Source organism: Scophthalmus maximus, chromosome 11, assembly GCF_022379125.1.
Source record: "Scophthalmus maximus strain ysfricsl-2021 chromosome 11, ASM2237912v1, whole genome shotgun sequence".
Classification (NCBI taxonomy): Eukaryota; Metazoa; Chordata; class Actinopteri; order Pleuronectiformes; family Scophthalmidae; genus Scophthalmus; species Scophthalmus maximus.
The window spans coordinates 1,500,001-2,002,500 of record NC_061525.1 but is presented as its reverse complement, the minus strand read 5'-3'; the positions used below and the strand labels follow the sequence as shown (position 1 = coordinate 2,002,500).

Here is a 502,500-nt window from a genome sequence, read left to right as displayed (position 1 = left end):
TATCATCAGTGCCAACGCCTCCGTCACATCTCCTTAGCGAGTGTAGGAGGAGTTGTGTGTTGCTAAAGTTCTCTAGTTCTAACCCATTTTGAGCTGCCAGCATCACTTCCTCCCAGTAGGTATGTAGGTTGTAAGTTGCGGTTGACAAATCCAAAAAATATTGTTCTGCTTTCCCTAAACATAAAATGATAACTTGAATGAGACATCAGTCAGTTTTTACTGTCGTAATTAAAGCAAGTCACAAAGAAGATGAGGAGAGGCTTAATTTCCATACATTTTGCACGATTTTCAAAGCTGTGCTGTTGATACTACACGACATTCTGTCTTCTATCCGGCAGACGTCGGTGTCACCTCGGTGAGTCACTTTGATCGCGTCGTTGGTAGTTCACACATAGTGATCGCGTGCGTCCGGGTGTTTTCGACGGTATGACAGTAGGCAGGATTTGAACTGTCTTTGTCAACTCCTTCCATCAGTTCTTCTGTGTCCAGCATCCAGTGGTTTTGAGGACACGCTCTACGGAAGTCCATATTGTGCGGTTCAGTGCGTGGAGACTACAGAGATGCAGAGCTCTCAGAAAGAGGTCAATGAGGCAATGTGGTTCTTTCTGGAATCGTTTTTACTATATTTGCTCTAATGTGCATCTGTGTGGAATCCACACACCGAAAACAGTCCCTTGCTTTCCTTTAATTATTTATTCAGATAGACTGATTGACTGTATTGTGTTTTTTATCTAAGGGACTGGGTGCATGATCCATCTCTTTCTGCTCTGCTCTTCGCTGCCCTCTTTATTTATGCTTTCTGTTTTCAGAAAGAGCACAGTTCCACATCTCTTTAAAAAAAACAACCTCTGTAGACGGGGAACTGCCAACAGTTCCAGAGACACTTAGAAATAACTGTGGGAAATGGTCATCCACAGACTGTCAATGACGACACAATGTGGCCCATCACGTTCATTATGGGTGGCCAACTCATGAACAGAGGTATGACCATGAAGACACCATAACTGATGCCAGCTGCAGACTCTGACTATGGCATCCATTGTGGAACAGCGGTTGGAACCCACTGTTACTTGGATTCATACAAAAATTAGTTCACATTCATCGTGTTTTAAACCTGTTGCCAGGCAGAACATTGACATTTGACATCGGACAAATTTGCAAAAGACCAGAAAACACTGTGATACAATACCATCCATCCATCCATCCATCCATCCATCCATTAGCTTTACCATTTTATCCTTGAGGGCTGTAGCCCAGTTGATGTTGTCTGAGGGGCAGGGTCCACCTTTGACAGGTCCCCAGTCAACCACTGGGCTGACGTAGAGACAGACAACCATCCACATTCATATTCACACTGCAATAATTTTTTTAAGAATAAGAAAAGAAATATGGAAGCTAAAACACATACAGTTTAATTCCTTTGAAGATGTTTCCATGGAAACTCATGAAATAGACATATCTCTAGGGAAGTAGTTAAGGCCTTTGACACTATGACATTATTAGCCTATTTAATGTACCTGAGCAACTGCTGGAACACCTGGAGCAAATCTTATATATTACACACACACACACACACACACACACACACACACACACATAAAACCTGACAAATGGCAGAATTGAATGAATGAAACCAATTGTATCCTCCTTGTTTTCATCAGATCTGCCTGTGCAAATGTGCATGCTAAGTGTGCTGTCAGGTATCTTTCTCTCTTTGTCTGAAAACAGAGGGGGGGAAACAGGAAAGAGAACCATAACTATAACCCGCAAGTGTTGCATTGTGTTAACTCATAGTAATTGTTGTTATGCATTTGAATTAATGTGTTCATTCTATCTCTGTTGCTGTGTAGGACACAGTGTTGTACATACATCCGGATGTAGAATCCAGAAGGATCAAAGTATGGCTTTTATTTTACAATATGAAATTGTTGGTTTGTAAAAGTGGAAAACTAATTTATCTGGACACCTATTGCTTCATTGCAAACAGTGGTTTGAACAATTGTGGCATTCAGCTAATTTGCAGTAGAATATTTCCCCTGAGGGATTTTTTGCACATTTGACTGACTCACTGACAGTCATTTTTTCCACCCCTGCTATTTTATTTTATTTTACATCTGTTTAATAAATTACTGGTGTTTTATTTTCTGCCTCAGCAGCAGTAGTGATTTATTTCCTCTAACCTGATTCAGACTGTTTGTTCACAGTTTTATGCAGCGATGTTAGAATACCAGTATTAAAGTGATGCTCATGAATACATATAAAAGCAAGTAAAAGGGAGAATATTGGCATGGGAAGTGATAAGAATTAAGCCCTTGTGGATTAAATGTAGCTTGCCTGTCACAAGCTGGGTTTGGGGACAGAGGATCAATTGAACGCCTTACCTGTTTAAAAACTGCTGTTTTTTGTTGTTGTTGTGTGTTTATTTTATTTTTTTGTAATGGGATAGAGCTTATACATTAGAACCTAGACTATGAAAGTCTGAACATATTACAAGAAACTTTTTTTTTTAGTTGGCACAAAATATTATTTATTTTTCCAAGATTTCTCTTATTTACATGTTAACTGTGGAAGCCCACCGAGACATCCAGTCTGGACGGGGCCGGCCACAGACTAGGTGAAAGGGATGAAAGAGTGTGCCTTTCTGGTTAAACCACAGCAGGCCGGCCATGGGTGCGACAGAACACGGAAGGCGCAACTCTTGTGCCTCGGGTCTCCCGCTTGCGCGCACAATCCGAGCACCACCCCTTCTGCAGAGGAGGTGGTGGAGATCTACACTAATCTCATGCGTGACCCCTCTGGGATCTAATTGACGGAAATCCGTTGGAGCAACGGAGAACTTTAATCCCTTGGATGCGACGGCAGCGAGACACACCGGCACTGTGTTGTTTTCATACACTGTTTTGTCTGTGTCCCATGAGGTATTGTGGATGTAGAAGTTGTTTTCGTTATCATTGAACATTTGTTCAGACAGTTGTTTGATTTATTTTTTATTTAATTCTCCCCAAGTCTTGACATATGCACATATGGTTCTGGAAATATTTTGAAACTATTTCTGGTCCACCTGTGAAATCTCAAATTGGATTAATTGTGTTGTCATGTTTTCACAACCACTCCAACTTTTGCAAGCTTCAATACAGGAGATAAAGTTGGACTATGCCAGCCAAGAAAATAGTAGATGGGTGTCCAGTATATTTTTAAAGTCATCCTCAGCATTTTAACTGATCTAATATTTTGATCTCCCTATCAAATTCAACATTCTACAGTATATAAAGTTAAAAATAGTGACATTTCTGACTCAGAGTTTCATGCTACATTATTGATAAGATGTGCTTGGACTGGGAGCTGAGAGATTCTAGACCCTGAAACTAACTAAATGTGATGCAGTGAGATTATTATAGCAGAGACAAGTTCAGTTAAGGTGAGACAACTAGTCGACACTGCTGGTGCTATTGAACTACAGTGCTTGGCCACAGTTACAATGAAAGGACTTTTAGAAAAAACCTACAAATGGTTTTCAAATATTTTGTACTATCCCACTTTGAAAAACTGACCCTAGAATTATATGGATATAGTTGCACAGTAAACCGATGCCAGAAAGGTTTCTCAATAGTCTGATGTTAAAAAAGTTCAATTCCCTATTGTATTTTCCATCAGGTCCAGGAGTTTCCAAGTGCCATATTTCCTATCAGTTGCATCAATTTTCTACACCTCTGTGTGTGAGTGTGTGTTTGTCTGCGCGCTTGTCTGTGTGCGTGTGTGTGTGTGTGTGTGTGTTAGCGGGCCTATCAGTAAAAGATGTTTGACACCTAGACAAAGCAAAGCAAAGACACTTCCCCGAATGTGATATCTGGCTACAAATGTAAAGACGATAAAAGTACAGGGAACAACACGTTGACTTTCACCACTACCATTTACAAAATCTAATTATCCATCCATCTATTATTTATATCACTTCATCCATTAAGGGTTGAGGGGGGCTGGATCCAATCCCAGCTGACATTGGGTGTGAATAATACAATTATTAATGTTTAAAATGTAATAATTTATCATCAATTATACATTTACATGTATGAATGAAGGAAGATTACACTTAACAGCACATGAATTGCCAAATATTTAGCATGAAAATAAAGCACATAAATGGCATTAACTGTTAGTCTGACACTTCATAGAGCACATCCAAAATAGTTCTCTATTTAGGCAAATTAATATTAAACATTACAGTTAGTGAGAGCAGGATCTCTCTCTGCCATGCCCTGACTTATATTACTATAATCCATTACTTTCCCTGATGTTATAGGCTTTTGTCCTTGTATCGTTTATCAATGTATTGAGGCAGGTATTGTATCAAAGTCATGCTACTGACACACAAGTCGTGACACCTTGAGTCAGATCCAACACAGAATAATTTATTGGAATTCAACCTAGACATTCCTGTCTGTTATTATTTTGCATCTAAATAAATTATTGTTCTTTCTTTTGTTTTAGCTGTACAACCATCTTTGGACCAAATTTTTAATGACAACCTGACAAATGTTGCCATTTTTAAAGTGTTTAAAAATTAGCTAAACTAAATTAGGTTTAGGTTGTGGTCAGAGTTAGGCAAGGAATAGTTAGGGGCAAGGTTAGAGTAAGTCTCCATGGAACACTGTGTGTGTGTGTGTGTGTGTGTGTGTTGGGTGGGTGGGTGGGTGGGTGGGTGTGGTTGTGTGTGGGGGGGGTCATGTTCTGTGGCGTTCCTCTGCAGAAACAAAGGGGATGTGTATGCACGTGTTTCTGTATCTGTGTCTCATATTGTCTTAAACAGTTCACCTCTGAAGACCTGTCAGACATGCCGTACTAAACACACACTCTCTCTCACACATACACACAGACACACACACACACACACGCACCGACACACTCTGTGAGCCTTAGAGCCATTGTTTCTCACACAGCAGGGCACAGGGTCGATTGCAAGTTGTGGAGCATTATCAGCCTCCCTGTGTTAGCCTGTGAGTGTGTTTTCGTGCAGACATGCTCTCAGCTGAGGGAGCTGGTTCACGGGCCGGTCAGAGCCGCCTTATTTCCTTTTAATTGACTTAAGATGGGCAAACAAGACCTCAGCGAGCACACGGTACCCATTACACTCACACACAAGAAACGCACAACGCCAAGATGCACACTAATGAAGCACACATACTGACACACACACAGCCACAATTGCTCCTGCGTGTGCAAGTTACTTTACAGTGTCATCAGACTAAATGAGAGAGTTGTGTTTTCCCAGTCGGTGATGCTGCCTTCTAGCCACCAGCATTTCTGCCAGAACTCATTCACTGTTGGTGATCTTTTTGCGAACCTTGCTGCACCATGTCCACATGGTTTATTCACCTGTGCTTCACTCCAACGTCGTGATCACAGGGGAGAATATCTTTGTGCTTGGCAACACAGAGTTTAACGTGACTGCTTGTGAGCTTTCTGAAACTCTCGTCACGCATGGAAGATGAAATGTTGCTGGCTCTAAATCTCAGTGTAAGACAGCGTTTTTTGTTTTTTTTCTCCTTTCGCACAATACTCACAGTTATATATTGACTATTTTCACAGGATTAAACAGTGAAGTGTACAGATAAAGAACAGGGAACTTTGTTTGCACTGTGCATGTAGAATCGTAGTCTCTCATTTTATATCTGTTTTAGTTGTTACTTTTGTTTTCCCCTGCACTGGGAGGAAAAATGTACTAAATCCTAAATTGCCTCTGACCGCTCTTCCGGCAGTGTATGAATGTGCATGAATGTGACAGAATGGGGAAACAATAGCGCTGTATGAATGTGTGCGAATGGGTGAATATGAGTTGTACAGTAAAGCGCTTTGAGTAGTCAATAAGACTAGACAAGTGCAATATGAATACAGTCCATTTACCAGCAAAGATGAACAATTGTACCTTCCCAAGCAGAAAGAGCGTAAACAGTTGAATTATATTGTCCTTAAGCGCTGCTCAAGTATAACTTCCCTGGCCTGATGACTGACAAGCAATGCTTTCAAAGATCTCGTCCTGGTTTGTACCGCCTAGCTTGACTACCTGGAAAAGGGTTATTTAATTATCACTATGAAGTTCCACACCAGGTTCTGCTAGTAAGTAAGGATGTTCATAAACTGCCAGCTGCAGGAGGCGGAACATGTATCTATTTGTTCCTGAAATCCTGACTTCAACTCGCCTGTGTGGGTCAAGCTCCAAAACACTGGATCCTATATTTCCCATAATGCATTTGACACCTTTGGGAAGACTTTAGGTAGTTGGACTCTCCTGTCTGGTAAATGTTCATGGCTTTGAAGCTCGTTCCTTCCCAGACAGTAATACAGGCTTTAAATTCTAAAAAAACTTTATTGCCCAGTTAGTTCCTGATCCGAGCTGTACCTGATCCAGCTTCCTGCTGCTGCTGCTGCTCTTTACAAACCGCTGACTGTCAGCATCCACATCCACAGCCTCACTGTGCTCTGCTCTTCTGCATGTATCACTCGCTTGTATGCCCTCTCCAAACCTGGGAATGCATGCTGACAAATAGGAAGTAGAACATTTTAAGGAAAGGACACGTATATTCTTAATGCCACCAACAGAGATGTAATACCCAACATTTTTTTTATTTTTTTATTTCCTGTTTGTCTCTTGCAGGTTACTCCTAAAAAACAGCAGCTCCTCGCCCTGCAAATTACCATTTCAATTTAATTTATGTATTAATTTATATTATTTAAGTTGCTTCTTTTCCTTGCAAGCACACTGACCATTTTTCATTGATCCTTCATCCATCCATCCACCCTTCCCTTTTCTCCCTCACTACCCAGTCATTGTTTTATCATTTGGTGTGAGAGAGAGAAGAGGACAGGCGAGAGGAGGAGGAGGAGAAGGAGGAAGACAGGAAGATGGCCAGCTTTCTACTTGTCTGTCTTTCTGTTTGTTTGTTTGTCTGTTTGTCTGTCTGTCTGTTAATTTCTGTCAATATCTGACTTCAGAAGTAGAAGTGATGCAGAGCCGAAGTCATTTTGTAATAGATTAAAAATGACGGAATAGCTCAACCTCTAGAAAAGGTGTTAATGAACAACTAAACTGCAACAGCATAAATGAAAATAGCCAGTGGCTGAAACATGTTCAGAGGCAATGTATTTTTTTAGCTCAATGAAGCGATACATTTATTAACAGCAACAGAGTTGCCAGGAGGCGGTTAAGAGGGGATGGCAGCCGTAAGAAGCATATGACTGTCACACCAGAGACGCAGGTTTGCATTCAGTGTTTTAGATTACAAAAGCCCCTTGGTTCAGGTTAGAGGACGATGACGTTTTGTTTATAAAATAAAAAAGAATAATCTGACCACAATCTTTCCCTAGCCTCATATAATGCTGCCGTCACTACAAGTGGACAAATGACCGACTCGCCACATACGTAAAACCGCATCCCTTTGTTACGCTGTTAGAAAACTTAATCAGGTTCCAATTACGTTTCCTACAAACATATTTGTCATTGCAGTTTATTGCTTCTAACCAAATTTTTTTCCCGGGAACAGGATTAAATATAATAAATATTGTGACGATCATTAAATAAAACATCAAAGAGGTTTATATCAAACCCTTAACCCTTCTGTTGCATGCCTTTTACCAAGACCATATCACAATTTTCTTCTACCTCAATTGCTGTCCACAAAAGGCTGGCACCACCGATGTTGTCACATTAATTGTTAAGGGAAGGTAGTATCATTAAACGGTTTAGTTCTATGAATGTGGAATTAATCTGAACTGGATCTAAACGCTTTATGGGGCACAATGGTGAGTTGTGTGGCAGGGCAGAGAGTGGGGAAAAAAATTGGTGTTGTTGCATCTCAGAAAATCAATTAAAACTTAGCCTTGCAGCTAGTACATGCTTTTTACAGGTAGTGTGTACAGAGTGCCACAAACATGAAAAAGAAGGCATGTGGACCAGCCTGAACCCTAATGAAAGACTCGCTTCCCACAATGTCCCCGCTCACTCAAGCTGATTGGTGCGTGGATCATTGGGGTGTGTCAACAACCATACACTGTGAAGTTTATTAGGTTAAGGTTAAGGGCAGGTTGTCCGCTGACTCTTGGATTGGTGGATTAAACCTACCGGGTCCTCGAACCCAGCCACAGTGAAGCCACAAGCCAGTGCATTCTTACTGCTGGTCTCAAACCCAGATATGGGTTGCGTCAGGAAGGGCGTCATGTGAAAAAAAAAAATTAAAAATCAAATGTGCAGACTGATCCATTGTGGTGACCCCTAATGGGAGCAGTCAAACGAATAAGGAGAAGAAGAAGATGTAAACATAAAATGAAATACTCCAAGATTGAACATGATTCACGTTCGTCACATTTTGCTAACATTAGAAAGCTTCAGAAGAGAAGAGGAGATTTAGGCCTTTCAATAATCTACCCATGGTCATTCTTTTAAACATGTCAACACTAAATTATAATTCTTCAAATAAGTTTAGCCTCAGTGAATGTCTCCTTGATCTTTTTGCAGTTCTCTGCATTCGTATGAAGTCAAACGCTTCTTAAGTCCCTGAAGTTCAGTTTTGAGATAGTTTGTCAAAACTAATAGTTATATTGTCTGTGGAGATTATCATTCATCCAGGTCATAGTTATCCACAAGGTTGTTGAATTAGGAGCAACTGGACACTAAGTTGTAATGAAATTATAAATATATATTTATACATTTGTGCTTGATTCAGCCAATTATTAGCCTCACACCTGCACCAACAGTAAACTCACAATGCGTTTATGAATTTGTTTATTTAATTTAAAATCATTGTCCTGTGTTATGTGGCGATATAAGGTCAATCTATTCATCATATAACTCACCACTATCCTAAACTTAAGAGAGAGTAGTGCACAAACATACGGCTGTTGGAATGTTTACGTGTAACTGAACCTGTACTGACATATACACCTGATTCACTGCCATGCTTCCTGTAGGTGTTAATGTAGCTGCCACTGAGTCTTTATGTCATATCAGTGTTTTTGTAAGTCCTAAAGAAACTTTATGATTGGTAGGTCATTGTCAAATTAAAGACGACCAAGATGTCTCAAGCATTTGAGCTAAATCACCAAATTTCTTTCATGAGCTCAATATTATGTGTAAGGTTTACCAAAAAGAAACAATAAGGAGCATGAGAAAGACATGTCACATTGTAATCATTCAAACAAAATTGTTAAATAGGGATTATTTGGCAGTAAAATGTAATATTAATACAAGAAGCAGTTGCATCATAAGAAGCAGTTACGCAGTCCACCCGTCCTTCTGCTTGCTCTCAGAGCACTAAGTGGCTCAGCTGTCCCATGTATCGCAGTGCACTTTTGCTCTGGTGCGACTCACACAAACACACTTTGGGCACACACTAAGCAGCATTTGCCCTCTGGGCAGTGAACCCAGCACGTATTATACATCCAGCTCAGGATGAGATGGAAACGAGGGTCACACTATGAGGGAAGAAGTGCACAAAGCATGCTTGTGTACCAGGCCAGGCAGTGTGCATTGTGTATTAACTCCTCTAGTGTTTCCCTCTTGTTCTCTACAAAGAGTTAAAGGTGACATATTCTGCCAAAATCGCTTTTTCAGTGTTTGAGCACATAAATGTGTGTATCGGTGGTACTTGCCGGCCCACAAACTGTGGAAAAAGACCACCCTGTGTTTTTTTTGTGAACTGGCTAAACCTTACAGCCTGGCTCTGAACAACTGGTTCTGATTTCTCTCCCACTCTGATGTCACAGTTGGACTCTTTTGGGGTAATATTACCTACACAATTTTGAAATTGGTTAACCAATCACAACGGACTGGGCCAGCTGGTATTTATCTCAAATCCAGGCATTTTAGACAGAGGGTGAAAACTCAATATTATATCAATATTTTATATTGTCAGTGTGTCAAACGTGAGAGGTATCAGTTATGGTAACCCCCCCAACTCTGCACTTTGTCTCAGCTCCACAGAGCTTTTTAGTATTTTTCACCTCATTAATTTTACTGCCTGTAACTTTACATTTGCTTTCACTCATGATGTCATTATCTGACTATGGAGAAGTAAAAAAATTAACTTTTGTTCAAAACTTTCATCAGGAAAAACTATTGTTTGGATTCATTCGACAATAATCACTAACAATTATTACTATGATTGTTGGACACCAAATCTGCTGAAGTTTGTCCTTGCAAGTTCACTGTTTGTCCTTTTTTCTTTAAAAGTGCAATATTCCGCATTTCCATTTCCATTTTTTGGAAGAGGTGTGAGTGTTCAAGTCACCCTGACCATGACATGACAAGCATAAAGCCATGAGGACTCACCCTAAAGGACATGTTGGTTTTCTTTTTTATGTTATTATCTCAGGAAAAATTATGTGATGTAATGAGAATTTGTATCTTTCCTTTTTGTATTTCTCCGTTGCTTTTTTTTTTAGCAATGCATTGTCTCGTGGGCCAGTTAGGCTTAATGTTTAGCATGGAGCGCAATAGTCTTTGTTTCCATCACAATGTGGGAGAGCTGACCAGTTGTCTCTTTTATCCCCTGTTGTTGTACATACTGTGCCGTGTGACACGTGTCAAATATAACAACTGTTAGGCCCCTCGGTGTTGTGCTTTGGGGTTGACTTTGATGGTGTCCAATAATCAAGGTTTTTACCTTCTCTTTAATAACTAGTTTAAGTCCTTACAGTATACATTTTGTTTGCATGTACAAAACCTCACTTGTAAATATGCCATGTGTATTGTTTTCAGTGGAAGTTCCCATCACGCATTAAACAGAATACTCCTAAAGTATGTGCCTTAACTTTGCATACAGCCACCCATACTACACCATCTTTTCTCAATTTCAGCCCATTTGAGCATTTCACTCGAGCACACAAAACTTGTGTGTTCTGTGCAAGGACAAAGGACAAGCTTGCATCATGGCACAGTGTGTTTGTGTGTGTGAGAGCCAAGAATGGTGTTTGTGTGCTTGTGTGTTTTGTATTATTTATGCATTTGGATGAAGGAGTGTTTGAAGGGGGTCTTTGGGGTCTTTGTTTAAACTAAATAAATAACTTCTTGTGGGATGCACACACACACACACACACACACACACACACACACACACACACACAATGGAATTTAATGTTCCACTTATTCAATACAGTATACTTTGAATTTTTCATGATATATTCACCTAGAACAAATTTGCTCTGTATCGTCATTGTTCCACTACTTTCAGAAGCCGACACTTTTCCTGACCTGGTTATGTTGTATCATGACTCACATTGTTCCTCACTAATGTATTTGTTTTTTAAATATAGACTTCAGCTAGATTTTGTTTAGCAGCGCCATTTGATTAATTTTCTTTTTTACCCAACATGCCGCTACATCTCATATCACTGATACGTTGCACGACATGTGTATAAAAGTTTTACATCGGTAAGAGGAGGAGACTTTGTTCGTTGAGAGGTTGCAGGGTAGCATAACCCTTGTGTGTGGTTTGATGGAAGTGAACACTGTCTTCAGTGATATAAACAACAAACAACGTTTAGCGTCCTGTAAATAATGACCCCTTTCTCTCTGATGCAAAGGAAAAAGGGCCCTGAATATGTTAAAGTACATAAACACACATGAGGGAGTTTGTGATGGATTGTCTGGGGTAAGTAGGAGTGGTGCAACTTCAGCAGAAGAAATTGAATCATGAGGTCTCAAAACCTGAGTTCACATTTCGCAGTGTGCAAGTTGGCATTGCACTCCTCTCCCAATTTCAACCATTACTCTGCACTTTGTAATCAGCTCCAACAATTATAACCCTGCAGCGCGCCTCTGATTACTGTCCGGGTGTATTTTGGACTGTTCTGGGAAAAGAAACAACTGATACTGGTCCCAGCAGAACTCTAGGTTATGCACATTTACAGTAACCCCGGCCGTGTGTGTTTGTGTGGGTTTCTGTTCGTTTGAAGTTCGCATTCCCCCCAAATTACAGTGCTGCCATAATGAAGTATTACCAAGCAATTCCCAGGCAGACCAGTACAAATAGTGTGGATGTGTGCGAGGGCGTGTGAGCGCTGGACGCCTGAGGCGAAAGTTCAAACGTGATGCCCAATCATGAAAGCATCGGCCCAGCCGAAGTGAGTACTTTTTCTGCCCGTGTGTGTTTTATGTGTTTCATTAAGTCTAAAAAAATTTGATTTTGTATGCAGTGCAGCCCCACTGTGCCAAGGCGAGTGTTTGTGTGTGTAACAGTGCGTATGACTCTGACTTGCAGTTGCGTGAGTGTCCTCCCAGTTGTGTTTCTGGATCCACCAGCCAGCTGTGACAGAGCTCAGTTTGAGCTCACACACACACACTTGGAGGTGCAGCCATCTTTGGCTGCAGGCTGTGCTGGCCTCACCTACGGCCTCCCTGGCCTACTGAATGTTGCATGAGGCCCAGCCTCCTCATGCATAGTGCATTCGCACAAACATGCCATCAGATGATATACATACTGCATTGGTACCTGTACCCGCCTTGACTAACAAGAATCCAATCCATTTTTCACCAACACATGCAGTGGGACGGCTTTTTAGGACAGGAAAGTGGACAGGGAAATGTGTGTGTGTGTGTGTGTGTATGCTTTTGTTGTTTGTCCATTGTTGGATTTGGATCTTGTGCTTTATTTTCTCCCATTAGGCGCTCTACACTTTGGGCTTGCAGGATTTTTTTTTGTTTTGTTAGTTGGCTGTGGAGAACTTCCCTACATTGGGTGAAAGGAAAGCTGCGCCCTGGACAGGTTGCCGGTCCATCACAGGGCTGAAATACAGAGTCAAACCCCTATTCAGTCGCACATTTGTACATTGTGTGTTCAGCAGCAAGCAGCTACCTTGGCGTAGCTAGACTAATACTCAAATGGGTATTAGTCTGGGACCTCTCGGTTCATTTTCGATTTCCAAGAGGCGCTACTAACGGACCCAGACCAAAATGACTCTTTTGGAAAGACAACCAGTGAGAGCAACGAATCTTACGACGTCTGTTAAGCGACACGAAAATGTCAACAGTGTAGTGCAGAGAGGAGATGCCTGTGATGATGATTCCACAATGTCTGTGAACCAGTGTTGTGGTTTTTGTAGGAGAAATTTTTAAATATCGGGTACTACTTTTAGTAAAAGGCTCGTTCATAAGCGGCAGCCATCTTGGCTGTTTACAAAAGTCACTTCTCTCTGCGTCATGGCATAAAACCCCTCCCAGAATAATTAACAAATAATCGGTTGTGATTTGGCCGGCAAGTTTTTATGCCGGTGGGAAATCACTTCCCAACAGAGGGGATCCAGATGTATTCTGGCAGAGCAAATTAAATGAGCCCCCAGCATTTGTCTGGGTCCCAGGTTAGCAGGCAGCTGTTTCCAGAAGAAAACTGAAAAGGGCTCAGATAAAACGACTTAACACTACCTGGCCAATGCCAAGTTGTGGACATGCAAAGTCACCATCGGCTACTAAAAACATGAAGAAGGAAGAGTTTTTTAGTCATCCATGTCAACATACACTTCATCTGTAATCAGGCCACACAGTGTCACAAAGTGTCTAGTTCATATTTCACTCATTCTTCACACACGTTACCATCACTTTTATGCTTTAGCTATTTTTACTACAGTGATTTGTGTGCACTGCCAAAACACACTCACTGGTTGTGACAGATACAGACACAGAATCCACCTGACACAAAAATAAATTATAATGTTGCTCAATATCTGCTGGATATGTAAATAGTCACCTAACAATGTGAATACTTTTACATGGTGGTTATATTGAATTGTATTAAAATCGTGTTCAGCTTGTTCTGTTGCCCCCAAGTGGCCAAGAAGTCAGTTAATACTACATTTATATTAAACAATAGTTTTAGCTTGAAGAATAGCCCAAGCGTCTGAGAGACAGCTGCTGAAGCTACTTGAGCCTTTCCTGCCTCCAGCTCCATCCTCACAGCACACAAGGTGCTGATAGTAGCCATGCTGTCACTGTGGCTGCTATCAGCTAACATCTCTTGCTCCCAGACACTGACCTATCTAGCTTCTGCATTAAAGCTATCATGCTAATAGCAGTGGGGCCAAGCGCCCTTCAGCAAGTCTCCCCTGCAAAGCGGAGTCTCTTAAATGAAAACCATTCCCCTCTGCCTGCTTCCCTGCTCAGGGACAGGAGCCGTGGGGTCAGCAGCTGGTGTAGGATATGGCAATTGTTTATGAAAAAATGCTCTCTCAAGCCCACCAAAAACACACATTCGGAAGGGGGGTGGGGGGGGGACCCTCTGCCCCTGAACAGCCAACAGCTGGGAAGGGTTGGGAGTAGCCTGGAGGCTGGCAAGTCGTCCCCTCCCCAGTCCAGATGGGGGAGGTTAGGCTGAGGCTATAGCTGCAGCCCACCCTGCCCCTCCCCACTCTCCCCTCCACTTCCCAAACTTCCCATTCCCATTAAGGGGAGGCTGAAGATTGCGGAGGAAGGGAAAGGAGGAAGAAAAGCAAAAGAGCATGACTGCTCTGTTTTTCACCCCCAAACCTCCCTCCGTCTTCAGCCTAATCAAATAAAGCAGGAAGCTTCCTAGACGGAAGAGGAGTGTTTATTGATATTTGCGTGAGCTCCTTCACCCCCTGTCCTGTCCCTTGTGTTTATGTTCTATCCACCTCTTTTGAAAATCCTGATATTGTCAATGATTTGGGCTCATATACATCCTTTACCGAATGTTTGAAAAATACCGAGGCGAAAAGGTTATGTTTCTTTCAGCTTCTTATAATATATCATTATCTTAAATTTAGCCTCTGGGAAATTACACACCAGCTTGACATCTGTTGCAAAATGGCTATGACCAGTCCATTTATTGTAATAAGAGGGTGTCATATGGAATAAAATGGCCTTAAATAAGAATTGATGACCCTCTCCATCTATATCATTGGTTCAGCACAGAGGCTTGCACGCTGCTCACGCTGGAGCCAAGAACAGCCTGTTGAGAGTATAGTGTTACTGCTGCTTCCTCCCAGTGCTTCAAAATTTGAAATTGCATCTTTAAGTAGCTCGCAGACTCAACTCAGAAGGATGTAGAGCTTAATGCAGATCTTATGGGAAAACTGTTCCAAAAGAAGACCTCCACCACCCTGCATCATATGCTAACACAGTCTTCTGTATTTAATAGCAATTGAAATTGAAAATGATTAGTCCTATACTTAGCTGTTTTTCTCATATGTTGTAATTGTTTGACCAATGTTGAAATAATAAACATTGTGGTAGTGCATTGAACCCGAGCCAAACCCCCAACACTTCCTATGCATGTGCGTGGGCACAGACTCCGGCAAGTTTCTAACTTTTTCAACTTTTACAAGGCCATGTAAAACTCAAGAATAACCACCGTGTAGTTTTACTGATGTAAAAATCATCTGGACAGCCGTTTGAAAGGAAAACCATATTAATTTTAAAGCATCATATTTGTTCACACTCTTTATTATTGTGATACGTGATGTAGAAACAGATTGTAGGCTCCAATGCCAAAGTCGGATGTCACTTTTTCCAATACCGGCATCCAGAAGTCATCTTTTCAACCCTTGTCAAACCAGTTTGGCGGTGCTAAGGGGATCTGGAGATCGAATGGCATGGTGGTGAGAAGTTGCCTTGAGTAACAAAGGGAAACTTTTTCTTGAACTGCCACTGTGAGAGCCTGTCTTGTTATTTTCAATGGTCCTTTTGTTAGAGGTCATTGAGAGGCGACGGCTTCATTTCCCCTCAAGCCATCCATGTGTGTGTGATTGTGTGTGCACGTGCTGCTGCTCTCTGACATATCACTCGTCATTCCATTGTGTGTGTGTGTGTGTGTGTGTGTGTGTGTGTGTGTGTGTGTGTGTGTGTGTGTGTGTGTGTGGAAAGAAGGCAGTAATTCAAGCCTATACCTGCAACCCTGTGGGCCTGCTGACTTCTCCCTAAAGGTCAAAACTCATGACCTCTGGGGTCCAGAGCACATCAGTGTCTGGGGGTGCTGTCTTCTCTCCCCTGCAACCACCCCAAAGTACACATTAGACCACTTCCCATCCACACACACGCACACACGTACCAATTGAGGAGATATGTGGTATGCAAATTTGAGAAGAAAAAACAAAAATGTGTGTGTGTTTGCGTGTGCGTTTGTGTGTTTGCATGAATGTATAACACAAAATTAAACTAACCCTAACCCTTTCTAAAATTGCATAGTGGCTCAACACTAAAGGAGTGTAAAGAGTGTGATCAGCCAGTACACACGTTATTTATTGTGGAATTTGAATGTACTGGACGTGAAGTAAAGCACTAAAGCTAAAGCAAGTGATTGTTTAGCCAAAAAAAAGGTAAAAAAAACTGAAACTGTAAATTTGATTGTTGCTTTTGAGCCATAAGCAAGTGTCAAACTGTAATAGAGACACCTACACACACACACACACACACACACTTACACACACTTCCTTGGGAAAAACATGGGTAGGATGTAATTGTGAGATAATGGTTGGTCTGAGAGGGAGACAGGTGAAAGGTCAGGAGTGTGTGTTGTAGGGGCTTCAGCAAGCATTCAACCACAGTCATGCCGTGTGTGTGTGCGCGCGTGTGAAAAAACATGAGAATAGCAAAGTCATTCAGGCCTTTGTTAAAAACACAAGGGTCACTGCTTTGCTTCAGAAATAAACAGAGACATTTCCAGCTGTCCAACACTAAGAACACACACACACACACACACAAAAACACAAACACACACACACATACATACACACCTCCTGCGTTCTACAAAAACAGAGAGAGAAAAAGACTCAGTTTCGCAATTTGGACATCACTTCACATTAACTTGAACTAGCCTCTCTGAAACCCCAGCTGTGTGTCACTTTACAACACGCACACGTGTGCGCGCGCACACACACACACACACACAACGCAGGTGTAATTCTACCCCTCCAGGTCTCCCCTTAAGCCTGCACTGCTCCGATCCAGTCACCTATTAACATATGTAAGAGTGACAAGGTCTCACCTTTAATGAGAAAAGCCAGGCCGCCCTGTGAGTTCATTAGCCTTCAGCCATGTTGAATTAGACACAGCACAGCCCTGCACTTTATTCCACCGCCATCCAAATCTCATCGCTCTGTTCACTTCCACTCTGGAGATGGCTGCTGCCTTCTTGGTAAACACAGTTGCCAGATATGATGTAGATTTACTCCCTTCTGTTTGTCACTCCTCAGTCAATTTCGAAAAATACAGAAATATTTTTGAAGATTCATTAGAAATTAATCTATATGAGTAAGTAGTGCTTGTCAGATCCATTTCGAAGATGTATCAATTTCCATCTAGCCCACACATCGTCTGTGTCAGCAGTGTATTATGATCCATGGTCAAGTTTTAATCTGGAAGCTTTAGAAATGATTCCAGGTCTGATGATGTTGTATGAATACATGTTAGGAGGAGGTTGGAGTGAATGGTACGGGACTTTGACAGAGGAGATTGCCGTTTGTTTCCTGTTTGAGATGAATACCTTCCGTTGTTTTCTGTTTCTATGACCGTTCCACAGTGTTACATTTCTGATACAATGACAACAATGTCCTTTCACCTGAAAAGGAAGTTCTTATCTCAATCCAAACCACAGTCATTTCCTTAACCTAACCAAGTAGTCTCTGTGCTAAACCCTAACCAAACTATGACTGTTACATAAGCTTAAGCTCGTGTTTGGCATCGTAACCATGACGAAGAAGGTCAGGAGACATTTTGTAAGTCTGTAACAGACTCCAGCTCGATTACGCTGTTAGTGATTATTGTGCTATCATGTCATATACTATTCAATGAATGAGGACATTTTAATCACATGAAAGATTTTAGCCGTCACACGTACAATGAAGCAATTTCGTGGCACTACCAAACTATATAGCTCTAATAGAACAGTCTGCTGAGTGGGAGGCAAGTCTGTCTGTATTGTGGACATACTTTTTTTTTTCAGTCTGAGGCTGGTACAGACTCAGGCTACTTTTTTACAGGACATAAATCACAGTTTAGACCCAAAAGTCTGATTGAAATCATGAGGTTTGCCGTTGGCAAGGAGAGGCCTCTGAACAAGACAAATTCTTAATTAATGCTCGTTATCACTCGGGATCACATTCATGTCTTCTCGGAAAAAGTTTCAACAAAAACAAAAAAGGAAAGGATCATTATTTCTTGCTCTGTCTCTCAGCGAGTATCTCAGTCATAGTTGATTATCTGCCCTAACGTTGTTAAAGAGCAGTTTCATCATGGTTTGAGTATTATGCCACTTGTTTCCTATACTAAATGTAAAAAATGAAAACATGACAACTCGTTATGTATGTTCAGCTGCGTATTTTTGGCTACTGAATTCCATACTTAATTTCATCAGCCATATAACCTTGGAAAGACATAATTCTATTATGAACAGTGTTAGATTATGAAGACATTCACTCAGCAATTCAACACTCATCTGTTTCTGTTGAGCTTCACATATTCCCCGTGCACTGACCACCGATCAGCTGACAGCTATAAGATAATGATTAACATGTGATAGTTGTCTGTACTGTACATGGAGTAGGTCGCTTTCCATTTTTACTAATACAAGAGAGAATTAGAACAACTCTTTACGACTACAGGGTTCCCAGGCGTCCTGGAAAAAATGTGACTAAATGTGACTAAAATTAGAGAAAAATGAAAATGTCCTGGATAATGTTGTCTTGTCTTAAAAAATTATTTAAACATTTTCCTATTTTCCTTTAGCTGACAATTAACTACTAGAAAACACATTTTTTAATTGGCTGCTCTCAAAGTTGTGAACGCACCCCGTCACATGATAGCACAGGTAGGATGACATTACAATTCAACTGGCTGAAATTCTATGTAAGTTGTTATCCTGTGAAGGTAAAATATTAGTCACTGCCGGCTGTTAACTGAGGTAGTTTTTATTACGTTTATAGATTAACGACTATTTCTTCCCAACTTGTTCTAAACACTTGAATAGCTTGTTTTGCCCAGTTTTGTCTCCAAAATGTTAAGGTTTGTTTCCTCAACTCTGGCTCAAATGTGTTGGGTAATGTTATTGTGAGAGATGGATAACAATGACTCTTTTTTTGTCTCATTTACTAACATTGTCATGTTGTAATGATAAAAACAGAACATGACATGAAATGTTTTAAACTTTTTTAGAGGTAGCTCACACTGGGTGTGCTTAGTAGTAATAAATACTAACATGGTGTGACAGCCCATTTATAGACTGCAGCTTGGTTGAATTCTCTGTGACAATCTTTAGAAGGAAAATAATTTATTTGCACACCGATAATCTAGTCCCTGTTTTTCCACACTTGCATATCAATTGTACAGTCAATTGTTCTGTGTCGTTATAATGCAATATAATGCAAAGAATGGTGTTATGAAAAGAAGCTACTTTTTACACTTCTTGTAACACTATGTGGGTGGGGAAGGCCCCGGACCTGACGTCCACCCACCATTATCTCTCAAAATTAAATGGGAAACACTGAAACTTTCATAGGCTTCTACAAAAGGTGACTTGCAGGAGTAACATGAGATCTTGCAATGGTTTGTGTGTGTATTAGATTATATGGCTTTTGTTAAAGATAACTGTTATGCTGCATTTTGGGCTAAAGACTAGCCTAGGCTACTATTTGTATTAGCCTATTGGAGTAAAGGCAGCACTGGTTGAATAAATAATTCATAATAAGGGATTTGGGTTAATATTTGGGCCAGAGCACCAGTGCCCCTGGTGTCTACTGGAGGGCTCCTGCACCGGAGGTGCTAGGGTCTATAGTTTTTGAAAGGATTATTATTACCATACTCAACAGGAAGTGAGTTGGCAATCAGGACAGAGAATAAAATAGGACCTTACATTACTGTCAAAATCAAATGCCTATCGCAAAAGTATTACAACAACAACTGTCAAGAGATTACACTAAACTCCATGAGGAACAGTATATGTTGTGATCCCTGTCTGTCATACCAGCTAGATCATCACTAGAAAATGATCTCTAGAAAAGAGTGTGAACCCTGGATTAGTTTACTATACTTAAGTGAAGGTAAGAGCATTACTATGTAGATGGTCTTAATTACAAGTAAAACTGCAGTGAAATAACTGCCATTAAATATTTTCTTAAAATAGCTGAAGGAATAAACAACGGAAATCTACTTATTGCACCAATAACATTTCTATTTATTTAAATGTTATATGCACAGAATGTTGCATTACTGAAAATTGAACCGATAGATTTCAACTTGTGACATTTTATACAAAACCAGTGTGTGATAGGGGGTTTTCTTCTTTCCTGGCCAATTAATGATCTCATGGTCCAGAGTTTTGTCTTGTGACCCTTTGAGGGAACCAGTGGTCTAGTCTCTCTGTCTGTCGTGGTGATGATGAACCGAACCAACTACTGATCTCAAACCACTATCTCTCCACACCAATGAGAAAATTTGGACCAGACGAAAAAACATACATTCAATGACAGTGGTCAAATGTCTCTTACATTCAGGGCCTGACCGGTCTCATGATTATGTGCCACAAGTCTACCAGTATGCGGAACGTTTCTCTACTGCAGCTTGGACATCTTCACCTTGCTGCATTCATTTCTGGCTGAACAGGTATTAGGATTATTGAAGAAAAATATCTTTGGTAACCAATCTTCAGAATATTTACCATTAACTGACAGTAGCCATGTTTCCATCAACCTATTTTCATGCCCAACTTGAAGTATTGCATTAGAAAAAGTTGATGGAAACAACAAAATTAGAAAAAACAACTTAATCTAATTTGCATATATATGCCCGCTTGAGGTGCTTTTTGCCTTTTTGTGAAAAAAAGTTAATGCGTAAATGTGAGATGGAAACAACTTTGTGTAATTTATTCTGACGTCGGGAAATTCAACTCAAATTACTTATCAGCTGTTTCTGCTATGGTTGCGTAAGACTCACTGTCTTAACGCCCTTGCTGCTGCTGCTGTTTCTCTGTCTTCTTCTCCAGACAGTGTTACACATTGTCAATACTAACTGAATTGAAACTATTATGATAACTTGCTCAGTTGAAAGTAACTCCTGCATACTTCTCTCCGTGTTTCCTCTCTCCATTGCCGAGCATAGACAGAATGCTGTCCTGAGGTGTGAGGAGAGATATCACTTCCACCTCAGTAGCGTTCTTATTGATGTCTATTTTTAGCTTTAACTGCTCGAGCATTGCTTGTCCTGACTGCACAACACTTTTACAAAACAGTTGCACCACCTTCACCAGCTATAATAATTACAGGCTGCAGTTACAACCTTATGATAGTACATCAGTAACAGGGAGAGTATTTGACATCATTGTACTGGTTATTTTACTGAAGTAAAGGACCTTTGTACTTCCTCAACCTCTGGTGCTGACTTGTGCTTCTGGATAGCAGCCTAAAGAAGTTGCTCATAATGTCCCCTTATTTAGAGTAATTGGACAAACCATGCAGCAAGCAAATGTGCTTGGGGGTCAAGCAGGTAAATGCTGAAACCACTTTAATTATAGTGATCAGTTCATGTGGGTCATTCTTTCAGGTGATACAATTAGTACTATGTTAATTTAATATATTTAAGTATTGTCGTTAAATGCCTAATGTTGCAAGTGGAACTGAAATCACTTAAAACCTCATATGTATGCCCAGAACGGCTTCCCTTCTGTAAAAAAAAAAAAGGAACGAAAAAAAGCTCTTAGTTCGAAACTGCCTTTTTTAAGCAGCCGTGTTTTTGCTCTGTACAACTGTTTCCAGGTCAGTATATAAAACATTCCTGACGCGGCATAAAACTGGTACAATTTTATCACTGAATTTATGGTTGCAGTTTGTTAAATAATGTTAAAAGAAAAGTAACTGTAAGTCTGCTGTTTAATGAGCCCGTCCATGTACTGTACTGGATGTTAGTTCTGCTCAAATTGCTTTAGTTAAGGCTCATTGGGTCTGACGCGACAAGTTACATTGTGCCAGTGTTTTTTATTTATCATTTTCTGACATAAAACGCTCACTTTTTTTGTTTAACATAGACGTAGATGGTCGCGAAAAAACGTGATTCAGATGATGGATCATCATAAGATCTTTTGGCCAGATCGCCCAGCCCTATTTGTACATCTCTATATAAGCTAACTGGCCTTGTGGAAGCGTGCTTGTGGACTGGGCTCACTGTTCACTTACAACCATAATAGTTATTGTAAAATGAACCTTGAAGACTAATGCAAATGTCTGTGCGGCAGCAATGAGTATATGAGTATGTGTAATCATTCACGGCCACCACCTCCTTTCCATCGGAAGATTTGTATTTTTTATCAAATCAAATCCCTGACAGTGATGCACGTCATGCAAGCGTGTGTGTGTGTGTGTGTGTGTGTGTGTGTGTGTGTGTGTGTGTGTGTGTGTGTGTGTGTGTGTGTGTGTTAGTGTGTGTGTGTGTGTGTGTGTGTGTGTGTGTGTGTGTGTGTGTGTGTGTGTGTGTGTGTGTGTGTGTGTGTGTTTGTGTGTGTTTGTCTGACTGTGAATCAGCCTGTAAACAGACACCTATGAGCAGCTGGGCACTTGGCTCCAGCACAACTCCCTCACAGCGAGGAGAGGAACTGTTGACCTCCACACACACACACACACACACACACACACACACCCAGACCAAGTATGCGTGCACCAACAAGCGGTACATCGCCACACACAGACACACAAACATCCATAAACACACAGATCCACTTGACAGCACACTCTCACACAAACACATTTCCATCAGCTCCCACAGGAGACGGACGCTGCCATGTTTACTGCCTCGCCGGAAACTTTCACAGGAAGGAGCAAAAGACCAGCACCTATAATTCCCTCTCTCTCTCTCTCTCTCTCTCTCTCTCTCTCTCTCTCTCTCTCTCTCTCTCTCTCTCTCTCTTTCTCTATCCACTCCCTTCCAAACTTTTTTTATTTTTTTCGGACATCTCTACATCAACACTTTGGTCAGTTTATTTGTCCAAGGCAACAGCTCAGCAAGTTTTATTGCTCTCCAAATCTAAATCAGGAGGGGGCGAAGGGGACAAATTTCCGGATGAACACGCCAGTGGACACACTCAGGAGAATGTAAACCGGGCTTGGAGCATAAGTGATAACAAATAAGAGATGTGCTCTAGCTGTGAGCCGTACACTCCAAATGTTTTTGTTTTTACTCTGAAGGACACAGAGGAGTCTGGCTGGAGCTTCAGCCAGGAAAACACTCCAGAAGCTTCCAAACACTGTCGTCCACTCTGTCTCTCCCTCAAGAGGCAGCTTGTCCCGGCCTTCACACACTCAGAGGAGGCTTTTTTTTTTCCTTTACTCTCAGAGCTGGGGTAATTCTGTGCTTCTGATGATTTACTTTGAAGAGCACATGAAGAATAGGATGGTGCCCTGGGGTCAGGGGAACTAATCATCTCCATTTGACAAATGATAACAAGTGTTGCTTTATATATTACCAACCCTCAATAGGAAATTAAAACAAGAACACCAAAAACTGTTAGCCCAAGTGGAAAATACACAATTATTAATCTCAATTTTGTTTAATGTTTCTTTTGAAAGGTATGATATAAAGATTATCTGGCCAATGTGTGAGGCATTCACTCTGTGCACAGTACAGCATAAGCATTTCAAGTTGAAAGCTTTTCATTGCCTGGAAGGACGAAACAATACAGGATTAAATAAAATATTGTAATATTTTAAACTGAGCAATAAGCGCTCCCATCATTTTTGTTTTCATATTTTTCCTAAATGTTTGTTGAGAGCTACAACTAAATAACATTGCGATCATAACTTAAAAAATTAAAGATTAACTGTTGCAAGATGTCAAAAATGATAATGAGTTTAAATAGCCTAAAGTGTGTTTTTGTAATTGTAAAATATTATACATACATTTAAAAATATTAAATCAGATGCCAAGAACTGTTGTTTTTTAATGGAGAAATGTTTTAAACACTTCCAGGTTATGGTTTATGACATGTTTCAGTCATTTACCCCTTTTCCCATATTGAAAAATGCAACTTTCTTTAATAAAAAAATCAAACAACAAACAGCCATTATACATGGTACCTGGACATTTAACCATCTACATCACTGGACCAATGATTCACTTTGAAACGAATTGTAATGTCAAAAATCCTGCCGGTATATACAGTAGTCAAAATGTAAGATTTTTATTTTTAGATGTTTTTTTTTTATTTTGGTCATTAGATAAAAGGATGAAGTAAACTCATGAATCAAATTAATCAATAACGATGATACCTTTATACCATTATTAATGTAAGGTCTGAGAGACCATAGTAGTCTGAAACTTGAAACAATGGAAAGCTGCACATTTTCATATTGTAGAGATAGTTTGACTTGATTTTGATTTGTAATATGTTCATTAACAGATCGCATAGACCCAACTGTTTCAAAGTATTTTTGTTGTAAAATAGATACGGTCACACAAAAAAGTGTTTTCTCTAACAACATTTAATGTCCCTTAGATAAAAGATGATTAAGTTCAGGTGGAGAACCCGTTAATGTGAATTTTCCTGACATGTAACGTATTTTAATATAAGCATGCTGCAGCACATGGACATAATAGCAGACACTCTTCTGCAGTCTTCACAAAGTATTTATATCTGTAGAATGTTATATTTTGTTGATCTACCTTCGGCTTTGAATACTATTGGATTAAAGTCATGGTACACACTTTGCCAGGTCATCATTTTCAGGACATGTATATACATGACATACATGTCCATATATATGGACATGTATAAAATGTATATACATGTCCTGCTCTTGTGCCCTCTCAGTCTGTTCCTCACCGTGAGGAGCCATGTTGTATTAGACACAACACTGACCACAGTGATCATTCACATGTTTAATATTTAGCCTAAACTGGAAATGACAGGTCTAAGTGAAGTTGTTGCAGCGATCACAGGTAAACTGACTTTTGTTACAATGAGGTTTAAATTTCAGTGTCTAACCTTGTGTGTCAGTAATTAAAAACATTAACACATCAAACACAGTTGTTGTCAAATTGAGTTAAATCATTTTGCATTCTAGTGACACACTTTTGTTAGTTTTACTCAATATCAATAAATCAATTAATGGAAGAATACAATAGATAAAACACTGTCACTATGTCACTATTTCTGATGTGATGTACTGCAGTATGTTGATGCAACATTACACTATCAGTGCAGTTGCAAAGTGATTGTGCCAGCACTGGAACGCACTGTCCCTGAGCCCAGCCTCTCGGGCTGTGCACAGTTTCTACAGCCTTTACTGGAACTGGCAGAGTGATGACGCCATCCCCGGCGCAAAGAGCTGCCTCAGGGCACACTGTTGCTGCTGCACGTCACGTCCGCTGTGTCTTTACACATTTCTTCTTCTTCTACTCTTTCTTCTTCTTCGGCTCACCTGAGGCTCTGTAAATTGAAAACAAAAATGGTGCGGACCGCACCATACAACACTCTGTGTGCAGTTTAAATACATCACTCTCCGACATCTTAAGAGACATGCTAGCGAGTGACGCAACAAATCAGGGGTTTTGGCCTCGTGGTTAGCGTGTCGGTCTCCCATACCCAAGTTCGCTGGTTCGCAAGCCCGGCCAGTGCAGTCAAATCACAACAATAACAAACAGTAGTACAAGGTTTCTCTAAAATCACTTACTGCCCCTTTGACAAATCATAGACAATAATTTGCTGCCACACCTTCTCTTTATTATGATTTTATGAATGGTTTTTTCTAGTGTTTGTTTTATTTATATAAAGGGGTTTTCCAACAACACTCAGATTGGGGACTCTCAATAGAAAGATAAAATAGTAATAGTGGAATCAGCAGCGACAGAGATATCCTTACTTGTAGTCACAAGTGATACTCGGGCTCCAAAAACATTGGCACCTACATTCCCCATAATGCAACCGAATCAGATATTTTATTGCTTATACTTCATAATGCCTCCACACATCCAGTTTGAAATGCAGTCAAAGATTTTAGGTCTTCAGCACATTCAGATAAAACCCTGAAGTTGTCCTCAGAGTCGTATAATGTCTTTATCAGTTTATTAATAAACTGAACATTGTGTATAAAATTTGATGAAATGCCCCTTTAAATAAACTGCAACTCTTTAAACACGGTGCAATTTGGTGGTGAGAAACACATTCACAGCAGAGATAAAGATCTCATTGACAGTAAATTATTTTCAGTTTAGTATCGAGTTTCAACTCCACAATGTTTTTTTTTATACATTTAACACCACGTCTCATTTGCAGTTATCATTCATTCTAAATATTAATTTCTCATGCCTCCTAATGCTTGTAATCCATCACATTACACAATGCGAGTAATCTAAGCCAAGTATTAACAGACAGACAACAGCCTTCCTCAGTACTCGCCGGACAGTAAATATTTAGATACTTGGACACTGGGGGCCCAATGCACAGTGAGGAGGACCTTGAACTTTTAGCTCTCCCACACTGGACTTCAGAGCTGTCTTTAACATTGCAGGTTTTTTTTTTGACATTTTCACGAATTTCCCAAGGATCTTGATTAAAAAAAAAGATTAAAGGGGACTGATATATATATATGTGTGTGTGTGTGTGTGTGTGTGTGTGTGTGTGTGTGTGTGTGTGTGTGTGTGTGTGTGTGTGTGTGTGTGTGTGTGAAATTAGGTGAGGATCCAAATAATAAATATATAAAATAAATGAATAAAAATGTCCACCGTACCCACAAACTCCACACTCCCCCTTTAATTGTTCACTGCAAGACTGCCGACTAATCAGTTGCTGTATCCCCAAAGTACTGCCACAGTTCTGAGAGGAATACCGACAGCAACAGCTATAGCCTACCAGATAGTGATGGCTACAGCAGGAGTGTAGGAATACACCCTTACACCATAATGCGGAACTAGTGCAAATTTGTGCAAATGTCTGCAAATGACATGAAACATGAAAGATATTCAACATGCATACATATATGAATTGTTTTCTTCACATTTTGTTATTCACTTTATCACTTTTGAAGGACGCCAACATCTCCTGTGCTTGAGTGCAACATTAATGAACGCAGAAGTGCAGTGGTCTCTGAATCACTAAATCAACTTTCATAGTTGAAATTGTTGAACACTTTAAAGTGTTACCTCTGTCCTTCACCTTCACCAGGCTGCGAGCTTGATTTAAACAAGTTGCTGAATTTGGCATTTTGTAAATATTTTCTTTTCAGCTCCGCCACTCTTTTTAGTGTTTATCTTGTCATTTTAATCAGTCTCCCATTCGCATCACACCTGTGGTGTGATCTAAATTATGTGTGACGTGGTTCCACATTATCACGCTTCAGAGTTCAGGGGTCCCTTACATTTACTTTTAATGCTGTGTGATATGTATGACATGAACGACAAGATCTCACATAATGCATTGACATCTCTGTGACCCTTAATGCATAATACACTTACTGCCTCTCCTTTTGTGTGAACCAGTGCTCTGGCAGCGTTGGGGAGGAGGGGGGTTGGGGGGTGGGGGTGTTGCTCGAGGCCCAGGGTGAACTTCCTGTTAAGGTGTAAGGGATAAACAAAGAGAGGGATGCTGGGAAAGGGCGCGGCCGTGTGAGGAGATGAGAGTCTGAGCCCAGCTTAGACATCCTCCTTTCCGAGGCTCCTGACATCCCTACCGGCTATCATATTCTCCATAGCCTTAACACAAAACACTCTCTCTCACACACTTTTTTTCCCTCACTCCTCTGCGTGTCCCCTGTTCCAACCCTGAGCGCTGCTTTTATGGAGAGCGGTTATCCGACCACTTGTAAAAGCCTCTATCCCTTTCATTCTCTCTGGCTTCAGCGTGCATCAAAAGCAGAGGCTGTTTAACAGCACTGCAGGCCACTGCGGGTCAGTGCAAAGGCTGGGCTGGCCGAGTGAGGAAGTTCATACTGCCCTGTATTTTAATAAACAGTTTGGATTATGATATAGGGAGAGAGAGGGATATTATGAGATCTCCACAACAGGAGTCAATTTTCCAGTGATACTGTCACTGTTTGAAGGTTGGTCATTCAAACTCGTATAGCACCCTGGCTGGGTGCCTTCTTGCAGTCTCCAGAGTAATCACTGCTCTCTCTATGTAGGAAAGGCGGAAGTGGTGTAACATCATATAATGAACTGTGTGACAGTGACATGCAAGACTGCTGTTCGTACCTTGTCTGATACTGACTTTCTTTGTTGGGCGTTCTTACCGGGTCCATGACCACAAGATTCAAAGAATGCCATATCAACAAAGTTGATTATATTTGTCTTGCGTGAGCGCACTCAAATATAGACAAGAAAAATACACAGTCAAAATACATGCTAGAGTATGAAACACATAATTAAATAGAATCTAAGGCCTTCAAAAATCACGGAATATTATATTTCTTGAAACCAATTGTAGAATGTGTAAAACATAAACAAAAAAAAATGTATAGATAAGACACTGGCACCTGTTGGGTGAAAATCAGCTGAATTGAAGAACAGCCATGACCTAACCTGAACCAAGCAGATTTGTTGTCAAAACCCAAACTGACATATGGGTTGTTTCTTGTGTCCATGCGTTTGTTTATTTATTCATTCATTCTGGGGTTTTGTACTTGTTTCCTCCACCTGCCATGTGTATACATCATGATTTCCATGTTCTGCTGTATTGATGTATCGCTCTGACTCTCTTTCTTTCACCGCTGATATTTTTCATGATTCAATTTGTTTGTTGACACCTGCGAATTGTTGAGTGGTAACACGTGTACTGTTATGTTTGAATCTTCCTAATCAGCAGCATTAGTCATATTATCAGCTGAGGAAGGCGATGAGTGAGGGAAGAAGTATTCAGTATTCATTCTCACAATGCCCAAAATAGTCTTAGTCTGTTTTACATTTGTATATGTCATTCTATTTGATTATTAGTATTATCTACTAAGTAACATATATAAATTATATGATAGTGTGACTGTGATAGATTTTATTAAAATTTTCAGGCAGCTCAATTTACTTAATAATACTGACCTTAGCATTGATAGTATTAATTAGTTACTACAAGCCATTTAATACAACATTATATGTGTACTTCACAACATTTCAGTGGGAAATATTGTACTTTATCTAATGGCAGTTTGACTGGGTTTATAAACATTACAGCTTCAACTCGCCAACGTTCATCATGAAGATCAAATGTGTTTGAGAAGATGATCTGATGACTTATTTTACTTGTGTATATTGATATTAAAGCCATAATATTTCACAATTGTGTAAAGACTGATTCTTCTGAATACATTCAGGGATACAGTATTGGGCATTCATCAGGCCCTTTGCATACATGTCAGATTGAAAAGCACGTTGGTCCACATTTTTCTCTTGCCATTTTATTACTGCAAGAGAGGGAAAAAAACAGTTTTTCATTTTTTTTCTGCTTTCAAATTAAAAGTTGACTCCTGAAATAATTGTGTTATAACTTTTCTTCTCTTTTCCATGTGGTGTTGTCTTCATGCCCCGGTCTCATGGTGATACAGGTGAGCGCTGCACTTCCAGCTTTGTAACAATAAACCACACAGTGCTCTCTCTCTCTCTCTCTCTCTCTCTCTCTCTCACACACACACTCTTGGCCCCTCCTCAGTTTCTGTGTCAGGGCCCCAACACTCCCTCCAAGGGACCCTCCAATCTGTCCCGACACCCTGTCATTATTTTAATCAAATGCAATTACCACCACTCTTAGGACAATTGAGTTTTGTTGACTGCCCTTTTTCTGTAACCCCTTGTCCCTTCCCCGGCCCGCCCCCAAGCCCACCACAACACACATTTACAACAACTGTCCCGGACAAGAATTAAAAGTCATGCAGGCATGTGGGCTAGAGAGGTAGGGGAGGGTCAGTGATTGAAAACACACATTGTACTGAGGGAGGGGGTTTGTATCGTTGCAGGGGTGGAGAATTTGATTGAAGTGTTAAGAGAGACTTGTGTTTGTCTGGCTGGCCAGGGCCCAGCGCAAGTGTATCGTCCAGGCGTTCTTTTGGTTGGGAAGTGGCCAGGGCTGGGTGAGGAGGGTTTAAAGACCATGTGAGGCCCGTGTGGGATGAGGTGTTGAACTGACCACCATTTGTGCAGAGATTATCGCGCAAAACACAGGCCTGTCTTTGTCCTCGCCCCTTTCATTATATTTGTGTGGCTGCAAGATATGATTTCAAGTCATTCCAGAGTAAAAGGGAAGATCAGTAAGGTGCGGAGGGCAGTTGTGTCTGTGTTTGTGTGAAGGGAAGGGTTGGAGGGGGTTCATCCCTGTTCTTCCCCAAGCAATCCGCAGGATTCCTTCTTGTAACTTTGAGTGACCTCCACCCAAGACCAGACACACAATAACCTAGCAGATCCCCTCAGCAGCCCCCTCCTTGTGTGAGAGGACTTAGCTGGTGTCTCAGAAATTTATGAGTCGCCTTCAGGTAGACTGCAAGTATGTGTAACAGAGAAAGAGGTCAGGTTAGAAGCTTAGGAGGAGTGAGATGATGCTCGTGCCCCCCCCCCCACAATGTACTCCAAAAGAAGGCAATATACACAAGACACACCAACGGGGTGGGGGAATTCCTCATGCATGGCTACTAACCAAACATGAAATGTTTATGTTGTCTGTGTGTGGGAGGGTGTGTGGATTTGCACACTCCAACAAAACAAAGGACAGGGTTGACTCCGATCCCACCATTTCATGTATTCTTGCATCACAGAGTGGCAGCGAGAGCGGCTGCCATCCCCAGACCAAAGATACAGCTATTGAACAGGACATGACATTAACATTTCACTAGCACCTTTCCTCTCCCTCTTCTTTTTCTCACCCTCTCTCTCTCCTTTCTTTTGACATGGTGCTGGCATTCCCCAGAGCTATAGCACACTCACATTATGCTGGAGGAAGTGCCACAAGCCAGAGGCAGAGTCACATAGTGATGGGAGACATAGAGCAAAGTGAGCTGAAGGGAGGTATCTCAGCAGCAGGCGTCATGTGGTAGAAGAGCCATAGGGCAGCCTGCTTTAACCCCGGGCACTTGCCTCTCTGACAGTCGTCTAACATGCTCCTCTCCTCCCCTCAGACACCCTTTCACACGTTCCTTTTAAAGATCTGTACAGAAGGGTTCTCCTGAAATGACTTTTTAATGTCTGTGTTTCTTACGTACTGTACTTTGCGCAAATGTTGTGTTTGTCACATCTGTTTCGGAGGCGATGGCGGGGAAACGAGTTGAAGTGGAATTTTAATGAAAGTCATTAGATTCAAATTACCGCCTGTTGGGAGGTTTTTACTTGTCCTTTAATAGCCTATAGTGCAAAGTGTTGGGGATGGAAGTGTTGATAATGTTCAAAGAAAGAATATTCAGACTGAGCTGCAGTAAGCTAACTGGGGCCTTATAAATAACAGGGTCATGGCAGCCTTTTTTGACCTTTCTTCATTTCATTTGGTTTCTTAATAAAAGACTAGCAGCAATTCAGGCCAGAAATAGGGCGTGCTCTACCCAGCCCTGACCAATGGCAATGTTTACTTTAAGAATGACATTAACACCCAGTGTACATATGCTAAGAGCCCTCAGAAAGTGCAGTGTGCGGTCAAAGCAAGGGATTTGTTCAAATTAGGCCCTTAAAGATCATGTAACATAAGTGGAAACAAATGTGGATGCCTCTGCCATGTTATTCTTCGGATGCTCCGCCAAAGCCCTGGGTTTCAAGACAGCTCATGTCTCAACTACTGAGTAAAAGGGAGGCAGGAAAAGATGTAGCATCAAGCTTTTTTTTTCTTGTCCAGAGCTCTGTGCTACACTCCAAGCTCACTTTATGAGACACCTTGGAGTGTTTAGGGAAGGCTGGCTCTAAAGGCCTCCATAATGCAGCCTCTGAGAGTGTGTAGGAGGCCAAAGTTATGCTTAATGCGCAATGCCCATTGAGTCGTCTGGTATACATGGTAATGAATGGTGGTCAGAGAAACAGTGTCCTGTATCAAAGAGCTGAGCCAACACGCCTTTCTCACGGAGCATGAGAAGTGGCCCTTTGTCACTACGGACGCCTGCTATCGACTCCCAGCATCTCGAAAAATATGCCCCATTGTTGGTGAAGGCCAACTCCGTTTACAACTCTGAACTGACAGCATTCCTGAAGTCAGCAACACCAGCCCCTCTTCCTATGACTTCTGAGACTGCTGGCAATGGAATCATTTTGTATCTTTTTTGTGTAGTTGTACTTTTTATCAAATTATATGTTGTTGTTTTGTTTTTTTGTTGTTTTTTTTTTTTGGGGGGGGGGGGTGGTAGATTTATGTTTTGTCTTTACTAGAATATTCTTTGACTTAAGTATTTTACTTTGTGTGACCTATATCTCATTGTATCATTAACATCCAAGTGCAGTTCGTACTGGCACCCAAAAGTGCCATCAAGGACACACACAAGTGGACATTTAATTTTAGGCGATTTGGGACATTGTGAGAGAAAGTCATTAATTGTTATCAGATTCAAATCATATCCCCTGATCAATCCATGACCTTGGCCTGTTTAGATTTACAATTCTGAGTTGGATTTTAAATTATTTTCTTCATCGGTAATTATTACCACTTTGGTAATAATTAAAAAGTTGGACAGTTTATTATCTGGATTGTGTATTATCCAGGTGAATACCAAATGTTTTTGGGTTTTTTGGATTATGTTAGTACTGTGGTGATGTCCTGAAGATCTAGAGAAGATTTCTCTTTGGCAGTACCATCCAGGACAAAAACCTAGAGGGGGGAGGAGAGTTGAACTTCGTTCCTTCTCCCCGTCTGGAACATGCAGTGATCAGGAAAAGACTTACCTCCTCTCTGTCTGCAAATAAGCAGAGCGAACCATGGAGACTGCTGAGGGTTTCTTTCTCCATGAAATTGGTGCTAGGGGAAAACAGGTGATTGACATCATTTTAAAAGCACCACCACCGGCGCCCCATTCAGTCCCCTCTAGTGTTGGTAATGTTGGAATGTTTTTCATCAGAAGGGGGCTATTTACTCGGCTCCAGCATCTGCATGAGTGTGTCTGTGAGTGAGAGAGAGAAGCAAAGCTCAGGAAAGCATTTATTTATAGGTATCTGAAAGCTGCTGGGTGCTGAAACTCTGGCATGTATTATGACGTGCCTTTGGAAAGGCAAAAACAACAAGATTCAGCTATTTCTGTCACGTAGGTTAGCTCCCCATTGTGCTCCATAAAAGCTGTTTTCACTCATCCCTTCATCCACATTACTTTCTCAGTCCAAACTGTGTTTTTAGTGTTGCTCTAAACCCATGTAGATGTTCAATGATAGTGAACTGTGTATGCCAGGAATCTCTGTCCTGCATGATAACTGTTGAGGCAATACTAAGTTTTGGTGTGAACACATACTCTGTTCAGTGCTGCTTACAATCATCAGAAATGTACAGCACTTGTTAGTGAGAATGCTTTAGTGCAGAAGCTGGTAGTTCCTAGTTCCTTGTCTGTAGTAGAATATTGCCTACATCGGATCACTACCCATGGCGCTAACAACTCCAATGATGAAGTCAGCACCTCTCAACATTTCACTCCTTAATGGAGTCTTCCCTGCCTTTGTCCTTAACCATCCATTTCCATTAATTATTCAGCGGGAGAAAGGAAAACCGTTTGAGTGGGTAACACTGATCCAGTGTACTCAACCAATCTATGCAGTGTAAGTAATAAAATACCACACACTCAGACGACACAATAAAAGAGATGGAGACAGAGGAGATGCTTGTTAAAAATGTAAGTAGACGGAAGCTACCCGAAGACAACAAAGGGAGGAGGACGCAGTGGCTCAGGAGTCAAAAGACACAGCAACGACATCTTAGTGTCTGGGTTAATCAGCAAAACAGGCCGATAGCAGCTGGTGTTTCACTGTATCCGCCCAGTCCACGGAGGGCGCCTGTCTCAGCAGAGGCTGATACAACGTGATGCTCCCTCAGTGCAGCTGAGTGATGCTAATTGGGATTAGCGCCCATTGCGCTAAAGTGACACAAGACATTCCGAGGCCAGCCTTTCCAGACTTCCACTTGCCACACTGTCAAACACTGCCGTATGTTTTTTTTTTTTTTTTTTACTCGCCCCCAGGGCTCAAGAAAGATTCAGGGCATAGAAGATAAAAGCCAAAGAAAAGTGGGACCATGAAAGAAAAAATTGAGTTTCTTTTTATTTCCTGAAACAAAAAGTTGAGAACAAAAAGACCCTGCTACTGTGTTATTGTACCAGTGCCTAGGCTGGAAAAGGTCACAATGCACTTTTGAACTTTCCCTCCTCCGAATGATGGAAGGGAGGGGTGGGGTGGAAATCCATTAGACAACCTGCAAAGATGAATCCGCTTGAGCTCCGCCATCAGATTCAGATCTTCATGAGGCTTTTGCACCCTGAGTTTGATAAACCCACCCAGCTAGCCGGTGTGAAGGGGTTGGAGAGATGATGATTCTTTTCTTCAGATTTTGGAGGGGTGGGTGGGGCTTTTCCGAGGTATTAGATCCATGAACTGGGAGTGCTGTATTGAATATTTTATCGACTGTCTGCTTGCCCGGTGCTGACCTGCCTGACATGCTAAGTTCCTGGCTCGCTGGAGACGCCACGTCGCTTCGCATCAGCCCAGCCACCCGTGAGGCTCCCCTGCATTTCCTGTGAATAAACTCGCACACAGTGGGGGAGGAAGAGAGGCCAGGGCACAGGGGCACTGGGGCTGAGATGAGGAGAAAACACACACACACATACACACATTCTTTCTGTGAAGAACAACACACACAACCTTGGCTACAGTATGAACTCCCTTGGTCAGAGCCTGATGAATTCTCTGAAAGCACTCAGTGAATTGAAACGACCTGAAACCTCTTTTTTAATTACGACCTCACTGTCTATAAAGTTTGCTGCATCAAGACAGGCCAGAAACTGCTGTGGTTGTCTAATTAGAACATGATGAATAATCCAACAGGTCCTCAAACCCTAAACAATAAAATAGATTCAGTATTTTTCAAAGGCTTCAAAATTAACCCATTTCAAGCATTTTCTGATCAGGGGCACTTGCTGGCAGAGCTACATACCAAATCAGTATCAGTTATAATGGTGATTCATATTATAGTCATGATATAAATAAACTAAAGGATGGGATGAAAACTATAACCTTAAATGTCAAGGTCTATACACCAAACCATCCACTCCCTCTAAAAGGCTTTTGCAGCAGTATCCTGTAATCACAGTGCTTTGCTGAACTATGACATTAAAATACTTTAGATGTAAATGACCAAGGAATATTAACGCTTATTTTTTTTAAACTATGGTAATGTCAAACAAACCTCTCATGACTGTTTATGACAAACTGTAAATATTCAAAGGAATCACAAACTCCTTTGCCACCCACATTTGAGGGCACAGCAGAAAGAATGATATGATAATATGAATAGTACATGATGTTGAATGTTATTTTTGCTTACCTAGAGATCATATTGTAATTGAGATTTATCTTTTTGTTTGGGCATCTAGTTATGCATCTTACCAGATTACTTTAATTAAAACTGTTACTAATCAGGAGTGCCATCTTTTTCACATGAGGTGTGAGTAACATTTGCACAACATAAACAGGTTGAGAGTGACACAGTCTAGTGTGCTCAGGGAGTTATGCTCCGAGGATGTGACTACACTCTCTCTCACCCTTCAACACCCCCCCATCCCCATCCCTCTGTCTCTGGCTCATTACTGGCAGTGGGGCTTCCTAATGTGTTAAAATTCAGTGGGGTGGAAACGTCAGCCAACGGACTTTGGTTCCCCAACGGTCTTTACTTATTCATGCAAGCACTGGCCTCTCCCCAGGACAGTGTACCGCTGACCCAGGAGGACAGCAGGGCTGAGGAAAAAAAAGTGACCCTGCATCAGGGTCACTCAGCATTTTAGGCCAATGAGTTGACAAACGGCGGCGTCAGTGGAGCACTGTGCTCCCTTCTGTTGATGATGAAAATGTGTCACTCTCCAACCCCTCCCCAACCTCCGTTTTGTTTTTACACTTCAGCATATCCTGATTGCCACACCACTTGATGGTGAATAAAGTTATCACAGATATTACTGAGCTTGCAATAAAAATGAGAGAATACCAGGAGCATCCACCCATTATGTGACTGGAGGGCAAAGCCTGAAAGCAGAAGTGACTAATTTCTAATCCTTTAGATTGGGAGTTATTTATTTATTAATTTTTGTATTGCTTCATTGGGGAACACAATGTGTATAGTTGTATTATTATGTTACCATTGCAGTTAAGTAGAGGAGTTTGGGGTCATAAAGAAAGTGGGTGCAAGACTTTAGTTCAGCCTGGAGGTGTATGACTGAGGCCAGGTTGGGTGTTGCGGTTCATGTGAGCAGTGAATGAGGTTTACATTGTCATGTAGGGAAAAGGCAGATGTGTTTTAGATTTTAGAATCAGTAATTTCAAGTTTGTGGGCGTGATGGGTACAAAATGAGACTCGTGACTGAGTCATGCTGAGAACTAATATTCCATAGAAAGTGTTGTCCAACCACATATAGAGGCAAAGTTATGCATAGCTGTGGCCGGATTCCAGCATGGGTCGGAAAGCCAAATGGGAATAATAGGGCACACTTTTGGACATTCCACTCCATACACTCCATCCATCCAAGCCACCCCTATCCTCTGTAAACACTCCTAGTCTTACCTCCCATGTTTCCCTCCCTGTATTCCTTGGTCCTCCCTCTCTCCTCTCTGCTCTCCCACCCTGCCCATCACTCAGCTGTCAGGGAACATTTGGAGAAACCCTCCAAAAGTGTTTGTTTTGCTTCTCATTAGCCACAGAGCCCCTATAAGATGTTTTACAGTTGGACCTTCAAAGGAAGGCAACTTTTAGAGATTTGAGATGGAGTTGGCTATCAGCTTTTCCCCTGCACATTTTCCTCCACAGAGAATGTGATTCATCAACCAGGGTGTGTTCTTCCACAAAGCAATGTGACATTTTTGACAATGTTGTGGTGGCTTAACTGTCCAAGCTTGGTTGTGGAGAAGTGGGAAGACCCGGAATGTCATAAATCAGTTAAGCATGACTCAACGTTACATATACCATGCAATAGTTTTAGAGCAATGTAATAGTTAGAGACCTACTGGATATCTGGAAATTTCTGGATTGACATGATAACTGACTTTTTCTCAGAAATATATAATATGTATTTTTACAGTACAGGACACTAAAGCTCCAAATCCAGATGAATGAAGATTTGAGTTTTTTTCAGTATCACCAGTAATTCCTAATTTTCACTTTCTTGCATTTATGAAACATTTTAATCCACAATTTTCAGACATATGGAAAATATCAAAACTATAATAAAAAAAAGTGAATGCTATGTTCAAGAATCATCATATAAATAGTGGATGAGACTGACTGACACTCACTCAGTGCATACCCTGCTCCAGACCAGCAACAATGGAATCTGGCTTGGAGATGTTTTTTATACAGGCATAAATAATTGAATTCACCACTTAACCTCGGCTCCTTTTCTTTGTATTATCACTATTTGGCATGTACTTATAGTATGTGTGGGGTGTGATTAATGTACCTCATTGGTTATTTAAGTTATTGTATTTTTTATGCAGTTCCACCTTTTTTTTTGGAGCAGAGAGCGGCGGCAATGTAACATTTTTTGGGCCAAAAAAGAAGCCATAAAATTTTGGGGTGGATCTTGAAAAGGGGGCAGATCCAGGAAGTGTCTTTTTTCCCTTAACATTGGGATTTTATTGACATTTTAGTGCAACTAAATTGTTGCACTACCAATTAAATCAGTTCATAAAAAAAATATATTGGAAAAAAATGTCCAGCCTAAATTGTATTGATCATTTTTGGCCAACAGAACAGTTCTTTTTTCAGCCATATTAGCCACATAGCTCAAGTTAATTAGCATCAAACAAAGTGATTACACAGCCTAGTGCGGTTCTTAAATGGCAGAAAATAATATTTTGTTAAAAAAATGTCCACTACACCATTTCTTGGTTCAGTCCACCTTTTTTTTGGAGCAGAGAGCAGTGGGAATGTAACATTGGCTGAAAAAAAAAGAAATGCTGTGCCTCTATTACTGTTGAGCAATTACACCTTGTGATCATTATTTGATTATATTATATTAACAGAAAGATTTGGCTAATGTTGATTCCACACAGTCTCTCTAGATATGTAAAATTAAGCATCACAATCATTCTTTTTTTTTTTTTTATCCAGGGAATGTTAAATTATTTCCAGTTTTCATGAATTCTCCCTGGGAGCCTCACAAAAGAAGGCAAGCCAAGGCACGTTTATTTATATAGCACAAATTCATACACAGTGGCAATTCAAAGTGTTTTAAAAATGAGCAGATAAAAGAACATCAAGAAATAAGAAGAGAGGGCATGAGAGGAAGTAAAAAAACAAAAGGAACTGAACTATATGAAATAGAAAAGGAACATGAAAAAGTGTATATTGCCTTGTTAATATAGCCTCATGACCAACAGCACTCCTTCTCTACCTTTTTTAGTGGAAGACAGTCACTGTAGTAAAATTAGACTCCACCTTAGACTCAAAGAAGGTTTTTATGCTTTGCCACACATAATGCTGGTACATCAGTGTGGCTGAAGGGCGCCCCAGAGGGTGCTAATTGAAAAGGTTCACTTTCCAATCCTAGAACATTGCTGTCAGTCGAGGATCTGACAGCCGGCATGATGCGGACACGCCTGCCTCTTCAAACCTGAGACTTTGACATTCAGTTGATTTAGTGGCTATTTGTCGTCTCCTCTGTCAGAACTAGATCATAACATGTGTTTTCCGACCTCATTGGAAAACAAAACTGCATTGTTTCTCCAAACTACCACACTGAAAGCTGGCCCTCACTGAGAGGGGGCAGCGTCTTTAGAATACAGGGATTTTTAGTCAGTTTATCTGTGGCTATATTGTCTTCTTTACCTCACTCGGTATTGTCTTCCATATCCCTGCAGCAAGTCTCAGTAGGTCAGTAAAGTGCCGGTGGTACTCTATTGCCTCATCATCTACACCCTGCCATGCTACATAATCAACCCTCTCACCATTACGCGCCTCCACACCATTGCTGCCGCCCTCAGTCCCTCCACGGCCCAGAGTCCACAGACCAGTCACTGGCAGCAGCACCAGCAGGGCTCGAGCTGTCAGGAGAAACGACTGTATGAGCAGTGGACTGACAATGCTGCTCTGCTGTTTGTGTCAGTGAGGGATGCCATCTCTGTTTACTGTCTTTATATCGGACATCTTCTCCACGGTCTCAGTGCATCCAGCATTAAATATAAACATTTACATTATTATCTTATTTGAAAGTTGGACTTCTTTAGCAGGATTATGCAAAAACTACAGAACAAATTTCAAAGAGGAGGATGGGACATGGGCCAAAAAAGAAGCCATCAAATTTTGGAGTGGATCTGGAAAAAGGGGCAGATCCAGAAAGTGTATTTTTTCCCTTAACATTGGGATTTTATTGATATTTTAGTGCAACTAAATTGTTGCACTACCAATTAAATCAGTTCATAAAAAATATATTGGAAAAAAATGTCCAACCTAAATTGTATTGATCATTTTTGGCCAACAGAACAGTTGTTTTTTCACCCATGTTAGCCACATAGCTCAAGCTTATTAGCATCAAACAAAGTGATTACATAGCCTAGTGTAAGGCATAAATGGCAGAAAAAAATATTTTGGTAAAAAAATGTGTGCTTCTGATACCAAATCTGACTTTGGCAAAACCAGTGTGATGCAAGTAGAGCTGTTAGCTTCTGTCTCTAATGGTAACATTAAATCCCTGTCCTGCTATTTGCTCTGACATCCACCACACCATTTCTTGGTTCAGTCTATGATTTTTACCTCTGTGTCCTTCACATGACCACAACACATTTCTATACAGTCTTTGGGACAACAAGCATGGACAACACCATTTGCCACTCAAGAGGTGTCCCATCCAAGCTGCCACAGAACCACTACCATCCCAGCGTGTCAGAAAGCCATTAAAAGCTGGCCTCCTAAAATGGATTCTCAGCTCACCCATGTTGCTTCTTCTCTCAGGCCATATTTAATAAATAAAGCCGCTGGCACTCTCTCCGTCTGGGCGAGAGAGCTTCTGCAAAGTGTGGGGGGCACTGAGAGAGAGAGAAAGCAAGAGGGTCACTATTATATGTTGCTAAAACACTCCAAATGTAATTCAGCCGCAGGTCAGAACTTTAAAAGTGCAACCCAGTGTGTGTCCCAGGGTGTGTGTAGTGACACTGTATGTGTGCGAGGGTGTGTAAAAGGGCTTGGTTTTTAAAGGGTTTTTAAAAGGTTTAGAGGAGTGAAGGTAGGTGATGGAGAAAGCGTTAACATCAAACCTCTCTCGCCACATCTCTCTATCCTGCTCTTCCCCTCCGCTGGCCATGAAAGTTTGATGTTAGAATTAGGTTGTTGACTCATCTCGCACCTCTCTGCTCATAGTATTGACAGGCTGCCAGTGGACTGCTGGGCGGGCTGAGATAGCCACTGAGTGTGTGCTCCCTCCCTCACTGTCTCACTTTCTCTCCTTTTGCTTCAGCATCAGCCAACAGCGTCAGAAGTGTTTTAACAGCGCTTTAATGGCCTTGGCCCCAAGCCTCACTTCCAGCACACGCTCGCTCAAACACACACATACACATCAGCACACTGTGGGTTGGAAATAGCTTGCTGGTGGTAAAAAAGTGTTGAACAGGGAAAAAAAAAGAAAGAGAGGGAGCTTGTTGTGCTGATGGAGGATGACATGCCCTCCTTTTCTCACCCCTAGTTCCCATCCTCCTTCCTTCTACCCACTGGCTTCTGTGACCAGCCTACCTGGATTTCATCGGCTTTTTTTTCTTCTTTTCCAATCACTTTATTTCCTTCAGTAGAGTAACATCTTTCTGTCCACTGAAAGTATCATATCAGGTGTTTTTCTTTTTTTTCTTCCTCAGTATCGTTCGCTGACTTTTACCTTTATAGACCATAAAGATAGGAAAAGGATGTGGTAGAGTTTGGTTAATCAGTTGTTCATGAAATGTGTAGTAGCAATGTTATCAAATGAGAGTTTTTTTGGATTTTCCACTCTGACATGAGCAGCATTGTTGCGGAAAATCCAGACGTGCTTTTGTTTTTACTGGAGCTGCAATTTGTCATCTACTGATGAGGTTGCATCCTGACTCATTCTTTCCTTTTCTCTCTGTTTTTCTCTCTTCTTCACCATCACACCCCCCACCCTTTGGTTCAGGGTGCGTGCGTGTGTGTGTGTGTGTGTGTGTGTGTGTGTGTGTGTGTGTGTGTGTGTGTGTGTGTGTGTGTGTGTGTGTGTGTGTGTGTGTGTGTGTGTGTGTGTGTGTGTGTGTGTGTGTGTGTGTGTGTGTGTGTGTGTGTGTGTGTGTGTGTGTGTGTGTGTGTGTGCGTGTGTGTGTGTGTGCGCGCGCGCGCGCGTGTGTGCGTGTGTGTGTGTGTGTGTGTGTTTGTGTGTGTGTGCGTGCGCATTGAAGGGTTTAGCTGTGAGGAGCACTGTGCTAGCAAGGCCCAGCCAGAGGCAACGCTCATTAACAGAGTTTAGCCACACAGGCGCTGAATGGGACGGCTTGTTGACACACACAATGGGATCAGCTCCCTCAAACTCAAACAACACACACACACACGACTGAGTCATGGCTCCAGCTTGACGCGTCATGCCCCCCCTCTTACCCTTTTCAGACTGTGTGTGTGTGTGTGTGTGTGTGTGTGTGTGTGTGTGTGTGTGTGTGTGTGTGTGTTAGGTCATCTGATGCCCTCTTTCCTTCACCTTAAACTGTCACACTCAAGAACACAAACAGTCACATGGCACCCAAGCTCTTGTATACATACATAGATTTTCAGACAAATTCTACATGCATAATCTTATTTACCGATCGTATGTACACACATCTCTGGGAACCTTACATGGATAAACACACGCACACACATGCACACACACACACACACAGTAGAGGAGAGAGAAGCACAATAAATCTATTGTCTCTAAGTGGCAACAACCACAACTGTCCCTCACAGATTTCAGTGTCTACAGTGAAGTTGTCTCCTCAAGGGTTATATCATCCTCAAGGCCCCCTCCCTTAATCCAACCGCATACACACAAGGAAAAAATATACACGTGCTTGGTAATGGAATAAGCAACCCTAATACACAGTAAACTGACCAGACAGTGCTAATAGGTTCTTTCACTTTGGCCTGGTTTGGCTGTCACATGGCAGTAGGACAAGGCTCTGTCTTATGGCCCCATCCACCCTGCCGGATGGGACATATCAGCTCCAATTTGGCCCATCGCCGCCTTTAAGAAAATTCATCAGGCCCTCGTTAGGAATGAAAGCAGTCTGTGTACCAGGATCCGGGGCAGATGGGAGATAAGTTCAGGCTCCCACGGACATGGAATATTGAAGGAGCAGTGCTGTGTTGGTGTTTTGAGTAAATCAGAGAACATGCAAGAACATAAGGACACTTTAAGCGTTTGGGATTTTGTAATTTGAAGAACCACACTTGCAAGGATAAAGTTTACCATGAAAAAATGAAAACAAGGCATTGAGGGTAAATTTAAAAAAAGTACCTCATTCACCTGAAGATTTAGACAACATTGCTATACTCAGTTATGTTCTTCCACAAATGCTTTGGCCTCCACAGTGCACAGGCTCACTGGTTTAAATAGTCCACTACTCTACCCAGCTGACTCACTGTATGTATGACTGCTTGCTGCTGCTGCTGCTGCTGCTGCTGCTGCTCTGAATTATCACATGACTTGATGTATTGCTTTGTGGCAAACATCTGCAAAGGGGTTGCAGTGGTTATTTCCATTAACAGTAAATCTGCAGATTATGTTCCTGATTAATTGTTTGATCTGTAAGGCCAGCACAAATTCCCATCTTTTGTTATGTTATGCAAAGTCTTACAGCTGAGAAGCTTTAAATAGGTAATATTTTTTAGCTTTGTTGCTGAAAGAAAAAAAAGACTTTAAGAATGAATTGCACGTAATAAATCATTAATTTTGGGATTTTTCTGAGGTCAACCTCAGAATCCAGTGACAAAGGTCATAATTTTATCCCAGAATCTTTATGGGCAACTTGTATCAAAGGCGTCTGACAGCAGTTTTTGCGACAAAGCACCCACATTGTTGTTTTCTATTAATGCCCGCACCGCCGCCATCCTGACCAGCAAGGACCTACTGTATCTAGATTGTCCTATTTCTTATTAACAAAGTACACAAGCAAAAAAAGGGAGCGTTTGTCTCGTTGCCTTGTCAGTTGTCTGCAGGGACTCACAAGATGAATGTGCCATCATTTCTATACCGAAAGTAAATTAAAAGATTTTTTTAAATGAAATAAAGTTAGTTGTTACGAGCCAGAGTACTGTCACACTTGTAACTTCATTCTAAGACGTCTGAGTTTGCTCTCCAAATTTTGACTTTAATCTTGGAAAAGAAATCATGTGTTCCCAATCCTCATCTTTTTGAAATACAAAACCCAGAAAATCTGCCTGTTAAAAGCTCGGTGCACTAGAGACCAGTATGTAATCAGGGCCTCTGGAATCCCACAGTCGTCTTTCCCCTGCAACCACAGATGTCATTTTTGCTTTCTGAGATTTGATCACAATTGTTTCTGATCTGATCTCACAAGGTTAATTTACCTCTGTAACCCATGTGCAGCCACTGGTGTGGAGTGTCAGTAATGAAATGAAGACCAAATCGTCCAAGAAAACTCCATTGCACAGAAGTTTTCCTTCTTTACATGTACAGTCGTGTTGTCGCTTTAGCTTTGAGTAAAGATGAGATAATGGATGTAGTCAAAAAGCATTTTTTTGAAGGGCATCTACTTTAACTTCACACTAGTATTAGGTAGTGAAGGTGCCCCCAGGCAGATAGCATCAGCTCTCAGCTGCCTCTAGTCCTACCAGCCTGCATGCAATGACTGCAACTGTCCACCATCCACCTGGTATAATTTCATCATACAGCTAAACAGAGCAGGTTGTATTACAAAACCCACTCACCGAACACTTAATAACTGATTCTTCATGCCGTGTGGATTCCACATAGCCTGGGACCCAGACAAATTCTGGGAGCTCATTTAATTTGCTATACCAGAATATGGTCTGGATCCCCTCCATTTCGAATTGATTTCCCACCTGCAGAAATCTTGCCGGTCCATTCACAACCGATTATCTGATAATGGACGGGGTTCATACCATGACACAGATGGAAGCGACCTTTGTAAACAACCAAGATGGCTGCCGCTGATGAGCAAGCATTTGACTCAAAGTACCTGATATTTTCAATTTCTCCCACAAAAACGCCAACACTCGTTCACAGACATTGTCGAATCATCATCACAGACTTCTCCCCTCTGCTCTAGTCTGTTGACATTTTTGAGTCGCTCACAAGATTCGTTGCTCTCACTGGTTGCAGGTCTGTCCAATTGCATGTGGTCTGCGTCTGTTGGTAATGCCTCTTGAAAATTGAAAATGAACCGAGAGGTCCCAGACTATTACGCATTTGAGTATAAGTCTGGCTACGCTAGATTCAACAAGATGTTGGAAACTTTCATCTGAGATTTGGCTCCATGTTGACATGACTGCATCACATCTTTCCAACTGCACATTCATGCTGCCACCCCATCGCAAAGGTTTTCCACAGGGATTCACATCTGATGGCTGTATATAAGGATGGATGATGCGTATCCTCTTCCCTAACTGTAATAAAGTGAAGCCAAACTATCCCTGACACAGGTGCTGCCGTCCTCGTAGTTGGTGACGTCATTTGGAGACAGAATCAGTGCAGTAGTGAACGATGAGTTGAGGTATGGAATCGAGGTCCAGCTCACACACCGACTCAACCAATCTCATTCTCCACCCGTTTTTATAGCATTGAATGTTTATTTAAAATCAAACTCATCAGAAATATGATACACTTGAACATCGTTGAGAAATTTCTAAAGTAGCAGAATTCATATTTATTTGATGAGTTCTTGATGTGTGGAGGGGGCGGGGTTGAAGACCAATGCTGCAGCCAGCCACCAGGGGGTGATATTTTGGCTTCATCTTTGGAAGCTGTCATGTTGATTGACTGATTAAGTTCTTGCATTGAAGGGAGGTCACTGAAGTTCACTAAACTAACTGTTACGTTCGTGAAACCAGTTTGAGGTTGACCTTTACTTTGTAACATGGAGCATTTTCCTGCTGGAAGTAGTCACTAGAAGATGGTCAACTGTGTCCATTAAGAGAGCAGCATGCCCAGCAACAATAAGCTACCATGATTGATTGGTATTAAGGGATCAGTGTGTCAAGAAAACATTCCCCACATCATGCCTGTGTGAGTCTGTGATCTTAGATTGACACCACAACTCATCCAAGTAACAATGTACTGTATATAGTTATACAACAATATACTGTATATTGTAATTAATTAATTAATTTAATTCGTAATGAATTGATTTGGGGGATTCGTGGGAGACAGCACATCAGTTAGGTAAACAACAGCTTCAACAAGGCATTTCATGAAATATAAAAAAAAATGTTGTGATTGCTCACTTGGCTTGAGGATCCTGTTTGGAGTTCTAGAGAATGTATGTCTATAAACTGGAAATGATGTGTCCCAGTCTGCCTTACACAGCAGTCTGATTACTGAAGTGAAACACCCCCCTCTCTCCCTCCTTCCTCCCCTTATCTCCTCTCTATCTATCACATTCCTCCCTTTGATCAATGCCAGGGGCATGTGTGGTCAGAGTCAGTGTCTGACTGTGCGACTGAGATTATGAACCTGTTATCATGTGTACTGTGTGTGTTAGTGTGGCGAGTGTGTTTGTGTACATACCAGATTGGCCATGCTTTGATCTCCCATGCAGTGTTGTCTTTGAACTGGAGAACGAAGAATGACAGAGGCTGGTGTTAAAGCAGCAAAGGACTTCAGCTGATAAAGCAGGAGTTACCACAGCTCTACAGTGACAGTGATAGGCCTCCAAGAGAACGAGGCAGTTGTCTTGTATCCAGACCAAACACAATCTGATGGAAATAGAGGGGCAAAATTTATGGGACAATTAGAACATTATATACTCAGATGTATTTCCTTTTTTTTATTTGAAGCAATTGTTCACATGCTTTTTCAGCTGATAAAGCAGGAGTTACCACAGCTCTACAGTGACACTGATAGGCCTCCAAGAGAACGAGGCCATTGTCTTATATCCAGACCAAACACAATCTGATGGAAATAGAGGGGCAAATGTTATGTGACCATTAGAACATTATACATTCAGATGTATTTTTTTTTTTTGAAGCAATTATTCACTATTATTTTTCAGGTGATGAAAATAACTCTATGGTAGTTAATACAAATTATTGAAAACTGTCAAATGATGTGTTGTTCCTAAGATATAGTTTAGAGCTAAAGGGGCAGTAAGCAATTTTAATCCAATACACTTTTTTGTAAAATTCAGCGAGTATTTCCTCACAGTCCGCTAGCTTTCTGTTCTATGTGTCGAATTTTTCAGCCCTAAAATTAAAAAATTGTGTGTGCAGTTTGTAAAAAACACTCAACACCTTAACAGGCATGCTAGCAACAGATGCTACGACTCAGGTGTTTTGCCCTTGTGGTTAGCGCATCAGTCTCCCATACCCAAGGTTCGACCTCCGACAATTGCAGTCAAAAAATCAACAACAAACAATCTTTTTTCCAAAATCGCTTACTGTACCTTTAAAAACTACAGCCAGCTCTGGAGGTTGGTACAAACACTTTTGTGTGTATGTATTAGAATATTTAAAAACTTATTAAAAGTTTGCATCAAATGTCTCACATTGAATTTTATTTATTTTCTTACATTTGCAACACCTCTGAATGTGTTGTGATCTGACCTCCAATGTGTCTGGAGCGTGTTCACAGCTGTCCACCTGCGATCAGTTCACCTGAGACAGATAATCTTCCTTCTACCAGCTCTGAACTGGGCCAACAAACATCAGATACAAGACCAGAGTTGTTGCTACTCTCTGTCGTGTTGTTTCATGGGTCATTCCCAAAAGACATGACTGCAATGTCACCCTTACCCTGTTGGGAAGTGTTGCCCCCCCAAACCCACATGCTTCTCATTTAGGGCATCAGGCATCTCGGCTGCAGTCATGACCTCCCTCCTCAGAGTTTTATGAGGCAGCCATTAACTCCCTGCTGGCCCTACGTGGCCTGCTGGCCAGATTTACAGCATCTTGGAGTCAGTAGTGCATTTGTGTTAGGAAAAGCTGAGACTGTAGATTATCACGAGGGCCGCCATAACTCGCCCAGTGGGCGTTATGGGATAAGGTGTGTATGTTGCCTGCCCCAAGCTTACCGTGTGACTGTGATCCTCCGTTAATCTGCAGCATTCGTGCTACTGAGCTAATGGATCCAGCCACAGCATTAGCTGTGGGGGTGAAAGATTGTCGACTGGAAGGATTGTGGTGGCTATTGAGCAAGATTTACAAACAAGAAGCCCTTTTCCTTTTAGCAGTTCTCTGGTGTGTGAAAGCCATTATTACTGAAAACAGATGTATGTTGAAAACTAGAGTGTGAAACCTGGCTAATGTGTTCTGAATCTCAAAATCCAGCTATAATCCAAGAAATTTTCATCATACAAGATGCAGCCCTTTTCCTCACATGGTCTGTTTACATACTCAAAGACTGAAGGAAAGACATGGCATTGTGTTTTTACGGAAGATATGCTGGTGCTGGTGAAAGACACCCAGTGACACTACCGGTTCTGCTTGGTGAAGTTTGTGACCTTGATTCACTCGGGAAAGCAATTGTCAGCACTGGCTTGAATGCTGATACATGCTTTCAGTGCCATACAATCATGCCAGCAAATTAATTAGGTGCTACTCTCTGTGCAGGTTAAGTTTAGACCTTTAGTATGTTGACAGTTACATTTTTTTTTTCTTGCCATTTAAGACATTGTGCCCAAAATAAATTGGACATCTCACACCTCTAAATGTGTCTTGTTTAAACATTAGGGTCATGCACTAAAAAGGCTCACACATGGTTCAGAGTGGACTGAGAGTTGAGAGTAACTATTTAGACAGAGGTGGAGTTGCCTGTCAGTTTGAGGAGTAAGATGAGGGAAGTGAAGAAGATTATAATGCGGCTAAAGGGGGGAAAGTGAAGGTAGACAAACAACCTGGATGACCAAGGTGCATAAATCTTGCTTCATGATTGGAAAATCATGAAGAAAACCCCCTAACTCATAACCTCAGGATTTAGGGGGTGAAAAGCTTTAAAAATACAAAGGGTGGGTCGCAGTTCACAAAAAGAAACCAGTGGAGGTTGGAAAGAATTCTGTCAGTTCAGTTCTACAAGTCACTCGTGGGTGTCTGAAGAGATGAGTCCTACTCTGGACATTTGGTTCTACCACTCACCATCATTTGGCAACAAAAATCCCTGTGTGGTCAAGGGTGAGGGAACTGATATAACTGACATGAAACTATCTATTTGCTCCCAGCCTCAGTGAGGACGATGATCCTCAAACCAGTACCAAGGTAGATGAAAAATAACGTTTGAAGACATGTCAACACTGAATTCTTCTTTGAAAGCAGTGCTGTGGACAGTGATGGCTGACCTTTTCCCTTCAAATATGGGGTGGCATTCTGAGACTGAGGTGTTCATTTTGTGTCAGAAGCATTTGGGAGTTCGAGTCCCAGACTCCCAGAGTGCCACTTTATGTCTTAAGGCAAAGAGCTAACACCTAGGCACTTAGCTCCATAGCATCTCTCCTCCTCCTTTCTCACCCTTTTCCCCAGTGGCATCCCACTGGAAGAAGAGGTGGGATCACAGTCTCAGAGGTGTTGCTGGACCTGTCCACAGCCTCAGTGTGTGTGTGCGTGTGTGTGTGTTTTCCATTGTTCATGTGTTGCGTGTTGTCCATACTAGCTTCTTTTTTTTTCATGTACTGGCCAAGATCTGGTATCTTTAAGTTTATCGAAGGCTATGCCAAATGCAGTATTTGCTTAGAAAATCTATTATCTTGTATTTTCCAACGAATAGTTTTCTGTTGGAACAGCCACTAAAATGGCTTTCAAAATAACCTTTATTAGAATTTGTAGTCCTCATTGCTAGGAACATTAGATGGCAACGTTACGAAGCTGCTACATATCACTTGACATAATACGTGCAGACATACACTATCTTGTGTAGTAATTGTGCCTTTGAGCCACCTTTATTTTTTTTCTTAAAAATATGTGTGTATAAACGTATGTCTGACTTTTTGTTTTTCTTGTTCACTGCACGAGGCCATGATGCCCTACTCTCTTAAATCAGAGGTTTTCCAAAATGGACTGCCCCAAATTTGGCCTGATCCTGACATGCACAATTTCTTTTCAAAAGTGAGCCTGATTTGAATGAGACCTGATTTTAGTCAGATCGATCCTGAATAGACCAGATAATCATTAGGTTTAGTTCAATGTTGCTCAAACAGAAAGACCACAACACTGGCAAAAACTTGATGCATGACCAACCGGGTAGTAAGTCTGCTATAGGGATGGATTTGGATATTACATGTTTTGATACAGATCTCGGACCTGTTGTAATACAGTAGTACCCTACCATACCTAATTAGACCAAATGTCATTTGTGCACAGCGAAACTCAGTTATCCTCTTCCTGCCTGTTTTTTTTTTGCGAGGTCTCTGTTTCCTTAAAGTGGAGAAAGAGTTCAGAAGTTGAAGGCCAGATGTTGGTCACATCCAAAAGGCTCCCATTCCCAGTCTTATGGCATACACAGTCATACAGCTGAGCTGGTTCACTGGTTTGTAGGGGCTGTCAAAGCACTCTCATGTACACTCAACTGCTAATAATAATAATAGGTATAATAACATGAATGTACTAATGGCAAAAGCCACTGAACAATATGGCATGACAGGCATATACAAAGCATTATAGGAAAATATGTTGTTGATGTACTTCTGATGATGCAAAAGCATGTGATTACTTTATACCTTAGCCCATCAGAAAATCCCCCTTCACATGATAGTTTCTAGAAATATTTGCTGTAATATCTAATTATAATTTTTTTTTTATTGTGAAGGTCTCACTCAAAATTCCTCACTTATTTTTCATGTTTTTAACCTAAAATACAAAACACATTTCAGATTTACATCTACACTTACCATCACTATCACATGTGCCTCTGTTGACCCAGTGGAAAAATCAGCTTCAGCTTCTCTGTCTCTTCTGCCAAATTATGGAAATGTCACGTTTTTCATCTGACTGGCCCAAGGGACCTTCAGTACATCTACAGCATTGTGACAACGAGATAATTTGTTTGGCAGCTCATTTCATAGTAGTAGCACAGCAGCTTTGGATTCACAGAACTGGGACAAAGACACTAATCTTCAGTGTTTCCCCTGAGCAGCAAGCTTGCGGCCAAGCCTTTAGTGCCTCTTAGCGGAGCCAAGTTCAAGCAGGGCTGAACACAGCCGAAGAAGGGCTGTGTGATGTGGAAACACTCCTGGACCACCAGCTCTAATCAGACCGATGACGGCTAAAGACAGAGAACCTTCTTTGAAAGCAGTGTGTGTGTGTGTGTGTGTGTGTGTGTGTGTGTGTGTGTGTGTGTGTGTGTGTGTGTGTGTGTGTGTGTGTGTGTGTGTGTGTGTGCGCGTCTGTGTGTGTGCGTCTGTGTGTGCGTGTGTGTGTGCATGTGTCTGTGTGTAAGGGGCCTAGACAGCTTTGATCCCAAGGCCTTGTCATTTTTATGGGGGTGTTGAGAAGGGTAAGCCAGGCCAAGGGAACAGGTCACAGACTATCAAGGCAATGTGTGTGTAAGGTTAATAATGTATGTGTGTGTGTGTGTGTGTGTGTGTCTGTGTGTGTGTGTGTGTGTGTGTGTGTGTTGCCATACATCCTTGGTTGTCTTTATTGCCTCTTGTACATGCTTGTACTTGTACTCAGAATATTTTTAGTCCACAAGTTAAAAACAAACCATTTTAAATTCACGCAAACATTCAAAATTTACTTTATGGCATCGGTTTGAAAGATTGGAAGGAAGGAATAGGGTTGCATAATGAACCTCTTTGCTTTTTGTGTATTGGCCAAACGTGTGTTGGCCAACAGAACTTACGAAGAACTGAAAGATGGTTTAAAGTTTTTGGTCATAGTCTGAAGGTTTGTTCAGCACCAGTTTTGTAGTTGAGTTACTAAACATCGAGTTTAAGTCAAGTCCAAGTCGGACTCCCCAAAGAAGATTCCATTACCTGAGTCCGAGTCTTAGTCATCAAGGTTGAATTTGATGTAAAATCTGTTTCTGACACTACGCACATGGATCCACATGTCGGCTGGTGAACACACTTGCCTGCCTCTGCACGAAATTCAGTAATGTTACTGTATTAATGAAGCCATCAATATCTTATGCCAAATTATTATTGCCTGTGACAAATAACAAACTAACAAAATATTGTGATTTCTCGTCTCCAACTTCTAAATGAATGAAGTCGGTGCTCAAATCCAATCACAGTCACACAAGTCGAGTCAAGGTTAAGTCTGAGTCCTGTACTATTCTGCCCTCGAAGTGAAAGAGGTGAATGTTTGAACTTTCATGGAAAAGTCCTTCTGATTTCAAATCATGAACATACGAAACAGGAAAACACAATCACAGCTTAGACACACTGCACACACGGTGGACAGCAGCAACTCTCCAGCTTTGAAGTTTGTGCATCCTTTTAGTGTAATAAAAAAAATCACCTCCATAGGAAACCTGACTGCTGTACAGAGCTGTATGAAATTATTTTCTTTGTTATATTTCTGGTAATTCCCAGAGGAATAAATGACGTTCAAAGGAGTTTATTTCCCATCCCTATTTTCAAGGATGGTTTTAATATGTATTTAGTCTATTTCTTTTTCATGAAAAACGAATTACAGTTAATGGGATTTGATGTTCTCCACCAGAATCACATAAAGAAACAACATTAACACTGTATAGGCAGATAACATTTTCTTGACATAAAATGAAAGAGTTAATTGAACAAATAAAATGGTGGTAAGTTCTTATATTTATGATAATAATAATAATAAAAATAATAACAATAACTCAATTTGATATAGTGCCTTTCAAAGAACCCAAGTTATTATGATGTGTGGGGTTATGCTCGCAAAAAAATTGACTCACACCCTCAATATTTATTGACCTTGGATAAGGCTCTGTATGTTGGGGAAATTCATAATTTCTGACATTAAAGTGGTACATTTATGAGAAAAAATGTTGCAAATCTAAGAGATAAATCTCTAAGAGAAAAAAGTCTACGAGAAAAAGGTCGAAAATGTACAAGAAAAATAGTCAAAAAAATAGTGTTTTGTTTATCAAGGAACTGCATCGCTTCACAATCTCCACAGACACTGCTGAATACCGTGTACTATGTCTGCAGTGGATCACCTAATCAAATTATACTTTGTTTAAAAGCAGTATTTCAATCTGCTCTGTCTACATGTGAAATCTTACGAACAAGTTAAAACAAAAGGTGTTTATGTAGTTTAACTGCTTTTCTTAGTTTAAAGAAAGTCTTGTAAATGTTGCTACTGGCGGAGACAAACCAGCCCCTGTCTTTACCAAAGGTAAATCCAAATGGCTAATTATTATGCAATGACGTCATCAGACCTTATGCCCGTATGCCTCCTTCATTCTTTCTAAATTTCACTCAGTATTTCAAGGACAGGAATGTGATTTATTTTATTAACAGTAACTCAGGGAAATGCCCAGGCACTGAGGGATCCTGAAGCTTCAGTACTTTTTCCGACTTTTTTCGATGTTTTTCTCGTTAATTAATGACTTTAATGTCATTAAATATTTTTCCCAAATATAATACCAGTTTTAGTGTAGAAAGCTGTACTGTATGTGGTGTTGGCTGAAGCCCAAAGGAGGTAATAGGCTTACACGTCAGGCCCACCAGTCAGCCCCTTCTCGTCAACCAAAGAGTGATTATCTCACTTTTTAACTGGAATGATGGAATGCACTGTGCTGTACACAACTATTAAGCAGAAAAAGGGTCAGGATAAGTTGTTGTTATGTGATTGTGGAATTTGTGTAAGAAGGTGTGTACATTTGCTATGTTTCTGATGTCCCTTCAAGTATATTGCGCCCGTGTGTGTGTGTATGTGTGTGTCTGTTCAGTCAAGAGTGAGCAGCCACGCATGGCGCCAGAGACTCCTTATTCTTGAATTCCTGGTGAAGATGCTTGTTTGAGCCCCTCTTCACATTGTGTGTGTGTGTGTGTGTGTGTGTGTGTGTGTGTGTGTGTGTGTGTGTGTGTGTGTGTGTGTGTGTGTGTGTGTGTGTGCATGTGTGTGTGTTCATTCATTCTGAGAGAACTGACTAAAGCTGCCCTTTAGCCTCTGGCAGTCTCCTCGTCTTCTCACTCTTGAGTGGCCACACACTAAGAGGCCACATCCACTTATAACAGCACAGGGAAAGACGAGGACACGAGTGAACAACGGCCCTCTTCTTTAACGTTGCATGTAGCATTTCTAACAGTTTGGACTTTGTAACTGAAATTGTTGGAAGGGATTTTTTTTTCATCCTTATTCCATTGTCAGAAATCTTTGTTTTTATTAGCTGGAATGAGTAATGACTCAAAATTCCACTTTAGATACCATCTCAATTATCAAACCAGTATTTTTTATTTTGTTTCTTTGTTGCAAATTGCAACTTATTTCTGCTGACCATTTTCAAATACAGCAAATGAGATGTAAATGCTTCTGAGACTTCTGAAACTTGATTAGGTTCTGCAATGAATATGCTATACATGAGTGCTGACATATGTGATGAAATGCATCAACTTATGCAACTTTATATAGTTTGCCTTCGGGTGTTCATTATAAGAAAATTAATGGAGACCAGTTGACACCTTGGTTTGCCTTGTGATTTTACATAAATAGCCTGTTTGTTTGTGTCGCTCACTTAAGCCAATTATAGGATTCAGTCCGGCTAATGTCCTGCTTAAAAATTATTATCTTCACAATCATACGAATTTCACATTTTGTAGGTTCTGTGCAGGCTGTGTATTGCATGCTTCAAAGAAGAAAAAAAATACACCATACATTTTATATACTGTTAAGAAAGATACATTTACAACACAACAGGAATATAATATTATTTAAATTGCTACAAGAGAAAATTTTATGGAACGACCAGGTCAGAAATGCAGATTAGAAAAAAATAAATAAAACAATCTCTTATTCTTGGTCTTGATAAGTGTTATGATGAATTTAAAAGCAGTAAAAGATAAAACATGTACTAATTTGGCATGTGTGTGTTACAATACCTAAAATAAGACATTCACTCCTGAATGCTTGAATATGATGATTTAACAGGACTGTGCGTGTGTGTGTGTGCGTGCGTGCGGTCTAGTGTGTCTGAAGGCAGTGTTCAGATTTGCTGTCATGTGATGACTTCATGTCATCAGGCCAGAGGGTCTAATGTCCAGCCTTTCTCCATCTGTTGCACATGCTCACATACACACATGCACCAACACAGACATACACACATGCCCTTCCAATGTGCCATTGTCAGTTGACTTTCTGCAAAGTCTGAATGCATTGTGACATTTTGAGCTATAACCTCTCAGTCACTGTAGTACAGCACAGTTTGTCAACATGTCTGTGTGGAGGGATTTTACACAAGTGTTGAAACATTGCGCCAACACAGTGTGTGCTTATGGATGGTATTGGTCGTGTCGCATGGTGCTATGGCAAAGTGGTAAGAAAAGGAAGAAGAGCCTCCCTCTGTCTCTATGTTTCTCTCCTATTGGCTGAAGAGTCTGGAAATGAAATGTGATCCTCAGAGTGAAACATCAAACAGCTAGCAGCTGCTGGGCTGTCAGGTCACCCAACGGTCAGAGGATGGACCACGGCCTCCTGTGTGTGTGTGTGTGTGTGTGTGTGTGTGTGTGTGTGTGTGTGTGTGTGTGTGTGTGTAGGTCTCTTATTCTGTTTCACATGACTTGTAGTTATATGAACGTAGCTGTGGTGTTTCATGGCCGTTCTACCATGTAGCTTTTGTGTGTTTGCACACGCTTACATGTCCACAATCCGTAAACCCCACCTACGTGCGGCACATGGACATATATCTCCGCTGTCATCACTTAACATATGTCTCCCAACGCAGACTGAGGCTAGCCGCTAGCTTAGCACAGGAAGGGGGGGGGGGGAAGATGGAGGCAGTCAGGGCGTCTGGTCTGGACGAAAGGGAGAGGCGCTGAAATGGGAGGGGGGGGGGGGGGTTGGAGTTGGGGTGTCAGGGGCATCTGTCTTATTTTTTGGCATGTGGAACGGGTCAGTATCCGTGCAGGCAGGCGGGCTGAGCGGCTGGGCAAAGCCCAGCCAAAGCAGATGGTAGGATGGGGGTCACAGCGGGGCCATTCCTGCGTTATCTATGCCACATATACATGACATTCTGATGGCAAAGGCAAATCTGTAGGTGTTCATCTCCCACAGGCAATAGACAGCAAAAACAAGTCCATCACCTTTTCTTCCTCCTCTTGTATTTTGACTTTTTATGTCTCCATCTTTGGTGCTGAGCACTAAGGTGTTTGTGCATGCAAGTGTCAATCAAACACAGCGTCAATAATGGATGATTCCTTAAAACAGCCAATGTTTTGTTTTAGAACTCACTTCCCGAGTAATATCTGTACATATCCTCATATATTGTTTTTACAATAGCACCTCCAATAGTTGTATACAGAGGTTGTTTGTTTTCCTCATCTCAGTTGCAGTTCAAATGTTTCATCGTATGTTGTACTTATTTTAAAGCCATTTGAGACAAATTTGTGATTTTAAGCTACTTAAATGAAACTGACTTGACTTGCTTTGATAAATATAATTAACATGTTTGCATATAGCCATGTGCACAAGCATCTGTGCAGACACCTTTGCCATCCAAAATCTTTACCCATAGACTGTTAATAAAGATGGAATGCCATGACAGCTCCCAAAAGGTTTTTTATTGTACAAAAAAATCTTTATTAAATCTAGCTATAAGTCATAATATGACTTTATTAAGTCATAAGTCTCTGGTTTTACTCTACAAACCATACACATGAACTGATACCATGTCCATATGTAGAGATCGAGTACAGTTTAAAAGAAGCCATGAGTGGGTCTTTGTCTATTTTTGAATATGTTAGGGCTGTTTCTTTACTCGTGATTAGATGCAGGAAATAAAACATGCTGCAAAACTGACCAATACTTAATTCTTAGGAAGACTGAACATGCAGTTATCACAGTGGGAGTAAAATAGAAAAATAAGACAGCAGTGACCTGACCTGCACATAGCCATTCACTGTCAGTTACCAATATACTTCTATTGTTCATTGGATAAAAGGGAAATTGTGTCAAAGTGGTCCAAATCAAAAGCAGCCAATGACTTCTAGTCTACCTGTTAGTTGAATTGTGAATATGATGTCAATAAGTTCATGTGTAATAAGGAAGATGCGGCATCTCAAATACTGCATTGTGCTTTAGAACCTTTGCAGCTTGTATTAGTAAAAGGTGCATGCAGGGATCAAACTGCAGGCTTGTGGCAATAGGCTGTCCCTGTGCTGCCAATAAGCTCTCATGTGGCCTCCTGTTAGCACCTCCTGCTAGCCTTTAGGGTTAAGGGAAGCTGATAGACTCTCAGGCTTGGCTCTGAGACCAAGTGTCCAGGCTACATTGTCATCAGAGGCCTTGAGTGTCAAGAGTTTTTTTACTTTCATTTCCTTAGCAAATGATGACTGAGGTATGCTTGTAGGGTTGAATATTTGCATGTATTTATGCCAACCTCTCCCATACTAATCAGGATTAAAATCATGGCAGGCCCTCATTTATGTTGTCTTTTTTTTGTCTTTTGCTGTAGTTAATCTGTTGCCTCTGGTAATAATCTGCCCGACAGTCACAGATAAAAACAAATCACACAGTGGGGAGAGAAACGGGGCCGAACCTGAATATGAAAACAGCTGGACAAGCAGCCGTATGGCGACCTTGGAAAGTGGGTCTGTATAAAGCATTACTAAAGCCCTGGGAGACACTCAGCCAATACATAAAGGATACTGTCTGCTCATCTTCTCTCCTCCTCTTCCTCCTTCCTTCCTCTTTATCCCTTTCTCCAGACTACTCTCTTTTTATATTCCTCCTGAGGTTATTCTCTTCCTCTTCTACACATCTGCTGTCTGTTTCTTCATTCACTCCTTTCTTCCTTTTTTTTCCACCATTCCTTTTCAAGTGATCCAACCTAGCTTTTCACTCAAACAAAATTACTTTGATATCAGGAAACATATTATTCACTGCTCTGTCACAGTGAATAATTAATCAGTACTTATTTTTTGGTTCCAACTTTATTCTGTCTCACATCACCAACAGTGTCAGAGTCTTGAGTATCTTGGATTTTCAGAAGATAAGTTTGTTTTTGGCAGTATATTAGATCCTGATAAATTGTATTCTTGCATGATTCTAACATTTTCTCGGTTCCTGCTTGTATGTTTCTTTGCCCTTACAGATTATTTTATGCTGTCATAGAGTATATTTTTTGACATTCAAAGAAAGTGTGTCAATGTGCTAAGAACCTTTAAACTTAATCTGGACATCCCCTCCAACCCCAGCCTGAAGAGAATACTAAAGTTGTACAGTTATCAGCCAACAGCAGCACTTTCAAGGCAAAATATAAATAAAAAAAGATAATTATTTTTTAACATCTGGCCAAAATCTGTACGCCCAGATTGGCCCCGATCTCGTGTCTTGTTAAGTGACTCGGGACATCCATCACTTTCATCTCAGGTTGTAGAGCAACCGCATCGTCCTCCTGCTCTTTTTTTTGCCCCTTCAAAACACAGTGGCAGCCATGTTGTTGCTTGATTAGTACAAAGTAGGGATACAACAGTCATTTTAGAAGTGTCATATAATAATGAAAAATACGTATTTTGATTTCTCACAGCCTACAGTATTCAAATGTTTGGCTTTGTTCAATGAACAGTGCAGAACCCAAGCATTTTCAGTTAACTGTCTTGTACCTAAAAAGTTAAAGTTAGAATAGAAGAATATGACCTAAAACTGACCAGTCCAACCGAAACACACACTTCCATCTGTGCCTGCTTATCATGTAGACGAGCAGAAAATTCTTCATTAATTGTTCGGATATCTGCTCCAATGTTATGCCTGCGACGGTTTCTAGAAACAACTGTGCGTCACTCAGCCAACTTTGAAGTCAATGGCATTCCTGTGTCAGGCTATTCTTTAGACACTGGCAACCTCCTCAAGAGACACTCTCACCCCCTTAGACAAACTTTAATTAACTTGTGTGTGCATGTCTGAATCTCCCAGCTTAACCTTTGACACACTGCCTTACCTGAGCACCGCCTCTACAAGTGCCCCCCACTGACAGAGAAAGGCTGCATAAAGACAAGATTAGCTGCTTGCCATTGTCTTCTCCGCTCGTCTTATTAGAAAGGTCTTCGGGGCTCCGAGCCCAAAAGGCCCTTCACCAGGCCAGAATCAAGCACTTGAGCTTTAAGACTGGAGGCGAAGGGCCAGCTGGTAGTCGGCTTGTAGTTAGCAGCGGCTCAGAGATTTTGGACCTAACCTTGTAAAACCTCTCATGGTGAATAGAGGTGGAATTATGTTGGGCAAATCCCTGAGTTGAGAGAGTGTGTGTGTGTGTGTGTGTGTGTGTGTGTGTGTGTGTGTGTGTCTGTGTGTGTGTGTGTGTGTGTGTGTGAGCTCTGTCTGGCTCCGCTGTGGCTGCCTGAAAGAGGTTTGGACACTTGGATAATTGCTTGGACCTGACGCCGACCATACACCCTTCTCCCCCTCACAAAACCATATCCGCTATATCAGCTTTATGTGATTTTTTTTGTGCTTCTGCCTAAGTGTAAATGTGTGTGTGTGTGTGTGTGTGTGTGTGTGTGTGCGTGTGTGCGTGTGTGCGTGCGTGCGTGCGTGCGTGCGTGCGAGCGAGCGAGCGAGCGAGCGTGCGCGCGCGCGCATGCGCGTCTGTGGTCAGGCAAACTGTAGAGAAGACTCATAAACCCTAGAAAGAAAGTCTCTTTGTGAGCTGTATTCATGTTTCCAAACTCCTCCTGACCTCACTAAGGATCTACTCAGCTGACCAGAGCTGTGTGTGTGTGTGTGTGTGTGTGTGTGTGTGTGTGTGTGTGTGTGTGTGTGTGTGTGTGTGTGTGTCTGTGTGTCTGTGTGTGTGTGTCAGCAGGGGGAAGTGGCTTTCGGGGAGGCAGCTTTACAACTGACACTGACAAGTCGTTTGGCACTCCGAGCCTCCCAGTCTCGCCACTGTCCTTGAAATTGGATCAACACGACAGGATGTCTGCCTCTGATTTTTTTCATGTCTCCTGGATCGCCTCCACTTTTTAAACCAGTGTTTTACTCCGCAGTCATATTTTCTGCCATTGTCTTACTCCACAAATACACGAAAACTTGAGTTATCCATCTGAGGTCAGTTGAGCGTTTTCCCGGTGAATTCGCAATAGCATATGTTGAGACTCTGTGTGTGCGTGTGTGTGCGTGTGTGCGTGTGTGCGTGCGTGCGTGCGCGTGTGTGACACCCATAAAACCAGGCCGGTCTTTTTTTTCAAGCACTTTCAGATAATCCCCACAATTAGCCACAAAGGCTGCGGAGCACTTTGATCAGCACAGGGCAATGTGGAACTCTTCAAAGATATGCTCCTTTTCCATCGCTATCTATCTCTCCTCCCAGTCGCACTTTAGCAAACTGATACTGCATGCCGCATCTGTTAAGAGGAGGAGGCTCAAACATTGTTGCTCTCTTTCTTCATTTCCTCCTCTCCCCCTCTTTCTACCCTCTCTCTGTCTGTCTGTCTCTCTCTCTCTCTCTCTCTCTCTCTCTCTGTCTCTGACTCTTTTTTCCTAGGGATGAAACGTGGCCCTTTTAATGTCAGGCAGTTTGGGGTTTGTGATTACAGCATGTACGGCAGTTTGTTTATGGGTTGAGTTACTGTTGAGAGGCAAAGCCAGGCCACACAGATACTTGGGCTGGCGGAGAGGAGGAGAAGGCGAAGAGATGAAAGGAGGAGAGGCTAAGGAGGAGAGAGAACGAGGACAGGGATGTGATGGGGTGATAGCGAGCACAGCATTTTAAGGGAGGCAGTAAAAGACGGATGTTTTGAACAGTAAAGACAGTTGGTTAAAGCCAACCTTGTCTCTTGAAGATAACGTCATTCGCATTCACATGTATATTTTGTAGGAAACTGAGGCTTCCTGGATTATATCGCTATAAAAACGAATAGATGTTTTTACGCTCAGTATTTCTGCAAACTGTTTGCTGCACGTTGACACAGTATTCATACTGAACTAGGGCTCTAAATTATCTCTATATGCTTTTAGAATTTCAGAGAAAATGTCCATTTTTTGGGGGGGGAAATATAATTAATCTCCATAAATGTTTGATTTTAAGCAGAGAACCTCAGATAATTCCCTTGTGTTTATTCCTTTGTGATATAAGTTTTAATAAATAAGTTTGACCTTTGGTGGTAAGCAGAGACACGATTTCCAGATGTTTCTGGTTTCATATACATTGTATTATCTCGTAATACTTTAACTATTCCTCTTTAAAGTAAACTATCTGCAAGATGAAAAATACAAACTGCAGCTTAACCATTTGACGCCCTGGTTTTCAGAATATACTTGTTATAGGAGCAAACACCATTTTCAGCCACCTCCGATTTTTTCTTTACATGTTTTTGTACTTTTGTCTGGTTTAGTTATATCTTTTGCAAGGTTCTCCATCTCCACTTTCTGATTTGGGATGAGGTCACGATTAAACACAATGTTCACGCCACGTCATTCTTAATCTGAAATATAAATTCTTTTTCACTCATCTTAAACTATAAGGCATTTTTATTAATTAAACATAAATGGAAACTATTCTGGGTTTGAAAAGCTGATGCAGTAATAAGGATCTCATGCATCTGCTTAAAAAAATACTCCTTGGCAACTTAAGTGGTAAGATCATGCAGTACTGAAAGCGACGTATCTGAAGCATGAGATGGGGCATGTAGACGAATATTTTAAGACCATATGTCAATATTTTAAACCAGGATTTTCAAGTGTATCAGTAGAGCTAAACATAACCAGAGGTGGAAAGCAGGGCATAAAGCCAAGTCCCCAGTGTCAAAGTTTTGTGCTCTGTCCTTCCACAGGTCATCTAGCCTTGGACAAAGAAGAATTCTGGGAGCTCATCTCATTTGCTCTGCCAGACTAAGTCTGGAACCCCTCCATTGGAAAGTGATTTCCCTCCAACAGAAATCTTGCCGGTCCAATCACAACTGATTATCTGATAATGGGCGGGGTTTATACTGTGAAAGGGAGAATAGCGACTTTTGTAAAACAACCAACCAACGCTGATGAACAAGCATTTGACTAAAAGTACCCGATATTTTCAAATTTCTCCCACAAAAATGCCAACACAGACATTGTGGATCATCCTCACAGACATCTCCTCTCTTCACGCTCTAGTCTGTTGACATCTTCGCGTCATTCAACAGACGTCACATGATTCGTTGCTCTCACTGGTTGTAGGTCTAATTGCATCAGGAGGCATTTTGGTCTGTGTCCATTGGCAACGTCTCTTGGAAATCGAAAATGAGGCGAGAGGTCCCAGACATATACGCATTTAGCTATTAATACTGCTACGCCAGGCTACATGTCCCAATGACTTCTCTGCACTATCACAACTATAACAGTATCATGATTAGAAAAACAAAACTAGAGAGAATAATTCAGACAGAAAGGGAGCAGTACATCATTATTTTTTTAAGGAGAAAGGGTTGATAAAGCTCAGTCATAGAGAGCAGATGACAGGGTTAGAGAGACACTAAAGATTGGATGTGAAAGAGAGATTATGTTTTCAGTGTAGTTATAAATGTTACACAGTCTGGCTGGAAATGAGACATACACCGGATGTTCCATTAACACATCCAAAAAAACACACTCATGCCCACACACATAAATACACTTATGGACACTGGAATGCAAACTTCACCACCCACACAGACATACAGTTTGCACACAGTATTAGGAAAGCATCTGGACACACACACACACAAACATACATACAAGCGTACCATTACAGCTAGCCCTAACAGGGAATATGATGACTCAGTGATGACCCCACAACATCTCTCCCCTCTTTCACACTCCTCTCCTCTTTTTCTCAGCCCTCCTCCCTGGCCGTTCACATAACCCTACCGGACTCCAGAGAGGAAAGAAAAGGGGGATGATAGAGGGGGGGAGGACGGAGGATGGGAGAGGAGGGATGAGAAATTACAAGGAGGGGGTATGATAGGGCAGTCCATCTGTATGTGTGAGTGTGCAGAAATAGCCCAGGGTAAACAGAAGCTAGCATGGGAACTTAACCATCTAAGCAGTGTGCCACTGTCAGAAAAGCCCCCGTCTACCATAGTAGTACAGGCTGTACTGCAGTATATGGTATAACCTGTACATCATTGTCCAGGGTACATTAATGACAACGGCCATGTACTACGGTGTTATTATGATTGAACTTCATTGACACAATTCACCTTCAATCATGGTAATCTAATTTATACTACTATTTATACTTTTTACTACTAATATTTAAAAACTAACTGAATAAATCTCAAGTTTCACTCTCAGGTTTTTTCTCTAAATGTCATCTTTAGTTTGCATAAAAAAGTTAATCTCCATCAAGTGATGAAGACTCTAAGATGCAGTTGAACGTTTGGACCTTATTATTCAGTTTTCTCTTTTTTGCACATCGTACTACATTTACTTTTACCCGAGACACAACATGACAGTGATGTCACTCAGAGAAAGACAACATTTCTGGGCTTTTTCTGAGCTTTGGAAAAGTTTGACAAAGATTGAAAATCTATGTCTTTAAAGTATACAATTCAAAGAATAATAAAGGACAATGTTTATAGCTGGGGATGTCCCGTTAACAGTTTTACTGGCTGAAATACCATGAGTAGCCACTGGGGGAAAAATTGCTACTTGTCTGAGCGACAATCCAGTTCTTATAAATCATCCATGGTTAAGACAGGTTCTGGCAGCCATATTTGATATGTAATCTTTTGGACAGCAATGGTGGGCAATGGTTTCGACCGTGTTGTTAGGGCCACAACACAATAAGAGATCACAGTGTGATTGGTTGTACAGTAAATTTGTATTTCCGTTTCCTTTGACAGTGGCAGATATTGAAATATGGCAGAAAGCGAAAGATTATACCTACCTACGTTGACGTTAAAAAGATTTGGTGCTAATTTGTTTTGCTGGTAAATCAAATAAAACCCCACAGTGCTCTGAGACGAAGAATATAAGCATCGTTTGAATTGAATCACGCTCAGATTTGCTTTGTGTTTGTATATGAGTGTCATTATTTGCTTGGTCAAACATGCACACTGTGTCTTGCTTGCAGCCATATGTGCCATTGCTAATTTCAGTGAGACAGGCCATCATTAAGCTGTTCCTTTAGATGTAGTGACTACTGTACAGAGAGGGTGACAGACAGAGACAGGGGACTTGGATAGAGTACTACAGCCCTGGGAAAGGACAGATAAGGGAAGCAAGTGGCCGAACTGTAGGTCATTTGGCAAGGAGAGTGAGTCAGGGCTAGCTGGGCATAGCCTTGGGAAAAAGTGGGAATCCCCTGGAGGAAGGCAGCATTGACCCAGCAGGGAGAGACTTATGGAGTCTGAGCAGGAGAGTAGCTAGCACTGCTGGGAACCAAGTCCCTAATGTCCTGCCAGGATGCTGCCTTCCCCCCGACCCCCTCTGGACACACAAACTGTGGCCCTCATCCTGCTTCAGGTCAGGGGCTTCTGGGTAACTTCCCACCGATGAGGTTCCCTTCTTTTCCTCCCTCCATCAGCGAGCCAACAGAGGAGAGGGGTGGGTATCGATGGATGTTAAACTCAGTGGCTGAACCCCAGCTGTCACCCTCTAGCACGTTTCTCCATCCTTCTTTCCTCTGTCCATCCTGATCTTCTTGAGAAATGCTAACATACAAGGTAGTCTCACTGATGTGTGGCACGGCTCCTTTCATGCAGCATGGAAAGACATACAGCATCTAAGAAAAGTTCCCAGCTTCAGTATTCCTCATCATAAATTTGTAATGTCTGTGAATTGTAAAAGAGGGATGGACAACTTTCTTCTTAAATATATTCCCCAATTTGATGTTTTGATGATGATGGAGAGCATGATCAGCGTTCACTGAGGTGAGATCTGGTGTCCTCGAAAGCCATAAAATATAATATCATGCTGATCAAACCATTCAGTGTACCCTTTTGTATGGAAGCATCTCCATCATTAACTGTCTTTACTCATTTATTATGTTTTATCCTTTAAACTGTTACCTGTCAATCCCTTCCCTTATCTCATACTGCTGAAGTTTTGCCTGCAAGATTCCACCATATGAATTTTTACAACCTTGTTTAGTTAGTATATATGACAGATGAATAAGGGTTAAAAAAAGTTAAAGACAGAAAACTTCATATATGCACACAGAATACCCGTTTTGGCTTCTTTATGTTAATTCTGGAGAATTTTACTGAACACATGGTGCTGAAATCATTCTACATTTATGTATGTATGTCTTTACTTTGTTTTATTTAGTATTTGATGCCACCCTTCCCACATTCCCAGGGATCAAAGCAGTTTCAGGCAATCTAATGTTATTATGTGTGTTTGCACTTGAATGGTTCAAGTCCGCATTACCTGTGTGTTTGCTGTCCTTGAGCCTGAACTGTGGATGAACCTGGTCAAATCTGTTTTTATGATGTGGCCCATTTTCATTAAAATGGCTCCCCCCACCTTCACTCCTAATTAAAAGGCAGTGGGAGACTGGTGGTACCACCTCATATACCAGACTAGACAGTGCCTGGCCTGGGGGTTACCATAATGTTTACACACCCACACAGTTGCAACACAGGTGGGTGTTCAAACTATGACTTTATTAAGTATTATATTAATATCTTTGGATTGAAACTGCGCATGGATGATGTTTGTAGGTGATAGTTAAAACATTTTTGCCATCGATCAATGTCCCATGTAGTTAATGTCAGTTTTTATTATTACAATGTAAGACATGATCGACCCAATCTCTGACCGGTGTATAATGTGAAAGAGCAGCTACTGATGATATTTGCATTTCTGGCCTCATAGTCATTCATGGTGAATAGCAGCACTGTATTAATGTGTGTGAATGGGTGGATTTGACTTTCTGTAAAAGCGCGTTGAGTGGTCTATATGACTAGAAAAGCGCTATATAAATACAGTCCATTTACTATTTGATGATGACTTTTTCTCGTTCTACTTGACTACTAACCATGTCTAAAGAATACGATATACGATTATATCTAGACTGCAGACAAATATTTTAAACAAGAAAATGTACTACTATGTCTTTCATATATGTTGTACTAGTGATCTAACGATCAACTATGCTACAGTGCCACTGTCAAAACTTGGACTGCTACATCAGCTGCCTTAGTGCATTATACAAACTTTGTAACATATTGAAAGCTTGTAAAAGTACCCAATATTCCATACACAAAGGGACTGAAACAATATAGTGTTGATGTGATCTATATTGGGTGACTGTGGCTCAGGAGGTAGAGACGGTCATCCACTAACCCGAAGGTCAGAGGTTTGATCCCTGCTTCCCCCAGTCCACATGCTGATGCGTCCTTGGGCAAGACTCTTAACCCTAAATTGCCTCTGACGCCTCTTCCAGCAGTGTATGAATGTGACAGAAAAGCGCAGTAATGGCAGCACTGTATGACTGACTTGTACTGTAGAGCCCTTTGCATGGTCAATAAGATGAGTTAGTAATAAGTTATTTGTCCGCTCAAGCCATGAAAAATGTGAAGCAGCCTGAATTGTCTCATTACTAACATCCACCCACCCTGACTAAATGCTCTCAGAAGAGAAGACAGCACATTTTCAATGTTCATGTTTGAACTTATGTGCCTATTCAAATATATTTTTCAGACAACCATGTTTTTGGACCACTAGAATGGCACTTGGTAGAGCGCTTACATCTGCCCAGGCTCAACAATCGTTCTCATGATTGTCTAGTACTTACAGTAGAAATCTGAAAGTAAAAAACAAAGTGATGTAGTAACCTGAATGATTTATTTGTCATAAAACATAGTTAAAGAAAGTGTGTGGGGGGAAGAGTCCTTGATCTGCTCCTTAATCTGCATCAGCATCAAAATTGGACAGTTTCTCCCTAGGCCCAGGCCCTATCACTCCACCAAATTTGGTGGAAAATTGGTTTTGTATTTTTTGTGTTATCCTGCTAAAGAATAAACTAATTAACACAGAGACATGGGGCAGAGGTATTACTATATACAATTCTACATTATCTTTAAAATATTTTTTTGGCCTGGATTTAATTTACACCACCCTTAATGCAAAAACCAAGATATAATTCCCCACAGTGCTCACGTGTATGGTTGTAAATGGCGTGTCCTTGTTGGACCAGTGCCACACATTTGCATTGAAGTGAAAATTGCTCATCCTGCTGAAAGACTGCACATGCCCAACTCTTCTCCCACACTTAATGAATGTATCATCTATAAATGTGAGGTTTTGGTGTCAGAACTGGTTAATTAAAGAGCGGGGGCTTTGATCGAAAGCAGTAAGATCACACCCTCCTTGTTGTTAAAAACCATTGTGTGAAGAAACTAGTGCTGACCAATATGGGACAGGTGGAGGAGACATATTAAACTCAACTGCTTTGTAGAGAGATATCTGTTGGAATTAAATGACGATCACCATTCGGTCTTATCTTAATGTGAAAGTATCTGAAGCTGGGAGATTCTTCACTGATCAAGGCGGAAATCCCAGCATGTGTCCAGAATGGGTGGCATGGTTAATGCTGAAATGCTTACCGGTATACAAACAATCAACAATCAATACACTGAATCACAAGTCTATCTTAGGCACACGTGTGTACGGTTTGATCTTACTGAGAGCATTTGTCACACAGTATCAACCCAGTTTCGGTACATCTACTGTATGTTTGTAAAAACTGATAAGGAACTAGATCACTGTGCTTCGTCACAACATCTGACTACTGTAAGCGGATGTTAGATTGACCTCGGGTCAGGTTGTCTCTCCTCTTCAAAACATTAACCCCAACAACAGTCAATATTAGTTCCAACTAAGTGAGTCAGACTTATGATGAACATCTGTATGTGTTGATGGTAGAGCAGATCAAAGAAAAGCAGTGGGAGGGGTAAATTATGCTTTTTTGGGTCTTCTCCATTTTGGTATTGGATTGCCTCAAGAGCATCCAGACTCCTGAAAGGCCCATTACGTGCTCATGCCTTGGTATTTCCTATAGTATATGGGACTTCCTGTCTCTGGGTGTTTGTGTTTAGGCAGGTCTGAGGAGATAATGGCCCTGGGAGGCAGAGACATGGTGGTGTAATGGAGACAGATAACCCAGCTTCACTGTAAACATCTGTCCATCGGGTGTGATTCATAGTATACACACATGAAAATACACACATGAAGGTGTTTTAGTCTGCTAGTCTAATGCGTGTGAATATTGTGTCTCCGATGTGTCTCACTTTAATCCTTTATTGCTTTGCTTCAATTTGTTTTCTGTCCTGTAGAAGTTTTGGCCTTTGGTTCTGACAGCTCTGTATAAACAGTTTAAATTACGCTTTTCCACCAATCAAGGCACTGCAAATACTGGAAACACTGGTGACTGACTGCCTAATTACGAAACCAAATAAATATGTGCCAGAGAACAGTGCTTAAAAGACAAGTCTTTGTTAAATGATATTTCAGGGACGTTCATGTGGTCTTTCTATTTTATACTTTGGGGTATGACATTACCACGTCAGTTCTGCTCCAGTATTCCACTTAGCATCCATCAACGTGTGAGAAGAGAACAATTCATTCATTTATTTTTTAAGATTTGGGAAGTGTGCTCTCTGGGTCCTCTGTGAATCTCATATGGTAACATATGGTTTCCCACAATACCCCTCACTGTGTTGGTGCACACAGACATCTCTTAAAACAGCCTGGGTTTTGTTTGCAGAAATATCGATCATCACCAATATCACTGTTTCGTCTGGCTAATGTGTCCTATGTGCATTAACTCTGTGGATAAAACAATTTTGTATTCTCTTTGTTGTTTATGGAACAACTGTGTGTTGACTCTTTGTGTAGATCTTCTGTTCTGTCCTGACAGCACGCAGACATTTAAATACCTTTTGTCTCTGGATCTGGTGTTCATTTGGTTGAGCAATGAGTCCATGTGGTTTGGTTACATGCACTACTGTGCAGCTGAGACGATTCTGCCTGGGTTTGTTCACATGTCTGTGAGCATAGCTGTGTGTGTGTGTGTGTGTGTGTGTGTGTGTGTGTGTCTGTGTGTGTGTGTGTGTGTGTGTGTGTGTGTGTGTGTGTGTGTGTGTGTGTGTGTGTGTGTGTGTGTGCATGCGTGCGTGCGTGCGTGCGCATGCCTGTGTGTGTGTGCGTGCGTGTGTGTGTGTGTGTGTGTGTGTGAGGACGCCAGGCTGTCTCCAGTAGAGGAGGCCCAGTGTGGAGGTGTGGAGGTGGAAGGGGAGAGCAGGGCTAGCCTCTATAAATCAGGCCAGATTACAGAGGTAGAGAGGCCTGCTACTCCCTTCCACTACCCAGCCTCCTCTGCTTTATGTCAGCCGACACACACACCGTTGGAACTGACGTAGTAGACGCTGTCCTAGCATGGGACAGGTTGTGCTAGGCGTCACTCTACATTACAGTAAGCATTTTCTACGATAATCAAAAATATATGTTAGGACAGTCCTACTTTATGTCATGATAAAACATATATTTGATAGAGGAACATCAGTGGTAACGTCAGGTTTGTCTAAATCAGGGGTTGCTAATAGGCGGACCGCGGTCCGGATCTGGACCCATACATCGTCCTTTCCGGACCCGGACCCACAACTGATAGATCATTGAGAATTAGCAAATATTGAAGGGGCGTTTCCATTTCACTGGTGGAGCGTTAGCAGTTACTACACTGCTTGGCGTCCAGTGTATTACAACTATCCGCAGCTGGCTGTAGTCGGGAAGCAGGGGATAAGTTTCCCTTTCTCCAGGGCTGAAGCGCCGTCTTGGTCCGGGACCAACCCACTTACTTTCCGTAATAGCGTGACTTCTCTTTTAAATTTTATATTAAGACAGACCTCAACCGGCACCGCACATTCACTACTACAGCCAACTTCGCTTCTCTCCCCCTGTTGCCCGTTGTTTTGATGTGCGTGTTTAACGGTGTCCACCCAGTCGAGTGCTGTGCTGTGCAGTGCGTATAGACCTCACTCGCGGACACGTTAAGAGGCTTGCTAGTGGCTAATGCTAGCCATCAGAAGTTTTAGCTCTCTGGTAGTGCCCCAGTCTTCATGGGGTTCGAAGCAACCCCATGACACATGATCGAGTGACATGCCCCCCCATCCCCCTTTTATCCACCCATGTTTTGGGTTCCGAGACTTTTAAGATGCACATTTTCGAAGCTGTATGTTTTCTTCTTATTTTACTTGAAGTGAGAAGCGAACATTATTACAGTACTTGTTATTTATAATTCCGCCAGTTCAATATGAAAACTGACAGTAAAAATTGTTGAAATGTTATCGAATTGCAGGCCTTTTTCTTTAGTCGATTTGACAGACAATTGTTGATAATCAGGCTAGATGTCGATACAAACAAGCTACTTCAATATGGCACCGAATCATAATGCAAGTTAGACATTATGGTTCTGGACCTTTGCTTTAGGAAAATTTCTCCAACTGGACCTCCTTGAATTTTAATTGAATACCCCCTGGTCTAAATCATCAATCACCTAAATCAGCAAATAGGAAATATATGCAGGCTACATATGCATGAACTCATCATAACTTAAAGAAATGCACTGGCCAAGACTTGTACCTCGGGCAGTGGACCAGATTTAGTTTGAAGGCATTGTTTTGCAGAAACTGTATTGCTCAGTCTTGTAATTAGTGTTGTGTTGATTGAAAAAGTTAGAGTTGCATATTTTTGTTTAATGTCTCAGTCATAACTAGAATTGCCACCGTTTTTGTTGAGATTATTTATTCAGATTAAGATTAGGAAATTAATACAGTAGGGTATCAGATTACAAAACCCCATGTCAATAAAACTCACTTCATACAAGTGATAGGCTTTTAATATTTAAAATTGTCATGACACTGTCGAATACAGGTTTGTTTTTATTGCAAAAACTGCCTTGGAATTATGGGTCTTTGGCCATGTTAGCATTTCGGTACTTCTGAAGAGCATTGGTTGATGAAAGCAGTGTTGTTTATTTACTATAGTGGAAAATAAATTTACGGGAATGAACTCCTTTGAGAATTTTAAATAGCTTCAAAAAGTCTTAACTCAATGTCCACGTGCAATCAACAAAAAATCACAGGTTTCTTTGTCAAATTCTAGTTTGCTCATTTGTCAGTAGACTCAGTTGTTATCATGAGACCAAACACTGTCTTTGAACAAAATTAGAGCCTAGGATATCCCCCTATATACTGCTACTTGTTATCACATGCCCAGCCTTCCATATTTACATATTTATTTGTTTTAAACGCCAGCATTTGATAGGTTTTCCCTTGGCCCATGTTGCATCCTTCCAACAAGTTTTGTGGAAATATATTCAATAGTTTTTGCGTGATTCTCCAGACAGACACAAACAAACAAATGTTCAGGGGTGAACACGTAACATTCTTGGCAGAGTAAATATTTCAGGTATAAATTAAACCTTCAAGTGATACGTGGCAGCATGTACAGTATAGATCTGTTGCAAAAATTTCGCTGCCCCACAGACCCAATGAAAGTCTTGACAGAGCTCCTTACAAGCAGCTCATGCTAACTCCTGATACATAGAACAGGCAGTTTATTCATCATAGATATTTTTAATTCTGCTCTAATCATTTGTCTTTGAAGCTTTTTGTCTTGAATGGTTCAAGACTCTCTCAAGATCTTGTCTTTTTATTCTCTGCTAGAGCTTTTAATATGCCCATTCTTCATCACTGACACTAAGAGTGATTAGTTATTGTTTTCAGTAGCCCTATCGTTTGGCCAGCTCAGATTGCCCGTCTATATAATCCCTTTACAAAACCTTCCAATGTCAAATAATGGTTTTCATGTTTTTCTTTCCTATTTTTGGGCAAGGAAGGCCGGCAATATGATGTTATGGCCATTCAGCACTTTTCCTCTGTTCTCTCTCACCATAGTTAGGAATTTAATTGTGTTTTGACAACTTTTTTCCATGGCTGGCCCAATTATAGCCTCCAGTTGGGCTGGTAATGATAGTTGTTAATGGGGTGAAAAATGGACGTGCATCTCTGACAGAAACCATAAGCAGATCCTTTGAAAGGAGAGGCTGGAGCCAAGGAAAGCACGGGCAGGAGTGACCTCGCTGTGCTCCTGTGCTCTTAAGGCCTTTATATAGCATACATGGCTCCCAGCGTCTCCTCCAGGGCCTTTGGTGTCCTACTATGTGTGTGTATGCCGGCCGCTCTGTCAGTGTTAAAACATCAGAGCAGTCGGTAGCAGCGTCAGAGCTACTGTATGAGGCCATGGGAATGGCTCCGGGCGAACTGTCACACACATAGAGAGACACAATTCTAAATGTCGTCAAATTTCTCACGCTTTTTTCCTTCCCTTCCGCTTTGCTCCTCCTCCTTTTCTTCTGCCCCCCTTTTCCCCTTGTTTCTCTTGTTGCAGGGAAAGTATTGATCGGCCTCTTCCCAAAGTTATTTTTAATCAAAGATAAACAAGGAATCCACATTTCCTTGGGAGATGTGGGGTTGCCCGTAGTGTCTTGCTCTTTCTTCCAGTTTCCCAATGCTCGAGGGAGGCGCTGAATGGGAGAGATGAAGCAAGAGAGGGGAGTATGAGGGCTGTGTTGCGTAAAGGGGGGCAGTTTGTGTCCGTCGGGTGTTTAGAGCATAACACAAGTGCCACCAGCGAGTGGGAGACGTGGGAAGTCTTGCTTTAGTCTCAGTTAGTTGTAGCACATCATATTATTATCCCTCGTACTATGCAACAAGGCTGACCAGAAGAGACCCTAAATACACATGCACACAAACACTCACACACACACACACACACACACACACACACACACACACACACACACACACAAACACACTCAGTAAGAGTTCTCCCCTCTCTCACACAGACATAGGCCAGGCCATTCCCAAGTCTTATTTCTTCTGGACTTTATGGGAACACTTAAATTTAGCACTGGCAAGGACTGCAGGCATAATAATCAAAGCTCTTGTCACCAGGCTCCCAGTGCTAGGTGGTCTGGCTGCTCTGGAAGGAAACTCTCACCCAGTGGAAGGAACCCATGTCTCCTTCTTTGCACACTGGCACAAACGGGACTCTTCAGCACAAGCAAGCAATAGCTAGTTTAATCGATACCTCAGAAACACACAAACGCACAGGAATAGGGCTTTAGTGCAGGGTTTGAGCTGGGATAGATTTGGACTGCGGTCATATTTATCTCTTCAAGTCCAGTCTGAATAATTGATACTTAAAATAATATGTAGACTAATATTAATATGAAGATCTGGCTTCATATTAATGTAATTATAAGTATCAGTCTGGTAGTGATTAAACGGCGGTTGTACAGCTGTTCTCTCTCTCCCATTTTTTGCCTCACCCCAACCGGTCGAGACAGGCGGCCACCCAAAACTAAGTCCGGTTCTGTTAGAGAGTTCTTCCTGTTAAAATGGAGTTATTTCTCCTCCACAGTCGCCTAGTGCTTGCTCATTGTGGGAACTGTTGGGTTTTCTCTGCAATATTATGAGGTCTGGACCTCACTATGTAAAGTGTTTTGAGATGCTATACAAATAAAATTGAATTGAATTGAATGGACTACATGCACTAGGCTTCGTGACGTACTTCCGTTTCAAAATAATGCTGCTCGTCTGTTTCCGGTCTGTTCACAGTTACTGTGTTTACTCACTACTTCATTTAGATTTTGTCAAGAGTGTAAGCAGAGCACTGCTGTGTCCCACTTTGTACGGCGTCATCGAAATTTAATAGCATACTATGTTTTCATGGGTTTCCGACTCATCCCGAAACAAGGAGACGAGGGCTGGTAAACATACGTCGGGATAATTTTTCCGTCACCTCTCACACGAAGGTCTGCAGCAGACACTTTGTTACCGATCAGCTAACTACACAGCGCCATTGTTGAACTGGACCGGAAACAGTTGAGCAGTACTAAGTAGACCCGGAAATGGTTGTTCAAGTAGCCCATTGGCTGGCTTTAGAGTTTGAATGTTTCCAAATTATTAACTTTGCTGACACACATAAAGCTAAAAGCTACAGGACATGCTCTCTGTTGTTTTCCACAAACACACCCAGCTCGTAGTTGATGATTGGATCGCTGGTCTGTGGTCTAAACCCAACACTATCACTTTCTGCATCCTTCCCAAACACCATGATAACCAGATAACTAACACTTATACCTGCAGAGAAGACGGAACACAGTTTGCTATATAGAGCACACTGGAGTCTTAATAGTGAATCAGGCCTCACACAGTCAGGGTAGTCGCATTAGGCCTGACCCACCAATCAGAACCAATGACAATCTTACCATAAATAACCCAGCCACTCACAGCAGCGGCATCAAAATACCTATACTTCTGTTCAGTACAACCCGAGGGACCAAACAGCTTATGACTATGTGGCCAAACTCCAAGACTGCAACTACACTTTTCTAATTATATAGTCACATTAAAATAATATGTTTTGGGAAAGTATGAGTGTCACATAGAGTACAGTCAGGACCACACATCTTCATTTTAAACATGTATTGGTTCTGTTCACAAGTAGTTTATTTTAGTTAAAGAACCAAAAAGCACTGTTTTCAATGGGTACCAATGTTTTTGCTTCTGTACTCACAAACATCACACTGATTTTGTTAGTTGTCAGCTGCTAACATGCTGTAGTGTAGCATCCTGCATCTTCCTCCTCAGTGAAATCACTTTTCTGCCCTAAAATTAAGCAAAGCACAATCTGACAAAACTCTACATTTTCTGTTGCCATGCCACATCAAGAGAGTCTGATTCATTCAAATTGTGTGGATCGTCACAAATGAACATACAAGCCTTTTAATGAGTGGCCGAGCATAGACAGTGTTTTATAGATTGTTGTATTCGACTTCATTATATAGGGGTTTTTCTAATGGTCTTTTATGCTTAAAGAGATGAATCATCCCCACTTAAAATCATCAAAAAGATATGCATTACAGGGCTGCATATATTCAGTTATACAGTTGTAAGTGCACAGTATTTAATAATGTAAATAATAAACTTCAAACTCAATGTGTGCCTTATTGTGTGTTGGTTAAATTCAGTGATTTATGTATATAATCCCATTAGAAGTACAGCTGACTGAAAATCACAAAGGACAATAAAAGTGACAGCAATGTGTGAAGGGAAACTAAAACACTTACCAACTTCCTCTCATAGTCTTCCCAGTGTGTTTGTGTGTGTGTGTGTGTGTGTGTGTGTGTGATAATGTTATTCACAGCGGAAAGCCCCCATGAGGTCAAAGGTGATGAGGTGCTAAGGAGGTCTTTGACACTTGACACACGCACACACACACATACGCACACACACACGCAGTCGCTGCCCTGCCTCCCTACAGAGTGAAACTGTCACCACCTGGAGTGGACGACTAATTAGCCTGTGATTTGTGTAATACACTCTGCTTGCATTTGTGTGTTTTTAAGTGTGTGGAGTTGTGTTTTTCAAATTGTCATCTTAACAGTGTGTTCTCTCTTTGTCTCTTCCATGTTATTCATCTGGTGTCATCTATTGGATCCTAACAGGTGAGTCAACTTTCTCTTTCCAAATCTAAAGTTACATCGAGAATACTGCTGTCCCAACATTCTTTGTGACAGTCACTATTTTCTGCCATCATTTTACAACAACTCCAAAGGAAACTCTTTGTCATTGAGCTCTGTGGGGGGTCATGAGGTCACCCTTTAATTGTGCCTTAAATGGTGACCTCTTGCTGCATTAGTGTAAATAAAGTCTCCAACCAATAAAAACATCACAGTAGTGAAGTCATGTCCCCCCGACCACTGTGCACAGAGCTGCCTCTCTGCTTCACTCTCCTGCTCACATTTTAGAGTGACCCCTCACTGTGTCATGACCTGTGAATCATAGTAAAGATTATGGGGAAACAATACATTTTTGTTTAAAAATTGACAGACTTTGTTGCCATTTGTTTTCCCCGCCAGCAACTACAGTGTGCAAACCTTGCAACGCCATTATTTTAAAGGCACATTTGGAGAAACTGTGTGTAGTAATTCCATGTCATTTTCCTCAAGAAATACATTAATATTTGTACCATGTTATTTCTACATATAAGAAATGGACATGACGTATGTAAAGGAGGCACTAGTGAAAGCAATACTGGTCCTCTAAACCTGGCTCCAGTGTTCATGCTAAGCAAGGCTAAACATTGCCTGGATATGTACTGGACACTTGAAGATGAAATTGTTAAATGCCTCTTGCCATTTTATACTTACTTATATTGGTCTTCTAAATCCGACTTTAAGTGTCCCATTGTGATATAAATACAATTATTTTTAGGTTTTTTTTTTCTACCTCCTACTACTTCAAAATAACTAATTCAAATGAATAAAAAACTAAATAATCTGTACAAGTTGGGGAACATCAAAGTTCAAAGCAAAAAAAAAACCTGAGGTCATGAATCCGAGTCCCTCTGCAAAGCTACAATAGAATTGTCTACTATATAACTGCATTCAAAATAGAAATTCGAGAAATTAAAATGTAATTGTTCATAAATCTTTATTATAATTTTAGTTTGAATGATATTAAAGGTCAAATGTAAATGGCATATGAGCACAGTGGGCAGGCCCTTCTGCACATAGTGTTTGTAGTTTGATAACCAGTTACAACCTTCTTGTTGTATTAAATGATCCTGATTGAAATTTTGAAATGTTTAATTGTTGCTAGTGGCAACTTTGGTCAAACCGATTGTGTGCAAATCTTAGAAGTAAGTCACCTACTGAAAGCAGGTAAATCCCTGCACAGATGATGATGTCATTAGTGGACAACTTCCCACAGCATAAGCAAGGTTGCGTGTTCTGCTGGCCCATAACTTTACTGCTCTATTTGTCACTGCCAGTATTTCTGGCTTTTTTTTTTCTCACTCCCAAGGTGAGGAGGAATGAGTGATGGCCAGCGGACGAGACTTTCTTCATTCTTCCTCTTTTCCCTCTCTTTCGTGAGAAAGTCGGGAGGATGAAGGGAAGTCCGGCTGCACATCAATCCTTACAGGGAGAGAGAAAGAGAGTGATAGAGTTCTGAGGAAGTGAAGGTGTGGGAGGCTTGTTTTAGCCAAGGGGAGTCCCAGCAGGAACACACACACACACACACTTGCACACATGCACAGAGGAAGAATAACACTCATATATCTGGCGCGTCAACAACTGGCCTCTGTTTGCTCAGTGCTGACACCAGCACAGCCGAACTGCTACTGGAGTTTCTCATCAACCTCGTTTTGCTGTTTGTGTGTGTCAGTAGTGCACAAACGTCTCTGTGTGTGTGTGTGTGTGTGTGTGTGTGTGTGTGTGTGTGTGTGTGTGTGTGTGTGTGTGTGTGTGTGTGTGTGTGTGTGTAAGTGTGTAAGTGTGTAAGTGTGTGAGTGAGTGAGTGTGTGCGTGCGTGCGTGCGTGTGCATGCTATTAGACAGACTTACTGTGGCTGAGGAACTTTCTGCAGATACTGACCAGTGCAACAAACTGTCTGAACGAGTGTAACTTTTGCGGGGTTTTGCCACACTAGCTGTGGGATTTCAGGAAAGACAGTGTGGGTTGGTTGACCCAACACTTTATTTTAGATTAAACGGATATGTCAGACATTCATGCTCCCCAGTGGAAGATTCTGAATGATTCCCAGACTTACTGTATAGGGCAGGGGTTTCCAGCCTTGGGTTTGTTTTCCCACAAGCGGTTTCAAGAGAGGCTTAAGAAATGATACAACCTTCTAGACCTTTTTTCAGAAATTTAATGTAAAATGCAGTCTATGATATTACATCTTCAGGCTTTTGAAATCAATTCCTATGATCGCTGTTGGTATCTCACAGATGCTGTATATGAAACCTATAACAGCAGGTCCCAAGTTCAGTATGGGATGCTTTTGTTTATGCAATTGTCATTTTATAAACACTGATATTCCTGTGAGAGTTTGGTACTTATTTGCGTATTATTAATGTTCTAACACAGTAGGGTAATATGCTGAGCATGCTACAGTACACATTTCTTGCTACACATCAGCATGTTAAGGCAGGGACGGTCTGGCACTAAAAAACAGCCCTGGACTTTCCCCCCAAATAGGCCAGACCACCACTAACTGTGCAGATTGACACGTAGCACCATGAGAAATTGGCAATTCCGTTGTTGGCTATAATATGCGGTATATGAGTTTGTGACCAGTTCTTGAGCAATTTAAAAAAGACGAATAGGTGAGAATTTGCACAGCTACTAATGTGTCGGCGAGTGCACAACACGCAACTGACAGAACACTCTACACGGGCACAATAATACAAAGCATGCAAGGATTATATCGCCCTTCCACATTCCAGCCGGGCCGACGGCCGTCAGGCGGACGGCTGTTCTGGATTTTTCCAGAACGTCCAGATGGCCAGTCCACCCCTGTGTGAAGGACAGTAACAACCAAAAATACAGTATTTAGTTTTCTTGCTTCTTGCAAGACTGTACACTTCTGTCATTTTCTACCTGGTCTCTTGTCCACCTCTTGTCTTTTTGGATTTAGCAAAGTGCAGATCTACAAATTTCAATTAGTGTGTTTGTGTGTGTTTGTGTGTGTGTGTGTGTGTGTGTGTGTGTGTGTGTGTGTCTCTGTGTGTGTTTGTGTGGAGGAGTGTCTAGATTGTATTTTTGACAGATTTCTAACAAGTATCAATTCTGATATGTTTCGTGCACTTAAGAAGACGTCAGCTCTGACCTTTGGAGCTACTGGGCCTTTTCTTCTTTGATAGCCCGTAAAAGTGCAATGAATACTTCAGTTCCAGGTCTTGCAAAGTCATCCCCTCCAAGGCCGAGAAAAGGAGCTCCACTAAAAGTGATTGCCCTCCAAAAAGTGAAATCACTTAGCCTTGTTTGATCTTCCTCATGAAATATGCCGTCAGAGACGCATTTCATAAAAATCCCATACTGTTCTTATCCGACGGCGGGCCCTATGACAGCCGTAAATTACAAAATGGCCGACCTAAGCAGAGGAGCAAGAAAAGAAGAAAAGGGAGGGGAAGGATGGCAAAAACACACATTGGTAACCTAGCATCACCCCCTCTTCTGCTCCAGCTCCCCTGGGATCAAACAAGAGGGAGGATTTGGGCGAGTAAATCATTTCCTTTAAGTGGAGAACTCTCAGGGCCAGCGGAATGAGTCAGACGAGTGTGTTCATATCAGATGGAGGCATCGCAGCAACACTTTGCCAGAAATCCTGGCTGCTTTTCTCTCGCACTCTTCCTCAAATGGTGGAAAATGTTGGACTTTGAAGTCCAGATAAGACAAATTCATCACATTCTCTCTTGCTGCTGTTGCTGCTGAATCTGAATGAAACCATTAGGTCTGCCAATGTTCACAAGAAAAAATATATTTTCATCCTATCAGACAAAATATATTATTAGTCTAACCCTTAGCAAAATGCCTTTTTTTGTTTTACGATAACAGATTAGCTAGTGTTTTTTATAAGAAATGTCAAGGTACATATTTGTTTGAGATCAGTTGTTTCCCCACTGATGACTATTTGCAAAAGATTTCAACTGGTGTTTCATTGTCTTTCATCCTTTACATTTCAACTGATAGTCCAACGGCTTTAATGACTGAGACATGAGCTGACTATTAGCATAACTCTGTATGGTACTTTTCAGACTTTTTACCTGCTTTCAATAGCTTCCTGTTGTATTTACAGTACTTCCAGTTGTCCCATGCAAAAGGGGCTTACAGTAGCCGCCCGAAACTTCACTTTAAACTGCTTGAAGTGCTTCAACTTAAAACACCCGCAGTATATTTCACATAGATTTAAACCTTTAAGACTCTTTAGCCTGTGCACAGTGTTTGTGCCACTGGTCTTCAGGGTAAGTACAACTAAACTTTCTAAAGTAAATGTAATTTTTCTTCTAGTTCAAAAGTTTATTATTCTTTCACAAGAATAATGTCACATGGTGAACTTTGAGTCAAAACTAGCAAATTTATAATTTTACTCATTTATGATATACTTCAGTTTCCATCTAATTATTATATAAATTCACCAAAATAACAAAAGGGATAAAAATTGATTAGTAAGGATTCATTAGGAAGTCCCAGATTCATTGTGATGTTCAACATTACAATGTTACAATTGTCATCCTGAAAAACCTATTCTTAAATCCCCATTTTCACCTTTGGAGTCTGGTAGTAAGAGATTATCCCGGGACAACATTTTGACCTAAGGCTAAGTGTTGATTGATGTCCCCCGCTTTAACATTTTACAGAGATTCGCCTCCCCTGTCTGCCCCCATGTTCTTTTCCCAGAGGGAAAATTGAACTTGTGACATTTATAGCTATGGTCAGATATTATTGTACCAGTGTGTTCAGAGCAACCTTCCTTTGAAAAAGCCCCTGTTTTTCTTTTACAGCTTCTCCTTGCACTCCTGCAGATCTTATGAAATTCCTGTGTTTGCGTGTGTGCGTGTCAGACGTGGGAATGTTTTATCTTTCCTGAGTTATTCTTTTTCACTTAATGACTATTCCTCTGGACGCCGAAGCCAGACGTTGTGTTAAAAGTGAGTTCTTTCCTCTGTGGTGTAACACAATCTAAACCTGGTCAAAGAGCCTGACAGAAATGGAGACATTACTGTGAACGTGCGTGTGAGTGCAACAAGAACTGTTGCCTGGACCTATGTGTGATGGAATGCACTGTGTCTGTGCGCGTGTGTCAGTGCACGTGTGTCAGTCCATGTCGCACCAATGCAGTCTGTGTGTATGTGTGTGTATGTGTGTCTGTGTGTGTGTGTGTGTGTGTGTGTGTGTGTGTGTGTGTGTGTGTGAGCATGTGTGTTGCATTGTGTTGTTCTTTGCTTACCTGCTCATGTATGTGTTTCTGGTTTGAGGATGTTGTGAGCGCTGGGTGAGAAGAAGCAGAGCCTGGATCTGCTTTCCATCACACTGAGCTGCCCAGGGACAGAAAAGACCCAACTTCACACACATACAAACACACACGCGCACACACATTCTTACACAGTGGATTAAACCAGCCAATAGCAAAACAGCAGCACGCTTCACCAAAAGGCCAAACATGACTAAACCTCACAGGACTTCACATGTAAAACATAAAAGCACAAACTGCACCTCACTTAAAAATAGATTTCATTATCGTTGTTTTGTAATCCGTGATAATCCGGGGGGGGGGGGGGGGGGGGGGGGGGAATCATAGCATTTAATGTCTGCAAGTCTGTCACACAGAAGTGAGTCATTGTACATGCAGCTCATACATTTACTGTTCTATAGACACAGGAACTGTGGCCCAATTCCTTATTGTAGCCTACATTTGGTTTGGAGCATGCAGCGTGTTCACACTGAACAAGTAAAAGGTCATTCAAAAAAAGTTCTACTGCTGTTAGTGGGACATTATTGACGCACTGTGCAATGCACAAAAACAGATAGAAGAGACACTTGTGGCTACATGAAATTATTAAAATGTCTGGTCAGTGCAATGAACACAAAACATCAGTTTGAGTTGGTAAAACATTTTAATTAGCAGTGGCATTCCAGAGTCAGTTTCACATACATAAATGCTGTGTTTTCTTTACAAAATATTGAAGTGCTTTGATTTCTTGTATACTTTGAACTCTTGAAAGACATAATGTCTGTAAGATTGAATCAACTCTTGTCCTGGAAAATCTTTGTAAAGATACATTTTCCACATATTCCATATGAACCGCAAACATAAACCTCCACGTCTTTATCTCTGCATTTGAGGATTGTCGTTAACAAATCCCTTTCATGCACAGAGTACTGTATTCAGAAAATTAAATAGTTTTATTTTTATTATCTGTCTATGGATTGAGTTATTGCAAGGTAAAAGTAAAGCAGATCAACATAAATTTGCATGTAAATTCAAATAATTGCAGTGTCACAGATTTCAAGTAACTAGGGAAGGTTATTTTACAAAGCGTGTGTCTGTTAATTTAAAGCGCCAAACAGAGGAAGACTCTAAATGAAGCAGTGTGAATTATGCTGACAAGAAGCAGTCGTAACAATAAAAACTGACAGTTTATGACACAAAGCATCACATGTGATACAGAAATGCTGTACACATCTCTGTCATGACAACTTGCATCAGCCGTTGGCGCACACCCTGTAATAAGCGTGTCATGGAAGGCTTTATATATCATACATATCAGTGATAGTATGTTGAGTTGTAAGACCAGCTACAATACCCCCCAATAAACCTTAAACTCTTGGAACCATGATCACATAATAAGCAGTTATTATGTAAGGCAAACATCTGAAGATCACTTGTAACACGGACACTTCAAAGAACTCTGTGATCTATGGATTTGTGGTCACTATACAACTGTTGGTAAAGCTTAAAATAAAAACAATTCATATACATCTGAGAGGCCATGTCTTACTTATGGCCACACCATAATCAGTGATGTCACAGTAGGTGTTTTTCATGAGTTGGTGAAGGCAACGCAACCGATATCATGCAATATGCTGCATATATATAGCATGCAGTAACTCTGTCTATAGAGGGCAGATGAAGATGTGTGAGCATGTGCGTGTGTGTGTGTGTCTTCAAGAAGTAGAGTCATCACACGAGTTGAAGGCAGGGTGCTGAGAGCTAAGAACCGCCCTCAGCGTCTGCTGTGTGTGTGTGTGTTCCTTGCCAATATTTCTGTATATGTGTTCATGCTGTTTTTCAGATGAGCGTGTAAAATTGACAGACCCTTTTTTAACCCTCATGTAGTGTAATGATCCACACTTATCAAAGATGTTTTTCCCTCACCCTGGTCCCCCCAGAGGATGCTGATGGTTGCAGTGAGGAGGTGTCACTTATGTATCATTTGTGTGTTTGTTTTCATTTTAATTTGTCTCTCATTAGCTTAGTTTCAGTGTGTTGTTGTGTTTTGGAGAGGAGATACTGTATATCACTACATCCGACTGCCCCGACCTCCACAAACACCCTATTACATCCCTCCTGCTCCCACCCCTAGATGCCCCCTAGTTGGCCCCTGCAAGCTACCCCGTTGACCTCATCAGCTCAGCTCACCTCTGCTTTAGGGCAGGCAAAATGGTCCCACAGGAGGACCAGGCTCTGTTCATCCACCCAGCTTAGGAGGGCAGGGATTGGGTTTAGGCGACAGGTGCCAGAGGGACCAGCCAGTCCCTTCACAGCAACACACACACACACACACAGAGAGAGAGAGAGAGAGACAGAGACAGAGAAATACACACACACTGAATCTGGCTATGCCTTAATCCCCAGCCAGCTGTTGCAGTTGCTAGCCCAATCAGTCTAAAGTGTTGAGCGCCAGGGACGCTTGTGTGTGTGTGTGTGTGTGTGTGTGTGTGTGTGTGTGTGTGTGTGTGTGTCAGTGTCAGCATGGAGGAAGGTGTGTGTGTGTGTGTGTGTGTGTGTGTGTGTCAGCATGGAGGAAGATGTGTGTGTGTGTGTGGGGGGGGGGGGGGGGGGGGGGGGTCAGGTAGCTGCCACACATGCCATTCATCCAAGCAGTCCAGAGAGCTTGGAACCGGACCCCTGTCCATCGGGTGATGCTCCAGTCTGATAGATTCATAACACATGTTCCCCTGGCCCTGTCAGCATGCATGCACGCACACACACACACACTAACACACACACACACATAATACACCCTCATTCATTATCTTTCCCTTGGCTGAGATAGGCCCAATCCTATCACAGTCCACCCCAAAGGCCAGCAGAGGTGAACTGACCCTATAGACACGGGCTAATCCATCAGCAGCATTGGGTGGGTTTTTTTTGGTAAGGGTTATGGAGGCTGCTGACTGTCAGGGCGTATTGCTGCCAGTTCATGGCTCATGTCATCGCTGGGGATTCTCAACATTCAGCAGATTATTGCTGGTTGTACTGAGGTTATCCGCAAACACTCGTGCAAGCCAGAAGCAATACATTATAAATGACCAGGCCGGTATCACACAAACAGGCTAATATTGGTATTTACTCACGTTCATAATACCCAAAATTGTTATTGTATAAAGTCCCATCTTTCGCGCAATTTATTTCTTTTCAGCAACAGTCATTAGTGTCAACCTATAATCACCTCTCTATATGGTACATTTCATTGAAATAGACTTCAGCTTTCCCTCAGCGAACGACATGCATCTTTCAGAAGACAAAAGTAGACCACAACCTAATTATTGCCATGTCAGATGACATTCTTGACTGCCTTTTTTAATCTTTTATTAAAACAACGTGATGCTATGTATCTCCTCATTCAATCATTTGTTTGGCTTTGCTGTAAAGGGATACACCAGTTGCGCTTCTTCTGTTATTTCTAACAGAGTAGCTGCTTGCTGTCAACAGTGGTCTATACTGTGTATGTGATTCTGTGCTTCACTCTGGGACGTTAGCTGTTGCCAAGGCTGGATTAACAGCTGGACAAAGTGGGCAACCATTCTGGGGCTCCAATAGTTGATGTGTCAGCTCATTAGTGGCAATTTTATTTAATGAAATACAATGAAATCTCAATATCAAGTCAAATGAGGAGGACCTCAAGCCAGGCTCTGATTTAGCTGGTGAACTGTTCTTGTAATTGTGCCAAAATACAGTCATGTCACCTCAGTCATTTCAATTGATCTTTCATTCAAATTGTGTATTTCTATTGATTTTGATTCAATTAAATTCTAAGAAACCAACCAGGAAGCACTGCTGGACAGGACTACTACTTTGTATCTGGTACTCAATGCAAAATATGATTAAGATGTCATGTGTTTTCTACTTTGTGCATCATACTAATAGGATACTTGTGTACACTAATTCACAAAGAGTGGGAGGAAACAGGGTCAAGGTCAGGTCATCAATGCCTCAGGAACCCCGAGTCAGTTATTCTGACCATGGCTGTTATCTCCAGTGACTGCTGGTCAGCAAATCTTGGATTTTAATATCAACTCAATTCGTCAGAAGGTGTTGAATCTGTGGTTTGTTTTTAAAAGTCTTCTGAAAACGTATTTCTATACATAACCCCTTTTATAACACCATGTTTGCCGTATTAAGTTATTATTTATTTTGCTTGCATAATTCATTTATGTGGATGTGTGTGGATGTGCTAGATTGTGTGTAATTATATTTGTATGTCTCCCTGTTTTTATGTATTCCTGTATTTAAAATGTGTATTTTAACCTACATATGAGGGACTTTGCAATTGTGTTTTAAAAAGTGCAGTCTATAAAAAACATTATATTACTAAAAAAGCTGTTCATAAGGTTATAAATTTATTATCTGATCCAAGTTTATTGGCATCATATAGATCAGAAAGACGTGGCTTGCCCATAAAAAGGCTAGATATCGATTCATAAAATAACGTAATCATTAGTTTATCATACTTTGTGCATTCATTCCCCAATTTGTTAACTTTTGGATATTTCCCTTTGAAGATTGCATTCAAAAAAAGATATTACTTTAGCACTGTTGGTGAGAGATGAAAAAAAGATTCCAACCTGCACACACACACTCATTTCATCAGCATCACGTCCAATCGAATGACATCACCATATGGGGAACGCTGTTCTACTGTCAGTTTGTTATGCAGTAAAAAACACAGTAATTAGCACTCGGCAGCAACAAACATAAACACCACAGTACCACCAAAGATGGAGACAAGGAGCACAAAGTTAAGGATCTAGGAGATTACCACAAAAAGCTACTCACCCCCTAAACTAATTTTATCGGCTTGGCTCTCAGGTGAGAATGAGCATCATCCAACTAAATGTTGTTTAGAAGGTGTTTTCTTTGTGAATAGAATACAGCCATGTCATACATGAGCTGTCAGACATGATGCCCTTTGGTTTGGTTTGCCTCCCCGGAGAGACGGACAGCCAGCTGAACGGCCCTCTCTGTTTGGGTGTCAGCGAAAAGCAAATGCAAGTCTTATGAGGATGATTCACATAATGTGATGATTTCATAATGTCGTTAGTCTATTTGCGCGATCACAAGATGAAACTCTCACCAGTTCATGTGGACCATTTCCACACATCATGCTCTGTATGAATATGATATCTGTTAGAAGCCACATCAATGAGATGTGTTAATATGATCCACTCTGCAGTCACAGTCTGTGCATTATCCGGACCCTCCTTTCTCTGTTGAGACCACAGCTAGAGATGCTCCCCTGATAGTGTTTGCTATGAAAGTGCATAGTAAGCTTACAATATCAATATTAAGGGGGGGAATCATATACTCAAATTAAGTTGTTCAAATTTCACATCGACTTTTTTTCTGGATGTAGCCAGGCGAATGGTAGTGACTTAACTAGCCCCCCTCCAGAAGTGGAAGTAGATCCAATATCATTGCTTTTAGCCCATATTCCCAGTCTCCACATAATCAATGCAGTTTGACAATCAGAGGCAATTAGCCAAAGAATATATGGAATGATATGTATAATGTGTTTCCCCCCCTGGAGTTAATTGTCAGGATGGAAAAAACAACACTGTAGACCATCACAGGGCATTAACAGTCCATTAATACCCAGAATAATTAACTGTCTTCACAGCTTGTTAAGGCCAACTCAGCCCGGTTGTGTTATTGTAGAAACTCAAGAGCCAAATTCTATGTTTCTTATATCATAATTTACATATATACATCCTATACACTTTTGATTAAACTCATTTGAAGTTTAGGACTTTTACTGGACCTTTGCTGGACATATTTTTGTTGTTGTTATAGATACTTACTTAAGGATGAATACATGATCCATCACATTTCACTAAAATTCACGTTAACATTGCATCTATATGCCTAACCCTGTATTCAGATTGAGAGTTGGTTTTGGATGATCCTGTGGAACCCTGGAATCACCCAGCTGTCACCTTATTATTTAATATTATTTAATTGTTTGGTCAATGTGCTCTTGTCCAACCATCTTCTCATTTATTGAACAATCACCAGTGTTAAGATCTTGAGTAGAAAAACTCATCAGCATTCGAAGATGAATTCTGAGATAACTAGGTCTAACATACAAATGGCACTTCCCATAGTGAGGTTGAGACCTCACAATATTACAGAGAAACCCAAAAGTTGAGTGTTAACAGTAGTTTTAATAAAACAGCCAAACAACTGACATGGATTATCATCTAAAATCAGAAGGATAATTTGCATTTGTTAAAATGCTTGGTCAACTTTGTGTAACTTTTGAGGCTTTGAGTGTGAACCGATCAGAATTGGCATATTTCAACGTTTTTTGTCTGATAATCAGGTTGAAATCATTTATTAAGGTATGAATATAAGCTTTATGTGTATTTATGTTTAATTTGGATTAATAGGCTACTATGTAGAGTGGTTGTAAACATGCAGATATTCTTTCCCCCGCGAACAATTGGTTGAAAAGTCGACAACTTCAGTCGACCAAGACTTACTTTGGTTGACTACTTTGGATGTAAATTGTAAGGTGCAGAATCGACTAGAATGAACTTAATTCCTATGGACCCTTGGTTGGTTAGCTGTCTATCCTTCTAAACCATCTTTGGGTTCATAGCTGCAAATCATTTATCACCTTCTTGCAGTCCTGACTAAGAGTTTTAGGTCAAAGCTAAGGGAGGAAGTTTGATGTGGTATCAGAATTAATAAGGGAATGGATCCTTGAAGGATGTGGCTTTGATAGATAGCACGTTGTGTCAACTATTGATGGTGATCTCCAATTGGAAGCTGCGACACTCTCTGGACATGTATAGACTGGGCGCGTGCATGTGTGTGAGAGAGAGAAAGAATGAGAGAGAGGAGAGAGAGAACTGGAGAGCCCCTGAGTGCTCTTTGTGCTAATAAAACAGCAGCTCTATGGGACACTGGACACCCTGGATCAAACTCCATCACATTACTGAAATATTACACCTCTTTCAGCCAAGGGCCTGCACCCAGCTGATGTGTCTGCATGTCAGTGGTTAGTGTGTGTGTGTGTGTGTGTGTGTGTGTGTGTGTGTGTGTGTGTGTGTGTGTGTGCGTGTGCGCGTGTGTGTGTGTGCACATACATTAAGGTGCGTGAGTGTGTATCCCGATATGCACACAAAGGTGTGTGATGATGCACACATGCAGCCCGCGGTATTGTCAGCTGCTTGACGGTCTCTTAACATTACACTGTCTGTGTCTACTCTCTAAATGCTGGTCTCCTCATCGACCCCCATCCTGAGAAGAGGATAGTACAAATATGTGAAGGCCTGACATCTCTTTGCCGCACCACCACAGGACACTTCCATACACTGATGAATGGAAATGTTCATCAGCTGTCATTATAAAAGAAATTCGTTTGTGGAGGTTTTTTCAAACCTGTTCTGGATTGAACCGTTCTTCAATCTTTAACATCAATTTTCAATATTTTCAATAATTTCTATCGAAATCTGCATTACTCTACATAGATGCTTGACTGAAATGAAGATATCATATTCAGTTTCTCATAGACAGATAATACTAACCAACAACCTGCATCAAAATAGACATATGGACCGATATTGATCAGACTATACTGGGATACTTGTGCAATTTTTGTTTTAATTCAATCCTAGTTTAGTTGAGTAGTCATGGAATCCTGGTCCTGGACCTGGGGCCATTTATGTCAATAATGCACACAGACTGTCCATACAGCACTTCCCTCACATGGTCTGGTATTTATGAAAACAGAAAGGAATGTAGGGACCCCACGCATTATCCAGACCATACATAAAGACCAGTTCCACAATGACTGCAGATTAATGAACCAGAAACAGCTAATTTCTTGCTTAGTTAGATAGTTTACAGTGGAATAACCTATATCATAAACTACCATAACTGTTGACCTTTGCACCAGCACAATGACCAGAGACACTCAGTTTCTAGAGTGTTTGTGGGTCTGCATGTATTCCTGTATCAGGGAGGAGGAAGTGGGAGTGGGCCAGTTTATTGGAATTGCAGAGAGATTTAAAGCTCCTCTCCCTGCACCTCCTCACAAGGTCAGGACCGCCATGCTTTGATCCCTCATTAGGGGGCAACCAGAACATGTAAGCCACCTCAACCAGCACTATATCACCAACACACACATGGTGTTCTCAAAGCTTGAATGGACTGTGTATGTAATGACTCAGCATCCAAGTAGAGTGGTTGGAAGGAGAAAAAACACTAGCTGTTGCAAAAGAGTAGGAAATAGTCACATGAAGCAGCTGAGCTAGATGCGACCGTCAAAGGAAGTGACAGTCAGCTGATGAATGAATATATGATTGTATGATCGATTGGATATCAGATTATCATACAATTGTGTTTGGTTGATTCCATAATGTCTGTATCATTTTATTTCTGGACTGGTTCCAGAGTGGAAAATAAAATTCTAGGGTAATTTCTGACAGCTGGTAAAGCATGTGACCTTTGCTCCATTAAAATGATATCAAATGATAATGAATGATTTCAGTTGTTGGCAGCTGTTTTTCCCATGCAAGTTTTGGTTTCTGCTTTTATTTGTCCTTGTGTTGTTGCAGCAGCAGCAGAAAGCCCCCCCAAAAAAGATTATCACTCCTTACCGGGGGTTAAGGCAGCAAGCTGTTGTTGTGAATCAGTAATGATCCAGATTTGTGTCTCAATCCCGCCCATCACTGATTGGTTGAGGTAATGGCCTGCCTCGCGATCACAACACACAGGAAACAACCAAATTGCACTAAAGACAGGACCATAAAATAAAATGGGATTAGAGGAAACGTGAATGAATCTCACAGTGAAATCTGAACACAAAAATTGTGACTCGATCTGCAGCTATCATGAATTTAAGTTTCTGACATTTCTTGTTGTATTTCCCAAAACTTTGTTGAATTATTATAAAATTCTAGTAGTGACATGCAAATGTAATATTATTAATATCTTTAGTTTCTCCACAGAAAGCAGTGAAGTAAAATGTTTTTTGTTTTTTTAATACAGCTGTAGCATCAGCATTAAAGTGCAACTGCTACGCTAAACCACATCCCATTTCTTTTAAACTGATTTTGATATGAATGAAATTCTGAGGAAATTGAACATGCAAGTGAAACTTACAAGTGTTTAAAAATTAAACAATGACAACATTTCTTCAGCATTTTAACTTCTGCATCTTCACTACTACAACTGCAGCACATGACAATAATGTAACATACATTTGCCACATTTTGCAGCTTTGGAGTTTCCCACTAGTTTTACCCACTAGGATTGATATCAAAATTGTCACTAAATTCGCTGCACACACAAAACCCACAGCTGGTGAGAGTTTCACTTATTCACAAATAACCAAGGGGCCAACTCTGAGGCTGAGAAATGAAGCCTATGCGGAAGTGCTATAAACTGCAGTTCACTAGATGCCCGCTTGAGGCTGGCTCCAAAGGCGAGTAAATCCTCATAGAGCCCCATCTTAAAATGCCCAACTTTACAGCATAATTAAACATCTTTACAGCCTGGTTCAAAAAACGGTTTTGGTCCCAATGGCTAATCCCCCCCTTCGTGACAACTCTGGGGAGGTGAATTTTTTTATAACATACCCATTTATATTATATTAATGTTTGAAATTCGGTATAAATAGGGGCGTGGTCTATTTGATTGACAGCCGGGGCTCACTATAAATCCACTAATACTCAACACATATAACTTCTCGTAAATTATATTTGCATTAACTCATTAGAATTCAAAATATAGTGGTGAAAACTACAACCATTATACATTATAAAAAATTGGAGGCATTTTTAAGATAGTGTAGTATAATTTTAGTAACATAAATCGTAGTTTCATGTCTTTTCTACCACTTGTAACGTTGGCTGGGACGACCGACTGTTACCACTCCCAAACCATATCAGGGCCACGACGCCTGTGAGCACCCGAGCGGCAGCGAGCACCCGAGCCTGCGAGCGCCGGCTAGCATCTGAAGGTAGCATTTAGCCTAGCTTCTGAGCCTAGCTCCTTAACCTCAGCTAACAGGGCAGCTTCGCGGTAGGTGGGTGTGTTTCAGCGACCAGTCTGCATTCGGCTCACCCACTCTCCACCTCTTTGTCCATATTTGGATTAGCCGGGTAAGGGAGGAGTCGTACCCTGCACTTTGACTCGTTATTAGTCATTATGAACGTGTGTCCTGCATTATCATATTCTTCAACCACTACACCATTAACTAAGTGTTTTCCCTCAATAACCTTGTAATCACATCTTATTGATAATACATAAGGAATGTGCTGTGTATGAAATACAATCTTAATATTCTTTGCTCAGTATGGACCTCATATGGTAGTAGTATCCTCACCTACTGAAAGGATGCCCTACTGTACGTAAAGTAAGTAGAAATTCCAATACAGACTAAATACACCTTTACTCAGAAGAAGAACTACAGCAGGAATCAGATTATAAGAATATACTTTACCTCCCACTTCAATGCAAGACTGGCAGGAAATAATCGCCTGCCATTTAAAGTGTCTTAGGTGTGAGACTGCATTTTTTTGGGACACAGAAATGTGTCTGAATGTAATGTAAAAATGTAGCTATTGTCCACTGTGTCCCCTGTTTACACACAAACTAATGTGCACCAGGAATAATTTATTGTTTGACTGAGAAACAAGTACTAAGACACAAACTCAAATGTAGGTCTAATTGATTTAGCAGTGGGAATCGAAAGTGAATGTGAGTCAACATTGTGGGACATTTTGGATTCCCAGAGGCACCAGAGGAGGTTAGCCGGGTTAAGAATCTTAGCGGGCCAGCTAAAGCCTTTTGGAGCGGATCCTTATTAATCTGCCCCACACCCCCACCAAGATATTAGCACCAGGTTTAGGCCGATTTACCTCGCCTGACAACGCCCCTGCCAGATCTGTCAAATCACAAACATACATGCGTACACAAACAAAGTGCTGAGATTCAGATAGTTTATATTCATCTGTTCTTTTCTGACCACTTAATTTTTCTATTCTTCCCCTTTTCTTTCTCTTTACTTCATACATATCTTTCTCTTGTTTACTTTAAATTTCTTCCTTCCTTGCTTTTTCTTCTCTTCCTCTTTTCCTTCTGTATATACTTTATTCTTCATTCTCATTTCTCTTTCTCTTTCTGTCAACGAATCCCTCTTTCCTTACAACTTTGATTCTGCTCCTGTTTGTGCAAATGTTCATGTACTTGCAGCCTTCCTCCTAAATTTCCCTTTCGACTTCAATTACGGATTTTCATTCTATCAAATAACTTTCCTTCATTTCTCTTCTGGGTATATCAAAATTCCTCCTGTTATTCCTATTTTTTTAGTTTGTTCTCCCTTCGATAATTTCCCACTAGCTTCACTTTATTCTTGTGAATCAGGTGCATGGGTGGAAAGATGAGACAGAAAGAAAGATTTTGTACTCCCTTTCACAACTCTGGTTGGCCCCTCTCCTAACCAGTGACACCCTGTGTGTTAGTGGGGTGAGTTAAGACCCCCTGACTATCCTGGATCATCCTCCATGTAAGAGCCTTAACCTTGGCTGCCTCCACATACACACACACACACATCATTCACACACACACACGCACGCACACAAAATTCAATCATGTGCTAGCATCAGAGGAAGCAGCAGGCCAACAACCTAGCAGCACAATGATAGGAAACGAAAAATAAAGGTGTCTGCTTGTAATTTCAGTTTCAACTGCAAGTATTAAACGTGAATCTTCATTGTAAATCGATGATTGGAGTGGTTTTCAATTAATATTTCTCAAAAGATATTAAGAATTTTTATTATTAGTGCCTTCACAACGACTCAATCAATCAACAAAAACTTGCATGCAAAAGTTATTGTTTTATGGGATTAATTTGAGTATTCAATTCATTCATTAAATAAAAAGGCCAAACACTCTTTGATTCTAGCCATTTTTTTGTATAATTATCTTGTATGTTGGATTTTTGACCTAGATTTCAGTTATATTTAAAGTGGGCACAGGAGCCTGAAGTTTGTCATCAGTTTTTGGTGTGGTAACGACAGGCGACTTGCCAGAGAAGGAAGTGTACAACTTCATTTAGGAGAACATCTTGCTCAGTCCAGAGTCACTGGGGAGGGTGTTGATTGATTCAATCTCTGTCTCTCTCCCAGTGTGGATTTCTAGTGTGTGTGCGTGCGTGCGTGCGTGCGTGCGTGCGTGCGTGCGTGTGTGTGTGTGTGTGTGTGTGTGTGTGTGTGTGTGTGTAGGGGGCAGAGATTAAAGGGGCGGGGTAGCTGCTGTGTTTTGGCCAGAGCTCTATGGAGGCCAGTCCTATAAAGCGCCATTGCCATGAAATTCATTTTATCGTTACTTAATCCTCACACTGTGGTAGAGCCCTATTCACACTGGATTCTGGGGGACAGTGTGTGTGCGTGTGAGTGTGAGTTTGCGTGCTCACACTCCCCGGGGGCCGTGACTAATTGGACAAATTTGCACAGCAGGGGTGGAGGCACATGCATGGCAGGAGATTTGATTAATGGGCACCGGGGCTGAATACACACACATACATGGAAAAAGATGGCACACACACACACACACATATATTTCAATTTATTCTTGTATGTCTAAATTATGTGACTTGGTTTTGTGAGTATGAAGGATCTCAAATAAAAAAAAGTAGATTCCAGTGTTTCTATACAATTTTAACTGAAGGAACAAACTGAATTTGATGCTAAGCACTAGTTTTATTAGTTTTTTTCAAAAAGATGTCATATGTATATGGGGTAGTGTCAAATATTAATTGTGGGGAGTATCAAATATTTAAACAATAAATACGAAAATACTATTGTATGAAATGAAAGTGACTGCCAGAACCACATACCAGATAATAACCATCTTAAAAAGGTCTTTTTACCTTCTCATAATACTTTCATCTGATTACAATTGATCATATAATTCTCAAGTTAAAGTTTTCAAGAAAGACTTGAAGGGTTGTTTTCCCACCTCATTAGAAACTGGATGATAACCAGTTTTCAGTAACCTTTGTCCAAATTTATTTGAGGTGTAAAGACAAAGTAGATCAACCACAGTATTCTGTGATAGTAGACATTGTCCACATACCTTTAATCAACAGGAAGACATCAGCATTTTGAAAGTTTAAGTGTTTTCTCATCTAGCACCGTGATAGATATGGATTGATTCATGTCAGGCACAAAACAAACTTGGTAAGGTTAGAACAATGCTGTGGTTTTGGTTAAAATTAAATGTTAGGGGAACTTCATAATCATGGTTACAATAATAACTACTTGGTTGGTATTATCTTTGTCAATCATTAGTCAGTGTCATTTCAATAGAAACCATTTTATTCCTGAGGCTTGACCAGTAGTTACATTACATTCAGAAAGTATTCAGGCCCCTTCACTTTTTTCACATTTTGTTTTGATGCAGCCTTGTGCTATTCAATACCCCATACCGACAAAGTATTCAGACATTCAGATGCTATTACACTGAAAGTTTAGCTCAGGTTCCTCCCATTGCTCGCGATCATCACTGAGATCTTTCTACAACTTAATTTGAGTAAACCTGTGGAGAATTTTGTTGATTGGACATGTTGTTGGATGCCACACATCACCTGTCCATGTAAGATCTCATAGCTGACAATAATTCAGAGCAAAAACCAACACATGAGGTTACAGGATCTGCCTGCAGAGATCAGAGACATCAGGGGCATGGCTGCAGAAAAATCACGCCACATTGAAGATGCTTAAGACCCACAGTGGCCTCCATGATTCTTACACAGAAGATGTTTGGAACCACCAGGACTCTTCTTAGAACTGGACAATCAAGGAAGAGGGATTTTGATCAGAGAGCTGACCAATAATCTGATGGTCACTGTGGCTGAGCTCCAGATATCCTGTGTGGAGATGGAGAAACGTTGAGAAGAACCACCACTACTGCAACCCTCCATTGATCTCTATGACAGAGTGGTCAGACAGAGGCCTCTCCTCAGAAACAGGCAGCACCTAAAGTACTCTTGAGACTGTAAGAAACAAGATTCTCTGGTCTGAAGAAACCAATAATGAGCTGCTTGGCAGTGTGGAGGATTCAACTTCATGCTGTGGGGTTTTTTTCTAAGTGAAAGGGACAGGGTGACTGGTTAGGGTTACATCATTTTAGCATTGGGGTGCAAAATAAGAAAATGTGTTTGGGGGGTTGAATTTTCTGAATACATTGTCATAATTTACATGACATCCTCAACCTATCGTCCTCCCTCCTCCCAAACTGCAGAGAACTGTTTTGTCCTGGTGTGAGCTGGTTTGTTGACTGGTTTTACTCTACTCTCTCATTACATTGCTTTGATGCTTCTACTGACACTTTGGTTGAGAGTTTCCAAGGCCACAGCTATGTTGTTTAAGGACAACACTGTGTGTGTGTGTGTGTGTGTGTGTGTGTGTGTGTGTGTGTGTGTGTGTGTGTGTGTGTGTGTGTGTGTGTGTGTGTGTGTGTGTGTGTGTGTGTGTGTGTGTGTGTGCGTATGTGCATGTCTGTGTGCATGCGGGTGTGTGTACCATAGTAGGTCAGAACGGTGAACCAAACAACGTAGCGGCCACACCAGCATCTGGTCACCAGCCTGTAGAGTCATGGTGTCATGGTGGTAAACACACACATACACACACTCAAACATGCACACAACAGAAAATCAGTGTCACATTTAGGTTGGCTCTCTCCCAGTCCTCCCCTGTCATTTACTGTATTAGCTGTGGTCTTGGTGCTGAAATGGCCCATTATGTGGGCTGTGTGTGTGCGTGTGCATGCAAGAATGCGTATGCATGTGTCTGTTTGCATGTATGAATGTGACTGATTATACTGTATATGTGTTATATGTGCTTGTGAGGGGTTAGTCAGAGAATCGTGTGTGTATGTGTGTGTGTGTGTGTGTGTGTTTGTGTGTGTGTGTGTTTGTGTATGTATGTGTGTGATGCTGTTGTTATTTGTCTCCCCACACCGCCACAGTTCTGGAACGGCACTGGCCACACACCCTTTGATGTGTGTGTGTGTGTGTGTGTGTGTGTGTGTGTGTGTGTGTGTGTGTGTGTGTGTGTGTGTGTGTGTGTGTGTGTGTGTGTGTGTGTGTGTGTGTGGGTGCGCGTGTGCGTGTGCGTGTCTTGATGTTGCGGCCACAGTGGATGACAGGACGTCCTGCTCTTTCTCAGCAGGATCCTTCCTGCAGCTGCCTGCACACGCACACATACACACAAACACACAGACACATACACACAGGGTCCATCTGCACATGGTTACCTCACCCTGCTGGCCTTTTTCATCTTCTCTTGTGTTTCCATTCTCTCCTTCTGTTCCAGCGCTTACTGACAGGAAGTGACATCACTCCTCATGATGAGATTGTCTTAACTTTACACTGAAAGTGTCAGTTAAGGGGCTTTAAATGCACCTTAAAATTCAATGAACCTTACATCCCTCCCTTGGGTACTTTTTTTGGTAATAATGAATATATTAAATATGATTCATTCATATGAAACCATGAATTTTACATGGATTTTATTGATGTAGCAATTTTTCTAGTCTAATCGACCACTCAATGCTAACAGCACAAGTCACATTCACCCAATCACACATACATAATGCTGGTCAATGCAGAGCTGGTGGTAGCCATCAGGGAAAGGCTGGTTGCTCGAGAACAGAGACAAGAGGCCAGTTGAATTTTATCCTGACTTTTTTCATTTTGGTCATTTGTTTTTAGGAATCTGGTCCCAATCCCATGTTATTTCAGTCAGGAGTAATCACCTCCCACATGTTCAGTTTTACACCTTGATGAATAGAAATAGAAAAGTTAAGGTTTGTGATGACAAACAAAGCAATTACCCAAGTGTAGGTGTGGTTGATGCTCTTTGGCCTTTGTTCCTCATCATTCGCAGTGACAGGGTACTAAAGGCTCCTTTCTCCTGGAGCTTCTGGCTTCCAGTTCAGCCAGTAACAGGAATGTCACCATAAAAAACACGCCTGCTTCATAAAAAAGACCATCTAGTATGGCGTCATCTGACAAACTCAACACAAAGATGCTCGTAGTTGCGTACTGAAGGTGTGATTCTCGTAAGTTGGTTATAGTTTCTCACATAAATGTGTGTCAGTGCTCAACTCTTTTGCACCGCCCACATACATGATAGACAGATGGTGACTGACATAGGTGAAGTAGTTCAGAACATGAACCTCTCAAGACATAATCTTGAACCAGTCTCAACTCCTTTTATGATTTATTTTATTAGTTTGTTTGCTTTTGTTGCCAACACATTTCGCTCTTTATGAAGTTTGATACTGAATATTGCAATTAGCTATTCACAGTCTGTCTATATCACATGCCGCACACTGAATTTAACCAAGCAACAACAGCCTAGTTTGGTTTCTTGATTAAACTATAATAACAATGTGGTGACAATTGCCAAAACATAACATTTATTACCATAGATTAGTTAATTTTAGTTTAATATTAACAAATATTAGCATACCTAAAATGGAGAAGGAATTAGAATCAACAGATTTTAGATGATCTTAAGTGAATTAATCCTCGTTTGTTCAATCAAGCCTCAGTCTCTGCTCTAGTACCCAAATAAACATGTATATTACAATAAATATGCAAGCATGCATGCTGATGCAATCTATAAATTAAACACACACACTGCAGTGAGTTTCCACTCTATTTAGAGTCCATGAAGGGAAGTAAATTTCATGAATCTGCTGAAGACTCCTGTTGTATGCCAGCGTGCCTTCTCAGCTCTGTTCCGGCTACTGCCTTTCACTCTGATGCTGCTACTGATAACATTAGTGAATGTGTCTGTTTTTGTGTGTTTGTTGTGTGTGCATGTGCTGCAAGTACTGTATGTAATGTGTACTTCAGTCTCAGGAGAGGCACAGCTCGTTGGTTTCTCAATGGAGGCTGTCTCCTGCATTGCGTGTGTGCGTTTGTGTGTGGGCGAGCACATTAGTGAGTTAGTGTGTGTGCATACGCACTGTGAAAACAACCTGTTAGTGGGTTGTATTATATCTTGGCTTTCAAGTATACGCAGTTTCCTATCAGCTCAATCTATCTAGTTTCCTTTTCCAGATTGTTACACATGCACATGAAAAAACACACTGTGTGTGTGTGTGTGTGGGAGGGGGGGGGGTCTGTCCATGCTGCCCCTCCAGAATTTATTGTTGTTCACCACTATGGCCCAAAGTAAATGGATGACGTATCAACCTGGTTTTTTTTTTACTTCTATTGTCTGAGTATCATCTGGAAGTGTTTTAGACGCTGATGGTTCCTCAGCGCGGGAGGCTGTAAATCATACAGAGACTCCCCATAACAATATTTCCATTGTTTATTTGTTTTCTCTTTCTCTGTTTCCTGTCGTCTGGTCATAGAGAAAACTAAAGGGAAATCGATAGCTTCCCCATGATTAAACTGTATGGGACGTGTTGAATAATTATAATCAAACCCTAGATTTTAAATATAAATATATATTAGAAAAAAATGTGTTGGTACTTACTTTTGGATTTTAGTGCATTATCACAAGTCTTCAACTTTGTATGACTGAAAAGTTTCTTGAGCTGAAGCCATGACATGACGCCCCATTATTTTGGAAATGCAAAGTCTTTTGGGGCCGTGTGTGTGTAAGAACCAGGATTTAGGACATCCTGCATATGGACATCAGTGTGTGTCGACCCCTTGCTGTGATTTCATGTTAGTGTGAGTGTAGGTGCACTAGGTGGGAATTGTACTGTATATTTGAATCTAGCCAATCTTCTGTGTGTGTGTGTGTGTGTGTGTGTGTGTGTGTGTGTGTGTGTGTGTGTGTGTGTGTGTGTGTGTGTTGGCTGTGGCCAGTTGAGATCGATGGTCTGTAAAGTGGATTCCTTATTGGTCTGTTTGCTTTGGCAGCTCTTGAAAGAAGCCCACTGATTACACTCCCAGATGTGTCACACACACACACACACATACACAACAGACACACACAAACCCCTGTTCACTGTTGCCTGCTTTCATGTCTGTGTATGTTGAGGAGGAGGGGGGAACTTACATACTTACCATCCTTTAACCTTTTGTGCTTTGGCAGGTTACATCTTTACAAGGACTTGCTCTATCAATCTCTATCTCGCTCAAATACACACTCACTCACACATGCACGCAAGCACACACACAGTAGAATACATTAAATATATTTGATGCATCTCCCTGGTACATATTGTGACACTGTTTGCTTCATCTCAGGTATTTTAGTGGGTTTTTTTCTGGCTGACCATCTGAAAGTCTAGAAGCCAGACTGGTTTTTACTTTGCTTGCTCTCTCACACTCTCCCGTCAGTTGGATTTATCCCGGCAGGAAACTAGCTAATACAGCGCTGCTTAAAGTCTGGAGATGAGAAGTGAGATGAAAACAATCATGTATGTATCTTGTTGAATTGCACAAAATTGTTTGTAAAAGCCTGGGAAACAGTGTAATTTCAGGTGTTGCCATGATGTTAAAGCTGATATAAGACAAATGCTTGAACTCACATAACGTCATTCTTAGTTTTACGAAGATGAAATTATGTTTCTCAACCATTATTTTTATAAACATACATGTGACTATTATTACTTAATATGACTAAAATAACTTAATAACTGAACTATGCCTACTTTACTTGACTTAAAGAATAAACAAAATCTAAGAATTCAGCTTATGTAAAGCATAAAGGTCAAAGGTTTTAGGGTTAATGCCTTAAAATTGTTGTTCAATCTTTGAAAATATAATTTTGAGAACGGCTGTATGTTTTGTTTTGTTTCCTCCTTACATTAAGTTCTACATCATTTCATTTCTGGTTGATATCAGCCTCTGTGTGTATGGGGTGGTGTGTGTGTGTGTGTGTGTAGGTGACGGAGTGGCTGTGACAGCATCTATCTGGCTAATGTTGTTAGCATGGAGTCGCCATTCTCCCACCAGCGTGCCATGTCAATATAAATGTAGAGCTGCTTGAATGCCACAGAAGATGCTAGGATAGACAGGGAGTAAAAGGCTCTGGTGTGTGTGCGTGCTTAGGAGTGTGTGTGCGTGTATGTGCATGTGTGTGTGTGTGTGTGAGTGTGTGTGTGTGTGTGTGTGTGTGTGTGCGCGTGTGCGCATGCGTTCGTGTGTGCGTGCCTGCGTGCGTGTGTGGCCCAATAAAAGCCTTGCTCCTGACATTTTTACTGCAGGTAAGTGGAGGCTGAATTTATGGTGCTTGTTTAGAGGCCTAAGGAGGCTTGGCTGGCCACGAGGTGGACATAGACACATGTATGTACACTCTTTAAGTTTTTGACTTAAGTTCAACTTTTCTAGCTCTAGAAAGATTCATATTCATGGAGTCTGACAAGTTGTTAGACAGAGCTAAAACCACACGCTCCTACGGGTGGACTCCATCCATGTTTGCTCTTCACTCTCTAAGCTGGTCAAAGGGTGACGACTCGCAAGCCACATGACTTTGCTTGTTGTGCTGTTGAGCTGAGCAACTTGTGAACTATATGGTGACACTTTGCATCAAAATGTCATTCAACATAAATAACGGCGGTTGAATTGTGCTGCAGCCAAACACGACACCAGAAGGACACCGATATATTTGACCATACAAAAGCGTAGCGAGCCCCAGCCTGTGACATACAGAGCAGACAAATGGCTTTCGAGAGGCAAAAACAAGGAGATGAGAGGAAAGAGGAGAGGAGGCCATTCCCAGGTGGCCGCTTGGCTTCCAATACAATTTTCCCCAAACTTGATGAGGAAATGAAATGGGCTACCCCCTCCCCTCTGTCCAATACGATTAATTCCCTGTAAGATGCTTGCTTTTAGACCCGAGAGAGACACGATAATGGAGGATTTATTCGCTTAGAATGAAGAGGCTAGTGGAGAAGGGTTGGCTGCTTCATAATGCTCTTTCTCTCCACCTCAGCTGGCTGTTAGTCGCTCTCTCCCTCTCCGTTTCTATGTTCACCCCTGCTTTCCTGCCGCTCACTCATTTTCATCTGAGTAACACGTGAGAGGAAGCATGAATGTTTTGAGGTGCTACAGGAGCTGAATAATACCGTAACCTGCCAGTAGTGCAACTGTACATCTCATCTATCCCCTCCGGCCCTCTCTGTGGTGTGATAAGGCCAGCTTAGGGACACATTAGGCGAAGCAGGGCGTTAAGATCAAATGGGATTCTGGAGGATTTCCTGGAACAGAGGGCTGTGGCTTTGGTGCTGGGAATATCCTTCGTTTAGCCCCCACCCCCCAGAGAGGAAGCAAGCCACGGTACAATATTCATCATCACTTTCACACAGCACACCACAGCAATGGCTGAACAGAGTGTTCAGCCATTGCTGACATAAACGGACAATGACCAGTGGTCTCCCTTGTCGAAGTCCTACTGTGAACTTTATTTTTGTGAAAAAACCTACCTACCTCCAGCAACCATCCCAGGCTTTTACTGTGGATGGGGCTGGGGGCAGCGTTGTATATGAGTAGGTCTGTAGTTGTAAATAAAGCTGAGGTATTTATTTGTGCTGCATCGCAACTCCAGTAAACAGTGGACAGTACCAGTTTAGATTTGCATTGCACCACTTCCCAGGACACATCAGAACTGAAGGAGTGTGGGGTTAGAATGAGGCAAGGTGAAAAAGAAGTCAGCAAATTCTGTGTGATTGATAAAGGCCTGTGGCCCTTTCACGCACAGAATGAAACAAACAGACGCACACTCCTTGCTCACACACACACATATGCGTGTATACACATAGGCGGCGTCACACCAAAACTCTGTAATTGAATATCGTGCAGAGAGCAAACATTCTACTGTAAACATATCATCTGTCACCTATATGGCTTAATCCATATCCTTTTGTGCCAAATTGAGAGGCACACACGCACGCACACACACACACACACACCCCTGCAGCCTGTCAAACAAACAAATGAGGCTGGAGTCCCTGTGAAAGTCATCACCATGACCATCCCAGCTTCATCATCACGTTAGCCTGCTCCATTACACAGCAATATGATCTGGCCTGAAATCAATTAGCTGGCCATGCTAGCACCGTGAAGTGTGCACTCCCCAATCTTTGTTTTGGTGCAATGGAAAACAATGCCTTGCGCCCAGAAGGGAGTTTTTAGTTGTGTGGTTGCCACGTCTCAGAGCAGAGGAGAGATGCTTTGGATTGGTTCTGGAAAATTACAACGCTGGCTTTGGTTGTTGGTTCATCTGAGTTATAGTTTTAGAAATGTATTTTAAATAACAGTTTAACAAATTTATTACATTCATAATGCTGATTATGCATGTAATGTAATGTGTGGTCCCTAAAATGATATCATATCATCAACCGACAAGAATGGGAAACAGATATTAGGCAAGCATTAAGATTAAAATGTAGAAGCATGTCGTTACCAGCTCCTTGATTAAAATAGTGTTGTCAACATTAATGCGTTAATCTTTGCGTTAATTGTGAAATATTTAACGTGTTAAAATAATGTACGGCCATTGACGCATTTTGTTTACTTCCTGTGGCGGCTGACCTGTGTGACGACGTGTGCCGCAGAACTGTTAGCCATTAGCTATCCTGGCTGAAGATGGATACAGACAAGGAGTTTGAAGTACGTTTTATCACGAAAGCAAACGCGAATACTGACACGGGGAAAAATGCGATACACACGGGAAATGATGGAGGTCAAAAGGAAACTGTGATGAATATATTACAGAATACTCCAATGTTGAAAGAAACAGGAAGTTGTTAGAGCGGACGCTCTCTGTGCTGTGCGGACGGAGATAATTAACTTGATGCGTTAATATGTGTTTCCGCATTCAAGCAGCTCTAGGTTACGCTCATCATCTGTTGAAGTGAAAACTGTCAACATGACAGAAAAAAGCCCAGCATGTAGTTTGCGTGATGATTTTTTCAGAAACACAGTAAAGGCAGAGAATATAGGTGAAGAGTGTTGTTGTGGTTTCCAGGTTGATGCACCCTCTGCCTGTCACATCACAGCTTACACAGGAGACGGTTCCCGGACGTGTCCAGATATTTATCCTGCCAGATATCTGGACACGTCGGCGAGGCCTCAGCGAGTAACTTTGGCCTCATTGTTTTTTTTGGAAATCTGTAGTTCACAGGAGAGAATCTGTGCTCAAATTTTAAAAAAAATGCTCTTAAACAGTAGTATTTGAATTTAAATATTTCCTTTGTGTTGGTCAGTAGCCAAACATTCTTGGTGAATTTTTTTTCACTTCTTTTCACTTTGATTCATCAGGGTGATGGCACCCATGAGCAGCAGCTGGTACCTTATATTGGCCTGCTAATGTTGCTGGCTTAGAAATAATATTTTACCCAAATCTTTTTATTTTAATGGAATCACGTTGATCAGTAGAATTGCTCTTGCACATTTATTTCACGTAGTGGAAGTGTCAGGTGAAAGCTGTCTGGACCGTGCTGACGTCTGGGTGAACATAGAGCTGCTGCTCATTTGTCAGCAAGCACACCCTTTAAGGGGTCTGTTTAGTATTAAAAATGTGTGATCCCTCTAATCAGCGACCCCTTCAGCACATTATTAAAGCCCTCTGGAAGTCAACAAGATGGCCAGGGAAAGGTCTTTTCCGAGGCAACTGTTATTTCCCTTCTCCTCACACCTCCACACCCTCTTTTCCTGTGACAGTCATTAGTGCAGCATGTCAGGAGACATCTAGGGCAGGGTACAAACCATTCGAGTGAGAGCGGAGGCCTGCTGATCTGAGTGCAAAGCAGATGGGCTCAAATTTAAGAAGAAGCAGCACTCGGGTTCACTCTGTATGTGCCATTGTCAAAACAAGCACGTTGTTACAGTAAGTTCCTGAATCGATGTCAGCTGTTTTCAATCAACATATTGAATTTCCTCCTCTGCTACTGTTGTAAATTTGCAGTCAGTCGGAGTGAGTGATGGTCTTATTACAGATACCAAAAGTTTTCTGAGATATAAATGTTGTGAAATCATTTCCTCTACCTACTCACTCTTTCTTTCTTTATTCCATTTTTCTGTGTTGGACATTATACCTGAGCATTGCCTGAGAATTGCTTGCCATTTGTTCCAGTCTTGAACTTGTGTTGGATTTAGTTAGTTAGTTGTTATTGTCAGTGGTGGAAATAACGAGTTACATATAGTATAGTTACTGTAACAAAGTCTTATTTTTGTGTTTATTTGTACTAGGGATGTCCCGATCAAGTTTTTTTTGCCTCCGATCCGATTCATTTGACATTGAGTATCTGCTGATACCGAGTCCCGATTCAATACTTGCATTTATCTAGATAATACAAAGAGGTTGGCTTGCAGCCAGTTTTTCTTCATCTCTCTGTCAATCTCGGTCCACATGGCTGTCTGGAACGAAGAAGTGAAGGATCAACTGATCAACATGTTCCAAAGAGGGCGCCTCTGTACAACATTACAGAGAAACCATTTCCGGTTTCCCTTTCTGAATGATGTATACAAACTACTGCCCCCTGCTGGTATGGAGAGTTGGAACGTACGAGCTATAGTTGGCTGTCTTGGCGGTGTGTTACGAGTACAATTTTGTTTGCCTGACACAGCAGGCGTTGTTTGCAGATGTGAGTTGTTTGACTTAGTGTTGGTGTGTCCCTTCCTTAAGATTTCACTGATATCAAGCAGCCTAAATTGACAGCTTCAGCCACTAAGTATGTATACACACAATGTGTCTGGCTGAAGTAGTTACAAGAGGCTTTCTCTCATGAAATAATCATCTTAGAGCCCAAGCTGAGATAACCCTGATGACACATGATATTATTGGTGCTCCTTTAATTGAGTATATAGGACTTTAGCAATTTATATTGTTTTTATTTTTTGTTATGCCCTGTCTCGTCTCAGTTTCTGACGAGTAGCCGCATCAACTTGATTCCATCCTTGCGGCAATAGTATCTTTAAACTTAAGCTGATTTTGGAAAGCTACATAGTTTTTGGGAATAAACAGAAGTCCATTTTAAGAGTTTAAAGAAACTGTGTGTGAGTGTGTGTGTGTGCGTGCGTGCGTGTGCATGTGCGTATGAGTGTATGTGTACGCGCTGGAGTAGTCTGCATACTTGTCTGAGATTAACTGCGTACAGGTTAATGCGTCTTCATATCTGAATGCCATATGTTTCAGTAGGTGAGTGTGTGTGGGGTGGTGAGTAAAGTGCCTTGAGGCAGACCCTGGTATTGATGGGGATTACTAACACTTAGCTGACACCACCGAGACTGCAAAGGGAGTAAATGATTTAGAAGCATTGGCCTTAATGTAATGAAAGAAAGGCCATGCCTGACAAGAACACGCACACACACACACACACACCCCTACCTATGGGTGCTAATCCTGTGAGCTTACATCTCCATTAACACTAACCCTGCACCACAAACCTACTCCGCAAGATAGCTAGCACTCTCAGTGTTTCCCTGAGGATATCAGAGTCACTCTCTTTCACTCTCTGTCTCTCTGACACACACATACAGACACACACACCCTGAAGGGATGTCAGTATGGGTTCACAGTGTAGTCGTGTGTGTGTGTGTGTGTGTGTGTGTGTGTGTGTGTGTGTGTGTGTGTGTGTGTGTGTGTGTGTGTGTGTGTGTGTGTGTGTGTGTGTGTGTGTGTGTGGGCATGTGTGTGTGTGTGGGCATGTGTGTGTGTGTATGTGTGTACTGGGGGAGGGGTGGAAGTATATTAAAAGTGTGTTTTTGTGAAGTTATCTCTATACCAACAATAGTTTCATTGTACACGTATATGAATGAATGTATTCTGCCTTAGCAACATGCAGAATACAATATGTAATATAGCATTAGACTGATGAGATCTCACACTGACCTTTCAAGGCAATCTGACTCAGACATCAGGGATGATTCCCTCCTGCTTACAGCTGTATAGAACAAGGTGATTTATAACAGTTCTAATATGTTCATTGACAACTAATTTAAAGCTTCATACACCTTTTTCTCAAAGGTAAGAAACATGTCGAATCATGCATTACCTTTTCATAAAATCTAATTAAAAAAAGATTTTAATAAAGATTTTTCACAGCCATGGTTGCATGGTACCATTGCATCTATTGCCACCAACTGGAAGTCAGCTGTATAGTGTGAAACAGGAGGATTTGAATCATTCACCCTGCTTGCTCCTGTCAATCTCTGTGTGGTACAAGAGCAGCACAATTCCCAAAATGGAGAGACATTGTCCATCCCTCCTTTTTCTTCCGCTCATCCCAGATCAGGTCACAGAGGCACCAATCCGCCTGTGGAGCTCCTCCTCCATTTTCCCCTCACTCGTGACCAAGATTCCGAGATACTTAAACTCCTTTAATTGGAGCAGCAAATCACCCCCAATCTACCGCTCTCCGGCAGAGAATGATGGCGTCGGACTTGTAGCTGCTGATCCTCATCCAAGCCTAGTCTGCCTGGGGGGCTTGAGTGGGGGAAAGAGGGGACCTCACTGGGCTGACGCCCTTCTACTCCTCTGTGCTGCAGGCATGGCAGATTGTTCAGTTCAAACGTGACATCAACGAGACTCCGGGTTTGTGGTTGTTTGAAGAATCTTTGTTCTTCAACAACTTCCCCAAGACCCGAACAGCCAACCTCAGAGAAGTTGGGTTCACCAAACGAGGACATCTGATGAGGATGACGAAATATCGGTCAACACATTGAGAGAGAACAGCAACATCACTTCTGTCAGGCTGATCCGCAGAGTTGTGGAGGAAGTCTGTGCTGCTCTGCCACCAACCTTAAGAGCACTGGCTGAAAACCGTACCCTGTGTGACCAGTGGAGTGAGGGGTGTGAATACAGTTTCCCCTCTCTGTCCATCAACCAGGCTGTGGGTGAGTGGCTCAGTGGCAGGGAGGAAATCAGCTGCTGTCTTTCACAACCCCTCATCTGGACACATTTCAGGATGCAGGGAAATAAACACTCTACCAAACTTGGGTAAAAACTTTGAACTTGAACTATCTGACAGGGATAGAGGAGTCGAGGTGGACTGAGTTTTTTGGCCCAGACATTTCCCTGAAAGGCAGCTGGCTGTCCCTGTACAAGCTGCACAATTGAAAAGCAGACAGCAGACCTCCAGTGGAGGATTGTGCATGGGGCGATAGCTACGAACAGATACAAAGCGCACCTTGATCCTGAGGTAGAGGAGGGGTGTGTTTTCTGTTCGCAGACTGAGACATTGGTGCATTTAGTAAACTAAACCCGGACATTAAGCAGTATTTTAGAGATCAATTGAGTGAGTGAATCCATCTTCTGACTGATGCTGTGCTCTTTAGTGAACTGTGCAGGATGCCGTAGTAATACTGGTTTAGAAGAAACAACTGTACTAGATTAACTTGGATCAGAGAGAGTGCTTCTGTTCAAAACAGACAAGAGTTTGAAAATACTAATTGAATTGACTGACCTGAATCCATCTTTATTACCGCAGAGTAGAGTGACATGGATTCCTTGTGAAATACACCTGTAACCATGGTAACAATACCAACAATGACTACAGCTGTAGCCTCAAAATGCTGAGGATTAAAAAAAAAAAATTGTCATGGAAATGAGCAACTGATACTTTGATGACAAATAATGAACTGAACTGTCTTTAACTTTTGTTGACTAACATTAAATAATTAAATCTAACCAACATATATGCCAAAAACTAAATGAAAACCAGGTGCCAAAGTTAACACTACATTGTTAGTTTCCTTCCATGTACCTTTATGTCACAATTGTTTCTAACTTGTCGCTATGGTCATCAGTTTTATCTTTGACCTCTACCAAGTAGCACATAAAAGAAGGTTCCAGTATAGCCTCTCTACACAATGTTGGGCAATGCCAAACCACCCTAAGTGACCATGAAGTTATGAAGTTGACTCCAAATGTCTCTGTCAGAAAATGATACGGTTCACATTACATTGTAGAGGTGCGCTGAATAAACACAAACCTTGGTGTAGTTCCCACCTGACCTACTGCAGCACCTGCTTTATGATCTGTTTGTTAGTAACAGACTGTGCCTGACTTCCTAGGAACACCACTCAAATATACTCTCACGCACGCACCATTACAGACAGCAGCCATAATAAAGGATCTTGTTTGATCAGCCCCCTCGCACTAAAGCTTAATTGAATCAGCACTAACCAGGCATCAGTGTCCTGACTGCACAGGTAACCCAGAAACAGTGGCATGAGGCCTCAAAACATTACTCTTTAACTTGTGTGTGTGTGTGTGTGTGTGTGTGTGTGTGTGTGTGTGTGTGTGTGTGTGTGTGTGTGTGTGTGTGTGTGTGTGTGTGTGTGTGTGTGTGTGTGTGTGTGCGTGTGTGTGTGTGTGCGCATATGTGTGCGCGTGTGCATTTGTGTGTTTACATATAAACATTGTTACATTTCTGTCCTTACTTTAGGTCATCCTTGTCTCCTGTAAGGGGCTACTGTACTGTAGACTCACCAAACTCTGTTTACCACAAATGCAAATTGCTCATTTCAACTTAATGACTGCCTCCTGTTTGTTTGTAAGTTCTTGTATGTGTCAGCATTCTTGACACGTTGATTGGTAGTTAATAAGTACCAGTGATGTGTCATCAAGGAGAGTAAGGCAAAGCCGTACTTGGCCTGTTAAAACTACAAACTGAACGATAATGAAGTGGAAGTGATACTTACTTTTACATTTTACCTCAGAACAGCATCACAAAACTGTTTGCATTCATTTTGTTATGTACTGCCCACTCTTGGCAGCAGCAGGCTGTATCTGGAAGCTAGCTTGACTTATACCATTGCATCTAAAGTTCATGACATTTTTCTGGCTGAGACCCTGTCCCATTGACAAAGTCTAGGAAGGCTTCAGTCACAGCACTCCACTGATGAGTACCCCCAAGAGTAAAAAGAGAATTGTCACTCAGCAGAGGTACAAGTCTGAAATTATTGCAAAGTCATCAAAGTCAGTTGTGTTTTGGAGAACATTTGAAAACGTATGTAGATTTGCCAACAATGCGTCATCAGTGCAGTTTGACATTAAGTTCTAAGATAATGTAGTTAAGAAAGATGTGTTGCTGTCTAGTGGTTCACACATTCATGCAAATAGAAGAGAGAATATCTCAGCAGGTGAAGTGCTGTTGTCAGGTTTGAAAGCGTATGTTCACATGGGCAGCAACTTCCATAAAAACTACTTTTGATCTTAAGTCGCCATGCCAAAATGTACCAACAAAGGTTACTGAACCTTCTGGCAAGACAAGAATATTAATTTAGCATTAGGGATATTTTATGTTTTAATTCTTGTTTTTGTTTGAATATTTTTGGTTTTCTGTATCCAGATTTTGTAGGAAGTCTTTCTACTGGAGAAACAGAAGCTCAGTTACAAGCGTCGAATAGAATGTCTACAGTATTAAAGTAAAGTAATGCATGTGTGTTAGAGGCAATTGTGATGTGCACATGTCAAATTGTGCCATCCTAAGCCCCTGCTGTAAAGGTATAAACACATACACACACACACACACACACATCCTGCTAGAGTGTGATTAAATCTTTAAGGAAAGTAGCGCTGACTGGAGGGATAAGTAGGGCCAGTATGTGGGGGCTAACAGCTGGGTGTAGAGTGGCTTTTAATCCAGCTGGGTTTTAACATGATGGAGGGGAAAAACAACAATCCCGGGTGTGTTTTGAATCATCCTCCTCCTGCCAGCAACACATCCTCACATTTCAAAAGGTTTGCAGACAGAAAATAAAAAGTATACTAAGTCTGTAAACACGGGTGCCAAGAATAGATACAGTACATGCCCCTTCACACCAATATAGTGAATCGACTGAGTTGATGTAAAGTCAGTATCTGATATTTTTTACGTTTTGAGATTAAACTGAAATAAGCATGCTGGGTACTCCTCGTAGGCTGCTGCCTCTGTCTATCAGGCACAGTACTGAGTGTAGGTCACTCTTGATTTGGCAGCATTTAGAGCCCAGCACAAAACCACTGTAGTGAATACAGAATACAGAGTACATAACACATAGCACCGCACTATTATGCAGCCTATTTATACAGCTTTTAGGATGTGGAAGAATAAGGCTGTGCCTGTAAAACCATTAGAATACAAGAAAAATAATTTTTAAAAGTTTTATAAGATACATTTCTAAAAGATCAAGCAGATTTATCCTTTTTAAGAATCATAACAAGCACTCACTATGGGGGAACACAGGAAACAAAGAGGGAGTTTTGGACTAACATGAACTTAAAGTTTGGAAGAATTGGACCTAATTTGTTGAACTGCTGAAGCCTCACATTAACTTTAACTGAATTTGAGAATGTATTTTCACATGAGTGGACTTCTGTTTTTGTCTTTCGGCACTTATTTTATAATCTTGTTTGGAAGGAATCTTGTCTTGGCCGGTTAGGGCAGGAGTATCGATTACAGTGGCCAATAGATCTGCCATTGAAAATATCCCCATGTGAAAATTGTTTTTAAACAGGATTTAAGATACCCTATCTCTGAAAATAAATTGAATCATTATATTAATTCTTCATTCAATATTTTGCTGTAATCTTTTGGATGTAAAGTGGAGGAGTGTCTTTCTTACAGTATCAGATGGTGCAAAAGCCAACACTGGCATGTAATTAAAATGCTAATATTAGCCTGACGAACCAAATCTTATAGGTATTTTATTTACTTTATTTAAAGAGGTTTTCTCATCAGAAACTTTATAATTATACAAATTTGAAATTATCATTAAGTTTATTAAGTTTTTGACAATAAGACCTACCATTATAACCAATGAACATGGTCGGTAGTTTTAAATGCAATCGGTATCGGCTCTGGAATACCCATATTGGTCAAAGCTTGGTCTGATAAACCCAAAGCTTTTCCTAACCTTCTGCCGAGCTCTTATCATCCAGACCAGACACTTCTGTCCGAACCTTTGATCTGCATGGCTTACTCGCTATCTGGGGGCAGTGTGGGGCTACTGTGTCTGTGTGTGTGTGTGTGTGTGTGTGCGTGCGTACACACACCCTGAGGCCTGGCCAATCTCAGCTCCGCTGCAGGCAAGTGACAGGTGCTAATGCTGGGGCGAGAGGCTGCACGGGCCTCCATGCTCCCTACTTTGATAACACTGACTGGCCTTCACAAGCATAACACTCGCACACACACTCATTCATTCACACAATGGCTTAGTTTCCTGATAACTAAAGAACCAGAGTGTGTGTGTGTGTGTGTTTTGCCATAGAGGTGATATGATGTTATTATGTACTGTACCGTGGTTGCTAATGCTGGACAACTGGTGCGTGCGTGCGTGTGTGTGCGTGTGTGCAGAGGATGAATTGAATTTTGTAGCTGTAAAGGTCGACCTGGACAAGACAGCTTAGTGTTACTGAGTAAAGTGTGGCTCATTGCTTATAAAGGTACAAGCCACTAAAACCTCCAGATGACCATTTGGCAGAGTTTTAACCTGCCCACATTAAATCAATCCTTTCAAAGATGTTCACACAAGTATTAGTGTGTAGGTTGATATGTTGGATGGAAGGATTTTAAGCACATTCTGCCCAGTCCCATCCATGTTCCTAGCATGTAGCCTACACAGAGACACAAACACAGACACAGCTTGTATTTCCAGGAAGACAGGACCTCTTCTGTCCTGGTCCTTGCTTTTTCCTTTAATGTCATCCTATCCTGTCTTTTCACTGGGGTTTTGCAGATACCCACAAGACAGGGAAGAAATGTCAGTGTTTGTGTGTTTCTCCTCTTCTGAGAGGGAGGGAGAGAGTGGGAGTGAGATAGAGGAAAAGACAGAAAAGCATCTACAAGAAGCAGGAACACACTGTTCTCTCCTCCAGATAAGTTCAGCAAATTTACTGATTCCAAAAACGGTACCTGATTAGTTTTGACTGCCGAACACTTGATGTGGAAAGCTCAATGGTAACGAATGATGCAGTTATTATTTGCTCTAAGATTGTCCATCCCTGAAATAATTTTATGAATCCTCAATGACAAAATTCCCCATTTGGTGCATACATATAGTGTAGAAACAACACAACTTAGCCGTAGACAATTTGGTCAATGTTCAGTCGGCACCAGCTCAGGAATATACACGATGATTTTTTAAAAATTGTTTAAAAAAATCAAGATATCTGATTCTTAAAAACAACTCTGATGAGTATTGTAACATATAGTTCCACCTATAGTTATGAGTGACAGGACTGATTGAACTATATGTCAATGAACTGTAGTTTCATTGAAATCGTGTTTATGTTTGTGCATTCAAGCTTTAACAAGCTAGAGCAAGGCTACTTCAACAGCAAGAGATTTCTATGGGAATGCCGAGGACATAGTTGCCCAAAGATCTGAATCCCAGGGAAAAACAGTGAGATCTCAGTTTCTTTTTGTTGATCGTATATATAAGTAGCATAGTATATAATTACTATGAAATTAGCCATTCACAGAGAAATGCATACAGTACATTCAAAAACTATGCCTAGTAATAGCTGAGCCCTCAAGACTTCCTAAACTTTGTGATGTCACAATGAGACAGTCAACCCACACTAACCCCCCAGCACGGACCACCCGCTGTCCAACTTTGCACAATTTGGTTTTTCTGAGTCTATGTTTTTATTCGATCTCTATAAAGTACTTTTTTTAGTGTTTTGTTCAGCTTCTACAACCTTCTTTTAAGCTTTTATCGCCCACCTCCCTTATATCCTCATTCATGATTCTGGGGCCTCACTGGATCTGCACTGGTCTGCCCAGCTGAGTGGGAGGCCGGGGAATCAGGCTCCATCACCCCTTCATTGGACTTGGTTGCTGCAACAGAGCGGATGGTCACCACAGTGGTGACAAATAATTATCAGTTTGCACCAGAAGCAGGTTCAAGGCTCTGTCATATAACTCCACGCCAAATCTGCAGGGGGTGAAACTTAGCATTTCTGACCAGACTCCAACCAGTGATGTCAGAAACACGTGTTTTCTGTTTTCTGTTTTCACCAGGGAACACCAGCTTTATGTCATTAACTGGGGTGTGGCCAGAAGTATGACATGGTTGGAAGTTACAAGCCATGAAAGAGAGTGCCATCAGTAATTGTCTACCGTTTGGGCTGAATCTTCTTTTAAAGCATGATTATGTCTTCATATTTAAAAGAGAAACTGCTTTGGAGTTTGATTTTTCAAGGAGCAGGGCTATCAGTTGTCCCTCTTTGTGCTAAGCTCAGGTAAATACGTACTATTTGTACCTCTGTACTGGATATACTGACTTCATAGTGCCCTCTGTGTATGACTTTTCCCTTTTTGCTTCAGATTTTTAAGATTTGATTCTCCACTTGTGTAGGTTTTTTCCACCAGTGAACAGTAATCGTCAAAATGATACCATGAAGATTGTGTGCTTCTCTGGCTCAGACATCTCCTGTGCACCACTATCTCTGATATATTTCCTGGGTGTTAACGAGGACAGAGATGCTGTGATAGGCTGAACTGAACCGATGGAGATGATAAGCTAAAACTCGAGCCGTGAGGTCACGTGTTTGTATTGTTGCTCTCTGCCGTGCTGAGTCACAGGAGCACTTCACTAACACCACTGCTAAATCATCCTTTTCTGCCTTTATCACCTCTCAGTGCTCACAGGCACAGTGGCTGAGTCAAATGAACACGCTAATGGAATAAACCAGTTGTTCGAGCGTGTGCCTGTCTGCTCGCCTGCCTGACTAGCTTATCACACAAACACAAAGAGGGAGAGAGAGAGAGACACAGGTTGCAGACTCCCTGGCTCCAAAGCACAAGATCTTTCTGATTGTAGAAATTATGGCAGACAGAAAGGAGAGAAGATTAAGACACAGTGTAGGTCTGTGTGGATTTGGTTTGACAGGCATGAAGATTGTGTTGTGCTTACAAGTTGTTTGTGTGCAGTAAATCCATTTATGTGGTGCTGGGGGAAAAATGTTTGGCTGACACAAGTGTGTGATACTCTAAGAGACCTACTTTAAAATTAGCTTTCGCGCTAACACACTTTTCTGTGATAAAGCTCTGTGGCCTGTGACAGTTTCTACAGAAATGAAAGTTCAACATGGACCTGATAACAGGCTTATATATTAGCATATCCTTCAAATCTGTTCACCACTACTTAACATAAAGGGCAGGTAAGCAATATTTGTAAAAATCGGCAAATATTTTCTCATGGTCCACTAGCTCTCAGTTCTGTGCGCAAAATCAGATTTTTCGTCCTAGCCCTGACTCAAACATCACTCGCCGATACTTTAAGAGACTCGCTAGTGACAGACGCTACGACTCAGGGGTTTTGGCCGCGTGGTTAACGCCTCGGCCTCCCATACTGAGGCTGTGGGTTCAAGTCCCGACCAGTGTAATAAAATCATCATCAACAACAAAGAAAGAGACAAGCTTTCCCTAAAATCACTTACTGTACCTTTCAGTATTTGAGCTGTTAAATGTCTAATAGGCCATTTAAGTCTCATAACTAATTGTGTACATTTTTATTTGTCTATATTTTTCTCTGTATGTGTTTGACACATCCTCATGATGATCAAATTGCATTGTTTCACAATGAAACATATTTTCAAGCAATATGTTTTTGTTTTAAAGGAAGCTGGGATTGGCTCCACACCGCACCTAGCTCATGATGATTTATCATTAAAGAATTTTGGGATGATCTTGCTGATCTTAGGACTTCACAAAATTTTATATAGCTGTTACTGTTGCATCTTGATCCATTCGGTAAACAAACATTAACTCTGTGTTTGTGTGTGTTTGCAGGGCACTTTGATGGACGTGGCGTGACCCTGCTGGAGGTGTGTGGTAGCTGGCCGGAAAGCTTTGGCGTCCCGCGACACAACATCGGATCAGCAGATGCAAGCGACGAAGGCCTGAGGGAGAGGCTGGCCGACGCAATGTCTGAGTCCCCCTCCAGGGATATAGTAGGATCGGCTACAGGTCAGTGGAGAATGGACAACGCACAATTACACTCACTCACTGAAACACACACATGCGTGCACACTTACAAACAGACACATCTCCACAAGCATGAAAGTTATTTTGTTCCCTATTCTGTTTATGTTTCATCTGTGGTAAGAATCTCAATGAGATCATAACTTTAGATCAGTTACTATGTGATTTCTTACAATCAGGAGCAAATACTGATGATGATGAAGATTATGATGATGATGACCTTGTTTCAGCTCAGTTATTTCAATCTAGACCCAAATCTTAACTGTGATTTTATAGCCTGGTTGTTTAAATCTACAGGTGAAAATCTGTAATGGGGGAAATTGACGTATTTCTCCCATTTAATGGCAAATGCCCCCAAAATTACACGACAGAGTAAATCTCATCTAAAATAGAAAAAGCAAGTCAACTTGAAAAATGTATTGTCTCTACACGCTGTTTTTATTGCATTTTAAATCTGTGCAAACTACGACAAGCAAACAACTTACAGTTCATTTTCACATTCTATTCACTTTTTCAAAACTCCTCACACAGTCTCCACAACAGATGTGAATGTGGTCTAAACTACCAACATGTGGATCACTTCTCAATGCTGTCAATCGACAAAGCTTCCCAAATGTATGCACTGTTTTCAAACCTAACCATCAAAACTTTATATACTATTTTAAAAACTGTTTGATATGTTCCAAACCTAACACACGATTACTGTTAATTAATATGAAATTTACTACATTGTGCTACATCTACATGAAAGTTTGAAAAGGGCATGAACTAATTATTGAGACATACAACACTGAGCACCTGTTTTCATTCCTTGATGACCTCTATAGAAGACTTGTAGCAGATGAGGAAAGATGGTGAGTCAGACAGAATCCAGAATATTGTGTACTTGTATGGGACAATGTGGCTTTTCACCATTCCCTCCCAGTCCCATGGTTTACAGACTATCCCAGAACGTTATCACATTTAATTCCACGTCACTCTTTATTACTCAACCCTGCAGAGGAATTCTTTTCCTCATGATGGTGAGAGCTTAAGACCAGCAGACACATGATCAGATGTGTGTGTATGTTGGACATATTTACAGAGGTTTGCCAAGGATGCAGAAAAGATTCTTTCTCACTTTTAATGAAAGAGAGAACAGAGGGTGTGATGTGGGTGAGAACCTGTTGCCAAATGCAGAAGACAGGCTTGACTAACACTCTTGTATTTTTATACATAGATTTTACATACATATTCTATATGTAAAGTGAATATTGTAATTTTGTAATGTCTTCATACATACTCTATGTAAGGTATGTTCTACATGCAATTAATTATTTTCACTGTTTTTGGTCTATGCCGAATTAAGTAAATGAATCAATAAAACTAAATTAGTCAACAGTCTGCCTCATAGTGATCCACCAGCTGTTGTTAGCGTTGTTCAGGTTGGTGTGTTCTGAGTGACAAAGTTCTGTCTTGTTGGGATACAGATTTTGTCGGTGTTCTGGATCAAGAGCAGAATTATGCATGAATTGTTTTGCTCACATCTGTGAATTTTAAATACGAGAAAGAGAACTTTGTGTAAAGTTTGGCAAAAGTGATCTATAGAGAAATATGAATGCATTATCCAGCATACAGTGATGCCAGTTCAAGGCCATTGATGGGCGAACTCAACGCTAGTTGGATGTTCAGTGTGTGTGTGTGTGCGTGCGTGCGTGCGTGCGTGCGCGTACATCCTTGTATGTGTGCAGCAGACATGCCGTTGGCCCTGACAGTCCAAATGGTTAACTCATTTAGGAAGCGCCAGTGCTCTTTCTCTTTCTCCCCCCTCCTTAAGTGAACAAGAGTTCCTTTGATTTAAATGTGTGTGTGTGTGTGTGGGGGGGGGGGGGGGGGGGGGGGGGGGGGTATTGGGGCAGGGGTGTGGGGGGCTCACAAGGCCCTAATGGATTTAGCATCGACTATCACCCACCCCAACCATCCCCAGCCATATCCAGCCCAGAAGCCACCCCCCACCCCCCATCTCCTCCGTTAGGAGTTAACCTTATTTGTAGTGCTCTCTCTCTCTTTCTTCTCATCACTCTCTCCACCCCCCAACCCCCGACCAGTGTTTCTTCATTAGATTAGATGTTGGAGACTCCCGGACACTAGCAGTCAGTCTGCTCTTGTTCTTCTTCCCTCCATCGCCTCGCATCTCGACTCCCATCGCCCCCCACCACCCCTTTAATGCAACACAAAATTCATTACTGATCACATTACATCAAAATACACCCATGACACATACGCACACACTCTATCCTGTGCCCTGAGCTGTGCTCAAGACATCATCCACAGGGAATGTGATGGACTTGCTGGTTCCTCCATCCATTCATAGAGACAGAGAGGCCTCAGTCTCTGAAGGCTAATCTAATAGCGCAGCACTTTTGCACTGTAACATAAAGGAAATGTTCCTGTCTGCTGTAAGGAGGAGAGTGACATGGATGGCAAGGAGTTGGCATGTTATGAGAAAAAAGACCTGGTTCTCTCAGTGTTGTCCAACTCGGTTACAGTTTGATAGATGGGTACAGGTCGTGACAGCTTTCATTGGAACTATTTTCTATGAAAGCTATTGACAGTGTGTCTTATGGATTATTGACCATAACAAGGACACTGGTCCTGAATAAATGATGTTGCAGTTTCTTCTTTTTAACATTTTTTGGAATTCTCTTCACCTCCATTGTTGTGGGGCGGAGGTTGAAAATGCAAACTCAGAATTGTCAAAACCTGGGAACATAAAACCAAAATGATCTGCATGGCTAGATACTAGTCTACATTCTTCTCCTAGACATCACCAATGATGTTAAAAACATTTCCTTGGCTCTGACTTGGAAGATCTGATTTCCTCTGGATTTCTGTTGGAACAAGGCAACAGTTGACATTTCATCCCATCCACATATGATCCACACATGATCCACACATGATCCACTTCCCCCCTGGGTTAAAGTGAGACATACTTTTGCAAGAGTTGTGGTATTCAAATAATTCTTTATAGTTGCTGGGAATACCATGTTAATATATGTGCACTTAAAGTGTTTCCTTTGCGAGTTGAGCTGTATATGGTGTGTTTAAAATTTGTGTGTGCGTGTGTGCGTGCATGCGTGCGTGTGTTTGTGCGTGTGTGTGTGTACACGTGTATGTGTGTGTGTTGGTCTTGGCGTGAGACTTAGATGGGCAGAGGCAGATGGTATCTTGCTCAGTGGCTCCATTTGCCAGGAGCTGTGGCCTCAGCGCTTAGACACGCACATCACAGTGAAGCTGTTGACACAGACCTTGAACCAGATCACATACACACAAACACACTTAACTCACCTGTACACGTATTCAGCTCATTTATTTCTCTGCCGTTATCTCACATGAAACTGAGTGATTTAATTATTGTTCCTCGCACTGATGCTGGAGGGAAGTTGCATCATGGTACAAAACACACCCTAACACCACAACTACTGTAAACTACTAGCAACATTGTAGAAACAGTGTGAAGGACATTAACATTAATGGCTATGTCCAACATCTGGAATGATTTAGAACACATTTTAACTTTTGTCCATAACCACATTGCCTTACAGCAATCTAAAAAGCTCCATCTCCGCACCCCCCACATGTGACATTATGTTTTCATGCAACTGTTGAGTGAATTTGTATACACACTTAGTTTCAGCAGAATTCATAAGATTATTTATGTAAGTCTCCTGCTATGTATCACTTTTTTTCCATCTACAAACACAATTTGGCAAATGATAATTTCAAAATCGATGTGGGTGGAAACACGAGTCAAACGAGACAGTTCTCCCTCTCCATGTGTCTCCTTGTACACACTCAGAGGGTCTCGGAGCTGGAATGCTCGCTGATGTAACAAATCACTGTCTATCTGACAGTCTCCTCACAGACATAGACACACTCTCTCGCAGATTCACAGGGGAAAACAAAGCCTCCAGTCAGGGCAATGTGGCTCTCACGCTAAGGCCAAGACCCAGCGTCGCCAGCTCGGAGGGCAGGTGACACTCAGAAAGACGGACGGATGGACGGAGGTGGAGAGAGGACAGAGGATGAAGGAGAGAGAGATAGAGAAAGAGAGAGAGTCACTGACGTCTAAAACACACTGGGGCTCAAATTAGATTTGCCTCCAATAATATAATGTTGCTAACTAGATTTGGCTTATTGGTGCCTGCCTTACATAAATTCCATTGAAGCCATATGGAGAGTGAACCAGTGCTCAACACGACCTGGTGTATCTCAGCTGGGAGCAGCCCAGGCTCAGGAACAATGGCACTTTTTATGTGCGTTTACTTGCATCATGTCATTCCACAATACACGATATTTCAAAGTGGTAGGGTATTTTTACATTGTCTCCATCTTTGGTGCTGAATGCTTATTGCCATGCTGTCACTTCATACGCATCGGAGAAGTTTTCCAAGAGAAGCAATACCAGACACTGTGTGTTTACAGCGGGAAATGTAAACAGTCTCACAACAAGCTTGATCTCTTTGGTGTCGTGTTAATCAGACATAGTGAACAGCTGAATTGAGATTTGTATTTCATTTATATTCTTAGCATTTCCACTTCATACCTCTGTCACTTTCATGGCTGTCTACATTCTAGGCCTACACTTTGACAATATTTGACAACAGTACCTAATATATGCTATACAGTGTATGTGTTTGCAGCTCAGGACTAGTGATTTTAGTCAGAAACTGTCATCAGCTGGTTTGAATCCAATAACCTCTGTTTCCACTTCTGTACCACAAAAGTTATAAAAATTTACAATTTCAATTGAGGCAAAAAATTCAGGCCTGTTGCTTTTGCAACTTTAAAAAAAAAGCAACATAATTGCTGTAGAGTGCATCTGATGATATTGTAGTGCTTTCAGCACCACAGATTAATTTCAACTCATTGGAGGTGAAGCCAAAATGTCTCTCTTTTGTGTGATGTGTTACCGCCACGCAAACAATTGTATAGTCAGTTATTTTTTATATACTGAGTCTGCTTGATGAATCAGACTTTTACCTTTTGACTGAAGGTACACAAAATTAGTCCCTTTTTATTTTCCTATTAACTTTTAATTGATTACTATTGATAATGCTTAGCTGGTGAAGATGAACCCAGAAGTGCGTTTTAACTCCACAAACAGGGTTAGCAGCACAATATGTGCAATATCTCCTGTAAGAGCTGTTTTTAAAAACTTGTGAAATTGATGTTGCCTTATTCCATCTATTAATTGTTTGATTTTCCAAAGCTGTTTATAGCAAAAATAGTTTGTGAGATTTGTTTATTTTGGCTGTTACAGTAGATTCAATTTTAGTGTAGCATCTTAATAATTGGGATCCCATGTTTAGCTTTGTGAAACCAACATCTGTCTTCATTTGAATCCATCACAGAAATCTGTTGCTGTGTGTTTGAGATCTTCACCAGGACTGTCCTGATATGAATCTTAACTGACTACACTGTGTCTCTAACTCACAGTATCATCACAGTTAAGTGAAACTTGATAAGTTTTGGTTCAGGCTAAATATCCTGTCCTCGTGGTGCCAGCAGCGCTCGTTTGTACTTCATGACTGTGTGTGTGTGTGTGTGTGTGTGTGTCTGTGTGTGTCTGTGTGTGTGTGTGTGTGTGTGTGTGTGAGTGTGTGTTAGTGCGTGCGTGCGTGCGTGCGTGCATACGTGTGTGGTTTGGTTTGGCTTTGCTGATTGATGAGGTGAGGGTGCAGGGGACCACCCACGCCCACTCTCGTTTGCTGGATCCCAGCTCAAAGAAAATGTGAGTAATAATAACAGTAATAACAGTAATAACAGTGAGACTGTCTGAACAGCATAGAACTCAGCTGGCTCTCTCAAATATGCTGACATAAAACAAATATTTAGGGGGGCCTTATCAGCACCACAGAGCTGAGAACATTTCCCTCTCTCTCTGCGTGTGTGCATATATGTGTGTTTGTGCCGTCGTGTTATTAATTCCAGCAGTAACATTCATACATATGTCTGTACAGTATGTGTGTATCTTTGGGTTTCTCTCTATACTATTTTACTGCCTTGAGGTTGGGATTTGTAACTACATTATAAATAAAATTTCATTGAATACTCTACTTCTCACTTGATTTACAACGTCAGTAAACATTTTCCTGAGTTTATAGTTCAATCTCTAGTTTCAATTCTGCTTCAATACAGCATGATGTTCATTTTGTAAAGAATGGTTAATTTAGAGTCAAATAGACCATAAAGCACCGAATATTCTTGAGCGTGGATACAGCATGATTGACAGCTGGTACCATCCAGTCAGTGCCTTGTTGCAGGTGTATGTGGGCACGCAGTGGAGAAGCTCTCAGTCAGACCATAACCCCTGCTCCCACATCTGGTTGATGGTCAAAATGCTTAACTCAAGGCTTCAAAATAGCAGTTCACAAACCAACGGGTGACATCCCGGTGAGTTGCCACATGGTGTGTATATGTCTTTCTTTGCTTGTGAGGACAAGTTTTGTGTCAAAACCATTATTGTGTACAGTATAAGTCACATTCATCCATTCACACAAACATTCATACAGCGCTGCTATTTACCCTTTCTATCAGAGGCAATTTGGGGTTAAATGTCATTTCTGACTGGGGGAACCTGGGATGGAATCACCGACCTTCCGGTTTGTGGATGACCACTCTATCCCCGGAGTCACAGCTGCCCGTATATGCACATGTGTCAGTGTATGTGTGGGCCAGTTTTCCGTTCATATGTACACATACGTGTAAAGCAGGATAAGCATGCAGGGTCTATACTTGTGAGTTATTTGTGTGTTTGCAATTATTATAGTTTGTGTATAGGCTACCCGGGTGGAAATGTGTTTCTACCAACCACCTAGCATGTGGTGAAATATACTGTATACTTAAGAGAGAGAGAGTGTATGTGTGTGTGTGTGTGTGTGTGTGTGTGTGTGTGTGTGTGTCCCAATACCACGATACTATCTTAAAATGTTCTTATTATTTATGAGCTTGTAGGCAGTGGTCCAAGCAGGCATCCTGACTTAATAATTGGTCATTTGCTGCTGGAGCCTTGACTGTAGAACTCTTGCTCCTGGCTCAGTGACACACTGTATGTATGCTTTGGGAGGGTTCCACTGTACTTCTGATGTTATCACTTCAGAGAAAACACGAACTCTGTGGCCATATGCTGCTCTGGTTGCATGTGCAAAATGTTTACAATAAAGATGGAGAGAGTTTGTTAGGATATGAAATACACGTCGGTGTACTCTCTATGCGCAGATTGAGGGTTTCCTCTCTGACTTTGAACAGTGTGTGTGTGTTTCAGAACATCTGTAAGCATGTTGGTTTTAGCGCTTGGCCTTAAAGAAACAGCATCTCCCTTGCCCCATTTACTAATCAATATCACAATTGACAGCATTATACTTTAATAGCACGCCATTTTTCCATTTGGACCCAGTTTTCTTTTTCCGTTTGATGAATGTTATAATAACCTATCAAATGTAATGCTTTATTGTTTTAATGCCACTGGCAACTTCTAAGAGCCTGTAATCTACCATATGCATCTAACTGGTGTTGGGCTCCTGACTGGAAAAATGCAATACATTACTCATTACTGTTACTCATTTATAAATCACCAAAATTACATTAGTTATTACTCCCTGTGGGCAGTAAATATGTTCATCTACTTTTCATTTTGCTGTTGATTGTCCAGATTTGGGGTTTGTCATGAAACAAACCAACAAACTATAGAGAATGTCTAGTCAGCATACTGTGAGTCTGTGGGAGTGACCTCCCTGGAAAGGTCAGTCTCATAACCAAAGAAACAGAAGTGTAATCTCTTCATTTTCTTAAGGAGCCTTTACCAATGAAAAACCTACAGACACAGACTCTGAATTTTAGGTTATTTATGATTCTTTCTATTGGTGTGTGTGTGTCTGTGTTAGTGTCAGGCACTGACAGTGGGGTGTGAAAGCAATACAGTGTCTCATAACCCAAGGGGCCTCATAGTTCTTCCAATCTAAATTGAACATAGATGATGCTGTGGTTTGCACGTCACAGGTGTATAATTATGGAATATTATGTTTAAGCTGCATATTGTAAATTGGTTCAGTAGTTTTTGAGTTATCTTCCTCCTGATAGATAAACAAATGGCAATGCAGACACTAGAATGCCACTCAGTAGAGCGCATACCTCTGGCAACGCCCACCAATCGCCTCTATGAAAACACATTTAAATCGGCTAGATCCAGTATCTAATTTGGATTCGTAACAAACTACACATACGCATAAATATCAGTTCCCTGAATATACCATATTTTTTTCAGACAAGATCCATACATTATTATTGTAGAATTTAGTGAAAGTGTGAAGAAGAAAAAAACAAGAAACAAGAACAAGAAAATCTGTTATGTAGTTTTTGCGCAATCGTGCTGACAGTCAACAAGCAAACCAACCAATAAACGAACCAATGGACAGGGGCAGCAAAGTGCATTGTTTTCATCAGCACACAAGGCTGTCTGGTGTATCCCTGCTATGCCATGGCCACTTACCAGCAAAAAATGAAGTGTTTTTATTCATATTTTCATTGAACACACACACACACTTATAAAGCAGACTTTATGTTGGCAAAACATTTAATTGAAATGAACATTAGTCTATCTGTTCAAGATGCTGGAAAATCCAAAGACTAAATAGTCTTCAAACTTTGACTATTGATTTAGACCCGTGCTGACGCCACTTTGTCTGAGTCTGTGGTTGTCTGAAAATACTGTACACCCCCCAGCCAATCAAAGTCAAAGATTCTTTGTAGCTATGGTACATTTACATATACTGTATACTGTATACTCTTGTCCCAGTGAAAAGGAAGAAGTTTACACCTCATGGTTAGATGTTATCCAGTACAGGCAGGGAAACGTTTGATCACTAACAGCAGTAAAAGGTTAGGTGGCAGGTTGAGGTTAAGAAGGAACACTTCAAGTAAATTATCACAAAATAATTGCTGAAAGAAAGCATTCCCCGCATGCAGGTTGTGTCCATGTAATCATGCGGTTGATGCCATATTCTTAGCCTAACATCTGCAGCCTCAGGAGAAATCCAGATTCATCAGACCAGGCTAAGTTTTGAAGTCTTTAACTATCCAATGTTGGTGAGTCTGTTTCAGAAACACTAAAACCAGATGAATCCGTATGATACTCAAATACTCAAACCAGCCCGTTTCATGCCAGCAATCGTGTGACAGTCAGAGTAACTGAGATAACATATTTCCCCCATTCTGATGTTTGAGGCTCTTAACTTTTTGCATGATTCTATACACTCCACTGCTGCCACATTAATGGCATTGGATATAGTTAGTGTGAGTATAGCAGTATCAGGGTGGAATCTGCAACTCTGCATCAATTTCAAAGATGATAGTAGATAGATCAAAATCTATCAATTTGTGATATACCAATCAGCCACAACTTGATCTGTAAACACAAAGCTGAGTGATAGAAAGCCACAACATTGTCAGGGTCAAATATAACCGTTGATATAGTGATCTTTTGTTAAGTTTGATATCTTTTGTGGTGCAGATGTAGTAAAATCATAAATAATGTGACTATTTTTCTGGTTTGAAAATGGTGTCAATATGCTTCTCTTGTCACGGTACAATAAAGCAGCTGATCCGTGTGCACGAGCTGTCTTACAGCCTGAAGCCATGCAAACAAGCTGCCCGGGAAGAAAACTTTTTTTTATATAAAAATGAATAGCCTCTTTAAGTTTTGGAATTATATAAATCATTCCATAGAAAACCTCATTAATTGGTCTATTAAGTAAACAGGAAAACTAGACTGCACGCCTGTTCAGACAGCTGTGTGATTTAATGGTTGTACAATACGTCCTGTATTTAAATTGGCCACATACTCCATTCACACAAAGCCACACTATTATCCTGCCGACTGACTGCATACTTTGTTATTCAGCCTTGTTTTAGTACACTGATACCTATCATAAGAGCAACAACACACAAGGACGGGTGGAGGGGTGCAAGTGGTGTACAGGCTCGGAGGTCCTCCTCTATCAATTAGTGCAGATGTCTGCTGGCTTCAGTTCTACACTCACCCATAACCATACAGTCGTTCACACCAACAGGAGCAACATGCATGGCAGCCTTGTATGTAAACTTGTCCGGCGTCTTGTGGTGTTCGACTGGCTGACTCTTACTGCTCTCCTTCATTCACTGACGAGAAAAACACAGACAGTTGACATGCTGAGAACACTGTCACAGGAATAATGTCAATTTGGTCACACTTTGGCTTGATGGTGTAATGTTGGTGTGTGTCTCTGTTAAGTATCTATAGTGTAAAATGGTGCCTTCACACAATTGGCATCTCTTTACTCACGCAAAGTTTGGTTGCTGGAACATTTGTGCTTAATGCAAATATTTGCTCGTTCTCCCTTTCACTTTCTCCCAAAAACCTCCTCTGAACAAATACACACACACACCTGAACTGTTACATGTAAAAAAGGCAGACTGGAATACCGATGGGAAAGCCACACAGAGTGTTTGCCCTAACTTGGGCTAAAGCTAGTGTCCAACTAGTAAATTGTGTCAAAAAGCTTGGGCTGCCCACACACAGCGACAATAGTGGTACTCCATTTCTGATACAATGACAGGAGGTCTGATGACAGTGATGGAGGGAGTTTAACTGGCTATCACGTCAAGGCATCACGCAAATATTTTGCTTGAGTTGAAATATTTGAACTTGAGCGACATTGTCACATTGTAGTTTCATGGCATTATGTAAAAGGTATATCAGTGATTAATTGTCTGTTGAGAAATGCTAGGGTTGAGTAAAGTTCATTTTTGGTGATGAAATAGTCTTGTGAAAGAATTACCATAGAAGTATGCAAAGGTGTTCAGATGAGGTGAAGTTTGCCACACACGGCAGCTGCTTTAAATGGCTTGCACTTCCTTCATAGAATTCTTGTGAGCATGGAATTATCCATATTATCCGTCACAAAGTGTCTCATTGTTCGTACATTGTTCATTGTTTTACTTCTTGAACAGCAGTCTAATTTGATGTTTAGGAGGTGGTGAAGAAATCCCAAAAGGTTTGGTCTGGTTGACATTGCATATGATTCTCATTATTTTAATCAGACAAATTCAGTGAGTCATTGATTATGTTTCTAATTGATCCAAGTTATAGTAAAGTTATAGTTAATTAAACTGATTAGCCTTTATTATCATTGAGCAAGACAAGAAAACTCTCGTGCACTTTGTTTGCGTGAGATGTGATATAAAGTAGTTTGTTTGATGTGGATTGAAACTCTCCCACACAGACACACTTACAAAGGATTTATATAAACTTGACTGCAGCTTCATCATTAGGTTAATGACCTGCAGTGGTCAAACAGTGACTGGTAGACATAAATTAACAAAGAGTGAAATACTGGCCAGCGGAAGACACGGAAAAGACATTGGAGAGTTGAATGTGTGTCTGCTTTTGGTTTCCTCGAGTGAACTCAATGTAATGGTTTTCAACACACCAGTCTAATTCCAAGTCCTCTCAGACAGCTAGCTGGATGAATAATGAATCAAACATGTCTCCTCAAAATTTGAGCCCACCCATCCATTGACGTCTTTTACATTTCAATTGACATAAATATGGCCAATCTTTAGCTTACGGCTTTTTTGCAAATTCCATATGTCAACAGCTGTAAGTATATAGTCTGTAGCACAACTCTGGCTATGATCTCAATAGCTGGACTAATGTACAGACTGAAGTACTCACGCAATTGACCGTACACACACACACACACACACACACACACACACACACACACACACATACACCACTGCGATACTTGACTAACTCAAAACTATTAGTTAATCATTTTGTGAAATGCCCAAAGGGCCATGTTGTCCCCTCGCTTTAACCAAAGAGAGAGGAGAGAGAGAGAGAGAGAGATCAAATGAGTGCACTCTCTCCCTGAAAGCTACTCAGCAGTGCCGTGACAGACACAGAGAAAAAACGCAGGGAGGAAGAGAGGGGGAAAGAAGACATTAGGGACCAAGTGAAAGAACAGAAAAGGGAATGTGAGGCTGGCTGAGGCCAGGGTGTACAGTGCTGTGGTGCTGAGAGAAGGGATGGAGAGTGAGGAAGCAGAGTGTGGTCATTATATCTGCCATTCAGCCACCACCACCCCCACCCCCCGTCAACCCCGCCACCTCTCTCTCTACCTCTCTCTCTACCTCTCTCTCTCTCTCTCTCTCTCTCTCTCTCTCTCTCTCTCTCTTCCTCTCCACAGTTGAGAGTTTGAGCATAATCTGCGGCGACAGTGTGAGATGATGAAGAATAATTCCTGAATTCAGAGCTGCCAGTGCTCGCCCCGCCTCCTCTACATCCTCCTCCTCCTCCTCATCCTCTCTCTCAACTCCACTGACAAGTCAGGCCTGGATATCATTGTATCATTTATCCCAGCCTCGCTTCTGCCACTCTGCCTCGTTTGCCCAGAGGGAAGTGTGAAAAGTATGCATGTGTGCAAGTGTAAGGGTGTGTGTGTGTGTGTGTGTGTGTGTGTGTGTGTGTGTGTGTGTGTGTGTGTGTGTGTGTGTGTTTTTTGTGTGTGTTTACATGTGTGAGGATGTCAGTGTGTGAATGAAAATGTGTCTGTGCATATTAGTGTCACTCTGTACTTGTGTGTATGTTGTGTGTGGAGCTCTAGCTGACTGCAAATGGGCTTTTGTGGAGTTTTTTTGGAGACTGCACTTAACAGCTCGCTCAAGGGAGACGCGCGCACACGCACACATGCACACACACACACACAAGGCTGTAAGGGCTAACAGAAAAGGAGGACTAGCGAGAACAGAGTGAGGGAGAATTAGGGCGAGAAAGAGAAAGAGGAAGATGGTGAGAGTGGTGGGAGGCACTTTTTAAAGCCCAGCTCCCGGTTCTGTTTTGGATCGGTGAGACAACAAGAGGGCTGAAGAGACGCACTTTGTGCAGAGTTTTAAAAATGGACTCGTGGCTGAGGGCGAGCCACTTCACCCAATCTGCTTCACCCCCAGCGGCGGTGGCTGCGCCCAGCAAAACACTTGTTGTCTATGCTGCTTCTGTAACTCTGCTGATTTTAGCAATGAGCTCGTCATGATCTGTGACCTGTCACTCAAACTGTATCCAGGCCATTTTGTCCAAACTGTCACATCAGCTGACACGAGTGACTTCCATCACACGATACATGAGTTGTTTGGAGTCATGACTATGTAATGTTAAGATACAAAAACACACATGGAGTACATTGCACACTGTATTGTGTCGGCACTGGAAATATCATGTTATTTGATGGCATTGTAGTTCTTAGCTTGTTGTGCCAAGCCACAAGTATTTCATCCTATTTCCTCTGAAATTACAAGTTTTTGCACAAGTGCGATACTAACCAGCAGATTTAAAATGTGAAAATGATACAGGAGTTCATGTCTGACCCCAGAGTTACACGAGCCAGTCTATAACTCAGGCCGGCTCTTAAACACACACAAGTCATTTTCTAATACCTTACACCTGGCTGAGTCAGCAGTTGCACTTTTTACACAGACTTCGGATTTTTGGTTTCAAGCAGATGCCAAATACCATATCTTGGTCTATTAATTTGTCAGTGCAACCTAAATAGCATTATACTTGTGCTGCTTGCATTGGAAATTGTAGCAGTCCTTTAGTCAATCTACCCCTGTAAATTCTCTTTAAGCAGACGCCAAATACCATATCTTGGTCTATTAATTTGTCAGTGCAAGCTAAATAGCATTATACTTGTGGTGCTTGCATTGGAAATTGTAGCAGTCCTATAGTCAATCTACCCCTGCAAGTTCTCTTTAAGCATTCTGTACTGAGACTGAATAATAAAAGATCATATATCCTAACCCATTCCTTTTCCTCCAGAAAGAAGTGTAAGTAAAACCTCAGTGTCAGACCTCGCAAAACAGCATGTTAAGCCCTTTCTCCCACACCTTTTTCGAAAATTGAACTGTTGTCAGGTAAAAATATCCCAGCTATGTAATTATTTGTATCCCTTGAGCAACTAGGATTGTTTGTTACAGAGGGCTACTTTTTGTCTTTGTTACGAGATGTTATGTTTTCGCAGGAAAAAAACATGCTTGAATAACTCTCCAAGAAAGCATTTCTGGGGAAAACAGATTTTTATATAGTGGTTTAGTCAATCAGTTTTTACAGTGACGATGTAATCCAGCAAACTGTGACACATCATATCAGAGATAAACTGCACATACAGTAGCAAGTACAGTATAATTATGTGAGATAGCGACAAACTGCAGCCACACATTCAGTGTAGGCAGGTTTGTATTCACACGTGTGTCAGTCACACCTCTAACAGGGCAGTGCATACACTCAACAAACATGTATACACACATTCTACTCACACCCTGTCACAATGACTCTTTGTATGTTCATATATATTAGGCACACAAAATCTCTCCTGACATGACCCTGCATCCAGGTGTGTGTGAGTTTCAATAAAATATGGTGGCATGAATAAATGATTGGATACATAGTGGAGATGAGCCAGGCCAGCTTTCCTCAGCTCTGGAACTTCCTGTCAACAGAATGTCCTATCACGGACTCGTCTGCGTGCATGAATATGTACACACAATAGTCAGCCACAACATTAACCCAGTTACCAGTTTTAATGTTGTGTCTAAGACGTGGTGTGTATTTACAGTATATTCAGAATATGAATTCATATAAGTCTTCCTTCTAACAATTGAGCGATAATTAAGGGAATATGATAGAAGCAGAAGTCCCTTATCTTTTTAATCCTTCCAACATTTCACCAAAAGGCTGGTCCATGTGGCTGAGTCATACCAGTCATACAAGTGCCCGAGAAACCCATCACACAAAACTCCACCACTGCAGTACCAACCAGCCGCTCTGCACTCCATCCCTCCTCTCTTCAACCACTGGGTCCACAACATCCTCAACGATAGACCAGAGGCTGTTAGAATAGGCACAGTCACATCATTAGCCATCATCATCATCAACACCGTAGCACCCTGGGGTTGCGTCCACATTTCCTTCCTCTACACAGCTGACCGCATCAGCACTTCAATAGAAGTGCTGATGTGCAAAACCAAGACAGTAACAGTTAACACATCACTGATATTGGGCAGCTGTGGCTCAGGAGGTAGAGTCGTTCGTCCACCAACCTTTTATCCCAGCTTCCGCCAGTCCACATGCCTATGTGTCCTTTAGCAAGACACTTACCCTAAATTGCCTCTGGCAGCTCTTTTGGCAGTGTATGAATGTGTATTTACCATGTCCATAAATTATCCCAGCAGAGTCTCCACATCACACTTGACCCCAGAGCACTTTCTGCACATTATTGAAATCCTCACGCTGTACTGTTCCCCCTCACCATGTTAGCTATCCCCAGTAAAAAAAGAAATAAGTTTAAAAAAACAACAACCAATAAGCAGTAAAATGAAGCGGTTAAGTGTTTTGGAAGTCAGATATTCCAGTTAATGAATGCAGCTCAGCAGTGAGCAGCTGAAGCTAAACAGGTAGCTCTGGTCGTCCCCTAATCTAAAGGTTCAATCCCCAGCTCGTTGATGTTGCATGTTGAAATGTCCTCAGACAAAACACTCAATTTGGATTTATATATAGAATAGAAATAGAAATATATATCAGAGCTGTATGAATGGGTGAATGTGACCCATATTGTGCTCTCCGTGGTTATTTAAACTAGAAAAATCGTATACAAATGCAGTCATTTGGTCACTAAATAATCCATTAGTTGTGATGGTGATTCTTTTCATATATTCAATAAAAACACACAAAAAATATAAAATAAAGACAATAATCCCAAAACAAATCCCAAGTGATTTGAAAGTGACAATAAAGTGTCCTCCTTTGCAGTTGTGCTGTATGACGAAACATTACCACACATTTCCATCTTTCATATATTCTAAACACTTTATTTCTTCTCTGTTTTTAGCACTTCCCAAGCACGGTTTCCCAACTACCATTATCCTTCCATTAATATTGACCATAAAGTCATAATGATTACTTCATCTTTATTTCTTGTTCACATCAGAACAGACCAGAGTCATAATTTTGGACAATTTTAGCTGCCTGCACAACTGACATTACATTTTAATGTGTGCATTAGCTGACACTTGTCGAAATGAAAGTGGGCATGTCACAAGCCATGTGCCTTCATCACTCAACCACATCTCGGTTCTCCCTCCGAGAGTGTTTACGTCAGTGAAAAAATGATTATGATTATTCTAGAAAAGAAAGCAATCCAAGTGGCAGCCTATTCTCAAAGATTCAGATCTTTATGAGACACCAACACAGTTTTTCTAAATGCAACAGCCCTGCTTAATTCGAACTGGTTTTACCTCATGTGTGTGGTGTAGAATGAGACAGCTTGAACACATTAGCACATTTTACAGGATGACACTCTTTGAGGCTTTTTGATTTAACAGTCATATCTTCTCTTTCGGAAGAGGAAGAGGGGGAGCATCAATTTCATGATAAAGAAAGTATGTTAGTCAAATCAGCAACGGCCAGAGAATTAAAGTTATATCATGATATCATGTTCTGTGTGTTTGTACTCAAATCCAGACTGGTTCAGACTAAGACATTGGGGATCTGTGCAGCCACATGAAAGCCTCGTGTGATTATTCCACATAAAAAAGATTAGAGCTGATGTATGAAAAGCATGTGCTTAATGTTGATGCTATAGAGATAATGTTGTCTCTCTTTTCCACTCCCCCTCATTCAAAATACAAACAAGTGCAATACAAGGATGTCTAATTCGGTAATTAGGAATTGAGCCGAAATTATACTAGTGATGAGCACAATAAACAAGCTGACTTTGAGAGGAAGGTTACACGAGATAGCAGGAGCTTCCTTTCACATCGGTAGCTATTTCAAGCCTCTGGGGGGTTTGGATATGTGCTGTTTGTCTGTTAACAGGTTAAAAGGAAGTTTAAAACTGAGAGAAGCCTGTGGATTGGTTGATGAAGTGGATTACAGTCTGCAATTTAAGATGATTCCCTTCATTTGGTAATCAACTGATGAATGCGGTTCATAACATTGTAGCTCGTCTATGCACTGTGACTGTTCAAGTGTCAGAGTTTATCAAGAAAATTGGTATCTTTTATTCTAGAGTAACCCAATGTGTCTTTTTCTGGAAATATGCCAAAATGTTCATCTTGCATATAGTTTACTGTATATTAGTGCGGGTAAAGTAAATAAACCAGTAAAATATCTGGTATTTAGGGGTCATGGGTGTTGATGATTGAGTGTATGGCCTATTTTTTGTGAACCGTATCACCTGTTCATGATTACATATCAGTATGAACCCGTATCAATAAAGAATAATAGCCCTTATACATAGACATTCTGTCTTCTGCCCATGACCGTAAGTGGATATGTCACAATATCAGAATTGGTTAGTTTCTTGATGGCAACACTCACTGTGATTTGTTTTAAGGCAAATTGTTTTGGGTTGGCAACTGTCCATATCTTTGTGCATATCCTTGCCGGTTGCTCACATTCAATGTAAATCTTCCATTTCCTGCTTTTCTGAACTGTATATAACCTGTTCAAAGAAAGTGTAAGTGCTTCTCGTGAAAGCAGATAAAAGAAATCATATTTGTCAGAGGTCAAACCTCAGGTCGAAAGCTGACCTTTTTCTACCCTACAACTAGCTTGCTGTTTGTTCAAACAGCAGAATGATAGATTTGTTCCAGCTTTTCTACTGTATATAAAGGAAATCCATAATGTAATGGAAGTTGCCCTTTGTATCCAGCTTCTCTTCCACAAGCTATATCAAGGAGCTCTTTGACACTCACTAGCTGAACTTTTCCCCTGTTGACCTTTCGCTGGCTGCTTTGTTGATTGAATGTGTGTTTTTCTGCATGTCGCTCAGGGTTAACCTGCACACAAATGCAAGATGGTGTTGAGTTTAATGGAGTCATGCTCATCTTCTTACAAGCTACACGTGTTTGCTTTCTGTTTGCTGCTGTTTTGGTTTTACACTTGTTCAGGGGCTAGGACTCATCAACGTAATTGACGTCATCCATCAGGACAATTGTGCATCCAAAAGAAGGATGCGCATGTTCCATAACAGTACATCCAGGGGTCCAAGCATGAGTCATAAAGTGTGGGAGTATTTAAGACAGAGACCCACCAATGTGGTTCTCTATGTGTCACCTAATGTTGTTGTCCGGCTATTTAATGTTTTCTGACTAGTTTAATGTTTAGTTTAATGTAGTTTTAGGAAAAGGTTTAAACAGCAGTTACAGCCTGTGAATCATTTCAGTGTCTAGTGTGTATTACATAAATTTAATTGTGTTACCAATTCAGCAATATCAATTATCATCGATCATCAGAAAAGATGCCCAGCTGAAAGGTATTTGGCCTGATGTGCACAGGCAGGTTAGACTGTGTGATGAGGAAGGAGCATCAAAGTCCTTCATGGGGCAAAATTTCTCCTGTCCTCATATTGTTCACGTGTCATAAGACGCACTCAAATGTGCCTTTTGATTTTTCCATAAAATAACAAAAGTGGATGCTCTGTATTATTTCCAACATTAAGCCTTACCCAATTTCTATGGAAGACCATTATGGGATGTCACATGCTAGGCCTTAGGTAGAATTGATGTAACATATGATGGTATTCTATATGAAAACAAATTAACAGACTTTCGGTGCTTCTGATTTTAGTGGTATCCAAGGTTTCATTTGGTGTCAAACCTACCCCATTTAAGTGATGAAACCAGGTGACATTATTATAGAGTGTTAAATTACACAAAGAAAGTATCCATCGTAGGTTGGATTGGATGGATGGGTCAACCAAATGTCAGACTTCAACAAGGCAGACCACTGTTTGCTTCCTGTTTCCAACTGCCAAGTCAATGATGTTTTTGTTTTAGGCATGACCCTGATCGTTTAACCAAGGAGCTTTTTTTGAAACCATGACAAGGAAGGTCCCTCACCTTCACAGATTAGTCATTTTAATCATGAAGTCGTTTCCAGAAACTGAATTTCAAATTTTAACCCAAACCATCACCAAACCTAAACACTGATGTACACAACAACCTAGAAGTTGCTAACAAACCTTAATCAACGCATTGTCACGTCATTTAACTGATTGCATTTTTTAAACAGTGAATAGAAATGTTTTTAAAGACAGACAAATGATAACAGGGTCAGATCAGTAAATGTTTCATCCTAGAGTTTATGAGCGAACAACACTGTTGTTGTAATTGGAGGACTTGGTGTGAATCTTATGAAGACAGAGAAATGTATTAAGCCCAAATGGTGTAGTGGTTAGTGCTGTCACCTCACAGCAAGAAGGTTCCAGTTCAAACCAACCAGGGCCTTTCTGTGTGGAGTTTGCATGTTCTCCCCGTGTATGCGTGGGTTCACTCCGGGTTCTCCGGCTTCCTCCGGAATGGGGTTAGGTAAATTGAAGACTCTAAATTGACCGTAGGAGTGAATGTGACAGTGAATGGTTGTCAGTCTGTGTATGTGGCCCTGCGATAGGCTGGCGACCTGTCCAGGTTGTACCCCGCCTCTTGCCCAATGTCAGCTGGGATTGGCTCCAGCCCCCCCACGACCCTTAAGTGGATTAATCGGTAGACGATGGATGGATGGATGGCATATGTAGGGTTACAGCAGGAAACATATAAATCAACCAAACAAATGATCTAGTACAGTACATGCAAGGAGGTAGAAAAGATACAAAATAAAATAGAAACAACTATCAGCTAGAATAGAGTTTATCTGACACCACTTCTGAAGATTAATATGTTCCTGTATGACACCACTCCTTAAGATTAATATGTTTCGAATATTCATTGTACTGTGATGGTTAGAATCCTGGCACACAAAATATCTGTGCAGAAGTGTAGCATAATGTCAAGGTTTTAACCCAGGGATAGAAATCTAGGAGTCATTTACTGACCGTTACAAAGATATAGACGTTGGCTTTGAGAATCACCCAGGATTTCACTCAAAATGAAGCCTTTGTATTTTGTTATGTTACTTAGTTAATTTGTTCAGGTTTTTCATTTACTTGTTCGCTCAGAACCCAAATTGTAATAAATTGTAGTTTCCCTTTAACAGTGCTTATACTGTACTGTGCATGTGCCTTCAGGAGGTGCCCCAGGTTGTTTTATTGAATTTAATTGAATTTCCTGTAGTTTGATGTGTTTGTTAAATCTATTACAAATTCAGCTTAAAAATACTCAATACAACATTATTTTCCATGCCTTTTTTGTTTGTCATTCATTTAACAGATCGGTCTGTTGTTGTTTTCTTTTGGCTCATGTCTGGGACCAGCAATTGCCTTATAAAAGCAGTTTCATAGTGTCCAATGAGGCAGCTGCCAGTCTGCTCTGGGTTATTGGCCAGTCACAGCCTGGGTCACCAGTAGGTTTTCATTAGAGGCCTAATTCAAAGCGGCCTAAGTAGAGTGTCAGAAGCGTCCCAGCCTGTTGTTGGCACCCTTTATAACCCACTCTAATGAGTTGCCACTGGGAATGTTTTGGCTTGTTATGTATATGGACCTGGTGTAGCTTACAATGCAATATATGGTGAGAGATGACGAAGAGAAAGTCCCCGCTCAAAGACCTGAATTAGCCCCATGAATCACTTACATTCCTTTTCATTTGTTCCTTAATCACACAACCTGTTGAGTGTTGTGATTCATGGAACTAGCTGCTGGCTGTTATTTACCTTATAGAGGTCAAGCACGAGGCTGCCATGCATTCTCAGTGGACTTACCAGTGTAACGCCTTCACACTGTTAGTGAGGTGTTTCAGGTGCTGTTAGCATTTCTTTGCCTCTGTAATTACTCAGAAAAGAAGTGGACTGTTTGATCATCAGTCAAGGTGTTTTTGAATTCAGGACTGCAGCATTGACCTTAACACCGGTGGGCTCTTGCCAATTTGTTTCCTGGTAACTGCCAAATGTGAATGGATACGTACATTCAGCTTGATCCCAAGCATTTGAGCAATGATACACTGAAGGATGTTTCCACATCCATCGTGTTGATTTCTGAGATATTGTATATGGTTGTGTGTGTGTTTGTGTGAGTGTGTGTGTGTTTATGTGTGTTTGCGTGCATTGCCAGCTGCATTTATGTGCGTTGGCCTTTACACAGCAGGGTGTGTTAAGCTGGGCTTTTCACAGTCCATCAGGATGATCTCCGGTAGATGTTAATGAGCTTTCCCACTAATGTGGACTGAGTCATCCAACTGGACAGCTTTCTAAGGATTGTGCAAAGCAAGGTCTCACATAGTGATGCTGAAATGCTTTCATGTGTAAAACATCTGTAAGTCCAGGTATTAATGGTATTTTACATGTGTTATTCAGTTGACCTCTGTATCTTAAGTTATAACATACCAACACTATAGTTGAACAGCTTTGGGAATACAAAAAAAAATTATGGCCTATCAGAAGCAACTTTTATTTCCCACCGAGCCCAGCCCATCACCAACCAGTTTTAATCATGCTGTTTTCTACCATGAGTTCCTGTTGAGAAAGACAACCAATTGACATTATTTGCCTAGCACAGTGAACCTAATTATCAACGTGTTCTTTAAATTTGTGTTTTATCCTTTATTGTTAAAGAATAATTTGAATTGTGTGGGGGATTATTTGTGTGCGGGGGAGGGGGAGTGATCATGGCTCTGGATTAAAATATCATTTCCACCATGAGCTGATCTGTTATCACTGCAAGTAGAGACAAACCCATGGTTTATAGCATCATCATCATTATAAAAATGTAGCTTCTGTCTGAATGCTAGTGTAGCTCATACATGATCATCAGTTAAGATAGTAACAGTAACAAGAATGGCACTGACAGCGCATACCTCTGCCAAGGCCCAACAGTCCCCTTATGAAACCACATTTAAATCCGCTAGAACTAGATTCGTATTTGGATCCTCACCAAATTGCACACACTCGTAGATATCAATCACCTACATCTACCTGATATTCTCATCAAGATTCATGCATTATTCCATGAGATATCTGTGAAAGTGTGAAAGGAATGCAATGGTAAAGAGAGTGATTAAGAAGTACTGGATCCCTGCAAACATTTTTTGGGTTCTCTCTTGGCCCATGTCCCATCTTTCCACTAAGTTTAATGTAAATCTGTTTGCATAATCCTGCTAACAAACAAACCAACAAACAGGCGGGTGAAAATATAACCTCCTTGGCAGAGGTAATGATAACACAGTACCAACCAAGTTCATTGATGGTAAATGGACTGTATTTACTTCTTATCTTATCGAACCACTCAAAGCACTTTACAGTACAAGTCACATTCACCCATTCACACACACATTCATACAGCACTGCTATTTACCGCACATTTTCAGTCCCATTCTTGCACTGCCAGAGGCAACCGCATTGCCAGACCATTTTATGCTTCATCTCATGCTTCAGGTGCCCCTGACACAGTGCAGTCTTCTCCTAAACAAAAGGTATTGCTGACAAAAGACTATCTACACTTCTGGAATCACCATAAGAAGAAGAAGGAGGCATCACGCACCATAATAATAATAATAATAACTTAATATACTTTCATATGGCGCCTTTCAAGGGACCCATGGACGCTTTACATTTACATAAAGCGACGCAAAATGAAATCCAGCTTCAAGTTTAAGTGTTTTGCCTAAGGAAACATCAGCATGCGGATTGGGGGAAGCGGGGATCGTCTCCATCTCCTGAGCCACAGCCACCACTTGGATCTTGGAAAGCAACAACACCACAAAAGGATGTCTGACAGGAAAGAAAACAGGAGCATTCAGACAGGGCTCAAATAAACCGTAAAACAACCATTAAATATTTTCTTCCTGGCTTAACTTTGAATGACATACTATAGTTGTACAAGACCAGGCTTCCTGTGAAATGAGGGATTATTACCAACATTGTAGGTGCCCTCACTTTCATCTAGCCTCTAAATAACATCCTATAGGTAAATGTGTTAAAAATGCTACATTTACAACACATGTAATTTTTCAATTGTATCAGTGTAATTTTATTGCCAGATCACAGCGTTTGTGAGTGCAATGTTGGCAAAATAGTAGAAATGATTTCCAAAAATAAAAAATAATACCCAGATTTTAACAAGCAAAAATGTTTGTAGATGTTTTAAAGGTTTAAGTATATTTAACAGTATTTGTTGCACCTTGCATTTCAAAGTAGATTTTTAATCTGTGTTTTTAATAAAATGAAAGTGTGTATGCTGGAGTCTGTGTGTGTGTTTGTGTGAGGGTATAAAAGGATTAAAGCCTGTTCACAGCCGAGCGTGCAGAATGGACCATTTCTGACCGCTACCTCTGTATGTGCGAGTGGCTGATTAGATATTAACTCGCGAGTTCAAGTCTGTGAAAATAGTGACATTTTCTTCAGTGTTCAAAACTGCCAAGAAGCACTCCACCTCACACCCCACCCCCCGGTGTGGCCTGAAAAACGTCCCCGTTATCCCCAGCTGTGGCGTCCGCTGCTGTCTGGCCACTGGTGTCATCCCTTAATCCAACTCCTTTCCCAGCGGCCGTACACAGTCCCACAACAGCAACAGAAAAACTTTCAATGATTAGACCGAAAGCATGACAATATCTTGTGACAAAGCTTTCTCAGTCAAGAATATTTCATTTTAGTGATCAGTAAACTACTATTTGAGATTTTTTTCCCCTGAGAAGAATTAAGCTCTGGGGAGAACACTGCATACTACATCTGAAAAGTCACATTTAAGATGCTGCTATCAGCTTCCACATTTAAAATATGAATCATTGTTTGTATTGAAAAATTCATTTTCAGGATACGCTACCATATTACTTCAAATTATTTATCAGCCAACTCAGATCAACAATCTTTTAAAAGCCCATATCAGTCAAAAGCTTGCGTAGTTTCCATTTCTTCATTGGCCTCCCTCCAGAGCAGAATTATCTATACATCAAGTTGGACAAAACCACCTTGTAAATAACCATATTACTTTACCTTGCGATATACGCCCCAGAGGAAAAGATCACCAACATTAGAGCACTGGGGGATTGTATTAGGGGCGCTAGAGGTTAAGACTTGTTGAATAGCTGGTAGTCATCACACAATGAGGTGGATTAGGTAGCACTAGAAAGGGCCTTTAGGGCTTTACTGGGGTGTTCAGCAGCTTACGGTGCCTACAATAACACTGCAACAGTGGAGATCCAGCTGGGCTAGCTGAGGTTCGCATGATGGTCCACTGGTGGGGGACAGAGCAGGGGGGCATGAATTAAGACAAGGAATTATCAGTGAGTAAAAAGAACTATAGCAGCAAAGTAGCAAAGATTTCCAGTTACTTCCCAAACAACCCCTGTGTGTCACATTGGGAACCAGGGGAACTGAGGTGACGAGATGGCAAATGAGAACACAGGACTGCAGAGGAGAGGTAAAGCTCAGTCTCAGTGGCTCCAGCACTCTGGAGTCGTGGCTGGAAAAATGATATAATTACAGATGACCCATATTCGTACAGATAAAACTGCGGTATGCGTGCAGTGATACTTTATGAAAATATATGTGGTTTCAAAGTATAGAATTAGACTGCTAAGTTTGACATGATCACATTTTCTGGTGCTTTTACTATATATGCTTGGCTATAAGACAAGAGCTCACCAAGCTCTTTATTAGGAACACCTTACTAATACTGGGTAGTTCCTCTCTTTGTTCTCAAACACCCTTCGTTCTTTGTGTCATGGATTCATCGAGATGAACTTTCCTCTGAGATCCTGCTCCATGTTGACATGACTGCATCACATTATTTCTATAGATTTGTCAGATGAACATTCATGCTGCCGATCTACTGTTCTACTTCATCCCAAAGGTTTTCTACTGGTTCCACATCTGGTGACTGGGAAGATCACTAAAAGCTCACTGAACTCACTGTCATGTTCATGAAACCAGTTTGAGACTTTTACTTTGTGACATGAAGCATTGTCCTGTTGGACGTAGCCATTAGACGATGATGAACTTGGGCCATAAAGGGACGAAGATGGTCAGAAACAATACTCAGATAGACTCAGACATCAAACCATGACGAGGTTCCTGATAGTATCATCTGCAACCTCAGCAAAAATCCAGATTCATAGGACCAGGCTACATTTTTCCAGCCTCAAATTTCTGTTTTCTTGGCAGACTTGTGTGGAACCTGTCGTGTTCTTATGCTGCTGTTGAACCATCTACCTCAAGGTTGGACAATGCTTTTCTGCTCACTTGTTATAAAGAGTGGTTGTCTGAGTTTCTGTAGCCTTGCTGTCACGTCCAACAGGTCTGACCTCTCGTCAATAAGAACTGATGATCACTGGATGGTTTTTGTGGATGGTTCCATTTTGATTAAAAATTCTACAGACCTTTGAGTGTGAAAATCCCAGGTCAGCAGTTTCAGAAATACTGAAATCAGCCCGTGTGACACCAACAGTCATGTCGTGGTCAAAGTCACTCATTTTGAGTGAGGTTGGATGTGTACATGAATTGAAGTTCCTGACACCTTATTTTATACACTGCACTGTTGCCACATAATTGCATGAATGTCCAGGTGTTCAGATTTTTCTTAATATAAACCTTAAATAGTATATATTATCTTTCTCCTTACTGTATAGCCTGCCTCCATTCTTATAACCCTATTCCCACCATGGCATCATTTCAAAACCCCATTTCTCCACACAACACCTAAAAATTTAATAAAAGTATCTCAGTCTCTTGAATCTCAAAATATGATTTAAAACAAAAAAGTCAATCCCCAAACCTCAAAACAATTGAAATATCAATCAAGGAGATTTCAAAAGAAATACTAATGAAAAAAAATACATTTATGTGTGCACAAAACATACATGACATCTGAGAAAACATTTCAATATATTCAAATGGTATCAGAGTCTCATTGCCAAGTGAATTCATAGTCTTAACTAGCTGAAATGAAGGACACAATATTACATGATAGCATCAGGAAATTATTTATTTTCGACTACAAATTGATTGTGTATTATTTTGTTCCGTTCATTCAGCTCACTGATATATCCATACAAAGGACATGCAGCAGTTGATATATGACAGTATCTTTGTAGTTGTTAGCTTTATATAGTAACAATGTTATTATCCTGGGTTTCAGTTGAGACAAATGAGAGCTTTTTCATGTGTTTTATATTCAATTCAATTCGATTTTATTTGTATATTGCCAAATCACAACATGCATTGTCTCAAGATACTTTACATTTTAAGGTCAATATTACAATATTACAGGGAAAACCCAACAAATCCCACTATGAGCAAGCACCTAGTGACTGTGGAGGAGAAAAAACTCCCTTATATCAGGAAGAAATCTCTGGCAGAACCAGACTCAGTTGTGGGTGGCCATCTGTCTTGGCCGGTTGAGATGAGGAGAAAAATGGGGGAGAGAGGAGAGGTGGGCAGAAAGAGGGTGAGAGGAGAGACAGGAGGAGAAGGAGAGAGAGAGAGAACAGTTGTACAACCTCTTTAACCTCTACCAGACTGATACTTATAATTACACAAATAACACTGACACTTATAAAGGCAATGATGTTATTAATAACAATAATAATAATAATTAGACACACCCCTGGCCGAGACCCCTAAATTATCAAATGTATCAAATTTTTCACTGGTTCTAATGCATGTGCAAATCTTCGGGCAGGTCGGAGCACATTAAGTGCTTCAAATTAACGATTAATTTGCGCAATAATAATAATAATAATAATTCACTCAATTACAATAGGCTTGCTCTGACTTTGTCAGTGGAGCTCGGGCCCTGATAATAATGACTTGGATTCTGCAGCACTGGAGTCAGAGATACACTAGGAGAGAGAGAAAACACAGAGTTAGTGACATAATGTAAATTCATGGGGGCAGAGAGAGAGGGTCTTGACTGACTACTAAAATTGGAAGTTGATGATTAAAAAAATATGACATATACAATATACAACTATTTACAACATCATGCTATAGTACATTGTCTGAACACAGAGCGCAGGACACCAGCCGTCCTCTCCTGTGCCTAAGATTACTTCAGCATTTATGCTCTTTGTGGCATTGGGGAATTAAGGAGGAGGCTGCTGGGAGGGTGGCTAGTGGGCTAGGATACCACCAGAGTGGCACATTGCATGTTAGCCTGGATAAAAACAGTGTGGTTTGTATTAGGTTCCCTGGGCTAAAGTAAGATCCCCTACTTCCTGAATTCCCTCTGTGATAAAGACAATATCCATATATACATCTGCAGGACGTATTAAAGACGTGCTGTTGTTTTCTGTCAGTATAGTATTGGAATTTAAATAGAGTCTTAAGTTAATTAGCTCTGCTGTTCATCTCAAGGTCACTGATTTGTTCCACAGTTATGCTTTTGAGTGCAGTGTGAAAGGTCACCTCAAAGTGCAGAAAGAATTTATAGCATGGTATTATAGCTCAGTAAAAACTCCAGCAGTGGAAACTGTCTGAAATGGATACCAGAAACAAAAAACTCCAGGTCACAACAGATTACAGAGAGAATCACTGCTTTCATTTTGTCTGTATTTACACTTTGTGTGTGTGTGTGTGTGTGTGTTTGTGTGTTTGTGTGTTTGTGCGTGCGTGCGTGTGTGCGTGTGTGTGTGCGCATGCTCATTGACTGATATATAGTAAACCTGTATATATACAGATATACTATTATATATGTGTTTCATTACAATGTGCTATATTTGAATTTCAAATAAACAAAAGGTTGTGAAGGCAGAGCTCATACACTCTCGGACCACACATGCATTTTAGCTCTGTATCAGTAATAATCCCCGTCTCTGCTAACACACCTGAAAATGCATATCACGTGCACTGGGCATGTGCGTGCAGGTGTAAACAGGAAGCGGATTGTCTACAACAGTAAGAGCAGGGATTCCTTTTCTTTGACCAATAAGGAGGCGGAACTGTTTACTGACAGTGTTTACAAAGTTTTGCCTTCCCCGCTGGTAGTCAAGGTGTACCAATCAGGAAGTGGTATGCGGGTGTCATCGTTCCCAAATGTCTCGGGTCCATCAGTGTTTGAAAACTTTGGTGTAGTGTGGACGGCAGGCGTAAGCATAGCAAGAGTGATGTGTTTTAAAACTAAGATGTAGTAATGTGGATGTAGCCTCAGTAGTCAGTTTATCAGGTCCTCTCAGACTAATGCAGTCTAATACAGCAGCAAGTCCTCCTTCATGATGGTCATCATGTTCAGTGTGTGTTGAAAGTGTTGCTTTTATTCAACCTTCCTTCTTTGATATACATGGCGGGAAAAAGTTAAGGAAAACTTGTCTATTTAACCCAATACAATTCAACAGTAACACAAACATCCCTCAAAATGAAAGTTGAATCAACACGTCTAAAACAAGTTCAACACTAAATAACCTTCATGAAGGTCAGATATTGGACTCTGGCCTCATCTATCTCTCTGTCTGAACCGTGGGTCCTACGGTGGAGGAAATTCTGAGAGGTCGTTTAACTTGAACACTTCAAACTAGACTCTGCCATCTCACTTTATAAATGTGAGGAGGGCCAACGGCTACACAAGGAGAGACTCACATGCACTAACACTCACACATGGCTGGACCCTCTACTAAAACAAAAAAACAGAGACGGTCGGATCACGACACACACAGAGGGAGTGTGACTTCATTCGCAGGACGCCATCACTCCTCTGTATCTTTACATAAACAATACTGGTTAGGTGCTGTATTTATTAGAACTCTGGTAAATGTAACCTTTAAAAAAAAATAACTTCCCTCTTTCAAATATACATGTCAGAAAAAAATGAAGGAAAGACTTGTCTATTAAACCCAATACAATTCAACAGTGCCACAAAAAGCCCTGAAAATGAAAGTTGAATCAACACTAAATAACCTTCATGAAGGACAGATATTGGACTCTGGCCTCACCTATCTCTCTGTCTGAACTGTGGGTCCTACAGTGGAGGAGATTCTGAGAGGTCGTTTTAACCAGAACACTTCAAACTATACTCTGCCATCTCACTTTATAAATGTGAGGAGGGCCAACGGCTACACAAGGAGAGACTCACATGCACTAACACTCATACATGGCTGGACCCTCTACTAAAACAAAAAAAGAGACGGTCGGATCACGACACACTGAGGGAGTGTGACTTCATTCTCTGCGCAGGACGCCATCATTTCTTCTATATCTTTACATAGACAATACTTGCTAGCTGTTGTATTCGTTCGAAATCTGGTACATGTAACCTTTAAAAAAAAAATTGCTAACCATACAAGAAATGTGTTGTAATACTGTGACTCACAGTTTCGTTGTACGACCAATAATGGTAACAATAAGGAGAAAGACAGATGTGGTGCTTGCATGTATATCGTTTGATTAGCCTGTGATCTGATAGGTGATTGCTCCAACTCAACATTCTCTCTGTCTGTCTGTCTGTCCCCGCAGAGCTGCAGAGGGAAGGCAGCATCGAAACCCTCAGCAACAGCTCGGGTTCCACAAGCGGCAGCATCCCGCGCAATTTTGAGGGCTACCGCTCACCCCTGCCCACCAATGAGAGCCAGCCGCTCAGCCTCTTTCCCACCAACTTCCCCTAGCATCCCACCTCAACTCCAGGGAGACCAACCACCGCCCAGCCCAACTGACCACCTGCCTGCCTCCCACACATCTGTCTACCCAGCATGTCACTGACATTATGTTTTGAACTGGAACAAAAATCGTGTCATGGATTTGTGTTTCTCTGTATTGTGTGTTCAGTGTTTTTCACTCCTCGTACAGCTGGTTACAAATCAGTGTAATCCCAGCTACATACAGTATTAACATTTTGTTTCTTAGGTTGGATTTGAAGTCTGTTATTTTTTCATTCAAGCTTGCTGTAGGCGTTATTTTAAGAAAAGAATTCCAATAATTTTTAATTTGACAATTTTAATGCAAAAATCATTCCTAAAATAAAAATGCCTTGACCCTCAGATTGTATTCACGACCTGCACAAATATATTATATTGTGAAATTATTTCTAAGATCAATAGCAAGATCTAAAGGGCAGGAAATTGAAAGCACAGATAAAAAATGCAGTGTATTTTCAAAAACCTGTGCTCAACGAGGGACTTGCTTTATATTCAATCTTAGATTTTTCATAACAGACCATTAATAGCCCAGCAAATCAGTGTAACACTGTGACCTTGGTGTGTTCAATTATAAACCAGTGGACAAAGACGATGTTGCCAGCCGTCCTCTCCTCTCTGCAGCTGATGTCTGCTTCTTCCTGCGCTCGCCATCATTCTGTGTGTTTGTGTTTGAAGTTTAACGGCATGCCTGCTGTCTGGACGAGCCATAAGAAAGTGTGTGCACGCAGAAGAAAAATGTTTATTCCAGTCAGTGACATGTAGCGTCTCCGTGTGTGCAGCTGCTCTCATAGCCTCTGACTGATGTTTTTGATTAAATTTGGTCTTTTCATGCCTTTAATTTTCATTTAATAACATGTGACAAAAGATGCAGTAATGAGATGACACTATGACTAAGTGGCTGAAAAAATGTTGATGTTTACAGACTAATTGATATATATTTCTGAAATCATTTGGGTATATTCCCCACACAGCCTTTCCAGTAACTTTTAATTGAGTGGAGTAATAGAGACTTGCATAGCTGTCATGCTGTATTTTGTACATAACCAACTTCTGACAAAAATCTTTTCCTGCCTCTAGTTGTAGATCTCTAAAGAAAAATGTATTTTCATTAAGTGTTCTAGCTTCACACGTAGCAGAGTAGATGGACTTTGATAATCATAAATGTCTTGATTAAATACACTTAAATACGCCTGTTAATTTGTCTTTTTCAAATGTTGGACTTGGTGAAAACTGAAATGCAATATTTACAGAGTCACCTTTGAAAAGATATGAGTGAATGATATAGTGCACATAAAGTGCTGTTGGACTGGCTGTATTCATGATAGCCTGGCTCGCTGACTGAATGAGGACATTTATCTACGTGTTCTTACTGTGGAGCAAATGCTTGATTTGCTTTGTAAAATACTGACCTTTTTTTTCCTGCATTCATGCAAGTAAAAACATAATTAAACTGGAGGTAATGAAACTGTCTGTCTTTTTTCTTACTCTCCTTCTAATAAGTTTTTCAGATTTCAACCACAGCACTGACCATCAGCTCATAGTACCACTGGTACTAAGTACCATATTTTTACAACCACTGTAGTGTCGTTCAAGGGACTTTTTTTATGGCAAATTTGGCTATTTGTTCTGAAGGAGAAGGGAAACAAGAGGATGTGTTTGTTTCTCTGCTAATCTGCACAAACCTTGTGCATGTCTTTTTTTGTAGTAAAATATTAACTGAAAGCCTTTGAAGTAAGTCCAATTAAATTAGATCAATAATAGATTCTTTCTTGTGCTTTATTTCATCTCATCAATGTGGTCATAAGCTAATAGTCATGAATAAGGGGTTCTTGCCCAACTATAATGGAACTTATCAAGACTTGAAGACATGGTTTGCACAAAGTATTAAATGAACAACTTATTCCAAATTAATGCCTTAACAGTGTGCCCATATTTCCGGTCACATTAAAACAAATGCTGTTACACTTTGAACTGTAGAACAGAGTGAATGCATAAAAACACAGCCATTACACAATGTGGTTATTAAAGGTTACATTGGAAGAGTCCCTTATGAATAAAGAAGAAATAAGCTCCAGCTGGCAGGATGTGTCTCTGCCACTTCACCCAGAGTTCAGCATTATGCAACAAGAAGAAGAAGAAGAAAACTACAGTTTGTGCTTGAAACTTTTTTATTTGATTTCAACATGTTATGGTAAACATTTTACATTTGAAAATCTTCAGAAGCATGAATTATATCCGTGGATGAAATCTATTTGGATCATCTGGGTCATTTTTAAGTTTTTTTTTCAAATTTAAAAATGACCCAGATGATCCAAATAACAATTTGTTTTGCAAAACCGACTCACATTGTGTCCATTTGTAACAGACAATGGAAAGCTAGAGGCCCTTTTCGCAGGTCCCTGCTCGAAAATATCATTCCCAAAATGAAAAGAGTATATCTGTGAATAATCTTGGAATCTATATTAAGGGAACGCTTTCGATATTTCAGCATAGGTGTAAAAGTTAGTGAAAATATTACTGGGTCAGAGTAGATGAAGATGGAACACAACATAAATGAAAGATTTCATGTCCACCCAGAAAAAAAATTCAGAGGGAATTTCTGAATATCTGAAGTAATTATGCATATGAAGCCCATTCCTCTTGAAATCCCTAGGACAACATCTGAACATTATCTGTGCCAAATTTCATACTAATAAAGTGAAAAGCAGAGCAAGGTTACAGGCTTTAGCAGGAACCTGGCCAGACAGAGTGTGTGTTACATCTAGTAAAACTGTCTCAAAAAACGATCTTTGTAATGTGGCGTAATGACATCAGAGCTAGCAGTGACACAACGTTTCATAGGCAGTTCTATAGCTCATCAGCCCATTGGTCAATCTGAATGATTGACCATTTCTATCGAACCGTCATCTGTTAGGGGTCAAATCCATTGTGAGGAATTTGATTGGTCATAGCCTTTTCACATTAGAATCCCTCCGCTGATTTCAAACAGCGCTACAGGCCGTATATCAGCTCAAAGTGACGAGTAGCCTTTGTGCTAGCGAGCGGAAGCAGATTTATGGATCAAAACACGAAAGGTCAGACATAATTTTTGTATGTTGCTGTTTGATACAAACTTTTTTTGCTCTTCTCGGCTGCTTGTTCGATGGCGGTTCATTGTAGAGTGATAAGAAACCCACCTTGGGATCTGTATCTGGGCTTTGCTATGATATGTAGCTTCTGGTGTTAGCAAGAAATATCACAACCATCATATGTGGACATACTGGACAGGTAAATGGACTGTATTTATATAGCCCTTTTCTAGTCATATAGACAGCTCAAAGCGCTTTACATTTTTTTATACACTGTCGGAAGAGCTGTCAGAAGCAATTTAGGGTTAAGCGTCTTGCCCAAGGACACAACGGTATGTGGACTGGCAGAACCGCCAACCTTCGGGTTGATGGACTAACGACTCTACCTCCTGAGCCACAGTGTACTGTTGTACAGTTATGTTTATGCAATGCTGATTTAGTTGCTTGGTGTTTGAAGTGTGTTTTGTTTAGTTGAAAATGGTTGATATTGGCGTGTAGCAGAGTTTCTCCCCTTCCGGTGCATATGCTGTATGGCTATATTGCTTCGTGTTGAGCATAAGTATATGTAATTTGTTTCGACTGGATCGGAACCAAAACCAAATTTTGCCCTGTTGGATTAGAGAAGGTTGGGACAAGCCACAGTTAGTTGAGATACTGAAGTTCTGTGTTCTGTCATTAACTTTGAGAAACAAGTCACTGAGCACAACAGTAAATCCCTCCTCAATGAGTCCAGAGAATCCGCTCCCTGAAATGTAAATGGAGCAAACTTTTGTAGAGTTTCCAGGTCCTGATTATCCGACCTCCTGCGACGAAACTTGAGTTGCTGTTCAGTTGCTGTTCATGTTTGTGAGGAACATACTGAATCAGCAGCAAACTGAATCATGAAGCTGTTTTTCATTCAGTCACATTGACGAAGCCTGTACTGACACAGATTTTCCTGCTTTTGGTTCTGCTTCATCAGAGGAAGAACTTTAGCAGGGAGAACAGTTTCAGAGGTTGAACCTTTCAATCGGAAACAGCTCATGAATGAGCCAACGCGCACCCTTATTATGTTACTGTCTTAGCATGCATTCTGCCTAATGATAACAAGCTCCTTGTTAACAGTTCAGCCTTAGCTATGTTAAGTGACAGAAGGTCAGCAGTGTAAAGTCAGAAAATATCTGCTCTCTATATAATACACATTGTGTTATAGTAAACATTGTGTGTCATTGGTGTTGTAGACTAAGAGGTAAAATTGTTAGCATTCACTCAGTGTAGCTGGTGTGACCAGGGTCATTTTGTGTCAACTCTTAGTTTCAAGTGTGCACAGTGCAGCTTTGCCATCGTCCATGTCTCCAGGTTAAGGTGACGTTGGTAGCCTGAACCACTTCCCACAACGCCTGCTAACTTTTACTTCTCCGAAGCAACCAGCAGAAAACTCTTGCTGTGTTTATAGGTCGTCAGAGAGAGTGTGTCTGATATCTGCTGTTATTTTTAAAGCCAGTGACAAAGATGCTGCTAATTAATATGATTCTTCTGCATTTTTATCCAAACGTTGTGCTGTAACAGGCCATTCATTCAGCAACACTGTGGTTAACACCGTGCGTCCAAATTCACATCATCATTTGTGGCAATTCTGTATTCTTTCTACTGCAGATTTTGTGAAAAGTAACTTTTTTTTAAGTAAAAAAAATAACAGCACTATACAAATTCGGTATATCATATGTCCTTTAACTTACAAAATCATATATGGAGCATTTAAGATTAATTTGTAGCTTTAACCGTATACATAATGCAAGAGGCCAGTGATCTGAAACCATGCAACTCATTCTATATATTCTATTTTTACCATGAAAGTGTAATAAAATACTTAAACTACATACATTTTACTGTATATATTATGGTAGATTGGTAAACATCGGAAAACCAGTTGGTAGCTCACATGTGTGTAAATATATTTACATATGTATATGTGTGTATATATTTATATATGGTGGGCAAAAGCAGGTACACACATTTTTACTCATTCAGAAATCAGGAATTTGTGCAAACAAAGAGAATCCTGTTTTGCAGGGCATCAGCAAAATCCAGACAGAGTTCATTAGTTGAAATATGAAATAATTATATTTTAATGGATGATAGATGGCTGCTCAAATATCAAATTTTGGAAGATTAACATGTATTTATTCATTTAAAAAATCCATAACAATTTGGAAAAAAAAGACAAACAAGGAACTACTTTAAAAAGGGAACCAGTGACCAGGATGCATGGACCAATCACTTAATTGCTCCGTTATAAACCAGATATTTTGAGTCATTCGTTTGTCCTGGAACTCAGTGTTCACTGTGTGTGACTTACCCTGGATGATACTTCTACGTTTTACATCACACCCTCGCCACACTGAAGCCGTCCAATGCCCTGTGAATTTGAAAGACTGCTTAGAAACACTGTGACAGCAGCGGGACCCCAGCAGACTAACCATGTTTTCTCTGATCATGTTCAGTTTGGGTGAAATATCTAATAAATGTTCCTCACGAGAACTCATTTAGAATAATGATGAGTGATTATTCTGCAGCAGACGATTCCATTTATTCCACTGCATCATATATCATCATCATCATGAAAGTGCAGCAGAAAAGTTACACACTGGCACATTATTCTGAAATCCATGAATCCTATCCTACGTTAAACTGCATATAGATCAAATTGTAACGATGAGTGGAAGTTTTTATCATTTTATCACTGTTGAATTATTTTTGTATCAGCATGTTAATTATTATCGTGTCATCAGGATAAATTCCGGTGAAGGAAATGATGCTGAAGTTTAACCAAGTTTTGAAAGCTGCTCCCTGTTGGTGAATAGAACTGTATCTGCACATGGTCTGAGCTCAGTGCGCTGCCGCTGACGGATGATGCTGAAGCTGATCGAGAAAAACTCTCACAGTATATGGGCCCGTATGATTTCATAGTGCAACATAAACTGACGGAGGATACGCGACAGAGCTCCACTCACCTTATTCATTTCATGATAAAACATTTCTCAGATGTTCTGTCCATTTGAAGCTTCTAAATCTCTTTAAATCCTTTTTAAAAAGTAAAACTCGCAGTTCTTGTTTATAATTGTTTTTCATCGCATAGTGAACGGTTTCAGGTCTGTGTTTTAAATAATACACCCCCCACACACACACAAACACACACACACACACACAAACACTTTTGACGTTTTCTACTTGAGACGTTGAGTGATGAGTTTAAGTTTATGAATTACAGAAGACAGTTGCAGTCTTGAGTTGCAGGGTGCAGGTTGTGGTGTGTGGGTCTGTGTTGTGTGTGAGCCTCTTCCTCCCTGCAGCAGAATAAAACGCGTCTCCCTCCGGCCTGCAGGTAGCCTCCGCTCCTCCGCCGCGCCCCGCACCGCAGCTGCTAATTCAGTTGCTGTCAACACATCTGCAAAACACACAGAAGAGCAGTTCTCTGGTCTGAACAAAAATGCCTCTGAACGAACATAAAGCAGTAATAAATATTGTCAGCTGCATTATGTCAAAAACCCGCTGCTTCAATGTTTCCTGGATGAGAATGAGTTTGGACACAAACACAGGAGCCGTTCGATGCCTCTCTTTTCTTTTCTTTTCGATTTTCAACACAGAGCTCGTGTACACTCGCAGGCTGCGCATAAAAAAACAACAAACAAACGTCAGTTAAATCAAGGGATTTGCGATCTGCGCAAATTAAATCAATCTGTTTTCAAAATACGTGTTTTTTGTTCTAGAAAAAAAAGAAATAAAGGGGGGAGAGATTGAAAAGAAAATAATACCATTTTCTTCTAATTAGAATTCTCTTGCAGATCTGTCAGGATAAAAAATATTTCCCATTCATATGCATGGATGTGTTTAAAAAAACATGAAAAGGGAGAATCGAATTTGCATTCATTTGGAATGTGATGCACATACATGAAAAAAAAATAATTTAACGTTGCTTTTGGATTAATAAAATAACCGGTGACCAGTTTTATTAAGGCTGCGGGGCAAACAGTAATTACTGCAGTTAATGTCACTGTGATCATTTTGGAGGTTTTGTCACATTCGGTGCTCATCCTTTGTTATTATCACTGGATAAACACACACACTGGCTCGCGCGCACACTTATGCAGCGCCTCGCAAAGGGGTCCCGGAGGCTCCTCGATACAATGACCTGTGATACTATGACACTATAATTCCAAGAACTGGCAATGATCCCATCAGATGTTGTCTGAGAATTATTTACAAATGCAAAGAGCCGAATGATTAATCAAGTGAAAACTTTCTGAGCCTCTGTGACACTGACCCGTATCTGACTGGGCGTTGATAAGAGTCTGACACCTGTGGATGTCACCGCTCTGTCACTTTCCTCTGGCTCACCTGGGTCACGATAGCGCCCCCACCTGGTGGCCTACCTGTCAGTCAGACGCACCCAAGGCTCACGGTGGAGGCAGACACCTCTCGACGCACCTACACAGCCTCTGTCCAGCAGAGAGGCTGCCAGGTCACTGGGCACGAGGTTGTAATTTATGATTGAGTTTGTCATGAAGTCATGTCCGGAAAAAAGTTTGTTTCATAGCAAAGCTCCCGTCCCAATTGTCCCGGCCGGTCCCGGTACCATATTGTTCCAAATAGGATGAGTGTGTGTGTGTGTGTGTGTGTGTGTGTGTGTGTGTGTGTGTGCGTGTGTGTGTGTGTGTGTGTGTGTGTGCGTGCGTGTGTGTGTGTGTGTGTGTGTGCGTGCGTGTGCTTGCGTGTGCGTGTGTGTGTGTGTGTGTGTGTGCGTGTGCGTGTGTGTGGGGGGGCATTTTTTGCTCTTTCAACAAGTGAGAACTGATATGTTTAATTTAGCGGAGTGAACTATAGAGGAGTTGGAGGAAGTGGAGGATATGAAGGAGAGGAGGAGGAGGAGGGCTGCCAGTATTTGCAGCAGAGGGAGGAGGTGGAAAAGAGAAAAGGAGGAGGAGAAGAAGAGAAGGAGGAGGAGGAGGAGGAGAGGGCCGCTGGTCGCCGGGTTTCCATGTGACAGGGGGAAATATGAGGGACTTTGACAGGTCTTAAACGGTCTGGCGCCAAGGCCTCAGTCTAGCCGCTAAATATAGCCGGAGAGATGATGCAGAGAGATGGGAGGAGAAGATGGAGCGGTGAAAGGAAGAAAGGAACAATGTCGAGAGGAGGAAGAAAATAACAATACTCAATTATAGACGAATATGGCGCAAAGTGTCCCGTTATGTTGTAATTAGAGCGTCTTTGGCTCGGATCACTGACACGGAGGCGAAATCACCGGGAAAGAAAAACGCATTTAACGCACATTTTCACATCTGCACCTGTATTGTATTGTACTGACGGGACGGATCAAGGGCACAGACAAACTTTCCCACTGTTTGAGAATCGTCGAGCAAGCAGTTAACTCCTTTTAAATATAACCTGAGCTGACAGTGTGACTCACAACTCTGCGTCAAATATCTCAAGTTTAAGCTTCCAAACTATCTTATTTGACCAATGTCTGGGGTATAAGACAATTAAAATTGTCAAACTGATAGTGTCTATATATTCTGTGAAATTATGAATTTCAGATTGTTTTCAAATTTTAAGTTGCCCATTTTCTTTTCCTCTCCGTGAAGTTTGTGTCTCCTCCAAACCCCAGGACATACACACACCCAAGCAAGTCTAAGGAGCATATGTACACTCTGTACAGTCAACACAAATGATATAGTCTTCTGTTAATCTATCAGTGCAGTGCCTCTTCCATGCAGATCTACCAGCAGCTCAGAGCAGTCTTCCTTCCACTTAATGACTTTTAAATCGCGCTTAATGGAGATTTCTGTGCCGCTGAGGGCACAGAACAAATAAATGGTGAGTAATTTGTACAAGCATTATTGATGCAATTATCCAGCATTCCGGCTGAAAACAGTTAGCCACCTCCATATGCCGTTAATCTTTTTTGTCATGTAAAGCTCTATGCATGCAGCTCCAAAATTCTAACAAGCCACCGCCGCTCCTACATCCCTATCATTTCATAAATCTCAGGTTGCAGCATTCCAAACAAGTCAGATGTCCATTCAAATTATAACAGATGCAAACCACATCATCAAACATACATCTGACGGAAATGTCGAAGAGTGTGTAAAGACATTCTTGGTGCACTAACATTCTAACTTGAAGTTGATGTTCGCTGGCTTTTATTTCCGACACCTGGCAGGATGAAAATGCACATGTCCCCCGTAGCTGTACACTGGATGCTGTGGATGTGTGTACTGTGTGAAAAGCTTGCTGCTCCAGGGACTTGTGTCTGATCTGATGTGTTTCACGGGCCTGTGGAAACTGTTTTGGCTTCACTGGGGTACATTGCGCCCTGCTATGCTGTAGCTGCGCCTGCCCCCTGTCCAGACTGCAGACTCTTTACGCATGGCTGTATCAACCCGATGGAAGCCGAGCAACAAGTGTGTAACGAAGTGGAGATGTGCAAACATTTCATGGTCTTAAATCACATAACACACTGTTTCTGACACACAAGTGCCGGTTGCTCAGACTTTCTGGAGTTGCATTTGTTTTGGTCGCATTTAAGAATGTGATTACTTTTTCTCAAGATGCAATGTGGGTTAATTTGAATGTATTACACTTCTGTTCTGTGTATTATGTCGTCATTACGTGGATTATGTTTTAATGATTGGGGTTTTATAAATGTTATTGAAGACATTTTTATGGCCTGTAAGAGCTTTATACCACTGTAAGCGGAAGCCGCGGACACGCGGCTGAGTTACAGGGGTAAATAGGAAATGCGCAGTTGTCGGTGACAGTCTCATTCAGAAGGATAATCACTTTTTGTTTCAGTTTTGGTCTAAGCGACGCCTGTGGCCGCCTCCACGACCGATCCTGCCCGGAGAGAGCAGCTGTTTATCCCCGCAAAAACTTGCTTGAGTCCGACACTGAGTCATGATTGAGGCAGAAAAGTGGAGCGGGGCCGCAGATGAGGCTGCTGATGGGGCCGGGGGCGCTCGCACATGCAGCACTTCAGGGTAAATATAAAGAGACAAGAGACTGTTCTTATTGTGGCGCATCAGCCGACTGGCGCCAAGCGGCTCTCCAGCAAACCGAGTCCAAGTTAATCAAGAGCTGCGGCGCTGGATTCCTCTAAAGCAGCTCAGCAGAGCAGAGTGCTGCGGGGCTGGCTGAGCCCTCCGTGGCCCCCGGAGTCCCGCACTGTCCCTGGTTTGACAAAGTACAACACAGAGCACAACCTGTCGGAGATTACGCGCCACCACGGCCTGCCCCTCAGCTCTCAGTCTGAGCACTAAATCATCTCATCGCTGACCGTGTTTGGTGTGGAAATGCAAACTACACGCCAGGCACAGAAAAAAACATCACCGCAATGTCACAGAGCACTGTAATAATAGAATATACCCGAAAAGGCACGCTACTGTGTACACTCGTTTAAATATTAAAACAACATCTAAAAAGTTCTATGGAGTCCTAGTTTGCAGCAAAACAAGGAAAAGTTTGTATCGAAGTGAGCACTCACCGCTTTCCTGCCCTCTGAATTCTTTCTCAAAATTCATTCATCGTCATTCATGTCGTTTCCTCTTTTTTTTCTTTTCTTTTTTTTTGCTCCACGCAGCATCTTGATTTGTGTTTTTTCCCCCAGACTTTTCTCTGTGTTACTTTGCCGCCGCCGCCGCGGCTGCTGCTGCCGCTGCTGCTGCTGCTGCCTTCCCGTCAGCCCGATCAGGAACACGCACAGATGAATGGCTCTCGCGTGGGGAACCTGGGGCTGTATGAGTCCTAAGTCACTACACTCACAGCTAACATTGCCTGGGCCAACGTGAGACAAATCCAGAATAAGCGTCAAAAACAGCCGATAACTTGGAATAATAACAAATCTGCTGTTATGGAGAGCGACCGAGAGACAGAGAGAGAGAGACAGAGAGACAGAGAGAGAGAGAGAGAGAGAGAGAGAGAGAGAGAGCGGCTCTTTGTAAGCATCTCCGGAATGCAGAGCTGAGCCGCGAGTCGAGGATTTACACGAGTGAGTTGTTCTAAAAGACAGGGGTGAACGTAGAGAAGTGGAGCTGCTCCTCTGTATAAAGGTGAGTATTAAGACAGTGGACAGGTTGCTTTCTTCGGAGGCGACATTGTAGAAACGCAAGCCGAGAGAGGTGCTCCCTCGCCGGCCAAGAACTGAAGGCTGACCCGGTGTTTGGCTTGGAAATGGGGGTGGGATTTCCCGATCTTTCCTGTCATTGGTTAATATTTTATCCTGTTGACATGTTTTCTTACTGTTAATGCTTCCGACACCTTCTTGCCCCCCTCCTCTCCTAGAGTCTGGCCGGAGCTGTCAGAACCACGCCTATAGGGGCCCACAATTGGTCCAGAAAGCGTAAAATCAGCAATCAAATGGGCTTGGTTCATTAGTGTTGGGGATGGAGGCAGGAAGGACATGTGAGATAGTCACAGATCTGCAGTGAACGGGGCCACATCTATCCAGTCAGTGTGGGATGACTGAAGCAGAGAAACAGCTTATTTCTCTAAGAGGCACACCACGCAGCCGGGCTCTCCCTCCACCGCGCCGCTTCTACTGAAGGACTCGGAGCAGGAACCAGAGGAAAAGCACACCAACAACAACTTTGGGCTATTTTTTTTTCTTCACTCTGTTAACGCGCTATTACAAGGCGCTGTACTCCTCTGTACAGCTTTACAGAAATTAACTGCTCGCGAAGCGCGGACCTACGCTGGCACCGGGTTGGGGGGAATACCACTAAAATATCCATTATTTCACTTGGTTTTTGTGGATGCACCGATGAGAGATCCAGTTTTCACAGGGACTGCAATGGCTTATCACCCTTTCCACGCACACCGGGCGACCGACTTCCCCATGTCCGCCTTCCTAGCGGCCGCGCAACCTTCCTTCTTCCCGGCACTCAGCCTGCCTCCCGGGGCGCTCACCAAGCCCATCCCGGACCACGGCCTGGCCGGGGCGGCGGAGGCTGGGCTCCACCCGGCCCTCAGCCACCATCAGGCGGCTCATCTGCGCAGCATGAAAAGCCTGGAGCCCGAGGAGGAGGTGGACGACGACCCTAAAGTTACACTGGAAGCCAAAGATCTTTGGGACCAGTTTCATAAACTCGGAACGGAGATGGTTATTACCAAGTCCGGGAGGTAAGAATTACTCAGAACTATAATTCCTCTCTTGGATTTACCGAGGATATTTTATTTTGCAGAACACGTCCGATATTAATTTGCATACACGCAGAGAATAAAAAAAACACATGACAAGTTTAGAGCAACTAAAAATCCATTTACTCAAGTTATTCAATGGCAGCCTGTGCGCCGGGCTTCTGGCACTTATTCCCCCACCGATTATTAGCTTTTCTACGATTAATAAAAACACTGAGCTAAACTACAGACTTTGTTATTTTTCGCTTTTTGCACTAAACGTAAACGTTTCAGCCAAATGTATAAGTTATCTAGGCTTAGTTTACGAAAATAACAGACTTAATAAAACTCCATATTATTTTTGGAATATTTGCGAAGGGTTTCCAGACTGATCAAATTTGAGGTATTTGTTGTTTTGTTTTGGGGTTTTTTTTTTGGGGGGGGGGGGGGGGGGGGGGGGGGGGGGGGGGGGGGGCGTAGCCCGAACTTTAATCAGGGTTTTTTTTATCTCCCAAACTGCATTCTGTTGAGGCGACAGGCTTCTGGATTTTATAAACAGCCTGTCACTTCAAAAAGCAGCAATACGTGAAGTGGTATGGTCATAAATATACGACTGAGCTTTGTAGTGTATGCTTGGACAATACACATACACACACACACACACAGGCTGACAGAGACACCACAGATACTCTCTCTCTCTCTCACACAAACACACACACACGTACACACACACGTACACACACACACACACACACACAAACACACACACTATGGCTATTCACTGTCGCCTAATTGCGTGCAACACTGGAGAATAATATCTGACAATTACAATATTTCCACTTGTCAGTGCGTCATGTGTCTTCCTGCGCCTTCAATGCCTCTTTCATCAGACGTGTCCAAGTCTCCCAACCACGATCTGCTGTTGTGCTGTGGTTGAATCACGGCGTGTTGACTCCCTGTGTCTGTGTGTGTGTCTCTCTCGTCAGGAGGATGTTCCCCCCGTTCAAGGTGCGAATAAACGGCCTCGACAAAAAAGCCAAATACATCCTGCTGATGGACATCGTGGCGGCCGACGACTGCCGCTACAAGTTCCACAACTCCCGCTGGATGGTGGCGGGTAAGGCCGACCCGGAGATGCCCAAGAGGATGTATATCCACCCAGACAGCCCGGCCACCGGCGAGCAGTGGATGGCCAAGCCTGTTGCTTTCCATAAACTCAAGCTGACCAACAATATCTCAGACAAACACGGATTTGTAAGTACACTAAGTTTTTCCTTTGCTCGTCTGAGTGGATACATTTTTCGTGTTTGTCGTGCTGCGTGGGGTGTTCGCTGTTGGAACAGATGGGGCGCGGTGTGTTTAGGTGTTTTATGAACAATAATAATAACACTGTCAGGGGGAAAAAGCAAGGAATTAATAAATCAGAGCTTGTGTGCTTGTGAAGAAGGATAAAAACAAGTGTGCAACAAAAAAATCTACCACCTTTTTTATCCTTTCAAAATATTTTCAGAACTAGAATACAGTTTATGCGTTTAAAGATGAATAAATTATGGCGCTGCTCGTCTTAACGTCCAGGGCTGTTGTCACTCTGTCACCACTTGACACAGAGCTTATGTTTTTTCCTAGCTCTGCAGAATATTATCAGCCTGCGTTGTCCTCCTCCTCCATCCAAATAGTCAAACCCAGGTCCAGCTCCCCGCAGCAGCCAAGGCCTGCGGGTTTACACGGGGGCTGCTCTCCCCGGCCCTGGCTAGTCTGTGGGTTTTAGTGGAGATTTTTTGGAAATTTAAAAAAGAAAGAGATGAATAAATGAAACATATTTGAGCTGAATGTTTGCAAGGAATGGGGATTTAGTGGTGTATTATCAAACCGGGTCAAAGAGAAATTACGTGAAATGAGCCTGATTGCCAAGATGAAGTATCTCACATCTGCAAACTAATAGTACGGTATAGTATAGTATAGTCTGTGTTGTTAATTTGCATAGGTGATGCTGCAATGTCCGTATATGTTTATCTAAAATGCTATTATTATATATGATATTATATTTGTACCATTTGTGTGAAATAATATGCGGGAGGATATAAAATAACCTGCCCAGGAGCGGATGATAAATGTGTGATAACGTCCATCAGGCAGTGTGTGTACAGTAGCTTCCGACTGGAAACATTCAACATGTGAGTCAAAATAGTCTACAAGCGGGATTTATTTCTACATCGAGTTGAAGTTGTGAAGACGTTAGTGTTAGTGTTGTAATTTTTATTTGCACATTCGCAGCCTGGCCAGGGTTTTTATTTATTTTTTATTTTTTTATTTTTTGTTGTTATTTATTTTATTTTTTTTAATTGACATAAAATGCTGGTTAAATGTATGCGGCGAAAGGGATGGAAATGTGTCGCTTAATTCAGAAACTGGATCAAATCAGATTCGTATATGTTGTTGTGGTTCTGCGCCCTCATGACAACCTGTGTGGCCTGGTCCGGTTCTTCACTTTATCCCGCACTAATTACAGACAAGGCTGCTTACACAGCAGTTATAACAGCAGCGGTAACAATGGGCTGGTTGATCCGCGCGTCAACATACTCTGTCTAGTGTCGAGTTTAAACGTGCACGAAGACATGCGAGGTCCTGATCTTGACTACAAAGCTGAGTGTATTTGTGTGCGCTTGTGTGTTGGAGCAGACCATCCTGAACTCCATGCACAAGTACCAGCCCAGGTTCCACATAGTGCGGGCCAACGACATCCTGAAGCTCCCTTACAGCACCTTCAGGACCTACGTGTTCCCGGAGACCGAGTTTGTGGCCGTGACTGCGTATCAGAACGACAAGGTGAGACACCGTTCACACTCAACCGGCTGGCCTTTATAATATGGCTGCTACTTTGCAAAATAAATGCCCTGCATGCTTCCCTTCCCCCCACCACCAACCCCCGAAGACTTAATCTGATTTTGTAGGTCGCCTAATTTCCCTGCAGAGGACTCGCATGTCCCACTTGATTTATTTAATTGCTGTTATGCCCGGGTTATAAGTGCAGCGTGTATTTCTCACTGAGAATTCAAACCTGCAGCCTCGCTGTTGTGTGCTGTGTCTTATCTGTTATTCACGGGACGACCAATGACCTGTAGCCTTTATACCAAAAGTGAATAAATTAGGCGTGTAAATGCTGGAGAGTGTCGTGTTTTGTTGTGGTGCAGCACCACACTGAGCAGATATCCTCCCTTTTGAATGTATTTTGGTTTTCTTAAAAAGGTGACCTCAGTGACCTCCTATTTTGGATTTAAGAGAATGTTTGACGTATAAAGTTGCTATTTATTGAAATAAATTAAATGGAATATGTGTTTATTTGAGGCCATTATTAGTATAAGCCCCTTTGCTCACTCTTGATCCTCTTCAATGGAGTTAATTGGAGCTTGTGTCCAGGAGGGTCTGCTTGCGGGGGTCTTGTCGTAAAAGTTTATGGCAACGAGTCACAATCGATTACAGGGCATTTAAAAGGCTCCTCACCCTGTAGCCACAGCGGGCAGATGTGGCAGACGCCTGAAGCGCCTTCTCCAAGGGCCACTGAGGGTCTCCAGGAGGCCCCTGCCGGCTCAGCGCCGGCTCGTGGCCTCTTCCACGTCTGGACATACCGTGAAACAGCAGTGATCCACACCGCAATATTAATTTTTGATAAGACAGTCATCTGTTCAAGTAGTGCTCCCTCTGCCTTTTTTCTGAAGTAACGGAGGGTCGTGGCCCCACAGAGAAATATTTTGTAGCATAACTTCTCTCCGGGGGCCTATGACAATAACGCCCCATCATCACGCTTTTTATTAATAATTCAAATCCAGGGCCCAGCTTGGCTCCTGTCCAACGAGTCTCTGCGTGGGTTTGTTGCAACGTTTCCTGTATAAATATGGGTCAGGTGAAGACAAAAGACTCGGACTGTGGCTCTGTTTTTCTGAATGCCCTAACATGGAGTGTGTCCCTGTGCCGACAGATAACGCAGCTGAAGATCGACAACAACCCTTTTGCGAAAGGATTCAGAGACACGGGGAACGGAAGGAGGGAGAAAAGGTATCAACCTGCCGCAAGGCACCTGACTTGATGTGCGTCTGTGTGTGTTTGTGTGTCTGTGCGCGCGCGCGCGCGCGCGCGTGTGAGACCCACCATCTTTTTATTTCACAATGTATAGTATCACAATGTGACGACATTCCGTATTATGAATATTATTATTATTATTATTTACAAAGTTATTTTTGTTGTTGTTGAGCAGGAAGCAGCTGACCATGCCGTCGCTGCGGATGTACGAGGACCAGTGCAAGGCGGACCGGGAGGGCGCGGATTCGGACGCCTCTTCCAGTGAGCCTCCGGGCGGCAGGGACGCCGTCCACTCCCCGCTGGGCGCCGGTAGCAGCCCGCTGAGGTTCAGCAGAGCGAGTCGAGGTGAGACAACAGTGTTGTCGAATTTCACTGTGGGGCCCATACATGAGTGTGTGATGACGGGACAACGCCATTGCGTGTCACAACTTTAGAACTTTTTTAATATACACATACATTTAAATGGAATATTTAAAATTATGTTTTGATATATTAATTGTATTAAATTTCAGTAATTTTATTGCGAAAAATCCGTGAGGCAGCTGTGATGAAATAGAATTATTGATCTATTCACTTTAATTAATTTTTAATAAATTATATTAAATTAATAAATTATTAATTTAACTGGGTCTGTTTGGTAAATTTAGTATTGTGCTTTCAACCTGTAAAGATGTTTGTTTTTTTAAACTATTGATGGTACATTTGTTTGGTGCTCCACGCCTATCAGCCATTGTACTGGACTTATTTCTCTGCATCCCACTGTTATTCATTTATGATGCAGGAACAGACTGTGTTTCATTAATGTGATGTCATTTTTTTCTCTTACATAATATTTAATTCTTAGCCATTATTGGGTTTATAATTACTTGATTGTTCTAATTGTTCTTATGTTTGCATATTTAAAACCTCTGTACCGTTTCAAAATTAACTTGATCTTGTTATTGATTTTGAAAATAAAATACTGCAAATGTAATTTTAAAATGCAAACCACTAGCCTGTTGGCACTAGGCGTGTGTGTGGTGGGGGGTATTTTGTAAGAGTTAGAAATGAGGTGAAAAGTGGTTTAATGTTCTTCTTGCATGTCTTGTGGTTCCTGTCTGTAGATGAAAAAACGTGCACTGACAGCGAGCAGGAGCTGGAGCATCATGACGAGCACTGCACCGCCTCCAACAGCCCAGGTCCTGAACCCGTGTCCCCCTATAGCTCCAGGTGTGAGGACCGCGTACGGGACAGGCCTAGTGTGGAAAAGAAGGATGACTCCATATTCAGTATAAGGAACCTGGAGAAGGACAAAGCAGAAAGCAGGCACAGGAAGGACACCACAGACGCACTGATAAAGGACTCAGAGGCCGGAGGCATCAGTGCCAGTAAGGACACGTTCTCTCCTCTCATGGTCCAGACCGAGAGCCCCTCGCACTTCAGCCCAGGCCACTTACAAAGCCTGGCTCTGTCTGGCCTGCACAGTCAGCAGTTCTTTAACCCTCTGAACACCGGATCGCCGCTGTTGTTTCATCCTGGCCAGTTTGCCATGGCCCCTGGAGCCTTTTCTGCTATGGGAATGGGGCATCTTTTGGCCTCTGTATCGGGAGCAAGTGGTTTGGAAAACGGCAGCCTCTCCGCCCAGGGCACAGGAGGAACCCCCAACCCCTTCCCCTTCCATCTGTCCCAGCACATGCTAGCCTCTCAGGTAAGGAAGGTCATCCTGTCAGAAAATGATTTAGTTTGCTCACACACCTGAGCTGATGCAAGCAAGACAGATAGGCTGGTGGGTTTAGACAGGATCAGGTGTCACTTCTTAAAGAACACACCTGTTCATATCATTGTCACCTTGCATAGTACAACACCAGACACACATGAATCAGAGTTGGGTTTAATTTAGTACCTAAAACAAGTTTGGGAATAAAAGCAAGATCTTGTGTATTTGCTTCTGACAAACGTGTATTTATACTAAAACATATGGATTTAATTAAAGGTGCAATCATCAAAATATTGTTTTAAACATTTTATCAGGCATCTGTGAAAAGTGTCAGAGGAATTTTAATTAAGACATTTGTTGCTTTAGTTTTTGATTTGATTTGTATTTTCAAAAAAATCTGAACTAGATCCTCTCAGGGAACAGATCAGTTTGGCTCCTGTTGTGTTCAGATTGTATTGTCTATCACTAATTTGATTATTTGACAATCATGACTCAAATCTTTCCCCTCTATATTACAGGGCATCCCAATGCCTCCATTTGGAGGGCTTTTCCCATACCCTTACACCTACATGGCAGCAGCTGCAGCGGCAGCCTCAGCCCTCCCCACCACCAGCACTTCCAGCCCACTCTCCAGGAATCCCTTCCTGGGATCGTCCCGGCCTCGGCTCCGTTTTAACCCTTACCAGCTCCCGGTGTCATTGCCTCAGAGCTCCAGTCTGCTGACAACCGGCCTGCCAAGCAGCCTCAACCCGGCCTCTGAATCATCCAAACCGGGCAGCAGAGAGGCCAGCCCAGCCCCAGAGCACCACAGCAACCACAAGATAGGAGGGTCAAGTGGGAGGGCCACATCCCCAAAAACCTCCATGAAGGACACAGTGAATGAGCTGCAAAGCATCCAGAGACTGGTGAGCGGTCTGGAGGGCCAGAGGGAGCCCTCCCCGACGGCAGACTCTCCAAAGTGAAGAGGAGTCTCTGTTTGGAGTCAACATCTTGGCTTAAATACCAGAGAACTATAAGTGCATATGTCCTGTACAGCACATTACAGAGAGTGGGATGAGGTTTTGACCGATAAGGGTTGGTGAAGGCTGATAACTGATATTTTTTTTGGAACAAAGTTGTGGACTGAGTGAAACTTGGTCCAAATAACTAAATTTGACATTTTTTTCTTTAAATCCACAAGTATTCAAGGTTTCCTCCAGAGCCAACCTGTTAGAAAAGAGTAAAGCCGGTCAGAGAACATATGGACAATCATCGGACACCAAGACTCTTACACCAAAACTTACAATCCCTGAGTTTTAGAGTTGGCAGCTTTTCGAGAGCAGACCCCCCCCCCCCCCCCCCCCCCCCCCCCCCCCCCCCCCCCCCCCCCCCCAGGATCCTCTGGAATACATTTCTGTAATGATGGAATAAACATTAATTGACAAAAAAAATTAAAAGAAAGTGACATAAATTAAGTGTTCAAATAATAAAAAAAAAACATATAACACAATATAACACAAAATAACGATGAAAAATATTATAAAAACAAAACTCGAGTGTCATTCAGAGAAACACTGATCATTTACACTGCAAGTAATGTAATGAATGACACTCTTGATCTCAACCATTGTATCAGAGGTGGAGCACAGTAGGCCAGTATGGCCCCACATATCGGTGCCACCTGCCTGAGAGCCTGCAGCTCCATAGACCGAGCGGCGCACGGTGGAAAGTGTGTTTGTCTGTGGTGAAAGTGAAGCATCTGATCATCTCGGCTTGGGTTTTACTCACCGGGCCGAATCCCCGAACGGGAGCCTCATGTCAGGCAGGTCTCAAGCTGCATCCAAAAACTTTTTTATTTTTATTTTTATTTGTCATGCCTGATTATTTCGAAAGGGATGGAAAGTGAACGTTCCGTCGCAAGAAAAAAATTAACCGCTTATCATTTCATTCCAGAAAAAAAAATGTTTCTCAAATATTTATGTAATTAAAAAATAAAAAAATCTGTAAATAAAGCTAAGATCCAAGAATATGCAATTGGTATTAATTTATTCAAGGCTGTACATTAGCGTGTATATATTTCGAATTTAACTTGTTAGTTTTTTCCTCCTCCTCCTCCTCTCCTCTCATTTTACATGACCATATACTGTAAATTAAAGCTTTTTAGTTCTTGTTGGTTTGACAAACTGTATGAAGCATCGCTGGGTTTTTTAAGGAGACGTGTGTGCCATGTTTTAGTCTGCATCCACCGACAAATACAGAGGAACAGAGCGAGAGCTCCACATGGATTCAAAAACACCTCAGGTTACTTCACTCCAGCCAGGAGACATTCAAAGCAATTCCTCATGGGCGCATCATTCATATCTATCCATAAATATATTTAAAGATGAAAGTATCTTGTTTATGCTGGTTGTCCGGGTATATATTTTTTTTTTGATTGTCTCACAATTTCAATAAAAAATCGTTGTGCTGAAAGATACAGGAGTATTATTATTATTCTTATTATTATTACTATTGTTATTATCATCATTATTATTATTATTATTATGACCAAACAGCTGTAAAAATGAAATGAAATGTCATCTATGGTTTTACGCACTTACTGTATATAGTGCATACACACTCACGTGGGTCAGGAGCGCCCCCTTTCGCCCAAATGTTAACAGGAAGGCTTTTGCCTTTGGTTTGCTACAGTTGGTAAGAAAATATTATTATGTTTAATTCACGTTATTAAAAATACATTTAAAACATGTGGTGGCATTTGTGGGTTCGATTTTGTCATTAAAAGCCACAATTATGGATAATAAACATGTTCTTATATAAAACTTTAACTGAACAGAAACCGGTTGGATAATATTAGATGCGCAGAAGTTAGTCCAGGTCTATTTTGAGCAGGTCCTCAGTCAGCGTCAGTCAGTGTTTCCTTTAGTATTGTGTGCCCGGCAGTATTTTTAGAAGGAGCCCGATGATGTAAGTATTTATAGGAAGAGCTCTCTCTGCTGCGCTCACACACATCCTCTGCAGCCGGACTGTAAACTGTGGCCTCTCTACCTGCGAGCTCATCAACTGGCCCCGGTACCATTAACGCCACACCAGAGATCTTTGTAACCACTTGCGAACATAAACTTTTCAATGGGCCAGTCAGATATGCCACAATTATCCAGAATTTACACATGCACACTGAACTATAGACTTAATTTTGTCAAATTACAAAAAGGTATTTCTTTAATCGTTTTCATGTTTGTACCAAAATCTAAATATGAACCACTGAGTCTGTGTGTGTGTGTGTGTGTGTGTGTGTGAGAGAGAGAGAGAGAGAGAGAGAGAGAGAGAGAGAGAGAGCATGGTGCAGAAGCAGCAGCATTGTGTGTGATGGACTGTGTATCTCGGTTTAAAGGGTTAAGCAGGGGGGAGTTTAGGGCAGCAGACAGCCTTTTGTCCGGGACCCGGCGCCTGTCGCCTGCCTGCCGGCCACAGCCTCCACACCGCCCCGCTTCCTAATTAGAGTCCCCCTCCTCCTCCTCCTCCTCTTCTTCTCCTCCGCCTCCCGTTCTTCTTTATTTTCTTTTCTTTCTGCAGCGATAATCACAAAACTCTCATTCTATTACAGGGGCCATTGTTGTCACTCTGTTATCTTCAATTAACAGAGGGAGCGACTCGACCTCGCACTCAGGGAGAAAAAAAGTATTTGTCTAAATCAATCAGTCTTCGAGTGATCAATAGGCTCCCGTTGAGGCCCTATGGATCATAACTAATGGCTGGTGACGGCGTGGGGTAAAAAGGCCAAGATTATTCACAACTTTGTTAAATGATCAGTGCGTAGGCCAATACTGTCATTTGAGCTCCAGCAGGCCCATAGACGAAGACAGTTAATTCCAACAGAGACTAAACTAAACAACAAGCTCTTCTCCCCTTGTCGGGTGGATTTATAATTTCACATCAGTCACCATATATACATTCTGGATAAAAGATTATTTAATTATGATTTATTAGCATGTACAAGTTTTAAATTTTCTTAATTTTGTATTCCTTTAATAGGTTATTAATTGATATGGAGGTGTTTTTTAAAACATTTGGCAACTTTATACTTCTACATATTTCCGAGGCAAATATTATTATTTTCTTTTTACTCCACTACATCTGTCTGGAGATAAACATGTTACATGCAAAATCAGCATAATCCCCGAAGTCGGTTCTCTTACGAAAAAAAACACCTATATGACAAGCAACAACATTCGAATGTCCTGTTGTTGTTGCTGTTGTTTTTACTTGTATGTGTTTTGTGTGTTTCCCTGTAAGATTATTATGAAGTGTTGTTAAATAAACCCCTGAAACAACATTTAAACAGTGATGGGAACAAGTCTGCATGCTGTACTAAGCTGCAACAAGTGAATTCTGTTTGTGAAGGAAAGGCCAGTATCGGGGCATATCGGTCTGACAGTGCTGGGAAACAGCCCAGAAACCTGTGTGGAGTCTACACAGTGCGTATTGTTGTGCTGCCGCTCGCAGGCGGCGCTCTCTGCTACTGACAGCGCAGGCAGCCTATTGGGTGCTCGGCTCAGGTGCAGCCATCACACTGGTCCCCATAGGAGCAGGGGGGATCCAATCACAAGCCCCTGTTCTCCTTCATGGGGTGGCAGGGAGGAGGAGGAGGAAAACACACAATCTCTAACTTCACTGCAACACTTCCACAAGCATGTACCTCAGGCACAGGCACACACTTGCACACAAATACACCAAAATGGTAGTAAATAAAAAAGTAAAGTTATTCATTTCGTTAAACATTTGATCAATAAAGAGAGATGTGCTAAAGGGAGAATCACAGAACACTTTGAGTGAATCACAACCATCAGTGCCAAAGATCCATTAAAAACACCCAATAAACACACCTATAAAATGCACCTTCAACAATCACACCAGAGCTCCATGTGTAGAACGAAAGAGAGGAATAATGTATTACTAACAGTAGCATGCAATAATCATTTCAGAGTTTAGCATGAAGTACTGTTTGTGTACAGAGCTTGTCTTTCTCTTGTTCTGTAAATGTGTTTGCCATGGCAGTGCATCCAAAGTGTGCTTGTGTGTGTGTGTGTGTGTGTGTGTGTGTGTGTGTGTGTGTGTGTGTGTGTGTATGTGTGTGTGTGTGTGTGTGTGTGTGTGTGTGTGTCTGCCAGACTTTGGGTGGTGTGGTTCTACATGTAGGCCCGTCGCCCCCTCCTGGACACTGAGCTAGGAGAAAGGAAGTCCATAACTTGTGGAGGACAGGGCCTGAAACTTAATGCTGCAATGATTTCATTGCTTCACACTCTCTCATTGTTCATCATCTTTCCAACACAAGACTACTTTCTGAAACATGACGTGACGAAAGAAACTTTGTCATATAGTGTTTGCCGTACCCCGTGCAACACAAGGTCTTTGGTAGATAATATTGTACTATTGCACAGCTGCTATTTGTCCTTTTTGATACATTTGTATAATTTTGATTTTTTTGACATGCAGGACAAAAAAGCCTGGTTTGTTCGAGGTCAACAAACCAGCATGTGCTGTGAAAAGTAATGTCCTGGTCAGGTGAACTGCCAGTTCTGCATATCCTACCATAAAACACACTCACCTGATATATTCAGCCTCTTTTCAAAAATATTTAGTTCAATCTAAATGTATGTTGATTATTTGTGCACATTTTTGTTTGTTTTTTCAAATGATAACACACACAAAGCTGCAGACAGGTGATCAGATAAAAGGAAAAGCCAACATTAAGTATCTTAGTTAGTGTTGGGCCACCACATGCAGCCAGAACAGCTTCACTGAGTGTTGGCACACTTTCAGGTCTCTGATCTCTACTAGAGAATGAACACCATTCTTCCAAAACACATTTCCTCATTTGGTGTTTTGCTGACGGTGGCTGAGAGATGTGTCCCAGAGGCATTCAATTGGGTTGATTTCTGTTGACTGTGAAGCTCAAAGTGTATGATTCACATCACTATCATGCTCATCAAACCAGTCAGTGACCCTGTATGCTCTGTGTGCTCTGTCTCTACTCATTCATTCAGGCTTTTCCTTGAATTTGTCACCTACTCTCCACATCAGCAGATGGTCACATCTCCCCCAGTGCAACTTGTTAAAGAAACAACCACTAGGTGGCAGACTTATTCACTTACTGCAACAAGTATCTCCATTTGAATTTTCAAATACTTTCTAATGCATTGCATCAACACAATATTGATTGAAGGGAATAAACGACAGCAAATTGAATTTAGAATCATTTTACACATCAATATGCATTTAAAGATGACATATATGGTGATGTAACTGACTCTGGAAGACTGAATTTATATATTCATGTCATACTTAAAGCGCCAGGAAGCACATGCAGAAGCACGAATCAATCAATCAATATATCAATCAATCTAATTTTATTTGCATTGCCCATATTCACAAATCACAAGTTCCCTCAGAGGGCTTAACAATTCCCTTTGTCTATAACCATTGTGATGAAAAACAACAATAACAAAAAAACTTTCTCAGGGAAAAAAAAAGACTCAGAAACCTCAGAGAGAGACACAAGTGAGGGATTCCTCTCCAAGGATGGACAGCAATATTTAAAAAATGTATGCAAAAAGAAAAGGTCTTACAGAGATGGTGGGAAGGAGACAAAGAGAGGAGGGGGGCATTGAAGGCTGAGAAATGATGACACTTGTAATGATAGAGGTAAGTCTAGTAATGGCAATACTATAAGGAGGCCGGTACTTTGTACATTTTTAAACAATCAGTTATAATCCTAATCCACCATCGGCTGCCAACATGATCCAAGATGTGACCACCACAGCATACTGTGTGTCTGTGTGTGTGTGTGTGTGTGTGTGTGTGTGTGTGTGGGTGGGTGTGGGTGTGTGTGTGTTTGGGAGGAGGGGTTGGGAAAACATTTTTAGTGTCAGTTATTAAGAGTTTATACAGATTATTCTATTCTCATATTAAACTAAATATATATCTCACTGACCATTTTTGATACTCAAACATAAATCACACTATATACTTTGATTCTTTGAAAGATCTGCCCGAGACATATGCAAAGCCTATGAGCAAAGTGTGAGCTCACACAAAGCTACATACTGCGCAGGTTGGTGTAACTGTGCATAACACCCACAGTCAGACATAGTGGTGGGAAAATTCAGGTGCTGATGTTTTGCCTAATGTAAGGCAGGTAATATTCACAGAATGAACTCACCAGTGGCCGTGGAGCAGTGTCGGTCTGTTCAGCAGAGGAGTGTCATCTCTTAAAATGTAGAGTTATGTGATTTGATAACCCTAACCCTAACCCCAAATCATAATGTACACTTAAGATCTGTTCATTTCCAAGAAAGAGTAACGGATGGTGAGCAGCAGTGCTTTTAATTCAGACTACAACCCCAAATAAATTTCCAGGAAAAAAACTTTTCTAAAAGAGCTCTGGAATACTCCCAACTGATGAAGTAGAATGTAAGTAGACAAACTGGAGACCCAAAGAAGGTGAACACTAACCTTTTTTTAAACCTAATGTTAGTTAAGAATTATTTAACACTGTTGGAGAAAAACCATTTGACCAAAAATACTTTTGCTCCTTCGGTTGACATGCTAAATGACCTTAAGTTTGGAGCCCAGCTCTTTAAGTGGCTATTTGCACGCACTCTTGGTTGTTCCACAGCATATATTACTGCATGATTTGGAATAAATATAACATTTGAGGGCTCTATGTAAAGACTGTGTGTCATTTTACATCGTCCTATGCCCTGCTGCTTTGGAGACAAATTACAAACTGAAAGATGTCGAACTGTAAATCAAAGCAAAGCCAAACACAACGGGGCAGCTAATGAAGTGGCTGGAGGGGGCCACGCTGGGCGACCTCCATCTTGTTACTCATTACTGCTAAAGGAAACAGTGGAGGCAAGCATTGAAATGCCGTTTTACTGTTCTAGATCAAACAACAGCGACCGCTCTGCAAGCCCAAAGTACAAACACAGGAGGAGCCTGTTGCACATCCAGGCCTTTGCAAAAGTGGCCTTTTGATCATAGCAGAGTCTTCGAGGATGTATTTAAAGAGGACAAAAAGAGGAACCATGCGAGATCTGTGTGTCTGACCCCAGAGAAATCATTTTCTCTGATGGCACTAAGAGGCCTGGCCTCCACACACTGGGCTGACACTGAGATGAATTCAGGAGATTAGCAAATACTAACAGTCTCTGTCACGATGAACAAATGCTTGGGCCGAGTCAAGGCGCTGAGACTAAACCCGCCAGCTCTTCTAAAAACACACAATCCCCCCAACACTTGTCCAAGCTCAGACGCATGTAAAATACACCCACGCCTGCTTAGATAAACTCTGAGCAGCTCCACAGACATGCGGTGTTCTCAGACTGGAGTTTGACTGATGCTGCTTCTTATTTAGATACATAGATAGTATGCAGTAGTTATAAGTGTTTTTTCTTACTAACTGACATGTTAGCCAGTTCTAAACATGAAAATGTTGTAATTACACTGAGAGATCTCAGTGTGTGATGTTAGGGCGAGTAAATCCACAGCCATGTTCTTACATGTCTTTACCAAAGTTTCTATAAGACAGTACCATGTGGGACTGAGGATACTGATTGTCTTTATTTCGATTTGACAATGTCATTACTCCCACAGTACTTCCACTGTGAAGTTGAGAAGCCTCTAACAAAACAAAAAATATTGATAGAGCGACACTGCACCAATGTAGAGCTCCAGTTTGGCTGATGCAGATGTACTTACGTGCAGCTACTGTTAATTGGGATGGGATGTGAGATGTGTCACTTGAAGTGAGAGTGAGGGAAGTGAGAAAATTATACCCTAGCGTAGTATGTAGAGACCAAAAACAGAGCTAAAAGAGAGGGAATAGTGGACATACACTCATCAGTTAGCCGAACACAACTCAGAATGAATGATAGCATCCCTCTGTAACTGCTAGATAATTATTTGTTTGCCCACAGTTTACCATGTCAGCTTAAAAGGTAAATATATGTGCTGTTAGCCTTTTTCCTCTGTACCCAAGATTTTCCATGTGAGTGAAGTGAGAGAATTATCATCTAGCCGTGTGTTTCCATTGGTTACTGGTAGAGACCGAAAAAGGAGCTAAAAGAAATCATTTCTATACCAATGCATAAATGCCAGAGAGCCTGAAGATGTGCTCTAATTCAATACTGTTTATTGCATCTCATTATTACTATTTGTAAGCCCCTCCTCTTCCACTATTTAAGAATGTAACACAGTAAAGTTAACTTTAAATTTGAACTGGCTTTGCACTTTTATCTGAAAACATTAGTAAATCATTTGGACCTCTCAGCAGCTCGCAGTACTGCTCCAGAGATAATCGGCAAGTAATTGGATCTCTTGTCTGTAACATTTGGTTAAATAGATGAAATGCGATATTTGTCGTTCCCAATATGTCAGACTTTTATGATATTATTCATAAAAATTAATACATAAATAACATTTTAAGAGAGAGTTTATCAACATTCTGCATCTATGAACATTGTGGGTCATATATTCACAGACATATTAATGTGTGTATATATATATATATATGTGTGTGTGTGTGTGTGTGTTACAAGTGTTGCTTTATTTTCACCAAACAATATATTAGGAACAATTTTACACCAATTGTTTACATTCGTGCAATTATCCAATCATGTGGCAGCAATGCATTGCATAAACTCCTGCAGATAAAAGTCAGGTGCATCTATTCCTTTTGAGTCCTTAATATTGTTTGCTGGATCAATCAATCAATCATTGTTTGAATGTCACAGTGTATGTAAGTATTGTTGCTGACCATGCTCATCCCTCTATGGCCCCAGTTCACCATCTTCTAATGGCTCCTTCCAGCAGCACAATGATCCCTGTCACAGAGTAAAACTCCTCTCAAACTTGTTTCAAACTGGTTTCATGAACTTGATAAGTTTAGTGAACTTCTGTCACCTCCCCACTCACCAGATGTGAATCCACTTGCTCAAAGCCTGGGTCTACGGCACAGGTCACATCTACGCTACATATCAAACAACTGTTTTGTTTGCCTAATGCAACCACAATTGTATCTATAAAGCTTTCATCGTCCCTTGGGGGCACATACATCAACATATAAAACAGGAGTGTGATAGAGAACCAGATGCCACCAGCCAGATCAGCCTGTTGTAGCAGAAATTACACTAAAATCTGAATCTTTTAATGGATCAAAATTAGCCTCAAACTTAATCACAATTAAGATTAGCAAATGTTCTACTTTTTCCTCCACTTCAGAAATATACTATCTGAAATATAAACCATACCTTACCATTAGATAACATTTTTATTTTTCACCATGCACAAGCACGTAGTTCACAAAATACAACAAAACACATGTATTCCCAAAAGATGTAAATCAAGTTCCTAAGCTTGCTTCCTTATCCAAGCAGGGTTTTCCATGAGAACAAAGACTAACACAAGGGGGAAAAAGTCTTTTGAAAAACATTTTAGAAGACTGCTGACAAGTCACTCACACCCAATAAAAGCAGAGATATAGTGAAGTGCAACAAGACAAATGGCTGCCCAGCTTTTACCCCCAGCAACAGAGTAAAGATGGCCAAGTACGCCGGAGATGTTGGGGACAAAAACTATTCCCTATAAAATCCCTGAGTCCCACTTAACTTCAATGACCCATAGCAGACAATGAAAAAGACTTTAGAGAGGCTTGTCCAGTATTTTATGTCTTTGTCACTGGTTAAGATACACTGCTGTTTTACATTTAGCCAAGAAAATGATACAGTGACAAAGGTTCAACGATAGGGGGAGTTTAAGGAACGCCACGACATCTCAGAAAAGAAACTTCTATGAAAACACACCAATGAACTAGCTGCATGGATTTAAGATTACTAGAGTCTCACATTAGTGACATGCTTATCAACACCTATTGATCAGAAGTGATGAAGACTTACATGTCTCAGGATTAAAGATTCAATTCACTTTCAACTGGTTCCATGTCCTTCTGACCGAGGTCTTTGTGTGAGAGTCCAATAAGAGCCAACCATCTTTGCTTTACATCTGCTATTAGAAAACCACATAAAAGGCAGCAGGGAAAGTCCAAATGCATGATTTCCACGTTCTGTGCACATGGCAAAGCCATTTCTTCACTGAGACAACTGAAACACAGACTAAGCACACTGGTGATTTGGGTAAAGGAGGAAGACGACAAGGGATTTCGGAGGTTCCATCATGGGAGGTCTGAGCAACAACTTCCACTGTTCTGGGCTCATGCTCGTGAAGTTGGCAGAATGACCAGGTCCCATGTCTGCTCTGTCACATGTTCAGGGATCAGAGAAACTGGAGGAGCTGGAGTGTGTATGTGAGTGTAAGTAAGAGTATGGGTTTGACCATATCGTGAACCTAGTGGCACATGATGCCTATGTACTATAAGCCAAGCATCCTAAAGTCTAACTGAAATCAGCTATCAACCCTGACACTAATATCATCAAGCTGCGGTCCAAATTAAATGGTCACAGTGCAAACAAGGCGCCCACTTCAAAGACTCTAGGGACTTACCTCTGAAAAACAAAGGGAATGACACTGTTTAAATACAAGCACTGGGGAACTAGTGAGACGGCATAGATTATGAAGTGGAGCAGAGAGAAAGGGGCCGGATAAACAGGAGCAGGTTTATGGAAGCTGTAACTCTGATTTTGGCAAGTTCAGTACAGTTTACTGCTTAAGCTTGATTTAACTTCATTCATGCAGGGAATTCAAAATATTCCTATTTATTTTATAAAAATACCACAAAAAAACAAACAGCTTAAAGTGAGCCTTTATAGGAGCAGGGTGCTTCATATGATGAACCTCATGGTGTAATACACCAACATACCTGCCATCGCCATAATATATAAATGTCAACAAACAGTGAACAAGAATGGAGGTGCTAATAACATGCCAATTACAAACTGTACACATCTAAACAGCATACAGTACATTTGCAAAGGTGACACAGATGACAGGTGACATATACCCAGGACATTCCACCACCAAAGCTTATCTCTGTGAGTGGGGCCATAGCCAAGACTTTGGATATACTGAAGTCTAAAATCCAAATTATTCTAAAGAAATTCCACCATTCTCAAAAAAAGTTACTGACTTTAGTGTTTTTTTATGTTATATTTCGCAGTTTAAACATTTAGCTATGCTAGAGGTATTAAGATATAATTTTATCTCCATTGATTATATTGTTTTGTTAGGTTTTTTTTGCAGTTGTTGGTGTTTCAAAGAACTCACCACACTGCATAAACCATCAAAAAATTCTCACAAACACTATTGAGGACATAATGTAAGTAATGTAGTGAGAATAATTTGCCTACATGTTGTGATTAATTTGTCACTTGTAGGAAACAAAAAACAAAGAACTCTGCACTGCACAGATAATAATTCACTGAGTATTTTTCACCAGGTCTGAGAAGTCAGAAGGATGGCGTTGAACTTTTGGGATGAACTTTCATTCAGGATGAACTACCCACAACAACAGCAATTCTATCATGAAAAACCAGTTACCCAACCAATGAATTTAACGTGTGGGGTTGTTGATAGAAAGAGGGAGGACAATGAGTAAGTGTGAGCTTGTTCTCCCTCGTGTGTGTGATGGAGCTCGGCGACTCCCGCCCTCATTGCTTGCTCTGAGCTTTAGTTTAACTGCTCTGAGGTGGATATTCAGAGCTTATTTGTATACATTATCTCAAGGCACTTTACATAGTGATGTTGAGACCTCACAATATTACAGAGAAACCCATCAGTTCGCAAAATGAGTAAGCACTTATGTAGTGGGGATATTTTGGGGGGGGCAGAACGGGACTCAGTTGTGGGCAGCCATCGCGACCAGTTGGGGTGAGAGGAGAGAAATGGGGGAGAGGGTAGAGGTAGGTAAAAAGAGGGGGAGAGAAGAAAGAGAGAGAGAGAGAGAGAGGGAAAGACCAGGAGCGTTTGTGTAACCGTTGCTATAATCTCTGTCAGAATCATTCTTATAATGACAAAAATGATACTGACACTTATAGATGAACAATAACAATAATATATATTTTTAAATGCTGATGATAAATACACAACATTAATAATAATAATAACAATGATTATGATAAAACAATAATAATAACATTTAACACATTTAAGCATTATTTCACGTACAACATGATTGTTTCTACCAAAGGAACTACGACAAGCACATGTCTGCCACTGGAGGCATAGATTTTACATTGAGAGAATTCCCCTCACTTAAAGAGGAAACACCCAGCCAACTTCTCAATGTGTCAAACCGCTGTTTGTGATGAATTGCCTTTTTGGAAACCCAAACCACTGGTTTTACATTAATTGGCCACAGAAGATTAAGGGCTTGAACTGATGTTACCGCACAGCTTAATCCCTCCACATAATGAAGATGAATTCTCTGACATATTCAAAAAAACACTACAACACATCACTTGAAGTCTGGTCTCAAATAAAAAATATCAACCATCCCTTCAAGGGGTAATTGTTTTCTCAAAGTTAAGTTCCCAGTTGAACTGAGTAACCCTTCAGAGTAAGAAACAGTTTTAACTTGTACTTGTGTCAGAGAGTTACATTCAAAGATACATTTTCTATGAATGCCAGGTCTTCACAACATCCAGGACTTTGGAACCCAATAATAGATTTGACAAAATGATTCCACTTCAAACGCTTCTTATTAGCCTTTTCTGGGCCTTGGCTCTACAGTGTCTTTAATGTGCCACAAATGATAGGGATGAAAATCACCACGGCCACATGACATATGACATGCCAGTGTGACACTTTCAGTTCATATGAGACTGTGTGATACAGCTGAAAGATAAGGAAGAGATAGTTGAATCAGGAGAGACAAGTGAATGAAGAAATTATATTTATTGCAGGTTTAACAGGATTATATGTGATGATAAAATATTGATAGAGCCTTTGGCACTTAGACTCTATGGGAGATATGTAGCAGAGGGCATCGGTCCTGAGTGGCAGCAAAGTATATCCCCCCATGGAGTCCAGACACTGGTGGTGGTGGTGGTTAATGACTTGCTGAGTTGATGGATTGAAGAATTCCTTGAGTCTGCACCGACTAGGCGGTGACGGGGAGGTGGAGGGTATACAGAACAACAGCATGAGAGAACCAAGGCAGGGAGAGATACCATATTTAAACAGAACACAGCAAGATGATAGGCTAACAAGGCAGGTGTGTTGCAATTCTATTTGATAGATGAGACCGGCTGATTAACAGCTGATTGCAGCAATGAGGAAACTGATAGTGTGCATGCCTGACAACCAGGATGAATGACAATTAAATTACAGCTGTGCAAGCATGAGAGTAGTCTTCCTGTCTGAATTTACACTAGAGCTACATTAAATAGTCTGCTCAGTCCAAAATTAAAAGAGTTCATGATTTTGATTAAGTCACATTTATGGACTTATCCCAAAAAATATGATCTTATATTTTTCCATACAACACTTTCACTAGGGCTAATACAATAATAATGCTGTTTCTTAGAATGGATCATCCACTGTTTTTGCTGAGATTTTTTTACCAAGGGCATGCCACTTTTAAATTATGTTTTTTAACATTATACCATGTATTTAGTCATCATTTGTGCATATCTACAACCTAGTTAGAAGATTCTAATTTTAAAAAGGTAAGCTGGAAACAATAAAGTTCAGCTGGAGACAGCTCAGCTGAGATAGTGTATGTTGTGATTTGACTCTATACAAATAAAATTGAATTTAATTGAATTTTTCAACCAACTCGTGATAACATTAGCTAAATCAGCTAGCCTGCTACAGTTGGAATCACCATTTCAGTTAATAGAATTGAAGTTTGCCAGAAAGAAATGGAGGCATGCTATTGTCTTTTACACTGTGAAATCAAGGCTTTCCGTTGTTGAAATATTGACCTTGAATTTAGATGTGGCATAAGCCAGCATTATCACAGTTAGTGAGATATTTTCTTTCAAAATATTTGACTCTAGCCGCTAAACACTCCACTACGTTCACCATCTAGTAGATTGTTTTAGCTGTCTGCTGTCTGGGGCTGGACGGGTAAGTGAGTATGTGTTTAGCTGTCTTGCTGAAAACAGCTGCTCGCTGTTGGACAACACTGGTGAGAGCTGTAAGAGTGAACTGAAACAGAAACGTTGAAACAGAAACGCCATCAAATCAAAAATGATGAGCTATGAGATGCTAAAATGCTCAGAAGAGCAGAGTGGAACTGCAGAGTTAACTTCTGTAGGTTCATCACTTCAGGCAACAACTTTAACATTACACATTGTCATTTGGTCTTGTGTTTATCTTTAAATATATTGGTGTAGTTATGAAGGTTTCTGTAACACAAAAACACAGAAAAATACATTTTCAAGGTGCTCCAAAGTGTTGAGACAATGAATCAAATGTTTCACCCAAACACTCAATAGGAACTTAGGACAACTGCATCATATTATCTGCTAAAGTATGCTTGTGCAATGTACTGGAGGTCAGCCATGAATAATAATACAGTGGAGGCCTGAGGAGGGGAGCCGAGACAGAAATCTCCACCTTGTATGTGACGTAATGTGGCCATGAGTGAAAAAGACCAATCAGCGATTAGAAATGAAGCCCTGTGGAGAATGAGGGAGGGGGAGGGTGCTGATGCTGTACCCAGCTAATAAGAAAGGAGCCAGAGCCTCTCCGCCATTTCAACCTTAGAAGAAACCAGGAGGCCTAGAACAGAAGACAGCAGAAAGGTGGTACCGTGCATTAGCCAGACCCCACTTCCCCACCTCCTGCCAATTACACAAGAAAATGTTTGTCAAGGGAGGAAAAAGGCCTAGCTACCACCACTGTAAATTTGACCCCCCCCCCCCCCCCCCCCGACTTCAACCGCACCACCAACAGCAGCTAAGCCTCAAATGAGTGAATTCAAAGCAGTTCACCACTACACCACTTTGAAGATGAACTGCTTTCTCAGCTTGACAATGGCAGAGGTGTCTGAGACATGCAGCCTAAAGCGATGATGATACCCGAGGAGGTGAAAATGGAAGGGAAAACATTTCTAGCCAGACCAAATCACTTAATTTGCAATAAATTGAGTTTATGTGTGAACTGTCTGAATCATTTATTCAGACATGTGGAAGACATGTTTTCAGCAATGCAAAATGCAGATTCACAGTTTGAAAATAGTCGGATCCATAGAAGTAGTAGAATGACCTGGTTTTCAAATCTGGCTGATAGATTACAGCAACACAGTCTGCAAAGAAGCAGAAGTCTTTGTGCCATTACTGTGGTATTTTCTGCACCTTGCTCTACTATCACACATGAGTTGTTTTTACATATTAATGTCTACGGAAAATATTGCTGGAATCAGAATTTAGTTTTCTACCATCTGTCACCTACAAATTACATTTAGAATGACAAAAATTACATTGTCAAAAACATGTGTCTATAAAACATTGAGTTTTCATGAGCTGAAAAAAACAGCCCTGTCTGGTTTGTGCATTTTTCAGATAATCCAATGTTTTTTTGTTTTTGTTTTTCTTCTTTGATCATAGAAAAATAAATTATACTTGTCCTGTTTTTACTGTACAGGTAGCTGTGCACTCTATAAAACACATTTCTATAGAAGAGAGCATAACAAGAATTTTAGCAATGTTCCAAAATATTGCACTCATGGCACTGTGTGGAGAACAAGTTGTTTTAATTTGCAACTTATCAGACTGGTGAAAGGTTATCTGAAAATATAGTGAGGGCAGTAAACACATTTAGATTCAGAAACCTTGAGTGGATTTGTGTGAATACGGGCGTGTCTCCCTTCCGTCATCACCAAATGAAAGTCATATTTCCCACTGTAGCACTGGTGTCAGACCGCCTGCAGCTAAAACCTCCTCCTGCCCTGATCATGTGATGGTGGGAGTGTGTGGAGGTTCAATTCCCTTCCAGAACCTCTGCTCAAATCTGGTGCTATAAAAAAATCTAACTTTTTTAAATGCTGTAGATACTTGCAGAGGTGCTGTCGGACACAGTAAGGACTGACATTCTCCCAGTGGAGACGAGAGTGATGGAGCACAGAGGTCAGGACATGCTGGGACCACAACAAGGAGGTAAGAACAGACAGAGACACTGATTCAAAGCAATTCAGCATATTATCTATGATAAAATGCTTTTTTTGTGGTTTGTTTGTTTGTTTTTTGTTTGTTAGTTTTTAACCAGTGGTGGAACTCTTATTTTAAATGGAGTCTGGGATGATGCTGCCAAGCTAAATTTGTCTAAATGAAAAAAATAATTCAGAATAAATCAAGAATACAATTTGAGCATTACACTACCTTTTTTCTTTTTTTGATGCAAATGTTGTCTGGTTAATGTCATGCCTCTGCAGCTTTTCTGCCTAAATTCAGTTGTAGTAAATTGCACCCACTTTGGCACACATTATATGAAACATGCATGTCCATGTGCTAATAATACTTATATTGCAACATTCTGTGTTATTACTAGACATGGGCGAAATAAGGCCTCAAATTCTTCCGAAAGCTAAATCTCCTATAGACAGACTCTTAAAAATTTCAGCCTGTATAATTCTGTTTTGGCTGATTGGACTGATTGACCAACTTGGTTTAATGGACTAAAGAAAGATGCAGCCACATTATAGTTCGAGGCTTCTGCAATGTGTGTGTGTGTGTGTGTGTGTGTGTGTGTGTGTGTGTATGTGTGTGTGTGTGTGTGTGTGGTTTAATTTGAGGTTGGAGAATTACGCAGTCGATCAATCTCCTCGTTTCAGCAGTTGGACAAAATCGGAGTTGAACGTCTGTCAGCAGCGCTACGCACACGCAAACACGCGCGCGCGCACAAGGTCGAATGACAAACGGTGGCCGTTCATTCGCGCATATCACTAACAGGCACATAAGTCCCACTGGCACCTGATTTTTAAACGCATTCCATGTGCCGCAAAACCGCAAGCGAATATTTCCCCTGCGGACAGTGCGGCCTAAGCGTCACACAAATTTAGAATATTGAATGTTACTTTTCAGTGGTTTTACATTCAGGCCATTTTATTATTATATATGATCTGAAAAGCTCCAGGTGAACCTGTCCTGCGTAAAAGAACGATTATTTTTTTAGACAAAGCAGTTTAGCAGGAGCTATTATACATATTATCCAGACTTATTGCTTGAGGTGTGATGATTGTATCTATATTTGTCTCTTTTCGCGTGCAGATTATCGCAGTTATGCACGTTTTCTTGTCAAACCACAGTGACTAATCCAAAAAAAAATCACAATTTGAACAGATAATCCAGAACGGTTAGTGTGAGCAGATTTGTGCACTCCCTACTCTGTATAGGTAACAGTAAACGGAGGGCCGCAAAACACAGTGCACTACTGCCCCTGGCAGCGCATACATGACAACCTGACAAAAGGACGTATTTAGTCTGCTCTGGAGATAATGCATGTGGTAAGTGACATATAAAATTGAATTGAATTTTTTTAATTATATTTTACTATAGGTGGATTGTATATATTTTCTAGCTTTTAAGGAACACCGACAATGATTTAAAACATTTTAAGTAGCCATAGATTAAGCTCCTTTTTTTAAACTAACACAATCTTGGTTCGTTGTCAGGTTATTTTACACGTCGGTTACTGCAAATATAGCCTAAATATTGATTGAGGTTTTGGAGGTGGAGGTTTTTGTGTTGTTATTCTATAGTTGGATTGTTGCTGAGGGGTGATCCTCGTGCTCTGGGGCATGGTGAACGCTGACGTAGGCTTGGTTATTTCATTAATGTGAGATATTAATTCAGCCATAGTTGATTATTGGGGCCTGCTTATGGTTTTGTTGCCACGTCTATCCCTCTTTTAAACAGCGAACAGTGGGTCTCCGTCCATTCAGGGGAAGCAAAGGGACCCCTGAGTTGTGCAGCCCGTTGACTTAAACTTATGATCAGTGTCGTATTTGACTGTTCCATGACGGTGAGCAGTTCTATACACTGGCCTGGCTCAAAGGAGGCGCAGCGTGAGTTGAGCAGGGGCACAGATCTCTGTCCTCCTGCTGCCTTCACACTTCAAGGGGGCTAAACAACCAGTGTGCGTGTGTGTGTGTGTGTATGTGTGTGTGTTTCCAAGAAAAAAACACCCCACTGAGTTCCCCCAGTCAGAGCGAGCGAGCACTGCACAGGCGCAGAGCGCAGCTCGGTGCTGGAGAAGCTGAAAGGCACAAAGGCAGCTCGAACTGGCCGACACACCGACACTCCCCAGCGGACAGCCGCCACCGCAGCCTCCGGAGGCGCCCTTGGAGAAAGACGTGTAAGCGCCGTAGGAAGTGGCCCCCTACGCCCCGCTGTTCACACACTGACGACTGAGCTGCTGTGCGCAGGGATGGATTTAAGCAGATGACTGAGTGCGTGAGGTACAGTAGAGACGCGTCTGCCCCGCTGATTAGCTGCAGCGCAGATTGATTATCTGCTGATTATCTGCTTGTTTGTAAACAGCGCGGTGAGCGCCAGGCGGGTGCATTAGTGGGACGGTGCCCTGGCAGCGCAGGGCGGTAAAACTCACTGTCATCCTGCGTGACAGAAATGAGACCACAGTGAGATGAGGCAGCTTTTCATGTGGCAGTGATGGGAACAAACACGGAGGCAAAGAGGAGAGTCTGTCTATCTGCTCATTTATTTTCCTCCTTCAAAATCGTATTAAAAGTTTGTAATAACTTCATAATCAAACGATGCAAAAATGTCGGCCATACAGAGAGCTAGGCATTAACATTAACACTGTATTATTTAGACAAACACATTCATAACGTATAAAATCATTATTATTAGTACTATTAGTATTATTATAATTAATAATAATAATAAAAACAGGGCATTGCTTTTTTATTTTATTAAGAAAATACTAGCTGTACTGCTAAGTGTTAAGCACATTTAAACATGTTGAAACAATAATGTAACTATTTTAGAATGTGATTTCAAATGAATATTTGACATGTTTTTGCTTTGAATTTAATTAGAAAAAATAATTTGGAGGATGGTGATAGGATTTTTCATGTTCTTTTTTTGTCATCCAAAAGCAGCACATGCAACTTATTGGGTTTTATACTTTTTTTAATATGGAGCAGGAAGTCACCTCTGATAGACACTGAAGTCACTGTGGGTGTTTCGGGACAGAACGTTTCGTTTTGTGAAACAGTCATTTTTGGATTAGCTGCCAGGCCTCAGCTTTAACCAATTTTATATAATCAGTCATTTTCCACTGATTTTTACAAAAAGTGAATTCAAAAGTTCAGTGCATTTGCAGTGAGGTGAAATTAAAGGCTGTCAAAGTGGAATATGCATTTGTTTACATGCTTTATTTACATATTTATTCTCTAATGTCCTGTGTTATTTAGACCTAAAAGCCTTCATTGTATGATGCTCAGGCCTCAGTACATCAGAGCTGCAGACACAAAATTGTGGCAGATTGAAATTTTTAACACACCTTACATCTCATACACTCTTATTTTACGTAAAACGTGTAGTCAAATGTGCACCAAATGCTCAAATTCATCCTTTGTGTTTTTTCTAGACTTTCTACATCTGCATAGGAACATTGCTGTTTGTCTCAGCCGCACAGGCCTTGGGCCTATACGTCTTCTTCTTTTAGTGCATTGTAATGTTTTAAAAGCGTTTTTTTTATTAAGGCAAACATTTCAGTGCACTCCAAAATGTGAAACACCAATGTCAGGACTTTGTTTATAAAGATACATATATATATATATTGATATGCCATGTGTAGGAGTATGTGCACTACATTGTCTTCAGATTGAATGTCCACTGTGACAGAAACAGGGTTGTGGCTCACTTCTGAGTTAAACAGGACGAGTGAAAGGCCCAGATTAACACTGTAATAGAAAAGGTACTGTTTCTCTGTTTGTGGCTGTTTCTCTGTCACTGCTTATCTTTATTAGCTTTCAAAGATGACTCAATCAGTTTACACTGGACACCGCCTCTCCACTTCATGGCTAAGAGAGTGGCCACATCCTCGGTGTCCAATCCTGAGGAATGAACACCACTGATGTTTCAGGAGCAGGGAGAGGAAAGCAACAGGTTTACTCTGGTTAGGTAATTTTTGCTTTTTTCCTAGCAAGATTGGTAGATAAGATAATTGAGAATAATTGAGATTTTAGGGGAGTGATGTAGCCTACATTCTGAAATACAGTAGCTGTAACCTGAAATTATCGTCAGAAAATGAAATTTGTCACTTGTAAGTGCTGGAACATTTAACGATTCTTGCAATAATGGGCAATTGTTTTAATTACTAAAATATGATTGAAGGGGAAAATTATTTTGCGAATCTGTCACCAATGATTGGTGACAGCTTGAAGCAGCACTCAGAAACAGTGTCTGCAGTCTGGAGCTGGGTCAAACCGTCCAGGGTGTGAGACAGACGCGAAGCTCGGAGCAGCAGCAGCAGGATGAGACACAGACAGAGATGGTGTTCATGAAGCAGTGTGAAAGACAGTCTGCAGTGGTTCTGCTGGTGTGAGAGACAAGGGGACATAGAACCGTCAACAGAATGACAAGGATAAATACTGTATATCCTCCACTGTGTCTTGCACCAAATTAGTTTCAACAGATTTTTTTTCCCACCTTGGCTTTGTTCCTCTCCTGACGAAAAATAATATCCGTCTGACGATTTCCCCTTCTGGTGAGGTTTAACTCATGTGTTACAGGACTGCATGTACATTCTCATAGCATTCTATTAGATGAATGGTATGAGAATGTACATGAGTAGCAAAAATATCGCTGAGGATTTTTGTGACTTTATTTAATTCATATACAACATCTTAAGGAACAAATACATTTTGAAAATATGATGGAGTGATCAGTGTGATGTTTGTCCTATTTTATCATCATGGGAGCTATGTTGTGTAGGGAAAAGGGGTTGTGGATAAGACATGCTTTAACCTGATGACTGAAAATGGGCCGCAAACATTTGAATTCTAAAAGTATTGTTTTTAATGTCATTATATATTTATACTGTATGTCATTATGTTTTAGTAGTTCTTGTTTTTATTCTAATTATATCTGAATAGCTGAAATCTATTTAGTTTTTGTTTATATCTTAGTATGTAGGAGTCTATTTATAGCATAAACTGAGCTCAGGAGAGCAGGAGAAAAACCCTGGTCCTCAGTCGTGTCAACTGAATATGTTCATGGAAAGAGGTTTGCCTTCATGTTCAGCTCAACCTCTTTGTCATGTTTACATGCAGCAATAAGCCTCTCTAAACACAACGTGGGTCAAGTTAGCACCAGTAATTTTCCATGTTTTGAGCGACTTCAATTAAAACAAATGAACTGGTTTTTACTGAGTAAATGTTCTTTTTTTCTATTACAAACATATGGTGAACTGGCGGAGAGAAAAAAGTATTTGCTGGCTTTATATGTCCGCATTTGATGGTTTGGATGTGTGTGTGTGGAATATTACATATTAGAGTGAAAGAGACTTAAGTAATCATTTCATTAGGCAAAATGAGAATCAAACCTTTCTGTGACCATCTGTTTGGACAGCTAATAGTAACATATCACAGTTATAAGTTTGTCTTTCAGGAAGAGACAGGACATTCCTGCAGCAGTGAACAACACAAAAATACTGCTTGGCTTGTTGGATTTAATGCGACCTGAGGATTAGATAGTGAGGCCCATATATAAATATATATATATATATGTATGTATATACAGTATATATATATATATATATATATATATATATATATATATATATATATATATATATATACACACACACACACACACGTGTTTTTTGTAGTGAATTTCATATAAAATTCATATGGATCTAAACGAAGTAGGATTATAAATGAGGACTGCAGATCAAGAGAGTAAAATGAGATGGTGTAAATAGTTGAAAAGTCAAATTTACAAAGTAATAATCTAAATATTTTTAACATTCGGAGGAAATCCTAATCCATTTGAACATTGTACAAACAGTGCATCTCATGTAGATACAACTCTTTTGGCAGTCAATATCATTTTTTACAGTTAACTAATTAATAATCTTGACTATATTCTCTGAAACAATAAAACATCATTTAAATTAATGTAGAATTTGGGAACAAAGATTTTCACATTTTACACCTACACTCTAGGTGCAGGGCTAACAACACCTCAAATTCATTTGACGACCTAGGTGCCAAGGTTGTCTACAGTGTTTGAAGAATCTGACAGCTGCGAGGTAATGGTGCATTTCTACAGCTAACATGATAGCATGGGTTTCATAATGTGTATTATTGGCACTGGAGAGTCTGTATTATATCTGAAAAGTGTCACATGCTTGGTCTGATGTACAGCGGATATTTCTCTCTGCTGTCACAGCTCCTCACTGATATGTCTGACAGCTGGGTATTTTTCTAATCCTGCAGAAATGCTGCAGGAGAAGGCTTCAGCTGTAACGGATGAGTGTATGAGTCGGGTCCAGAGCGGCGTGGAGACAGATGTCCTCCCAGACCAGTCACGACTGGGCCTGTCCAAAGCTTCCGCCATTCCCAGCTCCAATGAGCCTGAGCAGGTACACATGCAGAAATAATATTCCAAACACATACAGATGCTTCCTATGACTGCACTTTGTAGGCTCTTCAGATGGTTAGAACTGTGTTCAGTGGAACGACTGTTGATTGGAATTCTTTAATTGTTCTTTGTGAGCAAGGCTCAGCAGAGGAACAAAACAGTTCTTCTTTGATAGATTTTTGAACATCCAAAACATCATTGGAAAACATCACCCCCAAAATAAATACTTCATGCCAATAAAATGTGGATTTTCAATGACATAAACAGCAGATGATTTTATAAAGTGCTGAGTGTATATGCGGGTTTTTTTACATTATCCTTTTAAAAGGTTGTGGTGCTTAGATGGTTTGGTTCGTGTTGAGTCTCACAGTGATGTCCACACTCTCTATCTCTCCCTCTCTCTCAGAACATTGAGAATATTAAGGTCGTCCTTCATGAGAGGGACCTGTGGAAGAAGTTCCACGAGGCCGGGACAGAGATGATCATTACTAAAGCAGGCAGGTTAGTAAAGCAGCACACCAGCAGTAACATAAGAGTGCAGTCCAGACCGAAAGATGGGAAAATCAATATTTTAGATTCAACATTTCTCACCTTGCTCCTAATTTTAATTTAAAGTGTTATGTTTCTAATCCACCTTTAAAAAGTAATATTTGCATGTAATTAGAAAAGCCATAAAATAAATGTGTTTATCATCACTTCTATAGAAGCACCTCTTAAAGACATTATTAGAAATGACCTTGATTATTAGTGGTGGGATAGGAATTCAGTCCTTGAGCTTAAGGTGGCCATTTCAAAGATTTTCATTTGAATAAATGTCTGTTAAAGGGGCAGTTAGTAATCCAATACACATTCAGCAAAATTCTGCAAATATTTCCTCACGGTCTGCTGGATGTCAAAACAGTCATTTTTTCCCCTAAAAGAGCAGATCAGTGTGAAATCAGGCAGTAATGGATGCGTTAGGAGCAGCCTCAAGCTGCTCACCTGAAACTTCTCAGCCATGGTAACCAGCTCCTCTCTATGCGCCTTGCTGTTCACACACTCATGATGTGTGCAGCATAACAGCAGATAACAGAATGATTTTAAAGGAAGTTGATTATTGCCTGAACCCTTTGGTAGTTTGTTTTCCTGCCCCAAGAATTCTGTGACCTGTTGTATTAAACTACATTGGCTGTTACTTTGAGCAAATTTCAGGTGTCGCCAAATCAATCAGGACACAATTCTTTGAAATTTCCACTTTAAGTAAAATTTGCAACATCAAATAATCTGTGACAAGTATAAACCTGTATTCAAAAGTTTTTCTAACAAAGACTATGAACAACAAAATGTATTCAAACACTTGCACTATGCACATGTGTGTCCTATTATTCAAATCTTTACATTATCTATATCATTGGATTAACATTGGAAGTATGGTTGGGTAGTTTAATGTATAGACATGTGTTGAATCCTAATATGTAAATTGACTAATTATGTCAGTCAAATGCAGTAGAGCAGCAGAAAATGTAAACACGAAAAATTGTTTTTCTTATAACTGTTTTTCACAGTTATAAGTTTGTCTTTCAGGAAGAGACAGGACGTTCCTACAGTAGTGACAACATAATTGAAAACACAAATGATTGCTTGGCTTGTTGGATTTAATGCGACCTGAGGATTAGATAGCAAGGCCTTTGGACATTAACCAGAGAATGAGTACACTCTCAAATCAACCTCCGCCTCTCTTTCCTCATACTTCTTTTTTTCCAGTAAAAATGCAAAAGGTCACCACATTTTTTTCTTTAATGCTGCATAACTGTGAGAGATGGGCTTTCCCTTGTCCAGCTGATAAAGTGGGCTCTCAATCCTTAAAGCCCTTTGAAGGGCTGTGCAGTGGTTTATCCATGCAGCTGTGCTGGGAACCTGTACGGCTTCACCAGTCAGTCACATCAGACCCGCTGAAGGTCACACAAAAACTGTCTCTGTCCTTCAGGATCAACAACCTACTCACTATAAATTAAAAATCAAACCACACTGAATTATTCATGTAGGTAAAGAGTAGGGCAAGTGGAGCCCCTCACCTTGTTAACAGGATATTTCGTAAAGTTGAATAGGAGCATGTTCTTTTTATGCATGTAATTCTGTCAAATTTATGATGTCACCCAGGACAATAGTGGAAGGTTTGTTCTGTAATCATCAATCGTCATTAAATAAATCGTAGAACATGAATCACTAAAAAGGCGCCAAATTATTTAGGAGAGTTAATCATTCATTTGATAGCCTGGCGTAGTCAGACTAATAATCAAATCCATATTATTCTGGGACCTCTTGGTTCATTTACGATTTCCAAGAGGCGTTACCAACGGACCCACACAAAAATGCACCTGGACACTTCAATGAGTGAGAGCAACAAATCGTGATGACAGTTGAGCGAAGAGAAAATGTAAACAGACTAGAGCAGATAGGAAATGCCCGTGACGATGATTCCACAATGTCTGTGAACCAGTGTTGTCGTTTTTGTGAAAATATAGGGTACTTTAAGTCAAATGCTCGTTCTTCAGCCGCAGCCTTGGTTGTTTACAAAGTTCGCTTCTCTCCGCGTGTCACAGTATAAACCCTGCCCATTATCAGATAATCGGTTGTGATTGGACGGGGCAAGTTTACTGCCAATGGAGGGGATCTAGACCATAGTCTGGCAGAGCAAATTAAATGAGCTCCCAGAATTCATCTGGGTCCCAGAGTTTGATAATATCACAAACCAACACAAATATAATAATAGGGGGGGAAAACTGAATAGGAAGATTACAGCCTAGACAAAAAATAAAGTGTGTGAGCACATGGACAATTTTAAAATGTTAAAAACTAAATGCAAGATGACAACAAACAATAGCTGTTGAAGTTGAGTTTTACCTGAGAAGGGAGTCAAATATCTGAGCCATAATCTGCCAGGCCTCATACAACAGCCACTATAAGAGTGGAATAAGGCGCAGCAGTACTAAATGCTAATGCTAGCACTGTGACAATAAGAACATGCTAATATATAGCTGCTGTAACGTTAACCATCTTAGTTGAGCATGTTAGGGTTTTTTTCTCAAAAGCACTAAACAACTGAGGTTGATGGCATTAGTTTCTAGTGAGTGTGTTTTCACACATTAAAACTTTGACCTGGATCACCAAGGCTTTTTCATCCTGTGAGGAACATTAATATCTCTTAAAGCTGCAGCCAGTAAGATTGAGAGGAGTGTGGACTTGTGTAAAAAAATGTGTAATTATGTGCTGTTCGCCTTAACTGTTTGGTTTCAACGCAGGGCATGTGCATTTTACTTTTCCCCATGGCCAAAGTGGAGTCTTGCTTCGAGAAAAAACCTTTACACTTTCTCAACAGTGTGTTAACAACACACGGGAACTTCACCTATGTCTTAAAACGCTGCTCTGTATTGACAGACACACAGGATATTACACATTCAGTATAAAAAGAAATAATTTGACAGTCTGCTCTACAGTAATGAAGTGATGAGTGCATCTGCAAATTAAGTAGTCCTTCCTGAACGTGACTGTAGCCACAGCTGGGAATATCAGCACATACTTAGCATTCAGCATAGCATGGAATGCTATGTTTGGTGATAATTAGTGATGCTAACTAAACAGTAAGACACTGATGGCAGAGCATTTTGCCACGAGAGCACACTGGCACACATGTCTAGAAAACGCTCAAAACCGATTCGAGTGCTTGGACACTCGAATCGAATTTCCAGCCACTATGCCATAAACACCGCTAACCAATAGCCATAGGACTGTAAACCTAGCAACTAGCAGTCTGCTCACAACACCACAGTAGCATACGGTGTGGTTACAGAGTGCTACAATAAAATGGAAAATAAAAGATAAATGAAACAGGGATAATTACCGATCAAGCACAACGCATCATCTGTGAACCCTTTAGTTCTCGCAGCTCCCTCATCTGTGGACCTGCCGCTCCGATTTTTACACAGGTTTTCTCTCTGCTCGTGCTGCTTTCTTTTTTTTAGCTTGTTTTTGCTTGTGGTCTTTTTCATATATGCAGATTCTGGCAAAGGAGGTGGGCGTTTTTTTTCGACGCTTGGCGTTTCTCTGCCACGGTGTTTTCATCTCCAAGCGGAATTAGTTTGAAAATGCAGCTAGCTCCTCTTTGCTGAGACCTGTGCTTGGTCTTGACCGAGCGAGTGAGTCTGTGCACAGTACTGAGCAGCGCTGAGCAGCTAACTAGATTCTGTCACATATGATCTGTCTCACATATTACTACCAGGATATAGTGACAGTTTCAGCAAATATGAAAAAAAAGTTATTTTTGCAAATCCTACCGGCTGCAGCTTTAACCACAGTGCCCGTGTTGCCATAACAACATTTGAGAGTCTGGATGTGAACTCCACTCTCTGGTGTGACAGTTGTGCTCTTTGTAAACCTGCCATTTACCTTCTGGTGATGCTGCTTCCCCTAATATTTATACCACATCATTCATTCAGGCAAGAAAAATTCATTATATGGAACATAATTTCTGTGAGAAAGGGATGCTATTCTGAGATCACAATCAAAGTGAAATGACATTTTCATCTCAGAACATCATTATAAGACATCATTATATACATTTAAAAAAAATCTAGCCAATTTACACAGATTAATTAGTTTTCCTACACTTAATGTAGGAAAACAAGTTCAGACTGAAACGTTTACAGTGGAATTAAGTTCATGCTGGTGTAAAATAAACCAAAGCACTCATTTGCTATTTTTGTAAATCTGTTAGATCATCTCTGAGAAGTCAGGTAACATAAAAAAATATATCTGAAACACTGAAGATGACAAAAATAAAAATCTCATTCATATTCAGGTCAACCACTGTTATTGATTCCAGGATTCTCTGGACAAAGAACTTGTTAAGCCTGACTGCATTTTGATTTGGTTAAAATTTGTCATGCCCTGTATGTAGAATATATCTGATTCCATTAGCACCAATAAAGTAGGAGCAGCCTGTAGTAGGCTTTGGGGCTTCCCTGCCCACTGATTTCTCTATCCGTAACTTTTGAAAAACAACTTAGTTTCATGTATTAGCATACAGGTTAGTGAGAAGTGTTTTTCTAACATTCTGCTTCAAACAAGGATATTTGCAGCAAATATTACAGATATAGTTACAAATAAGCAGGTTAGCTCTACTTTCAAATGGGGCACATTCTATTTACAGCCTCTCACCAGAGTTTGGATTAGTCTTCAGAATTTTACAGAGTTGAACCAAGTTGTTGTTTTATTCCTTCTCAAAGAAGAAACATAATCTGGTGTTTTACAGAAAAACAGTAAACCTCATTTTCTCGTGAATAATTTTGGAGTAGTCATAATTCATTTTGTGACGTGGCGGAGATTCCAAGTCACAAAATACATTTTTGTGACATGTCAGAATCCAGATTTAAGTAACAGTAAAAATGAGGAGGTGTTTAACAGCTTTCTCATCAATTGTTCAGTCGTCCTGCACACTCCACTGTGCAGCTGTAGCTTGCTCGATGAAGGTGTCACATTAAGTGTCCAGGTAATTAGGCCAAACAATTGAACATAGCCAACAGAATAAGGTCAAAGATCAAGGGGAAACAGTGGAAACAGAGAGGCCAGGCTGAAGTGGCAGTGTGGACCTGCAGGGAGCAGAGAGCCTGTGAGAGGGAGCTATGTCAAAATGTTAAGTGCTGTGTGAGTCACTGTAAACATAACATGATAAATGACTGTCAGTTTGAGCTGCAGACAGTCACAGCTAACATTATTTTGGGATGTTTTCAGTCATGTGCATGTGGGATGTGTATCTGAGAACTTAGTATTTTGTGAATTTAAAATGAGCTGTTCGTTCTGTAATAAACTGTTGATGAAAAGAATTTGAACAACTGTTAAAAACAAAATAATTGTACAAAAATGTTGTACAATTAAAAATGTAGTCCCAGCAAATCAATAAAACTAACAATACCCCATTAATAATTATTCTACTTTATAAACTAAGCTCTTATAGCACCACTGGGGGATGCAGTCGTGTTTGCAAGACTGGTTGTTAAGAGTGTGTACTCACATTGGTTCCCAGAGAGGAAAGTGAATTGTGTGCATTTCCATGTATCAATTCTACGAATCTCGAAGTTTCAACAAAGTGGCATTAATATAACATTTGTTTTCAAAGATAAAAATGTATAATATATATAAAGGTATGTGAAAATCCCAGCCAAAACTTGCTATAAATGTTATATTATTGGAGTAAACCTATATACACCTGGAATCACATAACAGTACACAGTATAAGTAGGGTTATGAAACAATATTATACACTGAGCTCTTCATATGGAAATGTTAGAGCAAAAGTGAAAAAAAAAAATGTTGCCCTGGTGTTTAAAAGTTTTGGGACCCACTGCTGTGACACGTGAGGAGGCTCAGTGTGGAGGTGGTACAGGAGGAGACACAGATACAAAACAACCAGGCTGTCACCGAGGGGATCCCACATGTTCCCAACACTCTGATATGAAACAAGCTCCGTCCACTCCCATGCAGCACCTAGCTGAGCCCAGCAGACTTGTTATTGTGAGTGTCATTGTCCAGGCATAATCCTCCCTTTTCAAAGCACCCAGCGCAGCTCTTCCCTCACTCTCCCTCATTGTACACAGCCCGTCAAGAGAGCAATGGAGGGTTGATAAGAGGAATCCGGCGCCCACCGCAGGCTGAGTCTGCTAGGTTGTAGCGCTTCATCACCCCCCCCCCCTCGCCAAACACACACACACACACTCCTTTTGATCTCACTGTGGTACTGGAGATTCCCAGAGAGGGAATGGATCACTGGAAGGCCAAAACATGTGGGAATGTTAAAAGAAACAGCTGGCACAGAAACACACACACACACACACACACACACACACACACACACTGACACTGATGTCATACATACGCTCTCCACCTTCAATTTCTCATGCTCCTCGTTCAAAAGCCTTGCCATACTCCTCTTACACTCACTTAGTCACACTACTAAATCTGTGTGTGTGTGTGTGTGTGTGTGTGTGTGCGTGTGTGTGCGTGTGTGTGTGTACATACATATTCATACTTGTATATATATATATATATGTGTGTGTGTTCATTACACAATTTAATGGCAATCAGAATACAATTCCATCCTTAAAATCCAGAGATAACATAAATGTAGTAAGTCTGCATTATTCACTCCCAAAATGTAAATGTAGTTGTGTTTATTTGAACACTTGCTGGTAACTTTAAATATATGTTATCACAGTACAGTGACATTCTTAAAGGATTACTTTTGGAGTCTGCATTATTCAGTCTGAAATGTAGGTGTAGTTTAATGCTTACTCCTCGCCTACATAAAGCTCTCTCTACTTAGCATAATAGCTGCAACCTTGTTAAACAGATTTAGCAAAAAAAACTGCAGAGAACACAGCAGTCACTTGACAACATGCATGATGTGTAGTTTACTTTTGCCCAAATACATCTATGCAATAATGTGCATATACTTAAATGTCTGGGAACAGTTGAACAACAGTTTGAGAGTTACAGTGTCTTTTTATGTGGACTAGCTCTGGTGCTATTTTTTTTTTTTTTAAGAGGGATAAGTTGCAAGGCAACAAAGTGAAAACAATATGTTTCATGGAACTGTAAATTCTCATGGTACTATTTTATAATTTTTTTTTTATAGTTTTCGCTATTAAGATAATCCTGTGGGGGGAAAGAGGTCCAGGAAAATTTGTGTCTTCATCCATTTTGAGAGACTAAACATAAACATCAGGGTTTAGTTACTTTAGGTAGCAGTTTTGTCAGAATGGTGTCCTTCAATTCTGAGACTTGTAGACTCAATGCCAAGGCTCAGACACTTACCAGGACACTTAAAGAGGCAGTAAGCTATTTTTAAACCAGCCAATATGTACTCACCGTCTGCTAGCTGTTTGGTACGGTGTGTTGATACCCTGGTTTTTCGGCACAGCCCTGCCTCTCTAAATTGAAAACAAAACAAAAAAATTGTGCGGACTGCAATAACGACTGAAGCAACAATTCAGGGGTTTTGGCTTGTGGTTAGTGCTTCTGCCTCCCCTACCCGAGGCTGCTGGTTCACGACCTGGCCATTGCAGTCAAATCATCAACAATAACTAATAGAGATAAAAGCTTTCTCCAAACTTGCTTACTGCCGCTTTAATGTCAGTTTTACTTTTAATGCCAGGTGCTGAAAAAATCTAACCCCTCCCTTCATATAAAATACATAAAATACAAAAAGAAAATCTAAGTCACATGCAACAACAACAAAAGTGCTTGCACGTGTTCAACAGCCTCCTTAAGTTTATGTTGGCATAGCTGTCTGAGTGGTGCTAACCATGGTACTGAAAGCTGGATTTAATTCAGATATGTTATTGTATTCGCATTAAAGAGTTCACATTATTGAGTATGATCTCCTGTGTGTTCGCCTGATTGGGGGCAAGGTAGGAAGTGAAAATATCAAGCAATATAGTTACATTCAGTTTAAAATATTCCTGCAAATGAGGTGGTTAAGTTCAAATTCTCAAAACTGTTTCATTAAAGTCCGTAATCATTCTATAAATGTTACTTTAACACCTTCAGAAATAGCTTAACAGTTCTACAAAGGCCCACTGTGCTTCATGATTTATTTTCTTTAATATCCCCTGACCACACAGTCACGTCTCCATGACTTCAGAATAAAATGACATCTATTAATTTCCTGGAGACTTTATCTGACCTTAACTATAACTACTACTTGCCCTAACATAACCGTAGCAAATACTCTCATCTGGAACATCAAAATAAACAAACCTGTGGCTTATGAAGAGTTAAGATGTATCGGTTCAAATTTAAATCACACTCACCATTGACTGAATCGATCCCCCAACCCCTCAACTATATTCTGAAACTGGTGTGCAGAATTGTTTCTCTGTGTTTTTTTGTCACTGCAGTCATATTCCCCACTTGAATCATTCATTGTTTGTCCTCCCTCTCCATTTTTTTTATGCATGGTGAGACCTTAAAGGGCCCATATTATGCTCCAGGCACCTTTTCAGCCTGCCTCCACGTATATGCCAGCCCACGGAGAATGAAAAGAAAACAATGAGTCGTTGATTAGTGGTTTGGGTTGGCCGTGCAGACGGTTTGTAAACGAGCCATTCACAGGCCGGGCGTCAAGTGACGTAAGTTGACTCCTGCTACTGGGGCAACCATGCCCCCCAACCTGAGCAGCACCTCCCCCCTTGAAGTGAGGAAAAACAGATCGCATCTACGCCATAATTTTCTCCCCGCAAGTGAACGACGACCGCGGGCATGGCCAAGCTAGACTCGCAGCCGGCCTGCGTAGCTAGACTCGCGGCTGGCCGGCGTAGCTAGACTCTTTGCTCCGGTTTCTTCCAACGAGGACAAAACAATTATCAAAACGTTCTATCGAACGCATTTTCTATTGATAACGTGTCTATCACGATACATATCGTTATCGTTCTATCGCCCAGCCCCTTGTGCTCTGTGTGTAATTATGGAGAACGTGTTCGCTGTGCCTCCCGGGTCTCTATGTCGTGTTTGTGCCTTGTCACGTGCGACTGTCATGGTAGCGCAACGCCGTAGTTGCGCAGCAGACCCGGGGAGGAGCGAGGCGGAGCGAGGCGGAGCGAGGCGGAGCGAGGCGGGGCTTTGCGGTACACGAAGGGAGGGGGGCGAGATGTGAGCAGGAAAGCGCTGGAATCGACCATAGTCTCACAGGGCTGTTTATACAGAAAGAGGAGGGTGCTGTGTGGCTTGATCCTTGAGGTGTTTTGACATGGAATTGCAAAGACATGTGCACACACCTGAAAATCAATGTAACTTTTGTAAAAGGGGGCATAATATGGGCCCTTTAAAGGGATAGTTCAGTGATTTTGAAGTGGAGTTGTATGAGATACTTATGCATAGGTGACCACCGAAAAACGTCATTTTTTAAAATGCTTCCCCAAAAAAAAAATCTCAGTTCAATTGTACGCAAAATAATGTCTTTTTTCACTGCTTTAATCTGCTGCCAGACAGCCATTTAAATTTTTGTACTTCGGCCATATATTACTACACCAACTCGCGCCGGTGAAGAGATTCAGCGTATCACTCCGCGAATCAGCTGTTGGACTACCGCAGCTGATTCAAGAGACACAAGAAAACAAAAATGAGCGATTATGAAGCAACGAAGACTAGCCGTACACTGCTTCTCTGCACCGGCGCGAGTTGGTGTAGTAATACATGGCCGAAGTACGCTTGGAAAAAAGTGCAAAAATAAACGTCTGTCTGGCGGCAAACTAAAGCAGAGAAAAAATACATTATTTAGCGTACAATTGAACGGCTATTTCAAAATGTGGCAAAAAAGTTTTTTGGTGGTCCACTCTGCAAAAGTGGGACTCTGACTTTCGCTACTTCAACTTCTCCTCCAAACTCCGTAAAATGATAGCGCTGTTCACCATCTCCATAAGGTAACATATTAACTAGGCATAAGTACCTCATACAACTCCACTTCAAAATAACTGAACTATCCCTTTAAGAGCATATGTGAATTTTGGAGACAAGCTAAGCTAGTATCTCTACGGAACCACAACATATTATGACTCAACAACATCCATTCATGTCAGAGATTCAGTTTCATCTTTATGGCGGGACAGACACAATTTGAAGACCCAGCAGCAGCAGCAGAGCCCTTCACTAGTAGTTACAGTCATAGTATACAAATCTGAGGGCCACATTTGCCTCCATCTGCTCTGTCTGCATCATGTTAGTGGAGCCTGAGATGAGCAGAGGGCTGCTTTGAATGTTCCTGTTGGATTTACCCATGTTTCAGTGAAGATGATACCAGGACTTATCTCTCCTAATGATTGGAATTGGAGCCTAAGAGAGAGATTTGAATTACCTGCCCTCAATCCCTATCCAACCTCTCTCTCTCTCTCTTTCTCTCTCTCTCTTATGTTGATGTTATGTCCAAAAAAGCCAGCAAGGCTTACATAAGAGTGTGCTCCAGTGTTTTAACATGTTGCAGTGGGCAGCATCTACAGATGAACTGCAGGCTTTTTACACTTTAGCCTCTTGAGCAATGCTGTCGGCTGTCTTAACTGTTGTCCGACCCGGGGTGCCATTAAAAACCACTTAAGGCTTTATAAGGAGGCGCAGAGCCCTTTGCGAAATTTCCACTTTGTGCAGATGGGATGAAAAACTTTTTGGTTTTCCAGATGAGGTCAGGAAAGGTAGCTCCCTTCATGTGTTTTATGGCCTTGACTGCTCTATTAGCATATTCCTCCTTTTGTCTCAGGGCATTTAAAAGATTAAAGCTAGAGTGTGTTCCCATACATTTTATGGGGTCTCAGTATCACAAGTATGAGAGGATTTCAGTCCTCTCCCAAATCAATGCCTGCAGGGAGACCAATCATTACCAGGCGAGAAATTTGAAGCTCTTGACAATAATTTCAACATCAAGAAGAGTTTTGGCAAGTGGGTTCCATTCTGTAATGTGCGTAGTTGGATAATCTGTGCAGAATCAAATTAATGTGCAGGTAAAGGGTATTTCAGGTTTCAGAGAAGGCACCTTCTCTCACTTCCATGATCTCTATTGAACCCTAACTCGTATCAGTCCCTTAAAAACATCAGTGAGCTGAGGAAGATGAGCTAACTGGATCTTCATCTGCATCTGTGCAGACCTTTCTATATAAAATTGGTCGCAAATGAAAAGACAGTTCAACAGTAGCTGACCATCGTGTTGAAATACACGTTTAGATCAAATCTTTAGAGCAGGTGATTTCTGTTTGAGAGAAAGAAGTTATGTTTTCTGGACTGTACATAAGGCTTATTGATGTCAAACTCAGTGACAAACATGTGAATCTCCTTTGAGGAAAGATGTACTGATTGTATGGCTGAGGTCAGAGGGAATTTATAACAACTTCCCTGTACAATCCTTCAACAGGAGGATGTTTCCAAGCTACAAGGTCAAAGTGACTGGGATGAACCCCAAAACCAAATACATACTTCTAATTGACATCGTCCCAGCTGATGACCATCGCTACAAGTTCTGTGATAACAAGTGGTAAGTTTATGAAGTCAGAAGTGAATCTGGCTAAGGGTTGCTCTAAACCCTTTGAGATACAGTTTGGGTCTAGTTATATTACCAATCTATAAGTAATAAAAGACACCTGGTCCCTCACTCAGGGGTTTTTCTGATATAGCATATATTATTGGGTCAGTTCAATGTGTAACAAATTGTTTGTGATTAAATTAATTACAAATGTATTAGGAAATGTACTTTACTTAAATGAAATATAAACTGAGATAAGTTCTGCATTATGGTGTGGCACTCTGTTGTAGAGGGATCATGACAAAATCTGGTTATAAGAACTTAATTATTTCAGTTTATACCCTGCTGCAATTCTTTGGCCTTGGGCCCCCCTGGCCTGGCCCATAGTTTGTAAACCCACAGGTCACGAGATAGGGCCCAACCATGACACCCCCAACATGTTCTGCTCCTTTCTTGTTTCCATGAGATAGAGGGTAGAGTTATTGTTTTATGTTGCTTCAGTCATTTCTATATATTGGGTAAAAGTTCCACTTGGTTCTTCAGATAACCCTAATTTGCTCTATTAACCAAAGATTCATAGCATTTACTGAAATCATCTGAAATCCACATGTAATCACAAAAGAAAAATCAATTATAGTTAAAGATAACATCTGGGCATACTCATACTCACTTACACACTCACATGCTAAAGCATACACACGCTCATTACGTTCTGTTATTTATTTAATCTCTTTGCTTGATCTATATTACATACTTGGTTTGCTACCTGATCTTATGGTTGATTGTTTATTCTGGGGACAATTGACTTTTGCATTTTCTTTGCATTTTCTTGTAACTGTAAAAGTTACAGTATGTGGAGGTTGTGACAATGGAGTCCTCCATGCCAGGAAAAAGCTGACATCCCAAACTCTAAAAAAGAAAGATGTAATTTGTACTTGTGTCTGATCTTGTGGCGTGGCCTGCAGTCGGTTCTGCTTCTGGTGTTCCTCAGCAACACCTTGGAGAGGCATGATTAGTATCGATGTTCTAGCAGAGGACACCGTCTTGCAGTCTAAGAGATTTAATACTGTGAGGGTTGAGAGGCAGTAGCTTCCTATTCCTGTATAAACCAAAGTTATGGTAAAGAAGACAAACATATTCATTAAAACACTGAAAGCTGCTGGCTCTGTGAAGCAGTGAGCAGGAACAAATACAAAATACTGTGGGACGTGTTGCTTCTTTCTCCGTCTCAATGTGCTGCATGTCTGTCAATCTGTTTTTCAGGATGGTGGCTGGAAAGGCAGAACCTGCAATGCCGGGGAGACTTTATGTGCACCCAGATTCCCCTGCCACAGGATCTCACTGGATGAGGCAGTTGGTATCATTTCAGAAACTCAAGCTAACAAATAATCACCTAGACCCTTTTGGGCATGTGAGTACCTATACTTTATATTTTGTCATCATTCCAAACGTTGTACTCACCAGTTTGATGGCTAAAATCTGAGAACACGTCAGCCGTTTCATGGTGGTGCCATCTACACAATGCGGCCCTTAGTAATCTGAATGAATATGAAAATGAATAATGTGTCTGACCCAAGTGCTGACTCCATGGACTGGGGACATGGCAACAGCGCTGAGAACTGTTGTCATGTTCCCAGACTTTAGCAGTTAAACTGGTGAGTAAAAAATTTGAAGAATAGGAATGATTGATTGGAATGAATTGCGACATTCCCACAACTCTCCAATACATCTGGTGACCATTATCCAGACTAAGAATCATGCACTAAACTACAAAAAGAAAATCACTGCTGTAATACAGTGTATGTATATGTATATGTATGTATGTATATATATATATATATATATATATATATATATATATATATATATAACTGTGAAACAGTTGATGCAGCTGATGAGAAATACAAATAACCAGAAAAATCATGAGGCAAGAAAGTGGATGGAGTGCATTGCAAAGAATGGAGGGAAAGAGAGAAGAGGCAGAGGGAGGTGAAGAGTGTGACTGTGGCAGCACTCCCCAGGGGGACATGGGGATAACTTGTCTGAAGCCATCCCATCAATGGGCGGGCTCATTAGGTCCATAGCCTCTCAGATCAGTGGCGGGGCCTGCTGTCAGGTCGAGTTGAGTGCCTGGCCAGTGATAAGGGCGAGTAATGAGAACAGAGCAAGTTAGAGGCCAACCAAAGCCAAGATGACGCCCAGACCATGAGGTGTGTAGAAGGTCAGTGCTCCTCAAAGTGGAGTGAGGGAACTCCCATTCGGTACTAATTATGTGCATTACAGAATATGTATTAAAGAGTAATATAACCACAGTTCCCCCCCTTTTCCTCTGTGCTCATACTACCCTGTGTGGTGTGCAGACAAGGGTAAAGTTGGGAATTCCTGTTATGATAATTTTATTTAAATGCTAGGGTTCTACTGAGAGTTTTTAGGGATCGAAATTTGGAAATTGGTATTTGTAAAATCTTGGTTTACAAAGTCCAGTCCCCTTTCCAGTTCTTCTCTATATTTCACCTGTTCAACCTGAGCTTGGCTCCCTGTGCCCTCTTCAACCATTGCCTCTAGTTGGGAGCCTCCTGGAGGAGAGGGCTCCTCAAGAAATTGTGTGGTAAGAGAGGAGGGGAGCTGAGGTGCAGAGCTTGATGTTCATCAACCCTGACAGAGCTGGACTAGTGATGACCCCACTACTGTTGCTAACGCTTCGCTGGGCACAGCACTAGACTGCAGTGAGCGGTCTGTTGGTGGTGAGCTGACCTGCAGCCACCCAAACAACCTAAACGTGTTCAACACATGCTACCTGCTACGCTGATACACAACACTCACATTCCACATCAAGTGTGATGGAGATGAAAGATGCAGACAAATAGTTTGCACTTGAAAGGCAATAATTGCCTAAGAAGAATTTCTAATTCTTACAATTCAGCAAGGAATGGATGGTAACAGGCATGGTATACTATGCATGTTATCTGACCAATGTGTTATTCTTCTTCTTCTTATTCTTCTTCTTATTATTATTATTATTATTATATACTGAGGATTGAGGGTATGCCACATACAAATCTTACATAGTGTTAAATATACTTCTCTTCTTCATAGTTATCAGTTTTCTTGATTTTTCAAATGTCATACGAGGAAAAGCACAAGGCCAATCAACAGCATTTACAGGGCCTGTGCTCCATTTAGCCATTTCTGTTCCAGGCCCTTGATACATACGATTGTGTTTTGATCCATAAATCCGCTTCTATTAGCTAGCACAAAGGCTACTCATCATTTTGAGATGATACCCTACCTTTTCCACTGCTGTTTGCTTCCAGTGGAGTGATTCTAATGTAAAATGGCATTGGCCTATCAAATTCCGTAGCATGTAGATATTGTAGTATATCCTCCTGGTCCTCCATTATTGGCGTTATGTAAGCAGGCTACACAACATATCATGTAACTAGCACATACAATGTAGTTATCGTTCTGTGATTGGTCAAAAGGTCAGAGTAGCCTAGCTTCCTTTGGACCTTTTTTACTGTGTTAGAGATACAGAATTCTACCTGAAAACAGCAATGAATTTAATCCTGATTGGTGTTTGTTTTTTCGCAAAGGGAGGCCAAGTCGTTTCAGCCTCCCCTTGGTGACTGGGGATCAAACCAAGAGTCGAGAATGAAATGGAATAATTGATGGGGTGGATGCTGATTCAGGAAGACAGAAACTGTGGATGTCTTAAGCAGAAGCATTTATTGCTCAATTTTGAGGAGATATCTGGTTCGCTACAGGTTCACAGTATGTCACCTCCCATGACAGTCTGGCTATCTCCGCTCTCTGTAGTTGTATTTAGCTTTGTCAGAGAAATGTCGTCATCTCACCGCAACTATTGACACCCTGAGACAGCCTTCTACCCACTGACTGCCATAGGTAAGATGATTTTGCTTGGTGCATGAGAAAAGTCTTCAGACAGTTTCCCAGGAGACGACAGAAATGCCTCAACAGTTCCTCCCTTTTGTTAACTTGATCAACACACTAACATTAATAAAGATAAGGACCGGGACAGGTATCAATCTTGAAACACCATGCACCTAAAAGAGTAGACAATAAAATACATTGCAAACAGAAATCTATATGCATCGAGCTCTCAGTTAATTTGGACCCCACCTCAACGCACAAGCGTCCAGTCTCCAGGACAGCAGCCCTGAAGGTGTGGATGTCCTTCTGACCATAGCAAGGCATCAATAGGGCAATAACATCAAACCTCTCTGCTAATCAGAGTAAAAGACTGTGACCTCCAATTAGACTTGTGCTGTTGTGTATAAAAATGATACATCATATACAGGGATACAATTAAACATCAACAGATGGTATACATGGTTCAAAAATAGGATTATCAATTTCCTTAATTAAGCAAATGTGATAAAATATGTGTGGAGAAACTAAGTGTATTTAAAATGATCTCCAGGGAAATTGTGATTAAGGCACTAATTAGCAGGTTGAACTGAACCTAAATACAAAGCATCAAAGCAAAGTCATTTTTATTCAAATAAAACATCAATGCATGATATTTAAAATCTTAAAAAATTCAATCAATAGGCGTTGAACACTTTCCCAATGGTTCTGATGGCCACCGAACCCGGATTATCCAGATATAGAATCGGGGGAGTTCCCTTGGCCCCTGGGGCACCAAATGATTATAAGACCAGACTCGCCTCGCAAATTATGCAAGGCCCCGCCTCCCCCTCATGTTAAAGGAAGTCAGTCAATATTGTGAGAGGATGAGGTATCATGCGTTTATATATATCCATATTCGTGTGCACAAAATGAAACTTGCAATTTCAGGCAGCAACCAGTGAGGACCAGTCTAGACAATATATGGATGTGATGATGGCTCTCCTCGTTGGTGCACATAATTTTAAAATGGACTAATGCAGGATGGAAAGCTATTTATTGAGAGTGACTAATGATCCAAAAAAAAATCAAAGGGGGGCCCCTCAAACCAGCGTTAATCACCCTTATGTAATAAATAATCTATCTATTTAAAAACTATTCATTGCTTAATATTTACATTTTAGGGACAAATGTCATTTAACATAGTTCCAATACAGATGATGAAATGTGTGTGCTGGAGCCTGCACCATGGCTACTAAGGTTTTTACATTTACAGCGCAATGAAGATTTCAGTTTCATAAAACCACAGGCCTACTCCACAGACATGACAAAAAAAATACATTTAAATACACTCACCAAACATCACAGTAAACAAAAGACATAATGTGACGCTAGTGGATTTTACGTCATTCCTCCACAGTTAGGCTAGACTAGCATCATTTAGTTATGTAGTATTATATTTAATCATTATTATCTGTTCAATTTACCACTGTCTTGCTTTTTTTTTATCCTCTTCCTGTTTTTTCTTCTTTCTTTTTTCCCTTCCAGAAGGGTAACTCCTCTTAATTTTTTTGAGTGGCATTTGTTGGCTTTAAGTTTGTTTTACATCACTTGCAACAGGAGTCAGTAGAGTCAGGTGGGGGGTCTCCTACTGTCATTGCAAACTTTGCGCATTGTCACTGCTGTAGTTATCAAGTTTGTCAGCCCTCGGGGGGCCCCCTACTGACCTGGGGGCCCCAAGCAGTTGCCTGCCTTGCCTGCTGGCAAGCGGCGCCTCTGACTGCAGGGAGATATGGACGCACATCTCAGTAAATAATAACCATCAAGTATTCAGACAAGCCAAAGTATAAAAAGTATTTTACAATCAAAATGTATTTTAGGAAATCTGGGGGAGCCAGTTTAAATGGGCCTGATGGAGCTGATAATATTTATAATAAATATGATCAATAATGAACGGTTGCTTTGCTTAAATTTTTCAGTAGATGAGATGCTTGATCAACCATAAATATTGTTAGTTTCTGTATACATTCATTCTTAGACTAACAGATGGAGCAAACAGTTGTAAAGGAAGGAAGATTGTAGTGGAGCACTGGGGTGTCAGGTGTAACTGTGTGGCTCATGAGTCAGGTAGGAGGGCCCTTAGCAGAATTTTGCTTGTCATATTTGATTAAAAAAAAAATATATATATATATATATATATATACACGTACAAAAAAGAAAAGAGAAGTGCAATTTTTTTGCAATTCAGGTGCAAGATATATACATATATATATATATCGGTTCATGACGTGTTGCATTGAGATTTGAGCATCAGTGGAAGGGCTTGTATGGCATTTGTAAAAAATTTTTGGAGTATGTTTGTTGAGCCTGTACTTTAGCTATATGTTCTTGTAAATCTATTGTGTTCATGTCATAGTAACTGTCACTTTTTTACGTGTAAAGTCAGAGGAGGAGGGGCACTTCAAGAGTAGTCACCCTGTGGCACCCTAGGGTGGCCTGATGGGCACGTTGAAGCCGACACTCTTGTCCTCAACTCCTCGTCTCCATGTGTAATTTATCAACATGTATTCATTATTTTATTTATTTTGATCATCCATTCTTTCTTTCATAGTCAGGTTGCTACCACAAATCTAAACAGATATGCTCAGGTCTTCAGAGGGATAATGAAGATGTCAAACCTACCCCCTATTACCCCCGTAGCTGGGATCCTTTCAGCACGGTGCAGACAATAATCATCATCAATCAATTCACTTTATGTTGATGATTATTTATCAATTAATACATCAATTAAGGTTATTTTTATTCTTTCAGTAGGAAAGGCAGCTTCAAACAGTCTTTTAGACTCATATTCCAGTGTCTCTTTGTTCTTAATAACAGTCCAGTGTCTTTGAACTCTCTGTTGTTGACATTTGGCCTCTGTAAGGGCACTGCATGCCTCTCTCGATGTTGACGTCACTTCTCACCACTGCCACACAAAACTCGAAAGGCCACGCCAATGTTCCTGGACTAATCTGTCCCAGTCATTTGTCTGCCTTTACTGTATATAATAACAAACAAATGCTGGCTGTCTCTCAATGGGATAGATATAAATTAACTCAGGATGGTTTCCAGCCCCATTTCAGAAGTTTTTTATTTTTTTTTATTTTGGGTAAACAATGTTAAACAAAATATTAGGCATAGCAGATTATTTTTATATACCTTAAAACGTGCCTGGAGGGGGTCTTTAACTGCTGCAATATAAAAACCAAAAATGGCCTAATAAAGACACCACAGGTGCTCATGTGTGAGATATTGGCTGTATGCTGAATAGATGATATCAAAGATGAAAGCCATGTCTATGCCAGACAACGTCAAGCAAAACAGTCATCAACAAATTGAAAAACGTGATCTCTTTTATTCTTTAATCTCTATCATCAGGAATGGTTATATGTAATCTAATTAAAACTTCAGTCGGTAGGATTTGTAAAAATTCCTTTTTTTTCATATTTTTTCTGAAACTGCCACTATATCCTGGTATAAATATGCGAGACGGATCATCTGTGACAGAATCTAGGTCATTTAGTTCCCCCTTCTGCCTTTAATGCCATTTGCAAGAATCCACCACGCCCAAAGAAAAATCTCCAATCACAGCCAGGGGGCGTCTCTCCGCTCTGTCAATCATTCGGGTACGAGTTGCACAGTGCTGCTCTGTCCCTGTGCACACACTCACTTGCTCAGCCAGAGCAGCGAGACCGAAGGATTCACAAACGATGCGTTCTGCTTGACTGGTAATTATCCCTTTTTAATTTATCTTTTATTTTAATGTTATCGTATCACTCTGTGACCATACCGTATGCTACTGTGGTGTTTTAATCAGACTGCTAGTTGCTAGGTTCACAGTGCTATGGCTATTGGTTAGCGGTGTTTATGGCATAGTCGCTGAAAATATTTTGGTGTCCATGCGGCCTATTCGGTTTTGAGAGTTTTCCAGACATGTGACGTTGCCTGTGCTCTCGCAGCTAAATGCCCATCACAGTCGTACTGTTTAGTTAGCATCACTATCTATCACCAAACGTAGCATCCCTAGCTATGCTAAATGCTTAGTATGTGTCGAGCTGTGGCTACAGTCACATTCACGTAGGCCTACCACTCATCACTTACGTATTTATTTATCACTGATGCGACAGACACCCAGGAGATTGCAAATATAAAAATAAAATCATTGACAGTAGAGCCGCGTTCTGTGTGGTTTTGCCCGAAGCAAGACTCCACTTTGGCCATTGGGAAAAGTAAAATGCACATTGCCCCTGCGTTGAAACCAAACAGTAAAAGGCGAACAGCATGTAATTACACATTTTGTTCGACAATGATAATCATGACTACAGATTATGTACTCAAATGATTTCTTCCCCTCATAGTATTTCGAATTTGTAAGAAGAATATTTTTTCATGGATCATAGTTTCACATACTCATGTTGCTCATTGATGCAAAAATTAAGTAATCTTCATATTGTTGTATTTTTATGCAATGAGAAACCAATCATTTTCCAAAATACACTTCTTTGCAAGTCAAATACTGAGGTTGCATGGATATTAAAATATAACTTTGAAAAAAATAAATGAAACGAAAAAAAAAATATTGCACAGCACACTATTTTATAACTATGGCAACTGAGGCTAAACCATCTTGGGATGAAACCAGCTAAGCTAGGCTAAGTACGAGCCGGCTAGCGCCGCGGCCCAGAGGCTGCACCGGGTCAGTACTGACTGCGGTTACGTGAGCTCCGGTACCAGTCGTCCCAGCCAACGTTACATGTGGTAGGTAACACTGGAACTATAAAATAACATTTGAAATAAATATTTGTTACTGAAATTATAAGTCTTAAAAAACATTTTTTTTATTTGTATTAGTGGTAGTTTGCACCACTATGTTTTGATTCTAATAAATTTAATCAAATAAACGTTAACTAAAAAGAAGTAACATGTGATGGTTAGTGTTCTTGGCATACAGTAAATGTTTTATTAAAACTGGCTTGTAGACTTAGTTATTATTGTCGTTTATTTATTTAGTTTGGCCTTAAGGGACATACACATACACCAAACAAGAAAACAGAAAAACTATAATTCCCCACACCACTGTCGTAAACAGTGCACATATCAAGTTTTCACACTGACAGAAGTCTGTGGTTGTCCTCCTTACCTGTACTGCTATAGACATTACTGTACCAGATTATCACTTTGAATATGACTGTAAGAAAGGCACTTTTATATTTGTTACATTACTCTTTAGTTCCATTTCATCCTACAGATGTGACATAACAGTGTTGTCAACATAAAAATGTGAGCTACACTCTTTAGCAGATTTTTCATTATCTGAAACATTTATCACACTCATTTATTAATTTTAATCCTACAGTCACAATGTGGACGTGGTGATAAGTTTTTCCGTCAAGGTAGCCAGAGAGCTTCAGACCTTGGCGTGATGTGTTTGGCTTGTGGACTGTGGTGGACAACCCTTCTTCTACTCTGTTTCCACTCCGTGAGGAAGAGCAGCAGCTGAGGTTCTCATCATCCACTGTGGTGATGACAAGCTGAGGGAGATCAGTCGCATCAGGCTGGTCCACATGAAGACGACCTGCAGTGGACTCACCTCCAGCACCTTGTGAAGGGGACCTGTAACTGCTACAGTTGGCAGTGTCACTGCTATTGAATTCGGCCTTCAGGACACACTTTGTTAAGCCTAAACAGATCCCTGACTATCATGGACAATGTTGAGTTTATTTTATGTTCATCAATGTTGATAAAAAAATACCAACTATAGCTACAACACTTATTACTTCTGCTCTTCCCCTCCCTTACAGTCCAACAATGTATCCCATTCTCCTCCCACCACATGGACTCTGCAGCTCTGGGCTCATTCTGAGCTCAGCTGTTACCGTTTGCACAGGCCCAGTCTGTATATTAAATGTGTTCTACAATTTTAATATTGTCCACCTTTTGTGTTTTGTACCTTCACTAAAAATAAATCTGAGAGTGAATCTATAACTTCTGGTTCTGGCTCATAAATTATGTTTATATTTTAACTATTTTTGTCTTTAATACTGACTGAATATGTGAGATTTCACATTCAAATCTGACTATTAATTGACAAATAACTCATACACTACAGATAAAACCTTAAGCAATAACAGGTTTGTGTGATTTAAATATATTTTTAAAGCTGTGTAACAGTACAAGTAATGATAAGAACTGAGTGATTAATTTTTCTTCTTTGCTCTTGGAGACAGAACATGGTCAGCACAGTGTACTCCTTAAAGCAGGTCCTTCCCTAATAACAAAGACACAAATAAAAAATAGTAAGACAAGTTTGTAAATAAAGAGGTTTGTGTGCTTGTGTTCTGTAGATATATTCAACTGTATGTATAGAATATTTAATTGTTATCAAAGCTTACGGGCACCGTAGAATCATGTTTCACTTGGGAAAAATGTGACCATAAGTTATTCATAAACCACATGTGGACCAGGGGGCAGTGCAGAAGTGAGTCAGTTCAGTTCTGCCTCATGTTGAGCTTCCACTGGTCCAGTCTGTCTGGATCATCTGGAGGGAAACTATACAGTCAAACCACATCACATGCGATCACAACAAGTCTGTTCCTGCATCATAATTATCTATCGTGTCGGTTTTAGTAAAAAATATGAATCAAACTCCTTGTGTTCTTCATTTTTACCGTTTTAATAACCAAGAACACACCACATCCTCTATGTTAACGGTATCTTCTGAAATGTGCTGATATGTGACATCAACACTTAACACTTAATGTACCTTGACAGTTAGCATTCATGTTACGTTAACATTGCATTGCTCGTGTGGCACATTTGATGTGGTGGACCATATTTTCCATCCACACGCAGATGCTGTTTACCTGCTCATGTCGGTGTCGTGTTGTGTTGATCCCGCTCGCCTCGTCAGCAGAGCCGGAGTCATGCTCGAGGCTAACCCCTGGCTAGCTGGCTAATGAGCGCTTTAGCGAGCTAAGCTAACAAGCCAGGTACCGAGCGCAGACACCGACACCGACACCCGTTAATTACTGCAAACACAGAACAATAATCTCATTTTACTTACCGAAACAACAGGAGCGCCAGCTTCTTGGACTTCTCTGTTTGGACGACTGACCGCAGAGCAAGCGTATTATTCGCTCGGTAGTAGCTTGAAATGTGCTCCACAAGGCTCCGACACTGCGGTCGAGAAGTCCCGTTCACTGACCGGGGATTAGCTCAGGTGACACCTAGCGCTGCCAGCAGCTAGCTACCACCGAGCAGCTAACAAACAGTGGCGTCACCTGTCACTCAAGTAACCACGCCCCTAATTATGCAAAATTTCAAACCGTAATATAATATAAATGGGCGAGTTATTAAAAAAAAATCCCCCCCCCCACACAGTTGTCACGAAGGGGGGGATTAGCCATTGGGACCAAAACCGTTTTTTGTACCTGGCTGTAAACATGTTTAATTCTGCTGTAAAGTTGGGCGATTTTAACATGGGGCTCTATGGGGATTTGCTCATTTCTGGAGCCAGGCTCAAGCAGGCATTTAGTGAACTGCAGTTTATAGCACTTACGCATAGTCTTCATTTCTTAGCCTCAGAGTTGGCCCTTGGATGAAACCAGTGCAAGTGGCAGGTACCAACTGGCTCATCATATGAAGATCAGTAATGCATTTGTCTCCCACGGCCTAGTGCGCCTCGTAGTTGACTCCCTCTTCTCCTCGCTCGACTGCTAGTCGAAGCAGCCGTGGGTGTGAACGCCTCTTTGTCCTGGTACTTCATTGTACCAGTCATAATAATGTTATAAAACAGAGATAAAAAGCGTCAATCATCCTGCAAAGCAACAAATGATGTATGTGAAGATAAAGCTGTTCATTTACAGGCCTACCATGCAGAGGTGTGGACTCGAGTCACATGACTTGGACTCGAGTCAGACTCGAGTCATGAATTCGATGACTTTGGACTCGACTTGACAAAATGTAAAGAGACTTGCAACTCGTTTTGGACTTCAACATCAATGACTCGTGACTTCACTTGGACTTGAGCCTTTTGCCTTGGCAAGACTTGCTACTTTCCCCAAAACCCAAAGATTAAAAAGTATGTTATTAAGGACAGCTCTGTATCTTTCATTGTGCATATGTGTGTGTGTCTGTGCGTGTATGTGCTGTCAGCACAACATCCAATCAAATTAGACCAACGTTGTTTTGATCCAACAGCATCCATCCAATCAAATTGCAGGACAACCAACGAAGAAGAACTGTCAAACAATGCGCCAGTTGGAAAAAAATGATACCAAAGATAGCTTCGTTCTGGCTATAAAAACTATGAGGTGGTCAGCAAAAAACGAATTGCAGTATGCAAAACATGTGGGTCGAAGATCACAGACGGAGACGCAACAACTTCCAACTTCGTTCGACATTTGAGGTTGCACAAAGAACGGTAAGTTTTGAATGTAAGCTAACGTTATTGGCTAAGTAACTTTTCTTTGCTGTGTAGTTAAATCAATGAGGCTGTAAACTCACTGTTAACGTTACATTGCAAACACGGTAATCTGTTGCGTCCAATGCGAGTTCACTCCCTTATTCATACTTTTGTCAAGTGATTTTTTTAAGCAGGGTTGTATGAGGTACATAACGTAAGTCAATGTATCACACACAGTAGACGGTGGTCAGCAGCAACCATATTTTAGCCACTTAAAAAGACAAATCTAATAAAATCAAGGTCAGTTTAAATGTACACTATATTAAGAATATGTGAACCGTTTTAGCTTGCTGTCAGGCTGACTTTTCCGACAGGAAAACAAAGTTGTACTGCTCGCTGTTCTCACTCTCCAGCAAACCAGAGTCCATTGACAAAAACAGCAAATTTACCTCGCAACACACGTGAGTTGCTGGTCTACGTGCTGCAAGGTCAAATTGCTGGTGGACTGGAGACAGTGAATTAACAAGCAATATAACTAGTTTCTTGACAGAATGGGCTGTCTTGACGGCAAGGTAAAGCAATGAAAATATTCTTTATATGGCTTACACTTAAACTACATCGATTTTATTAAGTTTGCCTCTTTTAGGTGGCTTAAATAGGTTTAGCTGCTGACCTCGTCCACAGCAATGTAAAGCCTAAGTCGTCTGCTGGTAGCCTGTCTGCTTCTCTGTATTGTGAGTATGTTGACTGCCATCTTCTGTGCGTAGTCCCTCATACAACCCCACTTCACAAATCCCGAATTATCCCTTCAACCCGAAATAAGTTTTACAATACATGACCAGTGCTGCAATCTGCTACAGCAGCAACTGTAAAAACACACACACACGTTATACTATTCATAACACAATGTTAAGATTGATATTAATAATATGAGTAATAAAGAGTAGTTTCAATACAATTCATTTGTGGCTATAAGGGATTTTCTGACATCTGTTTAAACTGCTTACCTCTTACAGATTTGATGAATACCAAATGAACAAAAGCATCACAAATGAACCACAACAGCCTTCAATCTCGCAATTCTTGGACAATCGTGTCGGGCATTACAGCATGAGTCATCCACAGCAGAAAGCTATCACCAATGCAATACTGTCCGACTTGATTATTGATTGCAACTTGCCCCTGTCTATTGTGGAAAACAAGAGTTTTCTGCACTTTCTGACAGTACTCGGCAGCAAGTACAGCCCAGTGTGACGCAGAACACTGACATCGAAGACAGAGAACGTCGCGCCTGTGAGCGCTTCAAAGGCTCACACACAGCTGAAAGAATCTGTGACCAATTTGAGGCAATATGTGATGAATACAACATTAAAGATAAACTGGACTACATTATTAGTGACAATGCTTCTAACATGCGAAAAGCATTCACTGTGTGCTTCCCCAGTGAAGAAGAGGATGATGATGACAGAGATCATCTTGATGACCCTGAGCTCTGGTGTGACTTAACCCTGGAAGATCAGCAAACAGTAGATGTTGCTATGGCAAAGAAACAGCGCTGGCAGTGTTTTGCGCAAACTCTTCAGCTGGTGGTGGGAGACGGTTTGAAAGAAACAAAAGTGGTATCTCCTTCTCTTTCAAAGTTATCAAAACTCAGCTCACTGCTGCACACAAGCACAATATTCAAAGATGTGTTTGATGCTGAATGTGGGGAACAGAAAGGCATCCCTGCTGCAGTCAACACAAGATGGAACTCAACACTGAGGCAAGTGAAGGCAGTTCTCCAGTGCAATCATCTAAAGCTCTGTGCTGTTCTAGAAAAGGCGGGGCACAGGGAGTTGTCATTCACAACACGGGAGTGGAATCTGTTGAAGGAGTTGGTGGACATCTTGAAGCCATTTGGAGAAGCAACTGATTTGACACAGGGGGATAAGGTCATCACAATCAGTGCTGTTGTTCCATCCATCTTGCCCCTCAACCACCACCTTGAGAAGCTGAAGCCTCAAGTCTGTTTCCTGAGCGGCCTGGTCAGAAGTCTCCAGGCATCCCTTTCTTGGAATCTTCATCAACGTGAAAATGGCCAGGACACAACTGCCCCCTTTTCAGATCCAGTCTACTTCAAAGCAGCTGCCTTGGATCCAGCATTTTCTCTGTTGTGGTTGGAGCCCCATGTGCTGGTCAATCGTGACGTCAAGGCAGAGGTGGCACAACAAGTTAAAGGTAAATGTTACTGAGTTTAATATAACTTTTTCCCTCCTAATCTGATCTAATTGACTGCAACAATAATTAAGTATTTCAGTCTAACACACATCACCAACACAAATGGTAATAAGGACTCTTTTGTTTCTGCTATTGTTTTTACATGTTTTGCCAGAACTGATCCTGCAAGATGCTGCAGAGAGTGAGCAACCTATGCCTCTTGTTGATGAAGAAGAGCAAGAGGACCTTAGAGAAGGAGAAGGGCTGTTTGCTGCATATCATAAGAGGCAGAAGAAGGATGTTGGGACAACACCAGCACTACAGCTAAGTCACTACCTTGACATAGCCGAAGGACAGAACGCCCTTTTGTTCTGGGCATTGAACATGAAGACTCTTCCTTCACTATTCCGAGTGGACATTAGAGTCTTGGCAGTGCATGCCTCCAGTGCTTCAGTGGAGCGAGTTTTCAGCCATGGTGGCATCATACTACGTCCCCATCGTGCACAAATGACTGACAGACTTTTGGCCAATTTGGTCTTTTGCAAATGCAATGCAGCATAGGGCCCTGACATATAAAAGAACAACCCTGTTCATTGTTATGTTCATGTATTTGTAATGTTTCACACATGTACATACACCCACACACATACAGACAGACAATATGAGATCAGATAAGTTCAGGACAGAAGCTGCTGTGGAACTAGTTAAAATGCAATATGCCATGGAACTACAATGTTAGCACTTTTGTACAAATAATTACAGTTCTACTTTTTCAAATGTGTTTATTCTGTAAAGGAGTGGTTTAAAATGAAGAATATTCTTGCAAAATATGAGTTAAATGTTAAAAATGACTGGGTAATAGTGCAATTAAGAAGTGCAATGTCAGCACTATTTTTTTCTGCAATTTCAATTGCACTTGTTTTAATAAATAAATACAGATTTTAAAAGCATACATGATCTGGGTAAATATATTATTACTCTTTGGTTAAAAGGACTCGAAAGGACTCGAAACTCAAACTGCAGGACTTGGGACTTGACTTGAGACTTGAGGGCAAAGACTTGAGACTTACTTATGACAAAACAATGACTTGGTCCCACCTCTGCTACCATGTAACACTCTGTAATAGCTAATATGATAGCTAACGCTGCGTACGTAAACAAGCTAATATAAACTGATTCACAGTGGCCTACGTTCAAAAACACTGATGATGTTGTTTTCACAAAAAGTCACAGGTAATAATGTAAGGCAACGGTGACTAAAAAACATGTTATAGTCTAGCAATGTCGACAGTAGTCCATGTTAGCTTCAGGTTAGCTTGGGTGGGAATGTCATGTTACGTACGTTGCCTGGCTTCAGTTGCCACGGTAGCCTGCGGGGGCACAGCTAGCTGTAGGAGCTGTGGAGGCAGAACCGAAGTGCAGCAGAGAGGTAGGGGGAGGTAGCAGGAGTCATTGGATTTTGAATTTTGAGACTATGTCCAGACTTCTCTCAATCCTACAGATTGCAGTTTTAACTTCAACAGCAATGGTGGATCTTCATAATGATAATTTCAAAGTCATATTGTAACTGTTTATAATTTAGAAAGTTCATCTAAATTCTTGCATTCAATGTCTCCCCCACTGCTGACTGTGTGTGTGTGTGTGTGTGTGTCAGCCTGTTTCATTATTACTATTTTATAAAGTATATAGCATTTTACTTATTTAATTTGTGTTCATAGCAGAGCATTTGTCAGCTTAAATCAATATATTTCCTTGAAGGCTTCTGTTATTATTTATTTGTTTATCTATTTAATTTATAAATTGATCAGATTCTTTTATTGTCTCAATCAACTTTGTAGGTTGCCACTATGTGGTTTTACATATGCAGAGTATTTTGAACAGCTGTGGTCAGAGCCGGCCCTGAGCATAGGCTGTATAGGCGAATGCTAAGGGCGCCGTCATCCATGGGGGTCGCCACAAACATGAAGTGGGCGTGGTCTTCCTGAGTTCCTCGCTGGGCTGCACACCGGTTCCTGATCAAGCTCGTTATCTCCTGCATTAAAGCTGTGACTCGTCACCAGATTGTTTTGTTTCGACCGTGGTTTAACACTCGGACAGTTTCTTCTATGACTTTTTTCAGATCTTGTTCAGTGATTTTACCGAAGCTGATTTTACCTTCTCTGATTATTTTGCTCAGTTTCTGAGGCAGGCAGTGCCAGGTGTAAGCAGGCAGTCTGTTGTATTGGAATCCTGTCCATGAGGCCAGTTGAAAAGGAATGATTGATGGAGTGGATGCTGTTTCAGGAAGACGGAAACCGTGGCTGAATGAAACAGAAGTATTTATTATAAGAGCTCAATTTTGAGGAGACTTCCGGTTCGCTACACAGATCAACAGGTTCACAGTGTATCGCATCCCATGACAGTCTGCTTATCTCCGGTCTCTGTAGTTGTATTTAGCTCTGTCAGAGTAATGTCGTCATCTCACGGCGACTATTGACACCCCGAGACAGCCTTCTACCCACAGATTCCCATAAATAAGATGACCTTGCTTGGTGTATGAGAAAACTCTTTAGACAGCTTCCTAGGAGAGGACAGAAATTTCTCAACAGAGACGACACCTGGCAATAACCTGAAGGAAATTGCACTATATTTATTGAATAAATACACACAGAATCTCAAACTAAATGGTGTTTTATTGTCATTAGATATAACATGATGTTAATAAACGTTATCATCATCATGATTATGAGTGTCTCTTATTGGCAGTACAGTGTTTTTCTTTGACAATGGGCACTGAAAAACAAAAAAAACATAAAAGGTTACATTAATTTGCATCTCTGACATCCTGACAGCAACTTTTATCTACCACACCACAGTGGCTGTTATGAGTGTTGTTGCAACATGTTGAAATGAATCATGTTCCCTCTCTTCTCCTTTGTAGATCATCCTGAACTCTATGCACAAGTACCAGCCCCGACTACACATAGTCAAAGCTGATGAGAACAATGCCTTTGGATCCAAGAATACTGCCTACTGTACTCATGTCTTTCATGAGACAGCTTTCATCTCTGTGACGTCATATCAAAACCACAAGGTACAGCAACTATCAAAAATACAGATGCAAAATTCTTAACCTCTTAAAAAAGTTTTTTTCTAATAGATTTTAATGAAATACATTTACCTAGATCACACAGCTGAAAATAGAAAACAATCCATTTGCCAAGGGATTCCGAGGTAGTGAAGAAGGAGATCTGCGTGTTTCAAGACTACAGGGGTACGTTTACACAAAACAGGAACCAGGAAAGAAAAAGAGGTCCTACCGAACCCTGTTGTACATTAGAATCCCCTTGTAAACTTGACATACTGTATATAAATGAGCTCTTTGTGTGTCTTGATATAATAGTCTAGCTTGTTTCTTTGAAAGACTGAGTTGAGTAGAATTCTAGGTATACATGGCAAACTGATCCAGTTTCTTTTCTGTTGCTACCACTGATCTATAGGAAAGAATATCCAGTGATTTCAAAGAACATGGTTCGTCAGAGGCTCATCTCCTCACATAGTCACCTTGCAGGGAAGCTCGGGGCAGGAGTTCTAACGGGGCACCCTCAAGTCCTGTCCGCTTATCAGCATGAGACTGGGGGGCCTTTGTCTAACTCAGACCCCCAAGATCCCATCACGAATCATTTCTCTCAGAGCAGAGATCCCAGTCTTCTCTACCACTGCTTCAAACACAGAGGTATTTCTCTTCAGCAATCGTACAGGATTGTAAATAAAACGACATGCCCAATAAATGTTCAATCTGTTTGAAGCCAATTCAGTTAATTATATCACTTTGCAGATAATGCCCGACACCTGGAGCTTGGCTGTAAGCGTCCGTATCTGGAGACATCATCTGTGGGCTCAGAGGAGCATTATTTTCGTTCAGCTCCCTCTTATGAATCGTCCATACTGCCCCATCCGTACTGCACTGAGGCGATCACCTCTAGAGAGGCTTGTATGTATGGCAGTATGGACACAGAGTCTGGATCTGGGACAGGGGACACAGATGACCTGGCCAACTCCCCTTCAATAAATTGCAACATGTGGGCTACAATGCAGCCCTACCCTCGCTATAGTGTGGATGGTGTCCCGTACCAGCCCTTCACGGCTCACTTCACCAATGCAGTCACACCTGTGGTGCCACACCCCACATCATCCATGGTGTCGAGGTCGCAGGTTGACATGGGTGTCTACAACTCCACCCCAGTCCTCCATCCTCCATCCTCCTCCTCTTCATCATGTTCTTCAGCTGTTCCTGGATCCAGAGATGGGTCAGGCCACCCATCTCTGTACCACAAGAAACCAGTGTCACCTCTCAGGCCTCTAAGAGATTACTCAGCCTATCCCACACAAGGCACAATAGCCATCCGGGATCCGTCCTATCAGTACCAAGTGGGGCTGAGTAGTGCAGGGACTCACTGGACTGACAGTTAATGTGGACCATTGAAATACCAGTGTTGGTCTGAAATGAATCAAGGTTTTCACTCCATTGCAGGCTGTCGATGCCAAGCAACGGTAACCAAAAGCTATTTACCTCCATGAATTCACACACAAGCAATTACAGTGTGATAGAAACTGTATTTAGTGAATAGTGGCTGACCTCCTCTTTTTAATGTGTAGAATCTATACAATGAGCCTGTGATCAGATTAAGTGAACTCGAATGCAAAACATAGGTTTGATCAGCGCTTCAGCTTTGTCAGAGGGAGCATTAAGCTTGTTTGAAAGTAACTTATAACAACTAACTATCCCATTAGACTTAGCTAGCAAACTAAAAGTAACATTGACTGCAATGTTTTGTCAAAAAATAGAGAAGGGGAAATTAGCAGATGCCATTTTTTTCTATAGAGGTCAATACTTTACATTTTAGATACATACAAGTTGAGAGGATGAGGCTGGCATTATTCTATACTTTTCTAATTTTCAACAAATCCCATGAAAAGACTTTCACTCGAAGACTTGAAGACTTTCGAGACTTTCTCACTTCCTATTGGCTCTCACCTTCAAGTATTCTTATATAGTTTCATTTTATTTGAAAAGGAGTGTATTTGTTAAGCTAGTTCAGGCAGTCAACCTGAGTAAAAATATAGATATATCAAATGCCCCCTATTGATTAGCAGCATACTTAAGTTGTCCGAGCACTACACACTCTGTTACTGAATGCCTGTTGTCATGCTACAACACTTTTTTTCACAAGCCCCCCTCCACCTATAGGCTTATAGTCCATATTCCCCATAGGGATAAATTCCTATTGTCAGTCTATCTCCCCGTTATGCAGAGCTTGGTGCCCCGTTTTGGGGAGTGACAAATCAGAGCTTCAACTGCAAATATTCTAGGTTGCATTCTACATTCACATAATTATTCCATGTGAGTTTACAAATTGAACTCACCATATTTGGCGAGTTTTTACAGGAGCATGACAGCATATGTAGGATTGTTCATGATTAGGAAGCAATGTGACAGCTTGGGCGTGAAGTATCATTTCATCGTTGGTCTGGGTCTTTTCATTGGATTAGTTGACAATAAGAATAATGTAGATAATTGCGGATCCTTGAGACATATTCATCTGGGATGGGATGTAAAGTATAGTTTTGAAAGCCATGAGCCTTTCAATCCTAACTGTTCACGTGCCAAAATGGGTTTTGTTACACAAGGATTTTTAACGAACAAGTGTTTTGAGTGAAATTTAGGTTTATTGTGTGTACAATAGGAATTGTGTCAGCTAAGACATTAAATTGGAAAGTCAAGGTAGGGCAGTCTTTTCCCATGTTGTAGGCCTACATACAGAGCAACAAGTTCATGTGAAAGGTGCACCACAAAAGCAGCTAGCATTATTTCTGTAGGTCTATACTGGTTGCATGTGACAAGTCAGACTGAGCCATTCTGCTGTAGTTGGATGTTTAAGCTTGGCTCCAAACAATATGTCTAGTTAAATGGGACAACAAAGAACTCTCAGGCGGAACCAGATGGCAGTTTAAAAAAAACTGATCTTAAGCGAGTACCGGAAAATAGAACTGCGAAAAATTCCCACTGCCACATGACTTCCTAGGAAAAAATCTGCAAGGATTGGAAAATACAAAACAGCCTGAGTAGACATGGAAGCTGAGGGGGTAGAGTTTGAACTTGCATTGGCAATGAAAGATGGAGGTTGGTAATCCCTCATGAATTTGTGTATTGTTTCCTTTTTCATGTTGTTAAATTCATAACAATTTGAATATACTGACATTTTTGCACCCCTGATAAATAAACATTTTCATTTCTCTGATTTTTGCAGTACTTTATCCAAGGCCAGCTCTGTACAACTAAACTATATTACAAAAAAATTTGTAAGGGCGTTACCATTGTTGATACCTGATGCTTTCCGTATTGTAGCATTTTCAAATAAAAAAACAGTTTTTAGCATTTTATTCATGTTTCATTATGTGTAATTGTTCAAGTAAGAACAAGCAGTAGCTCATTTTTACATCCCAATATCATAGGAACTAGATTGACATTGGATGATTGTACAGATCAGTATTTACATTCAATGTCAATGTTCAGAGCCGGTGCAAAGGATATTATGCCCTTTATCTAGCACACAGGAAACCTGAGTCACATCACTTCACAGACGAGCAAGTATTCTTCATTATTTAACAGAGCCATGATTTTTTTCTAACATTAACATTAACTTGCCTAACCTTAGCCATACTGTGGCTACCAAATTAGCATGGGAAAATTGATGACATATCATGGTTTTGCAGAATCATACAGTAGGTATGGATATTCTTTGGCGACAGGCTTGTGACTGTCCCAGGAGCCTGCAAACATTCATTTAAACGCCTAAAAGAAAAATACTCAGTAAACATACCAGTCAAAATCTTTTAGTACAAGAACACCAGTTATTCCTGCTCTTTGTTTTGCTGCCATAGGCCTAGACTGCCTATGAGCAGCAAATGAGCACCCCCCCCCCCCCCCCCCCCCCCCTCTCTCTCTCCCCCATGTTATTTACATTACATGTCTCTAACTCTGGTTTCTCTCTCTCCTAGTGTTGTTATGATTCCATTAAATGAATGTAATTATTATTATTATCATTCTTATTAATAATAACATCATTGCATTTATAAGTGTCAGTATTATTTCTGAAATTATAAGTATCTGTCTTTTAGAGATTAAAATGGCAGTTGTACAACTGTTCTCTCTCTCTCTCTCTCTCTCTTCTCTTCTCTCCACATCTCCTCTCTCCCCAGAGTTCTGCTTGTCAAGATGTCATGATGACATTCAGGCATTACGAACTAACAAAAAGCTTTTTTAGGGACATTCACATGTAAAGTATGCGTCTATAGTTTTTCCAACCATGCTTAGAATAAGTTATGTTCAGTAAGACAAAAGCTTTCAAAAGCCTTTAAAGTACGGTATATGTTTGGTCATCAAAACCATAACCTGCCAAATGTGAGCATTTAAAAACAAAACTCCCTCCTAAATAAAATTTATGCTAAAAAGCTTTTAAGATCTATGGTGACATAGTTTCCACTCAATATGAAGTCTACAAACAACCTCACTGCTGTTTTTCAGAAGCCATTATCCAACTTCTCCACTGCTGAACTGGTTTCCCTATACAATACATAATTTATAGAATGTACCAATATGTCACAACCCAATGGAACCTCCCCCCTAGAGGCAAAAGGCGACACTTATGAAAGAGTAATTACTTGAGAAAAGATCAGTAAATGTTGAATGGGTCTGCAATTGAAAGACGAGGTAAAGCCAATTTGTTGAAAGGAATGCAGAGACAGCAGGATGAGCACATCAGCATACAGGGCACTGCTTTCTCTCACACAGAGCTCTTATTAGGTCATGAGTTATGCTGATGGCTAGGTCCTGGTTCATGTCAGCACCTCTGTCTCTATCTCTTTCTCAGCTGTTGATGCATTTCAAGGGAGGCTCTTCACAGAGCTACAACTCAAATCGACAAATCATCAGGCAGCCATCTTGAAATGCTGAGCTATAACTTGTCTGATAATGGTGATTAGGCAGTCATTAGTTGTCAAAGTACAGTCTTGGTTCCCAAAGTTACTCTGGCCGGATTTGCTTAAAGGGCGAAGCCAGTGGGTTTGGTTTTGTTTTTTGTGCAAATTTCATCTAGAAATTACTTTAACTACAAATCACACATAGTCACAGATACATGGCAATTCTGCAAAACTTGCTGGGTTATAGATTTGTGGATGTACTTTGTCTATTACTCCAGGCAGCCACGGGTTTTCATTTGTTTCAATATGGTATTAAAATCAATTGGCAAACTCTTGAAACTTGTTCAAGTTGTGTAATCCATTTGAGAAAACTTCAGGACTGCATTCATGCTTGTTATATTAACTGGTTAATTCAACATAATTCACTAATGGAAATAAATATGTACCAGTGGCTGCCTGGTGTGATAGACAAACTGCATCCAAATTTTGCAAAATGGTTGGCTGTAATACTATATAAAGTTATTTGATTCGCAGCTAATAGGATATGACACAGCTATGGAAAACATAGGAAAAAATCGAAATAATAGAAAAAAAACTTAAGTAGAAATACATTTCCCTTGCTGTTACATATTGTATTTATAGTATATACTGTAAATATAAATTCTAGGAAACAGGGATGTGTACGGTAATTTAAATGAAGCATTATCCGCTTACCAAGTTGACAATGCCTGAGAGTTGTTATTAATGTGAACAATTACAAAATAATGTTAAAGATCAAAAAGGACTCATTGAAATGCCATTTATTTGAACATTAACGAGTACTGACAACAGAACACACAGTATTTACAAATGGGCTATAAACATACTGGCACACAAAATAAGAATTTACACAGGCAGAAAAACAATCTGCTGCTTCACTTCAGCTTTTAACATGGATGAAAGAGCAGAAGTGGACTGCTCCAGGGGCCAGCCATATCTGTTGGAAACACAAAACAAAGTTTAACACTATCTACTACATAAACTGTTGATAAAACCATATGAAACTATGCCTTTACATGAAATTTAGCAATGTAAAAGACAAGAACAAAAGTTTAAAGTCAGGCACCCTCCACATTTGTTTACATCAAGTTTAGTGTAAACACAAGTTAACAGCCAAGATCCCTGGCTTCAGTTTAATAGTCTACGTTTTTTATCCAAAGGCAGGACGGGAATATTGAAATTTATGTTATTTTACTTTCCACATAAAATCCCAGTCTTTTTCATTATAAAGCATGAGTTAACCAAGCAAGTTTGTATCTCCAGTAAGAGACCCTGGGCGTGCAGTTCATCTGGAATTCATTAAGGGGAGATCTGGCCATTCCTCTCTCCCCTGCATTGCACTACCCTTCCTTACTGTCGTCCCATAATCCCACGTAACAGCCGCTTGGGCTTCGCTGGCCCTTTCTGACGCACTGAGGGGCTTAACATGGCCATCTAGTAAAAAAGAAATGGCCCGCTTTTTCGGCAAGCCACTCCAAAAAGACACTTTAAATATCTGAGGGGGATTTAATATCAAGTCCATTAGGGCTTTTCTCGAGCCCTGTAAATAGTCAATTAGCGGATAATTCTGATTTGATCCACATGCAGAGAGATCTGCCATGGAAAGGACAAGGAATTAGGGTTTTTTCCTCATTTGGCTCTCCTTCAGGTTACCATCCATGTGAGACAAGCACAGGGCGACTTTGTGCATCAGTGGAGCAACGGAAACCGAACATGCTAAGGTGTTTCAAGTCTTCTTACTTTTACTCCTTCATGAAAATGATTCATTGTGTACAGGAGTCCAGAAGGTGGATTAGAAACAGTAGGCTCTCCGCAGAGCCGGATGCTTGAGGACTGGGCCTGAGGGGCAGACTTGGGGTTCAAAGCTCTGGTGGGGGGACGATAAACTGTATTTGTGTCTCCTGATCAAACATGCAGCTGCAGTGTGGACCACAGCTAAATCTGTTGTATGAAACAGGATCCCTGTATTTCAAAGTGGCTTTATATAAGCGCATCTGTGCAATAATCAATACAATTAATTCCTGGATTTGACATTTAGAGAGGGAAAACACTCAATCACAGACATTGTGGAAACATCATCACAGACATCTCCTCTCAGCAAACTCTAGTCTGTTGCCATTTTCACGTCCCTCAACAGACGTCACAGAATTTGTTGCTCTCACTTGTTGTAGGTCTAATTAATTGCGTACGGAGGCACAGTCTGTGTCCATTGGTAACGCCTCTTGGAAATTGAAAATAAACTGAGAGGTCCCAAACTAAAATGCATTTGAGTATTAGTTTGGCTACACCAGGCTGGATTTAAGCCTGGCTACGCAACAAATACACAACAAAAACAATTAAAACCTATCATCTTTGTAGTTAACATATCATAATTATAATAATCATTGTGCATTGCTTTATAATATCATGTCATCTAACTTTCTTTAAAGTAACAGTTAGACATTTTGGAAATATGTTGGAGGTTTGCAGTTTCTCTCTGCTTCCAGGCTTAGTGCTGATGCTTGGTCTTCCTGAGTTCCTAGCTGGGCTGCACACCGGCTCCTGATCAAGCTCATTATCTCCTGCATTAAAGCTGTGACTCGTCGCCAGATGGTTTTGTTTTTACAGTGGTTAAACACTCGGACAGTTTCTTCTATGACTGTGTTCAGATCTTGTTCGGTGATTTTGCAGAAGCTGATTTTACCTTGCTTGTTTTGCTCAGTTTCTCAGGCAGGCAGTGTCAGGTGTAGGCAGGCAGTCCTGGAACTCAGCCCAAGCCTGGAACTCTGACACAAAACCAGTTCTGTTGGTCATCTACATTTTGGATCCAAATTCTAGCTCAGTCCTGAACTCTTTTAATTGCAAAAAAAGACAAACTGCCCCCTCTGAACTGTCAGTTATGAGTTGACAATATGATGAACACATTCTGCTATCATGATATGATGCAAGTAACCAATACATGCACGTTACTATGTATCATCCAAGATTGTCCAGGAGTTGCAGCTGCAAAATGAGTCAAGAAAGGATGAAATTATTCTTAACAATTCTCAAAAGTTTCTTGAATTATTTATTATGTGTGATTAATACATCATTAATATTTTTGTGTTTTGTATATTATTATATATTGCACATAAATTTCTTGCATTGCATGTGGTGATTAGTGTTAGACAAATAATGGGGTAGGGGGGTTGTCATGAAGGCTACTGTAAACATTTTGGGGGTGGGGGGCACCGATCAAAAATCTTGCCTAGGGCGCCCACATTGCCATGGCCACTGTGTGTAATGCTTCATGTTGTTTAATTTGATGTTTCTCCTGCTCTCTAAGATAGATCGTTCGGTGAATCCATTGTAGTTCAAAATCCTTTAACGTACAAACGTCCCCTTGTTGTTTCCCAGCAAGCAACCTTTGTAAATGGAGACCCACCAGAATGTCACGTGGTTTTAGGTCTCTGTAAATGCCTGAAGTATATCCGTAAGCAGCGACTGTTGTTACTAGTAACATGACATAAAAATCAACTATGAAGTTAAACAGTTAATCTCCAATCAGGCTATTTTCATGCACTTGAGGAAACATTGTTGATGGATCCTGTTATTCATTGTTTGCCATGCTACAAGCTATCAACATCACCTTTGGAGGTGAGGGAAGTAATAAACGGGTAAATGACATACAACCATATCTTTTTTTATTCTTGTATCAGATGTAATGAGAATGGTGGAGCAGGGTAGCCTCAATATGTTACTATTTACACCATGTGGCTTGTAAAGTTAGGCCCTGCTATTAATAAATAGCAGACTGGTTTACTTCCAACAGTTCAAAAGTCTTAAATTGACAACCTGCACTTGAAAATAAAGTATACACTCCTACAAAAATAATTACTCTGGCATAGAAAATGAATTAGCTGATTTGTTGAATGTCTTCTGTTTATTTAAGTTCCTACTAAGACACACACATATTTAACTTATAATGCTTTTTTCACCAGAAATGCATGACCTGGAGCTGTTTCGCTGTTGTTGGCCATTCTGACTTGATTCGGCTTCCTCCTGCCCACCCTTGTTGTCTTTGTTACCATTCTCAGTTAGAAACAAAGAAAGTAAGGTGAGGCAGCCAACATGCTACATGCTAATATTAGAAAACTTTTTTAAAAACTTCATGATCAAGGCAGATAATTAACCATGAGCAAACTGTTTCTCAATAACATGCCTGCCTCCACAACAAGTAACGAGCTCTTGGACGCAGCCTTTGGGTTCACTAATTATTTCCTTTAACCCGCTCAGCCTTCGTTCACCTCTGGCTGGAGCCTATTTGATGTCTGGTTTGCCAGGAAAGTACCATGAGACAAAGACCCAAATCCCCCCATCCCACTCCAAACAGATTCATCGCGGCTTAGTGGGTCTATTCAAAGAACATGTCCCTGGTTAACAAACAAAGTAAAGGAAACTTTCTATGACTGAGAGGAATTAAATGAATGTGTTTTTTTAAGACCTTGTGTGGATGTTTAGCCACAATTACAGAGGAAGAAGATTTTTCCTTTAACTTGTCAGGCTCTGGTTTTCAGTGCAGATGAACAGAGGGGGGGAATGAAGTGTGACAGTGATTCCTGCTGTGCTCTTAGGAGGAAGCATGACATCAATGCACACACTGTACAAACAGGCTGTGAAGACTTTGGATACCAAGGTAGTGGTACAGTATGCAATGAGACAATGAGGCTTGGAAGCAGAAGAATATCCTGTTGGAGTACCTCTACCCTCTACTGGAGGAAATGTGTTATACCAAACAGGGATAAAATATCAGAGGTGAAGCATCTGAATTTGTCTTGGTATGTCAAAAAAGTCACAGTATCTGTGAATGAATCATCAGTTGTTTAAAACAATTAGCATGAAAAATGAATTTGTTGTCTGTTAAGATTACACGCAACAGGATTGTAAAATGCATTGCTAAATGCATTCATGCAACATTTCATTTCCAAACATCTGCTAAAAGGTCAGTTTATTCACAAACTTAATTTTCTATTTTCTTACAAATCTGACATACTGACAATACAGTAATGGGACTGAAAAGGAAAAGGAAAAACTACCTCACTACATTTCCATACTCTTATCAATGCATTTTGAGAGAGAGAGGAGGAAAAAAAAAACACCCAGTCATGGCAGCGTTGTCAGAGAGAACACCTTAACAAGAGCAGTTTGGCAACAATCCAGTCCAGGCCAAGTAAAGGTGGGGTTCACAGGGCAGAGCGGTCACGTATATATCCCTGTAAGATGTTTGTCCTCCACTAAGTCTGTAATCACAATGCTCTGAGCAGGCTCCTCAGAGCTTCATCCTTAGCTGTTGGCCTGGTCCGGATCAAGTATTTAGTACGGTTTATCAGGGATCACATGCTGCTGACGGGCAGGTTAGCTGAAGGAAGACCAATCCTGCTGAAGGTGATTAAGTACCTAAAGAAAGGCTGGGTGAGAGACATAAGACAGCTAAGTTAATCATTTTGCACGCTTTATGTAGAGCCCATGATTGGATAAAACAAAACACAACCTTGCATCTCATTGACTCCTTCCTACCTCTTATGCAGTACTTTACAGTACCTCCAAAGGTCCATGGCCATACCCTTGATTTAGTTCTAGCATTAGGTGTGCAAATTAAGAATATCCGTAGTGGCATTCATTCATCCGATCACTGACGCAGTGTCTTTACACCCTTCCTCTCCTGGCATACTTCTAAATCGCCTGCGCCTGGAATTTATGCCTGCTGTATTACTCCTTCCACTTCCAAGCTGCTCAGAGTGTTTAATTCCATCTGTTTGCATCTTATGAATCCTTTAGCTTTAGCTCCCTTTAAAATAAAGAAACCCAAGGTGAGTTGGTTCAATCATGTGACTCACTCTGTTAAGACTAAAGTTAAGAGGAACCAGGGAGAGGGAAAAGAGGACAAAAACATTGAACATGATCACAGACATCAAATGACCATGTCAGAAGACGGTTGATCAAATTCAATGTTATTTAAATGCCCAGAGAAGCAAGGCATTATTTAATACACAGTACTAAATCCTACTGCCTTGAGCTGTCCTCAGGTAATGTTGATGTTCTGTTGTCAGAGCAGAGATCAACCAGCTGCATCCCATTGTCCAATCGAGACAAATACCCAGCTCTTCCACTGACTTTCTGTCAGGTCCTGGCTCCTGCTTAGTCAGGCTGTGTCCAAGTTAAATTTCTCTCCTTGACATTCAGATTTTCTAAATGTTTGCCCAAGAGCTTGCAATAAAAACATCAAAGTGTACAACTTGGTGAACATAGACTGCAAACTGTGTAACAGTGCTGGTCAGAAAAATAAAGGATCTCGTACATGAATATATAAAGGGCAAGGTGCAACAATAATGTGAAATTCAGCCACAGTTGGCCCAACCCTTCACAATGTCCTCTACAGCAGCACTGCTGCAGTGTCACTAGAAGCTCAAGATGACTAAGAGAGGGGGCTTCCTTTTCTTTGAATCCCAAATCATTGCATCCAATCATACAGGCTAACATGGTGCCAACATCTTCGCTACGCCATGTAATTCAAGCATGTGAATGATAACACTTGAACTAGCAACCGCTTGCTTATACCATATCTTGATTTCCTGATAATGCAAAAATACTCTTAGGTCTCTTAGGTCAATCAGCTGAGGTGTAAAAAACAGGCCTTGCCCTTGCAATACAACACAAGTAAATCTGGACACCAGGTGTCCCTACAGCAGGTGTTGGTTTATCAGGCCAGCCTCTCCAGGGTTGTGTCCTGGAAAGGCAGGCTGGCCTGTGTCCTGCAAGTGAGCGAACAGTAAGAGGACTAAGCACAGGTAAGAAAAGGTAAACTTAAGGATTTAGGTCCTCAGCTCTGACTCCAAAGAGTATTAGCAGGTGATTTGTGGCTCATCCCCTCTGGGCTTAGGCTGTGACGATCTGCCAAAGCCAGACCATCAAATCAGGTGTCTACTTAACGCAGCACAGCCAGGTTGATCAGGGAGATGGCTGAAGAACGGGTCACACATCCTATTAGCGTAGCTGTTTGAAAGGGCATTTAAAGGGTGATCCCATTAAGTTGGATTTAAAACTACACAATGTGTTCCAAAACAGGTCCAGGAAGGATTCTGACAGCAGCTTTTGGCAGGGAACATTCACAGGACATATGCTAACGTGTATCAAGCTTGTTTACGTCATATAGGAAAGTGTAAACTGCAGTGGTCTGAAGTAATTATCAACATACATCATAGAAGCCAACAGCAGACAACAAGACCTTCAAATTGTCTGAGCATTTGTACTAATCTCACTTAAAGCTGCTGTCGGTAGGAATGAGAGAAGTATGGATATAGTCTCAGAATTCAAAATCCAATGACTCCTGCTCCCTCCCCCTACCTCTCTGCTGCACTTCGGTTCTGCCTCCACAGCTCCTCCCATCCCGCCATGCCCACGCATGCTACCATGGTAACTGAAGCCAGGCAAGGTACGTAACATGACTATCCCACCGGTAAGAAGCTAACACGGATTATTGTCAACATTGCTAGACTATAACACATTCTTTAGTTACCGTTGCCTCACGTTATTACCTGTGACTTTTTGTGAAAATAACATCGTCAGTGTTTTTGAAAGTAGGCAACCGTAAATCAGTTTATATTAGCTTGTTTACGTACCTGGCGTTAGCTAACACATTAGCAACTACAGAGTGTTACATGGTAGGCCTGTAAATTTACAGCTTTATATTCACATACATCATTTGTTGCTTTGCAGGATGACTGATGGTATTTATCTATATTTTATAACATTATTAGAGCTTTGAAACTGGTACACTGGACTCCGATGAGGAAGTGAACACGGCTGCTTCCACAAGCAGTCGAGCGAGGAGAAGAGGGAGTCGCCTACAAGGTGCACCGGGCAGCGGCCGTGGGAGACGGGGCAGAGGTCGGTGTGTTGGCCCGACAACCGAGGACGTGGGAGCCAAAGACAAAGCTGATCTTCATATGATGAACCAGTTGGTACCTGCTGCTCGCACTGGTTTCATCCCAAGATGGTGTACCTTCACACTTTGCTAGATGTAAATAGTGTGCTGTGCAATACATTTTTTTCCATTTCATTTACTTATTTCAAAGTATTTTAATATTCATGCTACCCCAGTATTTGCCTTGCAATAAAGTGTATTTTTGAAAGTGATTGTTTTTTTCATTGCATAAATATATAACAATGTGAATATTACTTCATTTTTTATCAATATACTTTCTGAATCAATTCAAGGCATTACAAATATATTAATTTGGGGGAATCAGATTCACTGGTTCAGTACTACAGATGCAATATCTCAAAAAAAGGAAATGAAAAAAAAAAAGGATGACAAATTTATCAAAGTAGACAATGATGCAATATTGTCAAGTTTTTATTTTGCACATGAATAAATACAAAGTCAGCATCTGTGTAGAAAAGCAACATGAGTATGTGAAACTGATCCAGGAAAAAATATTCCTCCTTACAAATTCATCCCAAGTTGAAATACTATGAGCGTAATAAATCATTCGAGTACATAATCTGTAGTCATGATTATCATTGTCAAACAAAATGTGTAATTACATGCTGTCCGCCTTTTACTGCTTGGTTTCAACGCAGGGTCGATGTGCATTTTACTTTTCCCCACGGCCAAAGTGGAGTCTTGCTTCAGGAAAACACACACGGGAACTTCACCTCGTCTTGAAATGTGCTGCGTTATTGCCAGACACAGGAGATTAGACATATAAAAAATATTTAAAAAATTGACATCTGCCCTACAGTGATAAATAAATACGTAAGAGATGAGTATATTCAGTACATGAATGTGACTGTAGCCACAGCTTAACACATACTTAGCATTTAGCATAGCACGGGATGCTACGTTTGGTGATAAATAGTGATGCTAACTAAAGAGTACGACACTGATGGGGGAGCATTTCGCCGCAAGAGCACAGGCAATGGCACACACATGTCTGGCAAACTCTCAAAACCAATTAGACTGCATGGACACAAAAATATTTTCAGCCACTATGCCATGAACACAGCTAACCATTAGCCATAGCACTCTCAACCTAGCAACTAGCAGTCTGATTACAACAGCACAGTAGCATACAGTGACATGGTGCAGCAACAACATGGAAAATAAAAAATAAATGAAATAGTTATAATTACCGGTCAAGCAGAACGCATCGTCTGTGAAACCTTTAGATCTCGCTGGTCGGTCATCTGTGGAGCCACTCCGATTTTAACATCTGCTCGATCTGCTTCATTCTTTAGCTCGTTTTTGCTCGTGGTCTTTGTCGTATATGCAGTTTTCTGGCAAAGGAGGTGGGCAGTTTTTTTTTCGATGCTTGGCATTTCTCTGCCACGGTGTTTTCAAACTAACTTCGCTTCTGCTGCTAGCTCCTCGTTGCGTTCCGTGAGCTTTCTTGGAGATTTTTCTTCAGGCGCGGTGGTTTCTTGCAAATGGCATTAAAGGCGCTAATGGGAGCTTAATGACCCAGAGTCTGTCACAGATGATCTGTCTCTCATATTACTACCAGGATATAGCAACAGTTTAAGCAAATATGAAAAAAAGTTATTTTTGCAAATCTGACCGACAGCAACTTTAATCTTTGTTCCAGCATGTTGATATGGAGATGTACAAACAACTCAAGTGATCTCAGATGAGCTGTTGTACTGATTACGAGGTTATTCCATTGGAATAGATGCACATCTGGTGGAATGATCAAGGTAGTCATCAAAAAAGGGACATTTGGTTTGTCATTAATTACTTTGTTGTTTTTTTGTCCAACTTTGTACTAAAGGCATTTGATAAATGACAGATAAATGTTGTTCTAGGGTCCACTGCCGCCATCCTTGCCCGTTGCGGGGTGTCCTATCATTGGATACAGGTCACCTCTGTTCTCACAACCAAATTATACTTTCCTCATACACAAGGCTGCAGGGGTCCACATGACATGGATTGTGTCACCTGCCCATGAGGGTCTGAGCAGGTCCTCAGTGTGCAACCCAGAAAATGATGGCCTTGAATCCTGTGTAAACAATCTGTATATACAGACAACCAATGTAGTATTCACAGATCTGTGGGTTAGCCCATGATTTGTGCACATTTTGGACTTCATCAGGTCTTGGTATGCTTCAAAAAAGGTAGTAAATGTGTTTTCTCAGCCAAGTCTAAAGGGACAGGCACATTTTGGTATATGTCCAGCCTGCTAGTCTGGTATAAGTCGTCACGGTATAAACCCCGCCCATTATCAGATAATCAGTTGTTATCGTACCGGCAAGATTTCTGTCAGTGAGATCATCATTTTCCAATGGAGGGGATCCTCGGGCAGAGCAAATGAAATGAGCTCCCAGAATTTGTCTGGGTTCCAGACTAGTAGCCTGCACAGGACTTGCTATACACAGCTTTGATCATCTTTGTGCTACTAGCTGCAGATTAACAGGATTCTGTGTAATGTATGTTGCCAGAGACCCAGGAAACGAATGGAGTTGCAGTGTCTCCACAGTAACTTTTTAGAGAATGACTAGTCTCAATTTTGTGAACCAGCCATCTGTCCTTTATCACAGTGTTTGTTTAGTGTCTTGCTATGTAGCTTCTTGGCTTCTATCATGAGGCAGCGGTGGCAACATAATCTGAGTGATTATCATCACCAGGGACAGGAAGGGTGGGAAATGGCATGCCCCATATCTGCTTTGGAAAAAACATCTGTTCATCCTGCAAACACACCTTCTACTGAATTTTCTGCTCTGCACAAGCTAAAATTCATGAGATATTTCCTACTTTACCACTGTGGATTTTCAATTGTGGATTTGGATGAGAGGGTGTGTTATGTGAGGAAGTCAGTGTAGGTGCTGTTTTCACCGATTGCTTAAATAGCACTAGCACAGTGCCATGGTTTAACTATCACTGGCACTCAAGAAAAACACATAAAGCCCAAACAGTATCTGTGATAGCATAAACATATCATGACATAATTACACAATCAGGAAGTTAACAAGACATCGTGTCTGCTGGACTACACCACTGTGTGGCTCCCTGGGGCGAAGGCCGCTCTGTGCATCCACTCAGATAAATGTCTGGCTGAGCCGGGAGATTACAACGGCGATAACAACTTGTGGTGGAAAAAATTTACATTAATAAACTGCTACAGTAAAATAGCAATCATACTTACTATGCAGAAAATCAGGCCCCTTCCTGAGTTATATTACAAGATTATTATTATTATTATTATTGAAGCATTACAAATATTTTTTTTAATTATAGTTGGTTCATACCTATTTATAATTAATATCCTGTTGGGTTGTTTCATGTAATACAAAACAACATTTTCTATTTTTATAGTAAACTTATAGCATTTTCATTTCACAAAGTAACTATGTCATCACACAAACAGTCCATTTCCATTTTAGCATTAAAGTACAGACACTGCTGCATGCCGTGTACTATGTCTGCAGTGGATGACCTAATCAAATTATACTTTGTCGAAAAGCAATATTTCAATCTGCTCTGTCTACATGTCTCTACCGAATGGCTAATTATTATGAAATGACATCATCGGACCTTGGATGCATTCTTCGTTCTTTCTAAACTTCACTCAGTATGTTGATGTCAGGAATATTATGTATTTTATTGATAGTAGCTCAGGGAAAAGTCCAGTCCCCGAGCACTGAGCTTCCTGAAAATGTGTCCCAATATAGTTGAATAGAACAATATAGTTGAATAGCCCTGTTGTAAGCCTTGTGCAGTCCCGTTTACCACCGCCGTGAAGTTAGTTTTAAGTTGGATATTCGACAGCGGCTGGGACTGGAGTGAATATCCGTTAGATATCCAACTTAAAACTAACTTCACCGCTGTCCGTCTACTTGAGGGCTAAGCTGTAAACAGTCAGTGAAAACACCAACTCTTGGTCACAAAACAATAGGACATACTTTTTATAGATTGCAGATTAGTTGTATATAACAACAAAGCCAATTGAAGTGCCTGTGCTTGATACACAGCAGCAGCAGTGTCTGTGATGATCCTGAAGCGATAGTTCCTTAAAAAACCAAAAAGCTATTTCTGCTAGGGTTTTTTTCTCGCAGATTTGCGAGTTTTTTTCTCTTGCAAATTTTCGACTGTAATGTCAAAAATTCAGTTTTTTTCTCGAAATATTACCCAATCCCCCAGCTCCGCATTTTTTTTCCTCCAATGGCCCTAATACGCCATCGTACAAACACTTCAACATTATGTATTATGTATTAAAGTTAATGCGGAAGGTACCTGTTAAATCTTAATAACATGCACTTTCAATTATGTACACCTGTGAGGAATATTGAGGAGAAACTCCACCTCCCTCAATATCCAGTTTAAGTGAAGTACGTATTGATTGTGTGGAGGGAAAATGATTAGGACACTGAGCGATGACAGTCCATTTGTAAGAGTCACAGAACACAAAGGCCTGACGGCCAATTAATGAGGTATCTCAGATTGCCTCTCCTTTCAAAGCTTATTATATTATTATATTATTATTATCAGCACTCTGGATGGGGCTTTAACTGAGAGACAGCTGTCAAGCAGGCTAGGAGTGCAAACATTGCACTTTCATCCATACCTATGTGCAAACATACACACAGACAGAAAACAATTGAAAAGGTGCGAGGTAAAGCTCTCCCTGGAACCCACAGGCACAAAACAACCCAGTAAACCATGTGCCTGGTGCAGTGTAGTTTTTCTGCCCATACACCAACAGAGGTGGATTTGGACAGGTCCTAGATCATTAAAATAGAACCCTATGAGACAAGTCAAAAGTTTTTATACTTGTGTCTAAATGGCGACACCTTAGTAGTTTTTGACCCCATGAAAAATTGGGATAAAGGTGCACACTTTTACACATTCTTCTTCTCATTTATGGTGTTGCATTCAGTCGTACACACAAAAAGTGACAGAAGTAGTTGTGTGAAAACTAAAGTGAAAAGCACAGCTTGGGAAGGATGTTCCAACCCTGCTGTATTTTCACGCGCACAGCTCCTGCATAAAATGGGTGTGAAGGTTTGATTGTCCGTTTCTTAACGTAACAACCATTGTCAATCGCAATCTGCTCTATATCCATAGATTTGCTGTAACAAAAATAATGAGATCTTACAGCGCAATACACGGAGCATTTCTTCATTTTGAGAACAACAGTGTTGTAACAGTCAGGGTGAAGTTAGTGGGATAAACAAATCCCGGGAGTGAGTTGAATGAAGTAGTCATTTTCTGCAACGTTAACATGTACTGATGCTACTGAATGAGACAGCAGTGTATCCTAACAAGTTGATGCACGTCAACCTGTGATAATGGACATCAATCCACCAATAATGTATGGGATTCACAGGAAAACGATGTGTGCAGGTGTTTCATGACGTTGCCAGTGTGTGAAACAGTGTGAGTTTACAATGTTTTAAATACTTTGGTGGTAAGACAGAGCTGTACACTGAAACAAAAGAAACACAATTGTAATATACAATGAAAATACATCTGAACGATGCAGAGAAAATAATATATCAGGCACATTTCATTATGGGAGTAATTTAGTGGTGAAAGTGTTTTCTGTCTAAAACAGAACAACAGTGTACATAGCAGCTTAATCTGTTCAGAGTTTGTAGCAACAGTTAAAGAATCTGAGTCAGAAACAATCAAATGGACAAGCCAGTCACTTTGGAGAGCTGTGCTGGGACAGCATATGAGCAGAATTAGCTCAAAAAACAGATGTCTCTTTATAGCAGCTGACACATCAAGCATCAGGGTAAAGCAACAGCAGTGTCTGTGGCTGTTAGGTGGCTGAGAAGCTGCTTACAGCTTATTCACACAGGTCTCTTCAGGCAAAGTAGGGAAACAGTGCCCCGATCTGTCCACTGTGAGTAAGACAAACGGGACGACTTGGTTCTCTGCAGGGCAGCGTGTCAAGGGTAACAAGGCTTAAAGACTCAAGCAGGAGGTGGACAAAAGCAAAGACAGCACGTCTGCAACACCTTCGTGTAGCTGGAAAGGATTATTAGGTTACCCAATGATCAGTATACACACATGCACGCACACAGAAATACAGACGGCCCTTTTAAGTGGAGACCTAGCTGCTATGAGCACAACAGGGGAGCGAGGGGCTTTGTCCCCCCAAAAAACTGGGTCATGATTGAAAACCAGAAGAGGAGAGAATAAAGGAAACTGCAAACAAATTGGTGGTGGGGGTGGGTCCTCGTGTTCTCCAACACTGTCACCTGCCCACCCTCTTTACACAAGGCTGTGTTTGGCTGAAATTTCACACAGCTGAGATGAGACTAGCTTAAACCTCCTTTTGTGTTTCTGTCAATAATCGTGTTTGCACTCTCATGAGCCTATGGCTTTAGCTCTGGTAAGTTATTTGCTGCTGCACCTCTGCCACCTACATTACTGACTGATGTATGGCTTTGCTGGTACACAGGGATTATTCACAGCAGTTACTGACACGTTTTCTGCTCTCTGCTGCTTTTTATCTCCTCGCGTGTTTGAGGAAACGGAGTCTATAAAAAAACAGGACAGCATAAAAACAATATTAATGAAAAATGCTTGGAAGTTTACGTGAGGACATACTGACAAAATGAGGACTTCTATATTATAATCACATCACTGCAAAAGTTATCAAATCTGTTCTGCATAAGAGCTCATGAAAACCTCTCTAAGTATTCAATACAATATTGGTGTTGCACATGATGAATTACCATAACTTAGCTAAAGTTAAATTGCCAGTTGGTTTGAAAATCTAATAAGCAATAACATTAAGATAGCAATAAGTGTACAAGCTACAAACTCCTGGTTAGGTAGCAGTAAACTGTTGATGTGGATCTGGCGAAGCAGAACATTTTGTCCGCAAAACCCCTGTTTGCGTGTGTGAGGTGCCTTACGAGGAAAAACAAAAAATCAGAGCCTGTGGCCACAAGCTCAGCATCATCCTTTTTAACTGTAGAATACATGGGGGGGCACTGGGTTGACGTCAGGCTGGATCACAATGGTTATTAATGGTCATAGAGAGCTATATAGCCAGAACAAATCCAGGACAGCTCAGATGTCATTGCTGTCACATTAAATCAAGGTGTGTTGTTGATCTGCTGGTACCCTCCTGTGAGGAGTTTCCATGTTAATCCTGTATCATTGTGGGTTTCCTCTGGGTGCTCAAGTTTCCTCCCACAACCCAAAAGGGTTAGGTAAACTTGATACTCTTACTTGCTTATACATTGGTTTTAAACGGGCCGTGAATGGTTATTCGTCTATATGTGAAAGACTGATGTTCTTTTTTTCATACTATCACATAAGTTACCAAAGTCAGAAAAGTATAAATCCTATGGACACGGATTTTACTGAGCTGTTTGGATGTTAAAAATATTTCTTTTCGGCTTGTGTATCCAACACTCTGCGTGCACAAACTGTGCTTCAGCTGTAATTTTCATTTACATTTTTCTGCTAAATACTTATGTACTCTTACTTCAGAGAGGTTTCTCATGCATGAATTGAGTGTGGTTTGGGCTGAGTGCTGTTAAAACATGTCCACAGCAGAACTGTGGCTGGATATGTGAGGTGGAACACGCCTCTTGTGGACATTTCCAGGGAGCTGCAGCGGCTGCTAACATTCGACTGACATGTGGCTATTGCTAAACGAGCATGAACAATATATAAGTTCACTTTGGTGACATGAAATAGCGTCACGCGTCTCATAATGGCATGTGAGCACCGCTTCATGAACAATATGAAGTTGTTCAGATGTTTAAAAATGTTTATTTCTACCGGCACGTGACCTCTTGTGGTGGGGTGAAAAAAGGGACTTCATTCAGAATGAAGACTTCTTACTTGTTGAAACAAGTATATTTACATTCAGCGCTGAGACAACCAATCAGCTATGCTGCAAAAAGACATTGTACACAAGTGACACACACCCACCTACAGTTCTAGCAGTCATGTCATTCATGACACCAGTCCATCCTTTACCATGGCCATATCATAGTTTTTCTCTTGCCTTGATCATAACCACTTTAAGTTACTTTGCCTCAACTTCACCATAACCTTAACAAAGATACAACGTTCAATTGAAAATAAACAACCAGGTTTAATATTCGGGTATGATTTGTTTGTGCAATGGCAGCTTTAATATCTGCCCTTGTTATGACATGCAATAAATGTGCCAAAAAAACAGCAAGCCACAAAGATATTTTGGAATGCTGGTCGAACCTGTCGTTTCTGGTGTTAGGCAAACTCAGCATAGTGCCACAGCAGCACCCAAATCAAGCACCAATAAATCTGACAGGGTCTCCTGGTGGCCTAGTCGTTAAACACATAATACAATAGCCCATTCCACTGTCCCAATAAGGTTAAGTTGAACAATCTTCATTCATTCATTTGTTGGTAAACAATCTTCTTGTTTCAGTGTATGGCACATGCAGCACATCTGTAATAACAACTTTTTGACCACTTGGGACAGTGGAAACTATATCAAGTGTCCGCCACATTTAGGGGAGGTTTGGTGTTATCCAGTTAAGATATTTTGTGTATTTCATAAGACTTAAGTTTAGTATTGGGAAATTTTGGCTAAGATTAATCAGATGTTTATTGCAATTTATAGACTGACTGACTCTTTGGAGCCTTCTGTTGTTATATCATGTTAATGTGTTTTATTTTATTTTATCCCCCTTGTGTGTTATTGGTCTGATCAGTCGGTGTCTGGTTACTCTTTTGATCAGTGTGTTAGGGTCACAAGCTGAGTCCAAATTCCAGGGCTGCCTCCTTTGCACATTTATCAGATAAATGCTTGTGATTGGACCGGCAAGATTTCTGCTGGTTGGAAATTACTTTCCAATGGTGGCGATCCAACTATCCATAGGGTGGATTCAGATTTTCTTTCCTATCATCTTTTTTATATTGCATTACATTCATTTAGCAGGCGCTTTTGTCCAAAGGGACTTACAATAAGTGCGTTCAACCATGTAGATATTACCCAAAAGTGCAAAAATCTATAAAGTACATAAATATTTGTCAAATAGGCAAAGAACAGCTTCAAGTGCTCATTTTAGATTTTTTTCTTTTTTTAGAACAAATTCAGGGAGTAAAGTGAGGTCTGAACAGGTGAGTTTTCATTCTGCGACAGAAGTATTGAAGGAATTCTGCTGTCCTGATGTCATTAAGATGAGCTGTGGCTGCCCACCCTTCGCAGTGAGGGGGTAGCAAGCCATTTGGCAGTGGCGGTGTGGAGTGGACGGGTTGGGGTGTAAAGTTTGACCATTTTCTGGATGTAGGAAGGCCCTTAGCCATTCGCAGCATGGTAGGCGAGTACCAGTGCCTTCAATCGGATTCGAGCCACCACCAGAAGCCAGTGCAGGGTGTATAGGAGCAGTTTCGTGAGGAGAATTTTGGTAGGTTGAAGACCAGTCGGGCCGGTGCATTCTGGATGAGCTGCAGAGGTCGGATGGCACATGTCGGCATCTCAGTCTTGTCCATTTTGAGCTTCATGTGGTTGACTGAAGACGGTAAAGTAATTGTAGAAGAGAGACCGGTCTGTAGTTTTTCATGTAACATGGGTCAATTGTAGGTTTCTTTCAAAGAGGATTGACTCTTCCAACTTTAAGAGTGTTGGAAAAGTAACCAGTTTTCAGGGAGGTATTGATGAGGTGGGTGAGGAAAGGAAGGAGGTCAGGAGCAATGGACTGAAGAAGGTCAGAGGGGATAGGATCAAGGGGGCAGGTGGTGGGCGGTGGGAAGTGACCAAGGATAGTACATCACTGGGTTAAGTGGTGAAAAAGAGAATAGAGAAGGAAATGAGGGGGAGGGTATAGGATAGGTAGTGTCAGTGGGAGGGTCATGAAATGAGGAGGGAATGTCATCTATTTTTCTTGCAAAATAGTTAACAAAGTCACTCGGAAGAAGGGAGGAGGAAAGTGGTTGGAGAGGGGTGTTCGAGGAGGGTAGAGAAAATGGAAAATAGTTTCTTGGGGTTGGAGAAGGAAGACTAAATTTTAGATTCAAATGAAGAGCTTTTAGCAGCAGATAAGGAGGCAAAGAAAGAAGAAAGAAGAGAATTATAGGCAAGAAGATCCTTTTCCATTGTCTTTCAGCTGCTCGCAGGGAGGTTCTGTGAGACCGCACAGAACCTCCCTATGTCTGACTCCATAGAGACAGCTCTATGGAGTCAGACAACCATAGAGCTGGATGGGTTGGGCAAGCCCACCGACAGGTTAGAGGACAAAGGGAGTCCAGCGAAGAGGAAAAGGTAGAGAGAAGAGTGTCTGTGGCAGAGTCAGGAGGCAGGAGTGAGGAGTCAGGTGAGGGCAGAGCTGATAGGACAGATGAGCCAAGAGAGGAGGGAAGAAAGACTATCAGCTGAGACGTTAACGTCTCAGGGGCCATCTTCTGGGATGTGAGACAGGAGGACGTCCATTTCCTCCTAGAAATCCCCAAGAGGCCCTAGTTAGCGGTAGAGTACAATGATGTCTAATTTCACCGGGTGAGTTACAGAAACAGCGTGAAGTACGAAGGATGAAGGAGTAAAGTGCGGAAGGGGGTAAAGAGAAAATTTCCCTTCAGGATAAAGTAGCAAACCAGTATCTCCCCCTCTGCCAGGATGTCGAGGTGTGTGGGTGACGGAGTAGGCTCAGGAGAGGGCAGCAGAGGTGGAGGGGTCTTGTCAGGAGTTATCCAGGTCTCAGTGAGAAAAAGGAAGTCCAGGGACAGCGAGGATGCGTAGCCAGTGATGAACTCGGCCTTGCGGGTTGCAGACTGGCAGTTCCACAGGCATCCTCTGACAGGGGCCCAATCCAATTTCACCCCTTGCCCCTACCCCTCAGCCCTACCCCTCTGTTTTGCGCGTTCACGTGTAGGGGTAGCAGTGTCTCAATTCCCTCTGGCATCGAGGGGGAGGGCTATATGGCCCCCCAAACAGAGATTTTCCTTACCCACACTCCAGACGGAGCGCTGTGAAATATGCCTTGCGAATCATGGGCAAGTCGGCTGAAAAAAATGTCCAAGGCGAACAAAGAAACTCCAAAATTTGTGTAACAACCTTTATTCGTCGTTTCAATGTATTATGGCGCTTTTCTTCATAAATGCCACAAAAAAAATTGCTAGTCGCAAAGCAGCGTTATGCGTTATATTATTACCTCATATGTAACGTTTTCAACTAACGTGATGTGCTGTTTCGCCGTTATAAGACCACGGGGTATTTTCACTGTGATTCACCTGTCCTGTCATGCCCAACATACTGTAAATAGCATGTTTGTTATTTGAATGTTCTGGGTATGTCACCATAGTAACTGCAACAGCGTCTTTACAATGATATCGCTGACAGTTAAGGCATGTTGAAAATAATCTCCGGTAAAAACAAGACGCTTCTGCTTACGTGATGACGTTTGAAGGGGTGCCTGCAGGGGTAGATTTTCAACCCCTTCCCCTTGTAACTCTGTTTAAAAGGGAAGGGTTGAAGGGTTGAAGGGGTAAGAGGTAGAGGTAAAAAGGTGAAATGGGATTGGGCCAGGTGTTGGGTCTGTGTGGAACAGGAGGGGTAGATCAGATTGGACAGATTATGGTGCTGTTGAGAATGGGTATCTACAAGAAGAATAATGTACAGGAATGGAAAATACACACATGAGCTCCCACTCGTCCTCCCACAAAAGACTCCTCAGAAAGACTCCAACGTCTTTGTATGATGAGTCTTCGTCTGCCGCTGAAGCTGCTGCTTCAAACAAATGCTGACTTTCTACACAAATGCTGATTGCCAAAGTGGCTACAGGGGTGCTAACCATGTCCCCATAAATAATCAAAGATCACACCACCTGGTTGGAGAGCAATTGAAACTTTCTCCCACTCACTACTGAGAAACAACGATGGTTTTCCAACTCAGTCAGAACTAAAAACTTTTCTAAAGCCACTACAAAATGGATATAAAGCCACTACAAACTTTACTTAGATTAAGTCAACAAAGAAAAATTGTTAAAAATAAAATAACAGGCAGAGCACAGTTAATGTGGGAAAGCCAATTTCAGAAACTGGATATACTCAGCTAATACTACCAGTCCTGGATGTTAGATATCCCAGTAGTCCAATGCACAATAAATTAGGCTTGTGAAACTGGACTGAATCTAATCACAACAGAACCTAACTTAGAATGAGACTGCAAAGACATTAAAATGAAACAAGGCTTCTAAACTAGAAAATAAATAAATGTAATTGAAGAATACCAATCACAACAGAACTCAGCTTAGAAACAGTCTAAAAAGACAAACTGAAAACCTCAAACAAGAGACAGAGCACAGTTAAGCAGAGAATACCAATTTCAGAAGGTAAATATACTCAGCTAATCCAGCAGTTTTTGAGTAAAAATCCCAGAAGTCAAGATGCACTTCGTTCTTATCATCTATTCCTATCTACTATACCTTGACCTTGATGGAAAATGTCATGAGGTCAAGGAAAGATGTAAAGGAGTACTCATAGCACTTAGCAAAAGCCAACAACGGAGCAAAGAGAATCCGACTCATATAACACTATACTACGTGATATTATGCAACAGGGGATGTTATGACATGCTTCTGCCGTGGTGAAACTACACATTTTACAAGATGTACTGCAATTGCCCCGTGCGTTCATAGCAGTTTGAATAATGCTGAACATGGACAAAAAAGTGAAAATATTGATTCACTACGAGGTTAGAATTGAAATAAAAACAATATAGGCTATGAAACTGAAAGGAAAACGTTGTCACATTGAGAATTTTTGCTCTTGCTCCTGTCCACTCATATTCACATGACATCGTATGGCATAAGATGGAAATGTCTCATAGTTAACAGTAACTTGATAACGTGTTTCCCTTCTCGGTCATATACTCTTCTTCTTTTTCTACTTCAGATTTAATTGTTTACATTCATGTATGGCACGTCACATTAAATATTGCCGCCACGATGAATTGTGGGGCATGTATTTCTCCTTTTCTTTTGCATAGGAAAGTCCAGTGTACCTTATGCTAAAGGAAATAGAAAAGTAAGCATTGAAGAACCTTTCCTAAGCATTTAAAGAATCAGAACTGCTCTTATCATGGCTGCCGATGAAATACTTCTGGATCATTTCAGGATTTAGGAATCTTCCAAAGCAAATTTAACCGTACCCGTAGTCTGGCAGAGCAAATGAGATGCAGAGGGGAACTGCAGAGTCAGCAGTGTAAATTTCTCGTCAACTACCTTTATTCCATCACTAAGACGAGACGTTGACAGGCTAAAAATAGATCTTTGATAATAAAAATTATGACGAAATGTATATTTTGTTTAAGTTGACGAGACGAGACGGGACAATACGTTTAAATGTATCAACACTGAACGTAGCGCGTGCCCAGCACTGCGCTGTCTTGGACCCTAAGAAACACATTACAAGTATGAGCAGGGGTGTTGGACCAAGTTCTGCACCCTATACATAAACAGTCTCTATGGACCCCGGTCATATCCGGATACAGACAAACACACAGACAAATTTCTTGACTTATTGCAGGAATAGTAGGAAGATGTTTCCAGCAGTGGATAGCATTGTAGCCTCTCTGCTGCCCTTTTATATAAAAATATATATGTCTGAAAATTTACTTCATTTCTTTGAAGAAGATGTTATTTGATGAATTTCAACACTTGATACAACCTGTGACCTTGATTTAAACACTTTTATTAGCCTAATTGAATTTGTTTAAAGAGAGAAAACATTTTGACTAAAGGTCGACTAAAACACTTTCAGTTGTCGTCAACTAAAACTATGAAGGATAAACCTAACAAAATGTGACTAAAAAGAATAAGCAATTTTGTCCAAAATCTAGAATAGATGCCAAAATTAACACTGAGAGTCAGGTCAATATTATATGTAGGTTCATCACTGATGTGCAAGTCTTGTCACACTACATATAGATATTGGATCCATTGTCAATAAGAAAATACTGATTATAGCCACTTAAGTAGTTGAAAACAAACAATATACAAAATTAGCTACAAATAAAAAAATTATCTCAATTAAGGTGGACATACCACTTTCTTAAAAGTTCTGAAAAAACCTAGAAAGTGGATCTTATTAAGAATTTGTTGTATTTGAACTTTCACTATCAACACTGAACATAAAGTAGTATTTGTCTCACCTATGACACATTCAGGAACAAGTCACAGATAAAGTCACAGGAAAAACCTGCTTTCTTTCATAAATGTAGTAGTATACAAGCGCGCACACACACACACACACACACACACACAAATGCACACTTACTAAGCCATGCTTTCATTGCCAAACACAAAATAAAAGGCTGTAAGGTTTGTTGAGTACATTTAGAGAAGGTCTACAAAGTCAGGAGGGCAAATGTAAAAAGAGATGGGTTTTGGAACTGAAGAAACAATGAATCAGAGAAGCAACTTTGAGCGGCACCTGTTATGGAGCAGGAGGACCAAGGTGGAGGAGTGGAAGGGACAAAGGCTGAGTATTATGCTGCCGTTATAAAGAGCAGGCAAGTGTGTTTGCTTTAGAGGCGTTGTCCTGGTTGCCCCAGCGGCTGTGTATTGCGGTGGCTTTTGTTTTCTGACACGAACAGGGGGTGTTGAGAGTGAGTGCTGAACACTGATGCGTGACTGAAATTCTATCAGACTGGTAGAGGCCACCTGCATGCTCAGCTCTGAGTCGTAGCATCTGTCGCTAGCACGTCTCTTAAGGTGTCGGGGAGTAATGTTTACAAACTGCACACACAGTGTTGTGTGGTCCGCACCATTTTATTTGTTTTCAATTTACAGAGCCAGGGCTTAAAATTATATCTTTTTTCAGTGCACACAGAATCGACAGCTAGCGGACCGCAAGGAAATATTTGCTGATTTTTATAAGACGTGTATTGCTTTAGAATCACTTACTGTCCCTTTAACAAATAAGTGTGTAAGTTAATTTTGGTTTTATGTATGAAAAATCTAAGCAGCAACTGAATTTATGGCGGCAGCTATTGATTATTTTCATAAGTGATGAATCTGTTTGGTTTTGATAAATCAATTGATCATTTGATCTATGAATGGTAAAACAAATGACCCCAAGATGAATCTTCAAATGTCTCCTATTGTCCTAAACCAACTGTCCAAAATCCCCCAAAATTTACTCATACACTTTTACAAAGCAAAGAAAGGCAACAGATCCTCACATTGGAGAAGCTTAAACCAACAAATGAATATCTCTTTACTGATCAATTGGTCAACTGACTAATTCAACTCTAATTTAATCTCCTGTACATATACTATGTATATATAGATTCTTTTTTTCTTTATATCATGTCACAGAGTTAAACCTAAGTACTCAATGCTTTAGGCCTTGGTTCACTCTTTAATGTTTATACTGTATCACAATAATCAGAGTACAGATGCATTCTAGCAAAAATTAGCAACCCACCGCACTAAGCGGAGGAGGAGGAGGAGGCACAATTGTGTGCACACTTGGGACTTGTATTCAACACTTGAAAACCCTTTTTTCCACTATGACCTTTTGAATTCAGCCAGCTCTCCATTATAATTCAGAAAAGCTTCTGAATGCCTGATGCGGAGCACAGAGAAAGTGGAATTAACCTGTTCAAACAGAGATGGGTTGGGAAGTGTCATTCCCACGGCGAGGTGTGCCAGCAGGCTTTGAAAGTGTGATGAGTCATGACAAGCTCCCAGGTCTGTTGCCAAAGAAACTAAACACTGAGAGTGTCCTGTTTGATTTTAAGAGCTCCTGTTCTTAAAGTTGTGTCAGTCATCACTTGCAGATTCCACTAAGAGGCCAGAACAAAGAACGTTCCCGTTGGGATTTCCCTAAATTATTCAAATATTGTGTGTAGTGAGAATAGGTGTGACATTATTGGAATGGGGAAGATATAATAAGTTATAAGAAATACAGCAATATGGGGCCGATGCTCTGTCCAGTCTCCCATCTGTCAGGAGACTTTATTTGTATAAACACACATCCCCTAAGGGCCCCCAACTCATGCAATATTTACACAGGTCTGGACCACCAAAAGCAAAGTGCCTTCACTCCTCCCATTTTTCAACACATTACCTTGTATATCTGTAAGTCCCAAATTTTAACTTACCTTTCTGACAAGAAGATATTAATACATCAACTTGTACCTGCACTTTGTCAAAAGAAATGCAATTCATCTTTTCAGGAGAGAAAAGCAGAGAATTTGGTGAGGGATGAGTGAGTGGTTACATGTTTGATCTGTTGAAATATTTGCAGAAGGTTTCCCAAATGTATGAGTGCTTAAGCATATCTGAGGGAATTTCCCCACATCTGCCCAGCTTGAGCAGCAACAGACTGAAACCTTCGTGAAAACTTCCCCCTGGAATCATAACTGTACACCCAACTTTTATTTTATTGGACTTTGTTAAAGTCTAATGCAAGCCTATTACATAAAATGTACTATAACTGTAACTATAAATATAAAGAAAACACAAAAACAACCAAATATATAGAACTTGAATTAAGAAAATAAACATAATTTATTTTACGTAAAATGTAAACATAAATACTCGTTTTCTTCCACATTGTTTATTCTGTCTGTCAAAGATTTAAACATAAGTTCTGATACAGACATGTCTTCGAAAGGCTCATATCAGTTCTTGAAACAAATATGTCCATGAAAGTCTAATATCACCCGATATTATCAGCTGACTGATATATTGGCTGTAGTTGTAAGTATCTGTTAGGAGGTTCTGCCATGGTTATGGCAACAAAAGGACTTGGTTATGATAGAAAAATATTGTAGTTTTGTAAATTAAAAACAAAAAAACCCCACTGAATGTCGGTCTGTGACAGAACAGAAACTCTACCACATTAAAGTATACCGAATCTTACAGAATCATCCAATAAGAAAAGAAGAAAAGGAAAAAGAAATTGCTATCTACACATGAATGGCCAAAATGATGTACAATTAGACAACAACTACTAATGATACTTTATGGACACGATACTACACAAAGAAGTTAAGTTGTTTAATGGATCTGAGTTTCTTATCTCTGCCTTTGTTCTTCTGTAAATTGAGTAAGATGCATAAATAGCTAATTGCTTGCCTTTAAGGTTCTCCTGCTGAGACCCTGCTACAGGTTGCACAACTAAAAAGGCATCAGGCTTTTAGCTGACAAATGGTTACCACAATCACACTTATAGTATTAACCAGCTTATGGTGTAAGCACAGTAAGATGAGCCCAAACAATGGATGTCTATATCCAGATTAGTCAATTTATAAAACCACATAGGAAGATTAGGTGTCTAATTCCACTGACCCTCTGAAATAAATCTGGGTTTATTATCCAAGGGGCTCCAAACCTATGACTCAAGCCAAGTTCTAACAGCTGCTCCAGTAGACAGATTGCTAAAGACCCTCTACTACAACATGATCCAGTCAAGAAATCCTTATCAGGCTACATATGCTTAAAGAAATCAATTTCATTAACTATTCAATTAATGCACTACCTTGACCAAAGCTGTTTATTTCAATGAAATAGGATGTGAATAGAGAGAATTCTATTATTTTTATTAAAGGATTTGGCAGAAACATTTTTTCAATATTTGTATTTAAAACTACTTTCTAATCCTTTTTCAAATTGTCTCATAGCATCTGTTTCCATGTTCCATCAAATGCATCATAATTTTTTGATATAACATTATGTATAATATGTTATATTTAATTCAAATATGTACATTTGCAATTGTGAATACACAAATCTTCTTTTGTCCACTCCTACATTGTCACGATAGTTTTAAATGACATTTTGATAAGAAAAATATTGACAAGAGACACACTGACAATTTAGTATTTTGACGAACACAAAACACATTATTACATTTTTTAACTGAACAATTCCTAACTTGTTCATAACTCAGATTTTGTACTGGGCCTGTCTCAAAGAATAGATGAGAGTGTCAGCTCAAGATCTCCAGTCAGTAAAATCTCCACTGGGGCGTGGGGATAAAGACACTGTGTTCTAAATACATTCCACCCATGATGCATCCTGGCCACAATACTGTAAATCTACGGGGTGTTGATCGAGAAAATTGGCTGAATATTTGTTTAGCAGTAACTGAGTTCTGGCTTTCAAAACATGTAATCTGACACAAAGAATTTTCTGTACCTTTTATCATTAAAAAGGAATCATGACAGGCTACATTCTGTATGAGCAAAATCCGCCGTCCTTTCAATCAAATCAAGAGTAAAAATTACGACAAATAATTTAGTTAATCTTTATAAAAAAATGAAAACCCAAATAATCATCTATAAAACATCAAATCTGATTCATCAAAATAATTAATAACGTATGTCTCACATCAAAGGATGAGTTATTAATTTCCATTCAAATGAAACTACTGAACAGAATTGATTATTGCTACAAATAAATCGCTCATATGAAAATAATTTCCTTTGATATCCACTGTGGCATGAGGATTTTGTTAGAGGTCACTATGTCAGACCTGGCAAGTTTCATCTGTGCTGTAACAAAGTACATTATAACAAACATGCTCTTCTACTTTCTGAACTAGCTTAACAGTTATTAGATGCAGTGCCTGTATATATGATTATGACAACAAGTCCAATACAAATATATGAAGGCAGGTGTTGGAGGGATGACGAGTAACACATTTTGACACAGATGACAAAGTGATAATGACGGGAGGGGGAGCTTATGAAATGATGACAAAATGAGATTAACGGGCCAAAATGTCAGTGGTCGATGATGCCAGTAAAGTTGCTGTGAGTGTGTCATACCCCACGCCAAGAGTGTTGGAGTCTGTTAACCTTGCTGCAGGCAGACTGGAGTTTGGGTGTCTGGCAACTGCACGCAGACAGACTCCAAAGCTTTACATGCAATATGGTGTCTGTCAAATTCACCATTGAACAGCAGGAACTTGAAACGCCTCATGCGGGCGTCCAAAAACTGTGAGCCAAAGTGGTGGACCAGAGTGTTTCCTAAAGCCCTCGCAACAGAGGGGGGCAGAGATGTGTGTTGGGCTGCTGGGCTTAGTTCAATTCACACTGTGATCCAGATGGCCTAAATGCTGAGGCTATTTTATAAACAAGTCCATTATCAAGACTTAATGTCTGATGAAGGTATTCATTGAATTAAAAACACTCCCCATACTTCCATTTTTATGACGATTCGGCCTTAGTGCACAGAAATGTTTAAATGTTTATCCTCACAGAAACATAGATGATAGATGTACATAAACAAAGAGCAGGAGCTAAAGAAAGACTTCACTTTAGTTCCAATGTTAAAGGATGATTCACAGCCTACAAGCATTTTTTTTCCTGTTTTGAGGGGAAAAAATTGTTTTAGTGGGGATTATGTTGTTGCAGTTTAGTCTGAGCATCGCCACTTAACATTGCTGAAAATTGAATGGGAGTAAAACTGTGGTTCTGCGCAGAGTGAATCCTTTCCTTGATGTAATGTTTGATTCACTTCAAAGTCCATATATCCATACTGATATATATATATCAGTAAAACATATTACCAACAGAGGGTTAAAGGACTGATATGACTACAATTTGACAAAATTCATTAACAAACTATTACCATTTTTAAACTAAAAACCTTCATATTAAAATATAACACAATTACTACTGCTTTTCTTTTTAGCAATGAAGTGCCGAAATCTTCAGTGGGACAATTTCATAAAAAAAAGTACATTATCTTAATCAATCATAAATCATAATCAGGACAATTAGTTTAGTCAAAATTGTATATACATATTGATCAGGTGAGATAATTCCGATTTGAAAGTTCCACAGAGTTTGGAAAGTTGCTGTTTAACCTGAATTTACCGGTCCCTCGGGGTTAATCTTTTTAATCTGATACTTCACAGTGATAATCTCAACAGTGCTTGACATTTAAAACTCTGCTGGAACAAAAGGACCATACAATTACATTTGGATACTGCAGCCGGCAACTGTTACGGTTTTCATTGGTGCAGAAATTAGATTTAGAGCATCAAGATTAATCTACTGAAGAACAGTCACAAGGAAAAATTCAAAGCAAAGTATATTTTTCTAACACTAAAGTGAATATTTCCATTTTAAGAATGAAGAAATAAGATTTCCAATAATTGAAGAAATCTTTGTGAAATACCCAAAATACTGTACTACTCATCTATTATATCACTACATCTAAAATATGTGAACAGATTTTTTAAAGAAATATAGTAGATTTCAATACATAATACATTACAGTTATAATCATGTATTTAAAAAAGAAGCTAAATAAATAAATTTTATTTATAGTGCCCCTTTCATCAAAAGATCTCAAATGGCTACAGGTTAAAAGCAGTTTTGTTAAAAATAAAAATTATTTAAAAAACATCTGAGAGGGGGAACCAAAAGTTTAGCTAAAAAGAAATGTCTAAGTGTAGGAGGTTTGAGTGAGTGGAGCGGAAGGACCGTCTTGTGTTTTGTGGTTTTAGAAGTTCTTTGAGGTAGAGGGGTCCATGTCCAAGGATACATTGGTGTGTGAGGAGGGAAACCTTATACTCAATCCTGGTGGAAACGGGAAGCCAGTGGAGTAAGTGGAGGATGGGGGTAATGTGCTCATGTTTGCGCACTTTCATCAAGCTATATCTGATCTAAGCTGTACAAGCAACATTTAGCTGCAAAAAAGTGCAATGTTTTTTTCTAGCATGACAAGCAAAAAGAACTGCAATATGTATAGATTAATTTTTTTTCATGAAAAGGAAATACAAGTTTGTTGTAATTAATCATGAATTTTGTTTTTTAGTAAAGAAAACTAAATCTGCTGAAAATATTCTTCATATTCATTCAAAACATTTCATACCAACAGAAACAGGACACGTGCCTTTTAGCAGATAATGTAGCACAGAGACGTCTCCTGCCTGCAAACCAAATCATTTAAAAGCCGCTTAAGGATTTACAAATCACTGAGACCATTAAAACCAACTAAGACACCCTTGGAAGCTGTGATACTTTGGACTGTGTCTCTGTTTTGTTACCACTGTGAATCAGATTATGAAGGGGAGGGAGTGGTTATTGATTGAAATATGCCTCCTGGCACAGCATGTGTCCACTCTGTAGAAGTTGATGGTACAAACAACAAAAGGAAACTGCAGGATGTCAGTTTAACTGCCTGGACTTGAGTCATTTCTTCATGCTTTTCTCTATGGACCACTGAGGACACTGCATTTTTAAAGAAAAGATACATATATATTTTACATTTTGAGCTGCTGTCAAATCTGGCAATATTGGCTACTGTAAATGCCAATATTTATCAGATTCACATATAAATGCGGACGCGATATAACTTCAATAGAATGGAATTTATATCTTGCCCAGGACTTACTATAAACCTGTTAAGATGCATAAATGTTACCTGTGTGCCACAAATGCATATGTTTTACATATGATCTGGCATTTTCCAATGACGGCAGAGTTTAGGAAATATACACTCCCTAGGAGATGATAAATATGAATATTCTTGACCCTGACCTAGCATCATTACCATGTTCATTGTTTGACTTCTGAAGATATTTATAGATGTTTAAAATTATTAATAATTTAAAGATAGTGATTTCTGCTAAAAGACAAATCAAAATCTCTTAATTGTGCACATTGAGCACATTTTCACATTTATTCTCATATAGGAAGTTTACTGGACTGGATCTCCCCTGCGATCAAATCTGCAGACAGATCTGGGCTTTGCGACAAACAACCTGTGCCCTGCAGAAATCTGGTAATGGAGGACTCCTCAGCGTTCCAGATGGCGTTATATGCTGCATGAACGTGACACGGAGGGAACGCATTTAACTTTACTGACCTTAGAGGAACAAAATGAAGTGATTAAAGATAAAGGTTAATTTGTCAATGTGAATGTAGAGCTCTGTATTTAAATACACTGGTTCAGTATTTAAATGTATCCTGGTTCACCCTCTCCATGCTTTGTGGGACATTTGTCAAAAACTGGGAGAAACTAGAAAAAGAACAATTTCAAATTTTAGTGTTGTTCTCCAGAACATAGTATTTGTAATAAATAGGTTAAAAGTTTGTTTTGCAGAATTTCTATTGTTGATTCCGTTTTATTAACTTTCTATCCTGACAACTATATATCAACTAGTTTTAGTACAGCATGGGGGGTTAGAGAGATCGCACATGAAGAGGAGCATGTAATGATTCTAAAGTGCCACGCAATTATTCTGGATTGTATGTGATGCTGATGGCAAAGGGTCCTAGTGCAAATAGAGAAAGAACTGATGATAATGGGCAGTGTCCCAATTCAGAGACAGTGGGGGAGAAATTATGTTGTTAGCAGTAATGACTTGTGCCAGTGGGTTATCATTTAACATCTTCACCCAAACTAAATTTTTGGCGTGAAGTGACAGGATGAGAGATCCGGGACTCCCTCAGTTTCATGAATTATATTTGATACTCATCTAATTTTAGGGAAAACCTTAAAATTCTTCATGAATCTGCTTTGGTCCATAATCATCCATGAGGGGAGCCAGTAATTTATGTCAGTCTCTGAATTAAATAAAGTCGAACTAACTGTCAACCCACCAGTTAGCCTGTTGTCACCGTAGGGTTGCACAGCAGTCCTCAGGACCTTTTTAACGAGATGAGATTTTGGACGACCAGGAGAGAGCTTGCATTGTCTGACGTTGTTGGCTGATGTGTTGCACACTGGCAGCGGTGGGTTCTTGCTGCAGGACTACAACTGACTTTTCATAGGAAGGCAAGATGCTCATATTCACACACAGAATGTCGCAATGCGCCTGAACAATCCAGTCATAATGAAAATTAAATCACTGAAAAAACAGAGCGTATTCACTGTGAGATGATATTATTCAACTGTGGTGCATACATTCAAACACAAGAGGGATTTCTTAGGAATTACCATGTGCCACAGGGAGCAGTTGCTTTCCGCATATAGAACAGTAGAGTCCTAAAGAGCACGGCTTCTGCTCTGTGACTCTCTGCAAATTAAATAAACAATTGTGCTGCATTTTTTGTTGTCTTATAAATATGCATCACAGCAAGTGTCCTGAAAAACAACGGATAATTCACAGCTCAACGTCTGGAGTACAGCTGTGACACCAGCAGGGTGATGGCTCAGTTTTAAATGTTGGATTCGGGTGGATCTGTGACAGTTACTGTCCACAAAATGCAAAATGTATTTTTTCTAAATGCTAATTTCATCAAAAGTTCATTTGTCCTGTTGCATTAGCTAGTTTTTAGGGCAAGAGTTAAAAATTAAAACTTGTTTTTCAATGCTACAATTAGTTTATCTGTTATCTTTATACTATATGTCTGTATACTGTATGCTTTTCAGTGTTCACACAGGATGTGTGAACACTATCCTGTGTGATTAGTAATATGACTTATTACCACTCCCTGTGTGTGCATGTGTCTCGTGTGTGTTTGTGTCTCAGTTTTATTAATGAATAGAGTTTTAAATACTACAGAACAAGTTAAACGTGCGCATAGAATAATACTCCATGCATGAGACAGGTAACATACCTTTTTTTTTCATCTGGTTAAATCTCCTCTGTTTCCGCTTGCAAGATCTCTGTACTTTGACAACTTATTCAGAAAAAAAAGGATACTTTTAATTCTGCATTAAACATGAACAAATAAAAGTAAAACTATATCACCCTCATACTGAAAGGAAAATTTGTATTTCAGTAAATACTTTATATATCTAAACAGCTTTCTCTTGTGAAATCCAATCATTGTGTTGCTTTCATATATTGATAAACATACAAATCACAATACCCATCAATATTGTACATATCAGCAAAAAACGTTCTGACATGATAATAACTTAACATCTGCATGTATTTTCTTTGATTTTAAAAGCATTTAAAAGCTGCATTTAACTTCAATTTGGTCAGGGTTTGTTGTCGTTGCAGATTCAAGTGAACATCAAACGACAGCTTTTTTGACCTTTATGACCTACCAAAATGAAAAATATATTGGTTTCAAAAACCAAAAATCACTACATCTTTCGCTTTTCCGACACATTCAAATATCTGCCACTGCCAGGGGAAACGGAAATACACATCTACTGTACAATCAATCATGTTGTAATCTCTTATGGTGTTGTGGCCCTACAACAGGGCCGCTAACCACAGCTCATCTGGTTGCAAAAAAAACAAGATGACGCTGGTCAAATTGCAAAAATCTGGGACTCAAAAGATTATCTCACAACTAAATGGTTGATGTCACGCTGAATTACCACTTGGTTGGTACACAATAGCACTACACTCTGATTGTTACACACAGATGATTTGCTTGTGCACTTTTACTTTATGAACAAGCAGATGTTTCCTCTGCAGAGAAATGTTCTTTTTACCAATGAGAACTGTTCTTTTTACAACCTGACCGGTCCATTTTAATAAACTCTATCCACCACGGTGACAATGGATTGGGAGATGGCACTCCTATGCAAATTATGCCAAAAACACATGCTGTCTTTGTTTTACCTCAATTATATTACCTGACTACTAGCTCGCTAAGTTGTTAACCTCTGTTGCTTCTATTAATGCCAACAGCAAAGTTAACATTAGCTTTAGATTTCTAAGTTTGGTTATATTTTCCTTGGACGCTATAAAAACAAAGGTAAAATGTCATGACTTAAAGCTGAGATTGGCTTTGGATTAACCCCATAGTATGAAGACTTTGTTATCAATAGGAGTAAGATGTTAACAAAGACTGGGCGTGACAAACAAGAGGTTTTACAATGGGAAATTATTTGCAGTGACCTTTAGTTAAAAAAAGTAAAGTAGTAGTGTGAAATTTAGATTTAGCTCAACAGTTAAATCTTTGTTGCCTCCCAGTGGTGGTATCAAGAATTACTCTTAAGCAGAGAACAATGTTTTGTAATGTATTGTAAACTACAATGCTCACTGTAGTGTATGGCATCCCACGTTAGATACGTGATGACGTCAGGTCATGTGTGGTTGGTTGTTACCGGAAGTATGTGAATAAAAGCAGCATGTGGAACGTTCCCAGCGGGGTAATGTCTTTGGTGTTAATACAGGTTAAAATACTAAACTCACCCCCTCAACAACTTACCCTTTGCTGTGCCGACTTTCTGGACCATCTACTTTTGCAATAGTAGGACTTTCTGCGGCTCCAGCTTTTTGCCAATACGCTACCTCTTCTTTTTCTGGAGTGACGATGTCAAAATCAGCTGGCGTGGATATAACAGGTGTGCTGGGCACTTTTTTAAGAGCTATGTTTTCATTCTCACACATAAATGACTTTCCTGACTCAGTCACTCTGGAGTTCACACTTTGGTTCAAGAGGAACTTTGTTTCTTGGCAGGAAATCCAGCCGTCATCCTCGCCCTCTGACAAATGATGTAGCTGATAAACATTCTGCTGACCTCTGTCTTTTTTGGAGCAGTCTACTCTTCTGGTTCAGATTCTGGATGGTCCGCTCTTCCCGATTCAGGGTCAGGACCTTTAACTCGTGACCTGCTCTGACCATGTCTGTCCTACTCTGGCTGCACCTGGGCTCAGTCTGCACAACAGTGACTTTCCCTACACTCTCAACTTCATAGCCTCCACCTGCCAATAAAAGAAAATGTTCCTATTTAGCAAATATTTATTTTTGTACTTAAAATGGTTTCCAAGGTCAAGAATGAACCTTGTTACCAAAATGGATAGAAATTCTTTCACAAAAAAAGAGGACATTCAAATACCTGCTGATGAAGATAATGTGACACAATTACATTTTCACAACAGCTACTAATGCATAATTACTAACATTTCCATTGATAACACTCACACTTTCAGTGAAGCTGAATATTTCAACTATTCATCCGGCACTTTTACTTATCTACTGTATTTCAACTTCTCTGCTACATGGCATATAGAGACAGACACCCTGGAGGAGTCATATCCCTGGTTAGCAATAACTGCTTACAATTTCATATCTGGTACAGAGTCAGACTTGTTAATTTACTCAGCCCTAGTATAAAAAGCTTGTGAAAAAGGTGAAGGGGCTAAAGTTTCACTGTCAACTTGCAAAAATTGGAGCTGACCATTCCCAATGCCAGAATTAAATTTAGAAATCTGTAGGATTTCATTTCCTGGAAACAGCTGTTCCTGTTGAATTTTCACTTTGGGATCTTTGGTCTGCTGTTTTTTCTAAGTAAAATTTCTTTCTTAGTGTAGCTTTAATAATTTGCGGCTGGGAAAAGCCTGAATTAGTCTGAAGGGGAAAAATGCTGCCATTACTGGGTCTTTCAGTAGCGTGGGCTCCCTATTAAGTGCTTTTAACACACATTCGCTGGCCTCTCCACGCTCTGTTTTGATGATGTTAACGAGTAGTCATGCATGATTACATACATATATAAAGGTCATGGGGAGTAAAGAAAGGCTTTAAAGGAACACTTGTCTACTCTGTTTGTAGACGCAAATCACACACTAGTGAAGTTTGCGCCGTAATGAAACAAATCACATCAGTTTCCTACACAGATAGAGAACAAAAGAAGTGTGAAGCAAAGTGTCAGCGAATTTTAAAGTATTTTAAGTGAGGTTGTGTGAATGTCACTAGAGTAGTATAGATGTATAAAGAGTTTATAATAAATCATAATACAACACAAGGTATAATATATATATATATATACATACATATATATGCCGTTGGATTGTATGGCGTTTGAAATGTTTTTGTCTAATTTATATCAACACCTCCAGAACAGTTACATTAAAAACTGAACGTTATAACCTTCACGACAATAGGGTTTCTTGTCATATTAGCGAACACCAGAAAACTATTTCTGCGTGTGCATTTACATTGTGTAGAGAAAAGAACATCCAGTCCCAGTAAACCTTCTAAAGTCACTGAATCTGTTTGTTATTGTCTGTCAAGTCTGTGCGGCCCCTTTCCCTCTGCCTGTTGTCTCTTCTCACTCAGGCTGTGCGCTGGACCACTGGTCGCCCTTGGATGGGCCCCTTTCCAGGCTGTCAGTTCCTCATTCCAGATCTTCATCCTCCAGGCATCCCATTCGCTCACTTTTGTACATTTTGCCGTCTCTGTTCCTACTGTGTCCTTGTTTCCTTCTTGGACTTGTCAATGATGTGATCTGGGTTTTGTGCCGGTTAGTCATTCCTCTTCCTCAGATCTTCGTGCTGCTAGAGAGGAGATTGTGCATCTTTGCTTAGAGGCAAATGAAAGTTGCTAAATGTCCTGCAGGATAATAGTCTTTATGTGTTTAAAATATATAATGTTATCAAACTGAATGTGCATACTGTTACGCAAAGTAGTTTTATTCTCAAAAAATCTATTGTATGTCAGCCCCCCCCAACTCCATTTACTAATACTTGAGTATTTACATTTTATGTTATTCAAATACATTTTTAAAGAAAAAAAATGTTGAGGAGAAAAAACAACAATGAGAAGCGAACATTTAATTTTATTATACCTTAACAGAATTTACACTGAGCTATTTTACTGATGGTTTAACAAATGTGGACCCACACACTAATCCCACTTAATGCTACAGCACATAATTAATAATTGGAATTTAACTGAAAATATAAAGGTTCAATCAGGCATGTGAAATTCCTCCGTGTTACGTGCCTCAGCTATAATCTACAAACATCATTAAAACTAAATGATGGCATGCTATTTGGGGTTTTAATGATTAGTTAAAATTCACATTCAATCAGCTGTGAAGCTTCAGTAATGTCAGTTAGTTGCGTGGTAACTTAGAACAAGCCTTAATGGCCTCAGTAAGATCTACTGTCACACTACATGAGAAGCTGAGTCCAGATGGGAGCTAGCTTGGCTAAAGCCTCATCATAGCCTCTACACACAGTTATCGCATGTGGGATAACTAGTTGCCTCAGGCAGGTATGACATTCTTAGTTACTTCTAAAAGATGAACTGTGAACAATGAAAACATGCAGCCGGATTATGAACTTGATAAGGCATTTTACATTGTACAATCTTGTTTCATTTGGTTACATTATATATATATATATATATATATATGTTGGGGACTTGTCCACATATTGTGCACTGAACATTATATTCAGATGCAATATATTGTGCATATTTAACAGTATTTCTCATAATTTCTCAAGTATTTCTCCAGGTTGTTAGTTACCTGTTTGAGTAGCAGGGAGTTTGTGTCTGGACCTAGACAGCCTGCGGAGCCTACTGTCTATCTGCCTGCTCTGGTTATCCACCTGCTCTCCATCATCACCTTGTTTCTGTCCTCTGATACCGTCCTTACATCCCTGTGACAGTTCTGTGCTCTCCTTTCTGACGGAAATAGTACCCTGTCCATCAAAAGCAGAGGCTTCACCTTGCCCTTGCCCCTGGGCCTGCTCAGAGCTTAAAAGTTCTTTTGACAGCAGGGCAGAGCTCTCTGGCCCTAAAACCCCTCTGGCAGTTGACCCTGCCACCGTCTCCTTCTGTAAACTGCCTTCTTCTCCTTCAACCTCGAAAAGTTCCGGAGTAAAGAAGATGGTATGGTCCTCATCTGTTTCATCTTCATCTGGGTTGTCTGCTAAGGGTGCTTCACTTTCACAGCTGGGAGGGACTGTATCTGTAGACGGCCCCAGGCACAAACTGTGCGGTTCTACTTTGATTTCACTAGATGCATCTGCAGATCCTTGTTTAAGACATGAAGGCACCACGGCCCTCTTCTGTGGAGAGGAGATCTGCTGGTTCCACCTGTGCTCAGTATGATTAGGTGGCTCAAAGTGCAGGCTGGGTTCACTGGGCGCCTTTTCTTTAAAGATTGCCCTCTTGAAGTGGGTACTGATGGGGCTGGAGGTGAAAATGTTGTACAGAGACTGAGCCGTTCTTTTTCTTTTTGGTGATTGAGACTCTCCCGGGAAACCAGGCATCTTATTCAGCAATTCTGCATCAAGGGAAAAAAAATGTTTTTCTAACATTAAATATCAGTTAACAGGGAACAATTTTCAATCTTTAAATACTATAAAACTGAAAAAAGTGATGAAAGCAAATGTGTTGAGACTCACAAAGACGCTTTAAGTTTCACCATGGAATTAAGCTTATATGTATAGTGACATGGCTGCCAAGGCTTTAAAAAAAAAAAAAAATTAAAGATATAAATGTGGGCTTACGCTCAATATAACCCAAACAAAGGTCAAGGGGATTTAATTAAAAGCAACAGTCCAACATCTGCTCATCAGCTCGCTCCAGCGCCAATCAGGCATGCAAAGACCTTACAGTAATGAGGCAAGCCACTCAACTGATCCCATAGCCTCCCAACCCCCAACTATGAGGGAGAAGAGTGGGCGTCTGTGCCTGCCCTTCTTCCACCCTTATCCACCACACTCAGCTCAACCTTGTCATGACCCTCACAGACAATGGGTGCTCACCAAGACAATGTGCAAACACGTCATCTCAACATATTTTCTTGTGATGATGTCATGCTCATATATCCTTCAGCGCAATAACAGAACTGTGGTTTTTAAAGACATCGCTGCTTTAAATGTCCTAATTCATGACAAGAAAAAAAGGGCATTAGACTAGGTCCCACACAGCGGCAGCAGCGTGGTGCTAGTGGCTTAACATTGTTAATACAGTTGTGACATCATCTGTGACTAAATGATGGATAACATGATCAGGACATTTAAACTGTGCCCATCAATGCGTGGCGTTATTCGAAAAATAAATAAATAAATAAAAAAAAGAAACCAATTGGGGAAGAGTCGTTGATAATATCACATGAACCCATCAACAAGGTGAGACACCATCTGTGTCATTACAGCAAGAGCAGTTTAAAATTAGAGATGGGTCAGAGACATTTCTGGAACTAATAGTAGGAAATATGTTTTAATCTCACAACACCAAAACTCAATTTTCAACATTTCAAAGTATCTCACCTGCTTTTTCATTTTGTTCAGTTTTCAACTGTGTACAAGGTAAAGGTTGGAAGGTGAGGGGCCTTGCGCACTGCTGGGGTTCAGGCAGTTTGGCAAATGAGCGAGGTGTCTGAGGTTGTGCGTCTGTGAGCAGGCCCTGTTCCTCTACAGTAGCTGGGGAGTGAGCGGTTGGAGGTGAGGCCGTCGAGCATGATGTCTGGCTGTCAGCAGGGGCCGCCTCCACTGTCTGCTGCACCTGAGAAAAGGCTACCAGAGACTGCATAGCATCGCTGAAGGTGTCGTGATGCTGGACGAGCTGGCGAACCCATTTAGACAGACCTGAGATTACACAGACACACACGTCAGAGACACAAATACTATCAAAGGTCTTGTCATGGGTAACTGTTGCCATCTAGTGTTCCAAGTTGAGAAGCTGTGCAGTTAAAGTAGTAAAATCCACAGTTCACACACTGATAAGAGTATTGAGTACCTGTGATGTATTTATTGGGATTATTCCTGTAACGGTCGTCCACCAGAATAAGAGCTCCCCAGTCATTCCTGTGGCGGATACACCTGAGAAATTACAGTTGAAGGTTTAAAAACAAAGAGTGAGAGGACAAAAGTAACTTGACACCATCTTGCAATGGGATCTTACAGCCACAACACCCTTCAACACACATTAGCACTTTATTAAAACCAGACCACACGCACCTACTACTACAGTAGGAACTGTGCAGAAGTGTGTGCAGCAGTACTTCCTGCTACAGTAGGTTTCTTCAGGACAATATTTTGCCACGATGGCACACACACACACAGACCCAAAATGTGAAACAGTACCAGCCACAATGTATGTGCTGGTAATCATCAATAAGAGTCTAAAGGCTGCAGAGAACATTTACCTCCCCAGGGCCTGGTTTAGAGCTCTGTAGGCCTGGATCTCATACCAGCGATGGCCTGGGAGGAGACCTCTGGACTTGCAGTGCTGGTCATTGTACTTCATCTTCAGTTCAACCTGAAACCACAGACTTGACTGTTAAAAGATTGTTCAATAAGTTATGGAACATTTTTTTAACATATTGTTATATGTTTCAATAACAAATAATCATGATGCAACATTGTTTTATTCCTATTATCCCATGAACTTTAAATCAATAAATCAAGATTATTTTCTCAATTAATTGATCACTCATTTTAACTATAAAAGGAAAAATGCCCAAATATCTTGTTTTACACACCCAACAGTGTCATTGATTTATGCTGATTAAATTATTATAATCAGGTTTTTTATAAATAGTTGCCAAAGAATTTTCCTTTCATTGATTGGTTAATCAACAAACAGTTCTTCAGCTCTTTCCTGAACCAAATATATTTGGGTAACAGAATAAGAATATCATGTCCATCCAACTACTTTCTATTCACCACTGTCCTGGTAGCCTAGTGATTAGAATACACACCTACAATCACAACTTTCCTGCTTTGACTCCGTTTGAACTTGAATTGTCTCTGCAGTGAAAGCCCTACCAAAGGTGGTATTACATTTATGTTGTGTTATTTCCAAAGTTATACAGTGAACAGTCATGCTCTGCATGAGTGAGTCAACGATAGGTCGCTTTAACAAGCAGAATTAGTTTCTATTCACCACTGTGGTTCAGGCCTGAAAGGTATAACTGTATTGAGAAAAGTTATTCTACTTTCTTCTGTGAGATCCTAATTAATAAGTAAAAATATTAGATCCCTTAACATATACAATCATTTAAAATAATATATAAGTTTGGATCAATTAAAAAGAAGATGAAATTGAGGTATTAAAATGAACCATGTGGTGTCCTGGTAGCCTAGTGATTAGGATACACACCTAAAATCACAACTTTCCGGCTTTGAATCCTGCAGGGACCTTCAGTACATGTTGTTTCCTGACTGTCTTTATGACTGTCTATCAGTTGTCCATAAAAAATAAACCAGACTGCCATGGTGGCCAACGAATCTAAGACATGTGCCATGTAATTGCAAACTTTTCACAAATGCAATTTGCACAATAATTGCAAACGTTGGCAGCAGCACATTTCACAAACAACTATTGCCTTTTACCTGCAGATACAATATTGACTCCAACATGGCTCCTGCACGCTTATGCGTGGCTTGCTGGTACTGGCTTTGTCGAGATGGACAAGAAGGCAAAAATAAAGGGTAAATGCCCCAAACCACTCTTAATCCAGAGGAATTCCAGAGGCTGCTACCTCAAACACTAAAACTTTGCTCTGAAAACAGTAGCCATAGCTGTGGCCTCAACTGTAGGAGAGGCTTTCGTGCACGGAGAAGTAATTGGATTAATATGGAATATGAAGGGGCACACCAAGTGGGATAAAGGGAAAACAACAGCCTAAACAAATACTACCCAGCGCCTTGAGTGATCAGGTATTACCTGTCCTCACAGTTAGATATGTTCTGAGAGAAGAACAAAGGGCTAAAGAGAGGCCATGAAAGAGTAAAGTGAAGGGGACAGACAAGGTGGTCTATGTGACATGAAGCATCCCTGCACAAAAATGCCAGGAAAGCATCCATCCATTTGCATCTGTCACTGTGGATTTTAACGCTAACCTTTAAGAATTGACAAGTGAAAAGTTCAGCTGCTGTCTGATGGGATGCCATGCAGGGCAGGCTGCTGAATGGGCTCTAACTGCTTTTGACAGGTACCGTGTGTTCGCCCTGAGCCACCAAACACGGGGCTGTGGCAGGTACAGCCTGTTACCTCACACGCATCACGCAATGCCACTGTGGCCTGTCTGCACTGTGTACATAAACAAACAAGCATTCACAGGAAAGCCTGAATGTTGGCCCAAACTTGGACCATGACTAATTACACCTCAACTCCGAATCATGCAAACAACTGAGTAATACCTGCCACCACAAAAAACCTCAACACTGACAGCGGAAGAGTTGTGTAGTTTTGTTAAGCAAAGACCCAAGCGTGTTGGAGGATTTTTAAAAATCATGAGTTTGATCTGCAAAAGGACAACAGTAGTGCAGGTTGTCAATGGTAGGCAGCTCATATAGTCATGTCACAGTAAGTCTTGTACACAGTGCTGGTTTCATGGTGAGAATTCTTTGCCAATATATGAGACACCAGAGCAGTAAAAGAATCCACTTATAAACCCACAGCTCAAGCAGAAATGCCAGGAGCCTCGAGTGTGCAGTGTCATGTGAATGTAATCACAGGCCATTTCAGCGTTTGAGCCATCACATCCATGCTCTGTACCATGTCACCGTCCAATCTAACATGACAGGTTGCATATGTGAAAAAGCCAATTCTGGCTGCTAGCAAGTCTCACAAATGTGCAAGAAACCACAAGCTAGAAAGGATTAGTTAAAATGTCAAGAGATCACTCGCCTGCTCTGGCCCCATCTGCTACAGCTACCTGTTCATCCCTAAAAACATATATTTGACCAGTAGGCATGATTTGCAGCTGAGCGCATCTGTTTGAGCTACATTTTATGCAGACTGTGTGTGTGTGTGTGCATCAGTGTTAGTGTGCACGCCCCTGGCAGTCCAGGACATCTTGTGTCTGTCACCAAGATTGCTGAGCGCCTCATCTGCTACATGGGGCTGAGGTGACAGCCGAGTGGCTCGTCTTGAAGACACTGTTTGAGTGTGTGTGTGTGTGTGTGTGTGTGTGTGTGTGTGTGTGTGTGTGTGTGTGTGTGTGTGTGTGTGTGTGCATGCATGCGTGTGCATTCACACTTACCAGACTATCACACTCCCTTCAAACATGCTCACAGAATCTTGCTAACTTGTTAATAGTGGCTATTGTATCTTAATTTAAAACATAAATGAATAATAGTCAAGCTGATAGATTTTAGATATGTGTGAAGGTTGAGGCTTACCACTGCAGAATGCACAAGTTCAGAATGGTAATGGATAGATCACTGTACCGAACAGAACATTGTTTTTACTTTCTGACCAGTTTTTGTCAGACCTGTCTGTCTCATATGTTTTCTTTGATTCTGACATGTTTAGGCCTCAGCCAGTGCTCCCCAATGGACCTATAGTCTTTATAGTTTGCTCCGCATACACAGCAGTTGAGTTGATTATACACCATACTAATACTAGCACTGGGTTTTTCCTCTCATTACTCCCAAACAGTCTCGGTTCTTCATGTCATTGATTCCCTCAAGATGTTGGAAACTTTCCTGTGAGATTCTCCTCCATGTAGACATTATGACTGCATCACATCATCTCTGCAGATTTGTCGGATGCAAATTCATGCTGCCACCTCCTTTTCTACCTCATCCCAAAAATGTTCTACTGGATTCACTTCTAACGTTTGTACTGAGGCCTGTGTGAAAATCTTTAATGAATAAAGAAAACAGTAATGCCACGTTTGAAAAAGTTGATTTTCTCAAACTGATGTTAATTTAAAAAAAAAAAACTGGAGAGTACATTGTTGTAGCAGAATTGTTTGAAAATGTCTGTATTTCTGTTACAGGACAAATAAAGGGCTGAACATGCATCAACACAAAACAATGATGACCGAGATGTTTGTTTTTTAAAGCACGCCTGTGTTGCTGACGAGTATAATACAAACGGCAATCGTCTATTACAGGTATATAGCATTCCTTCAGTCTCTGATGATAAAGCCATATGTACTGTGTCTTAATGTGCCTGGAGCATCTATCATCCCCTTTGCTTGATGATTACTGTGAACCCTCAGCATTCTGCCAAAATCCCCATTACATGCTCACAGGCCTGAGAATTAAAATGCTCTTGTGCTTGTCTCTAATTGAGGACAGCAGCATGTGTTTGGCTAAGCCCTTCATTAAACTGAGAGAGATTCCTTATCAGTTGTAAGTGTCTTTTCATTGCTTGTTAAAGCCACTTATCGTTGACTCACTCATGCAGAGCATGACTGTTCACTGTAAAACTTGCCATTGGAAAAAACACAACATAAATGTAATACCACCTTTGGTAGAGCTTTCACTGCAGAGAACGTTTCAAGTTCAAACTTTGATCTTGTCACAGTAACGCAACAGGCCAGTAAAGTTCCATGCTATGTGCTTAGGCTGTAGCATTTAAGAGCTGTGCCTGTCTGGGAATGTCTGCCATGCAGGTATCTAGAGAGCTGGAGTAGTTTAAATCAAGAGAAGCTGGGTTTACGCCTCTGATCCTCGCACCATGGTGCTGCCATGTGCGTGTGGCACAGGATGAACGAGACAATAAGTCTGTTGCTTTGAAGAGAAACATTTTGGCACTAGTTGCATAAAAATAAAAATGTAAGAACATGCCATGCATGTGTCTGCCTGTATGCGTGCACTAGGGGAACAACTTTCAACATGACACATTGTTTAAATATGATCTTAAGTGTTGATACAAAGCACTGATGCAAATGTATTTAGAGACAAATACACCAAACGCAATAACACAAATGCAGCGCTCCCGACTATGTATCATAACACCTCAAACTGCTCCTGCTAAAGTCAGAAGAATCAATTGCACTTTTATGAAATATAATGTAGACCTACAAGGAAAAAAGCAGATGTGTTACATATCAGCTAAGATCAAATTTAATTTGTGATACAGTTGTTTGGACATTTGTGTAGTCACCAAACTGGACAACTAGACAAGATGCATCAGGATGTGTTTACTGTGCAACTATTTCAGATCCATTTTGCAATCGTAACAAGACTCTAAAAAAACGCACCCAATTGGAAGAACTTTGGTATAGATTTCTGTAGAATATGTCTGTGCACACTGTACAGCAACATGTTTCGCCAAGTGGACGATGCGTTGCGTTCTTCAATGCAGCACAGAATCAGGTGAAAACCAACAACAGGGGAACACAAACAAAGATGGTGGAAAGTGAATGTGACACAGAGCGAAGGAGAATGTCTCTGACAGGCAAAAAAACATACTGCGGAGCATAATGTAACAAAAAAAAACGCTATTTCTGTCACACGGTCTTTGTTTGGGATTGAAAAGTCTGACATTGACCAGAAAACTAATTTGCAAATGACAACAGACTCGAAGCACCACTAACCCCTTTTTACCATCTACTGTACACAAAAATTATGTCATCAGATGAGAGCCCAGAAAGAACGGCAATGTGTTCACAACAAAACTTAGGCTTGGACGTGACAAGAGACTTTTACCTGCATCACAAAATCTGACAAAGGATCATGAAGTTGGAAGGAGACAGCTGCTGCTGTTCCAACTGAACATCTAGCAGACATTGACCCAATTTACACAGGAAAAAAAAAAGGGTTTTCCTGAGTTGGTGTTAACACTATAGCACAATACCAAGAAATACGTGTCATTTTTCATAAAATATTATTTCAACTAAATTTACCCCTTTTCACTTTCAGCACAAACTGTCATGGATCGACCGGTAGTTGTTAGCTTAGCGCTATACTGCTTCTAATAAATAATCAGAAATATTTTGAGAATCATTTCAATGAGACAAAGTCATTTTCTAAGGATGATTGCAATACGTCGACACTTGGTAACTAGCTGCATCCGTCTTTGATTCAGAAACTTGTTTGTGATCTGTATCATGATTATCATCACTATTTTTGCTATTCTTCTTTAGTGGTGAGCAATCGTGTTTTACGTACATTACTGCCACCTACCCATAGATGTATTCTCTTGCACCAAATGCATAACTGCCATGCATTGTGTGTGATATCCACTCTCAAGTGACCGTCGTAGTTCACTCGCTCCCTCAGCCCTCTGAGAGTCAATCTCACCAAGTTCACTTCAGTTTTTCAGACAAATGGAACGACACTTATGATGGCAGCGGGGATTCCCCCGAGGGCAAGTGCTGAGATCAAGTGAACAAGGGCATGTTGAACCGCTAATGAAACGCAGCCAAAGAAACCATGGAGGACAGACTGGTTGATTTTCTTGCCCTACATCCCTTATCTGATACTGATATTCTGGCCACCTTCAGAACTGTACAACAGGGAATTGCTCGCAATTAGTCGGAAATTGCCCAATTGAACGTAACCACCTGGAGTGAGGACGAGCTAGCTGATTGTGACAGAGAAAATTAGAAAAATCTGAGACTTTGCTTTCTCTTATAGAGCTCTCTGCAGAAGATGGAGACCCTCTCTCATAGAAACTAGCATTGTTAAAATGATTTTGAAAAACATCAACCCATTTTTTGCTAGTCAGCTCAGAGGCAGAGTTGACACTGTCGAAGATTTAGTACGCCTTGGTCAACATTTGGAAAAAGACCTCGAACAACAGCTTGAATACAATTGGAGAACAAGTGTTAACAATGCTTACCCCGATCCCAAAATTACCACCTAAAATCAAACTGTTGACAGAACCAGACCCTCTGTTTTATGTTGGAGTTGTAATGGAAACCACCCTCCGCGTTCCTGTCCACATTACAGTTCACCTGGTAGTTCCGATAATTCTCAACGACAACACAGGTACAAGCAACCTCCATGAGCTTCAAAACCAAAAGAAATGGTTCAGTGTCAGTGGTGAAATCTCAGAAGTCACCAATTTCCATCGGTACATGGCGTGGAAAAGCCATAGTTGACACAGGAGCTAGTTACACTCTCATTCATGAGTATCTCTGGGTAGAATTAAAGGATCAAAGAATGACCTCCAGTCATGGATAGAAGGACCCCTGTATCTGGTGCTGTGCATGAGCACTGTGGGTATATGAGAACTGCGGCCTGCATGTCATCTCAGAAGCCTGAGTGAAGCAGAACAAAGAAAGACAAGACTCCTGGACCCCTTGGGCCGTGATTTGGACACGGCCCAACTCACATCCCTCATTGGCAGAGACCCGAAACGGCACCACGAGGGATCCCATGACGTCTAAATCCCTTTAATAGAATGCTATGCCAAGCGCTCATCGCACTCCAGGTACAAGACCCGCTTTGATCAGGTGGGTTCCTTTGTCCTACAAAGGAGGCAACCACTTCTAAAATAAGACTTCTTCCACCACGACGATCACTCTAGAAACCATAAGAAGTGACTGTGCATGCAGATGAACTAGGCCTCAGGATTTACGACTTTGCTGGACGAACCGAAATATGCGTTTTTTCTTCTTCCTCTGTGCGCTTTGGTAACGCACCTGTACCGAGACAAGAGCTGATGAGACGGAAGACTTTGTCGATTGATCCCTGCAGAAGGAAAGACCTGAACCCACGGTCATATCAATTTACAAATGTTGCTCAAGTAAAAATAAAAGAAAAACCAGAAACAAAGAAAAACAAGAAGAACAAGAACAGAGCCTGTGGTGAAACTTGATGATAGCCAAAAAAAAAAATATATATATTTGAAAATAAGTTATTTTCGAGTGGCTGCCTTACACTTAAGTGGACATGTAAAGGTATCCAATTCTCTTTGCATAAAAATCCTCCCTTAAACCTAACACAAGTCAATCTTTCCATTGTCCGTATTTCTTCTATGACATCAAACCATTTATCCTGCTTAGGGGGATCAGGTTTATACCAACTTCTAGTTATGGCTTTCCTAGCTGCTGTAAGGAGTATCTTTTCAAGTGTTGGTCCCTCTGTAGTGTTACTGCTGAAATATGACCCAAGTACAGGACAGTGCATGAAAAAGGGATCTTATATCCAAGCATGTTAATCAAGACTAAATGTACATCTTCCCAAAATGACTTGAGTTTTCCACAACTCCAAAAAATATGTGATGTGCTTCTAAACAGCCACATTGTCTCCAGCAGGGCTGGTGTGTTGAAGTTGCTTTACTGCTGATTTTAGATGAAATTAAAAAACGCACCAAATTTTTCCAGTTGAATACCCTAAGTTGTTGTGAGCTTGTGGAAGTATGTTGAGTTTCACACGTCATATCATTCATCCGATAAAATTTCTAAATTTAGCTCATTTTCCCACCTTGATTTCAGATTACCCCTACATTCCATAACGGTTTCATAAAACATGGAGATTTCTTTAACACATTTACTATTTGGTCTATATGCATTCATCATATCTTTTAGAACTGGGTTAAATTCTTCTGAGTTCTCCATCTTCATTTACTTGTTGTAATAGTCTCTGAATTGCATATACCTAAATAAGTCTTGATTATGAAGGGAACATTTTTCTTTTAATGTTTGGAAAGCGTGTAATTCCTTGTTTTCCATTATTGTGCACACTGCCTTAATACCTTTTACTGCCCATTGGTTGAATATGTAATCATTTTCCCCCAGTTTAAACTGAGTGTCAAAGGCTTTCCATCTAAGTACCTTCTGGTCTTTCTTTAGTTTATATTGCCTTACAAAGGTAAACCAAAACCAGAAGTTATTGAGTCCATTTTACTTTTGACTAATAGAGGGATTTCCTTTTCCCCTAAAACTGACTGGATCTGATAACCCTCAACATATGTCTCAATTTCCTTCCATCTGGCAAAATAATTATCATTAAACCAAAGAAATAAGGGACGAAATTGAGCTGCATAAAAATAGTCTTTGAGATTTGGAAGTACCATCCCTCCTTTGTGTTTGGCCAACTGAAGTGTTTTGTATCTTATTATGGGCCTCTTTCAATCCCAGATACATCTCGAAATAAATTTATCCCAAGTGAAGAATTGGTGTTGAGGTACCCCTACTGGCAAAGCCTGGAAGAGATATAGCAATCTGGGCAAGATGTTCATCTTAATAACGTTAATCTTAGTTCGCCTCGTACATTTTGTCCAGATTTTTTACAATGTTCACCCCTAAATATTTTATAGATTCCATATCCCATCTTAAATCATATCTACATTTTTATTTCCTCTGAAGGGTTATAATTAAATGAAAGAAGTTGTGTCTTTGTAACATTTAGTTTATAATCAGCATAGTAATTATAGTTTTCTAGGATTTCCATCAGTATGGGAAAGGAGGACTCAGGGTCTGACAAATGAACCAAAATATAATCTGGAAATAAACTAATTAAATGATCTTTATGTACGATTTCAATGCCTTGTATGTTTTCATGCTGGTGGATTGCCTGAGCCAGGGGCTCAATATAGAAAGCAAACAGCGTGGGTCTGAGACAGCAACCTTGTCTAGTTCCTCTTTCCAGTGTGATTGATGGAGATAGTGACCCATTAATTTTTATTCTTGCTGTTGGTTGTTGATAAAGCGTCTTAATGATCCATACCGATTGTTCGTTAAAGCCAAATCTTTCTAAAGTTTGATAGATGAATTGCTAATTGACTCTATCAAATGCCTTTTCGGCATCAAGGCTTAGTAATACCGCTGCTCTATTTTCCCTTTTTATTCTAATCAATTATTCTATCAAATGCAGCGTCCTTCTGATATTGTCATGTGTTTGCCGGTTTTTAACAAATCCTGTTTGGTCTTCATCAATTAGTTCAGGGAGAATATTTTCAAGTCTTTTTGCAATAATCATTGTGTACAGTTAATAAACCACGTTTAGAATTGAGATCGGTCTATTATTGCCACCATGTTCCATATCTTTCCCCTCCCATTCTGTAGTCCTACCACCAAAAAAAGATGAGGGTCACAGATTTTGTGTAGATTTTCGAAAACCCAAATGCTGTCACTGAAACAGATGCAAAACCTATCCCGAACATCAATGAAATTCTTGAGTCACTTGAGCTTCTCTTTTCTCCACTATTGACTTAAATAGTGGATATTGGCAAGTACCCATGGATCCAGACAGCAAAGCAAAAACTGCCTTTGTCACTAATTCTGGATTGTATCAGGCCTTTCGGTCTCAAGAATGCACCTGCCACATTCCAAAGGCTTATGGAGAAAGCCCTGGATGGACTGCAAAGAGAAAACTAAGTCTATTTAGATGACATCATTGTTTATTCATCCTCTGTGACTCAGCATTTCCAGCAGCTGCAGATTGTAATGGATGGAGTTACAAAGCCAAATTGACAATAAATTGACTCAAGAAGTACAGATTCTGCTTGAAAGAAATCAGATTTCTTGGACACATTGTGACTGGTGAAGGAATCAGTGCTGATCCTGGCAAAGTTAAGGCCATTCAATCCCATCCAGTACCAACAAATCTAAAGGAAGTTCAGAGATTTTAGGGGCTTGCTGGATGGTATCATTCAAGAATCGCCATGACAATCTGCCTGTACTCGAAAAGAGAGGATAATATCCCCATATCCCTTAAAAAGTTAGAGAAGAGCAACACAAAGACCCTAGTGTGGAGAAAATAATGAAGCAGCTAGTTGAAGGAAACAATAAATGGAACAGGATTTTGTTGCCTTCAAAGAAAAGGAATACCACAAAAAACAAATATCAGCAAACCAGTTCCACTATATGCTCTACATTCCCCATAGTATGGAGCAGGAGGCTTTATGAAGTGATATACTGGCCTGGAATGTGGACCAATGAGAAAACATTCATAAAACTCTGTACAGTTTGTCAAAGTCTGGAAGCAGATAGTCAGAAACCTGCTGGAAAGATGCAAGAACCCAATGTCAAAGGCCTAATTTAGATGCTGAGTATTGACCTTATGGGTCCGTTACCGAGAAGTCCAGAAAGTACCTGTTGGTAGTGGTGGATTACTTTACCCGTTGGGTTGAGTTTTCTCCACTGCGAACTTCTACAGCCCAAACAGTAGCTCGATTCCGAGGAAGGAGATCTTTACAAGATGGGGTTAACCTGATCACATCTTGTCTGATAGAGGAACAGTTTGTGTCTGCGGTATTCCGTGAATTATGTGAAAAATGGACAGTGACTCCTAAACTCACAACTGCCTAATCCTCAAACTAACATGACTGAAAGAGTTAACTGTACTTTAAAAAGTATGATAGCTTCCTATGTGGATGATAATCATGGCAAATGGGATCAATATCTTTCAGAATTCAGATTTGCCATAAACCTGGCTGTGTAAGAAACTACAGGAGTAACACCTGCAGAACTTGGCTGGAAGCTCAAAAGCCCAATGGACAAAATTCTGAAAGGGAAGATTTATTCCCCTGATGCCCCTGCTTATGATTTCATTCATCAACTGGAAAGCTCAAAGCTGAAGTTGAGGTCAATATCAGAATGTCACAACAGAGGCAACTGAGGAATTATAACAAATAACGCTGCACTGTTGGTTTTAAGTCCAAACAAAGATTGTGGTTGAGAAATTTTCCTCAGTCATGTGCTAACGATAAATTCACAGCGAAGCTGGCCAAAAAAGTGGAAAGGTCCATATCGAGTTGTTAGACCCCTCAACTACAAAATAGTTTTGGAGGATATAGGACATAAGGACTGTTCATGTCTGCAACCTTAAAGCTTTCTACCCCAGTGCTGAAGAATTGAAGTACCTGGAAAGAAAAGAAATACTGGATATTCTTCAGGAAAGCTCAGAGGAGGAGGATTTCTTAGGATTCTCTGACTGATTATCTGAAAATCCAAAACTAATCTCTGAACTCCCACTGAGCGTGGTTTTATCAAGGGGGGTGGAGTGTAGCAGAAAGAAGTAATACAGGGAGTACCTTTCTTCCTGGACAGGAAATTAAAGGTAGGAAGGAGGGGGAAGGGAGATGATAGATCAGGCACACACGTGAGCTGAAAAAAAGGATGGAAAGTCTAAACAAAGAAACCATGGAGGACAGACTGAAAAAAAGTGAGAGTAACCAAAGGAGAAATTTGAAGTTTAATCTAACTTTGAAACAAATAAAGAGTAAAAGCTAAGAAACAGTAAAATCATAGTCAACCAAACTTTGATGAACCACTAACACCCGGTCATAAAGGAACTTGCTGAACTTTGGAGTGGGTGGAAGTAAAGACAGATAAGTCAAGTCCCCAATCTTTAAACTCTCCTGGCTGCCTCTATATGCCTGCCTCCAATCATCGATGTTCATATCCCTCCTTGGACCTTCCCCCCCCACAAACACTTCATCCTATACACTCACACCTTCATATTTTTATGAACTCAACTGGACTGGCCACACAATCTCTCTCACACACACTAGGGTTGTCACCAGAACCGATACTACGGTACCAAGTCAGTCTAAATCATTCTGAAAACCCGACTGTACTTGTTTTTCTGCAGTAGCATGAGTACCATAGGAACCAAGGCAGTAATTCTTCTGGAACTGATGGGGGAAGCATATAGCCTACAAGTGTTGTAGTCTGTCCTCAAATGGTAAAAAGGAAGAAGAAAAACCTCCAGCACACTGGAAAAGTAAGAGTGGAGACGGCAACAATTTTCTGCTCCGTCCCTACAAGAGTCTGATGCATTCGAGGCGGAAGAGTACGACGTTATAATTAATGCGCTAATGCCAATATGCAAACGATGCCATCGTGCATTTCAAACCACGGTAGTTAACAGCTGAGAGACAGGCATCAAGATCAGTTCAAATAATTCAAGGTGATATTAAAATCATATACAAACTGTTAAACTTCTAATCAATATCATACACGTTACATTTGTTTAAGGCAGAAACCTCCTCACGTTTTGCTTCATTCAATGTTAGCAATAGCCGTTAGCTAACAACGCTACTGCTAAAAGCTGTTCAGTCTGTCCAGTCAACATGTTGCTGATGTTCAGAGTATAAAAGGTATGTGTGCGTGCCTGTGTGTGCGTCTGTGCATTCGCGAACCTTAGTACTCTAGCTGTAGTCTCTACTGCTTTCTTAGTCATTATCAGACAGTATGTTTGATAACTGAAATCTCTCTCTCTTTCCCCCCCAGTATGAGCCAGAGGAGGATCAACCAGGAGCAAAGTCAGCAAACCGTATCAGAGGATCTTCCGAGGCAAAGACAATATAATTTCTACATCTAATTTCAGTATTGTTTTAAATACTTGGAAGGCTATATACACTGTTTTTCTTTTTTGCCATATTAAGAATTGCCTAATTTTATTTATTATATCTAGAAGCCATGACTTCCAATGGCTCGGTTTAAAAATAGTAAAGCTTTACCATAATCAATTTGATTGCATTTATTATTTGAAGTCTACACCACTATTGTTGTTCTTAATGTTCAAATATTTTTTTAATAAGAGTTTTTGTTTAAATATTATTGTTCTTGTCCTTTTTTTACACCGTGGTATCGAGAACAGTGTACTTTTGGTGCTATCGGTACCGACTACTAGATTTTTGGTATTGTGACATCCCTAACACACACATGTAAACACAGAGCGAGAGAGACCTCATTCTCTGTATTAATTTAAAGAGTGATTATATTTGAGGTCCTTATTTACATTTGTTTGTCATTCGTTAAAATTAAGAGACATTGATTTGGACTCTGAATATAATTTGTATTATCATTGTTGTTGGAAAATATTAAGTGATTTACCTGTTTGATTATACTGTTACCTAGTTGAATATACTTTATTTGATGAACCTTCTTTGATGTGTTGACTTTTGTTTTGTACCTTTTGTAGCCAGGGTACAAAAGGTAAAAAATGTAAAATTTGTAAAAATATCTAAAATATTTCAAATAGTGACAGGAATATAACTTATTTTCTCGTGTAAAGTGCCCAACAAGCAATTTGGTCATTTAGTTTACCTATGCTACAAAGTAGAAGAGATTATAAATCCCATCACTGCGAGTATAAATCGGTTTTCTTCCTTTAAATTGCTTAACCTCCAAACAAGGATTTTGTTAAATGGATAGTTTGTATGGGCTGTGCATGGAGTTTGGCATTAGGGGTGAAACCTCAATAATTCTTCCCACTGTACACACTCAATAGATAAGGAGTTTAAATGTTTAGGGATATAGTGTTAATCATGGCAGTGTAAATCCTTGCAGCTGTTAGACAAAATTATTTCACAATTTGAACAGTGTCACAAGATCAAAGCATACATGGTAAATACTCTAATATAGCCTCCTTTGCAGCATGCTTTAGATCATCCACCTGTACCTAAATAGCAGTGCTTACACAAAAAAGAAAATTACAAATAAATCTGATAAATCTGACAAAAAAGGAGTAGAAATGCCATTAAAGCTGACAGAGGTGAAACTGACAGCTTTGGCTGCACTGACACTGACAGAACAGGTTAGTGAAAGCTTCATCGTGCTCTGACAGGAGGATGTGGAGGAGGAAAGGGGAAGGGAGGTGGTACGCGGCGGGGGGAGACTCAAACTTAAAGGTCAACTTTATCTGCTAAGGACGGAGCAGACACAGCAACATAGCTTTGGGATTTTTTTTCACGGATCACCAAAAAGGGATGCTCTTAAATGGTTGGTGTGTGTGTGTGTGTGTGTGTGAGTGTGAGTGTGAGTGAGTGAGTGAGTGAGTGAGAGTGAGAGAGAGAGAGAGATTTTTTTGATTTTTGAAAACAACTTTTATTAAAAGATTCACCAGAAACATCAGGGTTGTTTTACCAATGCACTAAAAATAAAAACAAAAAATAAATCAAAGAATGCATCAAATAAAATAAAGTCATAAAAAAACAGAGTGAAAGATGAGCTGAGAGAGAGAGATATGCATAATTTGTATTCATGGCATCCAAAATGTTGGAACAAAATCAATGACGTAATGGACTTCTTACAGACACCGTAAGGACCTCCAGCATCGCTGAAGTCACAAAGTTGTGATTTCCACTGGCAACATCTTAATCTGCTTGCAGGGATATATTATTATTTTTCAACAGACTGCTGCTGATGCATTCTATAGAGGTGGAGCTTCAATGTTCTGATAAAGTTAAAGTCACTGTTAAAGATTCTCCAGGTCATCACTCCCAGACATACAAACAGTATTTAACATAATCTCACATTAAAAGACAAACTTACCTTTTTGATGTATTGATTTTTTGTCCAATCAAATAACATACGTTTGGGGTTTTTTACCATACCATTTTTTGACCACTATTAACTTGTGTATGTCTGTGTGTGTCTGTGTGTGTGTGTGTGTGTGTGTGTGTGTGTGTGTGCGTGTGTACTGAAGCAGAGCGTCCATAAATCTAAATGCAGTACAGACTCTCAGGATAGTATTTTATTACATGACTATTTTTGCTACAAACATTTACCCACCAGCGTGGCAGATTGTATTCTCACAATTTTCTTGCCAAAGGGAAAACCTACCAGCATTTTGCACCATTGGCAGGTGTTTTTGTAAGACTGGTTTTGAACGAGTATTAACCAGTTGTGTTCTTGACGGTTTACATTCTACTTACTTGGAGGTCTTTGATGTTGGGGAAGGGAATTCCGATGGTGACCACTGCCCTGGCATTGTCGTCTGTGAAGTCAAGTCCTTCGCTCACTTTACCCCTACATACAGCAATCAGCAATGCACCATCTATAACACACACACACACACACACACAATAAATTACATGTGGTACACAGAAGAACTGATGTCACATTTGGTGCAGTTGTTACAAAATGAATTAATTGTGAAGACTTTCATGAAGACTACGAAATTTATGTTTCATCGCTAAATTACAGACATCAGGTAACCAAGCAAGCAGTTTCAAAATGATATCACAAAACCCGTGGCTGGTCCAAGACGCAGTCTAACCTCTTTCCTCGCAGTATTTGATGGCATTGTAGTAAGTCTGGAGGAGCTCGTCAAAATCCCCCTTGCCACCACCACGGGGCTCAGTGATCAAAGTTTTCTGCAGTTCTAGCTTCTCCCAGAGACCAGTGTTGGTCCACCGGTCCCGCAGCTTGTCCAGCATCTGATCAAACCACAAGAGGTATCATTGTTGTAATACAGATGTCTGTATGGCGTTTCAAACTTCAGTTGTCTCATCAAAAAGTAAAACGTTTTTTTGATGTGATGGAGGGTGACGCAATGTGTGAGTCATTTGAGATTCATGCAATTTAGTTAAGTTAGTGATCGGGGAGTCAAGCCACATTATCAAGGTCTAGTGGAAACACTTCCCCGACCAATCACAAGTCAATCTCAGCTGTCAATCATGACGTCTCACCCCCTTTTTATAGCATCAAATACAATATTAAAATAAAAAAACAACCTGCTAACATGGTTGAGGGGGGCTTAAGATCTACATCTGTACAGATGTTTTGGCTTCACTTTTAGTAGCTGCCACAGAGTCCATCTTTATATACCCTCTCTGGCGCAGCTCTAAAATGATGCAACAGCACAAAATCCTACACTATGTAGGCAAACAGCTTATATATAATCATAACTAGAGTCAGACCGGTATGGATTTTTGGGGGTTGATTAGGGACAAAAACATTTTTGAGGCAATATACCATACACTATATATATATATATATATATATATATACACACAGTATATATATATACACACACACACACATACACCTTTTCCCTTTAAAGGTAATTATTCCTAAGATGTCCTATCAAACATTTGACGATCTTATACCGTAATCGTTTTAAGAAATGCCAAATTTAATTTGGCATATTTCGTTTCTGCAACGCTCTGGACAAACGCAGATACTGTAATGACTCTAATACACGAGTGCATTCATTACAACCAACAAATATTAATTTTTTTAATGGAAAGTACTGCCGTGCCGATGGCGCAGAGAGTGAACCGGTTGAAAGTCTTGTTGTACTTCACCAAAATTGACAAATGTTTTGCAAGTAACAGCAGTTACACGAGCGATCTGTCGAAACATTTAGTTAAAGTACACTCTACTTCTGTTGGACTGTTATTTTTGTTTAAACATTTTATTTTTATTTGTCTTTTTCTGACATTAGACACTGACTTGTTTTTTTGGGGATAACCCGGATGGTGAGAAAAATCTTGATCAGATCGTGGATCGTGATTCTATCCCAAAAGACTGTCATATGACCTTTTGGCCTGATCTACCAGCCATAAATTAAGGATTGATATTTAAGAGTTTATCCATAAACTTTATAATGAATAACCACAAAAAAAGAAGAAGAAAAGAACAGGAAGCATTTAGCTCCTGTGTCCTCAAACAACATGGGTCCCCTGTCTTTACTTGCACTTGGAAGCTGATGTGTTTAAATCCCCTCTGTAATAAAATCACTGTTGCCGTGCTATTGTTAGTACAAAAAGTCAGCAGCTCTCAGGGGAGACATTGATCTAAAAGCCCTCATTCTAACATGGCCCCACTCATGTTTGTGCCGATGCAGATTACATCCTTGAATAAGCACGGCCTCAGAACCAAAGAGCAGCTTCACTGGCTCGGAAATGTGTTAGAAGGGTCAAGTAGAAGTTCTTCTTGTAGTCAACAGAAAACTTCTCAACAGGGTAATGGTGTCGAAAATGTAAAGTCTGAGCCAGATACAGATGGGGCCACAAGATGACAGGACACAGGGAGTACTCACCGATATCTTAAACCTACTCCATTTACCTGCATGTTCCTCAAAGCGCCACTCAAAGTTAAGCAGAGACGTACTCTGCAGGTTATGTGCAGTACAAAGGAAAACCACAAAGTCAGAGTGGGGAAGGAGACAGTAAGAGAGTGTTAATAGTTTTTTGCATGCGACATCATAGTGGTGAAATGTAGCAAGGGAAAGGTTTAATCAGGTTGGTGCGTGCTAAAACAAGTTAGGCCAGGACGTTTCCATAAATAAAACACATTCACTAAGTATGCAAGGGCTCACCCTTCACGTGCGTCTTCATATTCTGCAAACTGTTTGTCCTGCAATTGCTTTGCAGTGCAATCTTGCGCAGGAGATGAATAACTCATTTTATGTACTTAAGGCAGCTCTACCACTAAACAAAACAGCCATTATCTGGCAGGCTGCACTTGGAAAGGAGCTGATTCCACAAGAAGAAGAAGAGTAAAGAGAACCTTATATACCTGTTTTTTTCCTCGATAATTTTTTTAATCATTAGCAGGAAAGGTTACTATGACTTTTGCCTTGCTGTTTAATAAAAATGAATTAAAAGGTGCTTTGACAAGGTGACTGCAAATAGTACTTGCAAGGGTCCACCATACCCCTTCTCTAAGTACACCAAATCGCCCCAATTTGGTGTATCAAAAACCATCAACAATGGCAGCGTCAAAGAGAGGTGAGTAAAACACATTCATGTGCAGATGGAGTGAATGCCCTTAATTACTTACTAAATTATTAATTAGTTTCAACACAAGCACCCATTTCATGTAGTATACAGCAAAGCTTTGTTCTAGACGTGCTGACATCAGTAGGAAGTATTATAAAATGGTTTGATATTGTCCAAATGCAGGTATTTTTAAAGACTTCTCTCACACTTTACTCTCATATTCATCAGTGCATCACGAGGCGTAGCATACTGAATCTCACGTCACACTGTGCCCCGAGACTGACAGTCTTTACTCAACTCCCTTGCGAAGTTAGGAGGATTGACCTCAGAGGCCATTAGAAGAAACCAGAGTTTGATTTCTTTCTATATCATACAGATTCACTTTTAATAAAGAAGTTGTGAACAAAAAAGCCTAAAATATAATAATTTTTGATTGCGGGCGGCACGACACTCCTTGAGCAAGATACTGAGCCCCTAACTGTTCCTCATGCTGCCTCTTCAGTGAGTGTTTCAATGAGGTTTGGTAAATTGTTTTGTTTTTGTCGGGGGAAAATTTCCATGGACATTTTTTAGTCCCAGTCCATCCCTGTCTGCAGCACATGGTAATTCAACTAGTCTTCAAAGGAAAAGTTGTCAAATAAAGTTTAGTTTATTTATTGTCCACCACCTTTAGACTTTAACATGGTTCTTACAGAAGCAAAGTTAAGACCCAACATGACTGGGAATGAGCAGTATTTAGCACTCATATGTGCTAAATACTCCTCATTCCCAGTCATGTTGGGCACAACAAAGTGTGAATAATTTATTGTCCTTTCAAAGCATGGTAGATGCAATGCTCAGCCTTGACTGGCGTCACGGTAAAGTGGGCCAGATTTTGCTGCCAATTGGGACAGGGTGGTGAAGCAACCAGATAGAGGCAGTGAACTGTAGTCTTTCTCGCACTTTTGCACTTCCCGTCTCTTCCCCCCTCTTACAATCTCCCCATCTTTCCCCTGCTTTGCATCCAACCTCTCTCTATCTCTTTCCCCGTGTCCCCGGTGTCAGTGAGCTTTGTGGCGACACATTGCAGCTCCTCCAGTGCCTGCTGAATTATGGAAGAGATTTGGAGGCGCCAGCATAAATGAAACATGCAGCTAGGAGCCACATTTCGCAGTGCTGAGGGGAGACGTGTTGTTGCGGTGTAAATTATTCAGTTCCAAAATATCACAGCACCCATCACGCTGGTGGCAAGAAGCCACCTACCACCTCTGGCCTGCCACTCTTCCCTTGTCTTCTGCTCTACACATCCAAACCATACTAGTGACCACAATGGACCGCTGCATGACAATGCCTGCTGCCCAACGATGAAGACACTCACTGATATGACTTCTTTCTTTCTATCTTAAATAAATGTATGTTCTTTTAAACTGAGTTGAAATTTAAGTTCATGCTTTGAAAAATATCTCATCCATATTAATTGAATAGGAAAAGTCCATATACATATGTAAATCTGGGTATTTCAGAAAATGCACATTCATCATTATGAAGGTTGAATTTTATAAACTAGCAGCAAAAAACTACAGTTAAATTATTCAACCAATTTCACCATTGTGTTGCTGTGATAACTGTCAAATCAATCAGTTTCTTTGACCTTTTTACTCTCTCAATAACCGCTCCTCCAATAGACTTCAGACATGGCCCAATTTAATTCAAACTGCAACTGCTCTAAGTGCCATCATGTAAAATCAATACTTTCTCTTTTTAAAAAAGCTGTAGGTTTTAAGAAATATTCCTAGACAACATGCCGGTGAAAATCATACGACGCAGCTCTGTGGCACCAAGGAATAAGATATCTCAGACTCTAGAAACACACTTTGGATCAATTCAGGATTAGCTTGTCTTTCTCTGGGATAACTAGACAATAAGAGAAACACAAAGCATTGTCTTGAGTTATCAAATTACTCTAACGCCAACAGTGTACATCACCTTAAATCTATTCTCTTTAAAGACTTAACTCAAATTATCAGTTCAAATTATCAGTTTTGTGCTGAAATGATCAGATGATCTGAGAATCGACAGCCAATTTTTCAATAATTGTGTAAATGAATTACGAAAAGAAAAAAAGATAAAAGATTCACTGGTTCTAGTTGTATCTCTATTTTGCATCATTAACTGAAAACTCTTGGATTGGACTGTTGCTCTGACGAAAGAAGCTATTCCTTGACCTTTTGCAAATTGGTGAACATTTTTTCAGTTTTGTGAGTTACTAGATCAATTAATTGAGGTATTATTAATAACAGATTATAACTGAAGATCAACACATATAATCCCATTGTAAGGTTTCAACCTTAATCTAAAATCCCTTGAGATAACATGTTGCGATTAAGCCCAATACATATAAAACTGAACTGAATGTTCTCATACATTTTGTAAAAATATAATTTTAAGTTTTATTTCAAATGCATTGACAGCAACACGTTGCTGCTAAAGTGTTTGAAAGAGGCATCCAATACTGCTCCATTTCACGTGTTTTCTAAATCGAAAAATGTGAGCCTTCCAACAAGCTCTGCTTAGTCAGACAGCAGTAACCCTTAAGTTTCCACTGTAAAGACTCAAATAAAACATCGCCTCAGCACTAAAAGAAGAAAAAAAAACGGTAGGTTTATGCCACACTGAGCAAATTGACCCATGAATCTAATGTGCTCCCAGACACAGAGAGTAACAGTCTCACTTGGAGATAACAGTTCCTCTGGAGCTGTGTGACTAGTGCTCCAATAGCCTTGAGCTGCTGAGGACGATGCATGCTGGTGGGTGTTCACCCTGCAGTCTGCTTTGACTTTTTTTTGATACATGTTCGACAGAGACCAGGCGCTAGCAGCGGTTGCGTCTTCACACAGACAGTGAGGCGACGTCACCTATTGGCCCTTGTTTCAATCTCCTTTAAAAGCATCTTGTAGTCCCTGCCATCTTTTGCTGCCACTTTTGTAAAACCATGCTTTTTTAAACATTTTTATAAACCATCAGTCCCCCTCCCCTGTGGAGCATTGGTCCGTTCCTCTGGCGGCTGGGACCAGACGGCAGGGCCCGCTGTGATTTTAATGGGCATTAACTAAAGAGATGTTGAGGTTTAAGTCCTACAAAAACGCAGAACTGTTACAGGGAAGTGTGTGGGTCTGTGTGTGTGTGTGTGTGTGTGTGTGTGTGTGTGTGTGTGTGTGTGTGTGTGTGTTTCTGAGCATGATTACAGGAATACTTTTGTGCATCATAAGTAGAGCCCGATCAATATGGATTCTTGGGGGCTGAAGCCGATATAAGGGAGTACAAGATTTCCCATACATCAGCTGATATATATATTTATTTTTTTTAATCTGTCAATGATTTTACAAGACGTTATCAAAACGTTATGATAACTTTATGATAAACTTCTTTATGGTTAAGAAATGAAATTGAGGCTTGATGTTTTAGTTTAACCATAAACTTTATCATAAATAACTTTAAATACAACCAAATATATAGAACTTGAATTAAGAAAATATACATAATTTATTTTAAAATGAAAACAAAAGCAATATTTTTTTCTGCATTGTTTATTCTGTACAATAAAAGATTTCATATCGGTAAATATAAGCGCTGATACAGATATGTTTGTGAAAGGCTAATATTGGCCGATTTTATCGGCATAACCAATATATAGGTCCGGCTTTAATCTTAAGCAGAGTTAAAGTTTTCTTTGCATCTATTTGTCTAAGGTGTACCAAGGCCCTTGCTGGGAAATGACAACCACAGCTGTATAAATAAAACGTTTTTCTGATTTTTATAGATGTTATTAGAAATTTTACTTTACTGCTTTTTATTCTATCTGGCATATGAAGATAGTTAAGATCAATGCGTATCCTGTTGTGTGATTATGTTTCACGAAACCAGTTGTGTATGAGGGGCTGATAGCCATCACCTCCACACACTTAACAGGGATGTCTGGAGATTACCTACTGTATCCTCTCTGTGTAGCCTGCACACACACACACAGATTACAGAGCAGACAGGACTCAGCGGCAACAACAAGGCCCCAATGGGCTCCAATTAATATTCATTTCCCCTAATCTCCTCATCTTTAAGAGTTGACTACAGATTAAATATTTATGCATCAGCAGAGAGAGAAAGAGATAGAAGACTTCAACATCCACAGCTCATCTCTTCTTGGTTGACATCAGAGGCCGACAAAAATTTGGGTAAAATTATAAAACAACCGAGTCCAGAGTCTAAGCTTTCCCTCGCCCGGTGGGACAGCAGGGTCATCAGCTGTTTGAGAAAGCAACTGGATAGCAAGCGAATAAGGACTGCAGAGAAATCAAATCACTAGGTGTGACGCAATGAAATGCAAGTCAAACACGGACAACGCAAATATGCCAGAGGCAAAAAAGACTGAATTAGCCGCAGGCCAAACACAACTGTAAATGTCCATTTAACATGACACTAACTCATCACAGCAGATCAGTGCAGCACTGATGCCTGGCCCACCATGACATTGTGTATTTGCAGTTTAACCAGGGTGAGAGTGTAGAACATATAAGAGCAGATGAGGTGAGTAAGGAGTTCATACATAACCATGAGCTTCACAAATTCATACTTAGCTACTCAGACAATGGCAAAGAGCAAGGAAAAGCAGACACGGTTTTTCACTGCTGTAACATTTATCAAAACTGATTTTAAATGATTAAGAGGGTGTACGTATTTGGGGTTGGGTTACAAAATGATTTACTCATGTGTAGCAAGTAGCAGAGAAGTCATAACCATAAAAGTAATGATGTTAAACAAAACATGTTTCTGCTTTTATTGTATGTTGTGTGTAAATTCTGACAGTGGTTCCCAACATGGCAGTACAGAACCCCAAAACAAATCTAAGGCGTCTTGACATGATTAGCAAGATAAGATAAGATATTCTTTTAATCGTCCCACATCGGGGAAATTTTAAATAGGAAAGCAGAAAAAAACAAAAGAACATATGCTACACAAATAACACGGTCTTTATAAAACATTCTCCACTCTGTCCTTTTTTTCTGCAAACTACTCGAACATTTGCACATATAAGTGCTTCATTTAAAGGGGTTCCAAATAATTAACTATAGGAACTACTGCATTATATTATGGAGATATTAAGTTACTTTTTTTAAAATTTCATACTGACTTTAAACTCACATGTCTTGTTCTTTACCACAGCTAAGTGACTAAAACTACTAACTGACCAAAGTTACATGTAACATGCAAATGTGGACAAACACACGATGATGAATGAAATCCACTTTGTAAGCTAATGTGACAAGTGAGCTGTAGTGTACATTAATTATTCAGGAACAAAAACGCATAACAAACAAAGGGGGACAAAGTGTCCATGAGTGCGTCTCAGAAGTGCCCTCATTAACTGAAAGAGGATACAGTTCTGTGAGGATGACGGCTTTAAATTTCTGCCACTTGTTTTGTGTGATCGAAGTTAACACAAATACCTTTAAACAACAAAAGGGCTGGACGTGACTCCAGTTTGTGGTCTCTAGCTCCTCCCAATGGTAGAATGTGAAAACAAACAGTCCACCACCACCACTTCAATAAAATGTAATTTAATACTTTTTGCTGGCAATGATGTACAGTAAGAATAATGGGGGAAAAAATGTTCCATTGATGTAATCACCAGTCCAAACACCAAGGGAGTGGATTATATCACCTCAGTTTTCTGGTCTTAACACTGGCTCCCTGTCTGTCAAAGAGCTGACTTCAAAATGCTGCAGTGTATAAACGGTTTAGGGCCAAAATACATCTACTGCTACGTTATGAACCATCCAGACCCCTCAGGTCACTTGGGAAGGGCCAGCACTCACTGTCCCTGAAGTCAAATTCAAATGTAGAGAAGCAGTGTCAGTGTTTTTTTGTTCCACATATCTGGACTCAGCTCCCAGAGAACTGCAGGCCTAATGCATCTCTCCGTTCTATTCAACCAAGGATTAAAAGTTTCATTTTTGCCACAGTCTTTTATTAAATGAAATAATTACAATTTTTTTTACAATGCAATATTACTTTTTACTCTTTTTTTTACTCTTCTTATTATTAAATGTATTTTTGTATTCTCTATTCAACTCTTTTTAATTTCTTTCTAAACGCATCTTTTTTGTATTGTCTTATATGTGCTTCACAATTCGTTGTGTTTTCTTTTATATTTTGTTGGCTGAGTTAGATTTGGGAAAGCCGCCAGTGATGGGGCGCATAAGAAAACGACAAGAAAAACGAGAAAAAAAGTGCCCGTACAACAGATGAGCCGCGCACACCGTCGCTGTCTGACATGTTCAGCGAGATCCTCCAAGAGAATTACCCAAATGCTAGGCAGACGACAAGCTCAACAGTGAGATGGTTATCTCTCAGAAATCAAGCACCAAAAGCGAGAGACTGTTTAGCGCTGCATCTCCTGTCATCGATGAGAAGTGGAACAGACTTTCATGTGAGAAAGCAGAGAAGCTACTTTTCATAAAGAAGAACCTGCCACTTTTCCTGAATAAGTAGGCTTATGTCCAAGACATCCACTCGTTTGCACTTTTTGTTGTTGTAGGTGTACAGAGTAAATCTACATTACATTCTATGAGCAGTCTGTTATAGGCATAACAGGCTATTCAAGGGGGGAGGGGGACCAAATTAAAATATTTTGTTTATATAATTCATTGTTTGAAGTTATATTGTTCTTTATTGGTATAATGTCTGCTGGAATGTTAAAAATATGTTGTGTTAAATAAATATTTTTAGACTGTAGTTTTGAAATAGATTTTTTCTTTGAAAAGCAAGAGCACATTAAGGCTATTTAATTTATGCAATGGTGAAAAAATTTGGCTTAATAAATGAAAAACTGGAAAACCCGTCCGGTATTTTGCCTTCGGCCAAGTCTTTAATTATTTTCATAGCTAACAATTTTCATGACGGTGCATCCTTACACCTCATACATGATGACAGATGATAAACTAATCAAAGATCAAAACAACAAATGACTGTATTACAGCATCGAGGGTTATCTCATATTCACTGAAGATAAAAAAAACACTTCATTTTATGATGCATGTGTTTCATTCAAGTTTATTATGTAAGACTATTGTTTTAACTGCTGAGACTAGGACGCGAGTCTAAACTGACATTTGTAAACCTGTACTATTCTGTTCAGCTCACCGCACGCAGAATAGCTGTCAATGGCAATATAAGAAGTCCAATACATTTCAACCCATTGCTTATCCATTGTGCAAGCACGGTGACGAGGTATAAGTACGTATTTGTCATTCTCTGCCAATTTTAGAATTTAACACAATACCTTTACTCAGGCGCAAAAGTCGATAAACTTGAAAGAAATGATTATTTTTATATATAATAAGCTATTATTTCTTTACACAGACACACACACACACACACAAATATAAAATGTTTGGCCATTTTGCCCAGCCTTTATATGTATAAGCAGTATCTAGAACGGCCCATGTGACCAGAGTGTATGTTTCAGTTGTGTGTTAGTGGTATATTTACCTTGTATGAAGGCAAAAAGCACAGGACACCCTTGGCCATGACCTGGCAAACATGGAGCAGCAGGGCACCCACCTCGTCCTGGAAGGCAAACGTTTCAGCATGTTGGAAGGTGGCACAGAGTTTTCTTCCTTTGGGTCCTGCACCCACAGTGCCCACCCAAACCTGAGAGAGGGCAGTAGAAAGGTTAGCTTGATGTCGACAATATACTTGATACACTAAAGATATCTAAGCATGATCATCCATCCATCTTTCCATTATATACTGATTTATTCTTTAAGGACAGCAGTGGGGCTGGAGCCAATTCCAGCTGACACTGGGCAAGAGGCGGGGTTCACCCTGGACAGGTCGCCAACATATGGCAGGGCCAACATACAGAGACAAACAAACATTCACTCTCAAATCCACACCTATGGTCAATTTAGAGTCTCCGATTAACATAACCCCAATCTGCATGTTTTTGGACTGTGGGAAGCTGGAAAACCTGGAGAGAACCCACTATACACAGGGAAAATATGAAAAATCCATACAGAAAGGCCATGGTTGGTTTGAACCGGGATGCGGACCCAAAACCTTCTAGCTGTGAGACAACAGCAGTAACCACTACAGAACCGTGCAGCCCAGACATGATCATGTTGGCCTTTAAGATTTGTTTAATATAAGCCCACACCCAAATACCTTGTGTCATCATGAGCCATTCCAAAACAAACAGTTTGATTTTCCTGTGAACTATCTGATACATGTTAAAGTTAAAGATGAGTCAAATGTCCAAATCATCAAGCTATTTTTCTGGACTATGTTCCTCTCGAGTTCAACCCACCAGTTATTATGTATGACCTATATTTAACCTTTAAAATTAGTCAGCTCTGATGAACTAAGTTTCCCCTGCCAGTCAAGTGTCTGTCTGGACTGTCAAAACCCCTGAACATGTCGATTAGTGAGGCCTAGTTACGGTGAGCAGTTAGACTGTGACATCTGCTGGACATAAGTGGCACTGCGACAGATGTGGAACAAATACATGGTCAACCTCAAATCATAATTAGGAGTCAGTGTTCAGGAATCAGGCGCTCCTACAGTATGACACAGCACAGTATTCTTGAAAACCTACTAACAAATTCACTTTGTCTAAACTACAACAAAATGTTCACAGTGCAGTGTTCCCTGAGGCTCAGTGACATGGGGGACTGACCTGGGACTTCTTGATGACATGATTGGCCTCTAGCTGGATGGAGAATTTCACCCCTAGTTCAGAGGAGAAGGAGCCCATGGGTGACAGGGTACCTGATGTCAGCACAATGCTGCGTACCGACCCACTTAAATCAGAGAACGCCTGAGAGACGGACACAAAATAAAAAATTCACATAAACGGTGCATAGTGGTTAAGTGGAGGATGCAGAAGCTGGAAACTGTAATTAGTCTTTAACATTTATATTTTTATATGACGGCAACCTTAATTTCAGATCCTGTTTAGTCATGTATGTGGCCTACATGGTTTCACGGGTGTGGCTCACTTAACCTCTTACCACAGCTGGGTTAAGGCACCAGAAGCTGAGTGTCAAGACTTCTTTCTTGACTCGGACGCTCTGGCGCTGTCTGGGGCGTGGCCGCACAAAAAATCCCTGGGCATCAGGGACATCAGCTGGGACCTTGTTGGTCCAAGCGTAGCTCCTCTGCAGAGCTACCCGGTAGTCTTCAGCAGACCTATAGAAACACAGTGCACAACAAAGCAGCTGTTAATTGCTATACCTCAACTAAACAGTTCATTTGAGCCACTGGCATGAGTAGGGAATTTAGACTTTTCTGGGTTGCCTCTGACCTGCCGTTGTCCCTCAGGAGGAAATCCAGAACCATGAAGAGGTTTTTGAGGACAGTGGAGGTAGCTGAGCTGATGGTTGGGATCTGCAACATGTCCTCTTTACCATTAAATACACCAACACGCTCCTCCTTCTCCAGCACTGCTGCCAGGTTTTGCTGTCAAATGGAAAAACAGTAGAAATGTGAGAGCAAAAAAGCACAGTTCATTATTAGAGAACATCAGAAAAGAAATTAGGACATGCAACACATTCGAATATAAAAATTAATATCACACCTCATATATATATATACATTTACCATAAATGTATATTGCTGTTGATTTCACACCAGAGACACAGTAAGTGCGAGTGTAGAAACTTCCAATTACTATGTGCTACTATGTACTAGGAACCCTTATCAATTTGATTTTGCAAAAGATATTACAAGTGAAATATCTTGGGGTTGACTCAGTTCATTTTCATAAGCTTAGCACCATCACACACCGTCTTTATTCGGAACACCACACTAAAACTAGGTGGTTCCTCCCTTTGTTCTCAGAGGAGCCTAAGTTCTGTGTCATGGATTCAACAAATTGTTGGAAACCTTCCTCTGAGATTCTTCTGCATGTTGAAATGACTGCATCACATTTTTTCTATTGATTTGTCAGATGAACATTCATTCTGCTGATATCCTGTTCTACCTCATCACAGAGGTTTGATACTGGATTCACATCTGGTGACTGGGGAGATCACTGAAGCTCACTGAACTCACTGTAATGTTCATGAAACCAGTTTGAGACTTTAACTTTGTGACATGGACAAACCAGACTTATGAATTCAATGGACAAGGATAGGATAGGATAGAACTTTATTCATTCCACGCCGGGAAAATGTACTTCACAAAGAGTTGCAAAAATATACAATAAGAATACAGGAAAAAAACTGTTTTCATAAAAAGCCTCAACAGACCACTGCATAGCAGATTGCAGATGCTACCACGTGTCATGAAAAGTCCTTAGCACACCAAAGGACCTCACTCTTCTCAGGAGATTGAGACGACTCTGGTCCTTCTTGTGCAGAACATTTATGTTGTGAGCCCAGTAGGGCTGCAACAACTAATCGATTAAATAGATTAAAATCGATTTAAAAGTAGATGGCAACAAATTTCCTCATCGATTAGTTGGGTCTTTTATGATGTATGGTATGCGCTATGGCAACATCCATACGAGTTTGAAAAATGGCAGAGGCATATACTAACAATACAGCAGAGAAAAGTGCAGAGATTGATGATACTGTGGAGAGAAGTGCAGAGGCAACTGCTAGCGTTCTTGTAGCGGAGAAAAGTGTACAACCCAAGTCATCTAAAGTATGGGAGCATTTTACATTAAAGCCTTCAAAGAAGAGCCTTAGCTGCAAAATGTGAAGCTGATCTTGCATGGCACGGGAGGCGTTTGATGAAGCCATCTCCACCAAAGCAGCCAACACTGTCTCATACTGATTGAGGACGGAGTCAATGCTGGGGTGCGCACTGTCATGTTGGGCACAAAGGTTTTAGTGTGATGTAAGAACCACATGTGGCCTATGCAACAGTATTGAAAACGGTCTTAAATTTGCCTGACTTTTCAAACAAGCACCCCAACTCATGGGTCCACTGCAGTGCATCGTTCACAATTGGTGTGGTTGACCTGGGCGGCTTGCGTGACCACGTTGATGCAGTGAGGACCAAAGTGAGCATAAACAGCAAGTGGCTGTTCATTTCTGATGTGAGCCTGTGCCCATGACAAATGCCCTGACATATTGGCTGCTCCATCGTCGGTTTGGCCCTGCAGGCCCGACATGGGTAGGTTCAGGCAGAGGCACATCAGAGCCAATCTTGGAAATTTCCTCACCTGTGGTAGAGGAGGCTTCGTAGAGGCCAATGAATTCCTCTCGTGGTTCCAAGTCGGAATCAACATAGCGGAGACAGATGGACTTCTGCTCTGTGCCACTCACATCCTGTGTTCCATCAATTATTACTGAATATTGGGCCACTGGTAAACCCATGATTTCCCCTGCAATGTTGCGAATGATGGTGTTGCTCATTAAACTTAGCATTTCATTTTAAATGACAGGGCTGGTGTAGCTGTGGTGCCGTTGCAATAACTGTCCCATTACAGGTCCCACTCTACCTTGAGAATGAGAAAGTAGTGCAAGTTCCCCTCTTCATTTCCATGACCCCTTAAAGCTAGGCCTTGTTGGGCCAAGTACTTAACACGGCATACTATTTTTAGTAAGCTTGACCTGGCATCCTCTTGTGCAGATGCCAAAACACTGGAAAGTGTGCAGTCAATGCAATGTTGTGTGATTTTACTGCTTGTGTGTCGCTCGATACCATCCATAGCCCATTTCCAATTTCTAAAGCCTGTCAAAATAAATGTTGGCTCTGTATTTTTGGCCAGTGAAGATGTTTGCTTTAAAAAGGCTTTAGCGCAATAGAAGCACAAAACTCCTTTCAGTCTAAGACAGTGGTGCAACCAAGGGAAAATCTTGAACCAGCTGTCCTAAAATCTGAGCATCCTGTTGGTCAACTTCTGCACCTTAATGAACTTAGGATTCGTCGATGTGGCTCTGTCAGAGTTTCCTCCTCCATAGTGCCTGCCTGCTCTCATTCCTCCCTTACAGCAGTCCGAGCAGCACCAACCACTACCTGCCGCAGATTAGTTGAAATAATTTAAATGTACAATAAACATGGGTTCCTTATAATTTTAAAGTGTAATGTGTACTTTGTAAATAGTTACAATATAAGTGTTTATTACATTTTCTAAAATATATTTTTAAAAATCACCTCTAAACTATCTGATGCAAAACATGACAACATTTTAACCTGGACCCAATTGTACATTAACTGAGCTACAGCCTAGCCTACAATGTGTACAGCAGCTTACATTTTATAAAATTGTCAAATACTTTTGTCAAATACTTAAGTGTAAGATGCACTTTGTAAATTGTAATTAAGTGTTTATTACTTTTTTAAACTATGAAATCTCACCTCTAAACTCTCCGGCTTCTTCTCCTGATCCCCATCAGCACCTGCACTTGAAACTGGATGATGCTGATTCTGGTGCAAAGTTATGACAAATTTTCAATCCAGGACTTAATAGTAGCCTACACTATTAACTAAACAACAGCCCACAGTATCTGCAAGAAAACTGTTGTTGTTCATTAGAATAATATCTGTGATCAACATACTGTATACTGCAAACTCAGAATGTAGCTAAATATATAAGATCGACTGAGTAGCTATTTATCTAGCTAGTTAGAATAACCTATCAAGCTGGATTAGCCTAAGGTTTGCAAACATATTAAGATCATTGCGTCTAACAGTGACTTACAGTAGAGTGCAGCTTGCTAAAGAAGTTTCTAATGTCTCTACCTCCCTTTTTCTGCTTGGACAAAGTGCAGTTTGGGTTGCTGTAAATAAGGCTAGCCTACTACTCTAACCTACTACTAATAAGGTAGGCTTACCTTATGTTTACGCCATTGTCTATCTATGACAGGTTGTTTGATATGGTGAAAGTCTTATTTGATAAGAAATACAGGTTGATATATTATTATTTGATATAGGTCTCTAAGCATGTGTGTGTGATTGATGATTGATGAAGAATCTGAATCATAGAACTGTTGTTGGATGTGGGACAGTATGTGTGTGCTTATGCCATTGAGTAGGCCTACTGTAGCCTGCGTTAATATTGTTGCAATCACGTTGTGTAAATCCTGTATGATAGAAGATAAAGGTGTTGACTGATATTGTCCTGAAGGTTTTGATAATAGTCTGTAGCCTGTCCGTGTAAATCCTGTCTGAATATATGGCCGATAGGTGTTGATATTGTCTTGGAGGTTATGATTAGGGTTGTAGCCTGACATTGTAAATCCTGTGTGTCAGGTATTCCTAACAAATAGTAGGCCTATGTTATTAGGGTATTATCTGAAAAAAAGTATCAGTGGTTGGAGCTATGGGTAAAGGAGGAGCCTCACGGTAAGTTAGTAACTTTACTTTGATCCCTTGTACGTCTGTTTTTAATACTTTTCGATGGAGCTGCTCAGACGGCAGATTCAGCTGACGCTAGTTAACATTAGCTCAGACTAGAAAAAGGCAACCTCTGAAGAAGTTGCGGTGGGAATGTTGGCTGCTGAAAGGCTTATGCTCAACTGGATTGCTGGCTTGAATTTGGATTAAGAGGATGAGAAGTAGGTAAAGTGGGAAATGGGTAGTAATTACTTTAAATGGGATTTAAGTATGAAAGTTATAAAAAGTTGAATACACGCTGGAACTTTTAAATCCTATTCATAGTAATAACACATTAACTACCCATTTCCCAAATTTTCAACTCTACACTCCTTCAGCTTCTTCATCCAAATTCAAGCCAGCAATCCATTACTTCAGAAAATTGCCTTTCCTAGTTTAATTTCATTTTATTATTGTAGTAACCTTGTCCATAGTTTACCTTTACATCAGGAATTGGGGCTACAAGATGTCTCGTGGAACTTTTATTAAAAGTGAATTAACCTGCAATAAGCTAAGACAAAAACAACAACAAATGGGCACACCTGAGCTTGTTCAGGATGTAAGCATGAGATGGAACAGCACGTTCTAAATGATGAGCTGACTGCTTAAGCAAAGGTGGCCTGTGACCGCAACGCTATCCGACTTAACTGTCACACAGAGGGGAAAACGGTACCCTGACTTAAAAGCTGACCAGTGGAGCCTGCTTGAAGAGCTTTCCATAGCCTTTAAACCATTTGAATGTGCCACTGTGTTTATGAGTGGAGAGAAATATGCCACTATATCTACAGTACCTCCACCCAGAAATCTGCCTTCGAGTCAGCACCAGTGCAGACTTTCCAAGTCACTGCTACAGAGCAGCTTCAACAGCAATGGAAGAAGGAGAAGGTGCGTTGTCTGATCTCACAGACAACGCACCAAACATAGTGATACTCTCCTCTGCCCTGGACCTGAGGTTCAGAAAACTGAAGTTTCTGACACCTGAGCAAGTCTTTACTGTGCAAGTCAAAGTGCAAACACAGGCACTTGAAGTGAGATGGGAGGTGGGAGGTGGATCATCAGCAGCAGCGTGACCCTGTCCATGACCAAACCAGTGCCATTACTATAGCAGCTCCTGGACCTACAACTCCTGTCTCTTTACTTGACTACTCCTCGATTCAGAAACCAGAAGTGAAGAGGAGCATGGAGAAGGGGAAGCTGAGGATCTAAACGGCCAAGTGAGGAAACAGGTCCTTACATACTTTGGTGAGAAGCCAAAGAAGAAAATCCATTACATTGGTGGAAGGCTAACGAGAATAGATATCCCACCTTGGCCAGGTTAGCAAAGTCCTACCTATGCATCCCCAGCACCTCAACACCATCTGAGCCCTCTTCTCAGTAGCATGCAACATAGCTTCCAAGAAGAGAGCCAGCCTTAGCCTGGAGCATGTGGACATGCTTACATTTTTGTATTTCAATGCGTAGTTCCTTGTGAGTGAGTGAGTGTGTTCCTGCAGAACCATTCCTCCATAGTCAAGTTCTACCCCCATGGTCTGTTGAAGAGCAATTTGATGTCAAAGCCTGTTAAACACTTAGTTTGTGTTTGTTTCTGTTCATTATTTAAACCATTGTTCAGCTCCTTTCAAACTTAAGATTTGACATGATTTTGTTTTGAGAACAAATTAAACAAAAATAATCGATTAATCAAAGTAATAATCTACAGATTAATCGAGTATCAAAATAGTTGTTAGTTGCAGCCCTAGAGTCCAGTCCAGATATTTGTAAGTCCTTACGAACTCGATGTCCACCTCCTGTGTGGTGCCTGTTCCAAAGACTGCACACCCGGGGGAGCCCAACCACTTCAGGCCGGTAGCCTTAACTTCCCAACTGATGAAAACCATGGAGAGTATGGTGCTGAACCACCTCCAACACCTGGTGAGCAGTGGACCCCTTCAGTTCTGACCAGTCCTGATCGTATTAACTGCGCATCGATGTGGTGTGTGGATCACCATTGCCTTTGTCTTACTGGCATTGATGTGCAGGTGTTTCAGTTCGCACCAGTATATATATATAATTAAACCTTATATCCACACGTTCCCTGAATGGAGCTGAATGTCCTTATATAGGCCACAACCATTTCCACCTAGACTTATTCCGCTCGCAAAATCCACTGTCGTAAACCTACTTTTTACAAAAAGTTATTGAAATAATTTTGCTCCATTCAAAAATTAATCAATAATGTACGGACAAATTTGTGTAGCAAGCCGCGAAAACACTAACATTTGCATCTCTGCCAAATTAAATGCTATCAACGCAAAAATTTACATTTTTGTTTGACATGACACACTGAGGTTTGCCAACAAATTTGGTGTAGATTAGTGTCTTGGTGGCACTACAAATACAAATAGTTTATATTTAATGAAGGGCTGATTACATTTTTACACTACGATCTAGGGCCACTCCTGAGGCCACGCCTACAGTGGTGTACATTAACAATGCGACGTACACCTCACATACCAAAAAATACACATGTGAACTACTAGGTGGCGCTATAATCAAGGTAGATGCGTTTTGAACTACAACTCCCACATTACATATTGCACATTTAAAAACCTTACATGCATGCGTTCCTATGCAAGCACAGTAAAAGGTTTTGCCACAAACTCAACTGACTTTATACAGGCATGAAAATCACTCACCTTTCGGCGAAATTAGCCGTTTTGAAACCAAAATAGGTGACCTACGGGGGGGGTATGGACGGGACATGGATGTATACCAGAGATTATCAGTGAACTGCGAACATGTGCATGCGCCTGAAGGGAGCCTTGAATTCGATAAAAACATTCACTCTACAAGCGCAAGAGCATGGAAATATTAGCGCGAAGGGCCTCGCATCACCAGTTTTTTTCTCTGGGAAGGTAGGGGAATACTGCTACCTGATGGTTTGTGAAGTGTAGACGCAGTTCCCTCGTGCAGACCAAGCACTCGGAAGCTGAAAAGAAGACGCCGATTTGGAAAGTGGAATAGCCTGACTGAATTTGGTGAGTGATGGTTTCAATAATATCTATATTTTCTGGTATATCTAAGTTACCCAGGAGCTCTGTTGGCATAGGCTTAACATTAGCCACAGGTAATATATAACTAGAAGAATTGAAGCTTGCTGAAAGAGGCATCGTGTCATTGACGCATAACGTTAGCTAACACAGCAGGAGAGATAACGTAGTTAACAAGCCTCCGGTGGAAAATTAATTGTTGTAACGTTAGCCTAACGTTAGCTAGCTTGTATAGCTAACGGTAAATTACAAAAAAGAAACACTGATTTACGCTAGTGCTTCTTTTTCTAAAATATCTACAACTCATTTTCAGGTGTGATTGATGCTGAGGCGAGGGGACTGACTGGAGGCTGAAGGTATAGTTGGCGCAAGCTAATGACGTTAGCTTTTTGTGCTAGCTAGCTTTTCCAGACTGATTAGCTAGCTCTTCAGAAGGGAGGATGTGAAGTTCGGGGAGGTGGACCAAACACTTTGCAGGAACATCAACTCTGCAGCAGCCACATACAAACGCAAGCAGAAGATGAATCACAAAGAAAAGCAGCAGCAGCAGAGCAAGTATGGCTCCCAAGCATCTGGCTGTGCTCAGTAGACCAAAAGACAGACAGCTGAAGAAGAGAAGAGGGCAAGGCTGAGACATGTGGCAAAACAGCGAAAGCGGGCCATGGAGACACTGGTCCAGGCAAAGAAAAAAGAAAAAATGAGACCCCTCTAACCCCTGCCCCTTCCCACCCATATTCATCTTCTTCGGCAGATTGCACTATTAAAGTTGTGCTGTTGCACATTTCATGAGAGTTGTCAGTCTCATTTCTTATATAGCATAATGTGACCATGTATATATAGATAGATACTTTATTATACATTCATACTGTCTTGTAATTCTGCTTGATTTTTCTCTCAAAATGCATCAGATTGATGTTTTTAAATATGAAATATTCAAAATTTTCTTACGGGGGAGCTTCTTATTGAAGTGGATTCTTTGTAGAGGTTCAGGACCACTGTGCGGGCAAAATGTGACTGTGACAGAATATTGGACTTCGGTTTGGTGTGGAGGAGTTGCCGAAATCCCTGATTTTCCACTACGGTGAATTGCCTCATATCGGCTGCAATGAAAACGCCAATGTCTCTTGCTATTGCCTAGTTCCAGCGCTTAACTGTGGAAGTTGAAGTGCAAAGGCATTTGTCAGCATTGTCTGGCCTTTCAACGTTTTTTTCACAGGCGCGGTTGATTTTAGTAGAGAGCTGTGGTGGTTCTGTGTCTTTGCATAGTGCTTGTGTTAGCCGCAGTGTATGGCAACATTTGCTTACAGTGCTTACATATTGTTCATGTCTTGTCTGTCCCTCTGTTGCCGTTTGTTATTTTCACCGGGAAAATACTGTCTTTTACTGCATATGATGATTCAAAGTAGAACTGAAGTGACAATGACATTCATTACAAGTGAATTAACTAAAACATTTCAAAATGCACCTGCATTGTTTTGCATTTTGTGACTTTTGTGACAGTAATATATTTCGTCATTGAAATTTTCTTAAAAAGAGTGTCTCGTGACCTGAGTGTCTCGTCACACCCCTCGAGTTAATAAAGTAATCTTCAAAGTTATAAAATAATGAACTCAAGATGCAGTGTGCAAGGGTGTGGTACATGTCAACAATTAAAGCAGAGATATTTGGTGTACCTTCAGAATGGAAAAGGTACCCGCAGTGATGCCCAGGCTATGAAAGATCCCCAGTATTTCCTTCCCATTCCAGACTTTACTTGCAGTCTCGTATCCTCTGTCACACATCAGGCTTTGGCTCTCTTTGATCCAGCTACACAAAAACACATCCTGAGTAAATATCGTTGCATAGTAGGAGAGACATAGATGTGCACAACGGAGCTAATGGATCTCAAGGGACTGACTTGATCAGGCTGTAGCAGAAGTCTCTGAGTGGCTCATGTTTGGAAGATCTGATGTTGCTCTTGACCATGCCGTCCAGCTCATCCCTGGAAATCAACAGACTGTTGTGGTCTAACGAGAAGCTGGCACTCTCTCTTGCACAGTCCTCAATGTTGTGGGCTTCATCCAGGACCAAGATCTGGTCTGTCAGGTCGATCTCCATCTGTTGCGGAAGATCAGAGACAAAAAGGACGACGAGCACTTAATACCTTGACATTACTACACATAAACTGCTTCTATGCATTTATCTCATCTGTTGCTCTCTGTCTCTCTCTCCTTGCACCTTTTTCCTGATTGTTGTCTGAACTCTACTCACACTTTCTCTGATCATTGGGTCTAGCAGGTAGTTATATGGGCAGAAGATGATGGAGGCACCCTGCCTTAGTTCACGGGCAGCATAGTAAGAGCATGAGCGGAGTCGTTTGCCAAGTATAACCAGGTCCTCGATGTCCCAGGCTTCATGTAGTCCATGGACCTGCTGTAGTGTGTACTGGTCCCGCATCCTCTGGACACCATGGTAGTAGCGGCATGACTTACCCTGTATCATATAAAGGTACAGAGACATGGCTTAACTTCTACTAATAATAATAAAAAACTTTATTCCAATAGAATCCTTTGAAACAATGTTAACGCTTGATTAGAAATTTTAATAAAACAACAGCAAACTTTAAAAAGGGGAACAATCTGTAAAAACTGTAACAGATTTGGATAAAGTGTAAGGTTTATATGTCCTGACAATCATACAGTGAACAAAAACATGTGAAGCACCACCATCTGATGTACCTAGTCCCAATTACTCTGTGCCTGCTTTAGATGTCCCACCCTGTCCTTTATGAATCCAACAGCCTGAGGTGACACTGTCACACAAAATACTGTACACCAATGGATTCAGTGACCTCCACACACACAATAATGACCTCAGAAGACCCTTAGTCTTCTCCTTACAATGATGTGCTAAGCTTGGGACACATTGCTTTGACGCTGCACATGGTGAAATGGGAGTTGGGGGAATTGATGGCCACTACAGCCACATTTAGTCAGTTCGTACGAAAGCAGAGTTTAAACGAGCAGCAGGTGTTTTCACTGAAGACACCATTAGCCTTTTAAAGCTGCAGTCGGTAGGATTGAGAGGAGTGTGGATTTAGTCTCAGAATTCAAGATCCAACGACTCCTGCTCCCTCCCCACCGCTGCACTTCAGTTCTGCCTCCACAGCTCCTCCGAGCCCGCCGTTCCCACACCTGCTACCATGGCAACTGAAGCCAGGCCAGGTACGTAACATGATGTTCCCACCGGTAAGAAGCTAACACAGGTTACTGTCGACATTGCTAGAATATAAAACTTTTTTTAGTTACCGTTTCCTCACATTATTACCTGTGACTTTTTGTGAAAACAACATGAAAACAACTAGTGTTTTTGAACTTAGGCTACCGTAAATCTGTTTATATCAGCATGTTTACCATGAGCTTTGAGACTGGTACACTGGACTCCGATTAAAATGTTCATACCCACGGCTTCTTCCAGGAGAAGAAGAATTCACCTACGAGGCGTACCGGGCAGGGGCCATGGGAGACGGGGCAAAGGTCAGCGTGTTGGCCCGACAACCGAGGACCTGGGAGCCGAAGACATAGCTGATCTACATGTGATGAACCAGTCAGTACCTGCTGCTTGCACTGGTTTTGTGCATGAATCGCTTTGTGTCAGTACAGCGTGGTAACCTCACACTGACTAGACTTGGCCCCGAGGTGATGAAGACAGAGCATCACGTTCATATGACAAAGTTAGACAATTGCCATGGAGGCAAACACCTCCAATGACAACTTAATTGTCCTCATTACAGTAGGTGCCTCAACTTAAGTCTCATGTTGCTGGCTCAATGGTTCCTGACAGTGTGTTAAATAGACCCTGCTGCACCAACTTTGGATATTCTAGCAGCATAATTGCTGCTCTAAGGCTACACCATAAAAAGAGTATTGTCTGGTAGTATTGTAGTTACAAGGGGCCTGAAGAGGTCAATTCACAGTACAGTACATGATGGTGTGCGGTCAAGTTAATGTGTGTGAGGGAGGGAACAACTGGGACCAAAAGGTTGCAATTAACTGTGGTATTTTTTATGTTGTGATTCACAAGGTATTGTAACTAGTGTCACTGCATGAAGAAAGGATGTCATCAGGCGCTGGTTTTCAGACAGATAGGGTTCAATGCAACGAGCACACTTCAGATCCAGAACAACTCATTGTGAGGCCAGAGGGTGTAGAAGAGAAGTGTGGGGTTGAGCTGCCCTGAGTTATGAACTATAAGGTGTGTGTGTGTGTGTGTGTGTGTGTGCGTGCGTGCGTGCGTGCGTGCGTGCGTGCGTGCGTGCGTGCGTGCGTGCGTGCGTGCGTGCGTGCGTGCGCTTACATCCTTGGCCTCGAGCAGGTCCTTGCAGCGTTCATTCCGGTTGGAATGAGGAGCCACTTCCGGGTGGACGCAGGTGTGATCTCTGCTGGATAAGATGGTCATTGGCACATTGGAGTAAACGGTGCGTTTAAGCTCATGGGCAATCTGAGTTATCTGTTTATGTGTGCGAGTGCCAAAGAAGATCTTAGGAATCTTGTTTTTGCCGTCTTTGTCCTTGTCCTTCATATGCTCTTGGGCTGAAGCACATGGGCACTTGGAGCAGGGTTCTGGGGCCTGGATGGAGGAAAAGAAATACAAGCTCAAAAGGTTCACAGCTAGTCTTCAACCTCACAGTACATGTTAAGGCTTGGTCCCAGATCTTTGTTATGAGATCGGCATACCAGTAACTGTCATTTTATGCAGATATTCTTATTAACCGATTCAATCAAAAATAACAGCACGAGATTTGTGTGATTTGGCTGGACCTCAGGAGTCAGAGCGGGTACTACACTACTCTGAAGGTCGGTGGTTCGATCCCCAGTTTCCCCTCAGCCCTCATGTCGAAGTGTCAATTGCAAATCTCTGTGTTCTGGTGCTATGTCATTCACCTGGTAATGTGGGGTTTTGGCAAACTACATGCAGAAAATATAGAATAATGGTTAAAAAAGATAAAAAGATAATTTTAACATAATTAACAACCAACAGCGCACCTGCCACACTCTGGCAGTGCGGACACGTTCCTCTTTGCCTCTACCTTGGATGAATGAGATTCTTTATTTTGCATTTAAAATAAATAGGCACATCAAAGTCAAACTTCCTCAAATACTCAAGCAACACAAATTAAATATATGTTGTTAAGGGAGTAGAAAGAGCTTCAGATCGGCCCACTTTTTCTTAAGTTCTGCCACTGTCCACTCGCACTGCTCCTTTATATTAGTGATTCCGCTACTGTGGCCACCAAATTAAGTTGTTTTCCGGACATCCACCTCCCCTACAAGCGTGTTTATCTCAGTGTTGGAGAAGTTAAGGTTTATTGTTCTTTTCTCACCTGACGCCATGACTCACCGTAACGAAAGAACAATTGCATGCCAGGCTCATTAATATACAGATCAGCATTCATGAAGTGATTTGCATTGACTATTTATGGTTAAAAATGTGCGTGTACAGGCCAGGATATGTGTCTGATTCATGTACGCACACTTTTAGGTGATCTGTGATTTATAAAGAGAAAATTGCTATGAGGTGTGAATACGCACGGTTTTACAATTCTGAATATTTTTTGCCTTATGCCATTTTTTGATTTGGCCCCACATACACTTTGAGTAAGGATCCTACGCACAGTTTTATAAATGAGACACCAGAAGAGTGTTTTTGCTGTGTAAAGCCATGCCTCAGTAAAAACACTTTATTATTGTACTGTATCAGGGCATGTAGCAGATACTGAAACAGCAACATTGCCATTCCACACTATTGAGACAAAGCAAACAGTCATTAATTTACTGCGGCTTTAACACCACTATCATGTATGAATTCATCAATTGCACCATATGTTTTTGTTTGGAATAAGTTTGGAATACATGTTCATTCAATCAACGAGTCTCATTTATACAACAATCACATGTTAAAGGCGCGGTAAGTGTTTTAATCCAATACAATTTTGTAAAAATGTACGAATATTTTTGTCACAGTCCAGCTAGCTGTCGGTTCTGTGTGATAAAAAAAATCGTGTTTTTCGGCTCTGTAAATTGAAATAAAAATAAAATGGTTCGGACCGCAAACATCACTCCCCAACACCTTAAGAGACGTGCTAGCGAGAAACGCTACGACTCAGGGGTTTTGGCCTTGTGGGAAGTGTGTCGGCCTCCCATACCAGAGGCTACAGATTCGAGCCCCGACCATTGCAGTCCAAAAATCAACAACAAACAATCTTTCTCCAAAATTGCTTACTGCCCCTTTAATGTGTGAATTATGCAACATGTAAAGTTTTTTTCTCCATGTTGTTTATTCTCATTTTATTCTGAATTTTAACATGGCTTACACACAACTAAATAGCATACATAACCATGTACATTTGAATGAATTATGACATACAGCGCCGCTCGTTATCCATTGCTTAAATAGGCTTTTTCACAGACTATCTTTTATGCTCTTTTGAACATATGGAGGAGAATAAAGAATTTGTATCCAAACATAATGTGTTCTGTCTCTCTCTGCACAAGGGGACCTTTTCGGGTCTGAAAGATGATAGGCCACCATTGTGGCAGATGGGAAAATGTAGCTTCTTCATAATCAGCTACCTGGTGATGTGGTGGATTCTTTTTTCCCCTGCACACAGATGAAGTGTAGTGGGCAGCATTTATGAAACTGATCCTGCTTATGTGTTGAGCTCTTTTAAGTGGTGTACTCTTTGACCACTCAGTGCCTCACATACATCATCTAATCATAGGCTTCTCAAATCCAGAACTGGAAGTAGAGGATACTGAAGTCTAAAATATAGCATTAATCTCATCAGTAGTAGTAGCAGCAATAAAGAAGCTGAAGAAACATAAACAATCAATTCAATTATCAAAAATATTGAGCTGTTTTCAGAAAGGAACTTCGGAAAATCTCCATAGAATTGCGTCTGCACATTCTCGGGAGTTTACCGTTCTCATATGACGAACGCAGCAGGAGATTGTCCAAATCAGCCGTGCTCACAATAGCAGGGTAATCTCTGTAGCCTTCTGTGGCATCTCGGTAGAGCATGCAAGAGGAAAGACATGACAATAACTCTGCTACGGACAGCAGTGTTTTTGATTACAGTCATCAACACGTCCACTCGCTTGCTGTGAATTTTCCATAGATTCTCTGTATTCTCACATGGGCTCACTCGAACATTCTCCGGAGATTTGACTAGGGGGCTGGCCGGAAGACATATTCCAGAGAATGTCTGCAGCAACAGAAACAAACGAGCTTTAAATGTGTCTTGTTTCACTTGTTGTGTCTTGCTCTACCAAAAAAAGACGAGCTGACGTGACTTTGCTTAGCTTGTGAAGATGATGTATACTGTAATTTTCGGACTATAAGCCGCGCCTTTTTCCGCATTTTTCGACCCTGCGGCTTATATAACAGTGCGGCTAATCTAAGGGGACCTCCTAAATCTATGGATTTTACAGGTTACAGTCCACCAACTTTAACTCTATGGGCTCTATGACCGGTCCGCGGTCCACGGTTAAAGCAGCAAATAGCTACTTTCGCTCAAGTTTGCGAGTGGATCCTGATAGCGTGGAGGAGTGTCAAAACATCCACGATCACCAACAGGTTCTGATAGGCTGGACTGCTGCGTGATGAAGAGGAGGACGCCGCCACAGGCTCAGCTGAGGCCCTTCAGAGGCTGTTCGATTCCGACAGTGACGAAGAGGAGTTCGTTGGTTTTGAGAGCGACAACGAAGGAGAGAGGAGAGTGGCTGACGAAGTCACCCTGAGCCTGTTCGTTTCCGACACTGAAGATGAGGTCTTTGGTGGTTTTAGTACGTTATGCAAATATGCAACTTGTTTGTTGAAATTTTAATAAATGGGAGCTTCCTCAAGCAGCCATCTCTTTCCCGACAATCCCCTCTGTGCACGAACTCTTACATATGGTAATTAAACATTAAAACACCTGCGGCTTATAGTCCAGTGCGGCTTATAGATGTACAAATCATTAAATTTATCTGCTGCGGCTTATACTCCGGTGCGCCTCATAGTGCAGAAAATACGGTAGTTGTTGCTGCACAAGGCTTTAATTTTGGCCAGTTAGGCTGCTTCCTTCTGTTGATGGCAGAAGGGCTTGAAAGCCTCTTACAGGTAAGCTTTGTAGAGCCCAATATGAGCAATCAACAGCCATATCTGAATCGGCGTTTGTTTGTCAATATACGTAGATTAAAAAAATTTAATTTTACAGAACAAATCATGCAGAAAAAGGCGTTGGCTGTTAGAAATGCTGTTATTACATATTACGTAATGAACATGGCGGCCATTCATTCCCAAGAGAAAATTTCCAGTAAAATATTTTTCACAAATATGAGACATTGCAGAGAAGAATAGTTTCAATCATCGACCACACACTTTAACACTTAAGTTAATTTTTCTCTGTGTGAGAAACTCTACAGGACTAGTTATGTGCACTTACATAGTAAGTTTGCTAGAACACCAGTTCCACCACTGAGTGGAGGAAAACATAACGTTTGCAGAAAGATGGTTCCAAAGAGGTGCATTTTTCAGTGATGATCTAGCTGGTATGACAGACAGGAATCGCGCAATATACTGTTCCTCATGAAGTTTAGTGTAGTCTCTTGAAAGTTGTTACTAGAACTGCCAGCTCTTCCCTTTTCTCTACACTTTTGCTATAGGCATTTGATTTTGACAGAAATGTGAAGTCCCATTTTTTCTCTGTTCTGATTGCCAACTCAGTTCCTGTTGAGCGTGGTTAATAGAGTTTATTGCGAAAAGTTATTCGTCTCAAGTCTCACAAGCCTACAAAATTAGACCTCCAGTGCTCGAGCCCTAATTATTAACCTGAATCAAAGACATGGAATATAATTTTAAAAACGCACACACAAACCATAGCAAGAGCACATGTCACTCCCACAAGTCACCTTTTGTTGAGCCATTTGTATGGTTCAGTGTTTCCCATAGGATTTCGAGAGACTATGGTGGGTGGACATCAGAGGCTCTAGGGAGGTCCGGGGGCATGCCGTCCCGTAAGAAAATTTTACATTTTAAGGTTTAAATCTATCAATCTGGTGAACTTTCAGATGGCCATTTTAGTTACCTTGTAGTTAATTCTCAGCTAAAAGCAAAATAGGAAAATGTTTAAATAATTTTCCAGAACAACTGACGACTTTCCAGGACATTTTCATTTTTCACTCATTTTCCATGTTTTTTCCAAGTTTTCCAGGACCCGTGGGAATCCTGTCTGCCAGAATTGGTCTGGATCCATGCCAGGCTAGCTCTCTCTACTACCACTATTCGAGTATACGAGTCAATGCTGAGCAGCACCGAAGTCAATCTGCCAGCTAATTACTTAATGTTAGTTTTCTCCTTTAATCTGTCAAACGCGTGCATAGTGAAATTACAATATAAATTACATGTACCATTTAAAGAGAATTTTATCAATATGGTTCAAATAGTGGAGTGGGAAAACCTCTCACCTTGAATCACATTACAACAAAATCTTTTTCTCAGTCTTTTCATTGTGGGTAATCTCCAGCAAATGAAGTCAGATCGAAAAGTCAACATTAATAAACACTAGGGATGGGAAGATTAACTGATTCGTATCGATGCATGAAAAACCCCGGGCAAGATGAGAGTGCATTGGTAGAGCAGCTGTGAATCAATGCAATTTTGGAAAGAAATCGAGCTGCATCGGTTATTAAATGTTTGCATTGGTAAACTCCGATCCATTCGATTATTAGGATTTTATTCTTTTGTTTAGAAATGTGCCCGACCCAATAATTTCTTTTATTCCTCCTAAATTGGACCTACATTACGTAAACGTGCGTCGCGGATGTAAATTATTGTGCGCAACAAACAGCAGATTTACCCACCTGTGAACTGCAAATCAAAAGTTTGAACATTGACAAGTCTGATGCAGTTTGCAACATGTGCCATGCTGCTGTTAAGTACACAGGCAGTAGAACTAACATCATAATGCACCTGAAGCGACGTGCTGTGACCGTGGAGGCGCCTGTCAGTTAACCAGCAGCCCCTGCCTCGAGTTCAGATTCATTAACAGCTACTACCCCCAAAAGCGGTGACGGTGAGCAAGTATTGCAAGTTTATTCCATGGCCTGCTGGCTGACGGCACCACTCAATCAAAGACAATAACTGATAATAATAATAATAAAATAATAAATAATAAAATTCTTTGATTTGAGTAGCATCATTCCTTTGCATCGTCCAATCACACTGTATCACATCGAATTGCACTGTGTTGAATCGCTTCGCGATCGGAGAGTGAATCGTATCGTATCACATCGGTACTTGCTGCAAAAGTACCGGCATAAGTATCGGATCGCTGACAGTGTATCGAGACGCATATCGTATCAGCCTCACACCAGAGATTCCCAACCCTAATATATCTTATCGGTAGACTTTTGTAAAAAACAGTTTGGCCTCTTTCTTCAAAGATTGAGAGAATCGTTTTTTGTCAATGTTGAATAAACATTACATAGTGTGCTGTTGGAAAAAATGTCTATCCCTTAATCCTCTGCAAAATTCCCTCAATGGTTCTGCATAAGAATGATTGGTATGTGTTGCCATGCATCACAACTTACGATGGAGATCAGAGGGTAGAACTCCTAATGACAGACGAGAAGCTCAAGTTACCCACCAGTTCAGATTTTCCAAGCTTGTTTTCCCATCAAATAACAATGTGTTGTGGAGTATAGACCAGAGAGAACCCTCAGAGAGCGGTCTCTCAGAGTTAAGAGGGATAACGAGCCCTGAGCCCATGTGAAAAATAAACAGAGGTGCTGTAGGGCCCCAACACCAGTTCAAGTTACCTTTCTCCTCTGGAACAGTTACGCTTCACAGCCTGGGCCCAGGGCCCGATCACCTTACCTGCTGCTGCCACATTAAATAGAGCCATCAAAATATCCTGCTCCAAGATGGCCAATAATTACTTATTCATTGGTGGGGGGGGGGCAGAGTAGAAGGGCTTGCTGATGAATATAGGCCCTTGTTAAAAGCTGCAGCAGGAAACAGCTGACACAAGAGTATCATTTTACATACATGCCTCCCGAGATGCCAGGGCAACAAGGTTTCAAGCTTGGCCCCACAGCCCACAGCAGACACCCCCTTGAAAGGAATGCAGATAACTGGCAAAAGGGGCAAACGGGACACTAGCTCTGCTCCCAACAACAACATAAAGGTTCTTTCAGCGCAGAACAATTGCACTGGTGTTGTTCCTTGGGTGGTGCTAGCAATGACAATGCCCTTTCTTTGAAAGTCAAAGAATGTCAATGAAGTGTTTTTCCTATCAACAATTATAGGTACACTGTACATTTAAGGTAAGTTCCTTTAGGTTTAAAAAATGTTTTCAGGTATACTGTATTTACTTAGTACAGGTATAAGTTTTATAGGTTTGCTACGTTCCCTCAGGTATGACACATTTCTTAGTCTACTACCAGGTGTGAGTGTATGCAGTGGGGAAAGCTTTCTTGAATTGACAGAACAGAGGTCAGTGGTGTTACTGAACACCAGAATATTCACAGGTAGGCTTCTGTTGCTATTCTCCCTGCCAACACCTGATAGATAGAAATCTCACACTCCAGGGGGCCAGTCAGAGGGCAGTGAGGGGCCGCAGGCAGTGGATCACTTATGTATCACTGGCGCCTCTCACTGGACACCAATTTGCTCCTCATTCCACAGCTTTCAAGAGCTTGGAATTCATTCCAATAAGGGTGTGTTTCAATAGCCAATACCTCAGAAGACATGACACCGAACACCCTCTTCTACCGATATGACCACACCATGCAGGGAGGGTCCATGGCAAATATCTGCCCTCTCAAGCACCTGTTTATCCCTCGGGCACAGTAACCAGCGGGTGAACCCCATTCAATATTTATCCCCGTGGCTTTCACAGATCAGCGGCCCAGGCGAGGCAAACCCTCTTAATTAAAACTGGAGCTTGCTTCAAAGGGCCCCATTCAGGCCGTCAGTCAGCACTCACAGGACAAAAGAGCCCAGGTTATGTAGCCGCAGGGAAACCAGAGACGGACGCGCTTTTTCGACTTCACTTTCCCTCCTCCTCTTTTTCCACCTCCTGTCATCCATAGATCCAAATCCAAGCCACGCACCTGTGGCAGGTTTAGACGCAGTTGTAAGAGTTTAACCATTCCTGTGAGATTTGCGACAGCAGAGCATGGTTCAGCATGTCTAACGATTGTGGGTAACCTGTCGCTCTTTGGGACTGTAGCAGAGAACTCAGGAACATGGATAATTCACCAGAAACAGCATCTTGATACCTTTAAGAACGTAGTGTTACTTGATGCACCTGCTTTGGTGGCTTCTTACCGGGATATGTGTTGACATGAGATACTATACCGTTTCACGTTTAGGACCAAAACTTTCAAATTACTCTCAGTAGTTAGTAGATTATCGATCACCAGCAAAAGCTAATGTAATCTGATAGAACAGTATTGCAATCAATCCAGAGCTGAAACAACCAGTCAATAGATTGATTCTAAAGACACTTTGGCCCGCAGACTGGTGAACAAGGGGATCAAACCATCGACCTTCTGGTTAATGGGACGAACCTCTCTATCTCCTGAGCCACATCCGCCAATAATATACAGCATATAGTTTATATAGTAATGTGCAAATGTTTAAAGCACTTTAGATGTTTAGATTAGAGCCCGACCGATATGGATTTTTGGGGTCCGACGCCGATATAAGGGAGTACAAGATTTCTGATACGATCCATCGGCTTAAGCCAATGGATTTGTCAATGGTTCCTACGATGTCGTTATCAAACCTTTATGACTTGATATTGAGAACTTGAGTTAAGAAAATAAGCATTATTTATTTTACGGAAAATGTAAACATAAATGCAATTTTTTTCTGCATTGTTTATTCTTTACAATTAAATATTTAATATCGGCAAACATAAGTGCTGATACAGTTATGTCCTAATATCAGTCGATAATATTGGTCGATATTAGCCTTTCATATATATCAGTCTGGGTCCAATTTAGATTTCTGTACATTGCATAATACACAGCGAGAAAAAATGTTTTCTACCGCACGACAAGGAGCCCAAACACACACTAATACAGTCATATAGTGTTCTTTTCAGAGGCAAGAGGAACCAGGGTTCATGTAACTGACGATCTGTCCTCCACAGAGACCTAATCTGAATTTCAGAGTCAGACTGGGATCACATGAACAGGTAGCAGACAAGTTCTCAACCAAGCTTGGAACAACCTACCCGTTTGTTGGTTCACTGCATTTTTTATGAAGTTAATTAATAAATAAAAAATATTCATGAGATCAGTGCTTAAAGCATCCTCATCTAATTATGTGAGTGTTGTATGTTTTGTTAATTTTATGATCACGTTGGAGGCTACAGTATATTTTGCTGTTAAATTTTAATGTCAACAGATATTTTTCTCTACCCTCATTTATATATTGTTTTTATTACTACCACAGTAAATGTACAATACAATAATGTGTGATCCGCTCCTTTTTTAAGTTTCCTAGCATTTGTTTTTCCAGTGACCTATATTTACAACCAAAAATGGCGGCAGCCTGATATGACATAGCATACTTTTTGTATTAACAATGTATTTATATGGTTTGGTTTGGTTTTCTGTTAAAAAAAAACAATGTTTGTTTAACCATAAATTAATTGTAATGTTCAAATTTCTCTCATTTGAAGCCTTTACACATTTTAAACTTAAACCAAAGCCTTGGTCAGTTTGGTGGTGTGTACCACCACCTAGTGGCGACAGAGAATATTGATTATTACACCTTAGTGCCTTGGTGTTGTGCATTGCAGCTCAGATAGACAGCTTCCTCAGACAATCCTGAACAAAATTCACAAGATACACCTGTACTTCTGCCTGATGAAAAAAATTGGAAGGTTTATTCAATATTTCGATTTGTTAAGAATATTTTGTAATAAATCTGTTGTCAATTTAGATTCTCCCATTGCTATTTTAGTATTTCTTAAATAAGTATTTACATTTGGTTTAAAAACTCAGTGGATGGAGTGTGTAGAATGCAGGTGGACCATTTCCACATTTTTTTTCGTACATGCCCATTCAGTATATTCAGGTAATCATTAAAACTGTATAACATCAGCCATGTCATGGGTGGTCCACATTGACTGGCATATATATTTAAAAAATTTAAATACGTGGACATTATTGCCCCCATGTGGAAGTAAAATCAAATTACTAGTGTAACAGTGCATCTCTCTTTGGAGTGTACTCACACTGCATGAAGAGGACAAACTGGCCACGGGGCTGTTTAGCTCTGTGGCCCAACTTTGACACGAGGGCTTGTTTTCTTGCTCCGGCTCATCATCTATGAATATCACTCCCTGCTCCAGACGCTTTCTTTTCCGGCTCTGAGGAAAAGCCACAGACACTTCACTTCAATGGGCTACACATTACTTAACAGTTCTGTATTACAAACCAGTACAAAAAAGCTTTATTTAAATTAATACATTAATTTAATCTGCAGGATATAATTTGGCCAGGTGCTTGTGGTTCGCTGGTTCATGCTCAAGTACACGTTGCATCTTGGTCAACGCTCAATTATGAAATCTTACTGCAGCGGGGATTGTCTCTCCTGCTGGGCTGATGTCAGCACTGTCATCCAGAGTATTTGAGTGCTGTTGCCCTGTCTCACATTGTGCTGCCCTCCGTTTCCATCACCCCTCTATACTTCCATTGCAGTTCAATGTTTGTAATGGTTACAACCTGTCACACTGTTGCTGCTGTTTTGTTGTCTATACACTGAAGAAGCTTTGTGAGTCGACTCTGAATCTTCTTCACTTGAATTAACTTTTCTTAGGTCGGGAACTGTAAGACATTTAGCCTACATTTTATACGATACAACATTTAGCCAGTGTCTGGCTGCATGCAATTCTGATCTGTGCTGTTACCTCAGTAGATATTAGACCAAAATATCCACTCAACATGGTCTGTCACGGACATAAATAAAATGTAAATTTCACAATGTAAAGAATTCGGTTTGTTATTTAGGGAATAAATCTACCAATACAATAAAGTAAAGAAGTAATACACTTACTACACACAGGATAAATACACGAATTTCCCTGCTTTCACAATTGCTTGTAAAAATAAACACCTTTCAGTCTTTAGATGTGGAATCTGTCGTGATGCCAGTTAGTCACTAAAATCACTATCCCACACTGCTGATGCAGTGTCAGCAGAAGACCTAGTTATGGTAATGGACAACATTATGTCACAGTAAAGTTGACCTTTGACCTTTTGGATACAAAATATCATAACTTAATTTGCCTGAAAATTGGTAATAATTAGTGCATTCATTCTTGAGTAATGGCCAAGATTGTGGTTTCAGAGGTCACTGTGACATTGACCTTTAACTTCAGAGCGCCAAAATCTAACCAGTTCATCCTCTCGAGGCGTTCCTGAGATATCGTGTTCACGAGAATGAACAGAAGGACACACAGACAACCCGAAACATACTGAGGAACCTGGTAACAGCTCCTTCCTATCAGAAATATAGTGTATACATTGTATGTCAACAACACAATTTCATAAAAACACTGTAGATATTACTATTATTGCTTTGATGCAATAAGGCCAAGAATTCAATTATTTGCCAAATATATTAATTCACAGTAAATTCTGTGCAAATGTACATTACATACACAACGTCTGTGACTACCTTGTGCTCAGCAGGGCGAATGTGTTTCCTGTCTGGCTGAAAGTCGTCATCTTTGTTGCAGTCAGAGCTGAGAGAGGACTGGAACTTCTCAGACAGTTGGGAGGCTATGGAACGTTTTTTGGACTGTGGCTCCTCTTGTAAGAGCACTACAACAAAACAGACAAATTCCGCCTTAATTCTGACGTGATATAAAATTAGAAACTGTCAATAAAACAAGCAGACAATGCAAAGACTATGACACAGGAATAAAGTATTTCCAAAATATTTAGGAGTGCTGAAATCCTGCTAACTTGTCTCTGCAAATGTAACACGTCATTACAAATCTGTAACTTGCTGAGAACTGGTGTGAGTAGAGTCCAACCAATATGGAACTATAATTGAAAAGAAAACACAAATACAACCAAATATATAGAACTTGAATCAAGAAAATAAATCATTTATTTTACGTAAACATTGTTTATTCTGTAATATAATTGATTTCATTTCGGTAAACATAAGCACTGATACCGATATGTCTGTTAAAGGCTAATATTGTCCCATAATTTATCGGCAAACCGATATGTAGGTCGAGCTCTAGTAATGATTCATTGAATGATTCACCAAACTTGATATTTGAGTGCCACTGCACTGATTCTACAAAGTTTTTGCCGAAACTTGGACTGTGGAACAGATATAGCTGCAATGTTTTTTCATGCGTCTCTTTGATTACTTTTAGAACCTGTTGGGTTTTTGTACTTCTTGTTCTTCTAAAACTTCAAACACCTGGTTCTTTCAAAGTTCAGCAGACTGAATGCACTTTGTTTTGTCATGAAAAAAAGAAATGTACTGTCTTCACCTTCAGCAAAGAGGGCTTTCTTTCTCGAAAGTAATCACATGAGATCCCACAAATGTTCCTCCTGAGGTAGCTATCACTTCAAATGTGTGATTGCATTTTCAATTTTATGCTATGCTATTTTAAGTTTTGGATCATTTTGCAGCATCAATATGATGAAGTACCCTCATTTGTGAGGTTCATTGGATTAGACTAAAAACACAGACATTCCCATTTCCAGTTATTTCATTTGTACATTGAACAGTGTTGTTGAAAATGTTTCCAAACACTTGTTAATATACTCGAACCAAGCTACGTATTTCCAACTTGCAAACATATGAGTGAAGTGGCTATTCCTAACTAGCCTGGCGTAGCCAGACTAATACTCAAAAGGTTAATCCCTAACATGTATGCACGAGTGAAAAATAGGGTTCCAACTTCAGCAGAGAGGAAAAGGAGAGCAAAGGATGCTGCAGCTGCTAGCACATAGGCTGGTTGTTGACATGGTGACCCGGTGGAACTGTTCAGATTTTGTAATCCTTTCACTTCTGAAGTGTAAACCAGTGTTTCCCCTACATGCATTCAGGAGCGGCAGTGCGCCGCTACTGGATTTTGACCGCCCTCATGAATTATTATTATTTATTAGTTTTTTTTAACGGTAGGAGATTGGGCTCCGCCTTATCTAGAGGTGGGAACAGAAACCCGCGATTAAACGACCCAGGGCTAAATTATTAAAGACCATAGTATCAATAAGCTCCAACGTTATTGGTGCTGCTAACTGTATTGAAGAAATTCATTTGTCTATGATAATATCTTCGCTATTCCTAATCCTGAGTCTCTGTGTCGGAGCCGCTGTGCAGGGGACGTGGCCAGGTCTCACTGCGCGTGTGACGGTGGCAGAGTGAACGCCTCATACTTGAAAAAAAAAATAATGGAGAAAACCCCCGTTTCCACTAGTGTAACAAATTTTTTGCAAGTAAATGCGGTAAAATGATCAATCTGGGAAATATTTATGAGAGTAAGTAAGTTCTACTTCTGCTGGTCCCAGTCAGAGACAACAGCTGCAGCCAGTGGAAGGAGATTGAGGAGAAATGACTGGGTTCATAGTGAAAGACTTCCAACCCTTTACAACAGTAGAGTCCAAGGGCTTTGACAGGCTTCATGTTAGTCCCATCACTCAACACACAACATCATGTACTTAACATGTACTTTTACTTTATTTTTTCAAAATAGTGCTGTTCAGTGTTCAAGTACAGTGCTAGAAACAAAAAAAATGTCCATCAGTATTTCCTCTAGGAACACTAGGAAGTGCTCCATTCCATTTCTATTCTCATTTGGTTTTATTTTTTCTATGAAAAAAGGAAACAAGAACTGATAAGAGAACTGTTAAAGTACCGGATCGATAAGCAGTATCAATAAGAGTACCGGCTAACAATTTCCCACCCTGAAATCAGTTACGATACCCAGCCCTAGGACTGAAAGATACTGACCATGTCCAGGTGCTGGAGGTGGCTGCTGCACTGTGCGGTCCACAACAGTAGTTTTGACTGCTGTTGTAGCCAACAAAATTCTGGCTTTGCTGTGGCAAACACACTGGCAGAGGGTGGTGACGTCTGGCTTCTTACAGGCCTCACAGTTTTTATCTGAGTCGCTCTTGTCCTCCACTGGGCTTCCTCTGTCCTGTAGTTTAGCTGTCAACACAAAATGAAACACATGACTCTTAGGCTGTAGATGGATTGATATGATTTTATTGATACCGATGCCGAAATCAATTATGCTCATCAGTGGGTTAGTTTTTTGAATCATTCAACAATTCCTGATCACTTTTCTGTTTTTTGTTTTTTTGGGGGGGGGGAATAGGCCTACACAGGTTTAAGGCTATAACACAACTGTTTCATGATCTCTGGAACCAATTTGGACGCAGTTCTACACTATAACTGGTTCTTGAATCCCATCCCTACTGGGGTAAACTACATTGAAATATAATTTTTAGAAAATATTGAAAATGTATTTTTAAAGAAGAAAAGAGCGAGTAAGCAATCTAAAACAGTTGACTACTTTAAGATCCGGAAACCATTCATTTAAAGTAGGGCAGAACGATTTGGGGAAAATATCTAAGTGCAATTTTTCTGACAGATATTGCGATTTTATTTGCGATTATAATTACACACACACACACACACACACTGAAAGAAAGCGAGATGTGTTGTAGACAAGAAGGGGAAAGCAGTGAATGAACACAACTTGACTCTAGCTCTCTCTCTCTTTTAGCTGTCTGTCTCTTTAACAAGGGAATAGTTGCGGTGTTCGTTACCCCACAGTACCTACGTGAGACATTTTCATACGGAGTAACAGTCCCAAGGGACTCTGGTGTGGTACTGTGTTTGCTAGACAGGGCGTCACTACTTTCACTGAAATGTTGGCCGTACACTCGTTATGTAGCAGCCTGTGGCACTTTTTCAAGTGCTGATAAAAGTTGGTTTTGCCTTGGGATGAAGGCTTACCTTCATTTGATGCACATCTGTTGGCTCAAACCCGAAATACTGCTGTATCTCCGAATTGAGGCTTTTCTTCGGGACTAAATTTTCAAACGTTGCTTCTGGCTCCACAGAGGCCCCTGCTCTAATGCAATGTGTTTCTTTGGTTTCACCCTTGTGTTGTTGGTGGGCATATACACAGTCGCCCTGGGCAATTTCCAATCAGTGAGAATGACTAGTACGTGCGCAGCACCTCATTTCTGATTGGTGACATGACTGCAAAGTATTAAACCCTGGGTCAGGTGCGCTGCATAACGTATTCCAGAAATCGTTATGCAAATCGCAATGTTTCAAATTGCGATTTCGATTTGGAAACAATTAATCGTTCAGCCCTAATTTAAAGTATACCGTGTTATCACAACTACAAATCATCATTACATAGACAATGGAAAAAAATAAAGCATAAGTTTATATGTCGGAAGAAAAAAACTGAGTGAAAATCTGTATCCCACACACTCACCGAACTGAGCCTGCTGCCAGCCCAGAGCAGAGCAGAGCAAGGCCAAACTTTTTCCGCTTCCTGTAGGACTCTCCAACAAACAGTGCTGCCCATAGTTCAGGCCTCGTACAATCTGCAGAAAAGGTACACACATTTGTGTTAATGCACCAAATGCTAAATGTACATATAGTATTGCACAATTTAAAGTACTACTAGTTTCATTCTGAGGGTATATACACCTTCTCCATGCATTGCACGTAGACAAAACCCCATAACACAGTCCAAATCAATCAATAACAATCACATACACACAGAGTTCCCACACATTTTCCATTTCAAAATTGCCTACTTTTTACAGATTCAAATTTCCTTCTTCTTGGTAAATTTTTCAGACCATATTTGGCATCCAAGTTCCAATAGCTTGATGTTAACCAAGTAAATATTATTATATGAATGAATATTATAATAATATTATTTTATATAATATTATTATATAAGTAAAGTAAATATTATTATGTAATTAAATCATTTTTAACATATTACAGAGAGATAGCTATTCTGTTTGTAAGAGGACGACATTACTCTGATAGACCTAAATACACCTACAGAGATCGGAGATAGGCAGATTGTCTTGGGACGCCATACACTAACCAACCTGCTGATCTTAATATTGAGCTCTTATAATAAATACTTCTGCTTAAGACATCCATGGCCTCCGTCTTCCTGATTCAACTGCATCAATATTAAGTATTCCAAAATCTTTGGATTCAAGTCTGTTTAGACTGCAGTCTACTTCAGACTTTTATTTCCCCATACTTATCCAGACCTGGAAATTATTAAAATAAAATTCCATACTTTTTTATACTGCATAGGAACCCATTACACAAATCCATCATCAGCAGTGTGTCCACTACATGCATTCAGGAGCGGCGGTACGCAGCTACTGGAATTTGACCGCCGCTGCTGCATTATTATAAAAATTATTATGAATTTTTTTACAAGAGGAGATTGAGCTCGGTCTTATCTATGGATGGAAAGAGAAACCTGGTGTTAAACGGCCTCCGTGGTATGGATAAGCTCCGACATTATCGGTGCTGCTAACGGTATTGAAGAAATCAATGCATTAATCTATTATTAATTTGCGCTATTCCCAATACTGAGGAGCGCTGTGTTGGATACTGCTGTGCAGGTGTCATGGCCAGCTCTCACACCACGACACAGGCAGTACAGATGCTCCGTGTGAGGGTGGCAGAGAGTGAACCGCCCGAAAGTTTGTTTGTAGCATAGTTCATCAAAATCAATAGAGACACTATAGTTGTCACACATGTAACAAATGTTTTGCGGTTAGGCCTGTCGTGATAATAATGTTATCGACTTATTGTACGATACATGAAGATGACCTCAATCATTTCTATTGACCTTGATAATGGCCATCGTGTTTGTTGACAGCTAGGTAAACTGTTTCAATCCTCTCCTTTGCTCTGTGTCGCAGGCGCAGCTCACAAACTGTGTCAAAACTTCCTCTAAGTTCATTTTGCAAAAATATGGTGCTGTAGTGAATGTGACATAATTCACCTTTGTTGTTAAGTGTGGTTCTACACACTGTTGATTAGAAACGCAGCACTTTGTTCTCAGCGTAGTTCTTAATGTAGTTGTTAACGTAATGTGTTATGCATGTAATTTACTGTCCTTACTCACTTCATGTAAGTATGACTGTTAAGGGATCGTGGTCCCTTTAAATTATCTGAATGTGTCATGACGTGGAGCCCGATGCCGGTGAGGTTTCCGGTCAGCGCCTTTTTACCTCTTCAGTTGTTTTTCTTAAACGACACACGCATTCGTGTGCTCAACGTGAGAAATTGTCTCTTGCGATTTACTGCATTTCAACACTGGTGACCCCCAATAATTATCGATGTCGACCGATATGAAACACTTATATCGTGATACAGTTTTCAGCCATATCGCCCAGCCCTAGGCTGATAAATTTTTCCTATCGGGTCAAGAGCACTGTGTGGCCGCGCTTCTCCCCACGCGCATCGCTCCTTCGACACTGGAGGACTCCACATTCATCGCTGCAACCAATTCTCGTCGGCAGCAGTCTTCTGGCCCCCAGCAGTCTTCAGGTCTGGGTTTTTACCATGCAAAGTTTGGACCAAAGGCTAAACAATGCCGTTCGCCATGCAGTTTTGGCATTGGGAAATGCCAGGGCCGGCGCTCAGTAGTGGCCATGAGCGTCGGCCGTGTAGGCAGGCTGCTTTTCATCCGCGAGAGCATCTCCGGACAACGTTTCCTGTGCGACACGGGAGCACAGAGGAGCGTCCTGCCTGCATCCCGTTTGAAATGGTGGCTGACAGCCACGGCCCCCCTATGGAAGCTGCCAATGGTAGCCCCATCCGCACATATGGAACGAGGTACATTGAGTTGTGTTTCGGAGGGCAGCGGTTTTGCTGGGACTTTGTTACAGCAAAGGTCGCCGTTCCCCTCCTCTGCGCCGATTTTTTGTGTGCACATGGACTGTTGGTGGATGTAAAGAACTGCTGTTTGATTGACGCAGTCACATTTTGTTCTTATATGTGCACGCTCAGCGGGACTGACTCCATACGACTGTCCAGCATGCTCCCTGCCTCAGACGACTTCCATCGGTTACTTGCCGACTTCCCAGCCGTCACTCAGCCCACTTTCTCTGCGTCTGCTGTGAAACATGTCGTGGACCGTGCCACTACTGGCCCACCCGTCTACGCCCGTGCTTGGCGCCTCGACCCGACCAAGCTTGCCGTTGCCAAGGCTGAGTTTGCAAACATGGAATGCCTGGGTATAGTCCGCCGATCCGACAGCCCGTGGGCATCACCCCTCCACATCGTCCCCAAACCTGCCGGAGGCTGGCGCCCGTGTGGCAACTACCGGCGGCTTAAAGTGGCTACGACACCTGACAAATACCCAGCCCCGAATATACAGGATTTTTCGGCACACCTGGCTGGTAAGGTGATTTTTCCAAGGTGGACCACGTCCGAGGATATCATCAGGTGCCTGTACACTCACTGGACATTCCGAAACAGCAGTAATCACGCCATTTCATCTGTTTGAGTTCCTGCGCATGCCGTTCGGCCTTAAAAAAGCTGCTCAATCTTTTCAACGCCTCATGGACTCTGTTACGGGATCTGCCTTTTCTTTTTGTGTACCTGGACAACATCCTGGTACCGAGCACGTCCAAATCTCAACACCTAGAGCATCTCCGAACACTTTTTGAGCGGCTTAGCCAACATGGGCTAATTGTCAACCCTTCCAAGTGCCAGTTCGGTCTCTCCACCATTGACTTCCTGGGACACAGAGTCACTAAGGACAGTGCAGTCTCTCTCTCGTCAAAGGTGGAGGCAGTCACACAGTTCCCACGCCCGCTCACTGTCAAATCCCTGCAGGAGTTCATCGGCATGGTGAATTTCTACCACTGTTTCATCCCCGAGCCGCTCAGCTCATGAGACCCTTGCACGAGGCCTTGAAAGGTAAGCCAAAGCACGCTATGGACTGGACTGAGAGCAGGGATAAGACTTTTGTGGCCACTAAGGCAGCCCTGGCGAATGCCACCATGCTGGCACATCCTTCTTCCACGGCCTCCATCGCCATTATTTCGGACGCCTAGGACAACGCTGTCGGTGCTGTCTACGAGCAGTGGGTAGGCGGGGCCTGGCAGCCGCTTGCTTTCTTCAGCCGTCAGTTGCGCCCCAGCGAGCAGAAGTACTGCACTTTCGACCGGGAGCTGCTTGGTCTCTACCTCGCCATCAGACACCTTCGTTCCCTGCTGGAAGGTCGACACTTCACCGCTTTTTTGACCACAAGCCGCTGACTTTTGCCATGACCAAGGTGGCTGAGCCGTGGTCCGCCCACCAGCAACGTCATCTGTCCTACATTTCAGAGTTCACTACGGATTTGCAGCACGTTGCCGGTAAGAACAACCACGTGGCGGACTGCCTGTCACGGGCTGTGGCAGGGGCAGTCCATCTGGGTTTGGATTACAACCGCATGGCAGCGGATCAGACCACAGACCCAGACGTGCAACTCCTGAGGACCTCGACTACAGGGCTGCAGATAGAGGACGTGGTTTTTGGCAATGCCGGCACCACGCTCCTGTGTGACGTCTCCACAGGCAGTCCTAGACCAATCATTCCCACGGGATGGAGACGACAAGTTTTTGATGCCATCCGTGGTCTCTCGCACCCAGGTTCGAAGGCGTCACAGAGACTGGTTGCAGCAAAGTTTGTTTGGCACGGCCTCAAGAAGGATGTTAGGGACTGGGCTAACACCTGTCTTGAGTGCCAACGGGACAAAGTACACCGCCACACCAAAGCCCCGTTAGAGTTGTTCCCAGTGCCATCAGAGGCTGAGCCACTGACGTTGGTGGCATCTGTTGAGATGACACGGGCATTTATCAGCACCTGGGTTGCCCATTTCGGAACTGCTTCGGACATATCCTCTGACCGGGGCGCGCAGTTCACGTCTGAGCTGTGGAACGCTGTCGCACAGAGCCTCGGAGTGAAACTCAATCGCACACCCGCATATAACCCACAGGCTAACGGACTCTGTGAACGATTTCATAGGTCGGTGAAGGCTGCTCTTCGTGCCAGCCGCAAAGACAGCAACTTGGTCGACAAGCTCCCGTGGGTTATGTTTGGCATCAGGACTGCACCAAAGGAAGACCTACAGTCCTCATCCACAGAGCTTGTTTATGGGGATTTTGTCCCTAGGACCACGGTTCCTTGGTCTGCGACTCTCCAGCGGTCCACGCTTCTGGACAATGCACGGCTTTTCGCACCTGTCCCTACTTCCCGTCACTGTCTCCCTCAGTCGCACATCCCCGCTGGGATTCAGACGGCTGACTATGTTTTCATTTGCCACAATGCCCACAGGGGACCGCTACGCCCGCCCTACGAGGGCCCATTCCGCGTTTTGGAATCAGGGGACAAACATTTTGTGGTGGACATGGGCGGCAAACTGGAGCGACTCTCCATTGACCGACTCAAACCAGCTCACTTGGCGTTGCCAGGCCCATTGTATTGACGCAGCCCCAAGACGCAGATGACCTTCAGCTCTGCCCCCACCCCCTGCTCCCCTCCCTCCTAAGCCTCCCACAATCCATGACCCACACCCGTGTCATGGCGGGACACCTGCCGCAGTTGGGTCTCCTCGACCTCCGATTAATATGCCCACCTCCCCGATGACAGTTTTTTTCTTCTGATATGGTGACTTCTGGGGTGACGTGTGTAGTGAATGTGACATAATTCACCTTTGTTGTTAAGTGTGGTTCTACACACTGTTGATTAGAAACGCAACACTTTGTTCTTAGCGTAGTTCTTCATGCAGTTGTTAACGTAATGTGTTATGCATGTAATTTACTGTCCTTATTCACTTCATGTAAGTATGACTTTTCAGGGATCGTTGTCCCTTTAAATTATCTAACTGTGTCATGACGTGGAGCCCGATGCCGGTGAGGTTTCCGGTCAGCGCCTTTTTATGTTTTCAGTTGTTTTTCTTATAAAAATAAACGACACACGCATTTGTGTGCTCAACGTGAGAAATGGTCTCTTGCTATTTACTGCCATTTCCACAGCGCCACTGTTTCAGAATTGTATTAAATGTCGCAATTACACGACTCTGCCACGAGGGCTTTTGTTTTGACGCAACAAGACACAACGACGGAGCTCTGTAGAATCTTTGGGCAACACGCCTTTGAGTAGAGGCAGAGAGACAGACAGTGAGGACGGAGTAGTGTAACCGTGTACCTGAGAGAGATTTTCAAGCCTGCTTATCGGTTATCTGTAAGGACGTGACTACCTGCCAGGAGGTTTTTCTTCATCTGCCAGGACCTGACTGTCTACGCATCAGTGTAAAAAAAGGCGCATCAGTGTACCAGCGCCTGTTTTTACATGAGCTAGCGCTTAGCATGCATGCTAACGTCGGACCAACAGAGTCAAACACACTGCGGTGAACAGTCAAAAGTTGACAAGCAAGACACAACAAGCAAAGTGCAGTTAATGCGGGTTGTTCATTAGCTGCATGCTAGTCGCATTTAGAATCTGGACAAACAGCACATTAATGTGGAAAACAAAGTGTTTAAAGTCCTGCGGGAGTGTGACTGTGTCAGCCTGATCAGTAGCGAAAGTCTCAGTGCACTGTTGCAGAGGGGACCACCGAAAAACGTCTTTTTCGTCAAATGACATCGCTGATCACCATCTCCATGAGGTAACATATTAACTATGCATAAGTAACTCATATAACCCCACTTCAAAATCACTGAACTATACCTTTAACAGTCAGACCATGCCTTGGAAGTGAAAATAATAATGAAGCTCAACAACAGAGCAAATATCTGTCAGAAAGATATCTATGCTAGTTTGTTCGATTGAATCAAATCAGCGAAACATCTGTCAATCAAGGTGGTGGTGGTTCTCAGTAAGACTGTGCTGTTACTGCTGATGGAAGCAGCAGGATGAATGCAGAGCTAACCAGGACCATTCTGTGTGCTCTCATTATTCAGCTGGACCATAATTCGGAGCATACAAAGTAGAGCTCCAACAGTTAATCGATAAATCAATTAGTAATCTATAACTATAACTAAATGAATCACCAACTATTTTGATAATAGATTAATCGGTTCAAGTAGTTTTTGTGAGGAGAAAAAAGTCCAAATTCTCAGATTTCCGCTTCTTATACGAGAATTATTTCTGGTTTCCTTGTTCCCTCTGTGAAAGTAAACTAAATATCTTTGGTGTGTGGACAAAACAAAACATCAGTTTGAAGTTTTAGGAAACACGATCAACATTCTTCACAATTTTATGACATTTTATGAACCAAACAACTAACAAACAGATGCAAATATACAATACATAGAAATAAATAATTAAGATAGAAATGGACATTTTTCATTTATGTTGCCCACTAGGCTCTAAACGCTCATCTACTCCTGCCTGAATCTACCGATGATTATAACCGTCACACAACGGGCTTCTGAGTGAAAAGTGAAAGAAAGTGGAAGAAAACAACAGAAAGTGTCCAAGTTTCGGTATAAGCATTTTTTTTTTGTGCTTTTTCTAAAAAGGAAACCACTCTCTTGTATATTTATTATTGCTCCTGTTGAATGAGTGGCGTAACTCCTGTTGTGAATGGGGCAGTGCGTGGAGTGTGTGTACATGCGTGGAGCGAGAGCTAGAGCAAGGGATCAGAGCAGCTAGAAGTCTGGTGTGCATGCTAGCAGCAGATGTGCAGTAAATGTTACAGCTGATGTCCAATAATAAATGCAGCAACGCCTAGATTCCACACGAAAGTCTCCGTGTGTATGTTCACCTCGCTATTGGAGGGAAAATAAGGGGTTGGTCCCAGAGCAGACCGCTTCGGCCCCGGAGAAACTATCTCCCTGCTCCCCGACTATGGCCCGGGCGACGGGCAGGATAAAAGATCAAGATTTGTGGTCCATGTGCAACCAAAAATCTGTGCAGTGCGACTAAGAATTTTCCTTGGTCGCACCGGTGTGCCTGACATTTAGCTGGTCTGTCTGTGTGTACCGCTATGGGTTTTTTTCCACCAGCCTATAGCGAAGAAGAAAAAAGCGGTCTGAGCAAATCAGGGGCAGAGAAGGGCTGGCCTTCGTCACTGATACTGGTATTCTTGTTCCTTGAATGTTGGTAGTTGGGGATGGGCATCGAAATCCGGTATTAAACGGGCACCGGGGCAATATTATGTAAGACCGTAGAATCGATAAGCTCCACTGCCGCGTTAGCAGCGTCGGCACCAGCTCCCACTGCCCTTCACACACAGACCTGCTCCGTGTGGCGATGGTACAGCGAGTGAACCAGTCATAAATTCGATGCTCGTTGCCACAAGTGTTTTGCAAGTAAAGGCAGTAACATGAGCGTTCTGTGGAAACATTTAGTGAAAGTTAAAGTCAACTCTACTTCTATTGGTCCCAGTCAGAGACAACAGCTGCAGCTAGTGGGAGGAACACTGAGGAGAGGTTAAATGAGTGACACCTCACTGTGACCTGGTTCGTAGTGAAGACCTACAACCCTTTACAACAGTAGAGTCCAGTAGAGTCTGTACATATAGAGTTGTGTCATTTTATTAATTTGATGGGCTTTATGTTAGTCCAATCACTCAACACACAACATCATGTACTTTATATTAGTTATTTGTTCAAAATAGAGCCATTCATTGTTCAAAAATGTTCAACTATGTATTGTGTGCAGTCTGAAAAACAAAACAGGTGTTTATTCTACTCCTCACTGCTTCAAGTCAGAAATTATAATAAAATTTAACACTGCTTATAATATTGCCAAAGATAAGCTACCATTTACAAAATTTAGGTCCCAAATCATCCTCATGAAAAAGCAACTTTATTCCTGTTTACAGTCATTTACTAAATGATTACTCGATTACTAAAATACTCGCTGCAGCCCCAGTGAACGGCTTTGGTTTGCTTTGGTTTCGGTTTCATATACATTACGGTCGGTCTGTAGCGTTACAACCAGAAATCAGGAAGACAGCGGGAGTGCTGGGGTCAGAGGAGGAGAAGGAAGAAAGTGATTAAGAAACCGCAGCAACAAAAAAAAACACAAGGCAAGACACCGCCACATGAAGTTAAACTTCACCGGGATAAAAACTCCAGATCAAACAGCAGCACAGACTGCAGCGGATCTTACGTTGGCTTCTCCTCCGCCGTGTTTGTCTCGCATCGCTTTTGTGGATGGATTAAAATCATTTCATTTTGAAAGTTTCATTTTACATCTTTGAAGTGGTATTATATGTGCTGTTCGACGGAGTTGAATTTAGAAGTTAAATGTAGCTAACCACATAGTTGGATAACGTTGGCCATAAAAATAAATGTGTAAATGAAAAATATTACATTAAATTACATTACATTCATTTCGCAGATGCTTTTGTTCAAAGAGACTTACAATTAAGTGCAATCAACCATGAAGATATTACCCAAAGGTGCAAGAATCAATAGAGTAAACATTTGTCAAATAGGCAAAAATAGCAAATAATACATTGTGCGCACTGTGGGATGCAGGGCAGACAAAGAGTTCAGAGGGGAAGAAACCAAAGACTCAAAATGAGTATTAATGCTGCGTTCCATTGCAAGTCAGAAGCCGATAATTCCGATCTATATACGTTCCAGTGCATCTACTCGGGAAGAAAAATGGATGCCTGCAAACTCTTGTTTCTTTGGCTAGCCTCTGAAGATCAGAAGCATGTAGTGATGACCTACAAGAGCAACCACAGAAATCGGTATCTTGCTCATTCCAAAAATGTACCACACAGGTCAAAATAGTGTATGATAAAAGGGTGCCGAGCTAGTTAACTACAATATAATGTAGGACAACCCTTTAAGCCGCCATATTGCATTGACCTTAATTCTACCGACTCGATCTACATGGATCTTGAGAGAGTTTCTGATTTGGAATCTCGACTTGAATGGCCGTTCCATTGCACTTTTCCGGGTTTGATGTCGTTTTTTCGCCCCGAGTTCTGAGTACAAAAGGAGCACATTTCCACCACTATAATGGCAAAAAGATTGTGTAAATTATTTTAAAGAGAAGCCTTCACAAAAATGTGACTTAGTGTGACGACTCCTGCCCTATTGCTGTCATCCTGTCAAAATGGTGTGTTGCCCGTTTTTGTCATACCCTAAGAGGCAAGTTGTGACAAAATTGGGGGCTCATCCGCTTGTCTTTTTGGTGCGTTTGAGTGAGCACTGAGTAGGGTAATCTGGTCCTGGTGCTCGTTTGTTCATGTGTTGCTTTTGTCTGTTGTCAGGTTGTCAAAAGTATTGATACTTTGATACTTTTTGAATCCACGTGTGTAAAACAATACAATCTCTGTTAAATTCCTTTTCGATAGTAGCGCAAAAAATTAAGCAGATCTCCAATCAGATATTCAAATTACCCAAGGCAAAGGTACAAAGATAAAGATAAAGATATAAAAATACGAGATGAAAGAAAATCTGATCCTTAACCTGCTGTGGCTTTGAAGCGACTCTATCACTTGACAAAAGGCTGATGCACAAGCAGGCAGCAGCATGTCTGACCAAGGGGTGCAGAGAAGGAAAAGGGTCAGAGTGCTGTTTTGCGATATTATTTCCTATGAGGCAGATTCTCAAAGAAAGGCGAAAGACTCCAACAAGCCTATTTGTAAATGGTGTTGATGTCAGACGCGCAAAGGATTTTTAATAAGAGATTGCGCATCCGCGAAGTATAGATGTTAGATGTATAGATGACAAATTTGGCTAAACGTTTGCTGTGAAGAATGCAGGACAGCGACGTAGTAACGTCCCATGTACAGGGACTTTTTATTTCTCAAACAGAGACTCACTTCCTGCAACAAACCTGCTGAACTTTCGGGGAGGGAGTCAGTAAAAGCACTGGAGCGATCATACAGAAGGACAGGAGGACAGGGTGCCAGTGAAGGTCAGGCGTTTAGTAAGTCCAACTCGGAACAACAACACGGAATAAGCGTACACAGAAAACACAGCAGCGGGACATGTCACTATTAACTGGGTGGACGCATTCACTGACACGTGGGAAATCTCCCCCAAACACTCTCCCACTCCCTAACTGATGGGCAGGGTCGCTACAGTACTAATACCACGCTGTAAAAAAACTATGTCTTCTACAATTAAAAGTAAATGCAACACTGCAAGCATATACGAAAATGTTCTTAAAGTATTCAATTTCAAAGTACTGAATTATGCAGAGAAATGCCCACTGACAGTTATACTTTTATTAAATTTGATTATTAATTATTGAAGGTAGGGAAAACATTCAAGAAGAGTATAAATAATATTGGTATTCCCCCTTTCCTACTCTAGATTTCCATACTTAAAGTACTGCTACTTAGGGAAGCACATTTCTGTCACATATGGGGCAAAAATATATTGTATGCCGCCACACACACACACACACACACACACACACACACACACACACACACACACACACACACACACACACACACACACACACACACACACACACACACACACACACACACACACACACACACACACACACACACACACACACACACACACACACACACACACAGGAGAACATGCAGGCACTAGAACCACGCGGAAACAGCGCCCATTTAAGCTCCCATACCCACTCCCCCTCCCCTCTCCTCTTGAGCTCTCATTCAATCAGATTCAGACAGACAGCAACTCACGTATTAACTTATAAGCTAACAATGTCCAAACACCGGAATGACAAAAGACGGAGGACATACGATATTTCTTTTAATAAAAGAGCGTGAGTGACGTCTTCAGACACAATCTATATTTAGATAGCTAATGTTATGTTACAAATATTCATGGTAAGATCATGTTGGCATATCGATATTTCTTAAAGGCATTTGGAAAATCGCCCGCAAAGTCCCACTCGCTTCCTTCAGACCTTTCCAAAGCCACTCCCCCCACAACACATGAACGCGCACTGCTGCCTGACTGCATCGGAGGAGGAGGAAGCCTCGAGTGGAGCACAACATTGCTAACAGACGTGGCTCATTCAAGTAACAAAACACCTGACATTATCATTTTCCTTATACTCACAGCATTAACATTCCAAAATACATTTACCTCTTTACAAGCTGCACAAATAATGAGAACACAATGTGTCATGACAGCTGTTATTTTTTTTTGGAACATCAAACAATATGACAGATTTATTATATATATTAGCATAAACTACATATGTACAAAAAAGGCAGAGAAGGTTTCTGCACAGGGTAGCCTAGCTCTTTAGTGTCAAAGCAGGTCTGTCGGCTGACGGGCCAGACTGTGCTGTCTTTGACTCTTTATGCAGTGGTCCTGTAGAAAGAATATCACAATAATACATTATTACTGTCAAAGACTGACAACACTACAGCATTATCTGCAACCAAGTATAATTGTTTTAGTGATTCGTTGGTGGACCAGCCACACTTTCATATGGATGTGTTATGACTTTGTTTAGATAAATATTGTATTTCATACAAGTAGTTCTGAGGTTCAGAATCTGTAAAAAGAAAAAAGAAAAGAAAAAAAGGAAAAAAAACAACCCACCTGGCATAAATTTTCCACTTTGGGAATTTTAAAACATTGCCATATACATTTTTAAGTAGCATTTGTACATAAGTATGTTACCACTTCATGCTCAACCTGCCCGACAGCGTTATGAAAACCAAACAGAGTATTCTTGATGGAACTTGAGGCATTGCGGCATTTATTATTGCACACAGACTGCAACATGCACATCAACTGATACTACAAGCCTCTAACCATGTACACCGGCATTGTCACTACGGCCGCTCCACACACACACGTAACGCTATGTCCCATTCAAAGCTAATATAGATAAACAATCAAACGACATTAGTTCACAACTACAGTGAAGACACCCGCACACGCTAACGTAGCATTAGCTAATTTACCTAGTGTCCTACAGCGAAGCTTACTTGGCGCTGGCTAATGCACACACCAGCTATCCATATGTTGGTTACAGTTCAACAAAATTAACCGCTTTCACGCAAAACAAAGCAGATAATTACCTTTGACCCTCTTCTCCTCCCTGAGTTGACGTCAGCATTGAAGAGCCACACCGATGTTTACTCTGTTACTCCTTGTAGTATCCAACTTCTTTTTGTCCGTAGCCTTCTCTAATGCTGTCTTTCTGTTGCGACCGGAAGCTGTTGTAGGCACTTTCCTCGACGTTCTGCAACTCTTTTCTTCTTTAGTTTAGTGTAGCAACTTGTCTGCTAGCTGTAGCTGTAGCCTCTGCTCCGTTTGTTTGCATTGTTGGAGACTGGTCACGCGCCCCACTGTGAGGTCAACGAGCGGAGTCATGCAGGCAGGGAGAAAGCCAGTTTATCTAATAATTTTCTTCGGACTGAACTTTCTGATTGGAACTGTTTTTTACAGTCCTGCCACGGCCACAGATTAAGGAATTTTTCACTTAGTGTCAGAACCTTTAATTTATTCATTGCTATCTGTATGTTACAAGAGTTTCAAGTAATATGACAAAAAGTGCTTCTCAAAAAACTCACCTTCCCAACACCAAATGTATTAATATGGCATTTTTACTGGGATGAAAAACAAATAAGTCTCTATAAATGAGAACATTCCCAGATGCAAGTGGGCGGTGCCCACATATTTTACCGAGCGGTGATGGTGTTACTCACTGAATTCATCATGGCCAGCTGGGATGGGTACGCCTTACAGGGGAAGTGGATCTTCACCCCTCCGATGGTGTATTCCACTGGGGATTTAGCCATGTTCCAGGAGTGTTTCTTAAAAGGAAGGAAATGAGCCTCATATTAGCCACTTATTTCCAGACCTGCCAACCTTAGGAAAATATTTTGAGCACCACATTCAAATGCTTAATTCACTTTCGCACTCCCTTAACTATGTCGTCCACATTTTGGAGCAAGACAATTATGAGACTATTTAGGGATGATGATAACAATAACAGAACAGAAAAGTTAACTGTACAATGAACAGAAATAGTGAACTTGATACCTGCAGGAATTTTCCATAAAAGTAGCAATTTGTATAAAATTATCAACAGGTTATACCTGATGTATCAGATGATTCTGTCTATATCTACGGTTTTCATTTAATTTCCAATATCACACTTATGTTTTGTGTTCTTAAAAGAAATTACATTTCTGTCATATCTTGAGAACAGTGCATGTTGAATTCGGACAGTAATGATACATTTTGAATAACATCTGATCAGCGCTCTGGAGCAGCGGCAGCTTGGGACCTATCTACGTATTGTAAGACACACTGTCAATCACAACAACAGCGCGTTCACGATAACGACGACAAGACAGCTGATTCTCTGGTCCAGGGTTCCGTGTACTGAGACGAACTTCACTGAACTTTGATTAAACGGGTGAACAGCTTTTGTGCAGCAGCGGCGGCGTCTGAGTCATGCAGATATTCAGTCCACAGCCAGTGTTTACTCGCCAACAATGCGATTTGCCAATAATCCCCGCTTTGTTGAATTAACTCAGCGCCATGATTGATCGTACTCTTGATCGAGTACTGCACGTTTTGATTAATGCTGCCTTCATGTAGTATCGGAATTATGCTAAAAACTAGTTGCTGACTTAGAAATTGCACATGAACGCCCCATCAAATCATGATTACGAGTGGGAAATTCGGAGACAATTTCAATAACCAAGTTGCTTGTGTACACAATTTTAATCTGTGATCTATGTACACTTAACTTGACATAGAAAATGATATTTATCGTTCTATCCATAACAAATGAACTATAGTCTTCTAGCGCGGTGCAAAGTTGTTACATTAGCCGTTTCGCCATTTTTTCAATTCGTTCCAAACAAAGCATTTGACATTCTCGTAATTCCGACTTCAAAAGTGCGAAGTAGGATCTTCCGACTGGCAAGTGAAGGCAGCATGAATTCAAAAGGCGTCCCCATCTTGTTTGCATAATTTAGAAAGACATGTCGTACCAGGCGTATTTTGATAAAAATGCGTCCAGGTTCTTACATCATACACTGTTAAGAAGTTGCCAACAGTTTAACAAACGTTATTGTCCATATAGTTGTGTCTGTGTAGTCTCCTGTTAGTTCCCACCTACCTGAGACGGGCTCTGGCAGATACTCGCTAGCTTGCTTAGTTCCTGCTTCTATCGCGCAAAACCTAATGTTATATCCAGAGTTACTTTGATTCGTAACTGGTTATAACGCATTGTTAAAGTGGCTACACTGTGCACAAAGAGATGTTCTCACAGTATCACAGACAAGTCAGTCCACTTGGCTCTCCCCCACTTGCCTTCCCTGTTCCCGCTCTCAAAAATCACATTGGGGCATGTAACAGGAAGCAACACATGGAGTGCATTAGGGCTTCCTGTATCTGCTTTCAAAATAAAATACCCTTTGTGAAATATCGCAAGATGCAGAGTACATCGTTGTATTTTCTCTATTGAAAAAAGACTTGACCTCAAGTAAGTAGTTTTAACTGGGTGCATAACACCAACAATAATCGTGCTTAATGCTCATATTTTGAAGCTTAGTTTGACTTACTGCTACAAACTTAGGTTACAACCACAACTTGACGTGTGGCAGATACACAGCGGAAGTTACGTAAGTAAACAGCCGCGTGATCTCAGCCTTAAAACAAAAAATAAGAAAAAGAATAATAATTTATTATTAGTAGTACTTATCCTAACAAGGTTACAAAGCCCTTTACATAATGCATGGTTAAAGAACAGCACAAAACAAACATCAGTGAAACCATTTTAAAATGATGTTTAAAGGGCTTTGCTATAAGAATGTGTTTCAAGCAATGATTTGAAAACAGGTAAAGTCCTGGCAAGTCTAATCAATTTGAATTAGAGCAATTAAAAAGGACCATGCCAATGTGTTTTATATTGTGTTAGTGTTATTAAGTTATTAACACATTTGTTTCCTGTTTATCTTGTTGATAATGCCAATAGGTATTTTTTCACAGCAGACATTTTGATGTAACAGCAAGAGAAGCACAGGTGTAAAGAATGCAATTAATGAGGGACGAATTCCATTCAGCTGCTTCAGTTTCATGCTGGTTCACTGTCACACACAGTCATGTCTCAGTGAGAGGCTTAGAATTTAACAGAGCCATTATTGATTTTTTCAGCAACACCTCTGCTTTTCCTGCAGTGACATGACAAAATGTCTGCTGTGGAATGTGATCATTTAAAAAAAAAGCTTAATTGATGAAAAATGTAGACTAGAGCATTAAAGCCAGTAAGCTATAGCAATTTGTCGTTTCTGAACTTTTAAGTTTTGTGTAATGTCATACTACAGTATAATACAATTGTATTATATTCCAATGTTGAGTCAAAAAACAAGCAGTAGGCGTTAAGATTTATAAATCAGTTACCATCTCCTTGCAAAAAACAAAAATTACTTTACTTCAGAGTTTTTTTAATTATTTAAATGTGTTCAATTTCAGGTGTTTTTCCACACTTGCACTATACACATGCACTTTGCTGCTGTTAATAAAGCCATCTGAACCAGGTCTGTCACTAACAGAGCAAATGAGAAGAATAGGATTCATGATTATATAAAATAATACAGGCATCCCCAATAAAGTAAGAGACTGTATTTGCAGAAAGAATACATCATCAGTTATGAACATTATCACTCCGCCCACATTGTCAGTCAATATTAGTTGTTTTTTTTAACCAAATCCTTAATGCTGTTTGTTACGACCCGGCTCGGTAGGGGAAAGGGAAGCAACATAAAACCAGGTGTATTTGGTAAATTAGTTTTTTATTTGTATGAAAAGGGGATTGTTATCGAAACCAGAACAAAAGAGACAAACTGGAACTGAAAATGGGCCTGTGAGTGCTGCTCAAATCATACAAACAACTTCAACAAAAGGAGGACTCATAACAGTGAGTCCCTGTTACCACTAACAGAAAACGAAAATGAAACTAAAACCCCTTAATTACTATCAAACAAAACACAGTCAAGAGCAGCACTCCTGCACCCAATGAAGGACAACAAAGGGATTCTGAAGGTGTGAGTGCTCTGATCTATAGTTAACTAAAACCTGGCCCAGTCCTCAGGCAAGTGTCACGTGCCTCGTTTCACAAAATCAAGAGACACAGTGGCGTGCTGGTCAAGTGAAATCACAGCCGCCCCGACTGACAAGCTGTGGGGAGATTTGTAGCATCCTCCACAAATTGCTCTTTGGTGATTGGTGGACTGTTTCAGGTGCCGCTCCAATCCGGATCCCCCAGGACGCCGGCCAGAAGTGGGAGGGGCACCCTGCTTAACAGGCCAAAAAGGTTATGCATACAAAATGGGGGCAGAGGTCGGCGCCGGCCGTTACACTGTTATAAATTTCACGTGACTCAATGAAAATACATCATTATGTAACATGGTTTTACAAAGATTGTGACACCTGTCTTATCTTATCATCAATGTCTCGCTGTGAATTCAAATTATATATGTATGTCATGTGACAAAACCAATGGAGGCAAAAGAGGGCACATTCCAGCAAGGATTCTCTTAACCCTCTTTTTAAAAAATGTTTTCTTTACTTTTTCGGCTTTTTAAACCGACTAAAGTTAGCTGCTAACACGATACAAGTGACTGTTTTGTCTTCTGTCAGTAGTCTTCGATTGACCCACGAAGAGGAAGATATTTGCAGCACAATGCACTCATACGCCAAGAAAGCCTCGCAGGTCGAAAATTATTAGATTGAAATAATACTGTTACAGGAGCAAGAGGACTCGAGTTCGGATCAACCGTCACTAAATACGCCGGAACCACGAGATGCCAAGAAGAAAAGTAAAACACTCGACGACGGAAGGTCGTTCTGTATCCAACTCTGCTTTGCTAACAGCAATGGAGAGGGTTGAAAATGTGCAAGTAGTGCGAGTCACTGACGCGGCTGCAGTCGTTGGAAGTCACAGTTAACGACAATACATGCTCCATCATGGGCTCATTGTGGGATTTGTTGGGTTTCCCCTGTAGAATTGACTACTGGTTAGTCAATTCTGGATTAAGATTTCTGGTCCAAAAGCCTCAATTTGGAAAAAAAATAGTTCCCTTCTCAGTGTCTTAGTGCAGCCTAAGACAGAGAAGGAAGGAAAGTATTTTGTAACATCTTTTATTTCTGCTAGCTAAATATCACATCCACAGATGTAAGTTCAGGGGCTCTAAACCATTCTTTCCTGTTTGAGTATGAAATCAATGAATATTTGGACTCCATAAAATATTCAAAGAACTGTAAAGCTTTGAAGACTGTGCAAATATATTCAACACTGGTGATCTCCTATGACTGTTATTGCAACTCTTCTAACTGTAGTTGATGCTATGAATTGGACTGCCTATTGATTACCCTTGCTGGACTTTGTAGATTCCCTGGGATATGAATTGGTTATTATTTATTTATTTTGTTGCCATTGTTTGTAAGTGTCTTTTTGTTTGCAAATGTCAGTAATAAAGTTATTGAAAAATAATTTTTAAAAAAGTTCCGGGAATTTTTAGGCGCAGAATTAGAATCCATTATTGAGTGACAGAAAGGGATTTTTTGCTAATTATTAGTCAAATAAATGTATTGATTTACAATATAGCAGACTGAAATGCCTATGTAGTTAGTCATTTTTTTTTTTTTAAGTAAAATTGTATTAATAATTAAATGCGCATGTTTATTTGATTCAGATGTGCTGATAATATACAATCTGATCATTTAAACGTCTTACCCTTCATAAGTGCAACACAGAGGGTCCATTGACTCCATTCTGCTGCTACTCTAATGCGCTGCTGCTCACTTCCGGGATCATTGAGAGGCTCCATGATCCGCCATTGCTGGGGAAAAAAAAGGTCCATTGGAGTGAACAGAGTTTTCACTACTCTCTCTCAACGAGCATTTTTTGTTATTGCCATCCATATACGGGCAACAGACAGACAGATGTGACATTGCTGATCTCGAGTAGGGGTCAACTGATCATCGGTGCCAACATTCACCATTTTTATGATTAGCGATATCAGCTTTTTTTTAAGACGATTTGCTGATGAGATTATTTCACTTTAAAATGTACTATTTCAGCTTTGACGCAGCCACAGTCACCACTCTCTGGACTTAAGCAATGTCCCATCCATATATGTTTGTTCAACTTCAAAATAATGCTGCTGATCGCTTAGTGCACTTTTGCAGATAAGGTTATGTTGAAAGGTTCAGTGAATTAATCATAAACTTTAAAGGGACAGTAAGTGATTTTAATCCAATACACTTTATAAAATTCAGCTAATATTTCCTCACAGCCTGCTAGCTGTCAGTTCTATGTGTACCCTGGCTCTGCAGACCGCACCTCAAAATGACGCATGTGCAGTTTGTAAACATCAAACGCTACGACTCAGAGGTTTTGGCCTTGTGGTTAGCTTGTCGGTCCCCCATACCGAGTAGCGGGATCACAGCTCGACCAGTGCAGTCAAATCATCATCAACAACAGAGAGAGACAAACTTATTGCCTCTTTGTTTTAAGAGTATGTGTTTTTGACAATTTTTTACTGCAGACAATTATCGATTTCAAACATTGGTTATCTGCATCTGTAATGGCCCTGAAAAAGCCATATCGTTTTACACCTAATCTCGATTGCAGCCACAATGGAAGCACGAAATAATCAAACACTGATTGTAAACAAAGGGTTTTATGTTGGTCCCGCTGAACACAAGGAAGCCGCTCAGCAAACAGAGTGAGAAATCCATGACTGTAGAGACTGAAGGGGGGCTGTTGAAAGGCATTCCTGGAAAAACTCACTGTGGGGAGCAGGCTCAATGGAGAAAAGGAAACAAAAACATGCCACTAACACTTATTACATATATTCATCTGTCAATATACACAATGTAGTAGCTTACTGGGTTTGTGACTGTAGCAGCACCTTCATATTATAGATAAATCTCCAGTGATTAAATAAGACGATTATAATAACAACACAGAAAAGTGCTCAACGCTAGGCGTGCACACTGGTATATGGTAATAATGAGAGGAGATGACTGTTGTGGTGGAGCTCATCTAAAAGGGATTTTCATGTTTTATCATTATACAATAAAATAATATATAAAAATATATTTTTGTTTTAAATGAACAGGTGTCTTTCTTCTTAAGACTCAAATATAAAATGCATAATATTTACACCAGCATCATTAGTCAGACAGTGAGTGTGTGTGTGTGTGTAGTTGAGTCACTAAACCTCAAGTCAGAGTAAAGTCTCAAGTCCTTCCAATCAGAGTCTAAATCATCAAAGAAGAGCCAGAGTGGAGTCTCCCATCACCCGAATCAGAGTCCCTCTTGTCAAGGTTGAATTTGATGTAAAGGACTTCACAGGCCCACCTCTATCCCAAGAAATGAGAACCAGGACCTGTGAGATCAGTTTTCATACAAAAACGAGTTCTGGTCTGGCATTTCTTGGTGCTACTTGCGTTCGTCTGCTCTTGCACGTCCAAGACCGACTCATCAGTACACAAGCTCAAGCCTTGTCACGAGTCCCGAAAAATCAAGACTTGAGTTGGACTTGAGTCCAAGTCCTGGATTTGAGTACTACACCACTGTTCAGTACACACACACCGTTGTCTTGTTATGCTGTTGGATAATGGGGGAGACATTAGTAGACTCCTTTTGTTTCTTCTCTGCATTGTGCTGGACCAGGGGGGGCCTGCCGGCAGTCCTGCGATGGGGTTTCTTAGCAGAGTGGCCTGAAGATGATCCATCATTAGTTCTTTTGCTGCTAAGTGTCCTTCTGCCAGCTGTCCTGTCAGTGGGACTGACATCCTTTCGCTCCGCGGCAGGGAGTAGCTCGCACACAGAAGAGGGAGAGTCTTCCTCTGGAGGCCGCTGCAGCACAACAGAATGGAAGACACAGGAATGACCAACCTCACTCGTACATACATTAAATTTTAACAGTACAACCCCTAAATATGGCTGATTATTTTCCCCATCAAAGTTCTGTGAATAATTCCCTGGGAAAATCTGGGGAATGTAAAAACAAAAAATGTCCTATCTCGCAATGTAAAAGAAAGTGAAAAACAATTTGAGCTGCCCCTTTGTCCAGATTCAAGCCTAAATTTAATGGGTTCTTTCTTGGCCCATGTCCCAACCTTCGATCAAGTTTCTAGCAGTTTTTATGTAATCCTGCTGTCAATCCAACAAACAAAGAGACAGAGGTGGAAACATAATCTCCTTGGCAAATGTGAACAAAAAATTCATAACAACTGGAATTGGGCGAAAAACTGCCACACAAAAGACTGTCCAGAGGAAAATGACAATACAGTCTGTTACAGTGAGTTCATAGGTGATGTGGTCAGATTGGGTTTGTAAAGGAAGGGAAAATGAATGCCCAAATTTACCAGCGTGTCTCAGGATAATGTCAGGGAAAAGGTGACATTTGTTTCACAATAATAATAAAAGAGTGCGTTCTGTACACTTCTTAAAGCATTTCTTTTCATCTTGCTCTCACCTGAAGAAGAGGAGTGTCAGCACGGGATATGGAGGTGGGAGGACACTGTGATACCTTGGCTAGGTCCAGAAGCACCTCCTCGTGGTGCAGGTTGTCCTGGGACGTGCCAGGCTCATCCAGGGTGATTACAATGGCACTGGTGTTATCAGCGCGCAACATTCGCTGGCGCCACCGCAGGAGAGCATGGCTGACGAGCTGCCGTGCACTTGACAGGCCACACTGTGCCTGAAGCAGGGAAGGCTGTTATTACACCGACATTGTCTGATAATAGAATCAGCATTACTCTATTTCATTATTTTTCAAGTATAATTATAGGGTCTTTCAATCACGCTTGCTTCTCTAACCTTTAGTCTACAACAAACCACAAACCACTGCATTAAAAAAGTATGCATTTTAAAATTTTCAATTCAATTCATTTTTCCCCTCAAACACTACTTTACATTCAATGCCCAATAAGGACAAGGTGAAAATAGAAATTTTAGACACTTTACGGATGTATTAAAAATGAAAAACTGAAATATTACAATGAAAAAGTTTTCATACATTGCTGTTAAACTTGAATTTTAGCTCAGCTTCCTCTAATTTCTCTTGATCATCTGTGATAAGTTTCTACACTATGACTGGGGTAAACATGGGGTTAATTCACTTAATTGGACTTGATTAAGAAAAGCAAAACTGCAGTATTGAAGGTTCCCAAGAGCCAGAGGCTCTTTTTAAATGGAAATGGTTTGGACTTGGACAAGGACTTCCTAGAGCTGGTTGCAGTACTGAGCACTCTGTGCATAAGGGCCTTGATCGGAGAGTTGAATAAAAACCTGATGGTCACTGTTTGAGCCAAATTGGGTACTTGAAGGGGTCAGAATACTTATAATACCTTATAATATGACGAATAAGCTACCAGTTAACAGAAATAAGTCTTTGTGACTGTAGCTTACACGTACCATCACGTCGTTATTGTTCTGACACATGGAGATGGCCTCTTGAGGTGGCACCATGTTCCACAGACCATCACTACCCAGGATGATGTAACGGTGTTTCCTGGGGTCAAGGGTCACCACACTGGTGTCAGGCTCAGGAGAGACCACAAACTCACCACTGTAGAAGTCATAGCTCCACAGATCACCTGTTGCAGAGAAGAGAAACTTTGCTGAGGGCACCATTGGTCTCAACAAACAGTATTCATGATTACTGACTTTGGCTAACCGATTATTCACTGAGATTACTGGTTGACTGCTCTTCCTACCTAGTGCGCGGGCTACTGCCAAGAATGGTATCTGGTCAATGATAGTGCTGCGACGGACTGGCCCATTGTGACTCAGCCTGGGCCTCTTCCAGACGACCCGGTTCACTCCAGATTTCTTGATCACACTTTAAGTACATAAAGGAGGAAAGGGAACAGAAGAACTGGTCTTTGACGCAAGCAAAGAATCAAAACATTTCACAAAGCTAGTCTCAGACGTTATGGGTGTGCTGCAACAACAGTTACACTCATCTGCCAGTTTATTATATACAGTACAATGAGCTAAAAGTAATTCAATCAACTACAGTTTTCCGATATATGAGCCTTTCACAGACATATCGGTATCAGCGCTTATGTTTATCAATATTACATATTTTATTGTACAGAATAAACAATGCAAAAAAATGCATTTATGATTATATTTTTCATAAAATAAATCATCAGAATCAGAATCAGTTTTATTTCCAGGTAAGTAACAGGTTACATACAAGGATTTTTTGGGGGTGTTATTAAGGTGCATGTAGCAGTCAACATATATACAAAGAATTAGAAAAAGAACATGGAATAAAATAAAATAGAATAAAATAAGATAAAATTTAATAAATTCACACTATTTACAATACATTTACAATAAATATCGTAATGGTTAAATGTGTGTGTGTGGTGGATTACGTTAATATGAAGTGAAATGTCCATGGGGAAGGAAGGGAGGTGTCAGTGGGGGTCCCGGGCCTTGTTGATGAGGCTGACGGCAGAAGGGAAGAAACTGTCTTTGTTTTGGTCTTGACAGACCTCAACCTCTTGCCGGAGGGGAGCATTTCAAAAAGTTTGTATCCGGGCTGGGAGGCATCTGCTACGATCTTTCCTGCACACTTCAGAGTACTGGAGGCATGCAGGTCCTGGAGGGGGCAGGTTGCAGCCAATCATCTTCTTGGCACAGCGGATGATACGCTGCAGTTTGCTTTTGTCCTTTGCAGTAGCAGCAGTATACCGGATGGTGATGGAGGGAGATGAGGATGGACTCGATGATGGCAGTGTAGAAGTTCCCCATCATCGCCTTTGGTCAGTTGAATTTCTTCAGCTGCCGCAGGAAGATCATCCTCTGCCGTGCCTTCTTGGTGAGGCTGCTAATGTTGTGTTCCCACTTGAGGTCCTGGGAGATGATGACTCCCCGGAAGCGGAAGGACTCCACATTGTCAACTGGAGAATCACAGAGGGTGATGGGGGAGGGTGGGGCTGCGTTCATTCTGAAATCCACAACCATCTCCACTGTCTTTAGAGTGTTGAACTCCAGGTTGTTCAGACTGCAACAAGTCACCAGATGGGTAATCTCCCACCTGTAGGCAGTCTCATCTCAACCTGAGATGAGCCCAATGAGGCTCCTGAATGAACTTCAGGAGCTTGAAGGACTGATGACTGGAGGTGCAGCCGTTGGTGTACAGGGAAAAGAGAAGTGGAGATAGCACACAGCCTTGAGGGGAGCCAGTGTTGACTGTCAGAGAGTTGGAGACGTGCTTCTCCAGCTTCACGTGCTGCTTCCTGTCAGACAGGAAGTTGGTGATCCATCTGCAGGTGGGGTCGGGCACATGCAGGTGGGAGAGCTTGTCATGTAGAAGAACCGGGATTATTGTGTTGAAAGCGGAGCTGAAATCAACAAACAGGATCCTGCCGTATGTTCCTGCAGTGTCCAGATGTTGGAGGTTGAAATGAAGAGCCATGTTAACAGCATCGTCCACAGACCTGTTGGCTCTGTAGGCAAACTGCAGGGGGTCCAGGAGTGGGTCAGTAATGTCTTTGAGATGAGACAGGACAAGGCGATCAGAGGACTTCATTACCACAAAGGTCAAGGCAACGGGTCTGTAGTCATTAAGTCCTGTGGGCCTTGTTTTTTGGGGTACAGTAAAGATGGTGGAGGTCTTGAAGCAGGCTGGTACATGGTATGTCTCCACTGAAGTGTTAAAAATGTCTGTGAACACCGGAGACAGCTGATTGGCACAGTGCTTCAAGGTGAAGGGAGAGACAGAGTCTGGTCCGGCTGCCTTGGTGTGAGGTGATGTTGTGGGGGATGGTGTCAGGTCTGTCCCATTGTCCTTCAAAGCGACAGTAGAATTCATTCAGACGGGAGGCCAGATGAGGGTTTGTAGTTGGTTATCTGCCTCAGGCCCTTCCAGACTGCAGAAAACTGCTGTTGGAGTCTAGTGGAATACAGGTGTTTGGCATCTCTCACTGCCTTACTAAACCTGTATTAAGACTCTTAAAACCGGCCTTTGTCAACACTCCTAAACGCTTTCTCCATTTTCCAGTCTCAGCTGTCTGAGTTCTGCTGTGAACCAGGGCTTGTTGTGGTTATAAATAACCCTGGTATGGATGGGATACAACTGTCCGCACAGACACTGATATATGAAGTCACAGCCTCTGTGTACTCATCCAGACTGTTAGTAGAAGTCCTGAACACATCCCAGTCAGTACAATCCAAGCATGCCCTTAGATCCTCCTTACCTTCACTGGACCACTTCTTTGATGTTTTTACTACAGGTTCAGAAAGTTTTCATTTCTGCCTGTATGCAGGTATCAGGGATCATGGCGTGATCAGATTGCCCCTGTGCAGCGTGAGGGACTGTGTGATATGCGTTGCTGGTGGTTGTGTAACAGTGATCCAAGGTGTTCTCTTTTCCGGTCAGCAACAAAAGAGTCCGGGTTTTTCCGCTCCACACACAGTATCTGGTCAGCGAGCACGCGCTGGGCCTCCTGCAAGTTGGCCTACAGCGGGATGTAAACACCGACCAGAATGAATGAAGCAAACTCACGGGGGAATAATAGGGGTTGCAGTTCACAATTAAAAGTTTCCAGAACAGGAGAACAGTGTTGTAGGATCACCGTCACATCTTTGCACCATCCACTGTTGATGTAAAAACCGATACCTCCACCTTTCGTTTTGCCGGAGAGCTCGGTGTCACGGTCCGCTCTGAACAGCTGGAAGCCTGCCTCACCAGTAGCTGAAGCTCATCCAGTTTGTTGCACAGTGATCAAACGTTGGAGTGAAATATTCCCGGTAGCGCAGTGCGTAATACACGGCAGCGGAGGCGCACAAGCACAAAGGTGAGGGCACCTTTGACCAAAATGTCCAGAATTTCCACAGAAGGGATGAGGAATTTAGGGAAATAAATCCACAGGAGTTGTTTCCCTGATGTTCATGAGCTCTTCTCTACTTAAAGGGCTCCGAGTTGTGAGACAAAACACTGAATTAACACACAAAACAAGACAAACTGCTGCACAGCAACACACCGAGGCAGCCATCTTGTTTATGTTCTTAAATCAAGTTCTATATATATATATATATATATATATATATATATATAAGATTGAATTTGTGTTTTCTTTTTGATTAAAGTTATTTATGATAACGTTTATGGTTAAACTAAAATATCCTCAATTACATTTCCTTGTCATAAAGGCTTGATAATGACATCTTAGGAATCATTGAAAGATTTAATTTGTTTATATATATATAAAGTGCATCCGGAAAGTATTCACAGCGTTTCACTTTTTCCACATTTTGTTATGTTATAGCCTTATTTTAAAATGGATTAAATTCATTTTTTTCCTCAAAATTCCAATTTTTGCAAATTTATTAAAAATACAGAACGGAAATATAACGTACATAAGTATTCACAGCCTTTGCTCAATACTTTGTTGAAGCACCTTTGGCACCAATTATAGCCTCAAGTCTTTTTGAGTATGATGCTACAAGCTTGGCACACAAGTCTGGGCTCTGGCTGGGCCACTCAAGGACATACACAGAGCTGTCCCGTAGACACTCCTATGTTATCTTGGCTATGTGCTTAGGGTCGTTGTCCTTTTGGAATTTGAACCTTTGCCCCAGGCTGAAGCCCAGAGCGCTCTGGAGCAGGTTTTCATCAATGATGTCTCTGTACATTTCTGGGTTCAACTTTCCCTTGATCCTGACTAGTCTCCCAGTTCCTGCCGCTGAAAAACATCCCCACAGCATGATGCTGCCACCACCATGCTTCACTGTAGGGATGGTATTGGACAGGTGATGAGTGTTGCCTGGTTTCCTCCAGATATGATGCTTGCCATTCAGGCCAAAGAGTTAAATCTTTGTTTCATCAGACCAGAGAATTTTGTTTCTCATGGTCTGAGAGTCCTTCAGGTGCCTTTTGGCAAACTCCAGGCGGGCTGTCATGTGCCTTTTACTGAGGAGTGGCTTCCGTCTGGCCACTCCACATTGAAACGCTGGAGCTCTGTCAGAGTGACCATCGGGTTCTTAGTCACCTCCCTGAGTAAGGCCCTTCTTCCCCGATTGCTCAGTTTGGCCGGGCGGCCAGCTCTGGGTAGAGTACTGGTGGTTCCAAACTTCTTCCATTTACAGATGATGGAGGCCACTGTGCTCATTGGGACCTTCAATGCTGCAGAAATCTTTCTGTACCCTTCCCCAGATCTGTGCCTCGATACAATCCTGTCTCAGAGGTCTACAGACAATTCCTTGGACTTCATGTCTTGGTTTGTGCTCTGACATGCCCTGTCAACTGTGGGACCTTATATAGACAGGTGTGTGCCTTTCCAAATCATGTCCAATCAACTGAATTTACCACAGGTGGACTCCAATCAAGTTGGAGAAACATCTCAAAGATGATCGGTGTTGACAGGATGCACCTGAGCTCAATTTTGAGTGTCATGGCAAAGGCTGTGAATACTTATGTACATGTTATATTTTCGTTCTTTATTTTTAATAAATTTGCAAAAATTCCAAACAAACTTTTTTCACGTCGTCATTATGGGGCATTGTGTGTAGAATTTTGAGGAAAAAAATGTATTTAATCCATTTTGGAATAAGACTGTAACATAACAAAATATGGAAAAAGTGAAGCGCTGTGAATACATTCCGGATGCACCGTATACGATGTATCGGCATCAGAAATCTCGTACTCCCTTATATCGATATCGGCATCGGGCCCCGAAAAATCTGTCGGGCTTTAATCATTACAATAAATGATGCTTTTATGGAGGATACAGTGTTCTGTTTTTTTTTTATTTGAGAAGTTTCAAATGATACTGCTTAAGTAAAAACTAGTTTAAATGAAGGGGACTTAATCCTGCTTTTAAAGCTAATCTTAAATGGAGCAACTCATTCCAAGTCAATTTCAGAGTGTTATATTATTTCACTGATTCATAAAAGGCGGCTAAAAACAATGCTACACTTAAGTGCTTTTTAATTTGGTTAATGCAGGAAAGTTGAAGATTCACTCGTATAATTAAAATATACAGTGTAAATACTCAATTTGACAGCACTGAAAAAAGCACCTTTCCAAGTCTGATAAAATATCTCATCTTAGTATCTGATATCCAAGATGTGTTAATTTCCACTCTGATGCAATTTATGATACCTTAAATGATATAAACAGCTGGCAGAGTAATAGCTGAAATGCCTTTTCATTAGTTCTCTCTTATTGTCCCAAACAGGGAGAGCTAACAGACTGTAGATATGCTGGTGCAGCACATTATGACATTTAGTCTTTACTATGTCGCTTATTTTCAAACCTACACGGACACATCAGGCAGTGTTACTTGTGTGGCAGTATTGATTTGTTGACAGATGACATGTTGCGATACAGTTACAACACATCATTTTCATCAAAATACATTTGAGCTCTTCAGCTTGTTTGCCTGGAGTGGTCATGCATCACTCTGAGCATTGACATGGTGAGTGGAAGTTGGATGAATTCACTTTGCATCATCACACATATTCAAGGAACACCACATATCGATGTATATCAAACAACAAGACTGATATTAGATTCCATGATCCTTCATAGCATTGTAAAGCAGCAGCTATTTTTATAAAGTACTGACATACCACATAATATGAAAGAATTTAATGTACCATCTTTATAATATTCTTATATATTTTGCAGTAACAATGAATTGAGCTGTATCTACACAGCTAGGGTCAATTGTATTGCCATGACCACGTATTGCATAAAAGTCAAATCTTTAGAGCTTTGCAGTTTAACCACAGCTAAGTAAGCATGAAAAATTGGTTGTTGTTAAACCACCCGGGGCCTTGTCAGTGGACATGCCACAGAGAGTATAAAGAACATTATATATAAAATTCTGATCTACTAATGTAAAAAAAATAAAGAGACAGTTCTTGGTTACAGCTGCTTCTTTGTTGCTGATAGAGCGTAGTTATTCATGAGAATGAATATGCTGTTACTAATCTGAAATTGGAGATTTACACTGAATTTCCAACATATGCCGCAGTGTGTTCTTTAACCCAGTGGTTTCAAAAATGAGGGGTCAGGAAACCCGGGGTGGGCTGTGAGACACAGAGGCAGAGGTCGCTAGATGATTTGAAGAAATAAAATAAAACTTTAAAACAATTACAAATAGAAGATATTAGCAATTATTGTTTAAAAAGACAGAAAATGGTTGTTATATACAAAAACAAGCAAATGAAAAAAATTATGTCCAGGCCAGGCTGAAAAAATACTCTTTCCAATGCAATAAGTAGGCTGCATCAGGGAAGGTAATATCTATATTATAATTAAAAGAAAATGTAAAAGCAGGGTGACTTGTGTGTTAAGCCTTACCTTCCTCCGAGACCTTCAATGCGCTCCCTCTCTCTGGGAAGTTCGGGCTTGTGGTCCTGTGTAACTTCCACAGCTCTGATGAATGGAACTGAGGGGTCATCCTGGATCCCTAGAACCACTGCAGAATCCCCAACATGAGCCACATACATGCGGTTTCCTTTGATAACCACCACACTGGCTGTGGTGCCTGATGTGCTAGGAAGGCCAGTGTGTGTCTTTGGCCACTCAGCTGAGAAAAGAGAGGAAACACCATCATCAAGGTGATACATATTTGTTTTTATTTTTGTTTATAGTTCTTTATTATAATGTCAATGGTTAAATTGTAAATTAACAAGCCTGAATTTAAAAAAATTGTCACAGGGGTTTGATAACGAATCTATATCTATACATCGTTGATTGTTTTAGCTTCGAGACATGGGACTGGGAAATACATGCACCTAAGAATCGACTGCTAATCATCAAAGATTATTTGATTTACTCTCACACTGTGCCCTTGGGGTCAGCTCACTGGACACAGTCTGTTCAGGCGCAAGTTTTCCAGCGTTATCTGAGTCAAACGTGTCGGTCTGCACCAACTGTGAGACAGCTGACTTGTCCGGACACGTCCGGACACATCCGGGCAGACGAACACTCGAACAAACCGCAGGTAACTGTGTGGCATCGCACACGTTTTAGTAGCTTAGTTAAATCCAGTAATGCCATCAATTGTCTTCCACCGCTAACACTTTTTGTCTAATAATCCATTATTTACACAGGGGCGGAAATAAACACTACACGTGGTGACAACATCTTTTTGACCCTTTGCAAAGCCACAGAGCCTAAACGGAAAGACTTTACGGAGGTCAACCCTGTTTTAATTTGAGCTAGCTGAGCACAGCGCTCCATCAGCTACTACAAACTTTGAGGGTGACGGCCGCAGACCGCGGGCTGGTGTTGGGGTTGGCAGCGACCACTGATGTCCACGTTGTTCAAACAGATTGATACGGGCTCAAACGGCCCCGTGTCGGTCATGAGTTAGTACAGTGTGGGTGAACTTACGTAGCTTCTTCCACATGGCGTGGTGGCATGCCACAAATCCTTTGCGAATAGCAGAACAGACCTCTCGGTCGCAGTCGGACCAGAAGCCCCGCTGCTTCTTCATGAACTCCCACAAATAGTCCCGTGCAAACTGCGCAGCCTCGCGACCCCCGTGGCCGTCAAACACGGCGAAGAACGCTACGGAACGGCGGGAACGACTCTGCTGCGCTCGCAGCGGGCATTGGCCTCCCGGTGGACATGTTTTCGGTGGTGCGCTGTGGTTTTCCATTCGGTCAGAATCAATGGGTGCTCCTGAAAGCTGTGGAGACTCCACGAGTTCTCCAGTCCAGTGTGGATGCTTGACCTCCGCCACAGAGTTGACCGCACAGTATCTACCGCTGCCCTCCTCTGGCTCAACCAACGTCGCCTCCTCTTCTCCCGGCTCGGGCTCTACTATGATCTCGGTCACGTCTTCCATGTATTTCCTCCCTCCTTGGTCGGTGAACACACTCACTCGCATTAATAATGCGTTTTCCATTGCTCCAGAAACAAGGCGCTCCCCGGTTTCGAGGTGTTATTGACATATAATATGTATACAGAGAACTGTTTATACGAACGCTACGTTCCGCCTTTGTTTATGTGCGAGCGTAGTAGGCACGCTCTAACGCGTTGACGTCAAAGTCTGTCTTCTTCTACCACATGGACGTGTCAACGCCTGTAAAGCTGTTGCCCTCTAGAGGTTGTTATGGAACCCAAGCTATGGAACTATTATAAGAATTCTAATAACTACAGACATATCCATTTACATTTAGTAATGATGTCGTTGGGCATAATTGTTACAGGATAATCCGATTAGTATTATATAGTAAGAAAAAAACATTCTCCCCAAAAGACTGAGGAGTGGGGACAATGAGAAAATAAGTGTGTAACTGTTTCTGGCTCTTTTCTTGAGGTTATAATGTTTGTTTTTTTTCCTTCTTTATTTCAAACGGTCAACGTGAACAACCACAACAATAGCTAGTGTAAAAAGCACATACCTTCAGTGAGAGTCAAAAATCACTAGTAATCAGTGCTTGAAATTACAAAAAAGAAATGCCGGTACTCCATTTATTCACGTGGCATGAATGTCAGCTGTATTAGCATATTATTAAGTATTACATTATGAATTTTAACAGAGAAAAAAAACACCAGAAGATATTAATGATGTCCACAACATACATTTATTACATTACATTAATTTAGCAGATACTTTTGTCAAAAGCGATTTACAATAAGTGCATTCACCCATGATATTACCCCAAACTGAAAAAAATCGATAGAGTACATAAACATTTATCAAATAGGCAAAAACAGCTTGAAGTGGGTCCTGGGGAATACTCCCCTGGAAGAAAACGTTGTACATTTCGAAGTTAAATCCATCAACACTTACTTTGATATATATATAGGCTAGATATGTGCTGTAGTGAAAACATGTTCATCATAAACACATAGGTATGAATGTATGAGTATAAATACTGATCACCACCCTTAATATCCTTACAACCTATATGTGTTGTATGGACACTGACGAGCCCCACCCACATGCTATTACAAAATGAGGGAAAGTAACTGCCAATCACGACAACAGCGCGTTCATGCAAGGGCGACACCAGCTGATTCTCCGGTTCAGAGTTCCGTGTTCTGAGCCGAGCTTCACCAAACTTTGAATAAACGGGTGAATAGTTCTTTGAGCAGCAGTGGGGCTTTCTTCAGATGCAATCCGCAAAAAGAGCAATTAATGTCGATGTTACTCATAATCTTGTGGACAAGAGGCTCAACAGGGTCAAATCTGTGGAGCAACTTGATTGAGACTTTTACTGTTTTTTTTTTGTTGCATCGACTGCACAATGACGTCAGTGCGTCAGCGCCTGTGGATGTCTGCGTCGGGACGGGGGCACGGAATCGCTGTAGGGTCGGAAAAGATGGGAATAATATAGCAGTGTGGGAATTCTGGCATTGACTTGTGGATAGTAGGAGCACCTGTAATCGACACTTGAAAGCGAATGTTGTACGAGGTCGCGCGGAGAAGGAAGCGCTTCCGTTGCATTCAGGTAGCTAATGTAGGCAGAGTTAGGGAGGGCTGTAGCTGCTGGGCTTTTTTTTTTGGAGAGGGAAAACAACATGGCTGCGGTGGAGCTCGAATGGATCCCAGAAACACTGTACAACACGGCTATCTCGGCTGTGGTGGACAACTACAGCCGATCAAGAAGGGACATACGCTCGCTCCCGGAAAATATCCAGTTCGATGTTTATTATAAGGTGAGATCTGCTAAAGTACATGCTCGAGGTGTGTCTTACAGCCTCCACACTGACGAGTTGGTGTAGTGAACCAGCTGCTAGCTAGTTAGCTCTGTGTCGATAAGGGTTTGTTAGCTGTTGAAGATGGAAAAAATGCTTTCTGCGGTCGAGCTAACTAACGCTAACTGTACCATTGCTACATTTTCTAAAATTCACATTAAGTTTGTTTATCTGTGTTATGAGCGTTTGTTTGACGGAGAAGCCTCCAGCGACATTGATCCTGTAGCTAATTGCGTCAGAGACTGTAAATTCATTGGGTTCGTGTCACATGTAAACAGTGTTTGTTTCAACCACTTTATTTAGACTAACAGTTCTTATGGAAAACAAACTTGTTACTACGTTTGACAGTCAAGTGTAATTTTTTTCCCCACAGACAATAAGCTTTAAATGACATTATTTTTATATGATATTATAAGTTTGAACTAGGGGTCAACCGATATGGCTATTTCCGGGCCCATACTGATTATTACTAATGTAAGAGACCGATAACCGATATTTGAAACCGATATTTGTCTGCAGTACAAGTGTCAAAAGGCGTCAACATTTGGAATAACAAACTCTTAACACAAAACATTGTTGAAATGCCTTAAAGCATGTTTAATTCACCGAACCTTTAACTATGACCTTAACACACAACGTGCATGGAGCTATCAGCAGCGTTATTATGAACAAATGAACAAAAAAACAATAAGTATATTGCTAAAGTCAGAGCCAAAGTAATGCATTTTAAATTGAAATTAAAGACTGACTTTGGAAATGCCATCTTCCTGGTGGGTTTAGTCTGTGGAACCGACAGACTTCAGGCTGGAGATACGTGCACTGCTGATATTTCGTACGCCCGGTGGCTTTTTAAAAAATTGTAGACGGCGCTACGGAGCCGTTTTGCAACGGCCGAGACTGTCCATGTTTGTAATGCGTGTGCCGTGTTTCTTGCCTGTTGAAGCATCCCCCACACAGTGAAAAAACAGCTCCCGTTTGGTGGCGAGCAGTGCTTTGCCACGGCCGCGCCTTTCGACGTAGACTAAAAAAACCTATGTACCGTTTGATCGGGAAGGTCTCATCTACGCACCGTCCAAGTTTGAGACAAAAGAGCAATTTCATACATATCATGTTGCCACTCTGAACATGTCTGCCAAGTTTGGTGAGACACAGATCATCCCAAGTGCCTCAAACATGTATCGTGTTTGATGGCGAACAAGGCGTCACCATGGCAACAGCGTTTGACACATGGTCAAAACTTTCACAGTACAATATCAGCCACGTCTCACAACTAAGCTGACCAAATTTGAGGTTTCTCCAGTGAACCTGCCAGGCAGAGGGAGTAAAAGTCAAATTTCTCACGACCTGTTGCCATTAGGTGGCGCTATGACTTGTGTCCAATTATGATATGTAGATGTGTTTAGGGCGGGACTGTTATCATGCCTGAGAAGTTTGGATCAGGAAAATCTCCTCTTGTGCAACCCCTGGTGGATGCATGCACCGGGGTCCGCGCACCTCGTGCTCGGGCCCTAATAATCCTTACAGAAACAATAGGGCCTTGCACCTCGGTGCATGCATGCCCCAGGTTCGCGCACCTCGTGCACGGGCCCTAATAATAATCCTTAAGGATTATTAGGGCCCTCGGTGCATGCGGCCCCCTGATGCATGGTGCACCGGGGTCCGCGCACCTTGTGCTCGGGCCCTAATAATCCTTACGGAAACAATAGGGCCTTGCACCTCGGTGCATGCGGCCCCTGGTGCATGGTGCACCGGGGTCCGCGCACCTCGTGCACGGGCCCTAATAATAATCCTTAAGGATTATTAGGGCCCTCGGTGCATGCGGCCCCCTGATGCATGGTGCACCGGGGTCCGCGCACCTTGTGCTCGGGCCCTAATAATCCTTACGGAAACAATAGGGCCTTGCACCTCGGTGCATGCGGCCCCTGGTGCATGGTGCACCGGGGTCCGCGCACCTCGTGCTCGGGCCCTAATAATCCTTACGGAAACAATAGGGCCTTGCACCTCGGTGCATGCGGCCCCTGGTGCATGCTGCACTGGGGTCCGCGCAAACCTCGTGCTCGGGCCCTAATAATGATCCTCACGGAAACAGTAGGGCCTTGCACCTCGGTGCATGCGGCCCCGTCCGCGCACCTCGTGCTCGGGCCCTAATAATAATCCTTACGGAAACAATAGGGCCTTGCACCTCTGGTGCATGCGGCCCCCTGGTGCATGCACTGGGGACCGCGCACCTCGTTGCTCGGGCCCTAATGATCTTAGCTGCAAATCTTAAAGGGCACATATTATGCTCATATTCAGGTTCATACTTTATTTTGGGTTACCACCTGAAAAGGTTTACATGCTCTAATGTTCTGAAAAGGCAGAGGGTGTTCGTCTTTTCACCCTCTGTCTGTCACTTCTGACGTCCGCAATTTTATTATGATGCATGACTGCAAGGTACAACCTACAGTAATACAATTTAATACTGATTACTAGCTTTTTTTAGGATGGTACAGAAACCATTATGAAGTCTATAACCTGCACAACATTCCAATGATCAGGAAAACCACATTCTTCGGTGCGAAGTGCAGGATCAGTCTGTGGAAGGCCTCCAGCGATGACGTTTGATAATGGTGGCTCACCTTCGCCACAGCCTTGAGGACTCTCCTGTTGTTCATGATCTTCTCCACTGTGTGCAGCGCCACTGACCCTTGAGTAACATTGCAAAAAGATTTAGCAAAAGAGCAGCTCATACATCAATAATCTGTCACTTTAACACGGATATGTGAAGTGATATTTGTTAGGGCTGAACGAATTGGGGAAAATATTGAATCGCGATTTTTTTAAACAGATATTGCGATTTGATTTGCGATTATAATTAGCACGCGCACACACACACTGGCAGAGAGCGAGGTGTGTTGAAGAGGAGAAGGGGAGATAACTCTCTCTCTGTTAGCAGCCTGTCTCTTTAACGAGGGAATAATCGTGGTGTTCGTCACCTCACGGTGCCACGTAAGACATTTTCGTACGGAGTAACAGTCTCAAACAGCTCTCGTGTGGTTCTGTGTTCGTCACTTATTTCACTGACTTGTTGGCCGTACACTTGTCAAGTAGCTGCTGTGGCACTGTGCCAAACACTGATACAGGTTGGTGGTGTTGCCCTGTGAAGTAGCAACGGTAGCGCGGCATGTTTTGCACAACACCTGACGCTGCGTGGCATCGTCCTTTTTAAAACCGACGTGCTGTTCCTCTTCGAGACTAAATCCATCAGCCCTAATATTTGTGACTTCTTCATTCATCTTTGAGTTTTGAGGGGAGTTTGTTTGTTTAGATACCTGGAAGGACCCCTTGTTTGGATCCCTTGATACTCTGTCAGGATGTGCACATTTGGGGAAGAGGGGGTCCTCATGCTCATGGATGTTTTGTATCTGGTTGAAAAGCGAAGTCCACTTGGTCACCTTCTCAGGCCCTGAGGTTGAAGAGGTTGCGTTCCAATAGACTTGGTTCTTTAAACCGTGGAACTGGGCTGTAGCCGATTGGTTTGATGAACTCTGAAATACAAGGGCAAATAGAACAAATTCAACAAATAAACGAATTCATATAAAAATGTACACACACAGCCATGTTAGCGATAGCACTGTTTGTAACAAAGGCCGGGCGGAACCGGTGTCCCTCGCTCAACTCCTTATTCTAATTTGCCGTCATCTACAACAGGTCAAAGTGTATCCGTGGCAGTTAATCCAAAATAGGATTTTTGAAAAGCAACCAACCGTCATAACAGCCGTATCAAATGGGCCTCATCGTTACGCAGAGCAGCAGCAACAACAGAGCAAAGCTAGCAGTAGCAAAGTTAGCAGACCTTATAAAGTCCACCTCCACACCAGAGGTAAATTAACCGCCTGTAGGGCCGCAACTAACAATTATTATTATAATCGATTAATCTGTCGATTATTTTCTCAATTAATCGATTATTTGTTTGGTCCATAAAGTGTCATAAAATTGTGAAAAATTAAGATTGTGTTTCCCGAGAACCTCAAGATGATTTTTTATTTTTTCCACACACCAAAGATATTTAGTTTAGTGTCATAGTGGAGCAAATAAACCAGAAAATATACACATTTAAGAAGCTGAAATCAGAGAATTTGAAAGTTTGTCCCCATAAAAACTTCTTGAACCGATTAATCTATTGTTAAAATAGTTGGCAATTAATTAAGTAATTGATTAACTGTTGCCGCTTTAGTCGCGTGCTAGACTCCAATCATAACATTACAGGCTATAAAATCCTAAATCCACCTCCACACGTGAGAGACGCCGAGATGCGCGAGCACTGTTAAATATAATGAGAGCACTTAACAATCCTACATTTGTACACAATGTTGCCACATGCCAACTTCACAGTCTGACCCTAAGTAGTGCTTAGGGTCTCCAGTACCGGAGACCACAATAGAAACTAACTACAGTAGCTGTGGTGCAAACAGCAGGCTGTCCAGAAAACACAGTTACTGAAGAGTGCTGATAAAAGAAATGCTTAGACTACAATTAATCTTACAGCAATTTAACCAACCCTCATAGTGTCAACGTTATTGTGGCTGCTTCGGCGACGGCAAGTAACTAAAGCTGTAACTTCAATGACACACGTAATGTTTACATCAGAGGACACACTAGCTTATGCTAATGCGGCTAAACAAAAAATGGTTGGAAAAACAGTCCAAGGTGGTTTCCACAAACAAGAAGGATTTTGCCGACAGTAGCTGGGACATTTCCATCAAAATGAATTTGATCCTAGATCTTGTGTCCTCTGAGGCTGGGAGTCGATGTACCGATTTATGTTGGTCTGTACAGCCAACAACAGAGCAAACGTACTTTTATTTTTTGGGCATAATGCTAGCAGTTCATCTTTCGCTTGCTGAGAAAAAACAATGTTGTGACAATAACAAACAATATGTGCTCTGGTGGCTTGGAGTTCATGGGTGAGATCTCAGGTTGGGGCGGGGTTACCCCAGAAGAGCTCCATTTCCTACGTAGGAGCAGGGGAGAAATGTGAACCGCTCTTTCAGAGCCCTTATGTAGGGTTTAGCCCGTCCACAAAATAATGACTTTGTGTTCTTTTCCACGCTTTGTGGGCCAGCGGGCACCCCAGATACCCAAATATATGTGCACAAACTCTGAAAGAGTGATTTTTGCATTTTGCACCTTTAAAATGTTGCAGATACCGATAATCATAAAATATCAGCGCAGAAAATCGGTCAACCCCTAACATGAACACAGTTCTGATGTGTAAACAGTTCTGCCTTTGAGCCATCAGCTGGGCCCGGAAACATGGTTTGTAGAAACACTGACATCAGGAGCACATTTTGCTTTTCAGCCTGATCGGACTATAGACCCAATTCACACAGGCAGTGACGATGCTCGTTTATGATGTACACTCTATAGATAAATCAAGAATATTTTCAGTTATAAATTTTAATGTATTTACTCTACACAGTTATTTTGGATTTGAAATGTACCATTTGAAGCTTGACACAGCCAAGGTTCCAATCATGGAAAATAGGCCAATCTGGGTCCCATCCAAACTTCATATGTGTTTTAAAGTATGTGTTGTGGATCCAAAGGTGTAGCAACATCGCTCCAGGGTGTCGGGTCAGGACACTAAAGTTGTGTTCAGGTGAGAGTGCAGATGAAAGATGGAGGCGGAAGCAGTTGTGGAGTTCAGACTATTAATCTAGATAGCAAGGTCATCACATTTTAGGTACAATCCAAAGGAAGGGAGACTCAAAGATGTCTTGAATTAGTCTAAATCTGAGGAGTTTTCACCGCCTATTATATTTGATGAGATCCTTTGATCTCAGGAGTGGGTGTGTACTAGATCTCAGGAGGGTGTATGCCTTTCATTCCTTTGATCCTTACATCCACGGGATTGCTTCTTCTCTGCTTTAGAGATTGGGAATGAACGCTCATAAACACATACAGTAAATCTGACAAGTAAAATGCATACAGCCGTAGTCGGCATATCACTGTCTCTTTGGCCTTTGTGACATGTTAATATGTGGTTTGGCATTAAAGCCAGGCCGAGGTTACGGTCATCACGCAGACTATATTCAAGGCTTTTCTCTTGTGTTGTGCGTTTTCACTGCAACAGATGATGAGCGTAACCACTTCTACATAATATAAAAAAAAGTGGTTATGTTTGACTTCTTTGTACTGCTCATGTTGGAGAGTTGTTCCACTGCTCATGGGATTCCACTACACTTTTTGATTTCTTAGTCAGGACATCAGTAAACACTTGTGGAGGTGAGCGTGATTCTGCCACTGAGTTGTAGGAGAGTGAAGCTTGATTTATGCTTGACGCATTGGTCCGTCCGCATGGTCGCCGTGACGTCAAATTGATGTCACTTCCTGTGTCGCCCGGAGTGCATAGGTACCGTTTCGCGAGGTTGTACACCTCCCATTTTTTGTAAATTGGCGCTCGTTACGTGTCCGGCGCATTGGCGATATGGACGAGCTGGTAGCAAAACTTTATCAGGTCCGCTTGTACAGGCACATATGATCTGACAATGAGGCAGATATTCACAAATGATAAAAACAGAATAATTCATGGCCCTGTTGAGATCTCTCCTTTAACACCATGAAGTTTAAAAATGAACTCTATTGTTTAGTCTAACGATGCTATTGAATAGTGAATGACTGCTAATTTCTCCTGTTCCGGGTGGTACCAGGTTCTGAATGCTCTGGAATGTTCTATGGGATGGTTGTTGCATTGTCCAGGGACAGGTGATAATATTCTTGAATGAGTGCTCAGAAGAGATGCAATTCATTCATTGTGATTTGATAAGTAGAAAGCTAGAGACTTTTTTTTTCAGGGAGAGGTGCTAATGTCCTGGAATGAGGGGAGATTTTCACTAGGACACGTTGCTTTTCTTCCTCATCTACCAATCCCAATACCAGCACTATTTTTGCCATGGTGTGATGCCTCTTTCTTCTTCGTGTGGTGATACCACCAGTGTAGCTAGTGTTTTGTCAACATCGAAACTTTTTGTTTAGGAGAAGACTGCACTTTGTCCAAATTTCTTGGTCAGCTTAGTTGTGAGTCATGGCTGATATTAATCTTTGAAAGTTTTGACCATGTATCAAACGCTGTTGCCATGGTGACGCATTGTTCGCCATCAAATTCGAATACCTGTTTGATGGACTTGGGATGCATTGTGTCTGACAAAACTTGGCAGACATGTTAAGAGTGGCAAATCATGATATCTGAAATGGCTCTTTGGTCTAATTGTGTCAAAATGGCTCCATAACGCCCCCTACAACATTTAAAGTCAAGGCCCCAACCTTTAAATTTGATGTAGATGACCAACATTTGTTTCTCGTGATGACCTACAAAAAAAGCCTGTCAAAGCCATTAGCTCTGCCCAACTGGAAGTCGGACATTTTTATTTTAATTTGGCGAAAATGTCAAATTGAAGGGGTCGTACTTTAACAAACTCCTCCTAGGTGGTTAATCGGATCCACCTCAAACTTGGGCAACATGTAGAAAAAGATCAACCTATACTCAAGGTTTTAGTCTAGGTCAAAAGGCATGGCTGTGGCGAAGTATGATTCACCATGAAACAGGAAGTGTTTATTTACGCGGCTAGGGACGCTTTAACACGCACGAAACTTGTCTGACAGAGGAAGTGAAATCCGCGACACATCCCGACTTGCGACGCGTGAGCGAGGGCCCGCTTGACACTGTTCGCAGTTTGAAAAACTGCATGGGACGACATGCTCTAGTTACCATTAGCTTCAGTATTGTGCCACTAATGGAAGAGTTGACATCTGTATTATTGTGAGTGAGACTCGTGCTCACCTTTCCCTCCATCTGTGTGTCTTACAGCTTTACCAGCAGGGCCGGCTATGTCAGCTTGGAGGAGAGTTCTGTGAGCTGGAGGTGTTTGCCAAAGTACTGCGGGCCTCAGACAAAAGGTGAAAACACAATGGCACTAAGCTGTACCTGATACCTGACACCAGTTACATCAGCACTTTAAAAAATGGTCTCAAAAAAGAGATCCATTTAACGGATGGTTTAAAGAGCAGCCCAATGCTGTATGTAATGTAGGGCTACAACTAACGATTATTTTCGTTTTTGATTAATCCTTCAATTCGTTTCTCGATTCATTGATTAGTTGTTTGGTCCATAAAATGGTGAAAAATGTCGGCCATGTTTCCCAAACCCCAATAATTTTTTGTTTTGTCCTACCCACCAAAGATATTTAGTTTACTGTCATAGAGGAGCGAAGAGTAGAGAAAGTATTCACATTTATACATTTTTCATAATAACTACTTTCACAGATTAATCAATTATTAAAATAGTTGACAGTAAATTTAGTAGTCGATTACTAAACAATTAATCTATTAACTGTTGCAGCTTTAATGTACTGACAACTGGTCTAACTGATATGGATATTGTTAGATTATTTACATTATGTATAGCCTTACCAAAACCTAACCACTAGCCATTAGCACAATTATCCAACCAAGCAATCCTAATCCCACCTAAGAAGTTTATTAATGACTTTCTTTTGTCAAAATCAATACACAGACATTGAAGTTACTGTGCAAAACTGGACTCTATAATTGCTTTTCATTCTTCCCAGTCTTTATGCTCATTTATTTTTTTGACCTACTGTGAATAAGATGTTTTTATTTAACTAAAAAGTGCTCCTCTCCTGTGAATGTTGAGCTTGGGTTGCTTTGTATCCCCCCTCTCTGCAGGAGACCTGTGTAGGCGCAGTTTGTTCTGTATTCTTCTCCTCCTCACTTCCTTCCTTTTAACAAAGTTCCCAATAAAAAAGTGATAGTGAAATAAGGGGTCGACTTTTAGGACTGCTACATATACAGATTATCAGATAATCTAAGAGACCAATAACTGATATTCAAATCCGATATTTAGTCCAAAGAGTAGTGACAGCGGCTGCATCAGAGCCAAAGTCACGAATTTTAAAATAAAATTATATTATGGGCAAATTGGCTTAAAAAATGACCGATACCCATAAAATTGTGAATATCGGCGCTGATAATCGGTCGACCCCTAAATGAAATTAGACTAATGGAACTTTCATATGAAACTCGAAAGTATTGTCTAAAATGAAGGAGTCCTAAGGTTATGGTACATTATTGTTTTTTTTTCTATCATGTTAACTTCTTTGTGTGGTGCATTGACAGGCCTAATGTGAATACGGTCTACTGCTGCAGGCAGAACAGTAGTAGTCAGTACAGCAGTATTGTAATTCATTTATTGGCCAGATGTCTACTGTAACCTCTCATTTCATTGTTAAAATGTAAATGATGTAGGAAACAATGTATCTATCACCACTGATTAGTACCTTGGCGTTCTCCCCTGAATTTACATGGTCCATTTCTTTGTCCTCCTCACTGCAGACACCTCCTGCACCACTGTTTCCAGGCCCTAATGGACCATGGTGTAAAAGTTGCCTCAGTTCTGGCAAACTCCTTCAGCCGCCGCTGCTCCTACATCGCTGAGAGTGACGCCCATGTCAAAGAAAAGGCCATCCAGTTTGGCTTTGTGCTGGGTAAATAATGGGGGGGGGGGGGGGGGGGGGGAATTATACAGACAATGAGTGAATAAGTGCAGGCCATTTCATTTCTGCCAATGATGTTATGGAGTTAACTGATCGGGGGAAAATTGTTTAGAAATCAGAAATACTGAAACATTTATAATAATTTCAGTGATTTTAAAAGGTTAGAAGCTTATGAGCAGCCGGGCCAGTTGCCACTGGTTAGGCGATGTTGCCTCCTATTTTCCACTGGCCCCTCAGTTAACAGCAACATCTTATAAAAGGCCAGATGGTTAGCCAGTAGTTTTTAATTTTTTCTGCAAGTGCGAAAATTAAAAACTACTGGCTAACCATCTGGCCTATTACAGATCTGTCAATGTGTTGAGTGGCCAAGCCATCACGCGATGGCTTGGCCACTCAACACATTGACAGATCTGTCCCTAAGCCACTCCTGTGTTGTCTTGTCATTGTCCTGTTGGAAGTTAAACCTTCAGGCCAGCCTGAGGTCCTGAGTGCTCTGGAGGAGGTCTTCATTATAAGATATCTCTGCAGTGTTTCCCCTAGGATGGAGTTGTAGCAGCGTAGGTAAAGCGCTTGTGCGGGCAGGAAAAAAAATTGTGAGCCGGTACTCTTATCAGTTCTTTCCTTTTTAGTGAAAAAATTAAACAAAATTGGAATAGAATGGAATGGATACATGTTTTGAATTTTGTACTGTACACAGTAAATCGTTGAACACTGAACAGCACTGTTTTGAACAAATAACTACTATATAATAATTTAGCATTTAATTTAATTACAAGATTCTGTTCACATCCATTCCAAACAGGTTCATCTTGGTTTCATCAAACCAGAGAATTTTCAATTCTCACAACTGGGAGACCTGTAGGTGCTTTTCATGTCTCTGATGAGAGCATAGATCAATGTAGTGCTGCAGTGATGTTGTCTTTCTGGAAGTTTATCTATCTCCACATAGGATCAAAATCCCTCTTCCTTGATTGTTCAGTTCCGAGGCCAGTTATAAGAAGAGTCCTGGTGGCTCCAAACACCTTTCATCTTAAGCTGGATTTATGGTTGACACATCGGTCCGTGCGCATGGCGGCTGTGACGTCACAGTAGTTCACAGTTCGTTTATTCTCACGCTTCAGGCGCGTCTGACACAGTGCAGTCTTCTCCTATCAAAAATGTCGCTGCTGACAAAACGCTATCTACACCGCTGAAAACACCACAAGAAGAAAAAGAAGAAGGAGGCTTCACTGTTGGGATCGGTAGATGAGGAACAAATTGTGGTTTAAAACTTGCTTTCAGAAAAGCGACGTAAAAGAAAGAGGTGGTCTGTTCTTCCTCTGAATGACGACAGACACGTCGGGGGTGGATCTAGTGTCCTGGTGAAAACCTCCCCTCATTCTCCCTGAACAACACTGGCTGGCTCTAGCTTTCACTTTTAAACTTCACAGTGTAGGAGAGATCTCCACAGGGCCATGAATTATTCTCTGTTTTTACCATTTCTGAATATCTGCCTCATTGACGGATCATATGAGCGGAGTTTTGGCTCCAACTCGTCTATATCGCCAATGAGCCGGACGCGCAAGGCAAGTTACATAAAATGAGAGGTGCACAACCTCATGAAACGGCCTAGATGATCACTGCGTGCCAAAGGGAGGGCCCACAAAATTACGTCACCGCTGCGTCAAGCATAAATCCACCGTAAGAATCATGGATGCCACTGTGGCTCTTAGGAACCATCAATGCAGCAGAATGTTTCTGCAGCCATCCCCTGATTTGTGCCTCAACACACATCCGTCTCTGAGCTCTGCAGGCAGATCCTGCAACCGCATGTCTTGGTTTTTGGTTTTGATGCATTGTCAGCTGTGAGATCTTATATAGACAGGTGGTGTATGGCTTTTTACATCATGTCCAATCCACAGGTTTACTCCAGTCAAGGTGTAAAAACATCTCAGTGAGGATCAAGAGAAATGGGAGGAACCTGAGCTAAACTTCCAAGTGTCACAGCAAAGTGTGTGCATACTTTACCATTTGTCATGATGTGGTATTTAGTGGAGATAGTGTAGCGACAGAAATACTTTTTTTTTACCATAACGCTGTAACCTAACTAAATGTGAAAAAAGTGAAGGGTCGGGCTCTATGTATCAGTAGCGAACGATGGGGTATGGCACTGGGCCTTCAACATCGCAAAGTCTGAAAGTTTTCTTTGTTTATTTGAAGAAAATGCTGATGTTTCCAGTCGTTGATTTCCTCAATGCATTTACTCAGTTTTTGTATTGGACCATGGTCCCCAGGGGATATTGTTATATAAATTTGTGTGTCGTCTGCGTAATTACGCTAACATATTTTGTTGTTTTCCATGTTCTGAGCCGGTGGGAGCATGTAGATGTTGAACAGAAGAGGCCCCAGAATGGAGCCTTGGGGACCTCCACGTGTAATTTTTGCTACCTACAGACACAAAGTAATCCCTGTCTTTCAAATAGGATTCAAACCAGTTTAATACTGTGCCAGAGTGTCCCACCCAGTTTTCAAGCCGATCTGGTAATATGTTTTGATCAACTGTGTCGAATGCAGCACTGGGATCCAGTGGCTTGATAACTGCAGTTTTCAGGGCCGGTGGGAAGACACCGGAGAGAAGAGACGTGTTTACAATCTGTAGAAGATCTGATGCAATGCTGTTTGAAACATTTTTTAAAAAGCCTGTTGGCAGAATATCAAGGCAACTGGAGGAGGATTTTAGATGTTGTATAGTTTTTATGGTTGATCGAATGAAATGATGTCATGATATTTAAATTGATTTTAAGTGGACACATGGACAACACATGTCCTGTACCTGATGTGGAGGCACTGACTGCTTGACTAATTTTCTGAATTTTGTCAATGAAGAAGGAGGCAAATACATTACAGGCCCTGGTTGAAAAAAGTTCAGGGTCTAGTGACACAGGAGGGTTTGTTAGCCTGTCGACAGTAGTGAACAAGGCAAGTGCATTATTATTGTTTTTGGCAATGATGTCAGAGAAGAAGGATTACCTTGCATTTCTCAGTTGACCTGGAGATTTGTTTTTCGTCACCTGCGTTCAGCTTTTCGACACTCTCTTTTTTCTATTTGTATCAACGTGGCATTTCTCCATGGAGATCTTTTTTCGGAGGAGGACTTTTGAGCCATGTGAGTGAATGACAAAGCCTAATGACCTGGTGTACAAAGAGAAGAGGACTGGGCCCAGAACAGAGCCCTGAGGTACCCCAGTTGTGAGGTTGCGGGGGTCCGACATCGATCCTCTCCAAGTAACCCTGTAGGTGTGGCCCTTGAGGTAGGATGCAAACAGGGCGAGTGCCGAGCGAGGGTGGAGAGGAGGATCTGGTGGTACACTGTGTCAAAAGCAATAGACTGAGGAAGGTGAGAGGGGATAGTGTCAAGGGGGCAGGTGGTGGGGTGTTGGGAAATGACCAAGGATAGAACCTCACTGGGAGGGAGTGGTGAAAAAGCGACTATAGAAGGAGATGAGGAGGGTGAAGGAGAGGCAGTGTCAGTAGAGGGGCGAATGACGAGCGAATGTCATCTATCTTTTTAGTAAAGTAGTTTACAAAGTCGCTCATGCAGAGGGAGGTGGGGGAGCGGGGGGAATGAGGAGGGTAGAGAAAATGGAAACAAGTTTCTTGGGGTTGGAGAAGGAAGACTGAATTTTAGATTCAAAGAAAGAGCTTTTAGCATCAGATAAGGAAGCAGAGAAAGAGGAAAGAAGAGATTTATAGGCAAGAAGATCCTTAGGGCATTTGGATTTGTCCCATTGTCATTCAGCTGCTGGCAGGGAGGTTCTGTGAGACTTCACTGAGTCAGACAACCATAGGGCTGGATGGGTTGTGCAAACCCACCAAGATTTTAGAGGACAGAGGGAGTCCAGGGAAGAGGTAGAGATAGGATTGTCTGTGGCAGAGTCAGGAGGCAGGGGTGCGAAGGAGTAGGTTGAGGGGAGAGCTGATAGGACAGATGAGCCAAGAGAGGAGGGAGACAGGGAGCGAAGTTGCGGCGGACAGGTACAGTATGAGTGGAAGAGGGAGGGTTAGGAGTTAGAGAGAGGGGAAGAGAGTAGCATATGGAGAAGTGGTCAGAGACATTGAAAGGAGTGACAGAGAGCTCGGTGGTGAAGCAGTTTCTGGTGAATATAAGATGGAGTTGGTTACTAGCTTTGTGAGTGGGGGAGGGAGAGAGTGAGAGAGCGAAGGAGGATAGACAGGCTAACAGCTGAGATGTTAACTTCTCTGTCTGAATGTTGAATGCACCGAGAAGTACTAGTGGGGGGCCATCTTCTGGGATGTTAGAAAGGAGGACATCTAATTCCTCCAAGAAATCCCGAAGAGGGCCTGTTGGGCGGTAGAGTACAATGATGTTTAATTTCACTAGGTGAGTTACAGAAACAGCATGAAGTTGAAAGGATGAATGAGTAAAGTGCAGAAGGGTGTAAAGAGATAATTTCCATTCAGGAGAAAGTAGCAAACCAGTCCCCCTCTGCCAGCAGGTTGAGGTTTGTGGGTGAAAGAGTAGGCTGAGGAGAGGGCCGAAGGTGTTGTTGGGAGTTATCCAGGTCTCTGTGAAAGCAAGAAAGTCCAGGGACAGCAATGATGCGTAGCCAAAGATGAACTCGGCCTTGCAGGTTGCAGACTGACAGTTCCACAGGCCCCCTGTGACAAGATGCTGGGTCTGTGTGGGCCGGGAGGGGTAGATAAGACTGGAAAGATTATTGTGCTGTAATGAACTTGTACGTGGTGGTATCTACGAGAAGAGTAGTGTACAGGAATGGAAAAAACACACATGATGCGTGGAAGAAAAGTCAAAATCAAAATCCCACACGCAGTGCCGACAGAGAGCTGCTCCGTGAGACGGTGGCAGAGTGAACCGGTCGGAAGTTGGCTGTTATTCAACAAAATCAATGGAGACAACGCTCGTTGCCACAAGTATAACAAATATTTTAAAAGTAAAGGCTGAGTTTTGTTATTTTTATATTTGACAGGCTTTATGTTAGTCCAATCACTCAAAACACAACATCATGTACTTAATAGTAGTAATTTGTTAAAAATACTGCTGTTCAGTGTTGAACAATGTCCTGAATACAGTACGAGAAAAAAACATTTGTCCATCCTTTTGAAAAAGTAATTTTTCACAAAACTAAACAGTACGTTTCATAAATTTTTATGATTGTATTTGTGCTTATTCAAAGATAGTGTGCTGAAGGGCTGAACGACTTTAAACCACTTCAGTTATTTTTCATAATGAAGATCCTTTGTTACCCTCATAAAGGAGGAAATGAATAACCACAAAAACAAAATAAACAATCAAAACAAAAAAATATTGCTATCGGCCAAATTATTATTGTAAACATTGGTATCGACCCAGAATTTCACAATCTGTGCATCCCAAAAACATATATATATATTAGTGACAATTTTTTTTTACTAATTATAACCCCACAATTTGCTGTGATTTATCGCAATTAATCACTTTTTGTTCTGAAGACTGAAGTTTGTAATAATGGATAATTAATTGTAAAATTATGGAATTAATGTATCAACAAAAAGGAAGTATTTAAATTCAAATACTATTGTGTAATAGCATCTTTTTAACTTTGAGCACAGATTATCTCCTGTCAACTACAAATTTACAATAAAACCATCAAGGCCAAAATGACTCACTGAGGCCTTGCTGAAGTGTCCAGATATCTAGTAGCTAAATATCTGGACGCATCGGCGAGCCTGTCTCCTGTGTGAGCTGTGATGTGACAGGCAGTGAGTGTGTCAACCTGGAAACCAACAACACTCTTCACCTATATTCTCTGCCTTTTCCGTGTTTCTGAAAAAAATCATCAAGCAGACTATATGCATGGCTTTTTTCCGTCACGTTTTGCGTTTTCACTGCAACAGATGATGAGCATAACCTTGAGCTGACTTTAATGCGGAACCACATATTAACACGTCAAGTTATTCCCCTCGTTTCGCACAATACAGAGAGCATCCGCTCTAACTACTTCCTGTTTCTTTCAACATAAGAGTATTCTGCACTATATTGATCACGGTTTCTTTTTGATAAAACATACTTCAAACTCCTTAAACGCCTTCCTTGTCCTTATCCGTCTTTAGCCAGGGTGGCTAATGGCTAGCGGTTACGAGGCACACGTCGTCACATTGGTCAGCCGCCACAGGAAGTAAACAAACGCGTTAATTACATCACAATTAACGCAAAGATTATCACGTTAATGTTGACATCACTAATATATATTAATCGGTCAATGATTCCAAACATGTCGTTATCAAACATTAATGTCAAAGAAATGAAATTGAGGCTTGATATTGTAGTTCAACCATAAACTTTATCATAAAAAAAACTATAGACAAAAGAAAACACAAATACAAGTAGAGCATTTTGTCGTTTGCAGTTTTTCAAACTGCAAGCAGTGTAAAGCGGGCACTTGCGTACTTGTCGCAAGTCGGGATGTGTTGCGGATTTCACATCCGGCGTACATGATCTGTTGAGTGCAACATGTAAATGGGAGGATGTTTGTCACATAAGTCATACTTTATGTTGTCAGTAGGTGGTGCTATCACCATGGCTCAATATTGACATGTAGATGTGTTGAAGGAGGGGCTGTTATAATTCCTGAGAAATTTGGTGAAGAAATGAGCATGTGGAGTGGAGTTTTGGCAGTCTGATGTTTCATGGCGACACATTGAAATTCGCCCCACAGGGAGGGTGTCAGACCAAATGTCACAGATGTGTCCACATCACATCATCAAAGTGTTGAAGCTTTTCTGAGGAAGTTTGAGGTGGATCTGTTGAACATAAAAGGCAGAGGAAGATCCTCTATCATTGAGCAACATCAAACTTTGCCCGGAGGCCATGCCTATGGCGTTTGACACAATAAAAATATTTTTTCATCGCAAAGGTTTTAAGATGACAGCGACTGAATATGGAGTTGCTGTGATTAATTCTGTAGGAGTTCCGAAATGCAGCAATTTTGCACACAAAAATCGAAATGACTGACATCCAGGTGGGCGGAGCTAATGGCTCAGAGGCTTTTTTGTGGGTCCTCACATGATAAATGTGCGTACCAAATTCAGTTAATCTAGATCAAATTTAAAGTAGGGGGCCTTGACTTTGAAATACTATAGGGGGCGCTGGCGAGCCATTTTGGCACAATTAGACTTAAGAGGCATTTCAGACATCATTCGCCAATCTTAATCCGTCTGCCAAGTTTCATGAGATTCTAAGCATCCCAAGTCCCTCAAACACACATTCATAATTGATGGCGAACCATAGGGTCTGGTGAACCTGCAAGTCAGAGGACATTAATGTACAAATCTTGTAACTTCTTGTTGCCAGTAGGTGGCGCTATAATTGTGGTTCAATATTGACATGCAAATGTGTTTAGGGCGGGACTGCCTGGGAAATTTGGTAAATACATGACCACATATGGACGAGTTATGACAGTCTTGATGTTTAATGGCGGCATATCGAAGTTCGCCGCCAGGCCACGGGAAGGGTGTCTGACGAAAACTCAAGGATTTGTCACCATCACATCAACAAAGTGTTTTAGAGGTGGATTTGGTCAACCTGAAAGGCAGGGGACGTGAAAGTATAAAACATGTCACTTCCTGTTCCCAGCAGTTGGTGCTATGAATTTTGGTCGATATTGACATGTAGATGTGTTGACGTTGTGAGAGTGTTATCATGCCTGAGAAGTTTGGATCAGATCGGACAATGTACCTTTGAACATGAGCAACTTCCTCGCCACGGCAAGTGCCTCTGACGAAGTCAGGATTTTGATAACTTTTTATGTCATATGCCTTTCGATGACACCAAATTGAAGTTGCTCATGTATTATCTGTAGGAAGAGTTCCTAAAAATATAGCGTGTGAAAATGGCGAAAACAGTGCCAAAATGTCACTTTCACATCAAAATGGCCGACTTACTGTCGAGGTTATGATATGACTCCAATAGACTTTTAGGTGTGTTTGGACGTGATAAATGTCCCTGACAAATTTAATCCATGTAGGTGAAATCTGAACGAGGTGGTTAATTTTAGCAAATTTGTGGGGGCGCTATAGACGCATTTTGCCATGCCCATGTTGAAGATTAATTTTTCTAGATCCCATTTCTGGCAGGTGTGCAAATTTTGGGGAGCATACATGCACGTTTAGGCAGTGAAAATGAAGGGCAACGCGCACAGAAAAAAAAAAATATTGACGAACCTTGCAAATACAAGAGGGCATTCGCCAGCCTCCTGCTGGTAGGCGCTTGGGCCCTAATAAGAAACGGAGAAAATACAAGAGGGCCTCCGCCAGCCTCCCGCTGGTCGGCGCTTGGGCCCTAATAAATTATATAGAACTTGAAAAAAGAAAATAATCAATTTATTTTATATAAAAATGTAAACATAAATGCACTTTTTTCCTGCATTGTTTATTCTGTACAATAATAATTTAATTTTATATTGGTAAACATAAGCACTGATCCCGATATGTCTGTGAAATACTTTCTTAATACACTGAATGTTTTCTAAATACACTCATACTACGAGTTCACCTCCCCAGCTACAGTCATCTGATCTGTTCTTTGATTCTAGGTGGGTTCTTGTCCGATGCGGGCTGGTATGGAGATGCAGAGAAAGTGTTTCTGTCGTGCCTGCAGCTGTGTACGCTCCACAGTGAGGTCCTACATTGCTACCGGGCTGTTGAATGCTGTGTCAGGTCAGTCTGGAAAAAGCTGTGGACATTATGTTGTTATATTTAACAAAAACTCAGTTTAAAGTCTCTTTGAATGTGTCAATTGCTTCGCATTTACCATCTCCTGAATTTTTTGCCAAGTTCACTCTACACGATTTTAAACCAGATTTTCAGCTCGCCGAAAAATCCTGGAGTAGAGCAATTCTGAGGAAAATCAGCGTGAAATCGGGCACTCGATCGCTATGTTTGAACTAGCAACGACACAATCAAGTTTTTCATCACGTCGGGGAACCAGCAGAGAACCCATCTCCTGTGTGACTTGTGATGTGACTTGCAGTGAGCGCGTCAACCTGGAAACACGGGGGAGGCATTGTAGCACAAAAACACTCTTCACACATATTCTCTGCCTTTTCCGTGTCTCTGAAAAAAGATGATGAGCGTAACCTCTAGCTGCCTTTAATGCAAAACCACATACTTACGTGTCAAGTTATTTCTCTCTGTCTGCAGAGTGTCAGCTCAAACTACTTCCTGCTTCTGACCTGTCAACATAAGAGTATCCTGCAATATATTGAACAGTTTCTTTTTGACGTCCATTGTGAAAGTGACAAACAATTCCTGCGTGTTTCGTAAAAAAACGTGCTTTGGAGACATTTCTCCCGGAAAAGGATCGTGTAGTGTGTGACCCCCCGTCTCGGATGAGTCATGTAGTGTGAACAGCACAACGACTGAAAGCCCGCGATTACAAGAGCGCACATCGTTTAGTATGCTCTGTTCTATTTTCTCTAGAAATCTTGTGCATCTCAGCAAATTTCACATTTGACTGCATGGTCTTTAAAACAAATCATGCATTGTTACTGCACATTTGTTCTTTTAACTTGTAAAGTATTAATATTATGCAGAAGTACACTTCTGAAGCAAAGGACCAGGTTCAGTTTGAGTTTTGGAGGCCTACCAAAGTTGAATACGTCACTAACCTTTGTTCAAAACTCCTCATTTATGCCAAGTCCACAATATACTTTTTTAAGTCAGATTTTCCACTTGTCGTCAAATTCCGGAGCTCGCCACCAATCAGAGGAAAATCACCGTGAAAACGGGGCTCGCAAATCGGCACTGTATCGCTATGTGTAAACTAGGATTGTGTAGTGTAAGACCCACCGTCGCCGATGAGTTACGTAGTGTGAACAGCACGAGTGAAAGCCTCATGATTACAAGACAGCAAGTTGTGTAGTATGAAAGGTACCGAGATCTTACGACTTTGAAAATCATGTAGTGTGTCCGAGGCATTTAGTTGCTCTTGGGAATCCATATGTGTGTTACCTTGGCTGTTAAGACACTGTAAATATGAAATGATGTTAATATGACAATAAATACTCACTAAACCAGGCTCCTCAACAATGTCTGTTTTTTTTAATGTCTCTAGGCAATAAAAACCATGGGTGGACCTACCTGCGAATGTAACTTAGCTTTATGGTCTTGTCTACACAGGCTGCTTCACGTCCGCAATGGCAACTGCAAGTACCACCTTGGGGAGGAAACTTTCAAGCTTGCTCAGTCTTATATGGACAAACTAGCCAAACATGGCCACCAGGCCAATAAGGCAGCACTGTATGGCGAGCTTTGTGCCTTGCTCTTCGCCAAAAGCCACTACGATGAGGTATGTATCTTTAACGACCAGTGACTGAAAAATGTATAGTGGTACTTTTAATAAAAAGAAACATGCAAGTCGTCTTTTTGTCCTCACGTGTTTCCTTGTATCACAGGCATACAGGTGGTGTATAGAGGCCATGAAGGAAATAAGTCCAGGGCTGCCTGTCAAAGTAGTGGTTGATGTCCTTCGGCAAGCCTCCAAGGTATCAGTCAGAGTAGTGGATATTTATTTATGTATATTGAAAAATGTTATTAAGTCACTGCTGGGGTTACTTGTCTGCACAGATTGTGTTTACATCTACACTCAGCCGTGACTGTCAAGTTTGACCTTATGTTTGTGTTGCAGGCCTGTGTGGTGAAGAGAGAGTTCAGAAAAGCAGAACAGCTGATCAAACATGCAGTGTTTCTAGCGAGGTAACCCGCTGTGCTCGTCTTATGTCTCAACATTATTCTTGTTCCCTTGTTTATAGTGGATTCTGAAAAACAATTTTGTCTTACAGAGAACATTTTGGACACAAGCATCCCAAGTACTCCGACACGCTGCTAGATTATGGATTTTACTTATTAAATGTTGACAACATATGCCAATCAGTGGCTATTTACCAGGTAAACAGAAACATTGTAACCTAACATAATTGTGTACATACATTTTTGTGTGGAGATTTATGTATATCTAATAAAAAAAGTTCAAATTTAAATTTCTCTGTGCAAATTCCAGACGGCACTGGACATCCGACAGTCTGTTTTCGGAGGGAAGAACATCCACGTTGCCACAGCCCATGAAGACCTCGCCTACTCCTCATATGTGCACCAGTACAGCTCTGGGAAATTTGATAATGCTCTGTGAGTACAGTGAATCTGACAAACTCTGTACGATTCCTAGCCTGGGACCCAGATGAATTCTGGGAGCTCATTTCATTTGCTCTGCCAGACTACGGTCTGGATTCCCTCCATTGGAAAGTGACACAACTTGCCGGTCCAATCATAACTGATTATCTGATAATGGGAGGGGTTTATACCATGATGCGGAGGGAAGCGACTTTTGTAAACAACCAAGGCTGCCGCTGATGAATGAGCATTTGACTTGAGTTGAGTACCCGATATTTTCAAATTTCTCCCACAAAAATGGGAACACTATCACAGACATTGTTCATCATCACAGGCATATTAGTCTGGCTACGCCAGGTCTATACCATTCCTAAGTTATATTAGACATGAAGACGCAGATGATGAAGACTCACACTGTGATGGTCTGTTCTGTTACTTGCTGTAGTGGTGTCAATGTAATGTGGCTGAATGCTTGTTGGGTGTGTGCCATTTCAAATATTTAAAAGAACCAATCATTTAAGACACTGGGGGAATTCAGTGATGGCAAGGAGATGTTTTCGTGTTGTTAAATAAGCGTGACATGACGCTTTGATCTTTAAGATCCTGATTAACTTTGGCAATGTATGAGCTTCAAAAAACTCTCTTCATGGGGAAAGACTTTGACTTTCTTGGAAGTGTTTTTCCTTAACTGAATAAAGTTTTGGGTCAGCTGCTGCAAGCTCACAGTTTGTATAAAGGAGGCAGATACCCTCTCCACATAAAGTTAAACTTGAAACCTTCCTCTTTGATAAAGCTTATAGTAAGAGCTGCTCAGGTGTTTACTAAACCATTTCTCTATTATGGGGGAATATCATGAGCATCTCTCTCTATCTCTCTATCTCTCTCTCTCATGTATTTACATGTCACTAACCCTGTCAGTGTTTTCTCTCTCTCCTAGTGTTTCTCTGTCCCCAGAGCTTCAGGACCCAAACCTGTCATTATTATTATTATTATTACTACTAATAATAACAACAACAAAATAATTGTCATAATTGTGTAATTTTAAGTATCAGTCTGGTATAGCGGCGGTTGTACAACTGTCCTCTCTCTTTCTTCTCTCCTCCTGTCTCTCCTCTCCCCCTCTTTCTGCCCACCTCTCCTCTCTTCCCCATTTTTTTCTCCTCACCCCAACCAGTCGAGACAGATGGCCACCCACAACTGAGTCTGGTTCTGTCAGAGATTTCTTCCTTTTAAAAGGGAGTTTTTTTCTCTCCACAGTCGCCAATTGGTTTTCCCAGTAATATTGTTATATTGACCTCACTATATAAAGTGCCTTGAGTATGTTGTGATTTGGCGCTATACAAATAAAATTGAATTGCTGTTTGTCTCTCAGATTCCACGCAGAACGTGCCATAGACATCATTACTCACATTCTGCCTGAGGACCATCTGCTGCTGGCCTCCTCCAAAAGAGTCAAAGGTATGGCGGATACTAACACACCTTAAAGCTGTGGCTACTTAATTTTGTCCAAGATGATGTTAGCTTCTGCAACACTAATTATCTAAATCGGCCATATGGTGGCGCTGTCATTTGATGCAATTGTGGAAAAGGCCACACCCCTCACACCAGTGACTCCGATAGACTTGAAATTTGCCACACGTCAGTTCAATTTGCTCTATAAAAAGCTTCTTGGACAACTAACATGGCAGTGACGAAATTTGGTGCTAATTAGCATAAACTGACAAACAGTAATATGAAAAGAACTTTTGAAAATTTTGCTTTATCAAGAACAAATTTCTTCTATAAGAGCAAAATGAGCCGACAACGATTTGTCGAATCATCACAAATCTTGGTACATAAATTACAGCTGTGATTAGCTACAGTTCTACTAAAAGCATTTTATTACCAGAATTTCACCAGCAAGTATTGATCAAAATTTGAGGTGCCCTCTTCATTCGTGACAGTCAGTGTGGCCTATAGCATATATGCTAATAACGTCTTATAATTGTGAATTCCACATTTAGCACCAAACAAATAAAACAATGCAGTGGCTCCTTTGATCAAGAAGTCTAAAACGTTCCCATCATTCTTTGCTTCTGCCAGCCCTGATCCTTGAGGAAATTGCTATCGACTGCCACAATAAAGAGACAGAAGAGCGCCTCCTGCAGGAGGCTCATGATCTGCACCTCTCCTCGCTTCAGCTGGCCAAGAAGGCCTTCGGAGAATTCAACGTCCAGACAGCCAAACACTACGGCAACTTAGGACGACTCTACCAGTCTATGAGGAAGTTCAAGGTGCGTGTGTGCGTGATGAAATTAGAATTAAATAAAAATGTATTATCAGGCTTCTGAGAAAAACGGTAACCCATAACCAGTTAAAGGGGCAGCATGCGATTCTAAAGCGATATACATTTTGTAAAAATCAGCAAATATTTCCTTACGACCGTTATGTGATGCTGTGCCGAAAAAAAATCTGGGTTATGGCTCAGCCCAGGCTCTGTAAATCGATAACCCAAAAATAATGCAGACTTGCACCACACAACAATACGAGTGCAGTTTGTAAAGATCCCTCGTCGACATGTTAAGAGACGTGCTAGGGGGTAGCGCTGCACATCTGCAGTGTTGGCCTAGTGGTTAGTGCGTCGCACTCCCTTACCTGAGGTCGCGGATTTGAGAAAAACAATCTTACTCTAAAATTGCTTATTGCCCCTTTAACTCCACTGCAACACCTTGATTCTTCTGCTTAAAATAACATTACTGTGTTTACATGGTCAGCAACTGTGGAAAAGGATGAGTTGTGTTGTTGTGTTACAGACAAAGTATTTCCTTTTACTGCTTTGTGTGAATCTTTATGTTTGGCTGTTTAATCCACATCTCTCCGCTCATTGTGTGTTTATGTTGTGTGTCTGTTCTGACGGGCAACCACCAGGACGCAGAGGAGATGCACATCAAAGCCATCCAGATCAAGGAGCAGCTCCTGGGACACGAGGACTACGAAGTGGCTCTGTCAGTGGGTCACCTGGCGTCCCTCTACAACTACGACATGAACCAATATGAAGATGCAGAGAGGCTCTACCTGCGCTCCATCGCTATCGGTCAGACACAGGGAGGGGATGGTCAGGTTTCCTTTTATCGTTGTATGGTTTTCAACAAAGAAAAAGATTCTACTTTACTCATTTAATAGAAAGTGTAGATATTTTTGTCCATGCCAGGACCCTGCGCTGTAGAACGGGAAGCTACGTAGGCTGACCAATTACATGTCTTTATCCAGGATAGGTATGATAGTTTTTTATCCCACAATTAGCTGCAGATCGTAAAACAACAAGATTTAACTGTTGTATTTACAATGGAAGAGTGTGTGTGATGAATTCCAATACATTACTTTTTATAATGAGATACGTTTAAAACAACATGAGGATTCACACACATCACACCTACAGGTAATGTGAGCAGAGTAAAACAACAACAGGCCTCCACTAACCTGGAGTACTCAAATTCATATTGGTCTGGGACCTCTCTTCATTTTTGATTTTCAATAGAGGGGTTATAAACTGACAGACCAAAATGCCTGTACTTTTAGTCAAATGCTCTTTCATTAACGGCAGTCTCTCCATGTCACTGTATAAACCCTGTCCATTATCAGATTCAGATAAGTTGTGATTGGAATGGCAAGTTTTCTGCGAGAGAGGGAATTAGGGAAAGCACTTCCAAATGGAGGGGGAGCCAACACCTGTTCTGGCAGAGCAGGGTTAGGGTTAGGGATGGGGTTAACCCTAACCCAGGGATGGACATTTTACCTTTTTTTTTTTTACAGATTGAGTGATGAATTACTTAGGGAGATTTCTTTATAATGGCTTATTTTTTTTATAAAAAAACATTTTGTCATCACATGAAATTATACTGTTTGCTTGGCCCCACATAATGATAAGGCTAGGTGTGGCTCCATAATTGCGACTAGACCACATGTCTTTTGTTGTTGAGTAGTGGGCGACTGTACTCAGCTCTGCCTCTAGCTTGCCTCTCTGCTGTTGGACAATGGGGGTAAAGTATTTCCGAGCCAGTAACATATGCCCGGGATCTAGTGTTTTGATCATCGCCCTGAAGCCGTCTTTTCCAACTGTATGTAGTGGGGCGGTCTTTGGCTAGATGGATTGTCATTGAGTTTTAAATCAGTTCCTCTGTTTGCTTTTTTCTCGTAGGGAGTCCCCAGTCTTCAAGCGACATCTGACTCTACTTTGATTTTACTATTTCACCAGCGTTCCTTGATGTTGTGCAATCTTAATGAAATTCTTTCTTCCTATTCCATGACATGATTTCGGTTTAGGTGGTCAAGCAAATTGATAGTTTTGCATTTTACGGCAAAAACTTCAGCTCAACAACATTTGCAGTAAATAGTTGTTTGGTCCACGTCTTTTAGCAGTGCAGCAGTGAACAGGGTCCGCTCTCAAACAGTATCGGTGCGCTCTTCGCCACGTTCCAACCATTATCAGTTATGGTATATGAAAAATTTAATACCATACGGAAAAAATAAATACAGTCATTCAGTATTAAACCGCTATACCAACCAGCGCTAGTCCAAACATTAACCCAGCTCCAAGCCAAGAGTCTTTAATGTCTTAATGTCCAAAATAAACTTTGGACATTAAGACTGAATTTTACAAAAAGTCTATTGGATTAAAATCGCGACCTATTTAGCTTGTAATTAACATGAAATTATTCCACCGAGGGTATTTAACATTTGCTTTGTCTTCACAGGTAAGAAGCTGTTTGGAGAGGGGTACAGCGGGCTGGAGTATGACTATCGAGGCCTGATCAAACTCTACAACTCAGTGGGAAATTATGAGAAGGTGTTTGAATATCACAATGTGCTGTCCAACTGGAATCGGTTGAGGGACCGCCAGTTTGCTGTGGCAGACGCCCTAGAGGACGTCAACACTACGCCCCAGCAGACCCAGGAGGTGGTGCAAGCTTTCTTATTGGCTCAGAGCTTGGGCCCCACCCGCCCCTGTCTCGCCTGATTTTATGAGAGGAAAAAAACTGAAAGACACGTGGGGTTTAGCCTGGCGAGGACACGGAATGAGTTGAAATGTGATGCTTCAGATGCAATCGAATAATTAGAAATACACAGTAAAACCAAGCATCACTGGCAAGTGAGTTGTCTTTTGTAGTCAACAGAAACTGCCAGTGTGTACAGATCATACACACACACATTTAGTCATGGAATAAGAAAAAAAAGATGTAGAGATGGCATCGCTATCAAACCTCATTGAGATCAAACCACATGGACCACCAAGATGCAACTTCAGACTGGATGCAACTTCACCCCACAGAGCCTACTGTTGCATTTCTCCAAGACAAAGAGAAGCCGTGACTGAGGGGTAGGGGGGTTAAAACAAGAAAACCTCTTACCCCTGCAAGGAGGACAAATGAGCCCTCCTTCTCTAGTCTTACTCTCCTTTATTCCTTTTCAGTTTGGAATCCAAGGATGTTTTTGCTTTGTATTAGAGCCAGAGTGGCTCTGTATGCCATGAACACTCATCACAGATGAAAACCATGTTCTCCTGAACTGTGTATGTTCCAGAGCATCTGGACCCCACATGAAAAAACGTGTTTCAGCCCGCATCTAGCTGCATCATGACTCAGCAGATCACAGATGGAAGTTGTTAAGTATTTTTTGACACTTGTACAGTAAAATAATACTGCAGATTGTACACTGAAATTTCAGTTGAAGGCTTCGTAGTTATTGTCTTTGCGGGGAAATTAGAGTGGACCCTGTTTGAAACTGCTTGGTGGACAGAGATGAAACAGTGGAATGTGTTGAACCAGTGGGTATATTGTTACAGCTTAATCCCGACATAGCATAATTAAAATGCCAATAACTTATATTCAGAAGTGTCTGTTTATGTAGCCCCTTGTTTATGCTTTCCCTACCGAGCCAACAGCTCTACACTTTGTGATGTGACTCGGAGTGATGAGAGGAAGATGCTACATGTACAGAGGCTTTTCAGCCTGAAGGTGTGGCTTTGTGAACGTGTATGTGTGTCGGTATTCACAGAATACTCAGTGTGCCCAAGTGCTCCACTGATGACTACCAGCCTTACACCAGCTTGCAGTTATCTGCCTGTAGACGGACCCGTAACTCTTAAGTGCTAAATTAACTTATACCCTTAAGGGCACTACAATGGGGACCAATATTGTGTGAGTGTGTGTTTGTGTGCGTGTACGTGCGTGCGTGTGCATCTGGCCTTTCCTCTCCACTCCGTTCTGTCAGACATCCCATTAATGCAAAGTAATTTTGTTTTAAACTGGACCTTGTTTTTCTCTCGGCCTCCGTCAGTCAGTCAAAGTATTTATGACCAAAATCTCATCTGTTGTTTCATCAAGGTCTTAATGCTGTGAAACTTACTTTGTAATTACTCTCCCAGCAGTCTGATGCCTTAAGAAGCCATTCATTCATTTTACATAAACACACAACATCAATGAAAACGTCCAATATAATCAAATGTCAGGATCCCTTGCATTTGATTAAAATAGACTTCAGATAACGATATATACTTACACTAGACATTTTGCAGTGTAATTACACACACTTTCTAAATGACCTCAAGCATATCGTTGGCATTTCCCTACTGACATTTCCTCGATTTCTCCTGTTGTATAATGAGATCATGTGAGCCAATAATTATTAGTCTAGCTCTGCTCGCTATCATTTTTATACGAAGCAATGCCTGCTCTGCCCTGGATCTGAGTGTTTTAAACATCACAACTTCTACTGGAACAGAAAGATGAGTCTCTATGAAAACCAGAGTAAACCTGAAAGGGTTGTTGCCTCTTTTTTGTTACGATTTCTTACCTTTCACTTTAACCGGCAGAGGCAGAGATGTAGAAAAGGGACATATCTGGGTAAATCAAACCAAATCCATCGGCATGGCTGAATCCAAATGAGTTAGAATCATGACTTGGTCATATCTCTGTAGTAGCGGATCGAGATGTTTGTTGTTGTGTGGAGAAATAGCTGATGAGAATTTGCTCCCTGATGGAAAACGTGAGAACAGAGTCCAGCTGGAAAACACATTTAGGCATTAATATCTTCAACATTACTGAAAAAAATGTGATGCCTTCAAGTTCCCCACTGCTTTTTTTTTTTTTTTTTATGAATGAAGGAATTAAGCTTTGTCTTGATGTTGCTTCAGTACTGTCAGACTCCACCCTCTCCGGCAGTGATTCAGTGTGAGTCATTGGGTCCAGCTGAGGAAGTCCAGCCTTAGCCCCTCCCCTTAAACGGATGCTCGGCTCCACTCTTGGTACTTTGGCTTCAGCAGGCACACTCCCTGCCCGGCATACCCCCCTCTCTCTGTGACAAGCAACAGTTTGTTCCTTGTACACCTGAGGTCGGTAGTTACAAGCAGGTGAGATTCAAGATTAGACGTGGACCCTTTGCAGACAAGTGTATGTTTCTGTAGAGCTGGCCTTATAAGTCAAAAGATTAGAGCCTGACCCATATGTATTTTGGAGGCTGATATCGATATTAGGGAGAACAAGATTTCCGATACGATATATATATACCGATATATATATATATATATATGTATATATACCGATATATATATACATATGTATATATATACCGATATATATATGCGTACGACATCAAGGATTCCTAAGATGTCGTTATCAAACCTTTATGACAAAGTAATGTAATTGAGGCTTTATATATTATTTTAACCATAAAAAAAATGAATCCAAATATATACAACTTGAATTAAGAGGACGTCAACACTATGCCCCAGTAGACCCAGGAGGTGGTGCAAGCTTTCTTATTGGCTCAGAGCTTGGGCCCCACCCGCCCCTATATCGGTGATAGATTTTATTAGGAATGAGAGGGAAAAAACTGAAAGACACGTGGTGTTTAGTCTAACACGGAATGAGCTGAAATGTGATGCTTCAGATGTATTCGAATAATTAGAAATACACAGTAAAACCAAGCATCACTGGCAAGTGTTGTCTTGTAGTTTTTCTTCATTGTTTATTCTGTACAATAAAAGATTTCATATCGGTTAACATAAGTGCCGATACTAATACTGTGAAAGGCTTATATCGGTCGATATTATCGGCCGGGCTCTAAAAAAAAAAAAGTTATCTTGTCCTAACAAATGAAGAACAACACAGATTTAATGACAAAATCATCCTACATTGTTAGATATGTTTAATCCATCCTAGGTGTTTTGTTCATTCTGCCTCGTCTTCTGGGAAACTGTTTTTCCTCGAGGATCCTTTCTAAACGTTGATCAGCATTTGAGGTCTGTTGCGTTGGTTTACAAACCGTTGGCAGAAGACTTCTGCCTCGTCTGCAGCGGAGATCCCACAGATTTTGACAAGAGGTGTTTTTTGTTCATGTCAATATCTTGCCACGTCACATTTGTTTTAGTTATGACCTTGACAAACCGGCTGACTGATGGAATGTTGGACACGTGTTTGACTTGACATATGTACTGGTCATCACTGTGATCTACTGAGAACTGAAGGGGAATTAAATAATTTTAAGAGCTGCTGGGGGGGGGGGGGGGTCCAAGCATGTGGGCTTGCTGAGCACATTGGAGAAATTTTAAATAAAGCTGTGATCTCCCCTTTCTCTCTCTACGACTTCAGATGAGGCGACGGACACCAAATGTGATGAGGGAATGTTTCACTGTTGTCTTGTTACTGCTTCACTGTTAGCTGCAAAAACAATAAAACTTATACTGTATCCTTGATCACAAACACCACAAGCATCTTTCTCTTGTGTTCACACACCTTGATCTAAAATGTATTCATCCCAATAAAATGAAACACGCCCAGCAGAAAAATGTCATACACATACAAATATAGTTTCATGGGATGTATGTACTGTTGCTTGACAGCAAGGAGGTTATGGGTTTAAGGCCGGGCTTTTCCATATGTTTGCACGTGTCTGTGTCCTGACCTGTTTAGGGTGAAGCCTGCCTCTCACCCTATGTCAGCTGGAATTGGCTCCTGCAACCCTCAAAGGATAAGAGGTAAAGCTGTTGGATGGATAAATATTAAACCCATTAAATGAAGTTCCTTGATATGTGGATCTTTTGTGGTAGATTTAGTGACAGGATTCCCACGGGTCCATGGAATCGAAAGGCACTCCTTAGGGCGTAAACCTCCACCCACAGTCCCCTAAATTCAGTCAGTTTTAAAAATGTGAGACAGGTTGAATTAAAAAGGCATTAAAAAGGAGAGTGGCACTGAGTAGAGTGCATACATATTCCCCACATTCCCAGTTAATTAAGTTTACCCACAACAAATTGTATAAACTCATAGATGGCAGTCCACTAAATATGCCAGATTTCTTTTCATCAGTATCCATGCATTATTTCCTGGGAAAATTGGAAGAAAAAAAATATTAGTTGAAGTTATTGTGGCACCCCCTTGGGTGTTAGGATCAAACGCCCTTAAGGCATACAGGACCCACAGTCAGGACTATAATGAAACAATTATATTTTCAATTATATATGGGCAATTGGAATCCTAGGAAACAGGTTGGTTGACATTGATACTTTATTTTACACAATAATGTATTGGCGGAAAAAAAAACCCAGTGCCAAATAATCTCACAATTTATGGCAGTCTATCAGACAGAGCAAAGGAAAAATGATTAAAAACATGGAAACACAATCAAACCCCCTACTTTCCAAACATAAACAAACCAACTACAAGAAAAAAAAAGTAAAACCCACCAGCTACGCAGCAGATTTCTTTGCATGTTTTCCTCCACTACACCTACATGCCCATGCTCAGGAAACCTCTACAAACACACAGCATCCATTATATACACACGTACGGATGTGTACAACCCTCCTGGACTCGAATCTGGAGTTTAAATTGACTACAGCACTGTCACTGTCACCACGCTACATGTAGCGTGCGGTCCCTGTGGAGGAGACAAAGACCCGGATCGCCCTCGCGGATCCCCAACAGGTTCCTCTTATTACCTAATCACTTCCAGCACCACGTCAGTTCCACCTGGTTACATTGTTGATATTTGTTTTCTGTTAACATAAATAAAGGCTCTGTGCTGTTTTCTGCATGCGTCTCCCAACTGTACATTATCTTGTTTTGCTGTGCTATGGAGGCAACAGACCACAGTAATCACTATAACAAAGCACAACTGAGAAGTGCTGTCTATCTCTCTCTCCTTTTATCTGGAGCTTGTGTAAATTGGTGATAACTAGTGATATTTAAAATTATGAAAAAACTGTTCTAGTTACAGCAACCAACCTTGATCCATGTCTCAAACTCAATCTGGGTCCGTGAATTTGAAAGAATTGGTTCTTGAAAGCTCTTGAAAAGTCCTTAAATGTGATGTTTAAGAAGGCATGGGAACCCTGTAGTGATTTTACTCTTTGCCAACCTCCCTGTTTTATGTATGACCTGTTTAAGACTAACTATATGGCCAATAGTATTTGGATATATACTTTTTTTGTAATTCTGGTCTAGGTCTGATGTGCGTAGCTTTGCCACCTTGTGATGAAGTCATATTAAAGGAAATAATGTTTGTTCCCCTGGATTTACGTTCATATCTCGGCATGAATGCTCCCTGTAACTTCTCAGGGAAAAGAAATACACAGAAATATTACAAAAAAGACAAACAGCTCTCATAAAACGTAACCCCCAAAAAACGTCCACATACATTTAACATGGTAGCCTGGGACCCAGACGAATTCTGGGAGCTCACTTAAACTTGCTCTGCCTGTCTATGCCAGGCTATTAACATGGTGGGTAATATCTAAATAAAATGATACAATGATCTATCTCATGTAACCACCTTCTCCCTACAAAATAGATATTGCAATTTGATTTGCCCACACTGACAGAGCGCGAGGTGTGTTGAAGAGGAGAAGGGGAGAGAGCTCTCTCTCTGTCAGCAGCCTGTCTCTTTAACGAGGGAATGGTCGTGGTGTTCGTCACCTCACGGTGCCACGTAAGACATTTTCATATTGCGCTTTTGGCCTTCCATTAAACAACTCTCGTGTGGTTCTGTGTTCGTCACTTCTTTCACTGACTTGTTGGCCGTACACTAGTCATGTAGCTGCTGTTGCGATATGCCAAGCGCTGATACAGGTTGGTGGTGTTGCCCCGTGAAGTAGCAACGGCAGCGCGGCATATTTCTGCACAACACCTGACGCTGCGCAGCATCGTCCTTTTTAAACCGACGTGCTTTTCCTCTTCGAGACTAAAGTCTCCGCTGTATCAGTTTCCGACTGTTCTGTCGAGCTTGAGGCCATTGTGCAGCAGGTTAATGTAACGTGTCTGATGCTTGTTCTTGGAACCGAGTGCTCCATTCGCTCGCGTATCACGTGACCCGTGTAATCGCGTCCATTGCGGATAGAAAATCGCGTTTGATCATATCGCGATATTATCACAAATGCAATTAATCGTTCAGCCCTACATAGAACTTAAGTCATCGTGTTCCTGATCCTCATGTCTTCTGGGGTGTTGAATGGCAAGCTCCTACCTCCGCTGTTAGAGCCAGTAAGCGGCCTGCAGCCAGCAGCATCGTCCCCAGAGCCTGGACCCAGACAGACATATGCAACCAGTGAGCCAGTAAACCCCACTGATACCCATACAGCCACAGAGGGAGGCAGTGCAGCCCGCTCACCACCAACGTACCTAGCGGTGTCCGAAACCCTAACAGCACAAAGTTTAAATTAACTTACAGAATCGGGGATTCAACATGAGCTGCACAGTATATCAACATTGACTCATTTCACAGCGGCAGAATTGTTACCGTTTGCCATGACGGACTGTATGAAGCAAGGACTGCTGGTGAAGCTGTTCTTCCAGTGGTCACATCTGGCACTGTGGTTACACACAAATACACACCACTCCAGTGCAAACACCAGCCAGCCCTACTAGACCATAATGCACACATGACATCAACACACACACACACACACTCTCTCTCTCACACACACACTCTCTCTCTCTCTCTCTCACACACACACACACACACACACACACACACACACACACACACACACACACACACACACACACACACTCTCTCTCTCTCTCAAAATTACAGTGATCCTTTCAAAGACATGGGGTGCAATAACATGTGTATCTACTGTAAATCTAACATGTTGAATGTTCTGCATCCACCAGACCTGAAACAACAGGCCCCACAGCATGCCTCTGCCCAGATTGTCCACAGCTACGTCCATCCAGTCCCCGAACCTGGAGCTCTGGCCCAGCCTCCTCGCCAGCCACCGATCCAGTCCCGCACAGAACACATCGTGACACACTGGAGACAGAACAAAATAATTTGCTATGCAATCAGCAACTACGAACCCTCAGAAAGTGTTTTTGAGTTTTTTAGCTAGACGCAACCCTAAACTATATGCAACTCAGAAGATTATTGATTACAGCTACAATTTCAGTATCAGCGCTTATGTTTACCAATATGATATCTTTTATTGTACAGAATAAACAATGCAGAAAAATGTGCACTTATGTTTACATTTTACGTAAAATAAATGTTCTTAATTCATTTATATTTGGTTGTATAAGTGTTTTCCTCTTTATTTATAGTTATATATGATAAAGTTTAGAGTTAATCTAAAATATCAAGCCTCAATTTCATCTCTTTGTCATTAAGGTTTGATCACGACATTTTAGGAATCATTGACAGATTAAAAATAAATATATACCAAATCTTGTACTACCTAATATTGATATTGGCCGCCAAAAATCTATCGGCTGGGCCCTAATTATCAGCATTTCTTCAATAATACCTTTAATTTTGAATCAGGTTCTCCATCTGAAGTGCATCTTTTGGATGCAGCTTGACTCATCAGGTCAGGGGTTCAACATACCCAACCTTGAGCAAGGTCAAACAAGGTAAACATAATGTGCTAAATTACCCTCAAGTGCTATAAAGACTAGTGCTTTTTATGCAGCCTCATTCCGGAAAAACAGATGATGCAACCGAGCCCTTTTAAGCCTTGTTCGCTACCATAACCAAAACAGAACGTCCACTGATATGGTCACTATCCTCCCGTGGTGGCCACGAGCTCATACACAGCTATTGTTGCTTTAGTTTGACGCGCTTGTCATGTTCGTCACACCTACTAGGATTATTGCTGCGTTCAAGTTTACCTCGGAACTCGGACCCCGGAAGTGGGGATGGTGATTTTTTCCCCCAACCCCCCGAGTCGGAATTACGACTCGCAGGGGGCGTTCGATTTGCAATTTCCGACTCGGAGGTCGTAAATCCGACTTCCTAGATCATACTGGAACGATAAACCCGATTTCCGAGGTAAACTGGAACGCAGCATAATGCTGTCCTGCCATGTGTCACTGACGTCTCACGCCAAACTCCAATATAAAATCGGGAAATGTAACAACACAGTGTCAATTATAGCGTTAAACGCGTGGTATATTTTGGTACACAAAAATGTTTAACCAATTAAACGGTCGACTATGTGTTATGGTTATTGCTCGATTCTTAGCCGCACTCGTGAACATCGAAACGACGAGGGCACCTTTGGGGCGGGCGCGGCGCTGGTGTTATTTCCCTGCGCAGCCACCAGATGGTGCAACTCAACTCTTACTCCTTTACGAACTACTCTCCCTACAACAATCATACGCAGTAAGGGCTTGGTATGACTGCGCGTAATGCTACACAATATTTTGTGCATCAGTAAAAACAGCAACACACAAATGATCTCTGTCTTGTCATTATCGCTTGGTGTTGACAAGCACTTGAGGGAGCGGATCAACTGACCTGTAGAGTCCGATCATGTGACAGAATGGAGGCGTCGCTGAGAACATTCACCCGTTCACCACACGCACACACACACCACACCACCATCACCACCACCAACAACAACAACCTATTTCACAACAAATGGATAAGGCGACCAACACTTCAGGCCAACTCAGCGCGTAACATGTATCTCCACGCGTTGCAGTGAGATGAGGGGAGCATGGGGGCCAAAGAGTCGAGGATAGGATTCCTGTCGTATGACGAGGCCGTCAAGAGAGGTAAGCCGTAAAGCAAGTGACTAAATCCACCTCAGCGGCGCTAGCTTAGCTGAATGTCTGCTAGCCAGTCTAGCCTGGTACATATCGTCTAGCCTGGACATCCTGACCACGCAGTAGGATCTAGAGGTTTAAAGTGGCCTAGACTATTGTACAATGCAGACACAGGAAAACAACAACACACGGCCTGAACGGCATCGCTCGGATCCATGTTAGAATTCGGCAAAGTGACACTAAAGGAAGCTGTCTGAATTGAAATTATACGCTGTCGTCTGCTCCCCAAAATACCCTACGCTGGGCAGCCGAAAATAAGTGTCCCAGTAATTAAACCTTAAATAAATGTCTATATAAAAGTCAATTCATAATGTATTTCATCCTGAAGTGATACATTCTTCAAATGAACAGCGATGCCCTAATGACTGTCGAGTTATGACGCATGTGTCTTTGCTTTCAAGCGATGTTACGTTAAATTGACAGATTTGTTTTACTGTGTTTTGTGTAAAGTGTTACTTGTGGTACAAAAGGAATGGTTTGGCTTGACAGCGTTTCACCTGAACAGCCAGGCAAGCCAGCCTTGAATGTGTGCAAACTATAATTTTTTTGTCTTGACAGCTTATGCCTAGTACCGTTGACGTGTGTGCGGCTGGTAGCTTTTGCTCGTCCGGTGTAGACGCTTAGCTGGCGTGTTACGACAAAGCTCCCAGGGGGGTATGAGTCCAGACTGTTTGTTTTATTTTGTGCTTGTATCGGCTAATGTCGGTCGTCAATGTTTGCGTTAGTGGACCGCCCGGTTGTTCTGCTAATCTGTACACACGCTAGCTAGCTAGCTAGCTATGGAGTCAACAACTAACAAATGTGCATTGCTTGCTGCCGCCACGTTGACTTGTTGGCTTTTTTAAATTGAAGTCCTTGTTTGATCTTTGACAACATGAAGCAGGGACTCCTAGACCCTGTATCCTCTACACCGTCCTCTAACATGTTTCACCACACTCACAGGTGCATCTTCAGAAGTATCGTGCTGTCATGTCAGGTTAGACGCAGGAGTACGTCTAGGCTTAGGGTAAAGCTGTGTTGTAATTGATGCACCATCTGAGTGTAGGTGCACTTATGTAAGATATGGGTGAGCATGTATCAGGAAGCACACACAGCTCTTATCCCCTCTTGTTGCACTTTAGTCCCTGTTAAACATTCATCCAGGACACCGTATATCTTTACTCGAGTCAATTCACGTTTAACTAAACGATTATGGCCTTTTACTGATATTATTTTATTTTCAGTCAATATTCTTTAGGATAATTCTTTATTTCTACTCAGAGGCAGATGTATGAATACATCTTGACCTGTTCTGTTTTTATTAGAGCCCGACCGATATCAATTTTTGGGGGCCGATGTCAATACCGATATTAAGGAGTGCAAGAGTTCCGATACATCGGCGGATATAAATATATACATATTTTAAATCTGTCAATGTTTCCCAATACGTTGTTATAGAACATTTATGACAAAGAAATGTAATAGAGGCTTGATATTTTAGTTTGACCATAAATCTATCGTTAATAACTCTAAATAAAATGAAAACAGTGATACAACCAAATATATAGAACTTAAATTAAGAAAATATGCTTCATTTATTTTAAACTGTAAACATAAATGCACTTTTTTACTGCATTGTTTATTCTGTAAAATAAACGATTTCACATCGGTAAACATAAGCACTGATATGTCTGTGAAAGGCTCATATCGGCCAACCGATATATCAGTCAGGCTCTAGTATTTCCTCCATTAGTATATTTTCAGTATCTGCTCCCTGTGTGGTGTATTGAACATTCCTCAAGCTGATTGCAATTCCCACTATCACGGTCACATGTGATCACACTAAAACACGGGGGTGACTGGAATTATTCAGCCATGCGGCCTCAACTGGAAACTCACTCTAGCAGGATACAAGTAGGATAATTGTCAGGGAACATGTTGGAAAGGTCAGACTTTGATGTGTTTCTTGTAAGCTCAGTACCATTCAAGCCCAATTTTGTAAAACTAAATGTATCTTGCTGTTCACTTTTATTTACACTTTACACACATAGATATCAGGTCCACTCAATATTTCTGATTTATTTTCATCAAGACCCATGAATTATTCCTTTGTTGAATAAAGTGAAAAATAAATCACAGTATCCCCCCCTTTGTCTAGATCTGCACCAAATTGAATGGGATCTTTCTTGGCCCATGTCTCATCCTTCCACCAAGTTTTGTTGAAATCCGTTCAGTGGTTTTTGTGTAATCCTGCTGACAAACAAACCCACAACAAACTAATGGAACAGGGTGAAAACATTCTCCTTGGGGGAAGTGATAAAGATTTTATTGGAAGGGATAAAAAATTAGCAAGTGCTCATTCTCTGAAGTCATATAGAATATAATCAGTGTGGCTGCATGATATGCCTGGTACCTTAATGGATTTTGTCAACCCGTATGGATAAACATGGAATTTTAGCTCTGACAGGTCTCTGCCACATTAAAATAATGTGTCCATTTAGAACAGAGAGATTCAACAGACACATGTTGTGAAGAGCCAAAACAGGAGGTGGACAAAATGGTCCACTACAACAAATTGAACACAGATTTGAATGACTCTTTCTTTATCCAAAAGAGTGTGTTAAAGTGAATATATGTATTGCTAAATAACGATAGCATTAACAGCTGTTAAGTTACCAGTCTCGAAAAAACGACCACCACCACCCACTCTCTGTATTAAACCACCAAAAGGCACACTTAGGACCTTCAAGTGACAGGATGATTGAATATGTACTCACATGGGCAAAAAACCTAAGCATATAATATTCAAAAAATATTTGAAAAGTCAAAGGCACAAGACTGCAAACAACTTAAAGAAGGTAATCTGGAGTCCGAAAATTCAAAAAACATAGGTCGTAGGTCTTGTAAGAATCAATTAAGGAGCAGTGTTTGTTCCTGATGGAATGACAGGGTCTTGAAATCCTAATTTTGCAGCTGAATAAGAGTATTGTGTCCTTCAATGTACAAAATGGATAGGATAAAAACATGACTGGTTATGAATGAAGACCAAGCATCTTAAAGCTTGTGTTATTGTGAAATTATCCAGAAGGCTGGTGTTATTCTTTGTTGTATTGAGAGGGTAATGTTTAAGTAGTACATTTTTTTTTGATTTTTCAGTTGAGGAACAAAACTTCCAGAAGTAGCAGTGACTGTATAGCCTTGCACTAGATAATAAATTAATAAATGAAACCTGATAATGCTCAGTTACAGGAACTCCTGTCTGACCTTTGCCGAAGTATTGCCTAACGTCAGAGTTCATTCTGAAGCCGTGGTTTGGGAGCTGTTGTGTTGAACAGAATTCTTTTGTAACAATCCATCTTCCACATGAACATACACAAATAAATCTTCATTAAAAACACCAGTTGACGCTGGGCACCTCTGCGGCAATGTATGCAGTCCCTGATGTTAATTTGTGTGAAGTTCAGAATTCACACTCAGATCCTTTGTTGCGAGGTAAGCCCTTGGTTAAATTGTGTGTATCTGTTTTAATGGGAAGGGCTGTCGAGGAATATGTAAATGTTTTTTCCAAACAGGTTGTCTATCCTGTGTGTTCATGAATCAGACTCCAGAGATTCCCTGGAATACCTTGACCATCACTTAATACAGCCACTATGGTTACCACTCATCCTGCACAGAGCCGCAGTCACCTGAGAACTGCATATAATTGCATTCCTGGTTGACGTCAGCCTTATCAGCCTGGCTGACTGACCACTGTTTTGCATTCTTACTTCTTGTACTCCCTGTATGTGCATGTACAATTGTCTACTGCTGCGTCAAAGGCTTCCAGTGTGGTGTTTGCTTTGGAAAAATGGACATGTTGTTGTTTAGGTTGTTGCAATTTCTGCGTGAGTATCACATTACAGAACTGCAAGATATGGCGAAAAAGGTCATTCAGTATTTCCCATTAATCGAGAGTGGGGTGGCCCACCACCTTTTCACAATGAACCAAACCTTTTTTTCTACACATCCCATAACAATATACACGTTTTTTTTGCACCATTACTGCATTGTAGAGCTCCAAGCAATGCAGTCTCTCGCCGCACTGTCTCTCTCTGTTTTTCTCTCTGTCTTTGATTAGTTGTTTGGTCCATAAAATGTCAAAACATTGTGAAAAATTAAGATGGTTTCCCCCAAAAATTATGTTATGTTTTGTCCACACCAAAGGTATTTAGTTCACTGTCAGAGAAGAGCAAAGAAACCAGAAAATATTCACATTTGAGAAGCTGAAATCTGAGAATTTAGTAGTCGATTACTAATCGATTAATCCATTAACTGTTGCAGCTCTATTCAGGACTTATTATGATGTGACGTAGAGAATGCTCAATTCTGGATGTGATGGAGGAAGGCATGGATTAGGGTTTCGGCAGCAGAGAGAGTGAGTGATGGCCGGAGGCAAGCTTTATTTTTGAGATGGAAAAAGACTACTAGTAATTTAGTTGACATGATGTTTGAAGGAAATGGTAATGGTGAAAGACTACAAGGTCACTGATGTGTAGGTGAGGGAGTTGTCGCAGTGAGAGAGAAGTTACAGATGGTTTTGGTGAGAGATTTGAGATGTATAAAGTGCTAGATATAGAAGCACTCTATGAATGTGTGTGAATATCAGCAGTACTGTAAAGCGCTTTGATTGGTTGATAAGATTGGAAAAGCACTGTATAAATGCAGTCCATTTACCATTTATATGTGGGGACTTGTTGAACTCTGAAGCTGTAAACTTGACCCATCTCACTCAGTAGTCACATGCTGGTGACATAACTTAATTGTGACATCAAATACAATTGCACATCAAACTGCATGTTGTTGAACACATCTGACTTAATTTTCTCTCTGATCATCTCAACTGTGTAGTGACTGATGTGGAATTGAAACGGCTGAAGGATGCCTTCAAGAGAACCAGCGGCCTCTCCTACTACATGACCCAACAGTGCTTCTACAGGGAAGCACTGGGAGATGGAGTTCCGCCTAAGGTTGCAGAGGTAAGCCACAGGGATGTCACACACCGACCTAACATTGAGCTGGACAGTCAATATTAAGAGACTACTTGTTGCTGCTGAAATACCTTAGTCTTAATTAGTCTAAAGGCAAAATAATAAAGAATAAAGAGAGATTTTGGTAGAACTGAGTATCGATGGAACGACCTGGTGGTTTTACGGAGTGTTGATGGTCTGTTACAGCCACAACAAACTTTAACATAAAAATTCTGGCTCAAACTTGTGACCTGTAACACAATGAGAACGCCATATTAGAGTATCAATTTTTACAACAAAGTATTTTATTTATAGCAACAATAATAAATAGATTGCCAAATTACCAAATACTTGAGAGACTGGGAGCTGGCCAAAAAGAACAAAAGAGGGAGAAGTGTGGGCCAACCAGCAATAGGCCGTAGGACCCACAACTTCCCCATAAACTAACCAGAACTTTAAATCATCTAAACTGAAAATAAAGCCGTGAAAATACGACTACCACACTCCCAGCCTCAACAAGAAAGAAACAAAACATAAAAGCACTAAGGTGCAGGCTGGTTCTGGATCAGGAGCGAAAGAGTGAGCTTTCCTTCAGCCCTCTTTAAAAAAGAGGCAGGGCACCCTTCAATCAGTCCCCTCATCATGGTCACCTGGGAGAAGCACAGACAGCAAATGATCAGCAGAGTCACAGTATGAGGAGGAGCATGTAACAGGGACATAGGAATAACTGTTTGCCTGGATAGCATTGCAGCCCGGAGTTCCCTGCAGATGATGCGGTGTTAGGGTGACAGCTGGAGTCACAATAGTATTTTTCACTTACATCTCTCCTACGTCATTCTCCTTTAATTAAATGCTACACATTCAGAAAAGAGATTTAGCTCTGGTACTGTACATTTATCATTTATAATCTGAAAATAATTGTTAATACCATTTTTTTTATTGAGAATTCCCCTGCAAGCATGTTCCACCCAGCACAAAGTCCAGCTCTGCATACCACTTGTACACATTTATTTTTGTGAAAAATTACTTTTTCAAAAGAATGGGCAAGTGTTTTTTCTCATACTGTACTCATTGTACACATTGTTGCACTATTTTGAACAAAATAACTACTTCATTTCACCACCTTGACAAACGACATTTAAAAAATAAAAAGTGACACCCCGAAAACCCACTGTCAGGGACGGTGAAGCTTCGGTCCGATTAACTATTAACACCTAAATACCAATTATTCATCACCATTAATGAGTTGAATTTAACTTACAAAACGCAAATGAATCTCACATCATAAAAGATTTAATTTATCTATTATCCATTATAAACGCAGATCATATTTGCTGTACTTCAGTCCACATACAGTAAACATACATGTGACATGCTCATCAGCTCGTCTATTAGACAAACTACATGTGGCTCTTCACCTTTTTTAAATTTTATAATATTAAATACAGTTTGGTCTTCGACAGTGATGTTAGTGAAAATAAAGATATTTATAAATATAAGTCCAATCAAAAAGCTGAGGAGGATGAAAGTGGTGAGGCTCTGAAAAGACTTCACAAATAATGAAAGACAAAATATCAGTGTATCAATGGTTTAAATCAACACATTGCATCTGATATACTGCAACATAAATAAATAAATATATATTAACTATAAAGTAAGTACATGGTGAATGAAGTCCTGTCAGGTCAGGTGACTGTTGAAGGAGACGGTGTCTCTCTCGGAGATCATCCATGGAGTAAGGTCTTATGATACATCATGAACTCAGCTCAGCCCTGACTGCAGCATGTTGAGAACCATGAAACAATTCATCATTAACACTGAAGACATGTCATACAAATATACTGTTCAATTTAAGCAGGTAAAGAACTTATTCATAAAGCCCCAGTAATAACTTTATCCAGCACGTTGTGGTTCTCTCTCTCCCTCTCTCTCGCACGCACAGGCACACACACATAGCTTCAGTGTCTCAATAAAAATGACACAGAATGAACTCTTCTTGCCAGGTTGTGGTTTGTTATGGAGAATCCAATGACTCGTTTTCCCTGGTTAATATTTAACACGAATTAACCATGAAATCAACGATTTTAGCAATTTAATATAAATTTACTTTTCACATGAACTTCATTGTCGGTCGCTGTGGCCGTCTGCATACAACCATGGTTTCACGTCCGAGGCGAGTCCCGTAGAAGTCTGAGTAAACATCCGTGAAGTTCACTAGCATAGGGTGTAGCGTAGCATTCATGAACGGGCAGAGCGAGATCCAGAACGCGGTTCGCTCGTCCTCATAAACCAGAGGCACGACAGGAGAGACGCTACTGCGCAGAATCAGTCGGCCCACATCCAGGAAGTATCGCAGAATTCAGAAAAATTTTGGCACTAGCGCTGATTGAGCAACTCTCGTAGAAATGAATGGTGCTGCCATTTTGTCTCGGCGACATCCAACGGCCACTATACTAGTAACTTTCATAAGAACACAGCGGAGCTCTCCGCCTCCCTCAGTCTGTTATTCGCGTGTGAACGTGAGCGCACGTACAACATTGAGGAGCAGTGCAGGGCTGAGTGACAGACTGAGAGCTGCTTTGTTGTAACTCTAAGTAACTCTTCAAAAACACATATACGTGTATAGTTGCATCTTTGCATTGACTAAGTATGTAAGCTATATTCGCGCGAATAATTCGCACCTTTAGAGATCTTTTATTTTGCTATGAGAAGTGTAAAAATATTTTAGTTTTTAAATGAGTCTGTGGCGCAAAAAATTAGACTAGTGGGCCTAGTCAATTTATGGGAAAAACTCTAACGATACAGTAAATGAAAAGTAAACAAAAATACAACAAAAAATATAAAACAAGCAATATTTTAACGTAAAATGTAACATAAATGCACATCTCTTCTGCATTGTTTGTTTTGTAAAATAAAAGTTATCATATCAAAGAAGTTAAAGTGCTTCCGGTTGATTTAAAGTGCAGATTTTTCTTTTCTCCAATGACTAATTGATTGGTTGTGTAAGATTTACGTTAACAAAGATTTTCTTTGGTAAACTTCTGCTGTAAAATCCATGAAAAGACACATACAGAAATCTAGTTCATGTTCATAACATGATGTTGAAAACCCTGTCATCTGAAAAACAAACAATATGGCGCTCTAATTCATCTCCTACTCTCATCCCTGGAGTTCTTGTGCTTAAAATCATGCATGTACACATACAGTGTCACTTAATACGTATATATTGGCCTCTGTGGTCTTTCATCCAGGGGGAAGGATTTGTCTTGGGAATGAAAGCCTGATGATGCAGTAACTGTCTTCAGAAAAAAATGACAGTTGTTGACTAACAATTAGCAGAATGCAATTTGGTGTACATCGACTTAATTTAAGAGGAAGGTGGAGATATGCGCTCTACTCAGTGCCACTCTAGTTTATATTGAGTTTTTATTCAACATTTCATAAATTTTAATAACTAGGTCAGTGGATGAATTGGTACTGTTTATTGATATTTTATTTTAGTGATATTGATACTTTACTTCTCATTTATTTTGATACAAACATATTTAAATGAGTAAGGAAAAAATTTTAATTTAAGTGAAGTCCATCAATCTGGTGAACTTTGACAGCAATTTATGAGGCTAGATCTATGAAGAACTTTATGCTCTTGTAAACAATTGTTTGCTGTAGACTTACCACCTATATATGTGTTGTATGGAGACTGACTTCCACCCACATACAACTACAAAAAAGAGGGAAAAATAGCTTCTTTTGAAAATACCATTCTTTTCATAAAAATAATAACAGCGCACAACAATTAACTAAAATTATCAATTTCTGATCAATTAAAATGAACAGAAATATTGAACTTCATACCTGCAGGAATTTTGAGGAAAAGTAGCAATTTGTATAAAATTATAAACAGATTATTTCCTGAGGATAATGCAATATATCCTCAGGAAATATATTGACTGTATTAGGATTTTTTTATTTTATTTCCACTATTATACATATGTTATATGTTTGTTCTTCAAAGAAATGACAGACAGAGGGGCTACTGCTGGAGACATCTTCCTCATCCTGCTAATTATATAAGAAATCTGTTTGTCATATCATATATTTTTCTCTATATCTAGGCTATCAAAAAAACAACAAGTGAGCCAAACAAAAAAGAAAAAAAGTGAGTATCTTATGTCAGAAAAATAAAATAAGAATAAAATGAATTTTAAAAATACCAGATCCGGTCTATGACTTGGACCAGCAGAAGTAGAGTGTACTTTCACTTTAACTAAATGTTTCGACAGATCGCTCGTGTTACCGCCTTAACTTACAAAACATTTGTTACACTTGTGGCAGCGGGCATTGTCTCCATTGATGTAGTACTGCAAGAAGTACTGCAAGACTTTTGACCGGTTCACTCTCTGCGCCATCGGAGCAGGCCTGAGCGTCTCTGTCTGTGCCGATGACAGACATCAGTGAGAGCTGGCCCCGCCCACTGCATCGGACAGGCTCTGACACAGACAGACACTCACACATCTCTACTCAGTACGCTGCTTCTCTCTCCATTAGCTCTGCTGAAGCAATGCTGCAAAAACACACAAATACACGTCTAGTCACGTCTTTGCATTGACTTTGTGTGTAATCTATATTTGCGTTAAAAATTCAGTTATTCATTTTGCCATGATAAGTGTAAAAATATTTGAAGCTGCTCCCTTCTGTTATGTGTGACCTCCTTCTGCCAATTTTACCTTTAAGACACTGACCTTGTTTTTGACCTTTGACTTCATTCTCCTCTGTAAATGACCCAGCTGTCTTGTTGTTACTAATATGTTGTTTATTCTTTATTGTTTCTTGTAGAAGAGATGTTGATCTCACTGAGACTTTCTAGATAAATTAAGCTTAAAGATCCCCTCTGCACTACTATAACTACTCTGCTGTAAAAATAATTATTGGCAAAAAAAAATTCTTCCAAAAAAGATCAATTTAAACATTTTAGCATTTCTTTTTTCAAATTACATCTACTCATTCTCTCTTATAAAAAATTCTATGCAAATATTCCATCATTCCATCAGAATTATTGGCACCACTGAAATTTAAGTTCAGAGTAGGGCTGGAACTAACGATTATTTTCATTATCGATTAATCTGTAGATTATTTTCTCTATTAATCTATTAGTAGTTTGGTCCATTGAATGTCATAGAATGGTGAAAATGTTGATCGTGTTTCCAAAACCCCAAGATGACGTCTTGTTTTGTCCACAAACCAAAGATATTTAGTTTACTGTCAGAGAGGAGCAAAGAAACCAGAAAATGTTCATATTTAAGAAGCTGTAATCACAGAATTTTGACTTTTTTTTTTCATTAACTTGAACCGATTAATCGATTATCAAAATAGTTGGCGATTAATTCACTAGTCGATTACCAATCATTTGATTGATTAACTGTTGCCGCCCTAGTTCAGAGTTTAGAATATTTTAGAAGTTTACAATGTAGTAGGCTACATTTTGATTTGCAGCAACACCTTCTGTTCAAGGAAAATATAAACCAAAGAAATATGTTTCCTAATCAGTGATAATAAATTCCAGGATCTCTGTCGCTGTTTTGAAGGAATACACAGGGCCAGGACTAGGCGATATATAGAGGTTATTGATTATAGCTACATGTCTATCAATAAGTGAATTAATGAGGCATTAATTACAAGCATAGAACAAAGTCCTTGGAATCAAACAGATGACCAAAGTTAGCAGCGAACTACGTAACACTAGGAATTATGTTGAATGGTTAAGATCACTGTCCCACATCAACTCTTACCACAGACACTACAAGTTTTGCCTACTTTTGCCTCATTGTCCTGTTGCCGGACACTTTTAGTTGGATCCAAAGTTGTTCTGACTCCACTTGCAACTATTTATCAGTGTGGTGCTTCCTAGAAGCCAGTGGAGATGGTAGACTGACAGCAGGTCTTCTCAGCTGTTGGCCACGCTCACTCAAACAGGCCGACATTTCTCTGCTAGTTTCTTGGCCTGTTTCTCTTGTTATCAAACGGGTCTACTGCACTGACTTTCTTGAACATTATATAGTCTTTAAAAGTGAGGTCAGAAAATGTAGAAAAATGTAGTAAAGTACAATAAGACTGAAAAAAAAACGTGGGAAAAACTGAATAGATTAAATAAAGGCCATCCGGTGTTTTTCCTCACTGACCAGGTCGAACTGTGAATCATAGGTGGACACAGGGCCTCCTTTGCCCTTTGTTTCATTAACTGGGGAGGAATAGATTTGAAAACTTGCTTTACTCGATTATTAGTTCATTAGTTTAGGATCAGTTCAAGTGAGGTTTTTCACAGAAAAATTACACACACACTTCAACTTATCATGTGAACTTGTTTATATTTCTTGCATTCTCTCTGTGTTCCAGGTTATTTACACCTCGTTTGGAGGCTCATCTAAAGGGCTCCACTTCAACAATCTGATCGTGGGTTTGGTGCTCCTGACCAGAGGACGTGATGAGGAGAAGGCCAAATGTTAGTTGCTTATGATGAGTCTGTGTTGATTGTCTAGTTAGGCGTTTTTAGCACCATATTTAAAATCAGTCACAGTCTGAAAATCTCAGATGAACAACAATCAAATACAGTTGTCTAAAATAAGAATCTTTCTTGAACAATATAAGTGTCCCAAAACAAAACAAAAAGGCCAAGTAACATTTTTTTCTAGCAGGGCGCTGCGGATTGCTGTAAACCTCCTGTTTTCTACTCTCACTTCTGACACACTTACACCTAAAGATTCTAGCTTCTATTCTCATTACTGCTGCTAGGTGCAAGAATCCTGTCTTCCTATGATTAAGCTCATCTCTGTGTCTGTGTGCTCTCAGATCTCTTCAGCCTGTTTGCCAGTGATCTGGGCGGATATGCTGCCAGAGAAGATATAGAGGCAGTTCTGCAGGTCCTGGATGGAGAAGTTCCGACCTCCCTCAAGAAATGTTTTCCTGAGGTCAGCAAACACTGCAGTGTGTGGGTGTCGCCACATGGGCACGCACTGGAAAACACACAACCTCAATTTGCACTTAGTAATAACAATATCGCTACAGACTGATCATTTGAATATCACCACATTTTCTTCGCTTGTATCATTGAGTTAGATAGCAGTGTTGCAAATAGCAATGTTTGCTTCACGCTCATAAAACGGCTATTGTCACTAGTTGAAAACAACTCAACAGAGATTATACAAAGGTTGGCTTTACAGCAAGTCATTGTGCTGGTTATTAAAATACAAAAGAGCCTTTCAATGTCATAATGTGATTGAGATGCATGCTTTCAGATATTTGCATCCCAGCTAGAGTTATATCTACCTGATATTACTAGTTATTATACCCAAACCACCAGATATGAAAGCGAGGGTTGCTGTGGTAGTTGGTGTTACTGGTGTTACAGTACATGGAGTTTAGGCACACACAGATTAAATAACTTGCCCAATATTGAAGAGAATACTCATATTAATGCACTTAACAGGAATTTATCCCCTGAAATCACAACTTAGCATCACTGCTGAGTCAAAGGCCTATCTCCAGTACATACTTCCCGCAACCACACTAGATGTTCCTTGAGGCAGTAGATGGTCTGTCATCTTGTGATTACACTGCTGTGTCTGGACCAATCATTGTTACACGGTGTGTAACAGTGGGGAATTACACTGTGGATTGAGGATTTACATCCCATCATATTAAATTCAAGCTTAATGAGTTGTTATTCAAGACCCTTGTCCATTGTCAGTATTCTGTCAGTGGTTCACATTCTTCAAATATTGATCAATATGGTCACGGTTTAAACAAATGTGAAACGTGCTGGATTGATAGCATGTCTGTCAACTGTCTGCAGCTTCCACCTTGCGGCGAGGCAAAGAATATATGATTTATTTATTTACTCTTTGGCCTCGGTGAAATTCTTTAGTTCCATCACTTAAACTTGGAACTCACTCTGAAAAACTGTTTACTTAAATGTTAGATGTAACCCTGAGGTGGAAGCACTTACACACGTTAAGAAAAAGGAAGATCCATGTAGTTGTTTTAGATGCTGAGCATTAAAGGAAAAATCTTTTTTCAATAATTGATTTTAAGTCAAATAGGAAACGGACTGTAAAGAGCTTTTACAGAACAACTCACAGTCGCCCATTTACACACACATTCATACAGCGCTGCTATCTTCCATGCTATTTCTGTCACATTCGCACATTGCCGTTAAAGGCAATTCAAGGTAAAGTGTCTTGCCTGTCATGCTGACTGGGGGAAGCTGGGATCACACCACCGACCTTTCGTTTTGTGGACGACCTCTCTATCTCCTTAGCCACAGCTGCCAAAAATGATTAGTTTTCATGCAACTGTAAAATATTAAGATATTGACATTACAATGATAAAAACAAGGAAAATAGTAAAATCCTCAAATTTAAAAGACTGAAAACAAAGAAACTGTGGCAGTCGAACCTGGTAATTGATTCAGACAATTAATTGATTGTCAAAAGTTATTTTTAGATTAGACCAACATCCATCATTGTGTTAAACTGTCAAATAAGCTGCATGACAGGAACACAGGGTAGAATACTGATAGAAAATAATGTTAATGGTGAAAGCAGAAATAGGCCGAGCTAAGAGTGTGACTGTGTTTTGCATCAGGGTGACAAGGTGAACTATGAGCGCTTCAGGAACTGGCTACTTCAGAACAAGGAGGCCTTCACTTTGTCCCGGTGGCTTCTTTCTGGAGGAGTGTGTGTCACACTCACTGATGACAGCGACACGCCCACCTTCTACCAGACCCTGGCCGGCGTCACACACCGTGAGTTCATCAGCATTGAATCTGTCTGTTTGCGTGTATAAGTTTTTCCTTAAATGTTTTAATACCACACCAAGGTAAAACAAAGGTGCTATCCTCCTCCTGTTCTATCTTTATGCCGTCAGTCAACCTTTGGTTGTTTTATTTTTTATTATTATTTCATACCTTTTTTTTACTTAATTTTTTCCGTATTTTGCAAACAGAATACAGACAGTATCGCAGCAATAAATAGGTACATCAGTAGAAAATACACATTGGAGAAAGGCATGTGAAATGCATACGATACATCCATGCAACACAAAACCATACAGCACTTTAGTTTAGCTAGAAAGAATGTAGCAAACCAAAAAGACAAATACGGAAAACAAAACCACAAATAATTGATATAAATATACATAAGGAAAAAAAAAGAAAAACTTAAATGGGGGTATGAGCAGGTCACCGGAGACTATAACAAAGTCATCATTGTTTTCCCTAATCACAGTATATCACAAACAAGGCAGGTTATCACCTCTTTGTGTGAGGTATGTGTCCCATTTTTCCCAGAAGGCATTACCTTTGTCCTTTTGCAGTCTTAAGCGGAATGTCATATATTCCATACATTGAATGTTTTTAATTATAACTACCCATTGGTCAATATTGGGAGGTTCTTTGCAAAGCCATCACCTTGTTATGGCCTTTTTACTCTCTGCTATAAAGATTTCAAAAGTTATCTGTCATTTTTTGGTAGTTCTGAATCCATATTCCCCAGGTAGAAGGATAGACAGGTGAATAATATCGTAACTTAGGACTTCTTTAATAGTATTATGAACACCCTCCCAGAATGGTCTAAGAACTGGGCAGCCCCAGAATGTGTGTGGATGGTCTGCCGCACAGTCGCCACACCCTCTCCAACACTTGGGTTACGATCCAGTCTGTTCGGACTTTTGCTTTGGTGCTATAAAAAATCTAACACAGTTTTTCCAAGAGAAATCCCTTCACAGTTATATTTGTCCACTCCTCAGAGGCAATAACAATTCCCAGTTCTTTTTCCCATTTTACCTTAAGGTAGTTTGTTGAGTGGCCCTGAGTTCAACTATGTACTTGTATAATTCACCAATGATTTTTCTAGACAATTTTGCATTGTAAGCCCTAACAAACATTTGGGTGATGCCTGATACATTTCCTGGAATATATACTTTAATGTTCTTTTCATAATAATGACGGAGTTGGCTATAGAAATCCTGTAGAACAAGGCCATACCTTTCTGACATAGTTTTAAATTCTATAAACTCTGATTATCAACCAGCAGGCACAGTGCTGTAAGTCCTTGTCTCATCCATTGAGTGAACGCTGTGTCATTTACAGCTGGTTTAAAGTCTGGATCATAGGTTGGCCACATTAGGATCCGTATTTCATCATGAATATTGAGTTGTTTCAATAGGCCAGACAAGATATCTATAGAAAACCTAACCAACTGTCTCTGGATTTCATGTTTTTTGCGGCCAGTGGGCATCCTAGAAAACTCTGTAAAGGTCTGTCTAGCAGCGACACTCCATGGCTTTCCATTTTGCAAAATATTCTTGGTTGTACCAGACCATCAGTGGTCTTATCTGTGTTGCTAGATAATAGTCTCTAAGACTCGGTAGGCCCATCCCTCAACTGTGCCTTGGCAGCTGTAGAGATTTGTATCTCACCCTAGGGGCTTTGACACTCCAAATGATTTGAGATATAACTTTATCCCATCCTCTAAATTGTCTATCAGAAATATGAATGGGTAAAGACTGAAACAAATAAAGGAGTCAGGGTAGAAAATTGTTTTTAAGATCCAATGACAGGGTAAAATTGAACACTAAAGGTGGTGTTTTATCGACATTAAAGGAGTAACCTGACAAGGCTCCATATGTCTGCAACAAAGCCATTCATCTTGGAACTACAGACTCCGGGTTCTTAGACAGACCAGGATGTCGTCTGCTAAAAGGCATATTTTGTACTCTGTACCTTTTAATGTAATACCTTCTAGGCCTGAATCTTGTCTTATCGTTTGCGCAAGCGGTTCGATAAATAGATTAGACTGCCCTGGAATGGCAGGGCATCCCTGGCGAGTCAAAATTTCTCCATAACCTTAAAAAAGAAACCCCTACCCCACCGAGTCGAAGGCTCTTTCTGCATCCATACTGAGTAGGATAACCCCGAGTTTTTCCCTTTTTATATAGTCAATGGTATGTAGAGTCCTCCTTATTGTCCTGGGTCTGCCTACATTCAATGAACCCACACTGGTCTTCATCAATCAATAAGGGCATTACTTCCTCCATTCTTTTGGTCAAAATAACTGCGTATATTTTATAATCCTGGTTCAGGACACTGCTGCGTCTATATTCGTTTAAGACCTTACCCTCTTTTGGGATTACTGAAATAGTGGCCTCTCTCCAAGATGGGGGGAGGACTCCCTCCTTCAGAGTTTAATTTAAGCTCCTATATAATATTGGTATTAATTGCTCCCTCATTGACCTATACCACACCCCTGGAAATCCGTCTGTACCTGGAGACTTGCAGGATTTCAAGAAGGAGATTGCCTTATTGATTTCCTCCACTGATATTTCTTTTATCAATTTGTCGTTATGCAGTTTACCCAGAGATGGCCAGTCCAAATGGCTCAGGAATTCTTCAACTTTGCAGTTGTCAAATAGTGTGGGCTGGGTGTACAGGGCCTGATAAAATTTCTCAAATGCTTTTTGTATCCCCTCTAATTCATATGTAATCTTTTTGGAAGAAGGGTCCCTAATTTTAAATACTTTATTTTCGGTTTGCTGTTTTTGCAGCCTCCGAGCTAGTAGCTTAGAGGCTTTAGGACCTGCCTTATAATATCTCTGTTTTTTAAAATTCTTTCCTCTAATTCATCGCAAAAAATCGTACCTATTTCTTGTTCAATTGCTCTCATCTGAGAGCAAGTAGTTAGAGTATTTCTGGTTCCTTATTTTTACTGTGTTGTTGTTCAAGATCCAGAAGCTGTTTTTGCAGGTCTAGGAGTCTTTGTGCTTTCACCTTTCTAATATAAGCCATTTACGATATAATTTTCCCCCACAAAACAGCTTTAGCTGCATCCATCATTATCCTTCAAGTATGTATTAAGCTCATTATTTTCCTTGAATTCAGTGTTATTAAGCACACTTATATTTAATCTCTAATATTATGGTTCTACTATCTAAATGCAGTTTCAATTTGACAGTGGAGTGTTCTGAAACATCTCTCAGGCTTATTTTACATTCCTGTATCCTGTGCCTTTCAGAATTGTGCATAAATAAATAATCAATCCTTGAATAGACATCATTGCGGTATGAATAGAATGTAAACTGTCTTTCCTGCAGCAGCCCTGGTGACAGACAGAGCCCCATGCAGTTATGACTAACATTAAGTTGAATGATATAAATGGTAATATAGTACTTTTGCATTGTTCTTGTAATCTTTATTTAGGTAAAGGATTTGAAAAACTTCCACCGCTCTTGTACTTTCACTTAAAGTATATTTTCCTGTAATATATTCACAGAAAGTGTACTAGAGTGCAATTATTTTAAAGTGTGTTAAAAGTGTAATTGGAAAAATTAGCTAAAAGTATGATGTTAGTGTACTTTTTATATATTTCCAGATAGAACATTTTGCTGTTAGTTTGCTGTACTCACATTTTCAAAATGTGAGTACATTTAAAATACAATAAAGTATATTATTTTTTCACCAGGGTTGTAACAACAAGAACTACTGATAAATAAAAACTGGGCCACCATCAAAGATGTCATCCCTTGACCTCTTGTGAAGGGGGGACATCCCGACCACCGGGTGGCGGGTCCCCCTCAGGATAGTGGCAATCATTCAAACTCAAAAGACTGACTACCTCATTTCAAATAAAAAATAAAAAACTTCCGCCTGAGAAAATCAGAGAATGTCCTCAGTGGAACAGCGGAGATCTCAATCCTAGTATGCAGTTTTGGTAGGGAAAGAATGAATTGATTTGATTTTAGTTTATTGATTTGATTTTAGTTTAAGCTGGATTTCCTGCCCCTCTGTTAAGACCTCATCCACTTCCTCGCCAAATGTTTCCAACTCTCCAATGCCCCGCTCGGCTTCGTCAAGTCTCTGACTCACAGTCTCCTCCATTTTCTGGTTGATTTCTGTTCTCATTTTGTCGAGTTGTATTTAAATGTCCTCTTGAAAAATGCTCTGGAAGTCTGACAGTTGTTTAGAGACATTACATTTAAGTTCGGACATTGCTTTGGCCATGTTTTTTTTATTTATGGCGTCGCAATTAGAGGGTAGCGAGGCCGTTTCTCCTAGCAAAGCTTCGTCGCCGCAGCCTGCATCTTACGTGTCCGCGTCCTTCTTTCTGTTTCTTCATGCTATACCAAGGCCCTTTTCTTCTCCCCCTGGCATCATCATGCGTTCATAAGCACTTTCAAAATAAATCTCCTTGGTTGTAGGGGGGTTTATGGTAGTTCAGTCGGGAGCTGAATTGTTATGTGGCCATCTTCCCACTTGTGCCACCGGAAGTCCTATGTGTGTGTGTGTATCTGTTACGTCCAAAAAACTGAAGCGGGTGCCTATGAGCCTAGTGCGTAGAGTGTATAGACCAGGGGTCTGCAGCCTTTACAATCAAAAGAGCCATTTTGGCCCTCCTCCCACCAAATAAAATTCAGCTGGAGCCGCAAAACCTATTTCGATCTTAACATGAAGATAAAACAGCGTATAACGTTTGATATAGTTGAACTCTATATAAAACAACTATAATTGTTGCTTTTAAGAAATTATTGAAAAACAAATTGAAAACTATTGACATTTTATTGCTGTTTTGAACTTATCAAAACAGTTATATTTTGACAAAGGAAAACACCAAACCAAAAGCAAATGTATCTGTCTACGCAGATTTAAACTCTCAATGTTCCTCGGAGACTTTTCTTTTCTTGGATTCATCCATAGCTTACCGGGGGTCGGAAACTCAAGATTAGCCACCTGCAGGTGGCATTGGGCTGTTGTCATGTATGCGTAACTCCGGTTGTGAATTGGGCAGTGCGTGGAGTGTGTACGTAGTGTGTGTGTGTGTACGTGCGTAGAGCGAGAGAGAGAGTGTAGCAGCGAGAAGACCAGTGTGCATGCTCGCACCTGATCAGTAAAGGTTATTGTTGATATTCAATAATATATGCAGCAACTCCTTGGTTCAGGAGTCTCTGTTAACCGCGCTGTTGGTCCCGGAGCAGACAGCTGTCTCCCTGCTACCCGACTACGGTCCGGACAGGATTAAAGATCAACACTATGGATGCAACGCATTGATTAAAACACTTTTTATTTGAGTTCAGTGTCACAGTATCACCCCGATCCCCCAAAGAAGAGGTGTTTCCTTTGAAATGAAAAAATTAAAATAGCTGTTATTTATTTCCACAGTATATATTTTTTTAATTCACAGGGAGCCACTGCAGAGGGGCTGAAGAGCCGCATGCGGCTCCGGAGCCGCAGGTTGCCGACCCCTGGTATAGACCATATAACCACAATGCCCCAGGTGGACGTTTTCCTGTCTGCTTCTTAAACTGTCACTGTCCGACTGAACTGAAAGTTGCAATTTAATGTCTTATCAGATGTCACCTTGTGTATTTCTCCTTTGATCTCATAATTACAAATGAGATAATAATTTTTCCAATTCAGGGAATTTTAGACACTTTGCAGTTTGTTTTTTTTGAAATTTCTCATTTTATTACTAGGGGATGAACCAATATAATACACCGGATTGGTGGATCAGGTATTAGCCATGACATTATACATCATGTACCTTTTGGCATTATTTACTCTCATGTTGTCACAGGTCAAAGATTCAGCGCTCAGTGCCACACCAAGACCTAACCTCATACTACGTTACATAAAAAATGTTATATTAAGTGAGTGCTGAAGATTTTATATATTGCAAGAGCACTGTTATCAGATCTCTATTTGGTATTGGCAGATATCCTGAGCTGAGGTATCCATCTTCACATTTATACCAAAACGTAAGGTTTTGTAATAACAATAGGTAACAATACCCGGCCCCTGAAATTGGATTATGTGTGATAAGTGCCATTCATTTTATACAGTCACTAATGGATTATAATAATAATAATAATGATAATAATAAATGAATAAATACATACACAGAAAAAGTTATTTAAAGCTTCAGGTCAAGTAAATTTAGCCAGGCTTTATTTAGCCAATTAAGGGCAGATGGCTGGAAAGAGCCTGTCTTGTCCAGAGAAACTGAACGCTGCCTTTTAATCTGCTCCCAGTTTATCCTCTTAACTTTGCATCTCTGTATGTGTGTGTTTGTGTGTTGGAGAGAGAGTGACCAACACACTCCTTGTTCAGGACTTTTGCCAGAAGAGGAGCACCAAGATTTTCTCATGGCAGAGCTTATCGCAGCGAATCCTCCGCTAACTTGCTAGCCTTTGACAATATTATCCGAGTGGAAATCCGTGGGAATATCTGCTTTCCTCACAGGATGACACAGACTTTGATCGCGGTTACTGCAGGGAATTTACTATGACCCAAGTTGGCTGTGGCGACACCTCTCTAAGGATGTTCCCTGGATAATGGTATGGTATCTCTGCTGCCACTTGGAGAGAGTTGCACCTCTAGGTGGGTATCAGGCTAATAGGGCTCCTGCCCTCCAGACATGAGCAGCAAATTGACAGAACAATTTGTGACCAGTGCTTTTCCTGAATGTCAGTTACTTTGTGACTGACGTTCACGGTCACTTTTGGAATTGTGGTTTGTTTGAGCTCCAACTCAAGTCGCTGTCATCAGAGGTCATCAACCTTTTTAATTGGCGTTAATTAAAAAAAACAAAAAACATGTTCTCCATTGTTAGATTAGGACTTGACACAGTCCAAAAATTATGGGTAACAACTGAAATGTGTTTATAAGACATATTATTCAGGGCTCCAGATGGCGACTTAAACAGTCACCAATGCGACTAACTTTTTGATTTTGCAACCTGTTTTTTCTGCCAGTCAGCAGTATATATATATATATATATATATATATATATATATATATATATCGTTTGTGTTGCACGCCAAACTCTCATCTCCTCGCGCCTACTTTGGGTTTGGGTTAGGGTTTTCCCTTCGGTTTCGGTTTCACATACATAACGGTCAGAAATCAGAGGAAGACAGCGGGAGTGCTGGTATCAGAGGAGAAGAAGGAAGGAAAACACAAGTCAAAGAAACCGTCACATGAATTTAAACTTCACGGGGATAAAAATTCCAAATATGTCTGCTGCTTCTGCTTCTGTCAGCACAGACAGCAGCCGCTCTACGTCGGTTTCTCCACTGCCGTGTTTTTCTCCCATCGCTATTGCGCAACACCGGGAGGAAGCACCCACTCTTCTTCTTATTCCTCCTCCGTCGGTAAACAAAAGTTATGGGTGACCGTTTAAAATCACGTTACATTTTACATCTTTGAAGGGGTATCATGTGTTTTATTTAGGCTATCTCGATGTAATTTTGTTTGACAGAGTTTTAATTTATAAGTTAAATGTAGCTAACCACATAGTTGGATAACGATGGCCATAAAAAGAAATGTGTACGAAAAATCTAACACTATATTCATTTTGCAGACGCTTTTGTACAAAGCTCAATAGACGTAAACATTTGTCAATGATGCAAAAACATATTAAATTGCTCAGTTTCTTTTCCTTTTCTTTTTGTGGGACATTTATGTATTCATGGTAACACGATTGAAGTATATTGGACATGGCACATACTGTGCAAAGAATACATTGTGCACATTATTGGATGCAGGGTAGACAAAGGCAGACGGGTCAGAGGGGAAAAAAGACATTAGAAATTTTATTCTGACATTGAAATATTTTGGCTCCTGAAAATTTCATTTGGCTCCTAGATATTTTTTTTTCGGGAGCCGAAACTTGATTACCTGATTTCTTTCATTTATAATTTTTTTTGCCAATTCTGCACTGCATTTTATTTATTATTCGTTATTGAATGGCTATAAGTGTGTAGACGACATTCAGACATCTTTTCATTTGGTGTATCAAAAAAAATCAATCAATACCCTAATATCCTGCTTGTGAGACATGTACTTTTCAGACATGTCAAACATACTCTGCTATCTTTGGTATCTAAAGGGTGACAGAAGTGCAAGTCTGCAGGCTCATATATCTAATGCATAAAAGATCCGTAAGCGTTTAGCAAAGTGGACTGCCAAACTAAAAACATTTTAAAGGTTTAAAAAGAGTTGAAAGTGAAATTTCATTTGCCTTGAGCAAAGCACTGATGTATGTATGAGCAAGAACGACCCTGAGATGGATGGAGGTAAAGTCTGGATAGTGGTTTGGGATAATGAGTTTTACAGAATAGCTGTCAGATTGATGCACAGCATTTATCTTCCTTCTCATCTACTAGGATCAGTCAGTGACAGATTCAGAAAGAATCTGCCATCCCTCCCTCCCATCCACTGATATTCAGAGGTTGATACATGTGCTTTTTATCCTGAGCAAAGTTTTTTAGGTCTAGTGAGTGGGTGTTCTTCCCTGGTATTTGAGTCAATGTATTTTCAACTGAACTTTAAGTGTAAAGGTAATCTGGTGCTTGCTCCTTGCAATAGTCCTCAATAATTTATCAGTTTGGCATATTATTCCCCCAAACATGCAATATCCATATAGTCACCTTTGCCTTCATTTTAATAAGTTAAATCATCTGAGCAAGGAGGCAGAGTTGAGCAGTGGCAGTTAAAAGGTGATTGAGTGCTTCCCAGTCAGGCAAAGGTCAACTGCCCTGATGTTCACCTTTGAATTCCCTGCAGTCGGACCCTCAAAGACAGTCAATTCTAATGGGTTTGATTCACCAGCAGTCAGCCACAACCACCATCATCCCTGAGAAGCTTGTATCAATTATTCTGTAGGGATCATTACAAAGTGTTTCTGATCCTGGAAACAAGCTTTTAGGAAGGTTGCTTTAGATATATGCCAGTAGGTACCTGCCATTTCATTTGTGTGTCTTGACACCTGTCATATGTATTAGCTCCATGCCAATGGCTAGCTGGTTCGCTGCATAATCCTATTAGTTTAAGCTGTGAATTAGCATGTTGAAAGAGGAGAGACTGCTTCATTTGACCCTGGCAGAGCTTCATTTGCTAAATTGGTCTGATTTCTGTCACTTCAATACAAGCTGAGTCAAATATTCCACAGAGTGGCCATTACCTAACCACACCTTGTGTTTGATTATTGAGGTGGAGGTGACGGCTGCTCATAACAATTTCCAATTCAAATGTCAGCCTTTGCAAGATATTCTGTTTACTTTGATCTGAAATACAGGATATAAGCAAATCTTTACTTCAGGTAGAAACTGTTTGAAACTAATCCTTTTACCACACACCACAGGAATCACCGAGATCAAGACAAAGAAAAATGGAAACATTCATTGAAACAATAAAAGAAATGACAAAGGCCATCTTAGTGTCACGTTTAAGCAGGAAGCAGGACCCAAATGCAGAGGTGGACTTTAAACAGTCTTACAGAGTCTCAAAGTAAACAAAACCAAAGTCCAACTAAAGTTGTCCACGACACGTAGCAAAACAGGAAAAAACTGGAACACTGGAGCCAGGGGAAAAATCATAGGAACAGAAGTTCAGGAACAGACTGGGAGAAAACACTAGGAATATACGGGGAAGACAACAAGGAAAACAGACGATCCAACACAGACAAAGGGGAGCACAGAGACTAAATACACACAAGGAGGGCAGGGCAAATATAACACAGGTGAGACACATTAGGAACAGGTGCAGACAATCACAGGGGCAGGAGACACAGGAAAAACAAGACACCAGACGGGGTAACAGGGTAACAGGGAGTGCGGAAAAACAAGGAACTACTTCAAAATAAAACAGGAACCAAACACAAGGGATCAAAAGCACTAAAATAACAGATAAAAAAAGTCCTTGCGGATCATGACACTTAGGTAGAAATCACCAATGCAATACTTTGATGGAAACCTGAACTTAATCACAACCTCCGTCAAGGACGTTATGTTTTCACCCCTGTCCATTTGTTTGTTTGTTTGTCAACAGCATTAGATTAAAAACTTACAAAAGGATTTCCTTGGAACTCAGTGGAAAGATGGGACATTGGCCAAAATATAACCCAAATGTTGGCACAGATCCAGGAATTTTTAATCACTTTCCTGAATGTGAGATTAGGTCTGTCACGATAACAACCTTTTGTTGTTAATTATTGGGATAAACAATATTATCGTCATTGGTCATAGCGCATACAAGAACAGATGACAGGTAAGAAGCAGCAAGACTTGCTGGACTGTTGTTGACATTCATTCTCATGTCAACAAACACGCATGTAGACACAGTGGCTATTATTAAGGTCAATACAAATTATTGATTTCATATTCATGTATCATACAATATGATAACATAATTATCTTGACAGTCTTATGTGAGATAGGTTTTTTTTGACATCTTAACAGATTTCCCAGGGAATAATTCAATGTTGTTGATTAAAAAAAATCTGATTTAATGAAGGGAGTGACATCTATGTATGAGTATGTGCAATTCGGTGCGGCTTGATTCAATTTAAGGGGACTGTTAGGCCTTGATGGAGGTATGTGCAATTTGTGGAATTTGGTTCGGCTTGGTTGAATTTAAGGGGACTGTTAGGCCTTGATGGAGGTTTGTGCAATTTCGTTCAGCTTGATTGAATTTAAGGGGACTGTTAGGCCTTGACGCAGGTATGTGGTATACTTGATGCAATTCTGGTTGCATTGTATTTTGCTTAAGTTTTGGAAATCAATGAAAACTTTGCTCATCAATAAACTTTAATTTTGTAAGCTATGATATGTTGGAGAAGGTGTGATGACTGCGCCAAAGAAAATCCTGATGAGACTGAAGTGATTGACTGTGATGGTAAAGGGTGGAACGACGACCAGCTTGCTTATCGTGAAGAAATTCTTCCAACCCCAACCACGCTTGGGTCAGTCAGAGGAGACAGAGAAGTTCCTCCCAGCCACAGGAAGTCCGTTCTTCCAGCAGTTCCTTTTGGATGAAGAGTGTATTATATTATATATTATGTTGTGCCTGGACATCGGTGAAAGTACCATTTGTCTAAGCAATATAATTGATCAGTTATGGCTATCAAAATAATAACATATTAATATTAAAAATGTTAATATTAAATAATAACTTTGATTAATATCAAAGTTCCTCGGGGCACCACCCTTCAAGGGAAGGGAAATGATAGCCAATCAATTGATTTAGTCTCATTTACAATAAGCTAACTATCAATTTGGAACTCTGATTGATAAATAAATTAATAATTACCACCGGAATCACCACCTTGGTAGTTAGCAGAGGTTGAAGGATTTGGAGTTCTACCGGTCAGAGGTTGGCAATACTCACACTTATGCAACATTAAATAGACCAGACTGCATATTTAATAACATTTATTTAAAAGACAAGTGGAAACAACAATATCTAATCTAACAAACGAAATATATACAAATCTGAGATTGTGTGTGTGTGTGTGTGTGTGTGTGTGTGTGTGTGTGTGTGTGTGTGTGTGTGTGTGTGAGTGTGTGTGAGTGTGTGTGTGTGTGTGTGTGTGTGTGTGTGTGTGTGAGTGTGAGTGTGAGAGAGAGAGAGAGAGAGAGAGAGAGAGAGAGAGAGAGAGAGAGAGAGAGAGAGAGAGAGAGAGAGAGAGAGAGAGAGAGAGAGAGAGAGAGAGAGAGAGAGAGAGAGAGAGAGAGAGAGAGAGAGAGAGAGAGAGAGAGAGAGAGAGTGTGTGTGTGTGTGTGTGTGTGTGTGTGTGTGTGTGTGTGTGTGTGTGTGTGTGTGTGTGTGTGTGTGTGTGTGTGTGTGTGTGTGTGTGTGTGTGTGTGTGTGTGTGTGTGTGTGTGTGTGTGTGTGTGTGTGTGTGTGTGAGTGAGTGAGTGAGTGAGTGAGTGAGTGAGTGAGTGTGTGTGTGTGTGTGTGTGTGTGTGTGTGTGTGTGTGTGTGTGTGTGTGTGTGAGAGTGAGTGAGTGAGTGAGTGAGTGAGTGAGTGGCTGTAAAGGTCAAAGGTCTAAGAAGTACTACAAACAAGATGGCGGTGAACAAAGAAACTACAAAATGGCGGCATCAGAGGTGTCGGCTCGGCCACATGCTGTGCTTCTTTGCTAAGGCCATTTGTTGCAGGACAAAAGGGTTTCAGGTTAAGAGAGGGTTAGTCACAGGGTCCTAACATCCAAATAATTTATTGATTGTTATAACAACAAAATTAGGTGAACACATTGACTCAAATCAATACAGTACACTTTTAAGGTTAAACATTCCTATGTTTAGCCGTGTTGCATTATGCTATGCTGTATGCCAAAGTTACGTTACCAAGACCATGGAAAAGAAGAAGAATAGTCCTTTTGGGATGCTGTTTGTGTGTCCAGAAAAATACAGCAGTCGTGCTGTGTGGTTTCAGTGTTCTTCTTGTGTCCTCCACAGAGTTAGATGCTCAACACTAACTCTGCTTGGTGGTTCCTGAGCTTGATCAGTTGACCAGACTTTGTGTCTGCCACTGATGTAAAACCAGACTTTCCAGCCTTGGTTGGTCCTTTGGCAGGCCCTTGCGTCGCTGCCTGTGGAAGTTGCAGCAGTCTGCTTCTGCAGGCCTGCATGGAGGTCAGGGTCCAAGAGCAGTGGTTTCTCCCAGAGGAGAAAGAGAGGTCTTTCCTCTCCGTTGAGAGGTTGGAGAGGAGAGTGTTGTCTCCTTGAAGTTAGAGGCAGGAAGAGAGTGAAAAGATGGGTGCGCTGGGGTTTTATGGGCCCCCTGGGGTCTGGGACACAGTGACCAATGGCAGCTGGAGCTTGGAGGAGAGTTCACACCAAGGTCTGATAAGTGAAGCATTCTGGGCATCAGAGTTTTCCAGTCTGTTCCTTTGTCTTTGGAACAAAGGACCAAATGATCAGGTCCTCCATTTTATGAAGCACTACAATTATATATATTATATACTCCATATTAACCCACACAGCTTTCCTCCACTCACCAGTCATCAGCACCAGGCAACAGTCTTTGATGAACTCAAGCCCCGTTGCACTTTTCTTACTGCGCTGTACTTAGTACCTTATTCATTATTCATCAGACTGTACCTTAGTGCTTATAATGTTATTATCCATTATGATACATTATATATTTCTACTTTATTACTGTGGTTCCCAAAAAAAATTTGACCAACTTGTGTTTACATGCTCTGTGTAATTCCATTTTTCATGTATTTTATTTTCCTTTATTTGTTGGTAACATTCAGGTTGAGTGTGTGCTACACAAATGTCCAGTATTCTTTAGAAATCTAAAGAAGTCGAAAATCTGATCTGCACTTATGAATGCTTTGAGAAGAACCAAATAACAGCGATGTTCAGATTCAGCAATACCTTACTATATGTGCTTCCTTACCTGGTATCAATGGCAGAATTGACACAGAGATTAGTCAGGAGGCTACGTGGATTTCTGCATTAACCTAAATGAGGATATAGGAGCAGAAAACTCAAAACCTTTGCATCATACTTTACTGTTGTCTCTAGAAGACTCGTGCTCTCCTTTGACTCGTGAAACTACAGAGTGAAACGGGGAGGAGTGATGTCTGAAGAATGCTGCAGCAAATTGTAGTCCTCTGATTCTCACTCTTCTCCTCTCCTTCTCCTTGCAGTGGAGGAGTCGGACATTATAGACTTGGAGAAGCGCTACTGGCTGCTGAAAGCCCAGTCCAGAACTGGCCGCTTTGACTTGGAAACCTTCATCCCACTGGTCTCTCCTCCCATCCATGCCTCACTGAGTGAAGGTCAGACTACATTTATCCAACTGCATTTTTCAGAGTCTCTTTGTTGTACAAGTTCTTCAATGATACATGGACAAACATTATCTTGTCTTATGGTGGGGTTTTTTTTTATGCCCTCACCAGTAAATGAAACCCTCTTAAAAGGCTATGTATGAATATGATCTGACTACTGGATCTTATTTTCCAGGCCTGTTTCACGCCTTTGATGAAAATCGGGACAATCACATCGACTTTAAAGAGATCTCTTGTGGACTCTCTGCATGCTGCAGGGGGCCCGTGGCTGAAAGGCAGAAATGTAAGCCGAACTTTGGTTTTAAATCATTACAGATAATTATATCCGTGAGGCTTCAAATAATGACACAAAGACTGTTTATCGTAACGTTTAGCCTGTTTCTTCTTTGTAGCTGTGATCTTTCAGCAATAGAAGCATATTGGATTTCTTGCTAATAGACATAGTATAGGCATGTTCCATGCTTAAAACAAAATTTTTATAGCAGCATTGTTCTTCATAACCACATTTGTGTTTCGCCGCATCACTTTCTTTCACTGGCAGTTTGCTTCAAGGTGTTTGATGTCGACCGCGATGGGGTTCTGTCTCGAGATGAACTCCATGAAATGGTGGTGGCCTTGCTGGAGGTGTGGAAAGACAATCGCACAGACACACTCCCTGTAAGTTTGAACATCTTCTGATCTGATGTGATCAATCAATGAAACTTGTTGTTTGCCACTTCGTGCTGATACATTGTGTTACCTTGCAGGAGCTGCACAGTAGTGTGTCAGACATAGTAGAGGGAATCCTGATGATGCATGACACAACCAAGGTGAGACACAATTCTGAGTGACATTCTGAGTCATATTTGAAGAAGTTATTCTTTTGAGCCCATAATATAATTAGATTTCATAACATTGATTCATTAAGTCACACCTAACTCCTCCTTTATTCTGCTTCACATTCCCATAGTTATAATATTGTCACTGGGAGCTTCCCAGTACATTTACAGCAACCATCCAGCCACAATCCTTCCAGTCTTACCTCTTAGATATTTTCACCCACAATAACTAAGTGCAATGTGCCCACTTTCATGTTGTTTCACCCCTGACCAGCTCTGTCACCTGACCCTGGAGGACTACCAGATATGGAGCGTAAAGAGCGCATTGGCCAATGAGTTTCTAAACCTGCTTTTCCAGGTCAGTAAACTTACACAGTTGTTTCAAATTTGACTGATGATGCCTTAGAAATACCAGTAATTATTCATTACTACTTGTGTTTTTTTTTCCTTTTTTATTCATATAGGTCTGTCACATAGTCCTGGGGCTAAGGCCTGCCACTCCTGAAGAGGAGGGACAAATTATCAGGTGCTTTTGTTGTCCTAGTAATATAATAATAATAATAATTTATAGATACCGTTTGACCTAATGACTTTTGATTTGTGTGTTTGTGTGTGTGTGTGTGTGTGTGTGCACATGTGCACGTGTGCATGTGTGCGCGTGCGTGTGCGTGCGTGTGTGCGTGAGTAGGGGCTGGTTAGAGAGAGAGAGCAGACATGGGCTGCAGCAAGGCCAGAACTGGTTCCTCATATCCATGCTGTGGTGGCAGCAGTGGAAGGACTATGTCAAATACGTAAGTCAATTTACAGAGTAAGAATTGTTCCATATGTACTGATATTAACACTCCATAATCCAGCTTATGCTTTAAACACTATGGGGCCAGGGGTCCTCAAAATGTAAGTACTGCGGGGTCGGGGGGGCCCCTAGTGGTTCGGTCACCATATAAGAACACAGAGGCCTGCTGTACTAAGGACCCTGGCGCACGGTCTGTGGCTTGGAGGCCCCTTGGCAGTTCGAGGCACCTTCTATTCAGACTGAAGTGCAGTTTTGTTTCCGTGGGCTCCTATATCCCTCCCCTCGACATCATTTTCAGTCAGCAGTAGCACCGTTTTTGACACAGTCAACCATTTCCAATGCAGATATAAGAGCTGTTCTACAAGTTCGCTTGTGTAACTGTGTCAATCTCAGCTTCATGTCATTTTTGTGCCTGTTATTCTTTCTCTTGCACAGGAGGAAATTGCACCATATATTTACAGTAATTTACAATTAAAAAACTTGTATATAAATATTTTTGAATTATATAATAATGCATATATTATTAAAAAAACATCTTGCTTAATAAAGAGCAAATACACACTATTGTAGTGAGTAGATGTAGGGAAGGTCAGCCTCTGATAGAAGACAGTTCTTTATGACTTAGTATGTTTGGCCTCATTACCCTGCTGCAGAATAATTTTGGGAGCAATCTGACATCTAGGTTTTAGTAGTTGTGTTCAGGTGTATTGTTAAAACTGTGTCCCATCTGAAGAGACTTTAAAAGATTTTGGTAACTGGGGAGACATCATTCATTCATTCATCCATTCATTCATTCATATATACATACCAGTTCATGAGACAAGGTTTGTCACTGCATCTTTTACAATAACCTCTCAGTGGGACAGAGGCAGTGACCGTCATGAATGGAAACATCACATTAATCTCAGATATCACTTTAAACAATGACAGGGCAGTGCTTTCTGTTGTCTTCCTGTCCAGGAGCATAAGGGCATCGTGGTGGAGCAGCCGTCCATCCTGAGCTCGTTGCGAAGTCCCATGACCACAGCCACTATAGAGTCCGAACCTCCAGACAGACTGGGAGGACTGGGAACCTTCAGCACTGTCAGCCCCACGGAGGAGAGGTCACCTGATGCAGTGTCCAGTGCCTCAGAGGCAACAGAGACTGGTCAGTCAGCACATTTCACATAACAGTGGAAACGTAACAATTACTCTGAAGAGATCAGACTCTCATGACAGATCCCACATGTAGGGGTAACAGCTCCCATACCAAATAGTTTTCAAGGCACATTAACGTATTTCTTCATATTTGTTACTTTAGGAAACATTAACATGAAAGACACAATTGTTACTAGTTAATACATTGAAATGTCAGGTATATCACTGCTGTACAGGACACTTAAATGCAATGTCAATGGGTTTTTTTCAAAATTATCTGTTTGCAAAAGTGTGGAAAAAATTGTTGTATTCGGTTTGTCAGTGTTCCTAAATATTCAATTGAATAACCCTAAATTCATGTCATACTCATCACTCAGTTTCTTGTTTTAAGAGGATCAATGCTTTCATTCTCTGATGACTTCCAGAACCACGGACTTTGTGGTTCTTTATTGCAGTATCAAGTACAGCCCGACAGATGGGATTTTTGAGGCCAATGCCGATATTAGGGAGTTAAAGATTTCAGATACTGATATATGTATGGGCTTATAGACACATATATATATTTTTAGATGGCAATGATTCCATTGATGTCGTGGTCAAACCCAAAGAAATATAATTGAGGCTTGATATTTGACAGTTCAACCATGAACTTATAAATAACTCTAAAGACTCTAGAGACTCGACAGACTGATCAGGAAGGCCAGCTCTGTCCTAGTATGCCCCTTGGACACAGTGCAGGTGGTGGGAGAGAGGAGGATGTTAGCTAAGCTATCATCAGTGATGGACAATGACTCCCACCCCATGCAGGACACTGTCTCTGTACTGAACAGCTCCTTCAGCGAACCGGCTCCTTCACCCTAAGTTTGTGAAGGAGTGGTATCGCAGGTCCTTCCTTCCTGCTGCTGTGTGACTGTATAAACAGCATTGCTCCCAGTAGAACACACACACACACACACACACACACACACACACACACACACACACAGGACTCAACCATTGTAAAAATAATTCACTGGTACACTTTAAGTTTAATTAACAAGCTGTGAAATATTTATATTTTTATGTGTCACTATTGCTACTGCTCTGTATATAGTATTTAGATATCTTTTTTATATTTTCTGTTATATTTTGTACATATTGCTCTTTAAATGTCTTCCTATATTCTTCTATCCACTTTGCTGCTTTAATGTCCAAATTTCCCCATTGTGCGACGAATAAAGGCATATCTTATCTTATCTTTAATAAAAAGGAAACACAAATACAACCAAATATTTATATCTTCAATTAGAAAATAATTTAAAAATTACATAAAATATAAACATAAATGTACATCTTCTCTGCATTGTGTAAAATAAATGTTTTCATATCGATGAATATCAGCAAACATAAACACAGATGGAGATATGTCTTTGAAAGGCTCATACGGAAAGATATTATCGGCCAACAGATACATCTGTTAGGTTTTTGTATTAAGCCACTGTGAGTGAAATTTAACAATTTCTGCAGAAGTAAAAAACTTTCCAGCTCCAATTATAGGCTTTTAATTTGAAACATCTACAGGTAATTTAAACGGTAAAGTAGAAGAGTAGACTTGTTAATAATAATCTTAGTATGATTTTTTTTCTTCCCCTTTATGTGTGACCTGGTTGCGGCTTCCTCTTATCCCCTCCTTTACTCCTGTGTCCAAGCAGCCCTGAGCCCCCTGGCAGCTCCCTCGGCTACAGACAGCTGTTTTGCCCGTCAGCACAACGTATCAGACAACAACAATCAGTGTTTTTCTGGAGCCAATGGCCACCTCCACTCCCAGCTGGCAGCACAAAGACCTGGAGCCATTGACAACCAGCCTCTGGTCACAACCGACCCAACCAAGGCAAGGAGCACAGTGCTGTGTGCATGCGTGAGAGAACCACCAATGGCTGAAGAAATCTTCTCAGTTGAGAAATAAACTAAATTGGAATCTCAATAAAGAAAAATAACTAATGAAAATTTTAGAAAAAATAGACAGGTGAAATTGGCGACAAGGTCTGCGAATCTACTTACATGTTGGCGTTGTAAAATATAAAGATTTAAGTGGAAAAGCTAAATGAATCAGATTTGGTACCATCATGCTTGACCAGAGACCAAAATCTAAGTATGTCCTCGTGCTTACACCACATTCGAACTGGAGTGGTCAATAACCTATAAGTGAAGTTTATGGCCCAAAATTGTATTTTTGCACCAGCATGGTCTGTGACTTTGAAGGCCACATGCATTATGTATTGTGAGAAGAGTGGCTGTAATGAGCTGCATATTGGATCTCCGGTTTTTCAGCATGTAAAAAAAATAATCCTTTTATATCCATATCGTAGCAGTTTGAGTTTTAATCCTGACAACCTGGTGGTTGTATCAGTCAGTAGGTGATCATGTAACACGGGTCATACATCATGTTTGCAGCTTGCTCTGGCGTGTGTTTGACATGTGAGAACAGTGAAGCTATACAGTTTCAGATTAGACTCTGGGGTGGATTGTTCCCTCTGGGTTTGCTTTGCTGAACCAGGCTCATATGTTCAAAAGAGTCCAATAGCTGTTACACAAAGCCATGAACTTAACAGTTATAAAGTTGTGATCCAGATCTTTGACAGTAAATCTCACAGCTTGTTTATCTTTACAAAATTTGCAATCTACAACACATAAAACAAACCAACACTGCTAGTTTCTTCTTTGGTTTGAGAGAAGAAATGGTGTGAGATTCTTCTAAATAAGAGGCAATCATCCTCTTGGCATCCGCAGTGACTGACCAGATGGAACTTTTATTTTTACCTCTATAAATTTTGTTCTAATTATAGAAAACTGCTATACCATTAAGATTATGTCTCTCTGTCTATTAGCTGTAATTCAACTAGTCAGAAAAGTGCCTCTTGTGTGCCCATATTTAAATGCTCATGTCTGTGCTGTGCCCCCGCAGGCCCCTACGTTAACCATGGAGGGTGGCAGGCTGAAGCACTCCTTGCAGCTGGTAACTGGCAGAGACTTTGAGACGGTGCCAGAGCCGGTGTGGCGGGCGCTCTACCACTGGTATGGCGCCAACCTCAGCCTGCCGCGACCGGTAAGTGAATACAGCACATTCACTGAACCTATCTCCATAAGAGGTGAACGGCAGCATGTAAATATGGTGAATATGGTGAATAGAAGCTTTTAGACAAAGTGAACAGTATTTTCCTAAAGGGCAAACCACTGGAAGTCCCCTCACTTGACCTGAGAAGTCCAACACAATTTTTTTTCCATTTTCAGACTGTGTAGTGTTGTCGCTGGCTTTTGTTTGATATCTAGCGCCGGCAAAACGTGCTGCTACACATTTCTGATCCAGCGTTAGTGCGGATTAGATCAGAGGGACAACTATATTCCCTGTCCAAACATTTGGCTGTTCGTTAAAACGTTTCTAGATAGTTTTTATAAAAAAGTGGAACAAAATGTCAACAGCCAAATCTGATTTGATGATAACAATAGTCTCTTCATGGGGTTTTCTCTGATGTTGAATTCAATTCAGTTTTACTTAATAGCGCCAAATAAAAACATACATTATCTCAAGGCGCTTTACACAGTGAGGTCGAGACCTAACAAAAAAAACTCCCTTTTAAAAGGAAGAAATATCCGTCAGTCAGAATATCAATCAGAGCTGATTTATTATGGACTTTCTTGAGAGTGGTTTGGTTTTTGGTTTCAGTTGGATAGTTTGATCATAGGAGAGAAGTAGGGGGAATCCCTGGGCCCATAAACAAGCTGCATGTCCCCACTATGAACTTGTTAATGGCTCTGAGGCCAGGCATGTCCACTAAAATGTTGTGAACTTTAGGCGACCAAGTTTTGCAAATCTGCCTGTGTCAGTATTTACTAAATGTTGTACCTGTTTACCCTTCACAACACCTTGGGGTCCTTTCACACCTAAACTGTTTAGGCGCAAATGTGGCCTGGTGTGTTTTTCCAGTTTATTTTGGTTAATTTGAATTGGTGTGAAATCTATCATTCAAACTCTGGTGCAGACTAATCTAAAAGGGCACATACCTCCGCCAAGACAGTCACATCATCAAATTTCATACACTCCTAGATATCAGTTCCCTAACAAGATCCGTCAATTATTCCCTGGTGCGGGGAAAAAACACTCTATCTTGGAATGTTAGAGAAAGGGAGATGATTTTGCAGGCAATTTTTTAGATTATTAACTAGGATTTAACCGGTAGAGCAGAGGTGTAGTGACCACACACCTACTGATGGTGAAAACTGACAGGCAATGGATTAAGTTAGCTGTCAGTCGATATATGACTCCAGGCTGTCACACAATAGAGCATAACTAAATTGGAAATATTGTATTTTCACCAAGTGAAGTAACTACAGGAGTGAAAGCGACCTTACAGACTAACTCTGGTCACAGGTTGCCAGATTGATCAGTTCATCCAAGATCACTCAAGTTTCCATTCATGAAAAGTATGAAATGAAACTCTCCCTCTCCCCCCTGCAGGTTATCCTGGAGAGCAAAAAAGGCCAAGCAGAGCTGGAGCTCTTTCCCCGCTACGTCCTCTTCCTCCGCCAGCAACCGGCAACACGCTCCCCACAGTCCAACATCTGGGTCAATATGGGTATGACCAGCCTGCGAATGTTCCCACCATATTTACCACCACCAAGAGGTAACGTAAGCCTGCAGCAAGACCAGAGCAAGCTGTCAACAAATGCTTCACTGGGCAACCCTGCATCTCCCCATTTAATCCTCCTTAAGTGGACTGATCCAGTTGATCCAAGGGGAATGACTATCTGACTGATGACTACAAAGGATGAATAATTGAAACTTCTCAGTCTTCACAGACCTTGCCATTCAAGTATTAGTTGACAATCCATGTTGTAGTTTTTAATAGGTATGCTAAATCATAACAAAGCAAACTCTCATTTAGGGAATAATCATTTGGAATAGAACATTCTGTGACAAAATTCCCAGCATGTCTATAGTCATCCATTACAAATTTGGACATTGAAGTCATTGAATTTGATTTTTTTAACAGAAACAACTGAAACTCAGTCATGTTTCTCTGATGTTGAGACAAAAATGCCATTCAAGTATTAGTTGACAATCCATGTTGTAGTTTTTAATAGGTATGCTAAATCATAACAAAGCAACCTCTCATTTAGGGAATAATCATTTGAAATAGAACATTCTGTGACAAAATTCCCAGGATGTCTATAGTCATCCATTAAGAATTTGGACATTGAAGTCATTCAATTCGATTTTTTTTAACAGAAACAACTGAAACTCAGTCATGTTTCTCTGATGTTGAGACAAAAATGCATCAGGCGCTCTTATTTTTCCCTCAATTTCTTGTGTTTACAAAATAGCAACGTAAGAAAATAACTTATCGACAACTTCCTGTCGCTTCTATTGTGGCCGAGAGGTGCAACAGACTGAGGCTGCAGGTTAAAGGCCTGGTCAGTGCAGTCAAATAATCAACGACAACAAATAGAGAGACTTTCTTCAAAATCGCTTACTGCCCCTTTACCTAAGCAGGATGGGTGGATGCTGTTTAAATAAAAATAAAAAAGTCAAACAAAAAGAGGACTCTGTAAAAGCAGTCTTTACAACACTGATCTAACTATCACAAAACAAACGAAGTGAAATCAAAACCTAATTAACTACTTTAGTTTACTCAAAACAAAACCCCAGCAAAAACAGCACCCCAGTTCCTAGTGTGACAAAACATACCAAATTCCTAACATTGAGTGCGGAAGAGACATGGAGTATTACTGTACATAGTATTTAGGTGGGATTAAGCACCAAGCATATAATTCAAGGTGTAAGTGATGTGTACATTTTTCCTGGGCTTTCATTTCCTCAAATATTGTTTCATGTAGTCTGCCCACTGTAAATTCAACCAAATGAATTTACCATTTACTCACAATGGCTGTCCTGTACACACTCACTCACTCTCACACTAACTCGAAGCTGGATTTCACTGTTTTTATTGTTGTCATCCCTTTTGCTTGATGTCTAAATGGATATTATGTATTATATATATATAAGTATAATAAGTAAAAAGTGAAAATAACAAATTGGAAAAAAGAAAGGCGATGGCAAAGCATAAAGCAGAGATGTGCAGAGTTGCTGTAGTTTAATCAGGTTGGGGATGGCATCAACACCCAGCATCAGAGCGCTGGTCCAAATCAGCTTTCAGGGCCACAGGCCTGAGTCCTCGTTGAGCATTGGCTTCCATCATGACTCACACTCTGAGCAGCAGCTTGTCGTTGCTGGTCATAAACACCCTCTCCTGGCATGTGGTTAAATATCAAAAATAGATCAAATGCAATAGCACTCCAAGTCAAAGGTTCATTTTGGGGTATGAATGGCAAGTCTGTGTTGATGGAAAAGACTAATATGGTGATTTACATAAAAAAAATGATATTGAAATGATTAATCAGTAATCAACATTATAAAATTGAAGCTTTTGTAATGATTTAACAGGACCAATATTGATTGGTTTGCATTTATTTTAATCCAATTTAGTCCACTAAGTTGATTGACAAATCACATTTGCACTGACTGATAAAAAAAGCCCTTTTCTTGCTGCTTCCTTACAACTAATCCTCAGTCAGCTGAATGCTGTTGTTTTAGTGTTGATGCGGACATGGGTAAATTTTGACGGTGATTGTTTGCATCTTTTAGAGCTTTGTGCATAAGACCATGATTGTGGTTGCCATAGCAACAGCTGAGATCTAAACACACGTTTTAGTCCTAATGATTTGGATTGAGGATGGTGATGTCAAGCTAAGCAAAATACAAAATAAGACTTTATTAGTTTAAACAATTGAAATCTGTGTTCAGTAGTTGTTTGTCCTGTCCTCTTTGTACGCCTTAGCAGGTAATGTGCCATCCCCCAACGCTCCACTGAAGAGGGTGTTGGCCTACACTGGCTGCTTCAGCCGTATGGCCACCATCAAGGACATCCACTACTACCTGTCCCAGAGACTTCGTATCAAGGAGGAGGACATGAGACTCTGGCTCTACAACAGTGAGGTGGGCCTCACAACTGTCACAGCAGTCCTGTACTGGGGTTCGATGCGCACATGCTGGTTTTGATATTAGAAAATTGTCAGCCAATATATATTACAATACTTAAAACGCTAGTTGCATACACTTTAAAATGTTGCAAGACAAGGAGCATAGCCAATGTTTCCTTCTCAATTGTGGAATAATTAAGCTGATGGCGCTTGTACTTAACTGAGAAGTAGGAGACAAGGATGGCTGATGTCATCTGATCCATCTTGAAGCAGCAACGCTCCAGCACTTGCATCCACCTTAATCTTAAAGGGCTAGGAGAAGTCAGGGGCAGCCAACACAGGAACACTACAGAGAAGGGTCTTAGCACATTCAAAGGCATGTTGACAGTCACTGGTCCACACAAAAGATTGACTTGGGCTACACAAATGAGTGAGTGGGGCTACCACCGGCAGAAACACCAATAATACCCAGTCAAGCCTAGAAACCGGCAAAGCTAACGTCTGGTGGCAGGCACAGGGTAAGACAGAATGGCATCCACCTTTGCAGTTACCAGTCACAGTTGCCTGTGGCCAACCACCTTCCCCAGATAGGTCACGACAGCCTTCCCGAACGCACATTTTGCCAGGTTCAAGGTCTCTTTTATAAACGCGGCGTACACACAAAACCGGGCTGGAAACGTGCATACACCACTTCCCACACAAAGGTTGTGATCTATAAAACACAAACTTGACGGGAGAACGTGCACACCTGTAAGCAAACTATGACCCTTGCGTATGCACATTCTGGAGACAAAGGGAATAGGTGACACAGATGGTGAACTGAAGTCAGATTATAGAAAGTAAATGTGAGAAGAAAGATAGTATTATAAGTATTGATGCCTCACACAGCGCTCGCAATTTTTTTCTCTTGCTCCGGTGACCAACTCCTTTTACTTCCCCAACAGCGGCACATAACACAGAGAAACTTCCCCTTTGCCCTGAGACACTGGAGCATTTATTAACAGACGGAATGAAACCTGCCCTGCAAATTCACTACTGCAGCCAACTCTGTTTCTCGGCTGCTCACTGTCAGCTTCAGATAAAGTTCTGCCACTGTCTGCTGTCCCAGTGACACACTTGACAGCACGTTGCCACTCGAACTGCCTCTTTTTATTAGTGAGCTGTGGCCACCAAATAACGTTGTTTTCCAACCATCCACCTCCCCTACAAGCGTGTCTGTCTCAGTGTCTGAGAAGTTACGCCTTTTTGTTCTTTTCTCACCTGTCGCCATGATTCACCTTAATGAAAGAACAATTGCATGCCAGGCTCATTAATATACAGATCAGCATTCTTAAGGTGATTGCATTGACTATTTATGGTTTAAAAAAGGGTGTGTACGTGGCGGGTTAGGAGTCTGATTCACGTAAGCACACTTGTAGGTGATCTGTGATTAATAAAGGGAGAATTGCTTCAAGGTGTGCGTATGCACGGTTTTATAGGTCTGAATTTTTATGCCGTACGCCATTTTTGGCTTTTGGGGACACATACACTTTTAGGAAGGATCCTACGCACAGTTTTATAAATGAAACCCTTGGTGTAACGAAGGCTGAAATATCTCAAGCTTTAGCAGTAAGAGGAACCTGCCAGTATCCTTTCAACAAGTCTAACTTGATGTATGTAGCTGTACCTATACTATCCACAATCTCAAAGGAAACAAGTCTGGCACAGTGAATGCATTCACTTTGTCAAAGTCAGTGCAGAAACGAGGAGAACCATCTCACTTGAGCCCCTTTCACACTGGCCCAAAAAACCTGTTTAAACCCGCTAACACCCGGCGTTTTCTGCAGTGTGAAAACGTTTAATCGGCATTCAGCCCCGGGTCAAATGACTCTGCAATAGACCCAGGTAATAATCGATGGTACCTGAGGGCACATCCCCAAAGAGAGTGGGACAAGACTGAATTAGACCCCGCACATCCTCTTTCTGAGCGTCTCTTGGAAGACAGGAGATGTGAGTATCTAGGTTGTCAAGGATGGCAGAATTCCGCATCCTACCACAATTTTGAAGGTCTTCACACAGCTCCAGACCATCAGCATAATCTGCCAGCGTGGACACTAGAGAGATGGAGGCAACAGGGGTTGTCGGCTTAGGCTGCATCTCTTTTGGGTTCTGGTCAACCTGGGCACCTTCCCTGGAATGAAACAGCTTAAGCATATTTACATGGCACAGACAATCGTCTTTAACTTTCTTTTTCACCACATATGGGCCTGTAAATTTTGCTGTAAGGGCAGGACTAGGTGTGGGCATCAGCACCAACACTCCTATCACCAGGCTGAAAGGTAGGTTCAACTGCTTTCCTTTCATAGAGCCATTCCATATTCCCCTGGGAGGAAGAGAGGACCTCTTTGGTTATGGAACAAGCAGTGTATAGACGTTCCTGGCACTTACAAAATCAAGGACATTGATTTGAGGTGATGCACCAGCAGACAAGAATTGTTCTTTCAGTACTTTCAGTGGCCCACGTACACTATGGCCAAACACCAGTTCAGCTGGGCTGAAACCAAGAGATTCTTGCTTCACTTCACGGTCAGCAAACTGTAAAGAAAGGCAGGCCATCGTCCCAATTTTTCTCCATTTCAAGGCAATATTTTTGCATCATTGCTGTGAGGGTCTGATGCCACCGCTCTAGTTCACCTAGAGGTTTGCCAACTGTAGGTATGGGTTTAAGAGGAACAGTTGGTACCAGTTGGTTAGGCTTACCAGCAATTTGGAAAACATTACAGGTTTTACAGAAATTTGCTATATCAGCCTTCAAGCCTGGCCCAAAGAAGTGCCGGAGGATACGGTCATAGGTTTTTTTTATGACTCTTAAGTGACCAGACCATTGATGCTCATGTGCTACTGCTACAAAGTTGCAGTTGGCACATGAGCAACAACTTGATGCACCACACCCCAATCTTCATCCATTCCCTCCTGTCGTGAATTAGGTCGAGAAACCCATTTCCGCATCAACATCCCATCTTCTGCATAGAAGGAATGTGCCTTTCTTCCATATGCTACCTCTGTCACTCCTGCAAAACTCTTAGTGAGACTAGGGTCAACTTTCTGAGCTTCAATCAGGGACTCGGGTGTCACAGGCAATGATTGGAGAATCACAGTGGGAGAAGCTGGGTTCTGTTAAGGAGGTGCATATTCCGGAAGAGATTCCTGCAAGAACAGGTGCAAGCAAGGAATCAGCCAGTTAAAATAAATGAAAAGTTTAAAAAAATCGTTGGATGAGTAGCTCCCAGTGTTAACATGTTTTCTCCTGTCGTTGTTGTGCAGAACTACCTCACCCTGCTGGACGATGAAGAACACACACTAGAAAGTCTGAAGATCCAGGACGAACAGCAGCTAGTTATTGAAGGTATGGAACATGTCCCTTTATTTTCTACTCCATTTCTTGTCAGAATCAACCAAAGATTCTTTTAAATATTTTCATTCTGAATAACAACAAACGAAAGTGGGAGAAAAATGGTTTGATCAGAGAAATTTCTTTCTCCTCTTCCACAGTCAGGAACAAAGATATGAGCTGGCCTGAGGAGATGTCTTTCATCGCCAACAGTAGCAAGATGGACAGACACAAAGGTGAGCTGGAGGACACGGGATGAGCTAACTGCATTTGTACATGAGCAGAAAGTAGACATTATCCTTACAAAACCTGCTCTGATTGGTGGATATCTACACTGCCCTATTACAGATGTTAGATTTGAAGGGAAATGTTTCAGTTTTTCCACATGTTGTCATTGCAGCATTTAGTGTGAATGAATAAGTTTTAATCAAAATACATGCACAGTATTAGGTCCCTCCTTAAAGGGCCAGTAAGCGATTCTAAGCAATACATGTTTTGTAACAATCAGCAAAAATTTCCTCACGGTCCGCTAGCACTAGCTGTGTCCGCGCCGAAAAAAAATCCTGGTTTTCGGCGCAGCCCTGGCTCTGTAAATCGAAAACAAAACAAATGGTGCAGGCATATGGAAGCAAATATGTCTCACCAGACTTTGAAATTCAAGAGGCACTGAATTTCTGCTACTGAATTTTTTTTTGCATTGAAGTTATGTATCGGAATTCTTTGCATCTGAATTCAACACTTCAAAATTTAAAAAACTGATTTAAAAAAAATTCAGTGTAAAAAAATTCAGATGCAATATCCGAGACACCAAGGATAAGCTATCGATTCTGTGTGAACTCAAACCAACATCCAGCCATTCACTGTGGTGAAGTTGGAAAGATAATCACAGATTCCGACATTTCTGATCAATAGCTAACAAACGAAACGTTATTAAAACACAAGCACAGCCTCCTCCTAGTCAGAGAGTGAAGTACACAATAAGCTACAGCAAAAGTTTCATCCAAACAAACCGAATTCCAGGCTGAAGGAATAACATTGGTCTCTATGAGCAGCCTAGGCATAGGCTATATAGGCAAATGCTAAGGGCGCTGTCAACCATGGGGGGCGCCGCAAACATAAAGTTTATGTCATGGCTCCGACTTGACGCCACCTCTGTCTATAAGTTCTCTGTCTGTCAGTGGGCGTGGTCTTCCTGAGTTCCTCGCTGGGCTGCACACCGGTTCCTGATCAAGCTCGTTATCTCCTGCATTAAAGCTGTGAGTCATCGCCAGATTGTTTCGTCTTGACCGTGGTTAAACACTCGGACAGTTTCTTTTATGACTTGGTATAGATCTTGTTCAGAGATTTTGCCTTCTCTGATCGTTTTGCTCAGTTTCTGAGGCAGGCAGTGCCAGGTATGAGTCCTGGAACTCAGCCCAAGACTGGAACTCAGTGACGAAACCATTGCCGAACTCATGCTGCCTTGCTCCTGCTTCTCTACCTAACTGCTCAACGTTGCCACCCTCAATCCTCACCCTCTATTGCTTGAAAAACTATTAACTATTAACCTTCATGGAGTCTAGTCGTCTGCATTTTGGGTCCAAATTCTAGCAAAGCCCTGAACACTTTCAATTACAAAAAAGACAAACTGCCCCTCTGAACTGTCAGTCACGAGTTGACAACATGATGAACTCTGTATGCTGTCACGTCTTGATGCAAGTTACCAATGCATGCACGTTTTTATGCATCATCCAAGACTGCAGGTCCGCCTTTGAGTTGCAGCTGCAAAATGAGTTGAAAAAGGTTTGAAATTATTCTTAACAGTTCTCAACAGTTTCTTGAATTATTTATTATAAGTAATTAATACATTCATATTTTTATTATTGTATATTGCACATCTTAGATGTTGTACAATGTTTAATTTCTTGCATTGCAAGGGGTGATTTTGGCACCGAAATGATACATCTATTATACCTTTTTCTTGACAGTTCCCATATACATTTGTAATTTCTTAACACATTATGTAAATGACTGTAAACAGGAATAAAGTTGCTTTTTCATGAGGATGATTTGGGATCTAAATTTTGTAAATAGTAGCTTGTCTTTGGCGATGTTATAAGCAGTGTTAAATTTTGATATCATTTCTGACTTAAAGCAGTGAGGAGTAGAATAGACAAATGTTTTGTTTTTCAGACTGTACACAGTACATAGTTGAACATTGTTGAACACTGAACAGCTCTATTTTGAACAGATAACTAATATAAACTACATGATGTTGTGTGTTGAGTGATGGGACTAACATAAAGCCCATCGAATAAATGAAATAAAACAACTCTATATGTACAGACAAACTGTTGGACTCTACTGTTGTAAAGGGTTGTAGGTCTTCACTATGAACTAGGTCACAGTGAGGTGTCACTCATTTACCCTCTCCTCAGTCTTCCTCCCACTAGCTGGAGGTGTTGTCTCTGACTGGGACCAGCAGAAGTAGAGTTGACTTAAACTTTCACTAAATGTTTCCACAGATCCCTCATGTTACTGCCTTTACTTGCAAAACATTAGTTACACTTGTCGCAACGAGCATCGATTTTTTGACTGGTTCAACTGCTGCACCATCCCCACACGGAGCAGGTCTGCGTGTGAGGGGCAGCGGGAGCTGGCGCCGGTTCTGCCACCGCTCAGACGCTGCTAACTCTTGCAGCACCGATAACGTCGGAGCTTATCGATTCTACGGTCTTTCATAATATTGCCCGTGGGCCCGTTTAATACGGTATTTCGATGCCCATCCCCAACTACCAACATTCAGGAAATAAGAATACCAGTATCAGAGACGAAGGCCAGCCCTTTTCTGCCTCTGATTGGCTCAGACCGTGGTTTTCTTCTTCGCTATAGGCTGGTGGAAAAAAAACAGCGCTACACACAGACAGACCTGCTAAATGTCTGGCGCACTGGTGCGACCAAGGAAAATTCTTGACTCTGGAGCCCTGAGTGTGCAGGGACCTTGGCTACAAAAGAATCAATAAGTTCACTGGGGCTAAATTATTAGTTGAAAAGTCAGAATCTGTGATTATATTTCCAACTTTACCACAGTGAATGGCTGGATGTTGGTTTGAGTTCACACAGTTCATCAAAACTCACGTTGCATCTGAATTTTTTATGCAGAATTTTTTTTACACAGAATTTTTTTTTTAACATTGAAAATTACAGGTGAAAATCAGTTATTCAAATTTTGAAGTGTTGAATGCAAAAAAATCTGATACATAATTTCAATGCAAAAAAATTAATTGGCAGAAATTCAGTGCCTTATGAATTCAGTGCCTTATAAATTTCAGAGTCTGGTGAGAGAGATTCACTTCCATACCTTATAGACCTGCTCGTGGATGGTTCTACAACACTACATTTTTGGCCTAGCGGTTTCCGCGTCGGTCTCCCATACCCGAGGACACAGGTTCAGGGCCGGAGCAGGAAAATCAAAACAACAACAAAGAAAGAGACAAGCTCTCTCCAAAATCGCTTACTGCCCCTTTAAGTGGCTGAAAGTAGTTGAGTTGGGAGACAGGTTTCTGTCACCTGGTGGTCAGACTCGCCCCAAGGGTCTGAAGAATGTGTGTGTGTGTGTGCGTGTGTGTTCGTGCATGCGTATTTTCACCAAACACGCTGGAACATTCCTCGGAAAGGTATCTCCAAACAAATAACTTTTGAAACTGATCAGTAAAAGGTCATGACAAATGTGGCCAATCGAAATTTTATAGTGATCAGTAAATGATTTACAATCATATGTCATTTGAAAAGTGCCATCCTGAAGATGTAACAAAGAAGTAAGAAAATGACGTCATGCATAAATTAAAAATACATTTTTCCAGGTATCTCTGCATCCTATAGGACATGCTGCTGCAACAGTTATTACTGGTCGACAATTATCCTCATTCATCTGTTTCTGTATATCTCATCAGTTTGTCCTTGTTTTCTTACCAAGTTCCTACAGAGAAAGGAGCCACTGGTCTCAGTAACCTCGGCAACACCTGCTTCATGAACTCCAGTATCCAGTGTGTGAGCAACACCAAGCCTCTTACAGACTACTTCATCTTAGGGAGACACCTCTATGAGCTCAATAGGTGCCACTTCCAACCATCTCTTTTGTTTAAATCTTGCCACCATTATTCTGAAATCATGATCTCAACTGGCCTGTGTTGGTGCATTTACAGAACCAACCCCATCGGGATGCGAGGTCACATGGCCAAGTGTTATGGCGACCTGGTGATGGAGCTGTGGAGTGGCACACAGAAGAATGTTGCTCCGCTGAAACTCAGAGTAAGCAGTTTCATTATTCGTCCACATGTTTAAGACAGTTGTCTTTTTAGTTGTCTAACAATCTGCCATTGATGCTCCTTTAGTATCTGTGTTAAAGTTGAGTGTGCAGTTGTTTGCCCTACTAGTTTAGTTTATTAATTGGTCCGGTAAGGTTTTGTTCGTGATCCTTAAGTTTTTTGCAAGCTGAATCCAGACTTCTATGTTAATGTGATGTGTCTAAGCTACAGGAACATTTCCACAAAATAAAGTAAAATAGAAATATCTTTTATTTATGATTTACTTCCACTCCAGTGGACAATAGCAAAGTATGCCCCACGCTTCAATGGCTTCCAGCAGCAGGACTCCCAGGAGCTGCTAGCCTTCCTGCTTGATGGGCTCCATGAAGATCTAAACAGAGTCCATGAGAAACCCTATGTGGAGCTGAAGGACAGTGATGGCCGGCCTGACTTGGAGGTGGCCTCTGAGGTCAGTCACACCGCTGATCAAACACAACCGTCTACAAATTCAATGAATAATGTATATGTCACTGTGGAATAGTGGTTGGGTTCACACCGGAAGTGATGTGAATTCTCGCTTTGCTTTGCTCACGCGAGTTTGGTCGCAAGCAGAAATGTGTGCGTATTTGTGTCATTCGCGCAAAAGTTTGCCCGTTCAATTCCTTCCACTTTCTCAAACATCATCTAAACAAACACACGCAGACAAAGACACACACACATGCAGGTAAACATGAACTGTTGAAGGAAAAAAAAGGCAGATGGTAGTGCCGCTGGGGAATGTACACAAAGTGGTTGTGCTAACGGGGGCTAACTAGCTAGCTAGTCTCCAACTTCGTTGTTCACTTTATGCAGAGCCCTCGCCTTCTTCACCCGGTCATTGTGCAAATATCAACCCGGTCGGGCTGCGCACACACAGCGACAATAGTGATCCTCCATTCCTGATGCAATGACAGGACGTCTGACGACAGGTGACGGAGGGATGATCTCAACGCTCATTGGCTTATCGCGTCCCGAATATGTGGCCGGAGTTCAAATATTTCAACTCGAGCGATGGACGCCCTGATTCTCATCGCACCTATTCCTGCTCCCCGAGTCAATGCCTCGAAATTCGCATCGCCTCCGGTGTGAGCGCACCAGGCAGAGGATTTCAAAGTGTAAAAGAAAACAGCAGTGCTTATAAATCATGCAAACTCAACTACCTGCCTGAGAATCAGTGTGTTTGTAAGTTTTCTTCTGTATCAAAGTAAACTCTACCTATATTTGGGTCCACTTTTCTGCTGAACTGCTGATGAACATAGTTTCATTCACACACTTGGGGGGAAGTAGCCGGTCGCTGTATGAGCTGTTCAGTGCAGTGACAGTGTCCTGCATGGGATGGGAGTCGTTCTCCATCACTGATGATAGCTTAGCTATCATCCTCCTCTCACCCACCACCTGCACTGTGTCCAACGGGCATCCCAGGTCTGAGCCAGCCTTCCTGATCAGTTTATCAAGTCTCTTCCTGTCAGCAGTTGAGATGCTGCTGCTCAAGCAGACCATACAAAAATGGCTGAACCCACCACAGTGTCAAAAAAGGTCCTCAGGAGCGCCCCATGCTCTCCAAAGGACCTGATTCTCCTGAGCAGGTACAGTCTGCTCTGGCCTTTCTTGTATAGTGCAATGGTGTTGTCTGTCCACTCCAGTTCATTGTTCAGGTGAACACCCAGGTACTACGGGGGGGGAATGACTGCGCCTGCGGAAATCCACCACCAGTTCTTTGGTTTTCTCAGCGTTGATCTGGAGGCAGTTACACTGGCACCAGTCTATAAAGTCCTGGGTCAGTTCTCTGTAATCCCTGTCATTGTCATCTGTGATGAGGCCGACGATGGCAGAGTCGTCAGAGGACTTTTGCAGATGGCAGGTGGCTGTGCTGTACATGAAGTCTGCAGTGTACAGGATGAACAGGAAAGGAGCCAAGACTGTTCCCTGCGGCGAGCCTGTGCCCCAGACCACTGTGTCAGAAACACAGTCCATTTTCCTCACATACTGTGGGCGGTTGGTGAGCTAGTCAATAATCCAGGATGTGAGGTGGGGATTGACTCCTGTGTGCTTTAGCTTGTTTCTATGGAGCATAGGCTGGATGGTGTTGAAGGCACTGGAGAAATCAAAGAACATGATTCTCACAGTGCTTCCAGGCTTTTCCAGGTGAGAAAGAGCTCTGGAGGAGGAAAATGACTGTGTCATCTACCCCAATGCCAGGCTAGTAGGTGAACTGCAGCGGGTCCATCGATGGTCTCACCAGGGGGTGGAGATGGACGAAGACCAGCCGCTCCAGCGTCTTCAGCGTCTTCATCAGGCGCGATGTTAGTGCCACCAGCCTGTAGCTGAGGTCCTTGTGCGGTGCTTTTGGTACCGGCACCACGAAGGATGTCTTCCACAGCTGTGGAACTCTCCCCAACTTCAGACTCAGGTTGAAAACATGCTCAACAATCCCGCACAGCTGGTCTGCACTGGACTCGAGAAGCCGAGAGCTGATGCCGTCTGGACCTGCAGCCTTCCTTGCCTTGATTTTCCTGTGCTCTTTTCTCACCTGATTTGTGGAGAGGGACAGATTGGAGCACGGGGCTGAGTGTTTGAGGGTGTGAGGGGTGGTGAAGGTGGGGGTATGAGGTGAGATGAAAGTGAGGGTGGGACAGGAGAAGCAGAAGCAGTGGGGGTCTGTGACCTGAGTGCTTTGGAGATCTCCCTCAGGAGCTTGTTGAGACCAAAAACAGCTAAACAAGAGTGAATGTTTTTTTTTTCATTTAACAGGTGATCACAAACAGGACTCCGAATCAATGAATATGTTGCTGTGTGTTTGCTGGATCTTTAAAGAACAAGGTTTTAACAATCTGTCTCTTCTCCTCATGTTCACTTCACATACATTCTGCCTTGAGTTTCAGACTTTACTGTGAAAGGGGTTACTTTTGCTAAGTTACTAAGTGTATCGTTTCTTTAAATTTCATAACTTCATAACTGACAGAAACTTAAATTTACAAGCACTGTCAAAATGTCAGAGTTTTGATGAACTTAGTTGCAGGGTGAATGATGGAGTAGTGTAAAAAGAAGAGGAATAGCCACGTAGGACTTCATTGAGTCAGATGAGAATTGAGCCCTCCTCTCCTTAAGAAGTATATGGTGGTAATGAGCCGTCACGTCCTCTGGTGTCCAATCTAAAAGTCAAGGAATGAGGAGAATACAGATGAATCTACACCAGTCAGTCCATCAGCAGACCTTTATTATCAATTGGCAATGGAGCTTTATCGATGTTCTGTTTGTTTCTGTTTGTCTCTATTCACCCCATAGGCATGGGAGAACCACCTGCGCAGGAACCGTTCCATTGTGGTGGATCTGTTCCACGGTCAGCTCAAGTCCCAGGTGAAGTGTAAGACCTGTGGCCACATTAGCGCTCGCTTTGACCCTTTTAACTTCCTGTCTCTGCCCTTGCCCATGGACAGCTCCATGCATCTGGAAATCACTGGTGAGGAGGCTGGAGGATGGGGACACAGACATTCAAACTGAAATCTTCTTCTTGCAATAACAAAGCCTGAACCATGTGTCATGTTGTGGCGTGTTTGCAGTCATCAAACTGGATGGCTCCACACCAGTGCGCTATGGCCTGCGGTTGAATATGGATGAAAAGTACACGGGACTGAAGAAACTACTGAGTGAACTGTGTAGTCTGAAGCCAGAGCAGATCCTCCTGGCTGAGGTCCACACCTCCAATATCAAGGTACTAAGACTGGCTGCACTGCACCTCATCTCACAAAGATGTAGTTGGAAACACAGAGAGCAAAGACTTGATCTGTTGTGCTATATAACATAATTAGATATCAAATCTTTTACAGGCAGGATGGGGGTGTTGGTATGAATAAGGCCACCAAACAGTAGCGTCTTTGTCTGTCAGAGACATGATCACAGGAGCAATGACTGTGTAGCAAGAAGGGTTGCACCTTTTATATCACATGATCTAATTTTTTACTATTTTAAGTGTTAAGTGTGAATAGAACATAGCAAGGCTTATCGGCAAAAATGTAAAGGGTTCTAAAAACTCAAATCACGTGAGAAAATAAAAAACCTGGACACTTCATTGGAAAGTTTTCCTTCTCTTAAATTGATGTTAATTACATTATAAAAGGGGGCTGCATGGTGGTGTAGCGGTTGCCTCACAGAAAGAAGGTTTAAACTGACCAGGGAGTGTGGAGTTTGCATGTTCTCCCTCTGTATGCGTGGGTTCTCTCCGGGATCTCCGGCTTCCTCCCACAGTCCAACACATGCAGATTGGGGTTAGGTCTTTGGAAACTCATAAATTGACTGTAGATGTGAATTTGAATAGTGAATGTGTCCCTGCGATATGCTGGTGACCTGTCCAGGATGTACCCTGCCTCTCGCCCAATGTCAGCTGGGATTGGCTCCAGCCCCCCTGTGACCCTTAATGGATGAAGCGGTATAGATAATGGATGGATGGACCTTTAAAAAGGAAATTAGCTGAAGTTTATTATGTTCAAAATTAAAACTAGATTTATTTTTTTATTTCTGTTATCACTTTTACTTCACAAACTTTACCACAACAACTGTATGCAACAAGGATTCTGTGCACATTTTGCAGAATTCTGTTTTCAGTGACATTAGACACTCACACTTAAAGGCAACTGTAAATGATATGCGCCAGAATTGAAATTTGCATTTGGGCTTCATTCACTTCAGGTTTGCTGGTGAGAACAGGAGCCGGTTTGATTTGTCTCGTTATCCTTAATCTGATTGCTGTTGCTCACCAGAAAATATCCTTTCTAAATTAAGTTCAAGTTGCAGGAAATTAAACAACTTCTATAATCGTTTTTTCTTCAGCTCTCTATCAATGCAACTAATATTGTTTAATTGTATATACATTTTCAATACATATATTGTCAATTAAGTTTCCCTCTGTTCAAGCTGATTTATGTATCTATCAGTGTAGAAGGAGCATCAGCACTCAGAACAATAAACAGAACCTACTAGATCAGTGTTGTAAACTTAAAAAATAATCCAATAAAATACAGGGATCTTACCTGCTTCTCTAAAATAAACAGGAGAAAAAGAATAAAAGGCACACCTCAGGCAAAAAGGGAGTGTTGGTTCAATAAGTACAATGACAACTGTGCTTAGGAAAACTTTACTTAAACTTTGCACAACGTAGGCCTCCCTCTTCCTTACATAGAACACACACAATACACTCCCAGCACATGCGCTTTGGGAAACTCCGCACTTAACAGGGAGAACAACAAGACACAAATACAACTATCTCCTCCCACCAGGGGTGGTCAAATGTTCACATACCTGCTGTCCCACTGTGTAGGGAGTAGGGACAGCAGGTAGGTAGAGAAGGTCATTCACTAACCAGAATGCCAATCCCAGCTTCCCCAAATCTCATGCAGAAAAGTGCTTTGTCAAGACTTCTAACCCTAAATTCTTCCGGCAGTGTATGATGTGTAAATACTGTAGCAGTATGAATGTGTGAATGTGACTTGTTCTGTTAAGTAGGGGTAGACCAATATGGCTTTTCAGGGCCGATATCGATTATTGCCGATATTTAATATGTCTGCAGTAAAAAAAAGTGTTTAAAGGGCGTCAAAATTTAAAAATAACACAAACTCTTGTAGAGCTGAGCAGCATAAATCCAGACCAGAAGTCAGCTCAGCTTGTGTATGTGTCTGTGTCGTATCAAAAGTAATGATAATAAATGTCTGAGAAAGGGTGCAGGGTGCAAAGTGATGGTCTGAACTGTTTAGTGGATATGCCACTCTGGAGTGTCTGAAGGACAGCAACACTGCAGCCTGATGTACAAATGCTTTGTGTGTAGAACTTCCCTCAGGACAACCAGAAAGTGCGTCTGTCGGTTAATGGCTTCCTGTGTGCTTTTGAGATCCCGGTGCCTGGTTCACCAACATCACTGAGCTCACCCACACTGACAGGTGAGCTGGGCCACGCAAGTTTTGTGTTTAACCATAGATCTGTTGAGAGTTACAGTTGCCTTTTGTTCTGCCTTTCTCTCATCTACTTCATTAGACATCGACCCAATAGCCAATGGCTCAGCTGCTAATGGCCACCTGGGCAACAAGCCCCTCCTCATCCCCAACGGTGGGCCCAGCACTGTGGTGCCCTGCAGCCCAGAAACGCCCTTGGCCGGTGGAGTCACCAACGGATACATCACACCAGTTGAAAGCCCTTTCATTGGATACATCATCGCCATGCACAGGAAGATGGTGAGGAAAACTGCTGTCTGTGATTTTATGGAGAAAAATATTTTTACATACATGCATACACTGGTAAATTATGTTGGCTAGAATTTTTTTTTTTTCCATTTTGTAACAGCTGCTTTACTGCAGTTTCTCGGTCGGTGAGAATTTACATGTGATTGTTTCCACTTTTAGATGCGCACAGAGCTGTACTTCCTGTCATCTCAGAAAAACCGACCCAGTCTGTTCGGCATGCCCCTCATAGTCCCTTGCACCGTCCACACTAGTAAGAAAGACCTTTATGATGCCGTCTGGATCCAAGTGTCCCGGCTGGCCAGCCCACTGCCCCCACAGGAAGCTAGCAACCATGCCCAGGACTGGTAGGCTGATACCATCCTCCCTTTACTTCACGTTTGTTGTGTATTTTCTCGCTTTTTACACAGTTCAACCTCGTCCACCAGTCACACGAAAAGATATGAAACTCTATTTGTGTGAACATAGCATCATAGTGTAATTTACTGTGGCTTCTCCAACGGTCAAAATGACTCATGAGATAGATTATAAAACAAAGACCAGTTTTGTACCATGAGCGTGCAAGTGATCTGTGAAATGTGAAAAACACACTGCAGCAAGCTGATGACATCCACAGTAAAAGCATGAGATTAAGAACAAAACAAATTTTAGCAGAAAATAACTTGATTCTCTCTCCCCCACACCCCTTAACCTGCAGTGATGACAGCATGGGCTACCAGTACCCTTTCACTTTACGGGTAGTGGGTAAGGATGGCAACTCGTGTGCCTGGTGTCCCTGGTACAGGTAAGAGTTGCTTCACGTCTCACATTTCTTTCAAAGTAAGGACTTACAGATCTGCTACTGGGGAGATGTTGTCTAGATTTTAGGGTAAGATTGTTTAAAAAAGATATATACAAAATTTCACAAGCCAAAATATTAACACTTCACATTACGGTTCACTTATTCACAATTACCTAGTTTCTTATTAGCAGGCACATACTGTTCAATTCAATTCAATTCAATTCAATTTTATTTGTATAGCGCCATATCACAACATACATTGTCTCAAGGCACTTTACATAGTGAGGTCAATATTACAATATTACAGGGAAAACCCAACAAATCCCACAATGAGCAAAGCACTTGGCGACGGTGGAGAGAAAAAACTCCCTTTTAACAGGAAGAAATCTCTGAGAGAACCAGACTCAGTTGTGGGCGGTCATCTGTCTCGACCGGTCGGGGTGAGGAGAGAGAGGAGGAAGAGAGGAGAGGTGGGCAGAAAGAGGGTGGGAGGTGAGACAGTAGGAGAAGAGAGAAGAGAGAGAGAGGACAGTTGTACAACCGCCGCTGTAATCTCTACCAGACTGATCCTTATAATTAAAAAATACAATTATGTTGTTGTCATTATTAGTGATGATGTTAATATTAATATTAATAATAGCAATAATAATAATGACGGGTTTGGGTCCTGCAGCTCTGGGGTCAGAGATACACTAGGAGAGATAGAAAACACAAACAGGGTTAGTGACATGTACTGTAAACATATCGGGGGATGGGGGGGTAGTATAACAGTTGCTTTAATTTCTACCAGACTGATACTTATAATTAGTGAAAACTGATACTTATAAATACGATGATGTTATTAATAATAATGATAGTAATAATAATAATGACGGGTTTGGATCCTGAAGATCTGGGGTCAGATCTACTAGGGGAGAGAGAAAACAGAGTTAGTGACATGTAATGTAGATACATGGGGCAGAGAGAGAGAGAGAGATTGAAAAGGTGGGAGAAGGAGAGAGATATAAAGGGAGAGAAAGAGGGAGAAGGAGAGAACGGGAGAGGGAGAAAGATGCTCATGATATAAGTTCCCCCAGCAGTCTAGGCCTATAACAGCATAATAAAGAAATGGTTTATTAAACACCTGAGCAGTTCTAACTATAAGCTTTATCAAAAAGGAAGGTTTTAAGTTTAACTTTAAATGTAGACAGGGTATCTGCATCCCTGACACAAACTGGGAGCTGGTTCCAGAGGAGAGGAGCCTGGTGGCTCTGTAAGGAGCATATTGGCCCTTTATTAGTCATTATAAAGCACTTCTAATGTTGTGTTCTACATGACCCTCCTACAATCACCAGGTCAGTTATCCCTCAATAACCTCCTACTTACTGCTTATTGATAGTTAGTGAGGAATTTGTTGTGTATGAATTACAACCCTTATATGCTTTTCTCAGTAAGAATCTTTTTATATAGCAGCCCGTCTAGTCTTAACGACCACTCAAAGTGCTTTACATTACAGGTCATATTCACTCACGCATTCATACAGTGCCTCTATTTATAGTGCTTTTGGTAGTGGAACCACATCAACAGCTGTTCTCCCTAAATAAAACTTCATAATTATGGTCTGTTCACATAAAGCAAAACATGAAACTGTAACAGTCCTCTTGTAGTTAATCAAGCTGAACCAAATTGCACACACATAGATTTCGGTCCCCTTAATATGCCTGATTATTTCAAGATCCATGGATTATTCCCTTAGCCTGGGACCCAGGCAAATTCTGAAAGCTCCTTTAATTTGCTCTGCCAGACTCGGTTTTGGATCCCCTCCATTGGAAAGTGATTTCCCTGTGGCAGAAATCTTGCCAGTACAATCACAGCCGATGACCTGATAATGGGCGGGGTTTATACAATGACGCTATCTTTGTAAACAACCAAGATAGCTGCCGCTGATGAACGAGCATTTGTATAAAAGCACAAATTGGCAACACATGTTTACAGACGTTGTAGAATAATCATCACAGGCATCTCCTCTCTGCTCAGGTCTGTTGACATGTTCACGTCGCTCATTAGACATTATTCGTTACTGTCATTGGTTGTATGTCTATTCAATTGTGTCCGGAGGAATTTTGGTCTGCGTCTGTTGGTACGATCTTGGAAATTGCAAATGAAAAGACGTTCCAGAATAATACACATTTGAGTATTAGTCTGGCTACGTCAGGCTATTTTTCCCAGGGAAATTGGTGAAAATGTTTAAAAACAACCTATCGTGCACGCCATAAATAAAGTGATTTTTGTGTGTGTGTGTGTGTGTGTGTGTGTGTGTGTGTGTGTGTGTGTGTGTGTGTGTGTGTGTGTGTGTGTGTGTGTGTGTGTGTGTGTGTGTGTGTGTGTGTGTGTGTGTGTGTGTGTGTGTGTGTGTGTGTGTGTGTGTGTGTGTGTGTGTGTGTGTGCGCGTTTTTGTGTGTGTGCTCTTTTCAGGTTCTGTCGAGGCTGTACAATAGACTGCACAGAGGACAGAGCCTCTGTCGGAAATGCTTATATAGCTGTGGACTGGGACCCCACTGCCCTGCACCTCCGCTACCAGACCTCCCAGGAGAGGGTGAGACTCACTCACACATGTTTTCATGGGGACATCATATAGACATTTATTCATATTTCCTGCAGACACAGCCCTGACCCTAATGATAACAACAACTTGCCTAATGCTTAACCTTACCCTAAGCTTAGCTTTGACCTCTGACCCAACAATCATTTCTATGAAATAATGAATAATGACAGCGCAAGCGTGGTCCGGCCTCAGTTATCCTGAATGTTATTTGTCTGGAAAACCTTGTGAGAATTGTGGTGCTTTCACTGCATGAAGACAGTTAGCATACAGCTAGTAATAAGCAGAATGGTTCGCTGTGAATGCATCTGTCTCATCACATCATGGTCTCCCCCACAGATAGTGGAGGAGCACTGCAGCGTGGAGCAGTCCCGTCGTGCCCAGGCTGAGCCCATCAGCTTGGACAGTTGTCTGAAGGCCTTCACCAGTGAGGAGGAGCTGGGAGAGGACGAGCTCTATTACTGCTCCAAGTGCAAGACTCATCGGCTAGCCACTAAGAAACTAGACCTCTGGAGGCTGCCACCCATTTTGGTCAGTGGTTCACCTCTTTCCTGTGTCAGATCTGAGCTCTTTTCTACAGTAACTGGGATAGTTGTTTTTTGAGGGGGGGGTTGCATAGAGCTTTTTATGTTGTTTCAGTAGTAGTTACCTTTTGCTTTGGAAATAGTTTGTTATAGGATAGAGTGTGACGTGTGGTCTCCTCACCAGATTGTCCACCTGAAGCGCTTCCAGTTTGTTAATGGTCGGTGGATCAAATCCCAGAAGATTGTAAAGTTCCCGCGGGGAAATTTTGACCCCAGCGCCTTCTTGGCTCCCAGAGACCTGCAGCAGCACTGCCTCCACTCGCACAGTGAGAGTGAAGATCTACTGAGGGTTGGAGAAGACAACCTGTCCTCCATCTCTGCTCCTGCTGGCTTCTGCAACTTCCCAAAAGGTACCACATGTTATTCATTACATGGAATGTTTTTTAATGCTGCCTTGAAGGCTGGACATAATGTGAGAAAAAAAAAACTGTAGTGTAAAGGTGGAGAGCAGTTTATCAACTAGGTGCTTCACCCTGTGGTCTCCCAACAGCCTCCCCTGCCTCCAGCAGGAAGTCTGCACCTTCTCTCAGCCGGACCAGCAGCCCAAAGACCAGCGGTGGAGGCCGCAGGCCTGGTCGACTACGCCTGCCTCAGCTGGGTAGTAGACACCGCCTCTCCAACAGCAAGGAGAACCTAGATGAAGCTGCAAATCATGAGGCTGAGCCTCGGGACATTGCACCACAGACGGACATGGAGGGGAGCACAGCAGCAGCGGCTGCAGGCCTTCCTGGATCAGCAGAGGCGAACGCATCAGAGTCGTTGTGCAGTACTGAGGCCTCGAGCAGCCACTGCGATGTGGGCTTGCTGAACGGTGACAGCAACGGGCTGAGCTCAGACTGCAGCATGGACCCTTACAACTCACTGCTACAGCACAGAGACAACATGTGTCTGGACGCCATCTACAACCTCTATGCAATATCAGTAAGTCCCTGTCATACAGATAATATGCTCTCGCTCCATAAGCTTTCTGTGTGACACAAATCTACATATTGTTATGGTTTATCTCCTCAGTGTCATTCAGGAATCATGGGAGGGGGCCACTATGTGACATATGCCAAAAACCCCAATGAAAAGTGGTACTGTTACAACGACAGCAGCTGCAAGGTAAGAGGCTGTTCATATGTTTGTATTTATTTACGCTTAATTAGCATATTTACTTTATTTTCATAGATAACTGGCTGAACACACAATGTCTCACCATCACACGGTGCTTATACACATTGAATTAGACTTTTAGCATTTTTTTTTTCATTAATTTGTTCACACGTTTTGATTCATTTGTAAATGTTAAACAAAATACATTCATATAGAAGATTTTGTAGTCTTATCAACCACTCCAAATGCTTTACACAAGGCACATTCACCCATTCGCACACATTTATACAGCAAGTTTTTTTCTATTACACGTGCTATCATTCATGCACAGCTGTCTGGGGCAATTTGGGGGTTCAGTGTCTTGCCCAAGCACACTTCGGCATGTGAACTGGAGGAGCTGGGGATTGAATCACTGACCTTCTGGTCAATGGATGAGCCTGAGCCACAGCCACCCTGTGCACGAGATAAATATGTATATATACAGACCACCACAAATTATAATATTTTATCTGATGCTTAGCACGTGACTAGGTATTTTATTTAACTGTCTATGAATAAGAACCTGGGCCCAGTTGTTCAAAAATTTAATCTGCATTAAAATTATACGCATTTGGCAATCCTGTTTTTCTATCCAGGAACACGTAATCTTGATAACTTTCCTCACGTTTTTCAGAGCAACATTGGATTGGATCACCCTGATCAATAAACAAACTTTTCAAGATTGCCAAATTTCAAGATTGCTTTTATTAGGTGGATCTGAAGTCTGGCTTGGTTTGCTGTAGTTGTGTGAGGGTGATTTGTTCCTCAGCCAGACAAATCTGTGTTTCTACTTTTTCTGTTTCCCATTGAGGAAGTTCCGAATTAGGGACTGACTGAACATGCAATAAGGGATGCAATTATGTGATTGTAATTAATATAAAGTGAAAAATTACATTTAAAGGGCCCATATTGTCAAAAAGATTTCCTGTCTTTCTTTCATAATAAATAAGGTCTAAGGGCTCTGTAGGGACTGTAAAAGTGTCAAAACACTCAGTAAACAGACAAATACACACAGCATGCATTCAGCAGCTGTTTTTTTTAACTGACTTCGGCAGAAATGTGATGTCATTGCAACGCAGTCTCTGCCTTCAGCCTTGCAACCAGTGCTCACTCGTCATAGCGTTGCTGAGCAATCAACAACTCAAGAAAAATCAGGAAGCTACATTTTGAAAAGAGGCTTCCTAAGGATATTATACAAGAGACCAGAACTAACTCAGAATTATTTTACCTTTGCAAAATTCATCGGTAACCGGTGTCGGCCACTGCCTGCGATGTGGAGCTTCTGCTGGGGCAGAGACGCTTGTTTATTTGACCAATGTCCGAGTTTCAATTCAAGGCATTACAAATAAATTAATTTGAGGTAATCAGATTCAATGATTCAGTACTACCTATGCAATATTTCAAAGAATAGCATAACAAATTTATCTAAGTAAACAATGGTGTAATATTGTCAAGCTTTATTTTGCACATGAATAAAATACAAAGTAGGTGTATTGAATATTCCTTCCTCAGCTGTTCCCCCAGCAAAGTCATCATCTATGTAGAAAAGCAACATGAGTATGTGAAACTATGATCCAGGAAAAAATATTCATCCTTACAAATTTTTTACAGGTCAAAATACTATGAGGGGGAATAAATCCATTCAGTACATGATCTGTAGTCATGATTATCAGTGTAATTACGTGCTGTTCGCCTTTACTGCTTGGTTTCAACGCAGGGGCGATGTGCATTTTACTTTTCGCCATGGCCAAAGTGGACTCTTGCTTCGGGAAAACATACACGGGAACGTCACCTTTGTCTTGAAACGCTGCTGCGTTATTGACAGAAACAGGAAATTACACATATAAAAATAAATAATTTTACAGTCTGCTCTACAGTGATAAATAAATACGAAAGTGATGAGTGCATTTGCAAATTCAGCAGGCCTACGTGAATGTGACTGTAGCCACAGCTGGGAATATCAACACATACTTAGCAATTAGCATAGCACGTGATGCTACGTTTGGTGATAAATAGTGGTGCTAACCAAACAGTACAACACTGATGGGGGAGCATTTAGCCGCGAGAGCACAGGCAACGGCACACACATGTCTGGAAAACTCTCAAAACCGATTAGACCGATAAATAGATCTGTGGACCGCTGCTCCGATGTTTACACAGGTTTTTATCTCTGCTAGATCTGCTTCCTTCTTTTTAGCTCTTTTTCGTTTTTGCTTGTGGTCTTTGTCGTATATGCAGTTTTTGGCAAAGGAGGTGGGCAGTTTTTTCGATGCTTGCCGTTTCTCTGCCATGGTGTTTTCAAACTTATTCCGCTTCTGCTGCTAGCTCCTCATTGCTAAGGCGTGAGCAAGTGAGTGTGTGCACAGGTTCTACAGCGCTGCGCAGCGCGTACCTCGATGATTGACAGAGAGGAGAGACGCCCCCTGACTGTGATTGGAGATTTTTCTTTGGGCTCGGTGGATTCATGCAAATGGCATTAAAGGCAGTAGGGGTCGCCAGATGATCTGTCTCGCATACATATAGTGACCGTTTCAGCAAATATGAAAAAAAGTTATTTTTTTAAATCCTGCCGTTGTCACAGGAAGTAAACAAAATGCAGCTGTGTTAATTACGTTATATTTTTTTAATGCGTTAAATATTTCAAAATTAACGCAAAGATTAACGCGTTAATATAGACAGCACTATTATTATTGATATCGTTTAAAATTGACAAATTGATGGCTATTATCATAAGCTATTAGGAACTATGCGACGGTGCATTGGTCTGGACCACAAGGACCACGCCACAGACAACTCTCTGTCCAGCAGCTTCAGCGCCTATAGACCAGTGGTCTGTTTCTAGTGACCGTGCTAAATTGTCTACAGCCCCTGCAGCCTTTTTACCCCACACAGTCCTACTATTCAGACTGCTAGAGTTACCTTTGTTGGATATAACTGGTAGGTATTTTGACAAAATGGAAATTAAAAAAGACACACTTTGGAAAGTGAGAAGACTGCCAGAATTAAGTCACTTACCCTCCATATAAGCTCTCTCTGAGGAAGATGGTCAGTTGTGGTGCCTCTCTGTATATATACTTATGTCCACAAGTTGATCAAAATGTGGGAACGAACTGTCTCTCGTGTACACTCAATGTAGTATAAATTGGCCTTGATATATCGTTTTTTTTCCCTCTTTCAATATAAAAAAAACATGTGACATTTGCAGAAAGCAATGCATGCCATTACAGATCTTAAATTTGCTATAAATGTTGTACAGAATTGTCTCAGCTATTTGGCCTTTTTTATTATTATTATTTAATTTTTTTTAATCCTCAGGAAGTGCACACTGAGGAGGTCGACACCGACTCAGCCTACATTCTCTTCTATGAGCAGCAAGGTGTGAACTACTCCCAGTTCCTGCCAAAGGTTGACGGCAAGAAGATGGCCGACACCAGTAGCATGGACGAAGACTTTGAGTCGGACTACAAGAAATACTGTGTCCTCCAGTGATCGCACATTTTCTTCCATCAGCCAGTACTGCACCTTCTCCCTGCTCCCCCGTGCTGTTCTGAGCAGGAAGCAATAGACTTTCAGATCAGTCTGAGGAATTCTCTCAAACTGCTGATGCCTAGTGGCCGACTGTGCTCTGTCTTTAGGGATGTGTCGCAGCACTTTCTACACTTGATCGTAAACATGGATTAGTGCAAATGTTTGCCAAGACAACAACGAAACCCTGATGAAAGCACTAAACTGGTGCACTTTGCCCCCCCCCCCCCCCCCCTTCTCATCTGAACAAGCCTTGCCATAACATACATGTAACATATACTTGCATACTAACACATCTCTGAATGTATGGCCAAGTCATGAAGTGATGTTGCTTTGTTATTGTGCATTTATCACTTGTGATGTCAGAATGGAAGAAAAAAAAAAGATACCTGGAGTTACCGTGTGATCTGAGCCCTGATGACTTACCTGCAGAAGGAAACTAATGAGACAACATAATGAATTATATTTGTAAAAGCATGGGCAATGATGGGATACAGTACTGGACACACTCTTAATGGTAAGTGTAAACAGGGCCCATGAGGGGAAAAGATGTGTGTTGATGGCACTGGTCAACTTAGTGTTGAGATTTGGTATCTGGTTATATTAGTGTTAGTTTCACTAATGAAATGATAAGTCATACACTACCTCATCGCTCCTTGCAGCCGGTCAGCCAACTGTACCGAAAGGTTTGTGACAGTATTAATAATATATAAATGCTTCCTTTCTGTAGGAGACATGGTACACACATTTCAGGACTTGGCTTCCAAGAAATCTGCCCCCCTTCTTAGGCTTAATAATAATTAGACATTTTGCCAAAACTGTTTCATCCCGTAGCTGCCAAATACCATCAAAAAGCTTGAGTATGAATCAGGCCTCAGGTGCCACGTCAGGTCAGGAAGGGATATTTACTTAGCCACACCTAGACGGGGTCAGGCTCATCTTCACAGCTCTGTCAAAACATGTACCTTTCACCCACTGCAATTCTCTCGATCACTAATGCTCGATGTTCATTTTAACATCGTGTTAATTAAAGGGTCACTAAAAAGAGTGCTCCACTGATTTAGCATCACATTATGTGACACCGCTAAATTAGAAAATATATGATCCAAATCAATGCATCAGAGACAAAGATAATGTTATTTTTATTCCATGCAATTTTTGTTTCTAGTCAAAACCTGGCTTCTACATTATCGTCAACCTAATTGCCGACAGTTTGGTTGGAATTGTAAATTGGCCACTAGTTGCCTCAAGACTTCAGCATAAAGGAAGCAGGCTACAAAGGCCACACTTCTTTCTAAATCCCACGTTCAGGTTGTTCTCCTTTTTCAAAATCATTCTTCAGCCTAATGACTATACACACATATATATAAATAATATAAATAATATGTATGGTGTATACATATATATATATATATATATGTGTGTGTGTGTGTGTGTATATATAAATATATATATATATATATATATATATGTGTGTTAACACATGACTGATTCTAAAGCTGAAATTCTAAAGCATGTTTTACTGGCACCATTTGTGGGTGTAGTCAGAAATGCGCTCCCTTCGACCCATTGTAACCAAACCTGACAGTGGTGTCAAGTGTCATGGAGTACACCTGTACATCACTGTAGTAGGGCCTCGGGTGGCTCCTGTATCAAAATCTTGTTTTAATACCGTCAGTATTTCACATAACATTATAATTATAGATTCTATAATCTTACCTTTTTTTCATTTATTTATCTTCAACTATCTTTTTTTTCTCCTTTTTTTGGTGCATGGGCCCCCTGTTGGGTTAACCCGTCCCTGATGGGTCCCATGTACCCAATAGGTTTCCAAAAGCAAGTGATTGGTACAAGATGCAGAGGAGAGACTGTTCAATTACATTTTCAGTTAAGTCATTTGAATTCCTCCCTAGTGTCATTTTAGCAACAGGCAAGAATGCATTTCAAGTTGTATGGTGAATGATAATAACAATGAATAAATATTTAATTTGGATTTATGGAAATCCGGCTGGAAAACAACAAGTTTTAGAAAAACTCAACACAATTCCAGTATCTGGAGTACAGGAAATGATTAAGACATTTCAGACCCTTGTGCTTTAGGTGGGCTGATATCAGATGATTTAAGTTAACTGTTTATTTATACTTTAAAAATAACCAAAGCCTGTTGAATCTGTTGAGAATTATATCATCTGTAAAAGCTTATCTACATCATTGGACCCAATACATTTTTGTCTTTGTGATGAATGGAAAAGCCAGTTCAATGTAAATTCTAAAACTCTGTCGCTTGATGTGACCGTTGAGGTTTAACATTAACGATGTTTGGCTGTGCGAACTCCGGCAGCAGAGACATGTCCGCTGTGTCGCGGCGTTGTGGAGCTCTTGCTGTGTGGGAATCTGATCACTATGAACAGACAGCAGACGCTCTGTGGCGCCCCATGATTCCCCACGTTGTCTTCTAGACCATAGGAGAGAAATCACTGTGTTCACCCCTTTTTAGCTGCTGTATTTATGAGAAGGTGGTGTCATCATGGAGGCCTGTTGAGAGATGTCTGTCACTGAATGACGTTGTTTTTCATTGTGAAGTACGCGTGTTGAACAAATGCATTGCTATATATATATATATATATATATATATATATATATATATATATATATATGAGTGAATTTTTTTTTTCTTCCATCCTATGCACCGAACTGTAGACGATGTGCAGTTTGTGTCCGTGTTTGTCATCACATGGCTCAAAAGGAAAAATTTTACTAAGCTTTTGTCTCTTGAGGACAGGGGCAGTAAGCGATTTTAATCCAATTTAGTTTTTGTAAAATTCAGCGAATATTTCCTCATGGTCCACTAGCTGTTGTTTCTGTGCACGCCGAAAACCAGATTTTTTTCTCCGACTCCTTAAGAGACGTGCTTGCGACAAAGACTCAGGTGTTTTGGCCTTGTGGTTAGAGCGTCCGTCTTTCATACCCAAGGCTATGGGTTTGAGCCCCAACCAGTGCAGTAAAATCATAAACAACAATGTTTCTCCAAAATCGCTTACTGCCCCTTTAATTGGAATGATTCTTTTAAAGGTGTAATAGCCGTCAACTTATTTTTCTCTTCTTCGGCCCTCAAAATGACTACTTGTGTGATGCTAAGCTAATCCCCCCCATGGCTTAAAATGTTTCAGCAAAAATACAATGGGGTTAATATCTGCACAATTTTCGGGATCCGGGTACAAATAATTTTCTGCCAAACAGAACTAAGGTCTGAAGCTAAAACTGGGCCAATGCTGATGGTGCAAAACACGGGGTTTATGTCTGCAACGCGCCCCTCTCTAGAAGCCCTGCCCCCACCCACCAGAAGAAAAGGTTCAGTGTTGCAGGCAGTGCAATCTACTACTGAGCTGTCTGTCAATGTCTGTAGCCTCTTTTTATTTAAGTAAATTTCTGCCCTGAACCAGATGTGTTAATTTAAAGATATTTTTGAGGTGTTTGTTTAAGAAAGTGACATTGCACTGACATGAAAACATGTACATAAAAATGTGTTTGTAAATAAGCCAATGAAAACTACATATTTGAATATGAATTGTACAAAATACTGTACTTGTAGTTGTATATGGAGTGATACTGTTGATCTGTAACAAAATATCCAACCAACAAATTAAATTCTGCTGAGGGCACCATGATAGAAATGTGTTTTGTTTGTATCCTGAGTAATGCAGATGTCACTGTCAGTTATGATTGTGGTGTGGTTGCTGGTGTGCTTGGTTGGTCCACCAAATTGTTCTGGAATGGATGGATCAAAGTTGGTGCAAACATTAGAACTTTGGTCAAAGCTTCACTTGGTCCAATACATGGTGAATTGTGTTAGTTTATGCAGAGCAATGAAATCAAAATGATTCACAGTGACACAAGCTCATTCACATTAGCCAACTGATTACTACTGTAGCTGACATGTCCAATCAAACGAATCAAATTGGTATTTGGGTTATTTCATTTTTTTTCTTCAGAATAAAATCATATTTGTGCAGGTGTAAGCACAGCCATTATATCTTAGTACTCCACCCCCCCCCCCCCACCCCCCTGCATTTAGGATCTGAATACTTTTCCCAACACTGAGTCTATCAGAGTGCATTAAAATGATCCAATCACTGAAGACTAAAAAATAAATCATGCCCTTTCTCTTCATTTTTTTTACACTCTTTGTCTACACCGCTCATAAGTTTACATTTAACATAGTCAATGATTGTCAACATTTTTTGGTTGGAAGAATGTGGCAAGCGTACTTGTGTGGTCAACAAATCTAAAAATAATCTAGTCAGCAATCAGTCACTGAGATAAATGTTAATGTCTGTGACAGCAGATACGACTGTACTTAAGTCTTCAGTGGACTGACAGTTGAACATACTGTAAGTGGAATGTGATACAGAGTGTTGTGCATCTCAAACTACCTGCTGCTACTGTTCATTTCCTCTGCTTGTGTTGTGGTTGACAATCCAGGCTCCTGCTGGTGACAATACAGATAGGCTAAAGGTTTACACCAGACAACGTTAAATTCTTGATGGGCTTTAGCTGCGAACAGAATAATCACAGACAGACTTATTCAACTCCACTGTTACTGCTTGTTCCTGATCAACGTTGAAGAATGAACTGTTATGTATTCAGGTAGGGCCTTGCTTGGTGCCTGAGAAGACTCGTCTTAACAGTTTCTCAGGGGAGGATAGACAAAATTCCACGACACTTCCTATCTGACTTTTACCTCCTTGTGTCTGAGACAAAATCACCCTCATGATGCAGGACACGACATGATGCAGGTTAATTCCACCGGGGATACATGCCCATTGGAGCTCTCAGGCTTCACAGGTATGACTCCCATCCAGCCACGTAAACGTGCACACTGTGAGAGCACATTGGTGCCCAGTGTCTCTGTCCCCAGTTTCAGGTCAGCCCCTGGACAGGTCTGTCTACCTGCTCACTGTGGTCCTCTCCTTCACCATCCTCACGCTCACACTGTTGGCTGTCCTGTGTCTCAGAAAGTAAGAGAGGCTGAAATGATCTCTTGAGAAATATCATTTGATGTGTATTTGTCTGTTGTACAGGGGCCTATTCCAGGAAGCAGGTTTAAAAAACTTAAAACTTAAACCTGAATTCTGGCTTGATCTACTCTCATATGGGAAACAAGAGTTTTTGGTTCCAGGAAAGCAGTTCTGAGTTAGATCAACTCTGATAATTTTCACACGGAGTTACGCATGTGCCTGCCGAATTTAAAAAGCCATCATCAATGGAGCTCCGGTACTACGAGTCACCATGACAACCGAGGCGAAAACATCGTCCTCCTACGTCACGCTGTTAGAGTTGGTGATACAACTTCGTGCTTATGGAGAAAATAAGAGAATTCTGAAAAAATGGAGCATCGCAGCTGCAGCTGATGAGGAGAGACAGTTGGTGTCCGAGTCGACATGTAAGACTAAATAAAATAATCAAATGATTTAAAACAATCTGATATTTTCTCCATAAGTGTCTTGTCTAAGATGCTGGTATAATGGTTAGTGACACTGTCCGCTTCACAGTAGGCCGGGGTTCGACTTTTGTTGCTCACGTCTGAAAAAGGTGCAATGTTATTTAATTATTTTTAATTTAGTTTCAATCCCAGGGGTACAAAAATAACAAGGCTTCAACTGAAAATGAATTATAAGAACATAGTGCAGATAGGTAAGGCATATGGTTTTTAATCAGATTCCACATGTTAAACAAAGAAAACATCAGTGGGTGTTCTAACTTGTAAAGAAAACTCCTGTTCGATAAAAAATCTAAGGGCAATGCAAATACTTTGATTTGGTCAGAGCATGTCTACGATATTATAATGCTGGAAATAAGGTCGGACAATATTGTTCAGATATTTGATAGATTGTAAGAGAAACGGTAATAAAAGCATATGGCAAGCCTTTTGAACATATATTGCATATGCTTGATATCAGACGTCAGGTTCATCCAATAGTTAACTAGTAAAAGCCAAAAGACTCACAAGTTCACTAGTTGGACTGTTTATGGACTTTACTTGTTAACCTAGTGCAGTTCAAAATGTCTACTAGTTAACGAGTAACACACAATGCCAATGAGTAGACCGAGGGATTTGAGGCTTCCTATTGGCTGTTCAGTTCAAAATAAACAATATATAAACCAATCAAGACTCAGGATTTTGTCCATATCCCGCTTATTTCATTTGCATGTTGCACACAAGTTAACATGTTGACCCTAAGAACTGCAACTAGTGATCTAGTGGCTGCAGCGTGCCGTCTACTTGTAAACAAGTCAAGGCGAAAACATTCACAAGTTAACTAATTGATGCCTCTTTGGACCGTTGACTAGTGTGGTGGTGCAACTGTCATAAATGTTAACTGGTGAGATTTTATCACATCAATATTTATGGCAAGCCTTTTGAATATACATTGCATATCCTTGATATCAGACGTCAGGTTCTTCCAATAGTTAACTAGTAAAAGCCAAAAGACTCACAAGTTCACTAGTGGGACTGTTTGTGGTCTTTACTAGTGAACTAGTGCAGTCCTAAATGTCTACTAGTTAAGTAGTAAATGCCAATCTGCTCACTAGTTAACTTGTAGCACACAATGCTAATGAGGAGTGGACAGAGGGATTTGAGGCTTCCTATTGGCTGTTCAGTTCAAAATAAAAGATTTTAACCAATCAGGACTCAGGATTATGTCCATATCCCGCCTACTTCATTTGCATGGTGCACACTAGTTAACATGTTGACCCGAGGAACTGAATCTAGTTAACTGGTGGCTGCAGGGTGCCGCCTACATATTAACTAGTCAAGGCAACAACATTCACTAGTTAACTAGTTGATGCCTCTTTGAACCCTACTAGTTGACAAGTGTGGTGGTGCGACTGTCATACATGTTAACTGGTGCTACTTTATCACATCACTATTAGAACCAGTGGAGCGTACATGTTAACTAGTATATAGTTTTGTTGACCTAATACGATGGGAATGTCAACTAGTGCACCGAAAATATCAACTAGTGCGGCAAAAAGCGCAACATGTTGAACAAATGTCTCACTAGTGGTGCCCAGTTGCTTACTAGTGCTGAGTGAGGCTCAACTAGTCAACCCTCCCGCTTGCCACGCGTGTAATTTTCAGAGGCCCTCTGGGTCTCTCGGACCCCCGGACACCCCCCGGAGCCTCCGGGCTTCTCTGACCCCACGAGTCGGACAAACCGCCCCGGAGCCTCGGGGTCGGGGCTTCTCTGACCCCACGAGTGGGACAAACCGCCCCGGAGCCTCAGGGTCGGGGCTTCTCTGACCCCAACCCACGCTTCGGACAAACCGCCCCGGAGCCTCGGGGTCGGGGCTTCTCTGACCCCACGAGTCGGACAAACCGCCCGGGAGCATCGGGGTCGGGTCGGGGCTTCTCAGACCCCCAACCCCCGAGTCGGTCAAACCGACCGACGTAACTCAATGAGAAAACGCTGGTTTTGAGACAATAGGTTCAAAGTTGCGATAGTGTGTCCAAACTGAAATATTTCAATGCTGGTTTTGACAAAATAGGTTAAAAACTGCGATACTGTGCTGTCGTAACTCAATGACGAAACGTCGGTTTTGACGCAATAGGTTCAAAACTGTGATACTGTGTCAAAACTGACGTATTTCAACGAGAAAACGCCGGTTTTGACACAATAGGTTCAAACCTGCATGTCAAAACTGTCGTAACTCAATGAGAAAACGCTGGTTTTGACACATAGGTTCAAAACTGTGATACTGTGTCAAAACTGACGTATTTCAACGAGAAAACGCTGGTTTTGACACAATAGGTTCAAACCTGCATGTCAAAACTGTCGTAACTCAATGAGAAAACGCTGGTTTTGACACTATAGGTTAAAAAATGTGATACTGTTTCAAAACTGAGGTATTTCAATGACAAAACGCTGGTTTTGACAAAATAGTTCAAAGCTGCGATATTGTGTCAAAACTGAGGTATTTCAACGCTGGTTTTGACACAATAGGTTAAAAACTGCAATACTGTGTCAAAACTCACCTAACTCAATGATAAAACGCTGGTTTTGACACCGTAGGTTCAAAGCTGTGATACTGTGTCAAAACCAGCGTAACTCAATGAGAAAACGCTAGTTTTGACACAATAGGTTAAAAACTGCGATACTGTGTCAAAACTGTCGTAGCTCAATGAGAAAACGCAGGTTTTGACACAATAGGTTGAAAGTTGCGAAAGTTTGTCAAAACTGAAGTATTTCAATGAGAAAACGCTGGTTTTGAAAAAATAGGTTCAAAACCGCGATACTGTGTAAAAATTGACATATTTCAATGAGAAAACGGTGGTTTTGACACAATACGTTCAAAACTGACGTATTTCAATGCGAAAACACTGGTTTTGACATTGTAGGCTCAAAACTATGGTACTGTGTCAAAACTGACGTTTTTCAATGAGAAAACGCTAGTTTTTGACACAATAGGTGATACTGTGTCAAAACCAACGTAACTCAATGAGAAAACGCTAGTTTTGTCACAATAGGCTCAAAATTGTGATACTGTGTCAAAACCAGCGTAACTCAATGAGAAATCGCTAGTTTTGACACAATAGGTTCAAACCTGCATGTCAAAACTGTCGTAACTCAATGAGAAAACGCTGGTTTTGACACAATAGGTTAAAAAATGTGATACTGTTTCAAAACTGAGGTATTTCAATGACAAAACGCTGGTTTTGACAAAATAGTTCAAAGCTGCGATATTGTGTCAAAACTGAGGTATTTCAACGCTGGTTTTGACACAATAGGTTAAAAACTGCAATACTGTGTCAAAACTCACCTAACTCAATGATAAAACGCTGGCTTTGACAAAATAGGTTCAAAACCGCAATACTGTGTCAAAATTGACGTATTTCAATGAGAAAACGCAGGTTTTGACACAATAGGTTGAAAGTTGCGAAAGTGTGTCAAAGCTGAAGTATTTCAATGAGAAAACGCTGATTTTGAAAAAATAGGTTCAAAACCGCGATACTGTGTCAAAATTTACGTATTTCAATGAGAAAACGGTGGTTTTGACACAATACGTTCAAAACGGACGTATTTCAATGCGAAAAAACTGGTTTTGACATTGTAGGTTCAAAATTATGATACTGTGTCAAAACTGACGTTTTTCTATGAGAAAACGCTGGTTTTTGACACAATAGGTGATACTGTGTCAAAACCAACGTAACTCAATGAGAAAACGCTAGTTTTGACACAATTGGTGATACTGTGTCAAAACCAACGTAGCTCAATGAGAAAACTCTGGTTTTGTCACAATAGGCTCAAAATTGTGATACTGTGTCAAAAAGAGCGTAACTCCATGAGAAAACGCTAGTTTTGACACAATAAGTGATACTGTTTCAAAACTATCGTATTTCAATGAGAAAACGCTAGTTTTGACACAATAGGTGATACTGTGTCAAAACCAACGTAACTCAATGAGAAAACACTAGTTTTGACACCATAGGTTCAAACCTGTGATACTGTGTCAAAACTGACATATTTCAATGAGAAGACGCTGGTTTTGACACAATAGGTGATACTGTGTCAAAACCAACGTAACTCAATGAGAAAATGCTGGTTTTGACACAATAGGTTCAAAACTGTGATACTGTGTCAAAACGAGCGTAACTCAATGAGAAAACGCTGGTTTTGACACCGTAGGTTCAAAGCTGTGATACTGTGTCAAAACCAGCGTAACTCAATGAGAAAACGCTAGTTTTGACACAATAGGTGATACTGTGTCAAAACCAACGTAACTCAATGAGAAAACGCTAGTTTTGACACAATAGGTGATACTGTTTCAAAACTATCGTATTTCAATGAGAAAACGCTAGTTTAGACACAATAGGTGATACTGTTTCAAAACTATCGTATTTCAATGAGAAAACGCTAGTTTTGACACAATAGGTGATACTGTTTCAAAACTATCGTATTTCAATGAGAAAACGCGACTTTTGACACCATAGGTCCAAACCTTTGATACTGTGTCAAAACTGTCGTATTTCAATGAGAAAACGCTAGTTTTGACAAAATAGGTGATACTGTGTCAAAACAAGCGTTACTCAATGAGAAAACGCCAGTTTTGTCACAATAGGTTCAAAACTGTGATACTGTGTCAAAACTGACGTATTTCAACGAGAAAACGCTGGTTTTGACACATAGTTTCAAAACTGTGATACTGTGTCAAAACTGACGTATTTCAACGAGAAAACGCTGGTTTTGACCCAATAGGTTCAAACCTGCATGTCAAAACTGTCGTATTTCAATGAGAAAACGGTGGTTTTGACACAATACGTTCAAAACTGATGTATTTCAATGCGAAAACACTGGTTTTGACATTGTAGGTTCAAAACTATGATACTGTGTCAAAACTGACGTTTTTCAATGAGAAAATGCTGGTTTTTTACACAATAGGTGATACTGTGTCAAAACCAACGTAACTCAATGAGAAAACGCTGGTTTTGTCACAATAAGCTCAAAATTGTGATACTGTGTCAAAACGAGCGTAACTCAATGAGAAAATGCTAGTTTTTACACAATAAGTGATACTGTGTCAAAACCAACGTAACTCAATGAGAAAACGCTAGTTTTGACACAATAGGTGATACTGTTTCAAAACTATCGTATTTCAATGAGAAGACGCTGGTTTTGACAAAATAGGTTAAAAACTGTGATACTCTGTCAAAACGAGCGTAACTCCATGAGAAAACGCTAGTTTTAACACAATAAGTGATAATGTGTCAAAACCAACGTAACTCAATTAGAAAACGCTAGTTTTGACACAATAGGTGATACTGTTTCAAAACTATCGTATTTCAATGAGAAAATGCTAGTTTTGACACCGTAGGTTCAAACCTGTGATACTGTGTCAAGACTGTCGTATTTCAATGAGAAAACGCTAGTTTTGACACAATAGGTGATACTGTTTCAAAACTATCGTATTTCAATGAGAAAACGCGACTTTTGACAGCATAGGTCCAAACCTTTGATACTGTGTCAAAACTGTCGTATTTCAATGAGAAAACGCTAGTTTTGTCACAATAGGCTCAAAATTGTGATACTGTGTCAAAACGAGCGTAACTCAATTAGAAAACGCTAGTTTTGACACAATAGGTGATACTCTGTCAAAACCAACGTAACTCAATGAGAAAACACTAGTTTTGACACCATAGGTTCAAACCTGTGATACTGTGTCAAAACTGACATATTTCAATGACAAAATGCTGGTTTTGACACAATAGGTGATACTGTTTCAAAACTATCGTATTTCAATGAGAAGACGCTGGTTTTGACACAATAGGTGATACTGTGTCAAAACCAACGTAACTCAATGAGAAAACGCTGGTTTTGACACAATAGGTTCAAAACTGTGATACTGTGTCAAAATGAGCGTAACTCAATGAGAAAACGCTGGTTTTGACACCGTAGGTTCAAACCTGTGATACTGTGTCAAAACGAGCGTAACTCAATGAGAAAACGCTAGTTTTGACACAATAGGTGATACTGTGTCAAAACCAACGTAACTCAATTAGAAAACGCTAGTTTTGACAAAATAAGTGATACTGTGTCATAACCAACGTAACTCAATGAGAAAACGCTAGTTTTGACACAATAGGTGATACTGTTTCAAAACTATCGTATTTCAATGAGAAAACGCGACTTTTGACACCATAGGTCCAAACCTTTGATACTGTGTCAAAACTGTCGTATTTCAATGAGAAAACGCTAGTTTTGACAAAATAGGTGATACTGTGTCAAAACAAGCGTAACTCAATGAGAAAACGCTAGTTTTGTCACAATAGGTTTAAAAATGTGATACTGTGTCAAAACTGACGTATTTCAACGAGAAAACGCTGGTTTTGAAAGAATAGGTTCAAAACCGCGATACTGTGTCAAAATTGAAGTATTTCAAAGAGAAAACTGTGGTTTTGACACAATACGTTCAAAACTGACGTTTTTCAATGAGAAAACGCTGGTTTTGTCACAATAGGCGCGAAGTTGTGATACTGTGTCAAAACGAGCGTACCTCAATGAGAAAACGCTAGTTTTGACACAATAGGTGATACTGTGTCAAAACCAACGTAACTCAATGAGAAAACACTAGTTTTGACACCATAGGTTCAAACCTGTGATATTGTGTTAAAACTGACATATTTCAATGAGAAAACGCTGGTTTTGACAAAATAGGTGATAATGTTTCAAAACTATCGTATTTCAATGAGAAGACGCTGGTTTTGACAAAATAGGTTAAAAACTGTGATACTCTGTCAAAACGAGCGTAACTCCATGAGAAAACGCTGGTTTTGACACCGTAGGTTCAAACCTTTGATACTGTGTCAAAATGAGCGTAACTCAATGAGAAAACGCTAGTTTTAACACAATAAGTGATAATGTGTCAAAACCAACGTAACTCAATTAGAAAACGCTAGTTTTGACACAATAGGTGATACTGTTTCAAAACTATCGTATTTCAATGAGAAAATGCTAGTTTTGACACCGTAGGTTCAAACCTGTGATACTGTGTCAAGACTGTCGTATTTCAATGAGAAAACGCTAGTTTTGACACAATAGGTGATACTGTTTCAAAACTATCGTATTTCAATGAGAAAACGCGACTTTTGACAGCATAGGTCCAAACCTTTGATACTGTGTCAAAACTGTCGTATTTCAATGAGAAAACGCTAGTTTTTCTCACAATAGGCTCAAAATTGTGATACTGTGTCAAAACGAGCGTAACTCAATTAGAAAACGCTAGTTTTGACACAATAGGTGATACTCTGTCAAAACCAACGTAACTCAATGAGAAAACGCTAGTTTTGTCACAATAGGCTCAAAATTGTGATATTGTGTCAAAACGAGCGTAACTCAATTAGAAAACGCTAGTTTTGACACAATAGGTGATACTCTGTCAAAACCAACGTAACTCAATGAGAAAACACTAGTTTTGACACAATAGGTTCAAACCTGTGATACTGTGTCAAAACTGACATATTTCAATGACAAAATGCTGGTTTTGACACAATAGGTGATACTGTTTCAAAACTATCGTATTTCAATGAGAAGACGCTGGTTTTGACACAATAGGTGATACTGTGTCAAAACCAACGTAACTCAATGAGAAAACGCTGGTTTTGACACAATAGGTTCAAAACTGTGATACTGTGTCAAAACGAGCGTAACTCAATGAGAAAACGCTAGTTTTGACACAATAGGTGATACTGTGTCAAAACCAACGTAACTCAATTAGAAAACGCTAGTTTTGACAAAATAGGTGATACTGTGTCAAAACCAACGTAACTCAATTAGAAAACGCTAGTTTTGACAAAATAGGTGATACTGTGTCAAGACTGTTGTATTTCAATGAGAAAACGCTAGTTTTGACACAATAGGTGATACTGTTTCAAAACTATCGTATTTCAATGAGAAAACGCGACTTTTGAAAGCATGGGTCCCAACCTTTGATACTGTGTCAAAACTGTCGTATTTCAATGAGAAAACGCTAGTTTTGACACAATAGGTGATACTGTGTCAAAACAAGCGTAACTCAATGAGAAAACGCTAGTTTTGTCACAATAGGATCAAAATTTTGAAACTGTGTCAAAATGAGCATAACAATGAGAAAACGCTAGTTTAGACACAATAGGTGATACTGTTTCGAAACTATCGTATTTCAAAGAGAAAACGCTAGTTTTGACACAATAGGTGATACTGTTTCAAAACTATCTTATTTCAATGAGAAAACGCTAGTTTTGACACCATAGGTTCAAACCTGTGATACTGTGTCAAAACTGACATATTTCAATGAGAAAATGCTGGTTTTGACACAATAGGTGATACTGTTTCAAAACTATCGTATTTCAATGAGAAGACGCTGGTTTTGACACAATAGGTGATACTGTGTCAAAACCAACGTAACTCAATGAGAAAACGCTGGTTTTGACAAAATAGGTTCAAAACTGTGATATTGTGTCAAAACGAGCGTAACTCAATGAGAAAACGCTGGTTTTGACACCGTAGGTTCAAACCTGTGATACTGTGTCAAAACGAGCGTAACTCAATGAGAAAACGCTAGTTTTGACACAATAGGTGATACTGTGTCAAAACCAACGTAACTCAATTAGAAAACGCTAGTTTTGACACAATAAGTGATACTGTGTCATAACCAACATAACTCAATGAGAAAACGCTAGTTTTGACACAATAGGTGATACTGTTTCAAAACTATCGTATTTCAATGAGAAAACGCGACTTTTGACACCATAGGTCCAAACCTTTGATACTGTGTTAAAACTGACATATTTCAATGAGAAAATGCTGGTTTTGACACAATAGGTGATACTGTTTCAAAACTATCGTATTTCAATGAGAAGACGCTGGTTTTGACACAATAGGTGATACTGTGTCAAAACCAACGTAACTCAATGAGAAAACGCTGGTTTTGACAAAATAGGTTCAAAACTGTGATACTGTGTCAAAACGAGCGTAACTCAATGAGAAAACGCTGGTTTTGACACAATAGGTGATACTGTGTCAAAACCAACGTAACTCAATTAGAAAACGCTAGTTTTGACACAATAAGTGATACTGTGTCATAACCAACGTAACTCAATGAGAAAACGCTAGTTTTGACACAATAGGTGATACTGTTTCAAAACTATCGTATTTCAATGAGAAAACGCGACTTTTGACAGCATAGGTCCAAACCTTTGATACTGTGTCAAAACTGTCGTATTTCAATGAGAAAACGCTAGTTTTGTCACAATAGGTTCAAAATTGTGATACTGTGTCAAAACGAGCGTAACTCAATGAGAAAACGCTAGTTTTGACACAATAGGTGATACTGTGTCAAAACCAACGTAACTCAATGAGAAAACACTAGTTTTGACACCATAGGTTCAAACCTGTGATACTGTGTCAAAACTAGCGTAACTCAATGAGAAAACGCTAGTTTTGACACAATAGGTGATACTGTGTCAAAACCAGCGTAACTCAATGAGAAAACGCTGGTTTTGACACAATAGGTGATACTGTGTCAAAACAAGCGTAACTCAATGAGAAAACGCTAGTTTTGACACAATAGGTTCAAACCTGTGATACTGTGTCAAAACGAGCGTAACTCAATGAGAAAACGCTAGTTTTGACACAATAGGTTCAAACCTGTGATACTGTGTCAAAACAGCGTAACTCAATGAGAAAACGCTAGTTTTGACACAATAGGTGATACTGTGTCAAAACCAACGTAACTCAATGAGAAAACGCTAGTTTTGACACAAATAGGTGATACTGTGTCAAAACGAGCGTAACTCAATGAGAAAACGCTAGTTTTGACACAATAGGTGATACTGTGTCAAAACAAGCGTAACTCAATGAGAAAACGCTAGTTTTGACACAATAGGTCCAAACCTTTGATACTGTGTCAAAACTGTCGTATTTCAATGAGAAAACGCTAGTTTTGACACAATAGGTGATACTGTGTCAAAACAAGCGTAACTCAATGAGAAAACGCTAGTTTTGTCACAATAGGTTCAAAATTGTGATACTGTGTCAAAACTGACGTATTTCAATGAGAAAACGCTGGTTTTGACACAATAGGTTCAAAACCGCGATACTGTGTCAAAATTGAAGTATTTCAAAGAGAAAACTGTGGTTTTGACACAATACGTTCAAAACTGACGTTTTTCAATGAGAAAACGCTGGTTTTGTCACAATAGGCGCGAAGTTGTGATACTGTGTCAAAACGAGCGTAACTCAATGAGAAAACGCTAGTTTTGACACAATAGGTGATACTGTGTCAAAACCAACGTAACTCAATGAGAAAACACTAGTTTTGACACCATAGGTTCAAACCTGTGATACTGTGTTAAAACTGACGTATTTCAATGAGAAAACGCTGGTTTTGACAAAATAGGTGATAATGTTTCAAAACTATCGTATTTCAATGAGAAGACGCTGGTTTTGACAAAATAGGTTAAAAACTGTGATACTCTGTCAAAACGAGCGTAACTCCATGAGAAAACGCTGGTTTTGACACCGTAGGTTCAAACCTTTGATACTGTGTCAAAATGAGCGTAACTCAATGAGAAAACGCTAGTTTTAACACAATAAGTGATAATGTGTCAAAACCAACGTAACTCAATTAGAAAACGCTAGTTTTGACACAATAGGTGATACTGTTTCAAAACTATCGTATTTCAATGAGAAAATGCTAGTTTTGACACCGTAGGTTCAAACCTGTGATACTGTGTCAAGACTGTCGTATTTCAATGAAAAAACGCTAGTTTTGACACAATAGGTGATACTGTTTCAAAACTATCGTATTTCAATGAGAAAACGCGACTTTTGACAGCATAGGTCCAAACCTTTGATACTGTGTCAAAACTGTCGTATTTCAATGATAGGCTCAAAATTGTGATACTGTGTCAAAACGAGCGTAACTCAATTAGAAAACGCTAGTTTTGACACAATAGGTGATACTCTGTCAAAACCAACGTAACTCAATGAGAAAACGCTAGTTTTGTCACAATAGGCTCAAAATTGTGATACTGTGTCAAAACGAGCGTAACTCAATTAGAAAACGCTAGTTTTGACACAATAGGTGATACTCTGTCAAAACCAACGTAACTCAATGAGAAAACACTAGTTTTGACACAATAGGTTCAAACCTGTGATACTGTGTCAAAACTGACATATTTCAATGACAAAATGCTGGTTTTGACACAATAGGTGATACTGTTTCAAAACTATCGTATTTCAATGAGAAGACGCTGGTTTTGACACAATAGGTGATACTGTGTCAAAACCAACGTAACTCAATGAGAAAACGCTGGTTTTGACACAATAGGTTCAAAACTGTGATACTGTGTCAAAACGAGCGTAACTCAATGAGAAAACGCTAAATTTGACACAATAGGTGATACTGTGTCAAAACCAACGTAACTCAATTAGAAAACGCTAGTTTTGACAAAATAGGTGATACTGTGTCAAAACCAACGTAACTCAATTAGAAAACGCTAGTTTTGACAAAATAGGTGATACTGTGTCAAGACTGTTGTATTTCAATGAGAAAACGCTAGTTTTGACACAATAGGTGATACTGTTTCAAAACTATCGTATTTCAATGAGAAAACGCGACTTTTGAAAGCATGGGTCCCAACCTTTGATACTGTGTCAAAACTGTCGTATTTCAATGAGAAAACGCTAGTTTTGACACAATAGGTGATACTGTGTCAAAACAAGCGTAACTCAATGAGAAAACGCTAGTTTTGTCACAATAGGATCAAAATTTTGAAACTGTGTCAAAATGAGCGTAACAATGAGAAAACGCTAGTTTAGACACAATAGGTGATACTGTTTCGAAACTATCGTATTTCAAAGAGAAAACGCTAGTTTTGACACAATAAGTGATACTGTTTCAAAACTATCTTATTTCAATGAGAAAACGCTAGTTTTGACACCATAGGTTCAAACCTGTGATACTGTGTCAAAACTGACATATTTCAATGAGAAAATGCTGGTTTTGACACAATAGGTGATACTGTTTCAAAACTATCGTATTTCAATGAGAAGACGCTGGTTTTGACACAATAGGTGATACTGTGTCAAAACCAACGTAACTCAATGAGAAAACGCTGGTTTTGACAAAATAGGTTCAAAACTGTGATATTGTGTCAAAACGAGCGTAACTCAATGAGAAAACGCTGGTTTTGACACCGTAGGTTCAAACCTGTGATACTGTGTCAAAACGAGCGTAACTCAATGAGAAAACGCTAGTTTTGACACAATAGGTGATACTGTGTCAAAACCAACGTAACTCAATTAGAAAACGCTAGTTTTGACACAATAAGTGATACTGTGTCATAACCAACGTAACTCAATGAGAAAACGCTAGTTTTGACACAATGTGATACTGTTTCAAAACTATCGTATTTCAATGAGAAAACGCGACTTTTGACACCATAGGTCCAAACCTTTGATACTGTGTTAAAACTGACATATTTCAATGAGAAAATGCTGGTTTTGACACAATAGGTGATACTGTTTCAAAACTATCGTATTTCAATGAGAAGACGCTGGTTTTGACACAATAGGTGATACTGTGTCAAAACCAACGTAACTCAATGAGAAAACGCTGGTTTTGACAAAATAGGTTCAAAACTGTGATACTGTGTCAAAACGAGCGTAACTCAATGAGAAAACGCTGGTTTTGACACAATAGGTGATACTGTGTCAAAACCAACGTAACTCAATTAGAAAACGCTAGTTTTGACAAAATAAGTGATACTGTGTCATAACCAACGTAACTCAATGAGAAAACGCTAGTTTTGACACAATAGGTGATACTGTTTCAAAACTATCGTATTTCAATGAGAAAACGCGACTTTTGACACCATAGGTCCAAACCTTTGATACTGTGTCAAAACTGTCGTATTTCAATGAGAAAACGCTAGTTTTGACAAAATAGGTGATACTGTGTCAAAACAAGCGTAACTCAATGAGAAAACGCTAGTTTTGTCACAATAGGTTTAAAAATGTGATACTGTGTCAAAACTGACGTATTTCAACGAGAAAACGCTGGTTTTGAAAGAATAGGTTCAAAACCGCGATACTGTGTCAAAATTGAAGTATTTCAAAGAGAAAACTGTGGTTTTGACACAATACGTTCAAAACTGACGTTTTTCAATGAGAAAACGCTGGTTTTGTCACAATAGGCGCGAAGTTGTGATACTGTGTCAAAATGAGCGTAACTCAATGAGGAAATGCTAGTTTTAACACAATAAGTGATAATGTGTCAAAACCAACGTAACTCAATTAGAAAACGCTAGTTTTGACACAATAGGTGATACTGTTTCAAAACTATCGTATTTCAATGAGAAAATGCTAGTTTTGACACCGTAGGTTCAAACCTGTGATACTGTGTCAAGACTGTCGTATTTCAATGAGAAAACGCTAGTTTTGACACAATAGGCTCAAAATTGTGATACTGTGTCAAAACGAGCGTAACTCAATTAGAAAACGCTAGTTTTGACACAATAGGTGATACTCTGTCAAAACCAACGTAACTCAATGAGAAAACACTAGTTTTGACACCATAGGTTCAAACCTGTGATACTGTGTCAAAACTGACATATTTCAATGACAAAATGCTGGTTTTGACACAATAGGTGATACTGTTTCAAAACTATCGTATTTCAATGAGAAGACGCTGGTTTTGACACAATAGGTGATACTGTGTCAAAACCAACGTAACTCAATGAGAAAACGCTGGTTTTGACACAATAGGTTCAAAACTGTGATACTGTGTCAAAACGAGCGTAACTCAATGAGAAAACGCTAGTTTTGACACAATAGGTGATACTGTGTCAAAACCAACGTAACTCAATTAGAAAACGCTAGTTTTGACAAAATAGGTGATACTGTGTCAAAACCAACGTAACTCAATTAGAAAACGCTAGTTTTGACAAAATAGGTGATACTGTGTCAAGACTGTTGTATTTCAATGAGAAAACGCTAGTTTTGACACAATAGGTGATACTGTTTCAAAACTATCGTATTTCAATGAGAAAACGCGACTTTTGAAAGCATGGGTCCCAACCTTTGATACTGTGTCAAAACTGTCGTATTTCAATGAGAAAACGCTAGTTTTGACACAATAGGTGATACTGTGTCAAAACAAGCGTAACTCAATGAGAAAACGCTAGTTTTGTCACAATAGGATCAAAATTTTGAAACTGTGTCAAAATGAGCGTAACAATGAGAAAACGCTAGTTTAGACACAATAGGTGATACTGTTTCGAAACTATCGTATTTCAATGAGAAAACGCTAGTTTTGACACAATAGGTGATACTGTTTCAAAACTATCTTATTTCAATGAGAAAACGCTAGTTTTGACACCATAGGTTCAAACCTGTGATACTGTGTCAAAACTGACATATTTCAATGAGAAAATGCTGGTTTTGACACAATAGGTGATACTGTTTCTAAACTATCGTATTTCAATGAGAAGACGCTGGTTTTGACACAATAGGTGATACTGTGTCAAAACCAACGTAACTCAATGAGAAAACGCTGGTTTTGACAAAATAGGTTCAAAACTGTGATACTGTGTCAAAACGAGCGTAACTCAATGAGAAAACGCTGGTTTTGACACCGTAGGTTCAAACCTGTGATACTGTGTCAAAACGAGCGTAACTCAATGAGAAAACGCTAGTTTTGACACAATAGGTGATACTGTGTCAAAACCAACGTAACTCAATTAGAAAACGCTAGTTTTGACACAATAAGTGATACTGTGTCATAACCAACGTAACTCAATGAGAAAACGCTAGTTTTGACACAATAGGTGATACTGTTTCAAAACTATCGTATTTCAATGAGAAAACGCGACTTTTGACACCATAGGTCCAAACCTTTGATACTGTGTTAAAACTGACATATTTCAATGAGAAAATGCTGGTTTTGACACAATAGGTGATACTGTTTCAAAACTATCGTATTTCAATGAGAAGACGCTGGTTTTGACACAATAGGTGATACTGTGTCAAAACCAACGTAACTCAATGAGAAAACGCTGGTTTTGACAAAATAGGTTCAAAACTGTGATACTGTGTCAAAACGAGCGTAACTCAATGAGAAAACGCTGGTTTTGACACAATAGGTGATACTGTGTCAAAACCAACGTAACTCAATTAGAAAACGCTAGTTTTGACACAATAAGTGATACTGTGTCATAACCAACGTAACTCAATGAGAAAACGCTAGTTTTGACACAATAGGTGATACTGTTTCAAAACTATCGTATTTCAATGAGAAAACGCGACTTTTGACACCATAGGTCCAAACCTTTGATACTGTGTCAAAACTGTCGTATTTCAATGAGAAAACGCTAGTTTTGACACAATAGGTGATACTGTGTCAAAACAAGCGTAACTCAATGAGAAAAAGCTAGTTTTGTCACAATAGGTTTAAAAATGTGATACTGTGTCAAAACTGACGTATTTCAACGAGAAAACGCTGGTTTTGAAAGAATAGGTTCAAAACCGCGATACTGTGTCAAAATTGACGTATTTCAATGAGAAAACTGTGGTTTTCACACAATACGTTCAAAACTGACGTTTTTCAATGAGAAAACGCTGGTTTTGTCACAATAGGCTCGAAGTTGTGATACTGTGTCAAAACGAGCGTACCTCAATGAGAAAACGCTAGTTTTGACACAATAGGTGATACTGTGTCAAAACCAACGTAACTCAATGAGAAAACACTAGTTTTGACACCATAGGTTCAAACCTGTGATATTGTGTTAAAACTGACATATTTCAATGAGAAAACGCTGGTTTTGACACAATAGGTGATACTGTTTCAAAACTATCGTATTTCAATGAGAAGACGCTGGTTTTGACAAAATAGGTTAAAAACTGTGATACTCTGTCAAAACGAGCGTAACTCCATGAGAAAACGCTGGTTTTGACACCGTAGGTTCAAACCTTTGATACTGTGTCAAAATGAGCGTAACTCAATGAGGAAACGCTAGTTTTAACACAATAAGTGATAGTGTGTCAAAACCAACGTAACTCAATTAAAAAACGCTAGTTTTGACACAATAGGTGATACTGTTTCAAAACTATCGTATTTCAATGAGAAAATGCTAGTTTTGACACCGTAGGTTCAAACCTGTGATACTGTGTCAAGACTGTCGTATTTCAATGAGAAAACACTAGTTTTTACACAATAGGTGATACTGTTTCAAAACTATCGTATTTCAATGAGAAAACGCGACTTTTGACAGCATAGGTCCAAACCTTTGATACTTTGTCAAAACCAACGTAACTCAATGAGAAAACGCTAGTTTTGTCACAATAGGCTCAAAATTGTGATACTGTGTCAAAACGAGCGTAACTCAATTAGAAAACGCTAGTTTTGACACAATAGGTGATACTCTGTCAAAACCAACGTAACTCAATGAGAAAACACTAGTTTTGACACCATAGGTTCAAACCTGTGATACTGTGTCAAAACTGACATATTTCAATGACAAAATGCTGGTTTTGACACAATAGGTGATACTTTTTCAAAACTATCGTATTTCAATGAGAAAACGCTGGTTTTGACACAATAGGTGATACTGTGTCAAAACCAACGTAACTCAATGAGAAAACGCTGGTTTTGACACAATAGGTTCAAAACTGTGATACTGTGTCAAAACGAGCGTAACTCAATGAGAAAACGCTAGTTTTGACACAATAGGTGATACTGTGTCAAAACCAACGTAACTCAATTAGAAAACACTAGTTTTGACAAAATAGGTGATACTGTGTCAAAACTGTCGTATTTCAATGAGAAAACGCTAGTTTTGTCACAATAGGTTCAAAATTTTGAAACTGTGTCAAAATGAGCGTAACAATGAGAAAACGCTAGTTTAGACACAATAGGTGATACTGTTTCGAAACTATCGTATTTCAATGAGAAAACGCTAGTTTTGACACAATAGGTGATACTGTTTCAAAACTATCGTATTTCAATGAGAAAACGCTAGTTTTGACACAATAGGTGATACTGTGTCAAAACCAACGTAACTCAATGAGAAAACGCTAGTTTTGACACCATAGGTTCAAACCTGTGATACTGTGTCAAAACTGTCATATTTCAATGAGAAAACGCTAGTTTTGACACAATAGGTTCAAAACTGTGATACTGTGACAAAACTGTCGTATTTCAATGAGAAAACGCTAGTTTTGTCACAATAGGTGTCAAAAGCATTGACACCAACGTAACTCAATGAGAAAATGCTAGTTTTGACACAATAGGTGTCAAAAGCGTTGACACCAACGTAACTCAATGAGAAAACTCTAGTTTTGACACAATAGGTTCAAAATTTTGATACTGTGTCAAAACGAGCGTAACAAAGAGAAAACGCTGGTTTTGACACAATAGGTGGTACTGTTTCAAAACTATCGTATTTCAATGAGAAAACGCTAGTTTTGACACAATAGGTGATACTGTGTCAAAACCAACGTTACTCAATGAGAAAACGCTGATTTTGTCACCATAGGTTCAAACCTGCGATACAGTAACAAAACTGTCGTATTTCAATGAGAAAACGCTAGTTTTGACACAATAGGTTTAAAATTGTGATACTGTGTCAAGAAGAGCGTAACTCAATGAGAAAACGCTGGTTTTGAAACAATAGGTGATACTGTGTCAAAACCAAGGTAACTCAATGAGAAGACGCTAGTTTTGAAACAATAGGTGATACTGTGTCAAAACTGTCGTATTTCAATGAGAAAACACTAGTTTTGACACTATAGGTTCAAACCTGTGATATTTTGTCAAAACTGACGTATTTCAATGAGAAAACGCTGGTTTTGTCACAATAGGCTCAAAATTGTGATACTGTGTCCAAATGAGCGTAACTCAATGAGAAAACGCTAGTTATGACACAATAGGTGATACTGTGTCAAAACTGTCGTATTTCAATGAGATAACGCTAGTTTTGACACAAAAGGTTAAAAACTGTGATACTCTGTCAAAACGAGCGTAACTCCATGAGAAAACGCTGGTTTTGACACCGTAGGTTCAAACCTGTGATACTGTGTCAAAACGAGCGTAACTCAATGAGAAAACGCTAGTTTTAACACAATAAGTGATAGTGTGTCAAAAAAACCAGCGTTTTCTCATTGAGTTACGTTGGCTTTAACACAGTATCACCTATTATGTCAAAACCAGCGTTTTCTCATTGAGTTACGTTGTTTTTGACACAATATCACCTATTGTTTCAAAACTAGCGTTTTCTCGTTGGGTTACGCTCGTTTTGACACAGTATCACCTATTGTGTCAAAACTAGCGTTTTCTCGTTGAGTTACGCTAGTTTTGACACAGTATCACAGTTTTGAACCTATTGTGTCAAAACCAGCGTTTTCTCATTGAGTTTCGTTGGTTTTGAAACAGTATCACAGTTTTGAACCTATTGTGTCAAAACCAGCGTTTTCTCATTGAGTTACGTTGTTTTTGACAGAGTATCACCTATTGTTTCAAAACTAGCGTTTTCTCATTGAGTTACGCTAGTTTTGACACAGTATCACAATTTTGAACCTATTGTGACAAAACTAGCGTTTTCTCATTGAGTTACGTTGGTTTTGACACAGTATCACCTATTGTGTAAAAACTAGCATTTTCTCGTTGAGTTACGCTAGTTTTGACACAGTATCACCTATTGTGTCAAAACTAGCGTTTTCTCATTGAGTTACGCTAGTTTTGACACAGTATCACAGTTTTGAACCTATTGTGTCAAAACCAGCGTTTTCTCATTGAGTTACGTTGGTTTTGACACAGTATCACCTATTTTGTCAAAACTAGCGTTTTCTCATTGAGTTACGCTAGTTTTGACACAGTATCACCTATTGTGTCAAAACTAGCGTTTTCTCATTTAGTTACGCTAGTTTTGACACAGTATCACAGTTTTGAACCTATTGTGTCAAAACCAGCGTTTTCTCATTGAGTTACGTTGGTTTTGACACACTATCACCTATTGTGTCAAAACTAGCGTTTTCTCGTTGAGTTACGCTAGTTTTGACACAGTATCACAGTTTTGAACCTATTGTGTCAAAACCAGCGTTTTCTCATTGAGTTACGCTCGTTTTTACACAGTATCACAGTTTTGAACCTATTGTGTCAAAACCAGCGTTTTCTCATTGAGTTACGCTAGTTTTGACACAGTATCACAGTTTTGAACCTATTGTGTCAAAACCAGCGTTTTCTCATTGAGTTTCGTTGGTTTTGACACAGTATCACCTACCGTGTCAAAACTAGCGTTTTCTCATTGAAATACGACAGTTTTGACACAGTATCACAGTTTTGAACCCGTTTTTGTCAAAACCAGCGTTTTTTCATTGAGTTACGCTTGTTTTGAGACAGTATCACAGTTTTGAACCTATTGTGTCAAAACTAGCGTTTTCTCATTGAGTTACGCTAGTTTTGACACAGTATCACAGTTTTGATCCTATTGTGTAAAAACTAGCATTTTCTCGTTGAGTTACGCTAGTTTTGACACACTATCACCTATTTTGTCAAAACTAGCGTTTTCTCGTTGAGTTACGCTAGTTTTGACACAGTATCACAGTTTTTAACCTATTGTGTCAAAACCAGCGTTTTCTCGTTGAGTTATGCTAGTTTTGACACAGTATCACAGTTTTGAACCTATTGTGTCAAAACCAGCGTTTTCTCATTGAGTTACGCTGGTTTTGACACAGTATCACCTATTGTGTCAAACCTAGCGTTTTCTCGTTTAGTTAAGCTCGTTTTTACACAGTATCACAGTTTTGAACCTATTGTGTCAAAACTAGCGTTTTCTCATTGAAATACGACAGTTTTGACACATATTTTAAAAGTTTTGAACCTGTTTTTGTCAAAACTAGCGTTTTCTCATTGAGTTACGCTTGTTTTGACACAGTATCACAGTTTTGAACCTATTGTGTCAAAACCAGCGTTTTCTCGTTGAGTTACGCTAGTTTTGACACAGTATCACAGTTTTGACCCTATTGTGTCAAAACCAGCGTTTTCTCATTGAGTTACGTTGGTTTTGACACAGTATCACCTATTGTGTCAAACCTAGCGTTTTCTCGTTTAGTTAAGCTCGTTTTTACACAGTATCACAGTTTTGAACCTATTGTGTCAAAACCAGCGTTTTCTCATTGAGTTACGCTGGTTTTGACACAGTATCACCTATTTTGTCAAAACTAGCGTTTTCTCATTGAGTTACGCTTGTTTTGAAACAGTATCACAGTTTTGAACCTATTGTGTCAATACCAACGTTTTCTCATTGAGTTACGTTGTTTTTGACACAGTATCACCTATTGTTTCAAAACTAGCGTTTTCTCATTGAGTTACGCTAGTTTTGACACATTATCACAATTTTGAACCTATTGTGACAAAACTAGCGTTTTGTTGGTTTTGACAAAGTATCACCTATTGTGTAAAAACTAGCATTTTCCCGTTGAGTTACGCTAGTTTTGACACAGTATCACCTATTGTGTCAAAACTAGCGTTTTCTCATTGAGTTACGCTAGTTTTGACACAGTATCACAGTTTTGAACCTATTGTGTCAAAACCAGCGTTTTCTCATTGAGTTACGCTCGTTTTTACACAGTATCACCTATTGTGTCAAAACTAGCGTTTTCTCATTGAGTTACGCTAGTTTTGACACAGTATCACAGTTTTGAACCTATTGTGTCAAAACCAGCGTTTTCTCATTGAGTTTCGTTGGTTTTGACACAGTATCACCTACCGTGTCAAAACTAGCGTTTTCTCATTGAAATACGACAGTTTTGACACAGTATCACAGTTTTGAACCTATTGTGTCAAAAGTAGCGTTTTCTCATTGAGTTACGCTAGTTTTGACACAGTATCACAGTTTTGATCCTATTGTGTCAAAACCAGCTTTTTCTCATTGAAATACGACAGTTTTGACACAGTATCACCTATTGTGTCAAAACTAGCGTTTTCTCGTTGGGTTACGCTCGTTTTGACACAGTATCACCTATTGTGTCAAAACTAGCGTTTTCTCGTTGAGTTACGTTAGTTTTGACACAGTATCACAGTTTTGAACCTATTGTGTCAAAACCAGCGTTTTCTCATTGAGTTACGTTGGTTTTGACACATATTTTAAAAGTTTTGAACCTGTTTTTGTCAAAACTAGCGTTTTCTCATTGAGTTACGCTTGTTTTGAAACAGTATCATAGTTTTGAACCTATTGTGTCAAAACTAGCGTTTTCTCATTGAGTTACGCTAGTTTTGACACAGTATCACAGTTTTGAACCTATTGTGTCAAAACCAGCGTTTTCTCATTGAGTTACGCTCGTTTTTACACAGTATCACCTATTGTGTCAAAACTAGCGTTTTCTCATTGAGTTACGCTAGTTTTGACACAGTATCACAGTTTTGAACCTATTGTGTCAAAACCAGCGTTTTCTCATTGAGTTTCGTTGGTTTTGACACAGTATCACCTACCGTGTCAAAACTAGCGTTTTCTCATTGAAATACGACAGTTTTGACACAGTATCACCTATTGTGTCAAAACTAGCGTTTTCTCGTTGAGTTACGCTCGTTTTGACACAGTATCACCTATTGTGTCAAAACTAGCGTTTTCTCGTTGAGTTACGTTAGTTTTGACACAGTATCACAGTTTTGAACCTATTGTGTCAAAACCAGCGTTTTCTCATTGAGTTACGTTGGTTTTGACACATATTTTAAAAGTTTTGAACCTGTTTTTGTCAAAACTAGCGTTTTCTCATTGAGTTACGCTTGTTTTGAAACAGTATCATAGTTTTGAACCTATTGTGTCAAAACTAGCGTTTTCTCATTGAGTTACGCTAGTTTTGACACAGTATCACAGTTTTGAACCTATTGTGTCAAAACCAGCGTTTTCTCATTGAGTTACGCTCGTTTTTACACAGTATCACCTATTGTGTCAAAACTAGCGTTTTCTCATTGAGTTACGCTAGTTTTGACACAGTATCACAGTTTTGAACCTATTGTGTCAAAACCAGCGTTTTCTCATTGAGTTTCGTTGGTTTTGACACAGTATCACCTACCGTGTCAAAACTAGCGTTTTCTCATTGAAATACGACAGTTTTGACACAGTATCACAGTTTTGAACCTATTGTGTCAAAAGTAGCGTTTTCTCATTGAGTTACGCTAGTTTTGACACAGTATCACAGTTTTGATCCTATTGTGTCAAAACCAGCTTTTTCTCATTGAAATACGACAGTTTTGACACAGTATCACCTATTGTGTCAAAACTAGCGTTTTCTCGTTGGGTTACGCTCGTTTTGACACAGTATCACCTATTGTGTCAAAACTAGCGTTTTCTCGTTGAGTTACGTTAGTTTTGACACAGTATCACAGTTTTGAACCTATTGTCAAAACCAGCGTTTTCTCATTGAGTTACGTTGGTTTTGACACAGTATCACCTATTGTGTCAAAACTAGCGTTTTCTCATTGAGTACGCTAGGTTTGACACAGTATCACAGTTTTGAACCCAGTTTGTGTCAAAACTAGCGTTTTTCATTGAGTACGCTAGTTTTGACACAGTATCACAGTTTTGAACCTATTGTGTCAAAACCAGCGTTTTCTCATTGAGTTACGCTGTTTTGACACAGTATCACCTATTGTGTCAAAACTAGCGTTTTCTCATTGAGTTACGCTAGTTTTGACACAGTATCACAGTTTTGAACCTATTGTGTCAAAACCAGCGTTTTCTCATTGAGTTACGTTGGTTTTGTCACAGTATCACCTATTGTGTTAAAACTAGGGAATTTCTCGTTGAGTTACGCTAGTTTTGACACAGTATCACCGTACCGTGTCAAAACCAGAGTTATCTCATTGAATACGGACAGTTTTGACCACTAAGTATCAGACCTGTTTTGTCAAAACTAGCGTTTTCTCATTGAGTTACGCTTGTTTTGAAACAGTATCACAGTTTTAAACCTATTGTGTCAAAACCAGCGTTTTCTCATTGAGTTACGTTGTTTTTGACACAGTATCACCTATTGTTTCAAAACTAGCGTTTTCTCATTTAGTTACGCTAGTTTTGACACAGTATCACAGTTTTGAACCTATTTTGTCAAAACCAGCGTTTTCTCGTTGAATTACGCTAGTTTTGACACAGTATCACAGTTTTGAACCTATTGTGTCAAAACCAGCGTTTTCTCATTGAGATACTTTGGTTTTGACAAAGTATCACCTATTGTGTCAAAACCAGCATTTTCTCATTGAGTTACGTTGTTTTGACACAGTATCACCTATTGTGTCAAAACTAGCTTTTTCTCATTGAGTTACGCTAGTTTTGACACAGTATCACAGTTTTGAACCTATTGTTTCAAAACCAGCGTTTTCTCATTGAGTTACGCTGGTTTTTACACAGTATCACCTATTGTGTCAAAACTAGCGTTTTCTCATTGAGTTACGGTAGTTTTGACACAGTATCACAGTTTTGAACCTATTGTGTCAAAACCAGCCTTTTCTCATTGAGTTTCGTTGGTTTTGACACAGTATCACCTACCGTGTCAAAATTAGCGTTTTCTCATTGAAATACGACAGTTTTGACACAGTATCACAGTTTTGAACCTATTGTGTCAAAAGTAGCGTTTTCTCATTGAGTTACGCTAGTTTTGACACAGTATCACAGTTTTGATCCTATTGTGTCAAAACCAGCTTTTTCTCATTGAAATACGACAGTTTTGACACAGTATCACCTATTGTGTCAAAACTAGCGTTTTCTCGTTGAGTTACATTAGTTTTGACACAGTATCACAGTTTTGAACCTATTGTGTCAAAACCAGCGTTTTCTTATTGAGTTTCGTTGGTTTTGACACAGTATCACCTACCGTGTCAAAACTAGCGTTTTCTCATTGAAATACGACAGTTTTGACACATATTTTAAAAGTTTTGAACCTGTTTTTGTCAAAACTAGCGTTTTCTCATTGAGTTACGTTGGTTTTGACACACTATCACCTATTTTGTCAAAACTAGCGTTTTCTCGTTGAGTTACGCTAGTTTTGACACAGTATCACGTATTGTGTCAAAACCAGCGTTTTCTCATTGAGTTACGCTGGTTTTGACAGAGTATCACCTATTGTGTCAAACCTAGCGTTTTCTCGTTTAGTTAAGCTCGTTTTTACACAGTATCACTGTTTTGAACCTATTGTGTCAAAACCAGCGTTTTCTCATTGAGTTACGCTAGTTTTGACACACCATCAGTTTTGAACCTATTGTGTCAAAACCAGCGTTTTCTCATTGAGTTACATTGGTTTTGACACAGTATCACCTATTGTGTCAAAACTAGCGTTTTCTCGTTGAGTTACGCTAGTTTTGACACAGTATCACAGTTTTGAACCTATTGTGTCAAAACCAGCGTTTTCTCATTGAGTTTCGTTGTTTTGACACAGTATCACCTATTGTGTCAAAAGTAGCGTTTTCTCATTGAGTTACGCTAGTTTTGACACAGTATCACAGTTTTGAACCTATTTTGTCAAAACCAGCGTTTTCTCATTGAGTTACGCTTGTTTTGACACTGTATCACAGTTTTGAACCTATTGTGTCAAAACCAGCATTTTCTCATTGAAATACGACAGTTTTGACACAGTATCACCTATTGTGTCAAAACCATTGTTTTCTCATTGAGTTACGTTGGTTTTGACACAGTATCACCTATTGTGTCAAAACTAGCGATTTCTCGTTGAGTTACGCTAGTTTTGACACATTATCACCTATTGTGTCAAAACTAGCGTTTTCTCATTGAGTTACGCTAGTTTTGACACAGTATCACAGTTTTGAACCTATTGTGTCAAAACCAGCGTTTTCTCATTGAGATACTTTGGTTTTGACAAAGTATCACCTATTGTGTCAAAACCAGCGTTTTCTCATTGAGTTACGTTGGTTTTGACACAGTATCACCTATTGTGTCAAAACTAGCGTTTTCTCATTGAGTTACGCTAGTTTTGACACAGTATCACAGTTTTGAACCTATTGTTTCAAAACCAGCGTTTTCTCATTGAGTTACGCTCGTTTTTACACAGTATCACCTATTGTGTCAAAACTAGCGTTTTTTCATTGAGTTACGCTAGTTTTGACACAGTATCACAGTTTTGAACCTATTGTGACAAAACCAGCGTTTTCTCATTGAGTTACGCTCGTTTTTACACAGTATCACCTATTGTGTCAAAACTAGCGTTTTCTCATTGAATTACGCTAGTTTTGACACAGTATCACAGGTTTGAACCTATTGTGTCAAAACCAGCGTTCTCTCATTGAGTTACGTTGGTTTTGACACAGTATAGCCTAATGTGTCAAAACCAGCATTTTTTCATTGAGTTTCACTAGTTTTGACACAGTATCACAGTTTTGAACCTATTTTGTCAAAACCAGCGTTTTCTCATTGAGTTACGCTTGGTTTTGACACAGTATCACCTATTGTGTCAAAACTAGCGTTTTCTCATTGAGTTACGCTAGTTTTGACACAGTATCACAGTTTTGAACCTATTGTGTCAAAACTAGCGTTTTTTCATTGAGTTACGCTAGTTTTGACACAGTATCACAGTTTTGAACCTATTGTGTCAAAACCAGCGTTTTCTCATTGAGTTACGTTGGTTTTGACACAGTATCACCTATTGTGTCAAAACTAGCGTTTTCTCATTGAGTTACGCTAGTTTTGACACAGTATCACAGTTTTGAACCTATTGTGTCAAAACCAGCGTTTTCTCATTGAGTTACGCTCGTTTTTACACAGTATCACCTATTGTGTCAAAACTAGCGTTTTCTCATTGAGTTACGCTAGTTTTGACACAGTATCACAGTTTTGAACCTATTGTGTCAAAACCAGCGTTTTCTCATTGAGTTACGTTATTTTGACACAGTATCACCTATTGTGTCAAAACTAGCGTTTTCTCATTGAAATACGACAGTTTTGACACAGTATCACAGGTTTGAACATATTGTGTCAAAACCAGCGTTCTCTCATTGAGTTACGTTGGTTTTGACACAGTATAGCCTAATGTGTCAAAACCAGCATTTTTTCATTGAGTTTCACTAGTTTTGACACAGTATCACAGTTTTGAACCTATTTTGTCAAAACCAGCGTTTTCCATTGAGTTACGTTGGTTTTGACACAGTATCACCTATTTTGTCAAAACTAGCGTTTTCTCATTGAGTTACGCTAGTTTTGACACAGTATCACAGTTTTGAACCTATTGTGTCAAAACTAGCGTTTTTTCATTGAGTTACGCTAGTTTTGACACAGTATCACAGTTTTGAACCTATTGTGTCAAAACCAGCGTTTTCTCATTGAGTTACGCTCGTTTTTACACAGTATCACCTATTGTGTCAAAACTAGCGTTTTCTCATTGAGTTACGCTAGTTTTGACACAGTATCACAGTTTTGAACCTATTGTGTCAAAACCAGCGTTTTCTCATTGAGTTACGTTGTTTTGACACAGTATCACCTATTGTGTCAAAACTAGCGTTTTCTCATTGAGTTACGCTAGTTTTGACACAGTATCACAGTTTTGAACCTATTGTGTCAAAACCAGCGTTTTCTCATTGAGTTACGTTGTTTTGACACAGTATCACCTATTGTGTCAAAACTAGCGTTTTCTCATTGAGTTACGCTAGTTTTGACACAGTATCACCTATTGTGTCAAAACTAGCGTTTTCTCATTGAGTTACGCTAGTTTTGACACAGTATCACAGTTTTGAACCTATTGTGTCAAAACCAGCGTTTTCTCATTGAGTTACGTTGTTTTGACACAGTATCACCTATTGTGTCAAAACTAGCGTTTTCTCATTGAGTTACGCTAGTTTTGACACAGTATCACAGTTTTGAACCTATTGTGTCAAAACCAGCGTTTTCTCATTGAGTTACGTTGGTTTTTTGACACAGTATCACCTATTGTGTCAAAACTAGCGTTTTCTCATTGAGTTACGCTAGTTTTGACACAGTATCACAGTTTTGAACCTATTGTGTCAAAACCAGCGTTTTCTCATTGAGTTACGCTAGTTTTGACACAGTATCACCTATTGTGTCAAAACTAGCGTTTTCTCATTGAGTTACGCTAGTTTTGACACAGTATCACAGTTTTGAACCTATTGTGTCAAAACCAGCGTTTTCTCATTGAGTTACGCTGGTTTTGACACAGTATCACCTATTGTGTCAAAACTAGCGTTTTCTCATTGAGTTACGCTAGTTTTGACACAGTATCACAGTTTGAACCTATTGTGTCAAAACTAGCGTTTTCTCATTGAGTTACGCTAGTTTTGACACAGTATCAAGTTTGAACCTATTGTGTCAAAACCAGCGTTTTCTCATTGAGTTACGCTGGTTTTGACACAGTATCACCTATTGTGTCAAAACTAGCGTTTTCTCATTGAGTTACGCTAGTTTTGACACAGTATCACAGTTTTGAACCTATTGTGTCAAAACCAGCGTTTTTCTCATTGAGTTACGTTGTTTTTGACACAGTATCACCTATCTGTGTCAAAACTAGCGTTTTCTCATTAAGTTACGCTAGTTTTGACACAGTATCACAGTTTTGAACCTATTTGTCAAAACCAGCGTTTTCTCATTGAGTTACGCTAGTTTTTACACAGTATCAGTGACCTATTTTGTCAAAACTAGCGTTTTCTCATTGAGTTACGCTAGTTTTGACACAGTATCAGGCCTATTGTGTCAAAACCAGCGTTTTCTCATTGAGTTACGCTAGTTTTGACACATTATCACAGTTTGAACCTATTGTGTCAAAAACCAGCGTTTTCTCATTGAGATACGTTGGTTTTGACACAGTATCCACCTAATTGTGTCAAAACCAGCGTTTTCTCATTGAGTTACGCTAGTTATTGACACAGTATCACCTAATGTTTCAAAACGAGCGTTTTTACGCTAGTTTTGACACAGTATCCACCTATTGTGTCAAAACTAGCGTTTTTCTCATTGAGTTACGCTAGTTTTGACACAGTATCACAGTTTTGAACCTATTGTGTCAAAACTAGCGTTTTCTCATTGAGTTACGTTAGTTTTGACACAGTATCACCTATTGTGTCAAAACTAGCGTTTTCTCATTGAGTTACGCTCAGTTTTGACACAGTATCACAGTTTTGAACCTATTGTGTCAAAACCAGCGTTTTCTCATTGAGTTACGTTGGTTTTGACACAGTATCACCTATTGTGTCAAAACTAGCGTTTTCTCATTGAGTTACGCTAGTTTTGACACAGTATCACAGTTTTGAACCTATTTTGTCAAAACCAGCGTTTTCCATTGAGTTACGTTTGTTTTGACACAGTATCACCTATTGTGTCAAAACTAGCGTTTTCTCATTGAGTTACGCTAGTTTTGACACAGTATCACAGTTTTGAACCTATTGTGTCAAAACCACCAGCGTTTTCTCATTGATTTACGCTAGTTTTGACACAGTATCACAGTTTTGAACCTATTGTGTCAAAACCAGCGTTTTCTCATTGAGTTACGCTCGTTTTGACACAGTATCACCTATTGTGTCAAAACTAGCGTTTTCTCATTTAGTTACGCTAGTTTTGACACAGTATCACAGTTTTGAACCTATTGTGTCAAAACCAGCGTTTTCTCATTGAGTTACGCTCGTTTTGACACAGTATCACCTATTGTGTCAAAACTAGCGTTTTCTCATTGAGTTACGCTAGTTTTGACACAGTATCACAGTTTTGAACCTATTGTGTCAAAACCAGCGTTTTCTCATTGAGTTACGTTGGTTTTGACACAGTATCACCTATTGTGTCAAAACTAGCGTTTTCTCATTGAGTTACGCTAGTTTTGACACAGTATCACAGTTTTGAACCTATTGTGTCAAAACCAGCGTTTTCTCATTGAGTTACGTTGGTTTTGACACAGTATCACCTTTGTGTCAAAACCTAGCGTTTTCTCATTGAGTTACGCTAGTTTTGACACAGTATCACAGTTTTGAACCTATTGTGTCAAACGTAGCGTATATCTCATTGAGTTACGCTCGTTTTTGACACAGTATCCACAGGTTTTGCACCTATGTTTCAAAACCAGCGTTTTTCTCATTGAGTACGCTCGTTTTACACAGATATCACATATTGTGTCCAAAACTAGCGTTTTTTCATTAGTTACAACAGTTTTTGACACAGTATCACAGATTTGACCTATTTTGACAAAACCAAGCGTTTTATACATGAGTTACGTTCGTTTTTACACAGTATCGACCTAATGTGTCAAACCAGCTTTTTTCATGAGTTCAAGTTTTGACACAGTATCACAGTTTTGAACATATTTTGTCAAACCCAGCGTTTTCCATTGAGTTAGTTGGTTTTTGACACAGTATCACTATTGTGTCAAAACCAGCGTTTTTTATTGAGTTACGCCGTTTTGGTTTTGACACAGTATCACCTATTGTGTCAAAACTAGCGTTTTTCTCATGAGTTACGCTAGTTTTGACACAGTATCACATTTTTGACACCTATTGTGTCCGAAAACCAGCGTTTTCTCATTGAAGATACGTTGGTTTTGATACCGTATCACCTACTGTGTCAAAACTAGTCGTTTTCTCATTGAAATACGCACAGGTTTTTGACACAGTATCACAGGTACCTGTGTCAAACCAGCGTTTTCTCATTGAAATACGACAGTTTTGACACAGTATCAGCCTAATGTGTCAAAACCTAGCGTTTTCTCATTGAGTTCCGTAGTCTTTTGACACAGTATCACAGTTTTGAACCTATATGTGGTCAACAACCATCGTTTTCCCATGAGATACGTTGGTTTTGCCACAGTCTCACTACTGTGTCAAAACTAGCGTTTTCTCATGACGTTACGCACGTTTTGACACAGTCTCACCTACCGATGTGACAACACCTAGCGTTTTCTCATTCCTATTTTTGACACAGTATCACCTATAGTGTCAAACTAGCGTTTTCTCATTGAAGTACGCTAGTTTTGACACAGTTCACAGTTTTGAACTATTGTGTCAAAACCAGCGTTTTCTCATTGAGTTACGTTGGTTTTGACACAGTATCACCTATTGTGTCAAAACTAGCGTTTTCTCATTGAGTTTCGCTAGTTTGACACAGTATCACAGTTTTGAACCTATTTTGTCAAAACCAGCGTTTTCTCATTGAGTTACGTTGGTTTTGACACAGTATCACCTATTGTGTCAAAACTAGCGTTTTCTCATTGAGTTACGCTAGTTTTGACACAGTATCACAGTTTTGAACCCGTTTTTGTCAAAACCAGCGTTTTTTCATTGAGTTACGCTTGTTTTGAGACAGTATCACAGATTTGAACCTATTGTGTCAAAACCAGCGTTTCTCATTGAGTTAAGTGGTTTTGACACAGTATCTCCTAATGTGTCAAAACCAGCATTTTGTTTTCTCATTGAGTTACGCTAGTTTTGACACAGTATCACCTATTGTGTCAAAACCAGCGTTTTCTCATTGAGTTACGCTAGTTTTGACACAGTATCACCTATTGTGTCAAAACTAGCGTTTTCTCATTGAGTTACGCTAGTTTTGACACAGTATCACAGTTTTGAACCTATTGTGTCAAAACCAGCGTTTTCTCATTGAGTTACGTTGGTTTTGACACAGTATCACCTATTGTGTCAAAACCAGCGTTTTCTCATTGAGTTACGCTGTTTTGACACAGTATCACCTATTGTGTCAAAACTAGCGTTTTCTCATTGAGTTACGCTAGTTTTGACACAGTATCACAGTTTTGAACCTATTGTGTCAAAACCAGCGTTTTCTCATTGAGTTACGCTAGTTTTGACACAGTATCACAGTTTTGAACCTATTGTGTCAAAACCAGCGTTTTCTCATTGAGTTACGCTAGTTTTGACACAGTATCACCTATTGTGTCAAAACTAGCGTTTTCTCATTGAGTTACGCTAGTTTTGACACAGTATCACAGTTTTGAACCTATTGTGTCAAAACCAGCGTTTTCTCATTGAGTTACGTTGGTTTTGACACAGTATCACCTATTGTGTCAAAACTAGCGTTTTCTCATTGAGTTACGCTAGTTTTGACACAGTATCACAGTTTTGAACCTATTGTGTCAAAACCAGCGTTTTCTCATTGAGTTACGCTAGTTTTGACACAGTATCACAGTTTTGAACCCGTTTTTGTCAAAACCAGCGTTTTCTCATTGATTTACGCTAGTTTTGACACAGTATCACAGTTTTGAACCTATTGTGTCAAAACCAGCGTTTTCTCATTGAGTTACGCTGGTTTTGACACAGTATCACCTATTGTGTCAAAACTAGCGTTTTCTCATTGAGTTACGCTAGTTTTGACACAGTATCACCTATTGTGTCAAAACTAGCGTTTTCTCATTGAGTTACGCTAGTTTTGACACAGTATCACAGTTTTGAACCTATTGTGTCAAAACCAGCGTTTTCTCATTGAGTTACGCTAGTTTTGACACAGTATCACCTATTGTGTCAAAACTAGCGTTTTCTCATTGAGTTACGCTAGTTTTGACACAGTATCACCTATTGTGTCAAAACTAGCGTTTTCTCATTGAGTTACGCTAGTTTTGACACAGTATCACAGTTTTGAACCTATTGTGTCAAAACCAGCGTTTTCTCATTGAGTTACGTTGGTTTTGACACAGTATCACCTATTGTGTCAAAACTAGCGTTTTCTCATTGAGTTACGCTAGTTTTGACACAGTATCACCTATTGTGTCAAAACTAGCGTTTTCTCATTGAGTTACGCTAGTTTTGACACAGTATCACCTATTGTGTCAAAACCAGCGTTTTCTCATTGAGTTACGCTAGTTTTGACACAGTATCACCTATTGTGTCAAAACTAGCGTTTTCTCATTGAGTTACGCTAGTTTTGACACAGTATCACAGTTTTGAACCTATTGTGTCAAAACCAGCGTTTTCTCATTGAGTTACGTTGGTTTTGACACAGTATCACCTATTGTGTCAAAACTAGCGTTTTCTCATTGAGTTACGCTAGTTTTGACACAGTATCACCTATTGTGTCAAAACTAGCGTTTTCTCATTGAGTTACGCTAGTTTTGACACAGTATCACAGTTTTGAACCTATTGTGTCAAAACCAGCGTTTTCTCATTGAGTTACGTTGGTTTTGACACAGTATCACCTATTGTGTCAAAACTAGCGTTTTCTCATTGAGTTACGCTAGTTTTGACACAGTATCACCTATTGTGTCAAAACTAGCGTTTTCTCATTGAGTTACGCTAGTTTTGACACAGTATCACAGTTTTGAACCTATTGTGTCAAAACCAGCGTTTTCTCATTGAGTTACGTTGGTTTTGACACAGTATCACCTATTGTGTCAAAACTAGCGTTTTCTCATTGAGTTACGCTAGTTTTGACACAGTATCACCTATTGTGTCAAAACTAGCGTTTTCTCATTGAGTTACGCTAGTTTTGACACAGTATCACCTATTGTGTCAAAACCAGCGTTTTCTCATTGAGTTACGCTAGTTTTGACACAGTATCACCTATTGTGTCAAAACTAGCGTTTTCTCATTGAGTTACGCTAGTTTTGACACAGTATCACAGTTTTGAACCTATTGTGTCAAAACCAGCGTTTTCTCATTGAGTTACGTTGGTTTTGACACAGTATCACCTATTGTGTCAAAACTAGCGTTTTCTCATTGAGTTACGCTAGTTTTGACACAGTATCACCTATTGTGTCAAAACTAGCGTTTTCTCATTGAGTTACGCTAGTTTTGACACAGTATCACAGTTTTGAACCTATTGTGTCAAAACCAGCGTTTTCTCATTGAGTTACGTTGGTTTTGACACAGTATCACCTATTGTGTCAAAACTAGCGTTTTCTCATTGAGTTACGCTAGTTTTGACACAGTATCACAGTTTTGAACCTATTGTGTCAAAACCAGCGTTTTCTCATTGAGTTACGTTGGTTTTGACACAGTATCACCTATTGTGTCAAAACTAGCGTTTTCTCATTGAGTTACGCTAGTTTTGACACAGTATCACCCTATTGTGTCAAAACCAGCGTTTTCTCATTGAGTTACGCTAGTTTTGACACAGTATCACCTATTGTGTCAAAACTAGCGTTTTCTCATTGAGTTACGCTAGTTTTGACACAGTATCACAGTTTTGAACCTATTGTGTCAAAACCAGCGTTTTCTCATTGAGTTACGCTCGTTTTGACACAGTATCACCTATTGTGTCAAAACTAGCGTTTTCTCATTGAGTTACGCTAGTTTTGACACAGTATCACAGTTTTGAACCTATTGTGTCAAAACCAGCGTTTTCTCATTGAGTTACGTTGGTTTTGACACAGTATCACCTATTGTGTCAAAACTAGCGTTTTCTCATTGAGTTACGCTAGTTTTGACACAGTATCACAGTTTTGAACCTATTGTGTCAAAACCAGCGTTTTCTCATTGAGTTACGTTGGTTTTGACACAGTATCACCTATTGTGTCAAAACTAGCGTTTTCTCATTGAGTTACGCTAGTTTTGACACAGTATCACAGTTTTGAACCTATTGTGTCAAAACCAGCGTTTTCTCATTGAGTTACGCTAGTTTTGACACAGTATCACAGTTTTGAACCTATTGTGTCAAAACCAGCGTTTTCTCATTGAGTTACGTTGGTTTTGACACAGTATCACCTATTGTGTCAAAACTAGCGTTTTCTCATTGAGTTACGCTAGTTTTGACACAGTATCACAGTTTTGAACCTATTGTGTCAAAACCAGCGTTTTCTCATTGAGTTACGCTCGTTTTGACACAGTATCACCTATTGTGTCAAAACTAGCGTTTTCTCATTGAGTTACGCTAGTTTTGACACAGTATCACAGTTTTGAACCTATTGTGTCAAAACCAGCGTTTTCTCATTGAGTTACGCTAGTTTTGACACAGTATCACCTATTGTGTCAAAACCAGCGTTTTCTCATTGAGTTACGCTAGTTTTGACACAGTATCACCTATTGTGTCAAAACTAGCGTTTTCTCATTGAGTTACGCTAGTTTTGACACAGTATCACAGTTTTGAACCTATTGTGTCAAAACCAGCGTTTTCTCATTGAGTTACGCTCGTTTTGACACAGTATCACCTATTGTGTCAAAACTAGCGTTTTCTCATTGAGTTACGCTAGTTTTGACACAGTATCACAGTTTTGAACCTATTGTGTCAAAACCAGCGTTTTCTCATTGAGTTACGTTGGTTTTGACACAGTATCACCTATTGTGTCAAAACTAGCGTTTTCTCATTGAGTTACGCTAGTTTTGACACAGTATCACCTATTGTGTCAAAACTAGCGTTTTCTCATTGAGTTACGCTAGTTTTGACACAGTATCACAGTTTTGAACCTATTGTGTCAAAACCAGCGTTTTCTCATTGAGTTACGCTGGTTTTGACACAGTATCACCTATTGTGTCAAAACTAGCGTTTTCTCATTGAGTTACGCTAGTTTTGACACAGTATCACAGTTTTGAACCTATTGTGTCAAAACCAGCGTTTTCTCATTGAGTTACGCTGGTTTTGACACAGTATCACCTATTGTGTCAAAACTAGCGTTTTCTCATTGAGTTACGCTAGTTTTGACACAGTATCACAGTTTTGAACCTATTGTGTCAAAACCAGCGTTTTCTCATTGAGTTACGTTGGTTTTGACACAGTATCACCTATTGTGTCAAAACTAGCGTTTTCTCATTGAGTTACGCTAGTTTTGACACAGTATCACAGTTTTGAACCTATTGTGTCAAAACCAGCGTTTTCTCATTGAGTTACGCTGGTTTTGACACAGTATCACCTATTGTGTCAAAACTAGCGTTTTCTCATTGAGTTACGCTAGTTTTGACACAGTATCACAGTTTTGAACCTATTGTGTCAAAACCAGCGTTTTCTCATTGAGTTACGCTAGTTTTGACACAGTATCAGTGAACCTATTGTGTCAAAACCAGCGTTTTCTCATTGAGTTACGCTAGTTTTGACACAGTATCACCTATTGTGTCAAAACTAGCGTTTTCTCATTGAGTTACGCTAGTTTTGACACAGTATCACAGTTTTGAACCTATTGTGTCAAAACCAGCGTTTTCTCATTGAGTTACGCTAGTTTTGACACAGTATCACCTATTGTGTCAAAACTAGCGTTTTCTCATTGAGTTACGCTAGTTTTGACACAGTATCACAGTTTTGAACCTATTGTGTCAAAACCAGCGTTTTCTCATTGAGTTACGCTAGTTTTGACACAGTATCACCTATTGTGTCAAAACTAGCGTTTTCTCATTGAGTTACGCTAGTTTTGACACAGTATCACAGTTTTGAACCTATTGTGTCAAAACCAGCGTTTTCTCATTGAGTTACGTTGGTTTTGACACAGTATCACCTATTGTGTCAAAACTAGCGTTTTCTCATTGAGTTACGCTAGTTTTGACACAGTATCACAGTTTTGAACCTATTGTGTCAAAACCAGCGTTTTCTCATTGAGTTACGTTGGTTTTGACACAGTATCACCTATTGTGTCAAAACTAGCGTTTTCTCATTGAGTTACGCTAGTTTTGACACAGTATCACAGTTTTGAACCTATTGTGTCAAAACCAGCGTTTTCTCATTGAGTTACGCTAGTTTTGACACAGTATCACAGTTTTGAACCTATTGTGTCAAAACCAGCGTTTTCTCATTGAGTTACGCTAGTTTTGACACAGTATCACCTATTGTGTCAAAACTAGCGTTTTCTCATTGAGTTACGCTAGTTTTGACACAGTATCACAGTTTTGAACCTATTGTGTCAAAACCAGCGTTTTCTCATTGAGTTACGCTCGTTTTGACACAGTATCACCTATTGTGTCAAAACTAGCGTTTTCTCATTGAGTTACGCTAGTTTTGACACAGTATCACAGTTTTGAACCTATTGTGTCAAAACCAGCGTTTTCTCATTGAGTTACGCTCGTTTTGACACAGTATCACCTATTGTGTCAAAACTAGCGTTTTCTCATTGAGTTACGCTAGTTTTGACACAGTATCACAGTTTTGAACCTATTGTGTCAAAACCAGCGTTTTCTCATTGAGTTACGTTGGTTTTGACACAGTATCACCTATTGTGTCAAAACTAGCGTTTTCTCATTGAGTTACGCTAGTTTTGACACAGTATCACAGTTTTGAACCTATTGTGTCAAAACCAGCGTTTTCTCATTGAGTTACGCTAGTTTTGACACAGTATCAGAGTTTTGAACCTATTGTGTCAAAACCAGCGTTTTCTCATTGAGTTACGCTAGTTTTGACACAGTATCACCTATTGTGTCAAAACCAGCGTTTTCTCATTGAGTTACGCTAGTTTTGACACAGTATCACCTATTGTGTCAAAACTAGCGTTTTCTCATTGAGTTACGCTAGTTTTGACACAGTATCACAGTTTTGAACCTATTGTGTCAAAACCAGCGTTTTCTCATTGAGTTACGCTGGTTTTGACACAGTATCACCTATTGTGTCAAAACTAGCGTTTTCTCATTGAGTTACGCTAGTTTTGACACAGTATCACAGTTTTGAACCTATTGTGTCAAAACCAGCGTTTTCTCATTGAGTTACGCTCGTTTTGACACAGTATCACCTATTGTGTCAAAACTAGCGTTTTCTCATTGAGTTACGCTAGTTTTGACACAGTATCACCTATTGTGTCAAAACTAGCGTTTTCTCATTGAGTTACGCTAGTTTTGACACAGTATCACAGTTTTGAACCTATTGTGTCAAAACCAGCGTTTTCTCATTGAGTTACGTTGGTTTTGACACAGTATCACCTATTGTGTCAAAACTAGCGTTTTCTCATTGAGTTACGCTAGTTTTGACACAGTATCACAGTTTTGAACCTATTGTGTCAAAACCAGCGTTTTCTCATTGAGTTACGTTGGTTTTGACACAGTATCACCTATTGTGTCAAAACTAGCGTTTTCTCATTGAGTTACGCTAGTTTTGACACAGTATCACAGTTTTGAACCTATTGTGTCAAAACCAGCGTTTTCTCATTGAGTTACGTTGGTTTTGACACAGTATCACCTATTGTGTCAAAACTAGCGTTTTCTCATTGAGTTACGCTAGTTTTGACACAGTATCACAGTTTTGAACCTATTGTGTCAAAACCAGCGTTTTCTCATTGAGTTACGCTTGGTTTTGACACAGTATCACCTATTGTGTCAAAACTAGCGTTTTCTCATTGAGTTACGCTAGTTTTGACACAGTATCACCTATTGTGTCAAAACTAGCGTTTTCTCATTGAGTTACGCTAGTTTTGACACAGTATCACAGTTTTGAACCTATTGTGTCAAAACCAGCGTTTTCTCATTGAGTTACGTTGGTTTTGACACAGTATCACCTATTGTGTCAAAACTAGCGTTTTCTCATTGAGTTACGCTAGTTTTGACACAGTATCACAGTTTTGAACCTATTGTGTCAAAACCAGCGTTTTCTCATTGAGTTACGTTGGTTTTGACACAGTATCACCTATTGTGTCAAAACTAGCGTTTTCTCATTGAGTTACGCTAGTTTTGACACAGTATCACAGTTTTGAACCTATTGTGTCAAAACCAGCGTTTTCTCATTGAGTTACGCTGGTTTTGACACAGTATCACCTATTGTGTCAAAACTAGCGTTTTCTCGTTGAGTTACGCTAGTTTTGACACAGTATCACCTATTGTGTCAAAACTAGCGTTTTCTCATTGAGTTACGCTAGTTTTGACACAGTATCAGTGACCTATTGTGTCAAAACTAGCGTTTTCTCATTGAGTTACGCTAGTTTTGACACAGTATCACAGTTTTGAACCTATTGTGTCAAAACCAGCGTTTTCTCATTGAGTTACGTTGGTTTTGACACAGTATCACCTATTGTGTCAAAACTAGCGTTTTCTCATTGAGTTACGCTAGTTTTGACACAGTATCACAGTTTTGAACCTATTGTGTCAAAACCAGCGTTTTCTCATTGAGTTACGCTGGTTTTGACACAGTATCACCTATTGTGTCAAAACTAGCGTTTTCTCATTGAGTTACGCTAGTTTTGACACAGTATCACGTGACTATTGTGTCAAAACTAGCGTTTTCTCATTGAGTTACGCTAGTTTTGACACAGTATCACAGTTTTGAACCTATTGTGTCAAAACCAGCGTTTTCTCATTGAGTTACGCTGGTTTTGACACAGTATCACCTATTGTGTCAAAACTAGCGTTTTCTCATTGAGTTACGCTTGTTTTGACACAGTATCACGTGATACTGTGTCAAAACTAGCGTATACTCAATGAGAAAACGCTAGTTTTGACACAGTATCACGTGATACTGTGTCAAAACTAGCGTAATCTCAATGAGAAAACGCTAGTTTTGACACAGATAGGTTGAACTATCTGTGTCAAAACCAGCGTATTCTCAATGAGAAAACGCTGGTTTTGACACAATAGGTCACCTATCTGTGTCAAAACTAGCGTAACTCAATGAGAAAACGCTAGTTTTGACACAGTATCACGTGATACTGTGTCAAAACTAGCGTAACTCAATGAGAAAACGCTAGTTTTGACACAGTATCACGTGATACTGTGTCAAAACCAGCGTTAACTCAATGAGAAAACGCTGGTTTTGACACAGTATCACGTGATACTGTGTCAAAACTAGCGTATACTCAATGAGAAAACGCTAGTTTTGACACAGTATCACAGTGTGATACTGTGTCAAAACCAGCGTAACTCAATGAGAAAACGCTGGTTTTGACACAATAGGTGATACTGTGTCAAAACTAGCGTAACTCAATGAGAAAACGCTAGTTTTGACACAATAGGTGATACTGTGTCAAAACTAGCGTAACTCAATGAGAAAACGCTAGTTTTGACACAATAGGTGATACTGTGTCAAAACCAGCGTAACTCAATGAGAAAACGCTGGTTTTGACACAATAGTCACGTGATACTGTGTCAAAACTAGCGTAACTCAATGAGAAAACGCTAGTTTTGACACAATAGGTGATACTGTGTCAAAACCAGCGTAACTCAATGAGAAAACGCTGGTTTTGACACAATAGGTTCAAACTGTGATACTGTGTCAAAACTAGCGTAACTCAATGAGAAAACGCTAGTTTTGACACAATAGGTGATACTGTGTCAAAACCAGCGTAACTCAATGAGAAAACGCTGGTTTTGACACAATAGTCACGTGATACTGTGTCAAAACTAGCGTAACTCAATGAGAAAACGCTAGTTTTGACACAATAGGTGATACTGTGTCAAAACAAGCGTAACTCAATGAGAAAACGCTGGTTTTGACACAATAGGTTCAAAACTGTGATACTGTGTCAAAACTAGCGTAACTCAATGAGAAAACGCTAGTTTTGACACAATAGGTGATACTGTGTCAAAACTAGCGTAACTCAATGAGAAAACGCTAGTTTTGACACAATAGGTGATACTGTGTCAAAACCAGCGTAACTCAATGAGAAAACGCTGGTTTTGACACAATAGGTTCAAAACTGTGATACTGTGTCAAAACTAGCGTAACTCAATGAGAAAACGCTAGTTTTGACACAATAGGTGATACTGTGTCAAAACCAGCGTAACTCAATGAGAAAACGCTGGTTTTGACACAATAGGTCACGTGATACTGTGTCAAAACTAGCGTAACTCAATGAGAAAACGCTAGTTTTGACACAATAGGTGATACTGTGTCAAAACTAGCGTAACTCAATGAGAAAACGCTAGTTTTGACACAATAGGTGATACTGTGTCAAAACCAGCGTAACTCAATGAGAAAACGCTGGTTTTGACACAATAGGTTCAAAACTGTGATACTGTGTCAAAACTAGCGTAACTCAATGAGAAAACGCTAGTTTTGACACAATAGGTGATACTGTGTCAAAACCAACGTAACTCAATGAGAAAACGCTGGTTTTGACACAATAGGTTCAAAACTGTGATACTGTGTCAAAACTAGCGTAACTCAATGAGAAAACGCTAGTTTTGACACAATAGGTGATACTGTGTCAAAACCAACGTAACTCAATGAGAAAACGCTGGTTTTGACACAATAGGTCAAAACGTGATACTGTGTCAAAACTAGCGTAACTCAATGAGAAAACGCTAGTTTTGACACAATAGGTGATACTGTGTCAAAACTAGCGTAACTCAATGAGAAAACGCTAGTTTTGACACAATAGGTGATACTGTGTCAAAACCAACGTAACTCAATGAGAAAACGCTGGTTTTGACACAATAGGTTCAAAACTGTGATACTGTGTCAAAACTAGCGTAACTCAATGAGAAAACGCTAGTTTTGACACAATAGGTGATACTGTGTCAAAACCAACGTAACTCAATGAGAAAACGCTGGTTTTGACACAATAGGTTCAAAACTGTGATACTGTGTCAAAACTAGCGTAACTCAATGAGAAAACGCTAGTTTTGACACAATAGGTGATACTGTGTCAAAACTAGCGTAACTCAATGAGAAAACGCTGGTTTTGACACAATAGGTGATACTGTGTCAAAACTAGCGTAACTCAATGAGAAAACGCTAGTTTTGACACAATAGGTGATACTGTGTCAAAACCAGCGTAACTCAATGAGAAAACGCTGGTTTTGACACAATAGGTTCAAAACTGTGATACTGTGTCAAAACTAGCGTAACTCAATGAGAAAACGCTAGTTTTGACACAATAGGTGATACTGTGTCAAAACCAGCGTAACTCAATGAGAAAACGCTGGTTTTGACACAATAGGTTCAAAACTGTGATACTGTGTCAAAACTAGCGTAACTCAATGAGAAAACGCTAGTTTTGACACAATAGGTGATACTGTGTCAAAACCAACGTAACTCAATGAGAAAACGCTGGTTTTGACACAATAGGTCAAAACTGTGATACTGTGTCAAAACTAGCGTAACTCAATGAGAAAACGCTAGTTTTGACACAATAGGTGATACTGTGTCAAAACTAGCGTAACTCAATGAGAAAACGCTAGTTTTGACACAATAGGTGATACTGTGTAAAAACGAGCGTAACTCAATGAGAAAACGCTGGTTTTGACACAATAGGTTCAAAACTGTGATACTGTGTCAAAACTAGCGTAACTCAATGAGAAAACGCTAGTTTTGACACAATAGGTGATACTGTGTCAAAACCAACGTAACTCAATGAGAAAACGCTGGTTTTGACACAATAGGTTCAAAACTGTGATACTGTGTCAAAACTAGCGTAACTCAATGAGAAAACGCTAGTTTTGACACAATAGGTGATACTGTGTCAAAACCAACGTAACTCAATGAGAAAACGCTGGTTTTGACACAATAGGTTCAAAACTGTGATACTGTGTCAAAACTAGCGTAACTCAATGAGAAAACGCTAGTTTTGACACAATAGGTGATACTGTGTCAAAACCAACGTAACTCAATGAGAAAACGCTGGTTTTGACACAATAGGTGATACTGTGTCAAAACTAGCGTAACTCAATGAGAAAACGCTAGTTTTGACACAATAGGTTCAAAACTGTGATACTGTGTCAAAACTAGCGTAACTCAATGAGAAAACGCTAGTTTTGACACAATAGGTGATACTGTGTCAAAACCAACGTAACTCAATGAGAAAACGCTGGTTTTGACACAATAGGTTCAAAACTGTGATACTGTGTCAAAACTAGCGTAACTCAATGAGAAAACGCTAGTTTTGACACAATAGGTGATACTGTGTCAAAACAGCGTAACTCAATGAGAAAACGCTGGTTTTGACACAATAGGTTCAAAACTGTGATACTGTGTCAAAACTAGCGTAACTCAATGAGAAAACGCTAGTTTTGACACAATAGGTGATACTGTGTCAAAACTAGCGTAACTCAATGAGAAAACGCTAGTTTTGACACAATAGGTGATACTGTGTCAAAACTAGCGTAACTCAATGAGAAAACGCTGGTTTTGACACAATAGGTGATACTGTGTCAAAACTAGCGTAACTCAATGAGAAAACGCTGGTTTTGACACAATAGGTTCAAAACTGTGATACTGTGTCAAAACTAGCGTAACTCAATGAGAAAACGCTAGTTTTGACACAATAGGTGATACTGTGTCAAAACCAACGTAACTCAATGAGAAAACGCTGGTTTTGACACAATAGGTTCAAAACTGTGATACTGTGTCAAAACTAGCGTAACTCAATGAGAAAACGCTAGTTTTGACACAATAGGTGATACTGTGTCAAAACCAACGTAACTCAATGAGAAAACGCTGGTTTTGACACAATAGGTTCAAAACTGTGATACTGTGTCAAAACTAGCGTAACTCAATGAGAAAACGCTAGTTTTGACACAATAGGTGATACTGTGTCAAAACGAGCGTAACTCAATGAGAAAACGCTGGTTTTGACACAATAGGTTCAAAACTGTGATACTGTGTCAAAACTAGCGTAACTCAATGAGAAAACGCTAGTTTTGACACAATAGGTGATACTGTGTCAAAACCAGCGTAACTCAATGAGAAAACGCTGGTTTTGACACAATAGGTTCAAAACTGTGATACTGTGTCAAAACTAGCGTAACTCAATGAGAAAACGCTAGTTTTGACACAATAGGTGATACTGTGTCAAAACTAGCGTAACTCAATGAGAAAACGCTAGTTTTGACACAATAGGTGATACTGTGTCAAAACCAACGTAACTCAATGAGAAAACGCTGGTTTTGACACAATAGGTTCAAAACTGTGATACTGTGTCAAAACTAGCGTAACTCAATGAGAAAACGCTAGTTTTGACACAATAGGTGATACTGTGTCAAAACCAACGTAACTCAATGAGAAAACGCTGGTTTTGACACAATAGGTTAAAACTGTGATACTGTGTCAAAACTAGCGTAACTCAATGAGAAAACGCTAGTTTTGACACAATAGGTGATACTGTGTCAAAACCAACGTAACTCAATGAGAAAACGCTGGTTTTGACACAATAGGTTCAAAACTGTGATACTGTGTCAAAACTAGCGTAACTCAATGAGAAAACGCTAGTTTTGACACAATAGGTGATACTGTGTCAAAACCAACGTAACTCAATGAGAAAACGCTGGTTTTGACACAATAGGTTCAAAACTGTGATACTGTGTCAAAACTAGCGTAACTCAATGAGAAAACGCTAGTTTTGACACAATAGGTGATACTGTGTCAAAACTGTCGTATTTCAATGAGAAAACGCTAGTTTTGACACAATAGGTGATACTGTGTCAAAACCAGCGTAACTCAATGAGAAAACGCTGGTTTTGACACAATAGGTTCAACTGGATACTGTGTCAAAACTAGCGTAACTCAATGAGAAAACGCTGGTTTTGACACAATAGGTTCAAACTGTGATACTGTGTCAAAACTAGCGTAACTCAATGAGAAAACGCTAGTTTTGACACAATAGGTGATACTGTGTCAAAACCAACGTAACTCAATGAGAAAACGCTGGTTTTGACACAATAGGTTCAAAACTGTGATACTGTGTCAAAACTAGCGTAACTCAATGAGAAAACGCTAGTTTTGACACAATAGGTGATACTGTGTCAAAACCAACGTAACTCAATGAGAAAACGCTGGTTTTGACACAATAGGTTCAAAACTGTGATACTGTGTCAAAACTAGCGTAACTCAATGAGAAAACGCTAGTTTTGACACAATAGGTGATACTGTGTCAAAACCAGCGTAACTCAATGAGAAAACGCTGGTTTTGACACAATAGGTTCAAAACTGTGATACTGTGTCAAAACTAGCGTAACTCAATGAGAAAACGCTAGTTTTGACACAATAGGTGATACTGTGTCAAAACCAACGTAACTCAATGAGAAAACGCTGGTTTTGACACAATAGGTTCAAAACTGTGATACTGTGTCAAAACTAGCGTAACTCAATGAGAAAACGCTAGTTTTGACACAATAGGTGATACTGTGTCAAAACTAGCGTAACTCAATGAGAAAACGCTAGTTTTGACACAATAGGTGATACTGTGTCAAAACGAGCGTAACTCAATGAGAAAACGCTGGTTTTGACACAATAGGTTCAAAACTGTGATACTGTGTCAAAACTAGCGTAACTCAATGAGAAAACGCTAGTTTTGACACAATAGGTGATACTGTGTCAAAACCAACGTAACTCAATGAGAAAACGCTGGTTTTGACACAATAGGTTCAAAACTGTGATACTGTGTCAAAACTAGCGTAACTCAATGAGAAAACGCTAGTTTTGACACAATAGGTGATACTGTGTCAAAACTAGCGTAACTCAATGAGAAAACGCTAGTTTTGACACAATAGGTGATACTGTGTCAAAACCAGCGTAACTCAATGAGAAAACGCTGGTTTTGACACAATAGGTTCAAAACTGTGATACTGTGTCAAAACTAGCGTAACTCAATGAGAAAACGCTAGTTTTGACACAATAGGTGATACTGTGTCAAAACCAGCGTAACTCAATGAGAAAACGCTGGTTTTGACACAATAGGTTCAAAACTGTGATACTGTGTCAAAGCTGCGTAACTCAATGAGAAAACGCTAGTTTTGACACAATAGGTGATACTGTGTCAAAACCAACGTAACTCAATGAGAAAACGCTGGTTTTGACACAATAGGTTCAAAACTGTGATACTGTGTCAAAACTAGCGTAACTCAATGAGAAAACGCTAGTTTTGACACAATAGGTGATACTGTGTCAAAACTAGCGTAACTCAATGAGAAAACGCTAGTTTTGACACAATAGGTGATACTGTGTCAAAACCAGCGTAACTCAATGAGAAAACGCTGGTTTTGACACAATAGGTTCAAAACTGTGATACTGTGTCAAAACTAGCGTAACTCAATGAGAAAACGCTAGTTTTGACACAATAGGTGATACTGTGTCAAAACCAACGTAACTCAATGAGAAAACGCTGGTTTTGACACAATAGGTTCAAAACTGTGATACTGTGTCAAAACTAGCGTAACTCAATGAGAAAACGCTAGTTTTGACACAATAGGTGATACTGTGTCAAAACCAACGTAACTCAATGAGAAAACGCTGGTTTTGACACAATAGGTTCAAAACTGTGATACTGTGTCAAAACTAGCGTAACTCAATGAGAAAACGCTAGTTTTGACACAATAGGTGATACTGTGTCAAAACGAGCGTAACTCAATGAGAAAACGCTGGTTTTGAAACAATAGGTTCAAACTGTGATACTGTGTCAAAACTAGCGTAACTCAATGAGAAAACGCTAGTTTTGACACAATAGGTGATACTGTGTCAAAACCAGCGTAACTCAATGAGAAAACGCTGGTTTTGACACAATAGGTTCAAAACTGTGATACTGTGTCAAAACTAGCGTAACTCAATGAGAAAACGCTAGTTTTGACACAATAGGTGATACTGTGTCAAAACCAACGTAACTCAATGAGAAAACGCTGGTTTTGACACAATAGGTTCAAAACTGTGATACTGTGTCAAAACTAGCGTAACTCAATGAGAAAACGCTAGTTTTGACACAATAGGTGATACTGTGTCAAAACTAGCGTAACTCAATGAGAAAACGCTAGTTTTGACACAATAGGTGATACTGTGTCAAAACCAACGTAACTCAATGAGAAAACGCTGGTTTTGACACAATAGGTTCAAAACTGTGTCAAAACTAGCGTAACTCAATGAGAAAACGCTACTTTTGACACAATAGGTGATACTGTGTCAAAACTAGCGTAACTCAATGAGAAAACGCTGGTTTTGACACAATAGGTGATACTGTGTCAAAACTAGCGTAACTCAATGAGAAAACGCTAGTTTTGACACAATAGGTGATACTGTGTCAAAACTAGCGTAACTCAATGAGAAAACGCTAGTTTTGACACAATAGGTGATACTGTGTCAAAACGAGCGTAACTCAATGAGAAAACGCTGGTTTTGACACAATAGGTTCAAAACTGTGATACTGTGTCAAAACTAGCGTAACTCAATGAGAAAACGCTAGTTTTGACACAATAGGTGATACTGTGTAAAAACGAGCGTAACTCAATGAGAAAACGCTGGTTTTGACACAATAGGTGATACTGTGTCAAAACTAGCGTAACTCAATGAGAAAACGCTGGTTTTGACACAATAGGTTCAAAACTGTGATACTGTGTCAAAACTAGCGTAACTCAATGAGAAAACGCTAGTTTTGACACAATAGGTGATACTGTGTCAAAACTAGCGTAACTCAATGAGAAAACGCTAGTTTTGACACAATAGGTGATACTGTGTCAAAACCAACGTAACTCAATGAGAAAACGCTGGTTTTGACACAATAGGTTCAAAACTGTGATACTGTGTCAAAACTAGCGTAACTCAATGAGAAAACGCTAGTTTTGACACAATAGGTGATACTGTGTCAAAACCAGCGTAACTCAATGAGAAAACGCTGGTTTTGACACAATAGGTGATACTGTGTCAAAACTAGCGTAACTCAATGAGAAAACGCTAGTTTTGACACAATAGGTGATACTGTGTCAAAACTAGCGTAACTCAATGAGAAAACGCTAGTTTTGACACAATAGGTGATACTGTGTCAAAACCAGCGTAACTCAATGAGAAAACGCTGGTTTTGACACAATAGGTTCAAAACTGTGATACTGTGTCAAAACTAGCGTAACTCAATGAGAAAACGCTAGTTTTGACACAATAGGTGATACTGTGTCAAAACTAGCGTAACTCAATGAGAAAACGCTAGTTTTGACACAATAGGTGATACTGTGTCAAAACTAGCGTAACTCAATGAGAAAACGCTGGTTTTGACACAATAGGTTCAAAACTGTGATACTGTGTCAAAACTAGCGTAACTCAATGAGAAAACGCTAGTTTTGACACAATAGGTGATACTGTGTCAAAACTAGCGTAACTCAATGAGAAAACGCTAGTTTTGACACAATAGGTGATACTGTGTCAAAACGAGCGTAACTCAATGAGAAAACGCTGGTTTTGACACAATAGGTTCAAACTGTGATACTGTGTCAAAACTAGCGTAACTCAATGAGAAAACGCTAGTTTTGACACAATAGGTGATACTGTGTCAAAACCAACGTAACTCAATGAGAAAACGCTGGTTTTGACACAATAGGTTCAAAACTGTGATACTGTGTCAAAACTAGCGTAACTCAATGAGAAAACGCTAGTTTTGACACAATAGGTGATACTGTGTCAAAACGAGCGTAACTCAATGAGAAAACGCTGGTTTTGACACAATAGGTTCAAAACTGTGATACTGTGTCAAAACTAGCGTAACTCAATGAGAAAACGCTAGTTTTGACACAATAGGTGATACTGTGTCAAAACCAACGTAACTCAATGAGAAAACGCTGGTTTTGACACAATAGGTGATACTGTGTCAAAACTAGCGTAACTCAATGAGAAAACGCTGGTTTTGACACAATAGGTCAAACTGTGATACTGTGTCAAAACTAGCGTAACTCAATGAGAAAACGCTAGTTTTGACACAATAGGTGATACTGTGTCAAAACTAGCGTAACTCAATGAGAAAACGCTAGTTTTGACACAATAGGTGATACTGTGTCAAAACCAGCGTAACTCAATGAGAAAACGCTGGTTTTGACACAATAGGTTCAAAACTGTGATACTGTGTCAAAACTAGCGTAACTCAATGAGAAAACGCTAGTTTTGACACAATAGGTGATACTGTGTCAAAACTAGCGTAACTCAATGAGAAAACGCTGGTTTTGACACAATAGGTTCAAATGTGATACTGTGTCAAAACTAGCGTAACTCAATGAGAAAACGCTAGTTTTGACACAATAGGTGATACTGTGTCAAAACTAGCGTAACTCAATGAGAAAACGCTAGTTTTGACACAATAGGTGATACTGTGTCAAAACTAGCGTAACTCAATGAGAAAACGCTAGTTTTGACACAATAGGTCAAAGTGATACTGTGTCAAAACTAGCGTAACTCAATGAGAAAACGCTAGTTTTGACACAATAGGTGATACTGTGTCAAAACCAACGTAACTCAATGAGAAAACGCTGGTTTTGACACAATAGGTTCAAAACTGTGATACTGTGTCAAAACTAGCGTAACTCAATGAGAAAACGCTAGTTTTGACACAATAGGTGATACTGTGTCAAAACGAGCGTAACTCAATGAGAAAACGCTGGTTTTGACACAATAGGTTCAAAACTGTGATACTGTGTCAAAACTAGCGTAACTCAATGAGAAAACGCTAGTTTTGACACAATAGGTGATACTGTGTCAAAACTAGCGTAACTCAATGAGAAAACGCTAGTTTTGACACAATAGGTGATACTGTGTCAAAACTAGCGTAACTCAATGAGAAAACGCTAGTTTTGACACAATAGGTGATACTGTGTCAAAACCAACGTAACTCAATGAGAAAACGCTGGTTTTGACACAATAGGTTCAAAACTGTGATACTGTGTCAAAACTAGCGTAACTCAATGAGAAAACGCTAGTTTTGACACAATAGGTGATACTGTGTCAAAACCAACGTAACTCAATGAGAAAACGCTGGTTTTGACACAATAGGTTCAAAACTGTGATACTGTGTCAAAACTAGCGTAACTCAATGAGAAAACGCTAGTTTTGACACAATAGGTGATACTGTGTCAAAACCAACGTAACTCAATGAGAAAACGCTGGTTTTGACACAATAGGTTCAAAACTGTGATACTGTGTCAAAACTAGCGTAACTCAATGAGAAAACGCTAGTTTTGACACAATAGGTGATACTGTGTCAAAACCAGCGTAACTCAATGAGAAAACGCTGGTTTTGACACAATAGGTTCAAAACTGTGATACTGTGTCAAAACTAGCGTAACTCAATGAGAAAACGCTAGTTTTGACACAATAGGTTCAAAACTGTGATACTGTGTCAAAACTAGCGTAACTCAATGAGAAAACGCTAGTTTTGACACAATAGGTGATACTGTGTCAAAACCAACGTAACTCAATGAGAAAACGCTGGTTTTGACACAATAGGTTCAAAACTGTGATACTGTGTCAAAACTAGCGTAACTCAATGAGAAAACGCTAGTTTTGACACAATAGGTGATACTGTGTCAAAACCAACGTAACTCAATGAGAAAACGCTGGTTTTGACACAATAGGTTCAAAACTGTGATACTGTGTCAAAACTAGCGTAACTCAATGAGAAAACGCTAGTTTTGACACAATAGGTGATACTGTGTCAAAACTAGCGTAACTCAATGAGAAAACGCTAGTTTTGACACAATAGGTGATACTGTGTCAAAACCAACGTAACTCAATGAGAAAACGCTGGTTTTGACACAATAGGTTCAAAACTGTGATACTGTGTCAAAACTAGCGTAACTCAATGAGAAAACGCTAGTTTTGACACAATAGGTGATACTGTGTCAAAATAACGTAACTCAATGAGAAAACGCTGGTTTTGACACAATAGGTTCAAAACTGTGATACTGTGTCAAAACTAGCGTAACTCAATGAGAAAACGCTAGTTTTGACACAATAGGTGATACTGTGTCAAAACCAACGTAACTCAATGAGAAAACGCTGGTTTTGACACAATAGGTTCAAAACTGTGATACTGTGTCAAAACTAGCGTAACTCAATGAGAAAACGCTAGTTTTGACACAATAGGTGATACTGTGTCAAAACAAGCGTAACTCAATGAGAAAACGCTGGTTTTGACACAATAGGTTCAAAACTGTGATACTGTGTCAAAACTAGCGTAACTCAATGAGAAAACGCTGGTTTTGACACAATAGGTTCAAAACTGTGATACTGTGTCAAAACTAGCGTAACTCAATGAGAAAACGCTAGTTTTGACACAATAGGTGATACTGTGTCAAAACCAACGTAACTCAATGAGAAAACGCTGGTTTTGACACAATAGGTTCAAAACTGTGATACTGTGTCAAAACTAGCGTAACTCAATGAGAAAACGCTAGTTTTGACACAATAGGTGATACTGTGTCAAAACCAACGTAACTCAATGAGAAAACGCTGGTTTTGACACAATAGGTTCAAAACTGTGATACTGTGTCAAAACTAGCGTAACTCAATGAGAAAACGCTAGTTTTGACACAATAGGTGATACTGTGTCAAAACCAACGTAACTCAATGAGAAAACGCTGGTTTTGACACAATAGGTTCAAAACTGTGATACTGTGTCAAAACTAGCGTAACTCAATGAGAAAACGCTAGTTTTGACACAATAGGTGATACTGTGTCAAAACTAGCGTAACTCAATGAGAAAACGCTGGTTTTGACACAATAGGTGATACTGTGTCAAAACTAGCGTAACTCAATGAGAAAACGCTAGTTTTGACACAATAGGTGATACTGTGTCAAAACCAACGTAACTCAATGAGAAAACGCTGGTTTTGACACAATAGGTTCAAAACTGTGATACTGTGTCAAAACTAGCGTAACTCAATGAGAAAACGCTAGTTTTGACACAATAGGTGATACTGTGTCAAAATAACGTAACTCAATGAGAAAACGCTGGTTTTGACACAATAGGTTCAAAACTGTGATACTGTGTCAAAACTAGCGTAACTCAATGAGAAAACGCTAGTTTTGACACAATAGGTGATACTGTGTCAAAACCAACGTAACTCAATGAGAAAACGCTGGTTTTGACACAATAGGTTCAAAACTGTGATACTGTGTCAAAACTAGCGTAACTCAATGAGAAAACGCTAGTTTTGACACAATAGGTGATACTGTGTCAAAACCAACGTAACTCAATGAGAAAACGCTGGTTTTGACACAATAGGTTCAAAACTGTGATACTGTGTCAAAACTAGCGTAACTCAATGAGAAAACGCTAGTTTTGACACAATAGGTGATACTGTGTCAAAACTAGCGTAACTCAATGAGAAAACGCTGGTTTTGACACAATAGGTGATACTGTGTCAAAACCAGCGTAACTCAATGAGAAAACGCTGGTTTTGACACAATAGGTTCAAAACTGTGATACTGTGTCAAAACTAGCGTAACTCAATGAGAAAACGCTAGTTTTGACACAATAGGTGATACTGTGTCAAAACCAACGTAACTCAATGAGAAAACGCTGGTTTTGACACAATAGGTTCAAAACTGTGATACTGTGTCAAAACTAGCGTAACTCAATGAGAAAACGCTAGTTTTGACACAATAGGTGATACTGTGTCAAAACCAACGTAACTCAATGAGAAAACGCTGGTTTTGACACAATAGGTTCAAAACTGTGATACTGTGTCAAAACTAGCGTAACTCAATGAGAAAACGCTAGTTTTGACACAATAGGTGATACTGTGTCAAAACCAGCGTAACTCAATGAGAAAACGCTGGTTTTGACACAATAGGTTCAAAACTGTGATACTGTGTCAAAACTAGCGTAACTCAATGAGAAAACGCTAGTTTTGACACAATAGGTGATACTGTGTCAAAACCAACGTAACTCAATGAGAAAACGCTGGTTTTGACACAATAGGTTCAAAACTGTGATACTGTGTCAAAACTAGCGTAACTCAATGAGAAAACGCTAGTTTTGACACAATAGGTGATACTGTGTCAAAACTAGCGTAACTCAATGAGAAAACGCTAGTTTTGACACAATAGGTGATACTGTGTCAAAACTAGCGTAACTCAATGAGAAAACGCTGGTTTTGACACAATAGGTTCAAAACTGTGATACTGTGTCAAAACTAGCGTAACTCAATGAGAAAACGCTAGTTTTGACACAATAGGTGATACTGTGTCAAAACCAACGTAACTCAATGAGAAAACGCTGGTTTTGACACAATAGGTTCAAAACTGTGATACTGTGTCAAAACTAGCGTAACTCAATGAGAAAACGCTAGTTTTGACACAATAGGTGATACTGTGTCAAACCAACGTAACTCAATGAGAAAACGCTGGTTTTGACACAATAGGTGATACTGTGTCAAAACTAGCGTAATTCAATGAGAAAACGCTAGTTTTGACACGGAAGGCGATACTGTGTCAAAACTAGCGTAACTCAATGAGAAAACGCTAGTTTTGACACAATAGGTGATACTGTGTCAAAACCAACGTAACTCAATGAGAAAACGCTGGTTTTGACACAATAGGTTCAAAACTGTGATACTGTGTCAAAACTAGCGTAACTCAATGAGAAAACGCTAGTTTTGACACAATAGGTGATACTGTGTCAAAACGAGCGTAACTCAATGAGAAAACGCTGGTTTTGACACAATAGGTTCAAAACTGTGATACTGTGTCAAAACTAGCGTAACTCAATGAGAAAACGCTAGTTTTGACACAATAGGTGATACTGTGTCAAAACCAACGTAACTCAATGAGAAAACGCTGGTTTTGACACAATAGGTTCAAAACTGTGATACTGTGTCAAAACTAGCGTAACTCAATGAGAAAACGCTAGTTTTGACACAATAGGTGATACTGTGTCAAAACGAGCGTAACTCAATGAGAAAACGCTGGTTTTGACACAATAGGTTCAAAACTGTGATACTGTGTCAAAACTAGCGTAACTCAATGAGAAAACGCTAGTTTTGACACAATAGGTGATACTGTGTCAAAACCAACGTAACTCAATGAGAAAACGCTGGTTTTGACACAATAGGTTCAAAACTGTGATACTGTGTCAAAACTAGCGTAACTCAATGAGAAAACGCTAGTTTTGACACAATAGGTGATACTGTGTCAAAACCAACGTAACTCAATGAGAAAACGCTGGTTTTGACACAATAGGTTCAAAACTGTGATACTGTGTCAAAACTAGCGTAACTCAATGAGAAAACGCTGGTTTTGACACAATAGGTTCAAAACTGTGATACTGTGTCAAAACTAGCGTAACTCAATGAGAAAACGCTAGTTTTGACACAATAGGTGATACTGTGTCAAAACCAACGTAACTCAATGAGAAAACGCTGGTTTTGACACAATAGGTTCAAAACTGTGATACTGTGTCAAAACTAGCGTAACTCAATGAGAAAACGCTAGTTTTGACACAATAGGTGATACTGTGTCAAAACCAGCGTAACTCAATGAGAAAACGCTGGTTTTGACACAATAGGTTCAAAACTGTGATACTGTGTCAAAACTAGCGTAACTCAATGAGAAAACGCTAGTTTTGACACAATAGGTGATACTGTGTCAAAACCAACGTAACTCAATGAGAAAACGCTGGTTTTGACACAATAGGTTCAAAACTGTGATACTGTGTCAAAACTAGCGTAACTCAATGAGAAAACGCTAGTTTTGACACAATAGGTGATACTGTGTCAAAACCAGCGTAACTCAATGAGAAAACGCTAGTTTTGACACAATAGGTGATACTGTGTCAAAACGAGCGTAACTCAATGAGAAAACGCTGGTTTTGACACAATAGGTTCAAAACTGTGATACTGTGTCAAAACTAGCGTAACTCAATGAGAAAACGCTAGTTTTGACACAATAGGTGATACTGTGTCAAAACCAACGTAACTCAATGAGAAAACGCTGGTTTTGACACAATAGGTGATACTGTGTCAAAACTAGCGTAACTCAATGAGAAAACGCTAGTTTTGACACAATAGGTGATACTGTGTCAAAACTAGCGTAACTCAATGAGAAAACGCTAGTTTTGACACAATAGGTGATACTGTGTCAAAACCAACGTAACTCAATGAGAAAACGCTGGTTTTGACACAATAGGTTCAAAACTGTGATACTGTGTCAAAACTAGCGTAACTCAATGAGAAAACGCTAGTTTTGACACAATAGGTGATACTGTGTCAAAACCAACGTAACTCAATGAGAAAACGCTGGTTTTGACACAATAGGTTCAAAACTGTGATACTGTGTCAAAACTAGCGTAACTCAATGAGAAAACGCTAGTTTTGACACAATAGGTGATACTGTGTCAAAACCAACGTAACTCAATGAGAAAACGCTGGTTTTGACACAATAGGTCAAAACGTGATACTGTGTCAAAACTAGCGTAACTCAATGAGAAAACGCTAGTTTTGACACAATAGGTCAAACTGTGATACTGTGTCAAAACTAGCGTAACTCAATGAGAAAACGCTAGTTTTGACACAATAGGTGATACTGTGTCAAAACAACGTAACTCAATGAGAAAACGCTGGTTTTGACACAATAGGTGATACTGTGTCAAAACTAGCGTAACTCAATGAGAAAACGCTAGTTTTGACACAATAGGTGATACTGTGTCAAAACTAGCGTAACTCAATGAGAAAACGCTAGTTTTGACACAATAGGTGATACTGTGTCAAAACGAGCGTAACTCAATGAGAAAACGCTGGTTTTGACACAATAGGTTCAAAACTGTGATACTGTGTCAAAACTAGCGTAACTCAATGAGAAAACGCTAGTTTTGACACAATAGGTGATACTGTGTCAAAACCAACGTAACTCAATGAGAAAACGCTGGTTTTGACACAATAGGTTCAAAACTGTGATACTGTGTCAAAACTAGCGTAACTCAATGAGAAAACGCTAGTTTTGACACAATAGGTGATACTGTGTCAAAACCAACGTAACTCAATGAGAAAACGCTGGTTTTGACACAATAGGTCAAAACTGTGATACTGTGTCAAAACTAGCGTAACTCAATGAGAAAACGCTAGTTTTGACACAATAGGTGATACTGTGTCAAAACTAGCGTAACTCAATGAGAAAACGCTAGTTTTGACACAATAGGTGATACTGTGTCAAAACCAACGTAACTCAATGAGAAAACGCTGGTTTTGACACAATAGGTTCAAAACTGTGATACTGTGTCAAAACTAGCGTAACTCAATGAGAAAACGCTAGTTTTGACACAATAGGTGATACTGTGTCAAAACCAACGTAACTCAATGAGAAAACGCTGGTTTTGACACAATAGGTTCAAAACTGTGATACTGTGTCAAAACTAGCGTAACTCAATGAGAAAACGCTAGTTTTGACACAATAGGTGATACTGTGTCAAAACAGCGTAACTCAATGAGAAAACGCTGGTTTTGACACAATAGGTCAAACGTGATACTGTGTCAAAACTAGCGTAACTCAATGAGAAAACGCTAGTTTTGACACAATAGGTGATACTGTGTCAAAACCAACGTAACTCAATGAGAAAACGCTGGTTTTGACACAATAGGTTCAAAACTGTGATACTGTGTCAAAACTAGCGTAACTCAATGAGAAAACGCTAGTTTTGACACAATAGGTGATACTGTGTCAAAACCAACGTAACTCAATGAGAAAACGCTGGTTTTGACACAATAGGTTCAAAACTGTGATACTGTGTCAAAACTAGCGTAACTCAATGAGAAAACGCTAGTTTTGACACAATAGGTGATACTGTGTCAAAACTAGCGTAACTCAATGAGAAAACGCTGGTTTTGACACAATAGGCAAATGTGATACTGTGTCAAAACTAGCGTAACTCAATGAGAAAACGCTAGTTTTGACACAATAGGTGATACTGTGTCAAAACCAACGTAACTCAATGAGAAAACGCTGGTTTTGACACAATAGGTTCAAAACTGTGATACTGTGTCAAAACTAGCGTAACTCAATGAGAAAACGCTAGTTTTGACACAATAGGTGATACTGTGTCAAAACCAACGTAACTCAATGAGAAAACGCTGGTTTTGACACAATAGGTGATACTGTGTCAAAACTAGCGTAACTCAATGAGAAAACGCTGGTTTTGACACAATAGGTCAACTGATACTGTGTCAAAACTAGCGTAACTCAATGAGAAAACGCTAGTTTTGACACAATAGGTGATACTGTGTCAAAACCAACGTAACTCAATGAGAAAACGCTGGTTTTGACACAATAGGTTCAAAACTGTGATACTGTGTCAAAACTAGCGTAACTCAATGAGAAAACGCTAGTTTTGACACAATAGGTGATACTGTGTCAAAACGAGCGTAACTCAATGAGAAAACGCTGGTTTTGACACAATAGGTGATACTGTGTCAAAACTAGCGTAACTCAATGAGAAAACGCTAGTTTTGACACAATAGGTGATACTGTGTAAAAACGAGCGTAACTCAATGAGAAAACGCTGGTTTTGACACAATAGGTTCAAAACTGTGATACTGTGTCAAAACTAGCGTAACTCAATGAGAAAACGCTAGTTTTGACACAATAGGTGATACTGTGTCAAAACCAACGTAACTCAATGAGAAAACGCTGGTTTTGACACAATAGGTTCAAAACTGTGATACTGTGTCAAAACTAGCGTAACTCAATGAGAAAACGCTAGTTTTGACACAATAGGTGATACTGTGTCAAAACCAACGTAACTCAATGAGAAAACGCTGGTTTTGACACAATAGGTTCAAAACTGTGATACTGTGTCAAAACTAGCGTAACTCAATGAGAAAACGCTAGTTTTGACACAATAGGTGATACTGTGTCAAAACTAGCGTAACTCAATGAGAAAACGCTAGTTTTGACACAATAGGTTCAAAACTGTGATACTGTGTCAAAACTAGCGTAACTCAATGAGAAAACGCTGGTTTTGACACAATAGGTGATACTGTGTCAAAACCAGCGTAACTCAATGAGAAAACGCTAGTTTTGACACAATAGGTGATACTGTGTCAAAACTAGCGTAACTCAATGAGAAAACGCTAGTTTTGACACAATAGGTGATACTGTGTCAAAACCAACGTAACTCAATGAGAAAACGCTGGTTTTGACACAATAGGTGATACTGTGTCAAAACTAGCGTAACTCAATGAGAAAACGCTAGTTTTGACACAATAGGTGATACTGTGTCAAAACCAACGTAACTCAATGAGAAAACGCTGGTTTTGACACAATAGGTTCAAAACTGTGATACTGTGTCAAAACTAGCGTAACTCAATGAGAAAACGCTAGTTTTGACACAATAGGTGATACTGTGTCAAAACCAACGTAACTCAATGAGAAAACGCTGGTTTTGACACAATAGGTTCAAAACTGTGATACTGTGTCAAAACTAGCGTAACTCAATGAGAAAACGCTAGTTTTGACACAATAGGTTCAAAACTGTGATACTGTGTCAAAACTAGCGTAACTCAATGAGAAAACGCTAGTTTTGACACAATAGGTGATACTGTGTCAAAACCAACGTAACTCAATGAGAAAACGCTGGTTTTGACACAATAGGTTCAAAACTGTGATACTGTGTCAAAACTAGCGTAACTCAATGAGAAAACGCTAGTTTTGACACAATAGGGTGATACTGTGTCAAAACTAGCGTAACTCAATGAGAAAACGCTGGTTTTGACACAATAGGTTCAAAATGTGATACTGTGTCAAAACTAGCGTAACTCAATGAGAAAACGCTAGTTTTGACACAATAGGTGATACTGTGTCAAAACTAGCGTAACTCAATGAGAAAACGCTGGTTTTGACACAATAGGTTCAAAACTGTGATACTGTGTCAAAACTAGCGTAACTCAATGAGAAAACGCTAGTTTTGACACAATAGGGTGATACTGTGTCAAAACGAGCGTAACTCAATGAGAAAACGCTAGTTTTGACACAATAGGTGATACTGTGTCAAAACTAGCGTAACTCAATGAGAAAACGCTAGTTTTGACACAATAGGTGATACTGTGTCAAAACTAGCGTAACTCAATGAGAAAACGCTGGTTTTGACACAATAGGTTCAAAACTGTGATACTGTGTCAAAACTAGCGTAACTCAATGAGAAAACGCTAGTTTT

At 40.7% G+C, this 502,500-nt stretch overlaps 8 protein-coding genes and 4 long non-coding RNA genes across 29 annotated transcripts in view; 8 read left to right on the top strand and 4 right to left on the bottom strand.

Moving 5' to 3' along the window:
- The window catches only part of bcas3 (BCAS3 microtubule associated cell migration factor), a 308,540-nt gene extending 163,338 nt beyond the window's left edge, over window positions 1-145,202 (top strand). For 3 of the 6 annotated variants that reach the window (XM_035623526.2, XM_035623527.2, XM_035623523.2), the window contains 2 exons: window positions 113,924-114,100; window positions 143,559-145,202. In XM_035623526.2, coding sequence (XP_035479419.1) covers window positions 113,924-114,100; window positions 143,559-143,707 — 326 coding nt within the window. In that variant the 3' untranslated portion in view covers window positions 143,708-145,202. Of the gene's footprint in view, window positions 1-74,868; window positions 74,913-113,923; window positions 114,101-119,508; window positions 120,214-136,550; window positions 137,247-143,558 lie in introns of those variants that run through there. The other 3 variants (XM_035623525.1, XM_035623528.2, XM_035623535.1) reach the window with 3 other exon arrangements.
- LOC118299648 lies at window positions 38,789-45,660 on the bottom strand. The gene is made up of 3 exons (XR_004789913.1): window positions 45,552-45,660; window positions 40,029-40,123; window positions 38,789-39,142 (listed from the first exon to the last, which is right to left on the bottom strand). It is a non-coding gene; the product is annotated as an uncharacterized LOC118299648 (long non-coding RNA).
- A 3,687-nt stretch (window positions 145,203-148,889) lies between the features above and the next one.
- On the bottom strand, window positions 148,890-154,982 carry LOC118299647. 2 transcript variants are annotated; one of them, XR_007031696.1, is made up of 3 exons: window positions 154,325-154,982; window positions 150,054-150,232; window positions 148,890-149,203 (listed from the first exon to the last, which is right to left on the bottom strand). It is a non-coding gene; the product is annotated as an uncharacterized LOC118299647 (long non-coding RNA). The 2 variants fall into 2 exon arrangements; XR_004789911.2 differs by having other exon boundaries at window positions 148,890-150,232.
- A 329-nt stretch (window positions 154,983-155,311) lies between these two features.
- Window positions 155,312-164,183, top strand: tbx2b (T-box transcription factor 2b). Of its 2 annotated transcripts, none has more exons than XM_035623538.2 (7): window positions 155,312-155,958; window positions 156,942-157,209; window positions 158,635-158,781; window positions 159,932-160,008; window positions 160,208-160,377; window positions 161,136-161,719; window positions 162,247-164,183. In XM_035623538.2, exons 1-7 carry the CDS (start codon window positions 155,600-155,602, stop codon window positions 162,688-162,690), a joined length of 2,049 nt encoding a protein of 682 aa, XP_035479431.1. In that variant the 5' UTR covers window positions 155,312-155,599; the 3' UTR covers window positions 162,691-164,183. The 2 variants fall into 2 exon arrangements, with proteins under 2 accessions (XP_035479431.1, XP_035479430.1); XM_035623537.2 differs by having other exon boundaries at window positions 158,632-158,781.
- A 16,706-nt stretch (window positions 164,184-180,889) lies between these two features.
- On the top strand, window positions 180,890-218,246 carry tbx4 (T-box transcription factor 4). Its single transcript, XM_035622537.1, has 9 exons — window positions 180,890-181,127; window positions 185,136-185,281; window positions 185,687-185,781; window positions 197,210-197,329; window positions 198,581-198,728; window positions 214,744-214,896; window positions 214,988-215,076; window positions 215,303-215,538; window positions 215,641-218,246. Exons 2-9 carry the CDS (start codon window positions 185,138-185,140, stop codon window positions 216,273-216,275), a joined length of 1,620 nt encoding a protein of 539 aa, XP_035478430.1. The 5' UTR covers window positions 180,890-181,127; window positions 185,136-185,137; the 3' UTR covers window positions 216,276-218,246.
- Window positions 208,690-214,734, top strand: LOC118299105 (zinc finger BED domain-containing protein 4-like). Of its 2 annotated transcripts, XM_035622542.2 has the most exons (3): window positions 208,690-209,645; window positions 210,644-211,844; window positions 211,999-214,734. In XM_035622542.2, the coding sequence occupies exons 2-3, from the start codon at window positions 211,040-211,042 to the stop codon at window positions 212,382-212,384; spliced, it is 1,191 nt and encodes a 396-aa protein (XP_035478435.1). In that variant the 5' UTR covers window positions 208,690-209,645; window positions 210,644-211,039; the 3' UTR covers window positions 212,385-214,734. The 2 variants fall into 2 exon arrangements, with proteins under 2 accessions (XP_035478435.1, XP_035478434.1); XM_035622541.2 differs by having other exon boundaries at window positions 208,690-211,844.
- A 34,880-nt stretch (window positions 218,247-253,126) lies between the features above and the next one.
- On the bottom strand, window positions 253,127-327,251 carry brip1 (BRCA1 interacting helicase 1). 4 transcript variants are annotated; one of them, XM_035622531.1, is made up of 21 exons: window positions 327,019-327,251; window positions 325,592-325,699; window positions 312,413-312,524; window positions 310,906-311,106; window positions 308,605-308,750; window positions 307,160-307,294; window positions 297,223-297,495; window positions 295,138-295,359; window positions 294,785-294,984; window positions 294,561-294,693; window positions 285,837-285,991; window positions 285,544-285,721; window positions 285,210-285,350; window positions 284,024-284,185; window positions 274,051-274,210; window positions 273,707-273,828; window positions 258,555-258,667; window positions 258,146-258,228; window positions 257,677-257,994; window positions 255,924-256,685; window positions 253,127-253,374 (listed from the first exon to the last, which is right to left on the bottom strand). In XM_035622531.1, the coding sequence occupies exons 2-21, from the start codon at window positions 325,682-325,684 to the stop codon at window positions 253,142-253,144; spliced, it is 3,942 nt and encodes a 1,313-aa protein (XP_035478424.1). In that variant the 5' UTR covers window positions 325,685-325,699; window positions 327,019-327,251; the 3' UTR covers window positions 253,127-253,141. The 4 variants fall into 4 exon arrangements, with proteins under 4 accessions (XP_035478424.1, XP_035478425.1, XP_035478426.1 ...); XM_035622532.2 differs by lacking the exon at window positions 253,127-253,374 and adding an exon at window positions 253,915-254,946; XM_035622533.2 differs by lacking the exon at window positions 253,127-253,374 and adding an exon at window positions 253,915-254,943.
- Window positions 327,252-331,566: 4,315 nt separating this feature from the next.
- On the bottom strand, window positions 331,567-342,933 carry LOC118299511 (protein phosphatase 1D). Its single transcript, XM_035623331.2, has 6 exons — window positions 342,281-342,933; window positions 341,243-341,471; window positions 334,635-334,759; window positions 334,333-334,514; window positions 333,392-333,616; window positions 331,567-332,769 (listed from the first exon to the last, which is right to left on the bottom strand). Exons 1-6 carry the CDS (start codon window positions 342,795-342,797, stop codon window positions 332,488-332,490), a joined length of 1,560 nt encoding a protein of 519 aa, XP_035479224.2. The 5' UTR covers window positions 342,798-342,933; the 3' UTR covers window positions 331,567-332,487.
- Window positions 342,934-343,492: 559 nt separating this feature from the next.
- appbp2 (amyloid beta precursor protein (cytoplasmic tail) binding protein 2) lies at window positions 343,493-374,056 on the top strand. Of its 3 annotated transcripts, none has more exons than XM_035623328.2 (13): window positions 343,493-344,557; window positions 352,446-352,534; window positions 353,990-354,141; window positions 362,742-362,865; window positions 364,327-364,495; window positions 364,602-364,691; window positions 364,835-364,902; window positions 364,989-365,094; window positions 365,207-365,331; window positions 366,689-366,774; window positions 367,399-367,589; window positions 368,224-368,410; window positions 370,050-374,056. In XM_035623328.2, the coding sequence occupies exons 1-13, from the start codon at window positions 344,420-344,422 to the stop codon at window positions 370,310-370,312; spliced, it is 1,788 nt and encodes a 595-aa protein (XP_035479221.1). In that variant the 5' UTR covers window positions 343,493-344,419; the 3' UTR covers window positions 370,313-374,056. The 3 variants fall into 3 exon arrangements, with proteins under 3 accessions (XP_035479221.1, XP_035479222.1, XP_035479223.1); XM_035623329.2 differs by having other exon boundaries at window positions 343,494-344,557; window positions 368,224-368,389; XM_035623330.2 differs by lacking the exon at window positions 343,493-344,557 and adding an exon at window positions 350,550-350,863.
- Window positions 374,057-376,238: 2,182 nt separating this feature from the next.
- On the top strand, window positions 376,239-377,854 carry LOC118299515. The gene is made up of 2 exons (XR_004789885.1): window positions 376,239-376,281; window positions 377,466-377,854. It is a non-coding gene; the product is annotated as an uncharacterized LOC118299515 (long non-coding RNA).
- A 1,290-nt stretch (window positions 377,855-379,144) lies between these two features.
- On the top strand, window positions 379,145-439,926 carry usp32 (ubiquitin specific peptidase 32). 5 transcript variants are annotated; one of them, XM_035623326.2, is made up of 34 exons: window positions 379,145-379,346; window positions 384,264-384,391; window positions 390,776-390,881; window positions 391,229-391,347; window positions 393,023-393,182; window positions 406,871-407,002; window positions 407,187-407,294; window positions 407,553-407,668; window positions 407,758-407,820; window positions 408,104-408,187; window positions 408,294-408,355; window positions 408,518-408,620; window positions 409,583-409,769; window positions 411,451-411,629; window positions 412,704-412,844; window positions 414,255-414,372; window positions 416,638-416,792; window positions 420,080-420,161; window positions 420,308-420,382; window positions 424,102-424,240; window positions 424,331-424,436; window positions 424,728-424,901; window positions 427,757-427,931; window positions 428,032-428,183; window positions 430,290-430,401; window positions 430,496-430,692; window positions 430,861-431,045; window positions 431,396-431,482; window positions 433,934-434,054; window positions 434,400-434,591; window positions 434,769-434,994; window positions 435,135-435,565; window positions 435,656-435,748; window positions 439,094-439,926. In XM_035623326.2, the coding sequence occupies exons 1-34, from the start codon at window positions 379,289-379,291 to the stop codon at window positions 439,265-439,267; spliced, it is 4,740 nt and encodes a 1,579-aa protein (XP_035479219.2). In that variant the 5' UTR covers window positions 379,145-379,288; the 3' UTR covers window positions 439,268-439,926. The 5 variants fall into 5 exon arrangements, with proteins under 5 accessions (XP_035479219.2, XP_035479218.2, XP_035479217.2 ...); XM_035623325.2 differs by having other exon boundaries at window positions 416,635-416,792; XM_035623324.2 differs by having other exon boundaries at window positions 414,255-414,420.
- On the top strand, window positions 420,391-422,189 carry LOC118299514. Its single transcript, XR_004789883.1, has 2 exons — window positions 420,391-421,402; window positions 421,519-422,189. It is a non-coding gene; the product is annotated as an uncharacterized LOC118299514 (long non-coding RNA).
- Window positions 439,927-502,500: the final 62,574 nt, after the last annotated feature.

What these genes read in the sequence shown, in the direction of transcription:
- usp32 (XM_035623323.2), top strand. Translation starts at nt 379,289, where the DNA reads ATGGGGGCCAAAGAGTCGAGGATAGGATTCCTGTCGTATGACGAGGCC. An exon ending in CTCAGAGGCAACAGAGACTG is followed by an intron (nt 409,770 to 411,450) that starts GTCAGTCAGCAC and finishes GTGTCCAAGCAG; the next exon opens with CCCTGAGCCCCCTGGCAGCT. An exon ending in AGCAACCATGCCCAGGACTG is followed by an intron (nt 431,046 to 431,395) that starts GTAGGCTGATAC and finishes CTTAACCTGCAG; the next exon opens with TGATGACAGCATGGGCTACC.
- tbx2b (XM_035623537.2), top strand. Translation starts at nt 155,600, where the DNA reads ATGAGAGATCCAGTTTTCACAGGGACTGCAATGGCTTATCACCCTTTC. An exon ending in CTGCGTATCAGAACGACAAG is followed by an intron (nt 158,782 to 159,931) that starts GTGAGACACCGT and finishes CTGTGCCGACAG; the next exon opens with ATAACGCAGCTGAAGATCGA. An exon ending in AGCACATGCTAGCCTCTCAG is followed by an intron (nt 161,720 to 162,246) that starts GTAAGGAAGGTC and finishes TCTATATTACAG; the next exon opens with GGCATCCCAATGCCTCCATT.
- brip1 (XM_035622531.1), bottom strand. Translation starts at nt 325,684, where the DNA reads ATGGCTAAATCCCCAGTGGAATACACCATCGGAGGGGTGAAGATCCAC. An exon ending in ACCTGCTCGAGGCCAAGGAT is followed by an intron (nt 295,360 to 297,222) that starts GTAAGCGCACGC and finishes TATATGATACAG; the next exon opens with GGTAAGTCATGCCGCTACTA. An exon ending in CTAAACCAGGCCCTGGGGAG is followed by an intron (nt 258,229 to 258,554) that starts GTAAATGTTCTC and finishes GTAATTTCTCAG; the next exon opens with GTGTATCCGCCACAGGAATG.
- tbx4 (XM_035622537.1), top strand. Translation starts at nt 185,138, where the DNA reads ATGCTGCAGGAGAAGGCTTCAGCTGTAACGGATGAGTGTATGAGTCGG. An exon ending in AAGTTCTGTGATAACAAGTG is followed by an intron (nt 197,330 to 198,580) that starts GTAAGTTTATGA and finishes TCTGTTTTTCAG; the next exon opens with GATGGTGGCTGGAAAGGCAG. An exon ending in CCACTGCTTCAAACACAGAG is followed by an intron (nt 215,539 to 215,640) that starts GTATTTCTCTTC and finishes ATCACTTTGCAG; the next exon opens with ATAATGCCCGACACCTGGAG.
- LOC118299105 (XM_035622542.2), top strand. Translation starts at nt 211,040, where the DNA reads ATGCGAAAAGCATTCACTGTGTGCTTCCCCAGTGAAGAAGAGGATGAT. An exon ending in GGTGGCACAACAAGTTAAAG is followed by an intron (nt 211,845 to 211,998) that starts GTAAATGTTACT and finishes ATGTTTTGCCAG; the next exon opens with AACTGATCCTGCAAGATGCT.
- LOC118299511 (XM_035623331.2), bottom strand. Translation starts at nt 342,797, where the DNA reads ATGGAAAACGCATTATTAATGCGAGTGAGTGTGTTCACCGACCAAGGA. An exon ending in CGCCATGTGGAAGAAGCTAC is followed by an intron (nt 341,472 to 342,280) that starts GTAAGTTCACCC and finishes CTCTTTTCTCAG; the next exon opens with CTGAGTGGCCAAAGACACAC. An exon ending in CTGACACTCCTCTTCTTCAG is followed by an intron (nt 332,770 to 333,391) that starts GTGAGAGCAAGA and finishes GTTGTGCTGCAG; the next exon opens with CGGCCTCCAGAGGAAGACTC.
- appbp2 (XM_035623328.2), top strand. Translation starts at nt 344,420, where the DNA reads ATGGCTGCGGTGGAGCTCGAATGGATCCCAGAAACACTGTACAACACG. An exon ending in AGTTCGATGTTTATTATAAG is followed by an intron (nt 344,558 to 352,445) that starts GTGAGATCTGCT and finishes TGTGTCTTACAG; the next exon opens with CTTTACCAGCAGGGCCGGCT. An exon ending in AATCAGTGGCTATTTACCAG is followed by an intron (nt 365,095 to 365,206) that starts GTAAACAGAAAC and finishes TGCAAATTCCAG; the next exon opens with ACGGCACTGGACATCCGACA.